The sequence below is a fragment of the Lissotriton helveticus genome, chromosome 3_1, assembly GCF_964261635.1.
Source record: "Lissotriton helveticus chromosome 3_1, aLisHel1.1, whole genome shotgun sequence".
Lineage (NCBI taxonomy): Eukaryota > Metazoa > Chordata > Amphibia > Caudata > Salamandridae > Lissotriton > Lissotriton helveticus.
In genome coordinates, this window is record NC_136061.1 from 495,672,742 (window position 1) to 496,249,457 (window position 576,716).

General features: G+C 46.6%; 1 protein-coding gene across 1 annotated transcript; it reads right to left on the reverse strand.

Annotated features, from left to right (window-relative positions):
* Positions 1–22,873: 22,873 nt before the first annotated feature.
* On the reverse strand, positions 22,874–304,431 carry NEMP2 (nuclear envelope integral membrane protein 2). The gene is made up of 9 exons (XM_078680390.1): positions 304,306–304,431; positions 197,988–198,103; positions 197,572–197,803; positions 186,638–186,710; positions 160,351–160,444; positions 118,623–118,737; positions 84,035–84,260; positions 73,321–73,497; positions 22,874–23,545 (listed from the first exon to the last, which is right to left on the reverse strand). Exons 1-9 carry the CDS (start codon positions 304,382–304,384, stop codon positions 23,314–23,316), a joined length of 1,344 nt encoding a protein of 447 aa, XP_078536516.1. The 5' UTR covers positions 304,385–304,431; the 3' UTR covers positions 22,874–23,313.
* Between the last annotated feature and the right edge of the window lie 272,285 nt (positions 304,432–576,716).

Sequence of the window (576,716 nt, forward strand, 5' to 3'; positions counted from 1 at the left end):
TAAAGACCCAGTAGACTGGTCACCATATTTTTCCAAAAATATGTTAGGTATTTTCGGTTCCCAAAATGTGCTACAACCTGTGGTACCAGTGAAGCTTATATGGTGCCGTACTGGTCCCACCCTGCACAGAATGAAATCCTTCGCCAACAACAAGAGAACAATTCTATCTTTATTCCTCTTCCCTACATACACTTTGTCTCCGATAGCCAGTCTAGCAAAATTCCAGGAATAAGTTGGGGGTGGGGAGGTACAATTCTCAGATTTGTTATGAATGTCATTTCACCCAAGGACTCTGCCCAAAACCTTTTAGCGTGGTACAGTGCCATAAAAGATTATCCCTTCTGTCCCTCCAACACACTTCAGATCTTCCAGCATGCATGGCATAGAGTTTTTCTGATTTGTAATGTCAATGAGTGGCTTTAAATCTACTTGGGTGTCCTTTGTACCAGAGGAGCCCTTTGTTGCCAAGACAAAAATCAACATCCTAGTCCCACTCGCCCAAACAGAGCCCCTAGCTCTTTCTCCCATACTGTCTTGAACCTCAATATAAAGGGTTTGCCTGCCATGCTCAAAACTCTATATATGGAGGAGGTCAGATGTTCATTTTTCACTGACTTAATCAGAATTCTCAAAAAAGGGACTAAATGGACAGGAGTATGTTGTCAAGTTTTCCCTGTGAACTGTTGCATGCCAGACCCTCGATGTGACCTCCCCACACCAAAACATTCTGAGTGTTCTCAAATGTACTGTCTCTTTTAAGCAGTGGGCCTTTGCGTATTGGGTGGTGTTCAGGGATAGGTTAACGAAGCAACTATCTTTCTCCATTTCCCTATGTGATAATAAGACTTGAAATTTGTCATACTCAGATTGCCCCCGTTTGGATCCTAAAAGTTCTTTCGAAGAGCTATCGAAATCTTGCAGCTGCCTCCTACAAAGTTGGAGCATAATCTCCAAATCTTATCTATTGTAGTAATGACGGAGAAAGGAAAAGGCTTCAGGGCAAAATGGTATTTTTAGGAAAGTTATACAACCTAGACAAGAAAGTAATTTACTATGCCAAGTTTGAGAATCAAACTTTTCCTCAAAAGGGGATGGAAGTGTGCTTGCAAACAAGTTGCGGTATGATGGTATACATTTTAAACCCAGATACTGTCGATTTTATTTGTACTTTCTGAATTGCGCTGCACTGTCGCTTTAATTATTTAATTGTGCCGCACTGTCGCCTTATTTATTTAAATAGCAGCGCGACGTCGCTGAGGCAGTAACTCAGACTTTACAGCTGATTTGTGCGTGTAAGGCTCTTTTCACGCTGTGCATTTGCTGCCCCTGGCTGTGCTCGCCTTTGACCCTCCATTTTGTGTGGTTGTTTTTCCCCTGGTCCGCCCCTCCTCCCGCCACCGCCTCCTCCCAGCTGCTGCCCCTCCCACCCACGAGTAATACCCTTCCTCGCTCCCGAGTTCCCTGTGACCGCCTGGACCCTCATTCAGTCCGATTGCTCCCCCACGCTCCAGCTGACCTACACGCTGGTATCGTTCTGTTTTCCTGCATTTCAGCTCCTAACGCTGCATTGTCCTTCATTCATTTAATTGCTAGCGCTGCACGGTCGCTCCATAGCGCTGCACTGTCGATTTTATTTGTACTTTCTGAATTGCGCTGCACTGTCGCTTTAATTATTTAATTGTGCCGCACTGTCGCCTTATTTATTTAAATAGCAGCGCGACGTCGCTGAGGCAGTAACTCAGACTTTACAGCTGATTTGTGCGTGTAAGGCTCTTTTCACGCTGTGCATTTGCTGCCCCTGGCTGTGCTCGCCTTTGACCCTCCATTTTGTGTGGTTGTTTTTCCCCTGGTCCGCCCCTCCTCCCGCCACCGCCTCCTCCCAGCTGCTGCCCCTCCCACCCACGAGTAATACCCTTCCTCGCTCCCGAGTTCCCTGTGACCGCCTGGACCCTCATTCAGTCCGGTTGCTCCCCCACGCTCCAGCTGACCTACACGCTGGTATCGTTCTGTTTTCCTGCATTTCAGCTCCTAACGCTGCATTGTCCTTCATTCATTTAATTGCTAGCGCTGCACGGTCGCTCCATAGCGCTGCACTGTCGATTTTATTTGTACTTTCTGAATTGCGCTGCACTGTCGCTTTAATTATTTAATTGTGCCGCACTGTCGCCTTATTTATTTAAATAGCAGCGCGACGTCGCTGAGGCAGTAACTCAGACTTTACAGCTGATTTGTGCGTGTAAGGCTCTTTTCACGCTGTGCATTTGCTGCCCCTGGCTGTGCTCGCCTTTGACCCTCCATTTTGTGTGGTTGTTTTTCCCCTGGTCCGCCCCTCCTCCCGCCACCGCCTCCTCCCAGCTGCTGCCCCTCCCACCCACGAGTAATACCCTTCCTCGCTCCCGAGTTCCCTGTGACCGCCTGGACCCTCATTCAGTCCGGTTGCTCCCCCACGCTCCAGCTGACCTACACGCTGGTATCGTTCTGTTTTCCTGCATTTCAGCTCCTAACGCTGCATTGTCCTTCATTCATTTAATTGCTAGCGCTGCACGGTCGCTCCATAGCGCTGCACTGTCGATTTTATTTGTACTTTCTGAATTGCGCTGCACTGTCGCTTTAATTATTTAATTGTGCCGCACTGTCGCCTTATTTATTTAAATAGCAGCGCGACGTCGCTGAGGCAGTAACTCAGACTTTACAGCTGATTTGTGCGTGTAAGGCTCTTTTCACGCTGTGCATTTGCTGCCCCTGGCTGTGCTCGCCTTTGACCCTCCATTTTGTGTGGTTGTTTTTCCCCTGGTCCGCCCCTCCTCCCGCCACCGCCTCCTCCCAGCTGCTGCCCCTCCCACGCTCCGCCCCCTCCACCATCCATTTATGACCAATGCCCTAACGCGCAACGTTCACGCGCAGCGACCGCGCCCCAGTCGCGCTGAATGTGCGCCAAAGGTAAGCCCGTCTACGCCCGTCCGCGCCTGGACCACGCCCAGCGCCCGTCCCCCTGCTCTATGCCGCTCCCAACCCCCCAGAGTAACTTATGATGCCGCTACTCTCCTCGCCCTCAACGCCGGACGCACCCCACTCTGCTGCCAAGCTACCCCAGGACGTACCCACGGCCCATTCTCCTGCCTCTCCTGTAAGTTCAACTGCGTCAGGACCCTCACCAAACACACTTCCTCCACACACAGCTCCGAACCCAACGACTTGAAATGCATCCTACTGAACACCCGCTCGGTCCACAGACACGCAACCGAACTCTGGGACCTAATCGACTCTACATCTCCTGACATCGCCTTCCTCACTGAAACATGGATGAATACATCTTCTGCCCCCGACATCGCCATAGCCATACCGGAGACATACAAGATCATTCGAAAAGACCGCACCATTAACAAAACTGGAGGAGGCATCGCCATCGTCCACAGAAACACCATCAAAATTACAACCTGCTCTGACGACAATCATGCAACCGCCGAACAACTCCACTTCCTGATCCACACCGATCCCCAGGACCACACTCAGAGGAACCCTCATTTACAGGCCCCCTGGCACCCGATCTCAATTCAGTGACGACATCACTGACTTCATCAGCCCACACGCCCTCGCATCCGAGAACTACATTCTCCTAGGAGACCTCAACTACCACCTTGACAACATTCTCGACAACAATACCACCACCCTTCTGGACAACCTGTCCAATCTTGGACTCAAACAACTTGTTAACACCCCCACTCACACAGCCGGACACACGCTCGACCCTATCTTCACCTCCAGCAAGCACATCTCCTTCGATCACACTACAGCTCTCCACTGGACGGATCACAGCTGTGTTCACTTCAGCTACAAAACAACCCTGACCCACAACCGTCCACAACCCATTCCCCGAAGAAAATGGAACAAAATCACCACCGACCAACTCCTCACATCACTCAGCCAAAACACTCCCACCCTAACAACGGACCCAGACCAAGCGGCCACAAACCTCAGGCAATGGATCACCAACAGTGCGGACGAACTAGCACCCCTGAAAAAACACCAGTTGAAATCATTCAGCAAACGGGCTCCCTGGTTCAATGACGACCTTAAAAAATCCAAGAAGACATGCCGCACCCTGGAGAAGAACTGGAGAAAAGAACCAACCTCAGACAACATGGCCTCCCTCAAGACAGCTACCCGCAAACACCACCAACTGATTCGATTCGCCAAGAAATCAGCATTCAAGGACCGTCTCGACAACAACTCTCATAACAGCAAGGAACTCTTCATCGTCAAAGAATTCACCAACCCTCCCGCAGCATCCAACGACATCACTAACTCCCAAGACCTCTGCGATGCGCTATCCTCCTTCTTCTACAACAAAATCGCCGACATCCACAACAGCTTCATGAATACTCACAATGACCAACTCACCCCACCCCCTTCTGTTCCCACCCCTCCAACTAACTACCTCAAGTCCTGGAACCCAATCACCATTGAAGATACCATTCGCCTCATGAACTCAAGTCACTCTGGCTCACCCTCGGACCCCTGTCCCCACTACATCTTCAACAAAGCTGACTCCATCATCGCCCCCCAACTCCGCGATGTCATCAACTGCTCCTTCAACTCCGCCTCCTTTCCAGAAATATGGAAACACGCCGAACTCAGCGCCCTTCTGAAAAAACCAACAGCAGACCCCTCAGAACTGAAAAACTACCGACCCATTTCCCTCCTCCCTTTCCCGGCCAAAGTCATCGAGAAAGCCGTCAACAGCCAACTCGCAGCCTTCCTCGAATCCAACAACTCCCTGGATCCCTCACAAAACGGCTTCCGAGCCAAACACAGCACCGAAACCGCCCTCATTGCGGTGACCGACGACATCCGAGCACTCCTGGACAACGGTGAAACAGTGGCCCTCATTCTACTCGACCTCTCTGCCGCCTTCGACACTGTCTGTCACAACACCCTCATACAACGCCTCTACAACATCGGCATACAAGGAAAAGCCTTGGACTGGATCATCTCGTTCCTAGCCGGAAGAACCCAGAGAGTCCGACTCCCCCCTTTCTACTCCGAGTCCACTGAAGTCATCTGCGGCGTACCTCAAGGCTCCTCACTCAGTCCCACCCTCTTCAACGTCTACATGAGTCCCCTCGCCTCCATCGCACGTCAACACAACCTCAACATCATCTCCTACGCCGACGACACCCAGCTTATCCTTTCCCTCACCAAAGACCCCAACACCGCCAAAAACAACCTTCACGAAGGTATGAAAGAAGTAGCCGAATGGATGAAACAGAGCCGCTTAAAACTCAACTCAGACAAAACGGAGGTGCTCATCCTTGGATCCTCCCCCTCAGCTTGGGACGACTCCTGGTGGCCGTCCGCTTTGGGATCAGCGCCCACACCCACAGACCATGCACGTAACCTTGGCTTCATTCTAGACTCCTCCCTCTCAATGTCCAGACAAGTCAACGCTGTATCGTCCTCCTGCTTCAACGTCCTTCGCATTCTCAAAAAGATCTTCCGCTGGATCCCCCTCGAAACAAGAAAGACTGTCACCCATGCACTGGTCACAAGTCGACTGGACTATGGCAACACACTCTATGCCGGAATTACAACAAAACTGCAGAAAAAGCTCCAGCGCATTCAAAACACATCAGCGAGACTCATATTAGACATCCCTCGCCAAGAACACATCACCGGTCACTTAAAAAACCTCCACTGGCTTCCCGTCAACAAAAGAATCACTTTCCGCCTTCTTACCCACGCACACAAGGCCCTTTATAATCTAGGACCCGAATGCCTCAACACCCGACTGTCCTTCTACTATCCCACCCGCCAACTAAGATCATTCAATCAAGCCCTCGCCACAGTCCCGCGCATCCGAAAAACCACCATGGGTGGCAGATCCTTCTCCTTCCTGGCTGCCAAGACCTGGAACTCACTCCCCACCCACCTCCGCCTTACTCAGAATCACATCTCCTTCAGAAAAGAACTGAAAACTTGGCTATTCGATAAACAGTGATCCCCTCCCCCTAGCGCCTTGAGACCCTCTGGGTGAGTAGTGCGCTTTATAAATGCCTGAACTTGAAGGAGGTGCCTCATCTAAACAGTAACACTTTACACTATGCCATGGCCACAGTCAGCGAGAAGAGGTTGGCAGACCGTCACAGCACCTCTCTAGATTCCTTCTGTTCCTCAGGAGCGAACTCAGGGGCTAACTGAACTCGCTCCATCCACCATATCACTTTGCAGCAAGTCCGGAAAAGGCTGACCGTCTTCCTCAACTTCCTCTGCCATAGCCATGACATTCATTGTGTAACCTTTCTGGAGATAAGCCTTCAGACTGTTCATTTGAAACACCTGCTTGGCTTCCCTTTTTTTACCTATATCCACCAAGTAGTTAACCTCAGAAATCTTATGAACTAGCTTGTATGGCCCACACCATTTGTTCTCCAAAGCCCTAGGACAAATAGGCTTCAAGACCAACATCTCCTGCCCTTTCTGATACCCAGTTAGCATAGCTTTCTAGTCCTACCGTTCCTTCGTTAGCGCTTGGCTGGCCTGGCTTTCCTTCGCCTGACTTGTGTACTAGGCAATGAATTTCCGGAGGCCAATCACGGAGTCTCCACATCCTTCTTTGGAGACACTGAAGTCCCTTCCCACCCTTTTCTGACTGTGGTGAGTGGCCCCTGCACTGGGGGTCCATACAGAAGCTCAGAGGGTCTGAACCCTATCCTCTTCTGCGGCATCTCTCAGCAGGCAAACAAGAGACATGACAAGAGAAGATCCCCTCATACTCTTCAGTGTCTTTTTAAATCGCTCCACCAAACCATTGGTTTGTGGGTTATATGCTGTAGGTCACACCAGCTTGCTCCCACATCTCTATCATATAAGAGTAGATGAAGTTGGTTTTCCTGTCAGAAATTACCATCCTTGGAAATCCAACCCTAGAAAAGTTTCCCAAGAGAGCTTTCACAAGCATCCGTGCAGTCATTTTCCTCAGAGGTACAGCTTCCAGGTACCTGGAGGCATGATCCACCATAACCAAGATATACTTGTGGCCTGATTTGGGACTTGGGGTGGGGATGAATGTACCAATTATGCCTATTTACACCTGCTCAAATGTAACATCTATAACTGGTAGAGCCTGGTTAGTCCTCCCGCTTTGCTTTCCACTCATCTGGCATGCGAGACAGGTTCTACAGAACCTCTCAGTATCTGTGAGCACCCCTGGCCAACAGAACTGGGATGAGAAAGACCCAATCCTTGGGTCTTGGATCCTACAAGTGTCCTGCTAAGGGCTCTTCATGGGCCAGTGACAACAGTAAATTCATGTGCAGTAATGAAACCACAAGCCTCTTGCTAGTCCCTGGTTCAGGATTCACTGACTCACTATAGAGTAGGCTATCTTACCCCATCCAACATAGGGGTATATATATATATATATAAGGAAATGGTGCGGATCTGCAGCAAAAATTGCAGAGCAGCACTATATTATGCAGGGATGTGCCCTATTTACAAGAATACAGTGCACCCACACTGGCACTAAAAATAGCTGCCCAGCACCAACAGAGACACCCTAGCACTATAGTGCAAGGGTGCCTGCATTGCAGGGAAGATTGTTTATGTGTAGGAAGGTACCCCTTCCTGCACATAATCAATAATGGTGATTTGCTGCTTTGTGTACTGTATTCTGCAGCACACATTGAAATAGGAAATTTACATTATTTAATGATTGTTCGTGTGCAGGAAGGAATACTTTCCTGCACAAAAACAATCATTAATGGTGTTTTGCTCTTTCTGTATGTGCTGCACAATTCTCCTCATTGCGACAATCTAATGCCTGTTTTTTTATGGCGTTAGTTTTTGCCACTGCTTCAGATTTATACATCCTTGTAAATCTGGTGCAGCATCAAAAACCAACTGGTGTTGCGTTGCCATACAGAGTGGCTTAACGCTGCTTTGTAAATATGGTGCAGGGCAATGCGTCACCGGAACGTCGAAAAAAGTGACATTCCGGTGGCACCAAATTCCCTTGTATATATGCCCCACACTGTTTCCCGGCCACTCCTTTGCCGACCTGTGTCTTGGAAATGTGAGCAGGTAGGTACTCTAGCAGCTACCAATCCCTGTAGCTCTGGCGCAACCCAGAGTCTAGGAACTGGCCCATTTCAGTAGCCTCATCATCCCTTCCCTCTGGAGCATAAGCAAATACCTCCACGGCCATTGCCTTTCCAGTATCTGACAGATCCTGCAAACTACCTTGTCCTGATCCCTGCAAGTCAGGAATTATCCCAGTCCCACTCTGAGACTGATGTGCAGCCTGGGCTCTGGTCAACACAGCTGACGTCCAAGCCATAAGGGCTTCTGGTCCTGGAACCAAGCTAGGGGCAAACAAGTAATTGCCCAAGAGACATTCAGCAGCTTGCTTTTCCTTTACACCGATATCAGTTATGGCCTTCTTGCCAGTGAGCTCAATCTCAACCCAGGCAAGTGGATGTTCCATGCCCTCTCCATTGGCTACCAAATCTGTATCCTTGGTTCCATGGAACATCTTCTCAGGCTTAAGGTACTGCCTCGCAACCATAGTACGGAAGGCTCCAGTGTCCCTCATGGGAGGCACTTTCCTCCCATTGATACTAACTTCCTGCACAATCCACATTGTGTTAGAATGAATGTACTTCAGAGCATTTGGGTTCCCCCACCTAGATGTCTATATCTACTAGATTGAGCGCAAACAGGCTATCTCGGGTCCCTTCACCCACATATAACATGCTTGCTATCATGGGTGCTGCTAGGTGAGGGTCTTCTGCCTGCCAGTCTCTTGTAGGGAGTTTCACAGGCACATAACATGCATACATATAACATACACGCACTGCACAACACTACATCCTTCATGTACACAGGCTCACATACACCTAGCATATGTAGCCCACCATTGCACTGTGCAGGACTTCACACAAACCTGATGAAGGCCAAGGGTGAGTTAAGCACACTGCAGTGGAACTTTAAGCGAGTGAACCTGCAGGCCTCATTCCAGTGAGACACATAAAAACGACCTGTTTGCACCTACTGATTCACTATGCTGTATTCTGCCACCACCGTACCCGTGCGGCTTAACTTCTGGTAAAGGCAGTAGCCTTTCACCACTATGAGGGAAGTGCCTTTTGTGCTCCTCCCCGTCCAAAAAGACTGCAATCCATGAGACAGGACTATGTCATTGTGCACACGCATGGTCCGTGTTTCCCTAGGACAACAAAAGATCAGCATTAGAAATCCAGACATCTGTACAGACGGGGCACTCAGCATTGGTACACGTCCATTACCATGCAGAGAACTTTTCCTTCCCAACAACGGTCTAGTACCTATCCAAAACTGGACTAACGGAGGAAAACCAGAGTCCACACAGAATGTGTGCCATCTTCAAATGTTAAATCCCCACCCAGCCATGGTAGCATGCATATCTGAAAGCATTTCCAAAGCTTATTATACTAACCATGCTGTGGTTTTGTAGTTATGGGTCAGGCATGCAAAAAAGGACTGAGAAGTTGAAATGCAACTCTGGGAACTGTACAGTCCATCCTACCTTTTTTTAAGTATACCATTGGGTTGGTTGTTAAGGTGGTTGGTTCAAAAGTGAAAAAAGGAACTAAGACTACTGAAACTTTTAATCAGTTATAATACTTTATGTGGAGTTGGAACGTAGGGCGGAACTGCTAAATATATCATACTTAAGTAATTGTGAAACAAATAGTTATAGACAATTCTGAAATGCCTTGTATTTAGTACCAATTAACCATTTATTCAAATGAAGTGCATTTGTGGGCTACATATGCTAGGTGTATGTGTGCCTGTGAATGGTACAACACATAAACATGTTTTACAATACATTAAAAAAGGTTGCATTTAATTGAATTCTTTTTTTTTAGAAAACTAAACCATAACATGCTTTATAATACATTAAAAATGTATGCCTTTAATTGAATGTGTTTCTTTTTAGAAACACTACAGCCATCAACACCGATTATTTACAAAGCTAATATAAAACAGACTAAAAACAAGTTGAGGATTTAGGCAAAACTTGACACTTCAAGAAGGGTCCACAAACTTTAGAGGACTACATTTTGTATAATTTATTGCATACTAGTAAACAATATGGAAAATGTAATTAAAAAAATAACGCTGCAAGCATTTCTGAATTATTACATTTCAGAGAAGGTACTCACACATTTGATTAGTTCCAAGGGAAACCACTTTACACTTGTCCTAAGCACATCCTCGTTGAAATGTGAATTATAGCCTTTCACATAACCTTGCTTCTAAAATTAAGAGATCACTTCATCATTGGGTGTGGCCATGACTAGCGGCACTTCGCCACAAGAGTCTCAAACATAAGAAAATCTATTTATTCAAAATAAAATCTTTCCCACTACCCCCCTCCCCCCCAAACCCTAAGCTCTTTACAAACAGCAGCAGCACTCGGATGCCTTTCTCTTCTGCTAAAACAGAGGGATAGCCATTAGCGATATAAAATTATACTGTCTCAAAGACCACATGGGTGTCCTATGAGGATCTGAGAATTGGCAAACATAAACAAGCATGGATGTTGCCTTAGAAGGAGCAGTGGTTAATACAGGTAAAGAGGATACCTTTTTCAACAAGCAACCAATGAGGTTTGGCCAAGTGTTGGGGGTATTAAACACTCCACTTTAATAGCTGCTGCCAGGGAGGGACACAGTCTAGAAAAGGCAAATGATGACCTGAACCTCCATTTTTATGCCCTAGGTTGACAAAAGAGAAGTAATTTTTCTCCAGGTTCAGAGTAAGAGAAAACGGGTAGACACACCCTTATTCATTTTGCCAATTAAGTAAGAAAGAATTAGATTCTGGACTTTAAGGCAAGTTAGGTGCCTTTAGTATCTGGCTGCAAAGCGGATAACCACACAAAGAGTACCTCCCACACCCTAGACTTCTCTTTTGTCAGAGTTCAGTTTGAAAGTTACTTAACCTGTTCCGTGCTAGTGACGTAACCACTCCGCCACGAGCAAACGGGTGCGCTGTGCTCATGACTGAGTGCAGTGGCGTCACTAGAGTTGGTGTCACCCGGTGCGGGTAACTCATGGTGTCACCCCCTCACAACTTACCCGATGGACCAACTCACCCTCTGCCTGCATCATGTCCCCTCCTCCTGCACCATCTCTCCCTCTGTCTGCACCATGTCCCCTCCTCCTGCACCATCTCACCCCCTGCCTGCACCATCTCTCCCTCAGCCTGCACCATCTCTCCCTCAGTCTGCACCATCTTCCCTCTGCCTGCACAATCTCCCCTCTGCCTGCACCATCTTTCCCTTTGTCCACACCATCTCCCCTCCGCCTGCACCATCTCTCCCTCTGTCTACACCATCTCCCCTCTGCCTGCACCATCTCCCCTCTGCCTGCACCATCTTTCCCTTTGTCCGCACCATCTCCCCTCCGCCTGCACCATCTCTCCCTCTGTCTGCACCATCTCCCCTCTGCCTGCACCATCTCCCCTCCGCCTGCACCATCTCTTCCTCTGCCTGCACCATCTCTCCCTCTGCCTGCACCATCTTCCCTCCGCCTGCACCATCTCCCCTCCGCCTGCACCATCTCTCCCTCTGTCTGCACCATCTCCCCTCCACCTGCACCATCTCACCCCCTGCCTGCACCATCTCGCCCTCTGTCTGCCCCATCTCGCCCTCTGTCTGCCCCATCTCACCCTCTGTCTGCACCATCTCACCCTCTGCCTGCACCATCTCCCCTCTGCCTGCACCATCTCCCCTCTGCCTGCACCATCTCCTCTCTGCCTGCACCATCTCTCCCTTTGTCCACATCATCTCCCCTCCGCCTGCACCATCTCTCCCTCTGCCTGCACCATCTCCCCTCCGCCTGCACCATCTCTCCCTCTGTCTGCACCATCTCCCCTCCGCCTGCACCATCCCACCCTCCACCTGCACCATCTCTCCCTCTACCTGCACCATCTCTCCCTCTGTCTGCACCATCTCTCCCTCTGTCTGCACCATCTCCCCTCCGCTTGCACCATCTCCCCCCCTGCCTGCGCCATCTCACCCCCTGCCTGTGCCATCTCTCCCTCAGCCTGTGCCATCTCTCCCTCAGCCTGCACATCTCACCCTCTGCCTGCACCATCTCCCCTCTGCCTGCATCATCTCTCCCTCTGCCTGCATCATCTCTCCCTCTGCCTGCACCATCTCTCCCTCAGCCTGCACCATCTCTCACCCTTTGCCTGCACCATCCCCCCTCTGGCCTGCACCATCTCCCCCTCTGCCTGCACCATCTCCCCCTCTGCCTGCACCATCTCCCCCTCCGCCTGCACCATCTCCCCCTCCGCCTGCACCATCTCCCCCTCTGCCTGCACCATTTCCCCTCCGCCTGCACCATCTCTCCCTCTGTCTGCACCATCTCTCCCTCTGTCTGCACCACTTCCCCTCCGCTTGCACCATCTCCCCCCTGCCTGCGCCATCTCACCCCCTGCCTGTGCCATCTCTCCCTCAGCCTGCACATCTCACCCTCTGCCTGCACATCTCACCCTCTGCCTGCACATCTCCCCTCTGCCTGCATCATCTCTCCCTCTGCCTGCATCATCTCTCCCTCTGCCTGCATCATCTCTCCCTCTGCCTGCACCATCTCTCCCTCAGCCTGCACCATCTCTCACCCTTTGCCTGCACCATCCCCCCTCTGGCCTGCACCATCTCCCCCTCTGCCTGCACCATCTCCCCCTCTGCCTGCACCATCTCCCCTCCGCTTGCACCATCTCCCCCTCTGCCTGCACCATTTCCCCTCCGCCTGCACCATCTCTCCCTCAGCCTGCACCATCTCTCACCCTTTGCCTGCACCATCCCCCCTCTCGCCTGCACCATCTCTCCCCCGCCTGCACCATCTCCCCTCCGCCTGCACCATCTCCCCTCCGCCTGCACCATCTCTCCCCCGCCTGCTGCTCTTTTAACCCTTTCCTCGTCGCCTTCTCCACCCCCGGCCCCATGGTTTCTCGGCTCTTCTTAAAGTGACTGAAATAAACTCATGAAATGCGCTTTGAATTCGTGCGCGCGTCACTGAGGATAAGTTTAAATAGACACAGAAGACACACTCGCCCTCACGAGCGCAGCAGGGAGGGGAGGGTGTGGGGGGCCTGGATGGGGCAGATCATTGCCTTTTGAATGTAATATATTTTGGACCGATGTCATACTTAACCTCTGCTAAAGAAGGACTCCATTTTCTAGCCAACTATAAAGTAACCTCTTTGGTAAGAACCCCTTAAATTATGTTTGAATACTTCTGCTCAATAGGATTTACTTTTAAGAAGTATTCCCCATAATGTCTGTCTTTAGAGCTCTGACCCATTACATCCATCTGTTTTAGACCAGTCCTTCAAATGCCGATCTGTCTACTTGACCTTTCATCCTTTTGAGGTCGATAAAATGAGTGCTAGTGAGTTGGGTAACAAGAAGTCTGTTTTTCAGCGCCACGATACCCACAGATAAGTGTTCCCTTTACAAACACACTTTGCTAAAGTTATACACTGAAACCGAAAAATATATAGATAGTATACTTTCCTGTAAAGAAAAGTTAAGATGCTCTTTCTAATCTTCCCCAATATATCTATATAATTATTTCTTATTAAATTATGAATATCCTGTTATAAATGTGTACGTAATCATTTCCTATCCTCATTTAAAATTCCACTTATTCTTCAGAGTCAACCATTTGATTCCATAAAAGCCCGTCTTTTATCCAGTATTAATTTCATATGCTAAAAAGCTGTTAAATACCTCATTCATTTCAAAGAAGTTGAACGATTCAAAAGATTGTCCGTTAAAACTGACAGCGAGTCCAAGTGAAGACATTATTTAAATGCTCACATCAGCCTCTGCTTGTCAGAGAGAGAGGCGCAATGCTTTATTAGGCCCAGGGTTCCTCCTGATAAGCAAACCAGAGCAGAGGCGAGGCTCAGGCTGAAGAGCTGTGTTACATACACAGCATACCCAGATGGTGTCACCCCATGTAAGGGTGTCACCCGGTGTGGTCCGCACCCGCCTAGTGACGCCACTGACTGAGTGGTTCTGTCACGCCGCGGCCGCTTCGCCCACGCGGCATCAATTCCCTGTCTGCGCGGGTGAATTCATGAGCGGGGGGGCCCGTATCGGAACCACTCCGTCATGAGCACAGCGCACCCGTGGCTCGTGACGGAGTGGTTCCGTCACAAGCATGGCTGCACCGTGCGGCCTCCCCTCCCCCCCCCCCCAGCGCCACGGCGGTCAAGGGGTTGAAATCCAGCAGCTGCTAAATCATTTAGGTTGTCTAGAATTGGTTTAGGCGAATAAAGTGACACACCAATTTTGAATTAGGTGTAAACAATGAAAGCAAATGTTTAGAGATGGAGATGAACATTTTTAGAGGTTGGCAAAGTGGGAATAAACCACTGCTATATCTGAGGAATCATGAAACCTTAGTGGGATAGAGGTGGATGGTGGTCTTGCGTGTAAACAAATGTTCTACTGAGATACTAAAGAGTGATGAAATTAAGCTTGAAATGTGGCTCTGCAGACACACCGTCATAAAATGGGAATAGGTGAAAGAAGAAAATCCTCTGGAGTAGGTACTTGCAAACAAAAATACGATGAGGTGAATGTAGGCTCGTCATGTAGGGGTAGAGTAGAGCTTGCAACGGGGAAAAGCTTTTGTCAAATTTCAGAGAATGTGGCAATGACACCACCAATTTTACATTTGTACTTTGGCGACGAAAGCAATGTGATGCTATTTGCTAAAACAGCATTAATTTGGACATTCTAAAGCAGTAGCCAGTAATAACTCAAGAAAAAATAATAACTAACTGTATTGGGGGTTGCTGAAGGGGAAGTAAGTGAGGGTAGGGTAGAATAAAACACTCAATGGGCACATTTAAGAGTACAGGAAAATGGTTTAATGTTTATGATGGTTAAGGGATAAGAATGTTAAAGGAGAGGCAGAAAGCCTTGGTAGAGGACCAACAAGTTAGCGAAGAACTGAACCATCAGGAAAAAAAGGATAGAAATGAGAAGGGAGTCTTTAGTGATCATAAGTTTGAGCAGGCTGTGGAATGCTAGGCTGGAGGAATAAATGGGAAGAAGTGAGCAGCAATAGGTTATACAGCCATGTCACAGAGGCAGTTCAAAATAATGTATTTGATGTTGGGTTAATGAGAGAGGGATGGCACTGTATTGCTATAATATGGATACCCATCATATCAAAAGCAACTTAAAAAATATAGCAAGTGTGTCTGTGGTTGGTTGTCCTGCATTAACTAAGTGTGCTGCTATGAAGTCCTCGATAGTCAGCAAGTGCCCACTCATTTTGAGGAGTACATTTCTGAATAATACTGCCAGTTTCAAGTTTAATTTCTACAGCCCATGGGGAAACAGTAGTTTAAGTGTGTTTCGTGAATAAACGACTTACAGCCTTCATTACGAGTTGCTCGGAAATAAAAGGATCGAGAGCAACAGTGTCCGCGTCTGATCCCTGTTTTCCAAGTTGTACAATATTACTGCATTAGAATTATCCCCTCACAAATTCCTCTAGGTAAAACCTGGAGAAAAGAGGTTGAAAGTAGGAAAACGTGAACATTTTAGGTTATTGTCCCATCGCAGATTCATTCACTTTGAATGTTAGTAGTATAATTACTAAAGAAAGCTGCAGTAATGAGACCATGCAGGTGCAATTTCACTGCATGGTATTTGCTTGAAATTCATAGTAAGGGCCTTATTGCTATTTAGGACATTAGACAAAAATATTTCTCACGCTACAACGACATGAAATTCAGTATAGCAACAACGCTGGTCTACCCACCTCTTATTCTCATCACTCCCTACATTTTTAATTAGAAACCGAGACCATTTAAAAGGACAATGAATCTCTACTAGGAAATACAATGTCCACCAGTTAAGTTAGGCTGAGAGATATTTTTTTTTAAATGTCGCTCAAACTGCAACAAGGGATGTGGACAGTCAATCCCCAATTAATAGGAACGTTGATGTTCAGTGGCTCTACCTCAAATGCCAAAGGGTTACTTTCACCATTTACTAGAACTTCTCAAAAAGCACTGAGAAATATGGTTTTCAGTTATACATGTGCACATTGTAAGCTTTCCTAAAAGGATTATGAAACAATCACTGGCAATGTGAATAGGTCTGGTGTTGGCTACCTGCCTTTTGGCTTTGTCAATATGCTTGTCATAGTTTTTTATATAACGTTTTGAACGGGGGAGCTGCCATGCCCCCACCAATATTTAAAAAATCATTGGCTAAAACGGAAAATATTTTTGGGTCTCTAGAGGCTCACATTGCCATAGTACTACCTGGCACTGATGGGAAGTACTTTGTGTGCAGATGTGGTCCTTGTTAAAGAGCAGAATGCCATCACTCACAGTGAAATTAGCTAATGTCTGAAATGTACTGACCCCACTCTGCTGTAGTTGCAGAAAGCGGAATACAAATGTGAATGATACAACAACAGACCAATGGATAAAGAGGGCTGGCTGCAGGTCCTAAATGGAAGTGTATAATTGTAAACGGGAGTCCACGATAAACGAACATAAGGCTCACTCTACGGAATGGTGGGTTGCTGACGCCTCACCTCTCCCCTCTTTATAAACCACCCAGAACGACTGGAGCACCAACACGGAGCCGCTCTGGGGGACGACAAGCAGAAGATGTCGAGGAATGTTCCTTTAAGGGGGCGTGTAGTGAGTTAGAGGAACCTCCCTGGCATGACGTGGCATCCTGTCGATTGGTGAAAAGAGAGGTAGTCCTATACTCGGCGTGTGACGACACCGAGGAGGAAGCGAGAGAAGAGGAACCCAGATGTATACTGGAGGAAGGACGGGAAGCTGTGCGAAGAACAAGGGACGGAGAAGGAAAGGACACGCCTGGAGGCCAACGTTCCCACGAGTCGCCCAGCCACACTCACGGAGGAGTGTGGCTCTCCCAGGTACGACAAATGATGTCGAACTGGGTTGGGAGGAGGGGCGGGTCCGAGAGGAGTTAAGTGTCTGTGTAAATATTTCTGAGGCACTCTTCCCTTGTTCCATGCACCGCTATTCCCCCCCCTCCTACACTACTCCCCTTCACGATAGTGCACCTTAGGCAGTCTGCCGACAAATAGCACCAGTGGTTTCCCTCGCTCCCTGACCGACGATATTTCAGACGGAGATCTGATGATACCCCTCTGTTTCTTTTGTTTCTTTTTTTGTGCTGTGGCTCATACCCCGGAGGGAACATCCAGCAACACCAAGAGCTCCTGACCTTGTTTAAAGAATCCTAACAGAAAGTAGCCCTAAGAAGCAGGACCACCCCCTGTAACCAGCGCCACCACGGATCCTGCTGCTTCCACTCGGGAAAGACTGTTAACCAAGAGAAAGAAGTCCTTTATCAAAATAAAGCCTTACCTACCTAGATCCAGTCTCCGGTCTATTTCTCCTACCCCAACCCCACCACAACTGGTGTCAGAAGTGGGATTTTCCCCTTCCATCCCGTCACCGGCGATGGATCAGTTAATCCAACACTTAATCAAAGGACAGGAAAAACTGGAGTGGGCCGTCGAGCGCCAAATGACTTCAGCCCAGGAGGACCGGGAAGTTTTAAAAAACGCTATGACAGCACAGCTAGAAGGATTACAAAAGGCGATGAAAGACCCAGGAGCCCCTGGAGGTTTTGCGGAGCGACCGTCTCCTATGCCTCACCCGTCAGGAGTAGCACTACAAAAATTCATAACAGGAGATGACCCTGATGCATTTCTTACCAATTTTGAAAGGGCCGCAAGAGCATGTGGCTGGCCCGAAAAAAAGTGGCCGTTCTTCCTAGCACCCTTATTGACTGGACCAGCCCAGGAAGGTTACCAAGTAGCCAACCCGTTAGGGAATACTCCCTACAAGGATATCAAAGCCTTAATATTACATCACCTCGGGTTGGATGAAGAAGCCTATAGGGTGAGGTTTCGTAAAGAAAAGGGAACCCAAGGAGAGAACCCAAAGACATTAATCTTTAGACTAAAAGCAGCCGCAGACAAATGGCTGCGCCCTGACAGTCGGAGTAAGGAGGGAATAATGGATAGTATCTACCTTGAACAATTTATGGAAGCATTGCATTATGGTACACAACGGTGGTTAAGACAACACTCCGGGCTCAACCCAGCCCAGGCTATAGAAATGGCCGCCAACTACTCCAGGGCACAACCTCGGGCTGTGCCTTGGGAAGGGGAAAAGACGTCAAAAGCCCCTCCGGCACAAAAGACTGAAAGGAAACCCAAACCAGGTGTAGAAACAGGAAGACCAAGACCCTTTAAATCGGAGGTTCCCCCTCTGAAAACACCACAGTGCTATGAGTGTGGGGAATGGGGCCATATTGCTGGACTTTGCCCTAGAAGAAAACCTCCTGAGGAGCCTATGGAGGTCGGCTACGTCCCCAGAGCTGTGATGTACACCGCTGAGATGGGAACATCATACTACGTACATGTCTCAGTAAACGATAAAATGATAAGGCCCTGCTAGACTCAAGTTGCAGGCAGTCAGTTATACAAAGTTCCCTAGTCCTACCAGGTCACATTCTTCCGGGGCAAGTAGTGCACATAAGGTGTGTGCATGGGGATGTAAAACCTTATCCAGTCGCAATGGTAACCCTGTATCCCTCGGGTAGGCCTCGCTGTAAAGTAAAGGTAGGTGTTATAGAGTCGCTCCTAGAAGACCTGATTATAGGGGTAGATAATCCTGATTTCATGACTATGTTTAAAAAGGAACTGAGCGAGGTTCCCCAAAGGAAGGAAAGCCTTGTCCCAGCACTAGTGGTGTCTGAACCTTGGATTTTGGACCAAAACTTCAAATTCGCCCAAGCCATTTATGCCTCCTTGTTTAATGCTTCGGAAATGGCTTGTGTTGGTCAGTCTAGTACCCAGGCGACCTTCCCAAGATTCATTATAGAAAAGGAGTTAGTATATAGAGAGGGCAAAGCACAAGACCCAAAACAGTTGGTGGTACCTAAACCCTTCAGGGAACAAATTCTCTATTATGCCCACACACATTTAACGGCCGGACCCTCAGGAGCAGAAAGAACCCTACAAAACATTCTGAAGAACTTTTATTGGCCTGGTATTTACAAAGAGGCTTCTGAGTTTTGTAAAACGTGTGAGGTATGCCAAAAACGAGATTTAAGCAAACCACCAGCTGTACCTTTACAACCCCTCCCTATTATAGGAACTCCATTTGAACGACTGGTAATGGACCTGATTGGGCCACTACCTAAAACAGCTAAAGGTCACATGTATGCCCTGGTTATAGTCGACTACACAACAAGGTTTTCCTGAGGCGTTCGCTCTCAAGGCTCCCACCACCAAGAACATAGGCGGAAAGTTCATAGAATTGTTTCTCAGGGTGGGGTTCCCAAAAGAAATATTAACGGACCAGGGAACTCCATTTGTTTCCCGCCTCATGCGAGAAGTGTGCAAAACCCTTAACATCCATCAAATCAGGACCTCGGCATACCATCCCCAGACAGATGGCCTGGTCGAAAGGTACAACCGCTCCTTAAAGACCACTTTGCACAAAATGCTGTCTTTAGAAAATAAAGATTGGGATTTACTATTGCCTATGGCCCTTTACGTCCTCAGAGCACAGACTCAAGAGTAGTACAGGGTGTTCAGCTTTCGAGCTTTTATATGGTCGACAACCAAGAACCCTACTAGACCTCACCAGGGAAGCTTGGGAGAATGAGGAAAGGGAAGAACAGAGGGCAATTCTGGAATACACCCAAATGTTAAGAAGCAAGTTGGGTAAGCTGAGAGACCTGGCCTATTCTAATTTAGAGAAAAGCCAACAGAAACAGGCTGGGTATTATAACAAAGGGAAGAAATGGAGACATATGAAAAAGGGAGATTGGACTCTGGTCCTCTTGCCCTCCTCTGGTAAGAAGTTTCACAAAGAGTGGATGGGGCCCTACCAGGTCATAGAAACCTTGGGGAATACTACCTATAGAGTAAAGATTTCCCCTTCAAGAACCCAATATTTTCACATAAACCTACTAAAAAATGGTTGGGTCCACTTCCAAAATCAGCACAGTTTGGGTTACCAACTACAGAAGACACTTCTGCCCTAAGTAAGTTGCCCATAAATGAGGAATTACCTCAGGAGATGAAAAAAGAACTTCAGGTCACCCTTTAAACCTTCGCTCCGATGTTCTCGGATCTACCAGGCCGTACCAACTTGATTGAACATAGAATTGAAACAGAAAAAGGGGCCCAAATCAAATTAAGACCTTATCGAATACCCGCGGCCAGAAGACGCGATGTCAGCCGCGAGGTCCAGGACCTGCTAAAGTTAGGAGTGATAAGGCCGTCCCGAAGTAGCTGGTCGTCCCTTATTGTGATGATACCCAAGCCAGATGGTACCACAAGGTTCTGTATGGACTTTAGGGCCCTGAATGCTATATCTTGATGTTATGCTTACCCTATACCAAGGGTGGATGAATTAATTGAAAGAATCGGGGAGGCCAAATATATAACAACACTAGACCTAACAAAAGGTTACTGGCAGGTGCCCCTCCATGAAGAAGATAAGCATAAAACAGCCTTCACCACAGGTGACGGCATCTATGAGTTTAACGTTCTGCCGTTTGGGCTCCATGGAGCCCCGGCAACCTTCCAGAGGCTGATGAATGAGGTCCTCAGTAGGTATACGGACTATTGTTCCGTATACCTTGATGACATTGTGATATTCAGTACCTCTTGGCCCGAACATATTAAACACCTACAGAATATTCTGTTGGCATTGCAAACAGCAGGTCTTCATATAAATGCAAAGAAATCAAAGGCCGCATTCTCTAGAGTGAAATACCTGGGATACATGCTAGGGGACGGGGTCATAGCGCCTCAAGAGGAAAAGGTCAAGGCAATAGTAAACACCCCTTTCCCTTCCTCAAAAAAGAGCTAAGAGCTTTTTTAGGGCTAATCGGATATTACAGGAGATTTTTGCCCAACTTTGCGGAGACAGCCTCTCCCTTGACCAATCTCCTTAAAAAAAACTCCAGTAAAGCAGAAATACAGCACCCCTCAGAAGCAGCCAAACAGGCATTCAACCAACTTAAAAAGGCCATCACTACCAGTCCAGTATTAGGTTCCCCAAATTTTGAGGAAACCTTTCTCTTGGCCACAGATGCCGCTAACACCGGCTTAGGGGCAGTGCTTTCCCAGATAGGTACAGACGGGTTAGAACACCCCCTACTATATATTAGTAGAAAACTGTATCCTCGAGAGACAAAATACCCAACGATAGAAAAAGAATGTTTAGCAATACTGTGTGCAATAGACAAGTTAAAGTATTATCTGGAAGGAAAACCCTTTGTCTTATATACGGATCATGCCCCACTACAGTGGATATACAGGAATAAGTCACAGAATCCGAGAGTTCTCAGATGGTTTCTATTTTTGCAACCATATTCCATGATCATTAAGCATAGAAAAGGAACTGAAAATAGTAATGCAGACTTTCTGTCCCGGTCTGCTATTCTCCCCGATCGGGAGAAACCAAGGGGGGAGGTGTGTAAACAGGAGTCCACGATAAACGAATATAAGGCTCACTCTACGGAATGGTGGGTTGCTGACGCCTCACCTCTCCCCTCTTTCCAAACCACCCAGGACGACTGGAGCACCGACACTGAGCCGCTCTGGGGACGACAAGCAGAAGATGTCGAGGAATGTTCCTTTAAGGGGGAGTGTACTGAGTTAGAGGAACCTCCCTGGCATGACGTGGCATCCTGTCGATTGGTGAAAAGAGAGGAAGTCCTATACTCGGCGTGTGACGACACCGAGGAGGAAGCGAGAGAAGAGGAACCGAGACGTGTACCGGAGGAAGAAGGACGGGAAGCTGTGCGAAGAACGAGGGACGGAGAAGGAGAAGACACGCCTGGAGGCCAACATTCCCACGAGTCGCCCAGCCACACTCACGGAGGAGTGTGGCTCTCCCAGGTACGACAAAGGATGTCGAACTGGGTTGGGAGGAGGGGCGGGTCCGAGAGGAGTTAAGTGTCTGTGTAAATATTTCTGAGGCACTCTTCCCTTGTTCCATGCACCGCTATTCCCCCCCCCTCCTACACTACTCCCCTTCACGATAGTGCACCTTAGGCAGTCTGCCGACAAATAGCTCTGGTGGTTTCCCTCACTCCCTGGGCTCCCTGACCGACGATATTTCAGACGGAGATCTGATGATACCCCTCTGTTTCTTTTGTTTCTTTTTTTTGTGCTGTGGCTCATACCCCGGAGGGAACATCCAGCAACACCAAGAGCTCCTGACCTTGTTTAAAGAATCCTAACAGAAAGTAGCCCTAAGAAGCAGGACCACCCCCTGTAACCAGCGCCACCACGGATCCTGCTGCTTCCACTCGGGAAGGACTGTTAACCAAGAAAAAGAAGTCCTTTATCAAAATAAAGCCTTAGCTACCTAGATCCAGTCTTCGGTCCATTTCTCCTACCCCAACCCCGCCACAATAATATATATAGAATTGCAGTAAAATCAAAAGGTCTTGGGCTCCTGTGAGACAGGTGATCAGAAACTTGGGCCCATGAAGACACTTAAGAAGTTAACATTTTATCTCATCCCTCTTGCTGCATATTTAATTAATATCATCTGCAGGGGATGCAGGTTCAGGTCTGGCATAACCAACATAAAATTCTTAAGAATCCACATTTTCCACACAAACTTGTCCCAGAACTATGCACCACTATGGTAGCTGTGAAGAGGTGTTTCACCTGGCCTAGTAGTCAATCGATTGTTAAACAAGGACAGTCAGTATTGAGTTCCAGACCCATTACTAAGGCCAGACTAATATCAATAAATCGCAGACTTCTAAAAACATTATTTGTGTATTGAAATACATTCAGTCACAGAACGTTTTCTTCATTTCAGTGCAATTCAATTTTGCTAAGAATATAGTAACATTTAACGTATCAATGATTGTTAATACATTGAAAAATATAATTTTGGAAATACAATTATTTTAAAATTGCATGAAGGACTGCTATAGCACATTAAAAAGATTGGTTATATACAGCATGTTTCCCATTCCCTGAGACTGGATATCCATTGTCAGTACACATCCAGCACATCCAGGGATGATGAGTGAGCAGTCTAGAGCACTCGAGATGCTTTTTCCTCTAGGCTCAGATGATTTTAGGTTGGCCTGAAAACAGCAAGTATGAGTCTCAGAACCCTCTGGTCATCCATCATGCCTCAAACAAGAAGTTCAATTATGGCTCAATTATGAGCAACCGTTGTACGATGTGTAGTTTATACCAATGCCATATATCCTGTGATTTCTTCATTATTGCTCAAGTGGTTTTCATTATTTTCCTCAATCTCTTCTTCTTGACCACCTTGCATATGCTGACCTCCCTCTAGCTCTCCCCTGGTATCAAAGAGTTGGTCTTCTAAGAAGAGGCCCCCTGGCCCGTACTGTTCATCGTGTATTCTCATTTCTTCTGGTGATATATGATAAGATCCCAGAACAAAGTCTGCAAACCTGCAAGAACAAAGAAGACAGACAAAAGAAAAAAACATTAACCAATAACCACGTAACTCTTACCTCCGAATGAAAAAGAAAAGTATTCATTTAGATGAAATAAGTTGCGAAACTAACTTCCATATCAACAACTAGATCAAGGGAGAGTAAAAGTAAATGATTTAGGAGGCGGTTTTTAATTCAAGCTCTTATTTTTACAAATGCTTAAGTCTGTAATTTTTATCTGTATGCAATGGATAAATTCCACTAAACACCACTACGAAGCCACTCATAAGAAAATAAAATGACAGCTGCATCACAAGCAGGCAAGGAACAGGAGTGATATTGTCTAACCTGCTCAGTACATTTTATAATATATTGAGTAACAATCCAACTCCCGAATACCTTTTTATAACTTTTCATTCTAATATCTAAATAGTCATTTTGACATATATTTGACATTTATCTTCTGTGTGTATCCCACCTTTTTTTCTATCGGGGAAAATATAGCAGATACAAAAGTTTTTCTAAAGAGGTTTTCCACCCCGGAGACTCCTATGTATTTTGTAAATTTCTTGCTATAAATGATGTTTAGGTGTTTAAAACGAGTTAAGGTTCTTAGTTACAAAGGTATTGGAAGTTAAGAAAAATTTTCATTTGGTGCAATAAAGAACTATGAAGTAAAAAAAGACTTAAAAATCTTGAAGTTGGAGTAGTCAAAGGAAACTGTTGTAAAACAAGGTTGATGTTGTTCATCTAAAAATAAGGTACATAATGTAGGAGTTTCAAAAGGTTGTATGACTGTTAATGTAAAGCATATAAAAGTATTTTCTCGCTCTAAAAATGTTGTCAGGCTCAATAAAACTGCGATACAAATTACTTTCAACTAAAATTACATTTCAAATGAAGAACTAAGCCAACTGTTTTTATGCCTATAATGCAATATATTTTGTGATCATAAGGTGTTATAAATGTCAAATGCAGGTAAAAATGATCTTGATCACATTAGTACATTTCAGTAAAGCATCAGTATACGTATATCCACCACTTTTTGCATGAAGGAATAAAATATATTCTTTCATATATATAAGTGACAACAAAACGTAAGTGATCCCCCAACCTAAACCAAATAAACATGTATCACTTAGCTACATCAATATGTATTGCAAATATAATAGTACATGTAATAGTTTTTTTGTGAGTGGGAGTTTTAACTCTTAACCATACAAAGTTGTGAGATTCCCGGGACAACGAAATAATCCGAAAACTTACATTTTCCCATACATCACAGTGCCCTGACTAGGTTAACATTTAGTAAAGAAAAGTTGTTTTTATATGTGATAATACAATTAAAATGAAATTGAACCCTAAGAAAGGATTACTTGAAAACTATGAATGAAGAGCATATCAGCATTACTTATACGTAAGGAGGAAAAGTTCTAGCAGATTGCACCACCTGTATCGGTCTTCCATTGTTAGAGCAGGTTAGAGACAGTTTTAACCATCTCACAGAGGTATATATAATCTATCAAATCAAATGACTATGTAGGGCACCAAAATCCAAAGGTTTCCAGGATTCATGTACATACAAGCACACTGAAAGAAAGTGAACCATACGAACCTTGAAACTAAACTGGATTTTGGTATACTCCTACTAGAATTACCTGAATTTCACAGGTTAAATTGGAGGTCATTCCACTTTTTGGATCGTATTAGTTGAAGGCGTTACTCCCAGAATATAGGGTCTAATTCAGGAAGCAATGGTTATGCAGCTGTAGCCCAGTTTGCCAACTGAAGGTTCCAACTTGGCAGATTACATTAAAGATCATCACTACACATCGAAATCCAAGGCAGCCACTAGTAGACAATTCAGTCTCAGTTAAGTTGACCTTACAATCTGTTCAGTTGAGTCCCGCTAGCAGTATGGCCCCATAATTCTGAATTATTCTTAGGTTAGGTTTTTCTTGGAGGTGTCAAAACAGTTAATGCAGCAGTAATCGAGCTGTGACCCAACCACAGGCCTGACAAATATGCCTCTAGTTTCTTCTATTAGCCATAGCTGTACTTTATATGGGAAATAAGTGGACATAATGGCGGCAGGGTGTGATTTAGAGGTTAGAGGACACACTAAGTTTCCGGCAGTGGTGCCAACCTAAGGCTCTACCTTTGTAAACCTAGGACCTAGTAGCCCCTCTGCATCTGGGCTGCCTAATGATTGAATACAAATCCCCGTCTTATTTATAGAGGATCTTCTGATGCATATTTTCGCTGCCCTGTGCAGCATGACAGCTCTGGACAGAACAAACTATTAATGGCCACCACTACTACAGAGGAAACTCCCTGCATGTCATAAAGAACCCCCCTTGTTTTGGAGATTCCTTTCTGAAATACAAAAATAATGCAAAGTTTCTCAAAAGTGTTTTCTCCCTAGAAGTTGCAAGGAGATCTTTCAATTTGGCTAGGGATCTCTTGATTTGGCTAGGGTCCTCAACCTGGCAAGCAGACTGATTGGATGTGCCGGCAGTTGGCAGGCAGCTCATCCACCTCACAATGACCCAGCTGGTGAGCTGACTGGCTGCGCACCATACTCATTGTGGCTCAAAGACCACCCTGTGTTCCATCCTACTTCCTACATGAGATTGATTCTAAAGTCTCATAATGTTCAACTTCTAAGTGACTCAATTTCTTGATCAAGGACCCACAAGGAATCAGTTTGGCCTTGCTGGTATTAGGTGCAAAGCAGCTGTCTTGTATCAGCCCTTGACAGTTCTCCCCAATCCTGCAAGGGCTGTGTCTGGTCATTCCCTTGCGCTACGTTCACCTGCAGGGTACCATGTGGCAACTCAACGAGACAAGTTAATGAAGAACAAGGGGTCACAGTTCACTGGCCGCAGGTCTCACATGCACAAATTCCTTTCTTGCACATAAATGAAGACAGCAACTCTGGAGGACTGGCCTGTGGCAAGTGGGGAGGCTTGGGAGGCTTAGAAGGCCATGGGTTGGGACTGTAGGCTGCAAGTTAAGCAATGGATGCAAGTCTAGCAATGGACTCCCCTGGCTGTAAGTTATAGACAGTATATGTAATGGTTGCACGAGGAACCTGGCATCTGCCAACCATTTTGTTCTTGCTAGGAATATTGCAATTCAATTCATGACCAAATTTTCACCAGTTCCTGCATCCCTACACTTTGTTGTTTTTTCACTTCCTCAATGCCCTTGAAATCTTCCCTCAGTCAGCCTTATCTAGAATTGTCTAGCATGTATTTTTGTGTTAATTTGTTTTGATTCTTTATTCAGGTTTCTTTATATTCTTTCTGTGGAATTTATCCAAGTCCCAGTGAGCTGGTTGCCCCCTCGAAATATTCTTTAAGCCTGTAAATTGTATTGTACTGCGCGGGCAGTGGTTTCCACATCCTACCTCTTTTGAGAGACTGGGGCTTCCTGTCATATGAGTAGCCACATTCAGGCTTCCTGTCACAGGAGTAGCCACACCCAGTGCTTCCCTAATTCGCTCAGTCCCTTCCCCATACTACTTTACTGTCTATCTTAGTCTGTTTCCCATTCAGGTTTAGGATAGAGCATGGATGAAGTTCGGAGATTGATGTTGAATTTGTCAAAAGATCCTCATGTCACAACCGTTGGCCTGAAGTCTCCCTTATCAGACGTCAGCAACTGTATGTCATCAGCACAGATGTGAAACCCTACACCAGAGGTAGCAACCATCCAAGTTATACTTATGCCAGTTACATATAACTGGCACATTTTCCAGGTCTTATGGTTTTTAAAAGATAGTGCATTTTTCACTGAATTTATAAGATTTTTTTTTAAAGTAACTTAAAATCTTACTACCTTTGTCATGTATAACTACACTTTAACATGTCTGTGTGTAAGAATAGGGAGTGGGGGATGGGGCCCACAGGGACACTGCATGTCAACATCACCAAAGGAGTTAATATTCAATCCTTATCCAGCTGATGTTTCATTCCAAAAGAAAGGACTCAAATTACACCAAAGGAGAAGAAACCTCAGTGATGTGTCGTTGAAGGTGGTTGAAATAGCTTCGATCAAGGGTGCCAAAAGCATCTGGGAGGTCCAGCAGCAATCTAAAAAGTGCAGCTGTGTCCTCATCTGCCATTTTAGAAAGACATTGCTGGGCAACCAATAAAACAATTTTAGTACTATTATGTAGTCGGAAGCCTGACTTGTAGATTGCCATGGGTGTTGTTGGCCTTGAGGCGTTAGGTTGACTAGCTAGCAACAACCTTTCCTAAAATCCTGGTGAGAAAAAGAGTACCGCCAGTGGCATACATAGCTTGCTGGGTGTGCAGGACTCAATATTGTTTTCGCGGAGAAATCTATAAATGTTTTAAGCAGTCTGGCACTAATCCCTTACTCAGTGAGCTATTAATAATCTCAGCGATAATCAGTACATGTGTGTGTGTACGTTCTTCCACTAGCGTGGAAGCAAGTTGACCAACAGGGCACCAATAAATGTTCGTGTGGCCTATACAATTCTCATACTTAGCAACTAATATTCTTGGTAAAGTGAATATGATGGACTGCAGGATTGACAAATCAAATGACCTGATGTGATAGTAGTCATGATGGAACAGTGACTAGCCCTTCTCCTCTATATTATGAAACATTATTACTTTCTCAAATAAAATGCGCCTTTACTTGAAGAACTTGGTCACATACCTCAGCTTGTCAGGCAAGAGACTAACGCAGCTTACTACAGTCACTCAGCCTTGGGTGGATGGCATGATTAGTAGCTACTATTTGGTATTAGATTATATTCTAGTGGCCAGAAAAACGTTCCGCTCCAGCATTTGAATGGATAAAGGGGAATGGTAATCTTAGAGAGATGATCGGGCGCTAAAGCAAAATGATAAATCTACCTTGACTTAATCTGACTTTGGAAAGCTGCTCACTAACCAATGCTAGGATATTGCTGCATGGTACAACTGAAAAGACCTCCTTGAACTTTGGGGGAACCAGAGAACAAGAGCCCACCACCATTGTAGTCCAGCATTGCTCCCACAACATTTCAAAGATCAAGCCCAAAGGAGGGTATTCAGACATCTATAGGGAGCCAAGATGGCTGATCCTCAAGGGCACCAGTGGAGAGCTGAAGTTGGATGCTGTCCTGCAGATAATGGAATGCAGTCAAGAGACAATCACCAGAACATACATCCCACCTGCATAAGTGACCATGAACAAATCTGAAAGAGATCCGGGATTGTGAATGTGAGTGTGCTAGCCGCAACTTGGGTGGAGAAACTGGCAGAAATGGAGGACATGAAGGAAGGAGAAAAATGCATAAAGTGATAGCCAGCGCCCAAATATTTTTGGCAGCCGGCATGATAGTACACAATAAGAATGGAGTTTTTCTCCCCAAGTAGTGAAAAGAAGAAGTGAGCAAAGTCAAGGGAACTATAGACAGAAATGTAAGTAAAGAGGCAGGAGCTCATGGTAAAGCGCTCCAATGCCCCTCCGGCCGAGTGCCTGGTACATATATAAAAAACTTGTGGAACATGATTTTCAATAATCTCTTACAAAAAGTAACCTCTTACTTTTCCCCTAAAATGATCGCCAGGATGTAGACCTTTTTATGTTGGCTCTGAGCACTGGAATGTTAGAAACAGATGAGGGGCTGCACATTGCAAGGTCGATTGGTAACATAATATTCAAAAGAAGAGCAAGTAAGCTACAGAAGTGTGTTGCCTGACATTGAACTTGTTACCAAAAAGCAACAACCATATTAAAAACTTGGTGGTCTATAAACACCATTGGAAACACATTTTGTGCCCATAGTACGCAACACAATCTGATTTAGTTTTGTTTGGGCTTCAAAATAACAACAACTTTAATTACAAATGATTAGCAGATTTTGTGTATTTGAAACATAATTTAGTACAAGATTTGAGTTGCTCTGCGTCTCAAAATGGCCTTGGTACAGCTGTTTTTTCTATAAATCCTCTAAAAAATAAGGTGTTTTTCGTGAGCAGGCATACTTCTACCATCCCACTTCTCCTGCAAGATGCCCATATTTCCACTTAGTACCGTTTGAGTATCTACTTTTAATGCTGTTCTTGCTTGCTGTTTCTGAGGGTGCACCGGTCAAGCAGCGATGGAAGGGAGGAGGTGGGGCAAATAAAAAGCAGTAACTATCGGAAATGCAGTGAGGGGGGAGGGGGTCATGCGTGGATGGGGCATAAGGAGCAGCAGCGTTTGCGACGAGATAAGAAAAAGATTTACAGACCTGTGTACAGGAATGGGGCTTTGAGCGAATGAAAAAACAACCGCTTGTGTAAAGTGCTCCAAATCAAAGTAAAAAGTATTTCCAAAAATATTTGCTAAATTTGGAGCTGGGGATGGACAGTAGTAATTACTGCATGTTCTCAGGGAGGGCTAAACACAGGAAGAGGCATGACACATGCATGCCATGGACAAATGGGGAGAAAGAGCAGGAGAGCAACAATGGAGTCAGCAAATGGGAAGCTTATGGGTGGGCTGAAGCCCACAAAGTATATACAACATGTCTTTCGAGACAGTGCATGTGCTGTCTAGAGCAGATACCTAAAATATTTGCTTCTTAACTCGAACCAGAAACAACTATAATAATAGGCGGATGGAATGAAAGAGTATGATTACAACTGAAAGGCCGCAAACACATTAAAGACTATGGGCAATGGCATCCCCAACAACAAATTCAAATAGGTAGAGGGCAACTTCGACCATAACAAATGGATTCACAACATAAGATTTCACAAACAACTTTGTGAATGAAATTTTGCAGACAGACAGTAGGCTTTCAAAGCACTATCTAAAAACAAAGAAGCAGAGAAACAATCTTGTGGGATATCAAAACTATCATACAACAAGAGCTAAAGGTCATTTTATGCTTTCTCCCAAAAGATGCAACAGCCAGAGGACCAAGAGATGGCCAAGTCCATTTATTATGGGGGTCCCATTCCCTTATAAGATCTGTACATGTTTATGACTTTTTTCTAATGTTGCCCCACTTAGGGCATAAAAGGTTCCAACTACATTTGTGCTGTGATTTACGGCTGCAATCCTACATCGGATTGGAATGAACCACCTTTCACGCTCTTATACTTTTTAGTTATCACTCTCCACCTCTATGGAATTGATCTACATACCCCATCCCCAAACCGAGATCCCAATAGAAAACCCATGTCCTTTTGAAGTCCTGGTGTGCTCTAGATATTATCCAGTAGACAGCAATGGGAGCTTGCACCATCAGCATTCTACTTTATTTGTATATCTCTCATTGTACGCAAGGTCCATGTGGGGAGGAATATATCACCACCCCATAGGGGTGGTGGTTGACCTCAGAGTGATGACGCTTACTGTCAATAGCCTTACAAATAGCATCAAGTGACCAAGGACATTTGCTGTGTTCAAAAAAATAAACTGTGATGTAGTGTTGCAAAAACAGACACATCACAAGTAGCAAACATGCAAAATTGGAGAGAGGATGGGCGCAGAAAGTGTATGCATTGGAGAATGGTGCCAGAGCTCAAAAGGTGTCACCAGACTCTGCCACAAGACATTGCAGTCCAAGTAACACATAATGCTCATGCCATTTATCAGTGCGAAACAAAATAAGATCAGAGCATTGTTTTTCAAGAAGACAGCGACTATGGCCGCTGTCTGATACACATAGGGCCAGATGTAGGTAACCCAATACCGGTCGGTAACGGCTGAAAATCGGTATTTTCGGCCATTACCGACCGGTATTGAGCATTTGGGATGTAGGAGTCCGAAAATCGTCCGAATCGGTAAATTTACCGAATCGGTAAAGTTACCGAATCAGTAAAATACCGAATCGGATAATTTACCGAATCGGTAAATTTACCGAATCGCAATGGTTTGCGAATCGGTAAATTTACCGAATCGGTATATTTACCGAATCGGTAAATTTACCGAATCGGTAAATAAGAAGTGGTAAAATTGAATAATGAGATGTAGGTAAGCTCTGAAATACCGAATTTGCTTCAAATTCGGTATTTAAGAGTCTGTTTTTACCATGGATTGAAATCAGGTGGTAACCAGGTGCAACCTATAAAAATGGACCCAAAATGCAATTCTTCTTGCACAATGGCGGCATTTTATGTCATTGCAATACGGCTACAGGAGGAAGGAGAGAGGGAATGGCAGAGAGAGGAGCAGGTCTACAGACAGAGGATCACCCTGTTCATGCCCACAGAGGCAGAGATACTCCAGAGGTACAGGTTGGCCCCAGACACCATCACGGACCTCATTAGGGACCTCCACCCACTGTTGGAGCATACTACCCCAAGGGCACACGCTATTTCACCCCACGTGCAGGTGCTGTGCAGCCTACACCTGCTTGCGTCTGGGAGCTACCAGAGTGTGGTTGCTGCGGTAGGTGGGGTGACCCAGAGCAGCCTGTCAAGGTTTTTCCACAAATTCCTTGACGCCATGTTACAGAGGATGGATGGAGCATTATATATCTTTTCCTGCAACCCATGCTGAACTGGTCCAAACAAAATCTGACTTTTACCAGATGGAACGATTCCCCAATATAATTGGCTGCATTGATGGCACGCACATTCCCATTTGTCCCCCTGCTGCCACCGAATATATATATATATACAGGAATAGGAAGTCAACGCACACCATCAATGTGCAGGTGATTTGCAATGCAAAGTGCGCCATCACTGACCTTGTGGCAAAATTCCCTGGGAGTACCCACGACTCCTATATATTTCAAAACAGCGGCATCTATGCACTGCTGACTGCAGGGGAATTTGGTGAAGGATACGTCCTAGGTGAGACACAGTGTGCGACCCCCATAACACCTATTGCAGTAAGAAGTACATGTATGCATGTGAGTAATGTATTCCCATTTCATTTTAGGAGACAGTGCATATGCCCTCCGCTCCTTCATACTCACCCCCTACCTCAACCCCTCAACACCCAGCCAAAGGAGATATAACCGGGCCCACAAGAGCACAAGAAATGTCGTGGAGCATACGTTTGGTATCTGGAAAAGCAGTTTCAGGTGCCTGCACAAGAGTGGAGGTGCAAGGCAGTATACCCCCATCACCTGCTGTAAGATCATTGCTGCCTGTGCTATGTTGCACAACCTTGCTGTGAAGAAGGGTACTGAGGTGGAGTTGTCAGACTATGAGGATCATGACGACGACATGGCTGTGCCTGAAACACAACCTGCTGGAGTGTCAACACCAAGTGATGGCAGATACAGACGTGAGGAGATTACACGCAACTATTTCTGAGTAACTAATGAGACTGAGACCTATGTTGAAAGCACAACATTTTGTTTAATGTAGTATATATCTAGGTATGTCAAAGAACAAAAGTGCACCAGTAAGCATTTCACTGCAATGCTCACAGTGAGTAAACACACACAGACAGGTGTTGAATGCACCCACCGTAGTTGTATATTGTCACTACGCAGGTTTAAATGGCACAAATGTGCAACACAAACTTTCAAATTTCTAAATTGTCTATCCAATGGCAGTAGCCCATACTAATAACTGTTCATTTGCGGCCATGCTTTGCACTGGCAGGTGTATGTGGCTCACTCTGTTCACTGGGCTTTTGGCCTGTAGCCTCACCCAGTCGCCTGCTGCTCCTCCTTGTCTCTACAATATGGGGGCTTGCCATGCTGCTCCCACTGGTGCTACCTTCACTCTCCGGCATGTCAATAGCAGCAGTTTGTGCAGTTTGAGCATTAATTAGAGCCTCTAGCGCACCGGTCATTCTGGCTATGCCCCTTGTCAGGTGATTGCTGTTTTTAGTCAGGACTTTCTGACTGTTCATGCTACGCCTGCATAGCAGGGATGTGGCTGTTGCCAGGCGGTGAATAGCTTTCTCAGTTCTCTGTGCACGCTGCTGCTCCCTGCGCCTTGATGTCATTTTATAGTCCAGTTTTGTGCACAGTTGCTGCATGGATTGGGTCATGTCACGTATCCCTGTAGCCATGTTCTTGTTAACTTCCACCAGTTCCCTGATGCCCTTACCAATTTCCTGCATGTTAATATTGAGGTTGCGCATTTGTCTTTGACAGGACATGATGCCCTTGCCCTGCATCCTCTGAATCCCGACCATGGATCCCTCCAGGCCTTGGAAGACACTGGACCCCTCCCCACGTGCACCTACACTCCTTCCTTGTACTGTGCGGCGTCTAGTGGTACTAGGTACATGCACTGCGCTGGGCTGCAGTGTGGCAGAGATGTCAGCTCCAGGCAAGTTGTGTGAGTCTTCACCCACCATTTCACCAGCAGCTGTCTCCATTTCCATCATTGGGGAAACGACATGCCTCCTGCTAGGTTGCGCTGCAGGTGTTTGAATATCCAGTGATGCTGGCATTTCTGGTGAAGATAACAATAGTGGGGACTGTGATGGTCTTGGGGATGCCTGCATTTCTTCAGTGATGTCAGGTTCTTGGGAAGGTGGCTGCCCACTCGGTACACCTGTGTCCTGTGATGCACTGGGACCTGGCTCATGACTTTCATCCCTCTCGGGTGCCGTGCCTTCTGCCTCCTGTGACAGCCTTCTGGATGTGTGACCTGTGGACATATGAGCGCATATCAGCTAGGTGCAAATGTCTCACAGCCACTACAATTAAACTTAGGAAATTGCACTTATTACATGCTGCCTGCCCTTCATTATGTCTGCTATCATTTGCCTAACTTTGTGGTTACTGTGCTGTATGACATGGTCTTTCATTAACTGACTACATGTACCATGATGCATTGCTACTGTTTTGAACAGACACACTGGGACTGGGGTAACTTAGCTTCAAGGGGTGAGGGATGGATGAGGGTGTAAGGGGGATTGCTGTGCATGCATTTTACCTTTTCTACTTGCAGCTTTCGCCGAGCTGTCCACTTCTCCCAGTCCGTGGACGCTTTCTGGCTCCAAGGTTGTGGCCACCATCTCCTCCAGGTCAGTGAGGGGGGGGGGGTTGCTGTGTTCTTTCCTCCACCTGTTTGCGAGGCCTGTTTGTAGTGGTCAGCAATTTTTTTTTGTGAGGCTCCTTAGGTCACAAAACCTCTTTTTTAACTCTTCAGTGACTCTGGTGGTCACTCCCACTGCATTGACTTTCTCAAGGATTTCAAGCCAAATCTTCCTTTTTGCTGATTCAGGCACAGAGAGGGACTCCCTTCCAAAAAGTTTGTGGTGCACCTTTACCACCTCCTCCACAAGGACTTGGAGCTCCATACTGCTGAATTTGAGCTTTCGTTTTCTTTCTGTCTACTCTGTGTCCTTGCTGCTTGCCATGTTTAAGGTTTATAAGTGCACAAACTCGGTCTGCTGCTGCTCCCTGTCTCTCTGCTCCAACTGCCTCTCCAGAACCTTCTAATTAGTTGCAGCTGCCTGTGTAGCCACTTCCTGGTAGGAAGGGGGAGGGTGGTTGCACCTGATTGGCTGTTGTCTTAAGTTTCCCTTTTGCTTGCTTTCCGATTCGGTATTTACCGATTCGGTATTTCCAATGCATTCCTATGGGCCTTTTGGCCCATAGGGATGAATGGGAAATACCGATTCGGTAAATACCGAATCGGTAAATACCGATTCGGTAATTTCCGAAAGTCCGATACCGAATTTTACCGATTTAGTAAAAAATACCGATTTTTTCCCTACATCTCATTTACCGATTTTTGAATACCGAATCGGTAAAATTCGGTATTTAAGAATCAGTAAATGACATTTACCTGCATCTGGCCCATAGTGTCTAGCATTGGAAGCTTCAAAATGGCAATGGACACAAATAGTGACAGTAGTGACAGTAGGCGACTGGAACGGCTTCTTTCACCTTATATTGTTAATGTGGGAACCAGGGCTTGTAGATGTGTTGTGGTTGGTATACAACGTTTACAACGCTCGCGTTACAACGAAGTACCATTACCACGCGGTTATAACAACGAAAGTTGTTACAACGCATTGCGCTGGGGGGCGCTCAAGGATAAAAAATCATTTAATTTACTATCCCAACACCTTCCCTACTATCCACGGGGACTGGTGTTGGAATAGTAAATTATATTTTTTAAATTTGCGCCCCCCCCAACGCAAGTCGTTTTAACGACTTGCGTTGTTACAACCGCGTGGTAATGGTACGCGTTGTAACAGTGTGCGTGGTAGTGACATACATCCGTTGTGGTTGATACACCAGGACCCACAAGACTACACCCATTAGTAGTAGGTGATTTGTCATTTGAGATGTGTCTATCAGAGTACGGCCTCACACTGAGAGTCCGCATTTATGTATTGGACAATTTCGGTTTTAAATCTGCCCATCATAGACCTGTAGATGTCTACCATTTGAACACGGTGGATTATTTCCACAGGCCTATCGTCTTTATGCTTTCAATGTGCATCAAGGAGATTTATACCCAGTTGCCAATCTACGAGATACTTCAATTCATTTGAAGTGAGTATGGTTAATTTACGGACCATAAAATTACTGAGCATATGTTGATCCGAGGCTCATACTGTTTCCCATCTTCTCATTTAGAAGCATCTTGATACAGCCATACACACAGACTGAATACGGCGGATTTTGTCCCCTGTCCTTACTACACGTAGGTATTTATACTACAATGAACTGTTTCACAACACACACACCAATGTACATAGATTGCCTCACACATCGTTTATCTTCCATAGGTGCTCACTTAGTCCTGAAGAAGACCCCACCACAAGGAACACTATTCATCCTGTACAAGAAGGGGTCGAAACATCGACCACAATCCAAATACAAACTCTAGCAACACCATATAAGATAAATTCAGGGTCCTGTAGAGTTATGTATTAAAATGGGAACATTATGATCATTTATAGAACGTATACAGCGAAGAATTTTGATGTATATATGTCACCACTACTTTTCTTGGTCCCTCACCTGCACAAAATCACTTTATCCCTATCTCCTTTCCCTTCTACTTCACCTCGAGCACTGTATATAAAAGATATTTTACAATTCTGAACCATTGAGCATATAGAAGACTCATATTGTTAGATGCCTTGATTTGTACTGCATCTACTATTATTATTTTTGTACAAATACAAAGGATTCAGAAGTGGATCAAATGACCACATTTATACCAGTCTAGTGTGTTTTTGTAAATATATATACAATTTGCTCTAACCAGACCCTCCAGGATATCGCGATTTCGCGGTTTGCCGCGAAATCGGCACTTTCGAAAAAATGCCGCGATTTTTACGAAAGTGCCCGCGAAATCGCCACTTTTGTAGAAATCGCGCGGCATTTTTACAAAAGCCGCTATATCCGGGGGGGGGGGGGGTATGTTTAGAGCTTCACAAGTGCGTGTAATGAGTTGTGAAAGGAAAAGCGGCGGCCGTGGGGGACTCCAATCTGAGAGTCGAGACCACCGTGAGTACTCCTGGTGCGCATAAATTAAAGCGTTGGACCCGGCCGGCGGCAGGAGCCTGAACAGCATCGACAAACAGTGAGTGACACTCACTCTCAGCAGCTCTGATGGCAGTGCTGCAGTTGTGCGGCTGCGGGACCCGTGCAGCTCACCACCTCGGCTGCCGCACCGGGGACGCACTCGTAGATAGGGAGACACCTGTGCAGTCATTGAAAAGTAAGTACATTGGCCTCACGCTGACACCAGGCAGCCTGCGGCCACTGCTTAATTTTAAGTGTACACTGTAAACTTCAGTCACACAGCGCCTGCACCACAGAGCACACCACCACTGTAGATCTGCATCGATAATTTCAGTTAAAATCTGCATGTAGGTCTGCTCTGTCCCCTTATTATCGAGGTATCTGCAAGTTCTGATTCATCATGATTTCAAATTCATAAATCTGCACTGTCAGCAAGCCGCAGCAGGGCTGCTCTGCCTCGGCCGCTTGACCCTTGCTTTTTCTCACAGTTAGGGAGATTAGCGAGGCCTTCCAGAATATATTGAACACAGTCCTTAAATTCAGAGTAAATGCCAAGGTGGGCCTTGCTGCACCTGTCACGTGCCGAAATATCTGCACAGGAATAAGGACAGACATTGGTAATCCTGAGGCTTGCCTGGTGATGCAGCCACGCTCCGAGTCAGTGAGTATGTCAGCTGTCCTGACTAGTACTATTATCGTAATTTATTAACAGGCTGAGGCAGCTGAGATCCAGACTGGGGCCTCTCAGGACAGGAAAGAAATATTCCTTCCTAGTTGTAGATTTGCTGTGAAACTGCAGCAGCCCATAATTGTCAAGCACACGCTCGAGGGAATAAACCAAATATACATAGCTTCATGTTGTTAAATAACTAAAATATCTGTGTTTGTTGTAGGAGAAATGGGCACATAAAATGACGCAAAATTGCTGCTAAATTTTCATATTTGTGCCGCTAAATTTCCATTTTTGTGCCGCTAAATTTGCTAATCCATGCCGCTATATCCTGGGGGGTCTGTCTAACTGCCGCGACCACTTTGTATAATACTGTACACCCATTAGTCAGCACCACATGACTTTACTATAGATTTGACACTAAACAAATACAATCCTCTCTGGTGCAGAATTGTTGCATACTGGGCATAGGGGAGGTGACCCTGTTGGACCATGCGCTGGTTTTGCTCCAACTGGGAAGGAAAGTCTGCTTATAAGACCACATTTGGAGGCTTAACAACTCCTCTCTGAATAATCCAGATTGAAAAAAAATCCACAGGTAATTTAACAGAGACAAACAATATGGTGGAAGTAGGTGAGATACTGCTTTGAGAGTGCCTCAAATTGGTGTAAAGAGGCATTCTAAATGTGCAAAACTTTACGAAGTGCATAAAGGAGTGCATATTGTGGTCCATAACATATTTAACACTACCACCCGAATCTAATCAAAGGAGACTGGAGGGAAAGACACACGGGACATTTTGAAAAACTTACATTTTCTAACGATTGAAAACAATCTGGTGTAATATCAGATATATTATGAAAAAAGAAATGGAGCCATACAAATGAATCCAACACACCTCTAGCATTATTGATACAGACCCACTCTTGCCATACACATCTGACTTCAGAGAAACTCTTTAGAAAGGAACTATGAAGAGATACACAACTCAGAGGTACATGGAAATGAGATGCAGGTCACAAGATATATACTTGAGGAGTCAGATTGGCAGACATCCCCACAGACTGGGAGGTTACCCTGACCAAGGCCTTTCCCCCCAAAAGTAAATTAAACTGTCTTGAAAGGATTACCACCACTAAAGTCCCGAAGGCAAGACACCCATAAAATGTAATTATTAAAGAAAATTTCATGACTTCCAAGTGCCAATTTTGCTTAAAGCCTTACATCAACTCTGGGCTACAGGTAGGGAGATAGCCAAGTCTTGGCTACAGGCAATCATTATGATCATGCCAAAACTGAATATAAAATACTGCCCAAACTGCTAGTGACTATATCGGAAGTCCTTATGCCATATCATAATCCTGGAGACCACACTATGCTCAAACATGGATTGATGGATTGGGACAATGTCAGGCACCTTCTTACAGTTCAATATGCCTGGCTTGAGAAGAGATGGAATCTCTTGGCACCGAGAAAGATTTTGACCAAGTAAAGTGGCAAATACATTATGGAAGTGAAATGTAGAATGAGGTTTCCCAAAATACTGGTCAACTTTTTGCACAAAATTGGACACATTTTATGTCTTGCAGATAAAAGGTGATAGGGTTTTGGCCGGCTAGGCTAATTTTAAGAAAGGGGCAGACAGGGCTGATCACACCCTCCGCTTTAGGTTGTTCTACCCACTGAACCACTAACAGAGTGAGCGTTCCAGTGGGAGTCAAAGTGTTGCAAAGGTTCAAGGTGTAGACAATAGAATAGTCCGTTTTGCAAACTGTTACATTTACATGTGCCAAATTCGACACCTTTCTTCCCAAAATTCATTAAAAACCTGGGAAACTCTGGGACGATCACAGGCTATAACAAGGAGAAACAAACTGGTAGAGCCTGAGAGATGGAAGAATTAATGAAAGAGTTACAGTAAAAAACAAACATTTAATATTTAGATAACAATATAATGGAGAAACAGGAATGACGCTAGCTACACAAAGTAGAGTTAGGCGGTTCTCCCTAAATCCTTGCAGTGGAGGTCTAGCACAATCAAAATGAACCTCTTCCCGATTTAGTTCTTGTTTCAGTTAATCCCTTCCCCCCGAGCATTAAAACACTCTATAAGCATATCATGACATTCATCTAAGGGCAGGCCATCCATGGTTCACTATGAAAATTTTATAAAATCTGAAACATGAGGATTGGCTGAGTGACAAAGGAGCCTTGAGTTCTTCTATATGGGAATTTGGCTGTAGGAACCCGCGTCCAGATGGACATGAAAATCATTGCATCTGTGATCCTAAATATATCAGTTTTCGCATAAAATGCAGAAGTGAAAAGGTACTAGAGATCTTGCAATCTCCATACCCATTAATGAACAGGAACCGCCTCAAACTCAGCGCTTGTGTAGCTCTGAATGATGATTCTAGCATAATAGCAAACCTGGACACATCAGACTTTGCCCCCAGGCATAGATAAAGTCAATTGAAAGGAGATGAGCTGGTAGATTTCTCTCAATTCATAGAAAATAGCAGGGTGGTAGTATATGAGTACCACATACGCAATTTGATCTCTCTCAAACAAATCATTTTACAGATAACTGCAGACTGCACATCACTTTCAGGCCTGAAGCCAGAGAAGGCAGCAGTGCTTATTCACCAGCCAAAAGGTATCCGTAGTTCAACACTATATAAAGCAACATAGCTAGGCTTGACCATTTACACATTGCTGAATGATGTAAAGTACTGGCCCATTATTGCCATATTAATAAAGGAAAAATATTAGACTAGCTATGGTGCTTTACATGAGGCCATGGATAAAAGGAAGCTAAGCCACAAACCACTACCTCACATCTAATAACATCAGCAACCTAAAACCAGACCGTGCTGCAGGAACTACATACGCCATCAGGGAAGAAGGTGTGCTGTAGGAACAACCCGTATCCTTGGTGTGCCTTGGACATCCCTCATTGCTTTCTGGCAGCATGTACTCACCTAATACTCAACCAACAAAAGCTTCACTTTATACTGCAGCTCAAATATTTGCTTTCATTAACACAAGGAGTAGAATGGAATCACAGAGGGTGCTACATTAAGGTAAGATTGGGAAAAATGCTAGCGGTAAAAAAAGGTAGATGAAGTAAAGACTGCAATGTTCAAAACTGTATTGAACCATAGGAAAGAGCGTGCCATCCAGTGCATGCTTTTGGGGACCATATGGAAACAAATCATGTACAGACGAAAGTGCTACAAGACAACAGTAAAGGCAGATGTGCCCTATACAAATGTTCATAATGAAATGGTTACTTACCAGTAGGAGTAGTTTTGCAGCTTGAAGAGTTTTCTGGGTTCACATGCTGTGCATTATTCCGCCATGAAGTGGTTGGGTCCGGAATAGTCTTCGTGTTTATTTTTTCCTTCTTCTGGGCGTCGACGACCACCATTTGGTGCCAGGTACGTCCCTTGTGTGACGTCAGACGGTGCCCTGGAGGTTGTTGTGTGTGGTAGCCATCTTCGGACACTTTTTTCTGTGTTTTAGTCATATAGTCCTTCAGATGGTATTTTAGAGAATTGTTAAACTTGATTCCCATTAGATTATGTAGCGGTTTCTCCCTTCTTGGGGAGGCTGTGGTAAGGGCAAGACTTTGTGAAGAGGTGTTGAAGTACCTTTTGTCCTACTTGCGCTTCGTTATTCATTTGTATGTCCACACAGTAATGTTTGGTGAAAGTGTGTGGGTATGCCCATGTGGTACATATAGTGTCTATTTGCACATTGGCAATAAATGCAGTCTTTTTCAAAGACCCGCAAACAAGAGGAGAAAGAAGCTTCCATACCCTGGATGCAAGGAGAGCTCTACTGTACTATCTGCAGAGAACGGAACAAACTCGCAAAAGCAAACAGCTGTTTGTTGCCTACTAACATACAAAAACAGGGATGCCTGTTACAAAAGTAACAATTTCATGATGGATAGTCCAAGTCATCCAATTATGCTATACCACCGCAGGTGAAAGCTAAGTGTACAACCAAGAGCTCACTCAACCAGAAAGAAACGAGCGACTCGTGCATTTATGGCCAATGTGCCCATAGACACTACACTATATGTGCAGCAGCCACATGGGTATCCCCACACACCATCACCAAACATTACTGTGTGGACATACAAATGAATAAGGAAGAGCAAGTAGGACAAAAAGTATTTAAACACCTGTTCGCAAAGTCTTCCTCTTACCACAGCCTCCCCAAGAAGGGTGAAACCGCTACATAATCTAATGCACAGCATGTGAATCCAAAAAAGGATTCAGGCTGCAAAACGAAATGGTTACTTACAAGTAGGAGTAGTTTTGCAGCTTGAAGTGTTTCTAGATTCACATGCGACCCACCCAACCTCCTCTACAAGGAATACAAACAGGTGGGGAATCAAGTTTAACAATTCTGGCACCAAATGGTGGTCGGTAATGCCCAGAAGAAGAAAAAAAACAAAGACTCTTCCGGACCCAACCACTAGATGGTGGAATAATGCACAGCACACAGCATGTGAATCCAGAAAACTCTTCAAGCTGCAAAACTACTCCTACTGGAAAGTAACCATTTTGTTTGCACCTCTCGTTTAAAACTGGATATTCTAAGCCAGGCATGTCGCCTTAGTGTGGTACTTGTGCACATTTGTCTGCTGGCCGTGTCTGCTACATAGAGAGCATGTGCTAGCGATGTTTTTGCCTTCTTGGACAATAGCTTTTGTCCTTTTCTTGTCTTCTTTCAGGAGCTTGTTGATGAGCTCCTTGATGTCATCCCATTGTTGGTGTCCGTATCTGTTCAGCAGGGCATTAGAGTTTGCGATGTGCCATTGTGTTGTTGTCTCTTTTTCCATTTTTCTGCCTTCCATATGCATCCGTTTGCTCTACTTCTCTGGAGGTGGTCCAGTTTTAGAGAGGGCGTTTGTCCTTCTCCTGGCCGGGGTGATGGAGTCGGGCACTGTGCTACCCTGGATATATTTTGGGTCCTTGGAAGAGGGTTTGTACTTCTTTTCGATTCTTGGTGTTATACCCTTGCTTGAGGCTGGCTCCTTGAAGGTTTTATTTGCCTTTATCCAGGATGCTTGGTAGCCTTCCTAGATATTGTGTCTCCTTGTTAGCGGAGGCTACTGTTTCTAAGAGGAAGTATGTGCCCTTTTTTCCTCTACAAGGGCGACCCCGAAAGCATCCGCTGCTCTCTTCACTAGGCCGTTGTAGAAGGCTGTCATCTGGAGGCGAAACCTTTAAAGGATAGCAGCATATCTCCTACTCTGGGCTTTCTATGTTGAGGTCATTACATTGGTACTCACAAGTTTCAGAGGCTTCTTCCTCTTCCGGGTGACTCAATGTTTCGAGGTCTTCATTGTGTGGTTCAGGGGTTGGGGGTGACTCTAGGATTTCCTTTTCTTCCCCTTCGGCGTCTTCCGTCCCTTCAGCGTCAACATTGTCCATGTCGGCGACGGGAATCTTTGGAATGCTGAATTCCTTGAGTAAAGTGTCTAACTCCCTTTTTTTCTGGAGGAGCGTCGCCATTTTGATTTGGAGTCGTTTCCTTTTCGAGCCCGAGAGCTCTCTCAGTGTCAGAGACTGGAGATTTTCTTTTCTTGCTCGCCCTTGCCTGTGGCTATGAGGGAGGCGTAGTTCCCTTCGAGGGTTCATGTTCGACCCTTGTTTTCGGCGCCTTGGGTGATCTTCTCGCGTCTGCGTCCCTTGGTGGGGTTCCGTGGGGTTCTTTGGTATTGGGCTGGCCTTCGATCACCTTTTTCTTCATTGTAGGGGCTGCCTTAGGCTGTGCCTTATCATCATGGCCCTTCTGTCCCAACAGAGGTGTATGGCGTCTTACCTTATCTGTCTTCTTCTCTGTGTCCTTCATCATCTTTTTGTGGGCGTGGGTTTTTTCGATGATTCCATCCAGAATTTAGACGTCAGATCCTTAGTGAGTATATTCTGCTGAAACTCCTTTGTCTTCTTCGTTGCTAGAGAGACCCAGGCCCTTCGGGGAAGGTTTCTTCGGTGCCTGGGACATTGTCGCATAGTGGCACTTCTGCTTTTGGTGTGTCCTGAGGCTTTTCAGCAGCAACACCGCACAGGTCTCACAGTCCTTGTCCTTGTGGTCCTTGGGCAGGCAGAGTTGCACACATCGTGTGGATGGCATTGTACTAATTTGTGGTGGCACTCGTGCCAGAATTTGAAAGGGGTATTTTCCATGGCCCCTACCTCGCCATTTGTCGACCCTTGATGTTCTTGGTATTGGAGATGTCGTTCCCGGGGTGAAGTTCTGTTCTCCGGTTTCGAGGTCAATGGTCGATGCTTGTTTTTTATTCATTATCCTGAGTTTTTTCGGGGACTTTTCTGAAAACTTTGGAGCGTCCTGTCTTGCTTCCAGACCCAAAAGCGGAAAAAAGAATCTGAAGATGGCTACCACGCACAACAACCTCCTGGGTGCCGTCTGACGTCAAACAAGAGACACACCTGGCACCAAATGGTGGTCGACGACCCCCAGAACAAAAAGAAAAGAAAGAAAAAAGATTGTTCCAGACCTAACCACTAGATGGCAAAATAATGCTCAGCATGTGAATCCAGAAAAGGATTTACGCTGCAAAACATAACTTCTTCTTGTGGTCAAACAAAGAGGGGGACTCAGTGAGTACAAGTGCTCTCATTTTCTGTGATTCTTCTTGTGCCTTACAAAATATTGCAACTAATGGACCTCTTTTGCATCCTACACTCAACAGCAGTCTGGCTTAACTAGAGGGAATGAGGATAAGCCAGGAAATGTTTAGACCATGCTAGGCTGGGAATGCTGTTAGGGGACCCACATAATGTAACCCTCTCCATTCACTAGAGAAGACCAACACAGAGACCTTTGAGGGACTGGCCATAGAGTAAGGAGCATTCAACTTCTCCATGCAACATGTGAGCTACACTCTACCCAGAGAGATAGGTTTGTGCCAATCGTGCAACAGTGGCTTATGACCACTGAGGTGCAATGTAAACAAGTCTCTGAATGTGACAAAGGTTTGGTTCCTGGAAGCATATCAACTCTGGGTGCTTTGTGAATGTATGAATGATATAACTTTTAAAGCGCAGAAATGCCTGGATGCGTCTTGGCGCTATGCAGAGCAAAGAAGAGCTGTCAGTGTCCTGAGTAAGAATGCTTTAGGATCACTGATTGAGGAGCCAGGTTTTACGTTGTTCCCTAAAGAGAGGGAGTGAAGAGGCTGTTTTCTGTTTGGATGGCAGATGGTTCCAATGTAGAGCTGTGGCTCTAAAAAAGCTTTTTCTGCCCCAGGTGGCACATTTGAAAGTAGCAGCCTTAATAAGTCTGGCTGCACTGGAACGGAGAGTTCTACCAGGTATGTACCACTCAGGGGTTTTACTATAGGAGTCTAGGGATTTCCCGTAGAGTGTCTTATAGGCTAGACAAAGTGCCTTGAAGATGATACAATGACTAACTGGGAGCCAATGCAATTTCCTAATGGCTGATCTAGCTGTTTGAAATGTTTGAATTTTTAGAAGGAATTGTGCAGACGCTTTTTTTCTTTAACATATTTTATTTGTCAATTAGCATATAAATCGCAGGGCTCTGCACACCAGAGACCTCTGCAGAATCAAGTAATATATTACCACAAGAGCAATCGACTTTTGTGAGTTACTGCAAAATGCATAACAAAAGCATACAAAATAAAGCAGAATTCCCCCCAACTCCCACCCTCCCTCGCCCCTCCCCCCAAAGTCACACAAACTCTGCATGATCTTGTCCACAGCTGTGATACAGAGCAAAATAATGTTAGCATGATAACACACACACCTCCCCGGATCCCTCCCCACCCCACATCACCACAGACCCCACGCACATCAGAAATCACTCCAGTGGGTGAACCTCCACAACAGCTGGTGGCTCTAACCACAGACCCCGATAGTCGGTCCATCGTTTCCATATTTTGTAATGTTTGTATGGGCATCCCCTAGCTATAAAAAAAGGCTGTTCCAGACCCATGCAAAAGTGTGCAGCCGCGTTTTAAAGAGTTTGTAATTTCTTAAGTGGCCCTTTTGGGAGGTCTACATAAAGGCCATTACAAAAGTCCAGTCGAGATAAAAACTAAAGCAATGACTACATATTTCAGGAGATCTGCAGGAAGACATTTTTCAATGTTAATGATAGTTCTTAGTAAGTAGCAAGAAGAGGAGGTGATTTTGTTGACTTGGTCTTTATATTTTTGCCCCCTATCCATCGAAATCCCTAGGTTTTTTTACTTTAGAGGTTGGCATTGGTGGAGTGCCCAGCTCAGCTGGCCACCAGTTAGGAGACCAGATGAAGGGGTCATTACTGAACGAAATTACTATCCATCCATTTACTGACTGCACTCATGCAGTGAGACTATTATTTGTGTGTCGTCGTCACAGACCAAAGGATTTTTATCAGAGAAGCAAGAGGTGTTACAAAAAGGTAGATAAGCACATTTTTATTGTTCGGAGTAGTATTTAGATTTTGCTGCAAAAAATTATTTTTTTCTAACTTTCTATGCAGATTCTGTATTTTTCCCTTTCCTCTACCGTATTCTGCGCACCATTTGCGCTCTTGTCTGCCTTGCAGGATCTAGCAGAAACAAGTTGTCAGGTAGCAGCCAAAATAATCTGGTACCAGATGTAGTATACTTGTAAAGCGCACAGCTGCCCCAGCAACGGGGCGTCCCGGCGCTGTATAACTCTGGGGAACCCGTCCTGGCTTTCCCTGTGGGATGGTCCCTGCTGGGAGTCCCCAAGGTGGAGCCAGGCATCCCCGGAATTGGTGGGGCCGTTGTGGAGATTAGGCAAGCTAATGCCCAGAGTTGCCGAGTGTGATCCCTGATTAGAGTAAGCACCGGAGCGAGAATTATCGAGTCCGCTGACCAAGGTCCACGACCCTGCCGCATCGGGAATCAAACCCTGGTCCCGGGCCGACTTCTGCTCTCGGGTCTGCCGCCTCTAACCAGTGAGCCACACTACTTGGTTTTATTCTTCCCCAAGGTTAGTTGCATCACTTACATATAGCCAGAGAGGATTCCCTTTGATCTCAGTGTTTGTTTTGGTCATTTAAGGTAAAATCCGTTATATATCATTTGCAGTTGTAAATGAGTGAGTGGATTAACTCAAGGTCTGTGACTCCTTTCCTGTTCTCTAAACGGTTGAAGAGAATGAGCCTGCTTAAGATAGTTTGATGTGTACCAGAAAAAGTACCTGTCGGTCCATGGCTTGTATGTTGTGTAGGAGTGAGCAGAGATGCAGCAGAGACACTGTACTGTTAATTCGAGAGATTCAGAAAGAGAGCGGGGGAAAGAGAGAGAGAGAGAAAGAGAGAGAGAGAGAGATTTGCCTCTAAAGACTTTGAAAACAATACTTGAGCTGAATAGAGACCCAGTCTGTAGAATGAATAGGGGTTAGAGGGATCTGATCCTTTGAGCAAGGAAGTTTCATTCCTTCTTGGATTATAGCGTACCTGACCTTTTTAATAATATTGGATACAGCTGAGACATCAATTTATTTTCAGACTCCACAAGTCTGGAAAAGGCCTATGTTTAAACCCCCCCCACCCACCCCCCACGTCTGGGTAGCTTGCCTCTCCTCCCCGCACACCACACAGGGATTGGGTTGGATTGCTGATCTCTCGGATTAGAGGACTCTGACATTAGCTCATCAACCATTGGCAATTACTCTTTCCTTCTGCTATACCTTCAGTAAGACTGAAATGTCTGTTGTTCTCAGAGCGGATTGCAATTCTTGGAATCTCCATTTGGTGTATGAAATCCCACTTTCCATGTAAATTATGAGTTTGCTTGGTGGGATACAAGACTGCCAACTGCGGGTGGGAGGACCCAATTATATTTTTATTATCAGTATTTTAGTACTTTTATTCAGTTGTGTAAACTATAAAAGTGTGTAATAAACACACAATATAACATAAAAATGAATCTGAAAGATCAATCCAGTAAAATCAATAGCATATTATTGTGCAACGTGTGCAATACATTGTAAGAGTAGATAAAAACATTAACATTATTTGGTAGATAAAAAGGAGGATCAAAGGGCCATAGTGCAATGTAAGATCCCTAAAGTCCAGATTTATTTCTCAGCAAGAAAAAAACCCATCCAGGTCCCCAGCCAGTCATAGGTTACAGCTCACTTAACATTTGAATCAACACATTCTATAACCTGGGAAACCAACACCCAGTATGGAATCTTAGGTAACCATGGCATCATGATATCAGAAGAAGGGTAGGCCCAAGATGCCACACACCTTCCCCCCTTAACACAGTGAAGAAAGAAAGGAATGCCTGGAGAGCAGGGGAGAGGAGAGAAGTGAGGAAAGGAAAAAGAACAGACATAGCAAATGAGCACAAATTAAGTGTTATCAATAAAGAGCATATCTTATGATACATAGTCCTTTAAATAACTCGGCCTCTTGACAATCCTAGAGGACCAGCGTGAGGGAAGATAATCGGCAGCACCAGCATTTTCACTAACAGAAGCACCATCAGTAGACACAGGCCCTTTGTACACTGCAACTCTGTAAGAAAGTGGCTCTATATATACTGGACCAAAATAAGGTACAGTGTGTATAGAGTCCCCAATCCCCAGAGGTATACCAGAGGTTAAAGTCAGATCTGACCTTACTCTCTAAAGTGGTAGCTTGGTCGAGCAGTAAGGCTGTATCAGAGGACAGTGTAAAGCATTTGTTGTACACACTCAGTCAGCCAAAGTTTTCACACACTCAAGAACTGAACTCTAGGCCAATTGTTTTTATATCAAAAGATATAGTTGTTTTATTTTTAGAACCAACAGGTATCAAAATATACTTTTCTCAATATTAGTGACTTTGGGTAATTACTTTGCAGACAGGCAATAGACTTAGAAAATGCAATAGTTACTGGGGTTGCAGTAGGCAACACAATTCTAAACACAATTTAACATTGAGCTCAATGGGTTTTTCTATAAAAATGCAATAGATTACTTTCAGGATTACTTTGCTGACCACAGGACTGGATCCTGGATTCAGTCCCAGGACCTAAGCTGTAAACAGTTAAGTAAAAGCGTTTTGGTTACAGTCATACTTTTTAAAGGATATAAATGTATTTTCAAAGTTGACACTTCGAAACTTTTCAGAGAAAAACTAGCAATGTTATACTATGGAAGGAAATTCAAGTCACAAGTAAAGTAGGTTCTCGTTACTTTTGTAATCCAGTACTGGACTCCTAGATCCAGCACTGGGACCTCTACCTAAGACAGGTAAGTATTTACATTTCAGCAGTTGGTACAATTTTTAAGGAATATTTGTAATTTGCAAAAATTGACACTTAGAAGAAATTTCAGAGAAAAGCAGTCAATGGTTTCCTATGGAAGAAAATGAAGGTAACTGGTAAGTACAGTTAAGATTACTTTTGCGGTTCAGCACTGAACTAGAAAGTACAGCACTGGCTTCTCTCCTGATCCCAGGTGAGTATTTCGGAAATCGTTATTCGGCTGATTTTAGAGGAATATTTTAAAGTTGCAAAAATCGACACAACAGAAATTTCAGTGAAAACCAGTCAATGTTAGCCTATGGAAGGAAAGTGAGTTATCGGCTTTCAGGCGAGTAGTCGACTGGTGAGGTTAAGGTTCTGGGCATAGACTCAGGGGTCTCCCAGGGTCGGAAAAGTACAGTTGTTACACCCTAAGCGGCACAGGGGCAGCCGGGTGCAGAGAGAGTAGGCCCAATGCAATCCAATGGAGAGTAGGGGGCCTTTGGCCACAAGGCCGTGGCAGCTGAGCTCCTGGTCACTTACTCAGGGCAAGTAGGGAAGTAGAGTAGGGTAGTAGTTACACTTCCAGCGGAACCCGGGCGGCTGGGTGCAGGGTGCTTTTGAGCCATCGGGCGCTCAATGTTATCCAATGGGAAAGTTACAAAGTGAACAAAGGCTGCAGGCTCGGGGACGGAGATTCTTCAGGTGCGACCACCACTTCGAGAGTTAAGTTGGATTCTTGGAAAAGAGGGGAGTACCCCAAACGAGGGCGCAAGGGGCCGTGGGGCGCCGGGTGCAGGGGCGTCTTTGGGTGTCGGGAAATCTTACCCTCGGCTGGTCGCAGTTGTGGGGGTCCCTGGTTCTGAGGCTGCAGGCGTCATCTGGGTCGTCATGGAGGGTCTTTGGGCACTGGACTTCGTGGTCCCAATCCCCGGGGGCCGTCCTCGTGGTCTTGGATCACTCAGGCACGGGCCGGGCCGGGCTCGGCGGGTGCAGAGTGGGCTGGATTCGCGGTTCCTGGCTGGCACCAGGGGTATGGTTGTTGGAGTAGAGCCTCTGCTCAGGGGAGTCCCAATCTTTGAGAGGGTCAAGGCAGGCAGGTCATCCGGGTTTCCAAGGTTGCTGTACGCAGGGGTCGCTGGGATTTAGCAGGGGCAGGTTCCAGGGTCGACAGGCCGGTAGAGCTGGGGCCAAGTCAGTGGGTGTCATCCTGTTGTTAGCAGCTGCACGGCGGGTCTTCTTCTTGATTTTCTTTCTGGTTTTCTTATCGGGATCTGAGGAAGAAGTGCAGGGTGCCCCTAAACACTGAATTTAGGGGCGTTACAGGTAGGGCAAGGGCAGGGACCAATAGGTCCCTGTCATGGGGTGGGTATACCCCCTAGTCTGCTTCTCTCCTGTGGGAGGGGGGCAGGAGCCTAGCTGTGATTGGGCAGGGCTCCCCATCTTCAAGATGTCCGGAGCCTGGGGTCGTGCTTCACCTCGCCTCTCCCACCTGAGGGATGGGGTTGGCACAGGCTGGTTCACCCCCTTCCTGACGTAGGGTCGCCAGTCTTCCCGCCAGAATGGGAGTCAGAACTGGTGGGGGCCAGTTGCTGAGTACAGCAAGTGGCCTGGAGAAGCTCACAAAGGCGGCAGGACTTTGAAGCTTCCCCCTGCCCATCCTGGGGGAGGAGACCTAGCACCTCGCCCAGGATGTGCATTGTTGCAGGCCAAGGAGAGCGGGGGGCTCTCCACCCAGGGGTTCAGCAACATGTCTGCTGTGTGGCAGCCTAGGCAGCCTCTCAGTCCAGACGTGGATTGTAGGTTAGGTTTACAGGGGGCATCTCTAAGATGCCCTCTGGTGCCTTTTACATTAAATCCCACACTGGCGGGGGAGGAGCCACGCTAGCAACCAAGATGGCCGCTTAAGCTCCCGGCTCCGTCGACCTCAATCTTTAGCTAGATAATCCTGTCATACATCCTGATTTCACGCCGGACCTCCGCGTGGTTGAAGCACTGCAGAACCTGATGGTGCAATCCCGAGACTTTTACCGGCTCGATTGACGGAGTTATATCGTGTTTCATTTCTCGGCCTAGCTCAGCTTGTAAGCCGGGGCCTCGAGTACTGGCCCAGCCTGGTTTCAGTTGAATAACATCTGCTGTGGGACTCAGGCAGGGTCCGGTCTCTCGTTGCGGAGATTATCCTTGCCCGATTTGGATGGCGGTCATGTGGTCTGGCTGACAATGAAGGAGTGGTGACAAGAAACGTCTGTGGCTGTGACTCTTCTCCTGGAAACCTCTATTATTGACTTTTGGATAGAATTAAGATCTTTTTCCTCCCAGGCAGTTTCAATACATTTTTAGAGGGAGCACCATCGAGACATACTGTTGGCGGAGGAACATTTCTGCGAGGTGGGAGTTCTCATTGACCTAACATTTTTGACTTGTTCCAGTTGCAACTTTTTTTAACTCCTCGGACACCTTGACTCTCCTGTTAATGTGGTGGTTTTACCGGTAGGAGTTCGCAGGAAAGATCGGAAGGGCCAGGGATGAGCTGGACAGTCTGGGTCTGATATTATGACTTTAATGGACACGGGATTTGCTACCATTATTGATGAGGGAGGCTGGGCGGTATTTACAACTTCCCCTGTTTGTTTTTGCCAGTAACTCCTAATAGTTTTTTGATTATATTTGGCAGGGGTCGTTTGCTTCTGGCGGGGGGGAGGGGAGACCAGGAGCCTGTATGAAGATTTCCTCCTCCACTTTCCATTTTTGGTAGTTAGTTAGATCGGGCGACAGGCACACTGCTAGTTGGGGTTAGGCGATAGCCATATGCTGGGGTGCAGGGTGGGGGGAGGGGTGTTTTTGTATTGTCTTTGTTTTGTTGCTATGTTTCACAATCCGATGCATATCCTGATGTTGGGTGCCTTCCTGAGGGGTCATATTGATTGGTGGGTGGACGGGTCATAGGGGTGGTTGTGTTTATGGATCTTTCATAATGTCTTGCCTTTAAATGCTGCAAACGAGTAGCGATCGTTGTTTTGCTCACGGTTCTATCATGTCCCGCCCGCCTGCCACTCGAACTTTCCGTATTTTTTAAATCCTGTTTCTAAGGGTGGTGGACTTGTGAACAATGTCGAAATGGTTGGACTGCTAATTATTGTGTATTAACGTTCGCACGCTGTTTTATCCTGATATTCAGCTTTCACCTTGTGGACTTTCTGTACGCTACTCACCATTTGTTTGTATAACGGTCGCTTAATTTGTGATGCAAGGCATTTGCGCATTTGCCAATGGTTTTTTCTTGGTTTTTTCCATTAATAAAAAGAAATATAAAAAAAAAATCCCACACTGGCATCAGTGTGGGTTTAATGTGCTGAGAAGTTTGATATCAAACTTGTCAGTCTTCTGTATAGCCATTATGGTGCTGTGGAGTTCGTAATGACGACCTTCCAGTACCATATAGTCTTAATGGCATCACTGCACTTACAGTGCCCAGGAATGGCCCTGGGTACTCTAGGGGCACAGGACTCATGCACCTGTGCCCACACCGCTGGAATAGGGCACCCAGCTAGAGGGGTGACTGAGGTATGCCAGTGCAGTGAGTTTTGCGGGCATGGCACACAGGGATGTGTGCCATGTCGACTCTCTGTTTAGTTCTGCACTTAGACAGCCTGCAAAGGCAGTGTGTGGGTGTCAGGGTACAGGGCCCCTAAGGGTGGCACAATAAGTGCTGCAGCCCTTAGGGGTCTTCTCTGGTCACCATGCCCTGGGACCCTAGGGTACCATTTACTAGGGGCTGACAGGTGGCCAGAGCTGCCAATTGGGTTTTGGTTTCAACACAGTTTTAGGGAAGGAACACAGGTCCTGGGCACCTGGTTGGCTGGAGCCCAGGGCACACTCAGTCAAAGCACATCAGCAGTTCAGCAAAAAGTGGGGGCATACCTATGCAAGAAAGATGGCACTTTCTCACAAACTCTGTTCAAATTCCAAATTCTGTGATCCTGGGTCCCTACAGCGTTTTTGAAAACCTTAGTGACACATATGGGTTTGGAGAACTTAACCTTGGAACGAGGTTGCTTGATGACAAGCAAGTAATCCACCTTCACCACAGTGCCCTTAGTGGATTTTTTGGAGTCAAAGTACAACTTCCTAGACAAGCACTTGGCTTCGTCCCTCATATGCCAGTCAGGCGAGACACTCTTAGACGGAGACGCAGAGACTGACTCCTCAGCCAAGAGGGTTCCACAATGGTACACAGTGGATCTACCTATGAAGAGGACAAAGTGTGACTTACCAGTCATACTGTGTGGGGTCTCCCTATAGTGCTCAACTTTAAGAGCCTTGTCCTTCCAATCGACACCAGAGCTTTTGGCCCAAGAGATGGTTTCCTTTAACACCTTACAGAACCCTTCCACCATTCCATTGGTTTCTGGGTGGTAAAGGGAGCATCTCTTGTGCCTGATGCCACGATCTTTAAAAAAAAACTCCATCTCTCGTGAGACCAACTGCACTCCATTATCAGTGAGGATGGCTTCGGGATACCCCTCCTTAGCCATGAGAGTCTCCAGAAACCTTATTACATTCACAGTCTCTAAGCTAGAGGTGAAGTGAATCTTCGGCCACCTTGAAAATAAATCTACGAGCACCAAGATGAAGACCTGTCGACCATCAGAATAAATTGGCCCAAGTATATCTAAGGCCACTTCCTTCCAGGGTCCACGGGGAAGTTCCTTGATCACCATGGGTTGCACCCTTACCAAGCACCATGCAGTCCCTTATAACTCTTTCAACATGTAAATCCATGCCCGGCCACCAATAGGAGGAGCGGAGCCTCTCTTTAGTTTTGGACATTCCAGAATGGGACTTGTGACCCAAATCAATTAAAAGCTTGCGAAGTTTGAGAGGGGGAACAAGTCTTGTTCCACTGAGTAACACCCCATCACAAACTGCCAACTCATCTTTTAAGCCCCAAAACTTGGAAGCCTCCTCACATGCCTTTTTCTTTGTGTGCCACCCTTTGTGAATGAGAGACAGCACATCAGTAAATATGGGATCAGAGGATAACTCACATCGTGATTGATGCTCGTCAATGATTTCTTCTCCAACAACACACACATAAACATCACTTTCATCGTAGTCCTCATCAGAGACATTCTCTTCAACCTTCCCCACTAGTCTCGAAAGGGTGTCAGCAATGCGATTATCAACTTCAGGAATGTACCTAATCTCAAAATCATACTCCTGAAGGTCTATAACCCACCTAGTTATTCTGCTAGAGACTAGGTAGATCCCTTTTTTGGTGAAGATTTCACAGAGGGGCTTATGATCAGTCTTGACTAAAAACTGGCTACCCCGAAGACACTTTTTTAGCTTCTTGATGGCCCAGAACACTGCCAAAGCCTCCCGTTCGATGATGGAGTAACGCAACTCATCGTCCTTGAGCCCTCGAGAAAAAAACATGATAGTTTTTATGCCCCCTTCACCCCCCTGTTGAAGAAAGGCCCCTAAACCTTTGAGGCTGGCATCAGTCGTAATGATGGATGTCTTAGATGGGTCAAAACTTTTAAGCTTTGGAGCATCACTAATTTTTCTTTTGAGAGCGACAAACTCCTGCTCACAATCCTCATTCCATTTGAATTCAACACCTTTTCTTAAGAGTCCCCTCTTGTTAGCAATGAGCTCAGCAAAATTTCCAATACACTTATTATAATATTCGACCATCCCAAAGAAGTTCCTCCCTACAAGTGGGAGCACACAGACGGCAATGGTATCCACAAGATTGGACTTCAGCATACTTCCCTCACCGGAAACAGTGTGTCCTAAGTAGTGAATAGTTGAAGTACCAAACTGACATTTCTCAGATTTAATGGTGAGGTTCGCTTCTTCAAGTCCACCCAAAACAACATTAAGACGTTCTTCATGTTCTTTATAATCTTTTCCAAACACCAGAATGTCGTCCTTGTATACACAGACCCCTTCACAGCATTTGAGTATCTTTCCATGGCACCTTGAAAGACAGATGCCGCAGGCACAAGGCAAAACGGCATCCTTACGAATCTGAATGTGTGAAACGGAGTTATGAAGGCTGTGTAGTCCCTTGAAGTTTCAGCTAGTTCAATCTGGTGATAGGCCGAGGCCAAGTCAATAGTGCTGAAGACCTTGGCTCCACCTAACAAGACCAACAATTCTGAGATGTTCTGGAGTGGTTAACGATCAACTAAAACACATTTGTTTAGCTGTCTCATGTCCACACACAAGCGGAGGGATCCATTGGCCTTTCGAGCTGCGCCCACCGGAGCCAACAAATCAGTTCCTTCAACCTCTTCAATTATCCTGCCCTGTTTGAGCTTGTCAAATTCTCTCTTCATTTCATCCCTCACGGCCAAGGGTAGACTTCTCACCTTGCAGCTAGAGGGTTGTGAATTAGGACACAGACGTATTTGAAGTTTGACTCCTTGGAGACAACCCAGTTCATCCCTAAACACGTTCAGGAAACTAAGCTTGATCAGAGTTTCAATACTACCATCATTGTTTTCATGAATAGTATTGACTTCCCTCTTTAGCTTGAGGGGGCACGTGCTACCCGGGTCAAGCATGACGCCCAAGTCCCCTTCATGGAACCAGCTGATTATGCTGTCCCCTTTCTCTGACACATAAATCTTGCCAGAGGCATAACGTTCCTTGTACTCAATGAGCCCAATGGAGGTAACCATGTACAGGCTCCCCACCATAGGCTGAGGGATGTATATCAGGTTTGAATAGTGAAGACTTATGAGCCAGTTTGTTTTGGTAAACACTTTTGAGATTATGGTGATCTTAGCACCAGAGTCAAAAAGAACCTTGGTGGGTTCACCTGAATGGTATTAATGGGGCAAGATTTATCTTGTACCCCAGAATCCACTTGGACCACAGACAAAATCTTCCTCAGGAATCTCTGCCTCTACACACTTGACCTTAGAGGTGATTATTTGGTTTTGCAAACTATAGCAAGATGCCCCTTCTTTTTGCATTTAGAACACATTACATTCAAGGCAGGACATTTCTTATCATTTACCAAGTGGTCAATGTTATCGCACCTATAACATTTCGGAACAAAAGATTTACTTTTACTTTTACCCACACTTTCAGGTTTAGGTATGGTTTTTGCTTCTTCCTTGACAGCTTGAACTGCTGCCTGCTTGTCCCTTTTTATGGGGTCAACACACTTTAACGAGTGTTCGACCCTTTTTGCTACTTGGATTACCTCATCTAAGGAGGGTTCATCCCTCAACCAAAGCGCCTCTCGGATCCTTTCTATGTTGCATCCCAACATGAATTGGTCACGGATCCTTCCATCCAACAATTCCGCAAACTTGCAGGATGAAGCGAGCTTTCTAAGTTGAGTGATGTATCCTTCAACAGTCTCACCTTCCTTTTGCAACCTTCTGGTGAATTGATATCTTTCTAATATGGTGCAAACTTTAGGTAAGTAGTGCTTGTCGAGCTTCTTCATGCAGATTTCAAACTCATTTAGGTCTCTTGCTTTCTCATCACTGAGTTCAGGAAGGTGATCAAAAACGTCTTGCCCTTCCGAGCCTAAGCAGTGAAGCAGGAGGGAAGATCTACGCTCCGCACTCAAACTTACCCCCACAAACCCTTGCATAACGCTCAAAAACCCTTTTCCATTTCTGCCATTTAATGGGAGGCTCCCCAGGCGACATCAGGAAGAAGGGATGAGCAGTTACATTCTGCATGCTTAATTCTAAAACAAACTTGATAACTCCAAAAGTGAAAGCTTGATAAAACTTGACAAAGAGAAATTACAAAGTAAAAGGTAAAGTTCCAAAATGTAAATGTCTCAAAGGAGCATTGTGACACACTGGTCTTGATCAATGTGTTTGTGTGTGTGTCACAGATGTGGCACGCAAGGTAGAGGTATAACTGATAGAACCCTCCTCCAAACGTATTAGGCAAATGTGTGTGTCTCACAGAAGTGGCACGCAGAGTAGAGGTAATTAAAACATACGTGTGTGTGCGTGTCACAGATGTGGAATGCAGAAGAAAGGTATAACTGCTTGAACTCCCCTCCAAACGTAATAGCCAAATGTGCATGTGTCACAGATGTGCCATGCAGGGTAGAGGTATAGCGGATTGAACTCTCCCCCAAACGTACTAAGCAAATGTGTGCATGTCACAGAAGTGGCATGCAGAGTAGAGGTAATTAAAACATATGTGTGTGTGCGTGTCACAGATGTAGCACGCAGAATTGAAGCAGAGAGTGTTGTGATAGTAAAACAAAGATGGAGGCCGCATAAGGTCACACAACGTGAAAAGCGTCGCCCCGCAGGCTAAAAGTGTGCATTCTAGATTTGACGAGATACGCACAGAAGAGGCAAGCAATGTGGTCGGCTGGTTCGCAACAAAGGAAGAGCTCCGTGGAGACCGAAAGCTCAAACACAGAAGGCAGAGTTCAAAGGCATTCCAAAGGCTTCCGAGGGTAGCGATGAACATGCAAGGTTAGGAGCGTTTTTTCCTTATGAATTTAAAAGATGACAGTGGATCAAAAGTTCTCGCAGCCAGCAGAACAAAGCAATGAAAGTTGGAAAAAAAGAATTAATTCACGGGCTGAAACGCCCCACACACCGGCACATTTAAGTTAGATGGGTAAACTGGCAGGGAAGCAATAGAAATGCAGAGCCGATTACCCGAAAAGCCTTAAAGTCAGAGACACAATAAAGGGCAACCCAGGACCCAGAGGTGACGAGCCTGCGTCGGCCTTCCAGCACCCAGAGGGGACACAAAAGGGTGACTAGGACGGCGATAGATCCCAGTCCCGGGAACATACAATGTTAATGAGAGGGTCAAGAGCAACCCAGGAATTTACTGCTGAAGCAGAGTCCCAACGAAAGTTGACACGTGGGGCAAAGAGAAAGTACCTGAGGTAGGAGTGTCCATTCACTACCTGTAGGAAGCAAATATTTATTTATTTATTTGTTTATTTATTTTTGCTATTTATAGAGCGCAACAAATGCCCGTGGGCGTCTTGGCGCTATGAATTCAGTTAATGTCTCTGAGAAAAAAAGATGGAGAAACCTGTCAGTAGTTAGGAGCGGACGAATTACTGGTTGAACAACCACGTCTTCAACAATTTCCTGAATTGGAGAAGAGAGTGACTTGACCTAATCGTTAGCGGAAGGGAGTTCCAGAGTCTAGCTGCTGTGACCACAAAGCGTCTGTCTCCCCAGGTGACGGTCCTCGTGCACGGTACCGCTAGTTGATGCTGTGTCATAGATCTTAGTTGTCTAATAGGACAGTAAGAAGTAAGCTGCTCTCTATGAAACTCCGGCCCTTGTTTGTGAAGCGCTTTGAATGTCAGGCATAGGGTTTTAAATTTAATCCGATTTTTAATCGTCAGCCAGCGGTAGTTCCTAATTATTTGCCTAATCGGTTTAAATTTGGGGGTCCTGGAAAGCAGTCTTGCCGCCACATTCTGAATCGTTTGTAGTTTGGCGACCACCCGGGCTTCAGATGTAGTTTAGGCTTGTTGGGTTCTTCTTTCCTTGCAGCTGCGGACTATGCCAGTATAATCCCTGAAGCAGCTGGAAGGATCACGCAAAGTAAGGCAGGTTAAGGAGTACAAGTCCAGGTTCATTTCTCAGCAAGAAGAAACCCATCCAGGTCCCCAGCCAGTCAAAGGTAAGAGCTCACTTAACATTTGAATCAACACATTCAATAACCTGGGAAACCAACACCCAGTATGGAATCTTAGGTAACCATGGCATCATGATATCAGAAGAAGGGGAGGCCAAGATGCCACATGCAAGAATCATGATTAGTACGGAGTTAACAAAGACCGTATAAAAATGTATTTCCAATTTTCAACTGATCCTAAAGGTACTTTGGTGTCAATACTCCAACTCCAATGCAGGTATTTGACAACAGCACAAGCAATAGATTCTTCAGTGTCAACACGCAACACCCTAAGTGCAGCTGAGCACTGCCTGACACCCAGCAATCTGCAGATTGGAAGGAGCAGGCCCTTTCTCATCTAGCATACCTGGGGCAGAAAAAAGTGAATTAAAATCTGCTCTGCACAGCAGCAGACTGGACACGTAGTGCTTTCAGCAGTTTTTGATTTTAATCTTGAGCAAAAAGTCTGGAGCGGTAAAGTACCATGGTGAAACTGAATGTACAAAACTCTTGCAGCATTATATGGGATAATATCTAGGAAGCATTTAAATAGGCAATATAGTTTGAAATAAAAAAAATCGGTAGTGAGCAACCCATGAGGCCTGTTGTTCACTAAAAGACCCCACACATGGGCTCAATAGGCGTTCTTTAGGTTCTCTTGAGAAAGAAGAGGGAAACCCTCGCAGTCAAGCCAATAGGATTCTAATCCCAGTTGGGTCAACATGCCCTTGGCATAACATATCCAATTTATTCTATGACTTTTATCTGCTTATACTATGTCCATGAATGTGATATATTATGTGTCAAGAGTTAGGGTGTACTCGAGCCTGTGCCAAAACAAGAGAGGATGTAACTGTGCCCTAGACGGAATGGAGTGGATACCCATGTCCCATTTTAAGGGGAGCAGGGGTGCACTTTTCGGGATGCAACACAAGGACTGTAGAAAGTTATTCTCTGCTAGTCCTAGCAGATGCCAAACCAGCTGTTCCCTCATAGCTCAGCCCTGCCCTCAGCCATGGCCCTATAACCCTTTAGAGCTGGTGAAATAGGTCTCATCTTTGAGGCAAGTAACAGCCTCAAGATGCCAGATGCGTGAGGGCATCAGTTCAATATGCTTTTCTTAACTTGGGGGAGCCCCTGCATAGACTGGGTTAGTCTTATTCCAAGATTGTCAAAGGAAGTAACCCTGTCAACATTATTTCTGTCAAGAGTGAGGGAGCCCCTAAACAACCTGTGGGGTTTAATAAGTATAAATGTAGTTTTTCCATGATTAATTATCAGCCCACTGTCAGTACAAAAAGCAGAAAACCGATCAACCAATGCCTGTAGGCCAACTGGTGTTTTAGAAATCAGTAAAGTATCATCCGCAAATAAGAGCAGAGGAACATTAATGCATGCAAACCTTGGTGCATTGTTGCCGCCCACATCTAGGTAATCTACCACATCATTAAGGTACACATCGCTGCTGAATGCCTTTGTGGACCCTGATAGATTCAGTCAATTCCCCTTGGGGCCCCCACCAGACCTGGGCATAAGTAGCTTGGTGCAGACGCACAAGGATACTCACCAGATCATGAGAGACCCTGTTTGTCTACAGTACTTCCCATTTTTGGTGGAGACTAGGTCAATTGCAGACTTTAAGTTCACAAACACTAAGCAAAGATGTGACTTCTGAAGAATGACCATCTTTCAGTAGATGGTAAAAAATCAAAAGACTTGGTCAATAGTGGTCTTCTAAACCGGCTTGAAAATTATATAGGACATTGTGTTCACCTATTCAAAAATCAAGTCCGTCTAGAACCTGCCTGCAGAACACCTTGGGGGGCACATGAATGAAGCTTATTCGTCTATAATTGAGGGGGAGGCCCCAGAAACCTTCTTGTAGACAAGGACCATCTCTGCTGTTTTCCAACTAACTGGAATTTCACCGCTTTCAGGAACTGCATTGGACAACTTACTAATATAGATGGCCCACCTTTCTAGGTCAGCGTGAAAAACCCCCAGCATCCCTTCAGGTCCGGCAGCTTTACCAGGGGTGATGCTGTTGATTGCATCTTTGGTTTCTTTTACATCAAATGATAAGGGGGGAAAAGAGTCACTGGCCTCAATGAAGACTGGGGACCTTAACACCTCTTCAGGAAACAACGGAGGACCAAATAGGTCATAAACATATTTAAACCAGATATCTGAACAGATGGTACTTGCTAAATGGGACTTCCCACTCTCTCCCCCATTAGCTACAATCCACCAGAACCTCTTAACATCCCTGGTCCTAGCTTCCCATATTTCAGTTTCCCAGCTCCAACGAGATGTAGCCTGGGCCTGCTTATATATTTTCATCTTTTTTTTTGTAACTTTTTTATTATAATAAAGAAACATAGAAAAAACAGACAAGGCAATATAACAGTAGTACATCAATCAGGCGAGTGCTCAAGGAGGACGGGAGATACACAATAGTATGATACAGGAGTTGTTGTACACAGATGAGGGGGCTGGAAGCAGGAAACACAAAATCGAGAACAAAATACGCAATACAACATCAGGAATGTTGGGTCAGGGAGACAGGGGGGGACTAGAGATCTCCGTGAGAGGGGGTGTACATACTTCTCCCCGGTACGAGTTCCATTGATTCCAAATTTTCCCCCATTTTCTGGGTCTGCCTCTCGCCACATATACAGTCTTCTCTCTAAACATGCACCAGTCCATGTTCTCTTTCCAGGCCGTCACTGTGGGGGGCCTTTGGGACCCCCAAAGCTGTGCAATGTCTCTCTTAGCAATCATATTACCAAGGGTAGTCCATCGTAGCTGCGACACATCATAGTCATTTGGCCCCCATACGTTCAGCAAACATCGTCGGGCCTCTGGCAACATCACAACACCTGTTACTTCATTCATCACCTCATGTATACGGTTCCAGAAAAGCACCATCTTAGGACATTCCCAAATTATGTGGAGAAAGGTACCAAGCAGACCACAACCACGCCTACACAAGCCATCCGCCGAATAGCCCATACGGATCAGGCGGGGCCGGTAACATAAATTCGATGAAGGATTTTAAGCTGGACCAAGCGGAGACGAGCCGGGATTGCGACCTCTTTGGGAGAGGAGATCGCAGAGTGCCAGTCCTCGTCGTCTAATTCAATACCATCCGCAATCCAGGTTGCCCTAAGGTGCTCGAGCAAACTCGAGCGATCATTGATCATCTTTTTGTAGATCAAAGAAATAGTGCTATCCGGCACATGACCATCTAATATACGATCTTCGAGGGGGGAGGATTCCGGAACGTCGCTACCCACGGGGAAAACCGAATTCAACGCGTGGCGAACTTGAGCATAGCGAAAGAATTCCCTATCGCCTAGCTCATATTCCGCCTGTAGTTCTGCGAAAGTCTTTATCCTGCCCTTAACCCAGAGATCACGCACTTTACTGATGCCAATCATATCCCATTTCTCGAATCCTTTCGTTCGCCACAGGCAACCCAGTCTCGCAGAAGAGTAAAGCGGAGTCGCGCGGGTCAATCGATCCCTCCAGCCCATAGCCGCAGTTGCACTATGCCACACTCGTACAGCTATCCCCGTAGGACCCGAAAGCTGTAAGCGAGAGAATCCAGAATAGAGCGCCCTGTTATAGTCTCCCCCCGGTAACAGCCATCTATCCATTTCAAACGCTGGATTCAACGCCGGGCCATACATCCCGTGGTTAATTGCAGCAAGCTGGGAAGCCCAAGAATACCGCCTGATATCCGGAAGTGCTATACCGCCGTCATACCAGGGAAGCGTTAACTTTGGAAGAGCAATACGCGAATGCCCGCCCCATATCAATTGCCTCTGTAAGGATTCTATCTCTCGGAAGTACCTCGACGGAATCACATCAAATGTATTCTGGAGTGCATATAAAAAACTCGGTAAGGACATCATTTTAAAAAGAGCCGCTCGCCCTAATGGAGACAACGGTAATTTACGCCAACTCACCACGTCCGATCGTAAACGTTGAAGCGGGGGAAGTAGATTACACTCGTAGCGGACCGTGGGGTCCAATGATATAAAAACTCCCAGATATTTAAAACCAGACTGCGACACCTGGATAGGACATCCACGCGGCAGGAGGGGGACGCCACCAGCGAGCACGTATATATGAGACTTGGTCCAGTTATTGACGAGGCCAGAATTTTCCCGGAACGAGTTAAGCACGTCGAACAATACATTTAGCGATTTTTGAGGGGACGTGAGGTACAGCAAAATATCGTACGCATATAGCGATATGCGGTCTTCAAAGTTCGGAGTCCAGTGTATACCTCTCATCGAGGGCTCCCACCGTAGCCAGGCAGCGAGAGGTTCCAAAGCGAGGGCAAAGAGAAGCAGAGACAGAGGGCAACCCTGCTGCGTGCCTCTCCCAATAACAAAGGGCCCGGAGACCCGGCCATTTACCACAACCTGTGCCAGTGGTGTCTCATACAGAAGTTTGACCCAACTAATAAACCCAGCGCCAAAACCAAACTTTGCAAGTGAAGCCCAAAGATACGGCCATTCGATTGTATCAAAGGCCATCGTGGCATCCAGGGACGCCAAGATGGCCGGTTCACGCAGTGACGTCGCCCTCGCGAGAACACCATGCAAGCGCCGCAAATTCAAGGCTTTGTTACGATTTGGGATGAAGCCCGAATGATCCGGATGGATCAGTTCACTGACTACTTTTATCAGGCGGATTGTGAGCAGCTTGGCAAGAATCTTAGGCTCAGCATTTAGGAGTGAGATAGGCCTGTAGGACGCACAGCGGTCCCGTGGCTTCCCCTCCTTATGGATCACCACGATGGTCGCAAGGCGCTGATCACGAGGAAGGGAGCCAGCTTCCCGCGCTGCCAAAAACATATCTCGGAGATATGGCGCTAGCGTGTCAGGGCGCAGCTTATACAGTTCGATGGGAAGACCATTAGGGCCCAGAGCCTTTCCGGAGCGAATAGAGCGCACTGCGAGAGCTACCTCGTCAATTGAGGGTGCAGCATCCAACCAGTCCCTATCGGACTCAGACAAGCAAAGCAACGCGATATCCCTTAGCAACAAATGAGAATCCTCCTCGGGCCTATCAGATACCGGAGAATAAACTTCTCGGAAATAATCAGCAAAGCATTCAACAATGTCAACCGGATCGGTCACTCGCATACCATCAGATCTCTCAATCACTGGAATCACACGGCTCGCTCTCTCCTTTCTATCCAACCAAGCAATCAATTTCCCTGCCTTATCGCCCACATCAAACAATCGTCCCTGCTGTTGCCTACTCATCATCTTAGCTGCGTCGGTAACCAAATTCTTATATTCGAGTTGCTTGAGACTGAGGATGTGAAGCATGTCTCGGGTAACATTCCGCTCCAAGGCACTCTCCAACTCAGTAATTTCAGTCTCAAGACGGACAACTGCCTCATTTCTACTTTTCTTAGCACACCCAATTAACGACAATGCTTGTCCCCGGATGACCGTCTTAAACGCTTCCCACAGCGAGACAGGCGAAGACACAGACCCCACATTTTCTGCGAAGTACAGATCCAATGACTTAATCAGTTCAGTACGGGTTTTGGGGTTGTGAAGATACCATGGATTAATCGGGGCCACTCTCCCTTCAGCGCCTATATTCATATTTATCTGAAACCATAGAGGGGAGTGGTCCGATATACCTCGAGCTAGATGTCTAATCTCCCCAATTGACGAAGACTGGGCAGCCGGTATCAGGATATAATCCAATCTAGAAAGACTACCATGTGCGCCTGAGTGGAAAGTGTACTGCGCTTGTTCTGGATGCATCAACCTCCAACAATCCACGAAACCCAACGCTTCTAAAAATTCACCCAACCAAGATTGTGCACTCGTGAGGTCTCTGGGGGGATAGCGATCCTCCCTCCCGGAGACAACTGAATTAAAATCACCACCCAGTATCAGGACACCATCTGGGAGACCCAAAACAACTCGTCCCAAGTCTGCAAATGTAGTGGTTTGTAAGCCAGGTGGGACGTACACTGATATCAGTGAGATAGTTTTCCCCTCCCACCTGCCTGTGAGTGCAACATATCGCCACCTAGCGTCCAGAACTATGTCATCGATTTCCAGGGGAAGAGAAGTCCTGACCAAGATACCCACCCCTCTAGAACTAGAGGTGAACCCAGAGTGAGCAGCGAGACGATATCCCCGCCTGTTCAGAGCGTAGCAAGCATTTCCAATCAAATGAGTGTCTTGCAGTAGCACAATATCAGGGGAAAGGCGTCGCAACATCTGCAATACCACCCCCCTCTTTATCCGGTCTCCCAACCCATTCACATTCCAGCACAGCCGTTTCAACCCCCAACCCCCCATCCGAACCCACGATGATCTCCCACCTCATAACGAGCATCACACCAAAGTCCAAAGTCGTAACAGTTCGTTGCCTTGAAGAAGAAAAAAATGAAACACTCCCAACATACTTACCCTCTCCCCCCAACAATACCCCAGCGCAACTCCCCCCACCCTGCACCCCTGCATAGCCTCAAAAGCCACCCCAACTTGCAGTGTGCCTAGCAAAAAACTAATCTACACAAAGAAACCCAGAGGAGGAAAGGGTCCCTCATTCCCCGCCGCCTCCGGGGATGCACTTAAAGGCAGACGATCACAGAGGTCAGCAAGCCACAGCTGTCCATTGTGTTCATTGTCCGGGACTCGGGCGCCATTGTTCATTCTTGTTCCAATAGTCCCCCTTCAGCACTACCTGTTTGTTCCCTGCGATCGCGACGGGTAGGCAACGTATCTAGCCAGTCACTCACTCCCCCCGGGCGCTCAAAAAAGAGTGTCTCGTATTCCACACGCAGCCGGGCCGGGAACAGCACCGCATACTTCAAGTCCATATCCCTGAGACGCCTCTTCACCCCCTGAAATCCCATTCTTTGCTTCTGGACGGACTGGGAAAAATCCGGAAAAAAGTTCACTGTGGTGTTTTCGAACTGCGTAGGACCACCCGTCCGCGCAGCCTGCAAAATGGCGTCCCGGTCTCTGAAGTTAAAAATTCTGGCGATGATCGGCCGCGGGGGGAAACCTGGCTTCGCTTGTCCTCCCGGCACTCTGTGTGCGCGTTCAACCGCAAAGAATTTACTCAGTCCCTTGGGGGTGAGGTGATTGAGGATGAGGTCTTCGACACGAAGATCAGTGGACAGTGATCCAGAGTTCTCCGGGACCCCAATAATACGCACGTTATTGCGCCTTGCACGGCCCTCAAAATCCTCCAGTCGACGAGCAAAGAAATCATTGGCGGATCTCAAGTTGCGCACCTCCGTTTGCATGTCGGACATGTCCGTCGTGAGGCTGGAGGTCTTCAAATCTAGAGATTTGACCTTTTCATTTGTCTTCGCCAAATCCATTCTGATAAGATTAACGTCGATGGCCACCGTGTCTAGCTTCAGGGCCAGGGCCTTGTATTGCTGGCCAATAGATGTCTTGATGCCAGCAATGGCGCTCATGACGTCTTGTAACGTTAGATCCGCCGACACAGTAGGGTCATCAGTCGCCTCTTCCCGGACCTTCGGTGTGCCACCGGGGGATCCTTTAGGATGAGTGTAACATTTGTTTGGGTTGCACCTCCTCGGAAGGTGGTCTTGACTTTCCGTTTGTCACCCTCGAGCTTGCCTGTCATGGCGGGCTGGGTGTCCCGGAGGGGCGCTTGAGATCTGGTCCAAATGGCTCCTCAGAGTTCACCCACGGGATAACCAAAGGCAGATAAAAGCCAATGTAATTCCACAGCCAAGCACTCGCCGGCCCCAGGCCCAGGTAATGAGCACGGGAGCCAGCTGCGCCCAGTGTCTGTCTCGGTGAGGAGGAACGCCAGGCAGCAAAAACGAAACCGAAAGTTAATTCGGGCCGTGGTCTGGACCCCTTTAGCCGGTGTTGTTGAATTACTGCCCGGGTACAGCCGCGACTCAAGGCCCAGGTAGCTCCACGGGGGTAGGCCTCAAAAGTGCAGGATGGCGTAGCTCAGGAACCCGAAGTCCAAATCAATTCCTGAAAGCAGCTAGTACATCAGCTGGGCTGCGCCTTCAATAGCCCATCTTCGGAATCAGGATATTATTCAGGATAAATGCGGGAGGCGGCGAGGGTCTCGGGAGCCCTGTGCTCACGGGGCCATCTCGGATGAGCGCGAAGCTCCTCCCATATTTTCATCTTTTGACTGATAAAATGTACATTATCACTTTCAATGCCATGGCATAATGTGTTTTTTAGCCTCCCTGTACCATAAACTGCCAGTTTTAGGTGGCATTAATCGCCGATGTGGCTTCCCCTGAAAACAATGCCCTATAATATTGTACAGATTCACATGAATGACAAGAACCGCAGAGCTTCTATCCTGGTGAGATCGTAAAGTATCTAGATTCCGCAGGGCATCAGAGAGCTTTATCCATAATGGCCCTACGCTCTAGATCCATTTAAACCTTAGGCCATTTGAGTCTACGCCTATTATTTGATGGGGACAAACCGATAGAGAGCAAAAGGGGAGCGCCCTTCAAATGGTTTAAAAGGTTAGACAGGGTGCAGTGCATAGCATTGTGATCGCTATTGTTTCTGGGGACAACTCTCATGTTGACTACAGAGGGCCACAATGAAAAGGCAATTGATATATAGTTGATCCTACTGGTTTGTCCTCATTGGTTAAACGTGGGAAGTGCTTGCAGATCGGATTTCGTGCGCCAGTTACATGCTCTTAACCTCAACAGGAGTGTAGGTTAGAGAAGTTCGAAAGCTACCTCATTCCATCGCTTATTGGTTTCAATATCACATATGGGTACCCCCATTCCTCATCCTCTGCCTTGGTAAATGAGTGACATGTGCAGTCAAGTGGCTCAAAGGTGGTGTTAAAATCACCACGACAAATAAAGTGTTGTGTGTGTCAAAGCTCTCCCTATGAGACATAAAAGCTTTTAGTGTGGGTGATTCAAATCCCACTCTCAACTCACAATTGTAGATGTTATAAAAATAAGATGTGCGATTGTCCATTCCTGCCTTTGGTGAATTTTGTGATAGCAGGGGCCTTGAATTGAATACATCTAAGACTAAATTCATGTGCCTTAACTATCAGTCTACGTTACACCATCCTGCTCCGAGGGAAACGCGTGACGACATTTGCTGATCTCTATCCCGATGGGAAATTCGTTGAGTTGCAAGTGCGAGAGGACGGCCAACCTGACTCCTTCTCGGATGCACTGCTACACCACTCCCTTCGGGAGTCATGTAAAAAGCTATGGCCCCAATTCCCTGAGGAGCCGCCACAACTAGATGCACTCCATAATCTGCTGTCAAGACCGTCCCCCGCGAAGCTGGTCTCTAGACTCTATAACTGCATGCAAGAACAGGCCCCGATCACTGTGCCAGCAGCCAAACAGGCTTGGTCTGCCGACCTGGCCGACCCCCTCACTGACGACACATGGGACTACTGCTGTGCACAACTCTCGGCACTGTCTCCGAATTATAGGTTAAGACTGGTCCACTTTAAGTTCCTGCACAGGTACTACCGCACACCGACACTGTTACATCGCATGGGCATCAGGGCGGATGCATCATGCTGGAAATGTGGTGGGGCGGATGCATCCTTCCTGCATGTGGCATGGGACTGCCCTAAATTAAATGAGTACTGGTCGGCCGTCTTCACTGCAATTAACCAAATACTACACAGAACTGACAAGCCCACTCCGCTCATAGGCCTGTTAGGTTATGTGAGGGACACTGAGCCTTGTGACCGGAAACTGCACGCGCTACTACTCCTTTATGCGAAACATCAGGTGGCAATAAACTGGGGCCGCAGGACCTTACCTGCGTTTGCGGCGTGGATTAAAGACGTGACTTATGGTCAAACGCAACTAACGCATTACTGGGAGTCGATGCCCACCGCTACCAGGCCTAAAGACATTTGGGAACCGTTCCTCCAGTGGGCCGGAGAGAGGACGGGCTCTGCTAACTCCGAGGGTTCCCCTGACGTGGGTGTATCTGACGACATGGGTTGAGGTCCCTGGACTGCGTACACTCTTTCTCCGGTGGGTTGCTCGCTACTTGAGCGGATGCGCCTCGGAGCTGCGAAACGCCCTACCCCTACCCTAGATGTAGTCCACCAAGCGCTTGCCCGACCTGACATTATGCCCCATTCCATGATCACGCGACCCACTATCTGATCTGCCCCCCCCCCCCCCCCGCCTCACGGGAGATACCTGGAATGCTCCTGACACTGCCCCTGCCACATGTTCACATCCTTCAACTACTGCCTGCACCTCGTACTCACGGCCCCGCGATTGCCAGTTAAGATATGTAGTTACTGATTCCGCTAAGCACCACGAACGTTCTTTGTTACCCTCAAGTTGTTGTGGGGGGTTGGGAGAAAAGGTGCCCGCAGATTTGTCTATGCTGAACTGATGTTTGAATAAGCCATGGCCACCGTGCTCTTCACTAAGATGAGGCGATGTCCAGTGATTGTGAGATCTTGACTGTTTGCGGCACCAACTACGAAAAATGTGAGACTATGTGATCTGCTTCTGTTGCACTGTATGTTTAACTACCTTTACACTGTTTACAGGCATCACCAGTTACGACATCACCAGATGTGCTGGAAAATCCCTTAAGGTGGACCTGTAATTGATTAACACTTATACGCATCGCGGCCTGCCTCCGGGTTGTTGGCATGACGCAGTGTAACATTTCTTTAAGAACAATAAATGTCTTACACCAAAAAAAAAAAAAACTATCAGTCTACGTTTAAAGGTGTGATAACGTACAAGGGCACCCCACTCGAGAAAGTTGATGCTTTTTCCTATCTAGGAATCATCTTGCAGGGCGATATGAAATGGAAATCGCATATCAATACGGCAGTATTAAAGTTTAGTCAGCTTGCAGGGGTGGTTGCCCTTAAACATAGGGCTTCACTGACAAAACCAGTAAACTGCGCTGTTGAAATTTATAATATGAAAGTACTGAGCGCCTGTTTATATGGTTCCGAACTTTGGGGTTTTTCAAACTTGGGTGATTTGGGGCGGGCAGAAAATAGATTTCTGAGAGGGCTTGTAATGGCCCCACAGAGTACGCCCACAATCCCCTTGAAGTTGGACCTTGGCAGGAAAAATGTAGAGGACATAGCTCGGCTACGGCCACTGTTGTATTGGAGGCGTCTGATGGTGACCCCAGAGCTAAGCCACTATGCCATAGCATTGTCAGATGTGGTTAAGTGTGATCGTTTCCATTGTATTGTATGGATAAAAGAACTGCGGGACCTACTTGCAAAGTTAAAATTGGAACATCTTTGGGGTAACAGGGATGTGGCTTGCTTTCCATCGAAAACAAAACTGAAAGAAATGTATTGGGAGATGGTGTACTCAACAATGTATCATAAAGGATCCGTACCTAATTTGTCATCTCGCTTTTTGGACATTAAAAGGTTTCCATCGTGTGAAGCGTATTGGAACATAATTGAACGCCCACATGACAGGAAACTATATTTCCAATTCCGCGTTGGAACACTTCCAGTGAATGCTTTCAAGAAACACTGGTTCCCGCCTCGGGATGAACATTGTCACCATTGTAAGGACCAAATAGAGCACATCTCCCACTTATTGTTTTGTTGCCCTTTATATGCCAGCCCACGGCGTAAATGGCTAAAGCCAGTCTGTTTAAACATTGGTACTCGTAGTCAATCGACAGCCCTTAGAATATTAGAATCTGACTGCTCTACACCATTTGTGATTGCGGTAGCAAAATTTCTTGCCTGGGCCTGGGTAATACGTTCCCGCTCATTATTGCTAATGTAATGTAATGAAGTATGGCTGCCATGCTCCAAATGCTCTTCCATCTGAAATGTTCTTTTTAAAACAATTTATATGAATTAAGTATAAATTTTATTTGTGCAAAGTATTCGACTGTCACTGTTTAATATGTTTTTTAAAAAAAAGTTTTTTTTAGTTTTAGTATTTATTGTATAGGGTAGAGACGGATGCTTTTATGACAAATGTCGAATAAAGCTTTGAAAATGAAATTATTCAAATCCCACTCTCAACTCACAATTGTAGATGTTATAAAAATAAAATGTGCGATTGTCCATTCCTGTAATTGTTATACCTTGAATGTTGGAGGAGAAACATCAAGTGAACGCAGTAGTATAACACCGAGTGAAGTGCGCACCCAAAGTAAAAGGCCTCCATAGTGATGCCCTATCCCATTAGAACTAGCTGGGAAAAAGTTAACATAACCTGCAGTAAAGACAGGATATAGAGACCATGGGGCAAATGTACGACCATGTTCTACGGTTGCAAACAGGAATTCGCCCAGTTTACGACTGCAAAATTGGTCTGCCCCATGCACAAACTATATTTTGCGAGTCGGTAGCCTATTACCGACTCACCAAATATGGTTTACTTCTCGCTATAATGAAGGGGTGTGCCAAGGGCGTCCCTTCCTAATAGCAAGTCTAACACTTGCGGTCACAAAACACTTGCAGTTTACCACCTAGACGACTCGCAAATGGGAAGGGGTCCCCATTATCAGGGTAAGCCTTGGCTCCAGACACACCACAGGGGGGTGGAGCCAGCATTGTGGAAGGCAGGCACAGCCCTATTCGGGTACAGGTGCTACTCCTCCCACCACTCCAAATGCAGATCAGGCCTATTCAGCCTAGCCTGACTCATTCAGATGCTCTGCAGCCACTGTACACCCCCTGCCCCTGTCACTTCAAAGCCAGACAGTAAATACACATCCTAGCAGAAGCACACAGGATGGCTAAGCAAGAAAATACCTACTTTCTAAAAGTGGTATTTTCAAACACAGAAAGTAAAACGCACCTATCCTGAAAGATGCATCTTTTGATTCGGAGTTCAGACATACTAAACCATTTTTTCCTATCTGATCCCAATGGTAAGTTATATTTATAAGATGTTATAAATTAACTCCTATGCTTTCCTATGGGCACAGATAGCCTTACAATAGTGAAAAAAGAAATTGGCAGTATTTCACTATCAGGACATGCCACACACATCAGGGCATGTCCTATCTTTCACATACACCACATTCTGCCAACAGGGTTACCTTGGGCCTACCTTAGGGGTGACTGACATGTTAGAAAAGGGAAGATTAGGGCCTGGTAAGTGGGTGCACTTGCCGAGTCGACATGGCAGTTAACAACTGTGCATAGACACTGCAGTGGCAGGTCTGGGTTACCATTTCAGGTCTACTTGTGTGGGTGGCACAATCATTGCTGTAGGCCCACTAGCAGTATTTGATTTATCAGCCCTGGCTCACACAGTGCACTCTACTAGGGGCTGACCAATAAATCAAATATGCCAATCATGGATAACCAATCATGTTCACAATTTACACAGAGAGCATATGCACTTAAGCACTGATTAGCAGTGGTACAGTAACCAGAGTCATAAAACCAACAACAGGTCAGGAAGAAATAGGAGGAAGAAGCAAAATGTTTGGAGATATCCCTTTAAAAAGGGCCAAGTCCAACAGTGAGTACATTTATTTATTAATGTGTCCATGTCCTCTCTGACCCTCGGGCTCAGTTTGGGAACTTTGGTCTTGAAAACCCTGCTCGAACTCCCTGTATGGCTCGCTGGCACCCTCCCTCTGTCAATCATTGGTCTTGATCCCAGGGATAGGAGACTGATCAAAGGACGCTGTCCTTTGTTTGTATCTGACCCCCCTCCCCCCCCCAATGTCCTTACTCAAAGCCCCAACCTTGCTAGTGGAAGGACAGGATGTTCCATACTGCCTATTTGGAGGGGATGAATTTGAGGTCAGAAATTCGTGCCCGCCCTCCAGGGTGCCTGAAGGTGCCTGTTTTAATTGCTACTACATTTCCACCTGTTTTGGCTATCAATTAGAGTTGTATACACGCCGGTAGCTACATTAGGAGGGCTAGTGGGATGAAGGATACTTCTCTGTTGCCTCAGCTTCCCAACCTCGTCTGACAAAGCAGCTACCAGCTTTTTTAACTTATTTACCTCGTTGCATAGATATTTAACCAACTCAACAGGGTCAGTGATATTCGTATCCTCAGCAGGTCCTGCGTCAGCTACCATAGTACTACATTTTTATTTACAATACTGTCGAAACCGCACACTCCTACATGAACTCAGCAGCCTTATTTTACGGGAGAAAATGAAATGACAGAAGTAGTACAGACACTATCTTTGATTGAGATGTCGTCATAAAAATTTGATACAAAGAAGCACCCACCATCTTAGATTGGGAATATTGTTATAGGCTAGCTGCTCCTCTTCCTGAACTTCTGTGAAATAAGACTTGGGAAAAAGGAGATTCTAGAAGGCAAGTGAATGATCTTTCTCTCATCAACAAGTCTTTCAAACCACCTCTTTCTCTGACAGCGTTCTTTACAGAAACTCAACCATCTCAGGAAAAGCAAAGCGCAGATCTACGGTACTACTGGAAGGTTCTGAACACCCAAAACACAGTTATGGCGTCTTCAAAGTACAAGTAGTACATCTTGCTAAGATCAGATACTTTACTAGCAGAAGCACATGCTCCACACATCTTCCAAACAGGTCTCAAGGGCTTCTTGCCTAGTGAGTAATTCCTCTCTACCTACAGAGGCACACATTAGGGTGGAAGTACTCTGCACTGGTGAGCTGGATGTGTTTTAATAGGCATATTTCCTTCACCAACAAACATAAGAATAAAATTGTTGCTACAAGTAAAAATATACATAAACATTCAACCCAATTACAGTTCTCTTGCGCTATTTACTAACAACAATATTTTCCAGAGATAATAGTTTGTCCTACTTTTTGGGTGAATGGATTTTGGACATAGCCAGCCATGACGGGAACTCAGGACTCCTGCAGAATGAGCGTAGTTCCTCTAGGGCGTTTAGCGTTTCTGCCTCCCCCTGATCTCGGTATTCTTCTTCAGTAAGAAATCGAACCACCGGCTTATTGAATGGAAAATAGCCTTTGACTTTTCTACAACGAGGAAAATTAAATACAGGGAGAGAAACAGAAATTCAAATATGCAACTTTCACAACATTTCACAATTCAAACACCTTATTACAATATAAATGAGGAGGTATTATAGTTGCAGATTACCTGGCCAATGCATTAGGAAGATAAGTGAATACTTCATCTAAAGGTTTAAAGGCAGGACTAATCAAAAGCAAATACCTGCCATGGACAAAAATGAAAACAATACCTTGCAGTGCTACAGTATGTACTTTTAAAGTTAAAAAAAAACCCTACGGAAGAATTAAAATCACAATAAAAACACATAATACAATCATGCACTAATCAATCTGCAATGTAACTCTATGCTAAGAAAAACATTCAGGTGTTGCTCCAGTTTAACTGTTACCATACTGCGATATTTGTAGGACACTAGATCTCAAGAAAACGGGACATTTGAGGGCTTAAATAGGCCCGACACCTACTAATATCCAACAGCGAAAGGGGTGAACAGAAACAATCTTAATGATTTTTTACTGTATTTTATTGGTTTTAAGCAAACAATAAAACACTCAGTGCATGCGGACAGCTCCACACAAAGTCTGAAATCAAACACATGACCGAGGTAGTGACAATCAAGAAGCATACCGGACGATCGTCCATACGGCCCAGAAACGCCCTAAGTCGTGGATACAGAAAACCAAGGCAACGAGCTGATCATTATACAAGGATATCCCATTAAAAACGTAGTCAGCAGAAAATATACATATGTCATACGAAGCAGTTCTATATTCGAATTAACCCTACGCCTCAGAGCTACTCTCGGATGACGCATGGCCATTGTCTTTAAACATACACAGCAACTGGGCCCAGAGCATGATGGCCTCAGCAGAACCCTCATCCGTGCTTGATAGTCTCATATGCTGTTCCTCTGCCATTCCCCATTCCAACAGGTCTCTCAAGCAAGAGGTCAGTAGCGGGACAGCATTCATCCTGATGTAGATAGTTCATATACGTTTTACGCTGGGTTTCAGTTCTGCCTTTGTCAGGTCTGCTGGCCCTGTGGGTCTAGAGGCCCCTCTATCTATGTACAGGTAGGGGACTGGTCCGCACAAAGGAGGATCTACCAGGGAGCACCAGCAGGGTGGAGATACGGCTTCTAAGATGCTGTACTGTAACCACATGACTCATCTAGATTTATCGGTGCAACCACAGAGATCTATGCATGTATGAATCAATGAGGTGCATGAGACAGCGCCTGATCCGTGTCAGATGACTGAACAAAGCCTTACCACATGCTCACAGACTCTGGCTTCTCTTCCATTTTGTTTAAAATCACGTTTTGGGGGGATTTTGTCTGTTTATTTCTATGATTTCTTGGGTGTCTTATAAAGCACTGTTGCTTACAGATCAATGCTTGTGATTGCTCTCCGAAGTACAGATGTTTCTGTGTTGGCACAACCGGTGCTCAGTTTACAGTGACTGCAGAAATTGCATTAACGACATCTCTAAAGCATATGTGTTTTCATGTTGCCATCGTCCAGAGCTGGAGGTAGCAATGACAGCAGATGTATCCAGTACTACATTTCTAAATTGCAGGTATTTCTGGGCTGTTACAACTAATTCCTTGGGTTACTATTGTCAGTAGGCTATTGCTTGCTCTTGCACTTCATCCCGGAAGTACAGGTACTGCACTTTTGGAAAAATCCAGTGTTTGGAATACAACAGTTGTTTTTCCTTTTAAAGGATCAGAATCTGCTGCGTTACTTTATTTCAGCTGGTGTGATTGTGTGCGCATGCAGGTTCTGACTAACTAAAAGGACTTTCTGATATAGGTCTACTCTTTCATTAGGTTTGCCCTTCCATTATTTCTAGTTCACATCCTGTTCATCAGTTCCGGTTCCCTACCCTACCCATTAGGACTTTCCTTCAATATATTCTTGAGTTCATATGAATCCTACTTCTCCTAAGCATGTACTTCATTTGTGTAACAACAAAAGCAAGGGCCCAAGCTTTTCTTAAGAGCCAGCAACAGCACTGGATAATGCTGGGGTACAGATTACCAGGGGTGCCTAGTTTGATTCTGTTACATGTCTTTTTAGGTCGAGGACCGAAGGCTGCGCTTGCGCAGTCTCCGGGAGGAGATTTAATGATTTGGAGTATGGGGGCTTGAACCCGCCTCTCTCCTCCATTGGCTGGCTTCCTAAATGGAGGCCAGCCATTGGAGGAGAGGGGAGTCACTCCAATAAAGCCCCGTCTCTTTCGGATTCGGGGGCGTGTTTTTGGCGTTCTTTCGCCCTGTGACGTCATCCGTCACTCAGAACGCCAAAACACGCCCCCGAATCCGAAATTCTCGCCGCCGAGTCTTCCAGTGAGTGCTTGTTTTAATAAGTGTTTCCAGGAAGGGGGCACCAGCACTCTTACGTTTATCTGCAGCCCGGGGCTGCAATCGTCCTTCCAAGAGGGATTCCCCGGCGTGGGGATCCCCCCGTTGCTGCATTTCCAAGCCGGTGCCCACCCGGTATTTTCCACGCAAGATTGCTGATGTTAATGGAAGCCGCCCCGCTTTATTATTTATTTTGAGGGAGCCTACCCCTTGAATTCCAAGCTTTATTATTTACTTCGAGGGTGCCCACCCCTCATTTGGTGCTGGAATTACCACGGCCGGCCTGGGGATCTCCTGTGAGGCGCTGTTCCCGCCTCCATACCCCCAGGGTCGCGTTGCCATTGGCGGCCCCAGAGACGAATCGCCGCACTGCTATTGGCCAGCGGGCCCCAGAGCCGAGAGGCTCGTCCTAAGGGCCGCGCTGCCATTGGCTGCCCCTGAAAGCACAAACAGGAAGCAGACGGGAGCCCACCCCGCGCTCCTGTGCTGAGGAAGCCGGAAGCAGCCTGCCGTGTCCTGCCCTGGGCTCCCGAGTGCAAGGGAGAGCCCCGGACTGCCTGCTGACCCGAAGGGAACCCGCGGCAAAGAGGAAGTCCTGGCCGCCCGGAGACGCAGCATAGGAGCAGTGCCGAGGAGAAGCATCCGCCCCAGGAGTCCCGGTGAGTGCTGCTCCGGTTCTCCAGTGCTGGGGGCATCATTGTAGTAAGAGTCCCCAGAGGAGGGGCTCCAGCGAAGAGGCCATTGTTCATTGTAGGTTTCTCTAGAAGTACATTATGCAGCGGCATGAGTGAGTGTAAGGATACCCGGAGTGTCGGCAGTCAGTCAGTGCTCCACCCCGCCTTTTTAGCGGCCTCGTGACAGCCCGTTGCGCACAGCAAGGCGCAGGCAGGGAATGACAGACGTGGGTCAGTGATGGATGCCTACAGGATGCTTCACGTGCCAGCACGTGACGGGAATGCCACTTCTGCATGGCTGCAGACCCATCCACGCACCGTGTGCTCTCATGGACCCACAAGACGCCCCCACGCAGCCCCAACTAATCCACCAGGGCTTCCACAGGCTGTCTAAGCCCCTCTCTATAATTGAGTGTCCCGTTCATGTCTGTGTGTCTCTGTCTGTCGTGTGCCAGCAGCAGACCAACATGCATCATAGGAGTCTTTTTAATTGAAGAAAAAGCCAATTGTACACTTGCAACGATCGGGCCAAGGTACGACAGCCATGTCAAATGTGACACAGAATGAAAACAGACCCCCCTTCTAATTGCGGGCGCTCACTACTGTCGTTGGAACTACAAGCACACTCGAAATAACGAGCTGCCTGCCGAAAGGGGCTCTTTTTTATAGATATCATTATTTCGCCTGAGGCTTTCTTCAGCACACCACGGCGAATAAATCCTTAAGGAGGGTTTCTGTGAGAAAATGTCATCCTTCGCACACAGCCCCACCCCCAGCAGAAAGTAACATCTTAAATTGCTCAAGTTTGAGGGCAAGAACAGTACCGCAAAATGGGCCCCCTCAAAATCAAATGCCCCATAGAACTATCAACAGTGACTGCCTTTTCTCTCTATTGCTTCTTTCTTTCTTTCCTCCGTTCTTTCTTTCTTTCCTCTTCACCCCTCCTACCCTTTGCGCGCATTGTTACGCCCCCCCGCTCTCCAATCTGTCTTTCTTATTCTCTCTCTCACCTCTGTATGTCTCCGTTTTTCTCACTCAGTTCCCTCTGGCTCTCTCACATCCTCTCACTCACACTCTCTTTTCTCTCGCTGTCGATTCCCTTGTCACCTCTATCTATCGGTGCCTGCACCCATTCTCTGTCTAGTGCTCTCTCTTGCACACACTTGCAGACTCCGTGCCTTTCCAGGTATGAACAGATTTCTGTTTCTAAATGCCTCTCCCACTCTGACTTTGTCGAAATTCCACTGTCTCTGCAATTCGGTAGCCCCCTCAAGAATCCCGGGGCTGATCCCATCTCTCAGCACAACAAAAAAACGCCACATCTTTCTCCACTCTGAACCCTCTGTGTGTGTGGGGGGGGGGGCTCTATGTCTGTGTGGGGGGCTCTGTGTGTGTGTGTGTGGGGGGCTCTGTGTGTGTGTGTGTGGTGCTCTGTGTGTGTGTGTGTGTGTGTGTGTGGGGCTCTGTGTGTGTGGGGGGGGCTCTGTGTGTGTGGGGGGGAGCTCTGTGTGTATGTGTGTGGGTGTGGCTCTGTGTGTGTGTGTGAGGCTCTGTGTGGATAGCTTTTTTTGTAGGTGGCTCTATGTGTGGGTGGCTCTGTCTGTGTGAGGGTGGCTCTATGTGAATGACTCTGTGTGGGTGGCTCTGTATGTGTGTGTGGGTGGCTTTGTGTGTGTGGCTCTGTGTGGGTGTAAATGCAATAGGTCATGCATTTGCGAGCGATTAAGCTATTGGCATTGTAAATGACAATGCCATTTATTTATGATTTAAAAAAAAAAAAAAGTCATGAGCAATGCCAATAGCTCTACCTTTATAATGCCGAGACCATTGCATTGTAAATGCTTGTTTATTCTACCATCAACATTTTGTCTCTTTATCTCACTTTTGTAGGTTCTTTTCCATCCCTTTTTTAGGTCTCGCCTGTCAATGCGCATGCGCATTGAGCGGAGCGAGACTATAGGGGCTTAAACAGACTTTAACTAACTAGCGATTTGATGCTGTGCCCGTGCGCTTTTAGGTCAATGCGCAAGCGCATTGACCTAAAATGCGCGTGCACAGCATCAAATCGTCAGCCATCTGTTCCCCAGCTTGGCGCCTCCGCTCCTGCTCTCTCCTGGCTGCTCCTCCCCTAATTATTCACGGCCGGCCGTTTTGTTTCGGCTTCACTTTCACTCGCTCTCGCTCTGCCTTTCATTACACTCGGCGCGATCCCTATACTTTTCTATTCCTTTCATTATGCATTCATATCTTTCTTACCACCCCTTCCCCCTCAGTGCACTTTCCTCCCTTCTGCTGACTCCCTCCCTATGGAAGATAACTATTCTCAACCATTCTATTTCTCTTCCTCTCAGCATCTAAATCCCTGTCTTTCACACTCTCACGCTCTCTTGGTCGCTACATTGTACACAATATTCATTTATCTTTTTTCTCTCTCAGTAACTATCTATGTAACTCTTTTGTCCTCAATATCCCTCTTTATTTCACTCTCTTTCATGACCAATCCCTGTATATCTCTATCTCGCGGGCCCCGTCCATGTCTTCACTCCCTCCCTCTCCCGTGTAAGCGCTGGTACACCACGCGCTACTGAAGGGGTGCTTCTCTTCGTGTCCCTCTTTTCTGTGGGAGACCTGACACCAGATCGAAACGCTGCACTTTAATTAATACCCGGAATGCAGCTCCACGCCTGTTGGCGCCGTGTCTTGTTTTATTTCTTAATTTTCTCTGCCTCCGCATTCACCTGGTTTTACATAGAGCTCCGCCATGTCCCCGCCCTCTCTTCTAGCTCAGCCTCAGCTCTGACAGTACATTTCTCTATCTGACAGAAAGACCTTCGCAGGAACCCGGAAGCAATATCTTGCTCATGTCTCAGAAGCCACTGCCAACTTCATCCGGCTTTTTTATTTACACACACACAGACACACATTGTAAGGGCTTTTTAAAATGTACTGCCAATCGCAGAAGCAGACAAGGGTATCACAAACCATTCCTGATGCCAAAAAAGCCCTGCGTCATAGCAGCTAGAGAAAGAACTCTAAGTGCTAATTTAGGAAACAATAGCTGTCAATTATGGGCGCCATCCTGCTAGTACTTGTTTTGCTTTGAAGCCAACTGCACCTCCCCTCTCTCTCACGGCCGCCAGTCCGTGTTATTTTGCTCGCATTTCTCCTCCCCCTCCCCAGCCGCCAGCACCTCCCCTCTCTCTCACGGCCGCCAGGCCGTGTTATTTTTTCAGCCTCCCCTTTTTTTTCAGCCCCTGTTGTGCCGCCCGACTTGTTTTTTCGAATTACCTGATAACAACGTATAGAATTCTTAATCAGTGTTGCATTCCAAATGCTATAGGTGTCACATTCGCGAAAGTTATAATTATTGGCATTGTAAATGACAAAGCTATCAATTTAGCTGTTTTAAAAACAAACAAATAAATAAAATATTTGTCATTTACAAGACCAATAGCTCCAACTTTTCTAATGCGAGACCTATTGCATTTCTAATGCTTGTCTTCCTTCTTTCTCCCTTTTCAACTTTTCTCTCTTCCGCTGGCACAAAGCCTGATCATGGAAAAGAATTCCCAGCTCATAATAAGCACTGGCAATCTCAATAGGTCTGGCTTTAAAGGAATATTGTATGGTAGTTTGAAACATTACAAATAGATCGCATGGGGATGTATTTATGTGCAAGCAACAAACTGTAAAATAATATTATTGTAGGTTATGAAGTAAGGTGACAATTGCACTGTCAAGCCAGACCTAAAAATCCATGTAGGTTAGTTAGTGACTGCCCTCCTCCCATATATGCGGTCAGCAGAGAAAACATCATAAATAATCTAGTTTTCTACGACACTTTAATTGCTTTACAATGTCACGTGTGCTTCTGAAAGTTCAAGCTCAGGAAGCATGATAAATAAACAAAAGATCATAGCTGTGTGGAGGCATGCACTTTCTGTGGAAGGACACCATTTCTACCTAATCAAAACATATACACATAGATACCCCTATGTGAATGGAGCCAAAGCCTCTCTTCTGGTGATTTTCACATAATTGTCTGGTGAAAGCTGCATTGTCAAGCCAGAAATAATAAGCGTTGGCTTAGCCAATAGGTCTCGCCTGTGTTAACTTATAAGTGTTTAGCCATGCAACAGTTGATGTTGTTGCACCAAGGATAGTGTGCTGCATAACTAAATACTTATAAGGTCCCAAAAGCGAGACCTATTGGCTATGCCAATTCTTGTTTTCTCTGCATTCAATTCTTTGTAGTCCTGCTTGTCCCCTTAAAAATTCAGACTCTAGTTCTACAAAAACAAAAAAACCTGGATGAACTGCTAACACTTGAGCGCAGTTTTCCGTTATGTGTGACATTTCCCTGACTTCTGTGTACTCATGAGTGACATTCAACAACCAAATGTGTGACGCAGGTTTTACTCGTGAGAAAGTGTCACACTATCAATGAAGTCAATGGAAACCAATAATTATTAGAAATTACACAATTTAACAAATGAAAAGCTCTGAAAAGATCTTGAAACTGTTGCAAAACCTGAATGCATAGTCACTAACCTACAGTCCTGTTAGCCGGGCGTTGCTCATGTGCCAGCAGCCAGCTCAGCACTACAAGCAAAGAGCACACTGGATACTTTTGTGAAAAGCAGCTAGGCAGCATTGAGCACCTTGTGGTTGCAGGGGCACTATAATGCGTGACCAATTCATTTCTGTGTGGTGATGCAGACATCAGCATTCAATTACATTATTCTAACCCCGATGTGTGGTACTTGGCAGGGCTGTGGTGAAATACCTGGGAGAATGCAGGACAGTCAAGTTTCCCAGGCCAGTGCATGACGTGCAGCTCCACTCCAGGTGTTTTCCTTCGAATTCTGGGACTTACAGTCCTGCTTTATAATAGGATAAACAAGACTACAAGTGCCAGAATTCAAAGAAAACAGTCTGGAACGGAGCAGCACATTACTAATGGGAATCGGGACAGGGCTGGGAATAAAAAGCTTGATCAGCCCTGACTAATGCCAGATGTATTTTATTCAGTACACCCCACAGACCACATATTGTTTTAAAACAGTATAAAAACATGAACACAAACAGGCTGCATACACAAGCAAAACAAATTAGACCTAATCCTAATAAAACATAATCATGTATTCTGACTGTTAACAAACTGTGCTTAGGGGAGAATTCCACAAGTGCGGCTTTCACCTATCTGATAATTACAGGACAACCTAGGCTGACAGGAGGGCCACCACATTTCCAAATTTGTCCCTCAAGTATGATACATGTTAAGAGTGACTAAAGCAGGGCTATTGATTACAATGTCCACCTGCTGAGTGCAGTGGCCTTCCTTCCTTGTGCAGAGCCACCATTTCCCGCCCCTATACTGTGTCACTTACCTCGTGCGGAAGAAAATAGCACAAGGAAAAAGAGCTGTCATGCTGTTGCTACTAGAGTTCCGCGCTGAACATAACTGTTGCATCTGATTTCACACCTTAGCGCCTGCAGGTGCTGGAGTTCAGAGTTGAGCATAACCTCCTGTCACACGTTGCCTACAGCACTCGACTGCTACTGAAGTTCAGAGTTGAAGAAAACTGCTCTGCCTGCTTTCACACGTTGCCTTTAGTAATCACCTACAGGAGTACGCCATTTTTGTGGACTCAGGAACGTAAACAATGTGATTGGACCATGCTTCAATCAAAAACAAAAGCGCAGACTCAGTGGCCAATAAACTCACTGCTCAATCAATAATGGGGTGGCCCCTTGTCAAAAAACGATAGGAAGAGCCAAATCTCCCTCCCAACGATCGGGCACTGGGGGTTTTCCTCAGGATAATCAGTGTGTTTATTAAACCATGGGCTGACAGGTTATATGGTACGAGGGTAAGCCAACCCGCATGCTGCAGTGGACACAAAGAGGATCACAGCGGAGAGGAGATTGGTGCAGTGGCCTGCTGCCCCTGAGATGTGTGGAGCCGTGAGTGTTGAGTTGCGGAGGCCCTGCTGTTCTTTGCCAGCGGTCCGCTGCAGCTTTGAGAGGCTGATCTAACGGTGTCACTGGCAATAAAGGCCGGTGCGGATCGCGGCCGGCAGTGCTTTCAGGGACATCGCGGTAAGGAGGCACTGGGTCGAAAGCCCCCAGAGACTGCATCCATGCGTCTCTCTCGATCCAAACAGGAGAGGGGGGACGGCTTAAAGCGCATGTCGGGTGAAATACCGAACTCTGCCAACACCATGTGCAGACCACTAATGAGCCACCCAGGCTCCGGGGAGCACCAACATCATTGATTAATTAGCGACGGGGGGAATGAGGAGTCCCGGAGTAAGGCACAGCAAATAGCAGAGGGCTACAAAGGCCCCAAGGGTCTGAGGAAGCGCCTTCAATTAGGGGTTCGAGGGGAACGAAAGCACAGAGTAAACAGCGTTTCCCTTGCGGGAGCGAGCAAGGGCACCATCTGTTTGAAAGTTAATTACAAACAGATGGTTTTCAAAGCTCGCTCCCGCAAGGGAATCGCCAAACGTGCATACGTTGCAATTGAAAGCAATGCAATCCATGCACGTTTTTGGCCTAAAAACCAAATAGATTCCAAGAGGTCTCCTCCTATTCAGTGCATGCGTGCTGCGTAGGCGAGACCTAAAAATTTGTGATGTGCGCGTTACCTGCAGTCACCTAGACAAATTGAGCACTAATCCCAAAGCCAAGCGCTGTAACCTTATCTTTTCAGGAGCTAAGGGTTTAGGTTGGGATTAACACTCACGTTGGCTCCTGCTATTTTAATTCAAGGTGTCAGCGTCTACAATTTGTACTTTTTATAGTAAAAAACATTCTAAATCACTCCTACGTCATTGTAGAGCAGAGTTTTGAAACTAGAAACATACTTCTTGGATGAAAATACATCCAGCTCCAACTTGTCACCTACTCTTTACAAGGCCTTTGAGATTTGGAAATCATGAAGAACTGACCAATATGAAAAGATATATGTCAAACCTAAACAAAGAAAATGTAAACTAAAATTGTGCACTTTAATTTAAAATATGAAATAAGCAATTTGCCAATGCCGCTCCCAAATTTAAGTTTTGAAACTTTCAATGTTTTTAGAAATGAATTTCATATTTAGGGCACTAATATCAGTTCCTGTGCATAGTTCAAATGATACTATCTCAAATGTGAATGTGCATAATCACTTAAATAGGTGAAGTGGAGGAAGCAGGCCACCAGGCAAGGTTACCTTCAGATCTCTGCCAAACTCAGAATAGCAAAGACAGCTGCAGCAATTGCTTGTTTGCATGCATTGCTTTTTATTCTTCGCTGGAGTATTGCAGTTGGATTCAAACATGGAGGGGTTTGGGGTTCCACCCAATGTTCGGCAGCAACAGATAGAAACCAGTGTAGATCTAAAGTGATAGCCATGCTTTTCACAAATAAAAATACATCCAATCTGCCTGCAATGCAAAATTCTTTACCATTATCAAAAGTTTACTGAGGGAGTCGGAAATGAGGCACCCTCACCTGCCCAGGTAACACAGCAATCGAACTGGATAACACAATACTTTTGAAGAAACGAGAACAACTATAATGCCATATGCAATGGGAGTAATGGCAACTCCAAGATAGATCAAGAGACAGCCAATAAGTTCCAGAGTCCCGGTCAACAAGTTTACACTCCTTGGATTCGTTAGTGGCCCATGTTTGTAGCAAATTGCAAAGCTGATAATTCCCGTTAGTAGAAAATACCCTGTGGAAGCAGAAAACAAGAGTGTAAGCCAAGGGCATTTCTGATATCTTGCATAGGTTCCTCTTACTTCAAACTCTCAGATTATTTTACTCGTATCAATTTCTTAACGATCATTTATAGTTGCATTTTTAGAGAAAAGTTGTTGTTCAAGTAAATCGTAATGCCATTGTGCACATGTACACGATGACGTTATGATGTAATACATACGAAGTCACTGTGTAAAATAAAGAACAATGGTTACAAACATGGAGGAAATAAAAAAAAATGTTTATGGCACTACACAGCAAACTGCTGCACGATTTCCAAGACACTTTTCACCAAGGCAACCAATATGATTGTTACTACTCTTTTGGAGAGGAACAGAAATTCATGTTAAATAAATGTCCCTAGTAAAGCAACCATCATTCTTGAAATACCCTTAAAATATAATTCGTCCTGAAAGTAAATCTTACTGAGCTAAGAGTGCTAATTAGTAGTAAACTCCTGTTGTCAGGATTAGATAGTGTTATGGTTTTAATTTTGTGTTTCAAACTGCCCACTGTTTTTTAAACACAGTTTGACATAGAAGACGAGGCAACCTCGAAAACCTTTTTATTGTATGAGAGGAGATTGGGGTTGGAGGCAGGTGGGTCTGTGAACTAGTAACTGTCTGAAGAGCCATAGAGAGGGAGAGAAAATGGACAGATGCTGTAGCGTAGTGCCATTCTCTGGCTAAAAACGCCACAAGGTGTCAATTGAGGGTGTGTGACTATGGGTCCATTGTCGTTAAGCAGGCTTTCCTCCCTCCTCAAAATACAGGTTTTGTATCCTAGGGAATATGCAAAAACCATAAGGAAATTTACAGAGGTGCAGGGCTTCTGCAAATCATCTGGAACCCTAATCTGTCTAGGATTTTCCACCTCACCTTAGTTTCGCTATGTGATATCAGCTTTTTACTGACCGACCGGGTGAAGAGATCGGATATTGTGTGACACACAGTGGCATTTTAGTTAACCGTCCTGGACATACAGACATGTCTTGTCAATTTATTCGTTATAAAGAGAATTTGTGCATCTAACATGGTCACTTCCTGTAGTAAACGTAGGCGTAATGGACTAATCCTTGAACCAAATATTGCTTGTTGCCCCTGGAACCTCAGGAACCAGATACTGCAGAGAGCTCACTAAATTGGCAACTGCTTCATGTGAAAGATAGACTGGCGTCACAATTGAATCAATACGCAAATAATGTGTTGTACCCAATATCGCAAAATAAATACTTATACGATCAGTGCTTCAATAGAAAGAAGGCAGCCACCACATCCTTATAATCAGGAAAAAATCCCTATAAACATGTACACAATTTCCTGAGCACCAAAAACTCAATGAATGTCCAATGTCAGTGGTCAACTGTATGCAGTTTTTTTCTTTATTCAGTTTTGACAGATGCAAAATTCGTAGTAGCAGCCAGTAGCCAACACGTGTTTAGTCGTGGTAAAGATTTTACCACTGACTTCCTCAGGGCCTTAGTTCAATTTTGACTTCCTTAGGGCCTTAGTTCAATTTAATCATCTTATCCATAGAGAGTGCTCCACAAAGTTATTGAAATCCAGGTGTTATATGGCGACATTCCCTTGAGTTTTAGTTTTTAAACCTCTCCGTCACCAACACATGAGTTTATTTTAGCACACATGAGGAAGGGCAGGAAAATCCACTGGTAGAACGCCAAAATCGCCATCTCTCAGGATTTTGTGAGGGATACAGTTATGAGAAATTTTAGCCCTCAGGAAGGTCAATTCAACACTCCATCGTGGGCCCGTCTAAGTTCAGTATTGTCTTCAAGGGTTGTTCACACATCCTTTATGAACCAGGGGTCATAAGCCACTTACCTGGATCATATGTGATTGCAATTGGGAGGCAACACTAGTCCAGGAACCCTCTAGAGACTTGCCCTGGTTTACAGAAGGAGACACTGCTTCCATGGCATATCCCCGGGGGAACGAGGTTGGGATAGAGAGAGCGTGTGGATTCAAAAAGATGCTGTGGCTTGTCTACGCAACCGCAACACCATAGCATGCATTCACACCAGTCTGATGAATGGTACTGGCAGATATGTTATCTATAAACAAACAACTAATAATGCTTTAGTCTAGTATTAGCTATATATTTTAAGGTATCACCTCATGAAAGCTTTATCTATCTCAAACAACCTTTAGTTTTGTTGTCAGTTGTTCTTAGATAGTTCACAGAGGTTCCTTCATAAAAGTTTCAAAACTGTAGCGAGTATGATTCCAGCATCAAACCCACAAGATAATTTGGACGGGGTTAGCTTCACCCAAGTCCTTTCTGGGAGAGCCCTGACAACAGAATGTACAAGTTGAACAAAAACACTGACTGGTTACCTTGTCTGCAAGCACGGTGTTGTGACTGAGCTCAGCATCTCTATTTTCTTCTAGATTTTCCATCCAGGTGCGTGACTGATGCGGGTTGTCTTATAAGGTGAGGTCGAAGTGGAAGGAACAAGGGAGCTGGCAAGACAGAGTCCTGGAAGCCAGGAAACAGGTAAGTGGGAACTGAAGAGGCTAACAAAAAGGGAGGAGTGTGGACAGTCTTTAAATACTGCTTTAGAACGTTCATAAAGGTCACATTCTAATTGTTTGTAACCAGGAACAGGTGCAGATAATTAACTTATTAAGGCTGCCTTGTAGAATGTGTTTTAGAATATTCACAAAGGTCACGTTCTAATTGCTTATTACCACAAACATGTGCAGGGGATTAATATGATGAGGGCTGTCTTCCGGAAGGGTCACGCTGAGGTCATCTATGCCAGTAGCTTGATGCTTATTTTGGTGGATTTTCTGGATGTTTCTGTGGTGCCTAAAACCTGACCTTGCATTTGCAGGGCAAAAAATTAGCAAAAGCTATTAAGCCTTTTCAAACAAACCAGGGAACACCAGCTGCAGCTAACTATTACCATCAGCATGTAATATGGTCAAAAGTCAGGGTATAAGACGTTTGTTCATTCATAAGTGTTGGGAGGAATAATATGAGTCATGCCAGTATATTGTGATAGTCAAGAGAGGTGAGCTGTGGCAGGAATCCTGACGGGTACTTTTCCTCGACAACACCCTTGAAACCCACATGGAGGGGACTAGTGCAAGCGTGGCTAATTTGTCAGACGTGACGCTTAGGCGGTGCTATTTAACGACTGATTCGTTCTTATATCCATTTTCTAGTTCTCAGGAGTTTTGGCTCTATTGTTTATTGTTTCTCAGTTTTAGTTTAGTAACCCCTGTGAATTAGGACAAATGTGTTGATAGAACTTAGTATTTTGTAAGACTGACTAACATTTAATATGTTTTCTTCTTTGTCTTTGCAAAGGTTGGGGATGGGGTCAGGCTTTTTTCTTGACAGTCTCCAATGTCTGTTTGTGACTATTCTACTTTTGGCCAATGGATCCATTTGAATGTGCAGCTCCATTTTCATATCATGGGCCTTCAATCCTTTTGTTTATATGACTACTACGTATTACTCTGCAAAGTTCTTAGATACTCTTGTCAATTCATTGATCTTGTTATGGGTGCCGCTGGAATACTGTATCTCCAGCCTCATATCCTATTTTGATGTGGACATTTTAGGTGCTGCTGACTTGATACACAGTAACAAAATTCTATGTTGACTTATTTAGGTTTGAACAATGTCTTAGTCCTTTTTGGCGTTATAGAGCTCTAGTAATGGTACTTTGTTTTTCAGATATTTTGTATGATGAGTATTAATGTCCTCCTCACTTACTCAGTTATCATTTTTTTCCGAGGGTGGTTCTCATTTGCAGGTCTCTTGGTAGGTCTGCTTGTCCTGCTTGCTATTATTGGTGGGGTGGAGCGCATTGGGGATTGATATATCTGTTTATGTGTAGATCTGCTCTTTCACTAATCTGTTAGAGTAGCATCAGGGTAGTGCATTATAGAGTTTGTTGTCCTTGCCATATTCAATTTAGCATTGTTATGATTCACAGCAGATGTGTTTGATTGCAGTGTTTTGTTTTGTGTTCTGATCATCCAATATACTGCTTAACCTTGTTTGCTTTTTAAGCGAAGAGGGGGCGGGCTCCTGTTTTCTACTGTGCGTTTGCTACACTGTCTAGTCGAAACTTTTTCATCCCCTTGGTATGCACCTCCAGGTTTTGGTTTAGTCTTTTCTCATACTCCCCTATTAAGTGAGCTCGTCTTTTTTCAGAGACATGTTTTCCCTCATAAGACATTTTGACCTATGGTTTCTAGAGGGACCACATTTACTCCTTGCACCATGAAACTCATTATGATATTATCGGTCAGATTTAGGTCTACGCTTAAGGTAGTTTCTTTAAATACAAAAGGGCCTAACCATCCGATGAAGCATAGTAGGGTTTAAAAGTATTGTTGCTCTTTGAAAGGGGATATTGTGTATTCAATTCCAAGAAATTCTATTCCGACGTTCGAGGGGATCCTTCTGCCCTAACTTGGTTAAAGAAACTGAAATATGAATACAATAAAATTGTAAGTAAACGCGCTTATCTGTGTGTTCAGGCACAGAAAGGAAAGAACCTGTTTTACTCCAATAAAGCTGGGAAAACATTAGCTGCTTATTTAAAAACTCCTCATTGATTTTCAATATTAAAGTTTCTCGAGGATCTATAAAAATGAAAACCACTTGACATCCTTCATGTCTTCCAGCAATTGTATGCCAACTTATATGCCCCTTCCGTAACCACCTCTAAAGTAGATTGCTTAACATTTCTTCAGTCTCTAACATTAAAAGCTCCCTCCCTTGATGACACTATAGGACTGATAGAACCAATAGCATAGAACAAGATACAACAGGCAATTAAGCTTATCCCATCTGGGAAGGCCCTGGTATTGATGGCTCCCCATAAACGTTTGCAGGAAGTTAGGCTCCGTTCTCATGGACCATTAGGAAAACGTTTGAATAACTTTGCAACCACCGGTTTGGTATCTGGCACTGGAGCGGAGGCTACTATTGTGGTTATTCCAAAAGGAGGGAAAGACCCCTCAGACCCAAAAAACTTTAGACCAATTTCTTTGATAAACATGGAAGGCAACATGTATGCTGCCTAGCCCCATTAATAACGAATTGAATTCATCCCTCACAGACAGGCTTTGTCAAAGGACGATTGGCCAGTGATAACATACACTTGCTCAGCCAGATCAATGAAAAGGTATCCCCTCAAGAACATCCATCGGCCGTGGACATAGCTTTGGATGTGGAGAAGGCCTTTGGTAAGGTTTTTTGGCCTTTTTTGGAGGCTGTTCTGACTAGGTACAACCTTGGAGACATCTATATTAAAATGGTCATGGCCTTATATGCCAACCCTACTGCACGTATTAGGGTCAATGGAGATCTGCCCCCTCCAATCTCACTCCAACAGGGCCCCCAGCAGGGCTGCCCATTATGACCATTACTCTTCTTGTTAGTCATTGACCCCCTGAGACAGATGTTAAACATGTCTAATGACATTGGTGGGATAGTTTGGTGATATGGTCTTTAAAACTGTCCCTTATGTGGATGACATCTTAATTTTTACTGAGGAACCGGATCCGGCTATACCTGCCATAATAGAGTTGTTTTTTTTAAACCTCTTTTTATTGATTTTTCAGCATAAGAAATTAACATAAGCCGGCAACAGCCAAGCTTACAAGGTGACACAGTTCGATTTCAACAGCAACATACATATTTTGTCTGTTCCTTGCAACACTTTAGTTGCTTGTGACCCTCCAATAAAAAGACACAAAACTAGTCCCAGTTGCACATTTTGCATCTCCCTTGGGTTTCCTCCACCCATACCTATGCCTAACTAGCTGTCCGTTGCGTGGTCCTTGGCTATTTGGAGTCTGCCTCTGTCGTACTCTCCTCAGCAGATTGTGCCTCTAAGTATGCCCGCAAGGGTTCCCAGATGTCTCGAGGCCGGGAAGAGATCGGCATCAGTTCTGCATAAATAGTCAAGTTGTTCCTGACACAATATTAGGTCATGCATCCAATCTTTACAATTTGGGGCCCTCCCCATCTGCAGGTTACCCGCCGTTTAGCCAGTAGTAAGCCAAGTGATATGAATCGTCTGACTGGGGTGTAGGAAGGTGGATATCTGACTATATGGTTACCCCAACTTTTTGCCTAGTGCTTAGCTGGTTTTTGACTTAATTGGCCTTGGATCCTGCTATTCAGGGCCCCAGGCTATCTGCTCTCCCTATAAAATGGACTCCATGTACTTTAGGTACATACCCAATTGGGAATTGGGTCACCTCTGTGAGCCCCTCTATAGTGTACCATAGGTACCCAGGGCATAGGTCCGTCCAAGGCCTACCAGGGGCTGCAGCATGTATTATGCCACCACTGGCTGGCTATCCAAAATGACACCACAGGCTGATCACTCAGCTTGGGGAAGGTGATGTAATCACCCCTTACTTAGATATAGTATATCTATATCTAACTTATATATTGACACATAGTAACCTATAAGTCACTCCTATGGCAGGCCTTAACAATCCTGGAGACAGAGTGCTTGGTTTTATGTGAGAGGGTGCCCTAGCATGAGCTGAGCCCCTCCGCAGCTTTCGGAACCATGTCCTTATAGCTGTTCTATGATATAGCCATACCATATACTCTTAAGTGCATTATAATCCTCGCGGTTAATGCTAACTTTGGTTTGGCTTTATCAAAACATGTCGTGTAAGGTGTCAAACACTTTGGAATACTACCCCCCCCCCCGCCAGTTCTGGCGCGGGGGTAGCATTCCACCCTTCTAGAGGGAGGAGACATGCAGTTACTGCTTTACCCGGTTAAAGTTAAAGAGAGCCTCAGCATCACAAAATGGATGCTGCTGCCACAGACAGAAGTCTGACCTCCTGCAGCAGGACAAAACTCCAGCAAGGGAGGCTTGGAAAAATAGCACCTCCCCAGACAGGCGGTAGTGTATTGGGACAGGGTGGGTTGAATGGAAAGATGCTTTTCCAGACACTGCCTGGGGCACACAAGGTGCCCCATGCATAGCCCGGTTCAAACCAGTTGCTGGGGCACTCCAGCCCCGATCTGGCGCGAAACTGGACAAAGGGAAAGGGGTGTAACCACCACCTTCTAAGGGTCCACCCATAGGAGGGACCTAGCAGGTAATCCAGCCCCTAAAATCAGTATAAAGATAGGAGCTGTGTCTAGAGACATTAGATTATCCTCGACTGAAACTCTGAAACGAAACTCTTGGACCTTCGACGTTCTATACCGACTGAAAGACTGAAGACATCTCCCTTGTGGTCAAGGAGTGACCACAAACAGGCACCACCAGTAACCTGCCGGTTTGCTTTGTCGATGCTCCTGCCGGAACCCGAAGACTCAGCGACTCAGGAACTGAAATTCCAGACTTCTCCACATCCACAGAAAAGCTGAGACCCGTGGCGGACACGAGCGACGTGGGACCGGACACCCTGGACTACCTGCACTTTGCTAACAGTGCAACTACCGAGGCACCCTTGCAGTTGTGCATTGGGGTTTGAGAAGCCCCAGACCCGAGCACCATTTGCACCGAAGCTCAGCCCTCCACACTCCACGAGTGCCGCGTGGGGCCTGCTCTTGCATTTCAGCTCAACACGTCTTCCCGGTTGCTAGCCCATTGACTAGTTAGAACCCTGAAGACTTTTCTTTGAATCTACACCTCTTGCCTGGTTGCTCCAGGCTTGCTCCATCTTCCTTGCAAAGGAGAAGCTCCCCAGACCTTGCTGATCTGAACTGAAGCCAATCTTCCCTTCCTGCGTGGATTGCGTTTGCCAAGGCTTGTTGGGTCCAATCCGGATACCGACACTGCAGTCAACTACATCCTTCGTGGGACAGCTCGAATCCAGCTTCTGGTCATCGTCGACGCCTCCTGGTCCTCACGGCTGCAGAGACAAGCTTCACCTTCTTCACCTGAAACACTCGACATCGCCTGGTTCCTTCCTGGTCACTGGCTCGTGCCCCAGACTCTGTCCCCTCTGCTTTCAGGTTCTTCACATCTTCGATCCACCCTTGGATCCACCCGGACACTTTTCTCCTGGTCGCCTGCAGCACTTCTTTGCAGCTGTCCACAGGAAACAGCGACGAACCCAACACGAAAAGACACCTATGCAACCGGCTTCCCTGGGTGAGGTAACTCGAGTACTCCGGTGCTCCCGTGGGTGTTGACTCTCTAAGTGACCTACTTTAAAAGGGTTTTACCGTATTCCATCCGGAAGTGTCCTTAATCAACTACTTTGTAACTTTTACGTTCCCATTATAACTCTATGGTAACTCGCGACTGTGTTTAGACACTGCACGCTTCTCCCGTGGGCCTCCTACTTCCAATCCTTTGGTTGTCCAGTGTAGCCCCAGCGATTCCCTAGGCTCTAGGCCTATTCACTATCCCTGAAGTGGTCCTTATACCACTTACTTAGTATATGGCTCGTGAGGCCTCTAGGGCAGAATTGTATTTGTGCAACTTATAGTTTGCTTAATGAGTAACTTGTGATGTATCTCGATCTCTGACCTCAAAGAGTCCAGAGGGGTTGTGTTAGAAATAAATACATATATATTTGATATATACCTTGTGTGGTGTCCTTTCATTTTATATTCAAGGGATTATATATGGTAAAACAGCTGGCTTCACATGCTCTCTGAAGTTTTAGCCTAAGTCTGCTGGTCCATGCTACCACTAGGATAGCTTGTCTATAAGGTTGACTTTACAACCACCATCAATAAGGGTCGTTTAGACTGGTGCAAGGTGCCCACTAGAATAGTGGACATCATATGCCAGGCTAACTTCTCACATGGGGCTTCAAAGCCTTTTGTATATCCCAATAGTGTAATGAGGGGGGTGTTTGCTATTTGAGTCCCCACCATCTGATTGAGGATTCCCAGTACTGTATCCCAGTATGCTCTAATGGGGGCACATTTCCCAGGCCAGATGCAGAAAGTCAGCTTTCGCCCTCTCGCATCTATCACACTTGTAGTCATCTCGGAGGCGGAACAGGGATAGCTTCACAGGAGTAGAATACAGACGATGGAGATATGATACGCAGTCTGCTACTGGCCGATATTCACCCCGTTTGCAGGCAGCAAAATGTCCATTGGTCATCCTGAAGAGAGTTGCCCAGGTCCTCCTCCCATCTAGTCCGTGCAACCTGAGTAGTATGTGGGCTGTCTGTCCGAGTGGTTCGGTAAAGCAGGGACACCACGTAGGTCGGAATATGCCTCTGAAGTAGGACGTGCAGCAGTGGCAAAGTGGGTGGTTCATTTGGAACGTAGGGAGTGGCGGATTTCACATCTTGCCGGAGCCTTGCATACATAAAGAGCTCTATCGTTGTAGGTTGGCAATCTTGAAAGAACTTTTTGCAGGTGAGAAATGTCCCCCCTGCGTAAAGTGCCCCCCAGGAGTGGATGGCGAATTTCCGAAGCATTTGTCTGCATCTCCCCTCTTGTGTGACTGGAATATTTAGGCGGCCTGGTAGCGACAGCAGAGGAGATTATATCTTACCTACCTTCATGCGATCAATGATAACCCTCAACACCCTGTTGGTGAACTCCACTGTAGTGGAGTCCTTACAATTAGGGTTAGTCTGTGTGCTTATATATGCCGGGTAAGGGGTTGTGACCATGGGCCAATGTTCCACTGCGCGGGGTGGCATGTACGGTGGCAGGTGCATCCAGTATGCAGCGAAGTGCACCGGGGCTCACCAAAAGGACAGCCCCATGTCCGGCACTTCAAACATGCCCTTGTCGAAGGGTAAAGTCTGTGTCTCCCACTTAAGTCTGGGTTGCTTGCCTCCCTTAGGTCAGGCGAATAAGTTGCGATTTTAGTGCTCTGAAGAAGTGTTTGCTGGGTTCGTAAGGGATGTTTATGAAGAGGTAGAGTAGCTTTGGAAGGATCACCATTTTGATCAATGCCCCCTGTTCTGCTAGGGAGAGGGGCTTAGCAATCCACCTGGTAATGGAATCCGTTAATGTGCCCAGCACTTTGCCATAATTGGCCTTCATAAGGTGTTCCCTTTCCCTAATAATACTATCCCGAGGTATTTAATTTCGCTATCACATCAAGTCATGGGAGAGGATGCTCGACCTCGGAATCTGGGTTCGAGTCTCGGTAACGACACCAAAAAACCTCCTGTGATTCTGGGCAAATCACTTAATCTCCCCGTGCCTAAAATGAATGTGTGTCCGTCCTCATGTAACGTAACTGGTGCTATGTAAAGCGCTCTGATACCTGATTCGGTTCAGGTCTAGTTCGCGCTATATAAAACTCTGCAAAACAAAAACAAAAAAATCAAGGGAAAGTCTGGTACGTATCTCTTGACCGTATCTGGAGAGGTAAAATCTGCGACTTGCTCCAGTTGATGTTGACCCCCGAGTACCCCCCGAACTGCAGAAAGGCCCGCAGTATGGGGTTGAGGCTATCCTCTTGGTCGCGTATGTATAGAGTAAGATCGTCGGCATATAAGGAAATTAGGATTTGTTTTTCCTGTTTTCAATATAGAAAAAATGAGCGCTTGGCACATTGTTTGCGGGAGTATGCCTGTTTCTCATGCCTCTTCACAAACGTTTTTCAGCATCGGAATAAGAGAGTCACAATATGTTTTACAGAATTCTGCAGTAAGGCCGTCCGGGCCAGGGGCCTGACGAGACCATAGCTACATAATTTCAGTGCGTATCTCTGCGTCATCGAAGTCTGCTAATAGGAATTCTCTCTTGGTGTCCCCCAGCCATCTCAACACCATATCCTCAAAATATGGCTCATACTCTATTGGCTGCGTTCTGTGTGTTCGAGTCAGCTCAACCAAAGCCTTCCCCGGGCGTTCTCCTTCATATTGCCGGGCGCAATCATATTTTCCCTGAAATTTGCACCCACGCTCTGCTGTCTCCTGATAGTCTGTCAATTGTCTCTAATCTTCTTCTGCAGGTCTGGACAGCGTTCAGATTGCAATTGTCTCTCTGGTTGCTAAAGTTCAGCCTCTAGCTTCCCAAGCGTACTGTGGATGTCTTTCAGGATACCTCCTCCTTTGGCAATGCATACTCCCCTTATAGTCACTTTAAATGCCTCCCACACCGCGGAGAACTGCGTCATTGTGCCAATGTTGCATGGGAAAAAATCAGTGATTTCTTGCTCCAATTCCGTCCGGAATGGGATGAGATGTCGAGCAAAGCAGTCGCTGGCAATCTCCAAGACTGATATGGTGCCAGTGTGCAAGGTGGGGTGAGAGCCATCACCACAGGTGAATGATCAAAATACATACTTTGCAAATGTTGGTAGTTAGTTAGCCATGCTATTATGCCTCTGGTTAAAAACCACCCATCTTGTGAGACCATGAAGAGTGCACCATGGAGTGGCATGTGCCCTCTCTTTCAGTCGGCTTCTCCATGCATCTAAAAGGCCATGTTCTATAACTATCTCCCGCCACTGTCATTGGGCATTTGTGTAGTAGTGGGGTTGTGGGTGATGTAGATCCAGTGTCGGGTCCAAGGTGACGTTGATGTCCCCGCCCCAAATCAAGTGAATGGAGCCTATATCTACAACCTTCCCTCATATGATATTGAAGAACTCTGGGCCGTCGGCGTTGGGACCATAACAGCATGAAATCGTTATGGTCTGGGCTGCCATTCTCCACCACATAATGCAGTATCGACCTTGCTTTCTGCCTTTTCCCCTGTGGCTACATATGGGACATTCTGTTTGATAAGGATTACTGTTCCTCACACATTGGTGGAGTATGTCGAAAAACATCTATACAAAGCCCATCGGGTCGCAAAAGTGGTCACGGCAGAGGGCCGATATGGGTTTCCTGCAGTAGAGCACAGTGTATGTTCAGTCTAAGTAGGCCAAGAGATGTTGGCGTTTCCTGGGGTCCCCAAGGCCACGCACGTATGTGACAAAGTTGTAACTAGGTGGATCTGGGTGGGCCATTCATAACGTGCTGACCATAGAGTGCATAGTACGCGTGTTTAGCGCTGCTTGTTTGAGTGGTGTTGTAGCTTGCAGCTTTGCCTGTGATCTGTGCTAATAGAAGTGTCAAAAAGGGTTGCACCAACACTGGATGTGTGAGTGTCTCCTCAACTTATATTTGATTCATTCACATGATTTTTTGATGTTCATCCATATTTTATCGCGGTTCAAATCTTTACAGTTACCTTGAGGCGATCACTTAGTTTGTGTAATTATACCGCCCCATTTACAATTAGTAGCGCGTTAGCCTAGATCCTGTGATATTTGATCACAGACAATGATGTCTGAATGCACATCCGTGTTTTACTATTGTTGTCAATAACTTTATTGTCACCTAACGGGGAACACTAAGTTGGCGTAATTACTCTGTCTCTTTAACAAATACAAGCGCGTAAGCCTATTTACTAAACCCCACCCCCTATACAGCGTCACACGCCGACTAAACCCGGCGAGGGAACTTTTGGCGGTTACCCGGTTATTCTGTCCGGATTCCAGTCGGTAATGGATACAGCATTCTAAAATGGTAAGCGTATTATCAGGCACGTTGAAACTCGATAGAAGCGCATTACGCTCTTTTAATACTGTTGTACCGAAAAGATCGTATACATAAGAACTAGGATGCCCTGATACAGACAGGCAGCCCCAATAGACTAATATATTGTAATCTGTATGCGAGCACTTGATTTAAGAGCTGACAATTGAAGACTTTTTCAGACATGTTTAGTATACCTGATGGTGGCATAATGTGATATTACCCCCTATGATGTGTAAAATGGTTAAACTGTAGCGTGCATTTAAATAACAAATGGAATCAGGTTTATATAGTCATAGCGCTGGAACACACCAGAACGTAAAGTTTTTGAACAGTTATTTGAAGAGATGGTAAACAATGATGGCATTAAGTTTACATTTTACATTTATATCATGTTAATACGTGTTGGTATATTATTTAACCAGAGGTAGAATTTTAGGAATCTTATTTTATTTCCGCAGATTTCCCTGATGAAGGCATTTATGCCGAAATGCATTGGAATGATGAAATTATGGAATGATGTATAAGAATACAGTTATGATGAAAAAAATATAACCCTACATATGGAATGGAATTGAACGCAAAATCAAATGCGAGTCGTATTCATGAAGAATGAATAAAATACTTTGAAGATATACATTACAGTGCTTTATACTTTACTTGGAAGATCTTTTGCTGTAGTATTACAGCACATATCTGTGCCCCAGGAGACACTCACACATCCAGTGTTGGTGCAACCCTTTTTGAATCTTGACATTACTCCATTGCAAGGAGTAATCCTGAGGAGCACGAACTAAGTGGATATAAATTCCCAAAAAAGTAGCTAGCAGTGTGCAGTCACACCATAGTATCTAATATAAGTGTCGCCAACTCCCTTCCCTCCCCCATCCCACATCGGCAGCCCAAACCTGCCATCATGGTTCCCGCCTTTATCCCTCACCTGTAGGACTCTAAGTGGATTCCTCCCAACTGTTAACAAATCTTCCCCATGGTTAGCCAAACTGGGAAAAACGGGAAAATAAGGAAAATAAGTAATTATAGGGATGTCCTTCTGGGGATACGCAAGAGGGCACATCAGGTCTACCTCGTGGGTATGAGGGTGTTCAGGACAGTAGTTTGATGACCCAAATGTCCAGTAAACGCAGGTGTAGTTCTGGAGATATCGTTGGTTACGTCTAGTCTAGGTGCCTGTTAGACTTGGCATCTTTTGGCGTGTTTCCCCTGAGTTTTTGCTTTCTGACCTCCCGGTTCTGACTCTGTTTGTGCTGGCTTAGTGTTTCTGCGCACTTTTCTCACTGCTAATCAGTGGTAATGTGCAAGTGCTCCTGTGGTAAAATGTGTTATGGATTGCTGTTTCCATGATTGGCCTGTTTGATGTATGTGTCAGTCCCTAGTAAATTGCACTGAATGTGCCAGGGCCTGTGAATCATATGCCATTGGTGGGCTGCAGCACGGGATTGTGCCACCCACATTAACAGCCCGTAAAAGGTAACACAGACCTGCCATTGCAGAGTCTGCAAGCAGTTTGTAACTGCCATGTCGACTTGGCCAGTGCACACACTTGCCAGTCCCTCACCTTCCCTTTTCTTACATATCAGCCACCCCTAAGGTAGGTCAAGGTACCCCTGTGGGCCGGGTGCAGTGTATGTGATAGGTAGGACATGCCCTGGTGTGTGTGGCATGTCCTGAGAGTGAACTATGGCCAATTTCGTTTTTCGCAATTGGAAGGCTACCTGTTCCCCATAGGACAGAATGGGGAGTTTGTTTATAACCTCTTATAAACATAACTGGCCGGGGGAATTAGGTAGGAAAATAAAATAAAGTTTAGTATGCCTGACTCAGAATCTAAAGATGCATCTTTTAGTGAAGGTGATTTTTACATTCTGTGTTTGAAAATACCACTTTTAGGAAGGAATATGCTTCTTACCAGTATGCATCTGTTCTTGGCATGTAGGGCTGCTGACATTCACATCTGTGCATAGATCGCCGCCTAGTGTTGGATCCGGATGATTGCACATTGTTGTCCTGGAAGAGTCTTCGAAGTATCACGAGATAGGTGGCTCCTCCCCTGGACTACAGTGTGCATGGGCATCCTCTCCATCCTCAGATTGTTTTTCGCCATTGTGGCAGAGATGGAGTATGGTACAGTAAGAGATGTCCATGCAGGAAAGTAAGAAAGAAATGCTACAGCTGCGACAGGCACCGGGGAGGAGGGTGGGCGATGTGAATGTCAGCAGCCCTACATGCCAAGAATAGATGCATACTGGTAAGTAGCATATTCCGTTCGAGGCATGTGGGCTGCTGAATTCACATCTGTGCATAGAATGTATAGCAGTCTCTCCCTTAGCGGTAGCTACCTGTGCCAGCTGCAGCAGTCTGAAACGGAGTTTTTAGAACAGCCTGTCCTACAGCCGCTTGCTGTTTGGAATGTACATCTACACAATAGTGTTTTGTGAAAGTATGTATGGTAGACCATGTGGCTGCTCTACATATTTCCTCTAGAGGAATGTTTCCCAGGAAAGCCATGGATGCCCCTAGTTTGCGTGTAGAATGCGCTCTTGGGGGAACTGTTAAAGTGTGTTTTGCTTTTAGATAACATATTTGAATGCACTTAACTATCCATCTGGCCAACCCAGATTCTGAAATGGGGTTGCCCTTGTGTTGTGGTGAAAAAGCAACAAAACTGTTTAGCCTTTCGAAAATCCTTAGTTCTATCAATGTAGTATAGAAGTGCTCTTTTGACATCTGGTGTGTAGAGCCCTTTCAGGTACTGACTGTGGATTTGGAAAGAACACTGGCAGTTCTATTGTCTGATTGATATGAAAATGGGATACCACCTTGGGCATAAATTTAGGGTTTGTTCTAAGAACTACCCTATTTCCTTGTTTTCGGATGAATGACTCTTGAATAGTTAGGGCTTGCAGCTCGCTAACTCTTCTAAGCGAAGTAATTGCTACTAGAAAAGCAACCTTCCACGTTAGAAAGTGTATTTCACATGAATACAACGGTTCAAATGGTGGTCCCATTAGTCTGGTTAAAACGATGTTTAGGTTCCAGACAGGTGAAGGTGGGTGTTTTGGGGGGATTATTCTTTTGAGTCCCTCCATGAATGCTATAATTGCAGGTACTCTAAACAGCGAAAGATGCTGTCTGTTTTGAAGATAAGCTGCAATGGCAGCTAAGTGTATTCTTATAGATGAATAAGCTAGATTGCAACGGTGTAGGTGCAAAAGATAGCAAATGATATTTTGTGTTGAAGCATCTAGTGGGTTTATGTCATTGTTATTACAGTAAATGACAAAACGCTACCACTTTGCAGCGTAACAAGCTCTGGTAGTAGGTTTTCTTGCCTCTTTGATAATGTTCATACAGTCAGGAGGTAAGTTTAGGTACCCAAACTCTAAGACTTCAGGAGCCAGATTGCAAGGTTCAGTTGTTGCGGATCTGGGTGCTGTATGTCTCCATGGCTCTGAGTGAGAAGAGTGGGTGTTAGCCGCAGTCTTTGGTGAGGCACCACGGATAGTTCTAGGAAAGTTGTGTACCATGGTTGCCTCACCCATGTTGGAGCAACCAGGATTAGTGTCAGGGAATGCTGGCGTAGTTTGCGTGCCACTAGCGGTATTAACGGTGCTGGGTGAAAAGCGTACGCAAATCTGCCTGACCAGTTCATCCATATCGCATTGCCCTGTGACTGCGGATGTGGAAACCTGGCGGCAAAGTAATGGCATTTTGCGTTTTCCTTTGTGGCGAACAGGTCTATCTCTGGTTGTGAATCTCCCACTCGTGCATCTGTTGGCTGTGTCTGCTGAGCAGATCCGCTATTTGGTTGTCCTTGCCTGGGAGGTGTTCCGCCATGAGAAAAATGTTTTTGAATGGCCCACTTCCACATGCTTTGGGCTAGATGTGATAGCTGTGGAGAGTGTGTTCCTCCCTGTTTCTGTATGTAGTACATTGCTGTCATGTTGTCCGTCCGAATCAACACGTTTTTGTTGCATAAATGTACTTTGAACGCTTTCATTGAGAGAAAAATTGCCAACATCTCTAGCAAGTTGATGTGCATCTTTTTATGTTGTGTTGTCCAGAGGCCCTGCACTGTGTACTGAAGGACATGGGCTCCCCATCCTATCAGGGATGCGTCCGTTGTCAACACTATTTGTGGTACAGGCTCTTGGAACAGTCGACCCTTGCAAAGGTTTTGTGGATTCCACCAATGCAGAGAGTTGTATGCACAACTGGTCACCAACACTAGGTCTTTCAATTGTCCTTGAGCCTGGTTCCACTGCCGTGCTAAGCACTCTTGTAGCGGATGCATGTGTAGTCTCGCGTGAGGGACTATGAAGATGCACGAAGCCATCATACCTATGAGTTGCATAAACACTCGGGCAGCGAGTGAGTGTTGGGGCTTGAACTTCTGGATTAGTAGCTGCATACTGTTTATTCTTGCAGTGTTTGGGTATGCTTTTACTGCTAGAGTATTTATTGTTGCTCCCAGGTACTGCTGTACATGGGATGGCTGAAGGTGAGATTTTTGGTAGTTCAACGTGAAGCCTAGACTGTGCAGGAGGCGAATAGTTTGGGACATGTGGCTGGCACATTGCTGGGCTGACTTTGCTTGCCAGTCGGCCAGGTACGGATAGACGTGAATATGTTGTCTTCTTAAATGTGCAGCAACTGTCACTAGGCATTTTGTGAACACCCTTGGAGCTGTTGTTACACCAAATGGAAGGACTTTGAATTGGTAATGTTGCTTTAGGAGCGGAACCTGAGATATTTCCTGTGAGCAGGATGTATCGGGATATGGAAATATGCGTCTTTGAGGTCCAAGGTTGCGAGGAAATCTCCTTGCTGCAACAGTGGTAACACTTGTTGTAGAGTGAGCATATGAAAATGTTCTGATAAGATGTATTGATTTAGGGGCCTGAGGTCCAATATTGGTCTGGGAGACCCGTCCTTTTTGGGGATGAGGAAGTATAGTAAATATACCCCTGTACCTTGATGTTCTAATGGTACTAGTTCTATGGCCCCTTTTTGCAGCATGCTGATGACTTCTTGCTGCAATAAGTTGAGGTGTTCTACAGACATAGGACGCTGTTTTGGTGGTGTGGAGGTTTGCTCTAGGCAATAGTCATCCCGGATAATTTGCCTTACCCACTTGTCTGTAGTGATGTTTTGCCAGACTGGTAGGAACTGCTGTAATCGTCCCCCGACCGGTGTTATATGGTCTGGGGGTAGCACTAAGAAGTCACTGTTTTGTGTTGGTAGAGGATCTGGTGGTATTATACCCTCGTCCTCTGCCTTTGTTGTTATTGCCGCGGTATCCACCTCTATTGTTTTTATTGTAGGTGGTTTGTGTATTTCCCTTGTAGTTTGTGGTCTGCTGTGATGAGTTACCTTTTGCAGCGCCCCTGTAATTTGAGCGACGGAAGGAGCCTCTATGTTGTTGTGATTGTAGGGCTCCCATAGACTTAGCTGTCTCAGTGTTTTTTTTCATTTTGTCCAGGATTGTATCTACCGCTGGACCAAATAAGTAGTCAGGATCGACTGGCTGGTTTAATAAAGTGGACTGGACTTCATTTTTAAAACCAGAAATGCGTAGCCGCGCATGTCTCCTGATCATAACACTGGTGTTAATAGACCTGGCCGCTGTGTCTGCCACATCTAAGGCACATTTAATGGAGGCGTTAGTGATTAGCTTTCCCTCCTGTACTAGCTGTTCAGCCTGTTCTTTGTAAGGTTCAGGTAAATGCTGGAGAAGTGTTTCTAAGGTGTCATAGTGTGCCCTGTCATACCTAGCTAACAGGGCTTGGGTGTTAGATATCTCCATATGCTGCTTGTGCGGCTACCCTTTTCTCTGATGCCTCAAAGATCTTTGTTGCTTTGTCAGGAGGTGGAGCTTCTCCAGTTGTTTGAGAGTTTGCACGTTTACGTGCATTGGATACCACTAAAGAATCCAAAGGCAGTTGTCCCTTAATATATGTAGGGTCTAGTGGCGCTGGCCTGTATTTCCTCTCAATTCTTGGCTTAATGACCCGTGCCCTAGTTGTATCCTTAAATATGTCTCCTGCATGTTTAAGTACCCCTTTTAACATAGGTAGTGTCTTAACAGTTATTTCTGATGTGGCAAAAGTGTCAAAGAGGTAATCTTCCTCCACAGGGTCTGCATGGATGTCCACATTGTGATGGAGGGCTGCCCTTTCAATTAGTGAATTAAAAGCAGCTGTGTCCTCTGTAGGAGAAGGCCTAGCAGGGTATGTAGATGTATCAGGAATGGGTTGAGAGTCACCAGGATGTACTGGGTCAACCCATGGTTGAGTTTGACTGCCTTGGTAAGTGTCTACTGGGTAATTGTATTCCTGATTATATTCCTCATCCACCTCTTCATCTGAGTGTGTGGGTGTATATGAGTATGTGTTAGGCCTAGTTGGCTGAATAGGCTCAAATAGAATAGGTGAAGTAGAACAATCCCTTTTCTTTTTGAGTGGTACAGTGTAAGTCTCTTTCTCAGTCCCTGGTCTTATTTTTCTTTTGTAGAGAGTGAGCTTCCCAGAATTAGGGTTAATTTAAAGTTTTGACTGTTCTTCTGATGCAGGGTCTGGATATAAGACTTCCTGTTCAGCGATTCTGGGTGTTTTTGCCAATGTCTTTTGTTTTGTTTGTGTCGGTTCGATGCCGCTTTTTGGGTCGACCGCCTTTGTTTTTGAGGAAGGTGGTAGGCCAAATTTGATTGGTCCGAGGTCCCTCTGTGGTACTACCGTTTGTTTAGGTAGTGCCTGTTTCTTCGGAGCCGAACTTTTTCCCGCTTCGACGGTTTTTGTCGGTTCGATTGTGGGTTTGTGACTTTGTGTCGATTTTGGAACCTGTGGTTTCGGATCGACGCTCTTTGCTTTTGGCTCCATGGCCTTCTTCGGGTCGATTTTCTTCGGCTCGAGAGCTTTCTGTTGCAGTCATTGGTTTGTCGGTTTTCTGTTTGGGTTCGACAACCTTCTTCGGATCGAGTCCCTTTTTTGTGTTTGCGGCTGTCGACGCCGATTTTTTCGGTTCGACGACCTTCTGTTTTGGAGTAGATATAGGGGCGCTGGCTTTCGGCTCGACGACCCTTGTGTTCGACTCCGATGGCTCAACATAGTTTGGCCCAAAGACCGTATTGTCGATGAGTTTCTTCGGTCTCGACTCCGATGGATCGACGTAGTGTGGTCCGAAGACCGTGTAGTCGATTAGTTTCGGTTTCGTTTTTGGTTCCACCACTTTTGGTTTCGATATTACCAATTTCAGAATACGTTGATCCGATGGCTCTTTTGTAATATTCTTAGCCGAGCTGTATTGCGGGTCTATAGAATGTGTTTCGAGATCTTGGCTAAGGCCTTGTGGCGATGCCTCGACCTGAGCCTGTGGAACCATGGAGGTATAGGTATGGGGCGTCTTACTCACGGTTGGCCCCGTTTCATCACTGGAGTCGTCCTCTACGGCTCCGATCCCTTGTTCGCCGTCCCCTACCTCGACGATGTCTTCTTTGTCGTCGATATAGTAGTCGGAGTTATGCTCTGAATCTTGATCCGACTGTTGTTCATATTCTTTGGCTTCGACGAGATCTTCTTCATCGTCGAAGATATTTTCCGGCTCTGGCGCTGGTTTCTGCATGATTAGCCTAGCTGCCCTTCGAGTCCGAAGTGTCTTTTTGGAACGAAATTGGGCACAGGCTAGGCAGTCGGATTCATTATGTTCAGGAGATAAACACTTGTTACATACAGGGTGTTTATCGATATGTGGGTATTTTGAGTTACAAAGAGGGCATCTTTTAAATGAGCTCCGTTCCATCGACGACTGGTCGCTTGGCGTCGAGAAGGCCCGCGGCCCGATTCGACGTGCCAAGATGAATAAAGTTTGTAAAGAAGCTGTCGGCACCGATTCGAAACAATACCGACGATACTGAAGGCCTTTAGAAAGCGTAGTTTAGATTCCGAACTTCGAGTAAAGGAAAGTACATCCGAACCCAATGGCGGAAAAAAACAATCTGAGGATGGAGAGGATGCCCATGCGCACTGTAGTCCAGGGGAGGAGCCACCTATCTCGTGATAATTCGAAGACTCTTCCAGAACAACAATGTGCAATCATCCGGACCCAACACTAGGCGGCGATCTATGCACAGATGTGAATTCAGCAGCCCACATGCCTCGAACATAGGTATTTTCTTGCTCAGTCATCCCGTGTGCCTCTGCTGGAATGTGGATTGCCTGTCTGGGTTTTGGATGACAGAAGGCAGGGGAGGAGGAGTGGCTCCAGATAGTCTAGGCAGGTCAGGAAAGGGCTGAATAGACCTGGGCTACAATTGGGGAAGTGGGAGATTTCCTTCCACCTCAAAGGGCCTGGTCTGCCTCTGACCATGCCGTCTCCACCTCCTGCCAGGAAGTCACAGACACTCTCTGCCTAAGAGCTCAAAGGATTTTGAGATATAAATATTGGGGCCCAGACCCCTGACCTTTAGAACTCTTTTGGATCAAGAAGACTGGAGAAGCTGTGAGGAGGAACTTTCACTTTGCTGTGTGCTTTGCCGTGTTGGGCTGCAGTGGCTGCTTCTGTCTTGGGCAGTGAAAGGACTGGACTGAACTTTCTGCAATCTACTTTTGTGAGTTTCTCCAAGGGCTTGAGGTAGAGCTTGCCCCCTGTTCAAGACGTCTCAGGAACAGCAAAGCTCTTCTGCCCTCAGCACTGGGGACTGTGTGTTTTGTGCTGCAACAGAGGAAAAAGCAACCCGTCGCCGTTGCCGACTCTGTGTCCTGAAGGCACCGCAGAGCGCACCGCCACCCTGGTCTCACCAACGACACCTGCTGGCACCATACTCCACACCGCCTCACTTCAGGACGAAGCCTTGGTATCCCAGACGATGCCGCTCCATGCCGAAATCTACGTCACTACTTGCACCGTGGTTCCAGGGCACAGCTCGTAAAGTTACACGACGCACCGCCCTCATCCAGCACCGCAGCCTTGGCTTACCGATGCCGGCCCCATCGACTCCAGTTCCTCAGCCGACGACAGCGATTCAGCCACGACGACGACGCTGCTCGTACCATGACCTGCCAGCAACGCGACGAGCACCGCCTCCACCTCGCAACACAACCCTGGTCTCACAGCCGACGCCATCTGATGCCGCCACCGAGCCACTGTTCGCAACGTGACCTAAGGCCACCGCACGCCGAACCGTTGCACTTCGCACTGCAGCACCCGACGCCTGCCGACGCCAGCACTCCTGACTTCAACAGAAGGGAGTTCGACCTGCAACGCGTGTGACTTCAAGGGCGCCGACGACTCCAGCACCAACCTCCGGAACCGACTCCTGCGGACGCCGTGCTTTGAAGCTCAACGAGAGGTCGCCGACACCCTGCATTTCTAAAAGGTACTGTTTGTGGGTCTTCCCGACACTGGGGCTGGTTTGCGATGCAGCGGTCAGCCAGAACTGTTTAGATTTGTTTGCTCACGACGCCGTGTTCGCCCCTGACGGAGATATCGACATCAAGGAACTATTATTCAAGCATATTTTGATAATTGAAGATTCTTAAGTACTGTATTGTGGATTTGTTTGATCGTTTTTGGTCTTGTCGTGTCTTAAATATATAAAAATATTGGATATTTTTCTAAACTGGTATGGTATCCTTTTGGAGTGTTTACACTGTATTACTGTTGGTTATGTGCAAATGCTTTACACACTGCCTTTAAGATAAGCTTGATTGCTCGTGCCAAGCTACCAAGGGGGTGAGCAGGGGTTTTTTGAGGAGTGTAGCTCCCTTATCCTGACCAGAGTGGTGGTTTCTGTCCGACTTTGGCACATGCCCTATCTGACCAAAACTCCCATTTCGAACAACGCCGTACCTATGCTCAGCTTGCGATGCCCCATTAAAGGCCAACTAGTTTGACACATCCAGTCAATATCATCCGTTGCGCAGTGCAGCAGCCATTATAGCTTTTTGTCTGTTCTCCGATTTAGTGTCTTGCATCCTTTTCACTCTGTGTCAGATAGGGCTGATAGTGAGTGGGAGGGACTCAAAGTCGCTTCTCGTTGGGGTGAGCGCCTGGTGATGGTCTTTAGAAAATCTGCAACGTGCTGCGGATTTGTAAAGAAGTGTTGCTTTCCCTGAGGTGCTATGCAAAGCTGGGCCGGGGAAAGCATCGCATAGGAGAGGTTTGACTGCTGGAGCTTCTTCTTGACGGAACCAAATTTTGTACAAGCTTCTTGGACCGCCAAAGTGAAGTCCGGGTAGATTGCAATGGCGGATTCTTCAAAGGATATTTTCTGCTTTTCTCGTGCCAGGCGGAGGGCAGTGTCTCGATCGCGGTAGTTCAACATTCTTGCGATGATCGGGCGCAGGGGAGCAAAAAGAGTGGGTCGACTGGTGAGAAATCAGTGCGCTTTCTACTATTAGCATGGCAGGGAACGCGCTTATGTCAAAAACCGTCGTCAGCAGGCGTTTCCGTAAAGTCCTCCATTCGTCCAGTGTTTGTGATCTCTGGTATTCCTAAAATTCGGAGGTTATTGCGGTGTAATCGTGATTCTAAATCCTTGTTTTTAGCCACTATCACCTTTAGGAGCCTCTCCATGTCAATCAAGTGTTTCGTGCTTCCCGCGGTTGTGTCCTCCAGATTAGAGATGCGTTGCTCGGTGTCTTCGATGCGCTCTTCATGTTGATCTATTTTATTGGTGATGTGATCCATGCAAGTGTTCATCGCATCCATCTTAGCCTCAATGGAGGTAAGACTCGTTTTCACCGCAAGTAGAAGTACCCTGAGGTCTTCAGTCGAGGTCTGGCTCCCAGAGAGCGATCCCTCCGCCATGGTCTGCTCAAGTTCACTGTGCGCGTGGGTAGGTTTTCGGGCCTCAAATTGCACCTTTGTTTGTCTACCATCAGGTTTTCCCATGCTGCACTTTGTGTCTAAGGATATGCTTACGGTCAGTGTAGCAAAGGATGGTGCAAGTTCGCTCTGTTCACGTGCACAGAAATTGGCCTTAGCTCCTGGTTTGCGCTGTGTATCATGGTGCTCTTCTTGGCGAGTTTAGTGACAGTCCCTCTCAGGGGCGCTCTCCGCCTTGTGCATATAAGGGCCCTGATTCAGCACTTAGCTTTTTCCTCCCACCTTGAGTGTATCTTGCGTTCGCCTGTCTTTATCAACTCAGCGGGCTTTAGAGTCTATGTCGTCTCCCCCTCTGGTTATGAAGTATGATAAGCGGCTCCACTGCTGCCAGTGATTAGGTCTTAGTACCTTTCCAAATATTGTTGGCATGTGTATGGCTTACTCTCTGCTGCGCTCATGCACTCAACTCAGCCTGTGGGCGCCATTATTGTTAGCCGGTTGCGTGCATTTTGTCTCTACGCTTTTGTTTGTTCCCACTTTTACTTCCTGCGGGGCTTCACCTTCCTGGGCGCTACTCACAGCAGCTAAGTTTCCGGGCACCACAGTGTGCCACTCTCGCTCTCAGCTAGCCCGCAATGCAGCCCAGGAGACTCAGTCACTGTCAGCAGGCAACCGCGCCAGTTACGCGCGTTCAGTAACTGCCTGCTGTTGGAGCACGGGTAGGCCACTTCTTCAGCACTATTCACAGCGCCGAGCAGCTTTGCTTTTTCACACCGCAGTGCAATACACTCATCCACCGCTTTGCTCTTGTGCCATGTCTGCCAGGGTGCACATACATATCGGGCCACCCCTGTTGATTTAATCGTAATCGGGAGGGTTAACTGCGTTGTAATGCGGCCACTATTTTGTTCTCAGCGCGGTCTCTGGCAGCCACAAGTCGCGTTCCACGGCTCCCCGGACTCTATAACAGCAGCTGCTGCTGTCCCAGTCAGCAGCAGATTCTCCGGTGCCGATTCCTGCTTAATGGTGATCAGTATGTGGACGTTTGGTCAGGATAATTCTGCTGCTCTGTCCTGAACCGCAAGAGCCTCATGCACGTGCGGCCATCTTGCTCGTGCGCCCTCTAGCGCCCCCTGCCATAGTAGAGTTAATTAATATATTCTCTGGCTTTTCTAGCTATTTCTTTAAATAGGGATAAAACTGAAGTCATATCTCCTAAAATTCACTGCACCTCCTCACATCTGGGTTCTTCTCAATTCAAGTGGCAACCTAAGTCCATCAAATATCTGGGTATCTGGTTCTGTAACAACCTAGCTGACTCCTTGTCCCTGAATGAGAACAAAACAGTTGATAAAATGTGAGATCTCCTCTCAGCTTAGTCCCCCCTATCTCATGGTGAGGCAGATTGGACACTTTAAAGATGATGGTGATACTTCCTTTCTAGTATGTCCCAATTCCGCCTCTTGGTTTCCTTCTTCTCTAAGATTGATAACATATTTTCAGAGTTCCTTTGAAGTAATAAAAGGGCCATATTGAGCTTTAAAAAACTTAGGGCCCCTATGTGTGTAGGTGGCTATAATCTTCCAGATTGGTTCAATTATCAAATGGCGTTAATAACAGCTCAGGGTGTACGATGATTTGATCCAAACCAAATTCATTCCCCTTCCTGGCTAATGATTGAACAGCATATTAGTAATCCATTCTCGATGCCTGCAACTTTGACTATGTCCCATCATGTCTTTGCCCAGTCTAGTGACATCCTAAAAGATGCGATTCAAGCCCTTTTGATATTAGACAAACTCCTAGCTTCTAATGTTAATTAATCCTTCTTATATGAGATGAGGAACATTTATCATTTGCGACTCTACACGGACGACGTACCATACCCAAGTTAGATTTTTATACATTCCTAAAGCTTAAAGCTAGAATCTCTAAACTGGGCCCCCTGCATTCAACTCCCTTTTTCTATGCTCTCAGACTAAGATTAAAAAATTGTTACGTGAGGGCTCTTCCCAACACGTACTGAGCCTCTCTACTTAATGGTCTAATCATTTTCATGATAAAGGATTCAACAGACGTGAGACGTGAGACAAAACCTGCTCCTCTCTATGTCGAAGTAAACCTATCCCCTCTCTAAAGCATAATGGGTTTTTTCTTGCCCATTCGCTGTACTAGGCTCTTAGTAAACGTTTCAATCTGAAAGATTCGGATTGTTGCTGGTTCTGTGCTAGGGTGGTTGGTGATATGGAGCACATGCTTTGTACATGTCCTCTTCTTGCCACTTACTGGAATGCAGTAGCGGCCCATCTAAGTAAAATATTTAACACTACCATATTGCTGGATTACTTGACTTTTGCACTTGTCCCATACGCTATTGATACCTTTCCCACGCTTACAGACCGCAACCTCGTTCTCCTTGATTGGCTGATTACCATAGATATTAGAGTTATTCCATTGGATTTGACATACTTTTAACATGTTTCCTATAGCAGTTGATGGACATGGGTCACGTTTATAAGAAGCACATGCTCTGCTCAGTCATGTCACATTAAGATTGCAGCCACATCTATGAGATTATGAGGCACCTTCGATGGCCTTTATGAATAACATGGAGTGATTATTCATTGAACTTCCTGCACGCCCACACCTGGATGCAACTTTGGACCTTAACTTTCAACTTGCTTGTACCATTAGTTATGAACTACATGGCTCGCTTTTCTTTCCTTCAAGTATTTCCCCTACTCCGGTTCCTGACCACTTTCATGCTATCAGTCCTTCCTTTTCCTACTCTACATACTTACCTCGATCTGTTGGTTTCCTTTTTCCTGCTCTTCATTTGCAATCGTGGCTTTTGACATACCTTTCATACACCTCACAACTGATTAGTCATTCAGACCAGTCCCGTATCTCTATGCCACCTACCTGAATCTTTAGGTCGGATTTTATAATTTATTGTTGGACCTATTGCTATCAATTTTGTTTGAGTGGTGATTATTGATGCTATGTGCATGTAATTACATTGCTTTCTGTCTCCATTTGTTAATATTGTGTTACGTTTTTATATACTAATGGATGGAGAGTTCTCTCTTGTATACACTAAAAACTTAAATAAATGTTTTGAACAACAACAAAAAAGATATTCAGGAGGTGTTTGTGCTTAAATTTTTATATGTAGATCTATCTGTTGCAGATATATATGTAGATCACTTACCTTTTACAAGTTTTTACTATTGCACACATTAATAATAGAAAGAGTTGTATGCAGGAGTACTACGATTAGAAAGCTATAGGACTGAATAGTGCAGCGTAGTGTGGACCGAAGCAATATTTAATTTCTAGCTGCTTTCACACTACCAAAAATGCACATTCTGTGCACTACATGCACATCTACACCCAATAATTTATATTTACAACATTTAAAAAAATCACTGATCAGACATTTCCAGATTTCTACCAAGCAACTAAGCCACTCTGACAACACTGTATTGTGATTTCCCATTTACAGCACTTAATTGTTATTAGTTCTTGCCTATGATCTCACAAGAGGACTACTTTCTCTGCTTCTCTCCTTCACAATAGTCTACATTTGAATCACTATAATTATTCTCTCACCTGCTGCTTTGCTGAAGGAAGAACAGTATTTCATCCCAGTGATTTTCACAAGGTCTAGGAAATCTGTATACTTTATCCATATTAAAATAAAGTTCACCCTAGATATAAGTCTGCATTAGTTAGGTATTTGCAAATTCCTAAAGCAAAATGTTTCTTTAATATGTCTTAACAGGATTAGTCCTAGAGAACGCTGCAGGCCCATGCTAACTGCCAATGCACAACGTACATTAATGAACTTCAGTAAATGTTTGCGATACAGCATCCCCAGGGACTCGACGAACAGGGTTTGTTGGCTGAAATGTTTCCAATTTGCCTGTAAGGCTGTACGCGGTGTTTAACCTTCAGGCATTCGGCAGCACAACACATATTTCTCGTTCTTCGTCAACTCTTTTCTGTCCTTCTATTTGAATCCATAGTATTTCTTTGTGAATTTGAGATGAGAAGGAAAAGGGATAGAGGAATTAAAAGTTTAGGTGGAGACTGATTAATAGAGCTTTCGGTTTTTTACAAAAAGGTTTTTTTGGGAGGTTGGGGGGGGGCTCATCCTCATTTAGAGAGCTCCACAGGGACTGATCAGCACTAGAAAAGGATTTGCTTGAGACAAAGTGGAACAAAACTTGTTTTGCTTCTATATTTGTTGCCACCTCTTTGGGCAGCTATAGGGATCCAAGCTGTTTATAACTGGGTGCTTTGAAGGTGGGGCACTGAACCCCAAACTTAATTGTTGCCTTGATGGGTAGCCAACAAAAATCTTTTAATATTGAAGTTATGCAGATATACGTTTTGGAACCAGAGACAGGTCTGACAACGAGTGTGACAGAGCACATTTCTGGGTGCTCCAGTGTGAATTGTGCTTCTATTCTGTATGCCTTGCAGCACACATACCTTTTTGACATAAAAGAAATGCGTTACTTACCTGTAACTGCAGTTATCCAGTATTGGTATCTTTCATAGATTCACATGCCTGAATCATTCCCCGTCGTTGGGGTGGGAGTCCCCGGTACATAATAACAGTAATGTCATATAGACATATACATACTAGTAGGCCAGAGGCCTCACATTAGTAACCTATCCAAGTCCTTTTGTAAAAAGGACCAAACTTTGGCTAGGAGCCAATCAGCTACTACCACCCTCTAGAACCTTCCTGGAAGGAGCCCTAGTCCCTCAGACTTTCATAAGCACAGTGCTAAGTAGTACCTACTGAGAGAACTAAGGTGAGCCCTTCCAGGGAAGGCGGGTGGGTTGCATGTGAATCTATGAAAGATACCAATACTGGATGACTGCAGTTACAGATAATTAACGCATTTCTTATCCAGTATTATGGGTATCTTTCATAGATTCACATGCCTGAATCAGAGTAGCAAGCAATAGGCAGCACATTTCGCATAATATAGCATGTAAGACACTTGATAACAACTTATTAATAGTGCAACACAATAAACTGCAAACAGTAGCAGGATAAAAAATGTGCAATTAGGTAATAGGAAAGGTGGGATGAAAGGAAGAAGGCTCACCTCTAATGAAATAGATGACGGGGCACCGCCTGTCCCAGTGCTGCATCCTTCATAAGTTCCGAATCCAAGCAGTAGTGCTTGGTGAACGTATGTGGTGTCTTCCATGTCGCCGCTCTGCAAATGTCGACAATGGGCACACCAGAAAAGAGCGCCATGGAGGTGGAAACCGCTCTAGTGGAATGAGCCCGAACCTAGGAGGGCAGAGGATGTCCCGCCTGCTGTTGGCAGAAGGCGATGGCCGCAGAGATCCATCTTGAAATGCTCTGCTTTGACAATGGTAGGCCCTTCCTAGGCCTTCTCAAAGCAATAAATAATTGGTTGGACTTGCGAAATTGTTCCGTTCTATGAATGTAGAATTTCAGACATCTTTTCAGGTCTAAGGAATGTAGAGATCTCTCCGCTGCTGAAGATGGATTCGGGAAGAAAGATCTCAGGACAATAGGTTTGTTTAGATGAAAAGCAGACAGAACCTTTGGTATGAATTTGGGGTTAGTCCGTAGAATGACCCTGTCCTATTTGAACTGAAGGAACGGGTCTTGAATAGAGAAAACCTGCAGTTCACTCACCCTCCTTGCTGACGTGAGAGCCAGCAAAAGAGCTGTTTTCCATGACAAGTATTTGAGACCTGCTTTATGCATTGACTCAAAGGGTTGTTTTATCAACTGAGCCAAGACAACATTGAGTTGCCATGTAGGTGGTAAAGGTTTCGTTGGAGGATAAGTCCTGAATAAGCCTTTCAGAAACTGCTTGACCAGTCTATTGGACCATAGGGAAATACCAGACGAAGAGCGCCTGAACCGAGATATGGCTGCCAGGTGGACTTTGATTGAGGCGTGGGCCAATCCCGAGTTGGCCAGGTGAAGCAGGTAAGGCAGAAGTTGTGCTGGAGATGACGAGAACGGGTGCAGTTTGTTAGCTTTACACCACAAACAGAATCGCTTCCACTTAAGGGAATACGTCTTGTTGGTACTGTCAGCCCGGGCCCGGGCTAAGACGACTCTGCAGTCCTGAGGAATATCTAAGTCCTGGAACTCTCTGAACTCAGGAGCCAAAACGATAATCTGAGAGATGTCGGATCTGGATTCTGGACTTGCCCCTGGTTCATAGTGAGGAGATGCGGGTAAGGCCTGAATGGAATCGGAGGCTCCAGCGACAGAATGTGGAGTTCTGTAAACCAGTGTTGGCGCGGCCACGCTGGGGCTGCCAGGATCAGGGTGCAATGCTCTGCTTTCAGTTTCCGGAGGACCCTGGGGATCAGGGGAAATGGAGGAAAAGTGTAAGCAAAGACGTTGCACCATGCGATTGAAAATGCATCCCCGAGAGATCCTTTCTGGGGAAGCCAGCTTGCATAGTGTTGGCATTTTGCGTTGATCTTCGTCGCAAATAGATCCAGGTGAGGTCTGCCCCATCGGGAGAATACTGCGTCGAGAGCATGCTGGTCGAGCTCCCACTCGTGACAAATGGAGCGTTGCCTGCTTAGTGAGTCCGCCAGGGTGTTGTCTGCTCCTGGGACATACTCCGCTCTCAGCGAAATGTTGTAGCCACTTCCAAATTCGCTGTGATTCTTGAGACAGCGTCATGGATCGAGCTCCCCCTTGCTTGTTTAGACAGTGCATTGTGGTGGTGTTGTCCGTCCTCACAAGCACTGGGGAGTTCCTGATCCGGGGCAGGAATGCTCAAAGTGCCAGGTAAACTGCCCTCAGCTCTAGCAGGTTGATGTGGAGCTGTGTTTCTGCCAGCGACCACTGACCGTGTATCTGAAGTTCCTGCAGGAACGCACCCCATCCTTCCAATGATGCATCTGTTGTTATCACGTGTGGGGAGATTGGAAGTAGGAATGGAAGGCCCTGGTGCAGGTTTTTTTGTTTGAAGCCACCAGTGCAAGGCCTTCACCATGAACGGAGTGATCCTGATAAGATCGTCGAAGGATCCCGTACACTGGATCCACTGAGATGATAACGCCTCCTGTAAGGGGCGCATACGGATGCGGCAGTGTGGTATTAGGAGGATATTGGAGGACATCATTCCTAGAAATGACTTGAAGAGTCGCACCTTAATGGTCTTTTTGACCTGAATGTGGGCTGCCAGAGACCTCAGTTTGACCCGACGTTCCTTTGATGGGAAGGCTTTCTCCTGATGCGTGTCTAGAGTTACTCCCAGGAAAGTGAGGCGTTGAGAGGGCTGCAATACTGACTTTTCCTGGTTGAGCGTAAGCCCCAGGTTCCCGAAGAGCTGAAGACAGGCGTTGGAAGATCTGCTCACACCTTCTAGAGTAGGAGACTTGATGAGCCAATCGTCCAAGTAGGGGAATACCTGGTGATGGTGCTGGCGAAGGTACGCTGCCACTGGAGATAGGCATTTCGTAAAAATGTGTGGCGCCGACTTCAGGCCGAATGGCAACACTCTGAATTGGTAATGTCTGCTCGACACTACAAACCTTAGGTATTGGCGGTTGTGGATGAGTATGTGAAAATAGGCGTCCTGGAGGTCTAAGGACACCATGAACTCTTTGGAATTGAGTAGCTGTAACACCTCCTGAATGGATACCATACGGAACAATTGTTTTTTGAGGTATCTGTTGAGGTTCCTTAGATCCAATATCGGTCTCCATTTCTTCTGCTTTTTTCGTATTAGGAAGAACCGGGAATAGAATCCTTTCCCCCTCTGACCTCTGGGAACTCTTTCTACGGCTCTTTTCTGGAGCATTAGAGAGAGTTCCGCTTGAAGGAGATGCAGATTCTTGTGCTGCATGGGACTTGGGGGGGTTCGAAGGAGGAGTTTCTACGAACTCCAGAGTATGGCCGAACCGAACCAGCTGGAGAACCCAACGATCCGTCGTTATTCTTTGCCAATTATGGATGAAGTTGGAAATTTTCCCTCCAACTACGTAATGTGGAGAAGAAGTGGAGGCCTGTTGGAGAAAGAAGTCATTGCCTTCTGGCGGAGTCTTTCTTTCCTCCTCTTCCTCGAAAGGAAGACTTATTGTACGAGGACTGGCCTTGTTGCTGCCTCTGTTGGTATTGAGGCTTGTATTGCTGGGACGAGCCGTAGGAGGATTTGTATCCCTGATAGCCACCTCTTGTCTGCTGGCCTCTTCCTCAGGAGCCTCGAAGGAAGTATTTTTGTACTGGAGGGTACCCAGGGCTTTTGCGGTCTCCGTATCTTTCTTGATACCCTGCAGCATCTCATCAATATGCTCCCCAAAGAGCAGCTCTCCGTCAAGCGGCATGTCCAGTACTTTGGTCTGTACCTCCAGCCGGAAAGATGTAGCTTTCAGCCATCCCTGGCGCCTAAGGACCGCTGCCCCCGCCAGCTGCCGAAATCCTGTTGAGGCAATATCCATCGCCACGTCAATCATTTCCGAGGCGGACCGCTCTCCCTCAAGGAGGATCTTCTTCACCTCTTCTTTCTGCTCCTCTGGCAGTGTGCCTAGATATGGGGCAACATCTGCCGACATCTGGCGATTGTAACGCCCTAAGAGCACTAGTGAGTTTGCCGCCCTGACAGTAAGGGCCGACATCGACGAGAATTTCTTCCCGATGTTATGCAGTTTACGGCCTTACTTATCCGGAGGCGCAGTCAGCGCAGCAGATGGGTTGTTGGATTTCCGCTGCGCAGCCTGGGTAATAACGGAGTCCGGTTTGGTATGGCCTGTAAGGCATGCCGGAGCCGTGTTTGGGGCCTTATACTTCTTATCAAGCCTGTTCGGCACTGGTAGTAAAGATGAGGGGTTTTTAATTATTTTTACCCCCTGGTCCCAGATGTGTTCGATAATAGGGAATGACCGAACCGCCTTCTTGAATGGCTCTTTAAAGTCATATACGAAGCAATCCTGAGGTTGCGTGGTCATCTCTATTTTGAACCTTGCTGCTGCCCTCGCTACAACATTATGAAACCCCCCGATATCTTCAGGGGGTGAATCCGCCTGTGCCTGGTCTGGGGATGCCGGATGTTCAATGACATAGTCATTCCACTCGTCATCCTGTATTTCTCCCTCCTCCTGTTGACCTTCTTCATCTTCTCCTACTGGTTCCTCTTCTTCTTCATCAGAAGACGGTAGAGAGGCAAAGTCACAGGATCCGGACGAATGACCAGCGGTGGTGGTCTAGGGCAAGGGGGAGGAGCTGGTGTCACAAGATGTGGAGGCACTATCGAAGGAGGCGGAGTAGGCGGAAACCGCTGCTTGTAGTCCGCTATGAGGAATTGGAGGTCCGTGACTATTGAGGCCGGGAGGCACACCATAGGTTGTGAAGGAGGAGGCGGTTGATATTCCTCCTGGTATGGCACTTCTGCCTGACCCAGGTCTTCGCAATCCGAACTCTCATGGACCTTGACATTGAGCTGTGATGGACTTGTTGCAGTGTGGAACATGGCACCATCATCAGAATCTTCAGTCTCCAGTAAGTGGACCAGTGGCAGTGGCTGGACCTTGCTCGAGACGTAGTCTCTGGCGTCAGCATACGCGTTGACATCCTGAAGTGTGTATAAGTATACTTCAGCTTAGGAGAGACTTCCATCGACGGGCCCGTCGACGGGGTGGTCGTCGGCGGTGGGATGTTGACAGCCACAGCAGACATCTCTGTCATCTTCGTCGACGACGGCGTCGTCGACGGTAGCGTCGTCGACGATGGTTTCTTCGTTGACGGCGGCGTCGACGCTGGAGCCGACGTCGATGGCTTCGTCGACGAGGTTGTCGTCTATGTCGATGGGACCTTCGTCGACAACGATGGCTTCGACTTTGTCGACGCGGATGCTATCGTCGACGCTTTTTTTACAGGAATTATAGATGTAATAGACCTACCCGTCGACGACGATGTTGAGGTAGTTGTCGACAAGGTGGTGAAGGCTGATGCTGTTGACGTAGAGATGGTTACTGTCGACGCTGTCACAGGCATGGCAGAAGACACCAGCACAGGCTTCTTGAAGGAGGCTTCCTGAAGAGAAGTCTTAACTGTCATGGCTTTTGGACGTCCCTCTGAAGACTTTGGCGTCTTCTTTTGAGGTGGCATATCAGACGGACCTGGAGATGTCTGTCTTGGCCTTTTGGCAGAGGAGTGTGAGCTCCTGAAGGAACACTCGCTCTCACCTGAAGAGACTGTTTGATCCTTATCCTTTAGTCTCTGAAGCCACAGGAGCAGGCGTCCCTCTCTGTCCTTTAAAGTCTTGACAGAGAAAGTGCGCAGACCTTACAATCCTTGGCAGAATGTTCAGGGTAGAGACAGTAGAGGCAGTCTTCATGCTTGTCATCTACATGCAGTCTCAGTTTACTACACGAGGCACAGGGTCTAAAGAGCCCTTTTTTAGGAGTGGTAGACATAGTCGCTCTAGCACTCCTCCACAAGAGTAATTTTGAAGAGAAAAATATGGAATAAATCCAGAAATACCAGAAAGCTGAGCAGAGCTCAGTGGAGACTCCCTTAGCACGACGTGCGGTAGAAAATCTGAGGGACTAGGGCTCCTTCCAGGAAGGTTCTAGAGGGTGGTAGTAGCTGATTGGCTCCTGGCCAAAGTTTGGTCCTTTTTACAAAAGGACTTGGATAGGTTACTAATGTGAGGCCTCTGGCCTACTAGTATGTATATGCCTATATGACATTACTGTTATTATGTACCGGGGACTCCCACCCCGACGACGGGGAATGATTCAGGCATGTGAATCTGTGAAAGATACCCATAATACTGGATAAATGGGCTTTATTCTTTTTAAGCATAAAATGGCAGTCCTGGCTGGTTATAGGTATTTTTAATCTAGTGGACCTCGGAGACCAATGAAAGTATGAGCCCCAGAGGCCATGCAAGTACATCATTCTTAATGTGTGGCAAAGTAGCAGACGATGGGGGGGCAACAAAGAAAAGGAGATCACAAAACACAAATATGTTTTCAATGGTACATACCCAATAAGTAGTTTTTATTCTCGTGCCACAACCAATTCATGTTTTCCTTTATGTAGCTGATGATGTACAATGAAAAGGCACAGCCGGCAGTCATTAGTAGTCCAAACGTGCTATGCTGTAATAAGAAAGTCTCATAGTGAGTGCATACAATGTAATCATGCTATACATGTCTAAGCTACTGAAGTATTGTAAAGATTGCACTTGAAATATGCAGCAAAAATTAACGAAGCTTGACAATGGGCTCTCCCCAAATGTCCAGTTAGCACTTTGAGTTCCTTTGAACACAGAGCAGATTAATCGTAATATCTTTGACATCCACGTCAACCCAGAGAATGAGTAATCAATTAAAAAAGCAGAAATAGTTATAACAATGAAAAACATGCTTCTTGAAATGCACATTTATATATATGTTTGATTTGTTAAATCATTACAATCCACATGTAAAAAGATGAAACGTAGAAAAACATTAAAATAATTTTTTCACTAGGGTCCACCCATCATTCTCAATTGAAATTACGCAATAAAGTAATTGATATACAATTTCTTCTAATACAAGGCACATTTATATTTGATTAGCCTTTGATATAGGCTATCTAATTAAATTAACCCACTCGCACTGTTTGACTAACGTGCATGGTTTCAGACTAAACATATAACTTTTTCTCTGCGCACACACAAACGCTCTACGAAAATAACTTCAATTCATATAAAATGCTTGTTGGAAATAGATAATTTTAGATACTATTTTAGACAAGTGCATGACACAATAGGTTTTTAATAAATGACAAATAACAAAATACCACCAATATTAGACACAGCATTGTAATACGCCAGGTATAATGCTGAAATATTGGTAGTTTCTTTGACAACAACGGACCGACAGAGGGATATTAATAACTGGTACATGCACTCTACACCAACAATTGTTTTAAACTGGACATTCTACCCTAAATAGATGGACTACCCTAACAGCATGATTGGCAATTCCTTTTGGATACTCCAGTCGTAAAACACCCTCTCTCCTGACTACATTACTCGCCTGTAGCTTTAGTTTGTAACTTGGAGAGATGGCATTTAAGTTAGCAATTGAATTGAAGGCATGCTCCAGCAGTACTGGCGGAAGCCTAACATGAGCATCAACAACAAACGACTGGTACTTTAATGGCTGGTGGGCTATATGGCGAATAGAATATTTCAGCACTGAGGTGAATGCCCTACTTAAAAACATGCATTGTTAAAGCCAATAGGTCTCGCCTATGCAAGAGCTATTGGCTTTGTCAATTTTTATTAGCCATGTTGCACAGCAATGTGGCTGCTGTTCAGCTTGGCAAAACGTTTGTGGCATTGAGGAGAGTCGAGTGGCATAGAGTGGAGTGGCATAGAGTGGAATGCCATGGAGTGGATTGTCATAGAGTGCAATAGAGTGGAGTGGTGTGGAGTGGAGTGGTGTAGAGTGGCGTGGTGGGCGTATGGTGGCATAGCATAGAGTGGAGTCAAGTGTTGTAGAATGGAATGCCATAGAATGGAGTGGTGTACAGTGGAGTGGCGTAGCATGGTGTAGAGTATCATATAGTGAAGAGGAGTGTGGTAGAGAAGAGTGGAGTGTCGTAGAGTGAAGTACAGTGGCATAGAGTGGAGCGGCATAGAGAGCAGTAGAGCAGAGTTTCGCAGAGTAAAGTGAAGTATTGTAGAGTGGCGTGGCCGAGACAGGAGTGGCAGAGAGTTGAGTGGAGTGGCAGCATAAAGAGGGTAGAAGAGTGTCATAGTTTGTCACAGAGAAGAGTGTTGTAGAGTGAACTTGGGTAGAGCGGAGTACATTGGAGTTGCGCAGAGTGAAGTATGCAAGTTCTGATAGTGCACTAACATTACAGACTACACATTTTCAATTGAAGTGACCACTGCATTTACACAGACAGTCCTACTGATAAAACTATATTGCACACAAACGATAATGTGTAGCAAAAGCATCACCAAGTGTATAGATTTTAACTTCAGAATTACAATAAATGGTGCTGAATTTGTGCTTTCCTAATTATATGATATATGTTCTGAAATAATTTTGTTGTGTGCTAGAAAAAAATAACATCCTACAACCTCTCCTTACACATGGGTGCCAAGCAAGATTGCCACATAAATCCTCTCAGTTTGATGTCAGAGAGAGAAAAGTAAACACCAAGCGCCCTTGGATGACAGAGAGTGACATTTGACCTATGTCTTTGAATGCATAGCAAATATGACAAGATAAGAACAAATTTTAAGGGTCTGTTTACAGTAAGTGAGCACTAGTAGACGAATACAAGGAGCGATGGTAAATAGGTGATGCTCCACGGGAGGGACAAAGATATGCTGGACAGCTAAAAACAAAGCAAGCAAATGTGAGTTACAGACCACAAAGCCAATGGTAGGCAAGCCCAGAAGGCATTCCCAGGGGAGCTTTCAGAATTTCCCCAAGAAGCAGTCAGCAAACCAGACAGCTTTATTGTCTTCTAGGCTTCGACCTTAAAAACAGCCTGCCACGGGCCACTGGGGATTTTAAACACCCACAGATCGGAAGCTTCCGCACCTTATACATCTGCTCTTTATGTTTGACAGTTGCTGCCTCTGCCATGGCCCCAGCAGCAAAGGTCATACATGGAGGGCAGGAGCTTTCAGAGGAGGTAGAAGACAGCCTCAGTCTACCCCAATCTATCAAACTGCTGTTCTTCATTTGGCAGTGCAGAGGAGGGGAGAGGGGCAGAGAAGACGTCTTCCTTCTTTCAAAGGTGGCTCCAGTATCACTATGAACCATGGAAGGAAGTAGTAAGGAAGGCTGGCACTTTGTGTCTGCCCACAACCTTTGCCCTTCCTCTGAGCATAGCAGAGGAGAGGGAGATTCGGATTAGGACATTATAATGGTAACAGAAGCGGCCTATACAAATGTTTATAGCCTGCTGCTGCAGCGCCGTCATCAAGAGGGCTCTCAACATTCCAATGCTCCAACGTCCTCTGCAGTGGTCTATAAGGCTTTATAGGGCTACATTAACACAGCCAAATTAAGAGCTACGATTTTGTTTATTAACAATATTACAATACTTACACAGCAAGTTAGATTTAACATGAAGCTACTGGGGGGAAAAATACATGGCTGGAAAATGCACATGAATTCAAAAACAATGCCTCAGTAATTATGTACAACAAATAAATGTTTAGCTAGCGGGAACAACAAAACATAAGTACATGCATCTTGATAAAACTGCCGCTAATAATCCCACACGCATTTTATCCATTGTAATTATATTTATATTGTGCTTCACACTGCTTACAGTGCACCAAAGCGCATTAGCAGACAGACAGCTATGACACTACACCGTGGAGTAGCGAATGACCGGAGGACTGTTGAATGGCAGTGTGGCTTAGGTAGCAGGTATTATGGTGTGGTGAATTAATTAGTCTAAAACTGTGCTTTTATCCTGTCTTAGTTCACTGCGTCTGCAATCGGAGGAAGAGGAGTGAGAGATTCAAGGCTTGTACTTCACCAAAAAATCATTTTATTTATTTATTTATTTGAAAAGTTTTATATAGCGCTGGCTAGACCCGGAGGTATCAGAGCGCTTCACAATAACATAAGAAAACGTAGAAAACAGTTAAACCGGATATCACATGCCACGAGCAAATACATCACATTATAACATAGTAGGGGACAAGAAATACAAACCTAATATACATGGGCAATAAATTAGTGTTGGAGAAGCTAGGAATGTTATTGCTCTTGATTTAGATGGTCTCTAAATAATCTACACAGAAGAAATAGAGGAGCTACCCCAGGCATGCACCGGTAGAGCCATTCATGCTACTATAGGCTATGTGCAGGGCATGATAGGGGACAAGGGTGGATACCGTTATGACACCCCCAGAATAGTGAGTCAGAGCTCCTGTACACAGTCCAGTCTTTGGTCATGCACAGGAGGGCGGAGGTACAAGGTACCATTAGTCGTACCCTATACCAAATCCGCCCGAATCTGCAGCTGGTTTAGGATGCCCTATTTTTGCAGCAGCTGCATATGAGGTTCATCTGTGAGAAGCTGACCCATTTGTATGAACCAGCTGGAATCAATTGTTTTTAAAATATTTAGGGCAATACACCATCTTTACAAGTCATGTTTATTTTCACGTAGGGCAAACCCCCTGCGGCACTGGCACAAATAGTTTCCGATAGTGCTCACCCATTCATGCTGACAATTGTCATTGTCCTTCGAGTTCATCTGAAAAGAAGTGTACTTAACTATGGGCTGCAATGATTGTAGTCTTAGCATAGAACGTACACTAAAATGGCCCTAATTACAAATTAAGTGGAGTACAACTCTTGGGTGGAATTTGGTTCTACCCAATTAGAAGTGGGACGGTGTTTACGCAGCAAATTTCTCAAGTGCAGGAACACTGAACCTCATTTTACCATCCACAGCACGAAGACCATGTAATAAATATTACCCCTGTCATGCTCGGGCAACAATTCCTCTTCCCTCCTCTACTCTGCTTTTTCCCGGTGCCCCTGTGCCCCTTCACAGGAGCCCTTGCAGAAATGAATCAACTTGTAAATGTCTGTGTTAAACTCTATGGAACTGGGCATTTCGGGCAGAATAGTGGCTCAAAAAACAAGGTCCATAGACTTATTCTCCATCTCGTGGAGTCTAACGCTTAATTGTTGGAATTTCATGCAGAAATTCAATCTGATATAGGTAATTGTGGGCAGCCATTGTCTCTAGATACATTACCTGTAATAGGAGCCTAAATACTGATGAAAGTATTTTTTTAAACAATTTATAAAGAATCATTGTAAGACACCCATCCTTTTGCAAGTTCACCCCCACCCTCACTGTACGTTTTAGCCTGAATGGCTGGTATTTTGATCTCTGGGATGTTGGGATGTGCTTAACATGGAAACCCATTTCTTAGATTAAATCTCCATTGTTGGCCTTTGCATAAATCATCTGCAATGCACCCATGCAGGCCTCCTTAAACTTAAGGACCAGAGGAAACATTCCCCAATCACTCTGAAGAAACCTGCAACAAAGGCTAGGAGACAGTAATGTTTTTAAAGTAAAAGCAAAGACATTTTTGTACCTTAATGACAGATTTGTCACTTTGTGATTCTGATGTAAATGCTATGCTCATGATAAATGTGTGAGTCTGCAAGGTAAATGTTTGTTTGACTTTCAACCAAATAGCATGGTTGAAAGCCAAACAACCATAACAAACAAACATTACATTCAGCTTTGGACAACTGCAGATTGTACATGAAATACAGCATTTTAAAGGTATTTACACCAACCTCTTGTTAGGAACAAGGGTCTCTAGTTGGCAGAGGTTTGCACCCTGTTCAAGTAGGGACCCTTATTCAAGTCAGGGTAAGGGTATTACACAGCTAAAATAACCCCTGCTTGCCCCCTTGGTTGCTGAGCACGAGCAGTCAGGCTTATCTCAGAGGCAATGTGTAAAGCATCTGTACACACACACACACACAGTAACACAGTAAAAACACTACAAAAGGATACCACACCAGTTTAGAAAAAATAACCATTATTTATCAGAATAAAACAAGACCAGAAAGACAAAAATCCAACATACACAAGTCAAGATATCACTCTTAAAAGGTTCAAAATAGTTCAGTCCATAGAAAACTATGGATGCGTCGCTTTTATCACAAAGTACCTGGGATGAGTTAAAATGAAAGATGAAAACAGGCACAGGGGAGGTTGGGTTCAGGAAAAGCAAAGCACTGTATCGGTTCCTTACTCCCAGGGGAGGTGGTGCATCAGATCCTTACTGCCTAGAGAGGTGATGCGTCGGTTCCTTGCTGCAGCACAGGGGAGGTGATGCATTGGTTCCTTGCTGTCAAAGGAGGTGATGCATCAGTTTCCAGACATGTGACTTTGGTTCCTTAATGCTGGGCAACGTTGATGAAGAACTTCGGGACAATGTGTCGAAAATCCGGACATGCTTGGCCGATGCAGTGGCAGAACATGAACTGCGTCAATTTCCCAGTGGCTAAGCAGGTGATGTGTAGATTTCTTCATCTGAACAGCAGGGCCCACGTTCAAGTCGGAGTGTACACCACGGACGTCGGTGACACAGTGCTTGGGACTCAGGCTGCAGGGATCTTGCAGCCGCACGCCAGTCGCTGTGTCAATTCTTCAGCCGCAGCGATGCATTGGTGCTGCATCGGAAAAAACAAGCGTTGAGTTGATGCGCGGATTTTCTTGGTTCTTAGCAGCAAAACTACCTCTAGTGGCCCAGAACTGGAATTGGCACCACTTGGCAAGTCAGAACTCCCAGCAGAGGAATTTATGGGCTACAGATGAAGTCTTTGATTGCCATGAGACTTCTTAACAGGTGGCAAGCACGCATAAGCCCTTAGAGAGCCTTGTAAGCGGGATATAGAAAGCAAAGTCCAGTCTTTTCAGTCTCAAGACAGAAGCAAGCAAGCAGCAGGCCAGCATAACAAAGCAACAGGCTGAGTGGCAGTCCCTCCTACAGCACCAAGCTCTTCTAACTGGCAGAATGTTTTCAGTCCAGACATTGACTGATTTTGGGGTTTCCAAGGTCCAAAGTACACCTTTCTGCCTTTGAAGTAGGCAAACTTCAAAGGAGAGTCTTTGTAGTGCACAAGACCCTGCCTTTCCCTGACCTGTGTCGAGACCTGTGTCCAGACCCTCTGAAGGAGGGTAGAGCCAGCTTTGTATGAGGGCAGGCTCAGGCCTATTCAGGTGTCAGTGACAACTCCTCCCACCAATATAGCTCAGGAATGCCCATCAGCAAGGTGATGGGCCATCAGGACATGTGTGACTGTCTAGAGTGAATGTAGAAGAACCCAACTGTCAGCCAACCCGAGCATGTATTCTACAGACAGGCAAAGGTACAGAACGTTTAAACAAGAAATGACCAGTCTAAAAGTGGCATTTTCAAACATGCAATTTAAAAACATCCCTAAAAGATGTGTTTTTAAATTGTGAGTTCAGAGACCCCAAACGGCAGATCTCTATCTACTCCCACTAGGAAATTACACTTAAAAGGCATTTCTTGAAAGATATTCCATGTTCATCCCCATGTTACCCTATGGGTAGGTATATGCATTGCAATAGTAAAAAATGAATTTAACAGTATTTCACTATCAGGACATGTAAAAACACGTTAGTACATGTTCTGTCTTTTAGATACACTGCACCCTGGCTATGGGGGTACTTTGGGCCTACCTTAGAGGTGCCTTACATGTAGTAAAAAGGAAGGTTTTGGCCTGGCAAGTGGGTGCACTTGCCAGGTCAGCATGGTAGTTTAAAACTACTCACACAGACACTGCAGTGGTAGGTCTTTGACATAGTTACGGGGCTACTCATGTGGGTGGCACAGTCCGTGCTGCAGGCCCACTAGTAGCATTTGATTAACATGCCCTGAGCACACACAGTATACATTAATAGGGACTTACCAGTAAATTAAATATGCCAACCATGGATAACCAATTATAGATTCAATTTACACAGGGAGCACTTGCGCTTTAGAACTTGTCAGCAATGGGAAAGTGCCAAGATGTCCTAAAACCAGCAGAAACCAAATGCAGCACACAGTCAAAATCAGGAGTTCAGAAGCAAAAAAGACACGGGAAAAGGATGCCAAAGATGCCAGGTCTAACACCTCTGCTAAGAAATACTTGTAACTATATCATAACAACATTTAACTCCTAATGGAAGAAGAAAATCAATCAACATATTAGATTTGAATTATCTTCAGTACACTAACGTTTTTTGTATGGTTGTGGTATTTCTGCCAACAGTTTGACTAGTCTCAACTGCTGGATGATCTACTGAGTGTCAGTGCTAATGACTGTATTTCATACCTCACTGATGCTGAAGAGAAGTAGCTAACTGACCTCTTCCTTCAAAGGGCCCTGTCCGTATTGTCCCTCTTACATCATCTCTGCCTGTCAATTGATACTATGATACCCCTTACCTTTCAGGACACTTTTTTTCCATTGCTTTATTGGTTTTACAATATCTAACAGTAACAATGTCATATCTGGGACTCAGCTCAGTGCTAGGAACATAATAGCTTGCTTGTCTAACCTATCTCTCGAAGGGCCGTGATGACGAGTGGCTGATTACATAAAGGAAACTGTCATGGTGAAGAGCTGGGCATATATTGCGTGTTAGGTAACTGTGTATTAGATTGTGCACTCACGAGCATTAAGGATGTCTCTAGGCTGCCATGGCAATGTGACTGATTTTAGAACCCATAATGGTACATTGTCCAATTCATCATTTTCCACTGCCAGCATTCCCTGTAATTGAGCAGTAGTAGATTGCATAGTGGGAGGTGTTCGAGGGGACAGTCAAGGTGGTTGTATGTAATTTTTCGCTTCCAGATTCCTAATGTAGAGGACCCAAGTCATTACCCCGGCTCCACTATGTCTACGGGTCTTCTGGAGGACATCTGATTCACCTTTTGCCCACTTCAACAAGATGTTGAGCCAACATGGCGTGTCAGGGGTTGCGTGAGATTGAGGACATTTCAGTCTGCCGTTTGAACAGTATAAATGCTAAGTCAATTAATCTGCGAAAGTATTTATCTTCCCTAGCCTTGAGTCCAATGCCCAAACAGAAGGATTCTGGAGTGGCCAAAATCACACGTTCAACCAATGCGGTGATGGCTCCCGGGATCTCCCTCCAAGCTTGTCCCATCACCAGGCACTCCCACACCATGTGTAAGAAACCACAATCAGGTACGCTGCATCTGGGGCACCTGGAGGGGGCATTTGGGTACATGCATGTTATGCCTTGTGGTGTGAGATATGTCTGGTGTAGGAAAATAAATTGCATGTAGCGAAATCGTGAATTGGGCGAGACCCTTTTTACCAGCTGCAAGACTTGTGCATATTGTTTATCTAATAATTGCGTCTGAAGGTCCAGAGTTTGCGGACCCTGGGGTCCGATCTGTGGTGATGGGCAAACAAGGCAGGGTAGAGGGTTGTTATAAATTTTCAAGTGCCTCTATGTAACAGTGTAGTGTGATGTGGGTGGTTCAGTTAGGCCCTGCCTCCATTGCGCGGTGATTGGTGGTTGCTTGGCATTGTACATCAGATACCGTATGTATCCATTAACTACCGAAAGGACTTTATGCCCCCTCCACAAAGAAATCCCCTGTACGTTCTAATACCGCCTCCCTCCAGCACTTTATAATATGATGTCGGCCAGCCCCTGCTGCCATTTGCCAAATAGGGATCAATGGGGGAGTACTGTGGGGATTGAGGGATTTTTACTGTGTATATATTTATGCCACTACTGGCGTGCTAGCTGTCCTCTTCGGGGGAAGATGGGGAGGAGATGGGGAGGGAGGGGGTTTAACCAGGGGTTCGATTGCCAGGTATGTGGTCCATCTAGGAGAGGTTGGTTGTCCATTCGCTCTGAGCAGGAGGTCGTCCCCAACCAACGCGCCTGCCACTGCAATTGAACAGCCTTGTAGTATAATTCGTAGCTTGGGGCACCTTGTCCCCCCTCTTGCAGTGGTCTTTGTAATTTATCAAGTGCTACATGCTGCCTGCCCGTGCCCCATATCAGCTACAACAGGAGCTTGTTCAGGTCAGCAAAGCAGTGTGTAGGGAGTGTAAGTGGTAGGGCTGCAAAGAAGTACCATAGCCATGGCGGAATGAGCATGACCCACAGGCAAGAGCGACGTCCAAAATGGGTTGGATCTACGAATCAAACTCAGGGCCTTGTATACGTTTCCTTCTATGAGGTCATTGTCCATGTGATAAATCTGTATGCCCAAATATTCAAACATAGCATATTATCACATGAGCCTAGAGTGCTGTAGCACCTCTCTATTTTGTTCTGGGAGTGGATTGAGGGGGAACAGGCAGGACTTGGACCTTTTCATCTTGAGGCCCGATAGAGTCCCAAATTAATCAGTGGTGGGAGTGTGGCTCTGACATCGTGTAAGTAGATAAGGTTATCATCTATATGGCAGCTTCCATGCACCTTTATTCCCGATTGTCGTGCATGCATGCGTAACTACAGGTTAGTAGTTCCATGGCGAGAGCAAAGATCAACAGAGACAGTGGGCAACCCTGCCTCGTGCCCCTTTGTATATCAAAACCACCAGAGATAAACTGTCCCATTTTAACTCTTGCTAACGGACACCCATTTAAGGCATGGATGTAGCAGATATACCTCTCGCCTACATGCATCTCCTCTAATGTCGCTAATAACTGATTCCACCTCAGGGTAGCAAAAGGTTTTTCTATGTTGAGCCACACTGCCACCTGTTTCTGGATTGCCCCTCATCAGGAGTGGACGAATACTGAGAAATATATTAGGTGCAGGTATAAACCAGTTTTGATCAGTGTGTTTTAAATACTGATAATGGGGAGCAATCTATTTGCAGGTACTTTCTCTAATGTCTTATAATCTAGGTTTAACAGCGAACATCTAGCGTGCCGCGACCTGGTTTGGGGATTACTACTATCTGTGCATCCCACAGTATGTCTGGGAGCTGTCCCAGCTCCCTCGCCTAGTTGTAAATGTCTAATAGCTTCAGCGAGAGTGATACGCTAATGTTAGCTGAGTATTCTGTAGGGAGGCCAGCCGTACCCTGGGTCTCATTACAAGCTATTTGAGTGATTGCCATGCGGATCTCTTCGATTTGAAGAGGTTTGTCCAGGTCCGCTCCTTGGAGTGGATTCAGGCAGGGGAGGGGAAGCCCCTGTAGGGAGTCCTTCAGGACATCTGTGGGGAAGAACTCTACCTCTGCATAGAGGGAACAATAAAAGGAAGGCATCATTTATGTCGGTGTGTTGAGGACAGTGGCATGGTCTAGCTGAATTGCCTCTATCAGTGGGTGCACCTGGTCAGCAAGGACCAACCGCACCAACATCCTGTCCGCTCAGTCTCCCTTGCCACAGAGTTGGGTGAGGTATTTAGTATAATCAATCTTACCCAGGCGTGCTTTGAGGTCCCTATGGTCTTTCCTCAGCTGTGTTAGTTGGTCAGCTTTTGCAGCCTGTAATGAATTCTCAGTTACAAGCAACCTCATTTCCTGTTCCTTAACCAGGAGTTCCTTATGCACGTGGTGGCTATGTAGTGTCCACGCACAAACCCTTTGTGAGCATTCACTTCACTGCCTTGGAGTATGTGGAGCTCACTTTTGTTCACAGTATTGGGTAAGTTGCGTTGCAGGGAGGGGTACATCCTGGAGTCACTCTCTTTGGAGTGTCCAGGTTGGTATGTTGGGGCGGTCTCTTCCCCAACGCAGAATCATTTGCAGTGGGCAGTGATCTGAGAGAGTGCATGCCAGATTCTATGTACGTCGGATTCGTGTCCCTAGTGCTTTGTTACGGAGCAAAAGGTCCAACCTGGTGTGGATCTTGTGGACCAGTGACTCAGAACTCAGCATCCTCATGATGTTGTAGGCACCATATGTCATACACTCTACTACTATCCCTCCATCTCCTAAACTGTTGTATTGGTCTGCGACAGGTCAACTGCCACTGCTTAATCTCCACGCAAGGAGGTGGAGTCTGGACAGGTTCCGGTGAAGAACCGTCCCCTACTGCTGCGACAGAAGATCCTCCCAAAGGGGCAGTTTGGTTTGAGGATTAATGGCCATGCTCAGAATTTCGGAATACCAGACTATTCCTGCCCAATCTGGAGCAACAAGAATGCTTGATCTTCTTGAACACTCTGGGTAGAAGTGGTATAAGCAAAAAGCGTCGCCTTGCGAGAGCCGCCTTGAAAACACCACTGCGCAATACAGCTGACAGTGCACATTCTCTTCAGAGGCAAACAGATCTAATCAAGGCTCTTCCATCCGCTGAAAGAGACCTTGAGCCACCTTCGGATGGACACGTCATTCATAATTGACCAGGCACCGACGGATGAGTTTGTCTGCTCTGGCGTTCAGAGAACCTGCCAGTTAATGAACTACCAGGCTTATGCACTGATGTTCCAGCCATGTCCAGAGACGGGGAACCTAATGACAAAGGGTCCACGGCCCACCCCTCCCTGTTTGTTGCAATACCACATGGCAATGGTGCTGTTTTTGAACACCTGCAACACTTTCCCTTTGAGGGAGGGAAGGAATGCTTTCTGTGTCAGTCTGATCGCCCAGAGCTCCAGAAGGGTGATATGGAGACCGGACTCCGACGGAGACCAGACGCCTCTGATCTCTGCCTCTCCCAGGTGTATGTCATATCCTAGGAGTGACGCATCTTTCACCACCATTAGATCTGGTTGGGAAAGGGATCTGGCTCTGACCCAATCTTGGTTCGTAAGTCACCACTGCAGTCGTTGAGCAGTTCCCTCCAAGATCTGGACGTAGTCAGAAAGATTCCCCTAATGCTGCGCCCACTGGAACTTCAGATCCCACTGCTAAGCCTGCATATGCCATCTGGCCAGATCCACCAGCAGGATGCAGGAGGCCATGATGCCCAGCAACCTCAGTCATTCTCACTTAAATCCAGAATAGAGGCTGAAACATTGGTATCATAGACCAAACATCCTACACATGCGGCTCAGGAAGATAGGCCTGAAACTGCACTGTGTCCAGAACCGCCTGATGAAAAGGAGCATGTGAGAGGGAGTCTGGTTTGACTCTGGCATGTTGATAGTAAACCCCAGCAACTGCAAGAGGTCCGCCATAGTCTGGAGGAGGGAGACGACAGTCGTTGAGATAGAGGAATACTGGTACCCCTGATCTGCACAGATGAGCTGCGATCACCGCCATCACCTTTGTGAACACACGAGAGTCACTGGTAAGGCCAAAGGGGAGCACGACAAACGGAATGTGCTAATGGCCCACCGTGAACCGTAATTAATGTCTGTGGGCAGGCAGGACGGGGATATGAAAATAAGTGCCCTGCAAGTCTAAAGCTACCATCCAGTCTCCTGGGTCAAGGGTAGAAAGGACCTGGGCCAAAGTGAGCATCTTGAACTTCTCCTTAGGGAGGAAGTAGTTGAGGGTCCGGAGGTCTAGGATAGGATGCAGACCCTTGTCCTTGTTGGGCACCAGAAAGTAGCAGGAATAACAACCATGTCTTACATATGGTATTGGGACCCTCTCTATGGGCCCCTTGGCCACGAGAGCAGGGACTTTCGTCGCGGGGAAGCGCCAAATGATCCTCGGACATTCGTCGTAGTTGGGTGGCATGGCGGGAGGGGTGGTCTCGAAGGGGAGGGAGTTGCCAGCAGAGGAGGTGATGGGTCTGAAATGTTGGACTAGGAAGGTTTGGAGGCAGTGGCACGGGGGGAAAGGGTGGACTGGCCAGTCTGCTGGCTCCCTGACCCACAAGGGCACTGGGCCCCACATCGGTGGCCAAGCAGAGGCTGGACTGCTTGCATGACTTATTGGCTGGGCTGGACAGGAAGTGGCTGGGCGCCCCTTCCATAGCCATGAAAGGCAGCCTGAGGTGGACGGGAGGTAGCCATCAAGCCCATGGATATGGCCATAGCTTGAGTATCCATGAAGCGCTCAAGTGTTGAGTCTGCTTGTCTCTGAAAAGGTGCGTGCCATGGTAGGGCATGTCAATCAAGAATGGACATTTCCCGAGAAGTCAAAAGTCCTTAACAAGGTGTAGTGTCTGAGAACTAACGACGTGGCAATTGTTCTGCCCAGTGAGTCGGTGCTATGCAGTCCACAACGCATGATTAATTTGGCTGCATCTCTCGCCTGCACAACTGCTTGGGAGAGAACAGCCCGGGCCTCCTCTGGGCATTGAGGCAACACCTGCACAACTGTATCCCAGATAGTATGGGCATATCAGCCCAAGAGGCAAGCAGTATTCACTGACCGCAATGCCAAGCTGAAGGAAGAAAACATCCTCTTCCAGAGATGGTCCAGCTTCTTGGATTCCCCATCTGGGGGAGTAGAAAAAAATGCGCATTTCGAAAATGAGTCTTGGACAACTAAACTCTCAGGTGAGGGATGTTGTGTCAGGAAAGCTGGGTCGCCTGGAGCGGGCGGTGGGAGATTGTCCTGTCCACAGGAGCCCCTGTGCTGGACTTTGACCAGGTGCCTAGAAGCACATCAGTGAGGGCTTCATTGAATGGCAAAAGGGGTTCAGAAGTGGACCAAGCGGCAGGGAGCAGAGCGATATAGGTGGATTAGTGGCGTAACTTCTTATGAATGTGTGACTACGAAGGACACCACCCCTCCCTTGACGAGTTTCTGGTATCAACTAAAGCATAGGGTGAGCGACGACGTGTATTTTTGTAACCCAAGTAGGACCCATTTTGGTTGTGTTGTAGGTGTACGTCTTCACGGTAGCACATAGCTTAGCAGTGGTTCTGATAGGAATCAGATAGCCCTTACGAATGCCCCAGACCGTTTAGGCTTTCAATGTGGGCAGAAACATGTTGGCTAGGAGTCATTATCCCCTTTGGTCTCCATCACTTGTATTGTTTTTAGTGTACCTCAGGTCCTCAATAATAAAGGTGATAACTGAGGAACCTAAAGGTATTTTTAATTAAACTGGATCGCGATGTTGTCAAGTAAGTTTTATGTAAGAACTCCCTCCTACTGCCAACTCTTCGTGGAGGTTGAGTCCGCCCTGGTAGTACCATCTGACTAGGGTGGGAGAAGATGCATATGATGAGGCATGAAACAAAATTATGGGTGTGCCATCTTCTTCCATTAAGGATGGGTTCCTTGATCTGATTGAAGCTGGGTGAACTGCACTAGACAGTATCCGAATCTACCTTTGGCGTCTGCTCGCTGTGTTGGTTAAACAACCTTCTTGTTTTGTTGTTGGTGGTTCAGAAGTGGTAGCCACAGGCTGAAGCACCTCTGTCAGGAGGTTAGTCCTGACTGCCACCGTAGGGAGCCTGAGACCAAGGACCTTGGCAGCGCTCCTCACCACCACAGCGTAGGAAGCCCCCTCCTCTGTAGACACGGTAGGGGGAGAAAGCAAGCCAGAGTCAGGGGAAGTGTCCAGACCACAGGCCTCAACCAGGTCTATCTGTCAGTCCGGTTCATCAAGCTGGTCAGTTAAAGGGTCTAGCTGCACCTCCCATTCCTCTCCACCACTTTCTGGCCTAAAATAAACAGCAGGGATATCCACAAGGACAAAAGTCCCTTTCGGCATCGGAACAGACGTAGATCGATGTTAGTCCAGCTCCGTGTTCACTTCCGGGACAAGGATGGAGTCTGCACTGAACGGGGGCACGTTTGGCGATGGGAGCATCAACGTCAGAAATGGTTGAGTAAGATCGACTGGCGTCGATCTGGCTCCGATAACGAATCAATGTGTGCTCTTTGGAGTTGGGGCAAAAGCCGGCTGCTTCAAAGGCCTAGGGTCCCCAACCAACTCTGCCGGGCCGAGGCACACCAGCAGAGCCAGCTGCCCAAAAATGAGGTACAAGGTGTTATTGAACTTTTGGATTTGGGCAGTTAACGCTCCGGCTCCCAGAAAAGCAGGGAGGCGCGGAGTGGTCTCAGTAGGCGGCTCCAGGGACAGAGCTTTTGAGCGACGATACTCGGAGTCCCTTCTCCCGTTGGCCGACAGATGGGGAGAAGTCGAAGAACGCCAGTGTTTCTTGGACTACTTCTTGTGCTGGCCTGAGTTACCCGATGACTTGGAGTGCAACGAGGAGTGTGGGCTCTGCGACTATCCTAGAGACCTTCCCCTCAAACAATAATGGGATCAATGCAGGGCTGAGCACCTCGCCTCCAACAGCATTCAGGACAGCTTCCGCAAAGCCTTTGGGTTCATGACCCGGCACTCGAAGCACGACTTAAGGTCCTGTTCGAGCTCCAGACATCAGAGGCACACAAGGTGCGGATCCGTTATGGACATCATGTGCTGTCAAGAGCCGCAGGACATGAAGTCAGTCCTACGCTGGGACATCCTCGATGCACCAGGAGCCTAAGACTCGAAAAAGAAGTCGAAAAAGACTAGTCAAAAAGTGGCTAAAGGCTCTTTTCTTAGGCTGGCGCAGAAAAAGAAAGAATATGGGCGATGTCTATATAGGTCCCATAACGTCATCCCGGCGCTGACGACAGAACCGGTCGACACCACCTATCAATGCGCAGGGGTACTGCTTATGAAAAATCTACGGATCCAGACGGACGCCTGAGGGAAATTCTAAGGTATGGAATCTACAACTAATAGTCTATCAGATAGAGGAAAGCAAGAGTTCACATTGAAAACAGGACTGCAAATACATTGTGTTCCATGTTGCGATCTTCAGTATAATGGGCACTCGGGTAACAAATATTTCAGGAGAATAAAATTCTAGAGAGGAACAAGGTAAACAGCATAACCAAGACTTCAGTAAAACAAGGGCTATTTAAACAACAGATACCTCACCTACAACTTAAATGGACAAGGAGAGTGCACAGTATCCACCTCTGAGATCTTTCTTAAGAGATGCTCCTTGGCTAAAGGGGGTATACTGTTTTGAGAGTAAAGGTACCTCTGGACTATGTGGATACTAGCTGAATGAGGTGCTTGAAAGGTTATACATCTCACTTCTCTTTGCCGTGCGGGGTATTACAGGGGCTGTCGCTCAGTCCCATCGTATTCAATATTTATGTGGTTCCCCCTTGCTAAATTTATTAGATCATTCGTTTTTTTATTCACCTCCTATGCTGATGGCACACAAACTGTGGTGTCTATCACCAGTAACATTGTTGAGGTGGCTCATTGTTTCAATAGTTGTATTCGAGCAGTGGCTAGCTGATGGCCAACCCCTGTTTCAGGTTCAATTCAGCTAAAACCGAATTACTTATTTTTGGGAGGGATACATACCTTTTGAGTGACACCTGGTGGCCACAGTCTCTGGAACCTCTATTAATCCCAGTTTCTCAAGTAAGAAATCTTGGAATCATTTTTGATTCCAACCTCTTTTTTGGGAACAATCAAATAAATGCACTCCTATCTGTTTGCATCAGTTAAACTGTTTGAGGAAAATCTTGCCCCGCATTCCAAATGATTTACAAAAGACAGTGGTCTTTTCACTTGACTTTTCAATACTAGACCACTGCACTGCCTTGTATTTGGGCATGCAGCAGGACTCTCTCAGGAAATTGCAAAGTTCAGACTGTGGCTGCCAGGCTGCTCAAAAACCTTAACTTAGTTTCAAAGGCCATGGAGAAGCTGCATTGGCTCCCCGTCAAAATGAGAGTGAAATGTAAGGCACTGTGCACTGCTCATAAAGCGCTCCATGTCTTTGGGTCAGAATACCTTAAGAACAAGCTGAATGGTATGCCTTCGTTCAGAGCCCCCCCCCAAAATGTTGGATTACAAAGAATTCACATTGCCTCGTCGGGTGGCAGAGGTTTTGTACATTCAGCCTGTAAGCTTTGGAACTTAAGAAGCCAGGCGAATCTGATGATATTTTGGAAACAGCTCAAAACATGGCTTTGTCCATTTCCCATGTAGATGCAATATATTACATTCAGTTGATCTTTCTGGTTAAAGTCACTAGCACCAAGACGCTCTCAGGCATTTCTCACACTGTATAACTAATAAGCAAATAAAAGATCATCATGGAAAATCTGAAGAAAGATCATAAGAACTGTGTAACCCTCAAAGTCAACGACACACAACATATTTGCCATGGACATAATCGATCTGCTGAAAAGTCATTTAGGGTGCACAGAACGAGGTACTGTGATTTCTTTCAATGCAAAAAGGTGAAGGAGTAGTTTCTGTCCTGTAACTCCAGTTCTGTAGTAGGGGTATCTCTGTTATAGTCATAATCTAGTGAATAGTCCCGCCCATGTGCGTGGACCCCGGAGCAATCAAAAATAATCTCTTACGGTGTCGAAAAATGCAGAACTGCACAGACACTTAAGAGGAAGACATGGACAGACAAGCCCCATAGGCTGCCATTATGTGGCTCAGAACAGGATGCTGTGCCTTTAAGAGAACTTTCCAGAACTTCACAGTATCCCAGAATGCACTGCAGGTCCCTTTTACTTTCAGTTCTTTTTGAAGGCGTAACACGCCAGACCTGTAGCATTCCTTACATGAATATCTCTCTCCACCGGGGAGGAGGGCGGGCGCTTATGACTATAACAGAGATACCCCTACTACAGAACTGGAGTTACAAGACAGACACTACTCCTTCTGTAGTAGGGGATCTCTGTGTATAGTCATAATCTAGTGAATAGAATGGCAAGCCCATCCCCACACCAAAGCGGCGGTGGAGAAAAGAGAAATAACACCACTACTGTGCGAACAGATTTTGCAGCAAAGCCTGCCCAACCTGAGCGTCTGCCCTGGTATCAGTGTCCAGGCAGTAATGCTTAGCAAAGGTATGGACCGACTTCCAAGTGGCCCCCTTGCAGATTTCTGCAATTGGAACATTACGGAGCAAAGCAGTCGTGGCAGCTTTGCCCCTGGTGGAATGAGCCTTAGGTTTACCCCCTAAGGTCTTACCAGCTTTTTGGTAACACAATTGTATACAGGACACAATCCACCTAGAGATGGACTGTTTAGAGGTAGCAAGACCTGTCCTGACTGATCCATAATTGATAAACAATTGGTCTGACCTACGAATATCCTTGGTTTTATCCAGATAAAATATCAACACCCTCCTAACATCCAGGGAATGCAGGGACCGTTCCGCTGGAGAGGAAGGATTCTGAAAAAACGTAGGTAAAGTTATGGTCTGGTTAACATGAAAGTCAGATATAACTTTTGGAAGAAATTTAGGGTGAGTACGCATAACAACCTTAGCAGATCTCCCGACGCTTCCCCGGGAGCAACGGTTTGCTTTTACTCTTCATTTTGACTTTTTAAAGACTTGTGCCTACCTGCTCAGTGCACACCGATCAACGCCCAGGAACGAGCGCTTAGCTATTCGCTGCCTGCCCCTCCGCCTGCAACCGCGACCCAGACCGTCAGACCGCCTCCGCTGATCGCCCCCTCCTTGCCTAGCGTGGGGAGTGGGACGGGCGGCCATTCCACCTTGGGCGGGTCTGGGCTGGCCGCGGCAGTTCTCTGGCTCCTCCCCCCCTGGCAAAACAGCTTAAAGGGCTTACAGCGGCTCACCTGCACTGACTGCAGATCTCCCGACGCTTCCCCGGGAGCAACGGTTTCCTTTTACTCTTCATTTTGACTTTTTAAAGACTTGTGCCTACCTGCTCAGTGCACACCGATCAGCGCCCAGGAACGAGCGCTTAGCTATTCGCTGCCTGCCCCTCCGCCTGCAACCGCGACCCAGACCGTCAGACCGCCTCCGCTGATCGCCCCCTCCTTGCCTAGCGTGGGGAGCGGGACGGGCGGCCATTCCACCTTGGGCGGGTCTGGGCTGGGCGCGGCAGTTCTCTGGCTCCTCCCCCCCTGGCAAAACAGCTTAAAGGGCTTACAGCGGCTCACCTGCACTGACTGCAGATCTCCCGACGCTTCCCCGGGAGCAACGGTTTCCTTTTACTCTTCATTTTGACTTTTTAAAGACTTGTGCCTACCTGCTCAGTGCACACCGATCAGCGCCCAGGAACGAGCGCTTAGCTATTCGCTGCCTGCCCCTCCGCCTGCAACCGCGACCCAGACCGTCAGACCGCCTCCGCTGATCGCCCCCTCCTTGCCTAGCGTGGGGAGCGGGACGGGCGGCCATTCCACCTTGGGCGGGTCTGGGCTGGGCGCTGCAGTTCTCTGGCTCCTCCCCCCCTGGCAAAACAGCTTAAAGGGCTTACAGCGGCTCACCTGCACTGACTGCAGATCTCCCGACGCTTCCCCGGGATCAACGGTTTCCTTTTACTCTTCATTTTGACTTTTTAAAGACTTGTGCCTACCTGCTCAGTGCACACCGATCAGCGCCCAGGAACGAGCGCTTAGCTATTCGCTGCCTGCCCCTCCGCCTGCAACCGCGACCCAGACCGTCAGACCGCCTCCGCTGATCGCCCCCTCCTTGCCTAGCGTGGGGAGCGGGACGGGCGGCCATTCCACCTTGGGCGGGTCTGGGCTGGGCGCGGCAGTTCTCTGGCTCCTCCCCCCCTGGCAAAACAGCTTAAAGGGCTTACACCGGCTCACCTGCACTGACTGCAGATCTCCCGACGCTTCCCCAGGAGCAACGGTTTCCTTTTACTCTTCATTTTGACTTTTTAAAGACTTGTGCCTACCTGCTCAGTGCACACCGATCAGCGCCCAGGAACGAGCGCTTAGCTATTCGCTGCCTGCCCCTCCGCCTGCAACCGCGACCCAGACCGTCAGACCGCCTCCGCTGATCGCCCCCTCCTTGCCTAGCGTGGGGAGCCGGACGGGCGGCCATTCCACCTTGGGCGGGTCTGGGCTGGGCGCGGCAGTTCTCTGGCTCCTCCCCCCCTGGCAAAACAGCTTAAAGGGCTTACACCGGCTCACCTGCACTGACTGCAGATCTCCCGACGCTTCCCCAGGAGCAACGGTTTCCTTTTACTCTTCATTTTGACTTTTTAAAGACTTGTGCCTACCTGCTCAGTGCACACCGATCAGCGCCCAGGAACGAGCGCTTAGCTATTCGCTGCCTGCCCCTCCGCCTGCAACCGCGACCCAGACCGTCAGACCGCCTCCGCTGATCGCCCCCTCCTTGCCTAGCGTGGGGAGCGGGACGGGCGGCCATTCCACCTTGGGCGGGTCTGGGCTGGGCGCGGCAGTTCTCTGGCTCCTCCACCCCCTGCCACGCCCCATTGAAATCCCTCCCATATGTGTCCCTACATAATGGCCACTTCTTACCGGCGGCGCAGCGGGCGCGACGAAGGCGTGCCGAAGTTGCGCCTAAGTTAAGCCCGTCTGCGCCCGTCCACGGCCGACCGGGGCTAGGGGCACGTCTCCCTGCCCAAAGCATTACTTACTCTTCCTCCCAACTTCACAGTTTACATGGTCCGTGGTCCCTACATGCTTCCATACACTCACGCATTTCCCTGTTTGATCTGTCCCCTGCTTCTCCCTGCTTTTGTTCATCTTCCTCCTTTACTTTCCCTCTGCCTCCTAAGGAGGAAGCCAACCCAGTTCCAGCCAGGTCTCTTAAGGCTTATTATTTAAACACCCGGTCGGCAGTGGCTCATTCACATGAACTATCGGTGTTGTCGGATCTCCACGCACCTGATCTTCTCTTTCTAACTGAGACTTGGTTCAGTGATGACTCCTTGCCTGCCTTATTAGCCTCCCTTCCTGCTCCTTATTATGCTTTTCGTGCTGATCGTTCATCTGGCAGAACTGGGGGCGGCGTTGCAGTTATTGCCCGGTCTGACTTCCCATTCCAATTGCTTTCCTTGTCAGACATTGCTACTACTGAGCACCTTGTCATCCGCACTACCTCCATTTCCCCCCCTCTCACTTGTGTCCTCATCTATCGTCCTCCCCAGTCACCTGTACGTTTTCTTTCTGACTTTCAGGAGGTGCTGGCCACCCTCACGGTTAATAACTCTTCCGTTTTACTGCTGGGTGACTTCAATTTCTGGCCCTCTGACCCAGCAGATTGTTCATCCTCGAGAGAGTTTTCAGACACACTCCAATCTCTTAACTTTGTTTCTCACGTTCATTCCTCAACTCACGTCAAGGGGCATATCTTGGATCAGATTTGGTCCTTAAACTACCCGGTAGACTCCTTGTCCATTTCACCTTGCACCTGGTCTGATCACCATTTAATATCTTTTTTTCTCCCCATAAGTTCTACTATCAGGCTCCCTCTTCCTAAAAATGTCTGGGTCCGCTCGTGGAGCAGAGTGGATCCGGATAATTTATCTGCCCTCTTAGTTGATTCCTACCCCACCTTACAAGGCCTTTCCACTCTGGCTCAGGCCAATGCCATTGATCAGTGGCTCTCTTCAGCTAGTGAGTCCATTGCTCCGCTAAAGCGGTTGACCTCTAAGCGGGAGAAGGATGCCAATCTGTGGTTTACCGACGACCTTAAAACCATCAAACTAGAGGTACGCCGTGCTGAGCGGGCCTGGAGGAGAAATTACTGTCCCATTCTTAGAGCTGATTTCATCGCTCTCTTGGCTCAATATAAGAAAGCTATTCGGCCGCTAAAACGGCCTATTTCTCCTCTAAGATCCTCACAGCCGAGAACCAATCGAGGGAAATTTTCTCGATTGTCCACAACTTGGCATTTTCGGACCGGACATCCCTTAAGCCCTCCCCTTCCCAGGACCTCTGTGATTCCTTGAACAGTTTCTTCATCAATAAGATTGCCGCCATCAAAGCCAATATTCCCTTACCCTCCCCTACTTTTGTGGACCCTCAGTGTCCTCCGCCCCAAGGACAACTTAATGCCTTCCCACTTCTGACCAAGGAATCCCTTTCTTCATTAATTCTCCTCATCAAGTCTGGTTCCCCTCTGGACTCTTGTCCCGCTCACATCCTCCGTCACATTTACTCAACTTGTTCTGATCCCCCTCTTCACTTTCTCAATAGTTCCCTCTCCCAGGGGGTTGTGGCCAACCCAATGAAAACAGCTATCATTCTACCCATCTTAAAGAAGCCTGGCGCGGACCCCTCGGTCCCCGCCAATTATCGCCCCATCTCTCTCCTACCATTTTTGGCTAAGGTGCTTGAGCGTCATGTCACCAAGTCTCTGAGCGCCTTTGTGGAGGAGCATGGGGTTCTGGCTTCTCGCCAGGCTGGCTTTCGCCCTGCACACTCAACGGAGTCCGTAGTGCTTTCGGTCCTTGACAACCTCAGGGAGGGAATGGACACTAGTCGATCCCAGGCTTTGGTCCTCCTTAATCTCTCAGCCGCCTTTGACACGGTTGATCACACCATCTTGCTTTCCCGTGTCAGGGCGGCAGGGATCGGGGGCACGGCCCTGGTGTGGTTGTCCTCCTTCCTGAGGGACCGCACCCAGGCGGTCCGCCTGGGTGACTTTTCTGCGGACTTCCGGAAGGTTCAGTGCGGGGTCCCCCAAGGTTCCTCCCTTTCACCTCTTTTGTTCAACCTTTACATTGCTCCCCTTATCTTTGCTTTACAACAAATGGAGGTCGCCGTATATAACTATGCGGATGACCTCCAACTTGTTTTCAACCTCTCTTCTTCTTCTGCTTCTATTCTTAATTTTCAGTCCATTATGATTTTTATCCGGGACTGGATGGACTTTAACCACCTGAAACTCAACCCAGATAAGACCGAGTTGGTGTTGACCGGTGGTGCCTCCAGTCCCTGGTCTTCACTTTTTTGGCCCCCTTCCCTAGGTTCTCCCCCGGTCCCTTCTACCTCAGTGAAAACCTTAGGCATCAAACTTAATTCTCACCTCACCCTTCACTCCCAGGTTAGCTCCGTGGTTTCTTCTTCTTTTCTTTCACTACGCACCATCCGCAAGGTATCTCGTTTCTTTTCCTTCGAGGCCTTGAAGCTGATCATCCTTGCTATGGTCATCTCCCGCCTGGATTACGGCAACGCCCTATATGCTGGCATACCTGCATATAGTCTTAGGCGGCTGCAGTTGATCCAAAACCAGACGGCACGGTTGGTGTTCAAATTCCCTAAATCTTGTCACGTTACACCCCTCCTTAAATCCCTACACTGGCTTCCTGTCCGTGAGCGTGTCCAGTTCAAGCTTGCTTCCATCACCTTCCAGGCTCGACTGGGCACGGCCCCTGCCTTCATCGCTTCAGAGATTGTTCCATATCTTCCAACTAGGGAGCTACGATCCTCATCTCAATCCCTGTTATCAGTCCCCCGGTTCCGCAGGAAAAAATGGGGGGGGTCGAAGTTTGCGACCCTTGCCCCAGTCTTATGGGACTCTTTGCCCTTTGAGCTCAGATCCCTAACGCCTTACCCCCAGTTCCGAAAGAAACTCAAGGCTCAACTATTCACCAAATCCTTTAGTTAGATTTTTTGTTACGTTGTTCCTTCCCTGCCATTCCCACTCTGGAGAACTGCATGTCACAGCGTCATGAAACCGCTGGTGAAAGTGCGCTTAACAAATACTTTTAAACTCAAACTCAAACTCAGCATGAAATACAGTATAAGGTTCTTGGCAACACAACGCCTGAATTTCACTCACCCTGCGGGCCGATGTAATGGCCACGAGAACGCCGCCTTCCAGGACAGGTGCTGCAACGAAGCCTTATTAATAGGTTCAAAAGGCTCCATCATCAATCTGGACAGCACCACATTCAATTCCCATGAAGGCGAAGGAAACCGGACAGGAGGGAACACTTTCTTCAAGCCTTCCAAAAAATCTTTGATCACAGGGATCTGAAAGAAGGAAGTCTGTGAAGGGCATTTCCTGTAGGCAGTCAACCCAGCCAGATGAACCGTAATGGAATGGACATTAAGGCCAGACTGCGCCAGATGTAGAAGATACGGAAGGATGACATCTTCCTTACATGTCGTTGGGTCATAGTTCTTGGACTTGCACCAGATGCAAAACCTCTTCCACTTGTAAGCATAAGAAGTCCTAGTGGAAGGTCGCTTAGCCTCCTTCAGTATGTCCATACAATCTTCTGGTAGATTCAGATGGCCATATTGCACTATCTCAGGAGCCATGCCGCCAAACTCAAAGACGAGAGGTTGGGGTGCAACATCTGCCCCCCGAACTTCGTGAGAAGGTCCGGCCTGCACAGCAGCCGTATGTGAGGAAGGAGAGACCGGTGAAGCAGGTCCGTGAACCACCACTGTCTGGGCCATTCCGGGGCAATCAAGATCATCCGCGCCCTGGACTGGGACAGTTTGATGAGCACCGCCGGAATCAGGGGAATGGGTGGAAAAGCGTACAGAAACCTGTTTGACCAGTTGATCCATAACTCATTCCCCAGCGTCCCCGGCTGGTAGTACCTGGAGGCGAAGTCTCGGCATTTTCTGTTTTCGGCGGTGGCGAACAGATCTACGTCTGGAGTCCCCCACCTTGCGAAGACTTCTCCTAGTACTTTGTTGTTTATGACCTATTCGTGGTTTTCCTGAATCAGTCTGCTCAGTGCGTCTGCCTGAACATTCTGCACACCTGGCAGATGAGTAGCCGTTATCGTCAGTCCTCTGGCCAGGAGCCAGTGCCAGATCGCCTGCGCCTCCTGCGACAGAGTGCGTGATCTCGACCCCCCCTGCTTGTTGAGGTAATACATTGTGGTCGTATTGTCCGTCTGAACAAGCAGAGAGTCGGACCGGAAGGACAGATAAAAGGCCTTCAGTGCCAAGTGAACAGCTCTGAGTTCCAGGAAATTGATGTGGTACGTGGACTCCGTCGGGGACCACGTCCCTTGAATCTGTAAGTCTCCGGAGTGTGCCCCCCAGCCGTGGAGCGACGCATCCGTCACGATAGCCTGCGTGGGAATGTCCTTGTGGAAGGGAACCCCTCTGAGGAGATTCTCCGCTGAACACCACCACTTCAGAGACTGAAGAGCATGCAGAGACAGTCGTATCTTGTCGTCCCAAGATCCTTTCCTCTGATCCCACTGATTCTCCAAGCACCCCTGCAATGGTCTCATGTGCAGCCATGCGTGTGGCGTGAGGAAGATACAAGAGGCCATCGACCCCAGTAGAGAAGACACCGTCCTCACTGTTGTAGATGGAGCGGTCATAAGAGCCTGAGCCTTCCGAAGGAGTGATAATCGTCTCTCCTCCGAAGGAGACACGCTTGCCGACAGCGTATTGATGGAGGCTCCCAAGTACTGTATGCACTGGACTGGAGTCGGGACAGACTTGGACATGTTGATGTGCAACCCCAGCTTGTTCAAGAGAACGCACGTCTTCCGGAAGTGCGCTTGAGCTTCCGAGAAGGAGGAGGCCTTGATCAACCAATCGTCCAGGTACGGGTAGACAAAAACCTTGTTCTTCCTTAGGTGTGCAGCTACCACTGCCATGCACTTCGAGAATGTTCTGGGCGCAGACTTCAGCCCGAATGGCAGTACTGTGTACTGATAATGATTGGCGCCGACTTAGAATCGCAGGAACTTCCTGTGTTTGTGTGCAATGGGCACATGGAAGTACGCATCCTGTAGGTCTATAGCACATAGCCAGTCTCCCTGTTGCAGCTGAGGATAAATCTGATGCAACGACAGCATGCGAAACTTCTCTCTGCGAATCCACTTGTTTGCTTGTCGCAAATCCAGAATGGGCCTGAACTCGTTCTTGTCCTTCTTGCGAACCAGAAAGAACCGGGAGTACAGACCTCTTCCCCTTTGAGACAGAGGTACGTCTTCTATCCCCCTTTTCCTTAACAGGAAATCTGCCTCCGCCTGGAGCTCGCGCAGTTGAAACTGCGAGCTGACCGGTGGAATTGATGGAGGCGGCTGGTGAACCGAAGACTGTATCCATTGCAAACAATATTCAGCACCCACTTGTCCCGAGTAATTTTTCTCCACTCTGCCAGAAAAAATTGAACGCTTCCCCCCACCGGAGGGGGTAACGGATATAGGGGAAGTAACCGCTCAGGGTCGAGACCCAGCTGCGCCCTTGTTCGCTGTAGAGGACTGCTGGCCTCCTCTACCCTTCTGGCGCTTCTGGAAGGGCCTCCGGAACTGCTGCTGTTGTTGCTGCTGCTGTCCCGAAGCCTGTCCTCGCCCTCTGCCCTGTGCCCCGAACCGTCTCTGGAATGGGCGGTAGGCCTTCTTTTCTTTGGGCTTCTCCAAGCCCACAGCCGTCAGGGTCTCGGCCTCCGCTTCATGCGGGCCATCTCATCGTCCGCATACTTGCCGAACAGGGCAGAAGGGCAGATTGGCCACCCGCTGCTGGGCCTCCGGCTTGAGTGATGTGAGCCTGAGCGAAGCATGTCGCCGCTGGTTGATCCCATGACAGTACCCAAGGGCCGCCAAGAGAGACATCAGCAGCCGCGCTGATGACCTTGTTCGAAACCAGCATCCCTTCCTTCAGGATCTCCTGGAAATCCTCCTTCTTATCACGTGGCAGGAGTTCCGTGAACTGCTGGAGGGATTCCCAAAGGGCACGATCATACCGCCATAGCAAAGCCGCATCGCTAGAGGCCTTCATGGCCGTAGATGCCGTCCCACAGGCCTTCCTGCCAGCTGAGTCGATCCATCGGCTCTCCTTATTAGGAGGCACGGTAGAAGACGGGGAGGTAGAATGTTGTTTTCTGGCTGCCGTCACTATAATGGAATTGGGTCTATCCGGGTCTATCCGCAGAAAAGCCGGGTCGGAATCCGAGGCCCTGTACTTCTTAAGAAGCCAGGATGGAGCGGCTTTCGTCACTGGAGGCGTGAGGTACAGCTCCTCTGCGGGCTCTACCAATCCTGGTACGAGCAGTAGTAGAGGACGAGACAAATGCTTCTTATGAAGTGTCTCAAAAATCACGGACGTCGTAGGTGTTGGAGCCGTCACCGTGATTCCCAATTTTGCTGCACCCCTCAGGAGAACATCCTGGAACGTGCTGATGTCGTCCACAGGAGACACTCTCGTCCCCGGGGAGTCCGACAAAGTCGGGGAGTAGGACCTGGTCCTGGAAGAGTCCGTGCGGGACCGTGATCGGCGCCTCCTGTGGCGCCGTCTTGCCCTTGTGGAGGATCTGTGACGACTGCACGATCTCCCCCTCCGTCCGGAGCGGGATCGCGACCTCCTTGGCTTCGGTCGCCCCGCCGGTTCCACCGGGGCGGGCGACTTTGGCTTGGCTGGGGCCCTCGGCCGAGGGGTGCCCTTGGAAGGAGTCGGATAACGGGGCAGCGAGACCGACCTCGGAGGAATCGTAGGCGGCTTGTCTGCCGGCAGCTGAGGTTGAGGTAGAGGTTGAGGACGCAATGGAAGCGGTGGAGGAGAAGGCGGAGTGGGAGCTCGCAGGGAGGAGGAGGCGTAACTGACTTCTGCCTAGAAGGGGTATATACCACTGAGTACACCGAGCCTGGTGATCCGCCTTCCTTTGTAGGCTGGGTCGTTGGTGAGTTTCCATTTCGGCACCTGGCGCCCGCTAGACTGACTCCTGGCGCCAGAACTCCTTCTGCGCCTTCTGGGCGTCGAAGAACGGCGACCGTCGGCCCCTCGACGACTAGCATCTTGTTCTCGACGGCGACCGTCTCTCCCTCGACGGCGAATGCCTTCGCCTCAACAGCAACCTCCTTCGCCTCGACGGCGATCTTCTCCTCGACGTCAAGGATCCCCTTGACGATGACCTTCTCCTCTTCGCCGACGGGGAACGGCGGTGTCGCCTCGACGGCGAGCGCCGACGCCGGGCTTCTCGACGTCGATTACTCGACGACGACTCAGACTCCGACGAAATCGACGGCGGTCTGTTCAGTTCCCTCGACGCCGAATGTAGACGTTGCTTCGACCCAGAGCTCCGGAGAGACGGGGAACAGACTGCAGTCATCCCACTCGATGCCGTAGTCGGTGCAATCGACACAGACGGAGAATGGGGACGCTTGCTGGTCTTCCTGCCCCTGTGGAGCCCCACCAGAGGCCTCAGCAGGGGCAGAGGAAGCCCCTCCAGACCCACCTTGCACCTTCAGCCTTCTGTCCTGCAGGACCTGAAGTCTGATCTTCATTCTATCCCTCAGGGTCCTGCCAGAAAAGCACTGACAAATGTCACACTCCTCTGGGACATGAGAAGAGGGAAGGCAGTTGATACACACCTCGTGTGGGTCTGATTTGGCCTTCTTCCTGGAGCACTCCGGACATTTGTCGAATAATGAAGGCATATTGACAATCAAAGAGTGCACCAAAAGACAAACAGGACGAAAAACCACCAAAGTACTTCAGAAAAGTACTCAAAGAACTTGAAAAAGTGAAAAAATCACCAATAAACCCTTGAAAAAGGGAGAGCTCAATGCTCCAGGGTCCTGCTTGCAGGAGCCGGAAAAAAGAACTGGAAGTAAAAGGGACCTGCAGTGCATTCTGGGATACTGTGAAGTTCTGGAAAGTTCTCTTAAAGGCACAGTATCCTGTTCTGAGCCACATAATGGCAGCCTATTGGGCTTGTCTGTCCATGTCTTCCTCTCTATCATTCCAGAGGCGTTTTGCTGTTAAAGCAAGGGAAATCTGGACAGGCTTTGCTGTTTGTGGATTTTTGGTGGAATTTCTAGTTGAAGTACTGGACAGTGTAGCCTGTGGATATAGGCTGCATTATCTGTCTTTAATTCTCTCTTAAGTGTCTGTTCTGCATTTTTCGACACCTTAAGAGATTATTTTGATTGCTCCGGGGTCCACGCACATGGGCGGGACTATTCACTAGATTCACTGTGATTATGACACAGAGATCCCCTACTACAGAAGAATGGTTAGAAAATATCTACTTATATTAGAAGATTTAGAGACAGTATAAAACTAGCTTACTCATAGAATAAGTGAATGCAATTGATTGTTTTGAATCTGGAACTAATTATCCCGGGAGCTGGATTAACCTTCATGATGATTGTGAATCTTAAACGCAGAGATAGAGTGAAAAATCCATCATTGTATGCTAAACTATTGTCACAGAGTCACATGAAAGAGGAAGACTTAGAAAACATATGAGATAACTCTGAGATATTAAAACCTTATTCAGATGGCTGACTGCTCCTATTTGAGAAAACACAATTTCAATGAGAACAAAGTTGCGCAATCAAGAAGATGAAAACAAAGATGATCACCAAAGAACATGCTACAGCCAAGCTTGGCAGAGAAGAGGAAGCTGGAAAAGGAGAAGGAATGTGTTGAAAGTCATATTTTTCAATAAACATCATATGAATCATTCAATGAAGGCCTGGCAGATGGGCCCTGGAACAGCATGTATACCTGAATACCACAAGGCAAAGCCACTGGTGATGGAAGCACCCAAAGGAAATTCTTTCCCAGGAGAATTACTGGTAAATCCAACTTCCTTACCTCCAAACAATGAAAAACAGTGGACTGTTTATGTTCCGGTGAAAGTGTTACCAATCATGATCTCACTGTAGCATGAAAAACAAATATAATTCAATTTAATCTAATCTCTACAACAGCATAAGATGCCAGGTTATAGAAACTTCTACCTCAGATAGATCTGAATTTAATGTTTGCATTCACCATTTGTGAGTGGAAAAGGAGAAAATGCCATGAAATTATACATGCAAGTGTGAAGTTGTATCAGAACATGGAGTGGAACATAATATTAGATTGTCTGATGATACTCCTTTCGGAGAAAGCAGCACATTTAGAACAAGTGATTCATAATCTTGACGCTTTGCGCTTTGCTATCACCTGCAATTATCAATATGCTCCCCAATTTGCTATTTTGGAGAACTTGTGAGGGTGCATTGACTATGGACAATTTGACAGGGGAAAAATACCGGATCCTAACTCCCAAAGTTGATGATGCATAAGACTCTTTAACATGATGCAATGCTTTTTTGTTTTAGACCTCAGAAGTGGTAATTATGAAATACAAGTGAGCCTATATGATAAAAGATTAACAACATTAATTTGTAGGCATGGATTCTGCAATTTCTATTCAATGCCCAAAAGCACCAGCTACAGTTCAATACTTAAATAAATAAATCTTGGGAGTGCAACTGTATTTTTATCACATCATTTAATTTGGCAGTGCACTCTGTTGTACACTCTATCCACACCAGTATAATTTCTTTTTGGAGCACAGATCTTGTAAATAGCTTGTTCCTTATGTTCATTGCACAAGTAGGAAGACTGCACATGTCCACATGGATCCTGTGGCAAGTACCCATGACCTGATGGCACCGGGAAATACACAAGCCTACTATACCTATACAGCATGGCTGTATGCCCAAAGTTGGGATTCTGATCTCAATTTGGGCCTTCCTCAGGCATGAGAGTATTGCTCAAAATCTCTGAGATGTGAGGATCTCAGGCAACGCCCCTTTGTTGTTTTACTTCCTGTAATATCTTGTCAGCTGTGAGAGTCTCAAGCATGTCTTACACTGGTGACGATCTTATTGAGGGTCCCTCAGATGTGACTAAAAAGCATTGGCAAAGCCAATAGGTCTCGCTTTTGCGAGAGTTAAAGCTATTGGCGTTGTAAAGGACACTGCCTTTTACCCATGTGTTATGAAGTGGAGTGGATGTGTGTGAAGTGGAATTATGTGGGTGGGATTGGAATTGTGTCATGGAGTGCAATTATGTGAAATAGAATTTTGTGATGTGGAGTGGTATGAATTTTATGGCCTGATGTGAATTTTGGTGCGGATTGGATGTATGTGGTGTGCTGCGTAATTATATTGTTGCATTCAATTATGTGGTTTGGGCAAGATCCTTCATTGGCTGGCCCCGTATCCCTAGGCAAACCGCTTCATCCCAGAAATTATACCCTGGACGGCGCTACTCAGCACTCGCCTGTGGTGATTGCCCAATGTTTTGCCACCTACTACTCTATGCTGCACGGCTCCCCAGCCTCTCACTCCCGGAGCTGCTTCACCAAGACAGTATCTCTCTCCCGCACCTCAGCGCGGCCGAAACAGCGGGCCTGGACCTCCCCATTATGCAGGAGGAGATTAATGATGCCATATCATGCCTGACATCAGGCCTGGAATGGGCTGCCACAGGAGTATTACACCGCCTACCGGATACACTAGTTCCCCACCTCCTAGAGGTATACACTAAAGCAGTGGACAGAGGCTCGTTTCGGTCAGGTTGTGGTGATCCCTAAGTGCCAATCTCCCTCTGCATACTGCTCCGAATACCGCCCAATCTCTCTCATCAACTCAGAGGTCAAAGTATTCGCTTCGATCTTAGCCAACCGCTTAAGACCATATCTAGCCAAACTGGTCCACCCGACCAATGCGGCTTCATGCCTTCAGGGGCACTAGACACTACCTCAGACGCCTCCATTTGGCCTAGCGAACCGCCAGTCACTGTCCCCCTACTTAGCGCTTCTTCTCATCGATTTTGAGAAAGCCTTTGACTCCATAGACTGGCGGTACTTGGGGGAGATACTGGCTGAATTGGGTTTGGGGCAATACTTATGCAAACTACTTAGGATACTATACAACAGGCCGCATGTGCATGTGCTTGTCAACGGGGCATTGTCAGGGCTCTTCCCTATTAGGAGAGGCACGAGGCAGGGATGCCCCCTCTCACTGCTCCTATTCGTCTTAGCGATGGAGTCCCTGGCTTACCTCATACGGTCTGACGAGCGGATCATGGGATGGAAATGGCCTGGCTTGGACGATGATAAAACCTCTCTCTACGCCAACAACATTTTGCTCTTTCTGTCCGAGCCAGCCTAATACGGCCCCCGGTGCCTCTGGGCGCTGCCTCTCTTTGGGCAGGCCTCCGGCCCGTGCTTAAACCCCATCAAGTCTGTCCTGGTTCCCCTCCACATTTCGAGAGGCTGCTTTGATTAGCAATCTACAATACCCATCAGGAGACAGTCTTTTAAATACCTTGGAATCTGGGTCGTCTTCAACGGAGGAATGGGCTTGACTAACCTGTACCTATACTACTTAGCAACCCGGTTGCTCATTATACACGACTGGTTCCACAGCAGCTGGTCGGACACAGCCCACAGAGTGGAACTGAAAGCCCTGGCCTATCTTAAATCCAAGGAATGATGTATGGGAAGTTATCCCCAGATCCCTGCCCACAGTGACATAGGGGGTTTTCCTGGCCTGGCGCGCTTCTCTACATCATACCCAATGGTGAAACCCACTGACTCAATACACAGGGCTCTGGCAGGGCACCTGGTTCCAGGAGGTTAACAACCTGGAAGGATTCAGTGCCTGGGACCTCATCAGCATCTCACAACTTGGGAACATATGGGGGGGGGGGGGTGATCACATGCATACCTTTCAAGACTTGCAAACCCGGCATTCTCTACACCCCTCCCAGTTTTACAGGTATCTGCAATTGTGTCACGCCCTCCGTACCCATATATCAGATGGTACCTCACTGCCCGAATACAGCCCACCTGATGCCTAAATCATGACAGGCGACCTGGGGAGGGGAGAGGTCTCCTGAATCTACTGCTCCTTAATAAATAACACTCCCACCGCACTACACCGACTATGGGACCAGTGGGAAGGATGGATCGGACCTCTGGATGAGGAGGACTGGAGGGACGCACTGATGACACCTAAAATAATCACCACTTCCGGAACGCTCCGTCTAGTTCAAATATATTATCTCCATGCCGCATACCTCACACCGAAGCGCCTTCACAGTGCAGGGCTAAGGCCTGACGCATCGTGCCCCCGCTGCAACCAGCAACAATCTGATTTTTTCCACATGGTATGGCTCTGCCCCATCATTACAAGATTTTGGGAAGCCATGGAAAGGATCTCACGGAGGTCCTGGGCTGGGAGATCCCGCCTTGGCCACTGAATGTGCTCCAGGGGGTTGACGGGGAACTGGACGGGTCCAGAGCTGACAAACTCTTTTTGAACACTGCCATGATGGTGGCCAAGAGAGACATTGCGGTTAACTGAGTCCTGCTGCGCCCTCAACTGCAAGATGGCGTAGGGGAGTGGATTGGTGCGTAGTGAAAATGAAACCCATGTACAAAGTCAGGGGATGCCCAAAGAAATATCGCAAAGTCTAGGGCAAATGGTTGGGGGTAATAGACGAATAGCATTACATTTATGTACCTGTAGACTTGGTATAACAATTTACTATGTCCGCTCTTTCGCTCCATGCCTTGCCCGGGAGTGGCCGTATGATGTTACGATGATGCATACATTTGCCGTATTTTAATGACTCTGCTTACTGCTGGTCTTATGTATATTTCTGATTTAAAAACCAATAAAATTGATTATAAAAGAAAAAATGTATGTGATTTGGTGTCAAATTATGTGCTGTAGAATGGACATGTGTGGAGTTAAATTGTGTGGCACTGACCTGTGTGGTGTTGAGTGGAATTATGCTGATTGGAATTATATCAAAAAACAAAAATTGATGGACAGAATGCAGAACAATGTCATACATTCACCCCAGTACAGAGATCTGGGCCCAAATCCATCGTTTTTTTTGCATCCCCCCCCCCTAGTTCCGACATGGCCATATGCAAATCAGTCTGACCCTGTGCCTCATGGGAACAGTCCAGCTCGAACTGTCAAGCCATGTCTTCCCTGGACCGGAATCAAGCATCCTAAGACCGGTTTCTGGCTATCAGCCGTCATCAGCCAGGATAGCTTGACTCCAGTGGTGTGGAGAGCACGGGACCCACGTCTGAGCATACCCGTCCCACTCGGGGTGACAAAAGCAAAAACAACAGTTGATGGACAGAATGCAGAACAATGTCATACATTCACCCCAGTACAGAGATCTGAGCCTAAATCCATCGTTTTTTTGCACTCCACACCACCCCAGTTCAGACATGGCCATATGCAAATCAGCCTTGACCCTGTGCCTCATGGAAACAGTCCAGCCCGTACTGCCAAGCCATGTCTTCCCTAGACCGGAATCAAGCATCCTAGGACCAGTTTCTGGCTATCCCCCTTTTGTACCGCTTTGTTCGCCATAAGTTGGCAGGGTATGCTCAGACGTGAGTCCCTTGCTCACTTTGCCACTGGATTCAAGCAAGCCTGGCTGAAGATGGCTGAAATGCCAGAAACCGGTCCTAGGAAGCTTGTTTCCGGTCCAGGGAAGGCATGGCTTGGCAGTTCGGGCTGGACTGTTCCCATGAGGCACAGGGTCAGACTGATCTGCATATGGCCATGTCTGAACTGGGGTGGCAGAGTGGGCTAAAGAACGGTGATGGATTAAACCCAGATATGTTGACTGGGTGTGAGTGTTTGATTGGTTCAGATGCTCCGTCCATCACCACCCCCTTTTGTACCGCCTTGCTCGCCATAAGTTGGCAGGGTATGCTCAGACGTGAGTCCCTTGCTCACTTTGCCACTGGATTCAAGCAAGCCTGGCTGAAGATGGCTGAAATGCCAGAAACCGGTCCTAGGAAGCTTGTTTCCGGTCCAGGGAAGGCATGGCTTGGCAGTTCGGGCTGGACTGTTCCCATGAGGCACAGGGTCAGACTGATTTGCATATGGCCATGTCTGAACTGGGGTGGCAGAGTGGGCTAAAGAACGGTGATGGATTAAACCCAGATCTGTTGACTGGGTGTGAGTGTTTGATTGGTTGGTTCAGATGTTCCGTCCATCACCACCCCCTTTTGTACCGATTGGAATTATATGGCATGGTCTGGAGTGTATGTAAGTAGATTGTTGTTTTGTGACAGCGAGGTTGCATGTGGGGTGTATTTATGTGGTATTGGAAAAAAACATGAATGCAACCATGTGTAAATGTAACTGGTGCTCTTTTAAGTATTAACAAATGCCCCCTTTGTGAAGCCCCTGAAGGCTTTACCCTTCTTTTAAAGCACTCTTGTTGGGATTTTTGGGCCTAGAAGCAATTTTGATATCTGCTTAGGCTCAACCTGCACAGATAAGTTGCCACCCATCTTCCGTAACCTTGCAAATATCGTTCAGTGGTAACAGGAAGCAGGCATCCTCCCTCCCATTCCCTATGCCAATTACAAAGCAGCAATGGCAAAGTTGTGATTGGTGCGGACGGCGCCCAGCCGGGCACTTGTAGGGAGGCCATTTTGTCTATGTAGGCTGCATGCAGCCTACATAGAGAAAATGCAGAGTACAGAGGGCCGACCAAGCAGTCAGGGCCCACAGCATTGTGGTAGACACTCCACCCCGACCAGCCCACAGCCTGCCCCAACCAGGCATACCATTCTGCTTTCTCGCAGTGGGAGAAGCAGAAACATAAAATGGTATTTAAAATTCCATTTAATGTTTCTGCTTCTCACACTGCGAAAAAGAAGTGGGGCAACGCTCCCCCACCCCAATGGAGGAGCCGCCCCTGGGTGAAAGTTCCTTGAGACACGTAATGCTTTGAATACCATCATGTTGGAGCGTGAATTTCTTTCACAAACGGACAAAAAATGGGCAGGGGGTGCAGAGACCAAGCATGGACTAAAGCCATTTAAAAACATGATTACCTGAAGTGGATTGGGGAGGGGTTGGCACAGTCTTGTGGTTAGAAGACTCAAGCTCACAGCAGTATGACGGTCTAGTAGCAGATAGGGAATGTTAAATGTTGGTATACATGAACTGCTCTTCGTGCGTATTCAATAACCAAATTAAAATTAAATTCACTGAAGAGAATGCACTGACAAGTGGCAATTTTTAGTGTGGCTTTTAACTTGGTGTTCCTTAAAAAAACACAGTGATCAAAACAGTAGTTTATTGTTACATTAGGATGTAAAAAATGCTATTCAAAGATTAGAATGAATAGCTTCGACACTACCAAAAAGAGTTAATATGTGTCCATCCGGTTATCTTGAAGGTGCCCTGTGGTTCATAAAACCAAGGAAAAAATAGTCCCCCAAACCAACAGACAAACAACCAAAAAGTAAAGATACAGTACTTGGTCCCTGCTCTGTGGGAGGACATGAAAAACAAAAAAGGAGGGTCAAAGAGGCAGGACTGCCCACTTGCAAACAGGATTTTTGAAGGACACTGAAACACACAAATGAAAAGCGGGGGCAGGCTTTAAGTCCACACAGAAGTATATACTAAAGTATATGCAACAGATCTTGAAAGTTCAACCTAAAAATTATGACCTGGGTCTCCAAACGAGGGCCCCATGAGGGCTATGCACATCCCTACTACTTTTCAGAGCCAGTAGCCTGTCTGGAAATAACGCTGTTTTTTGTGTGAAAGGCAGGAAGCTGTGGCAAATTTTATCAAACCAATTGTTAGTCTGTAAGGAAGAATGTAAGCTTAGACGGCCAACTAATGGTAGCTGGAGGTTCGGGAACAATTGAAAATGAAACAGCAACTCCCTGTGTGCAACTATTCAAAACTGCAGGAGGTAACAGCCCTGAACAAACTATCACACTGGTTTACTGTTGAGCTGGTGTCTCAACATCCTAGGGAATTAAGACATTGAAGGTCATCGAGAAGACGGTCATCAAACAACTGACCCACTTCCTCAAGGAAAACAGCATCCTGGACACATCCCAGTCCGGGTTCAGCAGCAACCACAGCACCGGATCCGCCTTCATCGCCGCGACCGATGACATCAGGACCCTGCTAGACAATGGAGAAACCGCGGCCCTCATCCTCCTAGACCTGTCAGCCGCCTTAGACACCGTCTGCCACCGCACACTATGCACATGCCTCCATGACGCTGGGATCCAAGAGAAGGCCCTGGACTGGACCACCTCCTTCCTCTCCGGCAGAACACAGAGCGTCTGCCTCCCCCCCTTCCGCTTCGAAGCCACCGAGATCATCTGCGGCGTACCCCAGGGCTCATCCTTCAGTCCAACGCTGTTTAACATCTACATGGCACCGCTCGCCCACATCGCCCGACTGCACGACCTCAACATCATCTTCTAGGCCAATGACACCCAGCTGATCCTCTCCCTCACCAAGGACCCCCACACCGCCAAAACCAGCTTCCACGAAGGAATGAAGGCAGTCGCCGAATGGATGAGGAACAGCCGGCTGAAGCTGAACTCAGACAAGACGGAGGTCCTCATCCTTGGATACACCCCCTCGGCCTGGGACGACTCCAGGTGGCCGACTGCACTGGGAACAGCTCCAACACCCCCAACCACGCACGCAACCTATGGGTCATCCTCGACTCCACCCTCTCCATGACTAATCAGGTCAATGCGTCTCTTCCTCCTGCTTCAATACCCTCTGCATGCTCAGCAGTATGACGGTCTAGTAGCAGATGGGGAATGTTAAATGTTGGTATACATGAACTGCTCTTCATGCATATTCAATAACCAAATTAAAATTAAATTCACTGAAGAAAATGCACTGACAAGTGGCAATTTTTAGTGTGGCTTTTAACTTGGTGTTCCTTAAAAAAACACAGTGATCAAAACAGTAGTTTATTGTTACATTAGGATGTAAAAAATGCTATTCAAAGATTAGAATGAATAGCTTCGGCACTACCAAAAAAGAGTTAATATGTGTCCATCCGGTTATCTTGAAGGTGCCCTGTAGTTCATAAAACCAAGGAAAAAATAGTCCCCCAAACCAACAAATAAACAACCAAAAAGTAAAGATACAGTACTTGGTCCCTGCTCTGTGGGAGGACATGAAAAACAAAAAAGGGAGGGTCAAAGAGGCAGGACTGCCCACTTGCAAACAGGATTTTTGAAGGACACTGAAACACACAAATGAAAAGCGGGGCAGGCTTTAAGTCCACACAGAAGTATATACTAAAGTATATGCAACAGATCTTGAAAGTTCAACCCAACAATTATGACCTGGGTCTCCAAACGAGGGCCCCATGAGGGCTATGCACATCCCTACTACTTTTCAGAGCCAGTAGCCTGTCTGGAAATAACGCTGTTTTTTGTGTGAAATGCAGGAAGCTGTGGCATATTTTATCCAACCAATTGTTAGTCTGTAAGGAAGAATGTAAGCTTAGACGGCCAACTAATGGTAGCTGGAGGTTCGGGAACAATTGAAAATGAAACAGCAACTCCCTGTGTGCAACTATTCAAAACTGCAGGAGGTAACAGCCCTGAACAAACTATCACACTGGTTTACTGTTGAGCTGGTGTCTCAACATCCTAGGGAATTAAGACATTGAAGGTCATCGAGAAGACGGTCATCAAACAACTGACCCACTTCCTCAAGGAAAACAGCATCGTGGACACATCACAGTCCGGGTTCCGCAGCAACCACAGCACCGGATCCGCCTTCATCGCCGCGACCGATGACATCAGGACCCTGCTAGACAATGGAGAAACCGCGGCCCTCATCCTCCTAGACCTGTCAGCCGCCTTAGACACCGTCTGCCACCGCACACTATGCACATGCCTCCATGACGCTGGGATCCAAGAGAAGGCCCTGGACTGGACCACCTCCTTCCTCTCCGGCAGAACACAGAGCGTCTGCCTCCCCCCCTTCCGCTTCGAAGCCACCGAGATCATCTGCGGCGTACCCCAGGGCTCATCCTTCAGTCCAGCGCTGTTTAACATCTACATGGCACCGCTCGCCCACATCGCCCGACTGCACGACCTCAACATCATCTTCTAGGCCAATGACACCCAGCTGATCCTCTCCCTCACCAAGGACCCCCACACCGCCAAAACCAGCTTCCACGAAGGAATGAAGGCAGTCGCCGAATGGATGAGGAACAGCCAGCTGAAGCTGAACTCAGACAAGACGGAGGTCCTCATCCTTGGATACACCCCCTCGGCCTGGGACGACTCCAGGTGGCCGACTGCACTGGGAACAGCTCCAACACCCCCAACCACGCATGCAACCTATGGGTCATCCTCGACTCCACCCTCTCCATGACTAATCAGGTCAATGCGTCTCTTCCTCCTGCTTCAATACCCTCTGCATGCTCAGCAGTATGACGGTCTAGTAGCAGATGGGGAATGTTAAATGTTGGTATACATGAACTGCTCTTCATGCATATTCAATAACCAAATGAAAATTAAATTCACTGAAGAAAATGCACTGACAAGTGGCAATTTTTAGTGTGGCTTTTAACTTGGTGTTCCTTAAAAAAACACAGTGATCAAAACAGTAGTTTATTGTTACATTAGGATGTAAAAAATGCTATTCAAAGATTAGAATGAATAGCTTCGGCACTACCAAAAAAGAGTTAATATGTGTCCATCCGGTTATCTTGAAGGTGCCCTGTAGTTCATAAAACCAAGGAAAAAATAGTCCCCCAAACCAACAAATAAACAACCAAAAAGTAAAGATACAGTACTTGGTCCCTGCTCTGTGGGAGGACATGAAAAACAAAAAAGGGAGGGTCAAAGAGGCAGGACTGCCCACTTGCAAACAGGATTTTTGAAGGACACTGAAACACACAAATGAAAAGCGGGGCAGGCTTTAAGTCCACACAGAAGTATATACTAAAGTATATGCAACAGATCTTGAAAGTTCAACCCAACAATTATGACCTGGGTCTCCAAACGAGGGCCCCATGAGGGCTATGCACATCCCTACTACTTTTCAGAGCCAGTAGCCTGTCTGGAAATAACGCTGTTTTTGTGTGAAATGCAGGAAGCTGTGGCATATTTTATCCAACCAATTGTTAGTCTGTAAGGAAGAATGTAAGCTTAGACGGCCAACTAATGGTAGCTGGAGGTTCGGGAACAATTGAAAATGAAACAGCAACTCCCTGTGTGCAACTATTCAAAACTGCAGGAGGTAACAGCCCTGAACAAACTATCACACTGGTTTACTGTTGAGCTGGTGTCTCAACATCCTAGGGAATTAAGACATTGAAGGTCATCGAGAAGACGGTCATCAAACAACTGACCCACTTCCTCAAGGAAAACAGCATCGTGGACACATCACAGTCCGGGTTCCGCAGCAACCACAGCACCGAAACCGCCCTCATCGCCGCCACCGATGACATCAGGACCCTGCTAGACAATGGAGAAACCGCGGCCCTCATCCTCCTAGACCTGTCAGCCGCCTTAGACACCGTCTGCCACTGCACACTATGCACACGCCTCCATGACGCTGGGATCCAAGAGAAGGCCCTGGACTGGACCACCTCCTTCCTCTCCTGCAGAACACAGAGCATCTGCCTCCCCCCCCTTCTGCTTCGAAGCCACCGAGATCATCTGCGGCGTACCCCAGGGCTCATCCTTCAGTCCAACGCTGTTTAACATCTACATGGCACCGCTCGCCCACATCGCCCGACTGCACGACCTCAACATCATCTAATACGCCAATGACACTCAGCTGATCCTCTCCCTCACCAAGGACCCCCACACCGCCAAAACCAGCTACCACGAAGGAATGAAGGGAATCGCCGAATGGATGAGGAACAGCCGGCTGAAGCTGAACTCAGACAAGACGGAGGTCCTCATCCTTGGATACACCCCCTCGGCCTGGGACGACTCCAGGTGGCCGACTGCACTGGGAACAGCTCCAACACCCACCAACCACGCACGCAACCTATGGGTCATCCTCGACTCCACCCTCTCCATGACTAAGCATATCAATGAGTCTCTTCCTCCTGCTTCAACACCCTCTGCATGCTCCGCAAGATCTACAACTGGATCCCCACCGAAACGAGAAGAACGGTCACCCAGGCCCTCGTCAGCAGCAGATTGGACTACTGAAACGCCCTCTATGCAGGAGCCTCTGCCAAACTCCTGAAACGGCTTCAACGCATTCAGAACGCCTCCTCGACATCCCTCGCCGCAGCCACATCACACCCCACCTGAGAGACCTGTCAACAAGAGGATAACATTCAAGCTCTTCACCCACGCACACAAGGCACTCTACAATACCGGACCAGCGTACCTCAACAGACGACTCGGCTTCTACACCCCCACCCGTCAGCTCCGCTCTGCCGACCTCGGCACAGCCCCCCGCATCCGAAGAGCGACCTCCGGAGGCAGATCGCTCTCCATTCCACGCCGCCAAGACATGGAACACCCTCCCCCTTCACCTACGACAGACCCAAGACCTGCTGACCTTCAGAAAACTCCTCAAGACCTGGCTTTTCGAGCAGTAGCAGTATTCCCCCAGCGCCTTGAGACCCCTACGGGTAAGTAGTGCGCTTTATAAATACTATGATTGATTAATTGATTGCAAAGTAGAGAAATTAATGCACACACAAAATATTGCACTGCAGAGTGAAGGTTGTCAGCAACCAAGTCAGAGCATTGAAATGTAGATAGTATGTGAAGGAAGTTTACCTTTAAAGTAGGTTTCTGTAAGAATTTAGGCAACCACCCATAAAGAGCCAAGGAATTACCCTTAATGATAAATGCCATTAAAAAAATGTCCCCGTTTCAAAATTCACCGCTATACAATATCTATTCCTTTTAATGCTGTTGCTTACTAGGACAGGCTTGCTTTGTTTCAACACCGTATCTTATTAAACAGCTACAGATCTTGGGAATCAGACACTCAACATGCTAGACAAACCGGACATGCTGATACACAGATTTCAAATCAATACCTTAGAAATGAAGCGCTTCAATATCATAAGCAGGAGGATGAGCATTGCAAGCATTCCTAGGGCGACTCCAGCAGAATAATGAAAAGCAGCGCTCCTAGAGAGATAGAAAAAGGAATCGTACTGTTATGAGAGACCTAGTAGGTAATTCATATAGATTAATAAACATTATTCAAAGGTGGTATTTTGGGGGGTGAGTAAATCAACGTAGGCGTACCTATGCATTTATGTTCAGGGAATTAAATAAGTGGGGACTTCGCTTCAAAGCAAGGGAGGGATGTACAACGGTGGCGGGAAACAGGAGATAATTCTTCTAGTTATGATCTGCTCAAATGCTGTAAACCTTAGAAAAACTGACAAGCCAAAGTCAAGCTGCATGTACATGTATGCAGTTGTCATGGATTGCTTTGGAACCCCACCGCTTCATGCATTTGTTGTTAATTTGTAGTTCACACGTTAATCAAAGAAAGAAATACGTATTGACGCCACACTTGCCAAGAGTTTATGACACTGTTCCTAAGCTCCGTGTTTTTAGGATGACAACATTTTGGGAGCCACAGTTGAGTTAGGTTGACATGGCTGCTTGACCTTCAATGCATGTCCAGTCACCCTATGAGCAGAACACCACTGCAGAAACAGGCGGCACACGTTACTTTGGAGGTGTTAGGTCAAGTGTGACATGTGACTTATGTGAGACAGGAGCAGCTCAAACATCGCTTCCTGTTAAGCGCATTTTTGGGAGCCTGGGTACCCAAGAGGAAGGAGACAAGGAACTCTATACATTGGAGAAATAAATGTTAATGTGACTGAATTTGATTTCAAGCGATTTGTAAAGCGGCTCTTTAGGTCAATGCCAAGGACATGGTGATATATACCTAATCCCGGCTCGTGTCCACTGCTTTGGCTATTTATGGAACACAGAATTAGGCTCAGAAATTGTATTCTTATGAACACATACATACAAAAAGGATGCCATGCAGGGCATGCACAATACAATAAATATTTATTTCAAATGGTCGCAGGCCATCATTAATTGGCCACAGATCATGAGTGAAAGAAGATGCACAGTGGTCAATACATACACAAGCCCTAAAAATACAAATGAATTCCTTCATATTATCTACTATAATAGTCAGGATAAAAACAAACATGTCCTCTATCAAAAATGTTCACTAGCACACTACATGGACAACATTCTATTTCTGGCTGGCTCTCCTTCACCGCTGCCTGCTCCCAAGTAGTCAGAATTTGTGCTTCAACTCCACCCTGCTCTCGTGCCACAGAGTACGCCAGGGACCGATCCTTGCCACTGTATTATTTACACCTACGTGGATGGAAAGAATTCTAAAAATCGAGATGGCAGTTACGAGGACCCCAAAATAATGAAACCATTAAGGCAACGTTTTTGTGAACCAATATCAAATGTTTAACCACCACGACTCAAAACAAAAATACAATAATTCTCTAATATGCTTTAAATAAAGTAGCTTTTTCTGCCCAGTTTCTTCTTTTTCTTTCTTTTTAAGATCCCCAAGCCACTCCGAGCTTTCCATAACTAGCCCCCTTTACAATCCCCATCTTTTCTCTCCCCTCCCCAAAAATCATCTATTGCAGTAATGATAATTACAATATCTTGACAGTGTCAGTCTCTGATATCTAGGTAGAAAGGTCTAAAACGGAACCGTTGTCTTTTGTTTGCAAGAATTCAGGAACACACAAGTGCAGGCAAGGAGTTGCCACCAATATGAAAAGATCTGTAAACCTAACACTCCTCTATTCCCTCCTCAGCAGAATGGCCAATAGAATTTGTGACAACCTTTGCCCAAAGCAGGGGCCCTCTGTGCAGGACTCTAGTAATGTCAATATGGGTACTTGGTACAACGACTAACTAGGTCATCAGTCCTGCGATGGGTCTAGCAGAAAGTACCTGTGGGTCAGCTGTGGCAATAATTGATGGTGAACAGTTAACTAGACGTGGTATAGCATATGTGGCTTTCCAGAAGTAATACACAATCATTCTGGTTCGAGGAGGGGCTATAGCTGTTTTTTTACTATTAATCTTGCGCCTGTATCGATCCATTATCCAACATTCTATATGAACATGGATCGCATTCCAAATACTCACCCTCCAACCCATTAATTTCACATCAGGTACTGCAATCAACCCGACTAAACCTCCATTAATGATGCAGCTAACTACCAGTCTCTGCTTCCTGATGACCACCTTCGTCAACAGCAATTTCTCGCACCTCTGTCTCCTCAACATATTACTTAGACAACCACTATTCTCTGTTTACTTTGGTATAATAAAGTACTTTTTCTTTTCATAACTGCCACTCATTTCTCCTGCCCAGCTACGGGAGCCATAATCTTTTTCAGAATGTAAATCAAGCTACCTGTTTACTTGCCATCTTCATCCATATTGTTAACTAACTCTAGTCCCATACATATGTTCAGTTGACACTTTCATACACCTTGGAACCTGAGTTGCTTTTTTTCATAGCAAAAATTCACACTTTTATACAAGCTTAGACTGTTGTATCATTTACTCTCTCCCTTTCAGTCTCATGTCACTGCCTTCATTCGGAATCCACATTTAACTCGCATCTCACAGAACCCTGATCATTTTGAACAATTTTAAAGGTAATTTTAAAGTCACTTTTGAGGCGTTATCATGCATGTCCCACAAAAAAACCCTTTTTACCATTTTGTTTGCGCTTTTCCCCGGTCTGCTTGACCTTGATAAATACAAAGTATTTATAAGGTGCTCGAATTCTCTTTTCTTTGAGTAGCCTGTTATTTTTTTTCCCTGGGCTACAACACTTCACCCCTATCTGTCACTACTGCAAGAAAATCTCAGTCTTCCACAAATACATGCTCCAAACAATCTATCACCCATTATTCGTTATACTCCTAAAACTAGCCACTTGATAGGAGAGTTTACACCGCTACACTTATGCCCTGGTCACACAGTGAGGCTTTCCTTAGGGTATGCTGGATAGATGCTCCTTCAGCCGTGTGCTGAGAGGGGTTCCTACCAGATGCATGCACCTGTGGTGCGACATTCCATTCGTCTGCTCAAATGCACAAAGCCATGGTGCAATCACATTGTGCATTGTTGTTTAGGGTTTGATCTAATAAGACGCTTAGGCATGGGACACCTTTATTAATGCAAAATGACCGACAGTGGGCTTAAAAAACAAGCACTGGCAACGTCAATAGATCTCATCCATTGAGATCTCACGTATACAAGATCCATTGACTTTGACAATGTTTTTTTTTGTTATGTTGAACATCAGCGCAAGTTGGGCTGCTTGGGCTGCTGTGCAATGTCTGAGAGTAAAGGTTAAAAAGTGATATGATGCGGCTAGCGCTGAGCCTGTTATAGCACTTTTATTTTCTTTACTTTTAGCCATGTTGTGTAGCATCATGGCTAAAAACAATAACAAAGCCAAAAGATCGTGTATAGGCAAGAATTATTGGCTTTGCTAATGCTTACTTTTAATGCTGGGACTAGGAACAGTGCAGCCTGTGGACTACTGTACCCCCATCCCTCCTTCCTGTAGCCTTTGTTGAAGGATTTGAAATAGGATATGGAAAATCGGGAGGTGCTAAATTACCTGCCTGATACGCACTTATAGCTCCACACATATCCTCTATTACCAGGGCCCAGTCTTAATATTCCAAGCATGAAGAGCCATAGAGATAGCAGACTGGTTAAAGGGAAAAATGATTAGGAAAGGATGTTGCACTACGGCCAGAGCTACTGACTTGGGAAATGGGGAACTAGGTTCTATTCTCGGCATTAGCTCAACATCCTTGTGATTCTCGGCAAATCACTTAATCTGCCCATGCCCAATTTATTTTTTTTCAATAGCATGTGACCTTCTGGTGCTCATGTAAAGCGCTCCAATACATTGCGGGTCAAGTTCGAGCTTTTTTAAACTGCAAAAAACTATTTTTTTTTTTTAAAGTGCAATGTTGAACATTGAAAATCAGTGCATGCAATGCAGCCCGGTCTGACACCGTCGTAATTAAAAAGAACAAGCATTTGCAATGCAATCGGTCTCGCATTTGTGAAAGTTAGAGATCATGGCGTTGAAAATGGCAATGTTTTTTACTTTTGTTTTTTTGTATGCAGTGAAGTTATGATATTTGCACAGCGCTATTGCCATTCGTATGAACCTCGCAGCGCTGGAGAACCAGAAAATGGGAAATAGGTTATGAGGGAGGGGAGACAAAAATAACATGTTGGCTGAAGAAAACAGGCATTGGCATAGCCAATAGGTCTCGCCTTTGGGACCTTATAAGTGTTTAGCCATGCAGCACATTATCCTGGGTGCTGTGCCATCAGGTATTGAAGAGCTATACAATTACCACACAGTGGGTCATGAAGTCTGATTAAGGAATGTGTATGATAAGACAGCCTTCATGGGGTAAAGTGAAGATCCTGAACTGCAACTGGGGTTAGGTTCTCCATGTGACATAAGAGGTTGCTGTAATTATCTCAATACAGGACAGTTTTGGCAATTCACAAAGCAGTGCATGACTCATGTGCACCCTTGGGTGAAGGGTAGGCAGAGTTGCCACAGCATCCAGGCACGTCTAGCATATGACGCTGCCCAGATCTCATAGTAGTGCCTCAGGACAGCGAGTTCGCATCCTCTGGCAGTCTGCTGCATCATCATTGATGCTCAGTGGGTTGATGCATCATTGGTGAATGTGTGGTGTGACCACTTACGTGGTGCTATACTTAATCAGTCAAGTCAGTATGTCAGACTGAAAGTTGAAAATATTTATAAAGCGCACTGTGACCAAGCGGTTTCCTGGCGCTGGGTGATTTGACAGTAGCAGATGACAAAGAGCTGATGAAAGAGGATTACTGGGTGAGGAAAGCTTGAGCAAACAGATGGGTTTTAAGCGCCTTACCGAAATGCAGGTACTCAGTGATGGACCTGATGGTAAGCGGAAGGCTATTCCAGAAGCGGGGGGCAAGAGTGGAGAACCTGGTGCCGCCGACTCTGGTATTGCGGAAACGGGGGACACTGAGAAGTGACTGGCTGGAGGAACGAAGATCCCGGCAGGGGAGGTAGTGGGTGATCATGGAGTTGATAAAGATAGGCGCCGTACGGGCGCGGGACATGAAGACTATGCATCCCATCTTGAAGAGGGTACGCTGCAGGATGGGCAGCCAATGAAGGGATTTCAGTAACGGAGTGGTATGGTGGGACCTGGGGAGCCGGTGGATAAGGCGAGCAGCCTGATTTTGGATGATCTGGAGGCGTCGCAGCTCGTAGGCAGGAATACCCACGTACAAGCAGTTCCCGTAGTCCAAGCGCAAGAGGATCATAGCCAGAACAATGGTTTTAAGGGCCTCAAGGGAGAAAAAGCGAGAGATCTTACGAATAACCCTGAGGGTCAAAAAACAGGAGGAAACAACGGACCTGACCTGGGGGCGCATAGAGAGGTCCTGGCTGATCTTGATTCCCAGGGTTCTTACTGAAGCAGAGGGAACCGGGGGGGGCCAAGGATGGAAGGCCAGAAGGCAGAACGCCAAGGGCTGATGGAGCCACCCGTCAGGACCACCTCCGTTTTGTCCGGGTTAAGCTTGAGGTGGTTTTGATTCATCCAGTCAGAAAAAAAAATGAGTGTGGTCTGAAATTTGAGGAGGGAGTCAGAGGGAGAAGAAAGGTCAAAAACAAGCTGAAGGTCGTCAGCGTAATTGTACACGGAGACCTCCATATTGAGCAAAGAGATAATAAGGGGATAAATATAAAGGTTGAAAAGAAGAGGGGAGAGGGAAGAGCCCTGGGGAACCCCACAGGACACCGCACGAGGGGGGGGCAAAGAAGCCATAGAGACGAACAGCTTGTGTCCGGCCTTGGAGAAAAGAGGCGAGCCAGGAGAGGGCGGTGCCCTGGATGCCTACTGCCCTGACACGGTCGAGGAGGATGGAGTGGTCGACCGTGTCAAAAGCAGCGGACAAATCAAGAAGCACCAGGGCTTGAGAAGAGTTGGAATCCGCCTTGCTCTACAGCTCGTCCAAAACCGACAAAACCACAGATTCAGGCGAGTGGACCGGACGGAAGCCTGCTTGATGAGAGGCCAAAAGATGGTTATCCTCGATGTAGGCCGACAGGCAAGAGGTGATGTGGCTCTCTAGGATCTTGCCAAGGTAGGGAAGGAGGGAGATAGGCCTAAAATTAGCAGGAAGGGAAGGGTCAGAGCCGGTTTTTTTTTAAATGGGAATGACTGTGGCGGATTTAAAGGAAAATGGAACTATACCCTGAGAGATGGATGCATTGAGAAGGAATAAAGGGGGGGTCGGGCAACCAGAGAATAGCTCCCTTAAAATGCGAGCCGGTCCATAGTCGACAGGGGACCCTGACTTGACCTTCCTGAGCAGGGCAAGGAAGGATTCCTTCGAAGAGAAATGGGTCAAGGAGGAGGAAAGAGGGGGAAGGGAAGGGGAGGGAAGGGGAGAAGATGGCAAGGAGATGTTCCGCTTGATGTTAGCAATCTTCTCAAGGAAGAAATCGTTCAAGGAGAGGCAGAGGGCTTGGGAAGGGACAGGGTTAGGGTTAACTCTGTCAGAGGCAGCCCGATTGTGAACGATGGAAAAAATCTCCTTGGATTTGTTTTTTTTGTTTTTTAATTTTCAAAACCTTTATTCGGGTATCTTCAACACACACAGCTATCAGCCTACAACTCAGAGGGCCGGCAGCAGACATGGGCAGTAGGATCACACCTTCCGCGTCGAGCAACCACAGCCAATAAGCCAACAACCCGGGGGTCCGGCGGCGTGTAGGATAGTGCATACATTCGACTCCAGTTATCATGATGTGTCTACGTCCCACGCCCACCCTGAGTCCAGATAGAAGGAAGAAATGTGGTACTCAATATCAATGTGACCGCTACGCCCAGTTGTAGGAGAGTATTGATCCTACCCACAAACAATACATTAACAGTTCCCAAACAACCCCCCCCGCCCCACCCAAACTGCCCGCTTACATGTTGTACATCTCCAAAAATCAGGCAGTTACTCGGTCCCACTCCAATCAGTAATAATGCCTTCCACTCAACCGCCCCCCCGCCCGACCCCACCGCCATACCGTGATCACTCAGTCAGCTTTCCAATTTAGTGTACCTTCATATGTGAGTGTACATCACAGGTCCCTCCTCCCTTGGGACGCCCTACCTGTCCCTTACGTGGTGATGCTAGGTTCCCCCCATCTCCCCATGTAACACTAATGTGATGAATGCACGTCTAGTCTCCAGGGCCAATTACCCCCTCCTGAAGGTTCGGGCTGCCAGCTGTCCCCTCCAGTTCCAGTTCTGCGCTATCTCTGGCGTATTGGTATGTTTGATATAGACCCCAAAAATTCTTAGGCCTGTTCCCCGGAGGGAGGAGTTCACTATATGTTTGTGACTGGGTACTACAGTAAAGCATGTCTCTAGCCCATTGTCTTTTTGTCGGCAAGGGGCCCCGCATCCAGCACATTGCGACCACTCGCCGGGCTATCAGCAGGCCCATATCTGCCAGGCGTCGCACAGTCACTGGGAGTGCCTTGGAGTAACCCAGCAATGCAAGCGCGGGGTCAATAGGGAGCTCTGTGTCCAAAATCGGGCTCAATTCCGAGAAGATGTCTACCCAAAACTTATAAATACCGGGCAACTCCATGCCATATGCATGAAGTCCGCTACTGGGGCACGACACCTTTCACACTCGGCAGTAGATCGGAGCCCGTATCTATGTAGACGTTCTGGCGTGTAATATACGCGCTGAAGATATTTAAAATGGATTAGTCTGTGTCTAGCATTAAGGGACACTTTCCTGGTGTTTTGACAACAATGTTTCCAAAGTACATCGTCAATCTGTATTTGCAGATCGCGCTGCCACTCCAGCCGGGCCTTCGAGAGTTGCTGTTCCCTGTGTTGGGACCCTATTTTAACGAGATGCGTGACCAATTTGCGCGACGATGGTGTTTTAAGCACGTACGTAAGCTCTGGGATTTCTGGGGGCTCGGCCATGTCTGCACCCAAGAGTTCCCTGAATGCGGCACGTACTCTGTGAAAGTGAAAGCGCTGTAATAGGGTAACCGCTACACCGGGGGGTGCGACCTGGTCCCAGGATTTTACCACTCCATCCCTAAACAGGTCTCCCAATGTGAAGATGCCCAACTGATTTAGGGCGCTCGTGACCCCCTTCTCTTGTAGTGGCGCCAGCCAGACCGCCCACTCTATCGGGGCAAGTGGGGAGTACAACAGAACACAATCTTGCTCCTTTACCAGTGAATGCCAAGCATGGTTTGTGGTCTTTATAGAGTCCAGTAGACCCACACGACGGTCAGTCTGCTGGAACACTGTAGCTGGGGGGGGGGGGGAAGTGGGTCCGCGAACAAACGCTCCAATATCACGTGCGGGACGTTGCGGTCCCCGTGTATCCATGTGTGCAGATGTGCTGCTTGTGCAACTCGGTAGTATCGTTCCATGTCCGGTGCCCCCAGCCCGCCCAGGTCACACGGGAGCGTAAGGACTGTCCATTTAACCCTGGGCTGTTTACCACCCCAAGCAAGTCTTATGAGAGTCTGTGTCAATGTTTTAAAGAAAACTTTAGACAGGACCTCTGGGATGTTATTAAATAGGAACAAGAATCTGGGCAGCACTACCATCTTCATTAGAGCAATACGTCCCATCAGGGATAGTGGAAGACTGCACCACCTATCCACATTCTCAACAAGCTTAGTGTATGCGACACCATAATTTTCCCGCACCAGTATATCCGGGTCCGGATGGAGTTGGATCCCCAGGTATCTGACCGGTTCCGCGGACCACTGCAATGGATACTCCATGTCAAAGTGCTGCGTCACCGGAGTTAGCGGGAACGCCACCGACTTGTTCCAGTTTACTCTAGTCCAGAGAGAGCTCCGAACCGGACCACCTCTCTTAGCACTGGGGAAAGGTTTGTCTCTGGGTCCCGGACGTACAACAATGTGTCGTCAGCGTATGTGGAAATGCAGATCTTATATGTGGGAAAACTAATTCCTTCGTTCCGGTGGTATTCTCGGAGCGCACACGCCAGAGGTTCTGCCACCAGGGCGTACAGCAAAGGGGAGAGGGGGCACCCTTGTCTAGTGCCCCTTCCTATGTCGAAGGCGTCTGTGACTCGATCTCCGATGCGCAACCTGGTCTTAGGCTTGTAGTAGAGGGCCCCTACCATCTTTAGGAAGGGTTCGCCCAATCCGAGCTTTCGGAGTACTCTTGTCATGAAGGGCCATTCCACAGAGTCGAAGGCCTTCTCCATGTCGAGGAAAACCGCCAGGGCCTTGTTCTCTGGTCTCACATGCTGTATCGTCCCCAGAACGGTGTGAATATTGTATGTGAGGCTCCTGCTGGGGATGAAACCAGCCTGTTCTGGCGCGACCAACTCCGGGGCGAGCAGTGCCAGGCGTGTTGCCAACACCTTTGCGTATAATTTCGCGTCAACGTTTATCAGGGATAGTGGCCTGTATGAACCGCACTCATTAGGGGGCTTCCCCGGCTTCAGAATTGTAACAAGGAGGGCCTCCCTCATGGAGTCAGGCATACTACCTTCCTCACATATGTCATCAAAAAGGGCGGAAAGAAACGGTATCAGCTTGTCGTTGAAGGTCTTGTAGAAGCCCACCGTTAGACCGTCAGCACCAGGGGCGCTTCCCGACCGCATCCCCTCTAGCGCCTCCGCAATCTCCTCCCTCTGAATGGGCATCATAAGGAATTCTCTCTGTGAGTGGACAGCAGGGGCATTTTTATGTAGCTCAGATAATCGTCAATCTCCTCCTCAACTTGGAATGATTTGGACTGGTATAGACCCGAATAGTAATTTTTGAATTCCCCAATTATCTCCGATTCTTCCATGAGCACCTCCCCGGATCCTGATACCAGTTCGCCGACCAGAAGTGGCCGTCTCTCATTACGTATGATTCTAGCCAAGAGAGAGCCCGGTCGCTCCCCCTCACCATATGTGCGGGCTACGGCATATTTGCCCATATGTTGTACCTCCCTGTCCGCTTCTTCATGATATTCAGTGATTAAACGTTTAATTTGCTCAGCAGCATCCCCCTCGGGCTCCTCCCGCTGTTTCGATTCCAAATCTGATAATTGGGTTTCTAAGTGGTGCAGTCTCTGCCTTATGGGTTTGAGGACACTGGAATCTTTAGACATTGCAATCCCACGAACAAAGACCTTGAACGCCTCCCACAATGTTTGAAAACTATCAACAGTTATATTGAGCTCAAAAAAGTTGTCAATTTCCTTTGCTATCTCTCCCTTAAAAAACTCATCCAGCAATGAATATGGGGGGAAGCGCCATGTAAACGGAGGGATTCTTTTCATAGGCGTTTCCAGTACCAGAAGCAGTGGGGAATGATCGGATAAAGTGCGTGGTAATATCGTGCATCCCTTTACACTATGGGCGAGTGACTGTGAAGCTAACCAATAGTCAATCCTGGTGTGGATATCATGATAGGCCGAGTAGTGTGTGTACCCACCCCTCATGTGGTGCCGGCTTCTCCAGACGTCTATGAGGTCCAGTTTAACTAATTCGGACTGCACAATCAGCGCAGCAGCCGATGGTTGTCGGGGGGGCCCTGCCGACCTATCCAGATCAGGGTTAAATACCAAATTGAAATCACCCCCCCAAATCATCTTGGAGTAATTATGCGCCCTGCATCTTTGAGCCAGCCTAGTGTAAAATTCCGGGGAGTCATAGTTAGGGCCGTAGACATTCACCACCAATAGATCATGCCCCTTACCCACACATCTACAAATTAAATAGCGACCCTCTGTGTCTGCCTCAAGTGACGTCAGTTTTAGCTGAGAGAGTGGATTGACCCATGTGATCACCCCACTGGAGTGTGTAGTGAACCCCGCTGCTACACTACAGCCCTCAACCCCTTTAACCGTAAGCATTTTGCTGGTGATCGGTAGGTGAGTTTCTTGGAGAATAGCGAGGTCAATGTGATGTCTGCGTAAATAGCTTAAGACCTTTCTAAGCTTTCGGTAGTCATTAAGACCCCTCACATTCCACGTCAGAGTCCTCATATAATCGACGGCATGTTCCGCCTTCTGTGTCATCGTCTCAGCCATTGTCAAAGTGTGGTGGCGGATACCTCAGGCTAATGTACGATAGCCCCAAAGCCAAACCTTGCAGGGCTCGGTGCATCCAGTAGGAAGCCGGGTATGACGGACCAAACCACGCTAGGAGGGGGATGCGTAGCGCGCACGGCGATTTTGCACCAGTTCTGTGCATAGTGTTGGAGAGTGAAAGACCAGTGCTGGCCATGGTAGCAGGCAAAGAAAACCACAGTGGAACATCAACAATCCCAGGAGCTCCACCCCCCTCCCACAGCAGACCCACCCTAATTTGGCCTTGCCGGTCCACAACCCACCCAGCCCTCCCTAACAACATTCTCAACACCCACAAAAGCGATGCGCTCGGGGGCAAAGGTCGCATGGCCGCGCCTACTCACAGCAACCTTCCTTCGCACAGGCATGACCCCCCCCCCCGCCACGCACCACCATTAGAATAACCAAAGCACAGTCATACATTATATTGATATACTCTACATGAGATCAATGTCTATCTCTCCATCCCCATTATCAGAGCAGGCCCCAGCCTCCATTGAGTGATGGTAGGGGGCCAAGCCTCATGTCCCTATCCATCTTGGTCTGTAAACACTTCTGATAGGTAGGTTCAACCCCCCCCAAAATCCAGCCCTCACTTATCTGCAAAAAGCCGGCCAGTGTGTGCAGCGGGTCGACCGTTCGTCTCCAAGCCCACAGCACAGTTAGGGATCTCCGCTGCAGCCATGGTCCATTGCAAAGCCGTCCCCCTGACAATTAAGTCACCCCCAGTGCATTTCTGCTCATCTAGATGGTTCTTGTCATTATCTTTGTCCGCTTGCTGGTCAACCCTGCCAGTCTTCTTTTCCTTCGACCAGGTTTTCAAGGCCTTTTGGAGCTCCGTGGGGTCCGTGAATATGTGCGAGTGGCCCTGTCTGTTGACTCTCAGTTTGGCTGGATACAACATCGCGTAGTCTAGACCCAGTTCCCGGAGGCTATTCTTGTGGGGGGCAAAGTGCTTGCGTGCTTCCTGCACTCTGGCTGTGAAATCCGGGAATATGGAGATCGCAGAGCCCTCAAATTGCAGGTCCCCTTTGGCTCACGCTATCCTGAGTGCCGTGTCCCGGTCCCTATAGTTGAGCGGTTTTGCTATGATCGGGCGTGGAGGCAACCCCGGCTTCAGTTGCGGCCCCAGAGACCTATGTGCTTGTTCCACCACGAACATCGCCGAGAACACCCCTTCTCCCAGGAGGGTGGTGAGTAGCCTCTCTACGAAGAGTTCCATCTTGCCAGTCTGGGTGGACTCCGGCAGGCCCGTGATTCGGAGATTGCAGCGACGAGACCGCGCCTCCAAATCCTCCGTCTTGTTCTGTAAGGATCTCATGAGGGTCTCCACTCGCCTGTGGGCGGTGTCCTGCTCCGTCTGTGCCTCCTCTACCTCCGTGATTCTTCGTTCGGCCATGTCATGTTTCTCCGCATGTTTATTCAGACGTTCCGCCATGCGGTCCATTCTGTAGGACATTGCGTCCATCTTGGATCCCAACGCGGTTATGCTGGATTGGATACTCTGCTCCATCGATCTAAGCATCGTTTTTAGGTCCGAGTCCTCCGCGTGGGCCTCTTCCGGCCTTGTGTCCTCACTGTGCTGGGACGGAGGGCTCTGCGCCATCAACCTCCGCTGTGAGAAGGGGAGCTTGCTCTGTGTTTTATCCCCCTTCCCCATGTTGGCGCAGTGATCGGTGTCCTCGAGGCTCGCCGGGAGAATTATGCCTTCCAGGAGGGGGGGAGGAGGGGGGGAGGCGAGTGACCTCCGCGCGTTTCGGTGTACGCCCCTGGAGTTAGACAACCCCTGGTACCACACAGCGTCGATCATTAACCTCTCAGTCCAGCAGTAATGCCGATTCAGCGGGAACTTGTTCTTGTCCCACCAGGCAGGCCCAGACAGGATATCGGGAGACCGGCCCACGATCCAGGGCCCACTCCATGCCCGCTGCTGTCGCCCGGGCACAGCTCCCAAACAGCTAACGTCTCCGCCCGGCTGTGTCTCCAACTCGGCCCACCTCAGCGTGAGTCTAGGTCCGCAGCTGAGGTCCACCAGAGGGTCTGTGTTGCATCCCCAAAGTGCTTTGCGGTAGAAAGTGCTCGATGGCTGAGAGGTCCGGCGAAATTAATTTGCCGAGGCCCCAGGCTCCCAGAAATAGATAGCTGCTCCTATAGTGTCAACCACCGGCGCCCATCGACACCGGCCGGCCGTTAGTGCTCCTCCGCTATGCCCCTTTACCGCCCGGCACAACCAGCCTGCCTCTCTGCTCCGGTCCCGGGCCCTGAAATGGCGCCCTATCAATGCGGCGTGTTCACACTGTCCTCTAGGGGACCCAGTCTCTTGCCGTGTGCCGATCCGCCTCGTGTATGAGGCCTCAATGCAGGGTTGGACCCCAACCGGGAGACCCGGAGCTCCGGTCGCGGCACTCGGGACCCGGGGGGGGACTGGCTCACCTCTTCCCGCCGCACGCACAGTGACGTCGCCCGGCCTCAGGAATCACTGGGGACCGCGTTCTGCGGCCCACCGCCGCCCGTCTTATCTCCGGCACCGCGCTGCCTCCTGTGCCGGCGATTCTCTCGTTTCGGCGATCCGGGCGGATCCCGGGTACCTCCGATGTGTGGGAGTGCGGGAGGAGAGCCAAACCTGTAACTTTTAAGCAGGATAATGTAGGATCTTCGGTGGCGCTGGCAGAGCTAGGGGATTAGGCGGCCATCCTTGGTGCCTGCAAGCTCCGCCCCCCATCTCCTTGGATTTGTTAGTCGCTAATAGGATTTTGTTTGAAAAATATTCTGATTTAGCTAATAGAATAGCTCTCTTATAATTTTTTAGGAGAGACCTGTGACGATCTCTCAGGAGGGGGCAATAATTGCGCCTCCACTGGCGCTCAGACTGCCTGAGAGCAAATTTAAGGGCCTTAAGATGGCTAGAAAACCATTTATTGGCTTTGTGGAGGCGACAAGCCTTAACCCTTCTGAGGGGGGCGACCAGGTCACAGGATGTAGACAGCCAGGAGTTAATGGCGTCAATTTGAAGGTCAGGGGAAAGGTCAGATAAGTAGGGGAGGGTGGTCGCCAGGGAACATTGAAGAGACTTAAGGTCCACCCGGTTCCAGTTCCGTGCTAAGACATTTTTGGGCAGGGGGGGCTGGTTAGTGACTGCCAAATCAATGGAAAAGGAGATAAGCGAGTGATCCGACCAGGTGCAAGGAAGGATGGTGATAGGAGAAATAACCCGACTGGCCGACCATATCTGGTCGAGGGTGTGACCATGAACATGGGTGGGGCGTGAACATGCAAAGTGAAATTGAAGCAGCGAAGAGTGTCTGAGAAATCTTTAGAAGTCTGATCTTCCCTGAGGTCACCAGGCCAATAGTTGAAGTCGCCCAGTAGAAGAACTGATGAATTATTGATCACGAGGGTGGCCAGCAGCTCTTGGAGAGCGGGCACAAAGTGAGGCATAGTTTGGGGAGGACGGTACAAGAGAACTACAGTGAGGGGTACCAGAAGGTTCATCGAGCGGGCGACTAGAAAGTCCACATGAGGTATAGGAGGATGGGTCAGGGGTTGGAGCTGAAGATTGGACCGGAGGATCATAGCTACACCCCCGCCAACTTTCCCATCTGGGCGATCAACCCGAAGGGCATAGGAGGAGTCGGGAAGCGCAGATAGAACATCGGGCAAAGAGTCTGCAGAGAACCAAGTTTCCGTCAGGAACAGAAGATCGGGAGGCTCAGTGTCGAGAAGATTAAAAAGTTCCAACTGGTGCTTACCCACCAAGCGGGTGTTAAGGAGGTAACAGTGGGTGGGCGGGAACAGGAAGGGGGGGGAGTGTACAGGACAAGCGGCAGACTGGTGCCTAGGCAAGAGAGCAGCAGGAACGGGGGGAGAGGGGCAGAAATGCCAAGGGCCTGGATAAGTTCAAGCGTAAGAGAGCCAAGGGGCCAGTTACCTTGATGGGCAAGGAGCTGCGCAGATGTATACATCACAAAAGGAGCAGGGTCTATGGCCCCAGGCCCCGGCCGGGCGCAGACGGGCTCGCTTTTAGGCGAGCCTTCGGCGCGCCGCCGGCGTGTCCGCTGCGCTTCCGGGTCAAGAGAACCATTTTATGCCTGTGGGGGCGGGAGGGGCCAAGCACTAGACCGCTCGCCTGCTCCTCGCCTCACTCAAGATGGCACCTGAAGTTACCCCAAGCAGCAGCTACTCGTCTGCAATGGGGGGGAACACACTTCAAGGAGAGCAAATAAAGTTACATGCAGGTGAATGCCAGCGACTGAATCCTGCCCACTCCTCCCAGAAAAATATAAGTAGGCTGCTCCAAGCCATGGCTTTCCTATGTGTTGTGCAAAGAATGTTCTATGCACTGTAACAGAAATATTAATACATTGTACAACAGATCAGGGCATAGTCTTGGAACAAGAAAAGTCACATCCCTCATCATGTGTAAAGATCAGGGTATGGTGCTAAGCTGAGGAATGCTGCAACCTGTTAATCTGCAGCATCTTGTGAAAAGAGAAACCCTCAACTGCTGACCAGTGCACTGTCAATGCTCTTTAGTTGTTTAAGTGCACAGGTCCCAAATAGATGTCAGAATATATAGATCAGGGGGGCGTGGCTTGGACAGCCAGCATGGCGGACGCGGCTTAGCAGAGCTCCGTCCCCGCCAGCCAGATATCCGCCGATTGATCCTGTCTCCCCCACTCTAGAGCGACCCGGAGGGTGGCATCCTGTATCAGACGCTAACGGCCCCCCACCGGCGAAATTCCGGCTGCTTGGGAGCACCGGGGGCCTGGCAGCAGTGGACAAGAGTGGAGCGGCCTGCATGGCCCGCTGCAGCCGGGGGCTTGAGTTTCGTGAGTCCCGGCTGGCGGAGGGCGGAGGTGCCGGGGGCCCGGACTGTGAGCAGCGGGCCCGCATCGGCGGGGGTCCGCAGTTTGCCAGACGATCCTGGTGGTGGTGTCTGGGCCCCCGCTGGCTGCGGCTGCCCCCTGGGGGGACCGGCGGACCCTTGGCCACCGTGAGGAGAGGCTGCGCCAGGGCCTAGCCCGGACAGAGCGGCAGGGTACTCGGCGTTGGGGCGCCTCCCTGGGCGGTTCCCGACCCCCGATCTGCAGTGAACCTCCTTGGACAGCGCTGGCCGGACCCGGGTGGGCCCCCTGTTGCATTGGTGCTCTACGGCCTGGACGGAGGCGGAGGCAGCGGCAGAGAGTGCGGCCTGTGCAGCCGGGGACCTCGATTTTCGTGAGGCTCGGCGGTGAACTTGTGGCGGCGCTGGGGGCTCGGCCCTGGCGGGGCAGGCCCAACGTGATAGGGGCCGCTGCGAGTGGCTCTCGCTGCATCATCTGGGGCCCTCACTGTCAGCGGGGGTCTCGGGGTGGCCGCCGGGCCCCCGGCCCCGGTGAGAGGCGGGAGCAGGGCAACCTGGCCTGGACAGTGAGGTGGGAGCTCGGGATTGGAGCGCGCTCCCAGTGTGGCATCGGACCTCAAACCTGGTTGTGGACCTTCCCGGAGGGCCAGACAGTAAGGAGGTGTGCGGCGCCCCCCAGACCTGGGGAGGCCCTGTGGTCAGCAATCCTTGAGGGGGCCTGGGGCCAGTCGAGCGGCGGCCGGGTCGCGGAGAGTGTGGTCCATAGGGAGTGTGAAGCCCTGAGATCGGGAGGAGTGGCCTGGGGACACTAGTGGCCATTGTGACAGCGGAGGAGATCCCTGATCGTCGCTTCGGCGGCCGGGCCGGGCTGCGGTGGGACCCGGGGTGGAGTTGCCAGCTACGCTCCAGGGGGTCTAGATGGCAGGACTCTGTGGCAACATCCGGGCAGTCATGACACGCGGAGCAGGTGGTGGGGGGCCCCCCCAGACATGGCCCGATTGATAAGTTTACGGGGCCCAGTGGAGGAGCGGGGGCCTCGGGTGGACATCAGGATGCAGGGCCATCACCCAGTCCCTGGACATGTTGGAGGCAAAGATTGGTGCGGTGGAATCTGATGTCATGCTACTGCGCCAGGACCTAAGGAACGCGGTCGCCCGCATTACGGAGGCCGAGACACGCATCTCTGGGGCGGAAGACGATATTGTGACCCTCAAGCGCAAGGTGGCCAGCATGGATTCCGCTCAGAAGGGCCTGGCGCTCCGCGTGGAGGATGCGGAGGGGCGCGCCAGGCGCAACAACCCACGCTTTGTCGGCCTGCCGGAGGGCTGCGAAAAGGGCAACATGGAGGGCTTCCTGGCGCAGTGGCTCAAGAGCTGGCTTCCACCTGACACTTTATCTCGGTGCTTTGTAATTGAGCGGGCGCATCGGGCCCTAATGCAAAAAACGCTGGTAGGGGCATGGCCACGGCCAGTGATTGCTAGGCTCTTAAATTACCACGATAGAGACATAATTCTAATACAGGCCAGAGCGAAGGAACCATTGCTGTATGACAATCAACGTGTCCTGATCTTCCCTGAATATACTCGCATGGTACAACAACAGCGGCAGTCTTTCACAGCGGCCAAGGCTCGGCTGCGTGACCTGAAAATACCGTACGCCCTACTTAATCCGGCCCGCCTCCGGGTCGTGTTTCAGTCCCGCACTCACTTCTTTGAATCCCCAGAAGAGGTGTTCACCTGGACAGACGAAACAGTGTCGGTGAGAGCGCATACACCTCCGGGGCTAGACTCTGACTCCTCCCATGGCGGGACGCAGGTGCGCTCCTCCACCCCCCGAGAGGCGAGGCGGAAGGACAACTGGAGGTCCAGGTCAAGGCAGCGGTCTACGTCGGGCACTGCCTCGGAGAAGGAGAAAGGAGCTGCCGGGAATCAGACGAAGGGCACCTGAACGTTTCAAGGGACATGCTGTTGATATATTGCAATTGCCCCCTATGACTGTGTCGTGCCCTCGGGTATTATAGGCCCCCAACAGTATGGGTGTGCAACATGGCGGAAGCGTTTGGATGTTTCAGGATGCGATTCAAGGGTGGCCGGGGTGGAGGGAGGGTTACACACGGGCGGGGGGTCCCTCAGTTGTGGGTGGGTGGTTGAAAGTTCTTGGGGGGTAGGGTAGTTCCATAGCTATCCATTGGTGTGGAGAGTCATCGACCTCGTGTTGGGGGTGGAGACCCTGCTACACCGCGACAGTTTGTTTCTTGAGGTATGGGGTGGGGAAGGGGGTTGGGAGCAGGGTGGGTTGTTTGATTTTGGTTCGGGGGGGATGCATGGTTCTGGCAGAGTAGCAAAGGTGGGCGAGTGTGCACATTCATGGCGCGTGTTGTGGTCCTTTGATCCAGGGGGTCCTTGATGTCGTGCCCGGATAGTGGGGCCGGTAGGCCCGGGGGCTTGATTCGTGTCCTCAGTTGGAATGTGAGGGGAGTGCTGGACAAGATAAAGCGGGGGCAGTCTTGAGGCAGGCAAAGAGGGCGGGGGCGGATATAGTGATGTTGCAGGAAACACACCTCCTAGGTAATAAAACGCTTTGCCTCCAGATATGGCTATCATAAGGTCTTTCATGCCGGTTTCACCAAAGGTTCCAGAGGGGTGGCCATCTTGGTACACCGTAGGGTCCCTTATGTCCATTCCACTCATTGGGTAGATGCACAGGGCCGCTATATATTTATATATATATATTTATTCAGGGTACACTAGCGGAAGAGCCCATAGTGCTAGGTTGTGTATATGCCCCACCCCCCTTACAGTGGTCTCTCGTGGAAAAGATTTTTGCAGTATGGGCAGACATCCCGAATGTACTCGCAGTGGTGGGTGGTGACTGGAATGACATCATGGATAGTGCACGGGATAGATTCTGGCCGGGGGGAGGGAGTGTAGCGGTTAGTCCCACCAAGTTGAGGGATATGATCAGGAACTTGAATTGGGTGGATACCTGGAGGCACATGCACGGCGCACAGCGAGAATATACCTTCCTCTCCGCAGTTCACAAATAGTTTTCCAGGCTGGATTATATATTTGTCCCTAGGGCGGTTCTGGGTATAGTGGTGGCCGCAGACATACTGCTGCGCGGGCTGTCGGATCATTCCCCCACTGCTGTAGTCATATGTCTGGATAGGCGCGACAGCCATTTCGCTGGCGTCTCTCCGTCTGGCATCTGCAACTAGTGGACTATCAAAAACATATGAGGGAGGCCATAGCTCACTATTTGTCTGAAAATGAGGGGACTGTGGCGGACAGGACGACATTGTGGGAGGCAATGAAACCCACACTGCGGGGAATAGATATTGCTTGGTGTGAGGCCATAGACCACGCAGAGGCGGAGATCAGGGATTTGGAGCATCGCAGCAGTGTTGAGGGGGAGGACCGGACAGTAGGGCAGCTATTGCTGGCACAGCAGTCATATGCCTCGCTATTGGTGGATGAGGCACGGCAGTTGTGGTTGGCGACCCGTAGTAGAGTATATCAATGGGGCGATAAATCAGGGACGATGCTCCATAGACTGTGTCAGGGCCTCTCTCAGGGTTAGACCCTCCCGAGGATTCAAGATGACACTGGGTCCCAAGTCACGGATCCCAAGAAGTTAGCTAAGGGCTTCGCGGCCTACTACGCTGAACTATATGCCCCAAATGAATGCATTTCCGCAGAGTTAGTTGACAAGTTTATAGCGGATCTACCGCCGCGAGCAGTTTCGGATGAAGCCCGAGACCGCCTTGAGCTCCCGTTGACGGAGGAAGAGCTGGGGGTCGCTCTGGGTGAGCTGAACACTGGCAAGGCTCCCGGCCCCAATGGCTTCCCCAGCGAATTTTTCAAAAAATTTCACCTGCAATTTGGGGCCCACTACAGGGCAGTGGTAGAAGAGGCTAGGGAGCAAGGCTGCCTGCCCCCGGACTGGAGACATGCTGAGGTTGTGGTGTTTCACAAGCCCGGACGGCCCCCGGAGCAGCATGCCTCGTACCGCCCGATTTCCCTTTTAAACGTGGAGGCCAAGGTTTTGGCCAAGGCGCTGGCTAATAGGTTATTACCATATATTACAGATCTTATACACCCTGACCAGGCTGGCTTTATGCCTCAACAGGCGACACGGCATAATATCAGGCGGGCTCACGCGCCGGTGGCAGCGGTTCGGTCTGCGGGGATACAGGCGGCGCTTTTCCTGGCCGACATGGACAGGGCGTTTGATTAGCTCAGTTGGACATATTTGTTCTCGCTCCTGCCCCGACTAAATTTTGGACCCAATTTTATGGCCTATCTGAGGTTGCTATACACGGACTTGACGGCATCGATCAGGGTGGCGGGGGTCTCGTCCTCGAGCTTTGCTATCGGGGGGGGGTACCAGGCAGGGCGTTGAGGCATGGGTGAGGCCGATAAATCCATTTAAATGGTTGGATTTATTGTGAGTGGATCAAAGACGAGCCGAGGAGCAAACCTAATGCCATCAGCTAAGCAAGGAATCACGTTACCATCCAAAAGATGAAGTGCGGCGTCCAAGAAGCAGGCGCCGTGCTGGTACACAAACCGAGGGAAAGCAAAAAAAAAAGGAAGGAACATACGTTAAAACAAAAAGCTAGGCCACACGTAACAGGGGCAGATGGCTGGGAGGGTTCGATACACCAAAAGGCTGGACTAATTAAGCATATGTACCAAACAAAAGCAGGCCTTTAGGAAGGGCATGTGAAATGACGGGAGGTACTTTAAGCACATATTCTGGATACAGCAGCAGCACATGCACTGCCTGGGCTCAACCTTAAAATAATGGAGTCAAAAGCATAATAGAGCAGAAACAATATACATTTTCCCATGATGAGAAGTTCAAACTGAACATTTCTCGTGGCAGAAACTGAATTTATAAAGTATGATTCATGGAGGACACATCCCCTGCTGACTGCCTCAACCAGATCGATGGGTAGTTTGTCTAGAATCACACAGCCTGCTGCATCTGACCTTTTCATGGGGGAGAGTGAGAGCTTAACTGCTTAAGTAAATCATTAATTTCAGCGTTTTTTTCTAACTGTATTAGCTATAAATTGGAAGACGCAGCTTAACATTCGACCTCTGACTTTGAATGCCAAGCAAACATGACAAGATAAGAACAAGAACAAGAATTAAAAGCATGGTTTTTGGAGAACTTAAAAACCACGAAATCCAAATGCAAGGTACTTGAGAGACAATGGAGGCGTTCTTATTCCCCCTCCAGTAAGATGGCATATAAGGTAGCTCTTAGAGATTATCACAAACAATGTAAGACCGCAAGAGCTAATCATATCGCCAATACCATCACACATGCCCAGAATTGCCCGCGCACATTATTTTCTGTGGTGAAAAAACTAACAGGAGCAGACTCCATCCCTGCCCCTCCAGTTTTGAATGAGGTACAATGCAACTCAATCGCTGAATTTTTCATCACCAAAGTAGAACGGATCTACGACTCACTAGGTCTTCGACCATTGAGCGCAGATTTATCCTCTACTCGTGTGCCAGCTCACGACTGCCAACTTTCCACGATAACTAAACTCTCTGAGTGGTCGCTCTATGATGATGTCTCCTTCGCCAGCTGTCTCAAGAGCATCAAATCTGGCTCTCCTTGTGATCCTCTTCCGGCAAAAATCTTAAAACAGCTTGACCTAAACTCCCATCGCGTAGTGATGAAACTTCTTAATACCTCACTGATAGAATCATGTGTTCCACAGAAGTGGAAGCACGCGATGGTGGTCCCCTTGCTGAAAAAGGCTGGAGCTGATGCTTCTAACTTATCTAATTATAGGCCCATTTCGTTGTTGCCTATCTTTTCGAAAATCTTGGAAAGGCACATCAACTCTCAACTATCTCATCTGGTTGAGAGTTTGGGCTTTCTGCATCCATCACAATCTGGATTCAGAGCTCACCACTCTGAAACTACTCTCTTGGGGGTTACTGAGAACTTACGGCACGGTATCGATCGCGGGGAGACATCGGCGCTTATCCTGCTGGATTTAAGCGCAGCGTTCGATACCGTGTCCCATTCTATTCTTCTCACATCCCTCCAATCCTTGGGAGTTGGGGGTTCAGCCCTGACTTGGATAGCCTCCTTTCTGAGTGAGCGCACCTTCCAGGTTTTTTCGGCCAAAGCATCCTCCAAAATTTGTGCATCGGCGTACGGCAATCCCCAGGGGTCTATTCTTAGCCCATTACTTTTTAACATCTATGTTAGACCCCTGGCCACTATTGTGGAGGAAGCTGGCTTAACCTTGTTTTCGTACGCCGATGATACACAAATTATTTTCTCCCTGTCCAATAGGGAAGGCAATAATACTTCGGCTCTTAAACAGGGTCTGTCCCAAGTGGCAAAATGGATGCAGGTAAATTTCCTTAAGTTAAATGGCGATAAGACCGAGATTGTGATCCTGGGCAAAGACAAAGACCTCTAGGGCCCCCAACATTGGCCCGAGAGTATGGGTCCTACCCCGAAGCCCGTGACCCAGGTTCGCAATCTCGGATTCTTAATCGATGAAAAGCTCACAATGCGACAACAGGCCGTTAAGGTGGCTTCCATTTGCTTTGCCACATTAAAATGGCTCCAAAAAATCCTGTGGATGCTTCCTGTCTCCACACAAAGGACGGTGGTCCAGGCTTTGATAACATCTCGCCTGGACTACGGGAACGTCCTGTATCTTGGTGCCGATTTGACAACCTTGAATAAACTTCAGGTTGTTCAAAATGCGGCTGCACGGCTGCTACGCAATGTCCCTCGGAAAACATCTGCCTCCCTAGCCCTCCGTGATCTGCACTGGCTAAAAATTAAGAACAGAATTAAATTCAAGGCCCTATGCTATATCTTCAAGATAAAGCAGGGCTCTGCCCCTAGGTATCTTCATAATCTCATTCATGCTTACATACCTAGTCGCAGCCTGAGATCCGCAGGAAAAGGAGATTTAGTTGTTCCTAGATTTAGGCTGGTGAAGATGGGCGGCCGCTCTTTCTCCCATTTAGGCACTAAATCTTGGAATGCTTTGCCTGTGAGGCTGAAGTTGGAAACTGATTTTCTTCGGTTTCGCAAGGGTTTAAAAACCTGGATATTCCAGCAATAATTCTGAACAGTTTCTTGGTATCTCCACTTACTGATGCCCGGCAGTTCATGCCCGGCAGTTCTTTCTTCTTCAGTCTATTCCTTGGCGCCGGGAAACCCACTGCGGGTAGCTGTGCGCCTTATAAGTGTAAATAAAAAAAATTTAAAAGTCTGGTTACAGAAAGCGAGTTTGAAGTCGGCACAAGGAAAGAAAAACAACAGGCTTCCTCGGAAGATATAGTTTGACATTTGTCCCGTCTTTGAATGCCAAGCAAACGTGACCAGACCAGAACAATATTTAAAAGCCTGTTTGCAGAAAGCGAGGAGGGATGAACTAAATCTGGAGAGCCAAATCAAATAAAGCCAGCAAATAGAAAGCCAGAAAATGTGAGTTACAAACCACAAAGCCAATGGTAAGCAACGGGCGGAATGCATTTCTAGATAAACTTTCTGAATGTCCTTAAGATGTCATTTACAAACCAAACAGCTGCAACCTAGAGAGGGAATTAATAGTTTTGTAAGACTCTAAAACCAAATCACAAAAGGTTGCATGAAATTGTGCACGTTTGAGCATGCCTTCCTCCCCGTGGAAGTCAGTTTCAGATCCAAGACACTCTGCATTATTCATTAGGCCTACTGAAATGAAGGCCATTGATATCTTCAAAAGCTATGCCTATATTACATTGCCAAAGGGAGCCTTAACGCCAGAACACCTGATCCCACAAGGCTAATGCAAGTGGCTAAAACATGATGGTTGGACTTTGAGGATAATGGGTACCAAATCATAGGTTGTTGAATCAAACTACCTCAGATTCGGGAAACTTCTAAAAACTGAAGTCTTCGAGAAAACCATCTCCTGAAACAATTCTACTTAGTTTCACAATAGAAGAATGCCAGTTGATTGCTAAAATCATATATTTCTGGACTCTAACTGCGATGTGTTTAACGTCTTGCTGAACTATACTACACTCTGCACGAAGAGTACTATAAGGTCATTGCAAGATGACAACCAGCTCTTTACAAAACATTATAATACATAAATAAGACAACCCTGTAGCTGAAATGCTTCAAAATGAAAAGTCCTTTATTGCAAATATACTCTAAACAATATCAATGTACGCAAAGTCCTTTCTAGAACATCTAATACGTATATGTATTGCACAGTCACACTTTCGGTACTTATTTTGAACTTCTGGTTACCACCATACATCATCTAATGTCATACATGTTGAAAAATAACTGTTTTTTATGGTTTTATTAGAAAGTATAAAGCAATGAGAACATCTGAAATTGAAAGTGCTGTTTAACTGTGTCAAAAGAGACTCAGTAATGAATGAACACAACATTGTGAATTAACGGTGACTGAAGTACATCTGGCAGCACCAACAGAAAAAAACTGTTAGCTCTAAAACGAAGTACTATGTAGGCAAGATAAGTCTGACTTATCTGAAGATATTGTAAACCAGTCAGATACATTTCTACCAGGTCCACACTGAGTGAAAACTCTAAATGACTAAATAAAACAGATGTTCCTATGCAACAAACATCTTTTAAAATGAACACTTAATCTCAGCTCCAGCTTGCTACTGTTAAGTTCTTCAGCACACTACATAGTTGCTCCTTCTCCGAATGACATATTGAAAAGGTAGGAAAGTTGACATTCGCATGAGGTGGACATTATATCATGATGTCAAACAGAGAGTGCTTTTTGAGGCTGAAAAGCAACATGACAATGGACCTGGGGAAAATGATTTTCGAAGTGCATTGTGGTATATTGTGACGAACATAGTGGTGTGCAGTCTCCAAGGTACAGGGTCAAGCTGCAATATAGAATATAGAACTTAGAATGTTAAAGGTGATCAGGGACAACTTGTCAGTAGCTTTGGCAGGTGCTCCTGGTTTCTGTATGGTGAGGTGCCTTCATTAAATACGCTTTTACCTGCTCTAAACAAGCTGTTGGAGTCACGTTATTTTGGTGTGGTGGCTTCACGCTACATGCATCTAGGGACCAGAACTTAACCGGCATTTTCCACCTTATAGCCCCAATTTTAACTTTGGAGGAAGGAGTCAGTAGCTGGCATCGCGGCCACAAAGAGTCAATCAGATGATAGTATCCCCTGCTTTGCCAGGGCCACCTGCATGCTACACTCCATTTGTGTAAGAAACAGAGCTAGCTGGTGGTGGGGGCCCCACCTCTCCCTTCGCGGTGGCTTAGCGAATCACTGGGCATTTTACCCAGAGCTGCACACATGCCTGGTAGACTATGGGAATGCCCAGACATTCCATGCCCTGATGAGGAAACCACTCCTGTTGCCTAAACCCCAGAACACACCATAATAATCACTAAGATTAGGGATAGGAAAAGGAATTCAATTGATTTCCATGATGACATAGAAAAATCCTAGGGATTTCAAATGTCTCTGCCTGTCACTGCTTCTACCAGGCTGCAGGCATGTCAGCATTGTTTTGTGGGCAAGAGGCAGCAAAACTAAGCGGGCCTTCATAGGACGAGAATCTCTTTTGAATAAATAAATAAAAATGTATGCATGTAAAGAGCAAATATGGCATATCCAGCATCTTGGGCCAGATAATGATATTAGTCCTGGTAGCTGTCTTATATAAAAAGGGCGTGCTTGCTTCACAATCTATTAATAAACGTTTCAGGAGAAACAGCCTGCTGGTGATTACACCTCCATTCATATATCTGTCCGCCATTCCCCACTGTAACTTCGCTGCTCCTGTAAGCAATGGCAATCATTGCTAGTGGCCCCGAAGGAGTGTTGGCTGGGCTGAAGTCTAAGGGGGCGCAGTGCCTCCATACAGGTGTAAATGAAAGCTTAAGTGGCTATTTTTTTTTTTTTTTTACATAGATGTGTCTAAAAGAAAGGTTTGCATTGATGCAAACCGTGGAATGCAAAGCAGTCTTACGAATGGGTAAAATGATCGACAAGCAGCCACAGCTAAGAGATGTTTGCAATGTAGCTGGCTTTTATGGCCCTGTCTTCCTGCACATATAAAAGCATGCATTATTACTTAGGTATTCGAAGAATATGCTGGGCTATCTGCCAAAAGAACAGTTCACTTCAATTTAACCTCTATCATGGCGTTAAGTTTCGAGCAATGTCATGCAGGTGCGAACATGAATTTTAATTAAATTTGAGAACAGCAAATACTGCACATACTTACCTACTCAGGGAATTTGCGTACCAGAATAGAAAAAGACCACTGCAGAACATCACGAAGAGTCTTATGTCAAAGTCTGAAAAAAACAAATTCATGAAGTTGTTTATTTCGTATGTGGCTTTCAACTGACCAGCTGGGACACGGCCAATAGTTTGGACATAAATTGTAAACATAGCAAAATAAGTGCACATTAACAAAACATGGCTTCTGAAACATATTTTCCTGCCTCAAAATCCGTGGCAATTTTTTTTGTTTCTTACACTTGTTTAGAGTATAGCCCTTGGGTGGGTCAGATTCTAGGGGCATGTGGAAAAAAAAGGAAGGTGTGCACGGGACCCCCTCCTAAGGCTCATTTAAACCCCTGACACCACCACCTCCCCGGGGCTTATTTCATATATTGCAGAGGGGCAGCGTGGACCCCCTCCCCCCTACTCACACGCTGATTTGAACCCCAGGGACCACCAACAACCTGGGGCTTTATTTTTAAAACAGGAAGGGTGCCGCGTGTCCCCCCCCACCATGCCCCCCCTCCCCCAGTGTTTGTTGAAGCCCCGGAGAGAGGACCACCATCCCCCTGGGTCTAAATTAAACAAAGAAGGGAGCCAAGCGGCCGCCCTCTCCTGGAGCCAAATATGGCCCTGGGGACCCTACCCCCCAGGGTTTGCTCCTGCTATGTTCAGCAGTGCCCAACCTATGACATAGCAGTTTTCTTTCGCCTTGCAGGAACTGGTAGCTCTCGCCAAGCAAGATTGAACAAAACTCTGCTTCCAGCAAGCAGGAGCTGTCAAATCACTCCCACTTTGGAGAGCTCGGAGGAGGGTTGCTGCGGCCCCGGGGCGGGACATGGGTTACCGTCCATGCCTGTCGCTGTGTTGTCAGACTTTCCAGCCGTTTCCAGCGATGCGTCCCGGGTGCTGTTGGCCAGTCTTAAATCAGGCTCGCCACTAGACCCCTGCCCTGCCAAATTTTTGGCCGGGATGGCGGCGTTGGTGAACCCCCTGGTCAACCCTATCCTCAATGCCTCCCTGAGGGAGGGGAGTGTCCCACGCACCTGGAAAAGGGCGATGGTAATCCCCCTCCTGAAAAAGCCTGGTCTTGATGCCGAGGTTCTGGCCAATTATAGGCCAATTTCACTTCTCCCGGCTCTGGCCAAGATCACAGAGAAACATGTCCATGGCGTCTTGTCGAGCTTTTTAGAAGCCAACAATCTGCTCCATCCATCCCAATCCGGATTCCGTCCTAATTTCAGCACGGAAACGGCGTTGTTGGAGGTCTCGGAGATCATCAGGGAGACCTTGGATGTGGGCGGCAAGGCCATGTTAGTCATGTTGGACCTGTCGGCGGCCTTTGACACCGTCCCCCATGAGGCGCTCCTCGCCAGGCTTTATGACATCGGCATTAGGGGGACGGTGTTCAAATGGTTTACATCTTTTCTTGAAGGCCGCCGCCAGACGATCTGGGTTTCCCAGAGCTCCGCCGAGATGCCGCCATTGGGAGTCGGGGTTCCACAGGGTTCTGTGTTGAGCCCGTCGTTGTTTAACATCTTCATGTCCCCTTTGGCGGCTGCGGTGGAGGCCTATGGGGCCCAGATCGTGTCCTACGCCGACGACACGCAACTCCTCTTCACATGCGGTAAAGACCAGGCATTTGATGGAGAGAGTATTCGGGGCTGTCTGGGAATGGTCTTCGACTGGTTCCAGCGGAACAGTTTGAAGGCCAACTCCAGTAAGTCGGAGGTCTTATTCTTTGGCTGTGCCACCGACCCTGAATGGCGGCAATGGTGGCCGTCTGACATGTGTCCTCCCGCACAGTCATCACAGGTTGCAAAAAACCTTGGTGTCAAGCTGGACAACAAGCTCTCATTGAGAGCTCATGTCCTTGGGCTGGCCGGCACCTGTTTCGGCATTCTGAAGATGCTCCGCAAGTTCCTACCATTGCTGTCTGTGGAGCATAGGCGGATTACTGTGCATGCGCTCATTGGATCCAGGTTGGATTACGCCAACGCCCTTTTCCTTGGCCTTCCTGATTATTTGGTCCAGCGCCTGCAGGTGGCACAAAACTCTGCTGCCCGCGCCATTTTTGGCCTGCATAGGCGAGCACGAGCTTCTGGGTTGCTGCGTACGCTTCCCTGGCTGCCTATCCGGAAGCGGATCATGTTTAAATCTCTGACGCTGATGCACAAAGCATTGTTTGGTTTAGGTGCTGGATACCTGCAGCGAAGATTGGCCTTATATCGCCCAGCCCGCTCACTGCGGTCCGAATCTCTCTTTAATGCCGTGGTCCCGCGTGTGAGGAAGGGCCGCACTGGGGGGCGCTCCTTCAGCTTCAAGGCTCCCCAGCTGTGGAACTCGCTTCCGCTGGCGCTACGCAGCACCTCCAATCTGCTTCAGTTCAGGAAGAGCCTGAAGACTTGGCTTTTTAATCTTTAGGCTTTTTCTGGTGGGTTTTTCTTTTTTTTTCTTTGTATCTGTTGTTTCTTGTTGTGTTATTCTACACCGAGCTGCCTGTGGAAAGCGCCGGGACACTCTTTTAGAGTAGCCGTGCGCTATACAAACTCAATATAACATAACATAACAACTTATTAGACGCAGAGTTTTCATCTGTTTCCCTGCCCGCTGTCATGCGGGCAGGGAAACAGTTGAAACTATTGCTCCTGCACGTAGGGAGCAGCATACTTAGCAGCTCCCTGCATGCAGTAGCAATGCCAGCTCCGCAGAAGGTGGGGAGCCGGCTGGAACCGCAGGGGTCTTGAGGCTCCGCCTACCTTATTGAATTAAGGCCAGGCCCCGGGGGATTGGGTTCCGGGGCTGAAATGTGACCCTCTTGCCCCACTGAATAAGGGGGCACAAAATCAAGAAGAAGGGCAAAACAGAGGGCAGAAAAACGAGCAGGAAAGGAAATACAAAGGGCAGAAAAATTATTAGAAAGAGTCAAACAGAAGGCAGAAAAACAAACACAAAACAGAGGGGAGATATATGAGCCGGAAAGGCAAAACAGAGCAGAAGTGGGCGAAACTGAGGCCATTTAGACACACACACACACCCACTCACAGACCTGCTGACACTCATGCACCCACTCACAGACCCACTGAGACACTCATGCACTGACTCACATACCCTTTTCTATACTCATGCACACACAGACCCACTCAGAGACTCATGTACTCACTCACAGTCCCACTCTGAAACGTTTGTATCCATTGACAGATCCACTGAGATACTCGCACACCCACACATAAACTCATGCACCCACTCACAGACCCTCTCACTCACGTACCCATTCACAGACCCACTAAAAGACTCATGTACTCACTCAGAGACCCACTCGCAGACTCATGCACTCACTCACTCATACTCACTCAAACCCACATACCCATTCTCAGACCCACTCAGAGACTCACAACCCACTCACAGACTCACAGAGACACTCATACACCCACTCACATACCCATTGAGATACTCACGCACACACACTCACACACCCACTGAGACACTCATGCACTTACTCACACACTCACTCTCAAAGGTTACAGTAAGAAAATACAATTTAAAAAAAACACTTCACAATTCACTTAAATTAAAAAGCAAGGTTTACAGGGATGTTATAGTTAGCAAATAGCATTAAAAAACTTAGAAATTCACCAAAAATCCAAAGGTTACATGGATGTTATACTTAGGCTCAGATTTCACTCGTATAAAACCATTGAAATTCAGCAGTTATGTCACCTGAGCTAACTATAACTTACACCCTTGCAATGCACTGCTTATGACCTCACATATTACATCAATCATGACATGGTCAGTACCATCACTGACGACAAGGAACAACTGTGAAAGGACCCAAACTACTCGACAGGGCATGAAACACCTGTGGAGACAGTTTCCAGTCTTGTATAGTTGTGATGACAAGATTGCCAATCTGCCACTTAGTTGTCTGAGCCCGGGAGATGCTCCGACACCACTGACATGTGATGTTTGAGTCCGTAGTCCCAGAAACTCTACACCAGATCGGACAGCGCTTGGGAGTGCGTACCTCCCAGATCGTTGATGTAACAGACTACTGCTTCATTGTCCATTTTCAACAGTACATAGCATTTGACACGTTCTCTCGTCCAACATCTCACTGTGAAAGAGCCTGCCATCGGCTCCAGGCAATTAATGTGCAGGGCCTGCTCTGACGCGGACCATCCATCTCCAGTCGCAAATTCCCCACAGCGTTTCCCCCAGCAGAGCTGCTGGCATTCGATTCTATTACCAAATCTGGTTTGGAATTAAAATAGCTAGTCCATGTAAGGCTTTCATGTGTGAACCACCAGTGTAACTCTTCCTTGGCCACTTCTGAGAGGAGACTGTGCTAGAAATAAGTAAGGCTGCAACGCAGGTGAGACACCTTCAGGCGTTGCAGGGCCCGTAAGTGAAGAGCCCCCAGAAAAATGGCCTGTACAGATGAGGATAGAAGGCCGACGACCCTGGCAATCTGTTGGAGAGAAGTTAAGGGTCTTATGAGTGTTCTACACACCTTGTGAAGGATTTTGGCAATTTTCCCGGATGGTAGAGTCAAGTTGGAGTCCACCAAGGTGATCACAAATGCCAAGATCAAAGACAGTGATTGAATCAGTGCAGACTTCTCTTGATTGATGATAAAGCCAATGGACTGAAGGAGATCCAATGCACTCCGCAGGTGCAAGTTCAGAGTCTGAGGGCACAGGTCCATGATGAGTATGTTGTCTAAATAAACTATCATGCGGATCCCTGATACACTTAGAAATTCAACCACTGTCTTGAGCAACTTGGTCAAGCACAATGGAGCGGAGGGGAGGCAGAAAGGCATGGAGTTGTATTCGAAAGTCTGGGACGCCTATTGGAACTGTAAGAACCGATGATGTGGTGGGTACACTGGGATTGTCAGATAAGCATCCTTCAGATCCAGGTGCACCAGCCAATTGTTGGGATGGAGAAGATCTCGGAGGAGATAGATTCCCTCCATCTTATTTGGCAGTAAACCAGCCACTCATTAAACTCCTGTAAATTTATCATTGAGCGTTGCCCGCCATCTTGTTTCTTTGCAAGAGAAATGTGGCTGAGGAACTCCGAAGGGTGGGGGGGGGGGTAGTTGGGAGGTAGCCCCTTTAGCCAGGAGTTCTTGGACCTCCCTGTTGAAAGGGGCCGCCTCCCGGGGGGAACATCTGGAAAGGAGAGCTGTAGAAGTCTATGTAGAAACCCTGTACTGTCTGCAGGATCCAAGCATTAGTAGTAAGTGTCCTACAAACATGTACAAAATGTGCCAGCCTGCCCCCACCCGCTTGTGAGCAATCAACTGCACACTACGGGAACTGTCTCTGGAACCTATATATCTCGCATAGCCCTTGGTAGGGTAAAATCCCCGAAGTGGGCATGGTCCTGCCACAACCACTTTGTGATGACTGACCTCTACCAGATGCTTGTGTTTGCTGGCGGCCGGACGAGCGCTCTCTGCCACACCTGGCCCCATCAAAATCTCCTGGGGTAAAGATTTGTTTGATTAAGGACTTCACTTTATCAAAGGAATTAAGGGCCAGATGTAGGTAAGTTCCATTTACAGATTCTAAAATACCGAATTTTACCGATTCGTTATTTCAGAATCGGTAAATGGTATGTAGATAAGTATTCGGTAAAGTTTACCGAATCGGTAATATTTGGTAATTACCGATTCGGTAAATACCGAAATGGTAATTCCCATTCATTCCTTGAATGGGGGAACACATTCAAGGGTGGCAGGGTGTCACATTGACACCCTGTTGCACCCCTGAATAGTGCATGGGTGCACATGTGACACACATACATGCCCTGAGGGCATGTATGTCTGCCACATTGCACTTTTGAAAAAGGCACAAATTTGCTTTTTCAAAGGTTTTCGATACTTACCACCAACTTTTATTTGGTGGTAAATACCGAATCCTTAACCTGTAATGCACTCATTTGAGTGCTCCCTACATTTCAGATTCGGTAATTTACCGATTCGTATTTTAAGGAATAGGTAATTTAGCCTAATACCGATCGGTAACTGCCGAAATACGGTAATTTCGGCCGTTACCGACCGGTATTGGGCTACCTACATCTGGCCCCAAATGTGGAGACAAACTTCTCGAGCTCCTTCATGAATAGCTCACCAAAAACTCCGGCGAGCGCCACCTGCCCTGCCTCAGACGTAAGTAGATCTCTTAACTTAGGGTCGATCTTAATGAGACAAGATCAGCGCCTCTCCGTAGGGATTGCGCCGTTTGCGTTTCCTAAGAAGAGCTATTCCTAAGAACAGCACCGCCTGTTGTGCCCAACTATAGAGTACCTCGGGGTATATAAGGGCGTTTTAGCATCCTCGGTCAGGTTAAGAATTTTTGTAAATGGCCCTGTTAGGCGTAGTATCTTATCTTGGCATGACCGCCAGGAGCGGTCAATGCCATTTTTGAGGTCTCACACATATTTAACAAAGAATGTGGCCATTTTGGAGTCTATATATGGCGTAGATGCCACTTTACCTTCCAGGGATGGTCTGAGGCATTCAGCCTATAAGAAGTTAGAGTTTTCCTGATTCAAAGGTTTATGCAGCCTCCCCGCCACGTACGTGGCAACCTTCACACCCAGATTCCACTCTGCTGATATGTGGTGCATAAGTACCTCGGGATTCAGCATATCAGACTCCCCACCCTCAGGGGTGCTCGCAGGAGGTTCTGTCCCCAAGGGGTTATTCTGCGGCCTCCAAGGCCGGTCTTGATCTGACTCACCATCGGAACCCACTGGGTATCTGTCGGAGGCAGGTGGGGAAGCAAGGTGAGGGGTCATAAGGTAGTACCTTGGAATTCCCCTTGGGCTCAAGGTTAAAATATGGCCCATGAAGGACTTTTTCAATCTAATGAAAGCGCCCTGGTCTACCCCTGTGTGACGCTTACGTGGGTTCTCAGGGAGCATGGGCAACCTAGAAGTTAGGGGGGGCGAAAGCTGGTCTACCTTAGAAGGGAGGGGTGGGAAGCACTTTTGTGCATTCAGCATCTTCTTCACTAAAGGTACTACCACGTCTGAGACCGCCCTGTGGATTGAGGAATCTACTGCCTCACACAACTCATCCAACACCAGGAAGTAGGCTACCTCTACTTCCTCGGTGTAGGTCTGTCTATGGTTTCGAAATTGGTGGTCTGTATTTTAGAGTGGGTGTATGAAAGGTTTTATTAGGGTATGAGGAGGTCCATCAGATGATCACGTGGATGTTGTCATCAATGATGTCACTAAGCAGGTCATGAGTGATGTAATATGTGACATAATCAGCAGTGCATTGCGGGGGCGCAAGTTATAATTAGCTCTACTAACTATAACGGCTGAATTTCTATGGTTTTGTACGAGTAAAATCTCCAACTAACTAAAACGTCCCTGAAACCTATGGTTTTTTCAGTGAATTTCTAAGGTCTTTTTTAAATGCTAATTTCTAACTATAACGTCCCTGAAACCTATGGTTTTTTCAGTGAATTTAAAAGGTTATTTAAATGAAAATTTCTAAGCTAGAGCTTGGGAAGCATTGGTGACAGCGCTCCAGACTCCTACGGAAAGTTCAAGCGAGGGAGAGGAGGATGTGGATTAGGGTTACATAGTCAACCGAAACTGGTCCTAGAGAAGGGAGGATGGGCGGAAATTTTCACAGTGGGCTTATCTTGAGGAACAGTCCCCTTTGCATCAACTACTGTGGAGAATTTACGGTTTAAGGAAGATACCCATGTAGGAAGTGTTTCTTATGTATTAGTCGCAGGCGCACTGACAGGGGGTGGGGAGGGTTTAGGTTTGTCCCTGCGGGCCCAGAGTATCATTTAATGCTATGTGAAATGTCGGTGAAACGACCTGATGTGTTACTGTATATGATGCTCTACTTGTTTGCAGATAACAATAAAATTTATTTACAAAAAAAAAAAAATGGAAATTTCTAACTATAACGTCCCTGAAGCCCATGTTTTTTTCAGTGAATTTCAAAGGTTTTTTTAATGTTAACTTCTAACTATAACGTCCCTGAAGCCTATGGTTTTTTCAGTGAATATATATATATATATATATATATATATATATATATATATATATATATATATATATATATATATATATATATCAACGCTCCAGAAATCTTTAAAGAATGATCTGGTGCAGAGTCATTTTACAGCAACACCCAAATCAGCCTTTGGTCCTATGCAGGGTTTTTTCCCTTGCGGGAAATGTAAAGCCTGCAAGAGTAGCAAACGAGTTTTGAGTTATGAAATCCCCACTGCAGGAGTCCGCAGAAAGATCAGAAGTTTCCTTACTTGTACTACTCCCTACAGTGTCTATTGCTTGACCTGCCCGTGTGGGCTGTGTTATGTGGGGAGCACGATTAATCCCATGAAAATGAGAATACTGGAACACATGCGGGCCATTGCCAAGGGGGATGAGGCATACCCTGTTGCGCGCTATTTTGACAAAGTCCATCAACGCAACAGGGATCTACTCAGTTACTTTGGACTGGATCATGTTCCCAGTAACCCGAGAGGGGGAGATAGATTACTACGACTTCGTAGGCTGGAGTCGAGGTACATCATCGACATGCACACAAAATACCCTCTAGGGCTGAATAGCAGTGAAGAACTGGCTATACATTTGGGGGAATGAGTATGGACTTCTATGTGTCATTAGAGATTCTGGTAAAATAAGTTTGTATGGATCTTGTGGTTAACTGAGTTAAGAACTATGTGATTAGAATACCCTTGACCATATGCTCATGCAATGTATATATTGTACATAATGTCTTGGTATAGCGTGTATATTTATGTGTTTTATGTAAATAGAATTTCTCTCTTGTTCTTTCCTCTAACCTCCTTGGTTTTCCCTCCTTGGCCATTCCTCTTTTCTTTCTTTCTTTCTTTGAGATCAGGATGTATTGATGGCTACAGTTTGACACTGGTGGGGAAGTAAGGTTTTGAGTGCATGCCCATTCAGGGCGGGATTGTGGCTATACACACCATTGTTGTTGTATATATTGTATAGATTGTATATAGTATGTGTACCCCCATCGATGGGCTTAATCAGTATTATAAATTCCTTAAGAGGTTTATTGAGACACTCTAAGATGGCGCTCGTTTGTCGATAGGATCTTGATGAATTATTCGAGTCCTTTTTTGATTTCAATCCACCATGTGTTTAAAACTGTAACCAAGATGGCGCTTCGGTAAACATAGATGAAGGTTTTCTACCGAAACGCGTCTGTTGATGAAGTGTCTGTTTGTTGGTGAAAATAAATAACCCAAACTTAAAAAAAAAAAAAAAAATGTTGCTGAAGTGTCTGTTGGTGAAAATAAATAACCCAAACTTTCCCCCGCGAGTGCCTTTTTTCCAGATGGACTGATGTCCTATGGTACGGATATTGGAGCGGATATATATATATATATATATAGATATATATATATATATATCTATATATATATATATATATACACATACACACACACAATAAGAATAAATGATAAATGTGGTGTGGTGTCAATCATCTCAGCGCAAAACTCAAATTCCTGTTTCGAATCACAAATGCATGAAATGTACAAGACAACATCATTGTTTGCTGCCTTAGAGTGCAAGGTACAATTATTTTAACCATTGAAACAACACTCCCAAAAGACAAGGCATTTCCCATTGATTTTACATTACTTCACAAAATGACCACTACATATCCATGTTTTGGTTAAATATTTAAAAAAAATACACAAGAAAAACACCATGGCATAAACCATACATGCAGATGTGCAGAATGTAATAGAGCGTCATAGCCCACTGCCGGGGCTATACCGGTTGTTAAAGGCTTTGAACCGGAGTTATAGGCCCAAGCTGAAGACTAGCACTGCATCAGGAGGGGCACAAAATACTATTTTAGTCACATAGAATCTTATATAAACTTCATTTCGATTACAGGTAAGAGCTACATTCTAACAGTATCACTCTCTTAAAAATCACTAGAACAAACCTAAAAGATTTTTACATATGAGGGCAAACTAAAAATCGTTTTCTTCATAAAAAGAGGTCCATGCTCAGTTCAGTATACAATTCTGGCTTCATGTTTACTTCCTTGCCAAAAAGTATCTTGAGCACAGCCTTTACCAGTGACATAGGAGCACTGTTCGCTCAGATGGCAGTCTAGAGGTGGTGGAGAGCCTCTGAACTGAAGGATCTAACTAGATCTTCTAAAATCTAAATGAATTCAACATAATCTACTAATTACTGGCCAGCTCTGAAATAAGAACCCCACCATCTGGTGATCATAGATGATATTACAGCAGTAGATGAGAAACTTTTTCTGCTGAGTAAGTACATTTGGAGGTCTAGATGGCCCATACGTTATCATACTCAAGGCAAAGGTTACTATTGGCTCTTTGTTTTATGAATGCAGTTAATAGTATATTTAGAGGAGTACTTCTGTGAGAGGTATGTATAGTCCTAGCCTACACCAACCTGTCTTTTTGAAGGTTAATTAAAAAAAAAATGTGTTAATTTTTCTAGAAAAGATCAAGTAAACCAGGCAGGAAAACAGTGACAGATTCGCAATAGTATGTCACAATTAAGAATATTAGTAAAATTCGATTATGACAAATTGAGACACATAAGGAAGTACAATTGGCTTGCAATGTAATAAGAAACATTAACATAGGAAAACCTACAAGTTAGTTTTAAATAAAGTATTTAAAGAGGTTTTGTAAAGTTACCATGACTCCAAGATTGTAACCTTTTAAGAGAACCTGTCACAAGCAGCAAATATTAGTGCAAGTAGAAGCAAGTTAAAATAAACATGTATTCATGGGCTGTTATAATCCTGCCAATAACTTAACATTTTAAATATAATCAAACACGATATCAATCATTTTCTTAACTAAAACTTTCATGTAGAAAAAGCCTCTTACTCACTGTTTGTCTTTACATGCATAGTGTAGGAGGAAGACTGGTCTGTTGGTTGCACTTGGAAGCATGCGTCACCATCAAACTGATTTAAATGTATAATCTTCTCTTTACATTCTTCCCACTGCCAAAGGTTCTGCAGTGCACATTTTACAAAAACTGAGAGATTGTTTGGATTCTGACAGTTCACTTCATGTGATGTGTATGCAACTGTGAAGGTGTCTGTGCTGTTAATTGTAACCTACGTGGGAGGAAAAAAAATGAACGAAGCAGAAAACAGTCTCTAATAAATAGCACTATTTTACAATAGCCACGGTTGTTAAATGGTTGTTCGCAAATGTATACACTCCCCATAACATCTGAAGTGCTCTTACCAGTCATTACATATAATTTAAATATAGACTATTGACAAGGTTGATGTCTACCTGGAGGGTTGACCAGATGTTCTTCAACTTCATCGCTTCTTTTGGCACATGGCAGAAACATTCACTTTTTTCGCTGATAATAGTGGCGTTTTCATGAAAACTTTTGCACCCTTTAACTAAACAAACACAAAACAGCATTTAGTTGTGAAGAAACTTAAAATAGATACATTTCTAATTAGTTGACAGGCGCAGCAGTCAGTGTCAGTGTGTGTCGGCGGGCGTCTGAATAATTTCTCAGTGTTGAGAAGGGTCTAGATTGGTGCTCTCACAAGGAACTTTCGCCCTGCCCTCTCTGTCACACTTTGCTCTGTAGTTGAGCAAAGGTAATTACCTTCCCTCCAAGGTCAGTTTGTAAGGTGTGCTGAGTTTATCAAATGTAGAAAATAACTCGTTTTCGTGCACTTATATTTTTTTTGTAAAACGTTTCAAATTATGAAGTTCACACACGCTTCCACCTTCGTAGCTTTCACGGAGACAGGGAAGCTGGATATCGCCTTAAACCCATCCTTACCATTGGCCGTGCAAAACCCACAACAGAGAAAATGAATTTGACAGCAAATAAGTTCTCTCAAGTGCTGGCGAGACATCCAGTATCATATGGGTACATACAGAATGGGAGAGAAACTTGTAGGGGCTCCCAAACCACTCGGGGTTTTCTTCACGTAAACCCTTTACGTATACTTCTTTCTATAGCACTGCAATCTCCACACTAACTCGGGGGTGTCCCGGACAGGAGTGAGTGAAATACGTTTTTAACCCAGGCCTGTGGGCAGCGGCGGATTGGTAATGCGGGCACTCAGGCAATGCCGGAGGGGCCGGTGTCCGAGTTCCTGCTGCGGGCTGCCTTTTTGAGCACTCTGGGTGGCCGATTTAGGCAGTGTCTCTGTAATAGGTGAATGGAACCGAGACCAGTTGGATTTTCGGGTAGATTTATTGTAGATATTGTAGAACAAGAATCACAACATGGAGTAGTACAGAATTGGATGGAGAGTAGGTTTTCTCTACAAAGTGAGCTCCACCAGGAGCAGCCTCCTTGCTGCTCAGCTCATCCTCTCAACTGACACTCCACACACAGTCATACCAGCATTCTATTACCTTACCACAGATACCTACATTCCAAGAACATCCACACTGGCTGAGCAGCAAGGCAGAGAATCAGGAAAGGTGCAATACACTAAATACCAGTATCCTACACACCTTCCCCGTTTAATAAACATCAAAAAGGATAAAACAAAAGTAAGCATAGTAATAGCAAAAATTAAAATATGCAATCAATCCAAAAAGGAATGCATTGAATTAATTAACAACACAGTACATTCCCTTCCCCCTTTACACGCAAAAGAAGAATGGACTTAAGAAAAGCAACAGGTAAAACAACAAATCTGAAAGTAAGGAAGTGAAAGAAACGAAATAGAGCAAGGAATACACAAAGAAGATAAAAGTGAGAAACAGATCTCCCACCGTATGCTCAGGAAAACTAAAACAAACAACAGAAGAAAACAGGAACTTGACATCTAAGTCACCAGCAAGACACACCAGTTGTCCAGGCTAGTATGGAAGTGATAAACAGAGAATGTCAACCAATTAAAAATTAGCGCAAGACAAGGACAAGAAAAAACAAAAAAAACACTCTCAAAGAGACATAACGCAAGACTCTCTCACTTACACACGCAAGAAAAAGGTTGGGTACGCTCCAACATACAGTTCTTGAATGAAGAAAACTAGAGAGAAGAAAAAGAGATGAAGATTACACCATGTTGGATTTTTAAATAAATCCAACACAACAGTAAATAAGTGTGAAATCACACACAGGTACCATGTGATAAGTGAAAACACACTCTGTCATAATAGTAGATCTTAAGAACAGGGGATTTTAAAATATAGGTGACGTATCCACACAAGTGAATGTCACATAGCCAGTAGGCTATTACAATGCATAACTTAAATAAGGTGACGTATCCACACACAATTGGAGGTCACATAGCTGGTAGACTAGTAGCACATAAACCTTGTAGAACAACATAGGTGACAAATCCACGTACCAGTGGATAGTCACATAGCCAGTAGGCTATTACAACATAAACCTTTAACTAATCCACAAACAGTAAAAATGCACAGGTGGAATCAATAAAGAGAATCTCGCTCCAATAACTCTTGAAATAAACAGTGAAAAATTCCACCTACAAATATTTGTGTGAAAGTGCATATGCCAACTGTTAAATTTTAAAATAGACATGAAAATAAACAAGATGCGGATCATCAAGAAGAAAGTAAGAAACTGCTTGACAATGTGGATTACATGAAACCTATTCCAAAGGCAAACTTGTAAACAAATTATTTCCCTATGAGAATTAATGCATGTTAGTAATATATAACTTTGTTTTTTTAATAACATGCCCAGTAGATGGTGCTCTAAACACAGTAAAAAATAATTGACAGCCAATATGAAAAACTCTCACTTTCAAATGAGTGAGAAACCACTTTGCCAAACTTTTACATATTTCACATTCTTAACTGGGTTGCACTGTTGAAATCGTAACTGAAAGCTGCAGCAAGATAAAATGTCTGATGTTATCCCCACATTACTATGTACTTTTGCAAGTCTAGGTGAAAACTGTCGGGAAGCAAATGTGCATGAAGACCTTGACGGAGCAATATTAGCTCAAGAAAGTCACTGAAATACCAACAAAACTCGAAGGACAGCGTAACCCAATAAAGAGTCACGCAGTGTCAGCACAAATCACAAAGAAGTATGAAGTTTTCACTGGGGTGCCGATGACAGGACAAGTGTCGACTTTCTTAATAACTTTATTGAAATTGACACAAAGAAAAACGTGGTTGGCAAAGATGAACTGAGTGACTTCTGTGAAGATATGGTGCCTCAAACCCAAGATGGTGGCACGTAATGTAACGATACGTGCCGAATGGCTCCAGGCACGAGGGGGGACTGAGGGGGGGCAGCCGACCGTAGGGAGGTCCCCACCCCCGGGCTGATTGGGAGGGGCTAGTGGGGGGGGATTGCATCAGGGCGCCAGCCTTGGGCTGTTTTTGGGCTGTTTTTGGGCTCCCTCGGTTCCTACTGGGGGAGCCCAGCTATATACCCCTCTGGCCCCTCCTCCCGGCCACCATTTTAGGTTGAATGACATGGTGGCCGGGAGCTCATTAGTTAAATTGAACATTTTATTGTTGTGTGGTATTAACATATCGTCATGTCTGGTGAGGATTATCGCGTTTTAGAAGCGATCCGCCTCTTGAGCGAAGCGGGACGCCTGGACCTGGTTCTGGGGGACGTGGCGGGGGCGTCGCGTCCTCGGCGACAGGCCTCGGCGCGTGTTGCGGCGGTGGTGGCGGCGTGTGCTTCGCCGAAAAAGTCGCGCAGGGAAGCGGTAAGTGAAAGGGGCCGCCCGCGCTCTAGGAGAGCGGCCCCTAGTAGTGTGTCGCCTGCGGAGGGGGAAGCGGTTCTGATGCGCGAGGCGGGGTTGGGGGAAGGTGAGGCGTCGGCTCCCTTGGTGTCTATGGTGCCGCTGCAGCGCTCGCTTTCGGTCCCTGCTGCCAGGGGCAAGCGGGCCGTCAAACGGGGAGGTAGAAAGCGTTCTGCTTCTATCTTCGCCTGTCAGGCTGAGGACGCGGCGGCCGCGACACCGGCGGTTGGCGCGCATTCGCATTTCGAATCTATTGCGCCGCGCATGCAAGTTGGAGTTTGTTTACCGGCGGCAGCGCCGGCCGGCGCCTCTGGTCAACCCTCGGTTTTGGGGGCACTTGGTGTGCGTCAGGGGGCGGATTTGTTGGCTGCTCGTAAGGGGCCTATTGATACCCGAGTTTCTACTCCAGCTTGCGCTTATGGGCCACAATTGTTTGATGACGTTGAGCTTCAGCCTAATGTGCAGCCTGCACATTCAGGGGCTGGGGAGGTTTTTGTGCCTTTTAGCCCCCTGTTGTTTTCCCCCCCTGTCTCTACCCGGGGAGAGGTACTGTCAGTTCTTAGTGGTTCTGTGGGGGAGGGGGAGTGGGCGCAGTTGGAAAGAGGGTCAGGGGCAGGTTTGCTGGGTCAGCAGTCTGGTCGTGTTATGTTGGGTGACCCACAGGATGTTTCTGGGTCTGGCAAGGAGTTCATTGAGCCTTTTGAGGGTGGTGCTGTTACTTTTCCTCTGCAGGAGAGTGGCGATAGGCAGGTGGGTGTTAGATCTTGGGAGGGCCTAGATGTTTTTCCTTCCTGGGCAGAGGGGGTTCGTGATGCGGGCAGGGCTACACCCATCCAGGGCACTGATATGCTGAGTGGTTTTGGGGGCACTTTGAGTTTTCCGGGTTTGCCTGTTGGGGGCAGATCGCTTGGGAGGATGGAGCAGCCCCGCGCTGTTATCCAGCAGAAAGGGCAGGGTGGACTGGCATCGGGCCCTGCGTCCAAGATTGTTCAGGGGTTGCTGGACTGGAGTAGTGGAGATGAGATGGTGGAGCCTTCCCCTCCTCGGAGGGGCTTATCGGTTCAAGCTAGGGGGTCTGTTTCTAGGGAGGTTGGTCGGGTGCAGTTTCAGGATTCTGGTTTTTGTATGGCTAGTGGTGTTGATAGCTTTGGCCGTTCTGGTAGTAAGGGTCCCGGCACATCAGTTCAGCCTTTTTCTTTGCAGGTCAGGGAGCGATGTGGAGAGGCAGACTTGGTAGGGTGGAGTGCGGCCCATTTGCACCGAGGAGAAGGGAGGGTGGAGCCTGGCGCGGCATACCCCATACCGGCGGGGGACCCCGGCGCGGTCAACGTAAGCAGGTCAGGTGCGACCTCGTTGGCCCCAACGTCTTCCTTTCAGGATCTCGGCGCGGTCGGCAGAAGCAGGTCAGGCGCGTCCTCGCTGGCCCCAACTTCTCTTTCTACAGGTATCGGCGGGGTCGGCAGAAGCGGACCCGGCGCGTCCTCGCTGGCCCCATTGTCAGGTTCTCTGGATATCGGCGGGGTTGGCAGAAGCAGGACCGGCGCGTCCTCGCTGGCCCCACATGTTTCTTCTCATCAACAAAGGGATTCATCGTTGGTTAAGCTGTACAAATCTGGTCAACGTTTGGGGGAGTACAGACGGGTCCAGTCGGCTCCCCCGCCTACAATGTCAGTACGGGCTGGTAAGGCCCGGGTTGGTTTCAGAAGTCCGGCAAAGGTGTTGGATCCTCCTCGGTTGGAGGAATCTTTGGTTTTAGATTATGATGAGGAGAGCCCTGAGGAGGGCGAGATACGTGCTGAGGGTGCAAGGGGGGGGCTTTTTCACGCTTCTGATGATGTTTTACAGGCACCGGTGGTGGTGCGTCCGAGAGCTACAGTTTCCAGACCAACTCGAGAGAGCGGCCCCGAAGTGAGGGTTCCTCGGTCAGGCGTTGATGTTGAACAGATGGCATGGAGAGAGAGGCCGGCCCAACTGCCTTTATTGAATCCAGGTGAGCTTGCTGGGCCGCGGGACAAGCCATTGATGGTTTCTGTGGGAACGGGGGGGGATCCTCCTTCAGAGGGTGTGGATCTTAAGCTCCACAAGGGTCGTTATGTTAAGGATCAAGGAGTGGGTACGAGTGACGGGGGCGTGGGTTCTAAGGTGGATTCCGGGACTGTTACGGAGCCCATGGAGGTAGGTAAGGACCCCCCACACAGCAAGGAGCTTAAAATAAAGAAATTGCCTTACATGGGCGTCACAAAACCTTTGGGCGCTCATTTAATGCTGTCTACTAAGGAAAGGATTTGGAAAGGGGAGTACGTTGAATTATTGAAGCTTTTACATAGGGAGGTTAGGTCTAAGGAGGGGTCTAAGGAGGAAGAGTATGAGTTGGCCAAGCGCCCAAAGGTTCCTTTGACCATAGAAAACTGGACAGCGGCATTTCTTATATACGCTAGTGTGTATTGTGAGAAATTCCCTGAGCGCTGTGTGGCACTTTTTAAGTATATGGATGTGATCAGGAAAGCGCAGATTACTGGCAGTGGTTATGCCTGGTCACAGTACGATGAGGAATTCCGGGCTCGGATGGCTTGGGATCCTGAAGCGAAATGGGGGGAGTTGGATAATGACTTGTGGCAACACACTATGGGAGCATCGGCAGGTGGTAAGACAATTTTCACAGCTAGTGGGTATCCATTACCTTCACGGCCCTTTCAGGGTAGGCCCACTCGGGGAGGGGTGGGTGCAGCTGCGTCAGTCCAATCTGCCAATGGGACATGTTGGGATTTTAACAGAGGATATTGCCCAAGAGAGTATTGCAAATTTCGACACGAATGCTCCCAATGTGGTAAACCGCACCCACTGTCCAAGTGTTGGGGGCCTCGGGTTACAGGGGGAAGACAGTGGTCACAACAGACAGCCAATGCCCCTGCCCCTGCACAGCAGCCTCAACCTTACAGGGGGGGGGAAGAACACTTCTGGAACTGGGCCCAAAGGCTCATACGCCAGTTAATCCTTTTCACTTGGCTGTGGCTCTGAGGGGCTACGGGAATGTCGAGGCTGCTAAGTTATTGTTGGATGGTTTTCAGGAAGGTTTTCGTCTTGGTTACACAGGGCCGCGGTTGCGGCGGTGGTCAAAGAATCTATTGTCGGCCAATGAACATCCAGAGGTGGTGCAAGACAAATTGGATAAGGAAGTGCGGGAGGGGAGGATGGCGGGTCCTTTTGGTGATTGGCCCTTGGAAAATCTTATTGTCTCCCCAATTGGTGTGGTGCCTAAGAAAGAGCCTGGGCAATTTCGTTTGATTCAACATTTGTCATGGCCGGAGGGCTCATCAGTTAACGATTTCATTGATGGTGAGGCTGCTTCAGTGTCTTATTCTTCAGTGGATGTGGCAATGGCCCTGGTTGTATCTGCCGGCACTGGTGCGGCGATGGCAAAATGTGACATCAAATCGGCATTCCGTTTATTGCCTGTGCATCCTGGGGATTGGGATCTTTTGGGGATTCAATTTCAGGGGAAGTGGTATGTGGATAAGGCTTTACCAATGGGTTGTTCCATATCCTGTGCGTTATTTGAGACCTTTAGCACATTTCTCCAATGGTTTTTCACCGACACATCAGGACATCAGCTTGTGACTCACTACCTGGATGATTTCTTTTTTGTTGGCGCTCCCAATTCCTCAGCATGCCAGAATGCTTTGCGAACATTCCAAACTCTGATGGAATTTTTAGGTGTGCCATTGGCACCGGAAAAGACAATGGGCCCCTGCGCGACCATGTCTTTTTTGGGGATCGAGATTGATTCTAATGTTATGGAGGCACGTTTACCAGTGGATAAAAAAGAAAAAATGTTGGACCTCTTACACGTTATGTTGAACAAGGCAAAGGTGACAGTGAAGGAAGTTCAGGTGCTGCTGGGCCATCTTAACTTTGCTTGTAGGGTGGTCAGGGCAGGTAGAACTTTTTGCAGGCGTTTGGGTAGAGCTCTGTCTGGTCAGTTTTTACCTCACCATCACGTTCGCCTGTCAGCAGGTGTTAAGGAGGATCTGCGGATGTGGGTAGCCTTTTTACACTCTTTCAATGGCATTCCTCTATACAGAGAAGAGAATTGGATCTGGGACGTCCACATTTTTTCAGATGCGGCAGGCAGTGATGGTTTCGGTCTTTACTGGCAGGGCAGATGGTGCGCTGAACAGTGGCCTGCTGCGTGGAGGAACGGAGGCAGGAGTATTGCCTTCCTGGAGCTTTTCCCTGTGGTGGTGGCGTTGACTTTGTGGGGTCAGGAGCTTTCTCACAAAAAAGTGCTGTTTCGAATTGATAATAAGGCTGTGGTGGACATTATCAATCGGCAGTCGGCCAAGGATGCTCACATCTTGAAGCTCTTGCGAGTCTTTGTGTTGGGGTGCTTGACGTATGACATCTGTTTTAAGGCCTTACACATTCCTGGGGTGGACAATGACATTGCGGATGCTTTGTCTCGTTCACAGTGGGAGAGATTCCATGGGCTAGCCTCGGAGGCGGACAGGACGCCGACCCGCATGCCGGAACATCTGTGGACTGTAGGCGAGACAGGGTTTTGCAGCTGGTGGTAGGTTCGCTTGCAGTTTTCACTAGGACAGCGTATGAATTGGCCTGGAAAGAGTTTTTAGAATCTGGGGCCGGCTGGCGCGCTCCGGGCTGGAGACGATCTGAAGATGTGGTACAGTTCATTCTTCACTTGATAGACAGGGGGCTGACACGTGTGACGATTGCTGGAAAATTGGCTGGTATTGCGTTCATGGGAAAATTGCTGTGGGGCTATTCTCCTTCGGCAGGGGAGGTGGGTAAGCGCATGCTAGAAGGTTGGTCTAGGGAGAGGGGTAGGGAACATATGGTTCGCCGACCTTTGTCTTGGCAGACGTTAGCCCGAGTTTTGCAGGTTTTGCCCTCGGTTTGTCTGAATGAGTTTGAGGTTTGTCTGTTTTCTACTCTTATGGTTTGGATGTTTTTTGGTGCTTTCAGAGTTTCTGAGTTACTGGGGTCGAAAGTTACTTTTGGGGTGGGGTGGGAGAATGTTCGATTTTTGGAAGCGGGGTTGCACGTTTGGTTGGCCCGGGCAAAAACTGATCAACACAGCAAAGGGAGGGGCATCTGGCTTGAAGCTTCTTCCCCTTCTGAGACGTGTCCTTTGAGGTGGGCCAGGCGTTTGCGGGACTGTTCGGGGGCCGCTTTTGAGGGCCCTGTTTTTCGACATGTGGATGGTTCCAGGGTGACGGAGTACCAACTGCGCATGGTTTTGCGTAAAGCGCTGCGCTTCATGGGCTTGGATGAGACACAGTATGGTACGCATTCTTTCAGGATTGGGGCAGCTACAGAAGCTCATAACAGGGGTTGGTCGCAGCAGGACATTATGTCTTTAGGGCGTTGGTCCTCCAACTGTTTTAGGCGCTATGTGCGTACTGATCCTGTTATGGCGCATGCGGATGATAGTTTTTCTTGAGTTTGATGCTGCTTTTCTTTTTCAGGTTCAGTGGCCGGCCCCCGTTCTACTGTCATGACGATCTGGATAGTGGGACATTCCTTCATTAGGCGAGCGGAAGATCAAGCTATAAGAAGCTATTTTGGTTCCACACTTGGTTTTAATTCTCGTCTTTTTAATGTTGTATGGAAGGGGAAGGGAGGTATGATCTGGAGGGAGCTTATCCCGGCCTTGAATTCTTGGTTGGTGGGAGGTGTTTGTCCTGACGTGTTGCTCTTACACCTTGGGGAGAATGACCTTTGTGGGGTGAAAGGAGTGGTTTTATTGAGAGCGATGAAGAAGGATCTTTCTCTTATTCGTCAACAATGGGCGGGTTGCCATGTTTTATGGACAGAATTGGTCCCTAGAAGAACCTGGAGGGGTGCGATCAAGCCTAGGGCGGTTGATAAGGCGCGAAGGAAGTTGAATCTGGAGGTTTCCCGTTTTTGTAGAGATCTGGGTTTTGGGCGGGTGTCACATAAGGACATCCGTTATGACAATGTGGAATTCTTTCGCGGCGATGGTGTTCACTTATCTCGTATAGGGATGGATTTATATCTCTTAGAATTGCGAGAGGTGCTCTCCAGGTGTTTGAAGATTCAAAATTTCTTGGGTTAAGGTTCTGGTTCCTTGGTTGGTCGGTTTTGGGGGGCAGAAAGAGAGGAGGGTAATTCCTTCCCCCCTCTTTTCTGGGTGGCGGAAATTGGGCGTTCTTGGTCAGCAGGGACATGAAGCTTGTTGGGTTTTTGCTAAAGTTGGGCTATGGCTGGAAAAGTTTAAATAGTTGTTTCGTGGGGTGGTTACAAGGTTTTGGGTAATGTAAGTTGTTGGTGGGTAAGTTTTGCAATGTGATGTTTTGCGGTGGGTTGGGATGATATTTAAATGATTATCAGGTTTTGATATTGTTTGAATTGTAATTATGTTGTGCTGGGTGGGGGCGGGGTTTGTGACGTGTTAGGGGCGGGCCTGACGTTTGGGGTTGTAAGGTAACATCTTATTTAGTGAGGACTAGTTTTGTGAGGCGGTTGCCAGGTTGGTATTGTTGTAAATATGCACCTGTTTCAATAAAAGCGGCCTTTTGCACACTTTCAATTGGTCTGGTGTCTGCTCACCCCCCCTCACCCCTCCCTCCCAAGGGGGGCTTGGGGGGGGCAGCCGACCGTAGGGAGGTCCCCACCCCGGGCTGATTGGGAGGGGCTAGTGGGGGGGGGTTGCATCAGGGCGCCAGCCTTGGGCTGTTTTTGGGCTGGTTTTGGGCTCCCTCGGTTCCTACTGGGGGAGCCCAGCTATATACCCCTCTGGCCCCTCCTCCCGGCCACCATTTTAGGTTGAATGACCTGGTGGCCGGGAGCTCATTAGTTAAATTGAAAATTTTCCCTCCCTCCCTCCCTATTCTCAGTTAGGTCTTTCTCTTATTTTCCCCGGGTTTTTTATTTATTTATTTATTTATTTATTTATTTATTTCCATTATTTATTTGTTTTATCTTCCATAATTTTAGGTTCTTTTGTCGGAACAGGTGGATATGGGGTAACAAAACATGTTGTTCATTGTCGCTTGGAACAGGTGCCGTGCGGAAATTGGGCGTTCTTGGTCAGCAGGGACATGAAGCTTGTTGGGTTTTTGCTAAAGTTGGGCTATGGCTGGAAAAGTTTAAATAGTTGTTTCGTGGGGTGGTTACAAGGTTTTGGGTAATGTAAGTTGTTGGTGGGTAAGTTTTGCAATGTGATGTTTTGCGGTGGGTTGGGATGATATTTAAATGATTATCAGGTTTTGATATTGTTTGAATTGTAATTATGTTGTGCTGGGTGGGGGCGGGGTTTGTGACGTGTTAGGGGCGGGCCTGACGTTTGGGGTTGTAAGGTAACATCTTATTTAGTGAGGACTAGTTTTGTGAGGCGGTTGCCAGGTTGGTATTGTTGTAAATATGCACCTGTTTCAATAAAAGCGGCCTTTTGCACACTTTCAATTGGTCTGGTGTCTGCTCACCCCCCCTCACCCCTCCCTCCCAATGATAAATGCAGAGGTCCGGAAGGAGGAAAGCAGCTGTAAGTGCAGGAAACGTTACAAAGACATGAAGGCAGGCGAGGCCAGGTAGCATGAAAGAAGGTAAAAGCGGGAGTGGGCTCTGTGTGTGCTCGAGCAGTTGTAGTAGACTAAACATAGTAAGTCTTGCTGCTCAGCCAGAGTGGAATGAGTGGAATGTGGGTGAGTGGTTAGAATGGAGTGTTTGAATGTCTGAGCGTGAGGATCAGTTGTGAACGGGCTGAGCAGCAAGTGGGCTGCTCCTGGTGGGGTCTCACCTGAATACTTACCATCTGACTTAATAAAGAGATCTACACTCTCTACACTTCGTCTTCTTCCAATTCAAACCACACTCTACATCTGGCGACGATCCGGAAGAACCTGTCCGTGCTGCTACCTAAAAGGATGGTTGAACAGAAAACGGAATTGCTTAAAGTAATGCTCCTTTCAAGAAACGTTAATCGACTTTAAGATCCTGACACAGAGACCCCACCAGTGACCTTCATCTGTCGCCCGCAGTGTCAGGAATCAAGTCTCAGTCTGTATGCGGACCTGCGCTGTCAGTTTCAGTGGCCTTCTCTTTAAACCTCGATCGGTAGGAGAGCTACGAGGAGAATCAGCTGATATGGTTATCTGAGGCTCTAAGGAGGGTTCGACTGCAATGTAATCTGGCAAACTTCAGAGAGATCACATTGTTTTAATTACTGAATGGATCTGACAGGCTTGTGAGCACTCGCATCGTTTTGGCAGTTCAAAGAATCAAGTAATTAGTTGCAGATCGGTAGTGAAGAAGGGTTGTTTACTGCCATCTACTGGATTCAAATGGAACTTTTATTTGCCGGAAATGAATCCAAAGTACAAGTACGCTTAATACAATTGAGGAAGATAACTACGTGATTTTGGTGGCCGTGGATTTTCACCTGGGTGAGCAGTTTGTTTATGTTTTATTTATTGACATCGCTGTGAAGCGTTTTGAGACAGTTGATCCCTGTCTCTGTTTGAATTCAGCGCGAGCCATGCTCAGAGTGCTCACGCGAACTATGCTTACAGTGCTCGAGCGTCCACGAGGCGTCTTTGTTTCCATGGTGACCAGAACTGCTCCTGGACGCTCTTGGGCGCGGACACACGGTGAACCACCCGGGACTACGTCAAAAAGCGTGCTTCCATCTTGGCTGTTCCAGGATTCTCTTCAGACGGCTGTTAGATACGTCGGGGGATATTTTGCTGTGATCTCTTCTTTAAGGTATACGTTTCCATATGGCGAAAGGCGGCCGGCAGTGCATCTATCAGCTCTTAAATTTGAAGGATCATCACTCCGCCTGCAACTAATCATTACACCTTATTGCGGATTTGTCACTTTGTCATTCATGTGGTACAGTGCTTGTGGCCCCATCTGTAATCCGCTGAAACAGGGTTTTAAATGTTGTTCGGATACTAACACCAGTGGATTCGGGTGAGACATCACTCACCAGGGTGGCCGGACTAGATTCTGGAGCTGTCCTATGTTTTGTAATTTTTTGATGTTGTTCTATATTTCGTTTTGACTCATTTGGCATTACTGTATCTGTACTTCTAATTTAAGTTACAGTACCTGACTGTTTTTGGTGAATTGTTGCAGTTTTTATCTATTTAGTTCATTGAGTCAATGTTATACGCTCTATTTCATACTTAACTGGTATACTGCTCATATTGCAGCCACATAGCGAAATCTTTATTTACTTATTGAGGTTTCCATCCTGAGGGTTCTAGGCATGATTTGATTTCTTTAGGGTATTCATTGTGTTAGAGCCGGTCTCTTCACTTTCTGGTAATCTACAGTGTGGGTAGTGCACACCCTATACACTGATTCTACCCTTCTTGCCTAGTATTAGTATCAAAACCTCTACCTTTTATGTGCAAGGACGGTGCATCTTTAGTTTATGGTTCAAAAGGCAGTGTACCTACTTTTTATTTAGGAATACATAACTTTTAGTTTTATGTACAATGGGCGATGTTTCCATCTTTAGTTTTAAGGTGCAAAATACAGTCTACCTATTCGTTAGTTAGGGGTGCATATGTTTAGTCTTAGGACAATGGACTCAGTGCACATATTTTAGTTGGTTATGTACAATAGGTAGTGGATACTAGTTGTTTTAATGCACAATGGGCCGAGTACCCATCTTTAGTGTTGGGTTGTGTACCCATATTTGTTTATGGAAATGCGCAATGGGCTGAGTACCCATCTTTAGTGTTGGGCAGTGTACCCATATTTGTTTTTAGAAATGCGCAATGGGCTGAGTACCCATCTTTTGGGACAGTTTACCCATTTTTGTTTTTAGAAATGTGCAATGGGCTGAATACCCATCATTTTGGCCAGTGTAGCCATATTTGTTTTAAGGAATGCACAATGGGCTAAGTACCCATCTGTAGTTTTAATGGTCAAGTACCCATCTTTAGTGTAACCATGCTTTAATTGCGTATGTATATGGGGCACTACAACCTTCATATTTTGGAACTCTATTCACTCAATTCTCTTTCTTTTTCAGGTTATGGCCGAAATAGGCTTCGGCTATGGGTCTTCCACCGACAAGTGGATTTCTCATCTATTGATGTGTATGGTTCATAATGTTTATTTTTTAAAACTCGTTTAGTTAAAGGGGTTGTTTTATTCACGGTATGACGATGTTCACATTTGCGTGGACAGTTATAAGCCTTCTGGCTTTGTGATATGCACTAGGATGTGCAGATATCACTTGTTAGATTTCTACTTCTTGCTAATTTACGTTACTGGAATTTTATTCACGGCGTGTAGAATCTACAATCTGTTTCTGAAACATTGGACTTATTTTAAAGTTCAACATCTACAATCTGTTTCTGAAACGTTGGACTTATTTTAAAGTTCAACTGGGTGTAATTTTCACCTGTCTTAATTTTTATATTACAGTCTTTCCTTATATTATTAATTTCAGTAGCAATGTTAACAATTTTCAGCCTAGCTATGTATTTTCTTTTATGAATTATTACTTATCTTTTTCCTCCTTATGCGATGTTAACAAATTTCCCCTTGGTTGATTCATATTTTTATTGTACTTGCATAATTCTTTTTGTTTCTGTTAAAAGGGGGAAGGTGATGTAGTAGACTAAACATAGTAAGTCTTGCTGCTCAGCCAGAGTGGAATGAGTGGAATGTTGGTGAGTGGTTAGAATGGAGTGTTTGAATGTCTGAGCGTGAGGATCAGTTGTGAACGGGCTGAGCAGCAAGTGGGCTGCTCCTGGTGGGGTCTCACCTGAATACTTACCATCTGACTTAATAAAGAGATCTACACTCTCTACACCTCGTCTTCTTCCAATTCCCATAGAAAACCACTTATTACAGCAGTGTTTAAAAGTATAGGAAAGACAGTTAAACTGCCATTGAAAGACGCACCATAAAATAGGGAAAAAAAAAAGATTAATTCACCGCCCAAGGTCTCGAACCAAGCAAAGAAAAGTGAATGAAGAGTAAGAGCAAGACTTACTGACGCTCCTTATTGCGCAAAGTAATTATGGAAAGGCAGTTCACAGCAGGGACTCTCCCAAAGCATACACAAACAAAGGAGTCTTCTCCATGAAGACAGAAGCAGGGAAAAGAAGACTCTGGGGCAGTAGGTAGCATGAGGCTTAAGCACTGGTTACACAAAGTGTAGGGACCATCCGTTGGCAGGAAGACAACAGTGAAAGACTCAGTGCCACCAGAGCGAAGCTCTGAGAGTTCTCCCCGATGTTCGCAGGACATTAAATAGTAGTAGCCCTTGATGCTCTTCCACATGGAAACAGGTAGTGCTTTCCATGGCAAGTAGAGGCAGGCAGGAAGAAGCGTGATGTACAGGCAGCAGGGCAAGTAGGCAAACAGGTAGTTTAAAGTGGAAGATGGCAAGAACTGGCACACTTGAGATGTGTGCAGGCAGGAACTGGCACACTTCATTTTTGTGCAGGCAGGAACTGGAACACTTCAGTTGTGTGCAGGCAGGAACTGGCAAGCTTCAGTTGTGTGCAGGCAGGAACTGGCACCCTAAGGTTGAGGGCGACAGATAGAAGGTCACTGGTGAGGCTCACCGGGTGCCAGTATGCCTTTTAAATGTGTAGCTGAAGTTGTAGGAAACTCATACCTTGGAGTTGCTTCCTGCTTTTCAAAATTTCTGTAGACCACCAGGTGGCAAGGTAGGTTCTTTCCGGATCGTCACAAATATAATAAGTGAATGGAACTGATACCAGTTGGATTTCCATGTAGATTTATTGTAGATATTGTAGAACAAGAATCAGGAAAGGTGCAATACACTAAATACCATTATACTACAGCTTCTATTGTTGGAATACAGCCAGCGGCCCAGTGGGTGTCTGAGTGGTGTTTCTAGAGGCAGATAGGCGCTCATTACCTCCCGTTTAGCAACAGGCAGAGGTATCACTCCCTTTGTCTCGCTGGTCAGCTCATTAATGTGTGCACATACTGAGCGGGGGCAGGGGGCCTGAGTAGAAGTGGCCTCACTTGTTTTCAGGTGCGTTTCACCAGTGTAAACTGATGCGAGCATTTTCTTACCCCCCCCTCTTTCTTTTTAATACAATTACGCAGAAGCAGTGATATGAGGAAAGGCGTTATGCAAATCGGGAGCGATTTCTTTTTTGCGTGCCCGGGCCGATTTTCAATCCCAATCCGACCCTATCTGTGGGAATCTCGAACAGCGTATCTATGAACTGTAACTTCTGACACCCTGGCTTGGCCTAAAGGGACAGTCGTCTCCCCCGCTAGCAGTGACAGGGTGCACCCGAAAGAGGGAAACGTATCCATCAAAGTTTATCACAGTACCGGCCAGAACAACACTCAACAAAGCTTGACGCACCTTTTAAGGAATTTTTACGATTCCTTCCCGAGTAGGAAAAATACCAGGCGAGTCAGAAATCACAAAGTGATGGCAGAAGTGCAGTTGAATCATGTCAAAGGTATACGACTCGACAGCTTTCCAACTCAAGTCTTCTCACCTACTCCTGCTCACCTCACTCATTCAACCCTCTTCCTTTTGTCTCCTTATTTCCATCATCGTTTATTACAGTCTTCTTTCCATGGCACAAGTCTGAAGTATTACAAGGCAGAAATGAAAACCATACATGCAGTGGCAATAAAAAACAAGCATTGGCATAGCCAATAGATCTCGCCTTTGGGACCTTATAAGTGTTTAGGCATGCAATAGTTGATGTTGTTGCCCCAAGGATATTGTGCTGGATAACTAAACACTTATATGGTCCTAAAGGCGAAACAGATTTAAGGAACTTTACTGCCAATACATTTGACAGTGGAAGGCACTTTCTGCTAGGACTATTATTTCATTACATTTTGTGGAGGCATTTATTAGTGATAAAATTACTATTGGTAACCCTACCCGATATGCAGAGGTTGTCATGAATGATTCTGTATCAAGTGGCCCCTATTCAAATCACGCCTGATGCCTGGTGAGAGGGCATAGAGGCGATACATGGTTTATAGATAGTCTTTCTTCTTTATAGCCCCTCTAAATATTTTATATTAAAAATCTGTTACCACAAAAGTGGCTGTTTGTGAAATGCCAGTCTCTACTCTCCTCCATCAACCGATTTATAACCCTTTACTTCCTAGGGCCCGGTTTCTTCCTAGCACTCACAACTGTGAATTAAGGTTAACGTTTGTATTCTATAAATCAAGTAATTGGAGTGGGGTAGACTGGAGTGGGGAGGATTGGGATAGATTGGAGTGAAGCAGAGTGGGGTGTGGTAGAATGAGGTGGGTTAGAGTAGAAATTGGGGTGAAGTGGGCGATTGGGGTGAAGTGGTCTACTAAATTACCATTCACCCTAGACTAGCATTCTTTCTTTTAAAAGCATAAAACAACCGATCAGGCCATTTTAACCACTGGTTGCCTTCTATTTGGAAGACTGCGCAAAGCCTGCACACAATGTTCACATCCGCCTAAAAACAGTTCTTCTCTTCAGCGATAAAGCTTGTTTAAAGTGTGCTTTTTATTTTTCACATTAACTTTAAATACCGGCTATTCTTTGCTTCTTTATAAGTGATGTTAGAAGTGTTTAAGTGACATTGTAAAATGGAGTTAAAAAAACATAAGTAAAACTGCCACGTAAGTGAATTTTTTTATATTTAAAATTTGAGTTACAAGCATACGGTGGCAACATTCTGGTGGAGATCAATTTCCTTTATTTTTGTTGCAAATCTTTCAATTAAAAAAAACATAGCACTGTCTTGCCAAGTCAAGACTAACTAGGTTTGCCATTGCTTGTTTAAATTGTAAATAACTGGCGACCGCGCGGATACCTACGTGCTGACTGAACTTAATTTTACATCTCACATGAGTGGTCATCTTTTCAAGCTTAATGAGGTTCAGAAAACTTTCAAGTGTCGTTTAAAAAAGCACAAGCCCACGCTACAATGGACTTAAGCAAGGTAGACAATTAAAATTGGAGCATTCACAGGTTCATTTGTCTGGAAACTGAGTATACAACTACAAGCCGCTAGCATGTAATGACTCATGGTCAGATTGACAAGTAGCCAAAGTTTGCTGCGGTGCCTACTTTAAAACTGCCAGAACTCCCATTTTAGATTCTGAATCAGTCCTACCTTTTGTCCCGATCAGAGGACTATAGCAACAAATGGCCTAAAAACACACTGAGAAGAAATGCTCTTAGAGACAATAAAAAGCAGGAGATGCGGACTAGTATCCCTCCAACATGAAGGTGCTGCTAATTAACCTAACTGGTCTCGCCTTTAATTTTGTATGATGTCAAGAAGCAATAAATTTAACTGCTGCATAGAATGATTACACCAAAAAATCAGACACTTAACGCACAATTGTACGAGACATTAGATGCTGTGGGGGGTGGGGGCGGGTTGCCATGGGCTTTCGTGCATATGTTTCTTTTCCTTGGTTCTTGGGTCCATTCCTGCAGTGTCCTATGTATGTATACGGCCCACGAGGGTCATTATTCTGCTTTAAAAACCCAATCAAATTTGATATAGAAAAGAAAGTAACTTATGCCTTGAGCCTATCATCTGATATCAAGGCACTCGTGATCTGAAAACAGCACAGTAACTGTAATGTACCACTAAAATAGGGGCTCACAAAACTTTAGCTTGTTACATTACCACAACCGGTGCCTTTAGACACTGAAATACGGTGAGTGAGCTTTACATTCCAGGGAGTCTACGCGGTACCAAAAAAATAGTAACTGCGTACAGTGTTTGGGATCTTGGTGACAACAGCTGTTAAAGAGTTAAATGTTATGATAAGTTTACTACAGGCAACAACACCCATGTGATACTACTGCACAATGTACAATAAAGATTGTTTCCCTTCCTGATACTACATTTTCGAAGCCCCAGCAAAAGCGGCTCGCAGTTAAGTGTAAGCTGACCTGCACGCAAGTGAGATGAATGTGTGTCAGGAAAAGTTACAAAAATCAGAGCACACTAGCAAACTAGTTTTCCATCGTCCGTTATACAGATTGTTCATAATAATGTTGATAAGGCATCTATTTGCTTGAAGCAGCATGGACGTGAGACAGGAAGAGAAGAAGGAAAACAGATGGGTGGAGACAGGTGGGATAAGCCACACAGACCTGATGTAGTTCAAACTTTAAATGTGTACATAAAGTCATATTAACAACAGCCAGAAGAGGTCAGCAAAGAACATTAAATCGTTTCCCCACTCCAGTTTTCCAGTGCACACGAGGCAAGTTCTGCTTTTGTTTCAAGCGTTCTGTTATTGGCAAAAAGAGAGGGGGAGAGAGAGAGCTAGAGAGGGGGAGAGCGAGAGAAAGAGCGAGAAAGCGAGAGTGGTATGTTCGTGCGCGCGCAATCTGCTGACAGAGAGAAACAGAGAAAGCAAGTCTGCTCTTTTTCATAGCACATACTCGTACTTGTGGCGGGCCCCTGCTCGCTCCCGCAAGGTGGATGCCACCACAAGCTGAGTATGTGCTTCGAAAAAGAGCAGAACGACTGCTAAAGGTCCTCCTATGCAGCGCATGCGCACTGCGTAGGCCAGACATAACCAGCATTGCCAACAGGTTTGACACTTGCACTCAAGCACTGACAAAAGCAATAGAAAAATTCCTTCTAAAGTCCAAAACAATTCAAATGAAAGATCACTTTGTGTATACAATTCATGGATAATATAAAATATGCATTCCAATGGAGGCTAATAGAAAGAAAGTGAGTGCTGCAGTGGTGTAGCATTTAAGGAATTACATTCTTTAACAAGAGCATGTCGCTCTTCCAGCAAGTAAGAGGTTTAATAAAGGGATAGCTGCTTCGCTTGAGATGTGGTGGTATATGAACACTGTAACACGCTTGGGATACTGAAGACTGTATTTAATAGATTGTCCTCAGCCTTGCACACTGCTGGCTCAGGCTAATGATGCTTAAATGATCCTCACACTTGGGCTCGCATGTTCAAGCAATCTGCCCCGGACATATAATATACATAAACTTGTTTCTTTCAACAGGTTTACATGGTAAAATTGCTAAGTACCTCAAAAAGCCTCTTCCCATTATGTTCCTCAATACTTGCGTGAAAAAGTGACCAAGACTTAAAACGTACAATTGTTTTCTCTCCTTGCTTTCTTCTAAGTGATCTAAGTGATCATCTCCTAACCTTCCAACTTCTGTGTGGCGTCTCTCTCAGTACTCTATATTTCTGTAAGTGACTCGCACCTTGTTTTATAGAGTCCAACCCATTTTACTTTAAACCATATCTCCGCAATCTAACAACACTTAATTCCTGATAGTCTATGTATTCAACCCACAAACCATTTGTATAAACTCACATTACTCCCGCTAATGATTATCCCTAACTCGTATCAATCTACCACAACGAAACCGAAGTAAATATACTGAATGGTTTAACCCGAGAAGAGCAATTACTGTATTCCAATAACCAACAATAATCAATGACCACTGGATTGACCACTAACTGAGTCCGGAGTTCCGTGCTATTCAACATTGAGCTCTTGAACTCCTCGTCAGGGGTAGTACGCTCTGTGTAAAGGCAATTCCAATACAATTCAAAGAAACTTTATATTAGAAGCTAAATGTTAGATTGTGTGAATTTGCTTTAATAGCACAAATAGTTGAGCCGAATACCAAAGGACACCAATGCATAACTCCGATATACTGCACAAAAGAAGGCAATCGTTTTTCTAGCTATGCTCAAGGTACATAAAGAAGGATACAAGCAAACGTCCAATGGGGTCAATTTGCATCGAGGACCACAAAAGTGAAACAACTTTCCCCAATGCCCATGAGCCTGGCTTAGGAAAAGTCATTGAGGGCTTAGATTAGCTGAAGATAGATGTCTAATGGGCACGAATCGGTAAATCCTCTGCAGGACAGTAAGGGGTGTCACCAGAAAGGAGTGTATTCTCCTACGGAACATTAATCTATGATATGATCTCAGCCTATCAGTTCAATTACTGGTGCATAAATCATAGGCCAAAAATAATATCTTGGTTTTTTTGGGGGGTCCTGCAGTACGGACAATCCGTTGAGATAGTACATGGTCTGGGAATCCAGTTTTAAAAGATGTCCAAGAATGCACATTTGTTTAAACACCCTACGATTGTCTTTGATTTTTGGGTCTTTAATGGCTTAAATGATGATTTGAGTCTTCAAACTGGAATGAAGTAACAACCGGAAAAAGCCTTCGGAATAAAAATGATTCAGGTGGCTAGTAAAGAGAACCAGTGAGCAAATATGTTGAAGCATTACATCATAGTGTACATTTACAGTATAGTTCTTCATACTGTGCACATTGCACTAGAGGCTTTACATGAATACGTTCCCAGATACCTTTTTTCTGCATCCCTTTACACAAGGCTTACATTCCCTGTCCGCTGGGGAAAGCTGTTGGGCATTAAGATCACCTACGATTTCCTTTCTAAAATGTGCTGGCCAAGGTTGAGATGAATGCCTGCGGTACCATTCTCCCCAGAGTGCTATTTGCATAGTGAAGACTAACAATTCTTTTTTTTTTTTTTTTCTTTCTTTGCATTTAAAAAAAAATGGCATTACATTTCAACAAGCCAGTCAGGTATGAAGTAATAAAGGATCATTGGTACATAGTCTCAGTACAGTACTCACTTGTTTAGACCAATTCACATTTGATACAGTGCGACCTTGAGTGGGATGGAGGCTGTAACATCTGTCTCGACCGCTACATGCGGCTGAAAGGGGGTCGGATGCACCCAATAACGTAAAAATTGAGCTTGTGCACATAATGCATACAGTTGCATATCCGGGGCTCCCAAACCTCCCTGCCGCAGAGGGAGAGTCAATAGGTCCCAAGAGGTTCTGACCTGTTTCCCGGCCCATACCAGAGTGATCAAATGGGATTTAAGGGTATCAAAAAAATGTCTGGTAAGTGGGACCGGGATGTTAACAAATAAGTACAAAAATGTTGGCAAGATAATCATTTTGGCCAGTGATATCTTGCCAGCCAGTGATAGCGGTAGTGTAGCCCACACCTTTACTTTATCCTCCAGCCACGTCACTGCACAACCGTAATTTAGGCGCCACACCTCCTGTGTGTCACGGCTTATCCAAATCCCCAGATATTTGACTTCATCAGCCTCCCAACGCAAAGGGAATTCCGACACTAACTGGGGAGTACTCTCTGTCAAAGGGAACACCACTGATTTGGCCCAGTTTATGAGAATGCCCCAGAGCCCACCAAAGGGTATAAACTCTCTCAACAACGGGTCTAGATTATCTTCGGGGTTCATAATGTAGTGTGACATCGTCCGCATACAAGGAGATAAGCAGACTACGAGAGCTCAAACCTATACCCCGTGCGGTGTGGTGTTGCCGGACACGAGCAGCCAGGGGTTCCATCGCGATGGCAAAAAGTAAAGGGGACAGCGGGCATCCCTGTTTAGTGCCTCGCGAGATTAAACAAGCATTTACAATGCAATGGTCTCGTCTTTGTTAAAGTTAGAGCTATTGGCCTTGCTCATGACATTATTTTTGTTTTAAAAAAACATATAAATAAATGGCATTGTCATTTACAATGCCAATAGCTTCATCTCTCGCAAATGCGAGACCTATTGCATTTGCACACACACAGAGCCACCCACACACACACAGAGCCACCCACACACACACAGCCACACAACACACAGAGCCACACACACACACACAGAGCTACACCCACACACAGAGCCACACACACACACAGGGGTGGGGAATTCCTATCTCCAGACGCCCGAGACATCTAGATTTCTTAGGAGGGCAAGAGGTTTTAATTTGCATTTTGTCCAAAGGACAAGTAGACAGTTTTATAGTAATACGATACACAGCTGTTCAACCCTGTAGGTCACAGTCAGTAAATAAGTTGCTCTGAGCAGTTTATTGGCAGTGAAAGGGTCAATGCAAAAGCTGGGGCCTGCACTTTCATTTCCCCAGAGCAGAACAACAAAATGATAAAGCAGAGCTCAAAGTTGGAGCCAGCTCGATAATCTGTGCCTTCCAGACGCTCCCATGGTCCTTTTATATTCTTCAAGCATGAGACTAACATCGAGCTTCTGCAGCTCCAGTACACTCGCAGCACTGGCATGTAAGAGGCTGCTTTTTGTGCCTCTTGGCCCCTTGCTCTGACTTGAACTGTATGACCCCTGCCTTGTATTCTCTGCTCCTCTCCTGGGCCTGATAGGGCTCCAATATCCCTGCTCATCTTCAACTCAATTTGATTTCCCTTCTCATGCACCCCCTGCTTGGCACTTGCGTTTCCTGTACACCTTATGTTACACCCGGTGCCTGAACCTGCTAACCTCACCACTCCACCCTCCGATGCACTCTGACATCCCTGACCCGCTCCCCTTGGCCTCTCATATATCTTACTTCATCGAGGGCTTTCATTAAAGCTCATTAGTTTCCCCATGGGCTTTCATGCAGGCCTAAGGCCACCCCCAATTCTGTCCTTGCACTAGGCCTCTCATCTCACTTTGTGCCTGCACCAGGGGCATTGTGAACACACCGCTGTAGCAACTACAGCAGCAGTAGAGTTTTTGATGGGCCTCTTCAGTCTGCAGGTCCGCAGACAAAGGCCCATAATGGACTTGAAAGGGTGGGTGGGAGAGTGAGTGAATGGGTGGATGAATAGATGCATGGATGAGTAGTGAAAGAGTCGATGGATAGATGCATGTATGAATAAGTGAAAGGGTGGATGTACAGATGCATGGATGAATACATGCAAGAGTGGATGATAGATGCATATATTAATGAGTGAAAGGGTGAATGGATAGATACATGGATGAATAAGTTAAAGGGTGGATGGATAGTTGGATGAATGAGTGGAGTGAAAAGGTGGATGTTTAGATGTATAAATGAATGAGTGAAAGGGTGGATGATAGGTGCATGGATGAATAAGTGAAAGGATGGATGTATAGATGCATGGATGAATACGTGCAAGAGTGGATGATAGATGCACACATTAATGAGTGAAAGGGTGAATGGATAGATGCATGGATGAATGAGCGAAAGGCTGGATGGATAGTGGATGAATGAGAGGAGTGAAAGGGTAAATACATGGATGAATCAGTGGATGGATGTTTGAAAGAATGGTAGGATAAGTGCAAGGGTGAATGAAGGGATGGGTGAGTGGATGGATAGGTAGTAAGTGGATTGATGAGTGAAAGGATGGACGGCATATTGAAAGGGTGGATTACTGGGTGAGAATAGATGAATAGATGGCTGAGTGGGTGGGGATAGATGACTGAGTGGGCGGGGATGGATGGGTGGGTGGCAGGGTTGATGGATGGGTGGACAGTTGAGTGTAAAGGTGGATGGAGGGATTAGTGAAAGGGTGGATGGATATATGAGCAAAACGGAAGATGGACGGGTGAAAGGGTGGATGGAAGAGCGAAATCATAAATCGAGGAAGTGAAAGGGTAGGTAGATAGATGAGTGAAAAGGAGGATGGGTGGATGGGTGGGTGGATGGATGGATGAGTGAAAGGATAGATGAATAGGAGAAAAGAGGAGGATGTGTGGAGGATGGATGGATGAGCAAAAGGATGGATGAGTGGAAGGAAGGCGAGATGGATCAGTTGAATCGATAGGTTTTGAGATGGCAGGATAGGTTTGAACAGGGGCTTCGTGAACGCACCACTTTAGCAGCTACAGTAGTGGTGGAGCTCTTGATGGGCCTCTTCTGTCTGCAGCTGGGCAGACAAAGATTCGTCATTAATGTGAAAGGATGAATGGATGTGTGGGTGAAAGGATGAGTGAGTGAAAGTGTGGCTGGCTAGATGGATGAATGAGTGACCGGGGTGGTTGAGTGACGGGGATGGTGGATGGGTTACAGGGTGTAAGGATTAGAGAGCGAAAGGATGGATGAGTGGACGGATGGATTGATGGATGGGTCGAAGGGTTGGTGGAAGGATGAGTGAAAGGGAGGGTGGATAAATGAGTGAATGGGAGGGTGTATGGATGAGCAAAAGGATGGATGGTTGAAATGGATAGGTTTGGAGATGGATGGGTAGGTTTGGAGATGGATGGGTAGGTTTGGAAATGGATGAGCGGATGGACTAACAGATTGGTGAAAGGCTAATGGATATGGAAATGCTAGATATCAGTGGGTGAAAGGATGAATGGATAGATGCTTAGATGGAAGAGACAAGAGCTATTCTGGCGAGGATTCCAATTACTTTTTTCGCTTGCTTGGTGTCATAAGAACTTTGGATCAACGTGGTGGGTATTTTAATTTTCTGGTTACTCACTTGACCTACACTATGCTCCTTTCTCTACCTTGGGATTATCAGGTAGGCGTGGTGCTGTATGCCAGTGCGTTCTTACTAGACCGGTAGTATTTGGTCTCAAAGGCCATATTGCCATAGAAATTCCTGGCACAGAACAAAACTACTTTGTAAAAGAGCAGAATGCTGTGACACACAATGAAGCCAGCTCACAGATAGGAAGAGATAGTATTGTAATAAAAACACAAGGTCTTGATTAACTCAGATTTAATTAGGGGCTCAAATGTTAAAGTCACAAAAGTGCACCCATGATATATGTCTTTGTATTAATGCAGATTTACGTTTTTCATGAATTCACATGAATTTCCTTAAGTAGGCCAGGAAACCGTAGTCCTAGAAAATATTTGTGAATTGCATCTTAGCATGAGCAAATAGGAATATGCCCCAGCGGAAATCTGTTGACTGTTTACAAGTTCACTTTTTCTCCAACCACATTTTTCCCAGCCATGGAAGAAACTTTACTTCTGCCATTGTCCGGGGTAAATGGCAGACCTTTCTCAGTATGGGAAAAGATTAGAGAAGAGCTGGTGAAAAACTCCAAAATACATAACCAGAGAGGCTATTATCAGAGCTCTTCTATAAAGAGATTGCAGCCATTATTTGACGGCGCACTACATGGCACCAAAGGGACAAGTGGATTTTGTTACAGGACATGTAGATTTATGAAGCTACTTGTCCCATGGACAAGTACATATTTCATAAAATTCCACACCCCTGCACACACACACAGAGCCACACACACACAGAGCCACACACACAGACACAGCCACACACACACACACAGCCACACACAGAGCCAGACACACACACAGCCAGACACACACAGCCAGACCCACACACACAGCCAGACCCACACACACACACAGACAGAGCCACACACACACAGACCCACACACAGAGCCACACACACAGCCAGACACACACACACAGCCACACACACACAGAGCCACACAGACAGAGCCACACACGCACATACAGAGCCATACACACATACAGACAGAGCCACACACACATACAGACAGAGCCACAGACACAAAGACAGAGCCACACACACACAGACAGAGCCACACACCCACACACACAGAGACAGAGCCACACACACACACAGACAGAGCCACACACACAGAGACACACACACACACAGAGCCATAAACACACACAGAGCCACAAACACACACAGAGCCACAAACACACACAGAGCTACACACACACACAGCCACACACACACACACACACACACACACACACAGCCACACACACACACAGAGCCACACATACACACACACAGAGCCACACACAGAGTGCCACACACACACCACAGACAAATCCACACACACACACAGCCACACACACACAGAGCCACACACAGAGCCACACCCACACACACAGAGACAGAGCCACACACACACAGACAGAGCCACACACACAGAGACACACACACACACACAGAGCTCCCCCCCACACACAGAGCCATAAACACACACAGAGCCACAAACACACACAGAGCCACAAACACACACAGAGCTACACACACACACAGCCACACACACACACACACACACACACACACACACACACACACACACACACACACAGAGCCACACACACACACACACACAGAGCCACACACACACACACACACAGACAGAGCCACACACAGAGTGCCACACACACACACCACAGACAAATCCACACACACACAACAAAATAAATAATATGCGCAATATTGAAAATACGAATTCACATGAACTTTGCATGGAAAGAAGAAGCTAGAGAAATACGAACATTAAAAAAAAGGTGAGCTCCGCCTTGTGGACAAAAGCAATTCTTTCGAAATAGTTTTGACTGGGCATGCGTTAATTAGCAGTGTCTCTTCTGTGAGCATGCTATGTTATTATTGCGGATCGAAATCGGATTGAACATCCTTGCTCGCCCAGAACTATGATACAAAGTAGTTTATTATTAAAGAGTGTAGGCGTGCTTTGAAATTGTTTCTTTCCCTTGTTTGACCTGCTCCATGGGAGACTCTGAACAGCGTGTCCCCGAGGGCGCCTCATCAGCCACAAACCAGTAACTAGTTAGACCGTTTTTCAGGTAGAGGATTTTATGAAAAACTTCAGAGAAATGTCCCACACGATTTCACATGAGGTGAGTGAATTGAGATGTGTGTGCATGACGTTTAATTAGTATATCACTTAATAACATCGCTGTTTAATTTTTGCATCTCTTTGGTGTTTTCACTAACCTGTACTGTAACTTCCCCATGCTGGTTTTAAAGCGTTATCTTTTACGATTGTAAACACGCCCCCTCAGTCGGAAAATCACAGGGCGTTTTGAGAAGCACATCATCTTTCTCCGAGGTCCTGCAAAAATGGATCTCCAAAACGCCCCGTAATTTTCCGACTGGGGGGGCGTGTTTTTCTTTCTCTCCTCTTCCCATTAGCTGGAATGTAAAATTCCAGCCAATGGTAAGAGAAGAGAAAGAACCTAAAAAAACATGCCCCTCAATCCGAAAAAAAAAAACACGGGGCTTAAACGGAGTGACACCCCTATCCTCCAATGGCTGGCCTCCGTTTAGGAAGCCAGCCAATGGAGAAGAGGGGCGGGTTCAAGCCCCACTCTAGAAAACAAGCGCAGCCTACGCAGTCCGAGACCTAAAAAGGGTCCGATAGCATACCATTTACCCGAACACGCGCCATAGGTGAGGAGTACAGCAGTTTGATGCAATTCAGAAAAAGTGGGCTAAACCCCATGCATCCGAGGATGGAAAAGAGGTAGGACAACTCCAGCGTGTCAAACGCCTTGGTGGCGTCTAGGAACACCACCGCGGCCTTCTCGCTGGGATGCAGATAATGCAGCACCGAGAAAATGGTATGTAAATTATGGGATGTCGACCTCCCCGGAATAAACCCGGATTAGTCCGGCAACGCAATCATTTAAGGAGTGTAAGAATAGTTGCCTCCCGCATAGTCTAAGGTAGCATCCCCTCTTCCAGTGCCTCCTCATAAACCGCCAGCAGCCTAGGCGCCAGTTCCTCAGCATATGCCTTGTAAAAGCCCGTAGTGAGGCCGTCAGGGCCAGGAGCCTTACCTAGTGGCAGGCTCTTGATGACCTGAGCCACGTCTTCCACTGTAAACGGGAGGTCCATATACACCCGATGGGTGTCATTGATTCAGTGTGTCAAGGAACGACTGCAGTTCTTCAGTACTGGCCCCCTGAGTAGTCTTATACAGTCGGGAGTAGCATGTAAAAAACTCGCCAGACACTCCCTCTTGGCCCCTAACAATGTTGCCCTGTGCATTACGTATCTCATGAACAAAGGATGTCGATCTAGCTGGTCTGATCATGCCTGCCAGGGTGCGGCCTGGCCTGTCCCCCTCACCATATCTACGAGTCTCTGCGTATTTACCTAGAAATTTCGCCTCGCGCTGCGCCTCCTCCGCGTAATCTAATAACAGCGATTTTAATTTCTGCGCTGCATGGGAATCATTTGTGGGCCCCCCAGTGCCTTAATCTTAGTCTCCAAGGATGTGAGCATACCTCGAATCGCCTTCAACACCCCCGCCTGCCTCGCAATACACTGGCTTCTAATCACCACTTTGAAAGCCTCCCAGAAGGAAGCGTCTGTGTCAACCGAGCCCTCATTGTTAGTAAAATAATCCTGTATATCTCTCCGTATATCCTCCTTGAAGGCCTCGTCTAGCAGTGCATGCGATAGGAGTCTCCAAGCAAAGGCACGGGGCAATGATCCCGGGAGTGATATCTGTAATAGACATGGTGCATGGTCAGACAATGACCGTGGTAAGTATGAAACGTCCACGGTCCAGGCCGAAGCTTCTCTAGTGATTAACCAAAAATCCAAACGTAACCATGCACTATGATGGTCCGATATACAAGTGCCTTCCCTCACCAGTGGGTGTCTACTGCGCCAAATATCTACTAGGTACCCATCTGCAACTATGGACTGCAAAGCTGTGCTCGCAGCCGGGTGTAAGGCTCCAGCCAAGCCCCTCCTATCCATGGAATCATCAAAGATAGCATTATTATCCCCACCCCACAAAACAGTCCCATAGCCCAGTCATCTTAATTCTGGACCACACATCGTAAAAATACTCGGGGGAATCTATATTTGGACCATAGATCGCAGCGATCACCAGGGGAGTACCTCCCAGCACCCCACATACAATAACAAACCTCCCTCCTGAGTCCCTGTGCACCTCCCCCTCACGCCAATCCAACCCCTGTCGAATCAGAGCAGCCACCCCGCGTGCATAGTTGGAGTAAATGGACGAGTACGTATGCCCCCATCTATGATTGCACAGTCTTTGGGACAGTTCCGCATTTAGATGTGTCTCTTGCAACAGACAAACGTCAATATTATGGCTGGTTAAATAAGCATGCACAAGCCTGGACTTCCGACAATCATTCAGCCCTCTGATGTTCCACGTTAGCAAATTTAAAGGTTGTGCGTGTGTGTGCTAAGAAAAGACCCAGCAGTGGGAAGTAGGAAGTTAAGCAGCAAAGGGATCAAAATACAAAGCGTGCACCGTGACCAACATCTATTACATGGACTGGCATTGAACAAACCAACAAACCCCACCCTCAACCCGCCACCCACTCCAACCCCCAATCAGGTTGCAGAGTAACCCCCCCCTAACAAGTCAAAACAGAACAGTCTCTTGAAAATGCAAGGGAATTCTCCCATGGGGGCGTAGTGGCACAAGCAATCACCCCTGAGTGAACAGGGTGGCCAGGGGCACTGCAGTGAACGGTATAGCCCATCCCCGACGCCCCAGGCAAATCCATACCCAGAAAGAAATTAAGCATTAGGACCCACATTAACGTCTAGAAACATTACCACACAGTTCAGCAGCACGACAGGGAGGCGCCCAGAGCAGGAAATAAAATATTACATCAGTCAATCATTATCGCTGAGTTGTCCAGTCGACGAAGCCGCTGCTCCACGAGATTCTTTGCCTTTTCTTCTACCGAGATGCTTAGCAAATTTTAGAGCAGATTTTGCATCTGTAAAATAGTGTGCAGTACCATCATAGGAAACCTTTAATTTGGTGGGGTAGAGCAAAGAATAGGGAATCTGCGCCTGAAGCAGTATCCGCTTGGCCTGTAAGAATTCACGTCTCGCCGCTTGGACAGTTGGTGTAAAGTGCGGGTAAAACGATATGTTGTTACCTTGATAGGATAATTGTCCTTTCACCCTCGCCAGTTGTAGGATGGTATCCCGGTCCTGATAGTTCAGCAACTTGGCCAAGATCGGTCTCGGCAGAGCTCCCACCGGAGGCTTCTGAACTAAGGATCTATGTGCTAACTCCACCACGAATACGGAGGACAGCTGAGGGTCAAACAGCGCATGCAGCAGATCCACCACATAGGTTTCCATCTTGGCAATTGCAGTGGTCTCCGGAACACTCGTAATAAGCAGGTTATTTCTACGGAAACCGCTCATCCAAATCATCGTTTTTGGCACGGATCACTCCCAAGAGCTGGTCCATATGTAACAGTTGCTCCTTGGTTTCAACCTGAAATTCATGGAATTCGGTTTGTCAATTTTCCAAGGCATCCAGGCGAGTTTCGTGGACAGTGACCTGGGCCTTTACAGATTCCAGCTGCGTGGTCAGGACGTCCAGCTTAGAATCAATATTTCTCAGGCTGGAGCGCATTTCCAACATGCTGGTCCTCAGATTGCGTGTCTTGTTGTTCATACGTTTGCGGCTCGGAGGTCGATTCATTCTGATGCGTGGATCGTTTATCAAAGGTGAGCTTTGGTTGCTTAGCGTCTTGTTTACCCATGACAAAGCAGCCGCCGGTCTACAGAGGTCAAAATCAAATCAGAGACCCCCCGCTCCAAGCCCTCTCCAACCAGGCAGTGAAGTACGGGTCGCGCAGATCAGCTCCCCACGCTGTAAGCGCCCCACAGTACCTCAATGTAGTATCACACCTGCGACCACACAATCCACTCCAGCAAAACACAGCGGCAGCGTGAGTCAGGAAAGAAGAGGCATGCCCCTAGGTCACTCCGCAGCACAGTGCACAGAGGGGGAACCCGCACCAGCGGACAGGATAGATCCCACGAGAACCAGGCCTAGCACAGGTGTTGGTCGGCAATCTCAATCAAGGCAGCAGGTAGCAGGTAAGTGGCCAGAGAATCACGGGCTCACCACAGTGTCACAGGGGGTCCACCCCGACGCACAGCAACTCGCAGGGGTCTCCACCCACACCTGCAGTGTGCAACTTCCAAGCAAGGCGACCAGGCAGCAGGGTAAAACTACAGCAGGTGCCCCAGGGATCACAGGTCCCTGGGGCACTACCGCAGATTATAGACGCAGCCCCCGCCGTTTGGACAAAAAGTTCACAAGATGGCAGCCGGAGCTCTCCTCTGCTACTCCCGGGCTTCCCCTCGATCCAACCACGAGCGCTCAACAGCAGTAGAGGAGCCAGGCACTGCAGGGATTCAGCCCCGCCCGCCTCACCTCAGCTCAGCTCTGCAGCCTTAGTTTGCAGCCAGTCGGGGCACAACCAGGCTTCCCCCACTCGCCAGCAGCCTCCCGGCCCACAACGCCGCCAAAGCCCCGGGCTCGATTTTAAAGCAGCCGGCCTCCTTACAGCGCGGCAGACAGAGGCCACACAGGACTCAATGCAACTCCCTCACCAATGCGCCGCAGAGCCCCCGCTGGGCGCGGGCCCCCCACCGCCGCAATCCACAGCCGGTCACCGCTTCAGGGGAGTCGGGCAGAGACCCTACCATGCCACCATAAGGTAGGATTAATTCAGGATTATTCCCTTAGCCTGCGGAGCACACTCAAAGAGCGGCCCTTCCGCTGCTCGGCAGACCACGCCCGAAGACTGACAATTCTTAATGAACAACAGAGCCATATCACAGGCTGCTTTGAGGAAGCCCATCCACTAAAGATATATTTATATATATATATATATATATATATATATATATATATATATATATATATACTATATATATATATATATATATATATATATATATAATTCCACAAAACGCCCTGAAGCATTGGAGGCGCACTCGACGATGTTCGACCATCCGGCCTGTAGATGCAGCCTGCTTGTCTATGCGCGTTTCTTTTCCTTTGTGCCGGCGCGTTTCAGGGCATCAAGCCCCTTCTTCCTGGGCAGGTTGAACAAAACACACGAGCCCCACAGGTTCTTTTTCCGGTTTTATTTAGCCATATCCGCCCACCATGAGTGTGTGGGTTTTACTCCATCCCTTGGTGCATTATGGGACATGGTGTTTTACCTGTAGGTACGAAAAAATATATATATTATTGTCCTTTCGTAAGTTTGTGCGTTGTTCACAATTATTGTCCATTAAGACTCTGAGTGAGTTACACATTTCAAAGCTGGCTCAATTTAGCATATAGAACATCGTGCCGCTTTCAATCCTGATAAGTTCAGAATGTCCGGCCTCGATCTGCTGGTACATCTGTAAGTCCCAACTGTCGATGTTGCTACCTCCCGCGGCCAGGACAGCCGCGTTAAAATTATTCCACAAAACGCCCTGAAGCATTGGAGGCGCACTCGACGATGTTCGACCATCCGGCCTGTAGATGCAGCCTGCTTGTCTATGCGCGTTTCTTTTCCTTTGTGCCGACGCGTTTCAGGGCATCAAGCCCCTTCTTCCTGGGCAGGTTGAACAAAACACACGAGCCCCACAGGTTCTTTTTCCGGTTTTATTTAGCCATATCCGCCCACCATGAGCGTGTGGGTTTTACTCCATCCCTTGATGCATTATGGGACATGGTGTTTTACCTGTAGGTACGAAAAAATATATATTATTGTCCTTTCGTAAGTTTGTGCGTTGTTCACAATTATTGTCCATTAAGACTCTGAGTGAGTTACACATTTCAAAGCTGGCTCAATTTAGCATATAGAACATCGTGCCGCTTTCAATAATTGTGAACAACGCACGAACTTACGAAAGGACAATAATATATTTTTTTCGTACCTACAGGTAAAACACCATGTCCCATAATGCACCAAGGGATGGAGTAAAATCGTCGAGTGCGCCTCCAATGCTTCAGGGCGTTTTGTGGAGAAAAAAAAAAATATATATATATATATATATATTCACTGAAAAAAGCATAGGTTTCAGGGGCGTTCTAGTTAGTTGGACATTTCACAAGTGCAAAACCACTGAAATTCCCCTGTTATAGTTAGTTCAGCTAACTATAACTCGCATGCCGCAATGCACTGCTGATGACGTAAATTGAAATTTATTATGACTGAATAATTGAATGTATGAATTATATTCTTTTCAAAACATGTTGAATTAAAAAAGAAAGCTTGTTTTGACAATTATCAAAGGAGCATTGTGGAAATTTTAATTTGGTTTATTGTGATAATTATGTATAAATTTGAATTTATGATTATAACCAAAGGGTACTCCCAATAGTGTGTTGACCCCAAGTGGGATCACTTGGATTTTTCAGTTCATGTAAGGCACACTAGGGACACCTCGTCACCACGCCAGAAGATAGGGAAAGTAAGAGTTCAAAATAATACAAAAGGGAGTGCTCCTCTATCAATATATTAGTAGTCCTAATTTTTGTCCTCTCTAGAGGTAGCACCCAATAATGTCTTTTGTTGCGATTACTAATTTAACAGAGAATCGAGCAAGTACGCTTGTATATACTAATGAGCAAGCCTCGGAAATTTACTCCCTTATCCAAGATGTCAGAACATTTAATGTTCAAGAAAGCAGTCTTCAACAGCAATTAAACACCAGACCAAGGAAAGATCTACTTAACACAAAAGTCAATATCAAAGATAATCAACAAGTCTTTGTTTCGACTTATTCGACGAGTTCTAAACAAATAAAAAAGATACTAAATCAATTATGGGAAATTTTGGAAAAAGAAACAGATTTTAAAGGCCTATTCAAAGACAAACCTATCTTCGCATACCGGAGATCATGCAATCTCAAAGAATTACTGAAACCGAAACCAATGGAGACGATTGAAAATTACAAGGGTGTGCGAAAATGTCAAAATTGTATACATTGCAATAATGTAATTAGCAGTGAGGTTATTCATCACCCTCAAACAGGAGAAACGATTATCACCAAGGTCAACGTTGATTGTAACTCTTCAAATTTGATTTACGAAATTAAATTCCCATGCGGCCTATTATATATAGGCAAAACTGAAAGGAAAATAAAAATTCGTATTTCAGAACACAAAAGTACCATCAGAAAACAGAATATACACAGCAGTTTGGCAGTTCACGGGACACAGAACCGCCATTCAATAGCCCAACTAAAATTTCAGGTATTGGAGATAGTTAAACCCACACCTGGAAGAGATCAAACCAAAATCTTACTTCAAAGAGAGGTTTACTGGATAAGACGTCTTAACACCCAAGAACCCAAAGGAATCAATTATAAAATAGACTTAGGATGTTTTTTATAATCCCCACCTGGAGGTAGAGGAATAGTAGGTTAGATATCAACCACTTAAAGGATAATTTACACTTCAGATTTATATTTTTCTCGATGAGACGAGTTTTACTGTTATCAACTTCATTGTTGTTTTATGTCACTATGATGGGTACGTGTTCAAGAATAACTGTTTTCGATTTATTTTACATGTAATTGATTTATTTTATACTCAATACGTTTATTCCAATGTCACATTACTAACAGCTATGATACACTGTGGGTTTGAGATTGTCCTTCAATTGAATTTTCTGAAGGGCTTTTGCCCCACCAACCGAGTCAGGACGCACTTTCAGCCATGGGTCGTGGCGGCATTATATATTTTTTAAGAATAGTCTTGGTATACTAGCAGCTTTGCTTACACTGAGAGAACGTTTTTTTCTTGATTTGTTTTCCTATGCTGCTCGGCAGCTAAATTCGAGGTGTCCCCTGACGGGGGGTACGTTTTCTAAGCGATAGTACAGGAACGTCTACAGAAAGTAGCGTAGTCCGTCTTCACTCTTCGCATGCGCGGCGTTTACTGTCGCCATTAGTGAGAGAAGAGATTCTGAAGCGGATTTTTATCGGACGATTCAGGAACCTTGACGGTATGCGAATTTTTGGTAGAATTGCGAGTTACGGTTACGGAATAAAGGGACTTTGCACAAATTAGATTATTATTTCTTATTCTTCAGAATGAAGAAATTGCAGTATTAAACGTGGATCGAGATCAGTGAGGAAAGGTTCATAACATAAGTACGGACACAAGGTCAGTTCACAGATGGTGTTCTTGGTATAAGTGTTTAAGTAGTTTCTCGTCTGAAATAGATGAGTAACTAGATATTTTGTCCTGTACATTTTGCTTATACAGACTCTGAGATCGTTTTTGAACATATCCGTCTGAACACAGTGAAACAGTGAGTTTAGACCACGATTTCAGTAAAGTTGGTTTGTGTTAGTCGGAACCACAGGGAAGTTTGGTTTAAGCACAGTTTACTAATAACTGACAAACATTTTGCTGTTGTTGTCTTGACACAGTTTATTTTTGAGGTTGTTGGACCACTTTGGAAAACAGTAAAGGCGGCATAGAACTGAAGTGTCTGAAGTGGCTTTTTACTAACACACTAATAGATGGGGCATTTATTAATAAGAAATGAGTATAAACACATAAATTGGAAATCATGATTGCTTTGCTTCAACTTATGTTCTATGTAAATGAGAGTATGTATTTTATTTATCAGCATTACAGATCAAGCCCTCCGAAGAAGGGCCGGTGGCCCGAAATGCATTGGGCAGCTTCACCAAGAATAATTGAAATTTATTATGACTGAATAATTGAATTTATGAATTATATTCTTTTCAAAACATGTTGAATTAAAAAAGAAAGCTTGTTTTGACAATTATCAAAAGAGCATTGTGGAAATTGTTATTTGGTTTATTGTGATAAGTATGTATACATTTGAATTTATGATTATAACCAAAGGGTACAGGCAATAGTGCGTTGAGGCCAAGTGGGATCACTTGGATTTTTCAACACTTGTACGAGTCCCTTGTTATGCTCCTTTCAAGTAGACCCAAACTACCAGGATATCGTCAGTGTAATTAAAAGCATGTGTGTCAGGTTAAGTCAGTTAAGTCCTGTCCTGTTCTGGAGAGCCATTGGAACAAAGCTTCCACAATCGACCCCTAGCTGGTCAATTGACCCGGACGAGGCTTGTGTCACTGACACGTCTAACAATAGCAAGATGGAGGCTTATGCCGATAAGCACGATGCGCTCAGGACACAGTTTTTGAAAAAAGAGATCCGGTACTTGTCAAGGAAAAAACGACCCGTAAAACTGATTCTCCGTTTGATGCCGAGCCACTGAAAGTTGTGGCCAGTAAAGGACACATGATGACCTTGCAGCAACCTGGAAAGACCATGTCCAGAGACTCATCGCACTTTAAGCATCGGCCTCGATTTTCGTCAGCTCCAGACCTCACAAGTGAGGCCATTCCACCTGAGAGCCCAGGTCAAGCATCTGGTTCATCATCTGAGATGCCAGTTGATAGCACCTTTCTTCTACCTCATACAACTCGATCTGGAAGACTGGTTTAAGCACCCCAATGACCCATTGAGGAGATCTAATGTATGTATGTTAGCTGCACTCTTAATTTAACAAAGGGGGAGATGTTGTGCCTTGTGCTTATGTGCACAAGGACTCTAGTGGTCCTCGGCGGACTCCTTAAAAGCATTACTTAATTTATTGGGGTAGATATCTGGGTGTGTCTGGTCGTGGTTAATAAAGTTAATGACGCAGTACATTCAGTTAGTAGTTGCATGCAACTGAATAAAGACTTGCAAACCAGATCTCAGTGCGTAGTGTGGCCCTTTGCATGCTTCCAGGCTGGGGAGGACGATACTGGTTATTCTCTGATAATCATTCTTATGGGAGAAAGTGTTCTACTCTTACTTCTTTTGTTAGGAAGGACAATAAGAGTACCTCTATGTTAGACCTGTCTGGCCCTTTGCGTAGTCCCTCCAATTTATTATTTATTTTGTTCCCTTTTTGCCCCTCATAACCTTATTCATTTTTGTGTCCACTAGATTTTTCAAGGTGTTGGTCTAGGGGATAGGTGCTCTTTCGCCCTTATAGTTTTTCACCTCAGGCCTAGAGGCCTTTCCTGACAGGAATTTCTTTGGAGTCACAAAATGGTGGCTACCAACTGTCATAACTGACATACCTAGAACCTGTCCCATAGGATAGAGTAGGGCATTCCAGAACCTTCTGGACCTCTGAGGGTCAGCCTATAAAAGGCGGAATGCTGGGCAACCATTTTGTCTTGCCAGTGAGGAACAGCTAGAGTGAAGGCTGAGGTCTGGAAGGGGAAGGGTCCTTAAGGGTGGACTGCTCTACAAGGGTTGCCCTCTGTCTGGGTTCCCCGCCCCCCATTCCTGCTGTCCTAGCCGAGTTAGTTTCGTCCTGCTGACCCTGGTCAGGGAGGTGCCCAAGTTAGGTGAAGGGGTCAATCCCAGTGGACTGTGGAGCTGCGGAGATCCCTGCTGTGGGAACCAAACAAGGAGTTCTCCTGTGCACCTGTTCCTGTCCAGTATGGAGGGTTAGTGGATTACTGCTGTAACTGGAGATCTGGGGGCCCAAATGTGAGGGATTCCACCTCTAACCCCCTCTCTCCATGGTGTGAAGCAGGTTCCTGCCCTGCGTGACGCCGAGACCCCCTTACCGGTGTTTGGTCCTGCAGCGTGTGAGCAAACCTCCCCACTCGTGAGGAGAAAGAGTGGGGTGACAGGGTTATTGGGGCTGAGCCGTCTTCCCTGATTCCGCCGTGAGCGGGACCCCTGGGGCGCTGATCGCGCTTCCGTGACAGCGCTGCTTTAAGAAAGAGAAAAAGGGGGCTAGCTGTATAGTGCCCGGCGCCACTGCGCATATTCCAAGTTGAACTGGTGATCCATCACAGGAGGGGCCTAGGACCAAGCAGGCCGCTGCGGAGCAGACTCTGTTGGCTGGTCCGCTTACTCCCCGCGCATGCGCGATTGCTGCCGGGTGGTCTGCAACCTTTACACATGTGCCTCTAGTGATTTTGTCTTACCCTAGGCCAGGCTACCCTAGGTGACCTGACATATTTAGGTTCCAACACTCTATAACACATGAGTGTTAAGAACTATATTACAGGAGATACTTTTCTGTAGCTTACATGCCTGGTTCAATGAAGTTGACCTTTAATTACGCGACTAAGTCAAAGAATCAAGGCCCCGCAGTGTCAAATACTAGGCTAACATTTTGCAGAACCTCTTTCATGCTATGCGTCCCAAAATCCTAATATTGTGCCCTTGTCCTCACATGCATTCCCTCCATCATTGGTCTGACCTTTGGATACTTATTTCAATTCTAATTTGACACAGTTACCATTTTTGGGGGAATCTGGGGGAAAGGAAATTATTTTTATGAAAATAGGTTTTACATGAAATGGAAAACAGAGCGTAAAAGATATTTTAGAAATATCTCTAATTTTGCAACACTATGTTTTAGGCTTTGAAAATAAATTTCCAGTGTCAGAATATCTTCAGTACTTCAGTAAATGTCTTCATAGCCCAGATTCAGTGTGTTGCTATTGAAGTATTGGTGTGGTTCCCTCATCTAGTGTCTGTGCACTTTGGGGATCCAGTGCCACTATGTTTTTAATTTGCACTTCATTCTCGGTCCCAGTGTTGGTATATTTGAGATTCCACTGTTAGTGTACTGTAGATCTCAACATCACTACAATCTTACTTACAGCCAAATTAATATTACTGTCACTATGTCAGTGTATTCTCTGGCCTGGTGTCACTGCACTATCTGTCCCAGTATTTTAATGGGTCCTTTGCCCATATGTTTTCTTCCTCACTGTCTTTATATTTCCAATTACATATAATTTTTAGGTCACAGCCTACCAACCAGCAAAGTTGTCTGGTTTGCTAAAGACATCCTAGGGACTTTCAGAAAGTTGACCTAAGAATGCATTCCGCCCGTTGATTACTATTGGCTTTCTGGTTTGTAACTCACATCTATTCACTGGCTTTATTTGCTTTATGCACTCCAGGTTCAGTTTTTTCCTTCTGTTGCCTAAACCCTGTTTACTGTATTCTTCCACAAACTCGCATTCTGTAAACAGCCTTTAATCTTGTTTGGATCTTGTCAAATTTGTTCTGCATTCAAAGAATGAGATCAAATGTCAAGCTAAGTCTTCCCAGGAAGCTTAGTGTTTATTTTTATTTATCCAACTTCATGCTGGCTCTGTAAATTAACTGTGCTGACGATCAAAACAATACACTAGGTGATGACATTTCCACACACCGTGCACTGTATATGTTTTATCAGTAAAACTGTGATTGCAAATGTAATGGTCATTTCAATTGAAGATGTGTTGTCTGTAATTACAGTATTCTACCATACCATCTATATTCCACGTTACCCCACTCCACTCTGCACCACTTCATGCTACTGCACACTACTCTTCACCACTCCACACTGCATCACTGCACTCTTCTCTGCACCACTCCACTCCACTCCTCTCTACATCACTCCACTTTACTGTATGCCAAGGAACTCTGCCCCACACTACTCTACTATGCACCACTGCACTCCACACCTTCGCACGCCACTCCACTCTATGCTTTTCTACTCTGCAGCACTGCACTCTATGCCACTGCACTTTATACCAATGCACTCTGCTCTGTATCATTCCACTGTGCGCCTGTCCCTGCAATGGCATTCTACTCCGAAATAATTTACTCTACACCAGTGCACTCTGCGCAACTGCACTCTACTCGGCACCACACTACGCCACTGAACTCTATGCAAATGCACTCTGTACCACTTAACTCAAAACCAATGCACTCTATGGCAGTCCAGTCTGCACCACTGCACTCTACACCAATGCATTCTATGCCACTCTACTTTACACAACTGTAATCTACGACACTCTGCTCTGCACCACTGCACTCTCTGCTACTGAACTCTATGCCACTGTATACTCTGTGCCGCTCTACTTTGCGCCACTGTACTGCACTGTACGTCAATGCACTTTATGACAATCTAATCTACTATGCACCATTGCACTTTACACCACTTCACTCTACACCGCTCTACTCTATTCTACTTTACTATGCACCACTGCAATCTTCGCCACTGCATTCTACACCACTCCAATCTAGGTCACTCCATTCTGTAACACTGCACTCTATAACACTCAACTCTACACCACTACTCTATGTCACTGTACTCTACCCTGCACCACTATTCTGTACTCTAAAACAATCTACTCTACAACACTCGACTCCACTCTATGCAACTGCACCAGTCTACACCACTGTACTCTATGCTCCACCACTCTACTCTAAACCACTGCTGTCTAGGTCAATTTACTCTACAAACTAGCATAGGTATGCCACTGTACCTACACCAACTACTTTGTACCATTGCTCTTTACGCCACTATTCTCTAAACATTCTACTCTGTGCCACTGCAAGCTACATCACTCTACACTGTTGCTCTCTATGTCACTGCACTCTGCACCACTCTACTCTGCACCACTGTATTCTACGTCACTACTTTCTGCGCCACTCTATGGCACTGCACTAACACCACTGCACCACTCTACACTATCCCAATGCACTCTGCATCACTCGACTCTATGGCACTGGATTCTACCATACACCACTTGACTCTATGCCACGTCACTCTATGTCACTCTACCATGCAACACTGCTCTCTCTCTGCCACTGATCTCTACGCCACTCTACGCTGCATCACTCCACTCTACACCACTGTACTCTATGCCAACCCACTCTATGCCACTCTAATCTACTCTGCACCACTACATTCTACTCTATATCACTGTACTCTACGCCACTTCACTCTACTCTGAAACAATTTACTCCATGCCACTGCAGTCTACACCACTCTATTTCACTCTGTGCCACTCCAATCTGCAACAATGCACTCTATGCCACTATTCTTTACCAGTCCGCCTGCACCACTCCACTCTACACCACTTCAATCTACTCTGAAGCAATCTCTTCTACGCAACATTAATCTACTCTGTGCCACTCCAATCTATGCCACTGCAATCAATGCTGCACCACTCTGCTCTACACCACTCTACTCTATGCCACTGAGCTCTATCCTGCACCAGTATTCTCTACCTTGCACCACTCCACTCTACTTTGAAACAATCTATTCTACATCACTGCACTCTATGCAACAGCACTCTACCCACTTCACTACATGCTGTGTCACTCTAAGTCTCTGCAGCCTATGCTATGCCACTGTTCTCTAAACAACTGCACTGTATGCCAATGCACTTGTGGTAAATAAATAATTAAATACCGGTACTATTTTTGAATACATTAACAATAACAGATAGCTCAATAAATAAGAGGCAGGATCCGAGGAATCTGAGTCGAACAGGCTTTATTCAGGCAAAAAGGAAGGGACTGGATCGGGACAGCCTGAAATAAAATAGGAAGGAAGGCAGCTGCAACGTTTCATCAACAGTACAAAGTATTTATAGTAAAACATCACAATTACATTACATACAGTAGGCGTAACTAGTGACAAGCGTAAGATAAGAACACATGGGCGTGAATAGAAGGCGTGCACAGGGCGTACACGTAGACATGTGATGAAAACGTCACAGAAGTGTCATAAAGTGGGTGGATACATAGAGGGGGCTACCTGAGCAGCTGGAACCTTTAACCTAGTGGTGCGCGCAAACGGGCCATGACGTGTTACCGGGGAGAACTGGGGGCTATGACTTCTGCACTAGAAGAGGAGACGAAAGTCTGCGATGTCAGGACGACATGTACCTATAGCATATCTGGTATCTGGTGTTTGGAGTACATGTTGATAGAATCTAAAAGTTATCAGGGCAAAGGCTACTTGACACTAAGACTGGTGCATGCATATATTCTTCATGTATTGCGTGTGCTATGAAGCTTCCATGAATATTAATACAGTAATTCTCTTGCATGGAGACAGAAAGACTAGACTATAGCTGAAACTGTTTATGCGGTTCGCTAACTTAGGAATGTGAAGACGGAGAGCTGAACTGATAACTAGAGGCATAACATATTCTTGGCAGACAGGCAGGCAGAGCCAGGCCGGGCACCGCGCTGCGCGGCAGGAAGTAAGTGAAGGGTCAGGGATGCAGGTGGGGGCTGCATCGCTCCTCGGAGTAGGTTCAGGAGACTGGAGCTTGAATCTGGTGTCCGGGCCCTTTTGAGGCCTAGAAACGGGGACAATTCAATGAATTAACGTGCAAAATGTAAAACGTTGGCAACATAGGCCTAATACTCGTTGCTTTCACAGGAACTGGAAACTGGCATACTAGAGTTGGACACAACTATAATTGCGTCTTTAATCGATCATAAGGGGATATATACATATCGATCATGTACATATAACATAGGATGGGGAACACGTAGGCACATATGACAAGGCAAAATTCAATTTTCCTCACACTCCACACCACTTTACTCAAAACCAGTACACCCTATGCCACTGCAAATATGCCTACTCTACACCACTGCAATTTACGCCACTCTGCTCTCCAACATTCTTCTCTATGCCTCTGCACGCTAAGTCACTCTATACTACTAAACTCTCGGTCACTGCACTCTACGTCACTCTATTCAATTCTGCATCACTGTACTCTATCTCACTGCTCTCTGCACCACTCTACTTTGCACCAGTCTACGACCCTGCACTCTGACACTCTAGTCTACATGACTGAACTCTATGCCACTGCAACCTACTCTGTACCAATTTATTATTTGCCACTGCACTCTATGGTACTCTATGACACTGCACTCTACGGGAATATACTCTGCACCACTGTACTTTACACCACGTCACTACACCACTCTACTACACTGCACTCCACTATACTCCACTCTATGACACTCTACTCCATTAAATTGTGCTTCACTGACATTCTATTCCACTCTATGCCACTCCACTCTGCAGCATTCTGACACTCTATGCCATTCTACAACACTACTCCACAATGCTCTACCCAACTCCCTCTATGCCACTTTACTCCACTCTTCTATGACATAATACTTCAAGCCACTCAACGACAATCTACTGCACTCCGCAACATTATAACTAAAGCCATTTCAATTTGCTCTACAGCACTCCACAACACACTATGCCACTCCACTCTACTCAACTATGACACTGTACTCCACTCTATGTCACATCTGTGCACCTTGCTAATCTACGACACTACTCGTTCCACCCCACCCCACATCCCTGTTCGCTACTGCCGGACAGGCATAGCGGGCACCGGTGGTTTCCCCGGTAGGCTGCTAGGGTGGGGGGCGGTTTTAGACCCCTGGGGGGCTGTTTTTATTACCGGGGTCGGCAATGTCGGCCCCCGGTAACAAAATCGGGCGAAACGGGCCCTCGCAAACTGCTCGGCTGCACTCCCCCTCACCCCAGGGGCGGGGGGCGGGGGGAGGGGAGGGGGGCAGCTGAGCAGTTTGCCGTGGCTGGTTTCTGTTCCCAGTCCGGCCCTGTGCATGGCACTTCACTTAACTCCTCTCTACTCCACTCTACTCTACTGTACACCACTCCACATCATGCTACTTCATTACACTCCACTCTATGACACTCCATTCCACGCCGTTCTCCTTTATCCCACGCCGTTCTCCTTTATCCCAATAACATGGGCATTTGCGTAGGCAAGAGCTACTGGCTTCGCCAATGCTTGTTTGCAATCTCGCCAAAGACAACTGCATCTGTCTGACGAGAGACAGCACTGTATAGAACACTTCATACAACCCCAATCTTTGCTCAAGCTTGGATGGCTTTCTTTCAGGTTCTTTCCCTTATTGGTTGCTTTCCTCCCTTTCTGTGTTTGACCATGCCCACAGGAGTATTTTGATTTCACTGTCAGTAGATTCTTCATTCGTCCTGCTCCACACACACTGTTGCATCAATTGTATGCAGTGCACTCAGCAGAGTGTAGTGACTCCTGATGTTACTGGAAGGTGATCGAAAATATGTACGTTTAACAGACTTTGTGTTGCTGGATTGTCTTTAATAATAAAATATGTTTGTGTCATTTTCTATAGCTCTGAGTGGGCTCAGCATCACCCTGATATTGTTTGCTTATGGGCAGATTTTTAGCTTTCAGACTTGAAACTGTAACAATAGCTGCTAGGGCGACATCACTTGCCACTCGCTCTCGTCCACATTAATATATGCAGGTCTTTATCTGTAAAAGAATGAGTGCGCTTGCTCACTAATTTCTCATGACATATTTCAAAATTAGATAATACAGAATCATTTTTAGTAGCCCTTGAAACAACTTCATTGCCTAATAAGAATGGGCCACAAACCTTACATTGTACCAGAAAATACCTAGAGTATAACTAGGGCTCTTGTAATCTGTTGAATGGACTTTAGTCACCATTAAATGGACTTGAAATGATGTGAGTACCGTGATAGCTAGGGTTGCTTATGCAAAGAGTTTATTGTTGAAATGCAACTGAGTTGCTGTCACACCTGTGTATGATGGAGTGCGCCTACTATATTATATACTTTGATTTGAAACTGAAATTGGATAGAATTTACATCAATCAAATCACATAGAAATTCAGTGTACTTTCATTTGGGATAGTGATCGAACATATTGGTTCCCAATCACAGAACTAAGTAATTTTTGTGAAATTACTCCTTCAGTAATCATATTAAGTAATCATATGTATTCTGGATCTGCTGACACCAACACTCATGTCATCGGTTATATCTTGCATTCTTTCCCTCTTTTTTCTAGATCTCAAGTAGAGGCACTTATTTGCAACACTGGATCCCTATCCTCCTAAGATTCTGCACCTGGCTCCTGATATCATAGCCAATCTTTTGACTCCTATTCTTAACTCCATGATAGAGTTGGGCCGCTTCAGAAAGAAGTGATAGTGATTACCCTGCTTAAAAAGAAAATCTACGAGCTCTGCCCAGAATTCACCGTATTAGATGGGGTGGCAAATCCTTTTCTTACGGCACAGCTAAGGTCTTGACCACTCTGCCTCGTTCTAGTACAATGAATACAATGATGGAGAGTTATCTTCATTGTAGGAGAAGCCTTAAAACTTGGCTCTTCACTCTTTAGTTCTAGCAGGTTTTCTGGTCTACCTTTCTGTCTGGGTTTCTGAATATCTAGCACCTTGACGTCTATGGGTATGTGTGCGCTGGATTAAGAAATAAATTCTCCTTCAATCCTCCACCCCACCTGGTTCCCTCAGAAGTATCCACATTTGAGAAAGCGGTTTTGAATGATTTTGAGCTATTTAAAACTCAAGCGAAACAACCATTCTTTAACCTTTCAAGACAAGAGATGGTGTGTTTAAAACCACTGGGTTATGATAAAAAGATAATTATCAGACCAGCTGGCAAGGGGGTGCCATGGTCATTCGAGACTCCAATACTTATCGAGAGGAATGTTTCAGCCAATTGGACAACACCAAATACTGCAGGACCCCACACAGAGATCTCACTCCCAGAATACAAAATAACCATAAGAGCACTGGTCGACAGGGCCAAAGAAGCTGACTAGTTCGTAAAAGGTGTGGCTGAGTTCCTTGTTAATGCCACCCGCAGAATACTGTACTTCTATATATTACCTAAAATCCATAAACCAACACAACCACCTCCTGGAAGACCATTTGCACCCGAGATCAGCTCACTTTTGGAACCCCTTTTCAATTCGTATATTGGTTCCTAAGACCATCCTACTTGCAAGGCACAAAACACATCATTTCCTTCCTTACTGAGGTACAGTTTGTCTCCCAAGTAAATGTTTTGGTTTAGTTTGATGTGGAGTCACTTTATATCAATATCCCGCAAGACGAAACTCTACATACTGTTAAAAGACTACTTAAACAGGGGGAACAAGATGATCTGACTCCTATATCTTTCATGTTGGACTGTGCGACCATAGCTATGAAGGAGAACTTCCAGTTCCGATTACTGGGACTTCAATGGGCAGTATGGCGAATTTCTATATGCATAATTTTGAGACCATTAGAATCCATCCAGATGACAACGCCTTCCAGATGACACTTAAACTATGGAAAGAGACATAGGTGATATCATGGTAATCTGGGAGGGGTATTCACTGACTTTACAATATTCTGCTACTTGGCTGAATTCCAGAGATAATATGAAATGTACATGCGAACACAGCAAGGACTCTTTGCCCGTTCTAGACTTGTTACTACACACACAAAGGATGGGGGTGTTTTTTCAGACCTTTATAAGAAACCAATGTCATGGAACTCCTTAGTATCTTACAACAGCTTTCACCCACATGCCTTTTGCAAAAACCTTCCTGTGGGTTAGTTCCTCAGAATCAGGAGGAACTGTACTGAGCAACAGATGTTCAAGAAATACACAAAATTACCGAGTGATAACCTTATACAAAGACAATATCCACAAAACCTCATCAGAGGAGCATCCAAAAGGGCCAGAAACAATCATAGGCATGCTCTCATGGAGAATATCCCTAAATGCTCATCTGACAGACTGGTGTGTGTGAGTATATATAGCCACCTCATTAACACCGTCAAGAAGGCCATTAACAGGAATTGGCACATTCTTAACACTGGTGAAGGCAACCAGAAAAAACCCTGTTTGCTCTCAAACGCAGCAGCGACATCAAGGACCCGGTTGTACACATTAGACCTGTACCATCGCAAAGGGGCATTCAGTATACTCTGTGGTCCTTACCGCCGGTGAAAGGATACTTTTCATGTGGATCCTGCTCATTCTGGCATTTGACACAAACAACAAGCGGGTGGACCTGAGGACCCCATGGCAGCTACACAATCACACAAACTGCAACACGAGTAGGTTCATTTAACTCATGATACATGCCCATGCAGATTACATTATGTAGGCATGACTACTCACAAAGCTAAAAATAGTAGTGGGACATTGCAGCTCAGTCAGATGGAAAAAATCCCACACAAACCCCACACAAAGCTGACAAGACATTTTCTGATGACTGGACCCACAGAAGAAGACATCGGATAACTCATTACTGACAAACCCCCACCACTACAGTGGCATAGGAAGTCTAGAGACCCTACTGTTCCGAAGAGAACAGCGCTGTATTTGTAGATTGAAAAGTCATGTGAATGGTCTGAATGATGACATTCCATGGACGACTCTAGAACACTTAAAGTTCATGCTTAGCCACATAGACATTTAGTGCATTGACAGGCTGTTACACCACTGACCTCTTTATGTCATGAGTCAATGTCCATTTTACACATGAAAGAAGCCTGATGCCATACTCTGGTTCTGAGAGTTTATATATTTCAGGGGTGTGGAATTTAATAAAATATCTACTTGTCCATGGGACAGGTTGCTTCATAAATCTACTTGTCCTATGACAAAAAATCAACTTCTCTCTTTGGTGCTAGATAGTGCGGAGACAAATTATGGCAGCAATCTCATTATATAAGAGCTCTGATAATAGGCTCTCTGATTGTGCCAGGGCTAATACTTTGGTAGGGTTTGAATTCTAGCAATGCAGGTATTGTGCCACCTTTCCACTGATCTACATACTAGAGCTGGATGCAGTGTCAAACAATAGTTCCAGGGCTGGAGTGCGCTTTTGAGCCTGTACAAACTTACTACTTGCTTATTTTAGCCAGCTCTTCTGTAATCTTTTTCTGTACTGAGAAATGTTGGAAAATTACTCCTGACAAGCGCAGAAGTAAAACAATTTTCTACGGTTGGGAAAAAAGTAGTTGGAGGGAAAGTGAACTACACATGCCTATTTGCTCATGCTAAAATGCAGTTTGCAAATATTATCTAGGAGTATGATTTCCTGGCCTACTTCTGGCAATTACTGTGAATTCATGAAAGCAGTACATCTGCACTACTGTAAGGACATATATCATGGGTGCACTTTTGTGACTTACTTTAACCCCTTCGCTGCTCATGACGAGCTGAGCTCGTCATGCAGTACACTGGTCGTGTGCTTATGACGAGCTGACCTTGTCATGAACAATGGTAAATCTGACTTGTCAGCACCCAGCGGGAATTGCTGTAGCAGTCAAGGTGTTAAGAATTAGGCCCCTAATTCGTTCTTGAGTTAATCAAGACCTTTTGTTTTTATAAAAATTCTGTCTCTCTATCTCAAGCTATCTGTAAGGTGGTTTCACTGTGAGTAACAGCATCATTCTGTTCTTTCACCAGGAACATATTTGACACAAAATTATTTAGTTCAGGGCCAGGTACTACTGTGGCAATTTGTGGTTCTTCAGACCCAAGAATATTATTGCTTTTTGCCAATGTTTGTTATAATGGTGAGCGCCTGACAGCTCCCACAAAGATAAAGTTTTACTAAAATCATGTCAAAACAAGACAGGCATTGATAAACCAAAAGGCTGACCACCAATGACAAACCTATTGGCTTTGCCAATGGTTGTTTATTTTCATGTTCATCATAACCTTTTTATTATGGTTTTCCATTCTGAATATTATTTCGGAATTTTAGCATGTATCAACATATTTTAATAGAAGTGTCATCTAAAATGTCATAGCAGTTTAACAACATATTTTATTTCTTAGTTGCAATTCATTGCAAACATTTTATTTTTAAAGCACTCTTTAATCTTGCTTTCAAGCTTCTGCAAACATTTTCATCAAATCAGAGAGCATTCTGGGAGCATTATATGTAGGCTGATATTATTAAACTTTGCCAAAGTGTGTACACGTTTTTACATCAAGACCACTGTCTGCAGTGCAGTCCAAGATTACAACATTTCCTTACAACCCTCATCCTAATAATAAAGGCTTTACATTAATGAAACTTAAATACAATTTCAAACAGCATTAACATATTACATTAACTGCAGACAATGCCCTGCCCTGATCCAAAATGTGGTACTGTGAACTGGCAGCCAAAGTGTTTGTGCTACATGGAGGTGGGCCTACTTGTCTCAAGGACAAAATAAACATGAAAACTTATTGTGGTGACCCCAAACAATATGCACTGGGAGTCGGGCTACAGTTATTCTAAACCCCTGATATTTACTAGTGTTGCCCCAAGTATTTTTTTCTAGAGGGTGCTCTGAGATCCACCAGTTGCCCTGAATGCTCCTGATGACCTGAATGCTTTTTGGCGCCCTACACAGGTTATGTAAGTAGGGTGTCATGTTCTTAGGAAAGTCCCATCATGTACATACTGATTACATACATTGTGTCCCATCCACAAGACATAACGATCCTAAACACAGGTGACCTTTTAACTAGTGGCTTACTTCTGTCTCTTCCACAACCAGGCTCTCGGTATCCTATCTTAATCCCTGTACCTGATTACAGTACCTGGGGACATGTTTATGAACGACTTATTCTGTATAAGGGTCACCACTTTTTCCATCCATGGCCAGCAGCCAGCTGTGAATGAGTGTTTTTGTTTAGAAAAGGATTAGTGAATGTTTCAAAATCATAATGATTCTGGAAAAACACTAGAGTGACCACTTTAGTATAAAAGACCCTCACTCCCCCTTACAGAGACAGAGGAGAATCCCTTTCAGGCTGGGCAGAGACTCTGCAGGCTGATTCTTCGACAGGCAGAGACCAGACATCCCTTTTGCGGTGCCATCCTCGACGCAGAGACCGGGTCCTTCATTCAGAACCATTAGAAGAGGGGTAAGCACTTTGCCGTGGGATTCTTGGCTCCATAAGGATCTATACCGACATTTACATACACAGGCTTCAACCACATACCTAGGCTAGGTACATTTAGGTAGGCTACGCGTTGTAGGAGTACGTAAATGCTATTGTTTTATATAATATGTTTTTATTCATCTTTTTAGCACTATGGTAGAAATGTATACTAGCGATTACATTTGTCTGCCCCTGTCTTTTAATTGTCGCAGCTAATGTGTTTCATACTAGACAGACCCTTGACCAATAAATAATTATTTAAACCGTTTCAATCGTCATTCTTTGTGTATTCTGAGAAAAGTAAGCACGATACCGGAGGAATCAGGGTTGTCATGTTCAGTAGTTGCCAGAAACTACCTACACAGTTGTAGAATGCAGGGGACTGGTAGTGGCACTGTAGAGATAGCTGGTCTAATGGCTGACTCGTACTGTGGGGGTGTCCAGAGTCTTTCTGCACACCAAGCCCTCAGTTTAGGTCATCCAAAACGCGCAGGTCCTGGGGGGATCCTAGGATCTACACAGCGCCGACAACGTTGGTTTGTTCTTATCCTAACAGTAAAATCTGAGTAGTTCAGTCGTGCTTTCTCAGACAATCCTACTCACATTTTCCAGAGACGTCTGAAGTGGGAAGGAATATCCATCTCATCTGAGCAGGTACACCCTGTGTATTGGCTGAAGTTTTTAGACAAGCTTGTAAGGATTAAAGGTTCCCATATTGTGCTAAACCCTACCTCTTAAACCTTTACATTCCTCTCCTTTCAAAATGACTGAAACTGCGAGTAGCAGTGGAAGTACGGAAGGAGACGAATTTACTAATGCTCTTAACATTACAGAGAACTTCCAAGAGGCAGTAACTCTGAAATTGTTAGAACATGGATTACCTGCAGCAGGTGGCCATGTTACCTTCGTGATTGAGGCACCGAGGTGTTCGGTTCAGAGGTATTCTAATCCTGGGTGAAATTCCCACCTGCAGATCCACAGACACATTTATTTCACAAATACTTTCAAGTGGATCCACCGGAAGAATACATCCCATACAAGGACATTGAAGCCCAGTTAACTTACTAGCAACATAAAAAATGGTTTAAAGGCTCCCTCAAACACACAACTTCGGTTGTAAGACTCGGTCCGCCCAGCATAGGAGGAGCGACATGGCTGGTCTTAGCAACTTACACTCCACATCCTGAGATAAACACACTCCACATAGGGGAAGTGCACACACTTTACAAAGAAGTAGTCAGGCTATATAGACACATTGTCCAGTTCGTCATGCAAACACTCACATTACAACCTGCGAGAGTGGCTCAACCGGGTACAGTCCAGCCCCATCACACACCAATAATTAGTCCACAGAAAATAAAAGCAATAATGGATGCGTTCCCATCAAAAAGGGATCAAGTACCAATCTGGATTGCTAAAAAAAATAGCACAGTTGGATGCAATATTTCCCCATATGGGTCTGCAGGAAAAACAAATAATGTTAACAATTTGCTTGCCAATGGGAATAGTTCCCTCAATTGAGTATTGTACTACCTGGAGAACAATCTTTGCTACAGTCTACATTAGAATACACGGTACCCAAACCATATCAGTTATTGCTCAAGTATTAAAACAGATACAAAATGAGTACTGGGCAGGACTTGCCCTGGACTAAGGGATAAAACTGATGGGTAATTTTGACCAAGTCTTAGCAATTATGCTGAACAACATCAAGGAGGCAACAGCAGCGGTGGCTCTATGCCAACGCCTAAGGAAACACCTCCTACGAATCAGGAGCGTGCATTACCAAAAATTATCGAAGACACCTATGCCTCATAGGCAGAGGTAGTTTGGGAGCCAAACTCGGGGAAACCACTAGTGGTGAGTAGCTCTGATAAGGATTACTCATAGCAAGCACCCATTTCTTCTAAAAAGAAATTGGATAATAATAATGAATCTAAAAATATTAATAGCAGAAACACTTCATGATGAAAAGAGGTACAACCTTAGGAATCGTGATAACATTAGGAAACCTGACAGGTATCAGGATACTGATACACATTCCTTTCGTTTCTTTCAGGGTTCATCAAAAAGCTTGGAGAAGCAAGGACGGTCAGAACAAACAATTGAAGATCGACCAAAGGGAAAAAGAGAAACACATTGCACTTCAGATTTCATTATCAAACAGGAAGAGCAACCTAAAGCAAAGACTCAACTCAACAAAAAGAAAGTAGCCGCTTCAAAAATGTGAAATTACCAGGTTACTAAGGACCCAGCTTCTGAACGGGGAATGGGCTCTGACGATGCTAGACAGACCAGCATAAGTAACAATAGCTCGCCAGAACCTGAAGGAATTTCTGTTGACAGCAGTATTGAATGAATACATCACTGTGGAAACACCTGATACAAGAGTGAGTGTTCTACTCTGTCTACACGAAATTAATCTACAAATAGAGGGGAACATCAAGAAAAATTAAAGGTCTCTTTTGCTAAAATTTTCCTGTTAGCATAAAAAGATTGGTTGCCTGAATTTATAATGGATTGCCCAAAAGGGGAAAGCGTCATTTTGCCTGCTTTCTCCAACCTCGTTCCTGTTTCCTTAAAACATTCATACACGCTGGAGTTGGCGCAAGCGCTAGCTCCAGCATTATACCACAACCATGTAGGGTGGGACATGGAGTCCAAACACCACTAAATACCATTAAAAACGACCCCATCTCCACAGAGACAGTACCCTATTAAAGATGAAGTGAAAAAACAGGTCAAAGAAATATTAGACCAACTTGAATACCAAGGTGCAATTGAAACTTGCACCTCGCCAATGAACAACCCTTTGTTTCCAGTCATGAAGCCCAACAACATATATCGTTCGGTTTTAGATTACAGACACTTGAACACTTGCACAAAAACATTTGCAGTTCAGAACGCACATAGTGCTGCATTAAAGAATAACATTGTGCGGAAGAAATACAAAACAACACTAGATATCTCGAATGGATTCTTCTGCCAAAATATAGCTCCTGAAAGTAGATATCTGATGGGATTTTTTGCCCTCAGCACACAAAGTCAGATTTGTCGCCTGCCCCAAGGCTATAAGAACAGACCGAGTTATTTTCAGCAAGAGTATCAGAGCTATTACAAGTTTGCGATGAAGAGACAGTGTGCTACGTAGATTATATTTATCTGAAGGACGATGAATGCCTTGAACACTTGAGCAGGGTGAAGAACATAATTATTGGTTTTGCCAATTTGGGCTACAAATTTAACTTAAAAAAAAAACAAAAATTTCCCAGCTCATCGTCCTATTTTTGAAATATGAGCTGCCAAGTGAAGGCAAAAGCCTGACCCCAAATTTTCTAGAAAAACGCATGCTTATCCAGCTTCCAAAGACAGTGGAGGGTTTACAATCCATTTTAGGATTTCTAAATTTCGGCAGAACATACATTCAAGACTATGCAGAAAGAGTAAAACCTTTCTATGACTTAATCAGACCTGATTTCACAGCAAACAAGTGGACTCAAAAACATACAGACACTCTACGTTCAGTTCAAGCTGACATGATAGCTTCAAAACACTTGCAGACACGAGTAAACGTCAGCAACCTGGCAATACGGGTTGTCCCCGGGTTATCAGGGTATACCTACATAACATTCACTTAAAGGGAGACAGTTCAAATCGCGTACAAATCTCATGGACAAGAAGGAGGGAGGAGGGGGCAGGGAAGTGATGTGTCGCTGTTTGATAGGACCAATAGAGACTTCCTGCCAGCCCCCTACTCAACTTTAAAAAGTGCTTGCAGGCAGCCAAGCATGGCGGCGGCTTAGAGGATTAGCTCCGTGACCAGAGCGGCCTCTCCGACCATCCGACCTGCCATCCGACACACTCTTTGTATCTTGCGGGGAGCGCCTGAAGCCCGAGGCCGGGCGGGCTTGAATGCTGCAACTCCGGTGAAGATCCGACACCGGGTGACCGATTGCGCACTGGAGATCTGCGCGGCCTGAGCGGTGATCCGAAGCCGGGGAAGAGAGTCTTGAGCTGCCCCGACCGGAAGTGCGGGGAGTGGGGACTGGCCGGACAGGAAGCGCCCGCACGAAGAGCAGCGGAGCAGCGCCGGACGAGTGCAGCCGAAGGGACGGCCAGGCCGCCGCTGCGACTCTACCACCTGTCGCGCCTGACCCCTATTGAGTTCTACACAATTTGCTGACGAGCAGCGAGGGGCAGGGTGAGCGGCGCCGCCGGACCAACGTAGTACCGGGGCTTGAGACCTGAGGCCCCCGGAGAGTGCGGACCCTCCCAAGCGGGGCGACCAGACAGGGGGTGTGAGGGCTCACTGCTGGGGGACGAGCCCCCCCCTTTTTTTGGAACAATTAACAGACCTTTCCCGATATCTCCGTCAAGGGGAGCGAGACTAGCGGAACTGCCCACCCGCGTGGAGATAAGGAGCGAGGGAGTGCCAGAGGAGCGAGAGCTTGGGAGACAGGAGCGGTGGGAGCCCAACGGGCAACGTCTGGTGACTTTGGTGGGGCCAACGCAGGGGAAGTACTTTACCGATAGCCCTCTACCCAGTGTACGTGACGTCTTGGGCTGCCTCACACGTTGTCCCCCCATTGGGCACCGGAACCAGAAAGGACCTTAAGTCCCAGGGCTGAACCAAGGGGCGCAAGACCGCGATATTACCGAGATTGCGACGCCGGAAAAAGACTTAACTAACACACGCAGCAATCGCCAGAGTGATGGCCGGGAAAGGTTCCAGAGGGAATGCGTCGCAGACCCGCCTCGAGAAGTATGCATACAACAAGGGTGCATCCTCCCCAACTGAAAGCAGGCCACCCGGCAAACAAATGGTGGAAGGGGCTAGCGGGGGTCCTAAGGCGACGCTGGATGATGTGATGCGCACTTTGCAACAGGTGCAAGCCACGGTGGGCTCCATTTCCACGGAGATTACATTCCTGAGAGCGGATCTGCATAAAGTTTCGGAAAAGGTGGGCTCGCTAGAGGTCGTATCTAAATCATTGGTGGAGGATGTGTCGGAGCTGCAGACGGCGATGGAACGAGTCACGGCAGAGAACAAAGCGCTGAAAGACAAGCTGGACGACCAGGAAGGGCGGTCAAGACGCAACAACGTCAGGATTTTGGGAGTTCCGGAATCGGAAGGCACGGAAGCGACGGACTTATTTGTTGAAGAACTAATTAAAACCGAACTGAAGCCCAAGGGTCTATCGACGTTCTTTTCAGTGGAGAGAGCGCACAGAGTACCGGGGGGCAGACCACGGCTGGGAGCACCTCCTAGACCCATTCTGGCGCGCATGTTCAACTTCCGAGACAGGGACGCCGTATTGCAGGCGGCACGGAGATCCCCTCCGATCAAGATACAGAACGCGACGATTGCTTTCTTTCCGGATTACACCGCGGAGGTCGCGCGCCGAAGGAAGACGTTCTTGGATGTTAAAAGGGAACTGCGCTCCCGAGAAATTCTGTATTCTATGATCTTTCCGGCCAAGCTGCGAATAGTAACGGAAAACAAGACTTGGTTCTTTGACAATCCTGAGGTGGCGAGAGAATGGCTTGATGGGTGGAGGCCAGCCGCCCAGCACCGTAGAGGAAGCAGAAAAAAGGGTGACCAGGCAGAGAAGGGCCGTGCGGGATCGTCGACCCCTGACCGCACAGACAGAGAACGATCGGTTGAGTCGGGCAGACTGGAAGATGTTTCTGCGACAGAATAATGATCACCCGGTGGATACAAGTAGATGGACATGAGAAACTGCGGCATGAGCGCCTGCCCCTGGATATCGGGTGAAGGGCCCCCCGAGGAGAGTATGAGGGGCCGCAGGTCGTGGGGCACTCCTCCCCTCAACGAGCAAGTATCAAGTTTTCTTTAGGGACTAAGCACTCTGCTAGGTTGGGGAGGCGGGCAGTTTTGGGTCCGTTTGGCATGAGGGCAGGGAGGGGGGATGTTCAAGATGGGACGAGTTTTAAGGTTTACACCTCATTGCAGGTGACGTTGTTTGTTGTTATGTTATTTCAGACTGTAGGGACCTCGATACAGGGGGTGGATGTATGTTTCACGCAAGATGAAGGGACACAACGCGAGATAGCTTTGCGCAAGGACACTGTCTTCTCCCGCCATATACATAGGGGTTTCACGGTGGCGGTCAGGCTAGCCGCGCCCCGAATTGCACCATGGCACATAACACACGAGCAGACGCTACGGGGGTAGACCTCCACCAGCAGGCACAGGTGGCTCCGCTGCAACTTATGACTTGGAATGTAAGAGGTCTGGGGGACAAAATCAAGAGGGGCTTAGTGATACAGGGCATCAAGAGGGCTGCACCAGCACTGGTGCTATTGCAGGAAACGCACTTGGTGGGCACTGCTAGTCAGGCACTAAATAGGAAGGGATACCACATGGTGGTGCATTCGGACTTCACTTCGGGCTCGAGAGGGACAGGGATTCTGCTGCGTAGGTCGTCCCCGTTCCTGCTCACCTCCACAAAAACGGACGATCAGGGCAGATTTGCGGCAGCGTGGGGCCAGTGGGAGGGCAAACCACTAACCATAGTATCGGTCTACATTCCCCCAGCCTTACACAGCGTAGCGCTTCCTGCGTTGGGGAAGTTCCTACTGGAGCTCCCAGAGGGGGACATGGTCGTGGGGGGTGACTTTAATGCGGTAATGCACAGCGCACAAGACAGATTTCCGATGCGGCAGAATGCCCCGGCCACCTCCCGTTTCAGTGAATTTGTGGATTCGCAGGGATTGGTAGATTTGTGGCGAACCATGCACCCCAGTGAGCAACAATATACATACTACTCAGCGACACATAACAGCCTCTCGCGCATTGACTACTTTTTCACTTTAGGGGAGGGCCATCTCAGCGTAGATGCAGTTCAAATCAAACCAAGGGGTATCTCTGACCATTCTCCCTTAACACTCACGCTATCATGTCCGGAACGGGTGTATAGACGGCTGTATCAGATACGCCCGGGATACTTAGCAGTCCCAGCGATAAAAAAGGAACTGAAAAAGGCAACCCATAACTATTTCGCGGACAACGTGGACTCAGTAGACTCCCCCACTACCCTTTGGGAAGCATATAAAACGGTTCTCAGGGGTCAAGCGATATCAACTATCGGTGGGTACAGACGCACACAGGAACTAGAAGCCGCACACTTAGAGCTCCGCCTGGCTGAGGCAAACGCAGCACACATGGAGGATCCATCACCCGACACCCTACATTCCCTCCGGTTAAGGCAACAACTCCACACTGATCACCTCAAGAAGAGGGCTCTGGAACACATAACGGCTACAACGCAGACAATATATGAGGTGGGGGACAAGGCAAGTAAGCTCCTGGCGTGGCTGGAAAAGAAGGGGGGAGGGGCAAGGAGTATATTGCAACTGGCAGACAGGGATGGAAAGCTGCACACGCGACCAGCGGTGATAGTGGACCTGCTGGCGGATCACTTTCAGGAGGTGTATACCCCTGTAGATAGGGTCACGGAGGAGATGGCGGAGGCAGCGTTGCGCGGGGTGCCGACACCGACCTTGTCACAAGACGCAGTGGATGACCTTGAATCCGACTTCACAGTGGAGGAAATTCAGGGTGCCATAAACGTGATAAACTCAGGGAAAGCAATGGGCCCCAACGGTGTCCCGGTTGAATGGTGCAAAGTGATGTCGGACACACTAAGCCCACACCTGTTGGCTATGTAAAATGACAGTCTGGCCAAGGGGGTGCTGCCTCATGATCAACGACAGGCCATCATTGTGGCGATCCCGAAACCTGGCAAACCGCCAGAGGACTGTGGTTCCTACCGCCCGATCTCCCTCCTCAATATTGAGGCTAAAATATTAGCGAAGCTCCTAGCCACCAGATTGATGCCCCACCTCGCCCAGCTCATTCACCCAGACCAATCAGGCTTCATGCCACATAGAAGCACAGCTATGAACCTCCGGCGAATCCATGGTGCAATGGCCCGTGCATCGCTGTTGACTACACCGACGGTCATTCTATCCCTGGATGCTAGAATGGCATTTGATATGGTAGAATGGGGCTACCTTCTTGCGGTACTGGCCCATATGGGCTTTGGCCCCAAGTATATAGCCTGGGTGCGACTTCTATATACCAATCCAGTGGCACGAGTGACGGCGAATGGACATGTCTCCCGTGAGATACCTCTGAGCAGGGGGACGCGGCAGGGATGCCCGCTCTCACCACTACTCTTTGCGTTAGCCCTAGAACCGCTGGCGGTGACACTCAGGGCCACGACAATGTTGCGGGGGATCGCGTGGGGAGGGGGATGGGAAGACAGGGTTTCCCTGTACGCTGACGATATGTTAGTATACCTTACGGACCCTGATAAAGGAATCCCTGCGTTACTCGCAATTTGTGAGGCGCACGGGCGGACATCGGGATATAGGATAAACTGGACCAAGTCTGTCATGTACGTATTGCGGGGTCCCTCCCCCACGCTGCCGACTGACTGCCCCTTACTATCGGCGGGCTCCTCCTTTAAATATCTGGGTATACACGTCACTCGTGACGACACAGTCTTCTACGCGAAAAACTTACTGCCCCCATTGACTAGACTGAAAGGAGACGTCAGACACTGGAAGACCCTTCCACTGACGCTGTTAGGCAGGGCGGCGCTATTCAAAATGCTAGCGCTACCTCGCTTCCTGTATGTGTTGGAGAATGCCCCTAGCGTAGTACCTGCAGGTTATATCCGACAGGTGACAGCAGTAGTGAATAGCCTACTATGGGACGAGCACCCGCCCCGAATAGCGCATGTTAAGCTCACGAGAGGCTGGTACGATGGAGGGATAGCCCTGCCTCACCTGCAACTCTATTACTGGGCGGCGCAATTGAAAGTTGTTAATCACTGGATTCATGCCCCACAGAACGACCCTGCTTACATGGCGGACAGGCATCAACTAGGTATGCCGGGTCTGCTGGCGCCGCTGTATCATAGAGGAAAGGCGACTAAGCTCCTAGGGCCGACGAAACACACAGCGACTCTCTGGCACAGCGCGCAGGCGAAGCTTAAATGGAGGGGAGTCATAACGAGAATGACACCCTTGTGGGACACCAGAGCGCTTGGCAACCTGAGGCAGTCCAAAGAATTTGATGCATGGGACAACATAGGGATATCAACGGTAGGTGACATGTGGGCGGAGGGTGGTGTGATCCCATTTACACAACTGCAACAGACCTATCAACTAGGCCCCACTGAATCGTATCGCTATATCCAAATTCGACACGCACTCATGGCAGCAATACCAGCGGGGACTGCGGTACCGGAGTCCTCGCCGTTGGAAGACAGATTGTTAACGGATTTTATGCACACGGGCGCCACCTCCCTCACGTACCGTAAGATTCTACATAACCTGCCAGACCCCTTGATCAGATTGCGAGAAAAATGGGTGGAAGAGTTGGGGGACATGGATGAAACTGAATGGAACGAGGCGCTGGCTTCCCCCAGAGAGGCGGGCATCTCTGCGAGATTCCGTCTGGTCCAATTGAAGGTACTCCACCGCATATACTTCACTAGGACAACTTTATACAAGCTGCACAGAACTGATAATCCACTATGTCTGAGGGGATGTGGTGGGGAGGGTACCTTCTTACACACACTCTGGGAGTGCCCGAAAATTGCAGAATACTGGAGGCGCATAGTGCGTACCATCTCGCAGACGCTTGCCGCAACGCTGGTGCCGGAACCCCGTATGGCCCTGCTACACATATGGGGCCCGACAGACATCACACGACAAGGGAGGATGTGGACGACGGTGTGTTGCATGGTGGCAAAGCGGGATATAGCACAAAAGTGGGGGGTAGCGGGGACACCTACACTAGATCAGTGGTGCAAGAACATGGATAAGATTATGGTGACTGAAAGGGCGGTATATAAAAAGAGGGCTAATCCACGCAAATGGAATGCAGTCTGGACACCCTGGAATAAATACAGGGGAGACATATGTGACCCTCTAACGGAAGATGAAGAAGATAGTTCAGATGGGGAGGACTCGGATGAATGAAGGTGATGAATGTGCGCGCAGGGGACTTCTTAGAGACCTGAAATGGCGGGACAGTCTCCTGAATGGAAGTACTTACACTCGGGTCCAACACGAAGGGAGGTGCGGGAACACAGATATACCGGGCATATATACGGGGCGAAGCGATCGATTGTATTCCACTGTACTGTATCAAAAGTTTAGTTTGGTTTATGAAATACAAAAGTGAGAGCCTTTAATTCGTAGGTTGATACTTCTTTGACTGTATAAAATAATCCGATACCGTTGCTGCCGGACCGCTGGTTGTCGGCTGAATAGCTGTGTATTATAAAGTATAAATGTGACTCGCAATGAAGCCGGCCTCCGGGTTGTAGGCGGAATGATGTACTAATGTCAAAGGTTAATAAAACTCTTACGAACCAAAAAAAAAAAAAAAAGTGCTTGCACAGGAAGAGAAGCTCTCTCTGGGGTGTGGTCTTCTGAGGCGGAAAGTGCTGGCCTGGCAATGGGCAGTTGGAAGGAGAGACTCCCTGACTGCCCCCTAGGGCCCTAACAGCGCTAGAAGAAGAGCCCAGGACCGGTGCGCAGAAGCAGGGGCTTCTGCGCAGGGAGAAGAGAGGCCCAGGAGGAGAGCCAGGCGAAAGGCTGGCGCAGGGAGCCAGTGAAGACCGCTCCAAGCAGAATGCAGGAGACCCGGATAGCAAAGGAGAGTGCTCCCAATGGCTGGGGGGCACCACCAGGAGCAAGAAGACTTAACAATGGGGCAGAGAAGGAGCTTCGCGCGCACCCAAGATGGTCGCGTGAGCACAGGGCTCCCGGACCCTCGCCACCTCCATCGACTATCCTGTACTTTATCCTGGTTCGGACGACGGGTGTTTATTGGCGCAGTTCTACTGATCATTTATCTGTTCCAACAAACTTTTTTGGACTTCGGGGTCCAGAACTACAGATCGCCGCAGTTTTCTGGCCTGCTCCAAGGTGACGCCCCGAGCTATCTTGTCTGGCCTGCCGTCCAGTAAGTGAACAACAACGGACTGCCTGACTTGCATGGGCTGGCGACCGCTTTTGGTTTCGATTCCTGTCCGGAGATCAACCTGACTTTGTTAGCTACGTAGACGGCCGGGCGTGCCTATACTTTTGGTCTATCCGCTTCTGATGCCGATCTGTCGTGGCTTTCAGTTTTGAGGCCGGCACCACCTTCGCTCTTTTGGTCCTGCATTTGTCATCGCAGTCACCATTTTCACCCGACAACAGGCGACCCGCACGGGTCCAGGATCTAAGATGGCCACCAAGCCAGAGAGTGAGAGGCGCAAGACTAAACCGGGCGTTCGAGGGAGTGCTTTGCAAACGAACATTATGGACCGGTACACCCTTACTAAAGGATCGCCGGGCGCAGCATCTAAACCCTCGACGGCAATGCCGGAGGACTCATCGATTGAGGAAGAGCCCTCGTTGCGGGATCTCATGGGCGCCATTACCAGTATGAAGGCTTCATTGGGGCAACAATATGAGGCCTTGACTCTCAAACTGGATACTGTGTCGATTGATGTCAATCTGATCAGGGCGGATTTGGCGAAGACAAACGAAAAGGTCAAATCCCTGGATCTCAAGACCACTAGCCTGGTCACTGACGTCTCTGACTTACAGGCTGAAGTCGGGAATCTGCGTAAAGCTAATGACTATTTCTCTGGGCGCCTAGAGGACTATGAAAGCCGTGCCAGGCGCAATAACATCCGCCTGATTGGGGTCCCGGAATCATCGACTGCTGCCTCGACGGACTTATTGGTGGAAGACCTGGTGCTGAATCACTTGGCGCCCAAGGGTCTCAGCAAGTTTTTCGCTGTCGAGCGTGCACATAGGATCCCCGGCGGTACACCTAAATCGGGTGCTAACCCACGACCCATCATTGCGAGGATCTTTCATTTCCGGGACAGAGACGCTATCCTGCAGGCTTCGAGGCAGTCTGGTCCCATTGCCTTTGAGAACTCTACTGTCAGCTTCTATCCGGACTTTACACAACAGGTCCAGAAACAGAGGCTGGGGTTTCAAGGGGTCAAGAAGAGACTCCGGGAAAGGTCTATGAAGTATGCCATGCTCTTCCCGGCCCGTTTGCGGGTGGTTCATAAGGATCGTACTTTTTTCTTTGACCATCCTGGGGTCGTGAGTGACTGGCTTGACTCGCTGCCTGCGGATCAAGAACCTTTTGAGGACTCTGGCAGATCGGATCGGGCGGACGGTGGCCCGACGGAGCAGGAGTAGACGTCGACTTTGACCCCGTACCCTTCATGTTGGCTTTGAACTGTGCTATGCTGTGTCATTAATGTTTTCAAGTAATAGTCCTTTTGGGGGCGGGTGGGGGGTGAGCGGGTCCTTTCTCCTCCTGGGTTTTCTTTTCGTAGATTAGTTGGGTGGTTGGGCGACAGGCACACTGCAAGTTTATGGGGCCTTTTGGTCTTCAGCAGGGGTGCGGGGTGGGGGGTATAGTTGTTTTGGCATTGTTGGGGGGATTGGGTTGTTGGTTTGAATTTTATTATTATTTGCAAGGCGAAGGAAGGGCAAACTCCTGTTTCATGCAGTTGCTTTGGGTGTGGGGCGGGGGAGGGGCTGAATTCGGGGATGGGGGGTAGGGGACTTCAGATATTGTGTTGGAACGTGAACGGGTTGGGATCAAGAGGAGGGTGGTGCTGCAATTGCTAAAACGTTTGTCTCCTGATGTTGTCTTACTGCAGGAGACTCATTTGCTCGGCAACAAGTGCTACGCTCTGAATAGGCGTGGTTATCGCCTTGTGGCGCACTCGGGTTTCACTTCGGGCTCCAGAGGGGCGGGCATTCTGGTTCGGACCTCCCTCCCCTTGGCCATTGATGATGTCATACTGGATGATAAGGGACGATACGCTGCCATTGTGGGGCGCTGGGAGGGGAAGGTTCTTATCCTGATTTCCGTGTACGTGCCCCCGGGCCTCCAGGCCACCACATTCGCTGATCTGAGTGGACTTATCCTGGGTCTCCCCGAGGGTCTGCTTTTGGTTGGGGGTGATTTTAATGCGGTGGTCTCGGGGATGTGTGACCGTCACCCTCCCAGGGAACTGCCGAAGGCCCAGACTTGGTTGAGTGACTTCCTAGAGACGCTGGGGCTCACTGATTGCTGGCGCTTGCTTCACCCGGGGCAGTTGCAATATACCTATCATTCTGGTGCTCATGGTAGTCTCTCGAGGTTAGATCATATATTGCTGCCCTCGGCCCATGCATCCCTCATACGGGAAGTTAAACATCTGGCAAGGGGTATCTCGGACCATTCCCCGCTTTGGCTGGTGGTTGATGCACGGCAGGGTTCGGCGGGTCGAGTGGCTCCGATTAACCCCTGGTATTTGAAGGACCCCAGGGTCAGGGCTGAGCTGGTTAAAACACACGATTGTTATTTTGCGGAAAATGTGGGCTCTGTTTCCTCCCCAAGTTTACTTTGGGAAGCTTACAAGACTGTCATTCGTGGCCAGGCCCTCTCGTTGATTGGTAGCGTGAAATTGGCCAACCGTGCTGAGGTGGTTCGCCTTGAGGGGGAGGTCACAGCCCTGGAGGGGTGCTTGGAATCTGAGGTCACTGCTGAAGGGTTACATCTATTGGAGTTGAAACAACATGAATACAGGGCTCTGGTCACGGAAGCTGCTAAGGAAATGGGAAGGGAACAGCAGGGCCGCCTGTATGACGTGGGTGATAAGGCTGGGAAATTGCTTGCTTGGCTGGATAAGAGGGAGAATGCAAGTCGTGTCGTCCCTGTGATTGTTGCGGAGAATGGAGAGTGTTGTACTGACCCTGCTGATATTGTCACATGTTTTGCCGATTACTTCCGCGAGGTGTATTCCCAGGTGTCTGATCGATCTGAGCAGGACTCCCACCTGCTGTTGCGGGATATTGCACTTCCCCGATTGCCTGACATTGACAGGGATGCTCTGGATGCGCCGCCTACGGTGGACGAGATTGCCGCTGCTGTCCGTTCGGTCCGATCCGGCAAGGCTTCGGGCCCTAATGGGCTCCCCATTGAGCTATATAAACAACGCCCGGACACGCTAGCTCCACATCTGCGCTCTATGTTTCTCGAGTCTTTGGAGGTGGGTTCTCTCCCACCAGACCAGAGACTGGCGACTATAGTCGTCATCCACAAAGATGGTAAACCTCGGATTGCTGTGCCTCTTTTAGACCCATTTCGTTGATCAATGCGGAGCCTAAAATCTTGGCCAGGCTGCTGGCGACACGTCTGGCGAATGTCATTGGGGACCTGGTTCACCCTGATCAATCTGGCTTTATACCGCATCGCAACACGGCGCTTAATCTCCGAAGGTTGCATGGCGTCTTGGCACGAGCCGAGATGCTGCGTGAGCCCGCCATCTTGGCGTCCTTGGACGCTACGATGGCGTTTGATACGATTGAATGGCCGTATTTGTGGGCGGTTCTTGCCAAGTTTGGTTTCGGTCCGGAGTTTGTTCGGTGGGTCAAATTGCTTTACGCCGGTCCCATGGCTCAGGTGGTGGTCAATGGTCGGGTCTCTGCACCCTTTGCACTGGGCAGGGGTACGCGACAGGGCTGTCCCCTGTCCCCCTTGTTGTTTGCTCTCGCCTTGGAACCGCTGGCGGCCTGGTTGAGGTGGGAGCCGTCCCTGAAGGGCATTAGATGGAATTCGGAGTTTGAGGACCGTGTATCTCTCTATGCTGATGATATTCTGCTGTATCTCACATCTCCCCGTAAATCCCTCATTGTACTGTTCGATGTCTTAACGTCCTTTCGCAAAAACTCGGGTCTTGTCATCAATTGGTCGAAGTCCTGTGTATACGTCCTGTCGGGCGACGCCCCTCTTCTGCCGAGTGGTTGTCCTATCGCGATTGTGAGAGATGGATTTAAATACCTAGGCATTTTTATCACTCTGAAACCTGAACTGCGGTTTGACCGGAACTTGCTGCCCCCTCTTCAGCGCCTTCGGGCAGATGTTGTCGCTTGGGGGGAACTCCCTCTCTCTCCCCTAGGTAGAGCGGCATTGTTTAAGATGATGTCACTGCCCCGTTTCCTCTATGCATTGCAAAACACACTTGACGTTGTCCCGGCTAAATATTTCCGTGAGGTTGAGAGTTTACAGAGACAATTGGTGTGGGGGGGTAGGCCCCGGATCGCCATCGCTAAACTGTCGCTCCCGTGGTACGACGGTGGAATTGCTTTGCCTGATATCCGTCGCTATTATTGGGCGTCTCAATTGGGGGCAATAAATCATTGCATGTATGGCCCTTTGCCGAATCCGGCCTTCGAGATGGACAAATGGTTGTTACCGGGGGGTGACTATAATAGAGCCCTCTACTCGAGAATCACCCCTCGAAACGTAACGGGCCCCACTAGGACGGCTGTCCAGGTGTGGAGACATGCTTCCATGGCGCTTGGGTGGACTGATAAATTGACTCGTGCCACCCCACTGTATGCATCCGATAGACTTGGCTCTCTCTGGCAGTCGAAGGGGTTTGATGGGTGGGACTTGATAGGTATCAGCAAGATTGATGATGTTTGGACTAAGGGGAGAATGAAGACGTTCGAGGAATTGAAAACCGAATACGCTCTGAGCGATCGCGAATTTTTTCGCTATGCGCAGGTCCGCCATGCGGTGCTCTCGGTCTTCCCTTCGGGTGTGGAGATTCCGGAGTCGTCCCCGCTTGAGGACAGGGTACTAGACGGACATGTTCCTGATAGTACGATTTCGCTTATTTACAAAAAATTGATCAACTCCAGGTCTGATCTCCTGTTTCGCCTTAGAGAGGTCTGGACTGGTGATGGGCTGGAGCTGGACGATGAGGACTGGCAGGCGGCGATCTCCTCCCCTAAAGAGGTGGCCATCCAGGCGCGCCTTAGATTTGTGCAACTTAAAATCCTGCATAGAGTGTATGTGACTGGTCCCCGTTTGGTACACATGGGCTTTTCTGTAGATGGTTTGTGTCGGCGTGGATGCGGTCTCCTGGGCACCTTTTTACATATCATTTGGGAGTGCCCTGAGATAGTGCGATTCTGGACCAGTGTGCACGAGGTGATGAGTGAGGTTACGGGGGTGCGATCGATGCCGGAGGCTAGGAGATGCTTGCTGAATGTGTGGGAACCGAACGACTACTCCGTATCGCAGCTTCGATGGGTGACCTTGGGCAATATGATCGCCAAAAGAGAAAAGAAAAAAAAACAAAAAAAAACCAATGGGGCAGGTCGGACCCCCATGGGCTGAGATATGGCCCGATAAGGTAGGCCACCATTGACCCTTAAGAAGACAGACAACGAAGCGCATGGGGCTCTGCCGCCGGTCGCAGAGATGCCCCCAGGGTGGGTCAGGACCCGGGGGCTGCGCCCAAGGAGAAGGGAAGCCAGGGAGCGCCGTCACGCTCCCTGTGAGGGTGCCCTGCAGGGGGGCCAGGAACCCACCCTGACCACCGCGGAGATGGGGGAGCGCCGTTGCGCCCCCTTTAAAGAGATCTGGGAGGGGCCCGGGACCCCATCCCGGGGCCCCAAAGCCAAGATATCTCCCTGAGGGGCCAGGAGCCCACCATGGCCCCCGCCAAAGAAGAATCGACAGGGAGCGCCGTCGCGCTCCCCGTGAGGAGGAGGAGGGGCCCGGAACCATATCCCCAGGCCCTGAAGCAAAGCCGGGGGGAGGGGAGCCCATCCCCGGGCCCCGAAGTGCGGGAGAAGGCTGAGGGAGTGTCGTTGCACTCCCCCTAGGTCCAGGAGGACCGACAGGATGTCCAGCGTCTGCCCGCCGGAGCGGTCAGACCTGAAGAGAGGCGCCGGTTCCCACGGCTGCACAGAAGAGTGCTAGCCGGGCAGGGAGCCGGTGGGGGCAGCCAGGGGTGGGCTCCCCGGGCTGCCCTCCACTGAATGGGCATGCGGGCCCAGAGACCCCCAGAACGAAACCAGGAGGTGCGAGGGGCCCGGGTGGGACCGGGCCCCAGAAAACCAAAGGAGCGGCCGGAGGTGGGCTCCCCGAGCCACCTACATTCACCTGGGGGTCCGGGTGGGACCGGGCCCCCCCCTTGAGGGCTGGAGATGCGGCGAAGCCAAAGCGCGATCGCGCCTCCCTCCGAAGCAGCGGGGGGAACCGCTACTATAATATGCGTAGGAAAAGGAGCTGAAGCGCCCCATAATGCCTTGCCAGGCATGGGGAATGCATCGTTTTGGTGCTTGGTGGCCCCCAGAGGAGGGGGTCACCCTCAATTGTGAAAAAGGGCTAGGGGGAGCTGCTGGAGAAGTGCAGTCTTCCCCCCACCAGCACAAAGAGAAAAGTCCCACCCTAAGTGTCCTGGGGACTTAAAAGAAAGAACCCCTCAAGGGCTCAGCCAAGATTGCGTCACCTCCTGGGCTGGAACTTTTGTCCTACAGCTGGGGGTGCATTGAGAAGTGTATCATGGAGTGAAGGGCCGAGTTGGGGATGTCTGGAGAAGGGCACCCCCTGGAGGTGAAGAGGTGTAATTGCACCGAAATGCATTTACTAATGGTTATTTCTTATAGAGGGACTGAAGCTCACGCATTTGATGTGAAGTACATGATAAAGGTGATGTCATAAGCAAAGTGGGGTTATGTTGTCAGACATTCCTGCTAGGGTGTCTGGCTGTATACGCGTAATCCTGTGATCATCTGTGATGCCTTTAGGGGCTGTAATTGCAATGCATTTTAATGATACCCAAATGTTACGAGTACTATCGTTCTAAAGAGGTGCTTAAGATTTAGAGGTGCATCCTTCAGTAGGAAATGCGCAGTCAGGGTTGTGCGTCACCAAGACAGTGTTACCTAATTTAAATGCTTGTTGAGATACGGGAGAGGGGGGGTAGCCACTGGGATGGTGCCAGTGCGCAGGGCCCTCGCTCCAGACTATGTTCAACTAACTGCATTGGGGGTAAGATGATGTGCATACATGGGAGTGGTGGTGCTAGACCCCACCCCCCCTTCTGGAGGGGTGGAGATGTTATTCAATGTCACAAAGTAATTCCAACAGCTTATGTATATTTGTAAATTTGTGCATAGTATTGAGTAGTGTGTGTGTTTAATAAATGCACTCTTACTTTTATAAAGCATTGTACAGATTGGATAATCAATTATTGAGTGCTATTTTTGCGCACCTGCAAATGGCGATTACTAGCCCACACCACCTCCCTTGCGTAAGCCTCAGACTGCTCTGCAATGCTACCGTCTGAGAGTCAGGCGCTACAATTGGGTGTTTGGTTCCCAGTGAAGGACAAATGTAGTCATGTTATTTGTGCAGGCCTCACCGATGCTGCATCGTTTTCCATCAGCCACAATGGGCTAATTCTCTCACTGCAACAGATGAAAAATATAGATCTAATCCTACATTGAAAACACAAGCATTCCTGCAGTACAAACAAGAACACCCTCCCCCGAATGAAATTTTGTTTCAAGATCAGTATGAATACATCATTTACTCTGATGGATCTGCTCAGCCCACCATAGGAAGTAAACAGCAATATAGTGCTGCATGTGCTATAGTGAAAGGTCGCATGCGGGATGGCAAGTTCCATCCCAGCAATACGACTACACAATCTCTGGGAGATTGTACAGCGCAGCTGGCAGAACTAAAAGCCCTGATACTAGCACTACAGAATATATGGATCGGGAATTCCCCACACTGATTGTGTGCGATTCGTTTTACTGTGTGCAATCTTACAATGAATATCTTCACTACTGGGGCCAGAATGGGGTTAAAGATGCCACGGGTGGCACGATAAAGCACAAATTGTTATGGGAACAAGTGGCAAAGCTGAAAGCATGCCTGCCACGGGCTCAAGTTATTCACACCTTGAGTCATCAGCTTGTTGGCATACACGTTGAAGGGAATTCACTGGCTTATGAAGCCACCAAGGCGACAGTGCCAACTGCTGCTGTTGCCGCAATCACTCGTTCACACACGAGAATAGACAGAGATATACTAGTAGCTATCAATGCCACAAAGAATGGCTCACCCGTTCTGCCAAAAGACTTTCTACTCAAGTACTCCTACAAATTAGATGCGCACAACACACCGTATACTAAAGTTCCAGGAAGGGGAGATAGAGTAATAACAAACAAAGATTGCAGCTGCACACGAGGGTCTGAGCTCAGCACACGCTGGAGTCACTGCAACAATTTCATTATTGAAGCAGCGTTACTGACAAAAAGCTGACAAAACAAACAAGGTGAGGGGTGATATCTGCCAGCAGAGAAAGGGTTCCACCATTCACAGGCCACCACAAACATCATTATTGATTTCAGACAGACCTCTTGCATGTGTCTATTTTGACCACTGCAGCCCCTTAAATTCAGACGGGGTTTACAAGTACATCTTGGTGGAAGTGGATTCATGCTCTAGATTCCTACGGGTTTGGGCCCAGCGCTCAGTTTAAGCTCGAACTGGTATCAAGGATTTGCGAGTCTTCGTCGGACAAACGCAATTGGCACGTTACATTCCGACCGTGGCCCTGCGTTTAGCTCTAGAAATTACAAGGAAGCCATGGAAAGTATGGCCATGGCCTTGCGGCACTCCTCCCCCTACCATCCCGAGGGAAATTCGGTGGTAGAGAGGAAAAACCGTGCCATAAAGCAATCCTTAACAGCAAGGTTATTAGGAGCGGGTGGTACATGGGTCAATCACCTATATGGGGTCCAGAGGGCACTCAACAACATGCCAAGAAAATCCTTGGGAGGTCGTACCCCTTATGAAATCCTATTTGGGACAAGAATGTGGGTACCTGATATCGACTGTGCCAGCACAGTGGCAGATGCGAAACCATTTGAACTGAATGACCGTTTGGCACCGCCACTGTGGAAGTGAAACCAGTTCCAGCAAGACCTGCTTGGGTCTCTACGATTGGGGACCTGGTCAGGGAAAAGATCATGGACAGAAGAAAGTTTGGGCCATCTTACTGGACAGCTGTACCTGTCCTAGCATTAGTGGGAACAAGAATAGTACTTCTTCCGTCTCTTGCTGGCAAAAAAGAAAAAAGATTTGTCTCCATTGATCTGATCAATCCGCATCATGTAACCTATCCTCAACAGTAGGCCGCGTGGGGTCCTGAGTAGCCACAGACCTTCTCTTGCTACAGGAAGTTCAGATAGAAAAACTGATAACCTTTCAAGACTCCCCCACACAGAGTGAAGAAGTAACGAATAATGGAGTACAAATCACACTAGTTGGAATTGTAAAGCATCAAGAAGAAACAACAATGCAAGTTGCAATTCGGCCCAACAATGATGTCTAAATTAATGTTCCTTCAAACAACACATTTGCCAGTTCTACAAAACCTGCTGAGCTATCCAAGATAGATCGAACTGCATCTGGCTACTTCATCAACGTCGATGATTTCTCTTCAGATCCAAGTAAACCTGATCAAACACAACCCATTTCAAAGAAAAAGAAGCTTCTACAATTCTATCTTTTGCTCAAAAAGACTTACTTAGTGCCACCTTGGTTGCATATTTGGTTTGCAATAGGGGTAGTATACCTGTTAATTTGGATTGGCACAGTGACTGTCTTTTCTGCTTCTGAACGGACATTATCTTCCAGAACGCTCTGCAGTACAATACCTGAACCTGGTCCTAAAACCACATACATCATCACACGTGAACAAAGAGACTTGTCCCTGGTGAACATAAGAGCAATTCCAATACCTGATGGTATATTTTGGGATACAATTTCATGTGATGTATATGGCCCCACTGAACATTTGAAAATTCCACATTTGTTTAAAATTACTTTAAATGATTTCATTACCCCCAGTACACTCTCTGATGATTGGGACATTGAAACTGTAAACACTGTTCTTTCGGATTTAGAACAGTCTGCAGCATTTTCTTACAGAGAATTTTATGAGCATACAACCGACTACAATACCATGGTTTGTTACCAGCGTTAAGGTCATCATTTTTTGCATAGAGCAAGTGTACCACGCACTGCTAATGTGTACCATCAATGGAAACATTGCCCAACACCACCAAAAGGTAGTTCTGCCACATTCGCACAGAAATTCGCATACTTTTCAGGGTTCAATACATCCGACCCAGAATAATTTTATTATAAACTTGTACAAACTAATGCACCTGCGAAGAAGATTATGCTAACAAACACAAAGCTGATATATTCAGCCCCTTTTATCTCCCAACTATCTATACAGGGTTTCAACTACTGTAGAGACACCATAGACACAAAATCCATCTGGGGACAAGAAAGAGCCATGTTCAGGGAACTGAGGCTTTATTTAGAACTTGCCTAATACAATTACAGATGATTTTCCTGAACAGAACAGTGCAACAGACTACCTATTATGGGTTTGCAAACATTACAGATCTGAAAACACAGAGCATCCCCTCACCTATCGACGTTATCAGAAAAACACACTAACAAATGAGGGGTCACAAGGTACAAGTACATACAATTCATCATCTCCCGGTTGGAAGGGTTGGTTGGTTTGGCCCATAGACACAAATATGTGTAATTCAAGATTCAAGGGTACACCGAAGGGTTTAGTATCCATAGGCTCGACCCACGCTATGTACATACAGACGATCCAGGGGCAGTGACTTCTTACAGTGTTGGGAAGTTGTGCCTAGAATGGCTAAAGACCTCAACACTATCACGGGTGAAACAACACTTGTCCCTTCTGTCAGACAACATGGATCTTAGGGATTTCTTGTTGGGTCCCAAGAAACCACGTAGGAAACGCTTATTATACACCATCTATAATGAGGTTTGTAAAGTTCCCCAACAGGAAGCTGCAGAGAGACTTCGTGAAATAGATAGAATTAACCTAGAAAAGGCCTTAGCTGTGGTAGCCAACAGCATGACCACACTCTCGTCTCGTATTTATTCACTGGGCAACATTGTGTCCTCAGCTATCAACATAATGGAACAAGAATTGCCTATTTTACAACATGAGCAATCGCTGCTACGTACTATTATGCTTCTAAGCCTGTAGCTTCATTCATTGCATTCTGGCCACGTTACATAGTGATACATTAAAGACACAAATCTGTTTTCGGCTTACAATCTGACAGACAGACAATTGACCATGGCATGCAGAGATGCGAAGCACACCAAGCTGTTCATTGAAAAACTAGAGAAGTTACCTTTTACTGGAGCAGAGTCACGATCTACTGAATAGTTAATCCATGGCTATATCACAGTGCCAATCGCGACATTCCATTTCCAGTACTGCCTGAAATATTATCCAGTCGGCAGGTATGAAGCTTTGGGTGAAGGGTGTATACGATAAACCTGGGAGTTACCATACGCATACAGGTGCAGGAACAAGGAAAAGGAAGTTTTCTTGAGTGGTTCAAACTGCGAAAAGAACTTACGCGGGTTTTTAGTGTGTGAAGAGATATCGCTTCACCGAGCATGTAATGAATGCTTCAATGGCAAAGTTGTCCTGCTACATGAAGGGTTCCCCAGCTCCAGTAATTCATCCAGTTTTTAAGTTACTTTGCAATGGGAGGTACTTGATGCTGAATGACCAGGACGCTGTGGTATGACGCCCGGCATTGCTTATCTAGTGACTGTCAACTCCAGGGTTATTTGTGGTTAGCAAGTATTGTTTCCCCCATCTCGCACAGTTAGGGAGGCACCACTGTGGCCTTCACTGAATGTTTCCAACATAGGGTTTCATTCTCTGAGCAGACTGAAAGCCATGCTGTTTTTGGTCTTAAATTCAGCCCGAGAGAACTTTGATCTCCAAGTGGCAAGGTCCTCGGCAGAGATACAGGCCCTGGTCCATACAAACTTGTCTCTCCATTTTAGAGGAATGGTCCATCGTATCTTTAACGTGTCTGATACGAGGGGGATAGTACACTTATGTAAGAGCATTGGATGAGGTCTGTTAACCACCTTTCTAACCATTTTCTTAGTGATTCCATCATTCGTACATTCCGTACTTAGAAGCGTTTTTGGAGGACTTCCTTTGGTCCTGCTTTCAGTAGCGGGCATCCAGATTTTACTCCAATTGCTTCGCAATGGATGTCAACATCACTTGAGACATGGAGAGAAGGCTACTGGAGTGACGTTTTTGTGAGCGATTGGTGTTCTTTGTGGTTATACCTCAGTTATGAGAGCCGAGTGAGCATTGGTTCCTTTCTTTCAGACTGGCCTGGCTTGACAGCATCCTACCAGTATTCCGCTGCCTATTTTGTGGATTCGACAGATGTTGGACCTCTGTCTGATACTTCTATCGGTTGCGCCGCCTGGCATAGACATGCTCCTGGCGCCTTTATTGGCTCATGTGCACAGTTTTCCACAGGGAATTCCCATGTTGATGGTGGAGTTCTTCGAGCCTCTACAGGACGCTTTAGCTCCTGTTGGAACGGAAATCAGCTCCATCACGGATGTGCAGGCATCAGTCTCAGGCACCCTTCACAAACAGGAGCTACAGAGGGGGGGAAAAAACGCAGGTTGCCTTCCACTCAACTTTTTTTCACAAAAAACCTGCTCTATATTCTTGGGATAAAACATCATGAACATGCCCCACACCCCTTATTGGTGAGAGTACTTAAAATACCAGCTATACTATCAGGGTGTTCCTATCCCCTTCTTTTTTTAAAAACACATCAGTCTGTGTCTTTTTCCTCCAGAAACTATCCAGTGTATGTACTCACTTTCTACAATTCCTCCCTACCAACCACCAAAAAAGTGTGTGAAAAGTGAGGAGGCACCTCACAGAAACAACCGCCAGGGAACTACTGATAGGTACTCATCACTGTGCTCAACTTATCATCGGTAGACTCCCCACTATAATAAATGTGAAAAATTGTGCACAACTAAATTGAAACCTAAATTAGTGAAAAGCCTGACCCCCGAGTAAAAGCAATCAAAAACAATTTTTTCTGGCTCCTACCCTCTATAAACGAGCTAAACAATCACTGGCACTATTTCCAACTTTAATTACTGCTGTGTGTTTGCTCACATTAAAAACAAGACCTACTGTCGTGCTTCGTCATTTTCATACAAGAAGCCAACATGTTTCATTGCCTATTAATATTTATCGGCAACTTCTTTAGGGCTAGGGGTCAGTCCTCGCCACATTGAGAACTCACAGCCTGATACCAGGTGGTTGCCCCCTTATGGCATACCTACAGCCACCTACTGGGGAAATTGTGTATGCGTCCACATATCCCCAATATCTTTATGCCAGTTGCTCTGCGTCAACCAGACCTCTACTGCAACGGTGGGTTAACTCGCTCCCAGCTCCTTTCTGGAGGAAATAGACACAGACATATGTGTTTTTTTTTGTTTTAAAAGAGGGGGATAGGAACACCCTGATAGTACAGCAAAGTATAGCTAGTACTTTTCTCACGAATAAGGGGTGTGGGGCATGTTCATGATGTTTTATCCCAAGAATATAGACAGGTTTTTTGTGAAGAAAAAAAACAGTCTCAGGCACACAGGCATCTAATTCTTCCCAGACAGCTGCCGTGGGAACTAGTGATGACTACCTCTGCTCACTTGATATTATACTGGAGGTACTAGAAGGCCTGCCTCCTGGGAATGAAATGTTCAGTGATGTTGATTCTATGCTTTCTCATTTCTTTACTGCAAAACACAGCAGCCAATGAAAGTAAAACTACATTAGTAAAAAACAACAATACCCATGCGGCTTTGAACCACGCCTCCTGTCTTACAGCCAATCACAGCAATAATAAGCATACAAAGTAGAGAGACACTAATCTGGCCTCCTCTATCTTTGCTGCTCCGCAGCCCAGATAAGTGCCTCTCTACTTGTACTCTTGCACTGTTCTGTGTTGTACATGCTTTGATTTTGATATATATAGATATTGCTATTATTAAGCTGTATTTTGCACCTACTTGGGGGCTTGTGCGCGCTGCTTGCTAAGCGCTGTTTTCCTTGCCTTTCCCGACTGGAGCGCGGCTTCTCCGCCACGCTCCGCTCTTTAGTTAGCCCCCGTGTGAAACGCGTGTTGCGCTTTAGCAGCTCCCCATGCCCCCGATACTGCTGCCTGCAGCTCCGGCTGCATGAGATCGCGGTGCGCGATCTAAGAGGGACTTGCATCCCCCCGCCGGGAGTGAGACGCACTCTGAGGTCTTCGCGGGCTCCCAGCGTGCATCTCTGGGGCTCGCGCGCGTCTTAGTTGGCGCGCAGCCCCGTTTAAGTGCCTGCACAGACGCTCTGCCCCAGGCTGAAGAGGGGTTACCACGCAGGAGGCCAGGAGCTGATTTGGGCCGATTTTCGACATATTTAAGGCAGCGTCAGGGTTGCTTTGAGTGTTTTCTGTTTTTTCACGCTCGTGGCATATATTAACCCCTAATTGACCAGGGTTTTTGGCCACAATTTTTTGAGACCTCTATTCTGTTCCCAGACAGGGGTCAACACCTCCATTAGTCCTAGAGTGGGACTGTTTATTAATAAGGTGAATTTTGGAATTGATTAATTGGCTCCTGCGCCTGTCCCTACTCCCAATAGACGCCCTTTCCTTGGGCTAGTACTTGAGCTTCCCACTGGGGATTTTGGACTGGATTTTTTTCAAATCTGTTGTTGAGGATGGCAGAATAGGATTGTTATCAAGAGGAGGTTGCTGCGTGCGATAGCCAGGGCGATGAAGAGTATTATGAAGAGGAGTCCATGGAGGACCTCATTGACAAGAAGCTTGACGCCAAACTAGATAAGGCCTTGTCGTACGCCCTGTTGCCCTTAGCTAGGAAATTGGAGATGCTCGTCACCGGTGGTACCAAGGCCCCCCGCCTACAGACCCGGGTCAAACCCCTGCTCCCATGCCCCGTGAATCCCCAGAGTCTTCCTGGCCACATGTCCACTCCTATGCTAAAATTTATAAGTCCAAAGAAGGCGCCAAGGACGCCGTCCCTTCCCTCCCTCCTCCTCAGTCATCCCCTATACCGGTGGCAGACACCACTACTGACACTGATACGGACACAAGTTCCTTCCATACATCCAAGCCACGCAAGTGCGCAAAGAAGCGTAAACATGCTTCCTCCCCGGTTACTCCTTCCCCTTTTATGTTCAACCCTTCGGACATTGTCCACCCCAGATCTTCCGACTGGGTCCCTCCGCCCGCGGTGGCGGAATACCTACAAACCCACCTGCGCAAGGGGTTTGATAAAGAAGAAGTCAGGGCGCGTCTGAAGTCAGAATGCCCCCGTCCAGCCATAGCCCACAAGGTGGCCCTTACCCCAGACATTGATACATCTATGACCACTTTTCTTACGAAATACAAAAAGGACCCCAAGAAAGGGATGGAGCGCGCGCTCAGAGCGTGCCAGGACAAGGTCCTTTTTCGGGCCCTTTGGCTAAAATCTTAGAATTGGCCCTCCAAGCTCAGGAGACAGGGGCTGCCATCCATCCTGAAGTTCTGGCTGGTTGGGCTCAAAGAGCTATTTGCATGTTAGGGAATGCTAACTGCGCCCTTGCTTCGGAGCGAAGGAAATCGGTCCTGCTCCGGATTGACCCACAATTTGTGGAGCTGGCCTCATCAGAACCGGGGCCTTTGGCGGAAGGCCAACTGTTCGGAGACAAGTTTGTTAAGGATAGCGCTAAATTTGTCAGCACGTTCGCTTCACTAGACAAATCTCAGGCATCTTTGAAAAGGGTTCTGCACCAGGTCTCTGGTAGGGCCGGACGTGGCAGAGGACGCTCAACCGGCCGATACTCGAATACAAGTCCTCAGCGAGGATATGCCCCGAGGCGTGGCAGAGGTTACACCCAAGAACCAGAACCAGAACAGGCGGGCTTCTACCCGTCCAGATCGCACGGCTACAGAGGCCATTTCAACTGTGGTGTCAACCGAGGTTACAAGAATTTCAACAATCAATCCTCTGGTAAGTCCTGTGTGTCCTGTCACTCCTCTAGGGGGAAGGTTGCGACACTTTGTGGTGAATTGGGCGAGCCTCCAGATGTTTGGGTCCTTCAGACCATACAGGGCTACCACATAGAGATGTTAGAGAGTCCCCGTCAGGTGTTTCCTCCTCAACCTCTCCATTTTTCCCCATCTAGAACAGAGTTTTATAGACTCAGAACTGGAAGAGCTGTTGGCCAAACAGGCTATTGCTGTAGACCCTTCATTCCAGAAGGGTTTTGCAGCAACGTCTTTTTGGTGCAGAAGAAAAGTGGCGGCCAACGCCTAGTACTAAATTTAAGAGATTTCAATCCCTATGTCGTGTATCGCCACTTCAAGATGGAGGGTATCCACCTCTTGCGAGATCTCCTGTTGGAGAAAGACTGGATGGTCCGGTTGGACTTGAAGGATGCTTACCTTACTGTCCCTATTTGCCCCTCACATCAGAAGTTCTTGCAGTTTCCATGGAAAGGGCGGTGGTACCGGTATCGCTCGCTCCCCTTTGGCCTCTCCTCAGCCCCTTGGGTGTTCACCAAACTCCTCAGGCCAGTGGTCTCTCGTCTCCGGGAGATGGGGGTGCGTCTCATTGTGTACTTAGACGACATGCTAATCCTGGCACAGGATCGGGATCTCCTCCTCACTCATCTGGAGTGGACGACGTCCCTGTTACAGAATCTGGGGTCAGTCATCAATGCCAAGAAATCTGTGATGTTACCGAGCCAACAGATGGAATTTCTGGGTTTCCTGATAGATTCAGTCTCTGCACAGCTCATCCTTCCAACGAGCAAGATCAGGTCCATAAAGAGGGAGATCAGAACAATCTTGTCCAAGGAAATGATTTCCTTGCAGGTTCTAGTGAGAATTGTGGGTCTCCTGGCATCCTCGATCCAAGCCATTTTCCCGGGACCCTTACACTACAGGGCCTTTCGGAGACTCAAAATCTTTTACATCCAAAGGAAGTTTCATTACGACCATCTCATTCCCCTTTCTCCGGAAGCCTGAGAGGAGCTTCAGTGGTGGCTGGAACACATGACAGCCTGGAATGGGCGAGCAATCTTCGGCGCCGCCCCGGACATGGTTGTCGAGTCCGACACCAGTCAATGGGGTTAGGGCGCTCGCTGTGGGGAATTTACCATAGGAGGACGATGGTCAGCAGAAGAACTAAAATTGCACATAAACTGTCTAGAGTTGTTGGCAGGGTCCTTTGCCATCAGGTCTATCTCACCACTGAAGAGCAATTGTTGCATCCTACTTCGAACGGCAATGTCTCAGCGGTGAGATACATCAATCGAGTAGGGGGGACGAGGTCCCGCATGTGAGTCCACATTGTGAAGGAGTTTTGGCATTTTTACCTGGATCGCAAGATCTCTGTAGTGGCAGAGTATCTTACGGGGAAGTTCAATCAGATAGCAGATTGGAATTCCCGGTTCCTTCGGGACCACAGCGATTGGAGATTTCACCCCTCACTGTTTGCTCAGATCATTGTTATGCGAGGCCCATGCCAGATAAACCTGTTTGCCTTTCGCCTCAATGCCCAACTTTCACTGTTCTTCAGTTGGAGACCGGACCCGATGGCGATGGGAACGGATGCGTTCCTGCATCATTGGGGGCAACAGAGGAATTATGCCTTTCCTCCGTTTGCACTGATCCCGAGGGTGGCGGCCTTTGTCCGTCGTCAGAGGGCTTCATAGTGTTGGTGACCCCATTTTGGTCGACTCAGTCGTGGTTTCCCACACTGTTGGAGTTATCTGTGGATCTTCCCTTCCGGCTTCCAACATTCCCGACGCTTCTCCAGGACCCAGTGGGGTCGTGCCACCCGTTTGTCCTGCAGAATCAGTTAACCCTGATGGTGTGGACGCTCTCAGGAGACATGAGAGCATGGCAGGACTTTCACAGGCGGCTGCCAGCTTTATGCAGCAGGCGTGGGCTCCTTCCACCTGGAAACGATATTCTGCTTCCTGGAAGAGATGGGTGGGTTGGTGCCTTCAGAAATAGGTGGATCCCGTGGGATCAAATGTAACTGAGATTTTGAATTTCTTGTCAGAATGTGCAGAATCGGGCCTTGCTTACAGGTCGGTTAATAATTTCAGGTCTGCTATTTCTGCGGGACATGATCAGGTTGAAGGTAAGCCTGTGGGGATGCATCCCCTGGTTTGTAAGTTACTTAAGGGTGTCCGTGTGGCTAACCCCCCTCGGCCCAGGTATTCCACTTTATGGGATGTTTCTAAAGTTCTCTCTCTTTTGGACTCTTGGCCAGGTAATGGTGATCTGTCTTTGAAACTGTTTTCTGCCAAGCTTACAATGTTGCTATGTATCATATCATGTCGAAGAGTATCAGATGTTGGAGCCTTGGACTTGGCTGGTAGGATGTTTTCTCCACAGGTTGTCTCTTTTATAATCACAAGAAGGACTAAGACCATGTCTCGTTCAGTGGAGTATCCTGCTTTTCCACATAATAGTAAATTATGCGTGTTGCAGTGTTTGAAATGCTATGAAGAGCGTACTATGGCACACAGAGCTGATCCGTTGGGTCAGTTATTAATTTCTGTTCAGAAACCATTCAAGCCAGTTGCTGCGGCTACTTTAGCTAGGTGGGTTTGATGGATTACGTCAGAAGCTGGCATTGACATTTCCGTTTATGGTGCTCATTCAGCTAGAGGAGCTATGGCTTCTAAAGCCTATTTATTAGGATCCCGCTTGGAGGACATCCTTAGAGCAGCTGATTGGTCTTTATTATAAACCTATTCCTCATGTTTCTGATGCTGTGATTGATCAGCTTTGAACCAGCATAATCAGAAGCCTCCGGTCCTGCCATAGATTACAACATTTTCTAGCTATCGCGACAAGAATTTTAGATTCTATTAAGGACACGGAGGCGAGGATTATCCCACCCGTTGGGACAGTTTATGCAACTGTGAAGTTGTTTGATGTTATATTGTGGTAACAACTTTTTGCCCACCCGATGAGAAATGAAGTTGTGGGCTCCCTTTCTCAACCTTGTTTTTCTGTTTTAGGAAATGATTCTAACAAGAGTTGAGTGCCTACTCCGGATGGAGCTACAGTGCCTTCATGACAGAAGCGGATGCCTTCTTTTGTTATGGATTATTCTCCGTTGAGAATTCCTACAGGAACTGTTCATCTCTCCGTTGAGAGTTTGAGACTTTGATTGTTCTTATTGGACCGATTCGTTCAAAGAAAGAGGAGGGCAGATTAGTGTCTCTCTACTTTGTATGCTTATTATTGCTGTGATTGGCTGTAAGACAGGAGGCGTGGGTCAAAGCCTCATGGGTATTGTTGCTTTTTACTAATGTAGTTTTACTTTCATTGGCTTCTGTGTTTTGCAGTAAAGAAATGAGAAAGCATAATCCTCGCCTCCGTGTCCTTAATAGAATCTAAAATTCTTGTCGCGATAGCTAGAAAATGTTGTACTCTTCTGCGCAGGATTATTAAACAATCTGGCCTCTCCTGTGCTGGGAACCATTCAGCAACTTTTTAAACATGTACCAAATTGGTCAACTGACTTTGTTGTTTTCTCTGCTCTATCTGAACGTAGTGGCTTTCAAGGTGCTCAAAAACACAATGACAATATATATTCAAACATATAAAGGACCTTTTTATGAATGCTTTTGAGGGAAAAATGCTTTCACTACAGACCTTACTTTTATGGACATTGTTTAAGGCTTTTTAAGAGCTTTTTCATACATTTTTATGTACATGATTATTATGCTTTTTTTGGCTTTGCTCTCTTTACCTAGCTGCCCTAGTTGATGAGGAGTGGGTGTCATGTTCTTGAGGATAGCCCCATTATGTGCACACTGACGACCTACATTGTGTCCCATTCACACGACATAACGGTCCTAAACAAGGGTGATCTTTTACCTAGGAGCTTACTTCTGTCTCTTCGACAACCAGGCTCTTGGTATCCTATCTTAATCACTGTACCCGAGGTACCTAAACATGTCCACAAGCATGGCAGATTTATTCTGTATAAAGGTCACCACTTCTTTCATCGATGGCCAGCAGCCAGATGTGCATGAGTGTTTTTGTTTAGAAAAGGATCAGCAAAGGATTAGTGAATGTTTTAAAAACATATTGATTTTGGAAAAACCCTGGAGTGACCACTCTAGTATAAAAGACCATCACTCCTTCTTACAGACAGACAGGAGGATTCCTTCCAGGCTGGACCGAAACTCTACAGGCTGATCCTTCGACAGGCAGAGACCTGACATCCCTTGGGGGTGCCATCCTCAACGCAGAGATGGGGTCCTTCATTCAGAACCATCAGTTGAGGGGTTAGTACATCCCTGTGGGATTCTTGGCTCCATCAGGATCTATCTTGACATTTACATACACAGGCTTCACCCACATACCTAGGCTAGGTACATTTTAGTAGGCTAAGCATTGTATGCGTACATTATTATTTTATATAATGTTTTTATTTATCTTATTAGCACTTTGGTAGAAATGGATCTACTTTTTACGATATTGGTACTAGCGATTACATTTATCTGCTCCGGTCTTTTGATTGTCGCAGCTAACATGTTTCATACTAGACTGACACTTGACCAATAAATAATTATTGAAACCGTTCCAATCGTCATTCGATTCGTATGCTGAGAAAAGTAAGCACGAGAGACCGAGCGAAATATACTGTATTGCTTTCACAATACCTGAGGAATCAGGGCTGTCATATTGAGTGGTTGCCAGAAACTACCTTCACCGCTGTAGAATACAGGGGTGATGGTGGCACTGGAGAGCCAGCTGGTCTAATGGCTGACTCATCCTGTTTGGGTATCCAGAGTCTGTCTGTACACCAAGCCCTCAGTTTAGGTCATCCACAATGCGCAGGTCCTGGGGGGTCCTAGGAACTACACAACAAGGGACTAGATTAACTCCTTTTGCATTATGTACATTTTTATAAACACCCTTTAATTGTAACTCACAATATATACACTCAATAGTGGTAACTACTTTGTCACAGCTACGTGGGTCTTGTGTTCCATATGTAACACTGACGTCGGAGACTCTTCGCGAATAAGGACTTCATTTCCCAGAACCCCTGTGTTGGTGTAACAGGCTTACAAGCCACAGAGGATGGACAAACTACATTTTTCATCATCCCTGCCACACCTGTGATTTGTTACCAGTTGGCCTGCCTTAAATACAGTCTGTAAAGATGGCCGCACTCTCGCCGGGCTTGCTGCAGGATCGGTTACACATAGCAGACTTAAAGGTATCTAGGGACCAGGGATCCTTTGTTAATCTATATGCTAATATGCAGCAGGAGAGCGCATTCCGCCGCTAGTGTTAGTTTAGTAAACACCTAAATGTCTGCTTACACCATATTGAGCGGTACCGTTCTTGTGCATTTTACGAAGGAGGGCAGTGACCGCCATCTTCAGGGGTGCCAAAACGCTCTCCTCCCACAAATCCATCGCTCTCAAATGAGGACGAGTGATGTGCAATCATGGGAGAGGGAGGCTTGCAATGGTATCTTTGCCTCCATAGATGAGTGTCGACATACTTACTAGGAGTCATACCAAGCAACTACTTGGGTGACTCATAGCTCAGTTGTCGGTTCAGCACTTTATACCCAAGAGCACACAAATTGAAGATCAACACAAGACAACTTACATAAAGTATCAACAAAGAAAACGGGTAGTAGTGTTCCCATAAAGGGAAACGTCGCACATTCGCGAGCAACAATTGTGTTTTATACGTGCAATATATAAGTAATCTACATAGAAATCTGAATTAGGGTGCTCTATTGTCCCTCAACACCAACTACCCAATGGTATTACTTGCACACATAGTGTGCTTCATTAGACAAAAACGGAGGACTCGGGAAGCACACCTCTTGTTAATTAGTGGTTTAGTAACCTTCAATCACACTTGTGGGGTATATGTACCCCTATTTATTAATGAAACAGGGACAGCAGTAACAATTTTAGACAAACATAGAGGTCCAAAATACGTATTGAAGCTTGATATTCTTTTTATTCCAAAATTTGACTTCCAATAAAAGTTCCCTGGGAATTTTGGAACACGTGTTGTGGACCTCTATGTTTGTCTAAAATTGTTACTGCTGTCCCTATTTCTTTCATAAATAGGGGTACATATACCCCACAAGTGTGATTGAAGGTTACTAAACCACTAATAAACAAGAGGTGTGCTGCCCGAGTCCTCTGTTTTTTGTCTACTTACATAAAGTACACAACAGATAACATTTTATGTATCTACATATCTGTTTTGAGTGCCTAAACCGACTACCCCTGGACATAAGACACTAATTCCTCAAAACGACATGTTGTTTTCATTTGATACCTTGTCTCCCTCCTAATGAAATGGATCTATTCTTTTGTGCAACAGCTCTATGTGACTGGTAGCCTTTAAAGCTTGAAAGCGTCATGTAACATTGATTATGGGTAAGATATACCCCTACTCTCTTTTGTTCACTATGATGGATTGAGGCAGTGGAGATTTCACAGTTTTTTCACCCAGTCACCTTGTTAGACACTCATTTATTATTAGCTGTTTCAATGCCTGTAAACATATTTCTTTGTTTATTCTTTTTTTCTATACAGCTGTAGGTTTCGTGATTAAGACATAGTGGGCCATTTGTCTGCATCCTCTGGCCTACTATGATGAGGCCAGTATATAGTTTTCACATATAACTATTTGCAGAGTGACATTGTAGTTTTTGTTGGTCCAGATGCTGACTTTAATGCTATAGCGAGTATGCTTTCAAAACTTCCGTTTATTCTGCTTTTGAATCCTGTCCACTTGAGGCACCTGAACAAAATTGAGTTTTTGCCTACCAGGAAAAGGTTTTACTCCAATCACTCCCTCACTATTTTCACTAATAACGAGATAGCGCTAAGCACTCTGGTGCTTATACATTCCCCCCTACAAAAACAACTCTACTCCTCTCCTCGGAGAGTTGTACCTGTAGTTGTACACACCAGGTAACTTGCAGAGAAGGTATGAGGAGGGACCACTATGATGAAGCATGTCACCTAAAGGTGAGTAAGGGGTCTTTGTCCTAAGAGAAGCATTCTCCCAAAGACCATCCTTTTTCGAAAGATCCCTTGTGTTCCTTCTACATACACCCAATGTACTTTTGTGTGTTTTTTAGGTTTCGCCAAGGCCGTCCGCCCAGGGCGAAATCTTATGATCCTACATATGGGGCTTTGGTCCCGCCTCTGTCTTCCATTGGCTAGCTCCATAAATGGAGGCTAGCCATTGGAAGAGATTGGCTGTCAATCACGCTTTCCCCGTGAAAACGCGATTCGGGGGCGTTTCCGTGTCTTTTTTTAAGTTCCGCCCTCTCCTCTTCCCATTGGCTGGAATTTTACCTTCCAGCCAATGGGAAGGGGAGAGCACGAAAATCACGCAAACACGCCCCCGAATCCCAAAATGACCTTGTTTTTTTTTTAGACCGAGTTTGTGTGCGAGTCGTTCTTTCAGATCGTGCCCTGGAAACAGTTTGTATATGTTTATTATAACTGTCATATGCTTGGATTGCCGTGTTTGTTTTTATTTGTATTGCCGCGTTTGTTTTTATTTGTATTGCCGCGGTGTGTAGAAGCGCCTTGGACGCATGTTTTATAAATGCGCTCTTTAAAGAGTTTTAACTCGGTTTTGAAGCTTGCTCAGAGCCTTCGGCTCAGCTGCACCTGTTCCCGCTCGTCTTGTTGAAAGGTGTGATTAGCATGGACCCCCACTTCCTGCTTGGCTAAGGATCGCTCTGAGGGGGGTGGACGCAGGCCCACCAGGGCCCCACTCCTTTGATTATTAACTTCCTGGCCCTTCACGCCGCCTGCCTCTGTGCCGCGGGTCCAGAGATGTCTCCAGGAGGTGGGAGGCAGCCCGCTGACCCTAGACCAGGAGAGCTCAGGGAGAGAGAGGCTGCCAGAGGGGAGACTGCCGGGGAAAGACTGAGAGACACCAAAGAACAGGCGAGCCTGCCATGGAGAGATAGGCAGGGCCGAGGTGCCAACCACAAGGAGCGAGGGAGTACGGGACAACGGGAGAGAGGGACACAGACTCAGCGGAGAGGGACTGCCAGGTGGGGTTAGAGGAATGACAGGGGTGGAGGAATCCGCAAGGCGCTGGGCGGAGAAGTGCAACATACGAGACCAAACTCATACGTGAGACAGGAGGAGGAGGACTAGCAGGCAAGATGGAGTGCAGGACTGAACAGTGACGAGCGCACGGGTCAAGGGCAAAGGTGAAGGGATCACAACACATGGCAAGGGTGAACTCAGGGGCGGAAGGTTAGAGGGGTGAAAGAAAGTACTGATCAGGGGGCAGAAAGCAAGGGAGTACAAGCAGGGCTGGAAGTGTAGCGAGGTCTCCGCACAGGGACACAGGCGCCTGAATTACTATGCAGGGTTAGAGGTCAGAGTGTGAGAGTATTGGGACAGATTAAGGGGGTCAGGGTGCAGGCGCGAGATCAAGGCGGAGATGTAATGGTGTTGGAGTGCGAGGGGAAGTTGTAAATGTGGGGATGAAAGCGACAGATGGGCTAAGTGGTCAAGAATGCTTGTTGTCAATTGTACCATGGTGACGCCTCGGCCCGGTTGGTTAGTCCTGCTGGCATGTTCCCTTGTTCTTGCTGGGCATCCCTGTAGGGCTCGCTGCATACATGACGACGTTCAGTCTGCAGTCCCCGTGCTCCGAGCCCCAACCCTTGAACCCCCTCCCGCACTGCCCCCGCCCAGGGGACGGCGGGCAAGCAGCCCGGACTCACTGCTCCCTATACGCATCCACGCCTGGTACGTCCCGGCGGAGAGCGCCCGGCTGAGCCCAGAGACCGCCGCCCGGCTGCAGGCCGCCGTGGAGGAGGCCATCTCCAGGATGCGTGCGTGTGTTAACAGGCAAGCCTGTGAATTAATCACACGTGCACGCTCTCCACAATTACATGTTGGCCATGAATTTACCCTCCCGTCCAGCTAATTTTACTGCTGAATGTTTGTTCCAGTACATGTTCCTATATTACCCTTTAAACGTGTGTGTATTATCGGGACACGAGTGGCACAAGGATGTAGAAGGCTTGATTCCGGTCGGAGCCGTGATTCGTGAAACGTGCAAGAGCCCCGGAGAGTGCTGTGCGCCCCGAGCCTGCCCCCAGCACTTCGCTGAGGCAGACGCCGGGGTTTTATGCACGATCGTGCAGAATGCGAGCCCTCCACGTGCAGTAAACATCAGCGTAAAGTGAAAAGCCACCGACATAACATAACTCCCTTTATCATAAATGGTGCTGCAAGTATACCGACATGTAGGATTATTTAATTAACCAAATAAAATGTTGTAGCGATGACATTAAAGAATTAGTTTTAAAAAATATGATCGTGCATCGGGTCCACGTCTTGGCTCGTTATGCGCGATATATAAATAGTAATTATCTTTAAGGTGAGATGAAAGAACAATAAATTATAAGGCGGTAGAGCGGACGTTAAGACCCAGACCTGAACCGTTAATTTGAACTAAAAGTGGCGTGGGCAGCCCCCTCGCATCGGGGCGTGTAACTGGAGAGGCGGTTAAACCGAAAGTGAAAGCACAGTTTGGGGTCCCGCATTCCTCGCGCCCCCTGAGTGTCCGTTTCCACAATAAAGAGGGCTGTTCAGTGGACACCCACGCCTCCACCTAATCCTTGCACTACAATTTCTGTTAATTAGAGAAGGAGCGCTCCGGGTGAGGAATCTTAATGAAGCACGGGGGAGGGGTGGGGAGGAGCGGAGACTTTTGTGTGCGCGCACAGTTGTTGTAATAAACACCTCATAAATGTATTACTAAAGTTAAAAGGATAATGTTCAGTTTTTGTTTTTTTACCATGGTATAGCAGCATTGATGTGAGAAACGCCTTTAGTGCCTCAGAATCCATTTAACTATTACCAGCTTACAGAGAGACCCCATCTCTAGGCACGCGGGCTTCAATGTGCTTTCACTCTGTGTGTGTGGGTGTGTGTGGTTCTGTGTGTGTGTGTGGGTGCAAATGCAATAGGTCACGCATTTGCGAGAGATTAAGCTATTGGCATTGTAAATGACAATGCCATTTATTTATCGATTTTCAAAAACAACACACAAATAAAACGTTTGTCATTTACAATGCCAATAGCTCTAACTTTTGCAAAGGCGAAACCGTTGCATTGTAAATGCTTGTTATGTGTGGGCTCTATAAATTCTTTTAATTTATATTACTGATGAAGACAATCTAGCAAAGACCCGGGGGGCGCCTTAACTGTATACCCTCTATTATTGTCTTCAGTCACAGGACTATAGTTATACCTAAAACAGCTGACATTTATAAGAGAGCAGCAATAAATGGAGGTAATGAAGAGAGGTAGTTCCAAGAAATCCAGGATTCAATGAGGTAAAACAAGTTTTGTTGTGAATGACAAGGTGTCCACAACAGAAAAACATCCAATCAGTCAAACGCCTCAGTTGACTGTCGCCAACATTCTAAACAGCCCTCCCACAGAAACGGGAGTTCCATGGTCACCACTGGTCACCTTAAAGACCTCCACTGGCTACCCGTCAATAAGAGGATTACTTTTCGTCTGCTTACCCACGCACACAAATCACTCTACGACATCGGACCAGATTGCCTCAACTCTCGACTGTCCTTCTACACCCCCTCCCGCCAACTTCGCTCTTCCAGCCAAGCCTTCGCCACTGTACCTCGCATCAACAAGACCACCATGGGAGGCAGATCCTTCTCATACCTGGCTGCCAAAACATGGAACTCACTCCCCGCTTACCTTCGCCTCACCCAGAATCACCTAGCGTTCAGAAAGCAGCTTAAAACGTGGATATTTGACAAATAATCCTCCTCCCCCTCCTAAGCGCCTTGAAACCCTCTGGGTATGTAGTGCGCTATATAAATTTTATGACTTGACTTGACTTGACATGGAGCACAGTATTATGGTAAAAACAGAAGGGGTTTTACAGGGGGAAGATACTAAAAAACTAAAGATGAGGAATGAGAGGGTAATAATATTTACAAAGTTAAATTACAACAGGTAAGTTTTGTTTGTGATTGATTAGAAAGTTTGTATGCTCTCTCTCAGTTCATATGAAACAGGTACAGTGACAGAGTAAATAGTGTTTACACTGTGGAGTGTCAGGAGAAGGAACAACGCACTACTAAAAAATATGAATCCATTTTCAACTGTGTACAACAAAAAAACGGATCCACAAAACCCTTGCACAGGATGAAAAAGCGATCCAAGGGTTACATTCTTGCCTGTGCATCTACAAAACCAGTTTTCCTATTTTAACTTGTCCACTCGTCCACATTCTGCGATGCAGGGAAGATTATTTCCTTGTGCCTCAGATCCCATAAAGTCCAACATAGGCAGGTTTTTAAAATGTTGTAATTGCTAAACCAAAATGATTACAATGTTGCCAGACCTGCAGGTCTGGTAACTTGAATAATCTACTTGGCCTAGTTGTAGTGGTCTTGTTGTTACCTGATGTTATAAGGAACTTCTAAAGCGCACGTTCACCAAAAGCCTTCATTGTGCTGGGAGCAGGGCTGAGATATGGCTTATCATAGGCCTGTCTGAAGAGCCATGTTTTTGCAGAGTTCTAAAGTGCTTGTAGGAGGTTGCTGCTCTAATGTTGGCTGGAAAAAGGGTTCCAAGTGCCGGGAGTCAGCACAGCAAACCTAGTTCCCCGTAGCAACTTCTTTTAGAATTTGGGAACCTCTAGGAGATTGAGATGAGCCAATCTGAGGTTGTGCCTAGGAGTGCAATTCCATACTCTAGAAGTAGGGAGTAGGGGGACCACAGTGAGTTCGATTGTTTTAGGACCTGGTCTGCACTACTGCACTGCTCTGCCAGCACTTATTGCCACACTTAGCCAGGATATACCTGTCCTGTAATTTCAGTGCTGTAAATGATATCATTTATGTATCTGTCTGAGATTGGCGTTATATATGTTATGTTATGTTTTGTTAAAAAATAATTTGTTAAGCGCACTGCCACCGATTGGTTTCCTGGCGCTGATAATAGACAGAAAACGAAGCCTGAGGTCATGAATATGTTGAGATCACTGATATGTTTGTCTGAAGAGCCAGGTTTTTAATGCTTTCCTAAATAACATGAGGTCCGGACAGGTCCGGATCTCAAGGAGAAAGGTGTTCCACAGACGGGATGCCAGAACAGCAAATCTGCAACCTCCTGTGCGCTTGCGTTTGAAGGCAGGTATCTGGAGGAGGGCCAGATGGGCAAAGCGCAGATTGCGGGAAGGAATATGCCTGGTGATGAGTTGATCAATAAATTTAGGGCTTTTGCAGTGGAGGGATTTGAAAATCATGCATCCGGTTTTAAAGGAGCAGCGTTGGGCCATGGGGAGCCAATGAAGGTTCCTAAGCAAGGGGGTTGCTGAATGCCATCTGGGTTGTGCCGTGATCAGTCTAGCCGCGTAGTTCTGGACCATCTGGAGGCGCCTCAGCAAATAGAGGGGTAGGCCTAGGTATATGGAGTTTGCATAATCCAGGTGGGAGAGCACGGTGGCGATCACCACCTGGATGATGGCCTCTGGGGTGAAGAAGCGTCGCACCTTCCGGATTTTCCTGAGCTGGAAAAAGCACTTGGAGACCACCTGACCCACTTGTGCTTTTAGTGAGAGATCACTATTCAGGGTGACTCCAAGTGTCTTTGCTGAGGAGGAGAGGTTTGGGGCTTGACCCATATCTGATGGCCAACAATGTGGGCTTCAATGTTTGGCACTGTCTCCTGTGAGCACCAGCTCAGTTTTTCCAGGGTTTAGTTTTAGATGATTTTAGTTCATCTAAGTTTGGATGAACCTCATGGTAGACTGAAAATGGGAAATGGAGGAGATAGAGTTATCGATGGTAAAGTGCAGTTGCAGGTCGTCTGCATAATTAAACACCGTCACCTGTTTATCTCTTAAGGCCTGGATAAGAGGAAGAATATAGATATTAAACAGGTGGGGTGACAACGAGGAGCCCTGTGGGACTCCACAAGTGATGGTCTGTTTAATTCCAGCCAGGTCTCCAAGACGAACCGCCTGGGATCGGTTCTCTAGAAAGGACATCAGCCAGCAGGCAGCTAATCCGCCAATGCCGGCCCGGTTGACACGGTCGACCAATATGCTATGGTCGACCGTGTCAAATGCGGCCGACAGATATAGCAGCACCAAGGCCTGGGGGGGAACGTCTGTCAGCACAGTCCCGGAGCGTATCTAGGACCGCGACTACCACTGCCTCTGTTGAGTGGGCAGGACGAAAACCTGCCTGGTGGGGTTCAAGGCAGTTTGATCCCTCCAAAAAATTGGACAGGCATTTCGCGACGTGGGCCTCCATTACTTTGCCAAGAAGGGGAGCAGAGAAATTGGCCGATAGTTTGCCATGCAAGTTGGGTCGACCCCAGGTTTCTTCAAGAGTGGTATGGCCGTCGCTTCCTTAAATGCAAGGGGTACTAGGCCCGAGGTAAAAGAGTCATTCAGCAGAGTGTAGGCCGGAGTCGGAAGAGCGGATAGACACTCTTTAAGGATATACTGCATATATACTGCCCTCGTAATCTAGGATCTTTACTAATGTCTCTTGTAGACAAGGTCATGGTGCTGAACTAGTTTAAGGCCTTGAACTTATGGTTAATCGAATACTCTTCACAGCTGGACCTTCCTCGCCCTCGCACTTCTGCCTCTTGACCCCAAAACCTGTCACTAGCTATTATCTCCCTGCTGGTGTCAGTGTCCTTCAGCAGTGGACGGGGCTGGCCGTGTGCTCAGAGATCCAAAGCCCCAGAACTGGTTCATCCTCCTCTAGGTGATGGCATGCATTGGGTGCCTGTGATGTAACAAGTAAAACAGATATAAAAGGGACGCATGGCTTTTTCACTTGGAGTTATTTTCTAACTAAAGAACTGAAATAGTATAATTAGAAACATTCCTCATGTTCCCAAATAGTTTGCTTTCTTTGGCTCCCTACCTTTCTGGTGGCCTCTCATCTATGGCCCTCTACTGACTGACGGTCACATGCTGACCAAAGGCCAGAAAACCACTATCATTAAGGCTGGGTTACTGAACGAGGATATCAAGTCAGAAAATGTGCCACTAAAATTTAGGGTGCATATCCTGGCAGCAAGCAATCAATATACAAAGCTGAGGCCCTCTGTGTATGCAATTATTTTTACAGCCTAACCCCTTCAAAATGTAAAATTTGTATCTGGAAAATCATAAAAGGATCCTGCATATTTTCTACCCAGAACTAGTGTAATATGCCAAGCTTCAGGGGTATGAAAGAACTGAAAATGGCAAGTAACTGCAGTGTTGAGCACTTGCAACCCAGATTAGTAAACAGCTCAGCCAGACAGACAACCTTCCATTTGGTTATTTGAGCTGTCACTTGGGTGTTTGGTGATGAATAGATATTTTTCTTGAGCTTAAGGCTGCCCACTAGATCAACGATACCAGAAAGAGGTACTTTGATGCCACCTCTATTGTCATTGTTGCTGTACTCTTAAATTCCCTACAACTCCATGTATCAACATCTTGTGTTGCTATGCTTTTTTTGAGCTACCAAAAATGTCAATACAATATTTCGGAAAAAAAGGCTGACCCTGTTTTTCACTGCTCACAACAAAGTGTACACAAGGTGAAGGTTGGAATGCTTGATTAATCTCAGCCACTGGTAATAGCACGGGGCGGAAGAGGCTAGTTAGAGTAGGGACAGGGACTGAGGAGGAGGCAAGTAATAAAGCTCCCATATAAATATATCTATACTTGTCTGTGGTCATTACAACGTACGACAACTGGCGACGAAGGTGGGATCAGCATTCCCATTGCCCACAGAACCCTGCACGAGCGCCCTGTCCCGAACGGCGTCCACCAAGAAGAACGCTGCTGTGAAAACGGAGCTGCCGCCTGAAACGAGAGGCCAGCAGCAGGTGACCCTGTTCCCCAGTCCAGCGACCGTGGAGGAGCCAAGAGGGGCCGAAACAACGAGCGCTGCCACGCTCGAGCGAAGGAGACCCTTCGCGCCAAAACCGCGACTCACGTCTGATGCGTGTAAGCTAGCATGCGGTGAAGGAGCAGAGGTCGGGAGCCCAATCCGACTCTGCCTGCCACCCAAAGGTGTCCAGAATTGTCCTGAAGTCCAGCGCCGCTCACAGAAGGCCGGCAGACCCCTGCCAGCACGTGTGGTGCAAGCGGAGCTTGAGCGGTGCGCGGCCTCGCGAGCTCACCCCCGATGTGTGAGGGTTGGCGAGGTGACGCCGAGTGAGCGCGAGACGCCAAGAAGCAAGGTGGGAGCCTACCCCAACCTTACCTGAGCGCAGCAGCAGAGACCCACAGTGGGGAAACCAGGAGAAGTGCTGCCCCTTCCGGGAATCGTCGGCCGGTGAGTCCTGACTGAAGCAATTGTGGTCTGAATGAACAGAAAGAAAGTCCCACGTGCAGCTACCAACGGCAGCCATTTTGAAGTCAGGCAGCCTAGAGGGACACCCCTGTGAAACCTATGGGCGGCCATATTGGAGTCAGGCACCAGCAGACATAAGCATGAAAGAATAAGCAAATACAAGTCAAGACAAATAGGAGTGACAAACAAACACTGATCGCTGCAAATGTGAGTGAATAAACAAGCATGAGCAAAGAACAAATAACGTTGAGTACAAGTTGACCGTGACTAACCCGCCAAAGCACCCGCGAACGAGAAGCAACCAGCCGAGCAGAGTCAGAGAAAGGGTGAGAGGCACGTGGCATCACAATGGTAACCCCAAATGTATCCCCACAGCGAAATGAAGTCAAGCCTGTCATTGCTGGGGCGTCACATCTGCGAGCTCCGGAACCGTTGACACTGACCACAGGAGGAAGCATGGGCCCCAAGTGGCAAGAATGGCTTGAAGATTTCGAAGACTACATTGAGGGGTCTAAGGTAACTGTTGACAAAGAAAAACTGATTGCCCTCCGCAACTTAGCAGGCCGAGAAATAAGTAAGATAATCAAAGACCTCCCACCTGCAGACGCTGGAACCTATGACAAGGTACGAGAGGCACTGAACAAAAAATTCCTCCACAAAAGAAACGTGGACTACGAATGTTATGCGTTCCACCAAGCGCGCCAAGGAAAAGATAAGGCGATGAGCGCATTCATCACTCGGCTACGTCGGCTGTCGAGACACTGTGAATTTGACAACTTCTCACCAGATGCTGCCATCAAGTCGCAAATTATGGCGGGATGTCACTCGGAAGCCCTCCGGAGGCGGCTGCTACGGAAACCTCATGAATTGGACGACATTGAGGAAATGACTCGCATTTGTGCTGCTGTCAACGGTAGTTTTTTGGTGCCCAATTCGTTTTCCTGCTGCCTGTTTGTCCACTCCTCGCGGCCCCCGCTTCGTGGGAGCCGCTCGAGGAAATTACTTCACCGGACTCCCTGATCTTGGAAAGGAGCCGTCGAGGGACGACAACACCTTCTCGGGACTGCGAGGACCAGCGGGCGCTGCGCTCTGAGACTCGCCGCAGCTGGTCCTCTTCCCGCCCCCTCCCGCCTGGATTATAAGAACTGAGGGCTGGTTCTGCACTGTGCTGCTGTCAACGGTAGTTTTTTGTGCCCAATTGGTTTTCCTGCTGCCTGTTTGTCCACTCCTCGCGGCCCCCGCTTCGTGGGAGCCGCTCGAGGAAATTACTTCACCGGACTCCCTGATCTTGGAAAGGAGCCGTCGAGGGACGACAACACCTTCTCGGGACTGCGAGGACCAGCGGGCGCTGCGCTCTGAGACTCGCCGCAGCTGGTCCTCTTCCCGCCCCCTCCCGCCTGGATTATAAGAACTGAGGGCTGGTTCTGCACTGTGCTGCTGTCAACGGTAGTTTTTTGTGCCCAATTGGTTTTCCTGCTGCCTGTTTGTCCACTCCTCGCGGCCCCCGCTTCGCGCCCCCCGCTCGAGGAAATTACTTCACCGGACTCCCTGATCTTGGAGAGGAGCCGTCGAGGGACGACAACACCTTCTCGGGACTGCGAGGACCAGCGGGCGCTGCGCTCTGAGACTCGCCGCAGCTGGTCCTCTTCCCGCCTCCTCCCGGTATTTAGAGACAGCCCTAGACGCGCTAGCGGGACGTGCGCGGGGCAAAGCGCGGAGCGAAGCCCGGGCAAAGGGCGGGCCCTCAGAGGCCTGAGGAGACTGGACTGGGCACTAGATGCTGGTGCTCTTGGGACTTGGGATTTTTTGATAGCCAGGTATTTTCAATGACAACTTTTGTTATATATTTAGGACAAGGGATTGGGTGCCGAGTGCTGTAGCTCTGTTTCGTTTTGTAATAATTATTATTTATTTTAACTATTTGCAATACTTTTTCAGAATCTGTACGAATTTAAGCTAGTAAAATGTCTAAGGAGAAATTAGATAAAGGGCCTATGGATAATTATTTAATTCAAAAAATTACCCAGATTAACTCCAATAGACGTGCCTCTCTAGGCCAGAGGAATCTCTCTCTGACCCAGGAGGAGGCGCTCTTAATTGATATATCTTCGTCCAAAAAACCTCCTATTCCTTGTGGAAAAGTAGTTACTGCGATAGCACAGGTCCATGCTATAAAACTTGCTGATCACCTAGACATCGTGGAAAAACAAAAATATACCTCTCCAGTAAGAATATTCAAAAAGGCAAAAACACGAAAGAGAAGGGGGAAGCAAACTCACAAAGTACAAATAGCCAAAAAAAGCACACAAGTGGTTAATATGATAAATAAAAGTACTCGTGTGGGTTATATAGGGTCAGCCCCATCGGTTTCTCATATACATAGCAGTGTGGAAGAAAATAGGTCATCCAACTTAGGAGACATGGAGCATAAAGACGGAGTATCAGATTATTCTACCACTGAGATCTCCATTCTAACAACTCCTGCTAGTTTGAAACCACCCCACATGAGTCTATGTAGTACCTATGTTGATGAAGGGCTATCAGACTCCCCCAGATTTTCTCCAGCACCACTTACAAATTTAACCCAGATGTCACCGCTGAAAACCATGACTAATATTACTAAAAAAAGAGGGGGTTGTCCCATGAAGACTAGGGAAGCTAAACTACAGAAGAGGAGTCCGACTCCAGTAGTGACTGATGCGGCTACCTTACCATCCCTTCCAATTTTACCTCAAACGATAACTCACTCTTGTTCTTGGGGCGAGACTGGTTTATTAGTAAAACTAGAAAGTCTGTTAAAAGCGCTAATTCAGCCCCTGTTAGAAAAAATGTATCTGTGTAATACCAGATTTGATCAGCTAGACAAAAAGTAAGGAAAAATACGCAATTACTAGCTGACCTGGTACAGGGGGTGAATCTCATGAAATCTAGTGGTTTATCCGTGCCAATGACGACTGCTCCCAAACTAGTATCACCTTGCCCAGTCCCCTCTACAAAAATTGCTCAAGATGGGATAAAATCGACTGGGCCAATACCAAAAAGCGTTCCATCTATATCTCTGTTAAAAAAGAAGCCTGACATTAAACCTGTGAGTACAGTAGGCGGCCAAGGCGGGGAAAAAATGATGGTAGAAGAAAGGCCACAGATACTTCAACCTAAGGCCACTAAGGAGAACGGTATAGCAAATTCTCATAACAGAAAACGGTACCAACAGAGAACTGTTGACCTACCGCCTGAAGCTGCCCCTTACACAATAGTCATGGCGGGTGTCCCCGAGTTACTCATGGATGCTAGGGAAGATCACCGTGCATTAAGAAACAAAGTGACACACTGGCTACACAATAATAGACCCCTGCCAGCGCATATCAATGGAGAAATCCTGACTGTGAGGCGATCAGTTTGGGTGGGTTCTAGACCCAAAGACAAGAAAGGGGACGTTATTATTGTAAATTTCAAAGACCATAGAGCAGTCCGGCATATAGGAGATTGGTATGAGTCAAAATGTAGTGACTCTATCACTACTCACTATCTTAGTTACTTTTATCCTTATTGTCCAGGGCAAAACCCTGGAGATAGGGATAGAGTAAGGCATCCTGTATTCATTTATTTATTTATTTATTTATTTATTTATAGTGTTTTGTATAGCGCGGACAAGACCCGTAGGTATCAGAGCGCTTAACATAGGAGGTAGATTATAGATTGACATTATAATAGCAATTATAACAACAAACAGATACGAGGTAAAAGACGATAGGCTATAAGGGGGTGATTAGATATATATATTCCTCACGCCTGTGCAATTAGCATTAAGAGGTGAATAAGGCTTAGCTTATGTCATAGGGCATATAGACGAGCTAGGTGAGTTAGGGGTTATATAGCATTGCCAGTGCAATTACATGTGCAATTAGCATGAAGAGTTGAATAAGGCTTAGCTTGTATCAAGGATCATATAGATAAACAAAAGTGAGGTAGGGGTTATATAGTTTTGGCTGTGAGATACAGTTATAAGAGCACATAGATATGAGGTAGCAGTAAAGGGTACAGCCGAGGCTTGAACGTGGACTCAGTCATTGTCAGATATTGATCTTCAAACTATTCATGACGAGGACATCATTCTTTTGGCGTAAATGTTCAAACCAGTGATCTGTAGGCTTCTCTATGTAGGGTATTTACTCATCATGTGTCTCTTCAGTTCCCGTTTGAATGTTACAGTATTTTTAATCTTCCTGATGTTTGGAGGGAGTGAGTTCCAGACTCTGGGGGCGGCTCCAGAGAACGCTCGGTCATAGGTCTTTTTCTTACGGAAAAAGGCTGGCCGCAGGATTGGTCTTCCTCAAATCAACGTGGATATGGTATGATTCCATTATCCCAAACTCGTAGACAGTTTGGTTTCAATCAGAGGCAATTTCTTCCAACAACGCCTGGATTAGATTATAGGAATAATAACCTTTTTTGGGAGAATAGAGATTTTTCCCTTCCAGCCTATAATCTACCAACCTATAATAGATTCGATGTATAATCGGGCCTGGATTATGTCGATTGACAAAAAAAGGTTGCCGATCTGACAAACACTCAGAGTCTAGAAGTGGCCGTTCCTAAAAAGAACCTCATAAAGTCCACCTTAGGGGAGGGATGTCAAACAATCCCATCTTTAGAATCGACCCTAAATATAAATTACGGTGACGTTGAAGAGCCTCCTTCTAACATTGTCATTACTCAGAAGGCAGAGGTTGGGGATAACAGTGGAAGAGTAAGTCCCCCATGTAAGGAGACAGCCTGTGATACCTCCACGGTAGAAGCGGAAGTAAGTAACAAAAAAGGGAATTCCTGTACATTCCTATCCTGGAATGTAGCAGGCTTAAAGAATAAGATAAATAACCCATCCTGGGAGATAATCCTAAATGAGCGGGATGTCGTGGTCCTTCAAGAAACTTGGACCACGGAACCGGTGTATTTAAGTGGGTATAGAACCTTCTTCACTTCAGCTGAGGGGGGTCAACATGGACGTGCGAAGGTAGGCCTAATAACACTTCTTTCTAATAAGCTTAAATATGAGAAAGTACGTTTTAAGTCTAATTCGAGTTATTACCAATTAATAACCCTAAGCATAAAGGGAATTATTGTAATCTTGATACACTTTTACAATAACATCCCGAAAGATGAAATATCGAATACCTTAAGAACACTTAGGGAAAATATACAACATGAAATAGATAAATCAAGTAAGGAAATGGTAATTTTATGGGGGGGGGAGATTTTAATTGTCCACTCTGTACAAAGGGAAAAAAGGGGATTTGCGGCCTAATGTTAGAACAAGATATAAATCTAACACATTTTGATCATTCCTTGATCGGGGATTTACTTAATGAACTAGTATTTATGTATGATTTGGGGTTTGCAAATGATATAGCTCAGAACCCTACTCCTTTTTAACCTACATTTATTGGTAGAGGAGCCATGTCCACTATTGATTTTATCCTTGTATCAAATAGTTATAGCCATAGGATCAATAGCGTAGAGATTTTAGAGTTACCCCTAAGTGATCATTTGCCCTTATCATTAGAGGTTGAGAACCCTTTTTATGAACACACTCTCACTCCATATATAGCCTCTGATTTGACTCTGGGAAGGCAAAATGGGTATACACTAAAATGGGGCAAGGTCATGCCAGAAATGTTTCTTGCAAAGCTGTTAAATACCTGTTCAGATAGCTTCTCTATTTGCCTAGGGGAGACATCTCACTCCAATCAGATTTTAGAGCATTTTGATAGAATAGCTCTCGAAATTAAGAAAAGTCTGTGGGTGGAGCTAAAAAATAAGACTAGGCGTACTAAAAGCTGGTTTGATACCGCTTGTACCAGGGCACTAAGTGATTTGAAACATGCTATCCATAGGTCTCCCCGAGATCACTTAGTAATAAGAGGGTTAAGGAAAACCTACAACAAGGCCCTGAAAAAGAGGACAAGCATTGGCATTGCCAATAGGTCTCGCTTGTGGGACCTTATAAGTATTTAGTTTTGCAGCACAATATCCTTGTTGCACCAAGGATATTGTGCTGCAAAACTAAATACTTATAAGGTCCCACAAGCGAGACCTATTGGCTATGCCAATGCTTGTTGTACCAGCCAGGACATTCAAAGACTGGTCATGCCAGGTGGAACCCGGAGTTATACATGAAATTGAAAGACTGGAGTTAGTAAATGCAGTGAATGAGGAAGGACAGGAGCAAATGAAGTATGACCTCTGACCCCAGCTGTCTGTAAGTGTTAGTGAGCTGTGGTATCCTATTCCCATGCATGCACCTCCAGCCTCCTCCGGCCTGCAGCGCTGCATCACAGCGCCCATTCGGACCCTCGGATCCCGGCTCCTCCGCAGCCGCGCCGTGTGACCGCCACCGCGATCCATCACCGCCAGCCCGGGATCGAGCAGGCCAGACGGGGCCTGGAGCGGGAAATGGAATAAGGACAGGCTTCCAGGCGGCCCATTAGCCGAGAGCCAGACTGTGCCATTACTAATTATGCTAATGATGGTCGTTAGTGCTGATGATGTCACCGCAGAAGCCTCGGTTCTGCCCCATCCCCCCTCACTCCTGTTCACTCGCGGTAAAATCGATGCTGCTCATCGGTTGCCATGGCAGCCAGCCATCAAGCGCCGACCGATAGGTTCTGATGACGTCACCAGGGCCCGCCCTCTCCTCTAGACTTGCTTGTTGGAATACATAATAAGAATAAAAAATATAATCTGAATAAAGCATAAGGGCTTTTAAATCGACTGCCGCGCGCCATATGCATTTTCACTCTTAAAAAAAAAAATTTGAATAAATCCAAAAGGTGTAACAGATGTATGCATGACAATAAGATGTGTTGCATAGCAGCACTCCCTACTTTAGTTTCTAATCTCTGCAACTTCAGGCGTTACCTATTTTAGTGGTATTCCGTGTGACGACTTTGAAGGATGAGTTCCTGAACACGAATTCTCTACTGAGCCATCAAATGTGGCGCCGGATCAATATTTGTGCTGCAGCACGTGAACTGTCGTTTCATGGACCTCCAAAGCATGAAAGCTCGAGTCTGCCCCGCCCTGATCAGCGCAGCACAGAGCTCTGGAGCGGGTGCATGAACCCACCCAGCTAGCTCAAAGTTACAAGGTACTGGCCATGTTCAGTGACACTGCACTGAGGGCAGAGCGAGGTGCGTGCACTCTGCCGAGGTCCGTTTGTGCATGTGCAGGATAGGGTGGGGGTGGGGGGGGGGAGGGGGAAGGGCTCAGGAGGTTTACAGAGAAGGAAACATCAAAAAAGGAGAAGAAGAGCGAGCTTTAGACCGAAGGGGAGCAAACACTCCCGTTTTATAATTGATGTCTAGGCGACGCGCAGCAGAAAGGTGGCAGACAGTGATTGCTAGCGCTGCGTTGTCATTTGCAGTGATTGCTATAATGCTGCGTTGTCATTTGCAGTGATTGCTATAGCGCTTGGGTTGTCATTTGCAGTGAGTGGTATAGCGCTGCATTCTCATTTGCAGTGATTGGTATAGCGCTGCGTTGTCACTTGCAGTGATTGCTATAGCGCTGCATTGTCATTTGCAGTGATTGCTATAGTGCTTGCGTTGTCATTTGCAGTGAGTGGTATAGCGCTTCGTTGTCATTTGCAGTGATTCGTATAGCGCTGCGTTGTCATTTGTAGTGATTGCTATAGCGCTTGTGTTGTCATTTGCAGTGAGTGGTACAGCGCTGCGTTGTCGTTTGCAGGGATTCATATAGCGCTGCGTTGTCATTTTCAAGGGTCTGATTCTTGTGTGCAGCCACTGCTGGCGATTACACCCATCCATGGTTTGTGGCCCCTTAGTCAACACTTTACCAGACAGAAGCCTCGGAGAGGAGGTAAACCCCGCTCAGTTACTCGTATATAGCAGTTTTTTTTAGTTGCACATTTTTTTTTTTAGCAGCTCCTCACAAGCAGAGGAGAGAGGAAATGGGCGGGGAATAAAGGAGGGTTTGTGAGGTGATTGCAGTTTGGTCAGCGTAAACTTTCGCTATGAGAACGGTTCACAACTAAATCAAGCAAAAGCAAATGGTGGGGGCCTGAAGGAGGAGGGGGTGCGAGGGATGAGTGAGGATGGGGTAGCAGGCGAGGGCACACGACCTGGGGGAAACTGGCTGGGGAGGGGGAGGAGAAATCCAAGGAAGGCTGTGTGCCGGCCGGCCATCCAAGAATAATTAGGGGAGGAGAAGCCGAGAAGCCGCAGAGCGCACGCTGGGCGAAGCCCTTTGATGTGCTGTGCGGCAAATGCAATTAGGAGGGAGGGAGGCTGATGCGCGTTCGTGTTTGATCACGTGGTTCACGTGAACTTCATGAAAACGCCAGCAAAAAGCTGGTGGTTTCATGAGGATTTTGGCTACTTGAATTCTCGCTCCGCTCGATGCGCTTGCGCGCATCGATAGGTCGCGAGACCTAAAAAATGCTATAAAAAAGGAGGCCCTCGAAGCACTCTGCGAGGCTGCACAGTCAAAGGATGCATCCGCTTTTTGGAGGGCAGTTAACACTCCCTTCCTCTTTGACAGTCATAAGGCTCGTATAGAGACGGCGATTACCGAAGAGGAATGGGTGGAACACTTTTCAACCTTATATAGCTCGCAGGATGCTCCTTACTCTACAAATGTTTTTAAATTTGTGAACGGTGCAATGGGTGAGGAAAAGCTGGTGATATCTCTGGAGGAAGTTTTAATCGGGTTGAGGGCAACGAAGGGTGGCAAGGCTGCTGGCCCAGATGGGATCCCCGCAGATTTATATAAAGCAAATACAGAGATTTGGGGTCCCATGTTGTTACAGCTTTTTAATGCCGCTCTTGCTAACGGCCTGCATTCATCCTGGTTCACTTCTATAATTGTGCCAATTTACAAGAAGGGTGAGAGACAAAATTGTGCTTGTTATAGGCCAATCTCCCTTCTTGATTCATCTGTAAAAATTCTCCGTAGAATAATTTTGGCAAGACTCCAGAATTGGGCGGAGGAAAATGAAATAATGAGCGACCTACAGTACGGTTTCCAGAAAGGTATGGGTACCGTTGAACAATGTTTAAACCTAATGATTATCCAACAAAAATACACAAGGGTTAAAGGTGAACGGTTATATCTTATGTTCGTTGATTTGTCTTCGGCATTTGATTGTGTATCGCACACTAAATTGTGGGATATTTTGAAAGGGCTAGGCGTCGATGATGCCATAATTTGCTTTCTGAGAGATTTATACTCAGGAGCCACAGCCTCAGTTCGATACGGCCGTGGGGGAGAATGTACTAGAAGATTTGGAGAGGGACGCGGAGTACGCCAGGGGTGTGTTCTGGCCCCCTTTCTATTTCTTCTTTACATTAATGGACTTGAACATCGTCTCCTGCAGGAGTGCAGGGATGTGCCTAGGGTGGGGAAGAGGTCGATCCCTGCGCTCATGTACGCGGACGATACCGTCCTAATGGCTCGTACCCCCTTGGCCTTACAGAAACTGTTATTATCCTTCGAAAAGTTCATGTTGAGCTTAGACCTGAAAATTAACTGTGGTAAAACATACTCCATGAACTGTGGTACAAAAACTGGAAAAAAGTTGAAAAGTATGTTTTTAAATAACGTTCCCTTGGAAAATATTACTTTTTTCCCCTATTTGGGTATTTTGTTTCATGAACGGGGGGGGTGGTTAAGTGCTATAAAGGCTAGAACTCTTTTGTTCCAAAAAACTATAATGGCCCTTAAGACTTTTTTGAAAAAGTTGGGAAATAAACCAATAAAAGAAATCTTGACCATATACAACGCCACATGTACATCCGTAGCCCTTTATGGTGCGGGACTTTGGGGCTTTTCTAATATTGACCCATTACAAATTGTTGAAAACAAATTCCTACGGGATGTTTTAGCTGTACCACAGAGTGTTCCAACTTATATCTGTCATATGGAGCTGGGTCAACCCCACGTATCAGATTTAATTAGAATACAGCCCATTCTCTTGTGGCACAGGGTATGGACTACTAATGAATGTGTAGTTAATCGGGCTGTGATACAGGATATATTGAATATGGAAAATACGGGCACTGTCGAATGGCTAGCATATATTTAGCAATTTATGTTGGATATTGGACACTGCGAATATTATGAGGACCCATCCTCTATGGGAACTATACCCAGAAGATCTTTGAAAAAACTGAGTCTGGAATACCTAGAGGATAAAAGAAGAAGAGCAGAAGCCAGTAAAAAGACAGTTGCTTCGCATAATTTAATATTGACTGGAGTAAAAGTACAGCCCTATTTGACCCTGTTGATGTCAAATCATGATCTATTTCTTTTAACCCGCTTCAGATTGAATCTTGTTTTTAGACTCCTGTCCTTCCCAAAAATGAACTTATGGTCGCAAAATGTATCAACCTGCCCTTGTGATGATTCCTCGTCCCAATCCGATATTCACATTTTATTCTTTTGTAAATTTTATACTATACCTCGCCGAAAAGTCTTAATCCCCTTCCTTAAAGACATGAATTTAAACAGATGTCGTTTACCTTTCCTAGAATGTCAGAGAATGGATACAGTTTTTACTGTTGTGGTACTTTTAAGCTATTTTAAATATGTTCTGAAATTACGGAAAACTATTACTGTAAATGAAATATAATGGTACTGTGTATTTTAAGTTAGATTTGTATATAGTGTATTTTTCATGTTGTCACTTTCATGGTTAATGATTTTAATCGAATAAAGTACTTTCCGATTCTGATTCTGACTCGCATTTATGACCAGGCAGAAGAACATGCCACCACCATTGAATCCGGGCGCCACGTGAGCCAGGAACAAGTGCGTCGTGTCCAAGACAAGGGCAGCAGCCAAAGAAACTCGAGAGAAAAACAATGGAGACCGAGACCGTCATCGCGTCAAAGACGTCCAGATCACAGAAGGCGAGAGCTTGGCAGAAGAGGCAAGGGACCGGAAAGGGCGAAAAGATGCTACCGGTGTGGATAGGACTACCCTCATGCCGACGCCTGCCCCGCCATGGGCCAGCGATGTAGGAAATGTGGGCGGACGAACCACTTCGAAGCAATGTGTGGAGACTATCACAAGGAGAGGCGAAGTGAAACGACGAGGTCTTCTCGCTCTGACACCAGCAAACATCACATACGAGCTGTCAAAGGAAAGTCCACATTGTCCTCAGGCTCGTCACACTCCAGCCGAGAGTCGCGCAGATCTCGATGGGAACGCAGATCGCCGTCACAGGACTCCAGATCATCGTCCAGAGACTCAGAATATACTGTAGAATATGTAAATATGATTGCAGATCCCGACCAACTCAAGAAGTATCCACGTTTGGACATAAAGGTAGGGAATCACGACACGAAGTTCGTGCTAGACAGTGGGGCTTCGCTGAACTATATCCCAGTCACTGAGTATGAGAGAATGAATCCTAAGCCCTCATTGACTCATGCACCGGTCCGAGTTTTCACTTGGATGTCCAAGAAGCCACTCCCGTGTTTGGGAAAGTTCCCAACAACACTCCAACATGACAACATCACCATACCAGCGGTCATACATGTCATCAAGGGCCCAGAAGCTGACTGTTTACTTAGCCTACCAACTGCGGAGCGTCTCCGCCTTGTCGAAATACTATTTAAAGTCAGTGATAATCAGGACATTGTCAGCAAGTTTCCCAAGCTGTTTCAAGGTCTAGGGAAGTTGAAGGGATGCAAAATTCATCTACACATCAATGAACAGGTTAAGCCGGTGGCGCAGCACCCTTGACGTGTTCCATTCCATCTTCAAACGGCTGTTGAGGATGAATTGCAAGACCTCCTGTCGGCAGACATCATCGAACAAACAGATGACCCAACTCCATGGGTATCGCCCGTGGTCATCGTACCAAAGAAGGGAACCCCCAACAAAGTGAGACTGTGTGTTGACATGCGACTCCCCAACACGGCAATAGAAAGGGAGCGTCACCCTGGACCGCATCTGAGCGATATGATCTCTGCTTTGAACGGAGCCAAGGTGTTCTCGAAGCTGGATTTGAACAAAGGCTATCACCAGCTGGAACTGGACGTCAAATCACGATACATTACGACATTTGCAACTCACTTGGGACTCTTCAGATATAAGAGACTGAGCTTTGGTGTTTCATCAGCCGCAGAAATCTTTCAGGAGGCGATCCGGCAAATCATTCAACACATCCCCAACACTCTGAACTACAGCGACGATATTCTTGTGTACGGCTCTGATGTCCGCGAGCATGACATAGCACTTAATCGTGTCTGTCATGCCCTGTTGTATGCGAACCTGACGTTGAATAAAAGTAAATGTGAATTCCACCAGTCAACGTTGAAATTCTTTGGCCACATTTTCTCAGGTGCGGGGATGAAACCTGATCCAGACAAGATAGCGGCTCTAAACAACACCAAGAGCCCACAAGACGTCAGTGAACTAATATCGTTCTTGGGGATGGCTAGCTACTGTGCCCGCTACATCAGAGACTATGCGACCATCAGCCATCCCCTTCGCATCCTCACGAAACAAGGACAACAGTTCGACTGGACGACCCAGTGTGAACATGCGTTCAGAGAAATCAAGTGTGCGGTGGAATCCGCTGACAACCTCTCGTACTTCAATCCTCAACGGAAGACTGAAATCCCCGTAGATGCTAGCCCTGTGGGGTTGGGGGCCATTCTGGCCCAATATGACAATGATCCCGACCAGAGACGCATCGTTGCCTATGCCAGTCGCAGTCTGTCTGATCCTGAAAAGGCATATTCGCAACCCGAAAAGGAGAGTCTTGCGGTGGTGTGGGCATGTGAACATTTTCATGTTTTCATTTACGGCAAGCACTTTACTTTGATCATCAGGCGCTGGTCACTATCTACGGCAACCCCAGATCCAAAATGCCCCCGAGGATTGAGAGGTGGGGTCTCAGACTTCAGGAATATACTTTTACCATTGTTCACAAACCCCCGAAGGCAGAGAACCCGGCTGACTAAATGTCCCGACATCCTCATGCATCGTCGGACTCCAACCCATCTATTGCTGAGGAGTACATCCACTTCGTGGCTGACCAGGCGCTGCCTCCTGCCATTCCCATGGAGGTCATCCGGGAATTCACGACGCAAGACGCTATTCTGCAGAAAGTACTTCTTCGGATTCGGACCAACCGGTGGAGACAAGTATAGATATATTTATATGGGAGCTTTATTACTTGCCTCCTCCTCAGGACCTGTCCCTACTCTAACTAGCCTCTTCCGCCCCGTGCTCCTCTTCTTCCCTTCCACCCGGCTAGCTCCACCCACCCAGCTACTGGACTGCTAACTACATAACATGCCAGTCCACTGTTATCTTGCACACCATGGGGTGGAGGGTTCCAACTGGAGTTGGGTCTTGACTGAGTTACATATGGCCAGGTCCAAACTGAGGTGTCAAGGTGTGCAAAATAATGATGGACTGCAATGCACCCCCATGTAATTTCCAGTGGCTGCGATGAAAGGATGCATTCCATCCATCACTTTTAATTTATACTTTAGTGGGCTGCCCCAAGTCGGACAGGTATGCGCAGACATGGGTCTCGTGCACAGTGTCACTGGAACCAAGCTATACTTGGCTGATGAGTTCTAACTAGGGTGAAACCAGTCATGGGTCGCTTGTGTTCTGGTTTACAGCAAACCTGGCCAGGCAGTTCAGGCTGGGCTGTTCCCATTGGAGCAAAATGAAGAGATCTATATGGCTGGATACCAACTGAGGGGGCATGTGGTGAGCAAAATGCATGTGGCGAGCAAAATAACAATGGACTGGGACGCAGCCCGTACTTACCAGAGCTCTGAGCTCTAACACTTTCTGTATGCACTGTTACTCAAAGGTCATTTAATTGTAGTTAGTAGAACACATTACTGTATATATATAGCGATCTAATAATTTAGAACCAATCTGTCTGAATCCGTTTTATAGTTTGGAGCTCTGTGTTAGTAGTGTCATTTCTACTTCCCTTGTGATTGCTGCAGCAGGAAATGTCCAGACTGGATTTCTACGCATGCAGACCAAAACAAAGTCGTTCAAAAAACAATGAGTTCCGAAAGCTGCTTCTAATGTGGGTTTCTAACGTACTCACATTAACCCAAACTGACAATTAGGTATTTTATGCTTTGAAAAACTAACCGGGGAATTTGCAATGTAGATATCGAGTTTAACTAGTCTATACATAATAAATTGTAGTCATCGAGCCTGCGTAGGGATTTCTTAAACAATGGCCGGATTTTACTATATGCAACAAAAGTAAAGGGATTATCGCTATTTCATCAGTATTCGGTCCCAGTTTGTTAAAAAAAAGAGATAGTTTCAGAAATCTAATACGTGTTGTTCACCAGCACTCTCCTGCCACTTGCAAATATATTTAAACATTATAAATATCAAAGCGTAATTGCTGAGAATCCACTAAAACAATGAAGACTTTTTTCCCTGCGATGTGTCCATAACAATGGAATCCATTTCAACATGGCAGCTAAGTAAACGCACCACGACTAAGACCACGGCACGGTAGTCTTTCGTCAGTGTCTAAAGTATCAGCTGTGAAACTAAGTTGCTGCCTCAACTCTTTAGACTTACGCATACAGAACAGTAAGGGATTGAAGCACGTCGCAAACACCCAAGTTAGAAAACGATTCACCTGCCAGTGCACCGCTCGTTGCTTTTAGGACAGGAATAAGCACACTTGCGTACAGCAGCTTTACCAAAGTGGACACCATCTTTCCTCTTAGAAAGTACCGCTTTTCCTGCCAGACAAAATTAGTGGCATCGGTGCGCAGGGATCCGGCGAATGCCGTCCGTTTTCTCTTTTCACAGCTTTCTCTCACGCCCGTACATTTCAAATAACCGTAATACACCACTCTTGAGGATATTTTGTCTACTCAGCATGTAGATTAAGGTCCACCGTTTGAAACATTATCTTCCGAGTACGGGGCACAAAAGGGACGAGACCGTCTGCATTTTTACTAGGGGTTCTGCTTGGGGAACGTCATTAGCGATTGAGCGGGTCTAGGAAAGAGTAAAATCATTCATAACGCTTGCCGAGGAAATAAAAGCAAGCTTTTGCAACAAAAATATTTTGTAAGCTCTAACTCCAGCTCTGACAATGAATATTGACCACAGCAGTGCAATTAAAGTAAATTGCTCTGCCTATATTAATCGTTGATGAGATACGAAATTACATAGCTGCCAAGGTTTCAGATTGCTATGTGTGACATTTTCATAATTTCAGTGTGATTAGGAGTGACATTTCAATGACCATGACTGACACTATCCCGAAAGCAAAATAAATCAATGAATAAGAGGGAAACATAAATTTCAGAATTTACAGCCATTTGAATAAGTAGAAAAATATTTTAAAACTGCTGCAAAGCATAACATGAGATTAGAGGGCACTAGTGCCCTTGTAATCTGATCGCAATTTAAAGCTGCGCAGGATAGCCCCCCTGCTGGAGAGATCATGTTTTATGGCGCAGGGCGCGCCCATGGCGCTAAAATGAGGCAAACTGCATGCAGAGCTAGTCAATTAGCACAGCACCCCCTCCCTCCCGACTATTACACTCTAGTTACGATTGTGCACTAACATCTCACTGCTGAAGTAGAGAAAGGCTCCTTAATTCCTAGAGTACAGGAGATCGGAGGCAGCTCAGATTGAACCCAATTGTATAGCAACCACAAACCTGGCTAGCACGGAACGTGAGAGCCGTCCGTGGTGAAATAAGTGTAAAAAACGTGCAGCGGTAAAAATAAAGTAATTGTACAGCAACTCCTGCTGCTTGTGGCGGCGCTCGGCTCAGTGGGACAGTCTAGCCAATGGGAGATAACCTAAGTGACCCTGAGTTTGTGTGGGTCTCTCACCAAACAAGCCCATTCTGGCACCCATTTGAAATTCCTGTATGTCGGGATCTGCAACCCGGCTGCATAGAAATGCTTATAAATAATTGGACTCAGCTAGGATTGAATATGTAATTACTTACTGTGGGCCCCGGCAATAATTCTTTTAAAGGTACTCACCACCAGCTGCACAGTCCGTGAGTGGTGTGCTCGCCTGCTGCGCTCCATCACGGCTGCCATGGGACCGTGAGTCGAGAGCCGAGTTGTCGGGAATCACAATGTGGATTCATTTAATTTAAATTTGACCGCAGTGATGCAAGCTTTTGCCATACAGAAACTTTGCCGTCTGATCCGTGCTGCGCCACAGGCGCCAACAGGATGTGACGTTTCACAGTTATCGAAACTCGGCTGCTGACACGCTGGACGCAAATTATTACATTGTAGCGCAAATCACTGCTCAGACAGCCAGCCCCAGCATGCCTGAGCAGCGCGCTGCCACTCTTCAGCTTTATGTTTCAGACTAGCATTGAAATTAGCAATGCTATGGCTTGACATTCCGGGGGCAGGCGCAAATGCCAATAATGCGTGACAATGCATTTCAGTGCAGTGGTGCGGACCACCACACTGAAATGCGTTAGTCTCCGTGTGATGCGTGACACTTGGCAGAGCTGAATTAAATGTGTACTGACAGCAAACTTTTCCATTTTTTAAAATAGTCCCTCAGGAATTCCAAAGGAGGAGGTAGTATACAAGCAATAGAAAATGTAAATGCAAATCCAGTATTTGTAAAAGGCGAACAGCTACCCTACGGCATCCCGGCGCTGGGGGCCGTCGGGAAAATTAAGCGAGCTATTACCCAGAGTCACATGCTGTTGGGCTGACCTGCTGCCAGAGCCAGGGATCGAACGTGAGCCCCAGAGTTGCAGCGTCAGTCGCAATCTTGCAGTAATCTCTCTTTTGAAATTTTAGTAAATGTGGCAGAATGACCTTTAATTGCCATTAAGCCAGATCTCAGATCTTGGGACACATGCCGTGAGGGCAACAGCTTGCCCCCTACTTTGCTCCTACCTGTCCCTGGGCAAACGGCACCTTCCTTCTCTCCTTCTGCGCCGTGAGGGGAACGGCCGCTGTCTCCTTCACGCCGGACCGGTCTGCAGCGGGAAACTACATCTCCCAGCTGCCCCGGGGACCGGCGCAGCACCAGTGACGACATCTCCGCGCCCGGAGGCGCTACAAGTGCAAGGAGCGCCGAGAGCGCTCGGGGGACTCAGATCTTGGGACACATGCCGTGAGGGCAACGGCTTGTCCCCTACTTTGCTCCTACCTGTCCCTAGGCAAACGGCACATTACTTCTCTCCTTCTGCACTGTGAGGGCAACGGCCGCTGTCTCCTTCACGCCGGACCGGTCTGCAGCGGGAAACTACCTCTCCCAGCTGCCCTGGGGTCTGGCGCAGCACCAGTGACGACATCTCCATGCCCGGAGGCGCTACAAGTGCAAGGAGTGCCTCACGCCCCGCGGGACGCGCGCGGGCGGCGCCGGGCTAAGCTCGGGCAAAGGGCGGGCCGTCTGTGGCCGTCCGAGGCCTGAGGAGGCTGGGCCGGGCCACCCCTCTGAACCCGGATTATATACAAATGGGTAAGCGGAAACTACCGTGCTCTCAAGACCGGGGGGGGGTGAAAGCTAAAGTCCCAAGAAAGTCCACGTCAATGATTTCTTATCTAACCTCTGCAGTGGGTGTTTTGTCTACTGAAATTGCTATAGCAGAAAAAGAACTTGGGCTGGACACAAATGCCGTCAAATCATTCGGCCTATCTCCTTTGGCCTTGAGAAACCCTGTCCCCAGGAGCCTATTATACTTGTAAATAACCCACCCTGTGTTCCAGAAATGCAGGATGTTTTGTTGGTAGAGAGGGAGACAGTATCCCCTATCAATACCTTATGTGAAGTGCCCAGCTCTGACACGGTAACCAAGGGTAAATCCAACATACAAAATAAGGAGTCAAAGAGAGCCACTAAGAGATCGAATAAACGTTACAAAACATCTAAGTGTGACTCCCTGAACAACGACCCAGCTTTTACCAAGCACATCCAGTCTACGGTCCGTGACATGGTGGAGGAGATTTTCACTTGCCGATTAGAAAAGGCTCTGACCACTGTTGCCAAGGATATTGTGAATATATTGAATATGTGTGTCGCAAATTTGCTGGAAAAATGTGACCGTATTAATTCTTTCCTAACCCTGCCAAACCATATACCCGGCTCTATTCAATTATCCGCTCCCTCCCGAGGTGTTTCACAACCAGGGGCTGGGTTAATTGGGAGGTCTGGGTCAAGTTATATGTCCCCAAGCTGAGAAACGGCTGAGATGCTTGTGGCTGGTTCTAGTTCTGCCACAACAACCATCCAGGAAGGGAATCGGGCGAGGATTGTATTGAGGAAGCCTAAGCCTAATTTTATTACACCCCTACCTAAGCCAAATGAGAAAACCGGGGTCCCACAGTGTGGGATCAACACAGCTATCCAATCCCATATCAACCTCCCACCTGCGGCAGCGCCGCTAGTGGCAGTCCTTGTGAGAGTCCCACCTCTGGCAAGTGGGGAGGTGGAATCAACCGATGCATTATTATCTTTAACTAGAAATTGGTGTGAACGTGAATGTTCAGGCAACTCTGAAATCTCCCCTTACATCATAATGGCCAGGCTGGTGGGTTGGATCGGTGGGACCCAGAAAGGAGTAATTGGGGATTGTGTAGTTGTCAACTTTAATAATCCCCATGTAGCCCCCGTATGCTGTGGGATGCCTCAGAACTTAAGGGGGACGCTGGAGGCATAAGGGCATTACCTTTAGGTTACTTCTACCCCCTACCCCCTATAAGTGAACAGCAGCAAGGAGCCGCTACCTAGAATAGCCTTCGGGCAGTGTAGCCCGGAATACACCTAATGCTTCAATTAGGGTTGACCAGACTAGTTGGTGCACTGTCAGAGCTTCCCCCAGTCAAATTCTAACCAGTCGAATACTAATAATGTTATTATACCCCTAACAAACAGGTTTATGCCCCTGTCACGGTTAGATGAAAATGACTGACTAGATCAAACTGTTATTTGTTCCTCGGTTAAGGAACCCAGTGCCCTTGTAGAGGTGGGGGTTATTACAAGGTTAATGAGTTGGAATATTGCAGGGCTACGCTCTAAAAGGGATGATGAAAACTGGTTAAGATTTATCCATGTTCATGACATCATAGCACTACAAGAAACCTGGGATACGGAAAGTAATCTGTGGGTTGATGGTTTCAGATCTTATTCCAAGCCCGCCCGACCAACAAGAGCGGGTAGAGCCAAGGGAGGGTTGATGTTTCTCATATCGGTTAATCTTAGGGCTCCTGTAAAAATATTAGATACAGTTTCCCCTAACTGTTTAATAGTTGAGCTCACCCCCGTGAATTATCCGAAGACGCTGATTATACATTTTTATCATTCCGGGGAAAGCGAGCTCCCGAATGAACATTTGTGTTATTTGACACGGTTTTTAGACTTATATATAGCACAGCAAACCACTTTTGTTTATATTATCCTTATGGGTGATTTTAATATTCATCCATGTAATCATAATTGTTGAATAAGTGAATCTTACGGTCCCCCCATTCGGACCTACCCCACTTTGAACATACCTCAAGAGGGGAGGCACTTGAAGAACTTCTTTTACATGCCGATCTCTATGAGCCTGTTTTTTTTTATAATGATAAGCGGGTTGCTACATTCGAAGCCAGAGGTTGTGAATCAACTATTGACTATATTTTTATATCCCCTGCACTCTTAGGGATCACACTTAAGTACAACGCAACCCGTTCCCCTTTTAGTGATCACAACCCAGTGATCCTAACGTTGGACAAAGGGTTCTGTCCGGAGGTTATTAAATCTACGATGATTGGCCCCACCTCTGTGGCCTCTAAAGACCAAGGGAGGAAATTGAAATGGGCAAAAATAGTACCTGTTCATTTTCATGTTAGTTTACAATTAAAAGTCAAGGAAGAAATTAGGAAATGTTCAGACTGTCTTACCCCGGGTGGGGATATCATTTTAGCTTTTGAAACCATCTGTAGACAGGTTGCTACTGACCTTACCACCACTTCGAGACCTATAGCAAGACAGGTAAAAAGGTGGTTCGACTCTAAATGTACAAGGGCCCATCAAAATCTGATTAAATCGCTGAAAAGTGTACCCCGGGACAAAACCCTTATAGCTCGCTTAAGAAAAGATTATAAATTAATCATCCAGACGCGTAAAAATGAAGTTAGAAAGGAGGCCTGGGATGCTCTAACCACACAAGAGGTCCTTAAGGATAGTTCAAAGTTTTGGACTATCCTTAACAGCCCTCTGCTCACGGGGGATAATAATGGGGCACTTGACATTAATATCTCGGATGGATGAGTGGTTGACTCACTTCAAAGGTATTTATGCTAGTAACGAGGGGTTTGAATCCTTTCGGGCCCCTATTAATAACCCCCCTTTACCTGTTTTAGTTTTTAATGTTCAGGATGTCAAGAAGGCAATAAAAGAATCTGCTAGCAACAAGGCCCCCGGACCTGATGGGGTCCCTGTAGCTCTTTATAAGAGCAATGTGGATCTTTGGGCCAACATTCTAAATAATGTTTTTAATACTAGTGATGCGCAGGGGTTCCCGGCATCTTGGTCTCAAGCGATTATTATCCCTGTTTTTAAAAAAGGGCAGAGAAGTGATCCAAGGTGTTACAGACCCATTTCCTTAATCGATTCTGCAGTTAAAATTCTAGGCAAAGTAATCCTGAATAAGGTTTCAGATTGGGTGACAGAGAAGGGGATCCTGTCTGATCTACAATATGGGTTTAGATCTGGAAGAAGTACAACTGACCAGTGCCTAAATCTGTACCTTTTAATAAGTAAGTACACCATAGCTACTAAAGGTTCCGGATTTATGGATTTATCCACGGCTTTTGATCTGGTCAACAGATCGAGGCTGTGGACCATTCTCCTGGATATGGGGTTAGATCCCCGCTTGGTGTACTTCTTAGCTGACCTGCATCAGGATTTGTACGCGGCAGTGAGGGTGTCCCATGAGGGAAATTGTACACGACCTTTTAAATCGGGCAGAGGGGTGCGACAAGGGTGCATCCTGGCCCCTTTACTTTTTACTTTATATATTAACAGCATTGATAAAATCTTAGGGGGAGCTAGTCTGGACACTCCGCGTGTAGGAAACCAACCCATCCTGGTTCTCCTATACGGGGATGATGCCGTTCTACTAGCACGCACCCCACTAGGTCTACAAAGACTTCTGAATTCCTTTGGGGACTTCATGAGTTCTTTGGACTTGTTTGTAAATATAGCCAAATCGCATGTCCTAACTATGGGACCCCGAAAAGAAAAGGTTAGAACATTTTATTGTAAAGGGTTGGGGGTTACCAGAGTAAAGGGTTTTACTTACCTGGGGGTCCTGTTTGATGACAGAGGCTCGTGGGTCCCCCAGTTTTTAGCTAAAAGAAACAGTGTAAGTAGGTCCTCATCCGCTATTTTAAGTTTTGCTCGCCGATTGGGTGGAAAGCCTTGTGAGGCGGTCCTTGCAATCTATAAGGCAAAATCTATTGCAATAGCGTCATGCGGCGCAGGAATATGGGGGTACAAGAAGGCAGACGGGGTACAGCAGGTTGAGAATAAATGTTTTCGCTCCCTTCTCTCCATCCCTCAATCGTCCCCAACCTTTGCTGTTCATCAGGAGCCGGGGAAGGGATACGTCTCCGATTTGACAAGCATGGCCCCTCTGATCTGTTGGATCAAAACATGGATGAACCCGAACTTACTATTAATCATCTGATTTTAAAAGACTGCATGCTTTTAGATAGGGCAACCGATATACCCTGGCTCTCTTACATTAAGGAAACATTTCACAAACTAGGGCGGCCTGAAATGTATGCTAACCCGGAAGTAGTCACCAAAGATGACGCTAGCTGGGTCAAAACAAATTTGTTGTCACTAAAGGCACAGGAACGTGAAAATGAGGAATTAAAAAAAACCCTGGTGAGGGCCCACTTTTTATCAATCACATCCCCATCTATCGAACCTTACCTAAAGTTAGTAACCAAGCCGTTCCATCACTGGTTATTGATAAGGTTCCGTTTTAACTTGATTCATTTTATATTGGGGAATTACCAAGGCTGGAATAAACCAGAGGATGTAGCACTCTGTGAGTGTGACCACAGTTCAATTCAAGATACTGCCCATTTTATATTATTTTGTGACCTGTATTCTGATTTTAGAAATAAGTTTATTCTCCCACTTTTACGAGGGAAAGGGTTTTTACAGGTGAAACCTGCCTTAATGTATTTGCAATTATTGGATTCCCCATGGGTTATTTTTAATATTGTACATTTTCTGGTAGCTGCTGCTAGGAAAAAAAAAATAAGATGCCCTGTATTGATTATTACATGATTTTGTTTGTGTTTTTTACTGTATTTTAAAACACAACATATGATATACGTTTTGATTATGACCGTTTTTTAACAATATTGTGTCACCCATATGTATTTGTAATGTAATGTGATTTTTGGATGAACTTTTATGATTTTAATTCATCGAATAAAGTGGTTTTGACTGGCAATTAAGCCACACCAATATATTCTCGAGGTGACATATCTTTGCTAGTGTATTTTGACCAAAAGAGCTCCTTCATAACACAAGCTAACAATTAAATTACAAATAAATATTTTTGTCAATAATGAGCGGTTTTTAGTTTTAAAGGGTTTTATTTTATAATTAAAGATAGAGGTTTCGCTGAGTCTTTATTGGTTAGTCAAATATCAATCAGATTGCTTAATTGATAATAGAAAAATATAAATTAATGCCAATAATATTATAATAATCATAAAACACATTCCATTAAGAAAAGAATCCCTATTCTAAGACTCGGGCATAAAGGATGTCAGTGAGAACGCATGAAAAGTCCAAAAATAAAAGCAAAGGTATGATTAGCATGAAGTTGAAAAATCAATAATTAATAATGGCTGAGTTTCCCATAAAAAGAAAATAAAGCATAGAGCAAATAAGCCTCGGCAAAGCTAATTTGTCAAAGCATAAATGCAGGGATTTTAATAAATCTGCAGTCTTGCCTCCTAAACTCCAACTGAATCTGTTCGATGCCTAATAGAATCTCTCTTTTCTCCTGCTCTCGTTTGAAGGCAATTGTCTCCCTTCTACTGCTTGTTCTGCTCTCTCTGCATCTGAGTCCGCTCTGTTCTGTAGCTCCTAAACTAGGAACGTGTTTATAAATCTGTAAATGTTGCAAAAAATGTGGTCTGTTTTTGTCTTCTACAATAAAAATCCCGCATTCTCCTGTAAGCACACCTCGTTCATGCCCTCACATAATTCATCAGGTGCTGGCTATCGATTTGTGCTTTGTCCTCACGGCACATTTGACACTTATTTTAAATGACTTCATTTCCTAACCGTGTTATTCTCACTAAACACATTACATTTGCTGCAAGAGAAAAGTATTATTTAAACAGGGAATGTTAGATCTGGGGGTCTCTAGTTGGCAATGGTTATCACCTTTGTCCAAATAGGGACCCTTACTTCTAAGTCAGAATAAGGGGATTACACTCCTTGATAACCCCTGCTCACCCCCTTGGTAGATTGGCACGAGCAGACAGGCTTATCTCAGAGGCAGTGTGTTAAGCATTTGTGAATATACACAGTAATACAGTGAAGACACTACAGATGGACACAACACAGGTTTTTATAAAAAATAAGTATTCTTTATATAGACTTAAACACAAGACCACAAACGACAAAAATCCACAATACTACTCTTAAGATTACTTAAAAGATGATTAAAGTCTCTTAGTTCAAGTTGTTGGTAAATGCGACAAAATTCTCAACAAAGTACCTGGATGCGTAACGCAAAGTGAACAAAAGGCTCACAATAGGGGAGATGCGTCGGTTCCGTGACTCGGGGGAACGGTTGCGTCCTTCCTCAATGCTTGCGCAGAGTAGGGGACTCGCCATGAGCCTGACCGGTGCGGAGGTGATGCGTAGATTCTCGGCCTGCGGGCCCGTTGTGGTGCGCAAGATGCCACCTTGATGCGATGCGACGATCCGGTTGGGATGCGAGAAGATGGCACCCTTGATGCGGCGATGCGATGACACCCTGGCAGCCTTGCGACGACTCTGTACTTTGGAGCCGCGACAGGCCCTGCGACGCGCTTCTCCGGTGATGCGATGGCTACTCTCACAATGGCGTCACGCTTCCACGGTGATCTGACAGCAGACAGCTTCGATGAACACACGCTTCCAGGGAGATGCGGCGAAGGCTCACTTCTCCGGCGTTGCGATGATTTCAGCTGCAGCGGCAACACGCTTCTTCTCGATGCGTCGCACTTCCCCCTCCCAGCGGCACGCAAGTGACGGAGTCAGAATTCCCAGCAAGGGAATTCAGGAGGGAGCTGGAGGTGAAGTCTTTTGTCCCTGAGACTTCAGCAGGAGGCAAGCACAGTTCAACCCCTTGGAGAATATTCTGTAGATGAAAGTCCTTATAAAATTCCTTCTCCTTTCATTTGGCAATGAAGCAACCACGGCAGGCCAACCCAGCAAACAGCACACTGGCAGAGGGGCAGTCCAAACTCCTGCAGCTTCCTTGGTTCTTCTCCTTGGCAGAAAGGTTTCTTGTTCCAGAAGTGATCTAATTTCTTGGGATCATTGTCCCAATATTAAACCCCAAAATCCTTTGTTCTCTGAAGGCAGAGAGGCCTCTGCCTAGTCCAAACCAGTTCCTGAGCACTTTGGTTACATGACTCTCTTCTTCCTTTCACTGTGCAGGGCAGAGACATCAGCCGCCCCACAGGGGGTGGCGCCAGCACAGGGGAGGGAAGATACAGCTCTGGAGCACTCTGCTGACATGATTCCTCTTCTCCTTTCACAGTGCAGGGCAAAGCCACAGGGGGTGGAGCCAGCATTGTAGAGGGAAGGCCCAGCCCTATTCAGGTCCCAGGTGCACTCCTCCCTCCCATCTGGATGTAAATCTCTCTATTCGCCACTGGGTTGTCCCAGCCTGCCTCTTGGAATTCCCCAGCCCTGTCACTTACAAACCCAGACAAGGAATACACAACCCAGCAGACGCAGGCTCAAATGGTTAGGCAAGCAAATACCTGCTTCTAAAAGTGGTATTTGCAAACACAGAATATTAAAATAAACTTTACTAAAAGATGTATTTTATTATTCTGAGTTCAGGCATGCTAAATTCGAATTTCTACCATGTTCCCTGAGTCAGTTAGGATTGTAAGAATGTAACAATCTTAGCTGCCCCTTCTGCCCTATAATAACAGGTAGCCTTCCTTAGTGAAAAACGAAAATGGCTGTAATTCACTATTAGAACATGCTGCACACATCAGAGCATGTCCTACCGTATACTTACAATGCACCCGCCCCTGGGCATACCATAGGGGTGTCTAATATGAAGCAAAGGGAAGGTTTAGGGACTGGCAAGTGGGTGCACTTGGCCAAGTCGACATGGCAGTGCTAGACTGCACACAGGCCTTGAAATGGCAGGCCTGAGACACTCTTTACAAGCTGCTTCTGTGGGTGGCACAACCAGTGCTGCACGCCCACCAGCAGCATTTGATTTACAAGCCCTGGGCACACATGGTGCACTGTACTAGGGGCTAACAGGTAAATCAAATAACCCAATCATGGAATAACCAATCAGTACATTAATTTAACATAAGGAGCAGTTGCACTGTGGCACTGATTAGCAGTGACACAGTGCCCAAAGCATAAATCCAGCAAAAACATATCAAAATAGAGGAGGCAATCCGTCAAAATGGAAGGAAGACTCACACCAATGATGTCAGGTCTAACAAGGAACATTAGAACATTTGGTGGCAACGCATTTTGAAATGCGTGTGTGTTATATTCCTACATTAAATAAATTAGGCTTTAAGTCAGTTCATGAAGAGAGCTCTTTTTAAAATAACATTCTTTCAGCAGCTAATATGATATCAGTAAGGCTTCAGAGGTCATTCTGAGCGTCTCTATTTCACAGCACATTTCTACTGTTATCTGCAAGGTCAAAAGAAGCTTCTTCCAAGCAAGCTGCAAGCCATTAATTCTATTTGGCTGTCACTGCTCTGGTGCAAATGTTTTAAAATATTGAGTTCATTTAATACAAACAATACCCTACCACTGTACACAGGTTTAATAATTATTGTAAGATAAGAAAACACATTCTATAATTAAAACAAAATCTAAACTAGTCACATTAACTATGAATTATACTTGCATGTTTTAAAGTTTTTAGAGAGCATGATTTATTACAGGCGAAAGTGTCTGATTAAAGGCCTTTAAAGCCTCATGATTTAATTTTTGTGCACTGAATATCTGCGTGTCATTTTTGAAAGTCCAAGGCAGATTATCATTTTAATTTGTTACAGAAGTCAAATACATTTTATTTTTTTAAGTTATCTCCCACAGAAGTGAGCCTGATATAGGCTTCGCACTTGGCCATTTTCCACGCTGAGCAAAGTTCATGTCTCCCATGCTAGTCTGCTTTCTGCCCCAGTGCAAACAGACATTTCTAAGGCAGTTGTTAGGAAAGTCCTTGAAGCTGGTGGTGTAGGTGAGCATTGATCAGTTGACATGATGGGGCTCATGCAGGAGTGACTGTTCGCCCACTGCCTCGAAAATGCCACAGTAGGGGGTGCAAGAAGGTCTGCACTGAGCAGGGGTTGCTAAAGTCAGACAGCAGAGATGACTTTGAGCATACCATCTTGTACCGGAATGTACAGTTCCTTAAGTTCACTAAATGGTGGAAATCTTTGGGGTGGAGATTTGTTTCTATTTGAGCAGTGTAATCCATTTTAAAAGGACTAAGCACAGGTCCAAATAAAACATAACTGATGCGGGAGGGTGCAGCACTGATAAGGGGTTCAACCTAGCCTTCACAAAGACAAAGAAGAACCAGACGGTTGGAGAGGGGGCCGGCTCTACGTAAGTAAGGTAAAACATATTAAGGAACAAGGATTGGCACAGCCAATAGGTATGGCCTTTTTAGTCTTACCTACCAGACACCTTTTAACTGTCTTTAGGTGAAATATCCTGTGGACTATCCCAAATACGTATAGTGGGCTTAGAGCCAGCCCGTTGCCTACCATTAGTTGGCTTTATTGTCACTGTCATTTGTTCGCTTCTTTTCTATTGCTGGCCTCCTCTTGTTTTTGTCACTCCCCTGAGCATACCCACTTTACCATTCTTTTGATTGGATGACTTGTATTCTTCCACTACTCACATTCAGAGAACCACTTTTTCTCTTTTTCTTTCAGCATTCTGGGAAAGTGCACAGGCTTTCTAGCTCTCTCTCTCTCGCGTGTATGGTTTATCTCCAAATAACACCTCCTCTGTGCTCTCTGTTGCTCCCTCATCTTTCCCTCCCAAACTCTTCTTTGCTTTACCCAAGCCCATCAGCCTTTTAAAAAACATTTTTGGGGCATCCTGCGGGCTCAGCCTTAAGAGCCACCGTTGCCTCCTTACGTTCCGTCCATCTTGTTCCTTACCTTTCACCTATTCCCTCATTGGATCCCATACCCCTCGATGTCTGTAAAAAAACTGTACATTTAATATATGTTTCTTTTAGAGGGCCCTACAGCTGCCTATAGCTGCTGGATTGCTAAGCAGTATAAAAAGCACATTTGAACAATAACATGTGAATTCTTTTATTTACAGGTACAGTTGACATCCCCCATTGTGCCACATGAATCCCGAAGCGCTATGCATGCATGCTAGCCCCTATTAAATGATGTGGCCGGCAGAAGCAGCCACGTCATTGCACCAGTTTGCTTTTTTTTGTTTTTTTTATGCTACACAACATCGCCAAAAAGCATTGGTAAAGCCAGCAGGTCAAAAAAGGCGAGGCTGACTGGTTTTGCCTATGCTTTTAAAATAAATTATAAAGCAAAACACACAAGAGCTACCCTGGCTGATGAGGGCGGAAAACCCGAAACCGGTCCTAGGATGCTTGTTTCCAGTCCAGGAAGGACCTGGCTTGGCAGTTCGGGCTGGACTGTTCCCATGGGGCACAGGGTCAAAAATGATTTGCATATGGCTGGGTTCCAACTGGAATGGCATTGTGAGCAAACAAACGATGGATTTAGGCCCAGATCTCTGGACTGAGGTGAATGTATGGCATTGTTCTGCATTCTGTCCATCAACTGTTGTTTTTGCATTTGTCACCCCGAGTGGGACGGGTATGCGCAGACGTGAGTCCTGTGCTCTCCATGCCACTGGAATCAAGCTATCCTGGCTGATGAGGGCTGAAAGCCCGAAACCGGTCCTAGGATGCTTGTTTCCAGTCCAGGGAGGACCTGGCTTGGCAGTTCGGACTGGACTGTTCCCATTGGGCACAAGGTCAAAACTGATTTGCATGTGGCTGGGTTCTAACTGGAATGGCATAGTGAGCAAACAAACGATGGATTTAGGCCCATATCTCTGTACTGGGGTGAATGTATGACATTGTTCTGCATTCTGTCCATCAACTGCTGTTTTTGCATTTGTCAACCCGAGTGGGACGGGTGTGCTCAGACGTGAGTCCCGTGCTCTCCATGCCACTGGAATCAAGCTATCCTGGATGATGAGGGCTGAAAGCCCGAAACAGGTCCTAGGATGCTTGTTCCCAGTCCAGGGAGGACCTGGCTTGACAGTTCAGGCTGGACTGTTCCCATGGGACACAGGGTCAAAACTAATTTGCATATGGCTGGGTTCCAACTGGAATGGCATGGTGAGCAAAAAAACTATGGATTTAGGCCCAGATCTCTGTACTGGGGTGAATGTATGACATTGTTCTGCATTCTGTTCATCAACTGTTGTTTATGCATTTGTCACCCCGAGTGGGACGGGTATGCTCAGACGTGAGTCCCGTGCTCTCCATGCCACTGGAATCAAGCTATCCTGGCTGCTGAGGGCTGAAAGCCCGGAACCGGTCCTAAGAGGCTTGTTTCCAGTCCAGGGAGGACTTGGCTTGGCAGTTCGGGCTGGACTGTTCCCATGGGGCACAGGGTCAAAACTGATTTGCATATGGCTGGGTTCCAACTGGAATGGCATGGTGAGTAAACAAACGATGGATTTAGGCCCAGATCTCTGTACTGGGGTGAATGTATGACATTGTTCTGCATTCTGTCCATCAACTGTTGTTTTTGCATTTGTCACCCTGAATGGGACGGGTATGCTCAGACGTGAGTCCCGTGCTCTCCATGCCACTGGAATCAAGCTATCCTGGCTGATAAGGGCTGAAAGCCCGAAACCAGTCCTAGGATGCTTGTTTCCAGTCCAGGGAGGACCCGGCTTGGCAGTTCGGGCTGGACTGTTCCCATGGGGCACAGGGTCAAAACTGATTTGCATATGGCTGGGTTCCAACTGGAATGGCATGGTGAGCAAACAAACGATGGATTTAGGCACAGATCTCTGTACTTGGGTGAATGTATGACATTGTTCTGCATTCTGTCCATCAACTGTTGTTTCTGCATGTTAAATAAATTATAGCACACGCTCACTGTCTTTCGCACATATGCCCACATCACCATTTCTCTCACATATATAGACAAAACTGTCACACGTGCAATGCTTTTATAGAAACAAACAAAGTTGGTGTTGATAAAGGGGATGGCAATAGGAGTGGTTGTTATGGTACTGATGGTGCTAGTAGTGTATTGTATTGTATTGCAACATTTATATAGCGCTTACTACCTCTATGTGAAGTGCTGAAGCGCTTGCCAACATAGGTAGCATGCTACACGGTGTAGGGTGTTCAGTTGGAAGTGTGTTGGCTTTATTTTGAACCTTTGTGGGAAGTGTTTCCAACTTGTGCAAGAGGACCACAGAGGTGTGGTTAGTGTGTTATGGGACTCAGCACTTAGCCATGTGATGGATGAAGAAGTGGGAGGGATAGGCACACCGTTTATGATTTTCAGTAAGCTGGCAGCTTTGAGCAGGTCTACAAGTCAATTTTTAGTATTTTTTATAATCCACTTTGCTGTTTACTGTAGTGAGTTGTCAGTTCTGAGATATTTTGTTTAAACTTGATGGTTCTGAGCACACCTAGGTTTAAGGGAGAAGTAGTGCAGAGATCTGCTAGGATGGACTTTGTTAACATCCCCACAAATATGATTGTCACTATGAAAAGCCAAGAAGCAGCATGGGTATGTTGCTATTGACCACGGAGCCTGGACCTCTTTAAAAAGCCCCTCTATCCCCCTACTTTTGTTGAGAGTATGTTGCTATCAGGACTTCAGTGTTCTACTAAATAGAGTCCTCTGTTGGCCAGCAGCACATGGCAGATCTCTTCAGTTATTCTGTGACTGTTAATTAGTTGACAGATGGTTTATTGCTGTGGACTGGTATAGTACTTGATAATAGATATGACTTATAGCAGTTTTGTCTTATGTGAGTGTACGAGTGTCAAGCAGTAAAATGTAATTGTTAAGCAGCATGTATGAAATACAGTTCGCTGTCTGACTGTTGGGTCTCATGGTATTTGTTTTATTGTGGATTATATTGTAATTGCATTATAGGGCACTTATTACCCCTGAAGATTCATTGTTGTGCTTTTACGCTGGGCAGCATGCTGCTCCTAGTCCCATGATTAGTATTTTGTTTGTTGTTATCAATGTTTATTGGGATTAGTTGTGTGCTCTGTAGGAACCATTCAATGCATTTACTCTACTTTCTATATGGTAGATGACATTATTTCGAATTTAGTGTAATCTTTAGTAGGAGATGGGGATATGAGAATGTCACGCATTGGTTGACAGCATTAATAAAAGAGATACAGGAGGTTATGTATTGTTAGGGTGCATGGTATGACTTTTAAAGGAGAGGCTGATATATTTTAAATAAGGGGTGGGCAATTTGCAGAGATTCGCAAATAGCGATTAAGGCAAACGTGCATTTGATTTAGAGTAGGCTGTACTTAGATAGCATAGATGGAGTGAGTCAGTCTCCCTGTTTATCGACTGCTTCGCAAGTAACATAAGTATGTCCATTAATTTTTCTTACCTACCCCTTCCAGCTTCCTGAGACTTTCTTGGTGCTAATTTTCTCATTTAACTATTAGTTCCCCAGGTCATCCCTAGTCCTGAAGAGACTGTGGGTATCCGTATAACTGTGGAAATGAAAACACCCTCGCTTACATTCAAGGTAGTCAAACTTGAAAAGCGAAATCTCTAAAAATCTATTGTAAAGCATAGAAAATCGAGAGTGCAATTCTGTATAGATGAATAATGTGCTGGAGTCCTCAACATGGATATGGCCCTTTGCTTTAAAAATGTTTTAATGATAAAAATCCGTACATTGATTAGTTTACTTTTCTTCTTTTAATCTAGTGCAAGACATACACAGACCTTTGGCAACCATCTACACCACACAACAGCGGTGTAAACCAAACATAACGGGAATAGCATGGGCACTAAAGTCATCACACACACCACATACATACTCCCTGAGCGAAAAGAAAAGCCAGAATGTGTAGCAGCGGTGGAAGCATAAATCACACAACTGGCACGCTATGAGTAGCAACATTCAAAGTATTCTCCAACTGCACAACAGAACATGGGCAGCAGAAATTATGTGCAAATTACCTGTCACACAATGATGAGGTACAACTGCAGTATAAGAACCTCTCTCACACCTAAACAGACAGAAGAGTGTTAGAGAATCAGACCTTATTTTACCACAGCTGAACACCTTCCTTAAAATTGCGATTACGGAATCGCAAAGGAGAATGCATCAAAAAATTGGCTTTATTTTAGCGAATCGGTAAAATTCGCTATTTCCAATAGCAAGCCTGCTATTACCGAATTCGGTATTACAGAATCGCTAATAGCGATTTACCCATATTGCTGCATTGGGATGACATCACAACCAGGAAGTGAATCAGTGAATGCACACACCTGTTCACAGAGAGAGTCAGAGGAGGAGGCAGACTGGTGGAGCTGAGCAGAAGAAGCTGTGTTTGGAGCAGAAGCAGTGAGAAAACAACAGCATGGCCACAGAAAAAGGGAAAAAGAAAAGAGAAGGCAGGAAAAGAAAGCTCAAATTAAGTGAGAAAGAACTGGAAATCCTCATTGAGGAAGTGGTGTTTAGCCACGATAAGCTTTTTGGTAAACTCTCCCTGCAGGTTGCAGAGTCAGTCAAACGAGAAATTTGGCAGGCAATCCAAGCTAAGGTTAATGCTGTGGGGGTAACACAGCGTGCAATCTCAGATAAGACCGCAATCGAGCTAAAGAGAGGGTGCTGAAAGGCTAGCAGCTGCTTAAAAACTGGAGGGAGACTATCTTCCGAACATCCAAACACACCCCTGGAGGACATGGTGGAATCAACACTGAAGCCAGAGGCAGTCTTCGGGATAACACAGATTGACACCTCTGAACAGGCAGGTACCTCCCAAGATAAGACCACTGCTAAATATATTTCAATGTTAAATGTAACTAAAATAGCCCCAAATGCATACCCTACATAGTGTGGTATACCTGAGTCCAGTCCACTTTTTACTTGCAACACCCAAATGCATTGTGGGAGTTGTATACAGACAAATGTAAGGGCAAGGCAAGGATGGACCAAAACAGCTTTAATTCAGCAGAGTACAGCAAGGAAGTGACTAAAGTAGACTTTGTTCATAACATAAGTACATTTATTAGACAGTTGCATGCGCTATGTCACAAACATGTGCACCAAAAAATAACTGAACTTGCTCTGTTTAAAATCACAGATACAGCAGTGCAGGAGAGTGATGAGGCTGATGTCCACGAGTCAGAGGGACCAGTGGAACAGTCTGAGGAGGAACCAGAAGTGCCAGCATCCTCACACATACCTGCTTCCACTCGACGCAGGCGAATAATCCCACCACTGCCTGCTTCGGACAGTGATGAAGAGAAGCACACATGAACTCCCACACAGCAGGTTGGCAACACACCACCAAGACCAACGGAGGTACCAATGCGGCGCAGGTCCATCCATTTCCACAGGCATAGGCCCAGGGCAATCCTGACGTCTGCAGAGGACAATGGGGCAGCTGCCTGGAGTGGACTGTAGGGCAAGATGCTGAGCGTCCAGCGCCTGCGAGGAAGGAACATTCAGCTTGTCACCTACGCCGATGACACGCAGCTGGTTGTTTCTTTGATGAGGGATGATGCCTTAGATCAGGGGATCAATAATCTGACCCCGTGTCTCACCAAAGTCCTGGAATGGATGACCTCGTCTTTTTTAAAGTTAAATGGGGCCAAAACGGACATTATGCTTTTGGGCTACAAAGCCCCAATCAATTCGGACCCCTGGTGGCCGCATTGTCTGGGACCCCCTCCGGTGCCCAAGACTAAAATAAAAAGCTTGGGGGTCTGGCTGGACTCCTCCTTAGGTTTCCAATACCAGGCCAAGAAGGTGGCCGCGACCTGTTACGGATTGCTGAGAGTCCTTAAAAAAGTCCTAGATCTTCTTCCATTTGAAGCCAGACGCATACTGGTCCAGTCGTTGATTCTTTCGCGACTGGACTATGCAAATGCCATATATATGGGGGCACCAGCAGGTACCATAAAAACTGCAATCTGTGCAGAACTGTGCAGCTCGCATGCTCATGAAAGTCCCCAAACGATGTTCGGCGAAGGCTTCAATTCGGTTGCTTCATTGGCTACCAATTCAGGAAAGGATTGTGTTTAAGACCTTGTGTTTGGCGCATAAGTCCATCCATAATGCTGCCCGTCCATTCTTGATTCCCTGTTTCGTCGCCATCAATCTGTGAGATCTCTTAGATCCAACCAACGAAATTTGCAGGTAGTACCCAGGGTGAAGCTGGCCCGGATGGGCGGTCGCCTGCTTTCTGTCCAAGCAGCCAAAGGATGGAATAAACTCCCAGACAACATCAGGCATGAATCTAATCACCTGGCCTTCAGGAAGCGACTAAAGACATTTTTGTTTCAATAATGTCTTTTTTAATGTCCTCCGGTCTTACAGCGCTGGGATGCCCGAGGGTAGCCATGCGCTATACAAGAAAGTATTCATTCATTCATTCATTCATTCATTCAACATGAGGATTATGCAGGGCCAACTGGGAACAATGGCAACACACATGAGGGACATAAGTCATTGCTTGAGAGAGCTCACCACTGCTGTAGTTGAAGGGCACAGGGCAAATACGGAAAACCTAGCCAGTGTTGCAAAAGCTATGCACAACTTGTGCAGGGTCATCCAGGGTGGGAGGAGGCATCACAATTTGAAGGGGCGCCTGGGCGGTTACATGAGGGCAATCAATAGGCTGAGCACAACTACAGCTCAGCTTTTCCGTCGTGCTGTCAGCATGCAAGTGGAGATGAGCAACTGCTGGGGGATGTGGCAAGGGGCAACATCCAGGTCACTAATGAAGTGGAACAACTCCAGACTGCAGCTGGTAGCACCAACATACTTGCATGGGGGGATAGTGAGGAGGCCTCCAGCCTCAGTAGCCTACTGACACCTGTCACAAATCCCAGGAGGCACAGTACCAGGAGCAATACTGGCAAAGAAGGCTCAATTAGGGATGTGGCTGAGCCTACTGAGAGGCCCACAGGAGTGCATGCCGGAAAAAGTAGTGACCTGGAAAGGTACTATTCTGGTGAGGTAACCAGCAGCATGTAAATTGTTCATACTGACGTGTAAGTGCCAAGGCAATGTCATTTAACTGCCTGTATTCACACTACAAGTTTCTGCACCTGGTATGTGTGTATTAACACTACCACAGTATTGTTACAATAAACCGTTGAGCACCTACTGTGTTGTCTCATGATTACCCACCTTAGAAATAATGTTGATTGATTTCTGCACGTTTCCGTCTCCTCTCTGCTGCATTTGGACCACCTGCCGTTTGTGGTGGTTGTCTTGACTGGATGTCTACCTCTGGCTCACTGTCAGAGTCTTTGAGGGGAATGCCTCTATTTGTGTCTATGTTGTGCAACATGGCACATATTTTGCAGCAAGTCTACGGCCTATACGGTAATGCACCCCCAGTTTTGTGGAGGCAGCAAATCCGAGATTTTAGTAACCCAAATCTTCTCTCAATCACGTTGCATGTGGAGATGTGTGCCTCATTGTATCGTTGCTCACTTGGTGTAGTAGGATTTAGATATGGAATCATGATAAAGCGTATGCGCTATCACCTACAGGATGTAAAAAAGAAAATACATTAGTCACTGAAATGTGTCACCACGGCAGACAGGTGTGCAAGTCAGTATTACATCTGTTTACCAAACAAATATCCTTCTCTAAATTCACTCGCAAGTAGAAATCTGTGTATGCCACTATGTCTGATTATATATGAGTCATGTGCACTGCCAGGGTAACTAGCCACAATGTCTGATTATGTTTTTAGAATTGCAGATCACTTGAATGTGCAATGAATGGTAAGATTTCCGGTTTCCAAAAATATACTCATTCCCAGAGGGCGGACAAATGGCTACATGCATCCCATCAGTGCCACCTATGACATGTGGAAAATGGGCAACGTGATAAAAATCTAATTTAGTTTGCAGCAATTCCTGTGGTGTTGTGGGGAACCTAATGTGGTGGTGTATCCTCTGCAACATGGCATCAAGGAATGCATTGAAAAATCTGGAAAGGGCACTTTGGGAGACAGCTCCAGCAGCAGCAATTACTCCCTGGAAGCTCCCTGTAGCTAGGCGGTGCGGGGAACAGAGGATCTGCACATGAGTGGGGTTGGCATGTGTCCTGCGAGCCTGATGCTGCAGTATTGGATCCAATTCAGCTGTGAGCTCATAGATTGTGTTAGCATTCAGCATATATTTATCATAAATTTCTTCCTCCGTCTGCCCTAGCAAAGTACCCCGCAGTCTGAATATGCGCTCCTGTATCCTCCTTCTTCTCTGTGCTGCTGCTTTTAGCCTCATCCTCCTCGCCATGACATAAAGCGCTGCCATTGTGAAACATTCTGATGCCTTCTGGGACTGTTTAAGTAGTTTGCTGATGATTTGCACCTGATTTGTTCAATTTGAAATTGTTACGACCTGATAGAATTTGTTCTTATTTAAGAAATGCTAATTGCGATTACCTATAGCAGAATCGCTAATTCCGAATCAGTATTTAGGTTAACACCATTTTTTGCAAATTTGTTTGCGATTCAGCTATTTTGCTTCATGCATTGCATTAGGCTATTTTACGATCACAAACAGCCTTTTTTTTTGCGATTCACAACGTTTGCTATTGCAACATAGCTTGATGCAAGTGCCCATTGATAATGTGTTGCATAAAATGTATTAGAATCAGTTCCATGCAAGTCTTACTAAAAATGCTTTAGGATAGAATGTGTAGAAACATGTAATGACCTTTTATCTTTCCTATAATATCCTCTAGCCTACAAAAAATAAACATTGCCGCAAATATCTCCTGTCTGTTGCTTACTCTTCATTTTGAAAAACAGATAGAAAAACAAAATGCCAGTTCTTTTTTTCGTTGTTTAAACCACAGCTTCAATAATGCTCTGTTACCTGTCTTTGACCTGCAGTTGCTGGCAGCATGCAACATATGCCAGAATGTAGCTGTACTAACTTAGAGCCTGATTACTAGTTTTCCGGTTTATTGGACCGCTGAACCCATGGTGGAGATGTGGCGGTGGTTGGGGATTACACCTTCATGGCAACGAGCAACCGCCAAAGATGCATGATTCCTGGTGGTGGCACCGCGGTGTGAGGCTGCAATATCCGTGGCAGGGCACTACAGCCTTGCTAAGCATATTACAAGATTACTCGCTGCCAGCTGTCTCATGGTGATGTTCACGCCATGAAACTCCTGGCGGTGAGGAAACTAAGGAGGCCCTGGGGCCTCAGCCATGGGGATGCATGCAGGGGGACACATGGTGTGCCCCATTGTGTGCATGCATGCCCAGTTCATGCATGGCATGGACTTAACAGTCCATGCCATGCAGGAACTTGCTTTGCGTTCCTACTGCGGTGCCTTTTTCAAAGGCATCTCTGTGGGAATGACAAAGTACTACCCACCCGACAAGGAAACACGTAATCTAGCAGCCGGCCAGCGGTTGAGTTTGGTGGGGTGGTGGCGTGCCACCCCACAACACCAAACTCGTAGTCAGGTCCTTAATATTTCTAAAGACGGTACCAAATCCATATATGGCTACTGCACAATGATCACCCACCTGGGGCACCTTTAATAAGAAAACTGTGCAAAAGCCAAAATGAAAACTGCCTTAGAATTCACAAATCACATCCTGTGTCACTTCTGAAAGACAGTAGAGGGTTATGCTCTCCGCAGCTTAAATGGTGAAAATAGTGTTAGTGATGATAATGGTGATGATTGTAGTATTGATAGTGATAGTAATAGAGGTGATAGTTGTGGTGATGATTGTCTTAGTAATTATAGTGATGGTGGTAGTATTGATGATATTAATAGGGATGGTGATATTAGTAGTAGTGTTGGTGGCTGTTTTATGGGTGATAGTGGTAGTACTTGTAGTGGTATTTATGGTGGCTATTGTCATGGTGATGGTGGTATTAGTGATAATGGTATAAATGGCGGCTGTAGAGGTGTTGGTAATAGTGATGGTGGTAATAGTGGCGGTGATATTTTTGAAGGTTGTAGTGGTGTTGGTGATTGTGATAGTGATTGTTAGAAAGTCATCCTTTTGCCCTACTCACCACCATTTGTTTCCTGGATGATACTGTTGGTAACTGACTCTGACTGTACCCTGGGCTCTGCTAACCAGGCTCTGGGCCAGTGCTATGCATAAAAAAGGTACATGTCATAGGGTATACTTACAGTTGGCAATGACAGCCCTTATAAGTCTCTAGAAGATAATAGGGCCACACTGTGCAATCTTCCAATACGTCCCAAGTATATAATGTGGCATGGAGGTTTAGAGGCCCAGCATATCTCCTGCATTTCATTGTGTGTGCTGCTGTGTGCCTGCTGTCCTTTTAAAGGTAGTCCTGCCTTGCAGCCGTTCTTTAAAAGTACATTTTCACAATTGGTATTGACAGACCATAAGTCCCTATTATGTAATAGGGAATGTAAGTGTAAAGGCCCAACACATCTCCTGCACTTGCATGTGTGTACTTCTGAGTGCTTGCAGTCATTTTAAGGGCAGCCTGACTTTGCAGATTGTCTTTAAAAGTAAATTCTGTATAAACTCGACTTTGGTGGTATGGGCACTTTAAAAGTGATAATATACCTTAATTGTACTTATTACGCACCCCCAGATCTACCCTAGGTGACCCATGAGAGGTGGTTATGTAACTCTAAGCAGGGACCTTATAAAATTGGTTTTATATGCCCTGGTGAGGAAAACTGTTTAAAAAAAAAAAAATTACAACTCTTTATTCTCGACTGCACAATATTAATTACATCAAATCGAATTTACATTCTGTACAGCATAGTCATTTTCTCGTTTTCTCCCAACTAAGCAGAATAACCAATTACAAATCATCAATGCATATCATGTAGTAAAGGTGATACCACGTCGTATACAGTTCTCAATTGTACCACACCTTACTATCACCAACATGAACTTCATTATTCAATAGAACACGTCATGTAAGAACCAAGATTAGCAAAAATTAACCTTATCCCCATTCCTCCCTCCGCCCACACCTCCCACCCCTATCCCACCCGTCTCCTGATCTCATTGAAAACCAGTATGTGTCACTCCTCTACAGTAATGTCGAACAGATCCAAAGCGTTACAGGGTTCAAACAGCTTGTGCGTAAGAGGGTTCCCACCCACCTCAACTACACCCTCGGGCACACAATGTATACGTTCTCATGGCCTATCCGCCTGTGATGGTACCAATTCCATCCCTTCCAGGTCTAACAACATGACCTCCCAATCCTGTGCTATGGGATACTTCCGCTGGCCTCTCTCCTCCTCCCGTCGAAGCGCCACCATCTCCGCCCTGCCACACTTCACTAGGTCTGCCTGCCACAAAGACGTTCTGGGTGGTCTGGGGGACTTCCACCTCATCGCCAGCGCTCGGACAGCTAATAATAGGGCCAAATCCAAAAATGTAAGTTTCACTTATTGTGTTTTGGGACGTTTACGGGACCCCACTAGACAGTACAAAGCGTCCTCCGGCACCGGCAGATTAGTAACATCCCGTAGAGCCTGACATATCTCCGCCCAATAATCCCGCAATAGCGGACATGTCCATACCATGTGGAGAAATCCAGCCTCATCTTCCCGGCAGCGTGGGCAACAATGGGGGGAGTCTGGAAACATTCTATGTAGCCTCTGTGGAGTCAGATAAGCCCTATAAAGTATCATAACCTGTATGAATTTAAACTTAACGTTCCTCGACACTCTCTTGGGATGCTCAAGAATAGTCTGCCATGACTTATCCGACAGTGCCTCCCCCGAGTCTTGGGCCCAGGTTTCCCTAAGTGTTGTGAGTGGGATGGCCGCATGTACACTTATCCCCGCGTATAGCCACCGCACCAAATGACTCCCCCTTCCCATATAATAGAGCAACTGAACCAGTTCATGTTGCCGGGGTCGGAGTCGCTGTGGAGCCCATGTATGTCGTATATAGTGAGACACTGTTGCATGCAGCAAATATAACCGCTGGGGGGCACCCGTGGCCTGCACGAAGGAGTCGTTATCCAGCAATGTGTCGTCTCCGTAAAAGGCGCCCACCTCGTCCACCCCCGCTTCCACCCAGGGACGTAATGTATGTTGAGTGAGTCTGCCCTGCGGTGTCGGGATGCCCAGCAGAGGTACATTTCCTGCGAAGGGTACCGCCTCTGCAGTGTATGCTAATGCCTTCCTCCAGCATAGCAGGGCCGTGCGCAGGAGAGGGTGGCAGTCCGAAGGAAGCCGGTCCTGGGCAGCAACTGGGAATGTAGTTCTCCCCGCGCCAGTCGGTCTGAAGGGTAACCAATCTCGTGTAGATTCTTGCCCGCTACCCAGTGTGCTAGCCACTGGTGTTGACTGGCATAATAATACTATTGGAAGTCAGGTACTCCCAGACCTCCCAATCTGGTCCCCAGTTGAAGCTTACGGAGACTGATGCGGCGCCGCCCAGAACCCAAATGAGGGTTAGCTAGATCGTGTTCAAGGCGTTGAATATCTGTGGGGGAATGATAAGAGGCAAATTAATAAAATAATATAACAGGCGAGGGAGCATAACCATCTTTGAGATAGCGATCCTACCCATGATTGATAGTGGCAGTGAAGTCAAAAATCCTACACTGCTTCGGAGGCGTGTAATCGCTCTTTCTATTTTGCTCTCAATCTGGTCCTCGGGTGACCTATACACTTGTAAGCCTAAGTATTTGAACGTGGTCTGTGCAACCGGTATCACATGTCCCCCAAAGCGAATAGAGGGGAGATGGGGCGTCTCTCTGAAATAGAAACCAATGGACTTTTCAGGTTTAATGGCCAGGCCGGACACCTCCTCAAATCGGCTAAAGATGTCGCATATAATCGAGTGGTCCGCCGTCAGATCCTGGAAGTACAATGAGATGTCGTCGGCGTAAATGGACAGCAGGTGGTGTGTCCCCCTAACCGGGATACCCAGGTGCTCCCCGTGCGCCCGAAGGGCTATGGCGAGGGGTTCCAGGGCCAGCACAAACAAAAGGGGCAACAGAGGGCCTCTGTGTACTGAATAACTCTCCGATATATATCGGCCTGTGCGGGCCCGGGCCGTTGGGTCTGTATATAATAGTCTAATCCATCTCAATAAGGAGTCCGGAAAGCCATATCGCTTCAAGGATTCAAACATAAACGTCCATGACAGTGAGTCAAACGCCTGTTTGAGATCGAGTGCTATACAGCCTGCCCGAGAGTATCCCTGCGGCACGGCTGTCATTAGGGCGTGCAGTCTCCGTGTATTCTGGGATGTACTCCTCCCCGGGAGGAACCCACACTGATCTGGGTGTACAAGAATAGGGAGATGAGATTGTATCCGTAGAGCAATAGCCTTACTAAGGATTTTGTACTCCGTAGAAAGCATTGACAGGGGTCTATAATTTGTCAGTTCAAGAGTGTCCCTTCCCGGCTTGGGTATGGATGTAACCAGGGCCTGCATCGTGGAAGCAGGTAAGTGACCCTCCTCAAATGCCGCCTTATATACTTTGTCTAGGAAGGGCACAAGGATGTCGGAGTAGGTCGAGTAAAACTCTACTGGAAGCCCACCTATGCCCGGTGTCTTATTCCGGTTAGGGGACCTGATGGCCATACGGATCTCTTGTTGCGTTATGGGACCGTCCATTTCTTTCTTTACATCATCGGACAGGACTGGGAATGGCAGCCCATGTAGGAACTCGGCCACCTGGTTTAGTTCTTCTAGGGGGAAGGGGGCGTATAGCGTCCTCAGGTGATCATGGAACGCCTTATTAATTTCAGTCTGTGTATGGACAATCACACCCGACCCATCTCGGACCTGGGTGGTCACCGGTGGGTCCGGACCTTCCTGCACCAATCGGGCCAGTAAAGTACCTGATCTGTCGGCCTCGGCATGTTGGCTACGTAAATATTCCTTGTAATCTATAACCCTCAGTGTTTCTAACACTTCAGCATGATCTATATTCCCCACCTGTAGTTCTCTCCTCTTCTAAGGGTCTATACTCGCCTCCCTCTCTAGTACCTTCAATCGGTCCTCGACCTCACAACGTTTTTTATGGACTTCTTGCCGGGCCCCCACTAACTGTCCAATGGCCGCGCCTCACACCACAACCTTCATGGCATCCCATACCACCAGTTTTGACGTGGCTGAGTCCCAATTTTCCGTGAAGTAATTATTTAAGGTATCGGACAGGGACGCGCGAAAGGGGGTGCCCTCTAAAAGGAGTGGGTTAAGTCGTCAGGTGGGCACCGGAGTCGGTACCCTACCCCAGAGAAGCCCAAGTGTCAGAGGTCTATGATCGGGGAAAGTTTTAGCTAAATACTCCGAACTACCAATCTTCATCACCAATGACTTTGAACACAAAAATCTATCAATTCTAGTGTGTAGGTTGTGTACTGGGGAGTAATAGGAATAATCTTTATGACTCGAATTCAAATCATCGCCAGGCATCAACCAATCCCCACCCCGTGGTCCAAGCCGTGAACATCTCAGTCAGTTTAGTTACCCCAGCCATCTGCAGAGGGGGATGTGACCTGTCCAGTTCTGGATCTAAAATCATGTTCCAGTCCCCTCCCAATATCCAAGGGATATCCACCCAGTCCGATAATGCCACGCCCACTATGCCGAGAAATTTATCTTGGTCGAAGCTCGGGGCGTATATACTGCCAATCACTATTAATGTACCATCCAGTGTGCCTTTTACTAAGACATACCTGCCTTGGTCATCTACCCTCCTCTCTATTTCTACAAATGGTGTTCCATGTCGGACCCAGATAGTCGCCCTCTGCGAAAAGACTTAGGTCTCGTGGCGTTGAACAGCGCGTAAGCGCTGTCTCGCCAGAGATCTATTGTCTCTGGGTCTGCTTCCCAGGAGACAGCACCTGGCCTCGCGCATCTCGCAAAAGGCAATCGGCGCAGGCCACGCGCGCGCGAACGCGCTCGCCGTGTCTGTCTCCTCGGAAGCGCAAACATACACAGGCACACCTCCCCCTGCACGCCTGCGCACACACACACGAGCGCACATACACGCACGCACACAGAGACACTCCCCCCCGCCGTCGCACACAGAGACACACACAGGACATTCTCCCCCCCGCCGTCGCACACAGATACAGACACACAGGAGCGCACATACACGCACACATACAAAGACCCCCGCCGTCGCACACATACACACACACGCGCGCACACACACACACACACACGAGCGCCCCCAAAGCCCACTTACCGCCAATCCGGTGTTCTGTCGCCTCCGCGGGGCTCTCCCTCAGGCATGGGAGCCCCGCGTCACCACTGCTCCTCGGACCAGGAACCCCGTGGGCGCGGGCTTCGCGCACAAGACGGAAGTCCCGCCCCCATGCTAGGTTTCGTTTTCGAGTGCACGCCTTCAGATCGGGTCGCGCGCGTGACCTTCTACTGTAGACAGCTCACGTGACTTCGCGCGGCCCAATCCGAAGGCGCGCGTCAGAATCGGCTCTCGCAGTCCCGCCCCTTCTAGTTTCCTATCCTAGGTTGTTAAGAAATCCAAGTGTCTGCACTTCGGAGGAGCCTCCGCGTGTGCAGGACGGAAATGCAAGGTTGTTGAGGCTGAGCGCAGAGGGGTTCACTCCGTGGCCACGCTGCGTAACTTTGTGTTCGGATGCATGTAGGTTACGCGCTGATTTACACAATTCCCCCGGGCGACGCAGTGCACAGAGTTGGGAAAGTGCACGAGGGGCTTAGGTTGTAACAGGAGGCGGCGCGGTCGCCAGCCACGAGGTGCCCGAAAGTAAGCCTTGCATTTGTAGAGCACAGAGGGGTGGGGGGTTGTATTGTGTTTTTGATGGCGATAAAGCACCCCCAGCCACTCACAAGCACCTTAGGATAGCTGAGTGGGTTAAGTGATCGCGGCTGAGGGGCGTTTGCAATCTGAAGGTCTTGGGTTCAACCGTGTTGGGGCTGCGCCCACCTACAGATCGCCATACGAGTAGCGCTATTCCTTACAGCTGCTTGACTGTTGAAGTAGGTGCTATAAAACCACGACGTCATTATAACAGTTGCACCGCGTCTTTGCTCGTTTGTCATTCCATTGCAAGAAATTCACAAATTTCAGTTTAAAAAAGTGTTTTTACACAGTGCCAGACACATAGGCAGTAAAATGCAGCTGCTTTTTAAGTGTAACTAACAATACTTTTACTTTATAACCGGGACGGCACCGTGCACTTTGTAACAGGTGGCTTGAATAGCTATGCACCAGAGGCCATTGTAACACCACACCACACTCGAACACTACGAACAAGCGACATTTAACGCTATTCAGCAACGGAGTGCAAATGCAGTGCTCGTTGGTGCACAAGGTATTTTCTATGCTGCATTTCTCATGTGCATTAATTCAGAACATTCCTCTCCCTCAACAAAGCGGCTTCATCCGATCCCTGCTGGTCCCAAACAATGCAGTTTGAGAGTATCCCTTCGTACTGGCTGCTGTGCTCCAACCCTGTGGCGTGGGTAACCCTCCGCTCTGACTCAGCATCGCCTCCCCGTGGTCTGCGGGCAGAGGTGGCCTCTGTCGAGCCCGGTGTCTGCAGTGTCCTGTTTACACGGCGAGGCCTGCTTGCAACAGGGCTGGTGTCGCCCGTGTGATGATTGGAATGTCGCTGCTTTGAGGAGTAAAAAAACAATATGTTGCAAACCTCACTCAGTGGACCTGATAACGAGGTGGGTGGTGAGGTATTTACTGCTCTCCGTGTATACCTATACCTCAGGGTGCGGCAATGCAATAGGTGTCGCATTATTTCGCGGCTGAGGGGCGTTTGCAAACTGAAGGTCTTGGGTTCAACCGTGTTGGGGCTGCGCCCACCTACAGATCGCCATACGAGTAGCGCTATTCCTTACAGCTGCTTGACTGTTGAAGTAGGTGCTATAAAACCACGACGTCATTATAACAGTTGCACCGCGTCTTTGCTCGTTTGTCATTCCATTGGAAGATTTTCACAAATTTCAGTTTAAAAAAGTGTTTTTACACAGTGGCAGACACATAGGCAGTAAAATGCAGCTGCTTTTTAAGTGTCACTAACAATACTTTTACTTTATAACCGGGACGGCACCGTGCACTTTGTAACAGGTGGCTTGAATAGCTATGCACCAGAGGCCATTGTAACACCACACCACACTCGAACACTACCAACAAGCGACATTTAACGCTATTCAGCAACAGAGTGCAATTGCAGTGCTCGTTGGTGCACAAGGTATTTTCTATGCTGCATTTCTCATGTGCATTACTTCAGAACATTCCTCTCCCTCAACAAAGCTGCTTCATCCGATCCCTGCTGTTCCCAAACAATGCAGTTTGAGAGTATCCCTCCGTACTGGCTGCTGTGCTCCAACCCTGCGGCGTGGGTAACCCTCCGCTCTGACTCAGCATCGCCTCCCCGTGGTCTGCGGGCAGAGGTGGCCTCTGTCGAGCCCGGTGTCTGCAGTGTCCTGTTTACATGGCGAGGCCTGCTTGGAACAGGGCTGGTGTCGCCCGTGTGATGATTGGAATGTCGCTGCTTTGAGGAGTAAAAAAACAATATGTTGCAAACCTCACTCAGTGGACCTGATAACGAGGTGGGTGGTGAGGTATTTACTGCTCTCCGTGTATACCTATACCTCAGGGTGCGGCAATGCAATAGGTGTCGCATTATTAAAGTTTGAGCTATTGGCATTGCTAAATAATGCAACACCAATAGCTTTTGTTGCAGTTGGTGTTGCAATATTTAGCAATGGCAATAGCTCAAACTTAATAAACACGAGACCTATTGCATTGCAAATGCTTGTTTTCTAAGCGTCTGAACTTCTGACACCATGAGGTGAGACTCCTGTAAAAATGTGATCTGTGTGTGGTGTCTTATTAAAAACGCATGAATCCGGTGCCTCTTCTGAATGGCCCCAGGCCCATGCACATTCCAGGTAGTGAATCTATAAGATCCTACAGTTTCAGCCATAATCCCCTTCTAGCGGACCTCGGAGTGTCTGTGGGACCTTGTCAAAACAGTATATGATCATTGACCAGGAGACTTCGTATCCCAACTTCCCTTCCAAAAACGTAACTAACTTGGCGCAGCGAACTAACAGCGCTGTGCCGAACAAAATAAACATGAACAAAGAATACTGAACACTAGTGCATACGCCATTGGGGGGTGGCCAGGCACCGTATTAGGCATCGTAGCTGTCATGCCGGGCGCCGCCAGCTCTACGGTATACCAACCCAGGGGCGTGTCTATTAGGAGCTTACTCTTAAGTACCGACTGGAGACTTCCCTAGAAGGGGGGACAAATAGTTCTGTGGGGGTGCAACAAAATAAATACAGTTCCCCAACCCCCCGATACCCCACTGCATGCCAACACTGCAATTTTATACCCAATTACCAAACAGAAAAAGGATACCAATAGTCATTGTGTGGTCAGCCCATACCTGGTGGGACCATCCATCTCCTTAATTGTCCAGCATGTCACCTGCCGCTCTGGGTGTAACTGTTGGGAACAGTACCACACTGTGGTCCGAGTCAGAGTGGACCGTGCTGTCCTCCGAATCCGTGATAATCTTCTTCTTGTCCTCTCAAAAGGTGTCCACCATAGCCAGTGCTCCCGATCGGTCTTCTCTCTGCTGTTCCCGCGAAGGGCCGCATCGTCCCGATTTCCTTCCTGTGGCCAGAAGGTCTCCATCTTCGTATCCTGATCCCTCTCTCGAGCCGCCAGCAGTGGTATTCTGAGTAGCGTCCTGACTACCGTCGATACCCATCACTTCCAGCCATTCCTCCACATCCGTGGGGCTTTCGAAGAAGTGCGTTTTCTTATCGTACACAATCTTCAAATGAGCGGGGAACAGAAGCGCATATTTCAACTTGGCCTTTTGCAATTTATTTTTCACTGCCAGGTATGAGGAACATTGCCTTTGGACCACAGTGGTGTAATCTGGGTATAGGGACACCCGTTGGTTCTCATATTGTATAAGGGACTTTTCTAGTGCCTTCTGTAGGAGGACATCCCTGTCTCGGTAGTTTAGTATCCGGACAATCAGGGGGCGAGGCGGGCGACCCGGTCCAGGCCTACCAATGGGGACCCGGTGCGTCCTCTCTACACAGAAATGTGGGGACAGGTCCTCTTCAGTGACGTGGTCACGGAACCACTGCTCCATAAAGTTCGCTGCGTGGGTCCCCTCACTGCGCTCCGGAAGGCCAATGACGCGGATGTTATTGCGTCGATTGCGGCCCTCCGCATCCTCCACCCGATCCAGCAGAGATGCAAACTGCTGTTGCAGTTGCTGTATAGAGGTAGTATGGTCCGCCACCGTTGGCGTAAGATCTGCAATGGCGAGGCCCTGGTCTTTCACTCTATCAGCCAATTTACTATGGTCCGCCTTAAGCAGGGAGAAGTTCGTGTTTAGGGTCCCCAACTGCAGCTCCATCGCCGACCTAGAGTCCCAGATCTCTTTCAGAATCAAGTCCAATTTATCCGCTTGTTGGTCTCCAGCAGGGCCCGATCCAGATGCCTCCAGCGGAGTCCGCCCCATCTCAGCGCCTGATGTCTGATGCGTGTCCGCTGGTTCCCCTTGACTCTCTGGCACTCTCGCTCCCTTTGGGACCATGTCGAGAAGGAACCGGGTCTGTCCGACCCGTGAGATATAGGTTCTGCCCAAGAGGCGCTACGGGAGAGAATGTGTCTTCAAGTTGGGGTCACCTCACCACGCCGCCTCACAGATTCCTCCGATCCAAGCTGTGGGTCCCGCAGCACGGTGCACCTGGACCAGGAGAGCAGCAATCCAGCAAACCGGAGAGGGAGGGTGGGGGTGCACACCCACTCCAACAAGCACAAAGGCACAATGTCCGACCCCTATCGCGCCACCATCGGGCGCTTCGCACACTGTCTCACAGCCATGCGGGGTCTGTCACGCTTTATATCCTGGGCCAGGACGGGGCACACGGTGTATAGTGGAAGGTCCCATCAGGTCATGTACTGTTCCCCTGCAACCGGCCACAATGAACAGGAAGGAGTCGCAGGAGCAGCACCAGCCCAGTCTGTAGTGTTCCGTCCTTCCCCCGGGCAGAGCCATGGTATCCACGTTGTGCCAACTCGAGTCGGTCCCTGAAGCACCACCACGGTAGGAGAGGGGTGATGAGAAGGGAGGGGGCGACAGCCCATGCGCCGCTGCAGCCGGGCCTCACTCCACCAGTCCTCCGGTGCAGGCTCGTGAATCAGGCAATAGGAGGGGGAGGGGGCCTCTCGTGATGGAATCTGCGTCCTCCCCTCCCTCGGGGCCTAAGGTCGCCTACCTCCAAGTCCCTCCAATATCGCCTCGGGTCGCCGTCCTCTCAAATCAGGGCATGCAGAAACAGCTCCAATCATTCAGGGCAGTCCATGTTTAATGCCGTTCCTTGGGACCACTTCAGGGCTGTGTAGGGCCCCCCCCCGCAGAAGCAGGTCACAGCCGTCGGGGGTCGCGCACTCGCGAGTCCCCAGCGGGCCAGGCACCAGCCAGCTTCACAATGCCCGAGGGCCTCGCACTTCCGGTGTCTCCTGTCCCGGCCGGCCGGTCCTCACCGCAACTATTGTCCCCGGCATTCCTCTGGAGAAGACCACAGCAGGCCCGAACCCTCGTTACAGGCTCTCGGGGCTCTCAGCCCCCGTCGGCGGCATGCAGGGTCTCCCGGGGGCTCCAGTCATCTTTAGCTCTCCACTACATCAATATAAATCCGCCTGTCTCCTCGGAACAGGATAAAGCCCCCCAGGCGGGCCCGGAGCTCAGCAACTGCCGACCGCCATCGTGGCTGGCTAGCCATGCCCCCCGTGAGGAAAAACTGTTGATTTCAATTTCCCCCATTGTTGATACTTGGCCCCATAGGTTAACATTGCAATATTTAATTTGGATATAACTATTTCTAGGAAAGGAGAAAAAAAATACCATTCAAGGACTTGAAAGATTGGCATTGATAAAGTCAGCAACTTGACACTGTTGAGTTTATCATAACTAGTACAGAAGAGAAGTTATAGAACGTTCTCTTCTGTAAGCCAAAATACAGCATTCTAGTGGTCTCTGCTGATTGGTCAGCCTTAACAGGCTTAGCCAGGCTGCTTTGATTAGGTGATAAGTGGCCTGGCCGAAGTAGAGGTTATCTGATGGAGAGAGCTCTGAAGCTGAGGATGGGTCCCGCAGAGGGGGATGAGTAAATAAAACTCAGCTCAAAGAGAGAGCAGAGCAGTAAGGAACGCCAGATGAATCTACCCCACATCCTTTGCCCCAGCCAGATGGCAGGCTTAGGTCAGGAAATCGCTGAGGTCGGGGGTAGGAGAGCTAAAGGTATTAAGCCACATTGTGGGTTAGCTAATTTCCTCTGGAGAGAAATCATCCATGTTGGACTTTTGAAGTGAATTGCTTTGTGGAACAGGAAGATGCCACACTTTGGAGAAAGTTGTCATGCTTTTAGGTGGCACCTAGCATCCCATTGGAAAGAAGTGACACCTGCTGGTCGTCCCAGAACTCTGAATGAAAATGTGTCTCTCAGATCTGCTGCCTGAAATGAGAAGGAGAAGAACTGTCCTGCTGGAATCTGGATTTGCAACCAAAGGGCCTGCACTCTGAATGACTGCGCCTGCTGTACAATGTGGTATTATAACCCTGGGGACTTCACCTTGCTTCAAGAAGGATTAAGGAGTGGACTCCATGCAAGCCATAGGTTAAGAGAGCCCACCTGCATCACCTCCACCAAGAGTCCTCATCTTGGAATGGGCCCAGTGTCTTTTAAGGATTTGACTGCTTGCATTGTAGGAATTGTGGTCCAGACATCCCAGTGACCATCTATGATTCCGGACCTTTGAATTCATGATTTGGACACTTTGGACTCCCGGAAGCACCCCCTGAAGTTTGGAGGACTTTTGTGAAAAATCCCCATGAGGTAACCAACCCAACATCAACAGTCAAGCCGACGGGAGGAGCCACGCACCAGTCCAAGATGGCCGCGTGAGTGCTCAGCTCCGCCGGACCTGTCTACCTGCCCCAATATCCTGTGACTTATCCTGATGATTGCCCCTGCCCCCGGACTGCTGAGGATTATCGGTGCACGATAGGGTGACTCCAACCCCGCTGTGACTTCGGGGGCGGGAGATACGCCTCTCGATGTTTGAGGCCCACTAATAGCCTGAAGCCTGGGGCTCGAGTGCTGCAGAGAGCCGGACACAAACACAACAACATCGGGACCGAAACTGGAAGTTGCCAGTCGGGTCGTGGTGTGAACGAACGGAGGAGGAGCGGCAAAGCGGTGGGCTGTGGTAGTGGCCTTCTGGACTTGCGGCCCTCCCACGGCCGGTTATGCCTGCTCTGACTCTCGGGGTCCGGCTGATCTCGACGTACCGCGGCCCTTGTGGCCGGACTTGCCCGGTGACTAGCTCTGAAGCTCCAGTCGCATGGGTGCGCTGCTTGGTCATCCGCTGTCGCCATTTCTTGGTGGGCTGTGTGACGTCGCGGCGCCTGGTGGTGCGGTGAGGCCCTGGGGCCCCTGTTCAGGAGGCATTTCAGATGGCAACAAAACCCGATGTGGACAAGCAGCAGTCCAGGACCACCAAGGGGTCTAGTCATATCCGGACCAATAAATTAGACCGCTACACGATTCCCAGGGGATCCCCACTGGAGTCGAGGAGGATTCAATCCGTGGGGGGGACTCCACCGGTCTGCCGGCTGAACTGACGCTGCTCGACGTGATGGCGGCTATCGATGGTGTCAAGTTGTCCTTGGGGCAAAAGATGGAGTCGCTGGACAATAAACTAGACACTGTTACCATCAAGGTCAATCTCAACCGCGCGGACCTCACTAAGGCAAGTGAAAAATTCAAGTCTCTAGACATCAAGACCGCCAGCTTAACGGACGATGTGGCGTTACTTCAGCAGGAGGTGCAAGACCTCAAGGCTTCCAGTGACCTCACCAATCGGAAACTTGATGAATGCGAAGGGAGAGCTCGACGGAATAATGTCCGAATTATTGGTGTTCCAGAGAAAGCCGAGGGCCCAGACCCAGATTTGTTTGTCAAGGACATCATCCTCAACTATCTTAAGCCCAAGGGACTGGGTAACTTCTTCACAATCGAGCGGGCACACAAGGTGCCGGGGGGAAAAAACCAGGCCTGGAGCCCCCCCCGCCCGATAATTGCGAGGGTGTTGAATTTTAGGGACAGAGACGCTATCCTGCAGGCTTCCCTATCTGGAGGCCCCTTGAAGTATAAAAACGCTACCTTTTCTTTTTTTCCCGACTTCACGCAAGCGGAGCAGAAGCAGCGCCAAAGTTTCCTTGAAGTAAAGAAGAAGAGGTCTGAAATATGCAATGATGTTCCCGGCCCGGTTGAGGGTGGAGGTCGAGGGGAGAGCCTGTTTTTTTGATAACCCTGAGGTGGAATCAGACTGGTTGGACAGTCGTCCCCCGAGTGGGCCAGATGGGGAAGATTGAAGTGGTGCAGGCGACCTACAGGAACAGGAATGATGGAGACCGCAGTTTATATGGGACTATCGAGACTGTCATGTAGTGGGTCTCACCCACGTGTAATCCATCCGACTTAATACAGTGGACCGAGTGCTATTGCAGTCATAGGGTGGGGCCGTTCTGAAGAGGGGTGGGGGGAGACGGGGTCCTGGTTTTGTCCACCTTTCTACTTTTAGTTAGTCAGTAGTTTAGATTAAGGGGCGACAGGCACACTTCAAGTCTTGATGGGCGGAAGCCATGAGCAGGGGTGCAGGGAGGTGGGGTGGGGGGTCAGAAAGGTCGGGGGGTTGGCGTTTGAAGATTTGTTCATAGTTTGTTTAGTTTTTTAACATCAGGTGACGAGGATGTTATTGTATTGATTCCATGCCAGAATAATGTTGAATGTTAGACAGGGATCGGGGATAAATGTGCTTAGTTGGAATGTTAACGGCTTGGGGGATAAGATCAAGAGAGGAATGGTTAGTCAATGTGTCAGAAGGCACTCCCCGGATATTGTGCTGCTACAGGAGACTCACCTGATTGGGAATCGTTGAATGGCCCTGCATAGAGGGGCTATAAGTTGGTGGCGCACGCGGGATTCACTTCGGGGTCAAGGGGGGTCGGTATATTGGTGAAAACTTCCTGTCCCCTGGTTCTTCGGGCTACTTGGACTGACAAGCGTGGTAGATACGTTGGAATATAAGGGCAGTGGGAGGGGAGGACGGTCACATTTGTTTCTATTTATATTCCGCCTGGCCATCAATCGGACACGTTCCAGGATCTGGGTTCTATTTTGCTGACTCTGCCTCTGGGTCAACTAGTGATGGGCGGGGACTTTAATGCGGTGCTGGACGGGGAAGTCGATAGACGTCCGGCCCGGGTGCTGAGACCGGCACAACGGTGGCTACCAGATTGCCTAGAAACGACAGGGATGGTGGATGGTTGGAGGGTTCGTAACCCGAGTGGGGTGCAATATACGCACGTGTCCGCCGCACACCATAGCCTGTCTAGGTTAGACTACGTACTAGTGCCAACGGCTCCGGCCTGCACTGTCCGGGAGGCCCGTCACTTGGGGAGGGGCATCTCGGACCACTTGCCAGTTTGGCTCCGGCTTGAGATTGACCACTTCAATGTAGGCAGGGTCGCCTCTATTAATGTGTGGCACCTGAGAGACCCAGCTACCAAGAAAGAAATAGTAAAGATCACGGACAGATGCTTTCAAGAGAATCAGGGTATGGTGGAATCTACGCTGACCCTATGAGAGGTGTTTAAAACAGTTGTCCGTGGGGAGGCCTTATCCTTGATCGTTAAGAAAAAGAAGGAGCGACAGGCAGAACTAGAGAAGGCGGAGGAGGAAGTGGTGAGATTGGAGAGAGAGGTTTCTCGGGCGGCGACGCCGGAGGGATTACTCCGGCTAAAACTACGTCAAGATGAGTTTAAGGTGCTATTGAGGGACAAAGCCAGAGCGCAGAATGAGGAGACACAAAGTAGGGTTTATGAGCATGGGGACAAAGCTGGGAAACTGATAGCGTGGCTCGAGAGGGGAGAGTGGGCATCGCGGCTGGTTCCAGAGTTGCAGGGAGAGCACTCCAGTAAAAGAACAGATCCGCAGGCGGTGGCAGATAGCTTTGCGGAGTACAATAGTGGGGTGTACACCTCAGCTGGGGTGTATACAGAGGCAGAAAATGGTGAAATGATTAAAGACATCCAATTACCCACTCTTTCGGAGGAAAACTGTAAATATTTGGAATCCTCACTTACTGATGATGAAGTGGCACAGGCCATAAGGGGAGTGCACTCAGGGAAGGCCACGGGTCCAAATGGAATTCTCATAGAACTGTATAAGTTGAGTGCCAATAGGATTGCTTCATTTCTCCGGTCCATGTACGAGGAAAGCAGGGAAAAGGGTCAGCTTCCGTGTGACCAGCGGGTGACGGATATTGTGGTTATTCACAAAGTGGGCAAACCCAGGACGTGTTGTTCATCTTATAGACCTATCTCGTTATTGAACGCCGAGACTAAGGTCCTGGCAAAATTGCTGGCGACAAGACTGGCTAAAGTTATCACCTCCTTGATTCACGCGGACCAATCCGGTTTTGTGCCTCGTCGGAATACGGCCCTCAACCTACGCCGGCTGCATGGGGTACACGGTAGGACCCCGACTATTCGGGAGCCAGTGTCCCTGGACGCTACTATGGCATTTGATAGGGTCGAATGGCCCTCTCTCTTTGCTGTATTGGGGAAGCTGGGTTTTGGTCCTGAGTTTATTAGGTGGGTGCGACTTTTATATTCAAACCCCCTTTGCCAGAGTTGTCGTAAATAATCGTAAGTCCTCTGACTTTCCCCTTGGTAGGGGCACGAGGCAGGGATGTCCCTTGTCCCCGCTCCTTTTTGCATTGGCCCTAGAGCCGCTCGCGGCGTGGGTCCGTTGGGACCGCTCGATACGTGGCTTGCGCTGGGCGTTGGAGTGGGAGGATAACATTTCGCTATATGCGGATGATATCCTGATTTATCATACCAACCCGAGGAGGTCCCTGATATGTTTCCTGGACGTGCTTGCTATCTTTGGGAGGCACTCAGGCTTTGCAATAAATTGGTCAAAGTCGGTACTTTTTGAGCAGAAATGACCCGCCGGTAGTCCCTAATTCTTGCCCGATACGAATTGAGCTGGTAGGGTTCAAGTACCTCGGCATTTACGTGATGTTTGATCCGAAATTGCACTTTGCTAACAACTTGGGCCCCCCTCTGTTTCACTTTAGGGGAGATGTGATGCGTTGGAAGGCGCTTCCACTCTCCCTTCTGCGTAGAGCAGTCCTTTTTAAAATGCTGGCCCTTCGCCGGTTCTTGTATGCCCTTCAGAATGCAATGGATCCGGTTCTGGCTTCCTACTGCAGAGACGTGGAGGCCCTACAGAGACAACTTCTCTGGGATGGTAAACCGCGTATAGCTTTCTTTAAACCCACTCTTCCCTGGTACGACGGGGGGATAGGACTGCTGGACCTACGGAAATACTACTGGGCTTCTCAGTTGGCGGCAGTGAACCATGTTATATACGGGGCTCCTGGGGACCCAAGGTATGTCATGGACCGTTGACAAGTGCCAGGGGGCGACTTCACTAGAGCGCTGTATGCAAGCCTCGCCGGTTTCCCCTTATGGGGCCCACGGCTCATGCGGTACAGGTGTGGCACGTGGTCAATAGACATCTCAAGTGGGAAGGGAAGCTCACGCTGGCCACTCCGCTGTGGAGCTTGGTAAAACTGGGGAGTTTATGGGAGTCTAAAGTCTTCGACCAATGGGACCTCATAGGGATTATCCAGATTAAGGATGTCTGGGGAGGGGACACGGTCCACACATTTCATTCCCTTAAGCAACAATACCACCTTCATGACCGTGAACACTACCGCTATCTTCAGGTTAGTCATGCATTATGTACGTACATTCCCAGGGGCACTGTACTCCCCTACGCCTCCCCCCTCGAGGACCGGGTTTTAGATGGTCACATACCTGAGAAGACCATCTCCCTAATATACAAGAAGCTCATTAATAACATGGAGGACTCGTTGATACTCCTTAAATCACACTGGATCGAGGATGGGCTGGAGTTAGATGAAGAGGATTGGGTGGAGGCGGTCTCCTCTCCGCGAGGGTAGCGATACAGATGAGGCTCAGACTGGTTCAATTAAAGATCCTGCACAGGTCGTATGTTTCAGACCTTGTCTGGTGCATATGGGTCGCTCGGAGGGGGTGTGGTGAAACCGTAACATTCATGCATATATTGTGGCACAGTACTGTGATACAGAGATACTGGGGAAGGATCCATGACACATTGCGGGATGTCCTAGGGGTGGAGATGAGGCCGGAAGCACGCAGGTGTATCTTGAACATGTGGGAGCCCACAGATCTGAATGGATATAGGAAGCAAAGGGTGACATTGGCATGCATGGTAGCTAAGTGTAATATCGCCCAGCTATGGGGGGCGGGCCAGTCGCCCCGAATTGAGAAATGGAAAGAGGACCTGGATTGGTGTATGTTCAGGGAACGAGCAGTGTATGTGGCGAGGGGGTGTCCAAAGAAGTGGGGGAAAGTTTGGCAGGTTTGGAACCAATACCGAGGAGATGTTTGTGTACCCCCGATACGCTCGGGAGAGATGCAGGCGCAAGAGTTCCGATTTCATTATTGTGTATCGTTTATTTTGTTGAATGGAATGTAAAGATGAACCGTGTCAAGAGCTTCTGTAGTCACCTGATGTATTTTCTTTGTGGGTTTAGTAATAAAAATAATCTTTAAAAAAAAAGAGTCAAGCCAACTAACTTCAACCACGTCCCGGCTGGGAACTCAGGTTCGTCCCGCTGAAAGCTCCAGAGCTCCAGACTTACAGGATTTGATTGAGGCCTCGCGGAAAGTCATACTGGTAAACCCTCTGTGAATCCAGCCTGCTGTGGAGGGTCGAGCAAAGTTAGAAAATAAAGCTCCAGAAAAGTTTCCAAGTGTGAAGATAAAATTCCACTCAGTGTTTTCGATTAGTGATCCATCATGGTCGGCATCAAACTTTGACTTTGTCCCGGTTAAGCGCGACCAGATGTCCCAGAGTGGCGTTATAGGTTTTTAAGCACTATAAAGTGGTTAACCTTAGTCTATTTGTTCATAGAAATAGTTCATATTTTTTATGAAATTGTGTAGGATTTTGTATTGTATTGTTTCTTCTTAACTGTTTGATCTATTGGTGTATTTTTTTGTTTTAAAACATATTTTATTGACTTTTTATGGTATAATTTGGGCCGCAGCCTGACATATAGGAATTGAAGACAAGGTGATGCCAAAGTATCAAGCGTGTATACAACATTATCTACAGTTCGCATATATAAAAATAATGAGAACTTTGCTCAGACATTTCCATTCCACATGTATTTAAGGGTATGTTTGAGTACCTGTGTTAGTAACAATGAGAAAGACAGTGTGCAGTGTGTTGTGTCCAGGGACGTATGAGGACAATTACTGATCAAGGGGTCTGGGAGGGAAGGGGGGAGGTCAGTACCTTAATATGTATCCCATCGAGACCATATTTCTCTATGCCTCTGATGGCAGCCCCGTGCCTGGAAGACCACAATCTCTGCACCCATTCATTTGACCAATTCTTTTCGCCATTTCCCTAACTTCGGGGGGGAGGTCCCTTTCCACAGCTGAGCGATATCTCGCTTAGCAATAGTGAGGTCCAGGAAAAGCAGATGTTGCTTATAGCGATTTCCCCAATGTCATCAGTGCTGTGGCGTAAGAACAAACTAGGGTTAGGACAACACCTCTTTTAGATAAGCCGAGACTTGACGCCAGAAGGGCTGTACAGCGGTACAACTGCATACAGTGTGCATAAACGTCCCCTCCTCTCTTTCACAACATAAGACGTGTATAATAAACTTGATGGATGTATTTGAATTGAATGAGACGGCATCTAGAGGACACAGCCGCGCCCCAGGGACTAGCTATTTCCTCAGCCCAGTCATCGTCAATTAAGTCCGGGATATCGTCTTGCCACGCCCTTCTTGTCTTGTGTAAGGTCATAGTGGAGTGTATTGTCAACGTCTGTTAAATCTGTTGGATTTTATGGGCTCCTAAGTCCCCCATGAGGAGGTAGCCCTCCAGGGGGTGAAACTCTGGAAGATTGTTCAAGGTGAGAAGCATGGGGGTGAGAGCATGATGTAACTGGAGGTTTTTGTAGAATTGCGTTTTTTTGGAGTTGGAATTCTTTCTGCAGCTGTTGGAAGGACTTTAAGGTAGTGCCCCTCATAACGTCCCGAAGTGTGGATATGCCGACCAGGTCCCACTGTCGGAACCACTTTAAGGCCGCCACCCGGCGCAGGTAGTTACCATGCCATAAGGGTGTTGCCTGGGTCCATTGGCGTTTTTTAAATGCTGTACACTCCTAAATTAGGCTTGACTGCTCATTGTCAGCTATATAGGGTTGAGCAAGGGGCTAATTTACAGGGACCTCTACTGGACCCTTTACTGTGTTGGCCGCCTTATTACTATTGGTGGGTACATACTCACCCCTTCTAATAACCCACTTTCCGACAGTGATGCTGATGATGATGCTGGTAGTGATGGTGATTACGGTAGTACTTGTAGTATATGTGGTGGTGGTGGTGGTGGTAATAGTGGTTATTGTATAAGCAGTGATACTGATTATGGTGGTGGTAGTAGTGTTGATGGTTATGGTAGCAGTGGTAATGGTGTAATGGCAATAGTAGTGATGGAGTTATAATCAGGGACACTGGAATTATGCAATATTGTGGCTGCAGTATTATAAACATAGTTATGATTTACCACAATTGGCACTTAATCCACCATCTGCTGCATAATCTGCAGATTTAGCAAAAATACCTTTGTTTCTAGTTTAAATGGATGAAAAGTTACAGAGTATCACACGTGATGCTGTACGCTGACAGATCCTTTATAGATTTTAAGTTGCTGATTGCTGTTTTAAAGGGTGTTAAAATTAAACTAATAAGGTAAAGCCTTTACCTAGAGAGTAATAATGTGTATTAAAGCGAACAAATGATTAAATAATACTGCATCATGAGCATCATTGTCCCTCAAAGTTTGCCACTTTTTACCACATAATTTGGTCCCCCATGAAGCATAATGGCCCTGATTATAGTATACTCAATTGTTTTAAAGTGCAAGAAAGTTGCTCTCAACAATCAGCAATAAAACTTTTCACACAGTATTATACATGTTGGGGTGGGAATGTCCAGTGCCTGGTGGCCAATAGTGTTTCCTTCCCTGCTTGCCTAACTGCCAGTATCTGTTATCCGTTCACCATTTGGCCCCACACTAAAGCTAATCAAGCATGTTTTTTTATTTTATTTATTTATTTTATTTATTGATCGGGATAAGTATACCAAGTAAAACCAACATTTTACAGCATGGTACTACAGTAGTATACAGTAAACATATAAATGAAAAACAAAGAAACATTTACAGGGCTATGTTATAACACATATCGATATTTTGCAGGGTACTATCCTTAGCGTTTCGCACTCAGAAGACGTGCTCAACCTCGCAATCCCGGGCATTGTACTTCCCTTTCCCTCTTAATCTTGGTTCCGGGGTTTACTCCAGGTATCTTTAGGGAAGCTTCCCCCCACCTTCCATGTATAGTCCACTAGCTCTGCGCGATTTCTCGGCGCATACGATGCCTGAGACACTATCCTGATGTTATTTGCTCACAATCAGTCTCGCCTGTTTCTTCACCAACTAAATACTTTTGAAGAAGGTTCTAGAAGTTTTTAGGGCGGCTTTGAGGTGGCAACAGTTCACTATAAACATCTGTCTGAGTGTTACAATATACCATGTCTGTATACCATTCCTTTATTGTAGGGGCGGGGTCTCTTGCCCATCGCATAGCCACTCTGCATTTGGCCAAAAGGAGACAAATCGCCACCAGCTTCCTGTCTTGGGAGACTATCGCCTTATCATACCCCAGCAGTGCTAGCATGGGATTCGGTTTTAATACCTGTAAAGGTATGCAGTCTAAATCTCGATTCTTTTTTATTGACTGGAGAGAATATCGACTACAGAATATCGACATAGCAGTAATATCGAGGTAAGTAATATCGGTGGTAATATTATCGAATTTTAACTTTTCTAAAAAATATCGAAGTAGAAAATATCGAGTAGTTTATATCGAATGTAGAAAATATCGATTTATTGTATAAGTAAAAAATATTGACTATAGAGTGTAAGAATATCGAAAGTGAAAATATCGAGTTTTAGAATATCGATTTATTAAATGTAGAAAGTTAATATTGTTGTATATTATTTTTATTTTGTACAATATTGCCTTACTTTGTTATTAAATGTACTAAAATATATAAATAATTTAATTAGAAATACATAAATATGTAGTTGAAAAATAATAAAAAATATTAGGAGCGGGTTATGGGTTTTTAGGGGAATAGGGTGGGAAGTGTTTTAAAATATATTAAATAGGTGATAAAAAAAGTTATTTAATTAAAAATTTTTAACAAATTAATGTTTTAGTAGCGGGTTGTGGGTTTTTAGAGGAATTGGGTGGGAAGTGTTTTAAAATATTTAGGTAATACATTTTAAAAAAAATGTATAATTATTAAATTATATTTAGATATTTATTTGAAATTAATTGCGAAATTAATTGGAAATTAATTAATTAAATTTAAACATTTATTTCCCAAAAATGTTGAATTTGTTTTGAATCTTTTAAAATAAAAATAGATATTTATTTGAAAATAATCAAGAATTAAATTAGCAAATATTTATTTAAAATTAGATATTTATTAGAAAATAATTTAGAAAATAATTTTGAAATAGTTTTGAATTTTTTTTAGAAAATATAGTGAAATTATTTAATTTAATTTAGATATTTATGTTAAGATAATTTATAAATAATTTTTAAAAATTAGATTTCTATCTAGATATTTATGTTCAGATAATTACGAAATTATTGTGAAATTAAATATTTAAATTTAGATATAGATTTCACAAAAAATTAGAAAATAATTAGCAAATATTTAATTAAAAGAAAATACACGCTCTTTTGGCTAAAAAGCTGGTTAAATAAAGATCTCGTTCTCCCACACAAAATATACAGGGATCTGCTGAACTTGGACCACTTGTCTGAAATACCATGGTTCAAATATTTAATGAGATCATTTAACGAGTTGGGTCGCCTGGACCTTTTCTTAACCCCAGAGTGCATAACAAAGAAAGATGTGGCCTTTGTAAAGGAGTCTTATTTAGAGCGTAAGCTGATCAAGCGTGAGGAGTGGGAACTCCAGAAACCCGGAGCACAGAACTTCGCCAGGAATGGAGGAATGCCTAGCATGGCCTCTATCAATGCACGAAAGATTTCTGCTAGTAAGGTTTAGATTGGATTATTTTCACCTCTTACTGGCAGTACCTAGGGGGAGCCACAAAGGACAGGTGTTAGCACCCTGTGGCTGCGACAATTTGTCTTCACAGGATCTGTTACACTTTATCCTTTTTTGTGACTTTTATATGGCCCCCACAGTTTGTTTTTAAAATCCCTTTTAAAAAAGCTAAATTTTTCACAGGCATGCTCAGCTTTGTTTTACCTGCAATTGTTAAAACCCGACTGTTTACCGATGATTGTAGGGTTTTTAAAATGCTCTTTAAAATATAGAAAAGGTCTGGATTTTAATTGACCAGGATAAAATGTATTATTGTTTTTAACTTTATATATTGCTTTTTATGCCCTTACTAGGGGTCGATTCCAATCCCGTAAAAAGCGCTCTGAATCGTCGTACGGAGCATTTGTTTCCGTACGAATCGTACCCGTAACCGTCCCCGTACGAACGGCGTAGTACGATCCACACCCGATGCAGCTATCCGTACGAATCGTACCAGGGACCGTACGAATGAAATTCCCGTACGAATCACCCTTGGAAGCCGCTGTACACGACGTTTATACGGTTCGCGGCTGCTTTTTACGACCTGGCAAGTACGATCCGTGTTGTGTATGCTCCGTACGAACCTTTTTCTATGGGAGCTGGAAACTGTCGTACAGTCAGAGTTCGCCCCGAAACAGGTACGGAACGCCCCTCCCCCGGAACGGCGCGTACACCCCATGATCGCAGGGGTATGGCGCGTACCCCTGCGATCATGGGGTGTACGCGCCGTACGGTGTGTAGGTGATCGTGTGCTTTTCCGTACGAATCGCCCTTACCTGACGTGGACCGTACGAATCGCGTCCGGGTAGCCCGTCGGGATCGTAATCGTCCGGTCGTACGGCGTCCGTACGAGTCGTACGGAAACGGCTCTGGATGCGAGTCGTACGGACGGTGATTTTAACGGATCGGAATCGACCCCCATATGTGTACCGACTCTATCGAACTCATGTAACCTGATCCGTAAAGCCATTTTTAAACTTTTAACTTTTATGGTTCTCATTTTTGAAGCCGAATAAAGTTTAAATAAATGAAAAAAATATTTAGTTGAAAAAAATTTAGAAAATATTTAGAATTAAAATGTATTTTTTTTTTTTTAAATAATTTCAAAAAAATGGTGAATTTATAGATTTAAATGTATCATTTATAAAAAAAATATTTTCGAAAAAATTGAGATTTTTTTAATTTACATTTTTATTTAAAAATAAATCGTAATTAATGTGACATAAAAAATTAAAATTTTGATATACATTTGATATAAATGTAGAAAATTATTTGAAAATATTGTATTAAATTGTGATATTTTTAAAATAATTAATTTCGTACTTTTTTTCCAATTTTTGATAAAAATGTATAATTATTTCTTAAATAAAAATTGAAAATTTTAAAACATTATTTAATTATATTTAGTAAAATAGTAAACACTTTATTATATATTAAATATTTGTGTAATTTTAATATTGTGGAATAACTTTTGAAAATTTGTCGAAATTTTTACAATTAAATGCTAAGAAATATGTAATTTATATAATTTAAATAATTATTTATTTACAAAGTAATTTGTGTTAGAAATGTTTTTGTTTTAGTATTGGGTATTGTGATTTTTGTGTAATAATGTTGGAATATTTGTTAGAAAATAATATTATAAGTTAGATAAATGATAAAAAATAATAATAGAAATGTATAAATGTAATAATAATATTTAATTTTAATACAACATTTAGTTTATGGAGTGGGTTGTGTTTTGTTTGGGAATTAGGGTAGAAATTTAAAATACAAAAATAATTTCAAATGTATCAAATATTTTAAAATAATAAATGTCAATTTGTATAAATTAATCACATGTAATATTGTAGTAAATATTTAATTATTTATGAGTGTGTTGTTTATTTATAGAAAGTTATATTGTTTTTGTGTAAAGCACCTTCCCTGAGTTAATACTTGGAGGAGTGGGAATAGTAATTTATATGGGTTTACTGTCCAGCACTTTCCCTGAGTTTATACTTGGTGGAGTGGGAATAGTAATTTATATGGGTTTACTGTCTAGCACCTTCCCTGAGTTTATACTTGGTGGAGTGGGAATAGTAATTTATATGGGTTTACTGTCCAGCACCTTCCCTCAGTTAATATTTGGTGGAGTGGGAATAGTAATTTATATGGGTTTAATGTCCAGCACCTTCCATGAGTTAATACTTGGTGGAGTGGGAATAGTAATTTATAGTGTTTAGGGGGTCCATTAGGATGGCAAAGCCCGCCCGCCACCCTATCGGTAAACGGGACCGCCCGCCTTAAGGGCGGGGGTCCCGACGCCAGCATTAGGATGTGCACGCCACAGTGGCGGGCACATCCTGCATTTCTAGCATTGTGGTGGGCGGTGCTCTCAGCACCGCCCGCCACAATGCTAGAAATGCATTTCTGCATTTGCATTAACAAAGCGGCAGGCACCGCGCGGTGCCTGCCGCTTTGTTAATGCAAATGAAGGGGGCTACCACAGGTACCCCCCCATGTGCAATACCCCCTCCTTCACTCTGGGTGCCCGCATGGGGCCCCCAGAGTGAAGACCGCATGCCTTTCCGTGGCGGCATTGCCGCCACGGAAAGGCATCACCCTCAGCCCATCGTAATATGTCTGGCGGTGTCTGCTTGACACCACCACCATATGAATCATTTTCCACCCCGGCCTCAATGCGACCGGGGCGGAGAAGTGGCGGGCTTTGTTTTGCTCCGCCGTGGTCCCCCCCGCCATTCTAATATGGCGGGGGGGAATACAGGGAAGGATGGCGGGCGGATTGCCCCCGCCAGGCTGGCGGTGGCTACCGCCAGCCTGGTGGGGGCAATCAGCCCGCCATCCTAATGGACCCCCTAGTGTCCAGCACCTTCCCTGAGTTGAGTTTATACTTGGTGGAGTGGGAATAGTAATTTATATGGGTTTACTGTCCAGCATCTTCCCTGAGTTAATACTTGGTGGAGTGGGAATAGTAATTTATATGGTTCTACTGTCCTGCACCTTACCTGAGTTAATACTTGGTGGAGTGGGAATAGTAATTTATATGGGTTTACTGTCCAGCACCTTCCCTGAGTTAATACTTGGTGGAGTGGGAATAGTAATTTATATGGGTTTCCTGTCCAGCACCTTCCCTGAGTTTATACTTGGTGGAGTGGGAATAGTAGTTTATATGGGTTTACTGTCCAGCACCTTCTCTGAGGTAATACTTGGTGGAGTGGGAATAGAATTTATATGGGTTTACTGTCCAGCACCTTCTTTGAGTTAATACTTGGTGGAATGGGAATAGTAAAAACTTTGTTGAGTTAACATTTTTGGTTGGTAGAATATTACAATTATTAATGGTATGTAAATATATTAACTAGAGTAGTAATTCTATTTATATTTATATTATAAATAAGTAGATACATAATTCACAATTTTTATAATTTTTAATATTAAATGTATTAAATAATTACAAAATTATTCACATTATCTTTTATTTAGAAAATTAAAAAAGGAGACAAACACATGGTTAATTGAAAACATTTACAAACAGTTTATTAAGATGTCAAAAGAAATGGGAAGTAGAGGAACATTTTTTATTTGCAGTATAATTTTGTAAGTGAATATTTAAAAAAAAGAAAATGTAATAACAAGTAAATATTTGTATATTAAAAATATTCAGACATTGCAATGAGTTGATTTTTATGTTAATTCACATATATTGGAAATGTATATTTTCATAACAATTATCATTATGTAGTGTACAATTTATTTCATAACAATTACTTTAAATCACATACAAAATAGAAATATTGAAATAGTAAACATGTTGAAAATAATTGTTATATTTGTTGTACATACATTTTTCAGTATTAGTGATAGATACATTTTTTACAGATTTCAAAATAGTAACATTTGGATTGGTTACAAAATGATAATATATATTTTTTAAATTAATAAAATTAATATAAAAAATATTAATAATATTAATTTTTACAAAAGTAAATCATGAAAAATATCTTTTAAACAGTAGATACATTTAATAATAACATTAACATTTTTATAAGAATAAGGTTTAACAGAAACTGAATGATATAAGTAAATTCTACATTTTACTTAATTATAAAGTGTACATATAAATAATATTTTCTTTTTCATACATCATTATATAATATTGCAAATAATTTATTTAAATACATATATATTTATAAATATGAAAAAAATTATTAGGAGAAATATTACATAATGTAAGCCTAGTTGTTATATTTTTTAGTGTTAGAAAATAGAGAAAAAATAGGCTTTTCAGTTATACAGGGACTAGTTTTTAACCGCGTAATGTTATTTTGTTTGATTTGGTACTGGAACAGCTCGCGGTTGGATGCAGCGTCGCGTTGAAGAGGGTAAGTTTGTTTTTGTTGTATTTTATAAGTTAGTAAATGTAATTTAAGTGTATGTGTGGTGTATTTAGGTTGAGTACGATTGTAATATCATTCGTAAATTGTGTTTTAGGTGTTAGCTCCAGTGTACGATATTTAGGGGTCCATTAGGATGGCCCGCCCGCCACCCTAACGGAGAAGTGGATCACCGGCTAACAGTGCGGGGGTCTCGACAATGGCATTAGGATGCACCCGCAACACAGGCGGGCGCATCCTGTATGTTTACCATTGCGGCGGGCGGAGCAGGAATCTCCGCCCGCCGCAATGGTAAAAATGCATGTTGTGCTTTTCAAAGCGCAACATGACAGGCACCGCGCGGTGCCTGCCATGTTGCACTTTGAAATGCGGGGGGATACCATAGGTACCCCCCATGTGCACCCCCCAAGCCACGGACTCCCAGGGGGCCCGCAAGGGGCCCCCGCAGGGAGTCTCCGCATGCCTTTCCGTGGCGGCATTGCCGCCACGGAAATGCATTGTGCAAAGCCCATTGTAATATGGTGGGCGGTGTCTAAAAGACACCGCCACCATGTTACTGGTTTTCCGCCCCGGCCGCTAGGCGACCGGGGCGGAAAACAGGCGGGCGGTGTTTCACACCGCCGCGGTCCCTCCCACCATCCAAATCTGCCGGAGGGGAATTGGGCTGATGATGTTGGGCGGATTTCCTCCCCGAAGCTGGCGGTAGCCACCGCCAGCCTGGCGGAGGAAATCCGCCCGACATCATAATGACCCCCTTAGTATTACTTTCTAGGTATATGAATGAAAAGTAGTGTTGTATAAGTGTGCAGGTGAGTAAATGTAAATATGATCAATTGTTTGCATAAGTGAGAAGGATGGCTGCATTACTGAATAGGATGTGTGCTGCTGTGTAATGTTAATATAGGTGTATAAGTATATTTAATAGTGTTGTATTGATGTTTGTCAGCATGTATGAGTGAATCTATAGGTAAGTGTTTAGATGTGTGTGTAGATCTACAAATCATGTTGGTTGGTTTTTAGGAAGTTGGTTTTTAGGAAGTTGTTTTGGTGTGTCATTCTTTTAAAGATGGTGCTCTATATTTTATAGTGAGTGATGAAAGGTTATACTAGTGTATGATAAGGTGTAACAGATTGTCACATGGATGATGTCATTAGTGATATCATCAGTGATGTCACTGACCATATCATGAATGATGTAATATGTGACATCATCAGCAATGGATTGCGGGTGCGCAAGTTATAGTTAGTACAACTAACTATAACAGAGGAATTTCAATGGTTTTGTACGAGTGAAATGTCCAGCTAACTATAACACCTCTAAAACCTATTGTTTTTTCAGATGAATTTCTAAGGTTTTTTAAATGCTAATTCCTACTATAACATGTCTGAAACCTATGGTTTTTTCAGTGAATTTCAAAGGTTTTTTAAATGCGTATTCCTAACTATAACATGTCTGAAACCTATGTTTTTTTCAGTGAATTTCAAAGGTTTTGTAAATGACAATTTTTAAATGTATTTAGTTTAAATACTTTGCAATTACAGTTGTTGTATGTGGTCAGCTGCTCCTGGACACCAATCTCCCGTATATTGATATCGCCATTCAGTTACTTACTGCTCCAATGATGAACTCACTCGAGACAATTGGTTCATGCACTACAAGACCCAGAAGGCCATTTCATGTGACCACGCCCTTGGAGGTAGGCGCTTTAAATCACAGTGCATGCTGCATCATCATTGCCAGCAGATGCCATTGAGAAAGGGATAAGATTCCCGAAAACGGTTTGGCTGAAAAGAACAGATGGTGACTGTTTTCTCTGCGTCTCCTGTTACAGTTGATTCCTAATGAAATGGATGCAAATGTTACCAATCTTGTGGCTTCTTCCTTCGAGGGCTAAACTCTATGATGTTATGTTTGGCGGCTGTAGCCCAGCCGCGGAAGAAAGCCTGCCGCTTGCTGCGGACCCGTGATGGTGCCCAATGGCGATATCAATATACGGGAGATTGGTGTCCAGGAGCAGCTGACCACAGACAATAGGACACCCAGCGCAACATTTTCACCAGCCCACATGTGTTTTAATCATTCAGTTACTTACTGCTCCAATGATGAACTCACTCGAGACAATTGGTTCATGCACTACAAGACCCAGAAGGCCATTTCATGTGACCACGCCCTTGGAGGTAGGCGCTTTAAATCACAGTGCATGCTGCATCATCATTGCCAGCAGATGCCATTGAGAAAGGTTTAAGATTCCCGAAACCGGTTTGGCTGAAAAGAACAGATGGTGACTGTTTTCTCTGTGTCTCCTGTTACAGTTGATTCCTAATGAAATGGATGCAAATTTTACTAATCTTGTGGCTTCTTCCTTCGAGGGCTAAACTCTATGATGTTATATATATATATATATATATATATATATATATATATATATATATATATAAAATCAAAACCTCAGTATTGTTTCACCAAAGAAACCGAGCCCAGATCCGTCAGCGTGGTTAATAATTATTTATTAAAATGACGGTACCACGCGTTCTATTACAACGCGTACCGTTACCACGCTACTTTTACCACGCAAGTCGTTACAACGACTTGCGTGGAGGGGCGCTGGATAGTAAATTATTTAATTTACTATTCCAACTCCAGTCCCCGTGGACTCTAGGGAAAGGAGTTGGATAGTAAATTAAAGTATTTACTATCCTGGAGCGCCCCCCAGCGCATTTCGTTGTAGTGACCTGCGTGGTAAAAGTAGCGTGCTAACGGTACCGCGTTGTAAAAAATGCGTGGTAACCGTTGCATACCCAAAATCGCCTTTATTTTGGGTAACAGTGACACCCATATACCCCCCAAAAATCTCACATACCTAATGTTTAAATTACGTATTGGCCACTGTACAAAAATGAACATTTTATATTGGTAAGCATCATGCATATGATAAAAACATCACACGTGCAATCAACAATGAATGGGGCATGGTAAAATACCGCATCTATCCATCAAAAATGATCATTGAATAAAATACAATTGAAATTGTAGTATTGAAACTACTGATCCCACAATGCCTCATTACGGGTGGAGTTGTGACTCAGTATAAAAGGAGGAAACTAAGGGGTCGATTAGGATCGCGGATTTTCCGCATCCTCCGGGCCGGCGGAAGCCACCGCCGGCCCGGAGGATGCGGAAAATCCGCTGCGGACCCACCAAAGACCAACCGCCAAATTAGGATGGCTGGTGGGTCTTGGTTTCAGTCCGCCGCTTTTCCGCCGCGGTCGGCTTACAACCGCGGCGGAAAAGCTCTAATATGGTGGCAGTGTCTCTCAGACACCGCCAGACATATTAGGATGGCTTCCCAGACATGCTTTTCCGCGGCGGGTTCTCCGCCGTGCAAAAGCATACGGATCTTCGCTTCGGGGGCCCGTTGCGGGCCCCCTGGGTGAAGGGAGGTGGGGGGTGCACATGGGGGGTACCTATGGTACCCCCCTGCATTTACATGCAGAAAGCGGCAGGCACCGCGCGGTGCCTGCCGCTTTGTGCATGTAAATGCAATGCATGCGTTTTTAACATTGTGGCGGGTGCAGCTTGAAGCCGCACCCGCCGCAATGTTAAAAATAGAGGATGTGACCGCCAGGGTGGCGGTCACATCCTAATTGCACAGGAGGGAATGCCGCAGCACATGCGGACGTTCCCTCCTACTAGGGGCCCGCGGACGGACGCAAGTCGTAATGTGCCCCTAAGAAAGGACTGTGTTTACTACCGTAATCAAGACCTATTGTGGGGTCGAAACGCATAGGAGGAGCAGAGTGGTGGTTTGAATAAACCAGTTAACAACCCAAGGAGAGTGCCACGTTTAATTTTCTTGTTGAATAAAATATTGCGAGAACGGTCCTTGTCTCACCGTGGGCACCAGCAAAATAGAGCACCCCGCTGAAAGACCATTTGGTGGAATATATATATGAACATGTTTAATTTATTGGGAATTGAATAAATTGACGTACCATGTGATAGTACCCTTATGATAAATCTAATAATAATTAAAAACTAAGAAAGCAATTAGGAAGATGAAAACAGGAACATAAGATGTGTAGATAGAATCAAAATACTGTGTCGGGGTTATGTATATAGAAGGATTGAAGGAAGTTTATTAATTTACTACCTTTTTGTTTCAAAAACATCAAATTTGTTACTCTCTGTGTTTATTTCTTGAAAGTCTACTTTAGCATAATTGAACGCAGGGAGATGGCAAACTCTCTTTCTTTCCTTCATATATACATATAGAAAGGATGGGTTTGTAAAGAAAAGGTTGTAGGATGGTTCAAAAAAATTAATGCGTTTTTGCACATAAAAGATATTTGCACATAAAATGTTTACACATGATATTTTGCGCAATGCACATGGCACTTTATCAGTAAAATCGTTCTTTGATCCATCTGATAGATAATTGCTATTCTTTCCTTCCTCCATTCCCTTTCCTCCCCTATCCTTCCTCTTTTGCTATGAATTTCATTATTCCATCTTATGATAATTGAAGGTTACACATTGTACATTTTTCCCATATTTCCGTTTTTATGAAATGTTATAATATGAAATTTTATAACATGAAATTTTAGAACATGCAATTTTAAAACATGTTTTTAGATTGATTGTGAGAATGTTAAAATCAATTTCAAATTGCCTTTCTTGATATAAGGTACTTTACCAGAGAATCATCATAAAAATGTATGTCCTAAATGGCCTTGAATAAGAACAGACTAGTAGGGTCTAGTCTAGTCTAGTCTATTTTTAAAGGAAATGAAGAAGGGACTTATGCACTTATCACTTTAAATGGACTGTTTGGACTGCGGGACTCTATGGTCCAGTTGAAGGCAATCGCCGAAACGCGTTGACCGTCCTGCTTGTTTGCACAAAATGGTGTTGTAAAAATAAAAATTACCCTTACCTGAAGAAATTGCGTTTTGGATCCCGTTTGTGCTGTGGTGTATCTGGACTGCTGGGCTGCGTACTGGAGCTCGGCTGGGTCCGTTCTTAGCCTAAGGAATATATATATATATTTATATATCAAACATCCAGGTTGCCCATAAGGGGAGTCACACACCTCAGAAACACACCACAGCGTGGGTGGACGTGTGAACAACAGGCGCTCCGCATTCCATTCGCCATACGCGTTTCGAGCAACAGCTCTTGATCACTGGCATAGAGGGGCAGGAACCAGGTTAAGGAAGAACATACTTTATTTAAATTGAGAGTCCCGCCCCAGTGGGCATTGTCAATGAGGCATGCTGGTCTTGGTAGTCCAAATTATCTGCCCAGGACTCGTAATCTTTCTCTCGCCAAGTGGCCCCCGTCCTGCCTCTCTTTATGATAAAATTCCCTGTTGGGTGAAGTGCTCAAAGCACCCCTGTTGCACGCCTCCAATATCACCACGTGCGAGGCTCTGTAGGTCCCAAAGAGTGTCTGTGTTCTCCAGCACTCAGGATCCGCTTTCCAGCGTCGGGGCTCCCCGCGGCCGAGCGAGCCGCTGTAAACATCAAACATCCAGGTTGCCCATATGGGGAGTCATACACCTCAGAAACACACCACAGCGTGGGTGGACGTGTGAACAACAGGCGCTCCGCATTCCATTCGCCATACGCGTTTCGAGCAACAGCTCTTGATCACTGGCATAGAGGGGCAGGAACCAGGTTAAGGAAGAACATACTTTATTTAAATTGAGAGTCCCGCCCCAGTGGGCGTTGTCAATGAGGCATGCTGGTCTTGGTAGTCCAAATTATCTGCCCAGGACTCGTAATCTTTCTCTCGCCAAGTGGCCCCCGTCCTGCCTCTCTTTATGATAAAATTCCCTGTTGGGTGAAGTGCTCAAAGCACCCCTGTTGCACGCCTCCAATATCACCACGTGCGAGGCTCTGTAGGTCCCAAAGAGTGTCTGTGTTCTCCAGCACTCAGGATCCGCTTTCCAGCGTCGGGGCTCCCCGCGGCCGAGCTTCTTCAACTTTTCTATTTCTTCAATTCATTTTGCTCATTTAGGTTCGATGAAAGATAGCTCACAAACACACAGGAGTTGAAGTGGTTTCCAGATGTCACGCATTTTATTAAAAACCCAATGCATTTCGGGAAATCATCCCTTCGTCAGGGGTATCTAAAATAAACAAATGGCTAAATGTAACAATGATTGTTTCCCATCTCTGTTTTTAACATACACAAAAAAATTTGTCACTTTCCAATTATAAATGCATATGCAAGGGCCTCACAGGGGGGGGTGGGGATGGGGTAGGTTTTACTGGAAAATTCTCCCCTACCCCCTCCCATAACCCCCCTTTGAGTGGCAGTAGTGTGCTTTTGACACCTCCCTTGCCAGGTAAATGACCTGAGGCTATAATGGGCTGGGGAGGGGGTAAGAGAAGTGTCCTCCGTAGCAGCCAGGTGTTGTGACCTCATCCCTAGCGTCTATTAGGACTTGTTGGGGACAAGGATAGTGTTGCATATAATTGCACTATGGTCAGTGTTGCAGACCTTGAAACTAGGTTTGAGTTCCAGCGTCAACTCAACATCCTGTGATTTTGGGCAAATCACTTTGGGCCAGATGTAGGAGCCTAAATACCGGTCGGTAACGGCCGATTTCGGCTGTTACCGACCGGTATTTAAGATTTGGCATGTAGGGGCATTATTTTACAGAATCGGTAAATTTACCGATTCAGTAAATTTACCGATTCTGTAAAATACCGAATCTGTATTTTTACCGATTCGGTAAATCCCAGATGTAGGTGGGACTCTTCTGAGTCCCAAAGGCCCTACAAATTCGGTATTTTACCACCCAATCCAATTGGGTTGTAAAATACCGAATCCAGGTGTGCATGCACATGTGTGCATGCACACCTAGCCATGTGACAGACAGGCATGCCCTTAGGGCATGTCTGTGTGCCACATGGCGCACATGCCTATTTTTGGGGTGCCAGAGGGTGTCAAAGTGACTCCCCCTGCACCTTTGCAAAATTCGATATTTACCGATTTGGTAATTACCGAATCGGTATTTCCCATTGATTCCTATGGGTTTCACAGCCCATAGGAATCAATAGGGAATACCGATTCGGTATTTACCGAATCGGTAAATACCGAATTCTAACGATTCGGTATTTCAACATCTGGAAATACCTACATCTCCCCCCTTCATATTTACCGACTCTTAAATACCGAATCGGTAAAATTCGGTATTTAAGAGTCGGTAAATATGAATTACCTACATCTGGCCCTTAATCCCTATACCGAAAATGAAAATGAATTTGATCTTGTGTAATGTAACTGGTGCTCATGTGCATTGCTCTAGTGACTTTTGGCCGAGTTAACACTAAACAAAACTATAAAAATAAATAACCGGCCAGATTCCAGTGAGACTAAACAGATAGTGATCCATGAAAGGGATGATCAGGGAATGGGGGCCACATTTTTTAGACTGCCCGAGCCTTATTGTGATCCCAATCCGACCCTGATACCTAGACTATAGTTAACATATTGCTCAGAGGGCATTCCACGGCTATTATGTTGTTATAATAGCCGCCAGTCTTTGGCATTGAACACGTTTCTCAGCTTGTGTTGCAGGCGTGCTTTTCAATGAGTGAGTAAACGTCCAAAGCTTTTATTTGTAAGGCACGAGCTCCCGTACCGCTATTGGCCACTAGATGGGGAGCATGCGTTATGTTTGCTGAGTAGGAAATAAAGAAACGCAGCTGATAAGCAGAGCGGACTCACTGAAACCTGGGAGAGCATGCATTAAAACATAAAATGAGAGGCAGTAAAAGACCAAAGTGTAAAAAACTAAGATATAAACACAGAACTAGAGTTTCTTTCCATTCCCTTTCAGCAAGTGCAGCCAGCTCATTTCACCTAGAGAGAAGAGATCAAGTAAGGGGGTGGATGTCGGCGGCACACTCGGGAGTGGTATTGGTACCACAGGCGGGGGGGTAGGCCCCGCAGGAGGGGGTGCCAGAGGCATGGCAGGAACCGGTGCCGTGGGCGCCGGAATTACCGGCGGAGGTGCAAGAGGAACCGGTACCGTAGGTAGGGGCGTACTCGGGAACGGGATTAGAGGTACAGGGGCTGGGGCACTGTACCTCGGCTTTTCAGCCTTAAATCTCTTTGGTGGGGTAACGAAATCCCCCCTCGGCAAGGGGGCCGCTCTCTGACGCATGGGTCTGCCTGATGGCCCTGGGGGATCAGAAAACCTCTCATTCATGCGGGCCTCCAATTCATCAACTTTCCCCAACCTCTTATTAATTTCGCTCATCTCACGCATCATGGCGTGCATCATAACCTCCATGCTGGGCCCTCCTTTACCACCCTTTGGCCCTGGCATGTTTACAAACCCTTGCCCTACACTCCTAGTGTTATGACTCAGGTGTGCCTTGTACCTTCACCAGATGCAACCGTAACCGCAACGCCCAGGCTTCTCCGGTTTGTCGGGGGTGAGTAAACTCTAACGTAGACCCACCCGGCGGCTACTAGAAGCAATGAAATGCAAGCCCCCCGCTCTCCTCTTACCGAACCAATCCTGCGCCCTTCCAGAGCCGATATCGAGTTTGTGACAACGTCCGCCGCTCCCCACTCTGAGCTCGCCGTGCCTCTATGCTGACAAACTGTAGTGTATTGCCTGGAATAGAAAAAGTATTAATAACCCGAATTGGTACTCCACCTTTGCTGCAAATCGCAGGTAATAGCACACTTTAAATGGGGGCCCCAACCTTTGCTGCCCAGCACAAACTAGCACAGGAATGTAATTTCTCAGTTTCAGAAACAATCCTTCCCTCCCAACATATTACATTTACCACTTATGATTCAAATACATTACTAAACATGCATTCTCATACCGGTCTCCCCTCCAGGCCCTGGCCTAATAGATCCTGCTTCGCCCCCACCACCTGCACACCGAGCTCAACGTCTGCCTGTCCCGACTAGTTTGCCCGCCCGTATATGGAGCAGGAAGGCGGAGCAATGGCCAAGTAAATGTCCTAATCGGGTTAAAGGCCCTTTTCCTCCTCTTTTCCCGCCGACAGGCTTACACGCTCCACCCCCGAGCAGCAGCCGCCGGCAGACTCGATCCGCGCTGTTCGTGACCGCCCGCACCCGCCCCGACAAATACCTTCTCCTGACGCCGGGCAACGCTCGCATGCGGCGCTTCTCTTCGTTAGCAGAGAACTCCCCGTTTCTTTCTAGGCGAGCGGATGACCCACGCTTATCCTCCCGGAGAGATCCGGACACCGCATTCGAATCCGCGCCTGCGCTTGAATTGCTAAAAACAAACAGAGAAAGGTTAATGTCCCACGTGGGGGACACCGATCGCCGAGAGAACTCCGTACACCGCCCGCGTACGCTATCGAGCCTGCACCAACATTGCCTAAAAAGAAATAAAACAGAAAAAGGTTAACAAGAAGCCCCGAGCGCGGGGCACCACCGGTATGGGGGGAGCGTCCAGGCAACAAGGAGTCCCCTGGGCGCTCCCCGTTTATTTATCCCCCCTACAGCCCGCCCCCCTGACCCGGATGTCGCTTAATGCCATCCGGGTCAGGGAGGGCGCCCGCCAATCGGTGGTAGGGCGCGCCCCTGAGGACACGCCCCACCACCGAGAGGCCTTGGTGGAGGGGAGCGGTCGCCGCACCGCCATGCGGGCGGGGGGGCCATGAGCCACCCCTTTTCAGATGCATCATGTATTTTGCTCCTCACGAACGGGCCGATTCACAGAATCGGCCTGTTTGTGATCGCATAAATTGCATTTCTGATGCAGTAAACACAATTTTGCGATTCGGTAACCTGTTACAGAATTGCAAAATGGGTTTGCGAATCGCTATTTGGAAGGCGCGTGTTTAGGGCTTCCCTTCCAAATAGCGAATCCTAACAGTATGCATTCATGTTTTTTGACCATGAATGCGGTCGCAAAACATTCACATTTTACCATCTACTATTACCACCTACTTCAAGTAGGTGGTAACCCATTCGCAAATGGGAAGGTGTCACCAAGGGACCCCTTCCCCTTTGTGAATGTTAGTTAAATAATTTTTAAGAGCAGGCAGTGGTCCCACGGACTACTGCCTGCTCCTAAAAAATGAAAAGAAAACTTTTCATTCAAAAAACAGCAATTATTGACATAGTGGTCTGCTGAGCCCAGCAGGCCACCATCCCTCTGATTTTTACAATTCCTAGGACTCGCAAATTGTGACCTATCTCATTAATATTCATGGGGTAGGTCATTAGCGATCCCTGAGAAATTGCTAAAAGTGTTAAACACACTTCTATGCATTCAGTTTTGCGATTTCCTAATTGTAAATCACAAAGATTCGCAATTAGGAAATCACAAAACAGGGCCTTTATATATCTGGTCAAGCACCAGTGTGGAAAAAAAACTACCATTTGTATTTGTCTTTTCAGGTTGAACTACATGTTCAAGGCAAGGGTATTTATTGTGACACACCTTACCTGATACTCAGGAGGTCCAACATCACCACTAAAATCTAGGAACAATACATAACAATACGAATATGCAGTAGCTGGTATTGTGAATTGGTGGGGCGGGGGCGGGGGCAGGGAAATACAAACTAAAGAAAAAAAGAATTATAAAAATCAAAATTACACTTACCTGTTCTGACTGGCGCCGTCTTGCTCTCGATCTTCGCTTCCTTGTCAAGAACCTTTTGCACACTACGAAAACTCCCAGCTCCCAATCTATACTATCCCAGCATGTGAGCAGCACTGGGAATAATCTGAGCACCTCGGTTCGGCGCTCAGACATGGACTGGGAGCCTGTGCTGATTTCTCCCCCCAGCTGTACAACACAACTAGGTGGAAAAAGGCTAAGTGCACATGACGTTTTGGCCGGCACCAGAAGGCGGGCTAAACCTTAGCAGTGCCGAACACTTCCCCCTCCTCCCTGGTGCTGCAGCTGCAGCATCAGGATGAATGGCACCGCCCCTCCCTCAGCTCACAGCCTATAGAACAACAAATACAATAATAATAATAATGTTTTTGTATCATTTTATTTTTGTTGGTTGCCTCTGCAGTTTTCAGCTGGGGCGCAACGCTCCTCTACCATAACGGAGGAGCCGCCCCTGCAAATATGGTTTATACACAACATGATACTAACCAGTGACGGGAGTTGTGGCAGGTGTAAGGTGACCATTAGTCCTGATAAAATAATGCGGACCTGACTAGGCGTGTAGGCATGAAACAACAAGGCTAATGGCCACAGAAACGTGCCCTTTTGTTTTTATATGCTTTTACTGGGTGTGTTGGCATGTCAGCAGTATACAATTATAATCTTAAGGGGGGTTTCACAGTACCCTATAGTTGCGGCTGCATTCCAACACAGGAGGTAACAAGTTTGGTAGCTATGATGAAGCATACCACCCTGTGTGGATAGGGCCTGGTATCCTAAGGACCAAGGATTGCATTTACTAAGATTTCACGCACCCTAGTGCATCTAGGGAAGTTGCTCTGCTGTATTGCGTGAATCGGAGAGACCGGAACTACACCATATTTCCAAAGATGTGTTCAGCTCTCGCCAAGCACTGGTGCGCTTTGGACTGCTGTAGGAAAGTCATCCTTTTTGCCATGTCCCCCCATCCCCCATTTATTTTCTTATACTGGTGAAAACTGACTATGACTGTGTTCTGGGCTTTGCTAGCCAGGCCCAGGCCAGTCTTCTGATTAAAAATGTATATGGTAATTAGGTAAAATTAGAATTGGCCCTGACAAACCTACCTAAAAGTTGCTAGTATGTGGTAGGGTATGTAGGCTTAGAGGCCCGGTGCTTTTAGACACTTAAGTTTGCACTGCTGTGTTGCCTGCTGTAATTTGAATCAGCCCTGCTTTGCAAGCGACTTTTAAACTGAAATTATATGCAAATTTGACTTTGGATTTAAAGGTACTTCCAAAGTATTGAACTACTTTATGAGTACATGTAAGTCAACCCTAAGGTCTACTCTAGGTGCCCCCAGGGTAGGGTGCCATGTAAAAATAAGCAGGGGCAATCTAAAAGATGTTTTATATGCCCTGGTGAGGGGAAAACTACCAATTTAGTTTTTCCTCCATTGTAGCGCTTTAGCTCCATAGGCTAACATGGGGATATTGTAACACAGTGTAACTATTAATATGAGTGAGCTAAAATAATATTTCAAGTGCCTAAAACTTGTCACTGTTGAATTTATCATAACTGATACAGAAAATAAGTTATATAACTTTCTTCTCTGTGAGCCAAAATCCAGCCCTCCCGCAGCCTCTCCTGATTGGTCAGCCCTTAACAGGCTTAGCCAAGCTGCTTTGATGAGGTGACAACTCGCCTGCATAGAGATAGAGTTTATTTAGTGGGGGGTACTCTGCAGCTGCAGAGAGCAGGCCAGGACGGGGGCTGAGTAAATAAAACTGGCTTCAAGAGAGCAGGACAGTAAGAAATACCAGCCAGGCCTACCCCCTCTCCCAGTGCCCCCACCCCCCCATCCAGATGGCAAGCCCAATGATGGAATTTGCAAGAGGTCTGGAAACCGATTGTTAAGTGAAATAAGCCACACCAGTGGGTTGGCTTAGCCAGCTCTTACTCCCAATGAGAGAAATTCTCCATTGTGAATTTAAAGAGTAGTGCTTTTTGGGAGAAGAAAATGGCACGCTTTGTTGGAAGCTGTCATGCTTTTGGTTGACACCCTGTATCTCATTTGACAGGGGTGTTTCCCTACTTGTGTCTCAAGAGCATTGGATAAATATGTGAGAGCTTCAGATCTGCTGCCTGAAACTATAAGGAGAAAAAGTACTGCCCTGCTGGAGCCCTGGTCTGCACTCCAAAGGATTGCACTCTGAAGGACTGCTCCTGCTACACATTAGGAAATCCAGTCATGAGGACATTGCTTTGCTTTAAAATGATTAAGGAGTGGCCTCTTTGAAAGTAACAGGTTAACAGAGCTCACCTGCACCATCTCCCCCAAGAAACCCCAGCCTGGTTTGCGTCCAGTGGACTTCTAAGGATTCGGCAGGGGCACTGTGAGAATTGTAGTCTTAAACTTCCAAGGACCATCACAGAGCTCCTAGACCCTTGGAAATGTGTTTTTGACACTTTGAACCAACTTCATGCAGCAATTTTGGAGGTTTGGAAAAGTTTGGAGCATATGGTGACTGACCCCTCGACGGCAGACAGACTGCCAATGGCGAACTGCAACCCGGCCTAGATTTCAGGTTCGTCCCACTGAAAAGTCCAGAGCTCAAGACTTCCAGGACTTCACCGATGCCTTGCGTTGAGCCAAGCTGCCATCGTCAACTTGAATCCGCCTGCAGAGGAATCTTGCTCGACGATGACTAAAAATCCTCCAGAAAAGTTTCTAAGTGCAAAGGTACAATTATGACCAGGGTCTCCCGCTTATTATATTCAACAAAGGCTCCATTTCATTCGGCCTCAGATTTTGACCGTGCCCTTTTCAAGCGCGACCAGATGTTTAAAGTTGATGCTATATTTTTTTAAGCACTAGAAAAATGTATTTATTCTTGAAAAATTCATACCTCTGGTTCCCGATATCAGATTTTGTGTCATGTTTTTGTCATTCTAACCATAAAAATATTTCCTATTTTTATAAACTGGTTGTGGATTTTTCATAATAATTTATTGAGACCTTACCTGGACCTTATATTGCGTTGGTGACCTTTTTACTTGTGGTAGGTGCCTACTTACCCCTACTAATGATCCACCTTCCAACATTTTGTGGTAGCGCTGGGATAAGTACTTGTGTTTGAATTAAATCACACAGTAAATTAAGTTAAGATCTGTAAAAAACGACTAAATTGACTTAGAACAAAGATTTTGAATCATTAAATTTGGACTAAAACAGATTTTTAATCCATGTTTGGATTTTTCTAAATTTGTTTTATTTCTGATTTGTAAAGTTTTGTGACCAGAGATACCATGGAGCTAGATCTGGCTAAACTGAATAAACTCACAGTGGCTGAGCTTAAGGTTCAGTGTAGGTCATGGGGAGCTACCTAATAGCAGAACCATCAGGAAGGCAGAGTTGATTAGGCCACTTAAGGCCTGGGCACAGGCATCTCCAGAGAGAGAAAGGTAGGGTGAGCCTTTCAACCAGGAACCATGAGTTGGATGATGACACCTCATCAATTTCTTTTAGTACCATGTTTATATTTATAGCTAATAGAGGGAAGAGAGGCTCCTCCATAGAGGACCCAGATAAGTCCCACAGAAGGCAAGAGCTTGAGGCTCAGTTAGCTTCCATAGCCCTGGAAGAGAAGTTAGAGCTAGCAAGAGCAAAGTGGAAGGGGGCAAATGTAAAAAGATATGGTGGCAGCAACAATGAAGAAGATGCTGAGATGACCAGATGTGGTGGGTTTAATCCCAGGCTTCCCAAGGAAATAGTCCCCATGAACACAGAAGGGGATGACATTGACAAATGGTGGACTGCATTTGAAACGGCGCTTGAGATAAGAGCGGTCCACTCTAAGGGCCCCATTAGGATGGCGGGTGGATCGCCCCCATCGGGTTGCCTGCCATCCTTCCAGCAATGACCCCCGCCATATTACTATGGTTCAGGGTCCACAGCGGACGGAAAGACCGTCTGCCACTTCTCTGCCCGTCGACAAGTCGACCGGGCGGAAAAGGGTTCAATATGGTGGCGGTGTCTGTTAGACACCGCCAGCCATATTTGGATGTGGGCTGGAACATGCCTTTCCATGGCGGCAAAGGCATGCGGAGTCTGCTTGCAGGGCGTCCGGGGGGATGGGGCATGCACATGGGGGGTACCTATGGTACCCCCCTGCAGTTCCATGCACAACATGGCAGGCACCGCGCGGTACCTGCCATGTTGTGCATGGAAGTGCACGACATGCCTTCCTGGCATTGTGGCGGGCGGTGCTGAGTGCACCGCCTGCCGCAATGTCAGGGATGCAGGATGCGCCCGCCTGTGTGGTTTCCAGTTAGCACCAAGGAGGTGATCAGAAGAAGGCAAGACAGGTCTCCCCCAGGGGAAAGCACAGGGGAAAGATGGTCAAGAAGTTTAATGTCCTCACAAGAACCACACAAAAACCTGTGCAGAGGGGAGGGACCCAGAGTCAATCCACTTTGAAGAGGAAGGAGAATCAGGGAAAGTCCTTTGACACTGTGAAGACATGAAAGTTTATTCACCTTATGATGGCAGGTCAGTGCTGTGACTGCTATCACTTAGGACGCAAGAGAGGAGATGCTGTCTGCACAAATAAGCCACCCACAGGTGGGCAATTCCAGGGGATAGTAGGCATTGCAGTGGGGCTGGAAGGTAGACAGAAGCAACCTTAGTGTTCTTGGGTGGGGTGGATATTACAGCCCTTGCCACCTTACCTCCCAGCATGGAGAGATATAGGTAGAGGCCTAAAATCAATAGAACTGAGGTTGAGGCTCTGAGAGATACAGGAGCCAGTGTGACTATGGTCACAGAGAAACTTGTTTCCACAGGGCAGATCATACCTTGTGTGTATCACCAGGTAACCTAACAGTAAAGAGTCAAACTCCATCCCAAGGCAATGTTAATCTTGGAATGGGGTTTGTGACAGGTCCTAAGAAGGTAGTTGTATGTCCTGCACTCCCAGTGGACTATCTATTGGGAATTGATCTTGAAGTGTCTGACTGGTCAGGGGCGGAGAGAATGGTCTATGCAAGGATGCTGGATCTCCCTAAGTGGGGGACTGCACTGAAGGACCCTGGAGCAATGGGCCAAGCATTCAATGGTAAGAGAAAGGGCACCGGGGTTGGCGAGCCAAGCCATAGAACCTCAGAAGAGCTTGAGAATTCTAACCCAGAGGGGAGGATCTGACCTCTTAGGTTGGGATTCCCCCCCTGCAAAATCTGTGCAACGTGGCAGCGTTCCAAGGAGCTGGTTGACCCTCCAGAGAGTTGGGGTGTCAGGGACAGAGAGAGTGTCCAACTCTTGAAGGCTTGAGGCGGACTGCCTCCAGGCAAGAGAAGGGTGATGCCAGTGGTTGCCACAAAGTCTACTGGGATGATAGAGTTCTCTGCACTGAGGCTAGAGACAAATGAGAAATTACTACCAGGAGGTTGGTGGTCCACCAGAAGTTCAGAGCATTCCTCCTGACTTTAAGCCATGCCATGACATCCCCTTAACAGGTCATTTGGAGCTGAGTAAGACATGGAAACGATTGGTTAACCATTTCTATTGGCCCAATATTACTTTCAAAGTAAAGTAGATTTGTAGCTACTGGCAACTTGTCAGGCCAGTGGCAAGACAGTGGACAAGCTAAATGCTCCCTTGATACCACTGCCAGTGGTTGGGACTCCCCTTTGAGAGAGTGGGGGTGGACATTGTTGGTCGACTAGAACCATCAACGGCATCAGGGAACAATTATATCTTGGTGGTAGTGGACCATGCCACAAGATACCCTGAATCAATACCCTTCAGAACAGTCACTGCGCTTTCGGTGGGTAGAGCCCTACTTGGTGCGTTCACCTGAGTGGTTTTCTCAAAGGAGGTTGTTTCGGATAGGGGCACAAATTTCATGACCAGTTATCTGAAAGTGATGTGGGAAGAATGCAGTGTTACTTACACGTTCACCACGGATGTATGACGATACAACGCATACTATTACAATGCATGCTTTTACAACGCAATTTTTACATCGCAAGTACTTTTACAAAGCAAGTTTTTACAACGCATACCATTACAGCGCAATAATATGTGTTACATTAAATGTGCTATTACAACGGAAAACAACACAAAGCATACTTTTATAACGCATTTTTTTTCAATGTATAATAATCCCCTGGAACGGGATGCAGGGAAATTAGGGGTTTTGGGTGAGGAAGTGTATTAAAATGTGGTAAAAAACAACAACACTAATAAAGGAAAAAAATACTTGTGTTAACAATCAATACCCAAGTACTAATTTTATTACTCGAGTACTTAAATTAATATTTGCACATTTTAAAACTTCTAAATATATTTATCAAACACACAATTTTTGCCATTAAAATATTAATGAAAAAAATGCAAAGTAAATAAAACGGAAAGCTGAAAAACGCAAACTACAGGTAGGTAAACAAAGGATCCACAAATTTATAAACTGACCTACGCTGAAGTCGTACAACACTTTCTATGAAATGAACTCGACTCGACCCTCATGTAGACAAAATGAAGGACAAAACAAGCTGTGCCAAATGTAACAAAAACAACCATAAACATACATTAAATTAATGTTTTTCACAGCATATGAATACCATAAAAAAATATACACAAAACATATTTTTCTGAAAATTTAGGTGCAACACCAAAAAATGTATAAAAGTAGCCGACCACCATTTTAAATTCAATGGTTACCTGACTACCAGAGGCACCACACGCATTCTGCGGCCAGAAAAGTTTATAAAAAGTAAGTATTAAAGATAAAACAAATTAGTAATATATCTAATACCAAAAAAGAATTATACTCAAAAATATATACTTTTTTTTACAGGATCTTCTTAAAGCTATCTCAAAGTCCTTTAAGGTGACTCACCTTTTCTGAACGTTACATTTAAAAAGTAAGTGAATATTTTAAGTAACGTAAATGAAGCTATTAAAAATAAATATAATATATTATATTTAAATACAAATATTTTTTCAAATCTATGTTTCAAAATTATCTTTAGCAAAAAATTATTTGATTAATTGATATAACTAGTGGTTAGTTGTGATATATAAAAAAAAGTAATTTATTTTTATCCTTAAAACAACAAAATGGTTTAAGCATCCGAAACAATTATTTGTTTAAGGCAACTCCAATATGTTCATTCTTCATTTTAAAAACTGGTCAGTGATGGTTGAAATTAGTATTCCAACACAAAGGGGCCGATTCCGATCTCGGTCGGAAGGGCACCGAATCGGGTTCGGCATTAGCGGATCCAATACGGAGGCTGAATTTCTGTCCGAGTCGTACATGGGTCCGGACGTTGAAGTACGAAGCGAACAATCGCGAAATCTCCGTCCGAATCGTTTCCAGGTCCGAACCGCTCCGTACGACTCGGTCACAAGCAAACCGTGGCATGCAATGGAGACATTTCACGACCGAGCTAGTATGATGCTCGATTAGGACAGCTGGATTGAGTCGGAGCGTCCAGATCACAATAGCTCTCAGGGTGGGACTTCGGGGGTCCGCGTCGGACCCCCTGTTACCCTCAGCCTTACGACTCGGACCCAGGGGGATACCCATGGGTCTTCCCAACACAAGCATGGACGGTGCGGATGGGGGCGCACTTGTCTGTGACGTAGCCATTCAGTCAATAGGAGCCCATGTACGCCTCGTACGACCGGCTCCCATTGACTTCTACGGGAGTCCGACCGAACCAAGTCCGACAGCATACAGCCACATCGCACTCACTCGGTTGGACTGCAGGAGTCCGGATCGGTCAGAAAATACCCTGGATCCGGCTTGGTCGGAGTGCTTTCCGACCCAGATCGGAATCGGCCCCATTATGTGAGCTTGCCTCTGTGAAAAAGCTGGATAGTGATGGTGTTTTAAATTAGTATTCCAAATCCAAAATTGTGCTTGCCTCATGGAAAACGATGGATAGTGGTACTGTTTGAAAGTAGTATTCCAACTCCAAAGCAGTGGCGGCTGGTGACATTTGAAAGTGGTGAGGCGTAAAACAATTGTCATACTTTACCACAGCAAGCGAGCGCAGCGAGCGAGCCTCAACCACCTACGGGGGCTCGAAAAAAGGAGTGGGCAAATGGTGCATTTTCAAGCAAACCAGAAGGTGTGAAGAACAGCCCTGGAATGCTTTCTGCCCAGAACTCAGGATTCTTCCCACCTGGCAGTGCTAAAGGAAAGAATGAAAACCTCCCTCTTCAAGGAGGCTTATCTAGCTCTCTACAAAACTCACAGGATGCCTCCCATCCCATGGAAGGGATAAGTCCCTGAAAAATGTTAAAGTGCAGCAGAGGAGCTCTGTGAACTGAGTAAAGAACAAGTGTCCTGAGCCTGTCAGATTTTGCTCATCGTGATCCTGTGCGTATGTTGGGGTTTTGGTTAAACAAGAAATACACCTAAACTCAATATCCAGAACAGCATTACAAAGCATTATAAAGCAAAAGTCAGCGCACAACAATTCAATTAAATGCATAAATAAATTAAGTGAGAAAGATCCCGCTTAAGCGCAGCGACTGATGTAAGGATAAGAACACCACTCTGATCATCTGCCCTCAGTACTCCTCTTCCAACTCTCATGTGCACAGGGCTCTCTGACCTCAGTGCACCTCTTCCATCTTTCCTGTGCACAGGGCTCTCTACCCTCGGAACCCCTCTTCCATCCCTCCCATGCACAGAGCTCTCTTTCCTCAGTACCCCCCTTCCATCTCTCATGTACACAGGTCTCTCTTCCCTCAGTACCCCTCTTCCATCCCTCCTGTGCACTGGGCTCTCTGCCCTCAGAACCCTTCTTCCATCTCTCATGTGCACAGGGCTCTCTGCCCTCAATACCCCACTTCCAACTCTCATGTGCACAGGGCTCTCTGACCTCAGTACCCCTCTTCCATCTCTCCTGTGCACAGGGCTCTCTGCCCTCAGAACCCCTCTTCCAACCCTCCCATGCACAGGGCTTTCTTCCCTCAGTACCCCTCTTCCATCTCTCATGTGTACAGGTCTCTCTTCCCTCAGTACCCCTCTTCCATCCCTCATGTGCACTGGGCTCTCTGCCCTCAGAACCCCTCTTCCATCTCTCATGTGCTCAGGGCTCTCTGCCCTCAATACCCCTCTTCCATCCCTCCCATGCACAGAGCTCTCTTCCCTCAGTACCCCTCTTCCATCTCCCATGCACACAGGGCTCTATTCCCTCAGTACTCCTCTTCCATCCCTCCTGTGCACAGAGCTCTCTTCCCTCAGTACCCCTCTTCCATCTCCCATGCGCACAGGGCACTGCCCTCAATACTCCTCTTCCATCCCTCCCATGCACAGAGCTCTCTTCCCTCAGTACCCCTCTTCCATCTCCCATGCGCACAGGGCTCTCTTCCCTCAGTACTCCTCTTCCATCCCTCCTGTGCACTGGGCTCTCTGCCCTCAGAACCCCTCTTCCATCTCCCATGCGCACAGGGCTCTCTGCCCTCAGTACCCCTCTTCCATCTCTCATGCGCACTGGGCTCTCTGCCCTCAATACCACTCTCGCATTTCTCCATTGCACTGGGCTCTCTGCCCTCAATACCCCTCTTCCATCCCTCCTGTGTACAGGACTCTCTGCCCTCAATACCCCTCTTCCAACTCTCATGTGCACAGGGCTCTCTGACCTCAGTACCCCTCTTCCATCTCTCCCGTGCACAGGGCTCTCTGCCCTCAGAACCCCTCTTCCATCTCCCATGCGCACAGGGCTCTCTGCCCTCAGTACCCCTCTTCCATCTCTCATGCGCACAGGGCTCTCTGCCCTCAATACCCCTCTTCCATTTCTCCATTGCACTGTGCTCTCTGCCCTCAATACCCCTCTTCTATCTCTCCTGTGCACAGGACTCTCTGCCCTAGTACCCCTGTTACATCTCTCCTGTGCACAGGGCTCTATGCACTCAGTACCCCTCTTCCATCCCTCCTGTGTACAGGACTCTCTGCCCTCAGTAACCCTCTTCCATCTCTCCTGTGCACAGGACTCTCTGTCCTAGTACCCCTGTTCCATCTCTCATGTGCACAGGGCTCTATGCACTCAGTACCCCTCTTCCGTCCCTCTGGTGCACAGGGCTCGCTCCCTCGGTGGTATATTTATCTCTGATTGCAGTGTGTTCAAGCAGGGCTGGCATGACATTTTGCTTGTTGACTGATCTCATATGTTACTTTGCCCTTCCATCAAACTTCTCTCTTCCCCTGTCATTTTCAAACCCAAAATCGCTAATTACACACAGTGGGTTGCATTCCAGGACAGCTTCCTACGAGTGAATCGCCAAAACATATTGTCACATGGTCAGTGATTGGCTGCCGCCCCCTCCCTATGACCACACCAACCCCCGGACACAAGGACATTAAACATGGTTATCTTTGGAAGGCGGGGGGTCGCGAAACCCCCCGGCCGTATTTATTAAGATATAAAACAATAAATTTTAATTGCACGATAAGCAGTTTATACAAAATTCAGCAGGACATTAGATACATGATTGTCAACAAATGTGAGAGACTATCCTTAACAAAACTCTAATACAGATTGTTTGCTAACCGAATCTAACATCCTCATCTGAAATTTTATACTAACATTTCTGGCCATATGGCAAGGTCGCTAACCGGTGTCAGGTCCTACTAGCTGCGCCTCACCACAAGATGTGCGCATGCGCAGCCGGGCCCGTAAATTACCCGGTCCACGCCGTGAACTCCATTTACCCACTTAAGGAGGGCCCTTACTCAGCCCCATCTGTTGACGTCATAAGTATGCGCGCGCGGGGTGGCTACCAGCCTAAGGAAAGCGTGACTCCTCCAACCCGCGCCCCTTTGAAGCACCAATGACCTTGCCCCTGAAGTTCTAGAAAGGGCCAATGGCCCCTCCCCCTGGGCGGGAACCTCCATAGGATGATGCCCACCCCCTCAGACCTTAAAATAACTGCTCACCGGTCATGACCTTCCCGCCACAGGCCAGCATTGTTAACCGACGATCTGGCCTCCCCCTACCTATCCCTAGCAAAACCCTCTAACCAAGCCCAGAGATTATTCGACCACAGGACATTCCCTGCCTCAGTCAAGTGCACCCCGTCCCCCAGATAGAAATGCTTACCCCAGATACACCCGTGTGGAATCGTCTGCAACCGGGGGGCTCGGAATAGTTTGTCCAACTGTGTGTTGATCCTCTTTACCGAGTGATTCAACGCCCTGACAGAGTCCCCCCCTCGCCACTGCCACCGAGGGATAAGTTGCGACCATACTACTGTGCCACCCGGGCATATCCTAGTTACCCACCCAGCAGTGGAGATGATTTCTTCAATAAGGATGCGCCTCCCTAGTCTGTCCAAATCATTCTCCCCCAGGTGAATTATCACCACTGACGGGGGGGTGGGCTGTTGTGCTAAGATTCCCTGGAAGAAGCTCCTAAACTGGCTGAGGCACGGACCCCCTCTACCAAAAAAGGAAATATGAAACCTCCGCTGCGCGGCCCTGTTCCTGCGGTCTCCTGAAAGAAAAACATGTTCAGCGCGCCTCACATAAGAATGGCCCACAATCCAAGTCACCACTTTCTTGCGTCCCTCCTGTTGCTTGTGCTGCGATGGTGTTGATCGTTGACGCCCGCCGGCGAGTTCCTCCCCTGCGTCACAGGTTTGAGAAACTGCAAAAACCAGAAAGACACCAGGCGTAAGCACCATCCTGTCACAACAAGTCAATTCGTACATATCGTTTGTAACACTCCGACGACCATCTCCCTATTCTCTTTACATTCTCTACCGGGAGACCCCTCGCTACCGCTTCAGTTGCTGCCCCAATCCTAAATGAGTGAGTGCCGAATTCCTTGGGGTCGTAACCTGTCTGTCTGACCGTCAGCTCCAGGACTCGCCTAAACTGGTACCTGGTCAATGGTGTGCCATCGGCGTGACACAACAGTGCACCCCCCGACGGGGCCCTCTCGCTGCCTTTGGAGTAACTCCACGTGTGAAACCGGGCAGCAAGGGTTGGCCCGTGCCCGATGGAGCACTATGGTGTGACCCCGAGACTCCTGGTCAGTCTTTGACCTCAGAATTGTCACCCACATAGTATCCTCTCTGATCTTTACACAAGCCCGCTGCAGGCCCCCTAGCGTATCCCCTTTTGACCCTGCGACTAATTCACCAATTCTCAGAGCCCCATAGAAAGCCATGGAAAATGCAGCTTTAAACAGAAGTACCTCCCACTCGGAGCTACAGACACTGTGAAGTGCTCCCAATAAGGCTGTCAGCCGAGCCAGCCCAATGGGCCTTCTTCCATCCGGTGCGTGACCTTGTAGACGGCGCCAACCCCTCAAAACCTTGCGCACCATAAAGGTGTTAGTAGGATCCCGCATGCCCTTAGCCTGCGTGAAGAAGGAAACCGCCGCCCTATATCTACTCACCGCCGCCACTGAGCGCCCTTCCCTGTGCATTGATTCCAAGTAGGCCGCAAAGCTGTCCTCCTGCGCCCACCTAGCCTCCCATTCCAGCCCCAAGAAAGCCCGGTAAGACAAAAACGCCCCTTCGTAAGCTGTCTTGGTCCTGGGGGCTAAGCTAGCAACCACGAGGTCCTGTAGCCTGGGGCACCAATCTGCCAAAGTACTGCCGGGAAGTGGGCTGGCGAGGGGTCTGCTGCAGGAAGATGCTCCCTGAATACCTGCATTTTGAAGCGAGAAAGGGAATCAGCTGCATTGTTGAGGATACTTGGGACATGCTTAGCTCTGAAGACCACATTCCATTTTAAGCACTGTAACACAATCTCCTTTATCAGGCGGAGTATGAAGGGGCAGCGTGTCCCCTGTTGATTTATACATTCCACCACTGTCATGTTATCCGACCAGAACACCACTGATTGATTACACAGGTGTTCTGGCCAGACCTTCAAGGCCATCCATATTGGGAAGAGTTCCAGGAAGCCAATATTGGCGGGCAAACCCCACGCTTTCCATTCCTCCGGCCACCGCTGGGCGACCCATTTGGACCCTAGAATGGCGCCGAAGCCCACACTACTAGCAGCGTCAGTCCATAAACCCAACTCTGCTGATGTGGCGGTGGGACCGGGCCACACTATCCTGCCATTAAAATCCTCCAGGAATGCCATCCATATATGCATATCCTGGCGAACCTCAGATGACAGTCTCGTGCGGTGATGCTTCTCACGTAGACCTCTCATAGCCTGCGCAATGGAGCGTGAAAACGGGCCTGCCATTGGGATAACCCGCAGAGCAAAATTCAGTTGCCCCACTACTTCCTGCAGCTGTTGCAAGGACACTTTGTCTTTGCGTAGGCATTGACATAGCGCTGCTCTAAATCTAGACACTTTGTCCCTGGACAACCTGAAGCATCCCTCCACCGAGTCAATCTCAATACCAAGGAACTCCAAGCAGGTGGACGGGCCGACCGTCTTCCCTGGAGCTAGCGGGACCCCAAAAGCTCGCATGAGCACGCAAAATTCCTGCAATGCCCAGGCACACTCCTGAGAGCCCGCCGCACCCAAGAAAAGGAAATCATCCAGGTAATGCATGACCTGCTGGTGGCCCGTCGCCTGTCTCATGACCCACTCTAGAAACGAGCTAAACGTCTCAAAGTAAGCACATGAAATGGAACAGCCCATGGGCATGCATGCATTTGTCCATGTAAAACTTGCTTTCGAAATTGAAACCTAGGAGGTGGTGATCCAAAGGATGGACTGGAAGGAGGCGGAAAGCAGATTCTATGTCAGATTTCGCCATCAATGCCCCTGGCCCCAGAGCTCGCAATAAATTAACAGCCTGGTCAAATGAGGCATATTTTACACACAGAGCAACTGAACAAGAAAGGCGCGAACAACCGCCGACAAGTCTGCACCAAACGCTGGACCTTGCACACGCCCGACACAAACCCTCACTCCCTTCCAAACGGCAAGTGGCTGTGAAAGCAAGAGCTTTTTCCAATCCAGAAGAAATCGAGCACCTTTGAGGCACGTAGTCCTGATGAGATTTCCCCACAGTCAGGGGTTATCGAAACGCGTAGACCCCCTCTATTCAGCATTAGGAATGTTTTGTTGAATGTTAATTATTCAAAAATTATTTTTCCAATGCTATGTGTTTATGTTAAGAACTAAATTGTAAATAATCTGTATATTTACTGATGTCAAGAGTATATATATATTAATGTGCTGCATTGTATGAATGTTTGAATGAAAGTTTTTGTATGAGAGAAATTGTCTTTGCATGTCAAATTTGGAGTGAAATAAGTGTTGTTCGTCAATGTATAGGAAGTATTTTTCATTTGTATGGCTCTGATTTAAAATTAATTAAAATTATTGGATTTATTCCGGACAAATAAGTTTCCTGAGAGTTACTGTTTAGTTCAGTAGGTCGAGTGATCATCAGTGATCAAAGTTCAAGTAGTTTGGCAATAGTGGTGCTCGTTTTGGTTTTTGGTGATTAATTTTGAGGCTTGTCCTTATTGCCGGTGAGCCCAGACCCAGTTTTGGTTAAGGTATGATCTGATGAGGCAGGAAATACGCCACCCTTTTGCAACCAAGGTAGTAAGGCGGCTATTTGAGATACCAACTCAACAGGGACCGGGTCCAGGTTGCCCCCTGTCACAACTGGGACCTCAAGTGGCATGTCCGGTGGCACTGGCGCGATAGCTAAGGGAGCGGAGGTTGGCGGCACACTCGGGACTGCCAGCGGTGCCACGAGCGGGGGGGTTAATCCCCGCAGGGGGGGGGCCGGCGTCATGTCCGGCACCGGCGTCGCGGGCACAGGGGCAACTGGCAGAGGTGCCAGAGGAACCGATACCACAGGTGCGGGTGTATTCGGGACCGGTACTAGAGGCACGAGGGCTGGGGCATTGTACCTTGGTTTCTTGGCATCAGATTTCTTTGGTGGGGTAACAAAATCACCCCTCGGCAAGGGTGCAATTCTCTGCCGCATGGGCCTGCCTGATGGGCCTGGTGGATCAGCAAACCTCTCATTCATGCGGGCCTCCAATTCATCCACTTTCCCCAGCCTCTTATTAATTTCACCCATCTCCCGCATCATGGCGTGCATCATAACCTCCATGCCAGGCCCTCTTTTACCACCCTTTGGCCCCGGCATATTTTCACCCCCTGCCCTACACTCCTAGTGTTACAGTTCAGGTGACCGTGTGCTTTGTACCTTCACCTGCTGGAGGATGTACAGGGGGCTATGAGCACCATGCAACCGTAACCGCAACGCCCCGGCTTGCCCGGTTTGTCAGGGGTGAGTAAACTCTAACGTAGACCCACCCGGCGGCTACCAGAAGCAATGAAATGCAAGCCCCCCGCTCTCCTCTTACCGATCCACTCCTGCGTCCTCCACAGCCGGTACTGGGTGTGTGGCCACGTCCGCCGTCCCCCACTCCGAGTTCACCGCAGAGAAGCTGCTGTAGCTTAACTTGGGGACACACAATAGTGATTGCCTGTAATAGAAAAATTATTAATACCTGGGGGTGGCTAACTCAAATAGTTGCTGGAAATCAACTGGAAAACACAATGGGACCAAAATTAATTTCCCAAAAGGGGATGGGGAATTGATCCAACCTTTATAAATCACCTCTATGTTAAACCTGGTTGTACCATCCAACCAAATCCCAATGCCTAAACCTGGCTATCCCTTTGAACTACCCCACAGTACATACGTCATTAAATATTTGTCCCTAAATGCAGTATTCTCCTCAGTCACCCCCCCCCAGGCGCTGCCTTAATTGCCCCTGTTTTGCCCCCCCACGAGAAGAAAGGTCTCCAGGGATGCCTAGCCAACCTGACCGCTAAGACAACAAACGCCCGAATCGAGGCAAAGTCCCACAACTCACTTCCTACGTGTTAAAACCCCTGCATTTATTGTGGCTTGGCCTGCAGATCACTTCGGGGCCCTACCGAATGACTTCTGGAGCCCTCCGCCGACTGGAACTTATGGCTATGGCCGCAGGCAGCGCTGTTCGGCCTTGTCCGCTCCCCGCCCCGACAATAAACCTGAATTTGCGGTCGAGGAACAATCCCGCCGGGGACAGCCTGAAGCGACGCCTCCTTTCAAGTCAGGCAGCGCTACTCGGCCTTGTCCGCCCCCCGCCCCGACAAAATACCTTAAATCAGGGGCCACGGAACACACACGCCGGGGACACTCAGGCGGCGCTTCGTTTCTCCCCGAGCTCGAGCCGACCTCCTCTGGATGCTCGCAAGATGATGGCAACGCAATGTGAACGCCTCAGCTGCCGCCTCCGTAGATGCTATCCGCAACCTGGAAAACAAAACAACAAAATTACTGGAAAACAAGAAGCCCCAAGCGCGGGGCACCACCGGTATGGGGGGGGAGCGCCCAGGCAACAAGGAGTCCCCTGGGTGCTCCCCGCCTCTTTATCCCCTCCTACAGCCTGCCCCCCTGACCCGGATGTCGCTCAAAGCCATCCGGGTCAGGGAGGGCGGCCGACAATCGGTGGTAGGGCGCGCCCCTGAGGACACGCCCCACCACCGAGAGGCCTTGGTGGAGGAGAGCGATCGCCACACCGCCATGCGGGCGGGGGGGCCAAAGGCCCCCCCTTTTCATTTGGGGTTTATTTTGGACGCGAACGCAGACAAGATGACAGCACAATCATTCTGTGATTGCCACATATACATACACACTTTTTCCAGGATTGGGATCACCGAAATATTAATAATAATCCAGTATGGTAAATATATTTACCATACACATTGCAGACACAAGAAACTGATTTGACACTTGGAACTTTTAATTTCTGGCGTTACTGATGCTCGTCTCAATGCTACTTTATCGATCGCAGACGATAACAGGCTCAGGGACTAAATTTAGGCCTACACTGTTCCTGGAAAGCCGTGCAGCAGGCCTCAGAGTGAATTTCACAGTTAATCAGGGTTTTCATTGGCTTTTAAACACACACTGATAAAAACGTGTGCAACATTTTCACACAATGCCCTGCAACCTTCCAATGCTCTTTCTTAAGGGCCTGTTGACAAAGTGAGCTAAGAGTAGAGTACTCATATATTCACCACTTTCCGTACTTCTAAATGCTTTTGTCAATAGCCCCCTCCTGTTCCCCAAGCCACCGCTAGTCTCAATTCTTCGAGGTACCTAAAGGTATTTGTAGACCAAGCCATTGACAAATCAGGCAGTTCGGCGATCCAAAACTCACTCTTTCAGCACGTATGCTTCGCTTGGGTTTGGCAATCTTTGCTCTCTCCGTTTGACCTCACAATAATGACTACACTTCCCCAGCAAGGTTCGTAACAATGGGAATGCAGGAAATATTTTTATCCTATTATATTTCAATAGAAAACAGCACAAAAGCAATTCACGGGACACAGGCTATGAAATGAAGCTACAGACGAAAATACATATTCTAGTTAATGTGATCCAAGTAGTCGCGGCGGCAGGCATGACGAGTGGGTGGGGGGGGATTGGAAATGGGGTCGTCGCGGGGGGGGGCGGGCCATGGGGGGGTGGGAACGGTTTAATGATAAAAATATATATAATAAAACTTACCGTCCTGAGCCACCACAGGTTCTGGATTGGTCTTGACTCCCACCATCCCGCGTTTTTCGAATACCGTGGGGCAGCTCTCATAGACGTCGTCATCACAGCAGCCTCCCTCCCTCCCCTCCGCTAATCACAACCCTGCGGCCAATCCAGACGCTGCATTAGCAGCGCCAGGATTGGCTAGAGCAGAGATACGGACTGCCCATTAGGAGACCAGGGGGGGGCTGTGTATGAAGCAACCCTCGGCCTCTTGGGTGACAGCCCCCCACCTCCCTCGCTCTCCTACTGAGAAGGTAATAGGTTGCTGTAGTATGACTGTTTGGGCTGGTCATAAAAATGACCAGCCCAAATTCGAGCGTGCGCACCATTGCAGCTGGGCTCAGTGCGCGACGCTGTCACTCAAACCCTTGAGTGCTGCCGCAGCCCCGCCCCCACCCCCTCAGCAGCCGATTGCCTCGGGCATGTCCCGGACTCCCGTACACATTAGATTTTTGCATTAATTTATATTAATTATCTGAGTGGAGCCATGTGGCACTGTTGGGGCAATGCCCCAGCGCCCCCAATGGACGCACCGCCACTGCTCCAAAGGGGTGCTTGCCTCAGGGAAACTGCTGGTTAGTGTTTTTTTTTTATTTACTATTCCAATTCATAGCGGTGCTTGCCTCAGGGGAAACAATAGATAGTGGTACTGTTTAAAATTACTATTCCAACTCCAAAGGGGTGTTTGTCTCAGGGAAAATGCTGGATAGTGATACTGTTTAAAATTACTATTTCAAAAGCAAAGGGTAATGTGCCTCAGGTTAAATGCTGGATAGTGGTGTTGTTTTAAATTACTATTCCAATTTGAAAGGGGTGCTTGTCTCAGGGGAAATGCTGGATAGTGCTACTGTTTAAAAGTAGTATTTCAACTCCAAAGGGGTGCTTACCTCAGGGAAACTGCTGGATAGTGGTTTTTTCTAAAATGTACTATTCCAAATCAAAAGTTGTGCATGCCTCAGGGAAAACGATGGATAGTGATACTGTTTAAAATTACTATTCCAACTTCAATGATTGTGCTTGTCTCCGGGAAAACGCAGGATAGTGCTACTGTTTAAAATTACTATTCCAACTCCAAAGGGTTACTTGCCCCAGGGAAACTGCTGGATAGTGGTTCTGTTTAAAATTACTAATCCAACTCCAAATGAGTAATTTCCTCTGAGCAAATGCTGGATAGTGGTACTGTTTACAATTACTATTCCAACTCTCAAGTTGTGCTTGTCTCAGAGAAAATGCTTGATAGTGGTACTGTTTAAACTTACTATTCCAACTCCAAAGTGGTGCTCTTCTTGGGGGAAATGCTGGATAGTGGTACTATTTAAAATTACTATTCCAAATCCAAAGGAGTGCTTGCCTCAGGGAAACTGCTGGATAGTGGTACTCTTGTAAATTACTATTCTAACTCCAAAGGGGTGCTTGTCACAGGGAAAACGCTGGATAGTGGTACTGTTTTAAATTAATATTCCAACTCCAAAATGGGGGCTTGCCTCAGGGAAACTGCTGGATAGTGGAGTTGTTCAAAATTACTATTCCAAATCCAAAGGGGTGCTTGCCTCAGGGAAACTTCTGGATAGTGGTACTCTTTTAAATTACTATTCTCACTCCAAAGAGGTGCTTGTCACAGGGAAACTGCTGGAAAGTGGTACTCTTTTAAATTACTATTCTAACTCCAAATGGGGTGCTTGTCACAGGTAAAATGCTGGATAGTGGTACTGTTTTAAATTACTATTCCAACTCCAAAAGGGGGGCTTGCCTCAGGGAAACTGCTGGATAGTGGTGCTGTTCAAAATTACTATTCCAAAGGGTGCTTGCCTCAGGGAAAGTGCTGGATAGTGGTACTCTTTTAAATTACTATTCTAACTCCAAAGAGGTGCTTGTCACAGCGAATTTGCTGGAGAGTGGTAATCTTTCAAATTACTATTCTAACTAAAAAGGGGTGCTTGTCTCAGAGAAAATGCTGGATAGTGATAATGTTAAAAATTACTATTCCAAATCCAAAAGGGTTCTTGTTTCATTGAAAATGCTTGACCTTGTTTGTGTTAAAAAATACTATTCCTACTCTAATGGTGTGCTTTCTTCAGGGAACATGGTGCACAGTGGTGGTGTTTAACCCCTTCCATGCTCATGACGAGCTGAGCTCATCATGAGTTGCGCCGCTCGCATGCTCATGACGAGCTCAGCTCGTCATGTAACGCGGTATTTCGAAAAAAAACGCACAGCGCAAAAATTACCGCCGCACGCATGCGGTTAAAATTACTATTCAAACTCAAAAGGGGTGCTTGCCTCATGGAAACTGCTGGATAGTGGTGCTGTTTAAAATTAATATTCCAACTCCAAAGTAGAGCTTGCCTCAGGGAAAATGATAGATAGTGGTGGTCTTTATAAATATTATTCCAAATCCAAAGTGGTGCTTTACTCTTGGAAAATAATGGATATTGTTTGTGTTTTAAATTACTATTCCTACTCCAAAGGTCTCCTTACCTCATGGTAAATCCTGGATAGTGGTTGGCTTTAAAACTACTATTGCAACTCAAAAGTGGTGCTTTCCTCTGGGAGAACACTAGAAAGTGGTGCTCTTTAAATTACAATTTCAAGTCTAAAGTGCTTCTTGCCTCATGTAAAATGCAGTTTACTAGTGGGGTTTTTAATGTACTGTTCTAAATATTTTTTAATATCCACAGATAACACTACAAGTTAACCTTCCATTTGAAAAGCATCTCATTACCACTATAAATAACAACACATAATTTTTCCAGGTAAATGAATTTTCATAAACTTGTTTGAAACATGCTAATAAAAATAAAATAATCAAAGCACATGATTAACAATTTTTTTCATCATTTCTTTACAGCACATTCAAATATTCTAACAAAATTACGAACGAAAAAAGTTCCTCAAATTAAACTTGAAAGATCAGTTTTGAAAACAAATAATCCAAAGCAACTAAAAGCTTCCAAAAAACATTCCTTTAAAATTGTATTCACAAATGATATTCCTATTCCTATATTCTTCCAGATACCATTTAAAGACCAACGTCAAACTTGAAAACAGAAGATAAAACACCCAGAGGCTAGAATAGTCTTAAAACACCTCGCTACTACTACAAATCATCCATAGGTACATTTATTTTTCCTAAAATCATATTCAAAATAATAACCGAATTTATACCCTAGCAACAAGCAATCGTTAACATCAAACTAATATTATTATTCTATTTTTATTCACTACCAGATACAAATTCAAGACATTCAGATCTATTATTCCGATTTTAAATACAAGTAGAAGCAACAAAACTAATCTCAAAAGGTAATTATTATGTAAATGTATTGCAATATTCCTTTTTTCTTTTTAACCAGTCCCCTATATCTTCTGTTATCTTCGAAATAGTGTTATTAATAAATCTCTAAATTGTAAAAACTTTCTTTAATTCGAATTTATTTACTATCTCCAGACATTGATCGTGCTATAAAAATTCGAACCGAAATTATTCCAGTTATGCACAGGTAAACAAACTTTTTAAACAATATTTAACATTTATTTTCATCTGTTTCATATCTTTTCAGATAATGTCATCCTTTCCAGAAGCTATATACATCACCTCAGACAGGGGAAATCGACTATTGAAACATGCAGGGTATATTTATTGTAAGGAGAGACTTACTGAACCCAGATGTCATTGGAGGTGTGTGCAATACTACTCATCCCATTGCACAGGCAGAGCGGTTACTCTTGGTGACTCTGTTTTAAAATCCACAGAACATAACCACTCTGCCTCTGCAATGGAGATTGAGGTTAGAGAAACAATTAATGAAATTAAAGAAATTGCATCCACCTCCAATGACACCTGTGGTTCTATTTTGAGAGAGGTAGCACAACACGTACCAACACATGTTGCCAGCAGTATGCCCATTATTCCTAATTTGAGACGTATTGTACAACGTAAAAAACAGGCAAGTAACCCTCAAAGAGTAACTCCCAAAACCTTTTCAGATATAATTATTTCTCCTGAAGTTTCTGGGGGTCATTAGTATGGCATACCCCCGGGAAACGGGACCGCCCACTGAGGGTGCAGCAGTCCCTCACATTCCATTAGGATGCGCCCACCACACAGGTAGGCGCATCTCGCATTTGTAACATTGCTGCGGGCGGTGCTGAAGGCACCGGCCGCTGCAATGCCACAATAGCATGTTGTGCCTTTCAATGTACAAAGCCTGACAGTCACCATGCGGTGCCTGCCACGTTGTACATTGAAATGCAGGAGGGTACCATAGGCATGTCCCCGCTTACATGCTAATATGGATGGCGGTGTCTTCCAGACACCACCACCATGTTAGCAACTTTTCCGCCCGGTCGACTCTTCGACCGGGCGGAAAACTGGCGGAGGGTCTTTCCGTCCATCGGGGTCCCCCGCCATGGTAATGTGGCGGGGGGAAATTCTAAGCGGGTGGAGGTTTTTAGCGGGTATATCCCCACCGCCATACGGGCGGTGGCGATCCGCCCGCTATACTAATGACCCCCTTTGTTTCTGTTTCTAATGAACCTTTTCTATTGCATGACAACGAAAACCCTCAGAAACGAATCCTATTCTTTAGCACGCCCCGTAATCTTGTTAGGTTGGAGAATAGTGATATTTGGATGGTGGACGGTACGTTTAAAAGCACGCCCCATCCATTCACCCAAATATACACTTAACACGCTCAAATTAACCACACAGTAGTCCCCTTGGTTTTCAGTTTGCTACCAGATAAATAAGCCTCAACTTACACTGAATTTTAAACAGTGTTAAAATCTAAAACATCTAACAAAAGTCCTAGAAAAGTAATAATTGATTTTGAATTTGCCTGATTAATACTATTACCAAAATGTACACGGATACCCAAATTCAAGGATGTTTTTTTTCATTTTTCACAGGCAGTTTGGCGTAAAATACAATAAATATCCTTAGCTATGGATTATTTCTCAGATAGCAAACTTCAGTTTTAACTAAAAAAACTAACTGCACTTTGCTTTGTTCCTCTTGACAGTGTGGACGAGTTCTACACTTCCATTACTGAATCTGACTACTTTACTACAAACGAGGAAAAATTGGCACCACTACTAAATTATTTTGAAGACAAATGGATTGGCCATCTAAGCAGGTCAGGTTGCAGGAGGAAGCCATGTTTCCATGTGGAGTGGTAAAACTGCTACTCGACCTGCTTAGAAGGAGGAGAAAAAACAAACAATGCCATAAAGGGATGGCACAACTCCTTTAATCATACAATTGGAAAACATCATTCTAATTTCTATATTTTTTGGGAAAATTTGAGGAAGGAGCAAAGTTTCCAAGAAATTAGATTAGCACAAGCATTAACAGGTAGTCTGAATCCACGTATTTCCAAAAGATCAAAGGAAATGTCAGAAACACTGTTGGCTGCACTACAACAGTTTTCGTTGTGTGTGGCTTCAGACTACCTGGATAATCTTGCCCACATCCTTCATTCCTAACTCAAGTTTATTTTTATTTGTTTGATTAATTAAAATCTTACAAAAAAGGCAGCTAAAACTTCACCAATTTTTTAAATTATAAAACAATCGGATTTTCAAAGAGTTAAATATATATCGTACACATTTATTAGACTAATAGTCTGTCCTTTATGATTGTTTCAAAAAGCTGTATTGTATAAAATCCATATTCACATAGTCTGTTGTTTGGTCAAACAAAAACCTCCAATTTCTTCTGTACAGCACAAAGGAATTTAACAAGTGCAGAACTCATTGGCAGATCTTCTGGATTTAGACTTGCGATCATTACTGACTCACACTACCCTATTACTTGCCTGTTTTGACCTAAAACACCTTTGATATACAATTTGGCATTCCCTTTTTAAATATAAATTAAAAGTCGGGTCACCTTACCTTGTGATGTTTTCTTTTTTCAACTCTAGTGGGCCGATTCCGATTCGGGTCGGAAGGGCCCCGAACCATGTTTGGAGCCCTTCTGACTGAATCAGTACGTGTTGGACGGATTCCTTTCCAACCTAGCCATTCCGATGGGCTTGGTCCAAAAGGAATCCGACTTGGATTTCCGGATGGCCTACGACGGGCTCGGAGAACCCGTCTGCTATCCGGAAATCCTCCAGCACTCCCCCAGTCGCCTCTTTACGATCGAGGGAGTACAATGGCAGTTTTTCACTGCCTTTTCGTGCCGGTGTGTCCGGCACGAAAAGGCAGTTGGAAACTGTTTCTGGGCCCCCCCAGCAGGGCCCCCATGGGTGTGAGGCTGCCGAATGGCAGCCTGGGGGCACATATGGTGCCCCTCCGTTGTTCCCTGCCCCCGGTGGCAAGCACCCTGAGTGTGGTGCCAGCCACAATGTGCAGGGATGAACTGCACCCCTGCATTTCACATTGCAAGCATGCTTTCTGGTCGAAATGCATGCTTGCATTGTGAACCATATAAATGCAACCGAACAGGGTTCCGTCACATCGTACTAGCAGGGCCGTAACCGACCACCGCAGGTCGGTCGGTTACAGCTCCTGACCGATGTCGGACGGACCTGAGTCCGTCCGACATCAGAATTGGCCCCTAGGTCTTTTCTTCTTTCCATCTCTTCACCTAGAGTCCTTTTTCAAAATGTCAAACCAAAACAATAATCCACTCTTTTTTATGAAAATCCAAATGCAACTCTCTGATCCAAATTTTCAAAAACAAACCCAACGTTGAAATCCAGTCTGATCCTTGGTCCTTCTGATGTTTTTTTTCCAATTAAATTCTTCCCAAAGTGTTTTTTTCTTATTTTTTTCCAAAATCCAAAAAATTAGACATCCAAATGAAAAATCCATTAAAAAAAGCTTTTTCGAATCCATAATATGCAAAAAAAAACAAGCACGATCCCAAATGCATTAACGCGACAATCTTCTTTTTTTCTTCTTTTTTGAAAAATCCAAAAAAGTAGACATTTAAATGAAAAATCCCAAAAAGAAAGGGTTTTCGTATCCAAAAAACACAAAAAAACAAGCACGATCCCAAATCCATTAACGCGACGATCTTCTTTTTTTCTTCTTTTTAAGTCACAATTTGCAATTTTAAAAAGTCATACAATTCAAACTTTTTCTATCTATTCAATACATTGATCTAGTTATTAATCTAAATAAACATGAAAAGTTTTGAAAACACGTGACCCGACGTGGGCCTACTCTGGCAACACTGTTGATTTACTAACTTTTAAAGCTTCTAAAACACATTTTCTATTTCTAAATACCTCCCTCTTCTCTCCTTACAATAAATATTACCCCTACAATATGCATTTTATGTTTAATAAATGATCTTACCTTTACGCTGATCTTCCATGCTTCTGCTCTGTCCCCCGATGATCCTCGTAATGAAAAAACTCACGTTGACGCATCAACGTCATCGCATGCTGTAAAAAGAAAAAAAGGACAATTACTCGCATTTTATCTTTTATTGTATATTCAATATATTATGTACATAATAAACACACTTAGGGGTCCATTAGGATTGCAGGCGGATCGCCACCGCCCATATGGCAGTGGCAATTCGCCCGTGAAAAACCTCTGCCCGCTCTGCATTTACCCCCCGCCACATTTCCATGATGGACGGGACCCCGGCGGACGGAAAGACAGTCCGACGGTTTTCCGCCCGGTCGCAGAGTCGTGGCTTTCCGCAGCGGCAACGCCGGCACGGAAAGGCAGGCGTTTTTCACCAAAGGGGCCCCCAGAGATTTGGTGGGGTGGGCGGTGCACATGGCAGTTCCATGCACAGCATGTTAGGCACCCCGCAGTGCCTGCCATGTTGTTCATGTAGTATTTGTGTTGTAATAGCATTGTTGTAACGGAATGCGCTGTAATAGCATTTGCTTTGTAAAAGTTGTGTTGTAATGGCACTACGTTGTAATGCCAGCATTGTAATGGCTGCCTACCATTCACCATATATCAACCCCAGACAAATGGTCTGATAGAGAGGTTCAATAAGACTCTGAAGGGAACGATCAATGATTTATCTGCAATACTCAGGAAGAGATTGGATGTTCTCCTCCTATGCCATGTGTTTGCCTACCGGAAGGTCCCACAGAAAGGGGTTGGCTTTGAGTTGTTGTTTGGGCACCCTGTAAGAGCACCATTATGCCTGGTGAGAGAGTCTTGGGAAAAGCCTCTTAAGAAGCCATGGACAGTGTGCTGGACTATGTGCAAGGCCTGAGATCTTTCATGGGAGAGTACATGTCCAAAGCAAGTAGAAAACTGGAGGCCTGTCAGGAGCTCATGAAGCGCTGGCATGACCAAAAGGCTACCATGCCTGAATATACTCCAGGAAACTGGTGTGAGTGTTGGAGCCTTTAGCTCATAGGGTCCTCCAGAACAAGTGGACTGGGCCCTATCCAATCCTAGAGAAGAGGGGTGAGATTACTGTTATATCCTCCTCATAACCTTAGATGGTACATTCTGTTTCCCCCCTCTCCTTTCTACCTCCTTGGTTTCCCCCACCTGAAGCTCACCTTAGAATGTTGGCGTTCCTGAGTATTGAGGAGAGTGGATGGCCAATAAAGCGGTACTTGAAAGACTCTACTTCCTGCCATCTTTTACTTCCAACACTGGCGACGATTGCTGCGAAGTGGGCGGTTTTGGCCATCTCCCCTCTGTGTACTCTCTCTGTCTACGTCCATGCTGGGACAAGCTCAGGGAAGAAGAATATTCCCGTTGTCAGTTTGGACGTGGTGTGTCCCAGCATCCTGCTTGCTACTATTCAGTAAGACGTCCACTGGATTACTATCAAATCAAATCAAAGATCTTTATTCAGATTTAAAAACATCCATAAAAGTACATGTAAATCACAACAATCATCAGATAAGACAGTAAAACAGTCATTAAAAAAAAACTAATCAAAGATGACATAGTTAACCATCATTGTACATAAAATAAAATTCAGATATCAGGCAGAAATGATGATTTCAGAAAGTATGCAAGACTTAAAATGGGATACACGACAATTAAAACAGTGCAGAATCAAATAGCTATGATGTGTGCAAGAGAACAGCCACTAGTGCAAATAAGCAGTGTGCAAACTGGGCAAGAAATAGTGCAAAACATATCAGACCATGTTCAATGATACTCGTGATCGGACAGCAGCTTTAAGAAAACAACTGACTCTGAAAATTACTTCATCAGAGCGTAATATCAGTAAATCTCCAAAAGCTAAATTAAAATTCATCAGAGCAGTCTTTCGAAAATATGGGATTAAATAATGTTTGGTGTATTTTACATAAAAGCCACAAAAAAGCGTAAAATGTAAGAGGCTTTGTTTCCCGCCATGGATACAGGGACAACTTAGGTTTTCCAAATTTTTGTTAAAACCTAGCGGGAAGCATAATAGATTTTTAATGCTCCCATCCCTGAACCGGAACAGCAGGCTCCTGTTCCATTTGCCCAGCTTTTTACACAGATAGCCTTGGGACATGTCGTATGGCCTGCCGCATGGTACCAAAAGGGGTATGTACCTTATAATAGCCGGTTTTGCAAACTCGCTCTTTTCCCTCTCATTACTGTAAAGGTCGTACAATGCCCTTTTTACTAAGTTCTTGTGCGAGCAGTCGATGGTTTGGGGAGAGCAATGGGATGTAATTGGCCCGCTCACTTTTTAGGCAATCCGAAATAATATCACGAGTCAGAGAGGCCGCTGAATTCAGCCATAGTTTCAGCCAGAACAGGGCAGGTCTAGATCTTATAAAGTCCCCTGTGTAGGGGAGATTCAATTCCCTGTGGCACATATAAGTTGGGGCAGAGATAACCCCCCCAAGACCTTCCTACAAAATCTGTTCTCCTCGGTCTGTATATTAGTACAGTTTGAGTATCCCCATACCTCAGCACCATAGGTTCCTGTGGGTAAACATTGGGTCTTATAGATTTGTAGCAGTGGTATGATAACCTCTGCATGTTTAGGTTGACGGAGGGAGGTTATAGAGTTAATAGCTTTGCCCAATTTGTTCCTCCCCATGGCAACATGAGGTTGCCATGATCCAGAGTCAGAGAACAACAGGCCTAGATATGGAAAAGTGCATGTGCTTTTTAAAACATTATTCCCTGACAAGATTTGGTTAATTTTATGTTTTTTAGGACCACAACACATTATAAATGATCTATTAAAATTAGTGCAACGGCCAAGATCTGCCATATACGTGACAAATCCTGATATTAAAGTGCGCAGTGCATTGGGTGTGCGGCCCATAAGGACCGCATCATCCGCATAAAGAAGTGCGGGAAGTGGTTTACCATTTACATGCGGGACATCAATTGTTAGCTTACACACCGAACTACTTAATTCATTTATGTACAAGATAAAAGCAAGGGGGCCAGGACGCAGCCCTGTCTGACCCCCCTGCCAATTAAAATATCACCGGAGACTTCACCATCATTATTCAATCGAACTCGGGCTCTCAAATCGCTGTGTAGGTGGGCCAAAAAATAAACCAAGGATTCATATAAACCATAATTCATCAAAACTGACCATAAACGAGAACGATTAACAAAATCAAAAGCAGAACTTAAATTCATAAAACCTAAATACAAAGGGGATTTTTTGGCGATGGTATATTTGGCCATTAATAAATTTAAATTTAGGCATTGCTCCACTGTTCCCACGTTGCTTCTAAAACCTAACTGGCACGGGTGTAGGATAGCATTATCCTCTGCCCAGGTTCTGATCCTATTAAAGATGATCCTACCTAAGATCTTAAGGGTGTTATCTATTAAAGATATCGGGCGATAACAGCCAGGGTCCAATCTATCGCCTTTTTTAAAAATAGGCACAATGATGCTATTTGACCATGTCACTGGGACTGGGGTATGAGAAAGATTATTGAAGATGTTACACAATAAAGGTGCCCAGAAATCGGGTTCTGATTTGATTTGGTCGATGGATAAACCATTGGGCCCTGGAGCTTTGTTACCCGCGCTTTCTGAGATAGCATCTTCCACCTCCATTATGGTGATGTTCAGTGTAGTTAAAGGGGGGGCAGTACCCGTGGAATTAAGTGGTGCCTCATAGATTTTTGAAAAATGGTCCACCTACACGTCCCCTGATATATTGCAATTTATGGGGGTGATATTTGATCCCATTGATCTCAAGTTCTTAACCTCGCTCCAGAACCCGGTGACATCTCTCAACGATGCTGTGCGCACGAAGGAATCCCAGTGATCTTTTAGTAACTCCTCTGATCTTATTTTTAGAGTGAGCTTGTAGTTAGACCTCAGTCTCCTCACCACTGACTGGTCCCGTGGATCAGCTGTGAGGGCAGCCCTTAGTTCCCGATTTGCTTTGGAGCATGAGGTGTCGAACCACCTGGGGTTTTTGTGATTGCTAGCTAAGGCTGGTTTAGAAATCTCCTTTTTTATGGCCTTACAAAGACCTGTGAAGGCCTCAACAATGTCATGTTCAGAGCTATTGGTGGATAGACAGGCAGACACTAATAAGGGGTGCTTTTTAATAATACGAGTTAAAACCCCCTTATTATCTATCCCCCTCCAGACCACCCTAAGTTTGTCTGTGGATGCCACCAGATTTTTTGCCCCGATTTCTCTGTGGTTGCCCTGTTTTTTGATGGATTTAAGACTAATTAGAATCGGGTAGTGATCACTATGTGAGGCACAGGCAACCTCTGCCTTTAATAAGAGGTCTCCTAACAGAGAGGATATGAATACATAGTCTATTATAGTTGAACTCCCACGTCCTACATAGGTGGCCTCAGGTCCTTTATTCAAGGTCGTGTTTGCCTTCTCCATAACATTAACTAGGTCGCGTGTAGCTAAATAGTTACGCAATTCTTCTCATCTTTTACAGCTAGGGGTTCTTGGGTGGATGTGTGCATTGAAATCGCCTCCTAAACAAATACCATCAAATTTACCATATTTATGTCCATCAACAATTTCATCAATAAAATCAAATAGTCTTATAAAATTAGCGTTGGGATGAGTTGTGAAATCATTATTATAAAAATTAATTAAGCATAGCTTTATCCTGCTAGTATATATCAATGCCTGAAAATTCTTATCGTTAGTAGGCAGTGTTTCAGTTTTAACTCCTGCCGTAATCTTGACCCAAATGGATAGGCCCCCACTAGGACGGCCCATGGCCGGGATGGGTACAATTTGGTTATAACAACTATATCCTTCTTGAAGCAGGGGGCTGGTGCACCAGGTTTCCTGGAGAATTAGGATATCGAAGTTAGTAACCCAATCTATCCACTCCTTGATTTTCGTTTTTGTATTAAGACCAGCGATGTTCCAACTCAAAATGGTCAGATCATCGGATGGTATGAGGGTAATTGAGCCCTGGGGAGATGTTAAAAGGTTAGATGGTAACGCAGACACTCTAAGCCCGTTAGGCACCATTACATTGGGGCAGATTGGCAATTCTTCCACAGGATCAATTATATTCAGGTGATCGCTAGCTGCTGTATCAGAGAGGATAGGTGGTCGTGGTCAGTCCAAGGTGCCCAGCTCAGATAGTGCACTATATTTATTAGACAGTGGATATGGTGGTGGAGCTTAGCTAAATGATCTCTGGGGGGGCCTATAAAAGTAACCCAATGGTAGAGAGGTTATAACAGTTGTTGGGCCAGGGTAGATGTTGTTATTGCTAAGTATAAAGTTAGCTGTACCAGGGTGCCTAAAATTAATTACTATGCAATCGCCATTAATGTTCTTAAATAGTGGACCAACCCAGCTTACTCGGCGTGCTGACAAGATTTTGTTCGAGATATTATGACCTACCCCTTTATGTTTACACAGCCAGTCAATGCATTTGTTATTCAGCTGGACCCAGGACTCTCCTTGCCCCTCCATAAGTGGTGGTACGCCTGCTAAGATTAAGACATAAGGGCATGCGTCGGGGGGTAGGTGAAGGGCAGGTCCCTGTAGTTTTGTGGTCCTAATAGCAGCAGCTTGTCCCTTATCTGGGCCAGTGTTAGTTGGTGCTCCTGTTTTAGTCGTGGCTGAGGTAGGGCCGCCCTTAGATGTGCCGCTAGCCATACTGATGGAAGAGGGGGAACCAGCTGCTACTGCCGGAGTGTACTGTGCTTTCGTGGCAGATTGGATTTTCCCTGCAGTGTCGCTCCTAGGTGCAGCATTAGATGTTGGTATACTACTGCTATTGGTATTGGCCCCACCACCCAAAATGACCTTACTAGCAGACTCCAGATCTTTCAGTAGGCGATCTCCCCTCATTAGATCGAGACTAATCACCCCTTTCCTTTTTACATCTTCCTTTTTATAAGGTTTTCCAATCTATCCAGTCTTTTAAAAATAGTATTAAACTGTTTGATCATTTGAGTTTCCATTTGTTTAAAAATTGTATCAACAATAGTCTCAATAAGATTCCCATTATTCTTTGATTGGATAATACTTTCAATGAGCGACTCAGTCTGTGTGCAGGCACAAATATGTCCTTCTTTTAAGGAAGTTTGTGTAGATGCAACAGGAGCCCCATCGGCAGGTTGCGTAGACTCATTGATGTCAGTGCCACCCACTGGTAGTTGTTTGTTCCCTCTAGTCCACATACTCTGTGGGGTTGGTTGGCTCTTATTGCGTGGGGGTTGTTTCCTCTTGTTTACTGTTAATTTGGAGGCGCCTCTTTTTCTTTTCTCACCTCCAGACTTGTTGCTCGGGGTCAAGGGGGCAATGACAGTTTGTACAGCAGGGTCAGGCAAAGAATCAATAATAGTGGTAGTACTACTACCCCCAGGCAACAGTACCAACGAATTGGCAAGCGGGGTAGATTTCATAACTGTAACCACGGGTGAAAGCGGCAGAACATTATTGGAATTCACTTGTAATGGCTCTGGATGTGTGTTTGTGAGGCCCATTGACATTCTCCTCTCGGTATTGGCAATTTCATTTGTTACCAAGTTAAATGCATTTTCCAGCATGCTTTCAAAGGAAGGCGGGAGAACGAAAGATCCCTTGGGTGCCTGTGTCACAGTACTAGTGTTTCGTTTCCCCATTATAATTTTGAATGTTTCGGGCTCACCTTTTGGAGCAACTTAGAGGGGTGGCCCGCCCGACCACTGTTGACCTCTGAGGGCCTAAGAGGGCCCACCTTTGCCCGTGCTTTGCCCGGCGTCCCGTGAGGCGGGGATGTGGCTTGATTTAAAGCGCCTCCTGGCGCTGCGATGTCATGCGTGGCTTCCGGCCGCCTGGGATGCTGGACCTTGAAGTCCGCTGGGCCCGCTCACCACACAGCGGCTACACGGATGGAGTAGTGCAGCAGCGGGGAGCAGGCACCCAGGGCAACTCCGTCAGTCAGGGCCAGGTGACAAGATTTGGTAGGGCTTCAGGCAGGGCTTCTGGCCGTTTAGCGCAATGCTGGGTCTCCTGCTATCACACCGATTTCAACTCCCCCCTCAGCTGGGGATGTGGCTTGATTTCATGCGCCTCCTGGCACTGCGATGTCATGCGCGACTTCCGGCCACCTGGGATGCTGGACCTTGAAGTCCGCTAGGCCCGCTCACCACACAGCGGCTACACGGATGGAGTAGTGCAGCAGCGGGGAGCAGGCACCCAGGGCTACTCCGTCAGTCAGGGCCAGGTGACAAGATTTGGTAGGGCTTCAGGCAGGGCTTCTGGCCATTTAGCGCAATGCTGGGTCTCCTGCTATCACTCCGATTTCAACTCCCCCCTCAGCAGGGGATGTGGCTTGATTTAAAGTGCCTCCTGGCGCTGCGATGTCATGCACGGCTTCCGGCCGCCTGGGATGCTGGACCTTGAAGTCCGCTGGGCCCGCTCACCACACAGCGGCTACACGGATGGAGTAGTGCAGCAGCGGGGAGCAGGCACCCAGGGCAACTCCGTCATTCAGGGCCAGGTGACAAGATTTGGTAGGGCTTCAGGCAGAGCTTCTGGCCGTTTAGCGCAATGCTGGGTCTCCTGCTATCACTCCGATTTCAACTCCCCCAGAACAAGAAACACAGCGGTATCCGCATCCCTACTACATTGAACATTCAATTACTTGACTCTACTGTGAGCTTTGATGTGGTGCCGATTCCGATCTCGGTCGGAAGGGCACCAAATCGGGTTCGGCATTAGCGAATCGGATTCAGAGGCTGAATTTCCATCTGGTTCCTACGCGGGTCCGGACGTCGAAGTACAATGCGAAAAAAGCGCAAAATCCGACCGAGATCGGAATCGGCCCCAAAGAGGTAACAGTACCTTCCACCTCGAGCCAGTACATAGTCCTTCGTGAAAACTGGATGCCGTACAGGGAAATAGTCAACTGGACAGAAGGCAGGGATGAGGAAATAAGTCTCAGTGCACACACTGAGAAGATAAAGGTACCTTGCACCTCGCGACGCCTTTCTGATCCAGGGTATTGAGCACGGGTGGTAGCTTAAAAAATATAGGCTTCTGCAACCCGAAAAGCCTGCGCTGAACCTGTGAAGCGCCGACAACACAGCGTCAGGCGCGGCTGCCAGGAAACCGAGGGGCTCTACTCAGTGCAGAACTAGAACGCACACCCACGCTTCAGAGGGCGGAGGTAGCGCACCGCGCCAGACAGGAACTTGAGGAGAGGCAAGTACTCCCCAAGAGTACACTGCTCAGTAAGCCTCGGCCGTAAGCTTACCATGGCGTGCAATGGAGGTGAATTCCCACCGAGCCAGTGCGATGCTCGATTCGGACAGCCGGATCGAGTCGGAGCTTCCGGCTCGCAATAGCTCCTGGAGTTGAGGTTTGGGGGTCCGCATCGGACCCCCTGTTAACCACAGCCTTACGACTCGGACACAGGGGGAGACCCATGGGTCTTCCCAACACAGGCAGGAATGGTGCGGATTGCACCAACGTGTACCCATTGTAGGGGGCTTACTTGTCCGCAACATACCCATTCAGTCAATATATGCATCGTACTATCGGCTCCCATTGACTTCTATGGGAGTCTGACCGAACCGAGTCCGACAGCATACGGCCGCATCGTACACGCTCGGTTGGACTGCAGGAGTCCGGATCGGTCAGAAAACACCCCGGATCCGACTCTGTCGGCGTGCTTTCCAACTGAGATCGGAATCGGCCCCTTAGTGTTCCCATTGACATTTATTTCTTCCTCCTTGATTTCCTGGCCCTTCACCATTTTACTTGGAGAGGAATCCTATCTGAAATTCCAATTTTTGATGGCGTCCTTTTTCAGGCAATTACCTTCCCCTCACGCCTTGCCTTCATAATAGAAACCTTTATTTATTTATTTTTTCCACCATGATGGTGGCGGCAGGCATGAGCCAACCTCCCTCCTTTTTGAAGGACATAAGTGAGCCTGAAATATGTTGGAAGGTGTGGGAGAAGTTGTTCGAGTCTTATCTCATAGCCATTGAGGAGGAGCGCTTTAGCCCCAACAGCACATCCTTCTCCACAATTTAGGTGTACATGGATGGAAAATGTACGAGACATTGCCAGAACCAGAAGGGGAAGTAGGAGAAGGGGAGGGAGTGGATGTATTTTCAAGTACCATGAGCAAGTTAGAGACACATTTTGGCGATAAAGTGAACGTTGTTTTGGATAGTCATAAGTTTTTCAGTAGAGTTCGAAGCAAACAGGAATCAGTCTCAAACTACATTGCAGCATTGTGGGTTCTCACGCAGTTGTGCGAATTTGGCAATCTCACCGATTCTCCCATAAGGGATCAACTGGTGCGTTGCATCCAGGAACAACTCTTAACTAAGAACCCTGGCTTAAGAGAAGGGGTAAAGATTGCCAAATCAGTAGAGCAAGTGTATAAAAGAAATTAAACCCAACACAGAGGTTGTTGCTAGAATTCAGGAGGGAGAGGAGAAGAGTGAAGTGTACAAAGTAAAAAATAAAGAAAGCACAAGCAGCAAACTGTCCAACAGAGAAAGGAATTTTAAGTGTTACAGGTGCGGCAGCAGTAATCACTTTGCAAGTTACTTCCTGTGCCCAGCCAGAACGGTTACCTGTAAGAAATGTAATAGGAGGGGGCCTTTTGCCAGGGTATGCAGAGAAGGTGACCCCCACCCCAAAGACAGTGAGAGGGAGGTTGAAAGGGTCCTGAACAAGGAAGTAAAGTGTGTAATGCCCAGCGGGGAAAAATATGTGTTACAGCTTAAAGATTACTCAGGTTCTGTGAATGCCATTTATCCTAAATGCAATGAGTTACTTAACAACAAAACTATCACCATGTTTGTAGACTTGTGTTCCCCATTCACGCTTTTAAACAGGAATGATTTTGAGAACATTGAGGGCCAAACAAAGAGCTCCTTGCAGAAACCAGATATTTCTCCCAGAGGGAACAGCAGGGAACCAATACCCCTCATGGGAATGAAGGAGATGCACATCCATTTCAAAAGCAGGAAAGCCTTCAGGAAGGCATACATTGTAGAATCTGGGTCCAACCTGCTGGGATGGCAGCACGAAAAAGAACTGGCTATCATCCTGGACCCAAACAGTACAGAGCAAGTCCTACTTATGGAAGAGGTCCATGGGGGTGACACCATTTGTGAGGAATTTCCAAAATTGTTTCAGGAGAAACTGGACTCTTTACATGACTTCCAACATAGAATCAAACTAAAGTCCAGAGCCAAGCCTGTTGTTCACAAGTTACGCTCTGTACCACAACAAACGAGGGCACCATTGGGGAAAGAACTGTGTAAATTGTGTGACATGGGAATCATTCAACCCGTAGATTGTTCCGAATGGTTGGCCCCAGTTGTGATCGTGGCGAGGGCCAATGGCGAAGGTATTCGGCTGTGTGTGGAGCTACGCAGCCTCAATGAAAGCAGTTGGGTGGAGAAACACCCCCTGCCAAACATCAACGAGTTGCTCAGCACCATGGGCCAGGCCAAGTACTTCAGCGTAATCGACTTGTCAATGGCTTACCACCAGGTGGACCTCCACCCGGAATCCAGGCCAATTACCACCTTTATAAGTCCCCAAGGGGATTTCATGTTCAGGAGGATGCGGTTTGAATTAGCAGCGGTTTTCCAGAAGATAATGCAGCAAATCCTGAAGGGAGTGGACCGAACAATGTGTTTCCAGGACCATATCTTGGTGTATGGCTGTGATGTGGAGGAACACGGCTACTCCCTTAAACTGATCTTCCAGAAACCCATGGATGCTGGGTTGACAGTATGGGGGAACAAATGCAAAATAATGGTGTCGTCCGTGGATTATTTGGGACATTCCATCTCCAAAGAAGGATTTAGACCTAAAAATAGCCTGCTTAGCGCTGTAAAAGATGCCCCATATCCGAAGAGTAAAGACGAACTTAAATCCTTCCTAGGGCTCATGGAATATATGTCCAAATACATTTATAATTTTGCATCCAAATGTGAACCTATGCGTGATCTTCTAAAGAAAAATATGGACTTCAGATAGAAGGAAGACCATAAGTGTGTGGTGGATGCCCTCAAAGAAGAGATTGTGAACTCACCAGCTTCAGGGACATTCGACCCCAGGAGAAAGACCATTCCCACCTCAAACAAAGGTCAGGTAGCCACCCTAGTACAAAAGGACAGTAAGGAAGAAAAGAACATTGCCTTCGCATCCAGGTGCCTAATGAGTTCAGAGCGTAATTACTCTGTAATTGAAAAGGAGGCCCTGGCATGCTTCTGGGCGTTGAGGCATTTCAAATTCTTCTTGTGGGGGTTGAATCTCACCATCCGGATGGATCACAAGCTCCTCACCTTCATCTTCACTGTGAAAGGGCTATAAAACTGTACTCCACGCATAAGCAGATGGATATTGGGACTCAATCATTTCAATTTCAAAGTAGAGTACATACCTGAAAAAGACAATACAATTGCTGACTTCCTATCAAGAACGCTGTTGCAGACAGAAGAGCAAGAAGAAATGCTAGACAGTCCCATCATGATTGTGGATCACCCCGCCATCACTTAACAGGAATGGGGGAAGTGTATGGAGGAGGACAAGGAATTGTGCACGCTCAAGGTCATCGTGAGAGAAGGGTGGCCCAAAAAGAGAAATTACCTCGAAGAGTTCAGGGAAATCATAAACGAGTTAACCGTCATTGGGAACAAAGTGTACCGCCAAAACACAGTAGAACCTCCTACAGGCCTCAGGAAGAGAATAGTAGATTTGGCGCATGAGGGGCATCTGGGACGTAACATCAATAAAAGTAGAGTCTGGGCGAATTTCTGGTTCCTTAAAATGGACACCATGGCAGAGCAACTGGTCAAGGACTGTGTAACTTGTGCCAAGAGTGATGAATCTAAAGCCCCTCTATCTCCTGTCAAGATACCAACCAAACCATGGAGCAAACTAGCCATGGATATCATAGGGCCCAAGGACAACTTAGGCACTCAAAAGAGATTCATGATAGTCTTAATTGACTACACCTCACATTGGATCACCCAGAAGTTTGTGCATCGCATCAACAGGAACACAGTCCTAGAGTTCCACAGGATGTGTTTTTCATGGAGGGCATACCCTCAGCGTTGGTAACGGATAACGGTGTGCAATTCACCTTGCAGGAAATGAAGGATTTCTTAGACAACATGCACATAAAATACGAATCCACCGCAATTTATTGCCCAAAAACGGCCTAGTTGAGAGGGCAAATAGGCTAATCATAGAGCACATCCAATTGGCCATTATCAATGGGCACGACGTGGAAGCATCCCTAAGTAAGTGTCTATGGGCGTATCACACCTCACCTAACAAAGTGACAGGGGTTTCGCCTTTCGTCTCCCTCCGCAGGAGAGAGCCTTGTACCAAGCTCAACCCCACTTGGCTGGAAGGAGGCAGTGCAAGTAATCCTAATCCCGAAGAGATTATCAGGAAGATCGACCTGCACCAAGCCAAATATAACCAATAGTATGACCAGAAGAATGGAGTTATAATCCCAAACTGGGTAGTGGGCGATGTGGTGCAAGTCAAAAGAAGCACTAAAGACTGGCATAGCCAAAGTAAATTCTATCCTCCTTGCCGGGTTGTTAAGGCTCTCAACAACATTGTTCTCCTCGTTAATGGGCAAAGGGGGAGCTGTGCCAAAATTGTAAAATCACAAATGTGATGTGTTCTCTCTGCATTAAATGCTATGTATATATCTGAATTTTCATGTCATGCCCACCTAGACTTGTTGTATGACTAAATGTGTTTTCTACATTCAATGCCTTTTTCTGTTACCTTTGGTTTCTCCTCTTCTTCTGGTTGTATAGGAAGGGAAGTGTGTTATATCCTCTTAACTTAGATGGTACATTCCGTTTCCCCCTCTCCTTTTTCCCTCCTTGGTTTCCCCCACCTGGAGCTCATGTTAGAATATTGGTGTTACTGAGTATTGATGAGAGGGGATGGCCAATAAAGTGGTACTTGAAAGACTCTGGTTCCTGTCATCTTTTACTTCCAACAATTACATACCTGGTACACATGAACACCCCCAGGAACCCTCTCTGGGTCCTGCATGTCAATAGGTTGTCAATAGGTTGCAGCCCCACCAAGACAAGGCAAACAGGACTATGTTGATGGTCATACATGAGGTAGGAGAAAAGGAGAATGAGCCAGGGCCAGACCTCCTCTCCAACAGTGTGCAAGATGGATCAGTTGTATTCTCTCACTAGTTGACAGATCAACAACACAGAGACTGCAAGAAGGTGCTGGAGCAGTTTTCTAGTCTGTTCTCTATGACCCCAGGTATCACAAGCTGGTGTGTACATGACAATGACACTGGTGATAGCCTACCTATCAAGAACAAATTCTACAGGTTGTCTGACCAGGTAAGAGCCAGCTTCAAGGCTGAAGTAGCATATATGCTGGACTTGGGGGTAATTGAGCCCTCTCACAGTCCATGGGCCAGCCCAGTGGTGCTGGTATTCAAACTTAATCCCGAGGGGGGTAAGAAGAAGTCTAGGTTCTTTTTGAACTACAGAAGACTGAATGCGTCACCAAGACTGATGCTCACCCTATAGCTAGAGCTGATGAGTTCATTTATGGTTAGGGGCTGCTAAGTACCTGAGTACATTTGATTTGACCTCAGGATACTGGCAAATTGCCCTCAGTAAATGAGCGAGCCAAGGAGAGGTCAGCATTCTCCACACCAGTGGGACATTAGCAATTTAAAGTAATGCCCTTTGGCTTAAAGAATGCCCCTGCCACCTTACAAAGGTTGGTGACCAGGGTCCTGTCTGGGCTGGAGCAGTTTAGTGCAGCTTATCTGGACAACATAACTGTGTACAGTCCCACCTGGAAGGAACACTTAAGCCACCTGAATGAAGTGCTTCAGGCCCTACAGCAGGCAGGTCTGACTATTAGGGCCAGTAAGTGCCAAACAGGGCAGAGATCAGTTGTGTACCTGAGCTACCTTGCGAGTGGGGCTCATGTGCAACTTCTCCAGCCAAAATCCAAACTATTTTGGATTTGACAGCTCCTACAACCCAAACACAGGTCAGGGCCTTCCTTGTTCTGACTAGGTATTATAGAAGATTTGTTCAGAACTATGGGACCGTAGTGGCTCCCCTGACATAACTCACTTGTAAAAAGCAGCCAAAGAAAGTCATGTGGACCTCAGAGTGTCAGAAGCCCTTTGACGCTCTGAAAGTGGCTATGTGCTCAGTACTGGTGTTACTGGCCCCTGACCACTCAAAGGAATTTGTAGTTTAGACAGATGCTTCAGATCAAGGGATTGGGGCAGTGTTGCCTCCAGTAAGTGAGGAGGGCCAAGATCAGCCAGTTGGTCTGGTCCCTGAAGAAGCTGAGAACATATTTGTTTGGTACTTGCGTCTGTATTCAAACTGACCACAGGCCTCTCAGAGGGCTAATGAAGATGAGGGAGAGAATCCAAAGTTATTGAGGTTGCCCATTTCCCTTCAGGGTATGGACTTCACAGTGGAACACAGGCCAGTGCGGATGGACCAGGGTGTAGGTTAGTTACCCATCACCTTTCGTTTGGGGGTATGGAGGGCATGTGAAAAAGTCATCCTTCTTGCCCTGATCAGCCCCATTGTTTTACTGATGCTGATGGTAACTGACTCTGACTGCACCCCGGGGTCTGCTGGCCAGGCCCAGGGCCAGTGCTCTGATTAAAAATATATATGGTAATTAGGTACAATTACAATTTATGTATGTCTCTAGTATATGGTAGGTATGTAGATTTAGAGACGCAGTATCTTTAAGACACTAAGGGCCTGGTTCCAATGCGGATAGGAAAGCATTCCCACCTAGGGCCTGATTCTGATGCGGTTAGGAAGGCCTCCTAATGGCATTTGCTCCTTCCAAATCGTATCGGGAACGTGTCTTGCCGACCCAGAGCCCAATTATGATGCGGTTAGGAACATATGCTCCCATTGAAGTCAATAGGAGTCCAACCAAATCGTATCGGGAAACATCCGGATGCATCGTACTCCGTAGGTTGGACTCTCCCGATCCGAGTGGGTCGGAAACCATTTCCAAACCGATTCGGTCGGGAAGCTTTCCAACCCGAAACAGAATCAGGCCCTAAGGGTCTGATTCTGATGCGGTTTGGAAAGCTTCCCGACCTAATCGGTTTTGAAATGGTTATCGACCCACTCGGATCGGGAGAGTCCAACCGTGATCCTTTTACCCCTTGTTTTTAATTCACACATCTTTTGATTTTTGCACTGCACTCGATCCCATCTTTATCATTTGTTCATGGGTACCTTAGCGATTGATGGTGCGACCCAATTGAGTAAGGGCGATGGATGGGTCTCATTGATCAAGAGACATACCACCCCATTTTTGGATGACCAAATGAGAACACTTGATCTACATACCTATTTGATGGGAATCCAACACATCTCTGTACGGGTCTTACCAACAATCTCAGTAGGTCCTTCGACAGGTTTGCCTTGGCACACATTCTGATATAGAGACTTATGTAGCTCTATTAGCGCCTAACTCACTTATGTAGGAGTTTTGCAGCAGCTCGGAGTACTTGAAGCTCCGTTATAGACCCCCGGTTCTTTTGTTGTTAGGATTACAGTTAGGGGGATACGAACTGGGCAGGTCTTTAAATTTCCCTCAGACCCTTCTTCAATTGTTTGTGTTTTACTGTTTAGAGCAGCTGCCAGCTGCGGGTCTTTCTCTTAGACTACACTTTATGGAGGTAGTTCTTTCGCTAGGGACACTGTGTGCTCTAGTCTGCACCACTGAATCTTCTGGGGAGGGATTAGGTTCAGTTTCCTTTGAGTCTAGGGTCACCCACCTTCACTTTGGTCCTTTAGGGCTCTCTACAGATGTACCCTTGGCACACTGTTTGCCTATATGTGAGTTTGAACTAACAAGCAACATCATTATTCTGATATGGCAGGCACAGCACGATATTGTACTGTTTTGACAGCCCTCTACCACTTCAGTTTTTGAAGTGAGGGGCGGATGATTCAGCCCCCCTCTTCCTCCTCCCCCCTTCCCACCATTGGCTACCTTTCTTTGGGTTCATTTGGGGATCATTATCAGAGACCACTTTGATGGATCTTTATAAATAGACATCAGCTCGGTCGACTATTTCGCGCTTGCAAACACTTGCGCTATGGTTAAATAAAGCACTTTTATTTTTGAACTAGTTCAAACTACAAAGATGGCCGTAATGATGTCATCTTGTAGTTCTTGGGTGAACTACAACACAGTGGATTATGACATCACTCTGTAGTTCAATCGAATCCCGCGAGAGTACGTGATACTCCGCCCCTATCTCCTTTATATGCTTCCTGTGGGCAGCCATTTTTTGCCTTCCACCAAGCTCGGGTCCTGCGATGAGACAACGCCGGACAGGTTAGTGGCTCATTAGGATTTATTCTTGGCCTTTTTTCTTTTGGGGTGGCATAGACTGGTTCACCTATGTTTCTGGGATATAAGACCAGGCTTGGTCTGTCAAACTTTTGCTAGCCTAGATCTAAACCTGCCACAGTTTAGCTCCATCCTACTTAGGACACTCATACTTAGAGGAAAGCTTTTTACATTAAGTGATGGATCTTGGGAACCTGGGACTTTTATGGGCTCTGTGACTTATCCACCCTTAGGATTTTTTGTGGCTCTGTGAAGCTTGACTGTTATAGGGGCTATATTATGTATTGGAGGGAGAGATAGAGTAGTACTGTCCACCCTTCCCCTTCCTTGCCTTCACGGAGCGGGGCCTCCCTTTTTCCTGAGCTGGGTTCCAGGAGAGGTGAGGTACACTCCCTGTACTATTCAGGTGAGTAACATTAGTAACATTAATTGGCTTAATTAGTAGAAGCCAGTGCCAGGTCTTTCCTGTTTTGATAGGACTTACTACAATTTATTTCTTGTTTCTTGTTAACAGATGTAAGAGACACCGTTTGGTACAGAGGAACACGATTTTGGACTATTTATGTATATCCTTTACAGATTGTCGTTACGTTCACTTTATGTATGCAGTAGCTAATGCTTAGAACTCTGGCCCTGAAGAAAGCCATGGGATCTTGTCCCTACCGGCTGAAACATGTTGGCCTTGTAAATGCAGTCATATGTTTAGACTGCTTCCTCTGCATTGTTCTTGTTTGTTTGAGGGAAAGGACAAATTACATTAGACTTTTTCGCCTATTGATCCTTTTACCCCTTGTTTTTAATACACACATCTTTTGATTTTTGCACTGCACTCGATCCCATCTTTATCATTTGTTCATGGGTACCTTCGCGATTGATGGTGAGACCCAATTGAGTAAGGGCAATGGATGGGTCTCATTGATCAAGAGACATACCACCCCATTTTTGGATGACCAAATGAGAACACTTGATCTACATACCTATTTGATGGGAATCCAACACATCTCTGTACGGGTCTTACCAACAATCTCAGTAGGTCCTTCGACAGGTTTGCCCTGGCACACATTCTGATATAGAGACTTATGTAGCTCTATTAGCGCCTAACTCACTTATGTAGGAGTTTTGCAGCAGCTCGGAGTACTTGAAGCTCCATTATAGACCCCCGGTTCTTTTGTTGTTAGGATTACAGTTAGGGGGATATGAACTGGGCAGGTCTTTAAATTTCCCTCAGACCCTTCTTCAATTGTTTGTGTTTTACATTAGCCAATCATCTACTCAAGAGGCCCACATATCTCCACAGACGCCGCAAAACGAAGGTGGGAATGAGGCCTTGGCAGATAAGTTGGAGTCTTCATCTGAATCAGAATTAGAATCAGACAGAAAAGGAAATAGCTCCTTCTTCACTGAGAGCTGGCGAAAACCATGCAAAGAAAAAAGTCAAGCGAGATACTTCAGTACAAGAAATGCTTATAACTATTTTTCAAGAATTAAGAGGTCTTAAGGTATCACAAGCATTTGAAATTTCACAGCTTCATGATAGACTAACAAAGTTGGAGGAAAATCTAGGCAATCTACCCAAAAGGTTTACAGGAGTGGAGGCTCGTGTCTCAGCCCTGGAAGATAACATTACCACCATGCAAAAGGATCTCCAGTTGTTGAATATAAATAAGTGCCAGATGCAAGCGAAGCTTTAAGACCTGGTGAACTATAATAGGCGGTCCAATCTACGCATTGTGGAAATATCGCAGGGCCTGGAGATTGTGGAAATGGTAAAATGGACTGAGTCTCCGTTAAAGAAGGCAATACCAGAATTACAAGGAGATCTCACAATCACCAGAGCCCGCAGGATACCTGCACATAAACCTTTGAATGCCAAGTGCCCACGCACATTTTTTAATACATTTCTCAGACTACAGAATCAAGGAACAAATCTTAAATGCAGTCATATCAAGGAAATAATTTACTAACGATGAAATCAAGAACTTTAAAATCTTTTCTGATATGTCAGCAGCTTCAGCCCACAGACGGAAGAATTTTATTAAAATGATTGACTCTTTCATGGCTAAAGGAGTGCAGGCAATGATTGTATATCAATCTAAATTAAAAGTTCTAGCCAAAGGAAAATTCTGCATTTTCAGGGACATATCAAAGCTCAAAACTGTCTGGAAGGTCTCAATGATGCATAAAGAAAAGGAGATTCTGTAGTCATAAGTCGGCTTTGTATAATAATGAGATTTGTTTGAGCAGTGTCATGGGAAATATTTAAAGTTTTCAGGGGCGGCCATGAGGTGAATCAGGAGTCGCAACAGGATGCAACAAGATTGCATCCAGTAAAAAGAGGGAGAAGGAGGGAAGGATAGTGGGGCTAGCTGGGTTTTCCCGTTCTTCTGGAGAGGGTGGGGTGGGGGAATGGCGGTGGGGCTAAAGCAGTTAGAAAAAGAGAGTTCATAGATTAAATTTTTTGTTTCAGAATAAGTTAAAGAAGAGGAGAATGCACAGGGAGTAGTTTAATAATCTAACATGTCTAGGCGGAAGTCGCAGTATTGCACATCACAAACTATCTATGCAATATGTCAGCTGCTATTGAAATATGTTGCTTAACATGATGTTGCTGCATTGTTATGTTATGTTATAACTACTTATATAGTGCTCAGCTGCCCCAGCAAAGGGGCGTCCCGGCGCTTACAGGGAAAGAGATGGGTTTTAACTGCCTTCCTGAAGGTCAACAGGTCATCCAGTTCTCATATGTGGGCCGGTAGTGAGTTCCACAGTTTTGCTGCCAAATGACGGATGGAGCTACCTCCCGCTCTGCAGCGTTTTATCCAAGGCACCGCAACCAAATGCTGCCCCTTAGAGCGTAATGCACGAGAGGGGACGTACGGGATCAGCAGGTTAACGAGCATTTTAGGCGTGGCCAGTTTCAGAATTTTAAAAGACAGGCAAAGCGTCTTAAATTAAATCCTCTGTGCCATAGGGAGCCAGTGAAGCCTCCGGATGGTATCGGCGGCAGAGCAGAAACGCTGAAGGCCCTCTAAGGCTCTGGCAGCTGCGTTCTGGATACGCTGCATTCAGGTGATATCGGCTTGATTTGCCCCCAGAAGCAGGGAGCTAGCGTAATCCAGACGGGAGAGGATAGTAGATTGGATTATCAGCTGTCTGGTAGATGCATCAAAGAATTTTAGGATAGGTTTAATACCTCGTAAAATGCCGAAACATGTGGCAGCAACTCTTTTAGTGTGGCAGCGGAAACTAAGAGAGGTGTCCATCCACACCCCCAAGTTCTTAACTTTATTCCTAGGTTCGGGGGCCTTACCTAAGGCGTTAGGCCACCAGTGGTCACCCCATAAGTCAGTATTCTTATCGACTATCAAGACTTCGGTTTTGTTTGCATTTAATTGCAAGCAATTATATGTCATCCACTCTGCCACGGCCGTAAGTCCACTTTTAAACTTGGAGACATTCAGGCTTGAGCCATCGTAAGAGCAACCACCAGCTACGTGTCGTCCGCATATGAGACCATAGTAAGGTCCCACTGTCTGGCAACAGCAGCTAGGGGCTGAACATAAAGATTGAACAATGTGGGGCTCAGTGCCGAGCCGTGAGGAACACCCTGCTCAATCGGATGCGCTTGGGATAGAAATGGGGGAGTAGAGACACGAAAACATCTTCCTGTCAAGAAAGATCTGAACCATTCAAGGGCCAGATCTGAAATCCTACCTCCTCCAGGCGGCGGAGCAGAACCTCATGCGAGACCGTGTCAAAGGCGGCACTGAGATCGAGTAGGATTAGTGCCGCCGTTTGACCAGAGTCAAGAATGATCCGCAGGTGTTCCGCCATAGCAAGGAGAGCAGTCTCTGTGCTATGCCCGGCGCGGAATCCATGTTGAGTTGCATCTAGAATGTTGTTGGAGAGCAAGAAGTTGGTAAGTATGCTGTTAGCAGGGGCTTCGGCAGCCTTCGCCACCCAGGGGAGGAGAGAAATAGGTCTGTAATTCTCGGGCTTCGTCGAGTCCAAGGTGGGTTTTTTAAGGATGGGGAAACCCAGGCCTGTGGCAGATGAGAAGGAGGTGTTAATTAACTGGCACAAAGGCGTCAGACAGAGCGAGGAGGATTCTCTGATCTGAGCCGACTTAAGTGGGTCGGTGGGGGAGCCTGATTTGATTTTCACGAGCAGTTTACTAAGTTCTTCGGAAGAGATCTCTGGAATGACTTTAAGGCTCGAGACTGGCCTAGGTCTGGGGGAAGTATATGTGCAGGAAGTGTTCATAGGAGGGAAAGACCGATAGATTGCCCGTACTTTCTCCAAGAAGAAGGAAGCTAGTTCTTCACAATGGAATTCAGAAGTGGTTGTCGGCACCGGGGCTTTCTTGGTACTGAGGTCTTTATGGACTTTAAATATGAATTTGGCAGGGTTAGGACTAAGTCTAATCTCGTTGGCATAATAGGCTGCCCGCGTCTTGCAGATGGCTCTATGATATGCCTTTAATTCGGCCAAGTAAAATACTTTTTTTCCCGGGTCATAATCTTTCCTCCATTCCCTTTCATTTCTTTTACAAGCTTTCCTCAATAGTGACAGGGTATCGTTGTACCAGGGGCTAGATTCCTGGGAGAGGCCTATGGACCAGGTTGCCGGGATGATGGAATCGAGTGCCCTAGTGATCCAGGCACAGAACATTTCGTAGCCTGCCTCGACATTATAAAAAGGGCCCGGTGGGTCCTCTCTAAGGAGATGGTGAAAGTTCTCAAGTCTGAGCTTTCGCCAAAGACGTTTATAAACATCCCATTGGGTGTTCTTATGTAGTTGTTCTGATATAGGAAGGGTCAATTCGACCAACAGATGATCAGACCAGGCCACCGGGGTAGGGGTCATCACCGTAGCAGTCTCTATGTTCGTAAATATGGGATCTAACAGATGACCCCCTATGTGAGTGGGGCTTGCGACCATTTGATGGAGTTGAAATGCAGCTAGATCAGCAAGCAGACTGCTGATAGTCTGGTCCTGAGCAAGGTCAAAATGGAGATTTAGATGGCAAAAAATGCTAAAGTTGGCAGTTCCCATAGCAAGTGAGCCAACTGTTTCTAAAAGAGCATTTTTAAAACCGATAGCCTACCCTGGAGGTCTATAGATCAGTAGCCCAGAAAGAGTAAGATGGGAACTCAAGGAGATGCAAAAACAAGCGCTTTTGCAGCCCTCTATAACCATCTTGTTGAAGAGACAGGAATAGCAGGATTTGGTGATTACAGCAATGCCACCTCCCCTGGTTTCTCGATTAATCATATAGATAGAGTAGTCAGGGGGGAGAGCCAAATTAGGCTCATCATTAAGCCATGTCTCAGTCAAAAAGAATATGTCTGGGCTTTCATCTATAATGAGGTTGTAAATTTCAGCATGGTGCTTGACTAGAGAGCTCACATTCAGCTTCAGTATTTGAAGCCGAAGTTGGGGGGTTTGGAGAGGTGTGGCAAGGGGGATAGGCAAGGGCAAGGGGTTGGGAAGTGAAAACATGCCACACGAGCAGCTAATGGGGCCACTCAAAGGATGTAGTGGGGGGCTCTTACACCGGTGGGCTGAAGGGAGCAAGCTTAGCAGAGCCTCTCTCGAGTAAGTGCGTCTTCCTGGTGTATCTCGGCCAGCACTTCTGGCAAGAGGCGACGTACTGGCGCAGATGGGCTTGCCTTTGGCGCGCCTGCTGCGCGCGTCCACTGCGCTCGCGCGCCATATGTTTGTTTATGTTTGTGGGATTTATAAAGCACGTGACCACTCTTGGGCATCTCAGCGCTACAAGATAAGGAGAAAGATAGCCAGCACTTAGTCCAGCTGGAAAAGCCAGGTCTTGAGCCTTTTTTGAAAGAGAGTTCATTTTCAATGAGACGAATCTCTGGGTCTAAGCTGTTCCACATCCTCGGAACCAGATGAGCGAAGGATCTTCCACCCCATTTAGCCTTTTTAACTGGGACTATTTTCATCAGAAATTTTGAGCTAGATCTGAGGTGCCGATCCGGTAGGTAGTGCGTAATTAATTTTTGGATAAGAACAGGGCCTCTCCCCTGCATGGCCCTATGGGCCATACTCAGAGACTTGAATTTAATTCTGGCCTGTATTGGAAGCCAATCAATTTCCGTAGTCCTAACCTGGCTGATTGACGTCTGGGAATGCTCAGCAACATTCGAGCGGCGGCATTCTGATCCACTTGTAGTCTTTTTACCACATATTTGGGTGATCCCAGAAAGAGGGAGTTGCCATAGTCCAGTCGCGATGTAACTGAGGCCTGAACTATGGTTATCCTTGCATCCTCTGGGAGCAAAGACATGATTTTCCTGATCATACGTATGATTCCAAAGCAAGTCCCGGCCAGTTTATTGGCCTGGGTCTCCATTGTCAAGTTCTGGTCCAACCATACGCCTAGATCTTTAATGGCAGCCTTGGGGGAAGACAAAGGCCCCCAGCTTGGTGGCCAGAAGATTTCCAATTTTGGATTAGCATTATTGCCCAGAATCATTAGTTCTGTTTTATCTCCATTTAACTTGAGCTTGCAATTTGCCATCCATGATCCGATTTTTTCGAGGCAGGGGACAAGTTGACGGTGATCTGAGTTCAGCGAGTCCGAGATTGAAAACACCAGTTGCTTGTCATCGGTATATGACACGATGGAGATGCCGAATTCCTGTACTAAGTGAGCCAGAGGGCTGAGGTAGACGTTAAATAACGTCGGGCTCAGGGAGGAGCCCTGTGGTACTCTCCAGGGGGCTTCAAGGGGGTCTGACTGGAAACCTGCCTCCACACATTGGAAATGCCTATCGCTCCAAAATGATGCTACCCATTTCTTTGCCATTCCTACTATTCCTACACTTTCCAGCCTCTGAATCAGCACTGTGTGGTCTACCGTATCAAAAGCGGCACTTAAATCCAAGAGTACCACAGCTGCTGTTTTACCCTGGTCCAATATACACTTCAGTTTTTCGGTGACCACTAACAGCGCAGATTCAGTGCTGTGTTTGGGTCTGAACCCCATCTGGGACTGGTGGATGACACTGTCATACCTGCCTGAAATAGGTGTCAAGGGACATAGAGCAGCTAGACCGCTGACCAAAATGGCGGGTCAGTGCGCGCTACCGGAAGTGAGTATTTTCCGGTCCTCGCTCTTGTTTCAGCCCTCCACTTGTTTCAGCCCTCCACTTGTTTCAGCCCTCCACAACAATCAGCCACAAGGCTTCGGTCACCAGAGCAGGCAGTGCAATCAGGTAGGTGTTCAAGGCCAAGCGTTTTAAAACAAGACGATTTTTTAAAAAACAAGTAAGCCCTCCACCCACTGATATCATGAAAGATGCAGGAGCACAATAGTTACCGTGTTCCCCCCGTAGCAGCAATCATATAACTGCTGTCAAACCATATATTGCACATTGTACATTGCATTTTAACTTAGTTAATATAAGTGTAAGGGAGGGTGGAAATTCCTCTATGTTCTCCTAATTATTGACTATCATATGCGGTCTAATGTATACTTTGCACAATTGGCATAATCTGTACTGTAGTATATTGGTCTTTACAAACACATTTTGCACATGTAGCACAAGTTGCACCTTTGTTGGTATGTGCTGTATACTTTGCACAACTGGCATAATCTGCTCTGTAGCATATTGGTCTAATATTTGCGTTATTTGCATAATCGGAATGGCTTGTATTTTATTGGGTAACACAGTCCACTTCTTTCCTATTAGGAAGAAAAAACTCACTAATCAGAGCTGCTGTTCATATGGGCATTTTGCACGCTAAGCACAAGCTGCACTTTATAAACGCATTTGGCACATGTAGCACAAGTTGCACCTTCGTGGGTATGTGCTGTGGTTTGTGGACTAAGCAAGTCCTATTTTCCTGCTTTTAAACGACATATGATGCATAGGAATAAATTGACAATTCTGTCTTTGAATGCTAATGGTTTAAATAATAGACTTAAAACCTGTGCAATAGAAACCTGGCTGAAAGGCCACCGCCCTGATGTGATCTTCATACAAGAGACACATTTCCAAGCTTTAACTGATGCTAGTAAAAATTTTAAAAGTTGGGCGGGTTTTTATTGTTCATCTGTATCTGGGACAGCTCAGAGGGGTGTGGGCATCTTTTTAGGTAAACACGTCCAATTTCATGTAGAAGCATCACAGTCAGACCTGGGTGGTAGATGGACATATTTGCACGGGAAAATAAACCAGGCAAATTAATACTTGCTATAATTTATGCACCGGTGATAGATGATCCGCTCCCTATTTTACAACAAAAGCAAGCACTATCAGGTATACCTGGACAGATTATATGGGGAGGCGATTTACATTTTTTACAAGACCCCGCTGTTGATTCAACAAGAATAGAGCGAAGACAAAATAAATCACAAGTTGCCAACGCTTTGTCTAGCTGTAAGACAGATTTAGACATCCTAGATAATTGGCGTTTTAACAACCCGGTCATACGTGGGTACTCTTGTTATTCAACAAAATATGACTCAGCATCAAGGCTAGACTTTTTTCTAACTTCACATAACCTTGTAGTTAGTAAATATGAACATATTCTAAATGCCTTCTCAGATCATACCCTGATTCAAATAGAAATCCTTCTCGGGAAGAAAGATGAAGAAGCATCAAGAAGGTGCTTTTTTTAACAAACTTAATTTAGCAGAAAAACAATAGTGTGCAGAAATAGAGAAGGAGATTAGTTTCTTTTTTAATATAAATAAGGATTCTGCCCCTATTAACGTAATATGGGCCGCTTTTAAGGCTACATTAAGAGGCATAGTCACCTCAAAAGATATACCAAAACAGATATCCAAAAAGGTGGAGAGAATGGCGAACTCTCAGGTGCAACTTTTAATCAACTCTGTTAATATAGGGACATGTCAACTAAATAGAGGAACCAGACAAGGCTGTCCCCTCTCCCCGATTTTATTTGCACTATTTATAGAGCCATTAGCAATTGCAATCAGGGAAAAAAGCTCATACGGTCCCTGTTCAAGGGATGACAAATATAAAGCTTTACGACGACGACATTGCTCTTTTTCTGGATTCACAAACGGACAGCCATGCGGAAGTTATGAGGATTTTCTCAGACTTCCAAGAGATAGGAGGCTATAAAATCAATAAGACCAAAACAGAAATTATATTATGCAATTGTGGTGCTAATTCTTTATTACCAGAATTTAGACAGGTATACAATATTCGCCCAAAGAGATACTTAGGGATTTATGTGATGGAGAGAGTAGAAGACCTTTTTTCCTTAAATTATATTCCATTGCTGATAAAGGTGAAATCTCAACTAGTACGATGGAACCAGCTCCCGCTCTCAATAATAAGCTGCGTTGCGTTAATTTGAATGTATATCCTTTCACTATTTAATTTTCTTTTTAGCGCAGCTCCATGTGTAATACAGACCTCTTTTTTTAAAGAGATAGACAGAATGTTTTCCTCTTTTCTATGGGCAAATAAGGTACCAAGATTGGCACTCAGCACTTTAAACTATCCTGTTTCAGAAGGAGGATTATCCCTTCTGAATATTAGAAATTACTATTATGCGACATTTGCACATCACAGTTTTAGATTTTTCTTTTTAGATCCTCAAGAGGCAGATAATGTTTTTATGAAAAAAGATCTTAAGAGAAGATAATATCACTGATCCTACAAGAGTTACTAAGTACCCTAAGAAAGTAAGTTATAAGATCCTTCAATGGGCACTTAAACAAAAAACCCAACTTCTAGCATACTACTGCATTTTAAGAATTATTTATTCAACTAGGCTTTCGAATATATATACGGGGGAAAGATGTATTTTAGAGAACAATATCCTGAGGCTGTGGGAAGAAAATGGGTATGTTCAGATCCAGGACTTTATCAGGGGGAACTGTTGGAAAACTTGGGCGGAGATTGAAAGGGGGCTTCAACATTCTAATACAATTTTGAAGTGGTCATTTACTAGATTAAAACCTATATTTGAAAAATTAGATAAGGAAAACTTGCCCTACAAAACTAGTATCAGTGAAGCTCTCAACTGCCCCATACAACTGAAGATTAGTAACTGGATTAAGATTTTCGATGAGAACAAATCTCTCTCACTATATGAAAAAGCTAGGGATGGATGGAAAAAAGGGAAGATATACAGATTTTTAAATCAACCTGGAATAGAATTAATAAGTTTAATGCAGTCATATTCAGAGGTGAGAATTTTAAACGCATACAATATTAATCGAAAGGGTTGATTTATAGACCACCCTCCTTTCTTCATAAGATTTACCCGCAAATAGAAGATAAAGGTTTCCGCTGTGCAGAGAAGGGCGGAGGCACTTGGACGCATATTATCTGGGAGTGTCCAAAAATTCGGAGTCTGTGGGAGGAAATCGAGAAATACCTCAGATTCACAATGGATCCCCTTATTTCAATTGATGAATCTATTGCAGTTTTGGGTTGCTCACCTGCTATTTCTGCGCACGAAGAATGTCTATTTATTGCAGCATTAATAGCAAGATCCTTAATCCTACAACGCTGGAGAACAGAGAAGGTACCTACCTTTAATGTTTGGAGAGCAAAGTTGCGTAAAATACAAGAATTGGAAAAAAATATGCAATAAGATCAGGAGCAATAAGACAGTATGCGAAATATTGCAGTGTGTTTGAGATATAGGATAGGATGTGGTATTTGGTATAGAAGAATACAATATATATGTGCGTACTTATCCTGATTTAGTATTTTGCACTTTAACTTAACATGATCTTTTTCTGTATTATAGGAATGCTATGATTGTACTCTTGAATACTTTGAAACGAATATTCATATATTTTGAAACATGCATTTGTATTTGATAATATTTAGCACCTTGCACTTTACACTTAAGCCGATCTCCTGTTTCCTTAATATTCTGGAACATGTATTTATATGTATTTATATATAATATTATTGTATGTTTGTAATATCCATGAACTCCCAATAAACATTATTTAAAAAAAAACAACAAAGTGGTTAGGCTTGAATTTACTAGTAAGAATTTATTTCTACCCAAACAAACCCTTTTTAGCGGAATTAGGATAATGAAATACTTGGAAACACATAACTTTCTAACCTGTACCATTTGCATGCAGCTCTTTGAAGGCAGTTCATAGGTCACTATACTAGATTATGATTGTAACTTCTGAAGTGTACAGTAACCAAAGGATCTCCATCACAAAAGCAGTAACCCACAGTGCTATTCATATAAAAAGCCGTTCTATGATCTGTGTGGTGCACATTCTTTGCAGCAGGCATATTAACCCACTGAACTACCTTAGATGAGTCTAAACTGCCAATAGACAAACAGATCTCTCTCCAGCAGGAAGATTGATCACCAGAGATAGCTTAACACTTTTGTTGTTGCCCGAAAACTGCTGGATATACAAGGAGCTCTGCAGCGGGCACATTTAAAATCATAACATTTCAAAACACAGGGTGGCTGGAAATGAAAGTGAGTGCTGAGTGGATTATGCTGGTCTTCTGATTTTGTTACTGGGGTCGATATTGCAGCACTGCTGCAACACCATCCCTCCAAGTATTATAAAATCGTCCCTCACCCTTTAGCCTCCTGGGGAAATGTCTGATGCTTGGTACAGCCAGTTCGGGCTTGCTTTCTTCCCCACTTAACTTGGGAATAATTATCGTAATGTAATCGTATTATTACAGACAGCAATATTTACAGGGAACCTAAGGATCTTAATACCTCCCATAATGTGATTTGTGGAATCAGGTAAAATGCCGCCCTGATGTCTACAAAAGTCATGTAGAGGTATTCATGCTTCATAGGCACACATTTCCAGAATATAATGTTATTACGCAGAACACCTGATCGATTGTGCTGACATTTGTTTTAAACACTACTTGCAAATCTGCCAATATACGATGTTCTACCATTTGAATTGGAATTTGAATGCAGATTTGTAAAGCGCATAGCTACCCTAGGGCGTCACAGCGCTGACAGTCAACCTGAAGCTTTCAGGGGGGAAGTGATAGAAAGAAGTTATGGAAAGAGCCACGTTTTTAATAGCCTGCGAAAGGCTAGTAAGTTGTGTTCACTTCGGATGGAAAGTGGGAGTGAGTTCCACAGCTTTGGAGCGTTGTATGAAAACAGTCGCCCCCCAGAGCGGGCCTTTCTTATTCTGGGGACGCTGGCCAGGGAGAGGGAGTCTGATCTGAGTTGTCTGTTCGAATGATGAGGTTTGACGAGAGATCTCAGAATCGGCGGGCCTCTGCCTTGTAGTATTTTGTGTGAGATGCAGAGGGTCTTAAAGGTGATCCTTTCCCTAATCGGGAGCCAGTGTAGGGATCTGAGGGCTGGTTTGGCAGAGCATCTAGATTTGGTCCTGGTCAGGAGTCTGGCGGCGGCGTTTTGGGCGCATTGCAGTCTATTGATGACCGATGCGGGAGCCCCTAGATAAAGGGCATTTCCGTAGTCCAGTCTGGAATTAACTAACCCCTGAAAGAGCAGTTTCCTGGATTGAAACGGGATCAAGTGGAGGATTTTTCGTGCTGTCTTAATAAGGCCGAAGCATGTGCCGGCGGTTTTTCTGGCCTGGACTTTAAAGTTTAGGTCTTGGTCCAACCAGTTAACAAGGCTTTTGACTTCGGACTTGGGGGTAGGGGGTGATCCCATGCAAGGTGGCCAGGAGAGGGATGGGGGGAGTCTGCGTGGCTTTCCTAGAAGAAGGATCTCGGATTTATCTCCATTTAGTTTCAGGCGCGATTCGCACATCCATTGAAAGATGTCCTGGAGGCATGCTGACAAGTTGTCCAGACTTTTGGTCGACTGGTTTATGGAGACTACAAGCTGGGTATCATCGGCGTACATAACTGTTTTCATACCGAATGGGGTTACAATGTCTTCAAGGGGAGACATGTATACGTTAAAAAGTGTGGGGCTCAGGGAGGAGCCCTGGGGGACCCCACACTGGAGAGGAAGAGCACTCGAGTTAGCTGTGCCGTCAGCCACCTGAAAGGTTCTGCCTTCCAGGAAGGATTTGATCCAGGACAGGGCGGTGCCGGAGATTCCTGCCATGCTGAGACGGTGGATAAGGATGGCATGGTCCACCGTGTCGAAGGCGGCACTCAGATCAAGGAGGATCACTGCCACTGATCCTCCCGCGTCGATGATGGTTCTTGCCTCCTCGACCACGGCTAGAAGTGCGGTGTCTGTTCCCTGTCCTGGTCTAAACCCTGTCTGGGAGTGGTGCAGGAGGTTGTTGGATTCCAGGAAGAGGGATAGTTGGTGGTTGACGATTTTCTCTGCCACTTTACTAATGGCCGGGAGGAGAGAGATTGATCTAAAGTTAGACAAGTCCGTGGGGTCGAGGTGGGTTTTTTGAGAACTGCCCGGACTGTGGCTTTTTTCCAGTGAATCGGCACGATGCCAAGGGAAAAGGACAAATTAATAAGGTTGGTGAGGGGGGGGTTACAGCCGAGGCGACAAATTTTAGTTTGCTCATAGGAGCTGGGTCTGAGGGGGCCCCGCTCTTCACTGACTGTAGGGTGGTCAGAAACAGTTCTGTGGTCACCTGGGAAAATGCTTCAAGGCATGGGGCCTCTGGGCCAGAAGGAGGGGTCGAGGGAAGGTGGGAGGTGGTGGTGTTGGGGAGGGAATTAAGGAGGTTATTAATTTTTGTTGAGAAGAACTCAGCTAGCTGGTTGCATCTCGTGCCCGAAGGGTCCGGTCTGGATGATGGTTCTGGGGTTTTTGTCAGGAGACGAACGATGCGATAGGTTTCTTTGGCAGAGTTAGCAGCAGCGAGTATCTTCCCCTCGAAGAAGGTTGCCTGGGTGTTTTTTATACAAGACTTGTAATGCTTCAGGGCAGACCTATATTCGTTTTTGCTTTCCGTAGCCCAGTCCTTTCTCCAGTGTCGCTCGAGCTTTTTGCACTTTTTCCTGGGTTCGCGTAGTTCCTGGGTGAACCATGGGGATTTAAAGGAACCCTTTTTACTGGGGAGGGGTTTGACGGGAAGGATAGCGTCGAGGGATTGTTCAATCCAGGAGCGGAGTTGGACGTCTGCTCTGGAGGGATCTGGGTCAAGCACCGGTGTAGTGGAGGCCAGTGCTTGAATCCATGAGGCCTTGTCCAGTTTTTGCCACGGACGGGATGGTGCTTGGGGAGGAGATCTCTCCGACGCTTCGCATGAGAGTTGAAGCTGAAAGGGGATTAAGTGGTGGTCTGACCACGGGATAGGGAGGGGGTTATTCACTATTAGGCTCGGGAGGTTGGTGAATATGGGGTCCAACAGGTGGCCCTTGGAATGGGTGGGCTGATTGCATTTCAAATGAATGTTAGTGGAAGCTAGGTCTTCCTTGAGGTCATCAGCGGTTTTGTTTGTTGGATCGTCAAAGTGGAGATTTAAATCTCCTAGGACCGTAAAGTTGGGAGACAGACAAGCAAGAGAGGAGATGGATTCCAATAGGGATTTGCAGAAAGGACCTGGCTGTCCTGGGGGGCGATAGACAAGAATACCCGAGAGGATTGTGGATGGGGATAAGTGGATAGAGAACTGGACATTTTCACAGTCCTGAATTGGACTGTCCTTAAAGTGGCAAGACAGGTTGTTTTGGTAGATGATCGCGATTCCACCCCCTTTCCCGGAGGGTCTGTCCTGGTGCTTGATTAGGTACCCTGGGGGGAGTGATTGGACTATGTCCGGGTCTGAATTGGAATTGATCCATGTTTCGGTGAGAAAGAGGATCTCAATCTCGGAATCTTGCAGAAGCATATTAATTTCTGCTTGGTGTTTCGGGAGGGATCTGCAATTGAGTAGAGCCATCTTGATCCAGCGTGGTTTCAGAGGGAGTCGCGGTGTGAGCCTGTATGGACAGTTTGAGCAACAAGATTGTCCTTCCTCTAAGGAAATGGTGCTGCAGCAGGGAGAGGGAGGAGAGTCCCTGAGTTTGAGAAGGGTTTCTTGAGTGTACCTCCGTGAGGGGGGTGTACGAGATGCAGGGGTCCTGGGCTCAGGGCTCGGTCGGGCGCGGACGGGCGCAGACGGGCGCAGACGGGCTTGCCTTAGGCGCGCCTTTGGCGCGCAGACGGCGCGCCCGCTGCGCTCGTCCGCTGCGCGTTTGGTAGATGTACATGTTTTATGGCGAGAGGGGGCGTAGGGGAGAGGGCGTGGCCAACAATATGGGCGTGGCCTGGGTAGTCCCAGGAAATGGCGGCAAGATTTGTATTAAACCCGCGGCAGCGATAAAACCGCTGCGCGGGGGATGCCTCGTAAGTGCTACACAAGAAATGGAAGGTGCCCCGGAGGGGAACGGTAAAAATTAAAAGTACAAATAAAACACAGTTTTTTAAAAAAAGCGATCTACGAGTCTCCCGGCTTCCGCCTTAGGAGGTTGCTGTCAGATACTGGCGCTTGTATTCAGCGCGGGTTAAGTAGTTGTTACGGGGGGTGTGGCCAACAATATGGGCGTGGCCTGGGGAGTCCCAGGAAATGGCGGCAAGATCTATATTAAACCCGCGGCAGCGATAAATCCGCTGCACGGGGGATGCCTCGTAAGTGCTACACAAGAAATGGTAGGTGCCCAGGAGGGGAACGGTAAGAATTAAAAGTACAAATAAAGCACAGTTTTTTTAAAAAGCGATCTACGAGTCTCCCGGCTTCCGCCTCAGGAGGTTGCTGTCAGATACTGGCGCTTGTAGTCAGCGCGGGTTAAGTAGTTGTTACGGGGGGGGCGTGGCGAACAATATGGGCGTGGCCTGGGGACCCAGGAAATGGTGGCAACATTTGTATTAAGCCCGCGGCAGCGATAAATCCGCTGCGCGGGGGACGCCTCGTAAGTGCTACACAAGAAATGGAAGGTGCCCAGGAGGGGAACGGTAAGAATTAAAAGTACAAATAAAGCACAGTTTTTTTAAAAAGCGATCTACGAGTCTCCCGGCTTCCGCCTCAGGAGGTTGCTGTCAGATACTGGCGCTTGTATTCAGCGCGGGTTAAGTAGAGTTGTTACGGGGGGGCGTGGCCAACAATATGGGCGTGGCCTGGGGACCCAGGAAATGGTGGCAAAATTTGTATTAAGCCCGCGGCAGCGATAAATCCGCTGCGCGGGGGATGCCTCGTAAGTGCTACACAAGAAATGGAAGGTGCCCAGGAGGGGAACGGTAAGAATTAAAAGTACAAATAAAACACAGTTTTTTTAAAAAGCAATCTACGAGTCTCTCGGCTTCCGCCTCAGGAGGTTGCTGTCAGATACTGGTGCTTGTATTCAGCGCGGGTTAAGTAGTTGTTACGGGGGGGGGCGTGGCCAACAATATGGGCGTGGCCTGGGGAGTCCCAGGAAATGGCGGCAAGATTTGTATTAAACCCGCGGCAGTGATAAATCCGCTGCGCGGGGGATGCCTCGTAAGTGCTACACAAGAAATGGAAGGTGCCCAGGAGGGGAACGGTAAGAATTAAAAGTACAAATAAAACACAGTTTTTTTAAAAAGCGATCTACGAGTCTCCCGGCTTCCGCCTCAGGAGGTTGCTGTCAGATGACATCCACTCTGGAAGTTTATCTGGTACTTATTTATAAAATATTTCCTGGAGATATTCTAATCGACTAATTGGCCTAAATTTGGCCGGATTACCTTCTTGCCCGTTTTATAGATAGGGATGATTTTTGCTCCTTTCCGGGCATCAGCTATGTTGGCTCTAGCTAAAATAATGCTTGTTAAAATATTTAGATACAGAGCACAAACCAAAGGTTCGGATCTATATAAATAACCTGACAATGCCCTTGTGGCAAGACTAGCTACATCGGGAATCTCTAAGGGCGGAATGATGTAGGGATCAGATTAAAATATCAGTAATAAAGTTCTCCTATATTTGTTCCGTAATATAAAACTCAACGTAGCTAGCTATTTTTACGAAGTCATGTGAAACTATGGGCCTGAATGCCCGATTGCCATTTCTTCTGTCTGCTTCTTACATATCCTGCCAATTCAATTCATCCCAGGACCTCTCTCTGACTTTGGCAAGTGTTGCTTCATACACACTTCTGGCAGGCTTGTATTATTTTTTCCCTGTTATGACATTTTACTTCTGTTAATAGATTTTATTTGGGCCCCCTACAATCTTTAGAGTACCATGGTGTTTGTTTCTTTCGTGATGTACATATATCTGCGCTCCTTAACAAGATAATTTCTTAATGATTCGAAAAGTGGTGGGTGAATCACACTTTTTTTTAAAACACATTTTTATTGCCTTTTACACGTCATGTAGCATATCCCTTTAGGGTGTCAATGTACAGTAGACAGGATAGAAAAAAAGAAGGAAACATCCGAATCAGTGGGTGAATCACACATATTGGAATCTCATCCCTGGCAAAGTTCTCAAATGGCTCAAGGGCTACTAGCACAGTGATACATATTTCCTTCAGTTTTAGGGCTATTTACCGTAGTTGTCAACCTGATGCACCCGCAATTGTTGAAACTTCTTTGATGGTGTCAACATCAGAAGTGGGCGTCAAAATCTCAGCAGAGTAAGGGAAAGGGCCTAATGATCACGACCGCACCTTTCTATGACTTCATTTAGAGAAGCTCAACGATGCAAACCTAAGAAAACATAATCAACTTTGTTCTCTCAGTCCCCCCCCCCCTAAATGAATATGCCCCTTGATATCCGATGGGCTGCGACCATTGCATGCTCTTAGCCCCCTGCATAGGGTCAAAGCAGTTAATTGTGTGGCTACAGCCGTCCACCGCTTATGGGAGCTGCCCCCAGGGAAGAAATGCCCCACTCATCATCCTGTTGCTCAGCAAGAGTACTCGAACTATCCAAAGGCTCATAAATCACGTTGAAGTCTCCAACCAACAACAGGTAGCATTTAATCACAACTTGATTTAAATAACCCTTCAGAAGATGTAAAGTGGAGGATCCCTTACACATTGGGACACTGCGATTATAAAAATGTATTAACATAATTGGAGGGACCTTGAATGGGGTTATAAGTAACCCTAGTATGTCGGGTGACCATGTCCAAATCTTTGTTGTTGCACAGTGATACTCAAAGTACGGCCCGAGGGCTGCGTGCGACCCTCCTGACCTTTACATGCGGCCCCCTGGTCAACAGCAGCACTGGTCTGTTGGTTGCTTAACTCAGCAGTAACACTGAGAAATAAGTTACATAAACAGGCAAGCCTTCATTTAAAGGTTAATTGAAGTTAAAGAAAGAAAGTAATTAGGTTATTCTGCACAGTCTAACTTTAGAAATACCATTATTTTTAAAGACATCTTGCTGCAAAAGTGTAGAAACATGATAATTTCTCTTCAAAATTCAAAAAGTGTATTTCATTAACATGAAGAACAGTTTCAGCTTAGTACATCACATTATAACATTATATCAGTGGATTGAGAAGTATTTTTTAAGCAATAGTTTTCAAACATGAATTTACAAACATTCATTCTTTCCACCACCCTCACAATAATGTCAATAGTGAACTAAGATGCAAGTCAGTTGTAAAGTTCACTCTTAGAGCTGGGTTCCTATTATACATGAAAGGCATTATAGTTTATTAAATTAAACACAAGAGACGTTTTTGTACAATGCATATCAAAAGTCATTTTATTCAACATAATTGTGTTTATGATAATGTAGAAAAAGGAACGAAATTGAAATTAAACAATTGTCTAGGATCACACAGCTTGGTAAATTTGGTGAAGCCGGTATTAATCCCAGGTTTTCTGGTTTCGCATTGTGCAATTCAGCCACTGGATGTATATGCTTCTTTTCCCCTACATCCACCTTACCAGCCCACCTGAACCCCCATCCCGATCATCACTCTGCTGGCAACAATGGGGCCCTCGGTCACATCACGGACAAAACCTTTTGTCCCCTGGGAAAATGTTTGTGAGTACCCATGATGTAGCACTTTAACAAAATCTTAATCTAGATTGTAAAGTTACCAGACAGTCTACCTCCTCCAGATGACAGGATTTCAATGCTAAAGGTTAGATATCTGGGGAGGAAGGTGTTTGTGTATACCGGATGACATACTGGTATAAGGAATGGATGAGACGGAACATAATGCTAGAGTCAGACAGGTTTTGTGTGAGCTAAGTGGTCATGATTTGACCATAAAGTTAGAAAAGTGCAGGTTTGGTATACAAACCATTGATCACCTGGGTCATGCTATAACAGGCTAGGGGGTGATTCCTAAAGCAGAGCTTGTGAACACCATTCAGAACAATGCTGCTTCAATCGCTAAGGAGGAATGTTTGAGTTTTCTAAGAATGACGGAATATTATAAAAGTTCATTCAAAATTTTGAAGATGTCAGCTCCGACATGAGACATATGTTAAAGAAAGGAGGTAGTTTCCTATGGAAAGCTATGAGAGGGAGTTCAATTAATTAAAACATAAACTAGCACAGGCCCCCAGGCTTAAAACGTTTGATCCCAACAAAGGCTTAATTATCACCATGGACGCCAGTCTCAAGGGACTGAGGGCTGTCTTGCAACAGGGGGAGTTTGGCCCCGAAAATGCCATCATGTTCATCTCAAGGAGCCTGAAAGGAGCAGAATGTAGATAGTTTGTTGTTGAGAGATAAGCCCTTGTAATTCATTAGGCAATCAAAACATTACAGACATTTTTGTGGGGTGGTACATTTGTTGTGGGGACGGATCCCAAGCCCTCGTGCGAAGTCTTCAAATCTAATGGAATTTACACTATTTCTGTAGGATCTCTGAATGGGTGGTGAGTTTACAGGAATACAGCTTTGATTTGAGTTACATTCCTGGGGCAGAAAATGTGATTGCAGATACTTTATCCAGATTGGTACCTTGAACGGTTGAGACATTTGATACTGATTCAACCACAGGTGATCCCACAGTTTGTCTGTGAAGTTGATTACAAAATAGTTTCTGGAGAAAGATGACGTGAAGCAGTGAAAGGTGATGACGTTTTAAAAACTATTATGAATTTTACACATAATGGCTGGAACAATAAACAACAAGGTGGCGTGGATTGTAAACATTTCTGGTGGGTGAGAGACCAATTTTCTTCTAGCCATGATATGTTGTTGAGGAGAAACAGATTGGTCTCCCTTATCAAATAAAGAGAAGAGTTACTGGATCAAGCACATAAATGTCATCTAGGCATCTCAAAAACCAATCAAAGGCTACACTCAACATACTGGTGGTCTGGAATGGATCTGCATGTTGAACGGTTGGTGAGAAAATGCATGTATTGTACTTTGACTGAGAAGGCCATGAAGCCAAGGAAATTTCCGATGGTGATCAGGGAACACCCTTGTGGGCCATGGAAAGACATCGACCTGGGAATTTGGGGCCCATCCATGGGGGAAGGTCATGGGACCTAAGTTATTGTTGTGATGGACTTATTTCCCAGATGGCCAGAGGTATGTTTTTCCCAGGGCATTTAGACATGATGTGACCAATTTCTTTAAAGATCTTAATGCAAGGGAAAGTCTTCCTGAAACATTGTTGACAGACAGTGGGGTGCAGTTGGTGTCCAGGGAGATGGAGAGTTTTCTTACAGGGATGTGGCTATGTACATAAGAAATGTTCTCTCTACCATCCAGAGTCTAAAGGAACGGTACATGAGGTTCAATTGTGTATAAAAAAAATCTCTTTGGCAAAAAAGAATTGAAAAGAAGAAGTAATTCACACCCCACACTAACACGGGTGAATCACCATTTGTTTTGTTTCGTGGAAGGCACCCTAATACTGTTCTTGAACCATACTGGGTAAACAAGTTCCTGCGTGATGAGAGGAGGAGTGTTGAGTCGGAGGAGTGGAAGATGAGGGAGAGCATGAAGATGGAAAACAGAAAAACTTGCTTTGATGAGAAACACTCTGTCAAACCAACAGCTGTTGCTATTGGTAAGTTGGTCAGGATTTAAAGACTGGGATAGAGTGTGGTAAAGTTGCCAAATCCCATGTGGGTTATGAAGGTTTTTACCAATGCCATCAGTACTGACGACCACTGTGTGTGAATCTCAACAGGGTGCTGGTACATAAGGGTATTAACCAGCACACATTTGTTTAGTTGTCTGAGATCCACATACAAGCTCAGACATCCATTCAGTTTTCCTGCTGCAACCACTGGAGCAAGCCATGCAACGCCTTCTACCTCCTCAAATATTCCTTAAGCTTTAGGTTTTTCCAATTCTGCTTGCATTACTTCTCTAATAGTCATAGGAATACCAAGCACCTTGCTACAACTGCACGGAAGCACGGAATCAGCTATGACACACATAATTGATGATGCGCTTCAAATACTTCTTTCATCTCACTAGGCAAAAAAATATTCATCTCACTAGGCAATCCTCAAGACCCCTCATCCTTTGAATACCTCTGCGCCGATCTCAACATACCTGACTCCCCCACTACCCGGTTACACATCATCTACCACCCCCCAGGTAACAACATTCCCTTTACGGAAGAATTGACTGACCTTATCATTCAATCTTCTCTCTCCCATTCTAATAACCTCTTCCTTGGTGATTATAACATCCATTGGAACAATAAGGCTGATCCTGCTGTCATCCAACTTAATAATACAATGGACATCACCAATATGTCCCAACTCTGCCTCTCTCCCACACATAACAAAGGTGCCACCCTTGATGCCATTATAACGACCAATGATCTAGCCTCCCTCACAAATATTTTTCCGGTTGACTGGTCTGACCACTACCTCATCCTTTTCACCTTGATCAAAAATACCTCTCGACCAGCACCCACCAACATACTACCCAAAAAATCCTCACGCAACCTTCGACGCATTCCTCCCGGTGAACTCGAAATAACAATTAAGGCTCACTTAGACCTACCACCTCTCTCTGACAGCACCAATGACCTAACCAACCATTATAACAACTCTATTCGTGAAGCCTTAGACAAAATTGCTCCTATCAAACTTAAACAACAAAAAAATATACCCCCTAAGACCTGGTTCAATCCTGAACTTAATAATGAAAGGCGGTCACTTAGACATTGTGAACGGGTCTGGAGATCTCACCCTACTGTGGAGAATCTCTCTATTCTTAGGAATGCTCGTGCCCAATACAAAAAACACATATTTAAAGATAAAGCCTCCTTTCTACGATCTCAGCTTGATCGAGCCAGAAACCGCCCTAGAGAACTTTTCAATATTGTAAAAAAACAAACATCCACTGGCCCTCGTAAAATTTTAGCATCCACAGACAAATGCGAAGAAATAGCTAGCTTCTTCACGAACAAAATCAACATGATTGAACTATCCTTCTCTTCCCTCCTTCTCGCACCCCAACCTACCACTACCCTACACACTCTTCCATACACTCATAAGTCGACGTCGATCTCATCTTTCACTTCGCCTAATACCTCCGATCCCCTTCCTGATCTACTCCTGCATAAAACCCTTCATACAACAAACTCTCCCGCTAAAAACAACGCCTCCTGGAATGATTTTAGCCCAGTATCTGAATCTTTGATCACTAATATCATGGTCAAACTTAAACCTTCTGCACACTCCAAAGATCCTCTCCCCGCCACATTAGCCCGAGAATTCAAATCCACCATCGCCCCTATTTGGTCTAAAATTATCAACTCCTCTCTCTCCACAGGCTGTGTCCCTGCATCCCTCCAACTTGGCCAAATTACGCCCATTCCCAAAAACTCCACTGCGGACCCTAATGATCCAAACAACCTTTGTCCCATCTCTAACCTTCCTTTCCTCTCCAAAGCCCTCGAAAAATGTGTCTTAATGCAACTAGAGAAACACATTATCTCATTCAACCTCCTTGATGTCTTCCAGTCCGGCTTCAGAAAGGGTTGCAGCACTGAAACTGCTATGCTTAATGTCATGGATGATATTCACCGTTCCCTTGACAAAGGTGAATCCTCCATACTTATCCTTCTTGACCTCTCAGCTGCATTTGATACCGTTCACCACCCTACCCTTCTCAACACCCTCAAAGATCGATTCGGCTTTGAAGGCACGGTACTCAAATGGTTCTCCTCATTCCTCCAAAACAGATCCCAACAAATCAAACTTAGCCATTTCCTCTCCAAACCTCAACCTGTTACACTTGGAGTTCCCCAAGGTTCCATCCTCTCCCCTACCCTATTCAATCTGTTCATGGAACCACTCACCCTCATCCTCAAACACGCTAATATCAGTTACCATCTCTATGCAGATGACACGCAACTATACTACAAGATCAAATCTCACAAAGACATCCTTCACCTAAACGAGACACTGACTAAAATTCAAAACTGGTTCCATCTGAACCATCTCAAATTAAACCCCCAAAAAACTGAAATCATTATCTTCTCCCCCAAAAACAATCCTCTTCCCATCCAACTCTGGGTAAAAGACATCAATGCACTAAACTGCACTCTCTCCACCTCTAATACTGTTAAGTCCCTTGGCATCAGTATTGACCAAAATCTCAAACTCGTCCCCCACATCAAAAATGCCTCCAAAAGCGCTCTTCTAACCCTTCTCCACCTCAAAAAACTCAAACCTTTCATTCCAACAGAAGATTTCAATCTTGTTGTCCAGTCACTGGTCCTCTCCAGGATCGACTATGGCAACGCCACTTTGGCTGGCACTCCTAAAATCCATCTTGCCCCAATAAAATCTGTCCTCCACCTTGCAGCTAGACTCATCTCCGACTGCAGAAAATTTGATCACATCTCCCCCATCCTCAAAAATCTCAAGTGGCTTCCAATAGAAGGAAGATCCACATACAAAATTGCCTGCATCACTCACAAAGCTCTTCACCAAAACTCCCCTTCCTACCTTGCAATTAAACTTCAGAAAGCAGGTTGTTCCAGATCCCTGAGAAGCACTAACTCACTTATCCTGATCCCACCCAGACTTAAACATCAAAAGACCCAATCCTGCGTTCTCTGGTAACGCTCCCACAATCTGGAACTCCCTCCCAAAGGATATCCGATGCAACCCTTCCTACCATCTCTTCAAAAAAGAACTTAAAATATTGCTTCTCAACAAATACTGGGGTATCTAATGTCACGGACCCTTTACATGCCCACTTTATCATAATACTTGTAGTTTGACACCATCCCTGATAACTCCTCTCTCTCATACTATGCTCTCCCCTCCCTCCTCCGCTCCCCTGCCCTCTCTATCTCTCCCTCACTTCACTTCCATCTCTCCCCTCCCTTCTTTATTTTTATACTTTTCAATTTATATGTCCATACTCCTCTGATGCACTTGACTTGTTTGATCTCACTGTTCAATGTTTGCTTTTACCTTCCTTGTAAAGCGCTCTGATACTCTCGGGTCCAGCAGCACTATATAAAACCTTTGAAATAAATAAATAAATAAATAAATACTTGATCAGAACGGTACTTGCCGCCTCATTCTACTCGACCTCTCTTCAGCCTTTGATACTGTCAAACATGAGAACCGTGAATCACAGAATGGGTCTATCAGGGACAGTGCTTAAGTGGTTTACCTCCTTTCTTCATAACCGAATACAAAAATTCAAGATTAACAATACCCTGTCCACACCCATTCCAGTAACATTAGGTGTCCCACAAGGATCCTCCCTATCCCCGACATTGTTCAATTTAGTCATCGAACCACTCACCGCACTGCTGCAAGCATCTAACGTGCAATTTCACATTTTCCGCAGACAATACCCAACTCTACCTTAAAATACACACCCCTGGAGACATCAAACTACTCAACACAATGCTTAGGAACACACAGACATGGTTGGCAGAGAATAATCTCAAACTGAACCCTCTAAAAACAGAATTCCTCCTAATAGCACCATCCGCCAAAGTCCCCATCATACATGATTGGCACAAACCACTTACTGCATTCAATGTTCAACCAACCATTGTGGACTCAGTAAAATCATTAGGTATAACCCTCAACTGCAATCTCAACATACAAAATCATACCAGTAATGCAACTAAGGGAGCAAATTTCCAGATCAATACATTGAGGAAGCTGAAACCCTTCCTGCCCGCCAATGACTTCAGGAAAGCAGTCCAAGCTCTAGTTATCCCTGAAGTAGATTATGGAAGTATCGCTCTCTGTGGCCACCCTAAATCGACAACCGTACCCCTAAGAGCCTCTATTAATGCTGCAGTGAGACTCATCACTGGCTCTAAAAGAAGCCTCCACATCTCTCCAGAATTGAAATCCTTGAACTGGCTGCCATACGAAGCTAGAATACACCTGAAAATTGCGTGCATGATGCATAAGGCCATACATCACAACTCGCCCAGTTACCTCGCTCAGAAATTGACTATCTCGGGTGGCTCTAGATCCACAAGAAGTGCAGAAAATCTACTACTGAAACCACAAAGATTCAACAAGAAAAAAACATATAAATGGTCCTTCTCAGGGATGGCGCCCAGGATCTGGAATGCACTCCCTCCAGAAACCAGACTTATCTCATCCATGGCATCCTTCAAAAAAGAAGTAAAATTAATTCTCTTGGCAAAATTCACATGAATATAGGCTAAGGAAATCTCGAGAATCACTAGTTTTCCTTTTATGACAATGGTCAGCTAAACCACCTAGGCACTTCTGTTGCCTTTGCCTTGACTCTTGACTCTTGACACAGCATCACTTAGCACCACTGAATGGTATGTATGACGTTACAACGCATGCTTTTACCACGCATGCTGTTACAACGCGGTTTTTACAACGCATACCATTACAATGCATAACGCTTTGGGGTGCTGGATAGTGAATAGTTTAATTTACTATTCCAACTCCAGTCCCCGTGGACACTAGGGAAGGTGTTGGATAGTAAATTAAATCTATTCCCTTTCCTAGAGCGCCCCCCAGTGCAATGCGTTGTAATGGTTTTCGTTGTAAAACCTGCGTTGTAAAGGCACTGCGTGGTAAAAGTTGCGTTGTAAAGGATGTTTCCCCTCTATGGGTACTCATTGTCTTACATCGTTTTGCTCATCTTTGCACAAAATGTTATGTTAAATGATTTATCTTGTCTGCATAACCTCTATGTGTGTAAAGCGCTCCGATATCCGCGAGGATCTTGTTCCCGCTCTATAAAACGTTCAAAATAAATAAATAAAAATAAACTGGCCAGCAAACCTGGGATTAGTCTAATTTCATCAGAATAACCTTTCAAGCAGCCCAGGCCTTCCCTGAACCCGCGGGGAAACTCCTTCTCCAAAGCCCCTTGTAATATAGAGTCCGAAAGTTTCAAATCACCTAATTCATTCATATCATGAATTTTTTTTAAGATGATGGGAGGAGTACTGTTTGAATCTAGCCTGACACCCAAATCCCTTTGATGCAGTCAGTTTATTATACAATCTCTCTTCTTAGAGACATATATCTTCCCAGAGATATAGCGACCATCATACTTGATCAACCCCATGAAATAACCATGTAATTCTATGCTGCCACCATACCCCTACATAAGAGCAAGACTTAATGTCAGGCTTCAGTAATGTCATCTTTCCTTCCAATTTATCTTTGTAGAACTTACTTACCACAATAGTAATCTTGGCCCCCGAGTCGAACAGGACTATTTCTTTTACTTTTAACCTCTATGTAATCTAAAGGACTCTTATCACTTTTGCTTCTAACCTGTAACATGATCTGCCCACATTCAAAATCTGAGATATCTCTGTCCTCACTGTCACTTGCATCCACTTCATTTACTTTCTGTTTAACGTTTTTCATTTTGCACACCAGAGCAAAATGCCCCTTTTTCTTACCATGAGTGCAAACTGCTTTGAGAGCAGTGCATGCTCTGTCATTAGCAAGATGTCATGTCCTATCACACCTGAAGCATCTCCTTTTCACTTTTGATTGATTCTTCACGACCCCAAAGCTTTTATACTACTTCTTCTTTACGTCATCCTTAAAAAACTCCTTTTTCTGACTCCTAACAGCATGTACCTCTTTAGATAGGTCTTTCTTCTTCACCACCACACATTTCATGGAGCTTTCAATCTTTCTAGCAATGAGCTGAGATGAGATGAGATGAGTGGGCTGATCTCTGAGCCATAGTTTGTCTCGTACTTTCTCAATGTGACACACCAACATAAAATGGTCCCTTACTCTTTCATCTAACAAAGACCCAAATTTGCATGAAGATGCTAAATGTCTAAGTTCAGTTACTCTTCTCCCAATATAATAACATTCCAGGATGGTGCTTACTTTAAGCAAATAATGTAAATCCAATTTCCGTATGCAAGTTTCATAATTATTTAGATCATTAGTCTCACTATCTGGCACATCAGAAAGGCACCAAAGACAGAGAAGCAAACGTGCTGTTCTCCTTTCTGCACTCAATGAAGTACTACACAACCTTGCATAGGACTCCAAGACCTTTTTCCATTTAGCTTATTTGATGGGTGGATTTACAGGGCTATACAAGAAGAATGGAGGAGCGGTGACATTCTGCATAATAACCAAATATTAACGCCCTTATCGCCTACCCCAAAACCCTTTAAATGGTGATAGCATAGTTTTCAGTTGATTACTAGGCACAATGCGAGGCAAAAAACAAAATCACCACACCCTATAACTCCAAAATACCTTAGGAGGAGGAACACAAAAATTCTATGAGAGTCAAATTATTCAAAAGCAGTACTTATCCCCAAAGAGATATGCGCCATAATGTACCTTAAAGTGAGAAGAGTCAAAATCTAAAACACCAATTTAAGGAAGGCTAATCCATTGTGCTGTGCACGCGTGGGTTCGCATCCCATCCTAACACATTCTCAACAAAAATGTCATCATTCTATGTTTAAGCAATACACATAACTTCAAGTGCAACCTTTTATTGTTGTTCACTTTCACCATCATCTGTTTCTCCCACCCACACCTAAATGAAACAATTGCCCTTCCAGAACAACATGTCCTTCAGAAGACGTTTTTTGTTCCTCCCTATTGTATTTCAGAGAAACAACAGTAACTGTTAAGCTTTTACAGAAATTCTCTTTCTGTAAAATGTTCTGCATAATGAATCATATGTATGCATGTTCCATTGAGAGAGAATGGTAAACCCCTGTCGAACATCAGGCCCATTATCCCCACTTTGTGGAGATTTCTTAATTTTTTGTCAACTTTGAAATATAAGCTGTGCTACATTGTGTCCTGGTTTTGCAAAGCACTTCATTACTGATGAATTAATTTCTTTACTTTGAATGTTGGACTTCTGTTTATTGGTAAGGATTTTCAAACTCCTCATAGTCTGACCCTATTTGCTTTTTCACATAAACACTTTAATACATACATTAGAGGCTTTGTATCTCAAGTTGCAAAGCTTCTCAAAGCAAATTCCTCAGTACTTTTAGTATGTCTTAATACGTGTCCCTTTTGATCTGTCACACCTCTTGATTCTCCATCTGAAGCTAATTCACACCTTGACCTCCCAGATATCCAGCCAGTTCCATTATATATTTCGAAAATTGGCAAAGAAATCCTAGGAAGAAAAGGGATGTGGATTAAAAGAAAAACAAAGAGGAAGGCTACAGCATCTAGTTAGCAAGAATAGGAAGGTTCTTCTAGGATCAGCTTATTCTGTCCATCTAGGTACCCTAATATAGGCTCAAGTAGTCACCTAACCCTTCACCTATATTCTCCCTGCCATTACACTACATAGTGGTTCTTAGTATTGACCTTTTACCTAGTTTCGGTAATGTCCAAAGATTACCTGGGGTTTTCTCCGAAAAGCTTAAGCCTCATTCATTCTGCATGAGGATTCTTGGAATCACAGCAGTACAGCAGGCCTACCATCTCCTGCATAAAAACTATGAATAAGGGACATTCCTTCCGTCATCCCAGTCCAACATGACACAGCAAGGTATATCCCCAGGGGGTACCACTTTGGGTTTATATACATCATCTCTTGCTGAGATAGAGAGAGGAGAAAAAGACTTCCATACCGACACACTGACACAAGACTCTGAGGCTCCTGAATGCAGATACTCCACCTCGCAGTGGTCTAACATCCTTTGTGGGGTGTTCAACTCGAGACCAAGACGGGGTCCCACAGTCTCTCACTTCAAGTAATGGGGTTGACTAGAGGGGTTCTTGGCTTTACACCTACATACATGCTAGATACTCTTAGGTACATCTAGTTAGGGATGCATCGTAGGAGTACGCATTCTACTGTCATGTATTTTTAATACTTGCCCTTATTCATTGTTTTAGCACGATGGTAGAAATCTACCATCCTTTAACTCTGTAAGTGCTTATAATCATTTATATTACTGTCTAGTTGTTGTTTCAGCACACCTATTTTACGCTAGAATGACGCTGGTTCAATAAATGCTTATTGGAAAACGTCCCTACCGTTTATTCTGTGTATCTCCCTGAGACCAAGTGGCACGAGTGACTGAGAGAAAAGTAGTACAATGTTTCCACGATTCTGAGAAATCAGGGTTGACATGTTCGATAGTTGCCAAGATCTATTCTCTCCTTGGTAAGAGGAGTTTCTAGTGGTACTGTGAGCGAGCTCGTATACAGGCTGACATATTCCGTGGGGGTGTCCAGTTTCAGTCTGACTCCAATCCTACAGTATATGTTGTCTAAACCGCAGATCCTATATAGGTCTATAGACAAGACCGGCTTGTAAACCTGTAGATTTGAGAAATCTTTATTACTTTTTTAATCAACCTCAATGTTATACATCAAACTCTTTTGTTATATCAAATAGGGCACATGCCCTTCCTTGGTGCTGCTTTGTCATAGTGCTCTCTATGATTTGTAGTTAATTAACTTTCTTCTAGATGAAGAACTATAATCACAGACGATAAAAATCAATTGTGTCAAGGTTGTGACTGGGTGTGAGTGTTTGATTGATTCAGATGCTCCGTCCATCACCACCCCCTTTTGTACCGCAAGGTTGTAACTCAAACATAAAAACTCTGAGCTTAAGTCAAGTTAAGTTTGTTCAAAATATGCACGAAAAAATACTCCTGACGCAATTTCAAGTGAAAGAAGCCCCATTCAATATATCATTACCTAACATCAAAATAGGGGTTTTACCCAATCACCCCACTAATAACTGAAATCGGGTATGGGTACTGTTTTATTTTGCATTTCTCCCAAAAATCTCCAGTATCAGCCCTACTCAGCTTTAGAACATGGTGATTATTTCCAGCATAAATTAAGAGTAAATGTCAAATATCCTAGTACCATGGTTAAAACTACCAGTTGGACCAGGTCCTGTGGCAGTGGGTACTTAACAGACAGTGTATGTGGTGTTTAAAGCTTAAGACTATTTCATTCTGTTTGAATACCAGAGTTTATTTTCTAAATTTCTTGATCAAAATTTGCAATTGTGAGCAGTCAAGGCTTACTCCAGGAGTTGGTAAGGGGATTATAACTCATGTATAGTATAAATAGTAATCACACTCAATAATCTCAATATCCAGCTGAGTTATCTTTTAACATGGCCAGTTTTAGAGGGGGGATTAAGGATGAAACCATAAAAATCTGCTATGTGACTCTTAAGACCCCTGCTGCTGTGTAATCATCTTCTAAAGTCTTTGCACACAAAATGTGTCTCCACAGGTGGAGTTTCTCCAAAAGCACAAATTGTCCTATGAAGTGATAATGGAAAGCTGGTCACCCTATTTGGCTCTTGCAGCGATGGTTGGGGACCATGGCTGTGAGGCCCAGGGAAAGAGACTCTCCTTCCCTAGGTCTCGGGGCACCTGTCTGCAGATTTGAGACCCAGGGCATTTGGGCCCACTACATCATAGCTATGAGGCCAAAGGATGGGACAACACTCCAATGGGCATCACAGCTGTGGATCATGGTGGGGTGGTCCATGGGAGGATACACCCTTCCCTTGGCCTTGCAGTGATACACTATGGTTGTGAGGCCAGTGGTAGAGGGCTCCCCTATCATGGGTCCCGACTCCTGGGGCTCGCAGCACTAGACAGTATTACCAACAAGAGAGTCAGGGTTATTACAGTCACTCCTGTACCCCTATTTTAAGTATATATTAAACAACAAAAGAGCGACTAAGTGAATAAACAAAAATTGTAAAAAGTTTTATTGGACAGATTTGGACAGACCACCAAAAGGTGAGCTTACTTTCACAAAATAAAGATTATACACCCAAAATAAGGCAAAACACTCCCATTAAGGGCATAGCATGCCCTCGTGATTAGAAAGAAGAAAAATATATTTCTTTTCTTTTTAAAAGAACCCTCACTCACCACTATTTGGTGACATGCTTCATCATTGGGTTCCCGCTGGGGTGACTGACTGACAACCCCAGCGTGCTACTAAGCCTGGTTACAGCGGAGCTGGTTCGTGGTGTGTGAAAACAGTGAAAAAAACTAATAAGTGATTTTAAACTGTGTGTGACATTAGAAATGCAAGGTTGTAACCTAAATAGATTTTATTAAAGGTCAAACAGCATTGGGTTACAAACAGTGAAAGACGGACTATACAAGGTTCTATATTATGAAACCCGTGTCCTTAATAAAATTTGGTCAACATGTTTCTGCTGTAAATTAGCAATTTCGCTCAGCATTCATCAGTACCTCCAAAAACGTATCCTCCGGTGGTATGCACTCGCTAAGGTGCACCCTCCCGTGGGGATTTTTTTTTTTGTATTTATTTTTATTGATTATAAAAACAAGCAAGGCATAAACAAATACAGAGTGCTGATATGGGCGCGAGGCCAGACAGTGAATAAGAGAAAAATCAACATTACATGCAGGGGGGGGGATTCATGGGGGCAAACAATAAGTCAAAATTACAATCAGTGAAAACAGGGCTAGGGAGGCATCGGAGCATCAATGTTATCTATCATTGGGGGAGTGCAGAGATCTCCACGGTAGGCGTTCCACTGTCCCCACACATTCTGCCATTTCCGTGGACGTCCCCGGGCCACATACACAGTTTTTTCACGAAACATGCACCAGTCCATGTTTTCCTTCCAAAGTTCGACCTGAGGTGGTCTTTGCGAACCCCACAATTGTGCAATATCACGTTTTGCTATCATGGCACCCAGGGTCGCCCATTGAGTTTGAGCCACATTATAATCCGTGGGCTCCCAGACATTCAAAAGACAGCGCCTAGCTTCCGGTAGGACGGAGACACCTGTGACTTCCTCCATCACCTTATATACTCCATTCCAATAAGCAACAACCGCAGGACATTCCCAAAGAATATGAAGAAACGTCCCCACCGAGCCACAGCCCCGCTTGCAGAGTCCCTCCTCAGAAAAACCCATATGTACTAGACGGGGACCAGTGACATATACCCTATGCAGAATCTTAAGTTGGACCAGTCGGAGTCTCGCAGGGATCCCAATCTCCTTAGGTGAGGAGACAGCAGATTGCCAGTCCTCATCATCTAACTCGAGACCGTCTTGGACCCACCGGTCACGTAGTGGCAGCAGGAGATCAGCTCTGTCATTAATCAATTTCTTGTACACTAGGGAGATTGTACTGTCTGGAACGTGACCATCTAGCAATCTATCCTCCAATGGAGCCGATTCGGGAACCGACTCCCTGCTAGTGAAAACCGACATCAAAGCATGACGGACCTGTATATATCGAAAATATTCCGAGTCCCCCAGCTCAAATTCCGTTTTCAAAGCATCAAAAGACTTCACTTGTCCCTTGACCCACAAATCCCCCACCTTGCTGAGTCCAATGAGATCCCACTTTTCGAACCCTTTAGATTTCCACAAATTACCAAGCCTTTCAGAGTCAAAGAGTGGGGTCGCCAGAGTCAGTCGGCCTCTCCAGCCCAATGAGGCGGTAGCATCATGCCACACCCGGACGGCTGTTCTAGTTGGCCCAGACAATGACCTGATTACCGATTTCGAGTACAGAGTTCTAGTGTAGTTACCCCCCGGAAGCAACAGTTTATCCAACGCATATGCCGGGTTCAGTGCAGGGCCATACATGCAATGGTTGATGGCACTAAGTTGGGACGCCCAATAATACCTCCTGATGTCCGTGAGTGCTATGCCCCCGTCGTACCACGGAAGAGTTAACTTTGCCAGGGCAATGCGTGGTCGGCCATCCCATATCAATTTCCTCTGGAGGCTCTCAATCTTCCGAAAATAACTGGCGGGACCATATCTAACGTGTTTTGGAGTGCATATAAGAATCGAGGTAGAGACATCATCTTAAAAAGGACCGCATGCCCAAGTGGTGAGAGTGGGAGCCTACGCCAACCCAAGACATCACGCTGTAGCCTAACAAGGGGCGGAAGGAGATTGCGGTTGTACCTAGCCATGGGGTCTGCGGTAATCCAGATACCAAATATTGAAAGCCTGCCTTGAATGGGGCAGTTCCGCGGAGGAAGGGGCGGGTCCCCTGAGAGTACGTATAGGTAGGACTTCGCCCAATTGATCATCAAACCCGAATTCCTCCCAAAGGAGGCCAGGACATCACAAAAAACCATTAGGGATTTCCTGGGCGAGGTCAGGTATAGTAGAATATCGTCTGCATAGAGCGAGATACGATCTTCGTGCTCAGAGGACCACCGAATTCCTCTTATAGATGGCTCCCAACGAACCCAGGCGGCAAGGGGCTCGAGGGCCAAGGCGAACAGGAGGGGTGAAAGCGGGCATCCCTGACGGGTGCCACGCCCAAGCTCAAAAGGAACCGAGACGCGACCATTCACCACCACCTGCGCCAGGGGTTCCTCATAAAGAAGTCGCACCCATCCTATAAACCCGGCACCAAAACCGAACTTGGCTAGTGCTGCCCACAGATACGGCCACTCAATAGTATCGAAAGCCATCGTGGCGTCCAAGGACGCCAAAATGGGCGATTCACGCAATGACGCTGCCCTCGCGAGAACTCCATGAAGCCGTCTGAGGTTCAGGGCAGTATTCCGGTGCGGGATAAAGCCGGATTGATCCGGATGAACGAGGTCACTAATGACCGTGATCAACCGGTTCGCAAGAACCGTAGCGAGAATTTTTGGCTCGGCATACAGGAGCGATATAGGCCGAAAAGACACACACTGATCTCTTGGTTTTCCCTCTTTATGAATAACAACAATCGTCGCCAGCCGCTGATCCCGAGGGAGAGTGCCACATTTACGAGATTCCAAAAACATTTCTCGCAAATAGGGGGCTATCTTATCAGGTCGCAACTTATACAGTTCTATCGAAAATCCGTTCGGTCCCATGGCCTTACCAGAACGCAGGGAACGAATTGCGATGGCAACCTCCTCCGCGGTTATCGCAGAGTCCATAAAATCCCTGTCTTCTTCAGTAAGCGTGGGGAGGGCTATATCTTTTAACAGTGAGCAGGAGTCCTCCTCCGGCCTGTCCGAGACAGAAGAATACACAGCCTTGAGGTGGTCCGCAAAACACTCAACAATCTTAAGCGGATCAGACACCCGTGTACCGCAAGCCATCTCAATCACAGGCACTACGCGATGGATTCTCTCCTTTTTGTCCAGCCAAGCAATCAATTTCCCTGCTTTATCTCCCACATCATAGAGGCGGCCCTGTTGCTTGCGGAACATAGTCCTAGCCGCTTCAGTGACCAATGCCTTGTAATCTAATTGCATTAGGCGCAGTAAATGCATGTTCGCGCGAGTAGGGTCGTGTTCCAGAACAGACTCCAGGTCTGCTATCTCCGTTTCAATCTCAACTACAGCCTCATCCCTTTGTTTTTTGACCCCGGAGATCAGCGACAAAGCCTGTCCCCTCAAAACCGTCTTAAAGGCCTCCCAAAGCGATATCGCAGATGACACGGAACCCTCCTTTTCCAAGAAGTATAAGTCAAGTGATTTTATCAAGGCAGACCGTGTTTTAGGATTACGAAGGTACCAGGGATTAATCGGTGCAACCCTCCCTTCCGATCCCACAGAGAGGTCAATTCGAAGCCAAACAGGAGAGTGGTCAGAGATTCCCCTAGCCATAAGTTCCATCACAGACGCCGCTTGTGCGGCAGGCACCAAAACATAATCAATTCTCGAAAGACTACCATGTGCACCAGAGTGAAATGTATACTGTCGCTGAGAGGGGTGCAACAATCTCCAGCAATCAGCCAGACCCAAAGTATCGATAAAGTCGTGTAGCCAACTCTGGAAGCCCTTGAGGTCCCTCGGTGGGTGTCTATCAAAGGTACCTGAGACGACCGCATTAAAGTCACCACCCAGTATCAATGGCCCCACAGGAAGATCTAGGAGAGTATGCCCCAGGTCCGCAAAGGTAGTGGATTGCAACCCGGGGGGAACATATACTGATACCAGGGACAGCGTTTTACCCTCCCAACGGCCAGTAAGAACAGCATAGCGGCCTCTATCGTCCAGTGTCGTTGTGTCGATCTCGAAAGGAAATAAATTTTTAAGGAGTATACCAACCCCTCGGGAGCCCAATGAGAACCCCGCACGAGCAACCAAATGGTAACCCCTCCTATTCATTGCATGACACGTGTTCCCGACCAAATGGATCTCCTGAAGCAGGACAACATCAGGGGAATGGCGTTTAATCAGCTGCAGCACTATACCCCGCTTAATCCTATCTCCCAGCCTGTTCACATTCCAACTCAATAGTTTCAGCCCCCTACCCCCCATCCCATATAAATTGGACAGTCCAGCCACACGTAACAGTCAGCACTTGAATCAGACATGTAAACGATGCATTGCCTTGCAAAAACAAATCTCCAAAAACAAACACACCCCACCTCCCCCCCAACCCCATCCCATTGCAAAGCCCCCCACCCTGCACCCCTGCGTGAGACCAAAAAGCCCCCCCAACTTGCAGTGTGCCTGTCGCCCCCACATCCCAACTAATCTACGGAAAGTCTAAGTGGAGGAGGAAAACGACCCCCCGATACCCCCCACCCCTCCTCAAGTGTCTCCGCGAATCTTACTGCACAGTCAACGAATCACAGTTCAAAGTCTGCAGGAACCCAGGAGCCAAACAAACGCAAAAGAGTCATTCTTGATCCGGCGTTCCGCCCTCAGCCCCGCCGCTCTGCCCATTCTGCGGGCGGTGGGCCGGGAGTGTCTCAAGCCAGTCGGCTACCACTTCTGGTCAGTCGAAAAAATAAGTTCGCTCAGCATGTTCAATGCGCAGTTTAGCCGGAAAAAGCATGGCATACTTGAGTCCCATCTCACGAAGTCTCCTCTTCACCCCCAGAAATCCGAGTCGCTGCTTCTGAACTGCCTGGGTGAAATCAGGGTAGAAGCTGATGGTGGTGTTCTCAAACTTCATGGGTCCACTCAAGCGCGAAGCCTGCAGGATAGCGTCCCTGTCACGAAAGTTGACAATCCGGGCGATAATAGGCCGCGGAGGGGCCCCAGTCTTATGCCTTCCGCCAGGGACTCTGTGGGCACGTTCCACAGCAAAAAAGTTACAGAGCCCTTTGGGGGCGAGGGGGTTCGTGATCAAGTTTTCAACAAAGAGATCGGTCGCAGAATCTTCGGCCTGTTCCGGAACACCTATGATGCGAACGTTGTTACGCCTAGATCTCCCTTCGAAATCCTCCAGGCGACGCACAGGGAGATCATTAGAGGACCTCAAATTGCGGATCTCCGTTTGAATCTCAACAACATCGTCCGTCAGAGCAGAGGTTTTTTTTTTTTTTTTGTTCAAAAACCTTTATTTGAGCAAGCATAGAAAAATACAAGAATGGGCCTACAACCTCACGGGCTGGCCGCTAAGAAGAAGGCACAAGGCACCAATCAGAAGTGTACACCCGTGGTCAGGCGCAAATCCAGCACAAAGCATTACTCCCAACATGTCACAGAGCATATTGAATTTTATTTATACAAAAAGAAAAACAAACACTAAAAAGGCGAATACACGGTAATCAAGGTCAGCCCAAAGAACGGAGGGGATGGTCTACAATCAGGAGAACCTACCAAGAGCCCTGAGGCTCCAACATGGTCGGGGGGGGGGAGCAGCGGGGAGAATCGGAAATTCAAAAAACAGTACGAAAGGGTTCCGGGAACGCTCGCCTAGGGAGATAGGACAACATCAGTAGTGCCTACAAGGGGAGGTGTACAGATATCTCCACGATATTCATTCCACTGGCCCCAAATCCTCGTCCACGCCCTGGGTCTGCCCCTGGCCACATAAACCGTCTTCTCCCGAAACATGGACCAGTCCATGTTATCCTCCCATTTCGAGACCTCAGGGGGCCTGGATGCGCCCCAGAGTTGCGCAATATCACGTTTCGCAATCATGTAGCCCAAGGTAGCCCACCTGGTCTGGGCCACAGAGTAGTCAGTGGGCTCCCACACATTCAACAGACATTGTCGAGGCTCCGGCCGCAGGGCAACACCAGTCACAGCAGTCATCACCTCAAGCACAGCAAGTCCAGTAAGCCACCACAACCGGGCACTCCCAAAGAATGTGTAAAAAAGTAGCACTCAACCCACAACCACGCTTACATAACCCATCCAAGGAAAAGCCCATCGTTACCAGACGCGGACCAGTGACATACACTCGATGAAGGATTTTAAGTTGAACCAAACGGAGACGGGCAGGAATGGCTACCTCCTTGGGAGAAGAGAGTGCCGACTGCCAATCCTCGTCGTCCAGTTCCAATCCATCGCCGACCCAAGCCTCCCGAAGTCGGACCAATAAGTCCGCCCGATTATTGATCAGCTTCTTATAGATCAGGGAAATAGTGCTATCAGGCAAGTGCCCATCAAGGACACGATCTTCGAGGGGGGAAGACTCGGGCAGGGCCATATCAGGAGTCAAGACTGAGGCGAGGGCGTGCCGGACTTGCAGATAACGAAAAAATTCCCTACCATTCAAACCATATTCCTCCTGGAGGGCCTGGAACGATTTCACCCTACCTTCCGAACATACATCACCCACCTTACTTATACCAATCATGTCCCAGCGGTCGAAGCCCTTAGTAGACCAGAGACACCCCAAACGTTCCGAGGCATAAAGCGGCGTCGCCAGCGTCAGTCGATCCTCCCATCCCAAACTCACATTCGCGGCTCGCCACACAGTTACTGCACACCTGGACGGGCCCACAAGATGGCGCCCGGCTGATCGGGAATAAAGCGCTCTATTAAAGTCCCCACCCGGCAGCTGAAGTCTATCCATCTCAAATGCAGGATTTCGACCCGGTGAAAACATCGCGTGATTAATAGCAGAAAGCTGGGAAGCCCAATAATATCGCTTGATATCGGGGAGCGCCATGCCCCCGTCGTACCAAGGGATGGTGAGTTTCGCGAGGGCAATACGTGGACGCCCGTCCCAAATCAATTGCCTTTGAAGACTCTCGATCTCTCGGAAATAGGTCTTGGGGATAGCATCATAGGAGTTCTGGAGCGCGTAGAGGAACCGCGGCAAGGACATCATTTTAAACAGGGCCGCCCTGCCCAGAGGAGACAAAGGAAGCTTACGCCAGCGGGCCACGTCCAGTCGCAATCGAAGCAACGGGGGGAGGAGGTTACGCTCAAATCGGAGCGAGGAGTCCAATGTAATAAAGATCCCTAAATATTTGAAGCCAGACTGGACCACCTGGATGGGAAGTCTGCTTGGCAAAGGGGATAAAACACCCGAAAGAACATACACGCAGGACTTGGCCCAGTTAATAACGAGGCCCGACTATGCACCAAAGGAAGTGAGAACGTCAAACAAAACTGTCAGAGATTTACGCGGGGAGGTGAGATATAAAAGAATGTCGTCCGCGTAAAGAGAAACGCGGTCCTCAAAGTCCGGAGACCAGCGAATCCCCTTGAGCGAAGGCTCCCACCGAAGCCAAGCAGCCAATGGTTCCAAGGCGAGAGCAAAAAGCAACGGGGACAGGGGGCATCCCTGACGGGTACCCCTACCAAGGGTGAAAGGGGCCGAAACTCTACCGTTTACCACTACTTGTGCCAGAGGTTCCGCATATAATAACTTGATCCAACCAATAAACCCAGGCCCGAAACCAAATTTCTCAAGAGCCGCCCAAAGATAAGGCCACTCCACAGTGTCAAAAGCCATCGAGGCATCCAACGACGCCAAAATGGCCGGCTCCGTCAGAAGCCCCGCCCTCGCAATCGCGCCATGGAGACGACGTAGGTTCAGAGCCGTGTTGCGATGCGGGATAAATCCGGATTGATCTGGATGGACCAAGCCACTAATGACCGTCAGGAGGCGGGACGCCAGGAGTTTCGCCAACACCTTGGGTTCAACATTTAGCAGGGATATGGGCCTATAGGAAGAACAAAGGTCTCGCGGTTTACCATCCTTGGGGATAACAACTATCGTGGCCAGTCGCTGATCATACGGGAGAACACCCCGTTCCCGGGACTCCAGAAACATGGCGCGAAGATATGGCGCCACTCTGTCGGGACGTAACTTGTACAGTTCAATTGGCAACCCGTTCGGGCCCAATGCTTTGCCCGAACGGAGTGAACGGATGGCAGTGGCTACCTCATCAACCGTAAAGGGGGAGTCCAACGCTACACGATCCAAATCAGAGACACTGGGCAGAGCTATATCACGCAATAGAAGGCGAGAGTCAGCCACATCTCTCACAGACACAGGGGCATACACCACACGGAAGTACTCAGCAAAACGGTCAACTATTCCAATCGGGTCCGTCACACTCACACCACTCGAAGACTGAATCACGGGTACCACACGATTAGCTCTCTCCTTCTTGTCCAGCCATGCCAGCAATTTACCCGCTTTGTCACCCACATCATACAAACGAATCTGTTGCTCCCGAAACATCACTTTAGCAGCATCCGTGACCATGGATTTATAGGCAAATTGTTTCAGACCCAGGGCGTGGAGTTTCGCAGACGTGACACCAGATTCCAAAGCATCCTCCAATGCAGAAATCTCTCCCTCAAGGTCCACCACCTCCCTATTCCTCGCCCGCTTAGCTTCAACAATAAGGGAGAGGGCCTGCCCACGAATCACCGTCTTAAAGGCCTCCCATAGGGACACAGCTGAGGAAATCGACCCCTCGTTATCCAGAAAATACGCGTCCAAAGACTTAAGCAAAAGGCTGCGGGTCTCGGGGGAGGTAAGGTACCACGGATTGATGGGAGCTACTCTTCCCACTGCCTCCACTCCAACCTCAAAACGAAGCCAGAGCGGAGAGTGGTCAGAAATACCCCTGGGTAGGTGTACAATCTCACGCACCGCTGGTGACTGAGCCGCAGGCATCAGGAAATAATCCAGCCTAGACAGACTCCCATGGGCCCCAGAATGAAAGGTGTATTGAAGCTGAGTAGGATGCAAAAGCCTCCAGCAATCCACCAAGCCAAAGGTATCCAAAAATCCACCCAACCACCGTTAGGCCGCAGGAGTATCTCTAGGGGGGTGGCGATCGTGGAGACCGGAGAACACCGAATTAAAATCACCAGCTAAAAAGAGAGTACTATCAGGGAGGTCTAACAATATGCGGCCCAAATCTGAAAAGGTAGAAGTCTGCAAGCCGGGGGGCACATAAACAGTAAATAAGGAGAGGGCGCGACCCTCATAGCGACCCACAAGGACAGCATATCGCCCCCGATCATCCTGAATCACATCGTCAATAGCTAGGGGGAGGGAAGCCCGAACAAGGATACCCACGCCCCTAGAACCCGAGGTAAACCCCGAATGTGCCACGAGGCGATAGCCCCACCTATTCATTGCATGACAAACATTGCCTACCAAATGAGTCTCCTGCAGGAAAACAATATCAGGAGATAAACGTCGTATACATTTCAACACCACACTTCTTTTGATACGATCTCCCAGACCGTTAACGTTCCACGAAACAAATCTCAACCCGCTACCCCCCCATCCCACCCAACAAAGCCCAAACCCCCCACCAATGAGCATGACACCAGAAACATCTTCAAATACAGGATAAAGTCGCCTCGAAAACAAAACACACAAACAACAAACTTCCCAACCACCCACCCCCCAAATAACAAACCCCCCCCCCACCCTGCACCCCTGCAAAAAGCTAAAAAGCCACCCCAACCTGCAGTGTGCCTGTCGCCCAAGAACCCCTATTCTACACAAAGACCCCGGAGGAGGAAAGGCTCCGTCCCACCCGCCACCCCGATCAAGACCAATGACGAGAAAAAAAAACATACATCAAATCACATAAGCGGTAGAGGAACAAAGGCACACATTCCTGGAAGAGTTACTCAAAACAAGGCATCCGGCATAGACAAAATGTTCAGCTCTCTACACCACCTTCAGCACCGCCCGGGTGGGCATCGGACTCAGTCTCAGGAGATCGGCTAGGCAAGGAGTCCAGCCAGTCATTCACAGCATCCGGCCGATCAAAGAAGAAGGTCCGGTCATTATACTCAACCCGCAGCCTGGTCGGAAAGAGCATAGCGTAGCGCATCCCCATGTCCCTAAGACGCTTCTTGGCACCACGAAATCCCATCTGCTGCTTCTGGACCTGTTGGGAAAAGTCCGGATAAAAGTTCACCGTGGCATTCTCAAAGGCCACCGGGCCCTTCACCCGCGACGCCTGCAGGATAGCGTCCCGATCTCTATAGTGGAAAAGCTTGGCAACAATAGGTCTCGGCGGGGCGCCTGGCTTACCCTGGCCCCCCGGAACACGATGTGCACGCTCCACTGTGAAGAATTTACTGAGGCCAGAAGGAGAAAGGTGGTTCTGGATCAGGTCTTCAACCAGGAGATCAACCGAGTGGGGTTCTGGGTTCTCCGGGACACCAACCACGCGAACATTACAGCGACGTGCCCTGTTCTCAAAATCTTCCAAGCGCCGGGTCATGAAATCGTTCACCCTACGGAGATTGCCAATCTCCGTCTGTAACTCAGAGACGTCCGCCGTAAGGCTGGATGATTTGATATCCAACGACTTCACCTTTTCGTTCGTTTTGGAGAGATCGGCTCATATTAGATTCAAATCGATTGCCACGGTGTCAATTTTGTGGGTCAAGGTTTCGTATTGTTGGCCTATTGACTCCCTCATGCCAGAAATGGCGCCCATGATGTCCTGCAAGGAAGGCTCCGTCGACGCATCCACGACGTGGTCAGATGCACTGGGACCGGGCAGGGCAGCTCCGGGGGACCCCTTAGAATGGGTATAACGGTCCATAACGTTGGATTGGACCGGACCCCCGCGCAGAGGTGTCTTCATCTTGCGCGTCTCCCGGTCCCCTCTGCCCGCCATTTTGAAGATGCGTCACAGGGAGAGTCACCAGGGTCAACGGACCGGGCACCAGGAATGGAGGCCTCGGGACCAAAGGACCGTAACAAGAGTATCACCAGGATAAGGGCAGCCAAATAGGAGAACAGTCCAGCCAAAGGCCCGACGGCCGACGCGTGTCCGGGAACCAGCTCTGGCCCGACCCCCTCGCCGAAGTCCCAGCCAGAGGCAGAATCGAAACCGAAACTTAAGAAGGGGACCCACAAGTCCAATCCCCCTGCCGTTGTTGTTCAACTCCGAGACGGCCACCGAACCTCACCCAGTCCCGGGCGCACCTCAAGGGCGGAGCCCAAAAGTTCAATTCACCATAACTCAGGCACCCGGGGCCAAAATAAATTTCTGAAAGGTCCAGGTAGATCAGCCCAACGTCCTCTATACAAATCCTCGCGAAAAATCAGGATTCATGCAGGATATTATGCCGGGAGCGGCGGGGGTCCGGGGAGCGCTGTGCTCACGCGGCCATCTCGGATGCCCGCCAAGCTCCGCCCCAGAGCAGAGGTTTTAATATCAAGTGATTTGACCTTCTCGTTAGTTTTCGCTAGGTCAGTGCGTATCAAATTCACATCTATGGCAACAGTGTCGAGTTTATGAGCCAGCGTCTCCATCTGTTTGCCAAGAGACGATTGGATCCCATCAATAGCGGCCATCACGTCTTGCAAAGTGAGGTCCGCCATCGGGATCGACGATTCCTTTGTTCCCTCGGGCGTCTTACTCGTCCCACCGGGTGACACCTTCGCCTGAGCATAGCGATCCATGTTGTTGGTTTGGGTGTAGCCACCTCGTCGAGTTGGCTTAGACCTTTGCTTGTCCCCCTCTGGCTTGCCAGTCATGGCGAAGGGCCGTGTAGACGGTTACCACAAAGGTCAGATGGCGACAACACACAAGAGCCGATTGGCAGGCCACATCCAATGTACAGGCGAGGTCGAGAAATATGGCTCACCAAGCCGCCGATGAGGAGTCCAAAAGCGACCCAAGAGCGCGGCTTCGGAGGCGCTGTAAAGTCATGCAACTCATAAGTGTTAACACTGGAGCGCAGGTCAAACCACAACGGCAGGAGACTGATGACTGCTCATGCGGGATCGTCTCAGCCAGCAGAAACGAAAGTGAAAGTAGGCCCACCCGGTCTTCTCCTTCACAGCTGGCCGATGTTGTTCAACTTCAGCTCGGGCATCACACCTACACCACCGCCGGGCATCGCGGGGGCAGAAGGCCGCAAACTCTCAATCAGCACAACTTCGGTACCCCGGGTCCGATTCGAATTCCGATGGCAGTGTCTGCGTCTGCCGTGGTTCGTCTTCACGGAGACATAAAGAAAAGTCAGGTTTATCCTCAGGATATATGTCGGAGGTGGCGAGGGTCTCGGGAGCCCTAAGCTCACGCGGCCATCTTGGTTGCGCGCGACTCCCGTGGGGATTTTAATATAAAAAGTTCATTCTGTCATTTACTCACGGACATTATCCGTAGAGGCTCGCCAGACTTTGCTGGAGCCAGTTACCTGTAGAAAAACGGGAGACAAAGGAAGACACGCATGACATCACATAAAGACATGTAACAACATGTAATCGTGTAATGTTATTACCATGTAATCACAATCAATAGGCATATTCCCCTTCAGTCCACATAATGTGTGCATCACCCCTTCAAATATGTTATCACCTATGTGGCAATATCACAACCGTTCGTTTGCCTTATCAAAGGTTGTGGACCCTCCTCTCCATTAAACTAATGTGGCCGGGTACAATTTTCCGTTGCTTTCAGAATTTTTTTTTTTTGTTGAGTTTAATTCGTATACAATATACCATAGGGACCGCCTTTGTTTGTCCCAGGTTTCATGTGTACTGAATTTATTCATAGTTCGTAGCAGCACGCCCTTTAAAAATAGTCGTCAGTAAAAAAAAAAATTTGCGGCTATATTTACATTTATTTTTGTATATATGGAAGACCAAGTCTCGTATGGAAGAACACTCACTTTGTCAGAAGCGAGTACCCTCTTCCTGGGCTCAAGTGGCTCGGGTAACCTTCACGCCGTGTTTATACTAAATATAGGGAAGGGGTAAAAGAGTTTATTAGTTGTTTAGTTGTATATTTGTTTCTGTGCAGAATAGGGAGTAACAGAGCGAAACTCCTCCTAAGAACGTAGGGAAAGAGACTTACTTGTACACAAGCGACTCCTCGCCGACTACCCAAATGTAGCGTTGCCGATGGCCCGAACGGTGAAGAAGCCGTCGGGTCTGGCGTTTTTTGAATGGGTTAGTTCCGGTCACGTGGGCAACACACTGTTGCGTCCCCTGTCTAACAATTAAGGGGGACATCTCCCTTTTTTTCTTAGTAACAGATATTCGAGAGTCAGCGAACAAATTAAATTAAAGCACCGAACCAGGGATTTGCTCCGTAATAAAGCATATATACAAAACATTTTTTAAATATAGCCGCAAAACTTTTTTTTTTACTGACGACTATTTTTAAAGGGGGTGCTGCTACGAACTATGAATAAATTCAGTACACATGAAACCTGGGACAAACAAAGGCGGTTCCTATGGTATATTGTATACGAATTAAACTCAATACATTTTTTTTTGTTTTCTGAAAGCAACGGAAAATTGTACCCGGCCACATTAGTTTAATGGAGAGGAGGGTCCACAACCCTTGATAAGGCAAACAAACGGTTGTGATATTGCCACATAGGTGATAACATATGTGAAGGGGTGATGCACACAATATGTGGACTGAAGGGGAATATGCCTATTGATTGTGATGACATGGTAATAACATTACACGATTACATGTTGTTACATGTCTTTATGTGATGTCATGTGTGTCTTCCTTTGTCTCCCGTTTTTCTACAGGTAACTGGCTCCAGCAAAGTCTGGCGAGCCTCTACGGATAATGTCCGTGAGTAAATGACAGAATGAACTTTTCATATTAAAATCACCACGGGAGGGTGCACCTTAGCGAGTGCATACCACCGGAGGATACGTTTTTGGAGGTCCTGACGAATGCTGAGCGAAATTGCTAATTTACAGCAGAAACATGTTGACCAAATTTTATTAAGGACACAGGTTTCATAATATAGAACCTTGTATAGTCCGTCTTTCACTGTTTTTAACCCAATGCTGGTTGACCTTTAATAAAATCTATTTAGGTTACAACCTTGCATTTTTTAACGTCACACACAGTTTAAAATCACTTATTAGTTTTTTTTACTGTTTTCACACACCACGAACCAGCTCCGCTGTAACCAGGCGTAGTAGCACGCTGGGGTTGACATTCGGTCACCCCAGCGGGAACCCAATGATGAAGCATGTCACCAAACACCAAATAGTGGTGAGTGAGGGTTCTTTTAAAAAGAAAAAAAGATTTTTTTAAATTTTTCTTCTTTCTAATCACGAGGGCATGCTATGCCCTTAATGGGAGTGTTTTGCCTTATTTTGGGTGTATAATCTTTATTTTGTGACAGTAAGGAATAGCTCGCAGCACTAGACCATTGTTGCAAGTCCTAGTGGTGTGGAGGCCCCTACCCTATGGCTCATAGCTATAGTGCAACATTGCCAAGCCATTGGGAGGACCCCTCTCCCCTGGGCCTTACAGGAACGATCATATGCTGTTAGGCCATTGGGTTAGTGAGCTCCCTCCACTAATCCTCTCAGCGCTACACAATGTCTGACAGGCCCAGGAGGTGGGAGTGCCTCGAGTGGGCCCCTCCCATGGGTCCCATTGAAACTGTCTCACAGCTCTGTACCATGGCTCTGTGCATAGGTCAATGTCAAGGCCCATGTCCTGTGATGTCATTTCCTATGATTTCAGGTTGCATGCAAATTAGAGGGGCCTAACACATTCCCTTTCTGCCTGGGCATAGCTGTCGGTCTGGGGCATTACCATCGGTAGTACAGCAGGTGCAGTGGCTCTGGGCTCAGGGGTATTAAGTGCCCAATATTCCCAAATTATGGCTTTATTTTACTGTGCAGACAGGGGACAAGAGTGAGGGGTCGCTTTTACTTTGTACCAGGGACCATGGCAGCATTGCTGTGTTACTTGCCACTCTGCCATGGGCATTACAGCGATGTTCCAGAGCAGTGAGGTGTGGGAAGGGACCTCCCTCCTCTAGTCATTACAGCCTGCTGTGGTTGGACACTCCAGGGAGGAGGCAAGAGTCCATGAGCTTAGCACAACAGGAGTATGGCTGTGGGACTCATTGGGGCCTCTTTCAGGGGTTTAGTTATCAGTAGTACAGCAGGTGCAGTGGCACCAGGGCTCATGAATGTTCTGGACTCAGTACACCCAGATTATGGCTGTGTTATACTATCCGACATCATTTTCTAGCATCAGGGCCCATGGCTGCATTATTATGCCACTGGTCCCTTCTCTCATGCACTGCCCAGCCATGATCCAGAGCTGCGAAGGTCAATAAAGGTCCATCCTCCCCTAGGCTTACCAGCCATAGTCCAGTGCTGAAAGGCTCAAGGGAGGACACCTGCTGTTGTGGGCCTTGCAGCACTGGTCAATGGCTGCAAGGCCGAGGACAAGAGGCCCCTTTGAAGGGCATTGCTATCAATAAAGCAGCAAGTGCAGTGGCACAGTCGCATTTTGGGGTTATGGCTCCAATGTGCCCAAATTATGGTTGTATTTTACTATCCACATAAAAAGTATAGAAAAAGTGATTTAAGGAATTCTTGAATTAATCACAACAACTGCTACTTACTTAGATGCATCCCATTCCATCGTTATTTTGCACACCAGGCCCCCTCAGTTTGGACCCAGCCATATTCAAATCAGTCTTGAACCTGCTCCAATGGAAACAATCCAGACAAAACTATAAGGCCAGGTCCTCCCTGACCCAGAACACAAGTAAACCAGGACAGGTTTTGCCCTAGTTAGGGATCATCAACCAGGTATAGCTTGGTTTCCAGTAACTCTCTGGGCATTCACGTTACATTTAGGGCGACTCACTAAAATATACAAAAAAGTGAAGGATGTAATGCTTGAATGAATCTTAGTCAATACTGAGTTGGTATATTTATACCTGAAAGGTGCCGGGTTTGACGTAAGGTTGGACATAAGACATCAATAAAGATGTCACTAAGAACTGGCCGTTCTTACAGTGCTTTACAGTAGTTCTAGGACGAAATCAAAACAAAAGCAAGGGGGATTTCCCAGGTTGCTGGAGGCTTGGTTTTGTTTGGAGAACTCGTGTGCTTTCTAGGGGGCCGGAGAAGTAGCCTTGCTTAATGTGACAGCATGTGCTACGACTGAATATGGATATGATTACTATGCCGTTGTAGGGATATTATTGATTATAACCGTACAAGGGCATAAAATAGAAATATCGATTTAGGTTCCTAGATAAAAACACAATACCCACTCCACGATCTAATGTCCATCATTACTAAAACTAAGCAATAGTAAACATATAAAAGTGAATGTGTAGTTCAACCCACCCCAAAATACATTTGTAGCATTTGAAATGGTGCATAGATATACACGAAAAATGATTATAGGTACTGTACGCTATTCAAGCAGTGTAATCATTCAGTAAAAAAGATGCATATATATCAGCATGAATTATTTGCGAAATTTACACATGAAATGGCTCTTAATACAAAAAAGAAGGTCGAGACCATTCCATCACATATAAATACAGTTGCTGTAAATGTGCTAGAGGCTGAGGTAATATATTGTCTCTAGAGTTCCTAAAAATAGAAGCACTGTTCTCTAAGAATAGTTCTACTTTAAGCAGAGTACATGTGCCTGAAAAGAGGTAAATATTTTGGAATTTGGGAGAAAAAAAAAATTCGCTTTCAGGGGAGAGAGAAAAAATACAGTTCCAAATATGTTCAGTAGCTTTTGTTTATCAAAGCCGAAGGCCGAATTCAGAGTTCAGGGAACGCTGTGTACTAGTTTGCTTAAAAGTTATTCTTTTTGTTCAGGGGAGAACATCATTTCAGACAGACTTCCAAAAAAGTGGTTTACCGCTTCAGGTGAAAGTTCGACCAAGTTGGAAAATGCCGCAACTGTGCAGTCGTGAGAATGATTGCTATCATCGATGTCAGGATCAGCAATGCTCATAGAAGGTCGTACCTGGGTGATGTTGCTCTCATCTCGTACTTCACTACCCCCTAATCGCAGTGGTGAAGTCTCAACGAATGCCGTCATCAGAATGGGTAGCCGCTGGGGACAACACAATGCATGAGCCGTTACAGGACTTTAGCAAAGAATCTGTATCCAATGGTACTGCTGATGGTAGTGTAAGACAGACGTCCAACACGCATTCTTCTCCGCATAGCATACATCGAAGCACAGGTAAGATGCAATTCTGCCAGATGGGTCTGAATGAAAGAAACCAGGTCATATTCAGATCTCTTAGCCGGGCTAATCCAAGGACTTTAGTTATGCGGTCCCGATAGCGAATAGCTAGGATCGTTTCTTCCATCGTTGCTGGAGTCTTGTCTGCGATTTGGTTTGCCATATCGAAGCAGAAGTATCAAAAATAAAATGCCTGCTACGAGTCCCAACAGAAGTGGTAGGCCGCCAAAGACAGAATGGACAAAATTAGGAAAAATGCCCAGAACTGTTTTAAAGGGTGTTACCAGTCCCGAAAAAATTGTCTTAAATATATGTGGGATACCGCTGGTATCAGTCATATTTAGGATTTGGCTTAGCATTTCTGCGAAATGCACGGGGCAATTTGCTGATAAAAGGGTATGTATCTCTGCCGTTGTCCTTGCAACTTGCAGATCATACGTTTCTTTTGATGACGTCAAGGGCACAGTTGTCTGTAAAAGAACAGACTTCATTCTGCTTAAAGTATCAATTCGAATAGAAGAGATATTCAAAAAAGGCCAAATTTTCGGCTCCGTGTCTGGAGTGCTGTTTGGATACAATACTTGCATACAGCAAGTGACCATGGAACTACCGCTCACGAGATAAGCTTTTCCTGGCACCATGCCACAACATCTGTGGTCCACTATTAGAATATAGCTCCCGTTAGAAAGCCGTCTAAAGAATGGCTCTATTTGTGTTGCAGGTGTGCCATGCTGGTGACATGAAAGGTTATTTGAAGTCCCCTCACAGGCCCCATGCAAGTTAATACCTTGACACAGAAGTATACCGCTCAGTGATCTTTTACAATTGTTACCACTAAGAAATACATTCTGTTCCTTTTCACTATAACATGTGTGTGTGTAAGGTAATTTCCATGATGACTTAATGTACCCTTTACCCAACCTTTCATACTGGCCTGCTGGTATATACTCTTGACAGTATTTAAATTGGAAAGTTGTTATCGGAATTGTTATTATTCCGTGTATTATCCATTCAATGACAGGTCTTTCTGACATTGTCAATGGTAATCTCTCAAGTTTTTCAATACTCAGAATCGTATAGTCTGCTCCTTTTTGTGCCAAACTGATTTGTGTATCATTAAGGTTAAAGATAGAGAATAATGACGTTGTGTTGATTAAACGCCAGGGCACGTAGCCTGAACTCAGATTTTGCAACATCCAGCCAAGCTGTACAATAGAACGCAATTGGGACTGACCGTGTTGTAACATTAGTAAGTCCTGCTCTATTATATCAATAGCGGATGATACAATACTGTCCAGTGAATATATTCTGTAAGACAGAGTCATTAACCCATTGTCCAAAACAGATATTTTTTTTTCCAAATTAATACGGTCAATTTCCCGTATTTTCTCTGCTGTTTCAATTTGCATTACTTTCCAAGCTTCGTTGTATGCAGCGTATACACCGGCCGCTATGAAACGTTTTTGACGCTGTTTGTGTGGTCCCATTATGAAATCACGCAAGTCAGCACCGTCTTTAAGTAAAGTCAAGTGTTGCTTAATTTCTGCCAGTGGGGATGTCTGTAGCCATTCGAGGCAGAGTTTTCCTACACTGTATGTTGTAACTATCCCTGGATGTTGTCTCTGGGAGTATCTAGGGTCTGGCCTGGTCAATTTGAACACCTGTAATTTGTTCAGGATTCTATCTTGACAGTTATTTGTGTCTGTGGGCCAGATCAACCATTTTTTCCAATCAGGATGTGTTCTGTTTTGGTTAAAAATATGGGATACGTCTATCTCAACATCTGTAGTGCTATTACTGTCAGATGTTGGCTCTGGAATAGACGGTTTGTTTAAATCTTTTATCTTGGCTAGGCCAAGACAGGTTGTCTGTTGAATGGTGTCATTCAAGAATATTATTTGTTCTGGGATCATGCAGGCTCTAAATAATGATTCTATACCTTGGACCTGCCAATCTTTGGTACCCCAGATGGTTTTTGTTTCAATGTTCTTTTTCCAAAAATCAAAACCAAATGTAGTAATTTTTTCATAAAATGTTTCTGAATAAATCAATTTAGTATTTGTCAGCATTGTTTTCATTCCTGTCTTATTTAACAGTTTGAAATAAATTGTTTCTGCATCACTTGTGTTAAACCCTGAGAAGTATGGGAATTTTTCATAAAATGTTTTAGAACTACCTTTTGGAGGAGTTGCACAATGTTCCCATTGATTATAATTAAAAACATTTCTAGGTTGAGCTGATTTATGCAAACTGTGATGTGCAAAGTGGTTGTAGCAGTACATTTCTTCATAATTCGATGAACCCTGTAAATAATCATGTTCTGTAAATTTTGCTGACATAACTAAATCTGACATCATATCATTAATACTTTCAAAGTCCCAATCATCAGAGAATGTACTCGGTTTTACAAAGTCACTTAATGAAACCTTGAACTAATGTGGATATTTCAAGAGCTCGACCGGGCCATATATTTCGTAATCAGTTTTGTCCCAAGCTACCCCACCGGGTATTGGATTGGCTGTCACATTCACTGATGATAGTTCTCTTTTCTCTATGTGAGATGACTTGTGTGGCTTTAGGACCAAGTTGATGTTCTGACTTGCTGTGTCCCTTGTACTGTATTTTCCCCTCAATGAATTTTCCCAAACAAAGAACCATGATGAGCCAAAGCAGGAGGAAAAGTACACCTAACACAATCCAAAATTCAATCCATGGAGAAATCAGATAGATGTCTTTGAGTTGATGAAAGAGTTCTGTTGCTTTGTCTTTAAAAGTTTTTGTTGTTGGCTGTTCTTCAGGCTCGCTTGGATCCTCAGAAAAGTCATCGAAATTGATGAAGTAGCAAGATGCAGTTCTGTCAATTGTTGGAATCGCTTCCGGATTTTCATTTGCTTTTGGAATTTTCTTTGTTTCATTAGCATAGGCTGAGGCTACATCGTTGTAGACAGGTGTTTCTTGACGAACTGTTGCAATTTGGGTTTCAAGAGGCATAAGTTCCATGGCTTTGTTGCATAGTCCTTTTTTATTCAATGCAGGTTTATGAAATGTGATTAGTCTCTCAGTTTGAACCTCTTGTATTGTAGCTAGTTTTGGTGTTCTGCTATTTCTTGGGAGTCCACTTGGCCTACTACTTATTATTGGCCACATGATTGTGGTTTTACCAGGTCGATGGATACAACTCGGTTCTCCTTTTTACCAGCAAGGGGCGGTAGTACAACTGATCTTGTTCCGCTGACAGCTAAGACAGGTACTGCTTTCCTGTAAGAAGGCCCAAATTCCTTCTTCACCGCAATTTTCTTTCTGACTAGATCCCCAATCTTTGGAATCCAGACAGGCCTTGCTGGGACAGATGGTTTATCTTCAGTGGTTGTTGGCTGTTGTTTTAACTTTATGTTGCTCAGGTCTTTTCTTGTTTCATTTAAGTCCTGTAAAATAGCCAAACGATCTTTGATATCAAAGCATTTTTCTTCTACCACTGAAGTCTGACTATCTAAGTCCTGAATATGCATTCTAGTACCGAACAATAGTTCGTACGGACTGAAACGTTTTAGAGAATTTCTTGGCAGATTGTTAAGACTACGTTGGACACTTGTTAAATGTTGGACCCACCCATCACCCGAACCTAATACCCTCGCCGTTATAGATTGCTTTATGTCTCGTTTTTTTCTTTCCACAATCCCATTTCCCTCAGGATGGAAGGGACAAGAGTACCGCAATCCAATGCCCATGCTGGTCATGGCCTCCTTATAAGCTCGAGAGCTAAAAGCAGGACCCTGGTCAGAATGTAGCATGCCAATTGCGTATGTGCCGATATAGACTCACAAATCTTTTATAACAGTTCTGGCGTCAGCCGAGTGCTGGTGTCTACACTTTTAGTGAATCTAGTCTTAAATAATATAAATTGGGACGCATTTTTCCTGTTTGATTTTGCGTATAGATCGCCTTATGCTTTCTAATAGTGGTCTTGGCAATACTCCGCCCGGTTCGCCGCTGCGATCTCTGTTGCAGTTTAGACAGCTCATTGCAAATTTGTAGTTGTGCAGGCTCATCCCCGGCCACCAGTATTCTGATTGTAATTCTGTCAGAGATTCTTTGATCATCTGATGTCTTAGACCTAATCCCATATGTGCTTCTTGTATCAAGAAGATTCTCCTATTCGTGTTTGGAATTACTCTATCCCCCACTCCAGGGATTCGAGCAAAAGGAACAGAGTTTGCATCGATTATGTATGTATAATTGAGTGGATGGTTCACGGGTAATGCTGCACAGTCGCCTTTTGAAGACGTTTTTACCGCCAGCATGGTTTCCCCGTCTATGTATTTTTCTGAACGCCTTTTTGTGGCTACGGAAGCCGGTTTAGTTGCTTCCGCTGTGGCTGTGTCAGCCAATGAATTCCCTGCAACGTGAACGCCATCACGCTGATGACTCAGTGTATGTATCACGTGAGTCTTTTGTAGTTCCTTCTGCAAAAGAACTACCTGTTCCCAAAGCTTTTTATGCTTTATTGTGGCACCTGTGTCATCTTTGTAACCGTTTTGAACCCAGTTCTGCAAATCATTATTGTAGGATTTGACGCAGTAATGCGAATCGCACACTATTAGTGTCGGGAATTCGCGATCGGCAATATCGAGCGCCATTTTTAAAGCTAATAAATCAGTTCGTTGACCTGAATTGTCTTTTACGGATTGAGACATAGTTACCAGTGGTCTCAATTTACCTCCCTGCCACCGGTTTTTAACAACCGAGCACGTAGCATTGTAAGCTTGCTTTCCCCAAACTGAGGGTTGAGCAGATCCGTCTGTATATATTACACAGGCGTAAAGTTGTATGGGCAGAATTTCGATTGGCAGAGGATATTCTTTCCATATGTTAGAGATTTTAATTTTTTCATTTCGGGGTCAAAATAGTATTTCACTTTTTCTGTAGCAAGAGAATTTTCCCATTGTATCCATTTTGGATCTAATGCCACGGTAGTTAAATTACTTGGGCTTGTTAATGCCTCAAAGGCTGATTCTGCTGTTAAAACAGTTATCCTTCTGCCTTGGGCTTGGTCTCTTTCTCTTGCTACAGCTGTTTGAACCGCATTTACAGCATTTTCCGCAAGACTAAATGTTTTTTCAGCTTGTGTGTACAAGTGTGATTTGTATGCTATTGGTACCTTTTCTCCCTCATTAGAGGTCAGGTACGTGAATCCGCATCTTCCTGCGATGACTCGGATTACAAGGTTGCGTGTGTTATCGCGAGTTTGTAATTTTGTTTTAGCTAACATGTCTGTTTGCATTGATCTCAAAATTTCTGTGTGTTTTTGAGTCCAATTGATTGGTTTAAAATCATGTTTTATTAATTCATAGAGAGGTTTAACCCTCTCCTTATAATTTAAAATGTATGTTCTTCCGAAATTCAGGAAACCTAGTATTCCCTGACAAACTCTGGTGGCCAGTCTTTCTCAGCTAAAAGGATGTCATAGCCTTTGGAAAGATTATCCCAAAATAGACCCCTTACTTTCCTAGTCTTATCTCCCTCTATACGTAATGTTATCTCGTATATTTTATGAGGTTCGCTAACTCTGGTATCTGCAGTTTCCACCTGAATGTATTCATTCGTGTCCACTGTCTCCAGATGATTCATCAGGATCCTGCGAGCTATGGTCACTTCTGCTGCGCTGTCTAGCATTGTCTGGGCCCACTCTCCGTTTTTCAGTTGTGTCCTCAGTATCCTCGGCATGTTTAACTATTTTAATACTGGCTACCTTCTTTCTTGGAAATTGTAATTTTTTACTTTGATGAGCAGGTTCCTTGTCTTTGGACTTGACGTGCTCGTCCCTGTGTTCTGACCGTCCTCTTCTTTCCGATTTCTGCGAGGAAGTCTGAAAAGATCGAGAGGGACGTGTATCAATGTCTTGATATCTATCAGGTTTCTTCAGATTATCCCTATTTCTAAGGTTGTATCTTTTCTCAGAGGGCTCCCTCTGGGGAGACTTGTGTCCTTGGTCCGGAGATCTTTCTCTCCGTCGAGGAGACCTTCCTCTGGACTGGAATCTTTTTTCTTTGGGTGTGGATTAATTATTTCCATCCCAGCTCTTTTTTGGAGTGTTTAGATTATTTTTAATAAATATCTTTTCAGGATTTTCAGTTAGTTGGGGTTTTACTGGTTTCCCCCCCAAACTATCTCTACCTAGTTCTTCATAGGATTTTTCTATGATTCTGGCAAGTTCAATTGGTTGGTCTGCTATATCTGTTTCTTTCAATTTCTGGAGGTATGTTATGTCCTCCGTCGCCAATTGAACTAATTCTCTATATGCCTTTGTTAATTCTTTTATTTTAACTAAAAGTTCTTCGCTTGACATTTTATCAATGTCTGGATGTGGTGTGTAGCTGGCTAGAACCGGCCACGTTGCTCCTGGTCTACCTAGTGGACCGAGCCTGGTGATGTGATTATTATGTTTTAGGGCGCCTTTAAACCAGAGCAGGTGCTCTTGGTATTGTAATGGGATTTCAACCTCCTCGAAAGGAGTGTATTCATCCGGAGGTTCCTCTATTTTGTAATAGTGGAAGTCGTGTGTGACAGCGTTTGCTGCTGGAAAGTTTATCCATGTGTAGAATACCTCTGTCTGTCGATATTCATGGGCCTCAATTACGAATACGACTATTCCACCTCTCGGTGTTAGTCCATTTTCTATTAGTTTAAGAGTTATAGTTTTTCTTATGTTGACCGGAACGATTATAGCATTCGGGTCATTCTGTAGGAGACTCGTGTCATCCTCTAGGAGTTGAGCTGCTATTCTAGCTGTCTCCCTTTCTTCTTCGTTTTCCCCCATTTTACTGGCAGAAAAGTTTTTGTTGCAGATCAAGTTTCAAGGAAACAAAGATTAGGTGCACAATATTTTTGGAACACTGTATCCTTCAACGTTGACTAAACCAAAAACTATACATAGAAATCTCTTCCTACTAAGTTCCGGCGGATTTTAACCTCTTACCCACTCCAGACGTCTTTTGGAGTATTTACGGGAAAAAGGGTCTGTGTGAAAAAGCACGACTGAGTTACTCTAACGTCTTGCGTTAGATTTATCGCCTTACCAAACATTGGGCGCCATGTAGTGTAGTTCCTATATTCCCAATAGGCTCTGCGCATTGGAATAATATATTCAGTAGTGTAGACGTAGGACTGAGGTTATCTAGGTCTCTACTGACTATATTAAACTTAAGGTTTGCCAGCTAGCTCAGAGGTCACTAGAAACTTTCTCAAATGTTCAAGAAGGAATTAACTTTCCTGATTAGACAAGAAGGGATTAGCTTCCGACAACCATATAACATGACAACTTTGCCCCCTCAGAATAAGAGTGTATCTCTAGAGTCGTGTGAACACAATAGACAGCTATTTCACTCAGTCAAGTGTGCATACTTAGTTTCACCAGAGTGCAGAGAAAAGAGAGACGGGCATTTTCAATAAAAGATGTTATTTATTGAGCAGTCTTCTTCCTCATGCAAGAGAAATGGATTGCCACAGTTGCAATACTCATAGTAAAGTAAAGTGCGTACAGTAAAAGGAGGATTATAATATAATACTGTAAAAGCATTGATATGGTTTCTTAGCCATATGATACTTTAAAATAGATAAAATATATATACATATATACATTGACTAACGTACTCAACTGGTGCTTCTAAATACGCCTACCCCTGTGTACCTGACCTAAGCCTAATACGTGGGAAGGAGTAAATAAGTAGCAGTTTAAGTTAAGTTGGTTTTGCCAAGAATCTGACTCAAGAATTCTCTTTAAGGGTTTAGTCAGCTCCGTACCTGGGTAATTAGAAAGCAGGAGGTCTTGTATCTCTCTCTCAGGACTCGATATCCCAGTAACCCGCAAAGGTATCTGGAAACACCGGAGCTGGATTTCTCGGCAGGAGAAAAGACAGCGTCTCTCTCAGTGCGTCAAAAGGAAGGGGCAGCGTCCGTGGGCTCTCGCATCAGCTGGGCTCTCGGGCAAGTAGATAGCTGCTCTGCTCCAAAACCACCACCGTGTGTTTGCTTAATAAGGCAACGTTGGTATATTTATACCTGAAAGGTGCCGGGTTTGACGTAAGGTTGGACATAAGACATCAATAAAGATGTCACCAAGAACTGGTCGTTCTTACAGTGCTTTACAGGAGTTCTAGGATGAAATCAAAACAAAAGCAAGGGGGATTTCCCAGGTTGCTGGAGGTTTGGTTTGTTTAGAGAACTCGTTGTGCTTTCTAGGAGGCCGGGGAAGTAGTCTTGCTTAATGTGACAGCATGTGCTACGACTGAATATGGATATGATTACTATGCCGTTGTTGGGATATTATTGATTATAACCGGACAAGGGCATAAAATAGAAATATCGATTTAGGTTCCTAGATAAAAACACAATACTCTGCTTACACCATTTGTCTTTATATTTTGTGCACTTCCAATTTCAGAGATTTTACGTAATTGTTGAGTCACGGATATTTTGTTCTATAATGTGATATCCCTAGAAGTTCTATTGAGATTTGTTGCTGTTTTAGACATGGAAATACTATCCATGATGTTAAAATACTAACCAGACACAACTCTAGAGGCCTGACATCTCTCCCATGGGCCTTACAGCCATAGTCCAGTACTTTGAGGCCCAGCAAAATGGACCAGTTAGTGGGCCTGGCTGGCAGAATTATGTAATTGCATTTAAACATGTGCTTTCCAGGTTTTGTTCAATATCAGGAGAAAACAAATGAGATGAGATAAATCTCAAATCTGTTAACTGAATCTGCATCATGCTAATTTACAAAATGAAATGCACTCTGGAACCATGTAAGTATATGCTAATTATTAGTATTAGAACATGTAAAGGCTTCTGAGGATGTTGATAGGGGTGTTGTAGCCGTGGCTCATAGCACATGACATTAAATCCTGTTACGCCTACATATGATTGTACTCTGGTCGTTTCTGGTGTTAATCAGTGACTTGGGTGATGCCTTTCACAGAAGTCAAGCTATTTTCAACTCTTTTATTTGCTTTCAAGTCAAGTCAAGTCAAGTTTAAATTTGTATAGCGCACTACTCACCCAGAGGGTCTCAAGGCGCTTGAGGGAGGGGGGGAGCTTTACTTATCAAATATCCAAGTTTTTCGTTGTTTTCTGAAGGAGAGGTGGTTCTGTGTAAGGCGGAAGTGGGTGGGAAGGGAATTCCAGGTCTTGGCCGCTAAGTAGGAGAAGGATCTTCCTCCCATGGTGGATCTTTGGATGCGTGGAATTGCGGCGAGGGCTTGATTGGACGATCGAAGTTGGCGGGTGGGGGTGTAGAAGGACAGGCACGTGTTGAGGTATTCGGGTCCTAGGTCATAGAGGGCTTTGTGTGCGTGGGTGAGGAGGCGGAACGTTATTCTCTTGTTGACGGGGAGCCAGTGGAGGTCTTTCACGTGACTGGAAATGTGAGCTTGGCGGGGGATGTCTAGGATGAGTCTGGCTGAGGCGTTTTGGATGCGTTGGAGTTTTTGCTGAAGTTTGGCTGTGGTTCCGGCGTAAAGGGTGTTTCTGTAGTCTACTTGGCTTGTGATCAGTGCATGGGTGACCGTCTTTCTTGTTTCGGTGGGGATCCAACGGAAGATTTTGTTGAGCATACGTAGGATGTTGAAGCATGAGGATGAGACGGCGTTGACTTGTCTGGTCATCGAGAGGGAGGAGTCCAGGATGAAGCCTAGGTTACGTGCGTGGTCCATTGGTATGGATGCGGTTCCCAGGGCCGGTGGCCACCATGAGTCGTCCCAGGTGGAGGGGGAAGATCCTAGGATGAGGACTTCTGTTTTGTCCGAGTTTAGTTTTAAACGGCTGTTCTTCATCCACTCGGCTACTTCTTTCATCCCTTCATGTAGGTTGGTTTTGGCGGTGTTTGGGTCTTTGGTGAGGGATAGGATCAGCTGAGTGTCGTCTGCGTAGGAGATTATGTTGAGGTTGTGTTGGCGCGCAATGGATGCGAGGGAACTCATGCATACGTTGAAGAGGGTGGGACTGAGTGAAGATCCTTGGGGTACGCCGCAGATGACTACGGTGGCATCTGATCTAAAAGGGGGGAGGCGAACTCTCTGGGTTCTACCGGCGAGGAACGAAGTTATCCAGTCCAATGCTTTTCCTTGTATTCCGACGTTGCTGAGGCGTTATATAAGGGTGTTATGACAGACAGTGTCGAAGGCTGCGGAGAGGTCGAGAAGGATGAGGGCAGCGGTTTCACCGTTGTCCAGTAGAGTTTGAATGTCGTCTGTTGCTGCGATGAGGGCAGTCTCGGTGCTGTGTTTGGCTCGGAAGCCGGATTGTGAAGGGTCGAGGGATTTGTTGGATTCGAGGAAGGCGGCGAGTTGACTGTTGACGGCTTTCTCAATGACTTTGGCAGGGAATGGGAGGAGCAAAATGGGGTGGTAGTTCTTAAGTTCTGTGGGGTCTGCTGTAGGTTTCTTCAGGAGGGCACTGAGTTCGACATGTTTCCAGCTTTCCGGGAAGGTAGCAGAGTTGAAGGAGCAGTTGATGACGTCTCAGAGATGGGGTGCGATAATGGAGTCTGCTTTGTTGAAAATGTGGTGGGGACATGGGTCGGTTGGCGATCCTGAGTGAATGGTGTTCATCAGGCGGATGGTGTCTTCAGTGGTGATTGGGTTCCAGGCGTAAAGATTGTTGGAGGGGGTTATAAGTTCGGATGTAGGTGGGGTGGGCTGGTCTCCAAAGCTGTTATGTATGTCAGCGATTTGGTTGTGGAAGAACGAGGCTAGAGAGTCGCAGAGGTCTTGGGATGGGATGATGTCGCTGGTGCCGGCTGTGGGGTTGGTAAATTCTTTGACGATGTTGAATAGTTCTTTGCTGTTGTGGGCGTTGTTGTCGAGTCGATCCTTGAATGGTGATTTCTTGGTGGATCGGATCAGTAGGTGGTGTTTGCGGGTGGCGTTTTTGAAGGTGGTCATGTTGTCAGTGGTTGGGTTTTATCGCCAGGCTTTCTCGAGGGTGGGACAGATCTTCTTGGATTTCTTAAGGTCGTCATTAAACCAGGGGGCTTTTTTGCTGCCTTGCTTGATTTGATGGTTTTTCAAGGGTGCTAATTCGTCCGCGCTGTGGGTGATCCATTGTGTGAGGTTGGTGGCTGCTTGGTTTGGGTCCGATGATTTTGCAGGAGGGTTTTGGTGGAGCGATGTGAAGAGCTGGTCGGTGGTAATTTTATTCCAGTTTCTCCGGTGGATTGGTTGTGGGTGGTAGTTTTTTTGTAGTTGAAGTGAACGCAGCTGTGGTCCGTCCAATGGAGAGCTGTGGTGTGATTAAAGGAAATGTGCTTGCTGGAGGTGAAGATTGGGTCGAGCGTGTGCCCAGCAGAGTGGGTGGGGGTGTCAACAAGTTGTTTGAGTCCGAGATTGGCGAGGTTGTCCAAAAGGGTAGTGGTGTTGTTGTCGTTGTTCTTTTCCAGGTGGAAGTTGAGATCTCCCAGTAGGATGTAGTCCTCGGAGGGGAGGGCGTGGGGGCTGATGAAGTCAGTGATGTCTTCGCTGAATTGTGAGCTGGGTCCGGGTGGTCTATAGATGAGGTTGCCCCTTAGTGTGGTCTTAGGGTCGGTGTGAATCTGGAGGTGAAGGTGTTCGGCGGTTCTGAGGTTGTCATCGGAGCTGGTCGTGATGCGGATGGTGTTCTTGTGAACAATGGCGATTCCTCCTCCTATTTGGTTGATGCGGTCCTTTCGGATGATCTTGTAGCCGTTCGGGATGGCAATGGCGATGTCGGGCGCTGATGAGGCGTTCATCCAGGTTTCTGTAAGTAAGGCGACGTCCGGCGATGTGGTGTCGAGTAGGTTTCAAAGTTCAATGGCGTGTCTGTGGATCGAGCGGGTGTTGAGTAGGATGCACTTCAAGTGGTTGGTGTCGGTGGTCTGATTGGAGTATGTGGATTTGGTGTGGGTCCTGAGGCAGTCGAACTTGCAGGAGTGGCAGGTGAAGGGTCCATGGGTGTGTCCTGGGGCGGCTTGGTAGCAGTCTAGGGGACGCCCGGAGTTGAGTGCTAAAAGGGTGGCGGAGTCGTACGTTATGCGGGTGGAGAGGAGTTTGCGGGAGCCAGGGGGTCTGGCACTGGGCGCGGTCCTGGCGCGGACGGGCGAAGACGGGCTTACCTTTGGTGCACCTTCGGCGGGCATAGGGCGCGTCCGCTGCGCGTGAACTCTGCGCGCAAAGGCATCTGTCATAAGTGGATAGTGGAGGGGGTGGGGCGAGGGAGGAGCAGCTGGGAGGCGGGAGCGGGGTGGAGGGACGGGCTGGGAGGCAAACAAACAACAAAATGGCAGCAGAAATAAAAGCGAAACCAGGCGATGCGAACACTCAGGCAATGCGATCTAGCGCTACGATACCAATGTGGCCCAATAGACAATGCAGGCAATGTAACAGTGCAGCGCAGCGCTACGATACCAATCTGGCACAGTTAAAGCAGGCAATGTAGCAGTCCAGCGCTACGATGTCATATCTTTTTTGCACATACCCTATCTTGCATTGAATAGCTCGAAAACTATCTTGGAATTTCAATCTACACTGACCCCTTAAGGTCATTTTACATGCTGCAGCACACCTCACTAGGGCATAACAAAATGTTACCACATCATAACACTGTGATGGAACTTCACAAGTTTTCCTTGTTGGCCTGCACCATCTTCAAGCTCAGCTGTATTATTAGCAAAGCTATCACAATGCATTTACAGTACACAAACCAGCTACCTTTCCCATCACTCCTTGAATGTATACTTGTCATTGACCCTGTGCAGTCCTCTGCTGCTTTTGGCTAGGTTAGCATTATATGACTGATACTCCTACCTTCCTGGATGACAAGCTTGCCATCTGCAGTGGCTCTCCACATACCCGCTGCAAGGACACCTTCAGACGGAAGAAGAAGAAAAAGTGCTAAAAAGAGAAAAAACAAGAAAAAGGCCTTTTCCATATAGATGCCCCAAGGATCTGGAATGGTATTCTCATATCTATCTGGACAGCCCGAAATCAGCTCCACTTCAGGAAACAGCGAATACCCAACTTTTAAAAAACACTAAATCAATATGCAGTCAGGATCCACAAATGATCTACTCCTCCTAGCACATTTTGACTTTGGGCCATATGTATCAAAATAGGATTTTGCGATTCGCAAAATGCGATTTTTAGAGAATCGCTATTTTAGAGGAGATCGTAAATTACCATCAACTTGAAGTTGGAGGTAATTTGCGATTTCTCAAGGAGAAATCGCACAATTTGGGTGCTTTCAACATCACATTTAAGGAACTGCAATTTGTGATTCCTTTAATGCATTTGCAAAATAGGGAATCGCGAAATTTGCGATTCCCTATTTTGCGAGGACCTTTTGGGATGATACATCCCAAAACGCTTTTCCCGTTCGCAAACGGGCCTATTCTTAGAATCGGCACGTTTGCGAATGGGAAATGGGCTTCATACACATGCCTCTTTGTCTTTGACTCTGTACAGTGCATAGCAGCCTTTCGGCTTGGTTTGCGCTATATAAGTACTCCAAACACATATACTTATCTAATGCACTAATATGAAAACAAATTGCTAATATTTGATTGATTTTATACGTTTTGGAGAGACCTAGGCCAAACCTTTCCATCCAGTTTGACTAAGATAATGTATTTCCAGTTAAAATAAATTTAAAATATATGTGCTTATTTCATCAGTGTTAATATTTATGTTTTTGTTTTACTGATATCCGCACCAAGAAAGTTGCTTCTTGCAAAATCGCTCAAAAATAGTCAATTGATGACACTTCGTATGATTTCATTTTCTGTGATTTCACGTTGTATGCAAATTAGGGGGGCCTACACATTCCCTTTCTGCCCGGGGCACAAAAAGTCCTAGGACCGGCCCTGCCTCCGGGTGTCTGAGTGAGTTCAGGTTGTGGTGGGTGGGTGGCCAACGCTCTGTCTCGCTTTGTCATCAGGCCTCATCCCTCCTCAGGGCACTTTTGTGGCGTTTTCTTCTTTGACTTTGTCCTTCTGTGCTCCCTTCGTCAAGCTCACCCTGTCTGCTGTATCCCCTTTTTACTTCCAACCCGTGCTCACCCTCCACTTAAGCCCCTCCCCATGTCCATGTCGCTGACCCCCATCCCCATTGGCCTGCACACGAGCTCACCCCTCACCTCTTGTACATGATCTTCCATGCCAGTTTGCAGCCACTCACCCGGGCCCGTCAGGCCTGCCCACGCCCTCCTGGTCCCCATTCAGGCAGTAAGAGTGGAAAGGCATAGGTGTAAATACTTGCTAGGGCGGTAGCACATGTGTACACCACCGAGTGGCACTTTTCAACACCACTATACTCAACATTCTCCCCCCATAACGCCCCAAGATATGGAATCGGTGGGCGGAATGTAGGGGAATACAATTGGCACGGATCCGTCACAATAGCCAACTTTCAGATGATGAATTCGGACTTTCCTTGGCCCAAGTTAGTTTGAACTGCACGACTGTTGTGATACCGACGGTGTTGTGACTGAGCTAGGCTTCCAGTGCTTCCTACGCTGTTCTTGTGGGGCAATGGGGGGGGGGGGGGGGACTGAGTAGGGGCGAAGCAGGTAGAACTGTTTTATTTTTTATGTCACGGGCCTCACTGGCCATGTTGTATTATGTATAAATAATGCAATAGAATGTGTTTACAAAAAAAAGAAGTCTTGACATTCAATTTTGTTGATTGAAGCAATATTTATATAAAGTGTTTCGACGCGTTTCTTTCCAGAATGTAACAGATCTCAATAAAGGCATTTACTATGTTTTCAACAAATGAACTACAATCGTTCTACAAAGCACCGAAAGAAAGAAGTTTGCTCTGTCGCACCCCTGCTTCGTTTTCCATCTGAAGTCGCCCGACTAAAGCCAGCATGGACTTGGAAAACAGTGCGCACACGTGCAATGCAGCCAGCAACCACAGCTGCTTTTAATCTCCATATTTATTAATGATGAGAAGCATTTTTCAATTAGTGTCATTCGACTGAGGTGCACAAGGAGAGAGCAGAAAGAGAGAATATCAGATGCGCAGAAGAAAACATGAAATCGCTTTCATTTATACTAGTTTCGGTGGGTCTGTGCAGTCAATAGTTCTATGAGCAGAGCTGGTCCTTGGATGTGTGCAGTCCACAGTTCTATGAGCAGAGCTGGTCCTTGGATGTGTGCAGTCCATAGTTCTATGAGCAGAGCTGGTCCTTGGATGTGTGCAGTCCACAGTTCTACGAGCAGAGCTGGTCTTTGGATGTGTGCAGTCCATAGTTCTATGAGCAGAGCTGGTCCTTGGATGTGTGCAGTCCACAGTTCTACGAGCAGAGCTGGTCCTTGGATGTGTGCAGTCCACAGTTCTATGAGCAGAGCTGGTCCTTGGATGTGTGCAGTCCATAGTTCTATGAGCAGAGCTGGTCCTTGGATGTGTGCAGTCCACAGTTCTACGAGCAGAGCTGGTCCTTGGATGTGTGCAGTCCACAGTTCTACGAGCAGAGCTCGTCCTTGGATGTGTGCAGTCCACAGTTCTACGAGCAGAGCTGGTCCTTAGATGTGTGCAGTCCATAGTTCTATGAGCAGAGCTGGTCCTTGGATGTGTGCAGTCCACAGTTCTACGAGCAGAGCTGGTCCTTGGATGTGTGCAGTCCACAGTTCTACGAGCAGAGCTCGTCCTTGGATGTGTGCAGTCCACAGTTCTACGAGCAGAGCTGGTCCTTGGATGTGTGCAGTCCACAGTTCTATGAGCAGAGCTGGTCCTTGGATGTGTGCAGTCCACAGTTCTATGAGCAGAGCTGGTCCTTGGATGTGTGCAGTCCATAGTTCTATGAGCAGAGCTGGTCCTTGGATGTGTGCAGTCCACAGTTCTATGAGCAGAGCTGGTCCTTGGATGTGTGCAGTCCATAGTTCTATGAGCAGAGCTGGTCCTTGGATGTGTGCAGTCCACAGTTCTACGAGCAGAGCTGGTCTTTGGATGTGTGCAGTCCATAGTTCTATGAGCAGAGCTGGTCCTTGGATGTGTGCAGTCCACAGTTCTACGAGCAGAGCTGGTCCTTGGATGTGTGCAGTCCACAGTTCTATGAGCAGAGCTGGTCCTTGGATGTGTGCAGTCCATAGTTCTATGAGCAGAGCTGGTCCTTGGATGTGTGCAGTCCACAGTTCTACGAGCAGAGCTGGTCTTTGGATGTGTGCAGTCCATAGTTCTATGAGCAGAGCTGGTCCTTGGATGTGTGCAGTCCACAGTTCTACGAGCAGAGCTGGTCCTTGGATGTGTGCAGTCCACAGTTCTATGAGCAGAGCTCGTCCTTGGATGTGTGCAGTCCACAGTTCTACGAGCAGAGCTCGTCCTTGGATGTGTGCAGTCCACAGTTCTACGAGCAGAGCTGGTCCTTAGATGTGTGCAGTCCATAGTTCTATGAGCAGAGCTGGTCCTTGGATGTGTGCAGTCCACAGTTCTACGAGCAGAGCTGGTCCTTGGATGTGTGCAGTCCACAGTTCTACGAGCAGAGCTCGTCCTTGGATGTGTGCAGTCCACAGTTCTACGAGCAGAGCTGGTCCTTAGATGTGTGCAGTCCATAGTTCTATGAGCAGAGCTGGTCCTTGGATGTGTGCAGTCCACAGTTCTACGAGCAGAGCTGGTCCTTGGATGTGTGCAGTCCACAGTTCTATGAGCAGAGCTCGTCCTTGGATGTGTGCAGTCCACAGTTCTACGAGCAGAGCTCGTCCTTGGATGTGTGCAGTCCACAGTTCTACGAGCAGAGCTGGTCCTTAGATGTGTGCAGTCCATAGTTCTATGAGCAGAGCTGGTCCTTGGATGTGTGCAGTCCACAGTTCTACGAGCAGAGCTGGTCCTTGGATGTGTGCAGTCCACAGTTCTATGAGCAGAGCTCGTCCTTGGATGTGTGCAGTTCACAGTTCTACGAGCAGAGCTCGTCCTTGGATGTGTGCAGTCCACAGTTCTACGAGCAGAGCTGGTCCTTGGATGTGTGCAGTCCATAGTTCTACGAGCAGAGCTGGTCCTTGGATGTGTGCAGTCCACACTTCTACGAGCAGAGCTGGTCCTTGGATGTGTGCAGTCCATAGTTCTACGAGCAGAGCTGGTCCTTGGATATGTGCAGTCCACACTTCTACGAGCAGAGCTGGTCCTTGGATGTGTGCAGTCCATAGTTCTACGAGCAGAGCTGGTCCTTGGATGTGTGCAGTCCACAGTTCTACGAGCAGGGCTGGTCCTTGGATGTGTGCAGTCCATAGTTCTACGAGCAGAGCTGGTCCTTGGATGTGTGCAGTCCACAGTTCTACGAGCAGAGCTGGTCCTTGGATGTGTGCAGTCCATAGTTCTATCAGCAGAGCTGGTCCTTGGATGTGTGCAGTCCACAGTTCTATGAGCAGAGCTGGTCCTTGGATGTGTGCAGTCCATAGTTCTATCAGCAGAGCTGGTCCTTGGATGTGTGCAGTCCACAGTTCTATGAGCAGAGCTGGCTGGTCCTTGGATGTGTGCAGTCCATAGTTCTATCAGCAGAGCTGGTCCTTGGATGTGTACATCTATGTGCAAATAATATCCTTCTGCTCTAAAAACCCACTCAAGCGCACTGCAGTGGAAGGCAGGAAATGCCATGCAAAGCTTCATATTTGCTGATTTTAAAACGTAAACTATGTATTGTATTGTATTGTAATATAATTGTATTCATCTAGCGCTTACTACCTGTGGCGAGGCGTCAACGCGCTTTTTCGGCGACTTGCACGCTGCTCCGGATCCGGAACCCATAAAGAGACTACACAGGAGTTTGTATGGTCTAAACGTTCAGGTTTGAAAACAGGGGGGGCATATTTAGAAGTGGCGCAAGGGGACTGTAAATAAGCCCCAGGGTCTGCGCCAAGATTGTGCGTCAGATATAGCATTTAACAGAGTGCTTGTCGCTTGTCGCTTTCACGTATTTGCTCTGTAAAGGAAGGTTCTATGTAGTAATATTTCTTGCTCACGATTATAGTTCGCATGTAGCCCAAACCCTTCGATACAACACCTCTTAGTAATGTTCCCTGTGTGCTCTCCAGCCCGCAGCCTCTTTAAATACTCACTCCTTTCGCAAGCACAGCTGGCTCCGAAGCAGTACATATGTCTAGTGTCCCTCATCCATAGGCACTGAAAGTAGGGGCGGGGTTGCTGCATCCAGTGCTTCATTTGTAAAATAATAAGGGCCGGTGACGAAGGATTTTCTCAGAAGCCCGTTTCCGGTGCTATTAAAGACCGGGATGCCAAATACCAAGGCTGTATAGTTTTCATTACACCTCGTGACTCTTACTTCCACACCATGCCCCTTTAGTTCACTTTTTTCAGGTTCTTATTTTCTTCTCTTTGGCACAGTTTTTTCCGTCTTTATCTTCGTTCTCTTTTTCTTTCTTTTCTGTTGCTCTGGGACAAAATCTGGTGAGGTAAAGTTAAGTGGTGGGCCCCAAAAATGAGTGCTGGTGAGCCGCACCAGCAACCACTAGCTCTAATTAATCACTGGCAGCAGCACCCCCAAAACAACCATGCTGGAGTTTAGAAGGTGAATGGGCAATAAAGAAGTTTTTACATTTTTGTTTTCTTGAAATATTTGCTGTGTCTTCAAAGACCGAGGCCAAATGTCAGGCTACCTCTTCAGATAAATTGCTGCTTATTCTTTTAACATGGAGATGGGTGTTTACTTTTCTTTTTCTGAATGAAAAGTGAAATGATTTTATTACGTGACTTGGGTTCATAGGTACAGCGGTACAGGGAGTGTGAAAGGAAAAGCTGCAGGATGTCATTTTATTTCGAACACAACAACATTTAAAAATCTGAAAATGAACTGTAGTGATATTTCAAAATAAGTCAATAGTTAGGAAAGCACTAATGAAGCACATTTCTTTGTGATTAAGAAGTGTGATGGAACCAAAGATTTAATTAGGATCAAACTAATCAAGACACTTCATCTGGTGATGCACAAAGGTTAAATATTTGCTGAAACTCCACTTCTGTAAACACTATTGTTTGTGGGTGATATTTTTTTTGTCTCAGCCATGTCAATGGAAGATGTGCTGTCTGTAAAGGACAGTGCTCTGCCGCAGCTTTGTTTAGTAAAATATTTGCGACAGTGTGCCCCAAAATGCACTACCAGCTACTTACGAAACCCATAGCACTCTCCTGGTTGATGTGCGTTTCAGTCCCTGTGACTTCAGTGACATAACACTGAGGGCAGCCCCCCCACCCTGAAAACTTTTCCTGCACGCCCTCTGACTCAACCAGAACAGAGATTCCCTGGCAGAAAACGAGCCGACCCTTCGTTTCATGCCTTTGGGGTCAGTCTGACCTAGTGTAATGCACTACGAGTGAGACTTAACTCTGAGTCGTGGCATTTGTGATTTGCAATAATTTTTTCTGCTTCTATTAACAAACCAATAGTGTGTGATTTTACCTGTTGCACTGTAGGACCAATGTATATATAAGTAATGCACTGCTACATTCCTGGTAGGATAACAGAGCACTGTATGTGATTACTGAACCAAGGACAGGGATGCATTTGATATGTACTAGAAATTTGACATTAAGAATAATAACCGCTAAACGAACAATCAGAGTAAAGAGGCGAACAGTGAGGACCGACAAGATGCACAGAACAGCGTATATACAGCAAATGGAAATGTAGGAAAGGCCCAGGCTACAGAGAGAGACTGAGAGACTGAAGGGCTGAAGGACATAAAAGAGACCCGAACATGGAAGAACACAACTGCCGAAGATATAACCAACTCTACCTCAGGGATGATGCGGGCAGAGGAACTTTGTCGTCGCACACCCTTTTTGCAAGTAAGGGAGGGCGGGGGGTGGGAAGGCGTGAGTGGGGTAGGGGGGAGGAGGGGAAATGGGGGGGGGGAGGTTTTGTACATGGGCTTACTGACTATCTTTTCTTTCTCTGCATCTCTTGCATCTTTTATTTCTCTTTCACACTTGCACCAAGTAGGAGCAAAAGGAAACAGGAACACATAAATAGGCACATGGCTAGAGAAGCAAACGAGCCTAAGGGAAGCCCACCAGCACAGCGAACACAAAGCAGCATTAATGACACGTAACGGGCAGAATAGCATAGGGTCAGATATCAAAATAGTCTCCCTAAATGTCAAAGGGCTAAATAGCCCTGTTAAAAGAAGGAAGGTGCTCGACCACCTAAGGAAACTTAAAAGCGACATTTATGTGCTACAAGAGACCAGACTAGAAGAGGCAGACATCTTGCAATTAAGAGCTAACTGGATTGGGGAGGTGGTGGGATCGCCAGCCCAGAACAAGAAGAATGGGGTAATAACACTAATCAGCAAGAATTCGAACCTGTCTCTCACAAGCTACCAAGCTGACACCCAGGGCAGAACACTAGTGACCAGCCTCAAGCGAGCAGGAGAGACCTACCACGTCGCAAACATTTACGGCCCTAACAGTGAAGACAAACAGTTTTGGGAGGGGATAGGTGCCCAGCTACACAACCTACCAATGGAAGATCTATTGATCGTTGCCGGAGATTTCAACCAAGTCCTGGACCCAGCTATAGACAAGCACCCCTGTAGACGCCACACAACCACTAGCCCTAACATTCTCAGGAACCTGTGCACGAAACTGAGCCTGAAGGACCCGTGGCGCCTAAGCAACCCGGACGCCAGGGAATACACATTCTACTCCAACCCCCACAACTCCTACAGTCGGATAGACTACATACTGATGTCAGGAACACACACGCACCTTATAGACGACACAGAGATAGGATCCAGAACGATATCAGATCACGCACATATAAGCCTATCCCTATCAGGCAGACACAACGAGAAGCCAACACGCAGGTGGCGTTTTGATGACGGCCTCCTCCAACACACAGGGGCGAAGGCAGAGATAGACACAGCAATTCGAGAATACCTGACAATCAACGACACACCAGAGACGCCTAGAGAGGTACTATGGGATGCTCTTAAAGCGACCATACGGGGGGTAGTAATGACAATAAAAGGGAAAATGAACAAAGCAAGGAACAAAAGGATCGCAGACCTAGAGAAAGAGATCAAAACACTAGAGAACAGCCACATAGCCAGCCTGGAAGACAATAACACACTCACAGAGCTAACCAAACGGAAGTATGAGCTCAACAGGATACTGAGCGAAAGAGCAGGGACCTGGATCAACAAATACAAATCAATCAACCTTTGCACCGCCAACAAAGCGGGGAAAAACCTAGCAACCTACCTGAAAGGGAAACAAAAACAGCACACAATTGGGGCAATCAAGGACAAGCACAACAAGGCCCAGACTGCCAATAAGGACATCCTCGAGGTATTCAGGGACTTCTATGAGGGTCTATACACAAAAGATGACACGCTAAAGGAGGATGGGGGCGAGGAACTGCTCAAAAGCATAGCTACACCCACACTAACAGACAGAGAACGAGACGTCCTAGAGCTCACGGTCACAGAGGATGAGATAAAGAAGGCCACGGTCGGCCTCAAAGAGAACAAGGCTCCAGGGCCGGACGGATTCACAGCTGGGTTCTATAAACAACACCTGACAACACTCCAACCCACTCTGAAACAGGTATTCGAGGAGTGCGTCCTCAAAGGACGCATGACCCCATCAATGGCTGAGGCAAATATAATAGTCATACCAAAGGAAGGGAAAGACATGACAGAGGCGAAGAACTTCAGGCCGATCTCACTCATAAATGTAGACTGCAAGATATACGCGAAGATACTAGCCAATAGACTTAACGCCTACCTACCTAAACTCATACACAACTCCCAGGTAGGGTACCTCAAAAACCGCATGTCCCATGACAACACCAGACTACTATGCCATATAATCAACCACTCGGCCCAGAGCAGCAAAGCGTCCGTCATGATAGCCCTAGACGCCGAAAAAGCGTTCGACAGAGTCTCATGGCCCTACCTGGATCACTGCATGGGGAAGTTCGGGCTAGGACCCAACTACAGGAGAATGGTGATGGCGCTTTACAACAGCCCCAAGGCGCGAGTGGTTGTGAACGGAGGCACCTCAAACATACTAAACTTAGGCAGAGGCACACGACAGGGCTGCCCTCTCTCACCCGGCCTCTTCCTATTAGCAATAGAACCGCTCCTAACAATGATACGAACTAACGAAGATATAGCGGGGGTGCCAATAGGAGGAGAACATTTTAAACTGGCGGCGTACGCAGATGATGTGTTAATAATGACAGAAGACCCCGAGAGATCCATCAAGGCACTGACAGACACAATTGAGAGGTACGCCCAGGTCTCAGGGTACAAACTCAACAAGGACAAATCAGAATGCAAGCCCCTGAACATCCACACAACAAGGACAGTACTCGGCACGTCAGGTCTAGCGTGGCAAAATAAACCTATCAAGTATCTGGGCATCCTCTTCGAGAGGAACTTGAGCACGACACTAGAACATAATGAACAGGTTATAATCCAGAAAATCAAGGCCAAGGTAGACGGGTGGTCGCCCAAGTTCACAACATGGTGGGGGAGGGTGGAGACAATAAAAATGATGATCACACCAATGGTCAACTATATGCTAGCCATGCTACCCCTCACCAACACAGAGGACTTCCACAAAAAGATAGACAAGATACTGAACGATTTCCTATGGAGAGGGAAGAGGGCCAGAATAAGCATGCAAAAACTCAGATTATCAAAAGAACAGGGGGGGCTAAACATAACAAACTTCAAGCGATTCCACGAGGCGTGTCTAGCTAGACAGGGACTGCACTGGCTAGACCCAAGACAGGACTACACCCCGGCATGGTTAACATTAGAACAGGGGTTGCTAAAAGGTATGAAACCCATCACCCTCCTTACGGCCACCAAACACCCGGCAATAAAAGACAACCCGATACTCAGAAACACAAAACGAGCTCTGCTTAAGATTGACAAACTGCTAAACACGAGCATCAAAAGAGGGCCTTTTGAATCAATCTGGCATAACCCATCCCTAAAATACAGGGGTAAGGTCCTAGACATGCATGACTGGTACAGTCAAGGGATATCCACAGCCAGTGACCTTAAGAAAAAGGGCGCCGACGTAACGTTCGACACCCTGAAAGGAGAGTACAACCTAGACAGCGTAGAACTATACAACTTCCTGAAGATAAAGGTCGCAATAAGGAAGGCAAACCTCAACACCCAGACACCCTCGATAATACAGCTGGCTAACAGCCTGAACACGCTGGGACACCAGGTAGCACACCTTTACAAGATCCTAAGCCCCAAACACACCAAACTCAATGACAAGGTCATAAACTTCTGGGGGGAGGCAGCAGGTCAAGCACTCAGTGAGGAAGCTAGAGCAGAGCTATGGAGGTCCACTAGTCGGAAAAAAGTGACGGCCACGCTGAACCAGACAAAATTCTGGCTGATACACAAGGCATACTGGACACCAGCCCGATTAGCCACCGTAGGCATTAGAGACAGCGACGTGTGCTGGAACTGTGATAAAGAAAGGGGAGACTTAGAACACCTTCTACTAAAATGCCCAAAAATCAAGGACTTCTGGGGGAAGATCAGAACACTTATCCACGAGATCACAGGCACAGACATACAAACAGACCTCACAGGCCTAGCCCTAGGGTTCACGTCCCAGGCAATCACTAAGACGGAGGACCGAGACCTCATAGATCTCATGCTGACAGCCGCAGTCAAAGTAGTCCTAACTAACTGGAAGGACACATCAAAGGCGGCTCCACAGGCGTGGCTCAACTGGGTCACGTTCCTGAGGGGGGCGGACAACATAACAGCAAAACACACACCGAAGACGCACAAGCAGTCGACCATGTGGGGATCCTTAGATCACTACCTGTCATCACACAAGCCGCCATGAACATCTGGGGTCACGGGCCGAAATAGGCTAGTGCCAACAGAGCACCGAGCACATCTCCTACTCAACCTACAACCTATAACCTAGATTTCTCTCCACTGTCCCCCGGGGTGGCGCGGGGAGCAAGCCGCCTGGTCACAAACGCCAAGGAACACCAATGGGCGCAATATGGACTACCGGACTATGAGATTTTGGGACTATGAGACTACGAACTGGCGAATGATCTCAAGAGTATGGAATGCCCCCCCCCCCCCTCCTCTCTCTCTTCTTTTCTCTCTTTTCTTCTTTCCACTCATGTATAAGCCTCTTCCATGTATGTAAAATTATATTTTTCTATATACAATAAAGAATTTCAGAAAAAAAAAAAAAAAAAAAAAAAAAAAGAATAATAACATAATTTAAATTGGAAAATGTCTGCCAATAATATTACCCCCCACCCCCAACCTCTGGGACAGTCGCCAAACAATTACTGAGAAAAGAAAGCAAGACTTTGCTGATTCCATTTCTAGTCCAACGAAACTGCAAGTCCTGTTCCCCTTAAAAAGGAAAATGCAACCGCAGTTTTAATCGCCCGGCGCCCCCACCCTGTTAACACGCTCCCTTCCGAAGTGCAGCCTGTGAGAGTCACCCTCCCAGCATCCTTGCTTCCACGCTGCACATGGTTGTTAGCTGACATTAAGGAGGAGGCTTGGAGCCAAGAGCTTGTACATAAAGTAGGGTTTAATATACTTTGATCTATAGATTACATTCGGTATAGCTTACCCCCTCTGTAACTATCCCTGATTCTTGTCTCCCAGGTTATTAAGAACCAACTTATGACTACCTTAGATACCCATTTAGAAAATAAATCAAATGAACTGTGGCAGGGAATAGTCAACACTGCTAGAGTGGGAAAATCTGATAAAGGAAAAGCTCATAGGAAACAGTGGCATTGTTTATAGATTGTGAATCAGGCAAGCCCATTACAGTAAACGCGCCCAAAAGACACCTCGGCTCTGCCCAACTCGCCCTGGCCACCCTCCCTCGGATCCACAAGACCAGGACCGGAGGAAAGTCCTTCCCCGTCCTCGCTGCCAAGATCCTGGAGCACCCTACCCCTCCACCTAAGACTATCTCTCACACTACCCTAGTTCAGGAAGGACCTCTAGACCTGGCTCTTCCAATGCCCCAGCACTTAGACACATCTGCTCCTCACCTCCCCCCAGTGCCTTGAGACTCTCACAGGTGAGTAGTGGTGCTTTACCATCCATCCAGACAGGAATACAGATTCTTGCAGCCATTGAGACTCTCACGGGTGAGTAGTGGCGCTTTACCATCCATCCAGACAGGAATACAGCTTCTTGCAGCCATGAGAACTGAAGCAGTAATCCCAAAGCTGGAGTCTGCGCAATGATGCATGGGCTTCACTTGTCATTTTCTTGCTTTTCCACCTCACCCTCTACCATCTTGTCACAGGATGGGCTAGGGTCACAGGAACATGGGAAACAGCCAACACAACAAATGTATTACAACACATGCCATGCAACGTCATATATTCCTTATAATGTTTTTCAATGTAATGCCTGGTTGCGGTTTGCATTGCAACAGTACATTTCATTGTAGTGAATGGCAATGAGCAGTCTGGTGCATGCATGGTAAATGCCCCGGTTACTTACCGGTAATCTTCATTACTCCGAGTCCATGTCTTCCTCGCCACAGTAATTACATATGAGCCTCCGGCTCCACACAGAACTCCAAGTAAAATAAAAGAGCAGCGCTCTAGTCTCCCCTCCCTCCTCCAATATGGCCCCCGAGGCTTCATCCAATCCTATAAAAGGATACATATCAACCAGCCCGTCCTGAAAACCAAGCCGCAGACATGAAGTCACCATCAGGGCCGGGAGGGAAGGGAAACTAAACTGTGGCGAGGAAGACATGGACTCGGAGTAATGAAGATTACCGGTAAGTAACCGGAGCATTACCTCCTCGTCCTGTCTTCCTCGCCACAGTAATTACATATGAGCCGATACCAAAGCAATCAGCTTCATGTAAGGAAAACAGACCACACCAACAGTGCAGTGAAAACATATTGAAATATACAGAGGCACAACAACCCAAAAAAAGGACAACCTCACAAGGAACCCCAGCCGATAAAACAGAAGAGGCAAACAAAACAGAACCCCCACCCCCAAGTTGGAGGCGGTAATGGGACATGAAGGTATGCGGAGAAGACCAAGTAGCAGCCCAGCAAACATCCTCCCTAGACACCCCTTCGAAAGAAGCCCAGGATACAGCAACAGATCAGGTGGAATGACCCCGAATAGGAAGTGTCGGAACCACAGAGACCGAAGCACAAGCCAACAGAATGGCCTCCTCAATCCACCGACTGATCGTGGACAGGGAGGGTGTCAGACCCTGACGCGACAAACCAAAAGTGACAAACAAGTCGCCACCCGAACAAAAGGAAGACGTGCGAGACAAATAAATCAGCAAGGCACGACGAACATCCAAGAGGTGCAAAAGGGACTCCTCAGCCGAGGAAGGATCAGGACAAAGAACCGGAAGAACCACCTCAGCAGACCGGTGAAAATAAGAATCCACCCTAGGAACAAAGGTAGGATGAGGGCGTAAGACCACACGGTCCGCCAAAACCAACAAAAATGGGGCAGAACGAAGGAAAGCACCCAACTCACCCATACGTCTGGCAGAGCCAATCGCCACAAGAAACACCACCTTGAGAGTCAAAAACTTCAAGTCCGCAGACTCCAAAGGTTCGAAAGGAGCCAACTGCAAGGAACGCAAAACCAAAGGAAGGCCCCAAGGAGGAGGACACATGAAAGGACGGGGGCGCTGGAAAGAAAGACTTAAAAAGTTGAACAACCAACAGAGAAATGGAAACCAAAGGCAGGACATGAAATGCCCGAATGGCGGCCCATTGAGCCCGAAGGGTCGAAACGGCCAATCCCAACACAAACCCATTGTTTAGAAAGTCCAGAATGCGGGCCGGATCCAAAGAACCCAGCGACAGCCCACGACCAACACACCAAGAAGCAAAACGATCCCAATGCTTGGCGTAAGATTTAAGCGTAGAAGGACACCGGAAATGCTGAATGACCCCAGCCACAGCCACCGAACAACCCACACGCATCAGAGACTCCCTCTCAAGAGCCAGGCCCGCAGACCCAGGGAACGGAACACAGGCAGAGGAAGAAGAGGACCCATCAGAGGATAAGGCACAAACGGTAAGGCCCACCCTGGAGACACAGCCCATTCCACCAGAAGGGGAAACCAAGGGCGACGCTTCCAACAAGGAGCAACCAGAAGCACCAATGACCCCTCCCGCCAGATCATCCGTAACACAGCAGGAAGCAGGGCAACAGGGGGAAAGTATACAGCAGACCCTTCGGCTAGGGGAACGAAAGAGCGTCCACCCTCCAGGCATCCCGGCAAGACACAATCGTGCAAAAACAACGGATCTGGGCATTGTCCCGGGAGGCAAACACGTCCACAACCGGACAGCCAAACATCACCTGCAACCACCTGAACATCCACCTCATGAGAGACAAGGACCCCATGGAAGGAAAACACCCGGCTCAGACAATCCGCTACAGTGTTCTCCGTACCAGGCAGGTAGATGGCAGACAGGGACCCCAGAAGCACCTCCGCCCAAGAACCAATCCGAAGGGCCAGGCAACTGAGGGAGCGAACCCAGCACCCCCCTAGATGGTACACATAAGACCTCACAACCAGATGGTCCGTCCGGATCTGCACGTGGAGACCCAGAACAAGATCCGAGAAGTCCAACAGACCCAGAAGGACGGCTTCAGTACCTTGTAGTCGGAGGAACACGACAAGACAGACTGAGGCCAAATCCCCTGAGTCCTCCGACAAAGGAACCAAAATACCCATATCGAGGGAACAGGGGACCCAATGCGACAAAAACGCGGGACCCCACCGGGTACATGTGGAGGCGAGCCCATGGCACCGTCAAAAACGACGCCGACAGCAGACCCCGAACCTTCAAACAAGGGCTCACAGGACGAGAACGCCCCAACAACAGGACACGAACTGCAGACATCAGGGACAGAATCCGGGGAGGGGGCAGGAACACCATCCCCAACAGAGTCCTAAACAGAGCCCCAATGAAAATCAAATCTTGTGCAGGAACAAGGCAGGACATTGGCACAAGCACGAGGAACCCATGATGCTCCAGGACAATGCACACCCACTGGACATGCAACTCCGCCTCAGGAAGAGAAGAAGCAGAAATCAAATGTCGTCCAGAGAAGGAAAAACACAGACGCCCTCCCCATGCAAATGTCCAATAAGAGGAGCCAGAACCTCAGTAAAGATCCCGGGAGCAGAGCAGAGCCCAAGGGGCAGTACCTGGAAATGGAAATGACGACCCAGCACGCAAAACAGGAGAAATCTCTGAGAGGCTGGAGGAACAGGGATATGCAGAGAAGCATCTCACAAGTCCAATGAAGCAAGGAAGACGTCCTGAGACATCAGAGGAAGGAGCAACCGAAGCGAAACCAGATAGAACTGCATGTGAGGGATGTAAGCATACAACCACTGCAGGTCCAACACTGGCCGAAGAACCCCAGGGCGCTTGGACATCAGGAACAGGATGGAATACACACCCAACCCCAATCGGTCGCGGGGAACAGGAATCACCGCCCTAATGACCACCAGGGAATCGATGCCGTCCCAACAGCGCCAAACACCTTACAGGGTCTCTGGGACAAGGCGTGGCCCTGAAACAGTCAGGGGGAGTCAGGGAAAACCCAAGACGAACACCCTCCGAAACCACTCGAAGAACCCGCATGTCCGACACAGTCTCGCGTCAATAGTCCATGAATCAAGGTAGACGACCCCCAACCGGGCCGACACCAGGAGCGAGCCCCACATGATGAGGAAGTGGGAGCGGACGAGGTAGAAGCACCAGAGAACCGGGACTAGTCAAAGGAATGAGTACCCCGGCCATCCAAGAATGACCAAAAGCACTCAGGGAACCAAAGGCATGGAAGCGATCAGGACGCCCAGGAGCAAGGAACATACGGTCCTCCGCAGTCAACTCCACCATGACATCCAAAGGAGGATCAAACAACCAAACAGCCGAAAAAGGGATCATCCGGAGAACATACAGCGCAGCACCAACTATCCAGGAGCGAAGAACCAATGAAAAACATCAGAAAGCAGGCGCACCCACTGCTCCAATATTGCCAGAGTAGAAGAATAACTACCCTTCGAACCAACAAGCAGGCACCGACCAAAATACTGAAAGCAAAGACCGGATCGCGTAAGACGAATAGGCACTGATAGAAAAAACAATGCAGCTGCAAAAAGTGCGCTTCATCGCACCAACCATTACTCACAGCAAAAAACCCGCAGCGGGTATCGAGTACACAAAACGTGAAAACGAACCCCTGACCACATACTACCCTACATGTATCCATATTAAAACAGAAGAAGGTATAGGCAAAGAAACAGTCTCAGGGCGCTGATACCGCGAAAAACAGATCGCCCACCAGATCCACCAAAAATGCAGGAAACACCAAGTCCACACGAATGTAACCCAGCACCACCATGAGGCAGCACCCAGCACAAAGCGACCTTGGACATCAACGTCCACAACATCGACAGAATCAGCAGCAGTAGCGTCATCCACCGTCGCCACATCATCAGGAGGAACAGGTACCTGACCCTGCAACGCCGTAGCCATAGCAGAAGTAAACAAAGCAGCAACAATACAAAAGAATGAATTGCCACCACTGACCCAGAAGTCCCATGCAAGGACCCAGGAGCAGGAAAATCTAGAGAACCACGCCCCATCACATCCACACACGAGTGGAGTCAACACAAGCAATGAACAGGACAACATGCCAGGTCGAAAAGGGCCCCGAGGTTGCTAGGCAACCACATAAAGCAACGCACGCATGACTCCAACAACCCAAATGCATTGAAGAAGAGCCGCGCGCATGCGCAAAAAAACAGCCATAGACCGCCTTGTGTGGTCGGAGAAAACCGAAAGCTGAACTCAGCCAAAGAATATGCCTAGAACTGCAGCTGGCAAGGAATGCGTCCGGGAGCCTCCGGCCCTCACAACAAGCGCACCCGGCCTCGGCAGCAGGTAGGGAATGTGACCGGGAGCCTCCGGCCCCCACATCAAGTACACCCGGCCTCGGCAGCAGGGAGGGAAATGCGACCGGGAGCCACCGGCCCCCAGAGCAAAGACACCCGACCGCGCAATGTCCGCTCAGCAGGACGCGCGGTCGGAAACAAAATAAAAACGGCTTCCAGGAACCCATGCGTTCCGCAAAAAAAGCCGAAAGAACAAGCCCAGAAGTCCGCTAAAGCAGGACGAGAGGCAATAAAAGGCAAAAGAAGGGGGCAAGAAAATAAATTATACAAGACAAATTGAAGAACACCAACCACAAAGTGCATAGAAAAACAACACTAGCACAACACTACTACCCCCAAACTCAATACCAAAAGGGCAGAAGGGGACAGCTCAAGCAGGATCCCAGCCCCACTCACCTGACCAGCAGGGAAAACACAGCACTCGGAGAAGTGCAGAAAAAAAGAACAGGACGGGCTGGTTGATATGTATCCTTTTATAGGATTGGATGAAGCCTCGGGGGCCATATTGGAGGAGGGAGGGGAGACTAGAGCGCTGCTCTTTTATTTTACTTGGAGTTCTGTGTGGAGCCGGAGGCTCATATGTAATTACTGTGGCAAGGAAGACAGGACGAGGAGGTAATGTGAGATTGGTGTTTGAGTTTTCAAAGTAAGTCAACAGAGAAGTGACCTATAATCGCATGGGAGTGGCTCATGTAAGGATCTGCAGAGGCGCACATCCATTTAATGATAAGTTACCTGCCTATGATATTGTTCTTTCTGATGGATGGTTTCTGATGTTGCCTAGTGTCACATAGCGCCAGCAGCTGCAGAATAAACAGCCGGGATCCAGTCTGGCACCTGAAAAGGCTCATGAAATGAGTCTCCAGAAACTGACCCACCCACAGAAAGAATGATACCAAAGGTCAGTGGATTGATCATTGTCACAGCACTGATCATTGGGTTTGTCGCTGGTTGTATAGGAGTGAGTAAGGGACATTAGGGGAGTGACAGTAGGAACCGGAAATAGGGAAAGGTGGCAAAGTAAATGAATGTGGATTGACTCCAGTCATCTTATATCTTCCTGAACTCACAGGGACGCTTTCTAATCTCCCTTCACCTGATCGCCCTATATCAGTGTATTCATATTTAGGTGAAACTGCTCGGACCACCCTGAATCTCAAACAAATATGTATGAGGAAAGGGCGTGGTTTCTCCTTGTGGATTTCATATTCACAAAGATGTATACTGGAGCGAATTCCAACAGTGTGGGTTATGACGTCTCACTAGAACGCTCTGACTGAAATCATTATGCCAAAACTGTTTTTGTGAAGTTTCAAATTCTTCTTGCTCCATTTTAGAGCATACGGGCCTTATTTACAAGACCCTAGCGCGACCGGCACGTCACTTCGTCCCATATTAAAAGTGAGGCACCGTCAGCGCAAGGCTCTTGTAAATCAGCCCCCATACAAACTCTTCTGCTGTCTGGGTAGGGTGTTAAAACAGTCCACCAACTTCGAATTCTGTACGCGATCTTTCTTAAACGGGACACACATGCAGACAGGTTACCCCCGTCAGTATGCTAAAAATCGTTCACCATCAAAGCAGCATTATTAAAACCGCAGGACAGGTCACAGAGGGCACCTTCACAATGTTTTCCAAATTGCTACGTCTAATTGGATTTGCTTTTAGTGTCCATGGTAACTGCTCACCCTGGACTGTTTACGTGCAGCGACATGGCATAGTGCAGGAAAAATGAAAAGAGATATCAGGTCAAGATGGAAGTGCTGAATATTCTCCTGTTGACGCCGTTATGGAAAGCATAATGGAGCAATCCTATGAGGTTTATAAAAATATCTGGTATTATTTCCTTATTTTTAATGACCTTGTTCAGGTGCATTTTGTCCTTCTCAAAGTCACTGCTGTTGGTAGATGAATTAGTTCCAATGATCATACTTCAAGGTGTGTCCTATTTTGTGTACAAAACATATTCGTCAATGTTCTGCAAAGTTAACTGAGTCAAGAAAGGGGTATATTTGAGGCAGGCTCTGCAGGGGACCTTGAGCAGCAACAGGGGCGGCCTTAGGCATGTGCAAGCTGTGCACCTGCACAGGGCCACCAAACCCCAGGGGCCACCACGCCAATATATATCCTTAATATAATAATCCTCTGAGGATGGATACATATTTGCATGGCGGCCCCTGGCAGGGATTTGGCGGCTTCCAAAAAATCCACTTCCAAAAACCCTGTCCCCCCTCCCCCCTCTTCACTGGCCTCCTCGCTCCGCCCCGCCTGGACCCCCTCTTCCGGTGCCCCCTACCTACGCTCCCTGCCCAGGGTCGCCATGAGCCTAGAACCGCTCCTGGCAGCACCGTGGAAAACAAAGTGCATTTCTACTATGACCAGCAGGTCTCCAGCTGAGCCAAGCGGCGGCTGTTGTGTTCAAATGATCTAACTTTGTGGATGAGAAAGGGCAGGCGTAGTGCAGCAGCGTGGAAAAGCACTACTGTTGCTCCAGCTGCCTTCTGTTGCTAAGGGAGTGTACCACTATCACTGAAAGCAAATATGGCCTCGGGTCGCTCCACAGGCCGCAAGGCTCCTCCTGGGTGCCCGTGTCTCCCTCCAGCTGCTGGCGAGGGTTCGCCACCCCTGGTGACTGTCTGTACTGCTAACCTTTCTTCTTCCTCCCATACTTGTCTTTTGTAACTTGCCTTTTGTAAAATTGTATTTGTATTTCACATTTTGTCTCCCAGCCTAGGCACTCCTTTTTGCGCCACTGCCCTCTGTGCCCCCCCACCCCGCGCTTCCCGCCGCTGATACCCTGCGGCCCGCCCCCTTTTGCCTTCTGTGTCCGTCTCCTCGCCCATTGGCCACCCCGCTCCCGCCTCCCAGCTGCCCCTCCCTCCCACTTCGCCTCTTATGGAGGTCGACGCGCAGAAGCGCTCAGCGGGCGCGCCGCTGGCAGGCCGAAGGAGTGCCAAAGGCAAGCCCGTCTGCGCCCGTCCGTGCCTGGACCGCGCCCAGCGCCAGGACCCCTGGACGCTCCGCCCCCCGCAACGCCAGACTGCACTACGACTCCAGCCCCCTCCACGCACTCAACACCGGACAAGACCACCCTTGCTACCAGGCCACCCCGAAGCGCACCCAAGGGCCCTTCGCCTGCCGGAACTGCAGATTCACCAGCATCCAGCCCTCCAAACCACCAGCCAGAGAACCCAACCACCTCCGCTGCATCCTCCTCAACACCCGCTCCGCTCGCAAGCACAATATTAACTACAGAAGTATCATCAACACAACTATTAAATACAATTCAAATGCACAAAAAACGATTAGAAAAAGGAATATAAGTGCAAACGAGGCAGGCTAAGGTCCTCAGATAGTTCACAATGGGTGAGGGATCCATTTTCCTCTACCCTTAAGAGAAACATGGGCTCTAAAGTTAAGGGATACTCAAATGGTATCCGTCACAGAGTCAAGATCTGGAGGCAGAACAATGTCCCATGCATAGTTTTGTCCTTGTTTGAACTTTCATTCATTTTTTCCCCTTTGTGTTGTCTCTGGATACATGAAAGACAGGACTGGACCACTCTTGTGAACCTGCGGGTTCTCCCCAGTAGGAGTGATCTTCGCTCTCGCATTGCCTAGTCTAGTGAGGAGGACCTTGGCCCCACCGCTGTTTCGATATTCTCCGTTTCCTGGGACATGCCCCATCTCCCTTTGACCTGTATGGCTGCTGCCATCTTTCCTGCCTATCATCTGGCACCCTGAAGAAGGTGACCCACATCAGAGATTCACTAAAAGGGCGTCAGCGCAACCTCCAACCTGGATTTAAAACCAGGACCTATACTTAAAGAGAATATGTTAAATCCATAATTCCATAAATGTTTCACAATGTTTCATTCTGTTTACCTACTATGTCTGTTTTTATTTCCTTGTAGGCATCGGGGGATTTAGTGTCTGGGTGTCGGTTAGCACAGAGTTGCCTGGCTCCACCTGTCCTTCTTTTGGACTGCCATATAAAAGGGCTGAGTGCCCCTTTTGTATTGATTTTATGCTTTATTTCAACAACTTTCATCTCGTTTTTTACTAATTTTCCAGTACTTTCCCTCACAGGGGAGCTTGTGCAGGGTAAGCGTGGTTGCTTAGCCCTGGATTTGCCCCCTTTAACATTGCCCACACATTTTTGTAGGCTTGTTGTTAGACCTTGCATCTTTGGCGTGGTTTCCCCTGTCTTTTTGGCCTCTACCCCCTGTATTTTTTATGCTGTGCTGGATTTCGTTTTTGCTGGTTTAGATGCTTTGGACACTCTGCCACTGCTGATCAGTGTCAGAGTGTAAGTGCTCCCTGGGTAAATTGTTATTGTGATTGGATATACATGATTGGCATATTTGTATTACTAAGAAGTCCCTAGTAAAGTGCACTGTGTGTGCCAGGGCTGGTGATGACAAATTCTACTAGTGGGCCTGCAGCACTGATTGTGCCACCCCCATGAGTAGCCCTACAATGGTGTCTCAGGCCTGCCACCTAACTCTTCCCTTTCTGTGCACATTGGTCACCCCTATGGAAGGCCCAAGGTACCCCCTTGGGCAGGGTGCAGTGTATGTGAAAGGTAGAGCATGTACTTGTGCAGGTGACATGCTCTGGTAGTGAATTACAGCCATTTTCCTTTTTCACTGTTGCAAGGCTATCTTGCTCCATAGGCTATCATGGGGGATGCTGGCTACAGTGGCTACCAGCATATCTTCCCATAGGAACAAGATAGGACATAAAAGTCTAGTATCCCTGAACTCAGAATTAAATAACACATCTTTTAGGAAAGGTTGTTTTTAAATACTGTGTTTGAGAACAGCACTTTTAGAAAGTTGCTGTTCTCTTGTCTGAACTTTCTGTGTGCCTTGGCCTGTTTGTGAATTGACTGTCTGGTTTGAGAGTGACAGTTGCTGGGAGCCCTCAGGAGGCTGGCTAAGTCAGCCCTAGGCTGAATGACTGCATCTACATCTTGAGTGGTGGGAGGGGATAGCACCTGGGCCTGAATAGGGCTGTGCCTGCCTTTCACAATGCTGGCTCCACCTCCTGCTGGGCGGCTGACGACCCTGCCCCTCACTCTGAAAGGAAAGGAGAAGCCAGATAAACAAAGTGCTCAAGGAACACCCAGAACTGGTTCAGACTGGGATCAGAGCCCTCCTACACCAAGGGATCAAAGACTTTTAGGGGTATAAGTACAGGACCCCTGACTACAGAAAATTAGATCATCCTGGAATCAAGAAGGAACCTCTGCCAAGGAGAAAGATGAAACTGAAGAAGGAAGACTGTCCTGCTGTTGCTCTGCTGGACTGACCTGCTGCTGCTCTGCTGGCTGACCTGCTATTTCTTTGCTGCCAAGGAGAGGGGAAGGGCTTTGCTGTTGTGCTGTGTCCCCTGTCTTGAAGGAATCTCCAAGGGCCTGAGAAGAGCTGCCTCCCTGTTTTTGAAGTCCCAGGAACAAAAGGACTTCACCCCCAGCTTCCCTGAACTCTGCTGAGTGAGTTCTGTCCTTCCTAGAGTGCTTGTGCCAATTGTGGTGCCTCTGGAAATTGTACCTGTGTTGGGAAGTTGGAATCCAAGATTTGAGAGACTGTACTACAGAAAAGTTGTCGCATCGCTCGCTGCAGAGCTCATCCCCGACAGTGCGAGGAAATTCCCGACGCTACGAAGGCCGAGATCGTCGCAGCGCCTGTTGCCGCTGCCAGAGCCGTCGCACCCTTCGTTTGCGGGACGCACCAGACCGGTGCGGGAAGACTACCATCGCTGCGAGTGTCGTCGCAGAGCCTGCCGTCGCTGGGTGAGATCGCCGCGCCGCTTGTTTGCGGACCTTATCACATTACTGCGAACATCGTCGCAGAGCCATCGCATCGAGGAGCTGCCAGAGAGAGATCGCCGCTGGATCGCGCATTGTTGCCCCGGAGATCGTCGCAGCCCCTACGAGATCGACGCATCGTGCCTTTGCGAGAACAAACTTCCTACAGAACCTACGCACCGGAATCCATACAAGTGGCCTTCCTCCCCAGACAGACCGGATTCGTCGCATCACGCCCGCTGCTGCAGCGGGGTTGTCGCATCACCTCCCCAAGGTCTCAGGAGCAACACATCACTTGTTTTCCACCGCACCAGCTTCTGCTTTTGGAACTTTGTCGCAACTAAAGGTACTGTTGGCTAAACGTGACGCAACTGTGAACTTTTCACGCATCTGTGGATTATTTTATCGCAACGTTAAGAACTCTTTTGAAATCATATTCTTGAACTGTGTATGTTGGATTTTTGTCGTTTTGTTCTTGTGTAGTTTAGATTAAATACCTTTATTTTTCTAAACTGTTGTAGAGTCAGTTTGTGGTGTTTTCACTGTGTTACTGTGAGTGTTGGTAAAATACTTTACACTTAGCCTTTTGATTAGCCTTGACTGCTCGTGCCAAGCTACCTAGAGGGTGAACAGGGGTTATCTCAGAGGGTTTCCTCCTTACCCTGACTAGAAGCAAGGGTCCCTATTTGGACAGTGGTACCTACCTCTGCCAACTAGAGACCCCCAGTTCTAACACTTGTGCTCCATCGCCGGCATGTAAACACACCCACCCTCACATGCAGGGTTATTTTGAACCACGATCAGCACGTCCATGCAGTGTGCGTGCCACTGACATGCCCAAGGCGCACCAAAGGTAAGCCCGCCTCCGCCCGTCCACGCCCACATCACGCCGAGCGCCTGAACTTCTGTCGATTTTACCCCAGAAATTAACAACATAATTACCTTCTTAGGTGAGGACTCTTAGCCCTCAACAACTGTTGAAAAAACTGTAGTCATTTCAACATGCCCTTGCGTCAGGCAACAGTTAGAGCTGCAAGAGTTGTGGACAGTGGACATCATCTCCCTGTACCATTCCTACTGCCCAGCCTTGCTGCTCTGCATCCAGAGGCTCACTCCAAAATTAAGTCAACAGCATGTCTCTGTGCTCCTATTAACGCACGCTCGTTAATAGAGCACGTAATGGAAATGGCTTAGGTAATTGACTCACACCAGCCTGATATTATTTCTGTTAAAGAAACGTGGGCAAACAGCACCTCGATGCCGGAACTCCTAACCCCTATTCCCATAGGAATGATGCATAGACAGGATTGCCCGTTAAAAGAGGAGGGAGGCTTGGAATTATATATCGAGATAAGTTCAGGGCCAAATTCACAACCTTATTGAATGAGGATTGTGAAGCCTTATCCTTTCGGTTTGAACTAACACTAAAGAATTCCTTCAGCGGGTCTCTTATCTATAGCCCTCTGGGCCCTAGAGACAATTTCCTAAACTCTATTAGCTCACTCGTAGAGGATGACATCTGCAGCACAGACTTCATAGTCCTTGGAGATTTAAATTTCAATTTGGAGTCTCAAGAAGATTGAGACACCAAAGCTCTGCTTGAAATCATGAATGTGTTTGGTCTCCCCAGACAATATAAAATGTCACCCACACTGCTGGCCACATATTGAATGCCATTTCTTCTAATAATAAAGCCATCTCTAACCTTAATCTTCTTCCTCTCTTGGTCGGAACATTCTGACATCTGTTTGAGCTATGAGGTACTGAGGTAACATCAGCTCCTACTAATCAGTGTAATAGGACCCACTATAGGCTAAATACCGCCCTCTCCTTAACCGTTCCTATTAAAAAGGCCAATCAAGACAAAAAAAAGCCTTCCGCTCCTTGGTTTTCTGAGGCCCTTTGACTCGAAAACAAAGCTTCAGATGAAAAGAAAGGAAATTAAGGTCTCAGTACGATTCTCATGAAAAAGAAGCGTACAAATTGTTCCTATCCACATATAAAACATTTCTGGTTAAGGAAAAAACTGCATTTTTCACTTCGTAAATCAAATCCTACAACAATTCCGCCAGGGAACTCTTTCAGGTAATAAACAAAATACTAAAACAAACAGAGTTTAAAGGAGACTGGCGCAGTCAAATCTTCTGTGATACCATTGCTCAACACTTTAAGAGCAAAGTCGATCAAATCTATAACCCATTCAATCACCCCAATAATGCTAATTCACAATTGACCAATAGCACAACAGATTGCTTGAGGGATAATGATATCCTACCGGCCTCGTTAAATACCTTTACCCCAGTCTCGGTAGTGCAGATTGATAATCTCATCCAGACCACCAAATCTGGATCCCAAGATGATCCCCGCCCCCCCCAGTTCTCAAGTCTATTCCAAAGCATATAGCCACAATATTGACAAACATCTTCAATTCTATATTTAAGAAAGGAATCTTTCCCACTCTCTGGAAGAGGGCGTCCATTCTTCCGCTCTTAAAGAAATCTAATCTTGATCCGGAAGACCCTTCTAACTACGGATCCATTTCCTGACTTCCCTTTCCCTTACAAGCAACTAAACGATGGCGACTGCTACACAAGAAGTAGCATTGATCACATGCAACAAGTAAAAGAGAAGTATTAATCAGAGTTAACAGAATGGAGGAACGCTGGTTTACTTAACCAGAGTATCTGTTCTAGTGAAATGACTTTACTAAGATGCCAATAATGTACTTAATACCAAAAATACACAAGAATAAGTCCTAACCACGAGAAGGCCCATCATCTTGGTATATCGGTATGAAATCACATCAAGATAAAGAGATTTTTCCTTCAGGAGCATATATGCAATTTGCCATTGTTCACCAAGGACTCTGGCGATTTCCTCAAAAGAATTTATGATATACCACGGAGAGATAACTACCTCTTGATGACACTCAATGTGATTGCATTGTAAACGAGCATCAACTACAGTGATGGCTTAAAGCAGTGGAATTATTTCTAAGGAGGAGACCCTCAGACTGTTCAAGCACACACAGATGCTTTCGTCTGTGATTAAATGGTGCCTCGAGAACAACTTTTTTGTTTTAATAAGGAGATTTTCTGCCAGCATGCAGGGGACGGCAATGGGCACCTGTTTTTGCCCCAGTTACACATGTTTACCCCTGGAGAGGTGGAAGGAGCAGGTGCTCATCACCAACCATGGTGCTATGTGGGGCACAAATGTAATTTGATGGCTACGATTTATACACACTAATACGGAGCTAAGAGGGAATTAAAGACCTAGGTCGCCCTCCACTCAAAAAGTCACAACTACAATAATGACCTAGGTCTAGGGCATTCAATTTCAATCGAGCTGGGGTATCACATGTCGTAAACCATTACAGACAACCTCCCAATCCTTATGAATGTAGGGAGGGTATACGCCAGTCAGTAGCCCACCTTTAAAAAGCCCGTCCCCTTATCTACACAGAGGAGAAACCCACACCTACATGTGGTTAGAAAAAAATGTGCAAAAGCAAGATGGCACCTCACGGGCGCACCAACAATGGGACCCCTGGTAGGTACTCACCAGGACGGCCCTGTTATCATCATTGGTGCCATCGAGCTTAAAGAAAAGTGTCCAAGTGAAAACAACTGTGTTGTCAGCGATAAGTGCAGTGGAAACAATACAAATAACACATAAAGTGATGTCACACAACATATAACATACAACATAAACCCACGCATACAGCACGAACAGATAACTTTATTCTTGTTCTTTTATGCTGGTTGCGTATGTTAAAAAAGTGAATATGGCCACTACCTATAGAGCCATGTTCTACTTGCCAACACCTTTCATTGCCATGGTACTTGTCAGGCAATTTCTTCAGGGCATATACTTTTTACGCCACTGCATTGGACACCAGGGTTTCAAACACCTCTAACGGCAGATATCTCTCATACCGGCCGAGAGGTCGTAAACACATGTATAAGTTAACTCCTTATGTGAGTCACGTCACACCTCCTTCCGTTATCCTTAACGATATTCGGGGTGTTGTCGGCCTTCTCTCGTCCCATTGTGATGTTGGCAAAGTTCGGTGAAAATGAAATGCCCATTGCTGTTCCACAACATTGTTTGAATAGTTCCTTGTTAAAGATAAAAACATTGTTTTTCAAGCAAATTTCGATCATTTTGATCAGCATTTCAGAATGTTTTCGTTCTGTTACACTTCGTTGTTTCAGAAAGTATTCACATGCTCTCAAACCTATCTCGTGTCTGATAGACGTGTATAATGACACTGCGTGTATTGTTATTCGCAACCAAACTTTGCCAACATCACAATGGGAGGGTGGGAGAGAGAATTGGCCAGGGAATTTGAAAATCAAGAAGAAATGGACGAATAGTGCTATGGGTCAGATTTATAGATGACCTTTTCCTGATATGGAGAGGTACAGAAAATGAATTTGATCGATACTTCTCCAAATTAAACAACAATGGAATAAGCCTCTCATTTACCAGCACTAAAAGCAAAAAGGAAATAGAGTTTTTGGACACAAAAATCTATATAGAGAACAATGAGATCCACTCGACCTTATTCCGAAAAGAAACTGCAACAAACAGTATATTGCACGGAACTAGTTTCCATCCCAAAGCACTCTTGTAAAGCATCGCCTATAGGGGGAATTCATTAGAATGAAGGGCAATTGCTCCAAACCAACAGATGCTAAGGACAAAATAGAGGAAACGGCAAGAAGATTGAAATCAAGAGGCTACCACGAAACAACATTGAAAAAATTTAAAAAACGGGCAGAAGGGAAAACAAGAGAAGACACTCTGATACCCAAAAAAAGAGAGGAATCGCAAGGCAAACAAAAAGCACCAAGATTCATCACCACATATAGCAAAGAGGGCACGATCATAACCAATAAAATCAAAAAATATTGGCATTTGATCTCAGGAGATCCAGACATTGGGAAATTGCTGGGTCCCTATCCAAACGTGACCTACAAAAGAGCAAGATCACTAAAGGACATTCTAGTACACAGCCATTTCCAAGAGAAAAAAAGAACAAACTGGTTATTGAATCAACAGAAAGGTTTTAAAAAGTGCAACACATGCAAGGCATGTAAAATTGGGAAGAACATGAAACACATTCAAGATCCCAATGGAAATGTGATTAACATTGAACAAAACATCACCTGCACATCACAGTTTGTGGTGTATGTACTAGAATGCAAATGTGGGATGCTATACGTTGGCAGCACGACATGTATGGTAAAGAAACGCATACTTGAGCATATACGAGCTGTCAAAAATGGAAACTTTGCTTATGCGACAGCAAAACATCTTGCGCAATGCCAAAAGGGAAACTGGAGAGCAATGTCGTACTATGCAATACATATGATCCCCCCAGGAGAACGAGGTGAGGACAGGATCAAGAAACTGCGTCAAATTGAATCGAGATACATTATACGACTCAGAACGAAACATCCCCGTGGGATCAACCTCGATGAGGAACTTTATGTACATCTTGAATAAAAGAGAAAAACAAAAACGAGACTGAGATCCTTGAGTGTGCTGACACATGACAGCATGTTGCTAAAAGGATAATAAACAGAAATGAATAACAAGGGTACTATACCCAACACTGGAAATAATTGAAAATACAAGAGACAATGGTCAATACAAGTGCATAGAAAGACTAAGTGTACTAAACACCGAAAAAAGCGCAACATTGCCATCTGTAAAATATCGTGCAAAAATAATATGACTAAAAATCACTAAAAACAGTGGACAACAAGAGAAATATAAATAACAATGTATCACCATAAACAAACCATTCACACAATGTCCTTTTTAGAATACTAAACAAAAAACAGAAACACCCAGCAGCTGACTAAGGTTTCGCACATCCACTTCATTTGTTTCAAAATTATTAGGCGGTGCGGCTACTCTCACCATCCGCTGCCAAGGATGGATATCAGACCAATGGTTGTGTAAGAGCAGAGAGGCGCACACAGTAAAGTCAATAGTATACGGAAGTCCAAATAAAGTTGTAGATCTTCGGTTCTTATTTGTAAAAATTTTCTTTATTTTCATATACAGCGGCACAGCCAACGCGTTTCATTCCCATTCGTGCCTTGGGAATTTCATCAGGGCTGTAAAAATACATTGACATGTATAAGTGTTTATCAAATGTTAAAAAGACGTTTGCCCAAAGGGGGCACCAGTTCAAGTCAAATTACAACAACATGCGCACCCATAGATCCAGATACCTTAGCCGAATTATACAGTTACTAAGTATCAATCTCAAATTTTAAAAAATTACCTCATGACCGCATCTACCCCCTCACCGGTACCATGCAGTCACAGCGCAAGTCCAAGCAAGAAGTGCTTGGTCCTGATTTAAAAAACACCATGCCATGCCTATTGGAGAATTAGGCACCAAGATGTGCTAGTGTGCGGGTCGTACAGACCCTTGAAGAAGAGAAAAAGAGAGACGGGTTGTGATTCAGATATCCTTGTACCCAGTTTAGAGAAGTAAGTGAGGAACATAGTGAAAGAAAGTAATCCGACATCGTGAAAGAAAGTGATCCGACTGTTCTGTGTTCATGCTTGAGCTCCCACAGATTGTGAGATTGAAAACCAAGGAAAGGTAGGAAATTCCCTAGTGAAAAGGACCAAAATCAACAGGTCAAGAAGACCCTAAGATGCAAGAGAATATGATTAAAAGAATATTACCGCTCACCATGTTTTAGATAATCTAGTTTTTGCGGTTGTTCCCGATATCGTGCTTCTTCTACAACAGTTTGAAGGGCAGTCACAGTGGATCACAATGTGTGCCTGCAGAATGCTTAATGTTGAACTCCAAGTGGAGTGACGGTCCAAGTTTCCACAAAATATTAGGTCGCTGTCACTATAAACGGTCAATGAAAGTGACAGATCCGGGCCCCTGTGTATGGGAGGTTAAGTAGATAGGTGAAAGTTGGACCTATATCCATATATATGCTAAAACAATTATTCTTGTAATCAGCGTCCTACATATAAAAAGAGAAACTCTTCACATTCAGATTGATGTCATAGGCCAGTTCAAAGCTTATGGTCCCATTTGATGTCCCCATTCATAATAACCAATAGTGAGCCCCCTTCTGTTGATTGTGTCAAATGGCAAAATCACAGAGTAGTTTGCATATAGACATAATAGTAACTGTGCTCCTTTGTTGGGCAACATGTGGATCACTGGCGCCAACATACAAAAATGAAAATTTCCTGTAATTATATATCTAACCGCGCTGTTTCAGGAGCATAAGGCAATTTCAAACGACATGCTCTTAAAAATTGCAAGCAACAACATGTTACTAATGACTGCCGTGTGCTGGTTATATATATTTTTTGGTTGGTTGACCCCCCATCCCGCCCTAATGTACTGTTTCTCCTAGAAACTGCAAATACACCTAGTGTAAAAAGGTGTACCTCGGGGGAACTCCAGAGGGGAAGGGGAGTCTAAGTACCCAACGAAGTCTCCGGCTTCAAGAGGGGTCCGCAAAAGCGTAGTGACGCCACGGTGCCTGAAAATAATCAGAAATGTCAAAATCCACAGCCGATTTTGAGCCAGCCCTCAGACGTCTATTAAATTAACTTTAGCGATGCTCGGTGGTCTCGCTTACCTTCGGTATAGCCCCCGTTCTCCGCTGCTCCTCCTCCTGGAATTTTGGACGCGCCAGGACCTCGTAGCGCGCCATGTTTTAAAGCAGAGAGAGTCGTCACTAAGCAGAAATCACGTGACCCCGGTATCGGCCCCTATCGCGGAGAATGGAAAGTCCATTCTAATGTAGCGGCCATCTTAGAGTGAGGCCGGTAAGACGATCTAGGTTATAATATAAAGCCGATCAGGCGAGTTCAATTGTGGTACCGTATGATGACCTGATAAATATGGCATCCCTGACTATTTTCCACTAATGTTAAGTGGTAGAGACAGGGTTACTGTCCGAAATATACGGTGTTGTAATAACGAGTGACAACCCGGGGATACCCGACTGAATGTCAATTACTTAAGAAAATCAGTCATATAATTCCTATTTTTTTCGTTGCCAGTGTAACGAAGCGAGATTAATCGTCACAGTGTAATGGTCCTTTGTAAGTGAGATAGGCCCCTGTCCTAGATGCCAGAACATTTGTTCTCATTCAGCAGCCATATTAGAGTGGTGCCCGCAAGGCGATTTTTGGATTATGGTATATTGCCGACGGGTGCGAAATTGGTTGTGTTGAAAAATAATACTCCAGCCTCCTGGTCAAATAAGTCGCAATAATCCATAATTCAAACCCATCTCTTTATCGCCAGTACACCAATTGGATCAGTATTAAAAGTATGAGGTGTCACTATAATAATTGACAACCAAGGTAATAGCCGACTAATGGCTAGATGTCAGAGAATCAGTCAAGTGTGATGATATATATTTTTTTCTTTTTTTCTCGGTTGTGGTAAATATATAAAAAATAATAATGAAAAGTGAAGAAAGCGCATCCAGCCTTACTATCACCAGACTGAAGCGTGAGCAGAGAGATATAGTTCCCAGATGAGATAGATATAATGCAATATCCTGCCATGCAAGGTTTCAAGGTGTTGAGATAATGCCAATAGATAGTGCAGTGGAGAGTAGATGGTCACGTATATCTTGGAACCAGTTCACCAGGTTTTTCTTAGAAAATGTGTTACAAAGGCACTGCAATAATGCAGGAGAGATGGGTAATGCACCATAAGGCAATATTATACAAACTTGTATAGGTGCTCTACACATAAAAATTTTTTCAACATGTATAAATGATCACATATTGTTAAGCAAGAAATTATAGCTACTAAGGAGAGAATGGGTGATATGCCTGTGGAGAAAATAAAAAAGTGTTACAGCAATTTGTTTCTTACAGAGTAACATAACATCCCTCCATTTGGTCAGCCTGGACCTGTACTTACAACCAGGAACCTGGCTTCCGTCAAAACAAAGGAGATGTTAATTTAACCAGGCTGACCAAATGGAGGGATGTTATGTTACTCTGTAAGAAACAAATTGCTGTAACACTTTTTTATTTTCTCCACAGGCATATCACCCATTCTCTCCTTAGTAGCTATAATTTCTTGCTTAACAATATGTGATCATTTATACATGTTGAAATTTTTTTTATGTGTAGAGCACCTATACAAGTTTGTATAATATTGCCTTATGGTGCATTACCCATCTCTCCTGCATTATTGCAGTGCCTTTGTAACACATTTTCTAAGAAAAACCTGGTGAACTGGTTCCAAGATATACGTGACCATCTACTCTCCACTGCACTATCTATTGGCATTATCTCAACACCTTGAAACCTTGCATGGCAGGATATTGCATTATATCTATCTCATCTGGGAACTATATCTCTCTGCTCACGCTTCAGTCTGGTGATAGTAAGGCTGGATGCGCTTTCTTCACTTTTCATTATTATTTTTTATATATTTACCACAACCGAGAAAAAAAGAAAAAAATATATATCATCACACTTGACTGATTCTCTGACATCTAGCCATTAGTCGGCTATTACCTTGGTTGTCAATTATTATAGTGACACCTCATACTTTTAATACTGATCCAATTGGTGTACTGGCGATAAAGAGATGGGTTTGAATTATGGATTATTGCGACTTATTTGACCAGGAGGCTGGAGTATTATTTTTCAACACAACCAATTTCGCACCCGTCGGCAATATACCATAATCCAAAAATCGCCTTGCGGGCACCACTCTAATATGGCTGCTGAATGAGAACAAATGTTCTGGCATCTAGGACAGGGGCCTATCTCACTTACAAAGGACCATTACACTGTGACGATTAATCTCGCTTCGTTACACTGGCAACGAAAAAAATAGGAATTATATGACTGATTTTCTTAAGTAATTGACATTCAGTCGGGTATCCCCGGGTTGTCACTCGTTATTACAACACCGTATATTTCGGACAGTAACCCTGTCTCTACCACTTAACATTAGTGGAAAATAGTCAGGGATGCCATATTTATCAGGTCATCATACGGTACCACAATTGAACTCGCCTGATCGGCTTTATATTATAACCTAGATCGTCTTACCGGCCTCACTCTAAGATGGCCGCTACATTAGAATGGACTTTCCATTCTCCGCGATAGGGGCCGATACCGGGGTCACGTGATTTCTGCTTAGTGACGACTCTCTCTGCTTTAAAACATGGCGCGCTACGAGGTCCTGGCGCGTCCAAAATTCCAGGAGGAGGAGCAGCGGAGAACGGGGGCTATACCGAAGGTAAGCGAGACCACCGAGCATCGCTAAAGTTAATTTAATAGACGTCTGAGGGCTGGCTCAAAATCGGCTGTGGATTTTGACATTTCTGATTATTTTCAGGCACCGTGGCGTCACTACGCTTTTGCGGACCCCTCTTGAAGCCGGAGACTTCGTTGGGTACTTAGACTCCCCTTCCCCTCTGGAGTTCCCCCGAGGTACACCTTTTTACACTAGGTGTATTTGCAGTTTCTAGGAGAAACAGTACATTAGGGCGGGATGGGGGGTCAACCAACCAAAAAATATATATAACCAGCACACGGCAGTCATTAGTAACATGTTGTTGCTTGCAATTTTTAAGAGCATGTCGTTTGAAATTGCCTTATGCTCCTGAAACAGCGCGGTTAGATATATAATTACAGGAAATTTTCATTTTTGTATGTTGGCGCCAGTGATCCACATGTTGCCCAACAAAGGAGCACAGTTACTATTATGTCTATATGCAAACTACTCTGTGATTTTGCCATTTGACACAATCAACAGAAGGGGGCTCACTATTGGTTATTATGAATGGGGACATCAAATGGGACCATAAGCTTTGAACTGGCCTATGACATCAATCTGAATGTGAAGAGTTTCTCTTTTTATATGTAGGACGCTGATTACAAGAATAATTGTTTTAGCATATATATGGATATAGGTCCAACTTTCACCTATCTACTTAACCTCCCATACACAGGGGCCCGGATCTGTCACTTTCATTGACCGTTTATAGTGACAGCGACCTAATATTTTGTGGAAACTTGGACCGTCACTCCACTTGGAGTTCAACATTAAGCATTCTGCAGGCACACATTGTGATCCACTGTGACTGCCCTTCAAACTGTTGTAGAAGAAGCACGATATCGGGAACAACCGCAAAAACTAGATTATCTAAAACATGGTGAGCGGTAATATTCTTTTAATCATATTCTCTTGCATCTTAGGGTCTTCTTGACCTGTTGATTTTGGTCCTTTTCACTAGGGAATTTCCTACCTTTCCTTGGTTTTCAATCTCACAATCTGTGGGAGCTCAAGCATGAACACAGAACAGTCGGATCACTTTCTTTCACGATGTCGGATTACTTTCTTTCACTATGTTCCTCACTTACTTCTCTAAACTGGGTACAAGGATATCTGAATCACAACCCGTCTCTCTTTTTCTCTTCTTCAAGGGTCTGTACGACCCGCACACTAGCACATCTTGGTGCCTAATTCTCCAATAGGCATGGCATGGTGTTTTTTAAATCAGGACCAAGCACTTCTTGCTTGGACTTGCGCTGTGACTGCATGGTACCGGTGAGGGGGTAGATGCGGTCATGAGGTAATTTTTTAAAATTTGAGATTGATACTTAGTAACTGTATAATTCGGCTAAGGTATCTGGATCTATGGGTGCGCATGTTGTTGTAATTTGACTTGAACTGGTGCCCCCTTTGGGCAAACGTCTTTTTAACATTTGATAAACACTTATACATGTCAATGTATTTTTACAGCCCTGATGAAATTCCCAAGGCACGAATGGGAATGAAACGCGTTGGCTGTGCCGCTGTATATGAAAATAAAGAAAATTTTTACAAATAAGAACCGAAGATCTACAACTTTATTTGGACTTCCGTATACTATTGACTTTACTGTGTGCGCCTCTCTGCTCTTACACAACACAATGTCCTTTTGTAAATATGTGTATAAAGTTTTATTTTTCAAACACTACAAATCCTATAATGCCGCATTGTGGCAGACATGGGTATTTAAAGTGAAAGTGAAAAGGGACTCACTAACCGTGACTAAGGCCATCCAGGCTGAAACGCGTTGGTTGAGTTGGTGTGTGGTAAAATAAAATACCATTGAGTAACCTACTCTGGAGTGCCGCGTCTTTTGTGGAGGAATATATATATATAAATAAAACGACTTATACACGGACCCTGGAGTGCGAGTCTTTTGTGTTCCTAAAAATCAGGATTGGGAACCTCTTCCGACATGTATATATATATATATATATATATATATATATATATATATATATATATATATAGTCACTGAAAAAAATGAAAAAAAACATAGCTTTCACACCAGTTATAGTTAGCTGGAAATTTTACTCGCATAAAACCATTGAAATTCCCACGTTATAGTTAGTTGGACTCACTATAACTTGCGCGTGCAATGCACTGCTGATGACGTCACATATTACATCACTCATGACATGGTCAGTGACATCACTGATGACACCATCCAGTGAATGTGTCTTTCCGAGAAATAAATATGTGTTATATATGTATATGTAAAAGTTGATGGAAGAATAAATGTTTAAATAAGTGTTTAGATGTTAAAAAAATGTTTAAAAAAAATTGATTGGTTAACTGGCTTATTAAGTGTATCTTGGGTAATACATATATTAGTGAGTAATGTTTAAATATTTAAATATAAGGATTAGTGTTTCACTTTCTGTATAAGTGGCTGCATGGTTTGGTGAGTAGCTACATGTGTCTGTATATGGGTTATTAGATGTTTGTTTTAGTATCAGTATGAGTGTTTGTATGGTTTGGTGGGGGTATTACTTAGCACATAGATGCATGAATAACTGACTCTCTGTGTGTGTTTTTTGAAGACAGCATATGTGCAGGACTGTATGGGTGGATGACTGTGTATATGTGTGTGTTAGTGAGTGAATGACTGTCTCACTAGTGTCTTTATCAGTAACTACATATGTTTTATTCTAGTATATGTGAATATTGATGTATGTAAGTGAGTATATGTGAGAGTATGAGATTGTAAGAGTTCCTGTTTAAATAAGTATGTGTTTCTATAAGTGATTGTTTAAGAGAGTAAGTATGTGTAAGTTTCCTTAGAAGTGAGGTGGTTGTGTGTGTATAGCTGTATATGCAAATAAATGGATGTTCAATAGTTTATTTGCATGAATGAGTAACTTTTGGATGACTGTCGGTGTGTAACAGGATGTATAGGTGTATCACTACATATGATGAGTGAGTATATGTATGAGTGACTATGTAGAACTGTTTGTGAATAAGTGGATGTGTATATAGATGGTGGAATTACTGAATTGGTTGTTGTAACTGATATGGGTATCTCCATTTTTTTGAAAATTTTAGTTTCTATTTTTGAATATGTGTTTCAAGGGTTACATTACAGTGAAAGGAGGTCTGTCACTGTGTCACAAGGATGGTTTCATCAGTGATGTCATGAGTGATGTCACTGACCACGTCATGAGTGATGTAATATGTGACGTCATCAGCAGTGCATTGCACGCGCAAGTTATAGTGAGTCCAACTAACTATAACGTGGGAATTTCAATGGTTTTATGCGAGTAAAATTTCCAGCTAACTATAACTGGTGTGAAACATATGGTTTTTTCAGTGAATTGAATAGGTTTTTTAAATGCTAATTCCTAACTATAACTGGTGTGAAACCTATGGTTTTTTCAGTGAATCTCAATGGTTTTTTAATAGCAAATCTCTATAGGTATGAAAAGTAATATTTTTTATAACGAATTTTATATTGTATAATTATGTAATAGTATTTTTTTGCCCAGGAGCGCTCCCGGGGCGCGTACCGATGCGCTTACCGGTAAGCGCAGTGCTTTGGCGCGCCCCGGGGCGCGTACCGATGAGCGTCCCGTTAGCGCTATTCCCGCGAACGAAAACAACATTGTGATGTATCGCGTAGCCGCGTGATGCGTCATATGACGCACTACAAAAGTGCACCCGGAAGCACCCGAGCGCATACGATTGCGCAACGTAAGCGCCCCCGGGCACGCACCGGGGCGCGTAGCGTAAGCGCGTCGGGTCATGTGACCTGAAAATAACACTTTTGATTGGTTCAGAACACTTTTGGTTTCCAAATGATGAGAAAGCCCAGGTCATGAGACCTGAAAATAACACTTTTGATTAATTCACAACAGTTTTGTTTTCCAAATGATGAAAGACCCCACCTTTTTTCCTCATTTTCACTTTGTTGTTTGAGTGAAGAAGACCTGCATTCATTTTCTGTGAGAAATGGCTTCACTAGTAGCAGCTGCAGGTGCATCTGCACCACCACCACCTCCACCACCACCACAAGGACCACCACAAGACCACATTGGTGGTCAAGAAGAAGAGGAGGATGAACAGGAGGAGGAGGAGAGGGACTTTCTGCCTGAGGACAATACCCCATACAGACCCAAGGAACATTTTATTTGGAACTTTTACAAGATGCCAAGGGGTGCAAAAAAGGTGAATGCAGCTAAGGTAACTTGCCTCATCTGTGGCCAACAACTGTCAAGAGGGAACCCAAAGAAGAAGTATTCTTTTGGGAACCACACTATGATTCGACATATGCAGAGGAAGCACCCGAACACTTATTCGGCAGCAGAGGTCAGGGAACTGACCAAGAACCCTCCCCATCCTTTTTCTTCAAGCGCCTCCAATCAACCCACTCCATCGGGTGCAGAGGCTAGGGAGATGGTCTCTAATGTACAAACCAGGTTTGCAAATTTTAAATTTGTTTGCAAATATTGCAACAAAACAATTTCATATGGTGAGCAAAGCATCACTTTACTCAATTGAGCTGCAGACAACCATCACTGCAGCAAGCAACTTTAATTTGTTTACATTTTTTTTGCTCCAGTTGAGCTGTTTGCAATTCCCTGTGTTTTGTTTGACCCCAGAAAAACTACAAAAAAAAATTAAAAAAAATATAAAACAACAATAAGAATAAAAAAACTGTTCTTTTCAGAACTACCTACAATTTATATAAAAATGCTACATTTTTAAAAAACTCTGTCTTTCTTTTTTTCTCCAGGGTAGCGTACCGGTAGGTGTACCGATACGTGTACCGGGGCGCGCACCCCCTCAAAAAAATAAAAAAAAATAATGAGTGTGTGTGTGTGTGGTGTGTGTGTGGGGGGGGTGGGTGTGGGGTGTGTGTGGGGGGGGGTATGTGTGTGTGTGTAGGATGTGTGGGTGTGTGTGTGGGGTGTGTGTGTGGGTGTGTGTGTGTGGGGGGTGTGTGTGGGTGTGTGTGTGAAGAGTGTGTGCGTGGGTGTGTGTGTGCGTGAGGTGTGTGTGTGGTGTGTGTGTGTGTGTGTGTGGGGTGTCAGAGTTGTATGTGTGTGGGGGGGTGAGGTGTGTGTGGGGGATGTGTGGGGTGTGTGTGGGGGGTGTGTGTGGGGGGGTGTGGGGTGTGTGTGTGGGGGGGTATGTGTGTGGGGTGTGTGTGTGTATGAGTAAAATGTTCAGCTAACTATAACTGGTGTCAAACCTATGGTTTTTTCAGTGAATTTAATAGGTTTTTTAAATGCTAATTCCTAACTATAACTGGTGTGAAACCTATGGTTTTTTCAGTGAATTTCATAGGTTTTTTAAGTGCTAATTCCTAACTATAACTGGTGTGAAACCTATGGTTTTTTCAGTGAATTTCAAAGGTTTTTTAAATGCTAATTCCTAACTATATAAGGCCTGAAACCTTTGGTTTTTTCAGTGAACTCGCAAGGTTTTTTAAATGCTAATTCTATTAGCGGATAACGTTTATATATGTTAATATCCATATGGGACCACCTGAACAGCCCTAGGGGGGTCAGGGTGTTTCTACAAGGCCCCCAAATCTTTTTTTTTTCTTTTAAAAAAATGAGGTACGCGTTCCGTACGCGACTTTCCGATTTATTTATTTTTTGGGCCTTGGGGGTCCTTGTGGGACCCCCTGAGCAGGCCTAGGGGTTCAGGATGCTTCTAACCTTGATAGGTTTCAATTTCCATGCCCCGCCCATTCATATATTAGGCTTATGAGTTAGCAGAATGTGTCTAACTAATGATCTTCATTTATGCGTTTATGTTTATATTTCTAACATCCAGTTATTCATTTATGTGTGTGACATTATTCCAGTCTCCTTAGCTTAGCTTGTGTGCCACCATTTTGAAGCATTTCTCTATGCATACAAGCTGCACTTGCTCATTCCCCCTCCCGTAGGAATAGGAATATTCCACATGTCAGCAGTCTTTGTTTCTTGGTTTACTGTGACTGAAACTCCTTCTAGCGAAACTCCTTATCTGGCCATTCTCATGTGCTGGAGATGCTGCAGCCTGGCTCCGCGTCCTTGGGAAGTGATAACAAATGTTGCTATTGCAGGTGCAGATGCCTCCTGTATGAGGCCATTGTTCACCCTTTCTGGGGTCCAGTACTTTTCCAGTATGGGCGTGTTTTACTCTGCTTTTCGTATTATAATGTATCACCATGATGATATGAGTCAGTCCTCTCGGCGCACTCTTAGCGGTGAGGTCGGACAGGGCCCTCTCATATGGGAGTTAGTGGCCTAATAAATTGCTTGTTTTATTCTTCTCCACTGTCCGGCTGACTTATTATTGGGTAACTATAGGTGAGTGCGGTAAGTCACTCGGGTGGATTTGAGCCACGCTTATCAGATGGGCGCCCGAACGGGGACTCCGCGATTAGGACCTTTCTCACCCGTAAGTGGGTAGCAGAAGGCCGGGGACCCTCTGGTCGGCACGGTGGGCCCGGGTACCCATTTGATGCCGAGCTTGGTTCTCGCAGCGCTGCCCCGCCCTGCTGATTGGGAGAGGTCCCGGGCCACGATCCTACGCCGGAGTCCGGAAGGCGGAACTTTGGAGCTGATCGTGTTGGTCCTGGCAGCCGGAGGTGGAGAACGGTAGAGGTCGGTACTGCGTACAGAAGGTGAGTGGTCCGACTGTTGTTTGGAGGAGCCGGGGTGCTCCGAGAGACCGGTGTGTCTTTGGTAAAAGGAGGAGCCGGGCGCTCCTGGGGCTAGTGTGCTCCGGGGAACTCAGAGTGCGAGAGGTGCTCTGACAGACTTGGCGGAGACTGGGTGAACGTTGATTTGAGGTCATCCGACTGGGTGATACTGCAGTTGATGTGTGGCTTGCTGTGGAAGGATTCCGGGATTCACCCGAGCCCCTAGGGTGGTGGCTCGTGGAGAATGGGTGCCGGACCCCAAACGGTGTAGTGCATGTCGATTTGTAGTGTCACCTAGGAGACGGATGTGTTCCCCAGTCTCGGAATAGCGGGTGTGCTGTTCGGTCTGCGGTAGGGTCCAGGTTCCCCAGGACTTGGTCGATGGGCCTTGTCCCATTTTGGTACCACGTGTTTTGGTAAGGATTCGATGTAGTGTACATTAAGTTGTGAGTGTGTGGTTTACCAGTAAGTGAGCGAGTGTGAGTTTTGTGTTGGTGCGGACTGCATGAGAGCGGGATGCCGTGTTTCAGTAAATTACAGTGTTTAGGGTGCTGTGGTGATGTCTCAGACGTTAGATTGGCTGAGAGTCAACCTGCCCCGGTGGAGGGCTCTCCAAATTTTGAAATGTACGTCAAACACGGTTTACCCCCGATTTTGTTTTCTACTTTGTGGCATAAATATACGAAGGATAATGTAGATTTACAGTGGCCTTTGCTTGACTCTTTTGATGGAGCGAAATTAGATTACTTACAAGATAGATTGTTTGCTAGGTGCAGTCGCCAGAGCATGTTCGATTCTTTACGGATGTGGCAGAAGGAGGTATGAGAGCGGCAGATAAGGGAGGAGAAGGTGGCTCAGAAGAGGGCGGCACAAACTATGGCGCAGAAGGCCAGAGAACACACTAGGAAAGAGAATGAGTTGTGGATTGAGCGCGCAGATAGGCGTTTTAGGCTGTTGGATAATAAAAGCTATGTAGCGAGAGAAGAGGAACAAGACGAGATGGAGGATATTTTGAACGCTCGACCCCCTCCCCCATATGCCCCGCAGCCATTATACCCTGTGTTAACGGATTCCGCCTCCTCAGCGGTTTCGTTTCCCCAAATGGATGCCCCTCCCTCGTCTGGTACCCCTGCTTCCTCTGTGGTTGACCAAACTCTCTCCTCTGTCACCGCGCCCCTGCTCTCCCTTTTTGCGACGAGCCCACCTGCCCCTTCTGCGCTCTCCCCGGCGCTCCCCACGGGTTCTGCTATTCCCACTGTTTCGGCCGGTGCTACCCCTCAGAACGCGTTCCTGACCCCGACCCGGGGAGCGGGAGGCAGGTTGTTTACTCAGGTACGGAAGCTGCTTACGCGTTCTGCTGTTGGGTTGGATGAGAAGACAACGGTAGCTAATCAAGCCTGTCAATGGGCCAGGAATAACATTTATTCATTGGAAGACATTTGGTCTACCATGAAAGATTATGAGCCTTTGATGCAACAACATGCTTTGTGGCACATGTCGACGACATTGATAGCGTTGTGGGAACAGGGATATGGTGGGGAGGCACCGGCGATTCTTCGCGATATTAAAAATAATGCCTATAGGGCCAACACTGGCATAAAGGATGTGCTCCGTAGTCTGAGGTTCTTGTTAGAATATATAAATGAGTTACCGGCAGCGGGGGATCCCCATTTCCCTGGGATACACCCAATGCGTGAAGTGCACCCTATTTTTCACCCTGAGGTACCTGAAGTGATAGACCTGACGACACATACCGTGACATGAGCTTGTGTCGATGCTCATTTCCAAGAACAGTGGGTATATACACCCTGGAAACGAAGCGAGGTACTGGCCTTAAAGGCTCAGTTACCTGACTCGAGGAAAAATCCGACAGCTTATTACAAAGAATTAACAGAGGCAGCTTCCTCGACGGTCATGACTCTAGTAGACATTGAATTGTTTTTCGGATTATTGGTCCCGGTGGATGTGTGGAGACAGGTGAAGGGTTCAGATCATACAGAAGAGCTGGGTGGTACTTGGGAAGCATTCAAGGATTGGGACAAGGAACGAAAGCCAGGAGAGAAGCCGAAGGCTGAGATTTTAGCGTTACCAGGGCGTATAATAAAATATATGCACTCACTTATTCCCCCTAAAAAGGTAGATTGGGATAAGTTGACTGCATGTAGACAGAAAAAGGACGAGGCAGTCTCGGATTTCTTTACTCGTTTTGAAGAGACGTTCATGGATTTCAGTGGTCAGGATATTTCTCAAGATGGGGGCCTGAGACTTTTCGTTAACAGATTCGTAACGAATTTGTTGCCGGAAATATCAGCTCGATTACAGGCATCGGAGAGTACGTGGACAACATCCACTCCCTCTGGTATTCTGAGCATGGCCCAGTATTACGAGCATAGAGAGAACGAGAATAAGGACAGGCAAGAAAAGAAGGCGAAATATTTAAAGACGAGGGTGTTACTGCAGCAGGTGGCAAAAGGTCGGGGACGTGGAGCTCCGCCCATGGTGGCTGGCCGAGGAGAAAGTAGTTACGGAAGGGGTGAGAAGAGAGAGCGTTTGGGACAGAACCAGTGCGCCAACTGTAAACAGGAGGGGCACTGGTGGAGAGAATGTCCAGAGCTTCGGTCTGCTGCCGGGCCAGGCAGAGGACGAGGTCGGGGTGAGAATGGCAAAGAGGGTAGACAGTCCGAGGAGGGCAGGAGACAGGGAGGAAAATATTTTGACGGAGGGAGAGATAGACAACACTTTCAGAAAGAGGGTGACAATTGCAGAGATAGACAGTACTACAACGATGCATATGCTATGGATGACCTGACAGGATTTTCTTATAACTAGGACAGCCTAGGACAGAGCGCGGGACCTGTTTCTGTGGATGTTGATCAACGTGGGCCTTATGCGACGGCAGACTTGTCTGGATCCCCTCAGAAATTTTTAGTGGATACGGGTGCTTCGAAAAGTTCAGTGGCACGTTCTCAGGTCCCAGGGGCGGCTCTGTCTGGCAAGAATAATATCTCCGTGGGGTTTTCAGGTACCCCGGTGGTTAGCCCCATTTCTAAACCTCTTTTACTTACGATTGGTCCTTTTACTGTAGACTCTCCCTTCCTTTTAACTTCACATTGTGGTGAGAACTTACTGGGTTTGGACTTGCTTAAAAGATTGAATGCTACAATTTACTGTTCCCCAGACAGTGTGTACCTCACGTTGGGTCCTTCTGTTGCGCGTGCGCAGCAGTGTTTCTCGAAGGATGAGCCCCTCCCGGTTGAGTTACAAGGGATTCCTGGGAGTCTGTGGGCTAGCAGTGATATTGATGTGGGAAAAATGGACATTGCCCCAGTGTCAATAAAGGTCAAGGTGGGAGCAAAGCTACCTCGGATACCCCAGTACAAAATATCTAGGGATGGGGAGAAGGCTTTGTTGCAAATAATACAGGATTTGATCCGGTCAGGGGTAGTTGAGGAAACGGATTCTAACAGTTGCAATAGTCCTATTCTTCCAATCCTTAAGAGGCCCTCCGGTGATGCCAGCGAGGGTACACCTGATGTCTATCGCTTTGTGATTGATTTACGCCACATTAACAAGGTGGTGGAGCCCCAATATCCGGTGGTCTCTGATATTACCACGATTCTGACCATGATACCTCCCTCGGCTAAGTATTTTTCTGTCCTGGACCTTAAGAACGCTTTCTTCAGTATTCCTGTGCATCCAGATAGCCGTTATCTCTTCGGATTCTCATTGGCTGGCCGAAGTTTTAGATTTTGTAGAATTCCCCAAGGTTATACGGAAAGCCCAAGCATTTATAGTCAAGCCTTGAAAGCACAGTTAGATGATTTGGAACTCTCACAGGGTAATGTCTTATTGCAATATGTGGATGATATTCTCATTGCCTCAGACACTGAGGACGGGTGCCGAGAGTCTACTGTTAAATTGTTACACCATTTGGCTTGTAAAGGACACAAGGTGTCCCTTCCTAAATTCCAATACTGTCGACAGGAGGTTACCTACCTCGGTCATCTCTTATCGAAGGAGGGGAGGAGGTTGACACCGGAGCGCATTAAGGCGATAACTAATATGGCTGTACCTAATACGCAGCGAGAGGTGCGCGCATTCTTGGGCATAACATCGTATTGTCGCCAGTGGATACCTAATTACGCCTTACTAACAAAACCCCTTCTGTATATGACTACTAAAGAAGTGCGCGAACCCCTACCTTGGACTCCAGCATGTCATGAAGCGTTTGAGTTATTAAACACTGCTTTATGTTCTGCACCTGTTTTGGGAACACCTGATTACCAGAAGCCTTTTGTACTTTACGTGCACGAGGCGGAAGGTTGCGCGCTGTCTGTCCTAACTCAGTGTTTTGGTGGGAAACAGAGACCTTGCGCTTACTTCTCTGCTATGCTTAACAACGTGGCAAGAGCATTGCCGAGCTGTCTAAGGGCTACAGCGGCCTCAATCAGACAGTCGGCAGGGCTCGTACTGGGTTCAGCCCTTACAGTAATGGTACCGCATGCTGTGGATATTTTAATAAACAGGACACAGACGCAGCATTTAACTAGTGCTCGTCTAACTGGTTACGAGATGCCATTATTTGCAACACATGTTACGATAAAAAGATGTGCCACTTTGAACCCAGCCACGCTATTACCTCTCCCTTCAGATGAGAAAGACAATGAGATCCATGATTGCTTGTTTCGGACAGAAGAGGAAACAAAGGGGAGAGTAGATTTGACGGACAAGCCTCTTGATGATCCTGATGGGGAGCTGTATGTTGATGGGTCCTGTTTTAAATTAGCAGATGGTACCACAACGGCAGCATACGCAGTCACGACTTTAAAAACAGTGGTGGAGACTTCTAGGGTCCCGTACAACTCAGCCCAAGCTGCAGAAATAATAGCATTGATGCGAGCATGTGAATTGAGTGAAGGACTGGATGTGAATATTTACACCGACAGCCAATACGCCTTTGGCGTAGCCCGTAGCCCATAGTTATGGGCGACTGTGGGCGGAACGGGGATTTTTGACATCGCACGGACAGAAGATTCAGAATGGCCCATTGATATTACAACTGTTGACAGCCCTGACACTTCCTAAACGATTAGCTGTGATTAAGTGTAGTGCACACAATGCAGTGGTGGATGATGTGGGGCGGGGAAATGCATTTGCAGACCAAACGGCTAAAGAAACTGCTAGGACAAAACTCCCACGAATGTTTGTGGCAGGACCAGCTAGGTGGGTACCGGATGTCAACATGTTTGCAAACACTGTACAGAGTGTGCGGAACATACAAGAAAAAGCGACTGAGGAGGAGTTGAAACAATGGAAGGATGGAGGGGGCGGTTGGACTCGGATGAGTGCTGGATGGATGTGTCAGACAAAAGGCGTTGGTTGCTCCCGAATGCATATGTCCTCCCAGTAGTGACGATGGCTCATGGACCAGCTCATATAAGTGCAAAGGCCGATATGCAAATTATTAGATTCAGTGTGGAGCAATAAGAACATTTCCAAGGTGGCAACACATTTGGTAAAGCAGTGCATGGTCTGTCTAAGACATAATCCTGGGAAGGGAACACCCGTCCCTGTAGGTAATTTTGCACCCCCATCCAATCCCTTTGAGGTGATACAGATGGACTACATTGAAATGGAAAGGGTAAACAACCTCAAGTATGTCCTTGTGGTGGTATGCTCATTTAGTAGATGGGTGGAGGCTTTTCCAACTAAGGATTGTACAGCCATCTCAACAGCTAAGATGCTGATTAAGGAGTATTTCAGCAGGTATGGCTTGCCTAGGGTGATCTGGAGCGACAACGGCACATCCTTTAATGCTGAACTGATGAAACAGATCTGTAAGGGATTACACATTTCTCAAAAATTCCACGCTGCCCAACATCCACAGGCTGCGGGTTTGGTTGAAAGATTTAATGGTACATTGAAACTCAAAATGGCCAAGATACAGGAGAGTACAGCGCTGCGCTGGCCAGATGCACTTCCCCTTGCCTTACTTTCTACAAGAGTGACAGTGAATTCCAAGACAGGTGTTTTTCCCCACGAAGTTATATTTGGCAGGCCCGCCAATGTGTGGGGTGTTCCTAGACCTAAATGTTTCTCAGAGATAGAATACCCTTTGTTGATAGATTACCTGTATGCTTTGACTAAAGATCTTCGTTCTATTCATCAGCAGGTAGCAGACAACCTGAAGCCGTTGCCTGAGGGGCCCGGACACGACATACACCCAGGGGACTGGGTTGTCATCAAGAAATATCAGCGGAAGTCCTGCTTGGAGCCCAGGTGGTCGGAGCCAAAGTTGGTGCTCCTCACCACCCGCACCACACTTCGAGTGGAGGGTCGGAAGGCGTGGACCCATGCCTCGCACGTAAAAAAGGTCCCCCTTCCACTGCCTTACGATGAATGGGTAAGAGGTGGTGTTGCAGATCACGAGACAGAAACAGTTCCTCGTTATATTCCTTTCTCAGATGCTTTGCTGACGGGCGAGGAACAGAGTGAGAGCGAACAGGGACCAGCCCTGAGTGCAAGTCGCGAGGCCTCCCTTTGTCACAGTGAGCAGACACCGGAAGATACCTCTCCAGTTATTGATTCCCCCATTCTGTTCACAGATCCTGAAGTGCGAGGGAGCACTCGTTACAACTTGCGGCCCAGAAAATAGAGGCAAAGGAACTGAGCACTGGAAGAAGGGCTGAGGTAGGGACTAGAGACGAATATTGCTGAGGAGGTTAGCCTAGTGATAGGGATGGACTGCTGGTAAGAGCCCTGGTGCACTATCAAGACATTGTTGAGCGGGACACTAGGATTGCGTTTGGGCCCAGGTTCTAGTGCTCCTGAGTTGCTGCAGTTGTGCGACTCCGTCGAGGGATTAGGGATTGCGAGACTGAAAGCCTGCCTGTCAGGCTTTAACGGACACAGGGAGAAGATCCCTTTTAAGGGTGAAGAACCCCTCCGGCCGGTTTTAGAGTGTCTGGAACTTTTAGAGTGTCCCTTTAGTGTCTTTTGGACTTCCTTTTAGGTGAAATGTACCCTTTTGGTCGCCCAATTCCAGAGGAGGAGCAGCCTTTGGCTGCTCCTCGTACATCAGAGCCTGATTCACCATGGCATGCCCTGCCCCGAAAAGGAAAAATAGTGGTTATTGTCGTGCTCATTATTACATTTTTGATAATTCTTGGAATACTGTTCTTCTTAGATGCAGCTTATCCTGTCCACAAGCTTGTCCCTACTTCTTCCCCCTTGCCAGAACATAACATGATTACTGTTGATTATGGAGAACAATGCATGAGGAAAGGCTATCGTGACAATGTTTTCATTAAGACTCTACATCATGCTCATGCTGTGTATAATGTGACAGATTGCTGGGTTTGTGGGTTGCTCCCATCTGCTGCATATAAAAAGGATAGGTTGCTAGCGCTTCCTTTAACTCCCGTGAATAGTTGTGTGGGCTGGTACACCTTGATTGGGATGGTGAAATTCTTCCAACAACCTGATTTCCTAACTCCCCGCCTACCTGGTGCTGGGTCAACGTTGACAATGCGAGTACGCCCTCTGCCCCCTTCATCCCTTGGACGGTTGTTTACTGACGGACGTTTTGATCAAACATTCTTAGAGACATGCTCGAAGAAAGTAGAACGGTTTGTGACACCCAATGATACGGACAAAGTGAGAGAAAATTTTCTGCAATTGAACGCTTCCTTAACATATAGATACCCTCCTGCGACAAACAGTAGTGGTCATTCTCTGGTACCACTAGCGACTGCTGGGCCTTCACCTTATTTCTGTATTAGGGGAAGAGGTCCCATTAAAGTGGGTGACAGCTCCTGTAATGTAACTGCTTCAATTCGTTTGCCCTCTAGTCCCTCATTAGTTACTCCTCCAAACATTTACTTCGTCTGCGGAGGTAATGGGTATTTGTGGTTACCTGAGGGTTGGAGTGGGACGTGCTACTTAGCGTATCTACTTCCCCCTGTTTATGTGGCACCTTCGGATTATCATAAAACTCACCGGAGGTTTGCCATTATGCAAGGACAGCGTAAAAGGAGAGACCTCCAGGTTGAGGATGTCGATCAGACAGACACTTCTGGGCAGTAATTCACAGATTTTTCTAAGGGTCTGTTACCATTCTGGGGTCCGATCTTTAACAGTAGAGCCATTAGGCGTCTTTCAAGGGTAATGGAAAAGGTAGTGAATACGGAGGCTGATATTGCAGCCAATATGTCTCTTGAGATGCAGGCTATCAGATTATTTACGATCCAGAACAGGATGGTGCTTGACGTCATCCTTGCTGACAGGGGTGGAGCTTGTCGCATCATCGGGACCTCTTGCTGTGTTTATATCCCTGACTCCGCCCCGACGGTTAATTTAGCAGTACAGAAGCTCCATAGGTTAGCGACAGAACTCCATCAGGACACTGGCACCTGGTCATTGCAGACATGGATGTGGGGCATATTCTCTTCTTGGGGTTGGAAAATTTTGATGGGTGTTGTAGGGATAGTTGGTGTACTTTTGACCTGCTGCCGCTGTGTTTATTGCCTTCCCCCCTGTTGTTCCATGTGTGCCAGCAATATACGAGTTTCCAGACGGCCAACAAAACAATATCCTGTATCCAATGATGTTGAGCTCTATGATGTTCATTGGCTGATGCTTATTGATGATGATGTTTTTGACTAGAGTAGTGCCCCGGCCCATAGATCTTGCTGTAAAGACTTTCCTTTTGGTTAATAAATGGAAACACACGTGTTAGCCACAGTCTGCTAAAAGGAGGGACTGATAGGTTTCAATTTCCATGCCCCGCTATTCATATATTATGCTTATGAGTTAGCAGAATGTGTCTAACTAATGATCTTCATTTATGCGTTTATGTTTATATTTCTAACATCCAGTTATTCATTTATGTGTGTGACATTATTCCAGTCTCCTTAGCTTAGCTTGTGTGCCACCATTTTGAAGCATTTCTCTATGCATACAAGCTGCACTTGCTCATTCCCCCTCCCGTAGGAATAGGAATATTCCACATGTCAGCAGTCTTTGTTTCTTGGTTTACTGTGACTGAAACTCCTTCTAGCGAAACTCCTTATCTGGCCGTTCTCATGTGCTGGAGATGCTGCAGCCTGGCTCCGCGTCCTTGGGAAGTGATAACAAATGTTGCTATTGCAGGTGCAGATGCCTCTTGTATGACCATTGTTCACCCTTTCTGGGGTCCAGTACTTTTCCAGTATGGGCGTGTTTTACTCTGCTTTTCGTATTATAATGTGTTAGAAGCGGCTGTCTCTAGTTGGCAGAGGTATACACTTCTGACAAATAGGGACACACCTTTTCTAGTCAGGGCAAGGGGATAACACACTTAGATAACCCCTGCTCACCCCCTTGGTAGCTTGGCAAAGCAGACAGGCTTATCTCAGAGGCAGTGCATTAAGCATTTATGACCACATACAGTAATAAAGTGAATACACTACAAATGGACACGACACAGTAGTATTATAAAAATAAGGATTTTTATATAAGGCTTAGCACAAGACCAAATAACGACAAAAATATACCACAATCTTAATAAATACTCTTGGAAGGAAAAATAATAGTTCAAGCACGGTTTCTTCTTAGCACAAAGTCTTTAGTAACAAAAGCAACTCTTCTTCTTTAAAACACAGTTCTTGGCAACGATGTAACCCACACGGGAGTCACACGAAAGTTAATCCAAAGGTTCGGCGTCGACCGCGAGGAGCGCTACGTCGAGCCCGGAGTCGCACAGACCCCCACAACACAGTACCTTGGAAAAGTGAAGCACTCAATGATCAGCGGCGTCGAGATGTCCGGCGTCGCGTCTTCGGCGTCGATCGGGCCTCGGAGTCGGGGCGATCTGCAGCGGCGTCGACCGAAGTCAGGCAGGAGCAGCGCTCACGAGATGAAGCAGGATACGGCGTCGTCGTCGATGTCGATGTTGCAAGAGTGAGCAGCGCTCACGGCGTCGAGAGGGCTCGAGGTCAATGTGATCAGCGGCGGCGTCGACACAGGGTCACTTGGAGCTGGAGCCGAACTCGCTACTCACTGGCGTCGCTACTGGCGTTGATCGGGCCCGGCGGCCGGCGTCGAAGTTGCGGGACACTGGAGCCGTTACTCACGATGTCGAGCTGGATTTGGCGACGTCCGTCGGCGTCGAGATTGCTGGATTCTTCAGAGGTGCTGGATTTTCAGGTTCCAGCAACAAGCACTTTTAGCAAATAGATGAAGTCCTTTGGCCCTGTGACTTCAACAGGAGGCTGGCACTCTTCCAACCCTTGGAAATTTTCTTTAGCAAGTTTGAGAGTACACACTCAGTTCCTCTCTCCTGGTTCCTTGGCAAAAATAAAGAAGCAACTGCAGGATTCCCCCAACAAAACAGCACTCTGGCAGAAGGGGTAGGCAGTCCTTGGATCAGCAGGCTTCTTGTCCTTGGTTCAGGTTTCCTTGTCAGAAGTGATCTAAATTCTTGGTTCAGGGGTCCTTCTCTTATACCCCTTTTGGGCTTTGATCCCTTTGTCCATGCAGGGGAATTTCCCCCCATCTTGGGTTTGTTGTGGGTGTTGCCAGGCCTAGGCACCTGGCCTATTCACTGTGCAGGGCAGAGTCTTCAGCCGCCCAGCAGGAGCAGAGCCAGCATTGTCACTGGCAGGGGCAGGGCCATCAGTTGCCCGGCAGGAGGTGGGCCAGGAAAGTCCTTGGCAGGCTCAGAGTCATCAGCCGCCCGGCAGGGGGGCGGAGCCAGCATTGTATCAGGCAGGGCAGGCTATCAGGAGCTACTCTTCCCCTACTCTCAATGCAAATGCCCCACTCATCCCACACTGACTCATTCAGACCTCTGGAGCCACCCAGCTCCTGTCACACGCACACCAGAACCAGCAGAGACCGGTAGACAGTTGGACAAGAAAATAGCTACTTTCTAAAAGTGCTATTTTCAAACACAGAGTCTAAAAACCATCCACCCAAACGGATGCGTTATTAAACCCTGAGTTCAGGGATACCAAACTCGACATTGCACCATGCTCCCCGAGCCCGCTAGGATTATAGCATTAATAATCCTGGCAGCCCATTCTAACTTATGGAGAGCAGGTTACCTTACAATAGTGAAAAACGAATATGGCTGTAATTCACTATTAGGACATGCCAACCTTGTCAGGCTTGTCCTACCTTATGCTTACAATGCACCCTGCCCGTGGGCCTACCATAGGGGTGACTAACATGAAGTTAAGGGTAGGTTTAGGGACTGGCAAGTAGGTGTACTTGCGCAGTCCTCGTGACAGTCAGACTGCACGTGGTCTAGCAATGGTAGACCTTCAGACATACTTTTACTAGGCCGCTCTTGTGGGTGGCACAACACGTGCTGCAAGCCCACGAGCAGCATTTGTATTTACAAGCCCTGGCACCCTTGGTGCACTCTACTAGGGACTAATAGTAAACCAAATAAGCCAAACATGGAAGTCAATCAATACAGCAATTTCACATAGGGAGCACTTGCACTGTGGCACTGATCAGCAGTGGCACAGTGCCCAAAGCAATACACCAGCAAAAACATCGTAAACAGAGGAGGCAAACAGAAAAAATGGAGGAGAGACTCATGCCAATGATGCCAGGTCTAACACGTGTCCCCTCCAGCTGAAATGTGGGGAGAACTACCCTTACCCTAGGGAGTCCTCATCACTAAGGCGGAAAAATCTGGACAGACCATCAGCATTGGCGTGATCTGTGCCAGGGCGGTGTTCCACCGTGAAGTCCATCCCCTGTAGGGAAATGGACCACCTCAACAGCTTTAGATTCTCACCCCTCATCTGCATCAACCCTCTGAGGGGCCTGTGGTCTGTCTGAACCCGGAAGTGAGTCCCAAACAGGTAGGGTCTTAGCTTCTTCAGGGCCCAGACCACAGCAAATGCTTCTCTCTCTATCGCACTCCACCTCTGTTCCCTGGGAAGTAACCTCCTACTGATGAAGGCTACAGGTAAGTCTCGGCCCTCTTCATTCACCTGAGCTAGAACAGCCCCCACGCCATGCTCTGAAGCGTCCGTCTGGACAACAAATTCTTTAGAAAAGTCGGGTGCCTGGAGTATGGGTGCTGTGCACATTGCAGTTTTCAAGGTGTCAAAGGCCGTCTGACAGGCGTCAGTCCAGATCACAAGTCTTGGCTGCTTCCTGGAAGTCAGCGAAGTCAAGGGGTGCACAATGTTACCATAATCCTTGACAAACCTCCTGTAGTAACCCGTGAGACCCAAGAAGGCTCTCACCTGAGTCTGGGTTTTGGGCGGTGCCCATGCCAGGATGGTATCAATCTTGGGTTGCAGGGGGGCCACCTTGCCGCTCCCTACTTGGTGCCCCAAGTACACCACTGAACCCTGCCCAATCTGGCACTTACTGGCTTTGATTGTGAGGCCTGCTCGGCGCAGGGCCAACAACACTTCCTGGAGGTGGCGCAAGTGTTCCTCCCAGCTGGCGCTGAACACTGCGATGTCGTCCAGGTAGGCGGCACTGAAATCCTCCAGTCCAGCCAAGACCTGGTTGACCAACCTCTGGAAGGTGGCAGGGGCATTCTTCATCCCAAAGGGCATAACCCGGAACTGGTAGTGCCCATCTGGTGTGGAGAATGCCGACCTCTCTTTTGCCCCATCAGTCAAGGCGATCTGCCAGTACCCAGATGTTAGATCAAACATACTAAGGTACCGGGCAGCCCCCAACCGATCTATGAGCTCATCAGCTCTGGGGATGGGGTGCGCGTCAGTCTTTGTGACTGAATTGAGTCCTCGGTAATCCACACAGAACCGAAGTTCCGGTGAAGCACCAGGCGCTGCAGCCTTTGGGACCAAGACCACTGGGCTGGCCCAAGGACTGCTAGAGGACTCAACCACCCCTAAGGCAAACATTTTGGAGACCTCCTCCTTGATGTATGCTCTGACCTTGTCAGTCACTCTGTAAGCCTTGTGCTTCACAGGAGTGCTGTCCCCGGTGTCCACATCATGGACACACCACTGAGTGACACCAGGAATCAAGGAAAACAGATCAGGAATTGTTCCAACAGTTGGCGACAATCCTGCTGCTGTTCAGGGGTCAGTGTGTCAGAGAGGACAACACCATCCACTGACCCATCTTGCTCTTTTGCATACAGGAGGTCAGGAAGAGGCTCACTCTCCTCCTCCATTCCAGCATCTGTAGCTAGGAGCATGCCCACTTCGGACCTTTCTAAGTGGGGCTTCAAACGGTTGACATGCAGGACCCGCAAGGGGTTCCGGGGAGACTTTAAGTCCACCATGTAGGTGACATCGCTCTTTTCCTCCACAACCTTAAATGGTCCAGTCCATCTGTCCTTGAGCGCACAAGGTTCCACAGGGGACATGACCCAAACTTTCTGTCCAGGCTGGAGCTCTACCAGAGTGGCATTCCGGTCGTACCACCGCTTCATCTCTTCCTGGCTGGCCTCCAGATTTGCCTGAGCAAGATCTCTGAAGCGCCTAGTCTGGTTCCTAAAGGCCAGCATGTAACTGTATACATCCTGGGGAGGTTTCCTGGGAGATTGCTTCCAGCCTTCTTTGACCAGACTCAAAGGTCCTCTTACCGGGTGTCCATACAAAAGCTCAAAGGGGCTGAACCCTAGAGACTTCTGTGGCACCTCACGGTAAGCAAACAACAGGCATGGCAAGAGGACGTCCCATTTACGCCTCATTGGTTCTTCAAGACCCATAATCATGCCTTTAAGGGTACGGTTGAATCTTTCAACCAACCCATTACCTTGAGGGTGGTAAGGAGTGGTGAACTTGTAGGTTACCCCACACTCCTTCCACAGAGACTTCATATAGTTGGAAATAAAGTTGGTGCCCCAGTCTGACACCACCTCTCTGGGGAACCCCATTCGGGAGAAAACACCCATCAGTGCCCGTCCCACCACGGGGGCCGTCACTGTTCTGAGAGGGATGGCTTCCGGGTACCGTGTGGCATGGTCCACCAAGACCAGGATGAACCTGTTGCCCAGGGCTGTCTTGGGGTCCAGGGGCCCAACAATGTCAATCCCCACCCGGTCAAAGGGGGTACTGACCACGGGAAAAGGTTGGAGGGGAGCCTTCTGCTTCCGCCCGCTTTTCCCACTTGCCTGGCAAGTTTGACAGGTCTTGCAATGGATATCTGTATCCCTTCTCATCTGAGGCCAATAAAAATGGGTGACAAGCCTGTCATAGGTCTTGTCCTGCCCCAGATGTCCAGCTAACGGAACGTCATGAGCCAAACCCAGTAGGAAGGCTCTGAAGCGCTGGGGTACCACCAGCACATGGGCGGACCCAGGCTCAGCAGCCTTAGGCTCGCTATACAGGAGATCGTTCTCCCAGTAGACCAAATGTGACCCTGACTGATCACCTGTTGTCTGGGCTGAGGCCTGCTGCCTCATACCCACAAGAGAAGGGCTCACTTTCTGTTCTGCACAAAATTCTTCCCTGGAGGGACCACCATCCTGCTGCCAGTGGGTCAGCTCGGGCAGGTCTCCCAGTTCAGCAACTTGTTCACCTGTGGGTTCCAGGGCATACCCCTCAAGGTCTGCCTCCTCCTGGACCACGAGAACTACGGGGGGCGGTTTCCCGCGCCCCCGGCCTCTTCTCTTCACAGCTGGGTCCTGGGCCATACTTTCAGGCTCCAGAACCCCATCAACACCCTTACTTGCTGTCATGGATCGAGTGGTTGCACACACCCACTCTGGCACACCCAACATTTTCAAATGCGTCTCCCTCTCCACCTTAGCCCAAGGGGAGTCTTCCAAATCATTGCCCAGGAGACAATCAACAGGCATGGCGGGCCTTACAGCAACTTGAAGAGTACCTGAAACTCCCCCCCATTCAAAGGGAACCTGAGCTACCTCACACTCTCTCTGGGAGTTGTCAGCAGCTATCACAGGGTAGAATGCGTGGGGAACAACCTGCTCTCTGGACACCAAGTGACACTTGACAGCTATCACACTCGCTCCGGTGTCTCTGAGAGCTTCCACTCTATGGCCATTAATGGTCACCTACTGCCTATATTTCTTAGTGTTACTAGGCAGAGGGGGTGGAGGGACCATTTCCATGTCTCCTAAAGAGACCAGGGACATCTCTGCGGGACCCTCCCCACCATGGGCAACCATCTCCTCCCCTCCCAGGGCTACACTCGCCAACTGACGGGGTGGTGCACGGGGTGGTGCACTAGAGTTCTTCAAGGGACACTGAGGATCATAAAAACGGTGTCCCACCTGCTTACAAGCGAAGCAGGTCATTGGGCCCCTATGACCAAGTTTACCTGGCGGGGCCTCTGATTTCTTCACATGGGGAGGCTGGGAACGCTTCCCTTGGTTCCCTTGGGGATTACTTTGGGGCCCTTTCTGGAACTCCCTCTGTTTACCCTTGTCCCCCCCACTCTTCTGCTGGGGACCCTGCCCACCTTTGGCTGAGTCTCCCACTGGACCCTTGTGGACCCTGGTACTGACCCAGCGGTCCGCCTCCTCAGCAAGTTTTCTAGGGTTAGATATCTTGCTATCAATAAGGTGCTGGCACAGCTCTGGAAAACAGTTATTAGACAAGTGCTCCCAAGCAAACAAATCATAAAGAGCATCATAACTTTCCACTTTGCTGCCCTTTACCCAACCATCCATGGCTCTGCAAAAAAATGACACATATTCAACCCACGTCGTACCAGGCAACTTCTTACATTCTCTAAAGGCCTGTCTGTACTTTTCTGGGGTTAGGCCATACCTTAACATTAAAGCATCTTTCATATGAGTATAAGACATCCTATCCTCAACAGGCATGTCTAACAGGGTATCTCTTCCCTCATTCACAAAGCGACCCCACAACCCCGCTCCCCGATCCTTCTCAGGGACCCGGTGGGCCAACAATGCTAACTCATATGCTTTAAACCATTGACCAATATCCTCATTCTTCTGAAAATCTTTGATCACATCTTTGGGAAAATAAAACCTACTTTCTGCAGGCACAGATGGGATGCTGCCACCAGAGGGATTCAATTCTAACTCTTTAGCTTTGAGCTCCAACTCCCTCAACCTGGTATCACGCTCCAAAGCTAACTTTTCTCTTTCAAACTCCAACCTTTTGATCTCCAGATCAGCTTCTCTCCTGCCTCTTGCATTCTCTATCTCCAACTGCCCATCTATCTTAAGTTTTGCCATTTCCATGTTGTATGCTCGCTCCTTCGCCCTTTCTTCTCTTTCTTCAGGAGAAAGACCTTTGGAGGAAACACTGCTGCCAGGAGGGGATGGGGGCCTATTCACTGGCACCCTCTCTTCCCCTTCCCCTTCCTCTGTCGGTACCACCACCGGATCAGAGGGATCTCTGGCCTCTAACCAGGCCTACAATGCTTTGAGATATTCTGGTTTGTTTTTGCAGCCTGTGGTAGGAACTTTAAATTGCTTGCAAAAGGATTTCAGATCCTTTAACTGATAGTCGTTGATCTTACTCCTATCAAATTCCTCCACAACAACAGGGGTAGTGACTCCGGCATCACTCATGGTCAAAACTGGCAGTTTCAAAAATCAAGCTTCAGGAAATTGGAGAACAAAAATGGATATCCAACCAAAACAGATTGTGGCTGCGCTATGGTCTGCTTTCACTATGTAGCGCACACTAATCACTGCACATGGGTCATAAATGCAAAGTTCAAATCCTCACCGCTGACCCACCAATGTTAGAAGCGGCTGTCTCTAGTTGGCAGAGGTATACACTTCTGACAAATAGGGACACACCTTTTCTAGTCAGGGCAAGGGGATCACACACTTAGATAACCCCTGCTCACCCCCTTGGTAGCTTGGCAAAGCAGACAGGCTTATCTCAGAGGCAGTGCGTTAAGCATTTATGACCACATACAGTAATAAAGTGAATACACTACAAATGGACACGACACAGTAGTATTATAAAAATAAGGATTTTTATATAAGGCTTAGCACAAGACCAAATAACGACAAAAATATACCACAATCTTAATAAATACTCTTGGAAGGAAAAATAATAGTTCAAGCACGGTTTCTTCTTAGCACAAAGTCTTTAGTAACAAAAGCAACTCTTCTTCTTTAAAACACAGTTCTTGGCAATGATGTAACCCACACGGGAGTCACACGACGTCGAGGCAAAGTTAATCCAAAGGTTCGGCGTCGACCGCGAGGAGCGCTACGTCGAGCCCGGAGTCGCACAGACCCCCACAACACAGTACCTTGGAAAAGTGAAGCACTCGATGATCAGCGGCGTCGAGATGTCCGGCGTCGCGTCTTCGGCGTCGATCGGGCCTCGGAGTCGGGGCGATCTGCAGCGGCGTCGCCCGAAGTCAGGCAGGAGCAGCGCTCACGAGATGAAGCAGGATACGGCGTCGATGTCGATGTTGCAAGAGTGAGCAGCGCTCACGGCGTCGAGGGGGCTCGAGGTCGATGTGATCAGCGGCGGCGTCGACACAGGGTCACTTGGAGCTGGAGCCGAACTCGCTACTCACTGGCGTCGCTACTGGCGTCGATCGGGCCCGGCGGCCGGCGTCAAAGTTGCGGGACACTGGAGCCGTTACTCACGATGTCGAGCTGGATTCGGCGACGTCCGTCGGCGTTGAGATTGCTGGATTGTTCAGAGGTGCTGGATTTTCAGGTTCCAGCAACAAGCACTTTTAGCAAATAGATGAAGTCCTTTGGCCCTGTGACTTCAACAGGAGGCTGGCACTCTTCCAACCCTTGGAGATTTTCTTTAGCAAGTTTGAGAGTACACACTCAGTTCCTCTCTCCTGGTTCCTTGGCAAAAATAAAGAAGCAACTGCAGGATTCCCCCAACAAAACAGCACTCTGGCAGAAGGGGTAGGCAGTCCTTGGATCAGCAGGCTTCTTGTCCTTGGTTCAGGTTTCCTTGTCAGAAGTGATCTAAATTCTTGGTTCAGGGGTCCTTCTCTTATACCCCTTTTTGGCTTTGATCCCTTTGTCCATGCAGGGGAATTTCCCCCCATCTTGGGTTTGTTGTGGGTGTTGCCAGGCCTAGGCCCCTGGCCTATTCACTGTGCAGGGCAGAGTCTTCAGCCGCCCAGCAGGAGCGGAGCCAGCATTGTCACTGGCAGGGGCAGGGCCATCAGTTGCCCGGCAGGAGGTGGGCCAGGAAAGACCCTGGCAGGCTCAGAGTCATCAGCCGCCCGGCAGGGGGCCGGAGCCAGCATTGTATCAGGCAGGGCAGGCTATCAGGAGCTACTCTTCCCCTACTCTCAATGCAAATGCCCCACTCATCCCACACTGACTCATTCAGACCTCTGGAGCCACCCAGCTCCCGTCACACGCACACCAGAACCAGCAGAGACCGGTAGACAGTTAGACAAGAAAATAGCTACTTTCTAAAAGTGCTATTTTCAAACACAGAGTCTAAAAACCATCCACCCAAACGGATGCGTTATTAAACCCTGAGTTCAGGGATACCAAACTCGACATTGCACCATGCTCCCCGAGCCCGCTAGGATTATAGCATTAATAATCCTGGCAGCCCATTCTAACTTATGGAGAGCAGGTTACCTTACAATAGTGAAAAACGAATATGGCTGTAATTCACTATTAGGACATGCCAACCTTGTCAGGCTTGTCCTACCTTATGCTTACAATGCACCCTGCCCGTGGGCCTACCATAGGGGTGACTAACATGAAGTTAAGGGAAGGTTTAGGGACTGGCAAGTAGGTGTACTTGCGCAGTCCTCGTGACAGTCAGACTGCACGTGGTCTAGCAATGGTAGACCTTCAGACATACTTTTACTAGGCCGCTCTTGTGGGTGGCACAACACGTGCTGCAAGCCCACGAGCAGCATTTGTATTTACAAGCCCTGGCACCCTTGGTGCACTCTACTAGGGACTAATAGTAAACCAAATAAGCCAAACATGGAAGTCAATCAATACAGCAATTTCACATAGGGAGCACTTGCACTGTGGCACTGATCAGCAGTGGCACAGTGCCCAAAGCAATACACCAGCAAAAACATCGTAAACAGAGGAGGCAAACAGAAAAAATGGAGGAGAGACTCATGCCAATGATGCCAGGTCTAACATAATGTATCACCATGATGATATGAGTCAGTCCTCTCGGCGCACTCTTTGGGGTGAGGTCGGACAGGGCCCTCTCATATGGGAGTTTGTGGCCTAATAAATTGCTTGTTTTATTCTTCTCCACTGTCCGGCTGACTTATTATTGGGTAACTATAGGTGAGTGCGGTAAGTCACTCGGGTGGATTTGAGCCACGCTTATCACCCTGCCCCCTTCTTGAGTTCTACACGTTTGTTTTTCTGCTTTCCTGTGCCTCAGTCTACCGAGGCACAAGATGGCTGCCAACAGTTTCTGTTTTGGAGTGTTGACAGACATTGGCAGCCAATCAGAATGCAGCTCGCGCACTAGAGGTACGCGTACGGTACGCGTACGTGCGCGTACGGTACGCGTACGGTAAGCGTACCGTAAGCGTACGGGTGAGCTTACGGATAAACTGCTATAGATATATATATTTTTTTGAACCTAAATTACTCAAAATCCACTGGAGCACATATCTTGAGACATAGCAAAGGCACATCGGGCTACCAGTCCCTTTAATTTTGCCAAGTTTGGTGGAAATCCATTCAGCCATTCGGGCTAAAAGTGAGTCCAACCGCCCTATGGAAATTAACATGGGGAAAACACATTTTGGGACCCCCCTTTTATCTCAGCCCCCGCTTGACGAATCCCCCCCACACTTCCAGAGAAGGACCGGAGCGCCGCAAGGCACATTTGAGGAAAATTTCAGGCAGATTCCTCAACCGGCGCCAAAGTTATTCTCAATAGAATGTTGCGATTTCCCTATGGAAAACAATCCTAACTATAACTACCTACTGGCGACCGCCAGTAGGTAATATATATATTTATATATATATATACTCATATATTTTTTTTCTGCCATTCTATATATTCTACCAAGTTGCTCACAAACAAAGATTCACTCGATAGCAGTAGAACTCTCCAAGGTTCTTTATTGGTAAAACAGGCATTTTCAGTTAGATTACATTTTTCCTTGATCCTTGTTCACAGGCTTGGGGAAACATTGCCAGAATTTGCTAAGGCACAATTGTCTACATGATTTTTTATGACATTGCCCTCTAGTGGGGACTCATAGGTGAGTACATTTTCTTGGCATGCTAGGACTTGTGGTTCCTGAGCAATAATTACACCCTCCAGCAGTAGAACTCTCAAGGGTTCTTCATTGGAAAAACAGCCATTTTCAGTCAGATAAAATTTTTTGGCCTGACTCGTTTCGGACTAGCTGGTCCTTGTTCACAGGCTTGGGGAAACATTATGAGAATTTTGCTAAGGCACAATTGTCTACATTCTTTTTTATGACATTGCTCTCTAGTGGGGACTCATGGGTGAGTGCATTTTCTTGGCATGCTAGGACTTGTGGTTCCTGAGCAACAATTATACCCTCCAGTGGGTTTGCACCGTTAACTCTGACTGCAAATGCCTGTTTCCTTTCATTTCCTTTCCGACTGCCTCATTATGATGGAGGCTGTCGGAAACGAAACCGGCTGGTCATTCTGGCTGACTTCGGACGGGCTCGGAGAGTCCGTCCACCAGTCAGATTCCAGCCTGTAGTCTCAAGGACGGTTCTTTCTGCCCTTGAGATTATGATCACAGGTTCCGACATGGTTTCCATGCCCGTCTGTCTGACATGGAAACCATGTTGGAATGTGTGTTAGGGGGCCCCCAGCAGGGCCCCATTTGGTGCACGGCCTCTGGTTGGATGCCAAGGGAGCACCTATGGTGCCCACCTGTTGATCCCTGCATCTCGTGGCAGGCATGAACCGTACCACCCATTTCATTATGGGAGCATGCAGTATGGCCGGGTAATGGTCGTAATGCATGCTCCCATAGTGAAATATAGGAATGGGACCGAACAGTGTTTGGTTGCATCCTAATGGGGTGGTCAGGTCTGCCGACCGAATGTCGTTCTGTCCAATGACCGAGTGTTTATTAGGTGTAAGGGATTCCACCAACATCATAATGAGCCCCTAAGTGCCGTTATCTTGTCTAGGATGCTCCACGTGCTACAAATAACTATCCAGAGCCCATCCCTGGGGCCTATCTTCTCGCTAGTTGACATAGTATGTGGTGGGTAAGAAATCTAGAATTGGATCAGTGCAGGGCTTTGCCTGTGGGGGTATCATACATGTAATAGAGAGATATAGCACAATCAACAGCTTGAACTATCCAACAGCCCCTACCACCCTCCCCCCGCACCGGCATCACAGGCCCAGGGAGGATAGCTAGGGGGGGCAGGCAGAGCGTTGGGAATCATACACTCGGCGGAAGTGGCTCGTCTGTTTGTCGCCTTCTCCCGGTCACTCCCACCAATGTACCGGCGTCCCAGTAGCTCGATGTATCGGCTCTGCCAGCGTGTGCACAGCTGTGAGCGACTGGGGCCTCTGTACCTCTCTCCTTGGATATCAGTTCAGCCCTCAGTGCGGTATGTCCAGCACAAGGCTCTGCGATTTGAGTCCATAACAGATCAGCCACGCATCTGGATGGATCCGCTTCAATACTTCACAGCTCCCCCAGGCAGGTCTGCTGGTCTGCCAATGCTGCCGATGATCTCCGTGCAGGGGAAGGAAGGGGTGATCTAGCCACAGCGCATGCTCCAGAGCGTATGCACAATCTCCACAGCGGCCTGCTGGCCGGGCCGCACCAACTCAAATTCCGCAGTCACCACACTCTGCCACAGGTGTCTATTGATTATATAGATCCTCTGTGAGGGCAGAAGAGTTTGCTTTTGGGCCAATACAACAATATTACCGGACTACGGGAGCTCGCCTAAGGTGCGTTCGCCATTTTGGACCGCTTGGCCCTGTTCAGCAATTTTTGCTGTAGCCTGTCTTAAAGGGGTCTATGGAAAATGCATGGGGATTTTGCGTGCCCACCCTTTTTTCTCAGCCCCACTTGACGGGTCACCCCAAAACATTTGTGGAAGGAGCTTCGGTGGATGAACATTTTTGTGGGAATGTTTTGTGAAGATTAGTCATATGGGGTCAAAGTTATTAGCAAACCAAATAACTCTCTGTCTATGGACAAGCAAACCTAACTATAACTACCTAGTGGTGACTGCCACTAAGTAAGTATATAGAGAAGTGTGGCTCACTGGTTAGAGGAGGCAGACCTGGAAGCAGAGGTCAGCCCGGGATAAGGGTTCAATTCCTGGCTCGGCGGGGTCTTGAGTCCTAAAATGTCCATGGACTCGACAATTCTCGCTCTGGTGCCTACTCGATTCAAGGGTTCACACTCTGCGACTCTGGGCAATAGCTTGCTTAATCTCCACAATGGACCCTCGCGGTGGGATGCCTGGCTTTCACCTTGTGGATACCCTGCCTGGGTTATCTCACAGGGGAATACCAGGACGGGTTCCCTAAGCAAGCGCTTAGAAACCGCTCGGTGATTTGCGCTATATAAATTCCTGTACATTTACATTTACATTTACATATATATATATATATATATATATATATATATATATATATATATATATATATATATATATATATATATATATATATATATATATATATATATATATATATATATATATATATATATATATATATATATACACACGTACTCCGTCACTCCTTAGCTTTTCTGCACAGACGGAGACGGACCACAATATGGTGCTTGAATATTTTTTATTGCCTGCTTCGGTCCTGACGCATTTCGGTTCGGCGTGAGCCTTGATCACATGACACGGAGGTAAGCATTTTGCTCATTTTTAAAGTGACAGTGCAATGCATGAAACAACACGTGATACCACAAAATGGCTAGACATAGCAGAAACACTACCAACGTTTTATCATTTGCTGTTCTCACATAAAATCTAATACGAGTCCTCTATTTTGATAAATATCACGAATATTACATGGCCCCTTAATCTAATTTCAAATTAAGGCAATCGTTGTCGCTTTTGCATTTTGGACCACTATCACTGATATGGCAGTTACTGCTCATGAAAGGTATGTTGTACCATGTCTGTCCTGAAGTTAGATATCCCCTGTATATTGGTGACTGATATGTGCAAAATAAGAAAATGTACATAAAGTGACTTAAGTGCATGCGTGTTTAAAATCTATTGTAAGTTACTAGTCAGACTTGTTTCATATATGTATTCGTTCATATCTCCTTGGTTAAGGATTTTGCTTGATGTTATTCATTCTGGCAAAATGTCTGGTACCTATATCTATCTGATTGGTGCCTGCTGTTTTGAGCCTGCTTGGGTTGTTTCTTCGTTAAGTTAGTGCGTCTGTACCATCCTGATCTGTTACGGCAAAATACCCAATCGGGATTGTTGTTTTAAGACTGTGTGTTATTTGAACTACAGAAATTCCCCTCTGAAATGTGCCTCTGGGTTCATTAGGTGTAATTCCCCTTTGTGTTAAACTTGGTTGGTTATGGTGTGTCTAGTTTGGTATTTACTTTATCAAAGTTTGATTTGAGATTTTGGATTAGGAAAGCCTACTAAATGTACCTATGACCTTCATAATTAATTGATCATTCTAAATACTTTGTGCAAATTAGCTAATAAATACCTACACTTGAATATAAATATACAAACAAATATATACATAGATATAAATATATCATCATTGTAAAACATTGCTAATAATTATTAAAACACATATATAAATATCAATATAAAATATATATATATACTCCTTTTTTACTTCTAAACCCCTTCACTACCCTGAACCTTACAATTACCCTTACCTTTGTTTACTATTATCCACGCCTAAACCCTAAAATCACCTTCACCTCCCATTACCTCTACCCACTCCTGAACCATAAAAGTACCCTCCATCCCTTTCCACTACCCACCCACGACCCACCCATAAACCTTAAAATTGCTTTTACCTCTTTTTTCCTCCACCCTTCCTTTACCTCTTCACTCCCTTGAACTCTAAAATTACCCTTATTTCATTTGACCTCTTCCCATGCCTGAACCCTAAATGTACCCTTATCTCTGTTTACCTCTACCCACTCCTGAACCCCGGCATTACTCTTACCTCCCTTAAACTCTACCCACCCCCAAACCCTCAAATCACCATAACTTCCCTTTACCTCCACCCACTACCAAACCTTAAAACTACCTTTACCTCCCAGTACCAGCACCTTGACAGCTATTTAAAAGAATATCTTACCTGCATAGTACAGTGTTGTAAAGGATAAAAATACTTATCTGGATGGTAAAGACTGTGTGGTAAAGAGACAGGAAGTGGAGGGTGTTGGAAGAAAGAGACAGGACATGAAATTAAGCCCAGGCAGCCTTGAAATTGATTAAACATCGCTTGCATTTAGCTGCACTGGTGCCGGACTCCTACATAAAGCTTTGAGCCACGTCACTTGTATTTTTCTCTTTCAACTATTCAATCCAGACACTTGCTGCATTATGCCAAAAAAAATTCAGCCCTGCCAAGTACCACACATCAGGGTTTAAACTAAAATATTTTAGTGCTGGTGTCCGCATCTTTGCACCAAAATCCATTAGTCATGTATATTAAAGTGCCCTGGGGCCACCCTTGAGGCGCAGTGGTGCTCTACAAGGAGCTGTAGTGAAATGTACTGGCAGTGAGCGTGCTCTGTCAAAATACACTGGCATGCCTCAATCCTGTTTTTTCATTCACTTAGTCATCACACACCATCAATTAAGAAGTATTTTTGGTGCCATGCACGGGAATCATTAACAGTCACAATGGAGCTGAGCTCTGAGCATACTATAGGTCATACTTATCAAGGGTTTGCATTGCGTTTGTTCCACGCAACGTGGGTCATGCACAGTGCAAACCCTAATATGCGATTTATCAGGCCATGCAAGGCCACTTTGCATGGCTGAGTGACTTAATAAATCAGGAGTAATGCAACACAGGTCAAATCACTGCATTGTATCTCTCTGCCCTAGGAAGGCATTCCATGGGCATTGCTTGGGTGTTACTACCCAACTCCCATGGATGTTGACGCATTCCCAGATTTATCATCACTGATAGTCCTGGGAATGCACCAAAAAGATATGCCTTCTCAGGCGAGGTGTAACAAGGAGAAATATCTTCTTTTCTCCTCCTTTCTCCCTCTTTCTATGTGTGCTGCATTCTGGAGCACACATAGATAGCGGAAAATGCCTCTGAGGATTGTTTTTGTTCTGGAAGGTGCCCTTTCCTGCACAAACCCATCCTGCATGCAACACAGGCACCCTTGCACTATAGTGCAAGGGCGCCTGCATTTGTGCTAGGCAGCCCATTGTGCGTCAGCGCTGGGGAATGCACTGTATTAAAATTACATACATATGCCCCTGCGTGTATTGTCAGCGCAGCATGGTCATGTTCATAAACATTATACAGTTTGGACCCTGCAGTGCCCGGACGTGTATTGGGAGCAGCGCCTTGCCTATTGTTGTTTTCCGGCAACACACCTGACCCTGTGACCAGTAGTGTCTGATTCAGAGCAGCTTTGTTTTTGATCCACCCAGCTCCAGTAGACGAACTAACAGCTGTAGTGCACTGAGCACCGAGAGGGCCTCTGCCTGTCTAGCTAGCCGTGGTCAACGCCACCAGCAGCATGCACCAAAGCAATTTCATAAGGATCAGACACCAAATAATACAAATTTAAAAGAGTAAAAACCAAGATATCAGAAGGGAGCAATAGCATCCGATGGTCTCCTTGTGAGGGTCGAAACATGTTGGTAATGGAAATATCAGGGCCAATTGAGAAACTAATGCTCAATTAAAACCTTGTATCTGTTTTGAATTATGTCCACTGTGCCATACAAATAAAGAGGAATGCTTTTTGGGTATACAGTAAATCATTTTTAGCATCTTTTACCTATCTGGATCCCTGCTTTATCTAGAAAAATACTTTATATAAGAACTCCCATTTTTAGTTGAGTCCACCCTAGTGTGCAAAACCCAGGGTGTGCAAAAGTGCCAATGACGAATCATGTCACAATTCAGTGAGTGAGGCGTCTATTCCAAAATCTTAGGATGCTTTGGTAGGACCGTTAAGTGGTTTCTTTCTCTCGCTTGTTTTCTCTCGCCTAGTTACAACAAACGAGACCATATTGTACGCTGTTAGGTATATACATTTAACCCCATTTCCCTCCTCCGAGTTTATTAACATTACAACGCGATCACAAATTTTCAGTCAGGAAAAATGCTAATTTGAGGTTACATGGTAAGGCTTTAAATCTGTTGTCTTTATACATCAATATATATCCCGCGAAGTTATAGATCACCGCACACGTTTCCTAATGATAAATGATGTATAGATTTTAATTAGCGTACCTCAAAAATAGAGAGCCTTGAAAGTGCAAGATAGATCTTGCTCTGGTGTCTTCAATAAAATGCATTTGTGCAGTCAATTTGCACCAAGGAGCTACTCGACATCATATACAGTGCATATATATTGATCGCTTTAACACCAGTTAGGTTTCACTCACAGTGTCACTCAAGAGGCGCAGAATATTACACATGAACACACTTAAACCCTGATAATGTCACACATGAGCAAAGCAGGAAACGTGTCAATGTCAATTGTGTTTATGGCAATAAAACACCAATATCCTATCTTGGCACTAATTCAGTCAGAAAATAAGCTAGTAATAAAACATAAATAAAGGCTAACAATAAAACAACGGCTCAAATCTAATCCTGGGGTCAAAAGAAGAAATCGCGAGAGATTAATAAACATGTAGTGAGCAAGGAGAATCAAAGCGGTAGGGTTCAGTACCTAATTCAACCTCAAGGTGCCAGACGTTCCCAAGATGTGTGAGGGAGAAAAGCGGACCGGCTGTGTAGTTAGAAAGTGAACATCATTTTCTGCCTTCGTGGGTTTCTGTGGTACTCGTCTGCACGGCGGGTGCGCTGGAGGGAGACTGAAACATGTGGTTAAGGGGGACCGCTGTCGTGCAGGCAAGGGAAACACGTGGGTCAGTTGTGCTGGTGTTCTGCTGTGTCTTTGAAACACCGTGTGGAGGCTTGCAGATGTGTGTAAGAAGGTGAGGCTGTTTGTGGATGGATGTGTGTGTCAGACGCTGGGTGTAGGTGGATGCCTGTGGGTGGGTGCTTTAGGGCGCGGCTGGGTGAAGCTGAAGGTAAACAGATGTTTGAGGGTGAGGCTAGGATGTGTGGGGGTGTGTATGCAAAGATAGTAGCACTGTAGCAAGCAAACGTACATCTGCTGTGGTCCCTCGGCATAAACGCCCGACGCTAATGCTGGAAACCAGGTTTCGAGCCTCAAGGTCGCTTCCACATCCTGTGATTGTGGGCAAATCACTTAGGGGCAGATTTACAAGCCACTTGCACCACGTTTGCGTCACTTTACCTATGTTAAAAGTGAGGCAAAAGTATCTAATATCTAAAGGAGCAGGCCTATGCTGTGTTATAACCTAATGTTATATAAAAAGGGGTGGTCGATTACAAAACAGTTAAGCATCTCATTACTTAAGAAGAAAGGTACATCAACCAAGTAAATATCATTTAGATTGCATTTAATCCAACTCATTGCAGTGATTTGCTGCAGTTACACATATATTATATTTCAAATTACGCTTGATTCTTAAATTAGTGCTCGGTGATAGTCAGATAGGGAAAGGGATTTAAGGGAGGGTAGGGTGTGTTTGGAAAAGAATGAGGGACAAAGAAAAGGAATTGTGTCCTATAAACAATTCAGTCTTATTCAGCAAAACATTTCCAGTCATGTTACAGATCTCAGTGTGTTCCCACGGTATACACTATACACATGAATTGAATTTGGCTAATTTCCGGTAGGATGTGTATGTGTAGGTCATGATGTCGACGTTTCGACCCCCAAGTTAAGGGCAGGTGAGTCCTCAGTTTGGGGTCTTCCTCAGGACAGTTAAAAACAGTGACAGTGAGCACCTAGGAAAACAGAAATGTGTATCACTAGATGTAATCAATTGAAATCTAAAAAAGAGGGCCAAAATTGAAGATGTACCTACATGTGCAGGCGAACGAGGGGAAACCCGTCTGAGTTGGGGCTCGCGCCTGTGTCGTAGTTCTCTGAAGAAAATAGATTTCGGTTAGGAAGGATAATGAGGGCAGGTCCTGGTGACTTAGACCAAGCAGATAGAACACGACTTACTCAGTTCGCCCGTTCTTTGAAGAACAAATGACGTGAATTGGCGATACTGGGACCGGTCAAGCTGTGGGTGAGGCAAACGTCCTACATCCACCGGGCGGTCGAGTTCAGCGTGTAGATGAGTTACACAATCTGGAGAAACATAGAGAAGTTGTCCAAAGACCTGTATCAATAACCGGCCATGGGGGAAAAAAGAGAGGGGAATCCCTCCCATGTTTTTTATATACATTAATGGTCGGTCCGAAATAGGAGATCCCTAGTCTATCACGGGCGGGAAGGCCCACGTTGTTGTGAGAGAACAGGAGATTGCGGCGGTATATTGCCAGAGGAAGTCGCGCTGTCTGGGTAAGCCAGGGTTGTGAGCGTAACTCCTCGATGTTTAATCAAGTGCATTCAAAGGATTTCAAAGTTTGGGTAAAATATCCTACATAACTATAAAGGTCACGCAGCCTGAGAAAGTCTGGGACGAGAGCGCTTATCCTCAATAATTAATCAAGTGCATTCAAAGGATTTCGAAGTTTGGGTAAAATCTACATAACTATAAGGGTCGCGCAGCCTGAGAAAGTCTGGGACGAGAGCGCTTATCCTCGGGGTGTAGTTATTCTAACCTGGTGAATTCGCAAATACAGCGCGGAGCGAGCATACCTGCGTGGCCGCTGCCGAATCGTCCAAAGTGACAGCTCGCAGGCGCCCGTCAACCTGTAGATGTAACAGGCGTATCTAAGGCGCGTCTCCAAGGGGCGTGCCAGAGGGCCTCGCGGTGCCGCCGCTGGCTGCTGCGCGGCTGGTGGAATATGTGGGGCGCATGCGCCGACCTTGAGACACTGAAAACCCTCGAGGGGTCTCTCTGAGTTCCTAAAACGTATCACAGACCCAGAAAAAGAGGATACATCGGGATCCTCTTGTGGCACCTGGCTCATTGGGCATAGATACTGCGAAGGCAACTGTAGATGTGTTGCAGGATCAATAAAATAAGTGTGCGTGTTCATGCATATGTCTGTGGCAAGGGAGATGATGAGGTACGTGGCTCTCTAAGTGAGGATCACTCATATATGTACACTTCCCACATAGCTTTAGCGTCACCATACGTTTGCAGATGTACAGTTCAACAAAGGGTCCCTGCCCTGGATATTACATACTCCATCATTAGACGCTAATGCACATTGTTCTCTAAAATTAGATCACTTATATGTACACATCCCGTATCACTTTATCGTCAACATTTGTGTGCAGAGATACAGTTCAACAGAGTGCCCCTGCCCTGGAAATTGAACATGTAAATGTACATACCCCGCATTGTATTATAGTCAACAATATTGATACAGTTGCACAATTCAACCCAGTGTACCTGTACTGGATATACCACCATTTTGTTATGACATCTTACTGGTCGGGTACCAGTCCCGCCAATTGAGAGTAAGTGGCATCAAGTTCATTCAGGCCATTGTCAACAGTGTCAAGAGTGTACATCCATTTACACTCCCTCACATTTAGCAGTGAGTTCAGATTGCCCCCCCTGGGACCCACAGTGATTTTCTCAATCACCAACCATTTGAAGGATTCTGGGGTGTGTGATTTTGACGTGAAGTGTTCAACCAGAGGGGAGCCCGGTGTCTGACACCTAATCCTGCTACAGTGTTGTAAGATACGCTTTTTCACATGTTGTTTGGTTTGTCCGATGTATACCAGATCACAAGGACATATGATGGCGTAGATAACGTCACTTGTGTTGCAGTTAGTCATTGTTTTCAAGGTAACTGTGTTGTTACGATAGTTCCAGACCTTGGTTTCCATTGCCTGTGGGCACGCTTTGCACTTCGTGCATTTGAAATGGCCAACCACTTGGGGAAGGTTCCATATGCTTTGCAGAGTGGGAGGTGCCGGAGTTCCTAGGTAAGACGAGACCACTTTATCCCTGATGTTCTTAGCTTTCTTGAACGCATGCATCGGCAGTTGTTCATGGTCGATCACATCCGATACCATAGGCCAGTGTTTGTTAACCGTCTTCTTAATCAGGTTACTCTTCGTGCAAAAAGTAGTAACGCAGATGATCCTTTCGGAGTCCAAGGGACGTTCTCTAGGCTTCAAAAGTTCCTCCCTTGGGCTGTACCAGGCTCTCTTTCTTGCTCTTGTAACCAGTCGTCTTGGGTAGCCTCTTTCCATTAGCCTCCTAATCAGAAGGTCAGATTCTCGGAAGTAGTCTTCTTTAAGTGAACAGTTCCTCCTTATCCGGAGAAACTGACCAAACGGTAGATTATCCCGTAGGCTTCTAGTATGGTGACTTGTGTATCGTAGTAGGCTGTTCCGTTCAGTGGGTTTTCGGAAGAGGGTTGTGTGGAGGCGACCATTCTGGACCTTGATACTGATGTCTAAGAAATCCACTGAGGTCCTACTCATGTTCATAGTGAACTGAATGTCCTTAGACCGGTTATTCAGCCATGTGAGGAATCCATTGAGATCATCTATACTCCCAGTCCATAGCATCAGCACATCATCAATGTACCTCCTCCACATCCAAATGTTGGATTCAAATGGATTAGTCCCGGTGAGGATATGGTCTCCTTCAAATTCCGCCATATACAGTATTGCTAAGTCCGGGGCAAATGCCGCCCCCATCGCCACTCCCTTACTCTGGAAGAAAAATTCATCCTGAAAGATGAAGAAATTTTTCTTCATCGCCACTTCCAGGAGTTGAATGATGAAATCCGTTGGTACCTGGGTTGGTTGGGTTCTCCTGTCCAATGCCTTTCTCATGGTTTCTAGAGCCGGGTCCTGAGGAATGCTCGTATATAATGAGACAATGTCTAATGTCACCATTATTTGTTTATCTTGATCAAAGGCAATTTCATCCACTTGGTTAATGATCTGCATGGTGTCTCTGACATAGGTGGCAGTCCCAGTTGCTAGGGGTTTCAAAAAAATATCTATGTATTTACATAGAGGTTCCAGAAGGGAACCGCAGCCCGATACAATGGGGCGTCCCGGTGGTTTGGTCATGTCCTTATGTATTTTAGGCAGCGTGTAGATCGTCGGTGTTCTGGGTTGTGCGACGTTCAGGTACTCATATTCTTTCTGGCTCAGGAATCCCTCTTCACGGCCTTTACCTGTGATCTCTAGGATCAGTCTCCTAATCTCCCTGGTAGGGTCGGCGTTGGTTGCAGTATAGCTCACTCCATCCCGGAGTTGTGTATGGATCTCTTCTTTGTAATTCTGGACATCTTGGAGGACTATCGCCCCTCCTTTGTCCGCCGGTTTGATTACCAGTAGTTTATTGTTACTTAAATTATCCAGTGCTTGTCTTTCACCTTGAGTGATGTTGTGTTTGACATAGGTACGTGTTGTGCAAATGTCCATCACTTCTCGCATCACCATGTTCTCATATGCAAGGATCCGGTGTGGTGTCTGGTGGGTTCTGGGAGTGAAGGTCACTGTTTTTAACTGTCCTGAGGAAGACCCCAAACTGAGGACTCACCTGCCCTTAACTTGGGGGTCGAAACGTCGACATCATGACCTACACATACACATCCTACCGGAAATTAGCCAAATTCAATTCATGTGTATAGTGTATACCGTGGGAACACACTGAGATCTGTAACATGACTGGAAATGTTTTGCTGAATAAGACTGAATTGTTTATAGGACACAATTCCTTTTCTTTGTCCCTCATTCTTTTCCAAACACACCCTACCCTCCCTTAAATCCCTTTCCCTATCTGACTATCACCGAGCACTAATTTAAGAATATGAGTACCTGAACGTCGCACAACCCAGAACACCGACGATCTACACGCTGCCTAAAATACATAAGGACATGACCAAACCACCGGGACGCCCCATTGTATCGGGCTGCGGTTCCCTTCTGGAACCTCTATGTAAATACATAGATATTTTTTTGAAACCCCTAGCAACTGGGACTGCCACCTATGTCAGAGACACCATGCAGATCATTAACCAAGTGGATGAAATTGCCTTTGATCAAGATAAACAAATAATGGTGACATTAGACATTGTCTCATTATATACGAGCATTCCTCAGGACCCGGCTCTAGAAACCATGAGAAAGGCATTGGACAGGAGAACCCAACCAACCCAGGTACCAACGGATTTCATCATTCAACTCCTGGAAGTGGCGATGAAGAAAAATTTCTTCATCTTTCAGGATGAATTTTTCTTCCAGAGTAAGGGAGTGGCGATGGGGGCGGCATTTGCCCCGGACTTAGCAATACTGTATATGGCGGAATTTGAAGGAGACCATATCCTCACCGGGACTAATCCATTTGAATCCAACATTTGGATGTGGAGGAGGTACATTGATGATGTGCTGATGCTATGGACTGGGAGTATAGATGATCTCAATGGATTCCTCACATGGCTGAATAACCGGTCTAAGGACATTCAGTTCACTATGAACATGAGTAGGACCTCAGTGGATTTCTTAGACATCAGTATCAAGGTCCAGAATGGTCGCCTCCACACAACCCTCTTCCGAAAACCCACTGAACGGAACAGCCTACTACGATACACAAGTCACCATACTAGAAGCCTACGGGATAATCTACCGTTTGGTCAGTTTCTCCGGATAAGGAGGAACTGTTCACTTAAAGAAGACTACTTCCGAGAATCTGACCTTCTGATTAGGAGGCTAATGGAAAGAGGCTACCCAAGACGACTGGTTACAAGAGCAAGAAAGAGAGCCTGGTACAGCCCAAGGGAGGAACTTTTGAAGCCTAGAGAACGTCCCTTGGACTCCGAAAGGATCATCTGCGTTACTACTTTTTGCACGAAGAGTAACCTGATTAAGAAGACGGTTAACAAACACTGGCCTATGGTATCGGATGTGATCGACCATGAACAACTGCCGATGCATGCGTTCAAGAAAGCTAAGAACATCAGGGATAAAGTGGTCTCGTCTTACCTAGGAACTCCGGCACCTCCCACTCTGCAAAGCATATGGAACCTTCCCCAAGTGGTTGGCCATTTCAAATGCACGAAGTGCAAAGCGTGCCCACAGGCAATGGAAACCAAGGTCTGGAACTATCGTAACAACACAGTTACCTTGAAAACAATGACTAACTGCAACACAAGTGACGTTATCTACGCCATCATATGTCCTTGTGATCTGGTATACATCGGACAAACCAAACAACATGTGAAAAAGCGTATCTTACAACACTGTAGCAGGATTAGGTGTCAGACACCGGGCTCCCCTCTGGTTGAACACTTCACGTCAAAATCACACACCCCAGAATCCTTCAAATGGTTGGTGATTGAGAAAATCACTGTGGGTCCCAGGGGGGGCAATCTGAACTCACTGCTAAATGTGAGGGAGTGTAAATGGATGTACACTCTTGACACTGTTGACAATGGCCTGAATGAACTTGATGCCACTTACTCTCAATTGGCGGGACTGGTACCCGACCAGTAAGATGTCATAACAAAATGGTGGTATATCCAGTACAGGTACACTGGGTTGAATTGTGCAACTGTATCAATATTGTTGACTATAATACAATGCGGGGTATGTACATCTACATGTTCAATTTCCAGGGCAGGGGCACTCTGTTGAACTGTATCTCTGCACACAAATGTTGACGATAAAGTGATACGGGATGTGTACATATAAGTGATCTAATTTTAGAGAACAATGTGCATTAGCGTCTAATGATGGAGTATGTAATATCCAGGGCAGGGACCCTTTGTTGAACTGTACATCTGCAAACGTATGGTGACGCTAAAGCTATGTGGGAAGTGTACATATATGAGTGATCCTCACTTAGAGAGCCACGTACCTCATCATCTCCCTTGCCACAGACATATGCATGAACACGCACACTTATTTTATTGATCCTGCAACACATCTACAGTTGCCTTCGCAGTATCTATGCCCAATGAGCCAGGTGCCACAAGAGGATCCCGATGTATCCTCTTTTTCTGGGTCTGTGATACGTTTTAGGAACTCAGAGAGACCCCTCGAGGGTTTTCAGTGTCTCAAGGTCGGCGCATGCGCCCCACATATTCCACCAGCCGCGCAGCAGCCAGCGGCGGCACCGCGAGGCCCTCTGGCACGCCCCTTGGAGACGCGCCTTAGATACGCCTGTTACATCTACAGGTTGACGGGCGCCTGCGAGCTGTCACTTTGGACGATTCGGCAGCGGCCACGCAGGTATGCTCGCTCCGCGCTGTATTTGCGAATTCACCAGGTTAGAATAACTACACCCCGAGGATAAGCGCTCTCGTCCCAGACTTTCTCAGGCTGCGCGACCCTTATAGTTATGTAGATTTTACCCAAACTTCGAAATCCTTTGAATGCACTTGATTAATTATTGAGGATAAGCGCTCTCGTCCCAGACTTTCTCAGGCTGCGTGACCTTTATAGTTATGTAGGATATTTTACCCAAACTTTGAAATCCTTTGAATGCACTTGATTAAACATCGAGGAGTTACGCTCACAACCCTGGCTTACCCAGACAGCGCGACTTCCTCTGGCAATATACCGCCGCAATCTCCTGTTCTCTCACAACAACGTGGGCCTTCCCGCCCGTGATAGACTAGGGATCTCCTATTTCGGACCGACCATTAATGTATATAAAAAACATGGGAGGGATTCCCCTCTCTTTTTTCCCCCATGGCCGGTTATTGATACAGGTCTTTGGACAACTTCTCTATGTTTCTCCAGATTGTGTAACTCATCTACACGCTGAACTCGACCGCCCGGTGGATGTAGGACGTTTGCCTCACCCACAGCTTGACTGGTCCCAGTATCGCCAATTCACGTCATTTGTTCTTCAAAGAACGGGCGAACTGAGTAAGTCGTGTTCTATCTGCTTGGTCTAAGTCACCAGGACCTGCCCTCATTATCCTTCCTAACCGAAATCTATTTTCTTCAGAGAACTACGACACAGGCGCGAGCCCCAACTCAGACGGGTTTCCCCTCGTTCGCCTGCACATGTAGGTACATCTTCAATTTTGGCCCTCTTTTTTAGATTTCAATTGATTACATCTAGTGATACACATTTCTGTTTTCCTAGGTGCTCACTGTCACTGTTTTTAACTGTCCTGAGGAAGACCCCAAACTGAGGACTCACCTGCCCTTAACTTGGGGGTCGAAACGTCGACATCATGACCTACACATACACATCCTACCGGAAATTAGCCAAATTCAATTCATGTGTATAGTGTATACCGTGGGAACACACTGAGATCTGTAACATGACTGGAAATGTTTTGCTGAATAAGACTGAATTGTTTATAGGACACAATTCCTTTTCTTTGTCCCTCATTCTTTTCCAAACACACCCTACCCTCCCTTAAATCCCTTTCCCTATCTGACTATCACCGAGCACTAATTTAAGAATCAAGCGTAATTTACCGTGTATTGTATGAATTTGAAATATAATATATGTGTAACTGCAGCAAATCACTGCAATGAGTTGGATTAAATGCAATCTAAATGATATTTACTTGGTTGATGTACCTTTCTTCTTAAGTAATGAGATGCTTAACTGTTTTGTAATCGACCACCCCTTTTTATATAACATTGCACTGACCCAGGTCGATGAGGTAAGGGTTTACCCCATTATTACCTACCACAGTGTTATAACCTAAGCTTAGCCTCTGGAAGAAAAGGCAGGGAAGATCTATAAGATTTGCAAGTGGAGCCATACCGAGCTTACATAGAACCAGTTGGAATTATTTTCTTTAACTGCATATACAATTTTAGAAGCCATACAACAACACTTTACATTTTGTTTCATTCCCTCACAGCACGGATACCGGTCGAGGTCTACACAGGGCAGCTTTCCAAGCAAAACTTTAATTGCATTTGCAGACAGTATCACAAAAGGGGGACTGGGTGTTGGCAGGAGGACCTTCCTGACTTGATGGGAGGGGTGGAACAATCACCTACCTAACTTGCACTTCAAATGAGCTGCCTGACCGCGCACACACACACACACACACACCCGCACGCACACACACACACACACACACCACACAGAACCTCACACTAACCTGTTGTGCCCCAGACATCCTGGGACCAGGACATGGAGGCAGAAAATTCCAGACACTTTCGTGGCGGGACACCTCCAGAAGTCTTTCCCACTGAAAAGCTGGCAACAAGTATAAATATTTGACCCTCAGACACCAGACATCAGAACACTTCCGGACCTGTGGATATTACAGAAGAAGGGCTCCCCTGCTGTTTGAGGTCTGCCTTGCTGTCTGAAATGGTAGAGTGAATTGCACCCTTCATCCCAGGCAACCTGAGTGCATCCAAGGGCTACTTAGCTAGCCTCCTGTTCTGAGCTACAGGGATACAATAAGCTCCAGAGGCCTCCCTGAAACTGCCCAACTGACCTGCTGCACTGGACCTGCCTTGACCTGAAACTGGAAATGCAGGAGCTCTGCTGGCCTCCGCTGGAGTTAGTTCCTGATCTTTAAAAGGTGTCTCCCATGTCCTGGCCCTTGGTGTGGCATCAGTTGAGCTCTTTCTGATGGAAATGTAGAAGTCCTGAAGTTTTGGGCTCTTCACGACCGCAAACAGACCCATGTGCACCAAGGTCTTGATTCCTGCGCTGACCACCACTGCAAAGCTCTGGTGAACCCGACTTTTCACACTGCTGCAACCGCCAGCGTCAACCAGAATTACATGTTCTGCACTTTGCACTTCAGCATCAAGAGCCCACAGTGACAGCCAATGTGAAGTTCCAGCAACGACCACCTATGACACCTGACTGAATTTTGTATAAGGCGTCCAACTAGCTCTTCGTGCTAAGGGGATAACCATTCGCATCACTCTCCCTGCTCCTCGCAGTTTGCGCCAGACTTTGAGAGGATAACATTTTCAGTGAGATAAGCCTGGTCACTGTATCCAGCCCACGCTCCATCGCGGTCAGCCTAAACTTGTGACTTTCCCCATGGTCTAGCACAACCAGATGACCGTGAGTAGTGCTTTGTGCTTTTTGGCACTATACTTACATAAAACCTTTAAAAATGCATATCTCTGGTTCTACTGATTGGATTTTTGTTGTTTCTGGTCCAAATAATGTATTTCATTTTACTGTATTTTTTCAGAATTGGTGTGGGTTTTTTCTTGTTCTGCGTTTTCACTTTATTACTGTTTGAGTGCTACATAAATACTTTACGAATTGCTACTGTGTTAAGCCTGACTGCTATGTCCAAAACTAGAAGAGAGTTGAGCACAGGTTAATTTAGGGTTTGCTTGTGACTGCACCCTGAGAAGAATCTTGGTTGCTACTTGAGATGGGTTTCACTCCATCAACCAGTAACTCAATTTCTTACATTGGTGTTCAGCGGTGAGGATTTGGAGTTGTATTTTTGCAGTGCATTACAGTAATTTTATGTTACTCTATTGCCCCACATACAAATCTAAGACCATTTTGAGATTAAAATTCTCCCTGATTGGCTATTTTTTCTCCAAATCCACTCTCCTTGCTGCTTGATTCCAGTGATGGAGATTGAGCTGGCCAAAGTGGAAAGTTATACTGTGGCTGAGCTCCAGCAGTTCTTCCAGGAAAGGAGGCTCCCCACTAGGAAGGGTACCAAAACTTTGGAGCTGCAGAAAGCTCAGAGGGCATCATGGGGGCTCCACCATTCACAACCACAGAGTAGTAAGAGGACGAGGATGATGTAGAAGACCAGGATCAGGATCAGGACATCAGCCTTGAAATTCACTCTCCCGGGGAGGCTCCATCCCCTGCATTGGAACTCCCTGTGAGAGCAGTAAGCAGTGTTTCATCGCATAACCTGTTCCCAGAGGAGCTAGTGGACAGGAAGGCAGAGAGGGAGTTTCAACTGCAGATGGGAAAGATCAAGATGGAGGAGAAACTTGCTTGGGAGTGTTTGGCAAATGAAATGAGCCTTAAAGAGTTGGAAATGTTGCAAAACAAGCAGGTTCCAGCAAAGGTGGCAGCATTACCTCAGCAGTGTCTGAAGGTGATCAAAAGGTCTGGATACCCAAAGACCTGGTACCCAGTTATGTGGAGGGGATGACATTGATACATGGTTTTCAGCTTATAAGGTCACCCTGAGAGTATGTGTTGGACCTGGCCCTTTTGGCAGGTTCACCCCGAAACGTTTTGCTTTTTCCTAGCCTATTTCTATAACCTGGTGTTGGTGATTTTAGGCCTCTGCGCTCTTTTTCACTGTGGTCCAGTGTAAAGTGCCTGCGCTCTCTGTGTATGTGTGGTGAGAGTGACCTGCCCTCCCATAGGAATGCATGGGGAATATGTATGACCATGGTAGTTCCTGATGTGTGGGGAGTGCAGTGTCTGAAGGTGATCAAAAGGTCTGGATACCCAAAGACCTGGTACCCAGTTATGTGGAGGGGATGACATTGATACATGGTTTTCAGCTTATAAGGTCACCCTGAGAGTATGTGTTGGACCTGGCCCTTTTGGCAGGTTCACCCCGAAACGTTTTGCTTTTTCCTAGCCTATTTCTATAACCTGGTGTTGGTGATTTTAGGCCTCTGCGCTCTTTTTCACTGTGGTCCAGTGTAAAGTGCGTGCGCTCTCTGTGTATGTGTGGTGAGAGTGACCTGCCCTCCCATAGGAATGCATGGGGAATATGTATGACCATGGTAGTTCCTGATGTGTGGGGAGTGCAGGGTCGAGTTTGGTATGTGCGAACTCGTGAGATTGAATGCTGCGCGATGATGTGTTCGGCTTTAGTATGTCTAGTGTGGAAGTGCCACTTCTAGAATTTGGTGTGTCTGTGCAGTGAATGTGCTGGCTTGTGATTGGCTGGAGCTGGCTGGTGTGCCTGGCTCCAGAAGTCAGGATGAGTCTGCCCCGGTGGTGAATGGGAGATCTGCATGATTGATGTGAGGGAGGAGTACACCTGGTACCTGAATAGGGCACGGCTTTCCCCACACAATGCTGGCTCCGCCCCCTGTGGTGCGACTGATGACCCTAGCCTGGCCAGTGAATAGTGCGAGGGGCTGAGCATAGCAGAGTGCTCCAAAATCAGCTGCGTCTGGTTTTTCCCCCCCACCCTGCACCCTAGAGACAAAGGGATTTTTGTGTATAAAATGAGGCTGTGACCTCCTGTTCAAGGTTCTTGTTTTTTTCCTAACTTGAAACAACCAGGGGCGTGCTGCTGCTGGGGCCCAGGGGAAGGCTTGCCTCCCTGGGCCCTGCCCAGCCCCTGGATACCCTGGATGCTGGAGGACTTTTTCCTTGGTGTGAGCTGCTTTTGCTCCACCTTAATCCTTCCAGGTGCTGCTGGGACCATTTGCTCCAGTGTTGCCTTTGCCAAGCTTGTTAGAGCCTAAGCACCTTGCAAGCTCTGTATTTTAAATGCCCCAGGAGGAATGTGTGTGCTTGGCTGCGCTAGGCAACAGCTGGCGGGAGGGAATCCCGACGTGGGGATCCCCCCTCCCTACCGATGTGAATGCTGCCGGAATCGCGGGTGCCACCCCGCTTATCTGTGTCTTATACGGGTGCCCACCACGCGTGATGTATGTGTCATTGCTTTCATTTAAGCAGGTGCCCACCCTGCGTTTGTGTCGTGACGTTACGAGGGAGCCTACCCCGCCGCATTTGCTTCACCGCTTGGGAACATATTTACTTAAAGGGCCCAGTGGGGTCCTCCGGGGTCCGTGTCACCCCAGTTTAGAAGCCAGTTCTTGTCTGCCATGGCGCAGAGTTGTTCTAGGGGCCCGTTGTGTACTCCTGCTTCTTAAAGGGGCCAGAGTGGCCCAGGGGCAGAGATTGTTCTTCAGAGCCCCGTGGCTCCAACGTCTGGCCATACCCAGTTACCTGGGCCCGGAGGGGCCAATGCTTATCATTGAGGAGCCGGTGCGCTCCATGAGGCCTGCCTTGTTCTAGAGCCTGGAGGGCTCCACCGTGTTGTGGATGATCAGAGCCTAGAGGGCTCCAGCCTGGGGTGCAGTTTGTTTGAAGGGCTATTGAGAGCCCCTGACCCATTTGAAGATTTACAGCTGCCCAGCAAGTAGTGGGCAGCTGCACCGTTTAGGCGCAATCTTTGTATGAGCGTCCCTGAGAGGAGCAGAGGTGGCACAGAGGTGCCAGGCCTTCTACAGCTGCGCAGCTCTAAGTGCCAGCTGCAACGTTTAGGCCCTGTTGTTGTTCTCAGTTCTCATTTGTGCCCAAAAGTGATTGCCGCCGCAGCTCCGAGGAGAAGCACCGAAAACTGAAGTACGGCCCGCCGCCTGGTTGTGGGCGGGGCCGGGAGTCCGTTGCTTCCGCTTCCAGGTCGGGCCGCGTTGAATGCCCCGGGAGGGGAGAGAAGAAGCATGGCGGCTGAGGCATGGAGGAGTTGACCCCGTGGTGTCCAGAAGAGTCCCAGGTCTCAGGAGGGGTCGCCTCCAGAAGTGAAGCCGCACCATGTGAAGAGGAGCCCCCCCGCCAGGAAGAGCAGCCGGTGAGTAGACGCGGCTGAGGGGTGGGGGCTCTGGGTGCACAATAGATGGTGCCTGATCGAGGCAACGTGTCCGGCCTGCATTTCGGATGGCCCCGCCTGGCAGTGGGCCGCTCCAACGGGGGTGACAGCTGTAAAGTTACCCTTAGAGCGTAGAAGGCTCCAACGTTTTCAGATATGCTGCACAGGCCCGCGGGGGGGGGGGGTCCCAAGGCCCCGTGGGTCCATGCCACCCCTGAAGGTCAGTAGTGGTGTAGAGAGCCTCGAGGGGCCCAAGACCTTCCCCGCCGCATTTGCTCCACCGCTTGAGAACATATTTACTTAAAGGGCCCAGTGGGGTCCTCCGGGGTCCGTGTCACCCCAGTTTACACGCCAGTTCTTGTCTGCCATGGCGCAGAGTTGTTCTAGGGGCCCGTTGTGTACTCCTGCTTCTTAAAGGGGCCAGAGTGGCCCAGGGGCAGAGATTGTTCTTCAGAGCCCCGTGGCTCCAACGTCTGGCCATACCCAGTTACCTGGGCCCGGAGGGGCCAATGCTTATCATTGAGGAGCCGGTGCGCTCCATGAGGCCTGCCTTGTTCTAGAGCCTGGAGGGCTCCACCGTGTTGTGGATGATCAGAGCCTAGAGGGCTCCAGCCTGGGGTGCAGTTTGTTTGAAGGGCTATTGAGAGCCCCTGACCCATTTGAAGATTTACAGCTGCCCAGCAAGTAGTGGGCAGCTGCACCGTTTAGGCGCAATCTTTGTATGAGCGTCCCTGAGAGGAGCAGAGGTGGCACAGAGGTGCCAGGCCTTCTACAGCTGCGCAGCTCTAAGTGCCAGCTGCAACGTTTAGGCCCTGTTGTTGTTCTCAGCTGCCCAGCAAGTAGTGGGCAGCTGGAACGTTTAGGTTTGCGCCGGTGGCGCACCCCTGACTGGCGCTGCGTTGGCAGCGCGCCCTGACACTCTGGACACAGGGCATTTGAGCCCCTTCTTGAGAGGGCCAGTTGGCCAGGGGGCTGGTAAGTGGATAGGGCGCAAGGCCCTAATGTGATTTTTTCGCAATGTGATTTTCCACTATGTTTGTGATGATAATTGTCTAATGGGATTTATGGGCTAGAGTGATGTGGTGCTAGGAAATGTATTGTTTATACTATGTTTGGCGCACCCTGTATCTGATACCTCTAAAACTTTGGTTTATGATTGAGGTTGTTTTACCTATATAGGTTTATGCTATTGAGATGTTTTCACTCTATGAGTTACGCCCCTAAATGTGAGTTATTCTTAGGGGGGAGGGTCTAATGTGTTTAGACTAGTGAGGAGATTGCCTACTGTATTTATACTGGTTAGGCCTAATGTGATTGCTGCGTAATGTGCTTTGCCTTTATGCTTGTGTTATACTTCTAAAGGTGCTCATGCTTAGAAGTTTACTTTGCCTAGTATGTTATACTAGTGAGTTGGCGTCCCTGCGTGATCTAGGCCTATGGTTATTAGTATTGCGTAGTGTGTACCTACCTTTACCAGTGGTTACTGGTGGTGTTCTAAAATTGTCAGTTTGTGTTACAGTTATTCTAAGTGCTAGTTCTACTAAGTACTGATTCTGACAGTGGCCCACGTGGCACTGTCCTATGTAAATAATCCCGTGTGAATAATGCCGGTGCCAGTTGGCACAATGTATATTGTGTGATACCATCTGATGTGTTTTTGACAATACAAAAGTTATTTTTATATAACCTTGTGTGGAGTTCCTTTAGTGGGGTGCCTGGGATGTTGTTGCTGTGTGCGTGCGCAAATGCTTTACACATTGCCTCCGGGATAAGCCTGTCTGCTCGTGCCAAGCTACCAAGGGGGTGAGCAGGGATTATCTTGGCGTGTGACTCCCTTGCCCTGACTAGAATGGTGGTTTCTGCCTGGCTTTGGCGCAAGCCTTAGCCAACCAGAAATCCCAGTTCTAACAGTATGCAAGATCCCAGAGGAACACTGGGTGTGGTCTGCGGAAGCCTATGCCTCCAGTGGAGAGGGACATGCTCTTGACTGTAGAGGTAGAGAACCAAACCAGGTACACCCCCATGAAAGCCATCCTTTTAGCCACATTTGGGCTCACCCCTGAAAAGTTTTGCCAAAGGTTCAGGTACAGTCACAAACTCCACAATCAGTCTTATTTTGATTTTCTGGACATCCCTAACAAGACAGTGAAGGGCTGGGTGAGGGGCAGCAAAGTCAATGACTTTGATTGGCTGTACAACTCAGGGAGCACATGCTCAATATTTGCTTTACAGACCTGCGTCAAAGCCAAGTTCACAGAAAGCTGACTGACTCCAGGAAGCTGGCTAAGAAGGCTTACCTCTGGGTCAGTACCAGAGTGTCCAAAAAACATCTGTGGGGAACCCTCAAAAGGGGGGTCAGGGGTTCCACTAGAAGAAAGAGGGGGGAGAGAAAAAACTTAAAAGTAAGGAGTTCTCAAAAGGCTCTCAAAATAATTCTCAAGGTAACAGTGGTAAACAGTCCCAGTCCGAGCCCAAGAAAAAGGGATTCTTTGACAAGCAAACAGGGTGGTTTGACCCCCAAAGTACTGAGTGGTATTAATAAATGGGCACCCCAGTGGACACTCCAAATGTTCTAAGAGGGCACATTTGCCTATGGTGGGCAGACAGTTGGGTTGGCGAGTGTAGAGCTCAGGGAATAGGTAGTCCCAGTTGCCATTAGGGAGCAGACAGAGTTGACCCTTGTGTCCCTGAGGGATAAGCAGATGGTGCCAAAAGCCCATACGCCCACAAATACTTCTAAGTACAGGCAGTGGGCACCATCAATGGGCAACAGGTAGAACTTCTGAGGGACATTAGCGAGCACAACTTCTGTGAGCGTCAGCTGGTGTACTCACAGCAGATCCTCCCTAACACATTCCACCAAGTCGTAGTCACACGCAACTGTGAGAGTTATCTACTGTGTCCTGGTTCTATGGGACTGAAGGGGGAGTCGCAGGTTCTCTAAAAGTATCTGTGAGACCTGCCAAGCTTGTAGATTGTCTGTTGGGCACCGACCTGGAGCATAATATCTGGAAGGAGGTAGAACTCTTGGAGATGTTGGGACTGTCAGACCTGGTCAACTGCTCAGAGTCACTAACCTGAAATCTTGACCCAGCAGGAGCGATGTACATCGAGTGCCCTTCCACACCCATCAGTGCCCCACGTAATGGCATTAACTGCCAGTACAAGGTGCACCCAAGGTAGGGTGTCACTCTTGTCACACTCACACCTCCAACTCTACTAGTTGTTTCTGGGTATTTAATGTTTGCTTCATAGGAACCGAATATCATTACCACAAACTTAATCCTGTACTATCTCAACCGACTATGTAGACTCTTCTGTCATATTGATACACTCATGCTGATACACTCATTCCATGTACCTATTAACTGTGACCAGAGTTCTATCAAATGCAGTCTTTGCAGCCGGTGCGTGATGGATGATCCATCAACTTTGGGAAGAGTGAAGAACACCAATTCTCTGCCTCATAATTTGAAAGCCGGTTTGCCAAGTCCCATTAGAAATTATTGTTTTAGGTGATCGCTGCTATGGTTCTCTGAGTTTTAGCGCTTTGGCGAACTCCCATTTTCCAGTTCCTTCACTGTTCGGATGGCATGCATGTGACAATTTAAACTCTAGCACTTATGTCTTACGTCTTTTCTTTTCAGGTTTTCAATTTTTTCAAGAGGGTACCAGTGGGGTCGGAATGCTGAGGGCTGATAGCTGTCCAAGTTGGAGAAGACCACCTGAAACCAGGCTCATCTCCTCCCGATACTCCAATTGCCTAGCAAAAGGGTGTGATGCAGGCATGGTTTTTATAGCCTGATGTTCAAAATGGCTGCTGAGATGTCTAAATGTTGTGCGGCCTCTCAAAAACTTTCCTAATTGTTCCTATCAGTCTGCAGGTTGTTCTCTACAGTTCCGTAGCATGATTTCAACTTGCATATAAACAATATTCACTACCCCCTTTTCATACACAAAAACTCACCCCAGTCATTCACATAATTCAGCATGAGACTCGACAAGGACATGTTTTAATGGCCTATTTTGTATCTCCATGCACACATACATTGTGCCCGAATGAATTTGTGGGATAACTTGTGATGCATGAAGTAGGTTCTTTGGGAGGCAGAGGGGTTGAACTCTCTTGGCATCTATGCTGCCAGTTTCCCCCCTTAAAGACTCCTGTCTCTGCGATTGTTGGGTGGGTTTTGTGGGATTTTGGTGATGTAACTGGTGTACAAGTCTGGGTGCATGAAGGTGACAAGCCGGCACCCCGGAGCGTTCCTCAGGTCCAAACCCTTTCGAGTCCACTATCTAACTGATCTGTCCTTGCACTTGTTTGGAATCTAAAGTTCGATTGACTTCATATTCCAATTTCCCTTCAACTTCGATTTGAGCTGTTTGGCAGGGTTTAAGCAGCGATACATGACATAGTGGTTGAATCGTGAGGATCGATGAGAGGTCTAATAAGACTGCAACTGGGTTGATTACTCTGTTGATGACATATGTGACAATATATCTCGGTATTCTTTTTCTGTTGCCTTGTATGGATAAAGTGTTTGGGTGACAACCATACACAATCTCCTACCAGGTAAGTCTTTTATGGAGATCTCTTTTGATCAGGGTAAAACTTGTTTCTACTCTTTGCTATTTCTGGGTGTTTTCTTGCTTGTAATTGTATGGTTCTTAGATTTGGGGGGTGGTCCTGCACTGAAGGGTTTGCTGATTTTTTTGGCCATTCAAATGGTAGGACATTAGGGTGATACCCAAAGGATACAAAAACGGGGACAATCCCAATGCCGAATGGTCTGAATTGTTATAAACAAACTCTGCCATCCACAAATGCAAGCCCCAGTCCTCCTTTTGCTGAACTGCAAGGCACCTTCGGTATTGTTTGAGGGTTTTGTTTAAACACTCATTAATACCATCTGTCTGTGGGTGGTAGCTTGTTGACAACCTAACACCTATCCTCATGGGTGAGCAAAGCTGTTGCCAAAATAATGCAGTGAATTATGAGTCTCGGTCTGTTATCAACACATCATGTATGCCATTTAGATTGACTATATGTTGAGTGAAAATTTGAGCCAACAGATATGCTGTGGGTAGCTTAGGTAATGCTATGTAGCGTCTAGCCCTGGGCATAAAACTCCACTCCGCTCGCGGAGTTTGTGGATTTTTGGCAACTCCGCGTAGAATGTGGAGTTGCTGGAAAACTCCACACTCCACACTAGAGCTGAGTTTTTTTTGTGTTTGAATGCCCAATGCATTCTCACGCATACGGGAGCAGCTTACCATGCGCCTGCGATTGGCAATGAGATTTTCCATCTGTTCGCGAGCATCACGAGATTTGCTAGGCGGCTGCATGGTCCCGCTAGAGTTTGCGAACACGTCATTCGGTCGTGCCATTGAATTTCCAGTGGACGTTTTGTGAAGATTGTGATCCCGAACATGCAGAATTAGCAAGTTGGAGAAGATTCTCTCTCAAGCAGCATCAAAACCTTCTTAAAATGATGATTTGGATTAAAAAAAACTCCTCAGATTGACATTTGGCTGTACTTTTTTGTGCAAGGAGTCCTTTTTCTTTTAAAACATTTTTTTAAGAGGAAGGAAGTGCCCCAGAGTCTCCAACTTCCTGCTCCTGTCCAGCATGCTCCTCCCAGTGCTTTGTCCATCTGCTGTTCACTTTTCATTTGGATTTGGAGCTGGAAGGATCCCTCTTTCTGTCTGCCTGCTGCATCATATATCATTGCATTTGAGGACATTTGAATTTGAGATTTCACAAGTAAGTTAGAAAATTGGTGTTTGATCACTTTATTGTTGTTGGTGGCCTCTAGTTTCACTAGGGGCCAAGTTGTTTGTTTGTTAGTAATTTTCCTTCTTTTATAAAGGAAACATGTTGCACAGTTCACCACATTTTCTCCAAGTTTTGAAATCAATATGCAATATTTATTTAATTCACTAGCCGGCCAGTAGTCTGCCAATAGGCCTTTCAGCCAGTAGGCCCAGAGGTACTCATGGGTGCATGAAACAACTGTGTCTGTGGTGTCTGTTGAATGTAAACATCATTTAGGGCACGGATGGCATTGGATTGAAATGCAATATGTGTTTTTTTTGTGTTTCACTTTTTTCATGTGTTTTAAATAAATGCCTTTGTTGGATGTGTGTGGTTGTGTGTAACTTCCAAACCTTTTTTAGCCCTATGGAGTTTTGTTTTTGGAATTGTTGAATTAAAGCTCTGTTGTTTAGCATGCCTCCTTTGTCTGGCCAGTGTGTGGGTGTGTTTGTAATAGTGTGCCAGCATTTACCTTGGCTGTACCTCCCGTGTGGCCAGGGGCCATTTCATAAAGTCTGTGTGCATATAGATCTGCTTGAGTACATTGTTTGCCAGGCCTTCTGCCTATTGTTGTTGTTGTGAGCGACTGTGGCTGGTGGCCATTTGGTGGTGGTGGTAGTGCTTTTGCCATTGACCTGCACGTCTTCTTTCCTTTGTTCCTCTTGGCTTATTGCATCTTCTTGGGTCCTGCCAGGCCATGTGGCTGGTGGCCATTTTGTGAAGGCAGCCGGTGTGCTTTTCCCGTAGGCCTTCATTGTCTGTCTTCCCTTTCTTGTTGTTGTGACCTGCCTGGCCATGTGGCTGACGGCCATTTTGTGAAAGCAACCAGTGTCTTTTACCACAGGCCTGCATTGTCTGTCTTCCCTAGCTTGTTGCTGTGGGCTGGCAATGTGGCTGATGGCCATTTTGTGAAGGGGCAGCCAGTGTGCTTCTGCATTAAGCCTGCAAGCCTTCTTTGTGGTGGCCATGCATTCTTGCTTGTTGTTGTTTTGCATGCAGTTTTTTCTTATTTTATCCAGCAAAAATGTGGCTCAGTTCCCTACATTTTCTAATACATTTGAAATATTATCAATCTGAATTGATTCACCATGTGGCCTAGTCTGCCAATGGATTTTCCAACCAATGGGGCCAGAGCTACTCATGGGTGCATGAAACAACAGTTTCTGTGGTGTTTGTTGAATTTAAACATCATTTAGAGCATGGATGGCATTACATTGTAACTTGCAAACCTTTTTAGCCCTGTGGATTTGCGTTTTTTTGCATTGTTGTGTTAAAGCTTTGTTGTTTAGCATGCCTCCTTTGTCTTCTCAGTGTGTGAGTGTGTTTGTAATAGTGGGCCAGCATTTGCCTTGGCCGAGCCTCCCCGTGTGCACAGGGACCATTTTGTAAAGTCTGTGTCCATATAGAGGCCACCAACCCTGCACGGCGGCATTAGCTCACGGGAACGGAGCTTCCCGGTAATTAAACATCCAAAACAAAGATGCCGAGGCCCAGTTCCTGACACCACCAATCATTTATTCACAGTGAAAGTGGCTGCACACATGGAATCCTGATGCGTTTCAACAATCAAGCCTTGTTCACTGGTAAGTGTTACTCATTCTACAAGACACTGGTGCTTTTAAATCAGATTTTCATGTGATGCTGTAATGAATTTCTACATCTCACAGAAAGCATCAATTATATCACGCCAGGCGCGCAACCAAGATGGCCGCGTGAGCTTAGGGCTCCCGAGACACTCGTAACCTCCTGCATCTATCCTGTCGTCTATCCTGTCCCTCATTGATGTCTTCGTGAAGACGAACCACGGGTGAGGCGAAACCTGAATTCAGATTCCGGATCGGACCCCGGGATCTGGTTTTATGGGGCTCCGAAGATTGCGGCCTACACCTCCGTGATGCTGTGGAGTTGGCATGGTGCCCGAGCTGTAGTTGAACAACATCGGCCTGAGGGGGCAGGGACGACCGATCCGGTTGACTTTCACTTTCGATTTGTCTTCCACAGAGATCTTCGACTGGGAACTTCCCCCCCGTACTGAGGGCGGTTATCCTGTGCTCTACTCGAGTGTGCTCTTTCATTGCCTTGCTAGTTTTGGGAAGACACTTGGCTGGTGCCCTCTGGCTGAAGCTGGGTCTCCGCTCGGGGGTCCCATGGGCCGCCATCTTTCTATTTAGTCTAACCGCTCCAAGTCGGTCTCCATCCCGCAAATGCGGGGAAACCGGAGGGGGAAAAGCAGAAACTCAAGATCACTCGGCCAGGTGGCTATACCCAGACTAACATCATGGATCGCTACGCCCAGGCTAAGGGATCTCCCGGTGGACCGGGCAGGTCGCTGGAGGACACGAGAGATTCACCGACCTCGGCAACAGAGCTGACCCTTCAGGACGTTATGGCCGCAATCGATGGGATCAAATCCTCCCTTGGGCAACAAATGGAGACTCTCGCCCACAAGCTCGATACTGTGGCAATAGATGTCAACCTGATCCGTACGGACTTGACGAAAACGAACAAAAGAGTCAAGTCGTTGGACATTAAGACTTCCAGTCTGACGGGTGATGTTGCCGACCTTCAGACGGAGATCCGCAATTTGAGGGCCTCCATGGATCTCTTTGCGCGTCGCCTGGAGGATTTCGAAGGAAGGGCTAGACGGAATAACGTCCGTATCATCGGAGTTCCGGAGAAGGCGGAGGATCCAGCAGCTGACCTCTTCGTCGAAGATCTCATCGTTTAACACCTTGGTTTCCTAGGGGTAAAAAGACGGCTGCGTGACAAGGGCCTTAAGTACGATATGCTTTCCCGGCCAAGTTAAGGATCGAACATGCGGAGCGGACTTATTTTTTCGATCGACCGGAGGGGGTGGCCGACTGGCTGGACACTCTGCCGAACCAGCGTGCACAGGAGAAACAGTCTGGTGGAGCGGAAGGCGGACCGATGGATCAGTAATAGACACCTGTTGCCTGGTTTCTTCGGTCTCTAGTGGGCCTCGAGCTGTGGTTCGCTAATTCTGTTATGTGATTTGATTTGATATTCAGGGGGGTTGCAGGGCTATTGGTGGGTCTCTTTCCTCCTCTGATTGACTTTTTGTAGCTTAGTTAGATGTGGGGGCGACAGGCACACTGCAAGTTGGGGTGGATTTCTAGTCTCACGCAGGGGTGCAGGGTGGGGGGGTGTAACAGGATGTTGGTGGGGAGGATGGGGGGTTCTGTTGGGGAGTTTGTTTGTTTTTATGCAAGGCAATGTATTGTTAGACCTTTTGATCGAAGTGCTGGGTTCTTACTGGGGTTGGATCTTCTTTCTTTTTCGGGATGGGGGTAGGGGGTTGAAACTGCTGTGCTGGAATGTGAATGGGTTGGGGGATAGGATAAAACGTGGGGTAGTACTGCAGTTGTTGAAACGTCTCTCCCCCGATGTTGTCCTTCTTCAGGAGACGTACTTCATAGGGCATATTTGTCATGCTATGAACAGGAAGGGGTATCGTTTGGTAGCCCATGCCGGGTTCTCCGCTGGTTCCAGGGGGGTTGGTATCCTTATTAAGAACTCTCTCCCATTGGAGATTGACGCCACGGTCCTCGATGATAGAGGGCGCTATGTCGCTCTTACTGGTAGGTGGGAGGGCCGGACCCTATCCCTGGTTTCTGTGTATGTCCCCCTGGCCTGCAGTCAACTACTTTTGCGGACTTGGGGTGGGTTATCCTCGCTCTCCCTGAGGGGTCACTGCTGTTAAGTGGCGACTTTAATGCTGTTGTTTCTGGTATGGTCGATCGACATCCACCTAAGGATCTTAAGGGGGCACAAAATTAGCTTCACGATTTCATTGACACCCTGGGCCTGGTAGACTGCTGGAGATTGTTACACCCCGCTCAGCGGCAGTACACGTTTCATTCCGGCGCTCATGGTAGCCTTTCACGGATTGACTATGTTTTGGTGCCTGCTGCACAGGCACTTTCTATTACTCAGGTTAAGCATTTGGCTTGGGGAATTTCCGACCACTCTCCGTTATGGTTCCGAATGGAGTTGAATTTCGGGGCCGAGGGACGGGTAGCCCCGATTAATCCCTGGTATCTCCGGAACCGTAAAACTCGTGCTGATTTGGTAAAGTCTCTCGACTAATATTTTCTGGAAAAGGAGGGTTCTGTTTCGTCTGCGGTGTCGCTCTGGGAGGCTTTTAAGGCCGTCCTTAGGGGCAAGGCCCTATCGTTAATCGCGGGCGTTAAGTAACAGAGGGATGAGGAGGTGGTTAAGATCGAGACTGAGATTATGGATTTAGAGCTGGGCCTGGAGCAGGAGGTCACCCGTGCTAAGACACATGTCTTGCGACTAAAACAGTTGGAATACAGGGCGTTGGTTACTGACTCAGCTAAGGCCATGAGTAGAGAACAACCGGGACGTCTATATGATGTGGGAGATAAAGCAGGTAAACTGATAGCGTGGCTGGATAAGAAAGATAGAGCTAGTCGTGTGGTGCCTGTGAATGAAGCGGCGAATGGTGCTCGGTTCACCGACCATGGAGAGATTGTTCAGTGTTTTGCGGATCACTTCCAGACAGTGTATTCCTCCGTGTCAGATAGGCCTGAGGAGGACTCACATCTGTTGTTGCGTGATATTGCTTAACCGCGTCTTCCTGACGTTGAGAGGGAACAAATGGACGCTGCAATAACCGCAGATGAGGTGGCTCTTGCGATTCGCTCCCTGCGTTCAGGGAAAGCTATGGGTCCCAACGGTCTGCCTATTGAACTTTACAAGTTGCGGCCTGACAAGATGGCTCCCTCTTTAAGGGATATGTTTTTGGAGTCACGTGAGTGTGGTTCTCTTCCTCGCGATCAGCGTCTTGCGACCATTGTGGTGATTCATAAGGAGGGGAAACCTTTGACAGGTGTACATCGTACCGGCCGATATCTCTTTTGAATGCCGAACCTAAGATCCTCGCAAAATTATTGGCTAACCGATTGATCACCGTTATTAGCGAGTTGATACATCCGGATCAATTCGGTTTCATCCCGCATAGAAACACTGCCCTGAATAATAGGCGTCTACACGGCGTTCTCGCGAGGGCTGTGACGTTGCGTGAGCCGGCCATCTTGATGTCGTTGGATGCCACGATGGCTTTTGATACCGTGGAATGGCCATATTTGTGGGCCGCGTTGGCTAAGTTTGGGTTTGGACCCGGTTTTATTGGCTGGGTGCGGCTTCTCTATGAGGACCCCCTTGCGCAAATTGTTGTGAATGGTTGTGTTTCTACTCCGTTTAGTCTTGAAAGAGGTACTCGTCAGGGTTGTCCCTTGTCGCCGCTCCTGTTTGCCTTAGCCCTCGAGCCCCTCGCTGCATGGATCCGGTGGGAGCCCTCGATTAAGGGTATTTAGTGGTCCTCTGAGTTTGAAGATCGCATCTCGCTTTATGCAGATGATATTTTACTGTATTTGACCTCGCCCCGGAAGTCATTGATGGTCTTGTGTAATGTTTTGACCTCTTTTGGTAGAAACTCGGGCCTGATCATTAATTGGACGAAATCCTACTTATATGTTCTTTCTGGTGACGTTCCTCTTCTGCCACGTAACTGTCCCCTTCAGGTGACGCAATTGGGGTTTAAATACCTCGGTATCTACGTTTCATTGGACCCCGCAACTCGGTATGAACAGAATCTTCTCCCGCCCTTGATTAGACTGAAGCAGGACGTTGCGGGTTGGCGTAAGCTTCCTCTTTCGGCGCTTGGTCGTGCGGCCCTCTTTAAAATGATGTCACTGCCTCGTTTTCTTTATGCTCTCTAGAACACTCTTGATATAGTTCCTGCTAGGTATTTCCGTACAGTTGAGGGTCTTCAAAGGAAGTTGATATGGGACGGCAGACCCCGTATTGCACTAGGCAAACTGACGCTCCTGTGGTACGATGGGGGTATTGCTCTCCCTGACATCAAACGCTATTATTTGGTGTCTCAATTGGGGGCCATTAATCATGGTATGTATGGTCCCGAATTGAACCCTGCTTTTTCTATGGATAGATGGCTGTTGCCTGGGGGTAATTACTATAGGGCGCTATATTCATATTCAGTGGTTAAGGCTTTGTCGGGGCCTACGAAGATGGCAGTACGTACATGGCAGGACGCAACTAGTTCTATGGGATGGAAAGACCGCTTGACTCTAGCGACCCCGCTTTTTGGCTCTGATAAGCTTGGTAAATTGTGGAAGACCAAGGGTTTCGATAAGTGGGACCTCATTGGTATCAGTAAGGTGGGAGACCTCTAGGTCAGGTGAAAACGTTTGAAATGTTAAAGACGGAGATTGAATTGGGTGACACAGAGTATTTCCGTTATGCTCAGGTTCGCCATGCCTTGATGTCAGTTTTCCCAGCAGGGGGTATAATATAATTCCGGAGTCGTCCCCGCTCGAGGATAGATTGTTGGATGGACATGTGCCTGACAGTACTATCTCCCTTGTATACAAAAAATTAATTAACGACAGGTCGGACCTCCTACTGCATCTTCGGGATTTGTGGACCCGTGACGGTCTCGAGCTGGATGACGAGGACTGGCAGTCTGCGATCTCCTCCCCCAAGGAGGTCGCGATTCCAGCTCGACTCCGACTAGTGCAACTTAAGATCCTCCACAGGATATACGTAACGGGGCCCCGTTTGGTTCGAATGGGCTTTTCTGAGGAGGGCCTATGCAAGCGGGGGTGTGGGCAGGTGGGGACATTTTTCAATATTATTTGGGAATGTCGTGAAGTTGCTGCCTTCTGGAATGGGGTGCATGACGTAATGAAGGAAGTGACAGGAGTTGCTCTCTTGCCGGAGGCCAGGCACTGCTTGTTAAATATCTGGGAACCCACTGATTATAATGCAACCCAAACTCAGTGGGCGACCCTGGGGGAAATGATTGCAAAGCGAGATATTGCTCAGTTGTGGGGGTCCCAGCGGCCTCCTACTGTCGAAGTATGGAAGGAAAACATGGACTGGTGTATGTTCAGGGAAAAAACTGTATATTTGGCCCGGGGTCGTCCCCGGAAATGGGGTAGAGTGTGGGGACCTTGGAATAGTTATCGTGGGGATATATGTACGCCGCCTGTAGTAGATAATACTGATGTTCCACCAAAGATGTAGCAGCGGACCTTGCAGTGCCGCACCTAAAACCCAGTTCCAAAAAGTCTTATAAAGGTTTCTATGCAGCCACCCTCGACGTCAGCTGCTAATTGGCGTCGCTGTGTAATCCAGATCACAGGTATTTTGTTAGGCTCATATGGGGGCGCACAGGAAAGAAGTCCAAAAGAGAGCTATCAGTTTAGAGTATATGAAAATTTCTCTTTATTTGATATTATTCATTCCTTTTTTAAAAGCTGTCACAATGCAATTAGCAACCAAGTCAGCCAACGCGTTTCACTCCCTACCAGGGAGTTTCTTCAGGGCTGAAATTAGAATAAAAAAGACCTACATGAGTTTTATATCTAGGTCTTACTCCTACTCATTAACACATCGACATGATTAACATTAGAGTTTAAAAGCACACTTTTTTTAAAAAAAAACACAAATTGCTAAATTATTACAATGAATGCTGCAAACACAGAAAAAGCACAAAAAAGACACAGAAAAGAACCCACATACAACCTCAATACAGACCACTTTACCTGGGTAATATGACCTCTATGGCTCCATTCATATACATATGTATGTGTTCTGACGGGGGGCCACATACCAATAGTCACATATTATGGCTTGAGGTTTAGATCTAAGCAGTTATTACAGTTTTTCTTTCGCCTGTGGTTTCACCCTCATATGTACAGTGTGTTTCTTAAGTCAACAAACATTTCTTCCTTGGTTATAGCTTTTTTGAGAACTTTACAATCAATTAGTCCCTCCCTTTCAATCCTGTGGGGTCGCAGAAGGGGGAAAAACGGGGGACAACACAAGATTAGAAGAGGAAGGGAAAGCAGGAGGAAGAAGTGAAAGTGTAGCCAGAGAGAGAGGAAGAGTAGAAAGAAGGGATTAGGCAGATTAACATAGTTGGTCATACAGCCCAACCCCAAACTCCTAACCATGAGTCACATAAGTTGCATCATCAAAACATATCATAACCATATATCTCAGTATGGGTGGTGGTCATAACAAAGCAGATCATCTAGCATTTCGTATCCTGGCGGTGATTTTCATTTATCTGGACTGACATACACGCCAAACATTGAACCCAAAACTATTTGTTCATATACTTTATCTTTTCTTAATTGCAAGTACAGTCACAGTTGGAATTGAATTTCTAGTACAACAAATACAAAGACATAAAGTAGAGGTGTACCAGTAGTGACTAGATCAATGAAAAGAAAAAGAGAGAGATGGAACAATACCATAGAGGGAGCGGAACTGAGAAAAGGAGGGTGGTAGAGGGATGGGAGAACTGATCTAGAGCGTGCATACATGGCCGTTGGATGGTAAACACGGTATCCACAGCAAGGGTATCATTTATAACCCCCGTTTGTGTAAACACCAGATACGATATAAACGATCAGCATTAGGTCCAGATCTCGTCTGTATTTTCTGTCTAGCAGTGCTTATAGATTTACGCTTACCGAGTGTAGTTTCAATTGGTAGTACTCGCTCAGATCCTCAGTGTTTCTAAGGGGAATTCCTTGTCTACTTGTTTGTATCTCTGCATATAAAAGAGATCAGTCCATTAAAAACCGCCATCCCGGCACGTATGTAAGTTACGAGCACAAACATTACAAAGGACAGTTTGTGTGCTAGAGGCAAATCTGCGTCTTCAAGCACCCTGACCTGGTTTCCCACAATAATCCTGAGCACGCAATTTGTATGTGATAGTCACACTTCAAAATACTCATCTCCCATCCTTTATACTAACCTCCTTAATGAGTTGATTCGGTTGCGCAGTTTAAGCGTACTAGAGTTCCACTTTGCAAATGTTCGTGACTTTTAACCGAATCTGTACGAATAGATGAAAACAGTATTACTCTCTCCCTTTATAATGGCAGTAATGCATATGCAATTTGAAAGCATCTGTGCCTACCTCCCAGGATGATTTTAAAAGTTCCCCTTTTTTAGAGAGAAATCACACTCCGATGTTGGAGATTCTAGCGGAGAAGATCAAATTCGTTCCTTCTTCCACATGTACGATACGGTTCAAAGGTGATGAACCTAATATATGAAAAGTCGCAATTAGGCAATGTCTCAGGGTTACAATTATAACAGTTTGGTAACAAGCATTATTCAAGCGTCTACTTGTTTAAAAAGCCACATATGCTAGTCTCTTTCAAGTTACTCGGAGTTTTTACTTGTGACCCGGGACTACACATCCCAGCAGTCACCTCCGTTGTGGCAAATAGCAAGCACTGGGTTCCCCGAGTGCTCATCATCATATTGGAAAGAGTGTTCCCCAACTAATTCATAAAAAGCGGTTGGCAGCTACGGTCGGATATTCTCCCCACACCCCTGAGCCTTTACACTCAATTACATGGTTATTGCTCGAATTTTAGTACTATGAATAGCCAAATACGAGCCCCACAATAGTTAAAAAACGGGCCCGACAACGCTCCCAATTTTGTATTCTTAGTGCAGGCGTGCTAGTATACAAACTCGTGTTTGTTACATCTACAGTTACGGGTTGGTTTATCTCATCGACGCCAGTTCGATTGCGCATAAGCGAACGCTCTTTTTAATTGCGCTTAAGCGACGGCTTAACCAGTACGGCATGACTTACCCAACAGGATTTTCAGTTCTGTCAATAAAGTAACGGCATGGATGGTACCAAAGTCGGACTTCCATTTATGTTGTCGCCTTATATTAGAAGTCTATACCCCTTAAATGCTTAAGGCCCTCCCCCGCACATTGATACATTCGCGTTTTGGAGGAGGAAAGGGGCTTCAAATTGGAGCGCCATGTTGTAATGGTGCGTTTATTAGCTGGCAAGGGTTGTGTAGTTAACCGGTTTCAGGACACTGCTAGCATTCCATTTGCTTTTATATTTATTTTATTTATATTTTAGGTAGTATTTGTTTGTGTTACCTTATACGTCATTATTTAAAATATTTCCAGAGGCTTCTTTGTAACCATTTCTTTAGTTGGAAAGTAGACCTTGTCATGTGTGCTCGACTATCACTAAAGCCAATCTTTTTCTGCAGTTTTTTATAGTCAGCATGGCATTATTTGTCCTGGTATGAGCTGTGTAAACAGCCTCCTTACTAGAGAGATACAGTTTCACAAAAGGGTTAGCTAGGATTTCAGAAATGCAAGTACATGCATGTAAAGAGCCCCATGGTGGTTGCAATAGCTGAATCTCAAGTCGGGATTCACAAAAGGTCTCATTTTGTTACCCTTCCTATTTTGATTTGTTTCACGATTGTCCCTGATCCTACCGCAAAAACTGCCATTAAGCATCCATATATCGCCCCCTATAGTAGTTAGTATTTACTTACAGAACACAATTATCTTCTTAGATTTCTTCACTAAGGCCATAGTCAGTCCTGTCCTTATAAAAATGGAGAGTCCTGTCCTTATAAAAATGGAGAGGATAGCACCCTCAAGTCCGTAACGGACTTGTCAGCACTTATAGATCCTTGGCTATAGTATTTTCCATCTCGCAGCCAGCCCTTCCAAAACTCAGTTCACATCCAAGTCAGAGGTTAGAAAGAATGACAGAGGGGGTCTCAAGGTTAGGCAACATGCTACTAATACCCTCTATTAGTTCTTATACAGTAATCCCACCTCTACGAGCAACTCCACATATTATAGAGCTGGACATAACATTTTTGGGTATCAAATGTACTGATTTTCACATATTGCAGTAACTTATTTCGGTGACTTAGTTGGTTTGTACAGTTTAGACTTAAGCTAGAAAGTGATGCATTTCATCATCAATATTCATACCGTACATAATACACCGCAATTTACAGATCCATTTTGCCTCCCGCTGTCGTAGCAACAGTTCACAATCTCCTCCCCTGGCTGGCTGGTACACTTGTTCCAGAGCGTGGAACCAAAATTCTGGTTTCCCACCATGTTTCTCCATGAAGTGTTTGGTATGTGCATATTTCAGGTCTCTATTCAGAATCGCCCTCCTATGCTCTTGTATTCTTAACCTTAAATTGCGTTTAGAGCTGCCCACGTATATTAGTCCGCAAGTGCAACCCAGGACGTATACTACAAAAGTAGTTGCGCAATTTATAAAGGAGAGAATGTCAAAATCCTGAGATCTATTATACGCACATTTCTTAATTTTATCCCTCCCATATTCACAGATATTGCAGTTTTTGCATACATAGAAACCTTTCGGTTTTGGTGGCAACCAGTTAGAACTCTTATTTGTTTCGGTCTGTAAGTAGGTGGGGCATAGATCATTTCGCAGGGTCCTACCTCTCCGAAAAGTCCCAGAGGGGTTGGTCATTATGTGTGGGTGTAATCCTGGAACCTCTTTTAAGAGATGCCAGTTGTTTTTAAGGATTTTGAAGAGTGCACCACTGTGTCTGGTATACTTAGTTATAAATCTCACATTAGTGTTATTGTTCTTTCTTCCTGCTCCGCGTGATTTTGTCATCAAAGTGGAGTCTCTATGGATTTTACATGCCCTGTCCTCAGCTTTGTGTAGGATGTCCCTGTTGTAGCCTCTCGACTCAAACCTGTTCTTAAGTTCTTGCATATTGACATTGAACATTTCAACCTCACTACAATTTCGTGTGAGGCGCACCATTTCTCCAAAGGGTATATTGTTGATCGTTGAGCTGGCATGCGCACTACTTGCATGCAGGACAGCATTACAAGCAGTTTCTTTTCGAAAAAGGGTGCTTTGGATCTTGCCATTTTTTATGTAAAACTTGAGATCCAAAAAGTTGATGCTTTCCTTGCTGTATTCAATTGTGAGTTTGACATTTATACAGTTTTTATTGAGATATTCAAAGTATTCTAAAAGTTCCCTTTCAGACCCTGACCAAAGGCAAATAATGCTAGTAAGGTCTAAGGTGACAAACCACAGGTCGTTGGACCACTCAAAGTCCTGCAGTTTGTTCAAGATATCCTTGCTATCCTGAACAAACGAAGGAAGATTTTGAACATGTCTGTTAAGTTGTAAATCGATAAATTCAGACAGTCTTTCTGTCGCTGACCCGATTCCTGAAATTATGGGACGTCCAGGGGGAATGAACCCCCCTTGTGTACCTTGGGGAGGACATAGATACAAGGGGATTTGAGGTTAGATACCAATAGGTATTGATACTCCTGATCGCTAAGTAACCCCATTTCTTTCCAGTCAAATAGTTTGGAATTTATTTCAACTGTAAGGGCTCCCATTGGATTGTGGGGCACCCGTTCGTAACATTCCTTATCCCCAAGTTGTCTCTCTATTTCTTTTTTGTAATCTTTGGTTTTCATGATAACGACGTTGCCGCCCTTATCTGCTTCCTTGATCACTATGTTAGTATCCTCTCTTAATCGTTTTAGGGCATCCCTTTCCCCTTTTGTGAGGTTGGACTTCATATCACGACAGTCCCTGCTTTCCCTTTCGAGTTTGTATAGGCTGGCACTGACCCGTTTTGAAAATATGTCAATATTATGGTGATATGTACTAGGGAGGAACTTGGAATTCGGGCGTAGTCCACTGTCCACTGAAAGATTCTCAGATATGTTGTGCTCAGACCGTAAAAGGTCTAAATCGACCTCCATTTCCTTACTGAGAGTAGTCAAACATTGCAGAATTTTTAATTTCAGCGATTGACATAGCAACCAATTCCCCCGGATCCCCAGTGATTGGACTACAACTGGATTGATTGCTGAAAAACTCTTTTAATTTCAATTGTCTGGTAAATCTGAATAGGTCTACATGTAAGTCAGAGAAATCACCTTCCTGAGTAGAACAAAACCCCAAAACTTTACATAACAACGTGGTCTCATCTTTATCCAAAATCCTATCAGATAGGTTAATCACCCTTAATTCAGTATTGGTCATTATTTCACTAGTCGCACTCCCTTCGTTCTGTTCTATTGCTTCAGTTGTTCCTTGGGTTTGTTCTTCGCCCTCTCTGACCTTCTCACTTGTTCCTCGCCTCGCTCCCCTGTTGAACCTTTGCTGCCTCCTGCCCCCTCTCCTTGTCTTTTTTGGTGTTGTTCCTTTTTGGCCTGGTTGCCACTTATTCTTAGCTTCGCCATCTCTTTTTGGAAGGTAGAGGGGCCTGCATCTAAAGGGAGCCCACCTGAGGTTGTAGTGGAAGACATGCTCTCCAAAGAGGACAGTGAGGTGCTACTCGCTGATTTTAATTCCTCACTTTCCTCCCTCATCCTTTTCTTGCTGGACTCATCTATCATTATGTTATCAAATTTTTTCGCAAAGGTGTAAATGCGACCTTCACTGTAATCTTTGTCATCCCGCTTGATTTTCCTCAACTTTTTGTCCTTCAAATAGCATTGGTGTCCATCAATTATCTTTTTCAGAATTTCATAATTCTTCTCAATTATCTCAGTATTTTCACAAGCCTCAATTTCCTTTTCAACATTCTCTATTTCTACCATTAGTTTTGCCCCCTTCTCCTCCGCGTGTTTGATAAGAATCCTCATCATAACACACGAAGCCCCTTCTAGGTTGGTTTCCCAATCCTTCAACAAGTCCTCACTTAAGTCTTCAAACGTTGGGAAAATGTGAATGCGTACTTTTTTCTGGTTGATATATTGCTGTAATGTTACGCCGTCCCACCAACGTGAGAGCTCCTGTTTCCTGAGACGTTCTAACTTCTGGAATAGTGCTTTCAGCCCTCCAGTTTTCTGGGCATTCTGTGTTGTAGAGGTTGAGTTTGTGTTTTTTCCGAATAGATCCTGCGCCATCTCTTCTCGCTTGTCATCGAATTTAGGCATTTTGTTTGTTGGTGGATGGGTAGAAGTGCTTGCTAGTCCAGACAGAAAATGATATGCACCAAAGATGTAGCAGCGGACCTTGCAGTGCCGCACCTAAAACCCAGTTCCAAAAAGTCTTATAAAGGTTTCTATGCAGCCACCCTCTACGTCAATCGCTGAAATTAAAAATCTGCAATGTTTGACTACTCTCAGTGAGGAAATGGAGGTCGATTTAGACCTTTTACGGTCTGAGCACAACATATCTGAGAATTTTCAGTGGACAGTGGACTACGCCCGAATTCCAAGTTCCTCCCTAGTACATATCACCATAATATTGAAAATATTTTCAAAACGGGTCAGTGCCAGCCTATACAAACTCGAAAGGGAAAGCAGGGACTGTCGTGATATGAAGTCCAACCTCACAAAAGGGGAAAGGGATGCCCTAAAACGATTAAGAGAGGATACTAACATAGTGATCAAGGAAGCAGATAAGGGCGGCAACGTCGTTATCATGAATACCAAAGATTACAAAAAAGAAATAGAGAGACAACTTGGGGATAAGGAATGTTACGAACGGGTGCCCCACAATCCAATGGGAGCCCTTACAGTTGAAATAAATTCCAAACTATTTGACTGGAAAGAAATGGGGTTACTTAGCGATCAGGAGTATCAATACCTATTGGTATCTAACCCCAAATCCCCTTGTATCTATATCCTCCCCAAGGTACACAAGGGGGGTTCATTCCCCCCTGGACGTCCCATAATTTCAGGAATCGGGTCAGCGACAGAAAGACTGTCTGAATTTATCGATTTGAAACTTAACAAACATGTTCAAAATCTTCCTTCGTTTGTTCACGATAGCAAGGATATCTTGAACAAACTGCAGGACTTTGAGTGGTCCAATGACCAGTGGTTTGTCACCTTAGACGTTTGTGAATTTGTGAATTTGTGAGGGTATTTGTAGAGCGCAGCGTTCGCTCCGGAAGGAGCATCATGGCGCTGAATTTCCAGGTAGAGGATCAGGTCATTTCCTAGAGGGGGATGTAGTTATATAGCGGCCTTGGTGTAGTCATCCGTAAGGCTGTAAATCCAGGTTTTTAGCGATTTTCTAAATTGTTTTTCTTGGGTTTGGAATCTCAGATTTTTGGGCATGAGGTTCCAGGCTTTAGTGGCCAAGTGGTGTAAGGTTTTGCCACCTTTTGTCTTCATGTTGAACCTGGCAGGAAGGATGAGATTGTCGTGGGAGGAACGAAGAGATCTGGACGGATTGTAGTGGGGGAAGCGTTTGGTAAGGTATAATGGGCCGGAGCTATTGAAAGCCCGGAAGGCGACAAGTAGCATCTTGAAGAATATTCTCTTGTGAAGTGGGAGCCAGTGCAGAGATCTTAAAGCAGCGGAGATAGAGGATTTCCTGGGCAGCTTTAGGACAAGTCGGGCTGCGGTGTGAAGAACACTTTGGAGCTTGTTGAGTGTGGCCTTTTTAGCTCCAGCAAGGAGACCATTACAGTAGTCCAAGCGAGAGATTATTAGGGCCACTGCTACCGTTTTCCTGGAATCCAACGGTAAAAAGTCAAAGAATTTTTTTAGGGACTTAATAATTCCGAAACATCGGCCCGCTACGATCCTGACGTGATGATCAAAGGATAAATCGGTGTCAAACAGGACACCGAGGTTTCTTGCAGTGGTTACGGTCTGGGGGAGGGGTGGGGGGGGATGGCAGAGTTTTCTGGCCACCAGAGGGCTGGGCAGAAGATGGTATTTTTTCCCATGGGGAGGATCTCCGTTTTGCTGGAGTTGCATTTAAGGTGGTTTATATCCATCCATTGGAAGACAGCTTTAAGGCAGTTTTTGAGGTTTAGCTCTGCCTTGGTAGAGTTTTCCTCTAAGGGTACGATGAGTTGAGTGTCATCGGCATACGATGTTACAAGTATGCCGAAGGACTCAATAAGGGATATAAGAGGGATAAGGTAGACGTTAAAGAGGAGGGGGCTCAGGATAGAGCCCTGGGGGACCCCTGAGGAAACTCTCTTCTCTTTGGAGTGGAAGGGACCCAGAGCGATAGTTTGGGATCTGTCGGTTAGAAAGGATTTTATCCAAGATAGGGCCACATCTGAGATCCCTATATCTACCAGTCTGCTAATCAGGATGGCATGAGAGATGGTGTCGAACGCCGCAGTGAGGTCTAGGAGGATGAGGACGACGTTCTTTTTTTGGTCTTGAAGCATTTTTATCGAGTCCGTAAGCTCGATCAGTGCCGTTTCGGTAGAATGATTGGGGCGAAAGCCAGATTGTTGCAGATGGAGTATATTATGAGTTTCAAGGTAATTGAGTTCTCTGTATACCATTTGTTCTGTGATTTTTCCCAAAGCTGGGAGGAGCGAGATAGGCCGAAGATTGGTGAGGTCTGACGGGGGTTTGTTGGCTTTCTTCGTCAGGGGTTTAACTATTCCCTGTTTCCACAGGCGAGGGACAGAACCCGTGCAAAGAGAAGAATTAACAATGTTGTTAATTATAGGATTTACCACCTCGATGAGTTGGTGGAGAATTTTGGGGGGACAGGGGTCGGAGGGCGACCCGGATTTGCACGCCAAGATAACTTCTCTGGTTTGGTCTAGGCTAACCGGAGAGAAACTTTTCAGACTACCCCCAGGGGTTACTTTTTGAGGCAAATCGCATGGGATTTGGGTTGCTTGAGGAGGGGGAAAGTTTTTTTGAATGGCGTTAATTTTTTCCTCGAAATAGTCAGCTATTTTGTTACATAGGTCTTGGGATGGGGGTATTTCAGTTTGTAATGCTTTGGGCTGGGTGAACGATTTCACTATAGAGAACAGTGTTTTTTGTTTCTGGTTGGATTCATTAATAGCATTAATGTAAAAGATTTTTTTAGCTGATTTGATGTTGGAGTGGTAACTTTTCCATAGTTGAATATATGATAGTCGGTCAGCACTATCATACGTTCTACGCCACTTACGTTCGGCCTTTCTACAAGATAGATGGGATGTGGCTACGTCGGATGTGAACCAGGGGGCGTTAAATTTGGGTTTTTTGTCTGTTCTTCGGGAGCGATTTGGGGGGTCCCGTGCTCTGATTTCCTGAGCAATCCATCTGTGGAAAAGATTTGCGTCGTATTCAACGTCTCCAGTGAGAGTGGGGACCTGAGATTGAGAGATAGGGTCAAGTAAGAAGGCTTCTTGCATCTTTTTCCAGTTGACGGAATTGTCAGGCTGTGAGTTGGATTTACTGGACGTTTGTGAGCGTGAAGTTTTAATGTGGAATGGGATCAGACTATGATCCGTCCATATTTGAGGGACAGGGGATAGGGTGGTGAGAGAGGGAAAATTGGAACATACCCCGTCAAGTGTATGTCCAAGAGTGTGAGTGGGCAAGGTCACATTTTGCTGAAGGTTGAAAATTTCTAGGGTCTGTAGGAAGTTGTTGGCCTGTTGGTCGGAATTGGACTCAAGGTGAAGGTTAAAATCCCCAAGTAGGGTGAAATGAGGGTATCTAAGTAAAAGATGACCCAGAGTGTCGCTCAGTGTATCTAGGAACCCGGAGGGATTGCCGGGTGGGCGATAGATTAGTCCCCCTGAGAAGGACGAGGATTCGTTAAGTTTGATTGAGAAACCAAGACCTTCAGTGTTTTTTAAGGGGTCTAAGTTAAAGGTATGACAGGTAAAACTGTTTTTCAGTATTAATGCAACTCCTCCGCCTCTCCCTTTTGGTCTGTCCTGTCTAAAGATGGAAAAACCCTGGGGGAGGGCAATAGCTAAGTCCGGATTGCTATCTTCTGTTAGCCAGGTTTCGGTTATCAAGAGGCAGTCGAGGTCTGAATCGAGGATGAGGTCGCTTATATCTTGGCTATGCTTACACATGGAGCGTGCATTGATCAGTCCTCCTTTAAAATGCGGTAGGCTAGCCCTGGGGAGGGGAGTGGAGGGGGTGAATGGGCTGGGGTTATGATGGGAGACCAACGGCAGATTTTACAGCGGAACGAGCCGGTGAAGTTCGACATATCTAGTTGGCAGGAGCAGCTGTTCTTACCGAGTAGCCGGTGGAGGTCGCTGGGAAGATAACTGATATACGTGGTGAATTGGGCAGAGTTTCCTGCGCCTGTCGCGGTCTTGGCACGGACGGGCGCAGACGGGCTTGCCTTAGGCGCGCAAACGGCGCTCCCGCTGCGCTCGTCCGCTGCGCTTCCTGTGTATGCACATATCTAACAGAGGGGGGTGTGGCCTAAAGGGGGCGTGGTCAGCGCGCACGCCTGGGCTGATGGCGGCCGCTCAAGTGGGTGAAGAGCGCGACAGCGTTCAAGTCGGCTGTGCGCTGGAAGAGGTTCTGTTCCTGACAGTGGCGCTTTAAAACAGCAAAGTAGGGGGAGGAGCTAAGCCGGCGAACATGATGGCCGCTTAAACTTTCAGCTCCGCCGACCTTCTTGCTTTGTGCTTATATCCTGTGATTTATCCTGCCTCCGAGCCGTGTCCTGCTGCGGGAGAAATGAAGCTGCCCTCGTTGGCGTGTTTCCGGGAGTGCTACTGGCTGGGAAAGCGATGAAGCGTCCTCGCCTAGTCTCCGGCCCTTTTGTGTCCATGAGGCCGGGACATTGAGTGCGGGGGACGGCCGGCCCCTAATGGAATAACAACGGCCATCCGCGTTGGGGAGGAGTCGGCCGGACGGAGTGAACCTTTTGTGCTGCCTGTTCCTTGCTGCAGCCATCCAGCCCACCCGGCGGTGTCGTGTAACTGTGGGACATCGCGGATCTGGGGGACTACGTTGTATTTGGTTCACCGTCCCTGAGCCGCCCGGACAGTTCCTTTGTGTTCCCGAGGCTCTTTCTGGCGACGTCTTGAGCTTCACATAATTGGCGCCTGCTACTGAGCGCTCTGGGTCACGGTTGCGGGACCGGCGACTGTTGCATCCGCGTCTACGCCACCAATCGTGACACTATGGAGCCCGATGGTCCCGAGGTCCCGGACCGACTTTACTCCGGTGAGTGGCGGTGTGGAGACCGGATGGACGCATGTGAGCGTGGCGTTCGGGCTTGTGAGTCCCGCTCTGCCGAGGAGCATCACGTTGGGAAGAGTGCTGGAGCCTCTGTATCTGGGGCAACGCTGGGTATCAGCGATGTTCTTGTTGCTTTAGGTGATTTGCGCATTGCCCTGAATTGTCTTGCCAAGGATCTGGAGAGTAGGCTGGACGCCATTGCTCCCACTGTGTACTGCGCTGGCTGTGATTTTCCTCGCTTGCGGGACACTGCGCCACACCCTGCACCCGAACGCGGTGAGATGCTTTCCCCGGTGGCTATGGGGACTTTGGAGGACCGGGATCTCGTGCCAGCCGCAGGACTGATTGCTACCGATGAGGAATGGTCCGGTGATGGTGGCCCAGCGTTGTGTGTGGAGACTCGATCCCGAACGCCGCGTCCGACTATTCAGCTGTGGACTTACGGGGTGACTCCCCCTCTTCTCCTGGAACTTATGCTAACGGGCTGGTTAACAGACTTTGGTGGCTTATTGTGGCGCTTGGGTCCTTCCCGAAGGGTCTCTGATCGCACAATGTTGCTTTTGGCTGGCATTGGTGGGCAGCCCGACGGATTCCCATGGACACCCCATTCACCCACTATATCCAATATGGCGGCTGGCCGGCTGGACTCCGCTGCCATAATCAATCGCAGGGGACAGGGCTGAGGATGTTCTTTCGAGTACTGGTGTGCAGACGGCTGGTGACCACGCGGGACAGGCTGTACAATGACTGAATCGAATGTTGGCTCTGTATTGATTCGAGGGTCTCGGCTCGGAGGGTGGGCGACTGGAAGCTCATATTCTAATTTCCTCTCCTCCTCCGCTTTTCTTATTTTCTCTTCTTCTTATATTTCTCCTCTCTTTTCTGTTTCTTCTCTCTTCTATATTTCGGGTTTGGATACTGGGCGACAGGCACGCTGCTAGGGGGGGTAGGCCGTAGCCATCTACAGTTGTGCGGGGTGGGGGTTTGGGGGAGGGGTTTTCTTTTTTTTTTCCTAATTTGTTTCTATGGCCTTTTTTCTTCGCTCTTTTGGTTTTCCTTTCACTTTCTTCTTTTTCTGGGTTTGGGATCAGTCGGTTGGGTTATTCCCTGAGTTTTCACTGATTTGTCGTAATCTGTGTCCTAGCTGTTGCTGCATTATTGGTGTGAATGGGCGGGCGCCTACTTGCTGCTTGTAGTAATTGTATGCATGTATATCCTACATCTCTGATGCGTTGCCCAGGTCCTATTTGTGATCGTCTTCATTATGCAGGACTTATTGTTTGGCTTGCCCATTATATGACTATTTATTACGATTAGGCACCTGATTCCTACATTCTTTACGTTATATTGGAGCTTTTTACGTTCTTGATGTCATCCTGATTTAAAAGTAAAATTAAACCTCACCTATCCGGCAATATGATCGATGTATGCCGTGATTCTATGTCTTTAATGTGCTGCCGTGCCCCTGGGATGTTCGGCTAAATAGTGGTGTACACTTTTGCGTAAATAAAGGTTTTAAAAAAACAAAAAAAAACAGCAAAGTAAGTGACACCACACAAACATTAAAATTAAGATAAATGAAGAGAAACACTCGTACCACCAGCTCCCGGCTTTCCGCCTCAGGACTGGGTATGGAAATAATGGAAGGCGCTAGTTCTCAGTGCTTTTGTAGGCAGGTCGGGGGGCGTGGCCTAAAGGGGGCGTGGTCAGCACGCACGCCTGGGCTGATGGCGGCCGCTCAAGTGGGTGAAGAGCGCGACAGCGTTCAAGTTGGCTGTGCGCTGGAAGAGGTTCTGGTCCTGACAGTGGCGCTTTTAAAAACAGCAAAGTAAGTGACACCACACAAACATTAAAATTAAGATAAATGAAGAGAAACACTCGTACCACCAGCTCCCGGCTTTCCGCCTCAGGACTGGGTATGGAAATAATGGAAGGCGCTAGTTCTCAGTGCTTTTGTAGGCAGGTCGGGGGGCGTGGCCTAAAGGGGGCGTGGTCAGCGCGCACGCCTGGGCTGATGGCGGCCACTCAAGTGGGTGAAGAGCGTGACAGCGTTCAAGTCGGCTGTGCGCTGGAAGAGGTTCTGTTCCTGACAGTGGCGCTTTTAAAAACAGCAAAGTAAGTGACACCACACAAACATTAAAATTAAGATAAATGAAGAGAAACACTCGTACCACCAGCTCCCGGCTTTCCGCCTCAGGACTGGGTATGGAAATAATGGAAGGCGCTAGTTCTCAGTGCTTTTGTAGGCAGGTCGGGGGGCGTGGCCTAAAGGGGGCGTGGTCAGCGCGCACGCCTGGGCTGATGGCGGCCGCTCAAGTGGGTGAAGAGCGCGACAGCGTTCAAGTCGGCTGTGCGCTGGAAGAGGTTCTGTTCCTGACAGTGGCGCTTTAAAAACAGCAAAGTAAGTGACACCACACAAACATTAAAATTAAGATAAATGAAGAGAAACACTCGTACCACCAGCTCCCGGCTTTCCGCCTCAGGACTGGGTATGGAAATAATGGAAGGCGCTAGTTCTCAGTGCTTTTGTAGGCAGGTCGGGGGGCGTGGCCTAAAGGGGGCGTGGTCAGCGCGCACACCTGGGCTGATGGCGGCCGCTCAAGTGGGTGAAGAGCGCGACAGCGTTCAAGTCGGCTGTGCGCTGGAAGAGGTTCTGTTCCTGACAGTGGCGCTTTAAAAACAGCAAAGTAAGTGACACCACACAAACATTAAAATTAAGATAAATGAAGAGAAACACTCGTACCACCAGCTCCCGGCTTTCCGCCTCAGGACTGGGTATGGAAATAATGGAAGGCGCTAGTTCTCAGTGCTTTTGTAGGCAGGTCGGGGGGCGTGGCCTAAAGGGGGCGTGGTCAGCGCGCACGCCTGGGCTGATGGCGGCCGCTCAAGTGGGTGAAGAGCGCGACAGCGTTCAAGTCGGCTGTGCGCTGGAAGAGGTTCTGTTCCTGACAGTGGCGCTTTTAAAAACAGCAAAGTAAGTGACACCACACAAACATTAAAATTAAGATAAATGAAGAGAAACACTCGTACCACCAGCTCCCGGCTTTCCGCCTCAGGACTGGGTATGGAAATAAAAATAAAACGTTACTAGCTTATATACGTGTATACAACACGATATTGGATTGAAAGCTAGTGAATCGTACCTTGATAAAGAAGGAGCGGACTTGCTTTACAAAAATCAGATGGTTCTTGATATGATGGAACTGGTACTAACAAGAAACTATTTTTTATTTGATGATGTCTGGTACCACCAGAAGAGAGGTACGGCGATGGGGACCAAATTTGCACCATCATATGCCTGTCTTTTTATGGGACAATTTGAGAAAGGACATGCATGGAATCGCAGTGCCTCCCCCTGGACTAATTACAACGTGTTCTGGGGGAGGTACATCGACGACATTATTTGCCTTTGCTCAGGGTCTGAAAGGGAACTTTTGGAATACTTTGAATATCTCAATAAAAACTGTATGAATGTCAAACTCACAATTGAATACAGCAAGGAAAGCATCAACTTTTTGGATCTCAAGTTTTACATAAAAAATGGCAAGATCCAAAGCACCCTTTTTCGAAAGCAAACTGCTTGTAATGCTGTCCTGCATGCAAGTAGTGCGCATTCCAGCTCAACGATCAACAATATACCCTTTGGAGAAATGGTGCGCCTCAAACGAAATTGTAGTGAGGTTCAAATGTTCAATGTCAATATGCAAGAACTTAAGAACAGGTTTGAGTCGAGAGGCTACAACAGGGACATCCTTCACAAAGCTGAGGACAGGGCATGTAAAATCCATAGAGACTCCACTATGATGACAAAATCACGCGGAGCAGGAAGAAAGAACAATAACACTAATGTGAGATTTATAACTAAGTATACCAGACACAGTGGTGCACTCTTCAAAATCCTTAAAAACAACTGGCATCTCTTAAAAGAGGTTCCAGGATTACACCCACACATAATGACCAACCCCTCTGGGACTTTTCGGAGAGGTAGGACCCTGCGAAATGATCTATGCCCCAGCTACTTACAGACCGAAACAAATAAGAGTTCTAACTGGTTGCCACCAAAACCGAAAGGTTTCTATGTATGCAAAAACTGCAATATCTGTGAATATGGGAGGGATAAAATTAAGAAATTTGCCTATAATAGATCTCAGGATTTTGACATTCCCTACTTTATAAATTGCGCAACTACTTTTGTAGTATACGTCCTGGGTTGCACTTGCGGACTAACATACGTGGGCAGCTCTAAACGCAATTGCGGTGTATTATGTACGGTATGAATATTGATGATGAAATGCATCACTTTCTAGCTTAAGTCTAAACTGTACAAACCGTCTAAGTCACCGAAATAAGTTACTGCAATATGTGAAAATCAGTACATTTGATACCCAAAAATGTTATGTCCAGCTCTATAATATGTGGAGTTGCTCGTAGAGGTGGGATTACTGTATAAGAACTAATAGAGGGTATTAGTAGCATGTTGCCTAACCTTGAGTCCCCCTCTGTCATTCTTTCTAACCTCTGACTTGGATGTGAACT

Coding starts and splice junctions, on each gene's coding strand:
- NEMP2 (XM_078680390.1), bottom strand. CDS start 304,384: ATGGTGTCCACTTTGGTAAAGCTGCTGTACGCAAGTGTGCTTATTCCT. Junction 197,804..197,987: donor ACATCTGGTCAACCCTCCAG/GTAGACATCAAC, acceptor CCTCCCACGTAG/GTTACAATTAACAGCACAGA. Junction 23,546..73,320: donor AAAATCCATTCACCCAAAAA/GTAGGACAAACT, acceptor TTGTTCTTGCAG/GTTTGCAGACTTTGTTCTGG.